Source organism: Mercenaria mercenaria, chromosome 13 (assembly GCF_021730395.1).
Source record: "Mercenaria mercenaria strain notata chromosome 13, MADL_Memer_1, whole genome shotgun sequence".
In the NCBI taxonomy this organism is placed as follows: Eukaryota; Metazoa; Mollusca; class Bivalvia; order Venerida; family Veneridae; genus Mercenaria; species Mercenaria mercenaria.
This window is the reverse complement of record NC_069373.1, coordinates 27,846,654-28,423,369: the sequence shown is the minus strand read 5'-3', so window position 1 is coordinate 28,423,369 and position 576,716 is coordinate 27,846,654. Positions and strand designations below refer to the sequence as shown.

The 576,716-nt window shown below is 35.9% G+C and overlaps 14 protein-coding genes and 1 non-coding gene across 28 annotated transcripts; 7 read left to right on the top strand and 8 right to left on the bottom strand.

Annotated features, from left to right (window-relative positions):
- Window positions 1-24,608: 24,608 nt before the first annotated feature.
- Window positions 24,609-24,680, bottom strand: Trnae-uuc (transfer RNA glutamic acid (anticodon UUC)). Its single transcript has one exon. It is a non-coding gene; the product is annotated as a tRNA-Glu (tRNA).
- Window positions 24,681-32,213: 7,533 nt separating this feature from the next.
- Window positions 32,214-47,935, top strand: LOC123529831 (sulfoquinovosidase-like). The gene is made up of 10 exons (XM_045310377.2): window positions 32,214-32,364; window positions 33,954-34,058; window positions 34,470-34,652; window positions 39,350-39,542; window positions 41,811-42,154; window positions 43,261-43,402; window positions 43,933-44,151; window positions 44,533-44,751; window positions 46,664-46,921; window positions 47,199-47,935. Exons 1-10 carry the CDS (start codon window positions 32,338-32,340, stop codon window positions 47,789-47,791), a joined length of 2,283 nt encoding a protein of 760 aa, XP_045166312.2. The 5' UTR covers window positions 32,214-32,337; the 3' UTR covers window positions 47,792-47,935.
- Window positions 47,936-51,451: 3,516 nt separating this feature from the next.
- On the bottom strand, window positions 51,452-56,532 carry LOC123529791 (uncharacterized). Of its 3 annotated transcripts, XM_045310321.2 has the most exons (6): window positions 56,373-56,529; window positions 54,264-54,374; window positions 53,343-53,403; window positions 52,962-53,028; window positions 52,393-52,527; window positions 51,452-51,794 (listed from the first exon to the last, which is right to left on the bottom strand). In XM_045310321.2, the coding sequence occupies exons 2-6, from the start codon at window positions 54,302-54,304 to the stop codon at window positions 51,730-51,732; spliced, it is 369 nt and encodes a 122-aa protein (XP_045166256.1). In that variant the 5' UTR covers window positions 54,305-54,374; window positions 56,373-56,529; the 3' UTR covers window positions 51,452-51,729. The 3 variants fall into 3 exon arrangements, with proteins under 3 accessions (XP_045166256.1, XP_045166255.1, XP_045166254.1); XM_045310320.2 differs by lacking the exon at window positions 54,264-54,374 and having other exon boundaries at window positions 52,377-52,527; window positions 56,373-56,532; XM_045310319.2 differs by lacking the exon at window positions 54,264-54,374 and having other exon boundaries at window positions 56,373-56,532.
- An 8,691-nt stretch (window positions 56,533-65,223) lies between these two features.
- On the top strand, window positions 65,224-149,158 carry LOC123530464 (dynamin-1-like protein). Of its 4 annotated transcripts, none has more exons than XM_053521383.1 (16): window positions 65,224-65,397; window positions 77,248-77,395; window positions 82,368-82,489; window positions 86,448-86,697; window positions 87,313-87,461; window positions 99,325-99,429; window positions 101,928-102,041; window positions 102,502-102,593; window positions 105,439-105,559; window positions 111,028-111,174; window positions 123,643-123,735; window positions 124,243-124,416; window positions 129,740-129,949; window positions 140,353-140,413; window positions 144,920-145,131; window positions 147,177-149,158. In XM_053521383.1, exons 1-16 carry the CDS (start codon window positions 65,296-65,298, stop codon window positions 147,231-147,233), a joined length of 2,157 nt encoding a protein of 718 aa, XP_053377358.1. In that variant the 5' UTR covers window positions 65,224-65,295; the 3' UTR covers window positions 147,234-149,158. The 4 variants fall into 4 exon arrangements, with proteins under 4 accessions (XP_053377358.1, XP_053377359.1, XP_053377357.1 ...); XM_053521384.1 differs by lacking the exon at window positions 140,353-140,413 and adding an exon at window positions 139,294-139,354 and having other exon boundaries at window positions 65,225-65,397; window positions 123,646-123,735; XM_053521382.1 differs by lacking the exon at window positions 140,353-140,413 and adding an exon at window positions 139,294-139,354 and having other exon boundaries at window positions 65,225-65,397.
- LOC123529165 (A-kinase anchor protein 17A-like) lies at window positions 94,767-96,780 on the top strand. The gene is made up of 2 exons (XM_045309384.2): window positions 94,767-95,309; window positions 95,979-96,780. Exons 1-2 carry the CDS (start codon window positions 95,270-95,272, stop codon window positions 96,695-96,697), a joined length of 759 nt encoding a protein of 252 aa, XP_045165319.1. The 5' UTR covers window positions 94,767-95,269; the 3' UTR covers window positions 96,698-96,780.
- Window positions 149,159-159,769: 10,611 nt separating the features above from the next.
- On the bottom strand, window positions 159,770-170,798 carry LOC123529168 (heme-binding protein 2-like). The gene is made up of 6 exons (XM_045309388.2): window positions 170,780-170,798; window positions 169,439-169,480; window positions 168,534-168,742; window positions 166,989-167,118; window positions 163,851-164,028; window positions 159,770-161,899 (listed from the first exon to the last, which is right to left on the bottom strand). The coding sequence occupies exons 3-6, from the start codon at window positions 168,711-168,713 to the stop codon at window positions 161,722-161,724; spliced, it is 666 nt and encodes a 221-aa protein (XP_045165323.1). The 5' UTR covers window positions 168,714-168,742; window positions 169,439-169,480; window positions 170,780-170,798; the 3' UTR covers window positions 159,770-161,721.
- LOC123529169 (heme-binding protein 2-like) lies at window positions 169,745-185,353 on the top strand. The gene is made up of 4 exons (XM_045309389.2): window positions 169,745-169,991; window positions 172,782-172,878; window positions 174,690-174,819; window positions 184,854-185,353. The coding sequence occupies exons 1-4, from the start codon at window positions 169,933-169,935 to the stop codon at window positions 185,201-185,203; spliced, it is 636 nt and encodes a 211-aa protein (XP_045165324.1). The 5' UTR covers window positions 169,745-169,932; the 3' UTR covers window positions 185,204-185,353.
- A 5,358-nt stretch (window positions 185,354-190,711) lies between these two features.
- LOC123529835 (fibrinogen C domain-containing protein 1-like) lies at window positions 190,712-197,087 on the bottom strand. The gene is made up of 5 exons (XM_045310380.2): window positions 196,566-197,087; window positions 195,548-195,684; window positions 195,120-195,216; window positions 192,393-192,557; window positions 190,712-191,217 (listed from the first exon to the last, which is right to left on the bottom strand). Exons 1-5 carry the CDS (start codon window positions 196,816-196,818, stop codon window positions 190,970-190,972), a joined length of 900 nt encoding a protein of 299 aa, XP_045166315.1. The 5' UTR covers window positions 196,819-197,087; the 3' UTR covers window positions 190,712-190,969.
- A 10,478-nt stretch (window positions 197,088-207,565) lies between these two features.
- Window positions 207,566-236,822, bottom strand: LOC123529173 (RNA-binding protein 5-like). 4 transcript variants are annotated; one of them, XM_045309393.2, is made up of 22 exons: window positions 236,620-236,822; window positions 233,817-234,069; window positions 230,097-230,211; window positions 223,618-223,731; window positions 220,382-220,448; window positions 219,029-219,102; window positions 217,478-217,585; window positions 216,714-216,774; window positions 214,571-214,627; window positions 214,062-214,326; window positions 213,546-213,733; window positions 213,088-213,167; window positions 212,661-212,781; window positions 212,126-212,217; window positions 211,679-211,852; window positions 210,789-210,929; window positions 210,502-210,549; window positions 209,811-210,029; window positions 209,512-209,580; window positions 209,194-209,279; window positions 208,626-208,752; window positions 207,566-208,272 (listed from the first exon to the last, which is right to left on the bottom strand). In XM_045309393.2, exons 2-22 carry the CDS (start codon window positions 234,059-234,061, stop codon window positions 208,147-208,149), a joined length of 2,577 nt encoding a protein of 858 aa, XP_045165328.1. In that variant the 5' UTR covers window positions 234,062-234,069; window positions 236,620-236,822; the 3' UTR covers window positions 207,566-208,146. The 4 variants fall into 4 exon arrangements, with proteins under 4 accessions (XP_045165328.1, XP_045165327.1, XP_045165329.1 ...); XM_045309392.2 differs by having other exon boundaries at window positions 236,633-236,821; XM_045309394.2 differs by having other exon boundaries at window positions 212,661-212,775; window positions 236,633-236,821.
- An 8,342-nt stretch (window positions 236,823-245,164) lies between these two features.
- LOC123529177 (coatomer subunit gamma-2-like) lies at window positions 245,165-279,969 on the top strand. The gene is made up of 19 exons (XM_045309400.2): window positions 245,165-245,200; window positions 245,867-245,984; window positions 259,813-259,862; window positions 260,116-260,271; window positions 261,171-261,250; window positions 261,675-261,750; window positions 262,470-262,562; window positions 263,012-263,098; window positions 266,222-266,338; window positions 266,619-266,861; window positions 267,235-267,345; window positions 267,628-268,225; window positions 268,495-268,626; window positions 268,897-268,971; window positions 272,105-272,247; window positions 272,877-273,045; window positions 273,790-273,887; window positions 278,238-278,376; window positions 279,266-279,969. Exons 2-19 carry the CDS (start codon window positions 245,945-245,947, stop codon window positions 279,496-279,498), a joined length of 2,640 nt encoding a protein of 879 aa, XP_045165335.1. The 5' UTR covers window positions 245,165-245,200; window positions 245,867-245,944; the 3' UTR covers window positions 279,499-279,969.
- A 6,635-nt stretch (window positions 279,970-286,604) lies between these two features.
- On the bottom strand, window positions 286,605-291,475 carry LOC123529182 (ragulator complex protein LAMTOR5 homolog). Its single transcript, XM_045309404.2, has 4 exons — window positions 291,349-291,475; window positions 289,594-289,655; window positions 288,505-288,619; window positions 286,605-286,997 (listed from the first exon to the last, which is right to left on the bottom strand). Exons 1-4 carry the CDS (start codon window positions 291,381-291,383, stop codon window positions 286,937-286,939), a joined length of 273 nt encoding a protein of 90 aa, XP_045165339.1. The 5' UTR covers window positions 291,384-291,475; the 3' UTR covers window positions 286,605-286,936.
- On the top strand, window positions 291,410-315,226 carry LOC123529180 (guanine nucleotide-binding protein-like 3 homolog). The gene is made up of 17 exons (XM_045309403.2): window positions 291,410-291,501; window positions 294,611-294,663; window positions 295,718-295,775; window positions 297,123-297,205; window positions 298,048-298,176; window positions 298,749-298,832; window positions 299,309-299,444; window positions 299,841-299,944; window positions 301,196-301,340; window positions 303,956-304,043; window positions 304,622-304,733; window positions 305,029-305,094; window positions 305,933-306,075; window positions 306,606-306,736; window positions 307,319-307,545; window positions 309,583-309,775; window positions 313,804-315,226. The coding sequence occupies exons 1-17, from the start codon at window positions 291,489-291,491 to the stop codon at window positions 313,911-313,913; spliced, it is 1,875 nt and encodes a 624-aa protein (XP_045165338.2). The 5' UTR covers window positions 291,410-291,488; the 3' UTR covers window positions 313,914-315,226.
- Window positions 315,227-318,020: 2,794 nt separating this feature from the next.
- Window positions 318,021-403,642, bottom strand: LOC123529184 (protein piccolo-like). 5 transcript variants are annotated; one of them, XR_008366705.1, is made up of 23 exons: window positions 390,895-391,059; window positions 388,365-388,407; window positions 372,996-373,099; window positions 366,821-369,948; window positions 356,649-356,744; window positions 352,131-352,282; window positions 350,958-351,114; window positions 349,664-349,751; window positions 347,493-347,543; window positions 347,056-347,114; window positions 345,961-346,032; window positions 345,631-345,699; window positions 345,045-345,125; window positions 341,933-342,115; window positions 341,574-341,615; window positions 337,308-337,445; window positions 335,469-335,568; window positions 332,696-332,832; window positions 332,301-332,426; window positions 331,833-331,892; window positions 330,671-330,768; window positions 325,761-329,925; window positions 318,021-323,923 (listed from the first exon to the last, which is right to left on the bottom strand). XR_008366705.1 is itself a non-coding variant. In XM_045309409.2 (22 exons), the coding sequence occupies exons 1-22, from the start codon at window positions 403,515-403,517 to the stop codon at window positions 329,889-329,891; spliced, it is 5,031 nt and encodes a 1,676-aa protein (XP_045165344.2). In that variant the 5' UTR covers window positions 403,518-403,642; the 3' UTR covers window positions 318,021-329,888. The 5 variants fall into 5 exon arrangements, 4 of the variants coding, with proteins under 4 accessions (XP_045165344.2, XP_045165341.2, XP_045165346.2 ...); XM_045309409.2 differs by lacking the exon at window positions 390,895-391,059 and adding an exon at window positions 403,508-403,642 and having other exon boundaries at window positions 318,021-329,925; XM_045309406.2 differs by having other exon boundaries at window positions 318,021-329,925.
- Window positions 403,643-403,665: 23 nt separating this feature from the next.
- On the top strand, window positions 403,666-553,497 carry LOC123530466 (trichohyalin-like). 2 transcript variants are annotated; one of them, XM_053521379.1, is made up of 52 exons: window positions 403,666-403,703; window positions 427,000-427,324; window positions 428,373-428,657; window positions 429,726-429,805; window positions 433,605-433,783; window positions 434,646-434,915; window positions 435,637-435,871; window positions 442,881-443,067; window positions 445,291-445,462; window positions 448,938-449,092; window positions 449,576-449,704; window positions 450,123-450,199; window positions 450,679-450,799; window positions 453,557-453,632; window positions 454,111-454,268; window positions 463,797-463,891; window positions 465,732-465,862; window positions 466,471-466,674; window positions 467,043-467,230; window positions 467,693-467,818; window positions 468,628-468,784; window positions 471,825-471,941; window positions 472,266-472,397; window positions 473,159-473,312; window positions 473,777-473,900; window positions 486,619-486,796; window positions 488,143-488,330; window positions 488,729-488,923; window positions 489,233-489,356; window positions 489,564-489,677; window positions 492,613-492,728; window positions 493,885-494,057; window positions 495,110-495,323; window positions 497,678-497,833; window positions 498,107-498,262; window positions 498,749-498,961; window positions 499,448-499,610; window positions 502,539-502,717; window positions 502,996-503,216; window positions 503,934-504,073; window positions 504,791-504,915; window positions 505,543-505,735; window positions 505,932-506,074; window positions 507,666-507,873; window positions 508,102-508,178; window positions 510,703-510,888; window positions 511,959-512,099; window positions 512,683-512,832; window positions 513,500-513,604; window positions 520,662-520,748; window positions 524,498-524,540; window positions 545,923-553,497. In XM_053521379.1, the coding sequence occupies exons 2-51, from the start codon at window positions 427,073-427,075 to the stop codon at window positions 524,519-524,521; spliced, it is 7,773 nt and encodes a 2,590-aa protein (XP_053377354.1). In that variant the 5' UTR covers window positions 403,666-403,703; window positions 427,000-427,072; the 3' UTR covers window positions 524,522-524,540; window positions 545,923-553,497. The 2 variants fall into 2 exon arrangements, with proteins under 2 accessions (XP_053377354.1, XP_053377355.1); XM_053521380.1 differs by lacking the exon at window positions 524,498-524,540.
- LOC123529185 (C1q-related factor-like) lies at window positions 481,099-486,197 on the bottom strand. The gene is made up of 3 exons (XM_045309413.2): window positions 485,445-486,197; window positions 484,827-484,915; window positions 481,099-481,700 (listed from the first exon to the last, which is right to left on the bottom strand). The coding sequence occupies exons 1-3, from the start codon at window positions 485,518-485,520 to the stop codon at window positions 481,374-481,376; spliced, it is 492 nt and encodes a 163-aa protein (XP_045165348.2). The 5' UTR covers window positions 485,521-486,197; the 3' UTR covers window positions 481,099-481,373.
- Window positions 553,498-576,716: the final 23,219 nt, after the last annotated feature.

Here is a 576,716-nt window from a genome sequence, read left to right as displayed (position 1 = left end):
GCATACTGTCTGCAGCATACTTGCTGCAGCAAACTGACCGCCGTAAAGTGACTGCAGCATACTGACCGCAGCATACTGGCTGCAGCAAACTGACTGCTGCAAAGTGGCTGCAGAATACTGACTTGCAGAATATATTCCGCAACATACTGGTCGCAGTATAATGGCCACAGGATACTGATTGTAGCATACTTGCTGCAGCATAATGACCGTTGCATACTGCTGTTTATATCTTTACATAGTCAAGGGTCTGGCTGTGTGAGATCCAAATTAAAATATTAAGTGCACAACTTCTCCTGCTGAATCACAATCCTGCGAAGTTTGATGACTGTGTCAAATACATTTTAGAGATATGCACAACACAAAATTCAGACGGACGGACGGACAAGGGTAATTCTGAGTGTCCTTCCGGGGAGCGGGGGTGGGGGGGGGGGGGGGTCACAAAATTTGGGTGTATTATTTTACCTTCATGTTTGTGTGAGTAGATGTATATAAACTGGGATGGAGTTGTACTCTGAATTAGTGAAAATATGAAAATGTTATAAAAAACACACACACAATATAGTAGTTGTAATATTTAAAATTCAAACAGTGGGCCATAACTCCAGAAAAATAACAGGACATAGCAGTTCCGACAATATGTTCATCACAACTTCATACTTACCAAGTCTCATTTCATTTGGATGGAAACTGTAGGAGGAGTTGTGTATGCAATGTTCTGATGTAGTTGTAATAGTTCAAAGTCCGAAAAGGTTCCATATCTCGAGAAACAATATGTTGATGATGTATACCAAGTTTCATTTCAATTGAATGAAAAGAGTAAGAGAAATTGAGAACACAAGGGTGTGTCAGGCGGACGGGCAGTTCAAACATTATATGCCTCCCGGTCTTCAACATCAGGGGACATAAAAATGAAGGACAAAAAATCAGTGGGGAAAGGGGTGAAACTGGTGGTGGTGAAGGTAGAAGTGTGAAGGTTATATACTAAGAAAAATTTAATACTTAATTTAGTTTAAGAAGGTACAGTGACAAGAGCTGTCTGTAAGACAGCGCGCTCCAGTTTTCGGCGATTTGATAGTAAAATGAATTTATATCTCAATAAGAGACCTCTGCTTTAAAAGGAAAAAAAAAAACAAGATATAAAAAGGTCCTACTATTCAGAGGGATTAAAGGTCAAGTATGGAAGAGGTAATGATGATGATGGTAAAGATATATTTTGATCTTCAAGTCATTATCTTATATAGTACCAAAGTTATATCCAGAAAACGAAGTTGTCAATAAATGTAAGTATGAAAGGGGCATAATTTGGTCAAAAATACAAATTAGTGTTATGGGGATTGTTACCACACATGCAAAAGATGATGGTAAAGATACATTTTAAGTTTCAAGTCATTATCTTATATTGTACTAAAGTTATATCCAGAAAGCAAATATTGCCAGAACACTAAGTATGAAAGAGGCATAAATCTGTCAAAACTACAATAAGAGTTATGGGGATTGTAACCACACATGCAGATGATGATTATAAAGAAATATTTTTAATTTCAAGTCATTGTCTTTTTAAGTACCAAAGATATGTCTATAAACAAAGCTTTCGAAAAATAAGAAAATAATTCAAAGTATAACACCTTGGTGACCTTGACCTTTGGTATAATGGGCCCAGTCCCTGCACATACTTTGTATGCTGGACAATGTTTATGTGAAGTTACAGTAAGATATAAGCAATAACAAAAAGAAAACAAAGGTTGCCGAAAAACTTTAACCAAAAAAGCTCACGCCGACGCCGACGCCGACGCCGACGCCGGGGCGAGTAGAATAGTCCCCCTGTTCACCGTATAGTGGAGCTAAATAGCATGCAATCAATTGTTGGCCCACAGTAAAGCAAAATCTAACCCCAGTGTCCTTGGCCTTGGCGACATTTGACCTTAAAACAAATTTTTGTCAGTCCCTAACCAAGAGCAATCCTTATGAGATATTTGATTATTATAGGGGCAATAGCAAATAGTTGAGACGAAATAGTAAAATTGAAATGCTTGTCATAAAACTTTAACCAACACTGTTACACTATCTGAACCTAGTGACCTTGACCTTTTGGGTATCTGACTCTTAACCAAATGATGCCTGTCCAAGATAAATCCTTGTGCGGATTCGTAGTTAATAATGTAAAGTGAAATTGAGAGGCTTGTCCTAAACGTTTAACCTGAAATCAACGGCGGCGGCGACGGCGCGAGCATAATAGCCCTCATTTTTATACGTCAAATTGTCGAGCTAAATTGGTTTATGAAACTGATAACATAATAATTAGATCTATACCGGCCTTTTTTAGTGTTTAGTTCATCGAAAGTGGACATACAAACTGGCCACTATTTATAATGGAACTATATCAATGACCATTGTACATAAAGTAATGATTTCTAAAAATATTTGTCTTCTATCACCTTTGTAATATCAAAGTTTAGTTATTTGTATAGAAAATTGCTTCAACGTGGATTTGAAAAGAACATTCCTGTTAAAGAAATCGATACAGAACTGTTAGATTAAACGCTTTTGATCTCAATTCTGGCCTTTAGGAAAATTAGTGACGAATTTAAACAATCATCAATTTTGATTTCCAGTTTCTTTTTGTAATTTCAATTTCTTTATCTACAATAAGACAGTACGATTTAAACGTACGCATCGGCGGAGAAAGTATTCAGAATAATTAACGTTCAAGTGTTCACATCAGCAAGAGGAAGAGCAGACGACAGGTTCTAACTGTGTGAGTTCAGGTTCTGCGTCTGTTTCAAAAGAGTTTCATTCATATAAACGACGGTGTCTTACTTGTAGCAGTGAGTACAATGTCCAACGAGAAAAATCACGCCGTAGTCACATAATACCCCACTCAGTCAAAATATAATGCCACATGGCTGACCAATCCTAGAACTTTCCTTCTAATTAATACTGAGCGCCGAGTGAGGCAGCAACTAATACAAATTTTTACATGTTTTATATGACGCAGACAGGACGTGAACCCATGGCCTCTAGCACTCGATGCAGGCGCGCTACCACCTGACTACCGAGGCGGTAGATAATATGTTCTTATATGACAAGCAAAACTTACAGATATAGACACTAACCACGACAAACGTGTGCTTATCAGTTATGCAAAGGACAGACGTGTGCTTAAATGATAAGTGAAAACTAGATGTGTGTTCATAGGACACCGGTTACCCCGATTCCTGTCACAGTACGGTCAAACGAAACTTATTGACAAAGATGTTAAGATTTAAACTTTTATACCACCTTAGACTTCGGGAGTAGGGCCGTAATGAAAAGTACAAAATCTAAATAAAGGAACACAATTTAAAAGCAACTGAAGGAGAAAATAAATAGTCTTTTGTAGCATTTTATATTTTAGGGGGTGGGGTAGGAACGGGCACAGCATTCTAATGAATATAGGACAAATAATTCTCAGAAACATGCGACAGAAAATTTCAATTTTATCTAGTCAATGGCCATAACTAAGTCAAATCCCAAACATAGTATCAAGTGCAAAACTTCACAATCTGATAACAATTCTATAATATTTCAGGACTGTAAGTCAAATACCTTTTAGCACATACTTTAGCCCCTTTATGCATATTTTAACTTGACGTCAAGTACCAAAACTCTTGTTTGTCTAAGTGAGTTCCCAAACCAATTCAAAAGTGCACACCTGCTGAATAATATTCCTACATGGTTTCATGTCAAGGTCAAATACTTTTTGAGATGTAAATGACATAAACCTTTTTATATCTTTTTGCATACTAGTTTTTGACAGTCAGTTCCCAAAACTTTGTTCTAACTGAATGAAATTCCAAACAAAACCACACATGCTATATAACAATTCTCTAATGGATAAAAATCACCATGATTAGGTTAAATGTTCCTAGTGGTATATGAGAAACAATCTTTTATGCCCTCTAAGCATATTTTAACTGAGACAAGGATCATAACTCTGGTCTGGCTGAGTGAAACCCAATTAGAGGCCCAAGCGCATAGCTTCACATGCTGAACAATATTCGTATATGGTTTCAATAATTTTTGAGATATACTAGCATGGAACATAAACTTTTAGGTCCATTCTACATTTTTTGTTTGCTAAGTGAAGGAACATATATCTGCTCTATCTAAGTAAAATCTAAAAAAAAAAAAAAAACAAAAACAAAAAAACAACTACAACAACACAAGGTGTACAACTTCACATGCTGAATAACATAATGCTTCATGTCTCTACGTCATATACTTTTGAGATGCATTCGACGCGAACATTTAGGCAAATTCAGCATATTCTATTACTAAACCAAGGGCTATAAATCTGGTCTGACTCAGTGAAGTTCCATGCACAACTTCGGACGATGAATAACAATCCTCTGATGGTCTGATATATTTTGAGAAATGCACGGCACAGATTCGGACGGACGGTCTGACAGTATGTTCTAGATGATAGCCTATTTAACAAAGAAAACTGAAAACTGTGTGTTACTGAAGAAATGATATATGCCAAACAGTGATTAGTCGGTGAATAAAATCATTGTTTGAAGTTCAGATGCAAAGGAAATAAGTGATTTAAAAATACGCACCAAAATGCCTATGCAAGAGAAAATAATTATTTCAGAAATCTTATTTCAATTCTAAAACATTCTAAAGGAATATTATGTTCATCCTTGACGGCATCCACCAAAACATTTGCCTGTCTTTGTAGGTCGCCATTGTGACTTTTAAGGCTTTGGCATCCTATCAAAATTGTGACGTGCAGACAGTGAATTATTGCATATTCTAACACGACCCGATTTGCTTTCCTATTAAACAAAGAAGGCTATTATTCAACAATTCATTTTTCTCACGTCACAATTATTAGGCCTACGTCATCGCGTTAGACGTTATAGCGGCCGCGCTGGAAAAGAAATCAACAGAAATCAGGCAAATATTTTATGGATATGAGCAAGGACGTACATAATAATCCTTGATAACGTGCTAGAATCGAAATAATATATCCCAAACAGTGATTTGTGCGTGAATAAAATAGTTGTTTGTCGTTTATAGATGCATATTATTATATCACTCCAGCCCTCGTGATATATTTCCTTCGCATCTAAACTCCAAACAATGATTTTATTCAACGACAAATCATTATTTGGGGGGTGATTTGGGATACATTATTTCTTAAATGCCGTAACAAATCGGATCGTGTTAGTTTACGCAACGATTCACTGTATGTTGGAATCAAAATAATATCAATTTGATTTGAATAAAACCACTGTTTGTCGTTAAGATGCGTATTATTATATCACACGGGCTACACCCTAGAGATATAATTTCATTGCATCTGAATTCCAAACAATGATTTTGTTTAACGACAAACCACATTTTGGATGATATTTCTTCATTATAGACGTACAAATCAGTAAGAGGAAGGGCAGACATGTTTTTGTATACATGCACAGATTACAGGAAACACATATTCGAATGATATACATAAATGAGTGGTTACCGACTTCTATCCGCTTGGCGCCTGGCATAGTGGTAGGAGTTGGGAGGTAATCGGTACGCACAATAAAGGTGTCTCATAAGCCAAATTGGCTGGCCCTTTCAACAGGGGTGACACTATAATAAAAACCAGACCTTTACCTTTTTACACGATTATATCACACGTAAACATTAAAGACATGAACTAAAACAAGGACAAGCATGTGCTTACGGGATAAGCAAAGACACTACAGCAGGGAGGACAGACGGCAAGAAGAAGGGCATGTGACATTTGATAAAAGTAACAAGTATATGTATAACTTCTAGTGTAAAATCACTATTAATAGGCATCAATGACAAACGTGTGCTACAAAGTAACGAATAACAAAGTAAATCTCAAAGTTTCGAGTAACGGGTGTTACCTAACTGATAAACCGATATAATTTCATGTCAGATTTTGTCACAGCCCTGTGTACACACTTGATACTGTTATTGTTGTAAGTGAGAGAAATGCTATATCTTCTCTGGTAAATACATGATAATGTATAATTCATTTTATTGATTAGCTACTGTAGATGCCGCTTTAACAAACTATCCAATAGCAGATGTCATATAACATCTAATATTTATGTTAATTATATTGCAGTTTTGCTCCGTATGCATATATTATGCAAATAGAGATATATATCTCGCCAATACTGACCTGTAGCGAGGTATACATTGACATTTTTCATACCTCAGGCCATTTTACTAGCCATTAAACTGCCCCCTATTAACGGGTCAACTAAATGTGTTTAGTGTAAAATTACTATGTAAACGCATGTTGCTTTTGTAAACAAGATGGACGGGAATGAAGTGTCACATCTTTCATTTTTTCTCAGTTTGTCATAAAATAACTGACCAGGGTGACTGTTTCTTTCCATGCTTATTCACTCCCACCTACATCTCGCCTCCTCGCTTCAACAAATATACCCACACTAACAGTAAGACAGCTTCAGCGCGAGGAGAAAGACAAAACAAAGAAGAATTTTAACTATTTGCAGAAGTATGCAAATAAGATTTCATTGAAATAAACCACACTTGTTTTAAAACTGTGAAATGATGCTACATTTGACTTGCATTACAAATCAACTTATTCAGAATTCATTTTCTTTACAAAATACACAAACTCTTTTTCACCAGTTTTATTTTTCTAATTCAATTTACATAACATACTAAACAAAACAATTGTTAGAAGGGAGTCAACTCAATACGAATTGCTCTGTATTTCGTCTGCACGCATTTAAAACATACTGTTTATTTCATAATTCTTTTTTTTTTCTTGTGGATAAAAGCGAAAATGTTACGCCAAAAACGTCTCAGTTTCTGATGACTGTACTATTGAAACTCAGTCATTGTTGCTTAATACTAATACTTAAAAACTCTGAAGGTGTTTAAGACATTAAAATCATTATGCCAACGCGGCAAATCGTCCTCTCTTTCGTTTCTGGTGAAGCTCCTCTTCATTGCTTGGTAAATAAGTCCGGTGTCCGGTATCCCGTGCAGACCGTCCGTGCCAGTCTTTATCCTGTTGGACGTTCTTGTTGTAAATACGCAATGCCTTGGATGACACCGGGGAATCACGGTATCATGTATACTCCGTGAATTCTACCAGTGCCATTCAACACAAGCGCAAATATTTCCAGTCCCATGCCTTCTTGTATCTGCATTTTTCTTGACACGGTCACACGTTCTGTTCTATGGCTCTAACTCATGTCGCTGGCTCTAACTTGCAAGTCTGAGACGTCTCATGTAGATGTATGAATTCCAAATCACCCATCTACGTTTGACATTTGAAACTAAAGGCTTTCGAAGATACTTTTATCAAAAACATAACTTCCCTACACAAGTTTTGACCAAGACAAACGAAAGAGCGGCATTTTTTCTCTCTATGTTATCAGAACAGTTACCGGAGTTTTCCATACCAAATACGAATGTTCCGTTTACGAGAAATGTTTACCTTGAAAAAACTGATAATTTCTTATTTACACAAGAAACACTTCTTCCGCATCATGAAAGGTCAATGAAACGACAGAAAATATCTGACCTATCCCAACATATTTCAAAACTTAATCATTAACATATTTAATGTGCTAACTTCCTAACAGTGTCAGTCTAAATACAACTTTTCTAGAGATGCAGCAAATTAAAAAAAGAAACATCAATATTTTTCCTGGTATTTCAAACCAGTTACCAACACAGCAATTTTCATTGACATGAATTTAGAACCAACCAGCATCATTAAATTGTTTCGTATAATCTGTAAAATCTATAAAAGCATAGCAAGTAAGTTATTTTTTTGAAACTAAAAGCAAGTTCACAAAGCACAGACAACTATGAAGCAGTGTCCGCCAAAATGTTTAACCATCACTACCGTCAATTGAGCGCCACTCCTGCCAAATCAATACAGCTATTATGATACAACAATAGAAAATCTACTAATTACATGAATCCAACAAGAAAATCATTAACTTTCAGCCCAGAGAAACCAAAATTCATAAACCACTTCAAAATGCCGTTAAAATTACCCAAGCAGATGGCGCATCTCCGACGGGCAACCGTAGCCACTAGATAACGCAATAAAACATAGTGCTTAACGTCCAAGTTTTAAAATCAAAGTAAGAATAAAAAATTCATGTCCATTCCGAAGAGTAATTCCCTAGCTACTGGTCACCAGCATTGTTACCAGTGTATACTAATATCCACTGACCAACGCCAAACAGCGAATGACCACGTTGCAATATCGATATTAGTTACTAGTATGACCTAAGAGTCTTTACATGAACTATTCGGTTTGAATAGCAAATCGCCTTTGGCAACCAAGGCTTGAATAATGCTTTCAATCCATTGTTATATCTACCAATAGAATTCAGGTATTTTCGTCTACGATTTTAGTACTTGAAAAAATTATAAAAGCTTATGCTAAATCCACATTGTCCAATTTTAATACATAATACTCGCCGACGCAACTGACCGTATAAATCCAGCAATATTTGTACATAGTTTAGTCATGAGCGAGCAGTTTTCGCTACTGTGTCATGCTATACTTTTGTAATTTTGATAGTTATGTCCAAACTTGACAGTTACGTGTCACTGGCCACAGGTATGACCAGTTTTGACCAAAGGTGCGGACAAAATAGATTCATTAAAGCGACACAGATCATATAATTTTGAAGAAAAGGCTAAATACATTTGTACCTGTCAAAATGAGGGCAATGTTCGAGAGATAGGTGTTAACATATATATTTGTACAAAATCAAGGCTGTTATATTTACACTCATGAAAAGACTTATGTCAAATATTTTCCCAAATTTATAATTTATCTGCCAAGGTAAAAATGGAACGAAATTTAAGAAAATTAAAATTCATTACGCGCTTTGACGAAAGGATCGAAACAATTCAAATACATAGAATTGATCGTGTATCAAAGAAAACATCTTGGAACGGATAACAAAGTTACGTGTCAGACATTGTTTTTTTGTGCGGGGGAAAACGTGCTGCTTTCCATATTTTGGTCCTGAAGTATGTAATTGCAAAGATAGAAATATATTAATCAATTGTATCTTCTTAAAAATTAAATACATAATGTTAACCGCCGTGTTTCTTTCAAACATTCGTCTCGTTCGTTCATGAAAAGGCTTTAAAGCCTATAGGGAATAATAATGTCGTGATATTAGGCAATAAAATCGATGTACTTATGTATTATTTTTACACCTTTTCTTTAGCCGCTTAAAAGTACAAATGAAAACAAAATAATCGAAATTATCGACAAGACTAGACAAGTAGCAAAATGATCCAATTATAACGCCATTGTGCGCCCGTGCGAACACATTTTTACCGGGTCATTGTATAGTGATCAAAGGCTTTATAATTCCACATTCTTGTTGGGTTTTTGTTGTTGTTTGTTGTTGTTGTTGTTTTCTTATACGTAAGCTTAAAATCCTTTAAGAGACTGAATTTACACAGTATATGATAAGATAAACAAATCAAGTTCTTCTAAAAGTCATATGTGGAATATCGATATTATTAACAAAGGCCATTTATTTATTTATTATTTAATTATCTGTCTCTTTTAAATGTTTTTACTCTTTTTCCAGTCTAGTATTATTCATCTTTTGCGCAAAAGTCAACTTATCACTGTTTTGATCATAACCTACTTTAAATCACTGTATATTTATCACAATGTTTTTAAACGCAAAGTTATTCAGGAACTAAACACCAGATAAAACCAGAGTCCATGGCAGAAATGTATCTGGTTTTATTTTGTCTGGAATAATTTAAAAGGAAATTTTTCCGCAAACGTCCGTGTTATATCAGCTTGAAATATCTGTGTTACAAAAAAAAAGTGTGACAAGATGAGTCGAGCTTAACACTATACGTAGCATAAAATCGATGCGCTTAACTGAAAATGATTTATACATTGAATAATGTAGCTGCATTCAGTTTTAGCCGCTTTACATGCTAAGAAATAAAGGATTTATTCCGCAAACGGTCCCTGACTTATTCCCAGGCTTGAAAATGTCTGTCTTGTCAAGTAATCTTAGCAGCATTTCACAAAAGTGATATTTAGACATAGCGGATGCCACTAAAAGATGTTACGGGCACGTAAAGAATAGCGAAAGATTGCAACTTTGTACAAGTATGCGACTTATATACGGAAATATACGCGTCGAACGGCAACATGAGATTTAACGTGCATGTTCAAAGTTTACAATGTTAAAATTTTGACAGTTTGTTTTTACGTGTATAATGTAATATACAGCTTTACTGTACGAATACACATACATGTACGAGTCTCTGTATTATGAACGATGCAACAGACAAGAGAAGAGAGCTAGAAGCCGTCGCATGAAGTATTTACAAAAATATAGGTCATCCGTTTTCAGACAGAAGTGTAACCATGGCGAAATTTCACAGCAATTCGATTCGTGCAAGCAAGGAGCACAATATACATGTGAAATGATACCATTAACTGCCAACATAACACGATTTATACAATAATATATAAGTATTGATTTATATATACGTGTATTATATTTAGATATACAATTACGTGGTTCTGACAATAGACGCTAACAAAGTTCAAAGCGTATATGACTAATAAACCGATTATCACTTGTTTTACATAATTTACTGCCAATATTGACCAGTCTGGGATTGTTGATGGTAAAACTCATATTAAATGTATGAACACAGGTGAGGCCCTGTAAACCACACCAGAAAAAGGCAGGAAATTTGTGTATTTTTGTCTTGAAATTCGTTGATAACTCTTATCAAAAATAAATCATAGGTAAAAATGTTCCTTTCAACTAAGTTTTATAGAGTGTATTTATGATACTGTAAAATGATAAGTGTGTGAAAATAAAAGTTAGATACTGGTAAAAATGCAAGAAGTATATAAAATTATCTGCATCGTTTCAAAAACGTTGCAACGGTATATTACCTTTTGCATAATATTTTTGGTTATTTATAAGAATATCCGTGATGCAAAAATCTTATGTCAAAAAGTTCCACTAGTCATTTTCATAGTATTCACTTTTTATGGATTTTTTAGAGATATTATTTTTTCTAAAATGTGTGGGTTAGTCCATTTAACAAACGCAGTTTGAAAATAATGCAAGTGACTGTAAGGTATGTCTGATATATTAGTGTCCCTTAACTCTACAAAAGCATTAAAGCATCATCTAAAGTTGTCTGAAAGCATGTCAAGGTTTACATGCGTTATAAAATGGTTATTTTCTATAACTTGACCAGTCTGGATTACTTTCAAACATTTGTTAAAACTTGCAGATAAAAATCTTAGATTTGTCAAATATTACGTTGGCGGACTACATTTAACAATAGCTTTTTTTTCTCCCAGGCTGAAAACGATCAACGTTGATGTTTGTGTTTGGCGGGAGGGTGGAAAAATTGCAAAGAGATACAATCGTGCAGAGGAGTTGTTTTTAGCTGCGTATTATTTTTCCATATACTTGGCTTGTATAATCGGCTTAGAATTCCCGATTAAGAATAGAGTTTCGGCGGGAAAAATGTATGGTAGCCAATCTCTCAAGTATTTATATTCAGATTAACAAAAATTAAATCCTTAGATAAATATACTGCTATGGTATTTTCGACCTTGAATTTCAATTTGAAAAACAGCTATCAGTTACTTAAAACAGTATTTTTTATAAAGAGAGATTTTAAATACACACTAACTGAAGACATTGTTCAATAACATCTAGGATATTTCTGTCCTATTGTATACGGTTGCAGAGCTCATATATGAGCTGTTGCACCAGAATGTAGATGACAGCTAGCACCGGGATATCAATGCTAGCAGGCTACGGAATATCAATGCTAGCTGGCACCGGAATATCAATGCTAGCAGGCTACGGAATATCAATGCTAGCTGAAAGCAGAATATAGAAACCGTGCCGATACCAACCGAGCAAGATGTCACCAAATGTAGATGCTAGCTGGCACCAGAATGTCGATGTTAGCTTGCACCAGCATGTCGATATTAGCTAACTAGAATGTCGATACTAGCTTGCAACACAATGTCGACGCTAGCTGGCACCGGAATGTCGATGCCATATCTGACAAATTACTTAACAATTAATATGTATGTCATTCTAAAAATCTAAAAATAATTTCAATCTAAGACATATGTATAAGTATATGAAAAATTATTTCTATTTTGACAAAACGTCGTACCACTTAAACGATACCATACAGATCGCAGTCATGTTGACTATATTTTTAAATTTCTGATCAGTGTAAGAGATACGCTCGACTATTCAACAGTCTTGTCAATTTTGAATGAATATAGAAGTCGAAAAAAGGGCGTTATTTTTGTAAAAATGCAGAGCAAATTTATGAAACCTGTGCACTGCAGGTCAGATAATCACAGTGAACAAGTGTGCCAAGTTTCAATCCATTCCCATAAGACTTATGATAAGTGGTTACTGAGATACAAGCCTACATACAACAAGAGCTGTCGGAGGACAGCAACGCTCGACTTTTCAAAAGCCTTGTCAATTGAATGAATATTAAAGTTAAAAAGGGGCATAATTTAGTAAAATTGCAAAACAGGGTTATGGAACCTGTACAATGCATATCAGCTCATGACAATGGACAACTGTGTGTTGAAGTTTCAATCCATTGCCATTAGTGGGTACAGAGATACCAGCTTTACAAAAACTTAACCGAAAACCTGCTAAGTCAAAAAAGGGGCATAATTTTGTAAAAATGCAAAGTATAGTTATAGAACCTATGCACTGCATGTCAGATCATGACAGTGGACAAGTGTGTGAAGTTTCAATTCATTCCCATTTGTGGGTACTGAGATACCAGCTACATTCAAAAACTTAACCAAAGATTTCTAAGTCGAAAAAGGGGCATAATTTTGTAAAAAAGCAAAACAGAGTTATGGAACCTGTGCAATGTACAGTGAATAAGTGTGTGAAGTTTTATTCCATTCCCACAAGTGGTTACTGAGATACCAGCTAGTCGAGCTAAAAACGTAATAAAATCGGGACACCGACGGGCGAGTCAAATAGTTCTATCTTTTCTTCGAATAGTCGAGCAAAAAAAGAGATTTTTTTCATATATTTTGTATGTGAAATCGTATCCTGCAATCTCACGGAAGGAGCCTTTTTCATATCATTACTAAATGAAAATTAAGGTTTTTCTTGTCCATACAAAACACACGGTGAATGTAAATATAACAAGCAATGTCGATGAATTGGTATCCCTTGCCGAAAGGGTTTGTGGTGAGCAATGGCAAAAAGATATATCCGGCAAAAAGTGAAAGGATGTTAATAAGAAGCAAATAATTTCATCAGTCAAAATCAATTTAACAGAAAACAAATGTTAAATTAAAGAGTACATAATAAATGTATGATACTTTGATCCTGACTAAAGAATTTATTTTGAATGGGATATGATTACTGTAATAAGCTTAGCTTTTAAAATTAAATGCAGTTAATTGAAATGTGAGCTTGAAGTTTAACTGGAACGAAATATTGTCTTTGAGTAGTTTGGCACCAGGTGTTGCTGTTTAATATGTACATTTGAACTTAAAAGAACAGATGTCCTTAAGAGAACACAATCAAGTAAGATATCTTGAACATGGCTGAGGGCAAGGTTTGTGCAGTCACAACTTAACATATTGAAGGTTTGAACATTTAAAAAAAAAGAAGGAATGGAAATATATATATATGTATGTATATAGATATATGTATATATTTATTTTTTTTAGGGGGTGGGGGTGCAGGGGAAGGGGAGAGGAAACAAAATCTCACATGTTGATTATAAATATTGATTGAAAATTAAAAATGAAACAAGAGCTGTCTCCATAGGATGACACATGCCCCCGATGGCACTCTGAATGAATAGTTATGGCCGATGTTAGAGTTTAGGACCTTTGACCTACGGACCTGGGTCTTGAGCGCGACACGTCGTCTTATTGTGGTACACATTCATGCCCAATAATTTTAAAATCCATGCATGAATGACAAAGATATGGACCGGACACGCCCATCAATGCACTATCATGACATATGACCTTTAACGTCTAAGTGTGACCTTGACCTTTGAGCTACGGACCTGGGTCTTGTGCGCGACACATCGTCTTACTGTGGTACACATTCATGCCAAGTTATTTGAAAATCCATCCATCGATGACAAAGATATTGACCGGACACGAATGCAGTATCATGAAAAATGACCTTTAACGTCTAAGTGTGACCTTGACCTTTGAGCTACAGACCTGAGTCTTGCGCGCGACACGTCGTCTTACTGTGGTACACATTCATGCCAAGTTATTTGAAAATCCATCCATCGATGACAAAGATATTGACCGGACACGAATGCAGTATCATGAAAAATGACCTTTAACGTCTAAGTGTGACCTTGACCATTGAGCTACGGACCTTGGTCTTGCGCGCGACACGTCGTCTTACTGTGGTACACATTCATGCCAAGTTATTTGAAAATCCATCCATCGATGACAAAGATATTGACCGGACACGAATGCAGTATCATGAAAAATGACCTTTAACGTCTAAGTGTGACCTTGACCTTTGAGCTACAGACCTGAGTCTTGCGCGCGACACGTCGTGTTACTGTGGTACACATTCATGCCAAGTTATTTGAAAATCCATCCATCCATGACAAAGATATGGACCGGACACGAATGCAGTATCATGAAAAATGACCTTTAACGTCTAAGTGTGACCTTGACCTTTGAGCTACGGACCTGGGTCTTGCACGCGACACGTCGTCTTACTGTGGTACACATTCATGCCAAGTTATTTGAAAATCCATCTATCGGTGACAAAGATATGGATCGGACACGAAAATTGCGGACAGACAGACTGACAGACCGACAGACTGACAGACGGTTCAAAAACTATATGCCTCCCTTCGGGGGCATAAAAAAAGGGGTAAAAGGGTGAAGTTTGTGGGGGCAGAGGATGCATGATCAGTGGTGGGCATGACTGGGTGGAGAAGTGAGGTGGGGGAATGGTACAACTTGGAAGGTTTGAAAAGAATCTAAAATAAGAAATGAAAAAAAAATATCAAAAAAAATTGTGGGGGGTGGGGAGGGGGAGGGGGTGTGACTAAGGCAAGTGGGTGACCAGGTGTGGGTGCGCAACTTCACATGTTTATAATAAATGTTCACAGAAAAGAATGAAAGAAATTTAATGAAATTCTGACAAATGGTAAGTTTGTTATATACAAATATGTGGATTTTTAGACAATTAAAGGGCAATAACTCTGAAGTTACAAAAGAAGTCCGTACAAAATTGTGTGTGCACAACCACATTATAGTGCTCTAAATTCTGTTAAAGTTTCATAGTTCTAGGTCAAATATATCAAAAGTTATGATGCAGAAATTGCCATATCTATAGATCTATAGTACCCTATATAGTTAACACTAGAAACTTCTAAGGGCCTTAACTCTGGTGTTACTTGGGCAATCTGTCTGAAACTTGATGGGCCCCATAACCTCATAGTGGCGAACATGTATATGAAGTTTGTTTGAAAAAAATCTAAAATAAGGAATGATTTTTTTTCTTTTTTTTTTTGGGGGGGGGGGGGGGGGGATAGGGGCGGGGGAGGTGTGTGATCAATGTAAGGGGATGACCAGGTGTGGGTACACAACTTCACATGTTTACAATAAATGTTCATGGAAAAGAATGAAAGAAATTTAATGAAATTCTACCAAATGGTAAGTTTGTTATGTACAAATATGTGGATTTTTATACAATTAAAGGGCAACAACTATTAATTTACAAATAAATCCGAATGAAATTGTGTGTACACAACCACATTATGGTGATCTAAATTCTGTTTAAGTTTCATAGTTCTAGGTCAAATATATCAAAAGTTATGATGCAGAAATTGCCATATTTATAGTACCCTGTATAGTTAACACTAGAAACTTCTAAGGGCCATAACTCTGGTGTTACTTGGGCAATCTGACTGAAACTTGACGGGCCGCAAGAACTCATAATGGTGAACATGTATATGATGTTTTAAATAAATATTCCCAACCATTTCCTAGATATGGCTCCGGACGGACGGACGGACGGACGGAAGGACGGACGTTCCTACATATGGATACTTATGTGGCTACTCTTTTGTTCTCTCTATTGTTCTTTTAGCCACGTAAGAGAAAAATAGCCACATAAAAGCCTTACTGAATGAATGACATCAAAGAAAAAGTACAGTTACCTATTGTTCCTATAGCCACCTAAGTATGCAAATGTGAGCTCGGAAGGACGGACGGAAGGACGGACGGAAAGACGGACGGAAGGACGGACGGACAACGCCAAAACTATATCCCTCCGACTTTCGTCGGGGGATAGCAAGAGCTGTCCGTAAGATAGCCAATGCTCAACTATTCGATTAGTTGTCCCTGAAGCAGGATAGGCAGAATAGGAATGTTACACTAAATGTTAAAATACCTATAATCATGATAATGTTTCAATCCAGTATCTGCATTAGTTTTGGAGATAGTAACTTGCGTGCAAAACTTTAACAAGAAGTTTTTAAGGTCAAAAGGGAACATAATAATTTTGCAAAATGCATGTCGGACTTGATTTTATCATCCACTTTAGTAACCCCGAAGACACATATGAAGTTTCAATTCAATACCTGCATTAGTGTTGGAGAGAGTAACTTGAATGCAAAACTTTAACCAGGATTTTCTCAGTCCAAAGGGGGCATAAATTGGCCAGAATACATGTCGGAGTTATAGGACTTGACCCAGTGAGGTAAGTAATGGACCCAGAAAAAGAAAAAATAATTTTCAAAGCCTTTAAATGATAGCCATGCGAACTTGCATGCAAAACTTTAACCCAGGTGTGACGCCGACGCCGACGCCGGGGTGAGTAGAACAGCTCCGACTACTCTTCCAATAGTCGGGCTAAAAATATCCATTTTCTTTTAAAGCTTAGATACAGTCTTTTAATTCACAAATCCTGTATAATGTTGTCCCTTACTGACCTCTTACAGGTCTTGATAAAATCTTACGTCAAAAGACGCTCCATTGTATCTTAAAACTGTGTCTAGTCGGTGTGGCTATCTTCTACATCCTGCTGACCTTTAGAAATAACTAGCGAGTTGCCATGTTACAATAGCACAGAGCGATTAGAAATACAGAACAGCCCGAGAAAACAGCCAATACAAGTAACAAGAGCATGTAATTATGTGTTTAAGAATCCAAACAAACATAAAAAATGACAGTTTCAAGCAAGGAGGGGCGTTTTGTAAATACGTGTTGCAACGCTGAAACCGAAAGTTTTAACATCTATTTAGACAGCTGTTCTGAATTTGATCCGAACGTACAGATAGATAGATATCTTTGGTGGTTGGGGGTGGGGGGGGGGGGGGGGGGGGGGGGCGAATGCATGGGAGACAACACTCCTTATTCAGTTTCTTAACAAATTTCAGTGGTAAGAAAGATTGGTCAGTCTTTTTATTATGGTCTAGCGAATTTTTGCACACTGAGCTGAAGTGTGACAGCATGTAACAGAACACGGGAGGTAATTAAACAAGATATGTCGGAGGACAGCAACGTTCGACTATTCAACAGCCTTATCACTTGAATTAATGTAGAAGTTGAAAGAAGGACACAATTTTGTAAAAATACAATAAAGAGTTATAGAACCTGTAGAATGCATGTCAGCTCATCACTGTGGACAATTGTGTAAACTTTCAAACCATTCCCATTAGTTGGTACTGTTAGTACTGACCTACCAGCTAACATACAAAACTAAATCAAAATTGCCAAGTTAAAAAGGGGGCATAGTTTTTTAAAGATGCAAAGTAGAGTTACGGAACCTGTGCATTGCATCACAATTAACAAGCCTGTGAAGTTTCAATCCATTCCCATATGTAGGTACTGAGATACCTGCTTACATACAAAAACTTAACCAAAAATTGCAAAGTTGAAAAGGGGGCATAACTTTGTTATGGAATCTGTGTAAGTCAGTTATCACAGTGAATAAGTTGTGGTTACTGAGATACCAGCTTAACAAAATCGGGATACCGACGCATGGGAAAGTCCAATAGCTCCACATATTTTTTGAATAGTCAAGCTAAAAAATAAATTGCAATAACTATGTCATTCCTTGATCAAATCTGATGAATATACTGCAAAATGCTTCTGCTTATTCATAAATATCAAATCCTTTAAAAACACTGGAACTGTTTATAACTTTAAGTTTGTATTGAACCCGCTACTGTTCTATTGATTTTATATACTTGTCACTTGAATCAAAACTAATGGATACTGACAGAGAACACATTTCGAATACTACTTCTTTATTCTCACCGTAATCATGTTTACGTGATCAAGTGAAATTATGATTTGCAACACCAAACATTTTTTCTCTTTCTGTGTACTAACATTCTGCCGCCGGCTAAAGAGATATTATCATAATGGCGGTCCAATGTTCAGAATTGAAAATACGAACAGTTACTGCGCAGTATCCATGCTAACTAAAATATGCGAATAATACTGTGTTTTAGGTTTAATACTACACACTAATAAATGTGTAAGTAAACAGAATGAGTATATAACTCTACCAAAACAACGGGAAGTGTTTATATCAAAATATTGTCACTTGAAATGAATCTTGAATATATAAAATTTTGGCAATAAAATTTCGAGCCGTTTTCACGTTAATTAAACGAGTGCGTCATTTTTTTTTTTTTTCAAAAAGAAAAAACTAAAAAATTGAGAATGTCGTTTTTCTTCATTTTTTTCCATCGTTTTGATAAAGAAAGTGACGAATACTGTATAGCGCCGTACATCTTTATATAATACACATAAAGATGATTCATTGCTATAAATTGAAAAACAAGCAAATGAGAGAAAATAAAACGATTTTTATCGCTTTTAACGTGGCACCAAAACAGACGTGCATGGTAATGTTTGCGGCGTCACAGCTAAAACGTTTCACTTATAACTAAGAAAACAGTTACACATTCATGCCGGGGATAACTTCTACTTTAATATGATATCAAAATCTTATGCGGGTTACAAAAAATTACAAAGTGCTATTCCCCATTAAATTTTGATTCTAGCTATAGACACACAGCCAAAATATATTTGTTGATTACAATACAAATCTCATGATAAAATGAAATAGGTGGAAATGAACACAGTACATCTTTAGATAGTTGAAGCAACTTTATCTGCCACTACAGATATCCATTTGGAATGTGATCTCCATGTATAATAAACAGGTCTCTCAGAAAAATAAATTGCAGATCAAATTAAAATTTAAAACGCCCCAAAAATAACAAAATTGTGCGTATTGATAAAACATTTGATAAGTTTCCATGTTTGGAGACCGCCATAAGTGGAATCTGTCAATTCCTCACAAACACTCTAGATATAAAAAATGATACAGATGCACTTATTTCTAATATACCTGTGAATTGATAATGCAACTTATATTGTACATTATACATAAACTGGGTTCTAGCTGCTGATAGCCAAACAAACAAAATCTGAAAGTATTGCCACTATACACCTCTCAGTAATCACGTATACATGTATAGGTGTACAGGTATTATTCATAATTAGGAACTGGACTGGGTTAGTTATAACACGTTATAGCACAAATATATAACGATGTATATTTTTGATGATAAAATATATATGAGATTTAGTCTATAGTATGTGTCGGTGGCATTTTAATATTGACATATATAGAAAACAAATACACCATCAGCTATACATGTATATATAGTAAACGGATATACATGTCGAAAGGTGGTCAGTTTGACTTTATAAATTTAGTATTACCACGGCCAAAATAGAGTACATGTACAAACACTCGTTAACCACGCTTGACCTCTAAGTTTTCCGCGTTACTGCGTTCATACGAAATGTAAATATTGACCAGCGTGGTCAATAGCGGACTAAGTGACATAATTCATGAATAAATTACATTTGACCACTATATATCCCTGGTATAAACCGATAATGCATTCAAATGGTTGTTATTTTCGTCATGTATATACAACTTTTCTCTGTACACAAATGTGGAAGAAATACATGGGGAATTCAGTGTGCCAGAAGCCAAATCAATATAAAAGTAGCCAAAACAACATACCTGAGGTAGCAGATGCAATACATAATTTCTTCCATCCGTCAAAAATTACTTCGACCCTTTTTCATCCTTGCACTGCGTGTTTGAAAAGTCAACTAATTTACAAGTTATGAAAACGCGAATTATAAGTACGAAAATCTCCATGTCTCCCCGGGATCCACGCACTTCCACGTGGGGATGATAATAATTGTTTGTGGTTATGTCATGTTCATATACAATGGCTAGTTAATTGGCTTGTCCACTATAGTTAGGTTAACTATTCTGAGGTTCGGCAAGGGGTTGTGTCCTGCAGTTATTTCTGTGGGTTTTATTTTGTTTGGTTGGGGTTTTTTTTTGTTAGGGTGGGGGTCTTTCTTTCCATTTTACTTCGAGCGTCCCTTTAGACTTTTGTGAATTCATTTAAAATGAAATGTTCATGTGTATGCATTATCGTTAATTTAACACATTTAAATGCACAGCAACCGAAAATTTCTTTTATTAAACATTCATCAAAAACGTACTTTGTGCAGTAAGATGCGCATAATGCCACTTTAATGTGTAATAAATTAAGATACTGTAAATAAAATAGTGGTCGTTATTTTTGTTGTTGTTGTTGTTTTTATTTTTTCACAATGTGTTTATCTCGTCATAAATTGTGCATGTTTCTTTCCTCACTGGCTTTTACCATATTGGAACTGAATGAATAAACTATCTCTACCTATATAAGGAACTTTCAAAACACATCAGTGTAGTAACGTGAACATGATTTGTTTAGACTTCTGGACATGACATGAATTTTGTTATAACTTTTCTCACTAACTAAATAAAGTCTTCATATACAGAAAAACTTTGTGATAGAAAAGAAGTAAACTTTAAAGTGACTGTGAATTAATCAGATCCCGAGGAAGATGTGTTTTGAATATGTAAGCAGCTGCCATCTTTCAATGAGTTTTAGCAACAGAATAAAGTTTATCCAGTTTAGACCCTAAAACAGAAACAAATTATTACGAATGAATTAAGTATGTAGCGAGAGGCGACTTTCTTGTTTGTAAAGAAATGTTGAATGTATCCGATATCAGCGTGTATCTTTAACATCATTTACCCTAATATCTTGACGACATTAGATACAGTTCTGTGACACGTTGTAAGGGATTTTCGATTAAGGGATTTTCGAGTTTTTTAGAATGGTTTCAGCTTACCTCTGATTTCCATAGGGAAATTGCAAGACGGTCCTCAAGTTTATGATATCCATTGTTATAATAACGATTCACCCTAAGGTATCTAGTCAATAAAATTTGTAATTTTACTTCAATTTTTACCCACACCGAATCTATAAATTCTTTACATGTTAAATCAAATTGATAAATTTAATTGAAATATTTGCAAAACATTTACATGCAAGTCCATCATAATTGAAAACGGACAGTAATCTGCCCTAGGACAATAGACGAACGGTGAATTTCATGTAATAATTAAACTAATGAAAGCATTTGTTGAAAAACAAATTAATTGCAAATTGTGCGGAAGATTAAAAAGATATATAACATCTGACCGACACACTAGAATTTAATATATTTCAAGACAGACTATAAACCCGTTAAATCTACATAGTAACAGGTATTGTTACACCTCAAAATGGTAGCTACGCATTTTGGTAGTGACTACCAAAATTCGGCGACTAAATGCATTGCAAGAGTACATATGATGTGTTATTTAAAGGGTATTTTGGTAGTTTTTTTCTACATCAGGGGCTGTACTCAGTTTTACAATACGCACAAAAGAGGGAGATAAAAGGAGGGAATGTCTCCTATAAAATAGTGGGGAAGGAGGTTCAGAGTTCCCCTGCTGAGATATGGTTTTCGTATAAAAACAACAAAAATGAAGATTCCTGAGCATGTGAAATGAGCCTCAAACGACGCTTCCTATGCAATAACGTTTTTAATGTGTTGTCTCAGGGATAGGCCATCGAGATTTTTTGAAGTCTGTAAAACGAAGTATAAATGTGAGGATGGCACGTTGGTCCTCCACCTAGATATTTTTTTAAAACATCCCACATTAAATGGTGAATTCTGTGTGCGCTTTAGGGGTCTGATATAACTATTATCGGCAAAAAGATTTTTTCTCTTTAAAGGTGAGGGGTTCGAGAGTCCACCACATTATATCTTTGAAACACAACGTAAAAGAATGAAAAATACGAGTGCCTGATATTTACTCGACCAACCTCGGTAACTCTCGGTTAATAAATTAATCGGTAACCCTCGGAATTAAATTCACTAACGGGCTGGATAATTTAAGTGTATTTCATTATATTACACATCATTGAAATATTCAGCTAAAGATTTTTGATAGATAAAGGTTGCATATCTACCTTGCATATACTTTTAAAGGTATTATACAACCCGTCTTATGTGACCCTTTCTCGTGCACCTCCTGTATTTTAACCCCAAACAGTAGATATGTAGATATGTAGATATACTTACTTATGGGCGTTTGTGAAACCTTCCCAGGGTCATGCAAACGACGCATCAAATAATTGTGGTGAACAGTTGTGCCAAGTTCCTTCAATATCTCTCGATATAATTATGTCAAAGTTAGAGTTGCATTGACCTCTCTCACTTGTGTTCCAATGGTCCTGCTTGACAGACTCTAGGGACGTTATATTTTCAAGGTCAAAAGGTCAAGGTCGGATAAGCAGCTAAGTTCCATCATGATTCTCATTGAAATGATATTGTTCATTCATCACAAAATATTCTTTTTGTCAATCATGGGATTATCAATACCGTTTTGCGTTGGATGTGTACATGTCCAACGCACTTTGGTACAACATTTCTGTAAACTAGATCTACCAAATTGCGTTGAGTGTAACGACGTTGCGTACGTTGTTGGCGAACATCGGAAATTTTCCAGTTTCGTTCACTTCAATGTTTTATGAAATTCGTTTTAGAAATACGGTTGTTTATCTTCTTATATCACAAGAAAGGCAAAACGATCTCCCTGTTAGTAAATATGATCGCATTTACGTTTAACAATTAGTAAAAAATTAATTGGACATAGAATCATAGAAAACAACACTAAAACGTCATGTAAGATGTAACAGAATTCACCAATGCGCATTATTTAACGGCTTGGTAAATTCATAAAATTATTTTTTTCCGTCAAATAAGAAGACTCGGTGACGTGACGTTAACTATATTTGACGTCATTGCAGTCATTTGCTGTTCAATACTTCCTGTAACAAACAGGAAGCAAAAGACAGGTCCAACTTAAAACGTAAGATTTAATGTCTTCCCTCGACAGGATTTGTTAAAATTTCTGTATTTTCTTTAACTATTGTATGTTTTCTATAATATTTATTTTGACAAAAAGTACATAAATTCTAGTTTTGAATTAGTAAGGTTTTGTCGTATATTGACTTTGATAATGGCGTTTAATATATGTATACTTTAATCTAGCCGCGATGTCACACGTGTCAAAAAATGCAAAAAATAAAATTACGAAGTTGTTACGTGCCGAAATATTTAAAGAAATATGTATTTGTTTACAAAACAGCGACTACAGTCTGAAAGTACATACAATTGTCTGCAAATTGATATGCATAAGTCTTACGTTGAATATGAATCAAATTTAACACATGAAAATTGCAAAATCTAGCCGAGATGTCACAGCCGTGAAATAAATGTAACGTCGACGTTACGTTGGAAAACTAAATAACGTATATGTATTACAAGTGTATCTGAACACCGCAATATAATTCACTGTCTGATAAATAATTATATTGAATAAATATTATATAGTACATCTATATCAAATATTTCCTTAAATATCGAAACGACATGATTTATGAAAACTGTAGTCCTACCACCCCAAGTAATCCCTTTAACGTCTAAACGACTAAAAACGGCGATAACGTCAGTTACGCTAATGTACGCCAACAATGAGCGTAACGTCAACGCATTTTGGTAGTGACTACCAAAACTCGCCGAACTTTGGTAGTGATAATCAAAATGCGTTGCTACCATTTTGAGGTGTAACACAGGTATTCTTGCTAACAGATGTTTGTTCGGTATTACTTTTGTTAGCCTACAAGGTTAATTGCAATACAATAATAAAAGGAATTCACCGTTACCCGTTATTGTCCTCAGTACCCAGCAAAAGCCCTCTTGCTTGCTCGGGACTGATGCTGGACACACTTCACACCGTCCATTAAAGATGTAGTACATCTGTGATATAATGATGATAATAGTAGAAACAACTGAAATTATTTAAATATTTGAGTGACAATTGTGATTTTTACTATAATTATATATATTCATTAGTAAAATTTACCAAATGGAGATTACTCAAGAAGTAGACTCATGGTTACTGTACTTTTTGAAAAGTTTTGACAAAATCCTTTCAGCAGTTTCACAGTTATGCACCGAACAGTGTTATGGACGCACAAGTGACGGACGCTTTGCCTCGGCGGAGTATTAAAAAGAAAAAAAAAACATGTTCCGGTGCCGGGAATCGAACCCGGGCCGCCTGGGTGAAAACCAGGAATCCTAACCACTAGACCACACCGGATTTCTGTTGACATGGGATTTAGTATATAGTATGATTAAAAATATCAATACAACGCGCGTGGGTACAGGGGATGTTAGCGGAGAATATATCCTGATTGTAATGACTGGTTATTATCTCCCATCAGTTGAGTATCTGTAGTGTAGTTCTGCACGATATTCGGCATAAAAAGCATAGGACTGTGTGCATGATTTTTGCAAGACTGGTCATAAATAGAGAATATTAGACTACACGAGTGTCTTTTCATGTTGAATTTATTAAACGACTTGAATAAAATGATTGAATGCGGGGCTCTGCCGAGCATTTTATATCAATTTCATTCAACTCGTTTAATAAATTTAATCACAGGGATCCGCCACATGCTATGATAGACTTTTAAATGTTTTTCTTTAATGAAATTCAAGAACTTATTTGTAAAAAAATCACACATAAAAATATATCTAGAGACTTCAGTCTTTATTCTACGTAGCCTAGCTATATTCTACGTAACCGTTTCGCCATTAATTCTATATTGATGTATACCAGGTGTTACAAGGAAATTCATTGATGCAAGCATCAAAGACGCCGCCAAGTGTTGTGTCTGAAGTACATTTATTGCAATATGAGAAATCACCTAATCATTACTTTATTAGTCTGACAAGTTATCATGTTGGCAACATTAGCACATAAAACAATATATGTTATAAAATGTTTAAAACATGAAGAATAAACATGATAGAAAAGTTTTACCATGCAATACAAATCCTCTACCTGCAATGACATTAACATTGCGAGTAGGTGGTCCCTTTACATACAAAATTAAAGTAATTATTTCACCAACTAAGGTCACCTCCTGCGAAAAGTTCTTATATGCAGGAGCGTGTGTATGAAGTTTCACAGAAATGCAGTTTGTTGGATAATGAGGAAATGTTGAAATTATTTCAAAGTTGTGGTTCACAGAAACCATTATTTTTATTATCATGTAACGTAATGAGTGTTTTCTATTTACTGATGAAGTTTTATGGACCTTAGTCACCTACATTATAGATTTCAGAATGCAGATTATACACAGCAATTTACTGTTTCCCTTGCCAAAAACAACCAAAAATTTTGTCCAAGAAAAGAATGATATAACATAAATAATCTCTATATTGCACTTATTCACAAAGCATGAATCTTTCTTATATGCTTTTGAATATCATAGAATTCTTTTTTTTTCGGACGAACGATAAACTTGAAGTCCTCATAATAACCCACTGCCAAAGTGTAGAAAATATTTCAATGAAAATGTTTTTAATTTTTGTTTTTGTTTTTTTGTTGTCAGGAATGTACAAATACAAAAACTATCTATTATATTAAAAAGAAAAAAAAAAAAAAAAAAAGAAGCAAGTAACAAGATATAATAAAACCAGAGCAACTGACTAGTCATATAAGATCAATGAACATATAAATTCAACAAGGAATTCTATTTTAAAGTCACTGATGCTTTGATAAGTTATGGTCCCATGGCTTTTGATATTTCGATCTAACCACATTTAAAGAAGTATTAACTTGTCACTGACAAATTCAGCCAAATGTTCTTTAGCCTATTGCACACCTTAGTTGACAGTGTATATCTGTAAACAATGAGTAGATCTATATGACATTAGCAAAAAAAGAAAAAAAAAAAAAGAAAAAAAAAACAAACAAAAAACCAAACAAATAGAAATAGGAATTTGCAGAAGTGTGCGCATTCTGAAATTACATCACTGTACCTATCAACAAAGAAAATAAGACAAAAAGGTTAAAAATAAGTTAACAGCGGCACTTCCTTCGATCATTTCAACATATCTATGCTTACTGATTCCTTTATTTACTTTGTAAATACGTTTTTTTCCAAGGAATTTTTATGCAGGCAAATTGTAATTTTCCATAATTTTTTTTAATATTCTCTTCGAAGTTGTAAAATACACGAACGCTCCCTTGTCCAGGCGATTCACGAGTTACAATATGTTATATCTGCGGTGTGTTCTATTTATTGAAAATGAGATAGGTAAGTAGGTCATGCTAAGAATAGAAATAGAAAACTTGACTTACAGAGTAACCTCCCTTATCAATAAATCGGATCAACATTTTTGACGAAATTGTAAATTAAAAAACAGGCACGTGTCTAGGTGGGGGGCCAGGGGGCCCGGGCCCCCCCAGCTGGCTGGCTAGTTACAATTTTTATTACTATGGGCCCCTCAATTAACAAATTTATACACCAGCGCAACTGGCTTGATTTGACAGCCATAAAACCGTGTCTGGTAGTGGAAATTAGCCTCAGGCATGTCACAGGTAAAAGTTTATCTGTGCATGCTTCATTGATCGCTTGATCGGTACTTCATTGGGTAGTGGAGAAACTATTGTGTTTTTTACTCTTTGGAAGTGTTATAAAATGATCAGAACATTGTTGGTTTTGTTAAGTAAATCTTAAAATGAATCTGAAAATTGAAACATTATGATGGTTGTATTTTGTTTTTACATTAAGGCAAATTCCCCAAATTTATTAAATTGATAGATATTTATCCTATCTTTTTATTTTACAACAATTATGAATTTGAAACTACTGTATCAATTTTACTCTTTTGGGTCCCATAACCTTACTTAAAAACTCTCATAGTTTTAAAAGTAGTTTCTCAGTAAATCTTACAAAACGCATCTAAAACTCGTTACTTATGAGGGGTTTTATACATAAAAATATCATTTAATATGTGCTGTGATGTTATAGTTTGTACAGTCAAAGAAGTATAAAATACACATCTATTTATTTTTATAGATCTCTGGTACAGTTAAGAGTTCATTGTCATTTGAAATCTATGATGTAAATAGTAATTGTCATAATACTTCGTTTGTTTTGTTGGAAATCTAAAAACATTTGGCCATTTTGCAAATAGGATACCCTTAATAATTAGACTAGCCACTAGACTGATAATTACGATATTTCTATGATTTTTTTTCTTTTTTATGTTCACAGAGACAAAAGCCAGTCTATTCTAGAGATTTTCTAAGAGAACTGATGTTAAAATTGTAATATTGGACATAGTATATAGACTGGCTCAGTTCACTACATAAAATCATAAAAATGTGATTTTTTTTTTTCATAGTCTAGGAGCTAGTCTACTTAATAATCATCTTAAAACTTCAACATTTTTTTTTCAACTTGGTATCATAAAGAAAAATAAGTCCATACACTGTGACTGTACAATCATACATACATTGATGAAATGATTAAAAAGTAGACTTTTCCTTAAATATATGATACATTCATGCATCCTTAAAGGTGTTTCAGGTAGCAGGAAAATGCATCTATTCATGTGCCATATTAAAAGAAATTCGCAATAGGGAGGGGATACCCCTCCCGAACCCACCCCAGGTTGGCCCCCCCAGCAAACAAATCCTGCACACGGGCCTGAAAAATATGTTCTGCTCTACAAATAAGGAGAGGAAAGACAGATAGCATTGTTTTAAATCACATAATAAGTTGCATTACATACATTTTTTATGTTTTCTTTTTGCCATTTTTTGTTTATTCACTAAAATGTATTGTGCAATATCGTTGATCCTTTTACAAACTATTCACTGTGTTCAGTTTATCACTCCGAAACTATTCATTATCATTTTTACAGGGTCCGAGATGAAAGGGTATCCCATATACTCGACGCCGCCTTCAGGGCGGCGTCGAAAAAATCAGGACATTTTCTTCATCATCTCGGTGTTTTTAGGTTCTTCAGCACTACGTACGCACCATGTCGAGTTGAAGACATGTATACCCCAGTGCTGCCATGCCTACCAAGCGACTAACTGGCGATCATAAACATATGAGGAGTGCTCAAAGATGCGAAGACTGGCACTACAAATTAGTTCCAATTACTCCAGCCCGTCTTGACGAGTTGGTAATACGAAAGAAATTTTTCTATAAAACGATGAACAAGATCGAGGCATACACACACTAAATAGGAAAATGGCGCGAAAAAAAATGGTAGTCGCATAATAGTCCTCAGTTTTTTCGCTCTGTAGAACTATTTTCCTTATTTTCTATGCAACTTTTTTTTTGCTAAAACCACATGACAGATCTATGCTTGACATGTAGGTAGCATTTTCATAATGAAATAACAACATGACAGAATATTTCGTGGAAACTTAGATCATACACCACCAATACAATTTGGGGTCTCATTTTTAGCTGATTTTGCAGTTTGTGTGTTTGACTGAAAATAGTTTTCTTGCATCAAAATGACCCCCACTTTTCTTTTGATTTTTATTCAGCACTGACAATATTCTTCAAGAAAATGTAAGTTACAATTTTGTGGCTCTCCACAAAACTTGCAGGTTTGACTTAAAAGACGACGTCTCAAGAACATGCAGCTTTGAATAATGCATATTATATAGACCATTGAAAACAACGAACCAGTGCTTGACATGACGATCCCTATAACATCATTTCATTTTTCTAGGTTATCCCTGCGCTATTTTCCCGTTAATAATTTAGATAGTCTTAAATGTATTTAAATATATGATTTTAGTGTTCAAGTAATTGTTCAAGGCTATCCAATATGCTCTGAGCTCTGGAACATTTGAAATCATTCTGTCTCTCATTCTACCACCTTTGTCAGTTATGCGCCTATTCTACTCGGTGCATGTGTGATTTTTGCTTCAGGTCAAAGTGAAATAACTAACAGGGCCTTTGATTGGTTGAAAAAGTATATGGTATTCCGAGACAAATATTTAAGATGTAAAGTGGTCTCTCATTGGTGAAATATCTGTTGAATGTGTTTGAAAACTGTTTTATTTCTTAAATTGAAGTTCTAAGCCATGATTAATGGAGGAAAAAATATTTGAAGGTGTATTTTGTTTGAAAATTTTGCTTGTTTTAGTGGTTTGGTATTTTCATGAAATGTAAACAAAAATTAACTGCCGGACTGAGGGTTACTGACTTGCGGGTGAAAAAAGTGCACAAAAATGATGGTCAACATGTATATTTCTGGCTGTTTTCTTTTAGGTCTTGAATAGTTCTTTCACCCTGGGTAGGTGGCATCAAAAGTTTAAATGTTAGGAAAGGGCTATAACCCAAAACATTACAATGTAAGTCTATGGGAAAACAGTTAGTTCCCTTCGACCCAGTTGTACCAACAATGTGAACAGTTATATTTCTTCTGTATGTTCTTAGAAGCCAGTTTTCATGGGTTGCATTACGTTTCCACTTTTTTTAGCTCACCTGAGCACGAAGTGCTCAAGTTGAGGTATTGTGACTGGTCATTGTCCGGCGTCCGTCAGCGTCCGTCGTCAGTCGTGCATCGTCCGTCAACATTTGCCTCATGAACACTCTAGAGGCCACACTTGCGACCCAACCTTTATGAAACTTGGTCAGAATGTTTGTCTTGATGATCTCTAGGTCAAGTTCGAAACTGGGTCATGTAGGGTCAGAAACTAGGTCAGTAGGTCAGATCATAGGAAAAGCTTGTGAACACTCTAGAGGCCACAGTAGTGAAGCTTGGTCAGAATGTTTGCCATGATGATCTTTAGGTCAAGTTTGAATCTGGGTCATGTGGGGTCAAAAACTAGATCACACGGTCAAATCAAAGGAAAAGCTTGTGAACACTCTAAAGGGCACAGTTGTGACTCAATCTTTATGAAACTTGGTCAGAATGTAGTCTTGATGATCTCTAGATCAAATTCGAAACTGGGCCATGTGGGGCCAAAAACTAGGTCACTAGGCCAGATCAAAGGAAAATCTCGTTAACACTCTAGAGTCCAAAGTTTAAGTTTGAAACTCTTGAGAATTAGTCAGAATGTTTGTCTTGATGACCTTTAGGTCAAGTTCGAATCAGGGTCATGCGGGGTCAAAAACTAGGTCATCCGGTCAAATCAAAGGAAAAGCTTGATAACACTCCATCGGCCACCTTTATGACCTTATCTTCATGAAACTTGGATCTTGATAATCTTTAGCATAAGTTCGAATCTGGACCATCTCGGGTCAAAACCTAGGTCACCTGTTAAAATCAAAAAAAAAACCTTGTGCATGCAATAGGTGCTGCATGTTTCATTTGATGTGCATGAAACTTGGTCAGATTGTTTGTCTGCATAAAAAATCTCAGATGAGTTTTTATCTGAGTCATGTGGGATCAAAAACTAGGTCACCAGGTCAAATCAAAGAATAAGCTTGTTTCCACCCTAGGGGCACATTTTTGATTCTATCTCCATAAAACTTGGTCAGAATGTTTGTTACCATGAAGCCGTGAACTGTATTAAATCTGGGTTATGTGGGGTTAAAAGCTAGGTCACTGTTCAAATCAAAGGAAAAGCTTATATACTAGAGGCCACTTTTTTGCTCCAACCTTCCCGAAACTTTGTCAGAATGTTTGTTTTCATGAAATTTTGGACAAGTTCTAATCTAGGTCATGTGGGGTAAAAATCTAGGTCACTAGGTCAAATCAAAGAAAATGCTTGTTTACACTAAGAGGCCACGTTTTTTTGGTCCAATATTAATCGAAACTGGTCAGAATATTTGTCTCCATGAAATCACTAGGTAAAATGTTTACACTGTTATGGTGTGTTACTCATGTGAGCGACCTAGGGCCGTCTTGGCCCTCTTGTTTACTGTTGAAACAAACCTGACTTCTTTCATTGGAGAAACCGTAGTTTTTTTAGTAGAGCATGTTACTACTGGTGATGTCAGTGTTGCGACAAACACTTTACGTGTATCTTGAGTGGTCTCATAGCATAACTATCTTAATTAATTTTACACAGACACGGAGTTGGTTATTGTGCAGAATAATTCGCCATTATGTGCGCCCTAATGGAACTATTCCGCAAGACGACCTGCCTTTTGGCGTCATACATGTGCCAATAAAAAGTTCTGTCGTATTAATCTAAATTTTACAATAAAAAATTATATCAGAATCAAAATAATATATAGCAAAACCGTATTTGAACACTATTTATACATATACGTAGTACGAACAGCCCATCGTATATAAATAGTGTTTTTCTAAACATTGTTATATTTTATCACATGTTTGACGTCGCGGGAGTGTAATAAAGCCATTAAATAAAAATGATAATACACTAGTGTAATAAAGCTTTGACGTCGACGTCATTTATAGCGTTGGAGACGTTGGTCAAATTGACTTGTTTATATAGTAAAAGAAAGTAGAATGTTTGAGTTTTCGACAGGAAAAGCTAACATGTGATAAAAAGAATATTACATTTGTGACTTTCCACATTGAATTTATTAAACTCGTTAAATGAAATTGATAAAATGCTCGGCAGAGCCTCGCATTTTATTATTTTATTCAACTCGTTTAATAAATTCAATATCAAAAGACACTCATGTAATATCCTCTATAAATACTAAACTAGTGTAATACCAAAATTATGTATTGCTTTATTTCACTCCCGCGATGTCAAACATTCGATAATATGACGTAAGCATACATTAAATTTTCCCTTTGGATTTTTAAATACTGTCCTTTCAAAGGGTTGTAATATGATTTTATTTTAAAGCTTCATATCAGTTGGTAAAGATATCATGTCGTTTTTCATTTGCAGTACTGTCCAGTGTGTCAATATTACATTTTGATAAGATATGTTCAATTTTACAAAACTTGCAAGTTTATCTTAATTTTATCGACATTTTAAAAATTTTAGGCACAAGCTAAAAATGGAGAGAGTAGGTTACAAACTTGTTGTAAGTAGATTTTTACTCTGCTCGTTTATGGAATCACAATTTTTTTATTGTTATATATGTACTGAACGAAACAGCTAACCTGACATTTCCTCTTTAGCAAGTATCCTAACCTTTAGCCTGCTCAGTGCAGCTGGACTAGTCCATTTTAGAAATTTAGCAGGCTAAACTCATCGAAAGTTAAGGATACACGTAGGCCAATATGATGTTAAGAACGTACCAACATTTCAAAAATATATAAACACGCAAATATATTATTTTATTTATCTTTCTACCTCATCATTCTTTTTTTTTAAATCCGAAAATTACATATAAAAGTTGCCTTTAGAAAACGGGTGCATACCATTTATTAGAATACATAGGTGTAGATTTTGATTTGTTTACTCGAAAATGACAAATTTATTTTAAAAAATACAGTTTTTCGATAACACATGATTTGTTTTCGTTGTCGTTTTCTTCCTCACTACATGTTTCACAAGTTTTCAAATTATAGATATGTAGTGTATTTTTGTGATTTTTCAAAATGAAATATAGCCGTAAAATGTGTCACTTTGTTAGATGGAAAATTGAAATTTAATGAAAGTTTAAAACTGAATCAGCGACGCACTGTTCTAAACGAACGTTACTTTTCAAAATAGTATTCTCAAAATTTTTTAAGATATGTAAAAAATAAGAAATGTTTTTTCTTGCTTTATTCAGTATATGTATATATACAAGTGTTGTTTATGCTGATTTTATTATTTAAAATCGTTGTTTCGACGAATATCTGTCAGACATATCAGCTCATACATTTTTGTACGTGGAATCATACATTACATTACCATGATTACACAACGTATGTTCTTTGCTGACTTATAGGCCCATTGGGCCGGGTGTGTATAATTGTAAAATATTGTATGTAATTATGTTTATATGCTCACACAGGTCACGTTAATAAACAAACATCTTATCTTTTCTATCTTATCTTACACATATTATACATATATAAAAATAGATAAGTATTTTAGATGAGTTTAACGTCAAACAGACACAATTATAGTTCATGCGGTAACATTCCAGCTTTTGATGGTACGTGGCGGTAAACCCCTAGGTACCTCTCCCGTCATTATTTCAAAAAAAAAAAACGAGCGGCCATCTGTGAGAACCACCGGTCTTCCGTAAACCGTCTAAATGGCTTCCTTGTAGTAAGAATTTGACAACTCAAGCAAGGTTTCGAACCGTCGTCTGGTTCGATACAGCTCTGATGTATGACATTGAACAATGTAGAAATAATAATGATAATGATAATGATAATCAATAAAGTTGCATAAGTTCAAGCCCTCGCTTTTCTAACTAGTACTGGCCTCTTCTTTAGGTGGGAGACACTCAAGACCATCTCAGATATTTCCAGTGCCTGCATGGGCACTCTAACCTCGGACATCTTTAATGACAGTCAAGCGTGTAACCATGGCACTAGCCCACTGGGCCACCTAAATGTGTGTATAAATATTATATATATAAAAGTTGGGTAAAATCTAAGACATTTTGAATGTACTTTGTTAGTTGTTTTATTTCCATGTGATATGTATTTACATTCTAAACTGCAATTTCAGAGTTTACTTTATGTGTGTACATCGTTGGTGTGCGCAGGAAAGAATTATTCCCTGAAGTACGACTTAACAACCCATAATCTAAATGTTTCACTTGGTTCAACACTGGTTAGTAAACTTTTTTCAGCATTGATAAAATTAAAATCATAACATAGCAGCCAAATTTATTTAGCACACTGCACTAGAACCAATGGTTAATAAACATCAACTTTTTCTTCTATCAATTTCCTTTCATTAGCCATGTATGTATCTTCACCTAACTTTATCCGGGACTATTATATACGCTTTGTTTTCGAAAGGTTCCACTCAATTGCAAAAATGGGCCATGCACCAGATGCAAACATTTGAAAAACTGTTTCAAGTTCTTCGTTGGTATAGCCGCCTTTATCTCGGTCAGTGTGGTCTTCATTAACAATCTTCATTATCAACATGCCAATACACATGTAATATCAACTTAAATTAAGGTGTACAAAATGACAACAAATAATTTTAATCTGTATGTATGACATATCCTTGCAGATTCTTCAACATTCGCCTTCTTCTCCGATGTTTTTCGTTGGCGCCGGGAAAGTTGATTTTAAAGAGTTTAGAGGAAATTTCTTCGTCAATAACTACGTTGAAGACAGAATGCCGATGTCCAATTTTACTGTGAACACATCAACGGAAGCAGATGTAATACAGTTTAAATTCGGAACTTCTTCAGTAAGTGCAGTTATCAAAATACATATTACGGTAGTTCAAGCCTGACCTTCCCATCTTCAGGTTGCATCTATGGAAATCTATTTTGTTTGTAGTTTTTAAACAGTATTTCAGATATAAAACAGCGGACAGTTAAATCTAACTAGTGTTCCTGGATTCTGAACTACATTTATAATAACAGCATGATCCCTGCAAGTGACTATAAACTTCCCGACATGAATCAGAGGCGAAGGATGAATGATTTCAGACACAATGTCTTTTACCAGTCGTCATGGAGAACATGCACCACTCACCTAAGAATCAAACTCACAACCTTGCGTTTCCTACACTCTGCGCTTTCCTTTTGAGCTAATCGGGCAGACAGGAAAGTTATAGTAAAGTTAAAATACACAAGGAAAGTTAAAACACACTAGGAAAGTTAAAATATATTTACACTTACAAATAATACTGCAATAGAGAAATTAAAGTACATGAAAGGTAAATAATCTATGGTGTCTCTTGACAAAAGATTCGTAATTTGAAAAACACGCAGGAATGCACGCGCTAACATTCAGCTAACCTGTAACGAAACCTATCAAATATATATAACTATAACTGAACTGCAGCTAGACGAGCAGGGATAATCCTCTCAACGGAAGAGCGGTTTGATTATATACGTATGGAAGGCCGGTGTGCGCCATGCTAAATGCCAAATGCTAAATGAAAAATAGTGCAAAATGATATTTGCTAGATGCTTATTGTCAAATATTGACTGCTGAATGGTAATTGGCAAACGATCTAGGTGCTAATTGTTACTTACAAAATGCAAAACCAATAAAATGCTTATTGCTAAGTGCTGTTTTCAAATAAAGGTCTGATGACACCATCATTTCAATAGTCATTGGCCTTTGTAACATAACTTTGTCCCTGTTTAAAACGTTTCCTAAACAATTTATAGTAAACAGTTTCAGCCCCTGTTCCTATGACAGGTATAACATGTTATTGCTTCGAATCAGACTGAGAGAACATTGCATGTTTTCACATAACTGAAATATTCTAATATAGATCTAAAATTCAAAGAAGAAGAAGAATATTTTATTAGACTCTAAACTTTACAGTTTTTGGTCTATAACAATATGCAATCATATATACAAATATAAATATATATAAAGGTCAATCTAAGATTAATTATCTATATACATGAACCTAGTTTATTAATGACGAGATTGACGGTAGAACCGCTCGCGCCCCCCCCCCCCCCCCCCCCCTTCCAGTCACCCCTACTCCACCCTCAGCCCAGCACCACACGTGTCACAACCATTTCACTTTATTTGAAACAGTTGAGAAGTCAATAATCAGTCACGTCTGAGTTGCGCAAAAGTCATAAACTCACTAGTTTGCATCTAAACTCCATGGCACCCTTCTTTAAAATACTAAAACATACAGCTCCCTTTTTCTTAAACCAATAAAAATCGTTAGGCAGTCCTCATTGTCTGATTGTCTCAGTGCAAGCTTGTTGACGTTGTCAGTCCATATTATTACACCTTTACTCACAAAGACATTAAACAGCATCATTTTAAACAACACATTTCCTAAAATGTTTTAAAATGCCGAGGTCATTCCTACTCTGTTTTAAAACAGGGGCCTAAAAGAAATTAATGTAACTACAGACCCATTTCTGTACTCTCACTAGTCTCTTATTATCGAACGTCAGTATTACCTTGACAGTAGAGAGTTTGAGATTCTCCTTCGACGTCTCTTGCGAATTTAACGTATGAAGTTGAAGTTCGATTAAAATTCCTTGAGATTTCAAACATTAGAATGAACATTACTTCTTTTAATCCGCCCATTCAATTTATCCGTAATTATGATCGTTTTTTTTCGTGCATTTTGATACCAATTGTCCTAATGGGAAGGAATTTTACAAGAGGTTTTAAAAATGAAAAAATGAAAATTAAACAAAAAACATTCAATTAATATAATCATCGCATGGATAACAGAGCGATTACCAAAAAAAAAAAAAATTAGTAATAATAAAAAAAAAAACGATAAAACAATGTGAACAATGAAAAAACTCGTTAGTGTTGCTCCAAACATTTAGGTTTTAGGCCTGTATAAAATTATGTCAGTCCATTGCGGATATCGTTTCTTTAGATTTTTTTTGCTATTGTGTGTTTGTTTAATTTGTAATTTATGCAGCATTTTGTTTACTTTTACACTTATAGGTTACATTCTACCAATTCAATTCCTTATTTATTGCATATTAATAACAAAACATTCAGACCTCATTTTCAGCACTTTAAAGCATTTCAATGATATGAAAACCATATATGGTCATTTAGTATAACATGTCTTCTTATCAAAAATAGAAAAATATTGACATGTTATGTTGTATATAAGAAAAATAATCTGTTCTGAGAAACATCACCCTCTAAAAATGCCCCCATGAAAACAGCCGTTTAGCAGTTACGCGTAGGTAGACATTTTTCGCAAAGAATAAAACTTATTCCAAGAAATTTACAATGAAAATGGTCTAGATCTATTCTCAATACTATAAGCAATAAACATAAGCCAAAAATTTAACTGTCACCTCCTCATGTCACTCATTATACCAGATTGCATCCATAGCATGGAACTACATTTTGGACTACTTCACATGTAACACTGAGTAGTCACTTCCGGTTTGGTGTAATCCGTCCTTAAACTGACCTGTTAGATATTGGCATGTAGTTTAACAGACTGAAATGAAATGAAAGTTATAATTAACGTCGTAATGGAAAGAATCGCGTGACGTCCATGGCGTCCACGCGCACGTTGCGACAACAAGTTGACCTCATTTTCGCGGAAAATATTAATGCGCGTCAGTTTGATTTGTTTATTGCGTTTTCGGAGAATTTTTTTTCCGTATTTTTTCCTGTCTTTCGTGACAGAACGATAATTTAGATATAAATTAATCATTTGATAGTGGATATGTAATAAAAAGGTTATCAGCTTTGTATGTGGATATATGCACTCGTTCTTTCGCGGACAATATTGCGCTACTTTAATGATCATATCAACGTGATAATGACACTCTGTATGACTCTGTATAATGTCAAACTCTCAGACAGCACAATATGATTTTAATATACTATTTTGTAAGTAAAGCATCTGCGGACCCAGGGATTTTGGTAAGAGGGATACCAACATTAAAGAGGGGGTCACCCATTTCAGGTGTGTGTGTGGGGGGGGGGGGGGGGTAGGGGTAGAGTAGGGTCACACCGAGTTTCAAGACCGACTTTCTTTGTAAAATGTAAGAATCAAAGGGGGAATTAACTCACAATGTCCCTCTGCCAGGCTCTGGTTCCGTGCATTTAAAGAATGGAGTTATCCCAGGAAACGTCTCTCATTATGATACCATAGATCTGAAATTGTCTGATACTTCAGAAGAATTTTCCATCTTACTGGTACAATTTTATGTTTATAATTAAAACGCAATTGTCGTAATCAGTGTCCGACAGAAACAGATTGATTTTATTTGGATGTGAAAATAAAATGTTCCACCAAATGATAATCGCGCGTAATTTTTATTTTTCAAGTAAAATGACTGTCATGACATGTGCCAGATTTTAGTCTTTGATGCCGAGTATGTGGACAGAGTAGATGTAAAAAGAATGAAGTTTCGACTTTCGTGATATCACATCTTCGGACGTTCAAAACTTCACTTCATACGACAAAAAGGCCCATCTGGTTTAATCGATACCGCCTGGGGACACAAATATGCCGTAGAAGTTAAAGTTTGAACAAAATCTCAAAGTTTCTCAAAATCAGTTGATAACTTCATACTTCCAGGTTCAATTCAATGTATTTAGTTAAAATCATTAGCCATACAAAACTTCATTATTCTTATACCTATTGATAGTGTTTCGCATCAAATTTAATCTAATTATATATATGGATAATCAAATAACTTAATGAGCAGAAATCCTGAAACTAAGCTTTTTATTTCGCATAGTAATAAAGAGAAGTGATATTACATGGAAAACTTTAGTAGCAACGTGTGATATAAATAAAATACACGCATATTGGTGACGTTTTACCCAAAATCTATATGAGAGACGTTGAAGGGGAAGGCGAAGTTTGAAATCTCAAACTCTCTATTAAATCCTACATGTAAGACTGCATTTAGCAGAATTATAGATGACCGGATTGTGGCAATAGACAACAACTTTGGCTCAATTTTCCTAGGTCCCTCAAAAGCTTTTGCCTTGGATCATACAATGTTGATAATTTGATACGTACAATTTTGATGCTTCAATTCTCCTATTTAGATAATAGAACTAAGAACCATTACATGTCCGGTATATATTCAGAGCCGTATTGAATGGCCTACCTCATCACGTCAAATCTTCTATGTCTTATAACCACTTTAAACCCACATGATGCTGGACACGATTGAATCTGCCTTTGCGACATTTGTAGATCGTGATCAGCCCGCACATCCGTGCAGTCCGATGATGATCTGCAATGTTTTCCATTCAGTCAGTATCATTTTGGTATGCACCCCTTTTAACAGTAAATGGTACTGTCAAGTATGAAAGATGGACAAGCTCATTAAAGAATTTTACCAAGGTTAGGGTTAAATCCTTATACTTGAGGAGTAATCATACATCCATACTAATACCGTATTTCACTCAACAGTGTCTTGTAGACTTTGCGTTTCGTTTTTACCATATTTACAGGTACAAGTAACACTTGAATCTAAAGACAGCCATCCCTTGGTTGTGACTTTTGCCATAGATCCTACATATGCTAGTAATGACTTTTGGCTTCGTGTAGTAGCAACGCCTGACGAGAGAGTGTACGGACTCGGGGAACAGTTCTCTTACCTCAATTTGAGGGGTCGGACTTACCCTATATGGACAAGAGAGCAAGGTATGCTTGTTTAATGAAATGTACTATGAGGTCCAGTTAGAATTTTTTTATGCCCCCACCACAATTATGGGGGCATATAGCGTTGCTGCTGTTCGTATGTCCGTTCGTACGTTCCGAAATCTTGTGTGTCTAATTCCTCCTACACTATTTGCCGGATTTGCTACAAACTTTCACAGATGAACGAGCTTGATGTGCAGATGGCATTAATAAAAGGAGAAACTTTTGCTGTGACCATTAATACCGCACTTATGACCTTTTCATAGTTTTGCTTTATACAATGTAGAGAAAACCGTGTGTGTCCAATTCTCCAAACAATGTTGAAAGGATATGAGATGAAGGACTTTGATGTGAAGATGATCATAAATAATGGACTTTTTATCTGTGGCTATTTTTTCTATAGAATCATGGTCCTTTCTTAATTTCACAAAATAGACCATAGTGAAGAAATTTGGTGTGTTCAACTCCTTATACACATTTTGAAGGAATGGATTCAAGGTTGCGCATATGCACAACCTTATTGGAATACAATTTGCTTTGTTATTTTAGAAAAAAAGTTCATAAAACGCACGGAACACTTTCAAAATCACTTCTGTATCGAGAGAGCCGCTTTAAACTTAAAAAAGTAATACGTTTATCTTACACTTAGAATTAGCCTGGCTCCCTGGCTGCATGGTTATTTTTTATATAGATACTGGAAACATTTTATAAGAAAATTTTAAGAAAATAGCACAATTTTATCTGATGGCTGAACCATACATACCTACGTTCGGAGCCAGAAGCAATAAAAAATGTCAATGTAGAAACAAGTGGAAAGATTTCCTGCTGTCAGAAGTTATAAAGACCAGAAATTGTTGACAGTAACTTAATTATGGGTGAATAACGTACTTTTTTTATTATACCATTACGCTTTAATGTAAGAAATATTACTCCATTCAACATGATTTACAAGTAGATCTATGAACTATGTATTTCTTAATTCTGAAAGTTATTGTTTTGAGCAAAAATAACTATATTTCCCTTTCATGTATAACATACTTTTAGCTCAACTGGTCACATTCCTTGATGACTATACTGAAATACTTTACTAGAGCTTTCACAAATGTGATTAATGCCTTCACCTGGACTTGCTTGACAACACAGGACCATAATCCAGGAAATTGAAGAGCAATTAACACAAAAACCCTTATCCACAACAAGGTATCAATATTGATCATTGCTGAAAGTTTGAATAAATTATATGTAATAATGAATGAGGAATTCAGGTCACAAACATTTCTCTATATCATATAGAGTGCCAGCTATATTGCAAAAACGGCGTCCATAAATGCGATAAGCCAATCGCTTATCGGTAAAAAGTCACGTGAAATCACCCAGTCCCCATGTGATACACTACTTGTTGCATTCAAATATACTGCGACCTTCTGGAGTTACTTCCCTCTTAATGAAGAAAACTGATATATGTAAATAAGAACAAACATAAGGAAGGGAGCCAGTCTAACTTAGAACTCTGGTAAGTCACTCTTGACCTCGAAAACATTAAAAGCTGGCCAATCAAACTCCGTGACCTTAGAAATAACCTCTGACGTTAAAACTATTCTTTCCTAAACGAGGCGGCTCCCTGGCTGAACGCAATCCGCGGATTACATATTACTAAACCCGAGGATGGAAAAGTGGCGTCGTTGAAGCATGCCAAACATCTTATTTGTCACAAAGGTTAACATACGTCGAATGCACAGTCTGTGAAAACAAACCCTATTGCGACCCTCTCATTAAGGGCAACAAATTTACGCATCGAATGCCCGGATGTCACACCCACGAAATTTAGGTCGTTTGTATTGTACGTTGTTATTTCTGACGAAGACATAAAGGTCGAAACTAGTAAAGATTAAAAGAATGTGTTGTCTTGGTAATTTTAAATCCTTTTGATCCACGGAATTTAGCACAGATACTACTAAATTATAGCCATGAATTATTTGATCAATGACCACTAAGTTTGTTAGACTGTTAGCGCATCAAACCACTGCATTAGGATGTTAAACAGAAAAAAATAAAGCGAATACATGTCAATAAGGCAGAATGCGTCCAATCCTGGGGTTCGACAAACTGATGACCACTATTTAAAACAGACATTGCAACCAAAATTTTACAAAATGATCATTATATATCTATATAGATGTGACCTAGAAAGAACTTTTGCTATGCTTTTTTTTCCCTTGGCTTGCGACTCTATGTAATTCAAGGTTTGTTGTTTCTTGTATTCCTATGCAGGTGTCGGTAGGAACAAGAGTGACATCGTCACGTTCTTTGCTGACACGCTAGCCGGCGGTGCGGGCGGCGATTACCACACTACATACTTTCCGCAGACGACATTCATGAGCAGCAGAAACTTCTATTGTCATTACGGTGGGTATAATTACGCAGAGGTCAACTTGCAACCGTCTAGTTTTCACGAAATTTACGTGAATGGACCAGTTAGTAGCTTTTACTTCAAGAACGCAGCATCTATTAAAGACCTCACAGGATCCTTGGCGAAATATCTGGGACTTCAACCAAAACTTCCGGACTGGGTGTACACAGGTGCAATTCTTGGAGTGCAAGGTGGAACGGATGTGGTAAAGGACTTTTCCATTTTTTCTATCTTTTTGATACATATTTTTGTAAACAAAAATCGTCAATGCCTTGAAAAATAAGGTTTTGAATCCAGGGTAAAGTGAAGTTGGCCGGCTGTAAATTCAAATAACTACCATTTGCGGGTGTTATTGGACAATAGCATGTATCATTTGGCAATAAGCCATTTAGCACTTTGCATTAGCATTAAGTCACAGAGCATTTGGTATGTAACATCAAGCTTTAAGTAACTGGCATTTAGGATTCAGTAATTGACATACATCTAGCATTAAATATTTGGCATTTGGCAATTAGAATGACGCTCTGGCCTTCCAAACTTATGGAAGGCCGGTGCGCCATGCTAATTGTCAATGCTAAAGAAAAAATGATTAATACCAAATGCAAATAACATAATGCTAAATGCCAAATTCTTTGGTAAATGCCACATACCAAATGCTATATGAAATATATGTAATGCTTACAGCTAAATGTTAAATGCCAAATGCTTAATGTCAAATTGCTAAATGATAAATACTTATCGTCAAATTCTTTAAGTAAATGAGTAATTGATTTGTATCTTTAAACTAACAAATTTTATGTTCAATTATGTGGAAACATGTAATGTTCTATCAGTCTGATTCGAACCAGTAACATGTTATACCAGTCATAGGAACATGGGACTGAAACTGTTTAAAATGTTAAGGATTTTTTAATAGGGACAGAGTTATGTTACAAAGGCCAGTGACTATCATCAGCCCTTTATTTGAAAAAAGCACTTAGTAAAATTACATTTTAGCATTTGACATCTATTGATTTTCATGTCACAATTAACAATTAGCATTTATAGTTTGACAATTACTATTCGACAGTCAATATTAATTTTGACAATAAGCATTTAGAAAATGGCATTTTGCACTTACTATTTGTCATTTAGCATTTGGCATTTAGCATGGCGCATTGGTCTTCCGTACATAGTTTACCGATTTTAAAAATTTGGACCCATACGAGAAGTACAGTCAATATTTGTCATTTAGCAAATGGTAATTAGCATGGCGCACCGACCTTCATATTATTTTCACTATATATCTATCGTGTATATCCTCTGTTCAAGATGCTACAACGTTACAATCGAGCCAGAGAAAATAATGTGCCGGTCAGTGGTCTCTGGATTCAAGACTGGGCTGGTGTATTGAAAACCTCGTTTGGTTCCCGTCTATTCTGGGACTGGAAATGGAACCCAACATTATATCCAAGTATACTCAATAAAGTTGTAACATAATGATATAATTATACTAGTAGTATAACTTGCAAGCTTTGACATACCGTGTGCTTACTAAGTGCTACTTGAAAATAAATTATCAGTTTCGCGATATGAAACAAATGTTTAAATAAGCAAGAAAATTTATATATCGTAATCCAAAAAAGAAAAAAGAATTACAAAACATTTAGCTATCAAAGTTTCATAGTGATTTCATTTTAAAACAGATAAACATGATAAAGCAGCTGTCCAGTTAAAGAATATGTATAATTTAACGGTTTGATAAAATACTTCTTTCAATATTGCACATCAACCAGACCCATAAAGGGAGGTAATAAAAAGGAACAGAGTCAATGATACTTCCAACGCTGTAAATAAAATATTCATACCCTTTGCAAATATATGGGTCAATCAGTAACGAAAATAGGGAATAGCAAGAAATTAATATATTTTATGCTTATAACAAAATGTAGTTTTCCCATTATATCCAGAGCCATTTAAGGCAATGAGACATTTTCATTGCAGACTTAAAAACAGTAATCAAAGATTTAACAGCAAACGGCACACGTGTACTTGCCTACATCAACCCAAATTTGAACTCTAAAGGGGAGTTGTTCAAAGAAGCGGCTAATAATAGATACTTCATTAAGAACAGCTCCGGCCTTCCATACCTCACAGATTTTGGGGAATTTTACTGCGGAACAGTTGACTTTACAAACCCAGCGGCACGAGACTGGTACAAAGGTATATTAGTTGTATGTTTGTTCAACTGTAAATTGTTAAAATAATGTTACCTAGGTACTGAAATATTTGCTTCCTTGTTCATTAATGTATTTAAAGCAGACCTTGTAAAGTGATTAAAGCTGTCCAAAAGAAAATATTAAATTGTAAAGTCAATAATTTCAGAACAGAAGTAGATTTATAATTTGAAAGCAACTAAAAGTTGTCAGCTTCAGTACTTTGTTCAAACAATCAGATGGCTCCGTCGTCTGGAGCGACTGGTCTTTCAATCTGGGACCCCGATCAGATCTAACTAAGAATATGTTATAAATAGATAGGACGGTTCAAGTATAATAATGATAAACTAATAATTGATAACAAGAGTAACGTCATTTTTTATCTAAGGGGTTATACAGAAAAATATGATTGATCTTGGCCTCAGCGGTTGGATGGCGGACTTCGGGGAATACCTTCCTGCAGATGGCGCCTTTTTCTATAATAACCAATCGGGAAGAGAGGTACATAACCAATGGCCAACGCTGTGGGCGGAAGTCAACCGTATGGCTATTGATGAACGCAATGTCACTGGTGACGTAGTGTTTTGGATGAGAGCCGGTTCTGCAGGTATTTTATAAGTTGTTGTATATCAGGCATACTTTAAATGATAACTTTACGTTGAAATAACGCAAATATTACTTTACTTGCTTGATAGATATTTGCACATGTGCCAATAACGTGTTATATATAGACACACTTTTGATCTCCAATGGAACGTCCGTGCATCTGGCGTCAACGTCTTAAACAATATAGTAAATGAAAAGGTGAACAAACAGTTCTAGTGCGCCTTCTAGCCACAATTTCACACCAAGTTTCAAAATGGCCCTTGGGCTAAAACCCTCGAGTCATAATAGCACTGTGTCATTATGACCAGAAGGCATATCACAGCCGTTAACCTCTTAATATCAACTGGTGGCTGAATGTGCATGCAGTAGAACTTGTCTTAGCGGTCACCTGTATTAAGCAGCCACTTGCCTCAAGCAGACAGCCAACTCACTTTCCAAATCAACTCTCTGTTTTAACTGAAACCTATCTTACGCACCGCAACCTCACCCTTTGCCTCAAGCAATCAGATTGTGTCACTCTCTCGACAGGCTGCTTAAGGACACGTCACGGCTAAGAGGTTAAAGGTCAGTAATTCAAATCCTTCTTTGTTTCATATAAAAAACGACAACTTCAGGTCGTCTTTACGTATCTTTAGAGAACATCACTTTTTCCTACACCAATTTTTCATGAAAGTTCTATCACAAATTAACGAAAAAATGAAAAGAAAATAGGGGGTTGAATAGTTCCTAGTGAAATGCCAGTCAGTTGTGGTCTGCTACCCTAAAAATGGCTCATATTTGCTCTCCTCCGCGCAATAAACACCTACTTCCGGTTTGGATCTGCAAAACTTGCCATGTGGGTTGTATGAACATGAAAACCGTCTCATTTCATGCAGAGTGTATTCTAGTAGCGAAAAAGTGTGACTAATTAAAGCACTCGTTCTACACGAATTTGCGCAGAAAATGGGAAAATTAGGATCTATTTATTATGGACTTCTTTCGACTACACCACGGAAGCACATTTTCGACCGAATTACTGACCTTATTCCTAAGATATTTTAGCATCATTGCAATACACAATCGATCGGTATTAAAATTGTGTTTACAATGCATGTGCTCATTAAAAATCCTCAGTATCTATGTGAAAATAAGGGATGTGTTTTGTGTGATTGAAACACTGTGAGTTGCTCTTATAAGTGACATATGTCTGAAATTCATACACCTGTCAAAATTTGTCATTAATTTTCACGATCTGTCAAAACTATTTTTATCTCTCTAATCTGCATATGTATTGTTTTTGTAAGTTTCTTGGTAGGATATTGCAGTTGTGTAACTTACTTCACATTCCACATCAATATTTGTGCTTGAAATTGCTTTGTTTAGCTCACTGAAGTCACGTAAGAATTTCTATTGTTTTAGTTTATTGTCTGTAATAAAACCACCAAACCTCGATATTAAGGTTAAGAATTGTTCCTTTATGGTGGGAAAAGGAAACTATTTGAGTGAATCATAACATAACGATTTATGGAAAGAACAGAATATTGTTGTTGTTGTTGTTTTTTGTCATTCACCGGAAATTCAAAAAGTGATACCACCTTAATACAGGTTTGACTGTAATTGTGTGATTGGACTTACCTTACAAATCTGTTCAATTGTGCGATATTGAAGCGTCCATAAATGCCAATTGTAGAAGAGAAAAACATCGGTTTCTAATTTAGAAATTACAGTTATAAACATGCCTCTACCTGGCTTGAATCTGGCTGTGTAAATTTATTAACTACTAGATATTTTCGGGCATGAACAGCCAAGCTCTATAATGCGAACAGCCAAGCTCTATACGATCAAACATCTTTGCGCTGTCTTCACTGTTTAGTTAGAAACAGAAGCCTAAATTCCAAACCTAACACATTTTTCTCTTGATAAATTCATTGTAGGAACTGGAAAGTTCACGACGCTCATGTGGGCTGGGGACCAGAATGTTGATTTCAGTTACGGCGACGGTCTTCCGTCAACAATACCAGCAGCATTAAATATGGGCATGTCAGGAATTGGAATAACCCATTTCGACATTGGGGGATACACGACGGCGGCACAGTTTAAACATGTCGGGAAAGCATTAGTCAGGACAGAGGAACTGTTGCTGAGGTCAGCAGAAGCAGCCATATTTACACCGGTATTTCGCTCGCACGAAGGTAAGTTTTACTTCCAGTTATGCTCTCAGACATCATCAAAGCAAACGTCTTCTTTGCCATTTTTATTTCAATATGATCCTAAACTGTCATCATCACTGATCAGTTTAGTGACGTCATATATAGATTACATAAATCTTTTTAGAAATATAACCATTACCCTAACCATTCCTATTGGCGAATCGAGCAACAAAACGGACAGCAAAGTTGTACCGTGATACATTTTAGTAACTATGTTCGTCTCGTACAATTTGTAAGCCAGAAATATTTCTAACTGCAGGAAACCAGCCCAAAGCGAATGTCCAGTTCTACAGTAGTGACTTTATAGAGCAGAGTTTTGGTCGTCTGGCTCGAATATTTGCACATATTTCAAACTACACGAAGAGTGTTGTTAAGGACAACAGCATTTTTGGAACTCCCGTGCAGCGCCCTCTTTTTATGGAGTTCCCAGCAGACGACATTTCCAAGACTGTGACGTATCAATACATGTTAGGATCTGACCTGCTTGTGGCGCCAGTAATACAACCAAAAGTTACAATTATGAACGTTTATCTGCCTCCTGGTGACTGGAAATTTATTTGGGACACAAAAGATTATGGCGGACAAGCATTTCATAATGTTACAGCCACCATCGGGAAGCCTCCAGCTTTTTACAAAAAGAACTCCTACTATGCATCGGTATTTTCTAAAATCCAGTCAAAATTCCCGCTTCTTCCAGTACCTCATCCGCCTCAAACAACATCAACAACAACAACCCACCCAACCTGCAATTCAGGCGGAACTATCAGCACGTCTTATGTCTCGGCCTCTAGAATTGGACATCATCTGTGTGCCATGTTTTGTTTCATGTCTGTCAAAGTTCTCTTTTTGTAATTACAAAAACAACATTGTATTCTTTCAACGTATTTTGCATTTTGTAGGCCTAAGTGGCAAATATTATTAATCAGCTAGCATTAATTTTATTTACCCGATATGTATGTAGTTTAACATTATTTATTAAAACATCTTAAGACCTTATCCCCTCCTCTTTTAAAAGTGCCAAACCAGAGAGCGTGTCCAATTAGCTTAACATAGAGCTTTTTTGACTTTGGAGCTTTCCTGCCAGATGTGTGATCCTTATATATCTGGTCGTCATAAAAACACACACCCTGTCACCATGTTCACTTCCCATCGGACAAATGACTTAGAATTTGCTCTCCTAAAAATCGGGCACAGGAACTGATCGTTTAACAGCTATAATTTTAGACGCTTCTCATTTGCTTTCCGGTGGAAATACTCGCAGAAATCAACCAAATTATAAGCCCATCAATGATGCTTATGTTCTTTAAACTTTAAAAGAGCAACCCACAAAATTCTTATTAATAAAACTTTTCGTAAGTAAGGAAGGTATATTTCTTGTAAATATTCCAAAATAAAAAGTAAAACAAAGCGAGCTGATGTATTTCACTAGGACTCATTTCTCTACTCTATAGTTGAACATTACACTGCTGCATAAGTCACTCATTACCATAAAATTAACTGATCCAAAAATATATTGGCTCATTTGACGGAAAAGTACTTGTTTTGTTTCAAGATATGAATATTCTGATAACATTCATCGGCCCGTACGAGAGTCCTGAAAAAGTTCTGTCATTGGGTTTGGATTTCTCAAGTGCTATGTTTTATCAAAATTATTTTTATTACAAACCTTCAAAGTATTCCCCCTTTACAGAAACACATTTCTGTGATCGCGAAAAGCAGATAAATAGTCTTTTAGTATCTGTTTGAGACACTGGTAAATGGCGCTGCCAAGAGAACTTCTGGACTTATATTTCTTTCCAGAAAGCATTTTAAGTCTTTGAAATAAAAAAAGGTCACAGGGATTCAGGTTTGATGAATAAGGCGGATGGTTTACAACTTCCACCTTTTCAGAAGCCAAAAAAGACTTAAGGACACGTCACGGCTGAGATATTTTAGCAATATTGCAATACACAATTTGTATTAAAATTGTGTTTCCTATACAAGTGCTCATTAGATAAATCCTCAATATCTATATGAAAATAAGGGATGTGTTTTGGTATGATGTCAACATTGTGAGTTGCTCTAATTAGTGACAAATGACTGAAACAATAGGAATTCTTACGTGATTTGGGTAGACAAAACAATAGTATTGTTTTAATTTATGAGTTGTAAGCTACAGTATAGAAGAGCCATTTTAGGAAAATCAAACTCATCAGAGATTGCAGCAAACTTTTAATTAGGTCATGAGTCATCATACATCTGTTAAAATTTGTCATGAGTTTACACGATCTGTCAAATTTATTTTTACTCTCCATTCTGCATATGCATTGTTTTTTGTAAGTATCTTGGTAGGACATTGTTGTGTGTAACTTACTTAACATTCCACATCAATATTTGTGCTTGAAATTGTTTTGTTGAGCTCACTGAAGTCACGTAAGAATTTCTATTGTTTTAGTTTATTTTCTGTAATAAAGGTACCAAACCTTGTTATTAAGATATAAGAATTGTTCCTTTCTGGTGGCCAAAGGAAACTAGTTGGTTGAATTATAACATAAAGATTTTTGGAAAGAACTGAATATTATTTGTTTTTTTTTTAGTTAATCACCGGAAATTCAAAACGTGATTTCACCTTAACGACATCGCACTTGTGAGTGTAGGCGTTGTCGTGTATAAGATGGACTCCTGATCATTCTTTGGACGTTTCTTATTGTAAAACATTTTCACTTTCTTCAATACAGAGTCCTTGTAGAATCGTCCAGTGACTGTATACTGACCAGATGGACAAGGCACTTGAATAACTGGCCCACCTAGCGCAAACCTTTCTCAGGTCCAAACGCTTTTTAGCTCGACTATTCATAGAATAGTGAGCTATTGCACTCACCCATGCGTCGGCGTCCGCGTCGGCGTCCGCGTCGGCGTCCGCGTCCGCGTCCCGATTTTGGTTAAGGTTTTGTATGTAAGCTGGTATCTCAGTAACCACTTGTGGGAATGGATTGAAACTTCACACACTTATTCACTGTGACAAACTGACTTACATTGCACAGGTTCCATAACTCTATTTTGCTTTTTTACAAAATTATGCCCCTTTTTCGACTTAGAAATTTTTGGTTAAGGTTTTGTATGTAAGCTGGTAACTCAGTAACCACTTGTGGGAATGGATTGAAACTTCACACACTTATTCACTGTGATGAACTGATCTACATTGCACAGGTTCCATAACTCTATTTTGCTTTTTTACAAAATTATGGCCCTTTTTCGACTTAGAAATTTTTGGTTAAGGTTTTGTATGTAAGCTGGTATCTCAGTACTTACTAATGGGAATGGATTGAAACTTCACATACTTGTTCACTATCATGATCTGACATGCACTAAGCAAGTCCCATAACTCTACTCTCTTTTTTTTCAAAATTATGCCCCTTTTTCGACTTAGCAGTTTTTGGTTAAATTTTTGTATGTAATCTGATATCTCAGTATCCACTAATTGGAATGGATTGAAACTTCACACTCTTGTTCACTGTCATGATCTAACATGCACTGTGAAGGTCCCATAACTCTACTTGGCATTTTTACAAAATTATGCCCCTTTGACTTAGCAGTTTTTTGTTAAGTTTTTGTATGTAAGCTGGTATCTCAGTATCCACAAATTGGAAAGGATTGAAACTTCACACACTTGTTCACTGTCATGATATGACATGCAGTACAGAGGTTCAATACCTCTACTTTGCATTTTACAAAATTATGCCCCTTTTTCAACTTTTGTATTCATTCAATTGACAAGGCTGTTGAATAGTCGAGCGTTGCTGTCCTCCGACAGCTCTTGTTCAGAATTGTTTGCACACTGCCTTCTGATATGCCAGTACAGCTGGCTATATCTTTCACCGACAGTCGCGCATCCTGTTCGACCACAGCTTTTACAGCAGCGATGTTTGCCTTGGTAACAAAGGATTTAGGCCTACCAGAACGGGTATCATCTTCGACAGATAATTTCCCAGCTTTAAAAGCTTTAACCCACCTAACCCACTGTGCGCATTGATATGACCTGAGGTCCATAAATACCACACAATTCACCAAATATCTGCTTTGAATCTATATCAAGTCTAACACGGCATTTAATATAGCATTTCGTCCATTTTACAATGTGACAAGTAAATTGGTCAGTGTATATGACTGCATGTATTTCAATTTGAAATTACTCGGTCATTTGAAAAGCAATTTGCACGAAATAAACGGATATCGTTAGCTATTGGACACACAATGCAAGTACAATGAAACTTTTTTAAAATACCTGGGATAAAACTACGGAAGCCCATTAGTGACAGAACTTTTTGCAGGACCCTCGTTTACATTTTTTCATGTATAAAAAAAACTGAAAAATTGTAATATATGAACTGGCACAGTTATTCTGAGGATATGTTTGCAAAATTGTTCTACAGAGTGCAGTTACCGTATCCATCATTCAGTGTAATTCCAACTGTGCATGAGAAAATAGTACATGTATAATACATGTATAATAAATAAAATGAAACTCTGAAATATAGTGTCAATATATATACTGATTTCATAACATTATACTGGAAAATCAATATTATATGTTTTCATCACTTTAACTGTTCTTGCATTTTGTTCTGTAACATAAAACTTAAAATTGTCATCATTTGTAATTTATAGAATTGCGCGTGCAAGATCCAGTAATAATCTGTTTACAAAGTGTTTTTCATAGATCGTGAACGCACATGCAATCGAAAAATCACGTGCAACAAATATGAGCTAATGTCAAAATGCAGACGACAATGATTCAGCATATCAGCAGACTATGTCCTGGGCGCGTTACCAATTCCAAGTACAGTTTTGTATGCCCCGGTCCCATATTTTCCAACTGAAAAAAAAAGAGAAATAACTCATTAATATTCATTTGACACGGCAATATCTGAATATTTTATAAAATATTTTATAATATATAGACCCTATGGACAGTAACACGAGGAGACGAATCTAAACACAATGGAAAATCACTTAAAAAGTAAAAGTCGTTCTTGTAAAGGGTTTTCGTCATTGTGGTTCATGATTTTCGTATTTTCATCATCTTAGTTTCGTATTTTCGCTATTCGGATTTCAGTTTCATGGTTGATCATTCAATTGTGGGTTTTCTTGTTTCTATTATCTTAGTTTCAACTTTCATCACAGTTTGTTTGGAGCATCGTGATAGGGGAGAAAATTTTTAAAAACGCGGATGGTCTAAACGGAACACCGTACATTAGTCATAGAGCTAGTTAGAAAATGCAATATCTAATTAGTAAGTATTAGTTGAACAATCTACATGTAAAGCGTATGTGTAATTGGTATTTCTACTTACATCAGGCTGATTAGCATCAGTAGGCACATATTAGCATCAGTTGGCACACATTAGCAGACGACACGTCTAAAGCAGACGGCTGCGTGCTTTGGAAAGAATACTTACTTGTGCCTATACTTACACTGTGACGGTTTGGCTTTATCCAGTACCCAGTACCGGAAACCTTCACGCGCGCGTCCATTTAATGACGTTTTCATATTCTGTTTGTGTCTGCTCATCGGACTGTGCATTATTTCTCTGTTTCCGGTGAAATAATCTGTAATATCATTATTAGTTGTTCATTTTTTAATTAAGTAAACCACTATTTCGTAAGAACATTCTACAGGACTCTTATTTGAATCACTGTCGGGTTTCCTTGTATGGCGATCTATGTCATGACCTTGTCAGAGAAGGGGCAAGCGACCTTATGACAGCCAACTAGACCCTCAGCTCACACAGCCACTGTTTACTTGACTGGATTTTAGGTGAAACCCTCAGCTAGATATATAACCATTTTGTTGGCCGAAAAACACCGTTCGGTGGTGCTATAAAAGAAATTTCTAATTGACAACTGGTAGATCTATTTTTGTCTTTCCATAGTGTACCAGAAATTGATTTTAAGTTCATATATAATATAATTTCAGCAGCATTACATTTTAAATTTGGTTCAAATAGAAACAAGTATTAAACTACTTAGATCACGTGACCCACCAACTATAATTCTGTCTGGGTGAAAACCTATCTTCTTTCCGTTAAAGCTGTTTTGGTACGAGGTTCTCTGCAAATATAAAACGTAAAATAAAAACAAACAAAAATAAGTGCGTTGTTGGAAATATCAACACTAAACAATAAGTATTTTGACCATTCTACAAAGACTTCATGCCGCGTGCATGCGAAACATAATACAAAGAGCGGATAACCAAGAGTATGATCACTAAAAACTTGAAATTCCACACCAATTCATTGTTTGACAGACCTACAGTTTAATGTATTTTTTTACTAGGTTAAAATGAAAAAGGTGAAAAGTGTAAATACTGTACAAACTGAAGTTTAAATAATCTTATCTTTTATAAAACACACGTGTGGGCTTACCCAGACATCTTTCATACTTTTCGGCGTTTGGTAGTTACTGTGCCTTGACCAGGACCGTAATCTGAAATAAGATTACATCTTCAATGTACACAGACAACAAAAACACTAGACGTATATAAAGTAATATAAAAAAGTATATATATAAAAATTGCAAACTGTACGTAATAAACGATTTTTGTGTATTTCTTGTTGCATAAAGCAAAAACATAACATGAAAAGAAGAATTGATTTCATATGCGCTTATAATCCAGCAATTTATGACCTGCAAAAAACTGTTGATGGTAACCTCCGCGTGTTACGTATTGTCACATTTTAGAAATAGCTATAGTTTAGGATTATACAAATAATTAATAAAATGACACAACAAACACAATAGTTGAACAAAAGCATCAAAATGGTTTAATTACTGTTAAACATGGTGCCGAACACAACAGCACGACAGAACACTTTCGCTTGAAAAATCTGTATTTCACTATTTGTCGAGTTCTCGTGTTGTCGTGCTTGCGAGGGTATGATACGACAATACAATAACTCGACATTTTGTAGAAAATAAACTTTAAAATATCGATTGCATTTGATGTCTGTCGATTTTTTTGACGGGTATAAAAATTTTGGGTGCCCATTTATTTGCAGAGTTATGATAGAAATACACTATGTATTTGTCGTGTTGTCGTGTGTTTACTCCGTTAACACGACAATTTGACATCGCAGAAACTAGTCAGCCAACATAGTTAGACGCAATAATAACAGATTAGTACAGAGCAAATCATTGTTTAAACTTTCCTTAAGATTACGAAAACATGTATAAACAGTGTTAGTGTCTTTAGTGTCACATATGTTTTCTCTATGTGTTAGTGTCACACATGCATTCTATTAGATTTCTAACATTATGTTTGTTAAGAGGTTCACTACAAACCGAACCTGTCCATATCGGCAAAGTATGACATTGATGACAATGCCATGATTTCTCTTTTGTTTGTGTCCTGATAATTATCTTTAGCGTATACTTTCTTAACACTACTTTCAATTTATCTGAAAACATATCATACATACACTAGGTAAAACATTTCGTTACTACTTACTATAGGTTGTGTTTCAAGAATATATTTCCAAAATACAAAAAAAAAATGTATCCACAAAGGCGTTGTAGAGTAGGCCCACAGATTTACAACGTTTAGAACAATGTTATGATAAACTTGTTCATATTTAGATCCGAAACCAGAATATGGCTGGAGAATCTTCATGAATGTATAAGATACTTCACATTGTGAAGTTCCAATTTAAGATGGCAGATTTTATATTATCCACTTAAAGGCATTACTGATAAACTAAAATATAATACAAACACATGTATGCCATTATTTTTTTACATGTCTTGGCTGGGTGTTTTCTGGTATGTTTAAAATATCATTATATACCTCATGGCATACCGTGGTACGCATATTACACTGATAAAACACTTACTCACTCATTTACTCACTCATTCGCTAACTCACTCACTCAATGTAATACAAAGAAAAAAAAAACATGTATACATACAGACTTTGAAAACGCACCAGGAAAGCAAAGTCATTACATCATACATGTACTCTAATAATCATTTTATAGGTCAGCTTAATGCCTTTATTTTGATACAAAACATTTTAAAATCGGATTTGTATTAAGAAATACTAGTATATTCCATTGTGAAAACCATGCTCTAGAAAATGAAAGTAATACGTCCAGTGGTAAACTGAATAAAACGCCAAATATGATGAGCCAGTGAGCGGGCGAATGTTTTGTTTTGTTTGGGTGAACTCGTTGTCCTTTCTGCTCCTTTCGGGCCATGGAGTCCATTCAATATCTGTGTAATAGAATTCTGCTTAAGCCAGTAGTGGTGGGAGTGAGAGAGTGAGAAGTTCAACGTGGCTATAGAGTCTATAGAGTAACTCCAACACATCTGACAATATAGCATCTTACAGCCGTTTATCTTTCATGTCAAAACTGCTACCAAACATTGTTTCATATGTAGGCCTGGGCTCATGTTCACAAAACATTTCCGGTCTGAGCTGACTTTGAATATGAAGCTTTATTAATCATTTGCATTTAAATTGTATGTTCAAAATTAAATGTTCAGTTATTAACTACATGTATTTTCAAGTGTCCATTCAGTATTGACAGTCAGTCCCCATTGGAATTGAATCCTTGTTGTAAAATTTGCTATCAAACTCAGCTGAGACCAAAACAATATTTTTGAACATGACGCCTGGGCGAAGCATGTAAGCACGGTATATATACGGATATTTAAACTGTGAGTTCGAATCAGTCGTTTAAGATGGCCCCATAAGTGTTTAACAGGTGTTCGTATCTGCCGACATTGCCGGTCTTTAACATGTGTCCAGTAGTTTAAAGGAAGTTCACTGACATGTGTCCAGTAGTTTACAGGAAGTTCACCGACTTTTCATGTGGTTACGCGTTATCCTTCATGAAGATCATCAACAAATCGCAACGACAACAAATTTCATTATCTTATAGAATGTAATCTGTTTCATTAAAAAATGAAGTCACTAGTCCAATTTACGACAGATCTACCCTATTTTGTTTGGTTCAGATTCTAGAAATAGCCAAAACGTTAAAATGAATCTGTAGTATCGGATGTTTGCGGAACACCTTACTCTAAGTTCTGCCTTAGTATGCTTCGTAAAACGCCCCCCCCCCCCCCCCCCCCCCCCACTCCCCCTCACCCCACTTATCAACTTGACGACATGAAGTAAACCATTTATGATTTTAATTTCCTGATTAAAAAAAAAATATCTGACTTTCTTGTTGCGTTTTCAAAGTCCGTAAGTACATGTATACATATTATTTACCAAACCGATCAGAAAACTAAACAAACATCTCTAATAACCAGATGTACTCTCATTATAAAGTACATATATTTGTCTAAAAAAACTTGAAAAAGGAAATGAACATATATGTTTATTTTTGTGCCAGTTTGATCACAAAAAAATGAGAGAAGAAAATGTTAACCATTAATAAGAAAAGACTTACAAGTTCATCCTGTCCACCATTGTTCCACCAGAGTTACAATCGTAATACATGATTTGAATTTGGCCAAGTTACACACTTTTATATAAATTCTGGTTTAAACCTCAGCTGGAGACACTATAAACATTAAACCCTTGTGACTTGATTAATCAATGTTTTAATTATTAAATAACCAAAACAGATTAACAAGCTTTCATAAATAGGGTGTACATGTGATTTCGTGTTCATACGTTTACCCGTTTTTCAACTTTTTACGTATTCCAAAATCTTCGGCGCTCCGGTCGATATCGTAGCGTCCAAAAAATCTATGTCATAATATTTTTTGTTTAAATAAGTTTACCACTAAACTGAACACTTTGTGCAAGTGAGACATATTTGCCCCTATTCCACGTTGATTTTTCGAAGATGAAAATGACGCTAGTCGGGTTTCAGATATGGCTAGTAGTCCTAACAATTTCGATATCTTATTCTACAGAGACGATACAAAATCTGGCCCGAAAACGGCCAAGAATTAATTATTTCTCCAAATGCAAAGAAGGGTGTTATAATACATGCATGTCTGGTCAAAATCTCCCCAGGAAAATATTTTTCTTTTTTCATAACTTACGGTCGCATGGGAATATTTTGCCCGTTTTTTTGTTGCAATGAACTTGTTTACTTGTTTGGTAGGATGTTGTCCAAGATAGTGTAAGCATACAATACATTTCGGAATATTACAAACGAATTGTGGTACTACATAGATTTTTAATCAGCCATGTAGCAGTATATAAACAGTGTTAAATGTATGTACCGTGTGCCCAAAAACAAAAGACGGCCTAACAACACACAATTTTCTTTGTTCAATAAATCATTTGAATTTATAGGCTTAAATAATTCTATTGTTTTACCCTGCTGTTATAGATAACCAATCTTTGATAAGCTTTTAACTACTTTAATATTATATACTAGTATAGTTATTTATGCGCATATTTAATTATAAATTATATCATTTTTTCGAAAGGACGAAATTTAGCAAATTTATAATGAATGAAGAAATTTGTTGTTGTCTGTTTGTTTGATTGTTGTTGTCTGTTTGTTTGATTGTTGTTGTCTGTGTGTTTGATTGTTGTTGTCTGTGTGTTTGATTGTTGTTGTCTGTTTGTTTGATTGTTGTTTTTTGTTATGATACTGCTTAATTACCGAGATCCTTAAAAGTAAAGTGAACGTGTTTGAAAAAAAGTCTTGCTCCTTGGTCGGGCGGTTATGGAAAAGGATCGGTGTTTTAAGACATTTTGTGCACTGACTCAGTGACTGATTTTTTATAGGCTAATTCATGTGTCTAAAAAGTGAAAAATAAAGTGCATCATACATTTTCGCAGATACATTTTATAAGGTATATAAGTAAAAATAATTCAGAAATAAATAAAAACTAGTAGACTAGACTAGACTATAGATATCAAACTATACTAGACTATAAAAGAATAGAATAGAATAGAACAGAATAATTTAATTTTAACTAAACCAGGTAAATTTTGGTAGACCAGATATCTGTAAATTGCTGTGTTGCCTATTTGTGTTTGTATAACTTTCAAGTGTATGCTATTTATGCATAAAATATATAAAAACTATTCCCCATAAGCCAGTAGTATTAAAAACGTTAAAATCCGAACATGTCTTTCATAGAAATCGTGTTATTGTGAGTTATGTTTTATCCATTTACAAGAAGAGCGACATTTTTACTACTGGCACATTTTCTTCTACTCGATACAACGATAATCGTGGTTTCGTAGTTTCTACTTTCTAACATCATATATTCATTCGTTGTAATATCGTAAAAGTAAAGTTAAGCTTTATTTAACAAAAATAAAATCTGTAAAAAGATCCTTTGTAAGCATAGAATGCAACCAAAAAATAATAAAAGCAGATTCGGTTTGATTGAGTCTGTTCTTGAGAGGTAATAAAATGTGCAACACCTCTCACGCCCCCTAACTTTGAATACCTGAAGTTCATAACTAACCAGACCCTAGTTCGATCACAGTTTCAATACTAATCCGAATCCGCCTGCCCCCTCTTCAAACCCTTCACCGCAATATCCAAACACAAATTGACTTGTTAGAATCTGTCCAAAGAATAGAAGGTCTGTGCGCTTTCTAATTTATCCATTTCTAGTTCTTCTAAGGTGTCTATGGTCAACAAAAACAAAGTGGTGTTGGATCTTATACAACACTGTAACTGCACTGATCTTACAGCGTTGTTCTAGGGTTTGTCGGTTTAGTTCATTATTATTTTTTTTGGATTTAACGTCGCACCGACACATGATAGGTCATATGGCGACTTTCCAGCTTTAATGGTGGAGGAAGACCCCAGGTGCCCCTCCGTGCATTATTTCATCACGAGCGGCCACCTGGGTAGAAAAACCGACCTTCCGTAAGCCAGCTGGATGGCTTCCTCACATGAAGAATTCAACAAGTTATTTGAAGTCAGAGACCTTAACCACTCGGCCACGGAGGCCCCTGATTTAGTTCATTAAACATTTTGGAAACACTACTGGTGTAACTTTAGTCATTATATACATATCTTGCTGCTGATCGTCGGACTTGCTCTATTTTGAGGGCTAGATATTTTTGCCACGGATTCCATATGGTGGAATGGAACAGTACTTTAACTGGGGTCTAACGTAAGTTTTATATGCAACCTCTTTGACTCTTTTATTTGGGGTTTTGACATTTCACTTAAGGAATCTTAAGGTTTTTTTTGCTAGTTGTTGATAAGATTTGTCCATGATAGGTCTTTGCTGATGGTTACACCTAGATATTTGGCAGAATCAGCCGATTTTAATATCATGTCATGCAGCCTATAGGGGAAGATTACAGGGTTTCTTTTCGTCTGAATTCAGACCCTGTATTTTGTTCACAGGAGATAACTCCTAAGGCTATTCAAATTTTGTATAATTATGTTCCTTTTCTTCTCAAAACACTACATAATCAGAGTCAAGAAGGATTGGTCAGAATATATAAGATAAATCATTTTTTAAAAAAATAAGATTATCTAGTCGGTGTCTTCTTCTTCGTTCGCCCTACACTGTCAGACCAGTAGCCTCGATGAAACTTGTGGTTTGCTGCAGATCCTCAATGCCTCCATACAGTTTCTGATGGATTGAGGTATCTATCGGCCAAGTCGCAGCTCGCTCCTGGTCATGCCTTTTACATTTCTGGAATATATGCTCCGTAGTCTGATCTTCCTCAACACATAGACAGGCTAGTATGGTGCCAGTCTGTATTTCTTGTACATGTGAGCATTGAGCTTGTTGTGCCCTGAGCGAAGCCTGACCAGCATCACTTCAGACCGATCATGGAGATGAAAAGCATATTTCTCTATCCTTGGTCTCGTTAGTGCCTTGATGATGGTGACTTTCTCCTTGTAGCTCACACGTGTTGTTGGCTGTTCTGACTGAATTCTCTGAAGTGCTACTTTGCAGGTGATACTCAGAATCTGCATTCTCCTAGCTAGCTGTGGAGCTTTATTGTTGATCAGAGCTTCCATAAAAGACAGTGCATCTGTGAGAAAAGACGACTGAGGAGCTTTCTTCTGCCGAGTCTTCAATCCTTGAGACGGCCTTCATGAGTGCTTCAGTCTCCGCCTTGTAATTGCTGCAGTGTTTTCCTGTGGCTGCCTGTAGTGTTTCTCTCTTGCCAGATTGGTATAAAATTTGAAATTCCTGCTCCTCCATCTTTAATGGCGCATGTGGCTGATCCATCTGTATAGAGATGAGACCATGATTCCGGAGGATAGTCTTCATTGATCATAGCTAGTGTGAGGCTCTTCCGAATACCTTCATCCTCTTGTTTCCCGCGGCCAAGATAAGGAACAGCAAGTCTCATAGTCGCCGAAGACAGATCATTCGCTAGAGGGTTTATAATGTCCTCTTTACCTAGGGGAGTTGTTGGTATGTTCAGCTCAGTTTCGAACTCTCCATTGAGTTTATTTGCCTTGTGAACGAAGCTGCTGCATTTGAGCCGATTTTTGGTGTAGCCATCCAACTTGATTTTCATGGGATGGTCTTGAAAAGACCTGAACTTCTCTGCTTGAAGCATGACCTTTGCATGTCTCCAGTCTTGTGTACCTGTTAGCGGGGTCTCCGTGGCCGAGTGGTAAAGGTCGCTGACTTCAAATCACTTGCCCCTCATCGATGTTGGTTCGAACCTCACTTGGGGCGTTGAATTCTTCATGTGAGGAAGCCATCCAGCTGGCTTACGGAAGGTCGGTGGTTCTACCCAGGTGCCCGCTCGTGATGAAATAACGCACGGAGGGGCACCTGGGGTCTTCCTCCACCACCAAAGCTGGAAAGTCGCCATATGACCTAAAATTGTGTCGGTGCGATGTTAAACCCAACAAAAAAGTACCTGTTAGCTTCTCCATGAAGGAGATTGGTGTAGACTTTGTAGCACCTGTCATGATCCGCAATGCTTGGTTTTGAATCTTGTCTAGAACCTGTTGGTTAGTTTTGGCAGTAGTGGACCAGGCAGTTGAACTATACTCTAAATGGTTTTTCACTGTTCCCTGATATACTGTCTTGAGTATGTGCTCATTTGCTTCACACGTTGTTCCAGCAAGTTTACAAATCATGGCAAGCTTCCTATAAGCCTTCCCTTCTGCTTGACTAATGTGGGGTCTCTAAAGGTCACTCCAATGTATGTTGCCTCGTCTGCTCCAGTCAGCGAAGTATTTCCCATCGTGATTTTACACGCCTTCTGCTTTGACGACGGAAAGAATAGTGTGGTGGACGATTTCTCTGTATTGATCGCGACACACCAATCCTCAGCCCAAGCTAAAAGCTTATTGATGGCTTCTTGCATCCTGTATGTGGCTGTTGTGGCATGTTCTTCTTTGCACCATAACACCAGGTCGTCAGCGTAGAGTGAAGCCTTAACTCATTTCGTTAGTTCAGACACTAGGTGATTGATGAAAAGATAGGAGATAAGACTTCGCCTCGCGGGACACCATGACGCAAAAGAAACTTCCTACTGTTGACATGTTCTAAGCTGACTCTTGCTCTCCTGATGTGGAGGTATGACTTAATCCACCTCAGCATGTGACCTCCTACTCCACTCCAGTCCATCAGTCCCTTTTAGGGGCCGCTAGAGCTAAAAATAGATAAACCTTTAAACGTCTTGTTCTTATGAACCACTTGATGGATCTTCATCAAACTTAGTCTGTAGCATCATTATAAGGTCTTCTCCCAAATTTGTTCAAATGGGGGCACTTTACCCCTTTTAGGGGCCGTTAGAGCTAAAAATAGAGAAACCTTTAAACAACTTCTTCTCATGAACAGCTTGATGGATTTTCATTAAACTTGGTCTGTAGCATTATTCTAAAGTCCTCTCCCAAATTTGTTCAAATGGGACTTGGCCCCTTTTAGGGGCTGCTGGAGCTAAAAATAGAAATACCTTTAAACGACTATTAAACATGAACTGCTGGATTGATCTTCATCAAACATAGCCTTTAGCATCATTATATGGTTCTCTATTAAATTTGTTCAAATGGGGGGCACTTCTACAGTTGAAAATAGAAATACCTTTAAAAGATTTCTTCTCATGAACCACTTGATGATTTTTCATCAAACTTGGTCTGAAGCATTATTATATAGTCTTCACCCAAATTTGTTCAACTGGGGGCACTTGGCCCCTTTCAGGAGCTGCTAGAGCTTAATTAGAAAAAACCTTTAAACAACTCTTCTCATGAACCGCTTAATGAATCTTCATCAAACTTTGTCTGTAGCATCATTATAAGGTCCTCTCACAAATTTTTTGAAATGGGGGCACTTGGTCCCTTTTAGGGGCTGCTAGAGCTAAAAATAGAAATACCTTTAAACGACTTCTATACATGAACCGCTGGCTTGATCTTCATCAAACTTAGTCATTATATGGTCCTCTATTAGCACTCACTGAGCATTGGCTCGGAACTACCATGGATAAAACGTGTATTGGCGAACTTGTACCGAATGGATATTCAATTAAAAGTGTGGCACGGTGCAGCGGCAGCCGCGGAGGGGTTGTGGCTCTCATACATAAGTCTGCACTTACTCTTAGTGTTGTTGCATCTGGTCGTGACAAAGATTTTAAACAATTTGAATACATGGATTGTAATTTGAGCATCAATGGATTTTCTGCACGAGTGGCAGTGATACATAGACCACCACCAACAAAACAAAACGGCTCAAAGACTAGTGTGTTTCTAGAGGAAGAATGGCCTACTTCCCTAGGCAGGTATGCTACAGTTGATAAAGACATCATCATTGTGGGAGACATGAATTTCCATCTTGATATTCCATCAGACCGAGATGCTGTCAGATTTAAAAGTGTACTTCAGTCATGTGGTATGCATCAACATGTGAACGGACCAACCCATGCCCGCGGTCATACATTAGATGTTGTAATAACCAGGAACGACAGCAAAATAATATCATGTGTCGAGGTCATCGATCAAGGTCTTTGTGACAATACTGGTAATATGTCACAGGATCACCATGCAATTCACTTCAACGCCTGTGCCGCAAAACCAGCTCTGATACGGAAGCAAGTTTCTTTTCGGAAATTACGCTCTATTGACATAAGTTCTTTCAAACAAGACATTTCAGCGTTCCTTGCACTAAATACGTTTCCAGAAGGCGCAGACGTGGATCAGCTAGTAAATGTATATTCAAAAGGATTATCCTTACTGATAGATAAACACGCTCCTTTACGCACAAAACTATCGTTCTTCCTTATGCCAAAATCTAAAACCATGATGTATGGCAATCGCAGCTTTTCGTGCACTGCTCCAAAGCTTTGGAACTCCCTTTCTGTCAAGATCAGGGAAGCTGACACGCTAGCTGCTTTCAAAAGCCTGCTCAAAACCCACTTCTTTGTACAATATTTTGTTAACTGACCGATACATTTATGCTTTTATCCGCTAGAGCTTAAAATAGAAAAAACTTTAAACAACTTCTTCTCATGAACCGCTTAATGGATCTTCATCAAACTTGGTCTGTAACATCATTATAAGGGCCTCTCACAAATTTGTTCAAATGGGGGCATTTGGCCCCTTTTAGGGGCCGCTAGAGCTAAAAATAGAAATACGTTTAAACGGCTTTTTATCATGAACGGCTTGATTGATCTTCATCGAACTTGATCTCCGGCATCATTATACGGTCCTCTCCGAAATCTGTTAAAATGGGGACATTTGGCTCCTTTTTGGGGCCGCTAGGTTTAAAAACAGAAAAACCCTTCAATGACTTCTTCTCATGAACCGTTTGATGGATTTTTATCAAACTTGGTTTTGTAACATCATTATAAGGTCTTTTCTCATGTTTGTCCAAATGGAGGCACTTGGCCCCTTTTAGGGGCTGTTAGGGCTAAAAATAGAAATATCTTGAAACGACTTCTTCTCATGAACCGCTTGATAGATCTTCATCACTGGTCCTCTATCAAATTTGTTCAAATGGGAGCACTTGGCCCCTTTAAGGGTCCGCTAGAACTAAAAATAGACATACCATTTAACAACTTCCTACCATGCACCGCTTGATGGATCGTTATTAAACTTGGTCTGTCACATCATTATATGGTCCTCACCCAAGTTTGTTCAAATGGGTGCACTTGCCCCCTTTTAGGAGCCGCTAGAGTTAAAAATAGAAATACCTTTTAAACAACTTCTTATCATGAACTGCTTGATGGATCTTCATCAAACTTGGTATGTAGTATAATTATATGGTCCTCCCCTAAGGTTCTTGAAATTGGGGCACTTGGCCCCTTTCAGGGGCCGCTAGAGCTAAAAATAGAAATACTTTTAATAGTCTTTTTTTTAAATTAAATATTTTTGTTTTTCTTTAATTTAATACTTCGTCACAAGCAAGATCTAATTAGGTCAAAGTTGGCGTCAGGTGAGCGACTTAGGCCCACTTTGGCCTCTAAATTGTTTCTCTTCGGGCTTCCCTTTCTTTGGGCTTCTTCTTCCTCTTCAGGCTTCCATTCTGTTCCATGCATTCTGATGTCACTTGACTTGTCTGCCTTTCCCTTTTTTCTAATCGGGCTTCCCTTTGCCGTTCCCTGTTGATGGATACAAGAGACAAATTTTATTTAAAATCGGTGTTACATATATAGACAACATCAGCTATGTATAGCTATTGACTGATATAAATAACAAAAGTATATTTAATAACATAATAAAAGTTTACCTATTAAATAGAGTTACATCATTAGCAAATCACAGTTAATAAATAGTACACGAGTTATACAAGTTTACAAATTTGATTAAACCTGAAATACATATGTTATATGGGGATGTTGAACATATCTTTGTAGTTGGAGGCAAAAGTGTTTGCCGCTTGTTCACCCGTCAACAGTTCAACATTCTCTTCCAAAGTTGTTGATCCTCTTTCTGTGTCTCCATCGTTCAACTGTCTTGTCAATCTCCACAGCTTTTAACCATAGCGAGGCTGTTTTGTTTCTCTAGATCTTCCCCTGTGCTTCCAATTTGTGCCTGAGGAATTTGGCCTTGGCTTGCTGTAGAAAAGGTTACTTTCTTGTGAGGGATTGTTTTCTGCTTCCTCCCTGGCTTCTGATAGCTTTACCTGTTGATTCTCCAACTCATCACTCCAGTAGGGCTTATAGTCCTTTCTTGCACCCCTTGGAATGGCGCTGTAAGCAGCCTTTAGTATACTGGCGTTGAAGTTTTTGACAACCTGGTTGATGTCTCTATCTTCCACTCTGATGTCGTCATAATGACCGCTAATAACGTGTTAGAATCAAAATAATTTGACGCACCACTAGTCATTGTGTTAATTATTCCTTCTTTTTGGTTTTTCAGTTGCTTTGGTACCAATAGAGTCAACACTCGGATTACTTTGCATATTTCCCCGAGGACGAAGAAGGTTTCGCCGGACTTTTAATAAATTACAAATGAAGTAAAAATGGAAGGTTTGATCCCTGTCATCAATAAATTACAGGATGTTTTCAACACTGTCGGATCAGAAACAATCCAGCTTCCACAAATAGTGGTTATCGGTAGTCAGGTAAAGCACTGTAATTTGGTTTCCCTTTCGTTTTCAAACGAACGGGTGGGGTTTGAACCTTTGATGTCATGTTTGAGGTTATTTCCAGAATCTTTACAAAGCATGATAATTTGAGATATGTTAATAAGAATAAGTTCATGTCTGTTGAAATGAACGAGAAGAAGCTGAAGAAGAAGGTGGGGGGAAATGCTTTTCTCCCTTATAACCTGAGGTATGCTCAACATCACTAATTTCGCGGTATTTGAGTTGCGCCACCTACGTGGTGTTTACCGGTGAAGTTCGTGACCTATTTTACTCATGCTGGCGAAAAATGTTCCTACCTGCAGTTACATTGCTAAATATCTGTTGAGCTAGCAAGACATTTCGACCCCAAGACATTTCAAACCCAGGAGACAATTCGACCCCAAGACATTTCAACCCCAACTCCTTGGACATTTCGACCCCATTCAATGATATGCCTGAAAACATCTAAGAATGCCGTAATTATTAATATGAAAAAGGCAAAGCCTCTGAGCGAGCGTAGCTTAAACGGCAAAGAAACTATTCACTGCTTAAAACAGTATTCACTTGAAAAGAAAACAAAAATTTAGTGTCATTATACCTGTAACAGCGAATATCATACGTTGCAAAATTTATGGAAAACCGGTGTCACGGTGACGTCATTACCTGTTTGTGGTGTTCTTATGGCTTTATGTTTATTTATGACATTTTATCCCATTTTCTGGCCAATGCTTGATCTTTTAAAAGAAAATCATATTTTTTTTCTACCAACTGGAAATCTTTCTTGCATTATTTTTGAGTGATGGATAATATTCAGCAATCAAATGAACATACATGTCAAGTTCTGTGGACAATTTTCCAGGATATTTCAGTTGAAAATCCAGGATATTTGATGAAAATCCAGGAGATTTTTTCGACGAACGTTTTTTAGGAAGTTTTTGCTTGAATATAATACCGTGTAACAGATTAGATCGGATTTGGGCAATATTTTAAGGTGTTTAAGTTGCATTTTAAAACATTTTAACCTTTATCATGTTGAATACGATTGATTCTGCCTTTTTGACAAGTGTAAGTTGTCCATGCAGTCTAATCATGATCTGCATTCTTTGCCATTTATCAGTCGGTATCTTTTTTTGTAAGCACCCCTTTTAACAGTTACCGGTACTGTCTAAAATGAAAATTTTAGAAATTCTGCAATTTAAACAGTTTTACAAAACAGATTTATAGTAACTTTATCTAGTTATTACAGTATGGTTTGCGCAGATGAATTGGAATTTGGATGAAATTTTATACTGGCGAGTTTCTTTAATGTGAAATAATCTGCAGGTTTTTTTTTACATTCTTAGATTTTTTGCAAATGAGCAGAAGCTAGCACAGATTGGAAATAAATCTACAGTAGTGAAGTACTTCACTGTTTTAAATCTACACTGAAAAATGCTTTTTACTCATCAAAATGAAATACAAAATCATAGCTGTCAAATGAATGTTAAAACCTATCTCTAGTTGTTCGGATCTCACAATTATGCCATCAGTGGTAATGATTGCCACCACTCCAATGAAGGTCGGCTCTTTAATCTATTCAAATGTATCCCTTCACACTTAAATCTTATCATCATATTATGTCAGTATCACCACTAGCCAATTAACACAATCTAAAAATAGCACAGTACACACCTGTTTGCAGAATGTCATCGGTGCATAACCTTGTTAAACTCTGATCAATATACCAGTAGAGTGATTCTTATCAATATACCAGTAGAATGATAAATTATGTCAGGCACTGTGTGTAATGGTAATAAGGGATTTAGTTTGATATAGGAAACCATTAGCCTGGAATTTTGGATTTCCGGGAGAAATGATTGATTTCCGTATGTCCGGGAAATGGACCAAAAATCCGTGAGACTCCCGGACGATCCGGGAAACTTGACATGTATGAATGAAGTTCTGCATTCACTGCCAACAAAGCATTTCCTGTGAGCACCTGTCCTCTAGAGACACGCACTTTGTAAATAAAAGCAAAATTGAAATTATTTCCATAACATAACTTTTTTAAAAATAAAGACACCTAATGAACATAGAGATTGTAACTCAAATATAAAATTAAAAAAAAAACAAAACAATTTTCCCGACTTTGACGGAAGTAGAACAAAATGGCGGCACCCAAAATGGCGGCACCCAGACGAGAGGAAAATTTTTCAGCTACATCACTTTGCCCCATTTGGCACACCTTTGTTATATTCGCCTACACATTGCCGTAAGGCGAACTACGCGCTCGCAATTGCGCTTTGCGCAATTGCTCGCGAGCTATGCTCGCTATAATTAAGCTTTAATCTATAGATAATTGAGCAATTTCAAAATGTAATAACGCTGAATTACCAATTAAAATGTTTAAATACGGTTATTTTTGGGAAAATAAGATTTTTTTACGAAAATGAGCCATATTTGTCTAAATTTCTTTATTTTCTAAAATTCTTTTTTTTTCAATTTCTCAAAGACTATATTAGTACATGCCTTCATATGAAAAATGAGTGATTTTTATCTCAAAATAACGAAATAATCCATCATTTATAAATTATTTTTTTATTAACGAAAATATCGGGATTTATGTATCAGCCGCGTTTATTACGTACATAATTTATGGAACAAATCATTCTGATTATCTATCTTAAAATAACCTTCATATAACATATTTTCATACTTGGTGTTTATTTATATTTTCAAATCATCTTAAAGACTATTTTAGTACACGGCTATATTAAAAATAAAAGATTTTTAAATCAGCGGCCGATTTCGCTGATTTTAATTATGAAAATAACTTTAATAAAGTCACATCTTTAATACCTCTTTTTATATTTATTTATTTTTGGGCCTTTTATTTTTGATCTTTCGGTTTACGGAACCGCCGCTCAGAAAAACGTGTTTTCAGAAAAAAAATAAAATTGAAAAAACGTGAATTTTTTATTTCCTCCGCTATGACATGAAAGCTTGCAGAAGAAAAAATGCATCGCGTATTCCAAAAAGAAAAAAAAAGTCTCGTTCTTCGAATATCCGTCACGGCGAACGAGTCAAATCAACATTAGGAATTCCTATAATTCTATTTTTAAACTTCATATCTTATGCATGACGTAAACGTTCAATTAAAATTTCCGATATATACTGCGCCCAATCAACATGCTTGTTACGTAATTTACGAAACGTTTAAAAATGGCTGCGCCCAGGCTGTATTATTTCCAAAGTTTTGAAGTAATTTTAATGAAAATGCAAGAACATTCAGAGTTGCGACGTAGTGCTTTCCTGAAAAAATGGCCAATTGTCGGTGATATGCAGTCTGTATTAAGTATACAACTACGTTTATGGTAACTGTCGTTCCAATAGCGCACCGCTTATTACGCGAACTTGAAAATATTTTTTCCCGAAAAATATCATTTAAATACACAGTGATGACAGTACTTTTGTTTGGTGATATAAACTGGTACAGGGGACATTAAAACTGTAAGTCCCGGTAAGCAAACGTTTAGCCTGTACAGCTTTTTGGCGTCCAGTAACCTATTTTGTTTATAAGTTATGAATTACATATTTTTAATGAAATTATTGTACGTTATGTATTAACATAAGATTAATGTTGATTATAGATGTAATTACTGTCTTTTCCAATGTAGCTGTGCAGTAGATGTGGCAAGACAAATATTGACTAACAGAATTTTCAAAGATCATTGCAAAGATGAACTGTTGTGTTACATTAGGCCTATTCATAAAATAAATTAACAAATACCAAGAAAACCATATGAGGAAAGGCAAGGCTTCCAGTTAACAGACATAGGCTAGGTGTCTGTTTACCAGATGGCTAGACACTTCCTATTCCTAACACTTAAAAAGATAATTGCTTATTAGGCACAGTGCAGTGTATGCTGTACCTCTAAGTTTCAGACTGGGTCCATTAACAGCCAAGATGCTTGAAAGCTGCTGAGTGTAAAATCATATATCCATGGTGACAGTGTTGTTCAAATGTGGGGAATAGTAGATTCTTCCATCTGTTGTTTTAACAGAATGTATTAATTTCAGTCAGTGTTTAACATATGACTTCTATGTCTCCAATCATTTAGTTTGTGAGAATATATGCAGTTTTTATGTATAGTACAGTCCTTTCAAGAAAAATGTTACAGCTACCTGCCCAGCTGTATATTAATGTAATTTCACAGAAATACCAAGACAAAATTTTTCTCAAGCTGCTATGACAAGCCCCAAGGCTCATTTTTAATCAAATATAACCAAGGTCACAGGTATATTTGCAGGAAAAAGCATCAAAAGTGGGAAAGAAGATTATAACATGCAGCCAGTGTGATATTATGTAGAATTTACCCATATTCCTTTCAAAGGTCCGTTTCCTATGGAAAAAAAAATTCTGATTCTGTTTTTTTAATTTTTTTTTTTTCCCTCCTCCTACGACCATGTGTCATCCTGGCGGTTCGTAAACCAAAAAATAAAAAAATAATGGCCTTATTTGATTTTTTGTTTGTTTTTTTGTTTTTGTTTTTTTTTGTAGAAAGATATATGCATCTCATTTCTATGGGATTCAACCAAATATAAATAATTATAATGTAACTCAAAGAAGTTTAAGATGTCACCATCCTCATTATATTGATATTAAAATCATAATCAGAAAAACGTGATCTTTTGACTGGATTATCACACCTTGATTAATTGTTTGTTAATATACAGCGTGTGTATATATATCGGCAGTGCCATTGCAATTAACAATCAATTAAGCGATTGTGGTGACATCGGATATTTATAAACATGTGTCAACATTATCTTTAATTTGAGCGAAAATGTAAAGAAAACAATAGGAAATTAAACAACATATTTCTTATTTTCACATTTAATGTTATTTTCGTAAGCGATTCTGACGCACACATAAAGTATTTGCTTAATATGATTTTTGTTATTTACAAACTGCTCTTTTCTTTTCTATGAACGACATTCCTTCCAGTTGTAAAATATCAAACACGAAATCCCCGTTACTGCAAAATATAGAATATGTGAGTACTGTTCTGTTAAAAACGGGGAAAAAATATCATATTTCATATCTGTAAGGAGAAAATGTGGCAGCCTTATTACTTTTTCTATATTAAATATCTTAGTAAACACACGTGATTTAAAGTATGATTTTAAAAGTATGATTTTAACAACTTCAAGCTATTTCGATCACATATTAAACCGGAATCCACCTAAAAAAACGGGATACACCGGAATACATTTTCCATAACCGGAATACAACTGTAATTTGTAAGTTAAAGGTATTTTTGAAGGTTTTTTTTTTAAATAATTCAATCATATATATCATAAATGAATAAAATACGAAAGGAAAATAAACTACGTTCACGCAAAATGACTTTATATAAGACTGAAATTCGGCGACCGCACGGGAAATTTCCATTACAGAAATACACCCTTATTTTATCAATAAATGGTATTTTGTAGGGTTTATTGCAGAAACCATTCGTGTATAATATAAATAATAAGTTTCAGAAGGATAAATAAAATCCTTTAACGCAAAACGATTTTATAAGAGATTGAAATTCGGAGACCACGCATGAAATTGCCATAACCGAAATACACCCTTATTTCTTCAACAAATGGTATTTTTGAAGTGATTTATGACTGAATTCAAACATATATATATAATTTTTTTTTTTTTTTCAAAAGGAAATTAAAATACATTTGCGCGTTACGTCTTGTACATGATTGAAAATCGGCGTGCGCACTGGAAATTTGTGCATTCGGAATTTCCATGTCCTAAAATTCTGTAATATACACAGGTATTTCTTTAATAAATCGTATTTTTAGGGTTAATGATAGAATTCAATTATATATCAAAAAAATAATTAATTTACAAAAGGAAAATAAAATGCGCAAAACGTTTTTATACGAAGTTGAAAATTTGTTGAGCGCACGGGAAATTTGCGCACTCGCGGATGAACCATAATCGCCAAAATTGTTAACTTTTAAATTAAATAAAAGCTTATAATATTTAAATGTACTTACCTTGTTAGACATTATTTGTCACATGTCACTTGTGTGTGCTTACAAATATACTGATTAATTGATATAATCAATAGGTGTGATAATCCAATCAAACTCTATCAGGACTAATCAGAGGCGCGTGTTTGTTACGCCGCATATATTCAAAGGACATTAATTGTGCTTTGGCAATAAATGCAGTAAACGTTTTTATATTCATATATAAACATGATATAATTCTTTTAAAAACTGATTTTTCATAATATATTTTCTTCTTAAATTATCAAATTAAACATGAAGAAATAATTCAATTAGTTCCAATAATAAACATACGGCCGGTCCTTTCCGTCAGCGCGGTTTATTCACTGACATGTATTTTGTGTATGATTCATTTAAAAATAGAATATTTATATAGATCTATATATTCATAGTTTCTAAAATATGCAAAATTGAAGAAATATAAAATGAAAACATACAACTAAATTTTGGGGTTGAAATGTCTTGGGGTCGAAACGTCCAAGATTCTCTGTTGATATTTATTAAAATCGTATTTTTCACATATCTTTTGCAAAAATCCATTGACATCACTGAACATAAGGGGTTCTAACTGACCAATCAGAGAGCTGCATTTCCAAGTACCTGCCAGTTTCCACTTGGGTATAACGAAGTATATTTACAATGAAAATATAGTGACTTTAAAAATAATTATCACACTACTTAAGAAATTAAATTTAGATTTTTCACTGCACAAGCCCCAGATAATGCTACAAACAACAAAACTTTGAAGTTTCATTGAAATAATATATGGATTTAATACCTTTATTTTGAGTTTAAAGTTTGAGATTTTACACAGGGAGTCTATGATAAAGTCCGAGTAAAATGTAATTAATACCCAAGTGAAATTAGTATCATTCCACAATGTTTTGGACATGTTAAAATTATGATAAGCAAATATTTGCAATGTTTATAAGTTGGTCTACCAGCTGATCAGCATTTGTCCTCATTAATTATGCAAATTAAGTCCTGCTTATAGGTTAGAGGACACCAGATTTTACGTAACATCCCCCAGCTACACAAAGATGAATGAAATATCAGCATCAGGCTGAACATCAAAACGTCATAACTCGACGGATTTTAAGATGGAGGAAGGGATGGGGGCCCCTGACCATCTCCTCAAAATACACCCATGATACTGAGCAGTGAATTTGATCATGTTAGATAACTATCAAATAGAAAATATTAAGTAATAGTACGATTCTTAGGCTCTGCTACATTATCACCACGCCCGTGACCTTGTGAAAATATCTGGTGTGTCCGGTGCCCAGAGGAGAATATTTTCGATAGTGCCAATGTAAACAGATAATATAAAACGTTTAAATTGGCGTTTAATGACTTTTAAGTTTTCCTGTTAGTTTGACTTAGATAGCTTTTCAATGTTTGAATTATATTTAGTGTTTTTTAACCTATGATAGTTTGATTGACACAATTGTTGACCTATACCGGGACATTACTGATGTGACGTCACATGATAACAATGGCTGACTATTGTTGTTCGAAGAACACATGGATGTTTCTTGAATGATATCTTATTCATTTTCACACAGTTATTGATGCATATGACATGAAATATTGTGGTAAAGACAAGAAATACACTGTTGTGTTGTTTCTTGTTTAATGTCGTTATGTCGAATGTCAGGTTACAGATGAACGGTATAGAGCACACACAGTAATTAACAGATCATATATAAATCAATATATCACCTGTAAATTTATGTTTCTACACATCTTTTAATCAATATATCAGTAAATAAAATTGTTTTTAAAAAAATCAGTCAAATCCACACCGTAAACGCACATCCGGGGTTTATTTTTATTAAACCAGCACATTGTGAAGGTAATGTTAACTTCGAACGCTGCGAATTTTGTCTTTGGGGACATATTTTCAAAGAACTCTACAAGTAAAGGACTTCAAGATTATAATATACCCCAGAAATGCAAAAATAAGTCGACAATTCATTTCTCTGCCGTTCTTTCAATTCACCGGAAGCATTTTGATGTTGACTGGTGCTTTTCTATTATTTATTTTAACAAGCGCCGTGATTGATGCTGACAAAGAGATGCTGTTCATTACTAAGAAGCTGCTGATGAAACTGAATGACGATGTTGTAAACCAGTCAATCGTGACCTTTACCTCGGAAAAGAAAGGAGAAGAATTTCGACATTATTAGTTGAATAAGTTATATTTTGACGTATTTATAGCATTTGAAACTGTTAAACTTGCGTATGTGGTTTAATACAGGTATGCTAAATGCAGTTTATTTTACAAACGCATCATGACAAACATTTTTTTATCATGAAACGAAAATTTACAATTTTTTGTTCTGTTTCCATCGTTGAAATGTTTGCGGAAATGATTTGCATTAGAAAATAACAGTTATGAAGCGACTGATATATTGGTTAAAAGGTGTGTAGATATATAAATTTACAAGTGATATATTGATTTATATATGATCTGTTAATTACTGTGTGTGCTCTACCTGATAATTGACATTTATAAATATTGTTTAATATTTGTGATGGGCAGTCTAAAAATCAAAACTTAGAAGGACCAGTATAATGGAGGATAAATCACAGTACAGTCATGTAAAGTTATTGGTTTTATCGCTTAAGCACACAGGTGGCAGTAGCGTACCAAGGATACAGTACGGGTCCATGAGCCATATACCCTTAAATATAGTACAATTATTATGTTTTCTAAGGAAAAAAATGCCAAAAAGTCATTTTAAATTGTTTTTGCCCCTGTGACAATGAGCCATTAGAAAGGTTATCATGAGCATTTTGACATGTACATTGCATCAAGGTCCGTAATTTTTTTCAAAAAATATTTTTTTACAAATGGTTGGCCGTCTTTTGCGCAAGTGAATACTCTTTCAGAAAAATCTTACTTCAAAGCCCAGTTGCAAACCGTTTACGCACAGAGAGTCTTTCCAGTCTTTCACAGTCTTTCCATTTAATGAACAACAGCTTTAATTTGATAACATAAATGTATTTTTTGTAGAAATAGGCTCAGATAGCAAAGAAAAGCAAAATATTTGTAAATTTCTGCATTTATCCGCCGTCTTTACACAAAATCCTTTCACGTCCAATCAGCCATTGTTGTTTTCAGCGTGTTTAAATTTTGGTCATGTGACACTGTCTTCATTGGTTTACAGAAATCGGCGAAGCCTGGCGAGTTAATTAGGGACCAGCTGGTCATTAAATATTTTATGGTTTTATATCCATTTGTATCTCAACAACATTTGGCCATCCAAGTCTAACTAACGGGCGACTTGGTTCATTAGACTCAATGTTGGCAAAAAGCCGGTCAATATGAGTATTGACCGGGCCGGCAGTCAATACTGGTTAAAACCGGTCAATACTGGTCAATACTGGCCGATTCAATACTATGGTCACTCTTGGGTGGTCAATACTGGTTTATTTAACACTTACATAATGCACATTCACAGATTGGCACAGGCTGTATAGTAATATAAAAATAATAAACCAATTTGGAATAATATAAAATTTTGTTCATTAAAAAGTATAATGGTCAATACTGGTCGATTCAGTTTTGAGCCTTGGCAATGTGTCCTGGTCAGGCTCAATTTTGGACAATATACTTAGACAGCTCAGTGGTCAATACTAGTTTATTCAATGCTTTATCTTCTTACAGTAGCCTTTATTGTACCCCCCGACAACAAAGTTGTAAGGGGGGGTATACTGGTTTCAGGTTGTCTGTCTGTCTGTCTGGCCGTCTGTCCGTAGACGCCATCTCTCCTTATCCCCTTGACAGAATTTAATGAAACTTCACACAAGTGATCAGTACCAACAGTAGTTGTGCATGGGGCATGTTAGGTTCTTTTAGAAAAAAATTTTCAGAGTTATGGGACTTTGTTTTTTTTGTTACTATACTATATACATAGACACAATCTTGTTCGCACCATCTCTCCTGATCCCCTTGACACAATTTAATGAAACTTCACACAAGTGATCAGTAACAACAGTAGCTGTGCATGGGGCATGTTAGGTTCTTTCAGAAAAAAAATTTGCAGAGTTATGGGACTTTGTTTTTTTGTTACTATACTATATACATAGACACAATCTTGTGTGCACCATCTCTCCTCATCCCCTTGACACAATTTAATGAAACTTCACACAAGTGATCAGTAACAACAGTTGTTGTGCATGGGGCATGTTAGGTTCTTTCAGCAACAAAAAATGCAGAGTTATGGGACTTTGTTTCTTGTTAACATACTATGTACATACAGTCTGCATATGCAATCTTGTGCGTGCCTAATCTATCAAACCCTTACACACAATTTAATGAAACTTCACACAAGTGATCAGTACCAACCCTAGTTGTGCATGGTGCATGTTACATTCTTTTAGATAAATATTCTGCATAGTTATGGGACTTTGTTTTTTGTTACTATACTGTATACATACAGTACAAAACACAATTAAACCACTTCCATGAAAGGGTCCAGGTGTTAACAGCAATTTTTCATTAAATTATTTATACCTGTAAAATCATTAGATTTATCACTTGTGTATCAAACACTGCTACAGTTTATGAAATACTTTTTACAAATGAAGTTAAATTAGCAGTTTTTTCCACTTATTGTGACATTTCTGTAATCTAACAGAAAATGTTTAATGACCAGTATCAATCAGTATTGACCAATCAACCACTTCTGACCAATTTGGGAGTATTGATTTGGTTGCTTTAAACTAAATGATAATGCCTGCATTTACCTTAATCAAGCCCCAAATACTCTTAAACAGTCATTATTTAATTGTTCATGAACTCTGCAAAATATCTTAACAGTCAGTATTGACTAATTGACCAGAATTGACAACTCAACCAGTATTGACCACTTCAGGAGTATTGACCGGGGCGGTTTTAACCGTCCAACATTGATTAGACTGTTTTCTGCAAATCTACAAAGTTATTAAATTTTTTGCTTTCTTTTAACGGTGATTTTGAACAGGATTATAACTTTAAAAGTATGTTGGTATATGTACCCAATTTTCAAAAAGTCGGTGGGAATGCTGGGCTGTGTAAATGTGGTAAACGTTTCAAGAGCTTTGTAGCTCGTTTTGTTTGTTGGATTATATGCGACGTTAAATAAAGCTTATCTTTTACATTTACATTAATCATGTTCAATACACACATTGGTTAAAAATCACCAGAAAATTTGTAATTTTGGGAATAAATTGACATAAATCAATGAGGAATTAAATTCCCTTTTGACACATATAAGGTTTATTTGAATTTATGGCCAATTCATGACCATAATCAGCATTTAAACCTATAGCATTTAAAGCTTCAGCAGCGACGAAAATTACACCCGAAATTTCCTCCACTGTTTCGGTTTTTCGAGTGTTTGACGCGAGTGGAAATATATCCCATATGAAAAGATTATCTCAATATTTCTTAGGATCGTGTCAGATTCGTTTGACTACCTGAGGAAGGCGCTAGTGGTTGACCACACTGTAGCCTTGTGCTGGTTGACCACACTGTAGCCTTGTGCTGGCTGACCACAATGTAGCCTTGTTCTTCTGTCATGTGTATTCAGGGAACACTGTTATTCATATGTCATAAAGAATGTTCAGAACCCAGATGTTAACTTAATAAAAGAAGAAACAATCACTTGATGGGAGAATGATTAAAAAAGGAGTCCGCAATGACCTATAGATACATATCTTATTTGTTTTGCTCTTTATTTTCAAACATGTACACTTTCCTTAACAATGCCTTTAAACTTTCTACATAATTTACATTGATAGAGTGCTGGAAAGAGCTCAGTATTAGAGGGTTTGGTAGGGCGAGACTTTCTGCCCCGTGGCACGGGTATTGTGACCAGGAGACCTCTGGTCCTGCAGCTTATACAAGTAACCAGAGATGACACAGAGGCAAGAACACTTGATAATGGAGGTAAATTGTTACACATTGACATGATTGAAGGACATTGCTTTACATACATTTCCTAACTACTGAATAAGAAAAACAATGATGCAAAATGCTGACAATTATATTTAGGTGAAATCTGTTCCATCACTACAAATTAAAAAGCACATCTTCACTTTGGGAGAATAGGATGTGATCATTGTGGAGGAAAATTTTACGAAATAAAGGGGGAAAGAGAATTCCTATGTAGAGGGAATTTGACATGACACTAACACTTTTCCCTGTTGCAGTGTATAAATTGTATTAAATACTGTCTTTCCAGTGTATGATGTCATTATGTCTCCCCCCACTAGGGGAGACATATTGGTTTTGCCCTGTTGTTTTTGCCCTGTCTGTCTGTCCGTCACACTTCATTTCTGATCAGTAACTGGAGAATCATTTGACCTTGAACCTTCAAACTTAATAGGATGGCAGGGCTTATGAAGTAGACAACCCCAGAATGTTGAAACTTAATAGGATGATTGGACATGTAGAGCAGGTGACCCCTATTGATTTTGGGGTCACTCTATTAAAGGTCAAGGTCAGAGGGGCCTGAACATGGAAAACAATTTCCAGTCAGTAACTTGAGAACCACTTGACCCAGAATGTTGAAACTTCACAGGATGATTGATCATGCAGAGTAGAAGACCCCTATTGATTTTGGAAATACTAATTAAGGTCAAGGTCACAGGGGCCTGAACATGCAAAACCATTTCCGATCAAATCTTGAGAACCACTTGACCCAGAATGTTGAAACTTCATAGGATGATTGGACATGCAGAGTAGATGACCCCTATTGATTTTGGGATCACTCTCAGGAATCATCCTACAAGGTGATTTGAGCGATATCGTCGCTTTAAAGCCGGCCACTTCGCCTAATTATCGCCTCCGGGCGAAATCCAAATCGCCGAGTTTTTCAGCGAGTTATTATCTGTTTACTTAAAGTTGTAAAACTTGATGCATATTCTAGATTAAATTATCGATAAATCCATAGTCAACCCCGCCTACTCGCTTGTCAGACTTCAGCCAATCGTAGCGTTAATATCTAACAGTGTCAATCAATAATATTGTAAGTCGCCACCATTTTGAAAATTTTCAATCGGCGTGTAAAAAGCCGATAAACTTAATGAGAGCATAATTTTATGCAACAATTGTATATCATTCTTTCATTTTATTAAAGATTACTTCAAAAATTATTTCAATTACCATAATTACGGTCAATTTCTGTAAATGAATGGCTCGGGTACTGTGGATAAAAAATGATTTCACGGACGTCAGAACTGCCGTACAAAATATTGTAAAACGATCGCCATTATCTACGAGTTTAATTGGTATTATTTTCGAAAAAAATAATAAATGAATAGTAAATTAAATGTATAAATCTGAACAAGTTGGTGCAAAAATCGGCCATTTGGAAACATTAATGAAAATTTTAACGCCGTTTTGATCGTGCACTTGTTAAATTTACGAATTTCGGACATGTAAATTTCGGATAAAAATTTAAAGGCGACTTTTTCATAGCTAAGTTTATACTTTATTTAGAAATTCATGAAAATGATAATGCAACAATCAATTTACTTAAATAATTACTGTTTATAAGTTACAGTAGACCCACAGAAAGTGGATATCTATAGGCAAGAAACTGAATGCTATGCCGATTCTTCTCCTTAAATTTCTCAACTTCTCCCTAAATTCTGTGGAGGGAGAAGTCACTTTTCCCTAAAATTTTGACCTAGGATGATCCCTGACTCTGTTAAAAGTCAAGGTCATAGGGGCCTGAACCTGGAAAACCATTTTTGGTCAGTAACTTGAAAACCACTTGACCCAGAATGTTGAAACTTCATAGGATGATTGGACATGCTGAGTAGATGATCTCTATTAATGTTGGGGTCACTCTATTAAAGGTCAAGGTTGCAGTGGACAGAACATGGAAGTCCATTTCCAGTCAATAACTTGAAAACTATTTGACCTAGAACCTTCAAATTTCATAGGGTGATAGGACTTACAGAGTGGATGACCCGTAACGTTTTTAGGGCCACTCCATCAAAGTTCAAGGTCACAGGGGGCTGAAAACTCTTTTCAGTCAATAACTTGAGAACCACTTGAACCAGAATGTTGAAACTTAATACGATGATTGGACATGCAGAGTAAATGACCCCTACTGATTTTTGGGTCACTCAAAGGTCAAGGTAACAGGGGATTGAACATGGAAAACCGTTTCCAATTCGTAACTTGAGAACCACTAGGCCCAGAATGTTGTAACTTAAATTTAGTGGGATGATTGGACATGCCAATTAGATGATCCCTATTGCAGCCAACCATCAGTGTCTCTTTGACTTTTGCTCCTGTTCCCTATTGACCTCTTGCCTATATGACTGTGCATTGGGGGAGACATGGGCTTTTCTTCAAAAGCATTTTCTAGTTTAAAGCTACACTTGGTCTTTATTTGTCATTGGATTTTATTCATAGGTTGACTAATCTGTTATTGAATTTGTCTGTATCAGAGATGCAGCTAGTTATGCTCCCCTTCGAAGAAGGAGGGGTATATTGTTTTGCAGATGTTGGCTGGTCAGTATGTCTGTAGACCAATCCATTTCCAGATGATAACTCAAGAACGCTTGGGCCTAGGATCATGAAAGTTGATAGGGAGGTTGGTCATGACCAGCACCCCTATTGATTTTAAGATCAGTATGTTAAAGGTCAAGGTCATTGTGACCCAGAACAGTTAAACTGTTTCCTGTCGATAACTTGAGAACGCTTGGACCTAGGATCACGGAACTTGACAGGGAGGTTGATCATGACCAGCAAATGACCCTTATTGATTTTGAGGTCAAAGGTCAAGGTCACAGTGATCTGGAACAGTTAAAATGGTTTCCTGATGATAACTCAAGAATGCTTGGGCCTAGGATCATGAAAGTTGATAGGGAGGTTGTTCATGGCCAGCAGATGACCTATTGATTTTGAGGTCAGTATGTCAAAGGTCAAGGTCATTGTGACCTGGAACAGTTAAACCGTTTCCGGATGATAACTTTAGAACACTTGGGTCTAGGACCAGGAAACTTAAAAGGGAGGTTGATCATGACCTGCAGATGACCCCTATTGATTTTGAGGTCAATATGTCAAATGTCAATTTCACTTTGACCAGTGTAGTGACCAAATAATTTCTGTTCCTTGTGCAATTACTGAATGCATCAAGGGGGTATTTTGTGTTCTACAAGCTCTTGTTAGCTCATCTGAGCCAAAGGCTCATGGTGAGCTTTTGTGACCGCTTGATGTCTGTCGTCCCTCGTGTGTCATGTGTCCATCAACAATTTGTAAAAAAAATTTCTTCTTGAAAACCACTGGGTAGAATTACAGCAAGATTGTTCAAATTATGCCCCTGTGGTGAAAAGAGGCCCTGCCCTGGGGGTCACTTGTTATACGAGTTATATAGGAATAAATACTTAAAAATTATCAGATCATATTTCCTAGACTGTTTAATTATAATTACCTGATGACCCCAAGGGATTAGGGGTCACTTGACTATGATCTTGACCTGCTGACTTGCTTTCTTATTTTTTAAGATACAGCCTTGAAATTTGGATGACATGTACAGTTTTGCACACCGATCTTAAAACTTTCACTGATCATGAATTTGACCTACTGACCTACTTTCTAATATTTTAGCATCAGTTTGCCATTTTAAACTTGTGGCTCATATTACTCAGGTGAGCGATTCAGGGTCATCGCGGCCCTCTTGTTTTTGTTAGAGCTAGGTGATCTCTAGCTGAGGTTGTACTGTACATGTATAGTCCGGCTGTACTAAATATTCGGAGAGTTATCTTACCATTGCTTCAGTCCATGTCCGCAGCCAAGTTTAAGTTTTAAATTTAATGAAGATTTTATTTTATTGAGTCAGCTAAAGGCTGAAAGCCTTTTGACGAGTCCTTGCTGTTCAGCGATTCTCTAAATGGACCAAATAACACGTGAAGGGATGTAGTTCCATTAGATTTTTCAAACTTCAAACATTTCACTGCATGAATGAAGTTAAGTTGTGTCAATTCCCTTTGCTATGACCAATATACGATGTAATCTGTCATATTTATGACTTGTAATTGTGCAATACTCGAATGTAACTCATTAAGCATAAATGTGCATTTTAAGAAATGCGCAGGCTTACAAAGCTTGGGTAACATCCAGCGAAAGACAAAAAAATAGTTCCACAGGGCTCCAGATAAGATGCGTATTAGTGTAAATTACGTATAGAAATAATGCAAATACGCATGTCTAATAATTTCTAAGCGTATAAAAACGTATATAAAATTACAGAAACGCACACAATGCTTCTTCAAAAACAAAATCTGAATCGTCTGGATGCGTTAGGTAACATAGTCGATCAGCCTTAATTCTCCCACATTGAACGTAAACACGCATCGTATGATTTCTATAAACTTTGCGTGGGTTGAATTTTGCAGTCAGTAAATGGATAAATTATCGGAAGAAGAAGCTCTTACTGGTTTGTTTAGTTACTACTGATATTAAAAATGATTTTAATTCTTATTTTTCGAGAAATAAACAAATCGGCGAAACATTAAATTGTATTTTCTTATAGTTTTTGAAATCGAAAGTAGATCGTCTATGTTTGGCTGCTTTCACGAAACGAAACAACTTTTTTATGAAAAGATTTAAATAAGAGGTAATTTAACCGTAAACTTCAATGTCAGATACTGCCAACTGCTGCTAAATGTCTTCGTATCATCACAATTTGTAAAATATATTGTTGAAAACTGGAGAAAAGTGTAATCGTATCCGGATATAATATTTTGGGTAAATATCGAGCTGTGTTATGAAATTTTAAGAAAAAAACTAAAAACAAACTGAAACTGGTAGACTATACTGTCAGTGCATCAATCATTAGCCGACTCAGGCCCTTCAGGCCTTTGATCTTTGTAATTACTTGATTGATTTGTTACTTCTTTAGAGGTAATCAAAGCTGAAGAATGGGGAAAATTCCTACATACAAAGAACAAAATCTACACAGACTTTGAAGAAATACGAGAGGAGATCAGCAATGAAACAGAGAGAATGGGAGGAACTAACAAGGTAACTGAAATCTTAGTGAACTTGAATTCATTTTAGCCCATCTGAACCAAAGCTCATGGTGAGCTTTTGTGACCCCTTGATGTCCGTCGTGCGCTGTCAACAATTTCTAAAAACAATCTTCTTCTTCAGTGGCATCATGGCAACTGAAAGGAAAAACTTTAAAAATCTTCTTGTGTAGAGTCCCGATATTTGGCATGTGACATCATCAAATGGTCCTCTATGAAGATTGTTCAAATTATCCCCTTAGGGTCGAATATCGCCCTGCCCTGGGGGTCATATGATTTATATAGACTTATATTGGGAAAAACTTGGAAAATCTTCTTGTCAAAAACGACAGGGCCTAGGGCTTTGATATTTGGTATGTAATATCATCTAGTGGTCCTACAGTAGGTAGAGCATTGGTCTATGGATTACGGGGTCTTGAGTTCGATCCTCGGGCGGGGCATATGTTCTCCGTGACTGTTTGATAAAAACATTGTGTCTGAAATCATTAGTCCTCCACCTCTGATTCATGTGGGGAAGTTGGCAGTTACTTGTGGAGAACAGGTTTGTACTGGTACAGAATCGAGGAACACTGGTAAGGTTAACTGCCCACCGTTACATGACTGAAATACAGTTGAAAATCAGCATAAAACCCAAAACAGACAAAACAAAATCTACCAAGATTGTTTGGATTATGCCCCTGGGGTGAAAAGAGGCCCTGCCCAAGGGGTCCCAAGTTTTACATAGACTTATATAGAAAAAAACTTTAAAAAATCTTCTTTTCTGAAACCACAAGACCTAGGCCTTTGATATTTGGTATGTGGCATTGCCTTGTTGTCCTCTACCAAGATTCTTCAGATTATTACCCTGGAGTGAAAAGAGGCCCAACTCCGGAGGTTCCAAGTTTTACATAGACTTATATAGGGAAAAACTTAAAAATCTTCTTGTGTGAAACTGCAAGGCCTAGGCTTTTGATATTTGGTATGCATAGCCTAGTGGTCCTCTACCAAATGTATTCAAATTGTGCCCCTGAGATGAAAAGAGGCTCTACCCAGGGGATCCCAAGTTTTACATAGCTTTTATATGGGAAAAAAACCTTAAAAAATCTTCTTGCCTGAAACCACAAGACCTAGGCCTTTGATATTTGGTATGTAGCATTGCCTTATGGTCCTCTACCAGGCATTTTCAAATTATTAACATGGGATGAAAAGAGGCCCCACCACAGGGGTCCCAAGTTTTACATAGACTTGTATAGGAAAAACTTTAAAAATCTTCTTGTCTGAAAGTTTAAGGCCTAGGCCTTTGATATTTGGTATGTAGTAGTGGTTCTCTAACAAAATTATTCAAATTTTGCCCCTGGGGTGAAAAGAGGCTCTGCCCCAGGGGTCACTTTTTATATGAGTTATATATTAAAGAATACTTCAAAAATTATATGATCATATTTCCTAGACTGTTTAATTATAATTACCAGATTAGGGGTCATTTGACCTTGACTTACTGATCTACATTTCCTCACCCTGGCGTCGGCGTCACACCTTGGTTAAGGTTTTGCATGCAAGTACATATGGCTTTCATTTAAAGGCATATAGCTTTGAAACCTGCATTTTCTTTTTCTAGGTCAATTACCAACTTCATTGGGTCAAGTCCCATAACTCTGACATGCGTTTTGAGCAAATTATGCCCCCTTTTGGACTTAGAAAATCCTGGTTAAAGCTTTACATGCAAGTAACTACAGCAGATATTGAATTGAAACTTCACATGTGTCTTCGGGGTTATAAAACTAGTTGATAGTATCAAGTCTCATAACTCTGACCTGCATTTTGGCCAAATTATGCCCCCTTTTGGACTTAGAAAATCCTGGTTAAAGTTTTGCCTGCAAGTACATACATCTATTACTAAAAGGCATATAGATTTGAAACTTATTTTTTTCTTTTTCTAGATCAATTACTAACCTCAAGTCCCATAACTCTGACATGCATTTTGGCCAAATTATGCCCCCTTTTGGACTTAGAAAATCCTGGTTAAAGTTTTACATGCAAGTTACTATCTCCAAAACTAATACAGATATTGAATTGAAACTTCACATGTGCCTTCGGGTTATGAAAATAGTTGATAGCATCAAGTCTCATAACTCTGACCTGCATTTGGTCAAATTATGCCCCCTTTTGGACTTAGAAAATCCTGGTTAAAGTTTTGCCTGCAGGTACATACAGCTGTTACTTATTGGCATATAGATTTGAAACTTATTTTTTCTTTTTCTAGATCAATTACCAACCTCAGTAGGTCAAGTTCCATAACTCTGACATGTATTTTGGGCAAATTGTGCCCCCTTTTGGACTTCTGGTTGAAGTTATGCATGCAAGTTACTATCTGCAAAACACATGCAGATATTAAATTGAAACTTCACATGTGCCTTCAGGGTTATAAAACTAGTTGATTGCATCAGCCATAACTCTAACATGCATTTTGGTCAAATTATGTCCCCTTTTGAACTTAAAACTCTGGTTAAAATTTTGCATGCAAGTTACTATCTCTAAAACTAATGCAGATACTGGATTGAAACTCTATAGATATTTTAACATTTAGTGTAATATTTTCCTGTTCCTGGGACAATATTTCGAATAGTCGAGCATTGGCTGTCTTACGGACAGCTCTTGTTGTTTTTTAAGATACAGCCTTTAAATTTGGTGACCATGTATGTGACCTACGGACCTACTTTCTTAATATTTTAGCATCAGTTTGACATTTGAAACATGTAGCTCATATTACTGAGGTGAGCGATCCAGGGTCATCATGGCCCTCTTGTTTGTAGAAGATATCAAGCTTCTTTTTCAAAAGTATTTTATCATTTCTTTTATGATTATTGTGTGTCTAACATATTTCTCCAAGGTACACAGGGAGTTGAAAGTGTTACAAACCATGTATTAAAAAAAAATGCAAAAATTGCAAAATGAAAGTGAAAGTAGAGCTGTCAAAATGAAAACAATCTGCAATTTTTCAAAAAATATGTAAGTTAATTAGTTTTCATTTCCCAGAGTATCTAGATAAGTATGTTAGACACACAACAAAAACAGATTTAGAGAAAAAATGTGTTTGAAAAAGAAGTTTGATATTTTCCGTTGTAAGACAAAATACATATTAACAAATGAGGGTGACTTTTATAGAAAGCATTTCCTACTTCTTCCGAACAGTTCTGTATATAAATGTTTGTATAATGCTATGAATATTACCGGTCTGTCAGGAATAATTTGCAAAATGAAAATTTACCCGAGGGGTGGTCTCAAAGGCTTTACGTGAACTGTTTAAGCAGATCTAACCATATTTCACATGCATCTTTCAGTATCAATTTTGGCACTAACCACAGTGCCACAGTCTACATTTAGCAATCTGTTTTGAATCATCCTCGGTAACATTAAAACAATTCCACACAGGGTCCTTAGGTTTCATGGTTATATGATAGAAATGACAATGTGATCTAAATTGAAAACTGATTTTCATGAGTAAAATGACTAGAATGATTTAAGTTGTTAACACTTGTAACTGTAATTGCCTAGTCTTGCTCAATAATTGCTCAATCATCATCATGATATATGGTCATCATGACCCTTTTGTTTAGATTTTATCAGACTGAAATTCTTAAATTTTATTCTGGTGCATATCGGCTATTTGTTCAAGATATTAAAGTGAATTTTGAAATGTTAAAACAAAGATGTAATACTGAAAAAAATATTCATTCACATTGAATATACAAAAACTTACCTTATCTCAGTTATGTATGATTAATACATATTAAGCAGAGTCATAGTATGTAAACTAAAGAAACAAGGACATTTATAAGTTTAAGGTATATATGTTATAGTAATGAACAGACAATCACAGATTAAATATTCACATATTCAAAAAATTAATGCCAAATTTTAAAGACATCTGTTTTTGTTCTTTTGACAAAAAAAACCTAGTTTTAAAATCTTTTTAGGGTATTTGTCAAGAGGCAATAAACTTGAAGATTTTCTCACCACATGTGATCAGTCTGACGTTAGTGGATCTACCTGGTATGACAAAGGTACCTGTAGGGGATCAGCCATCTGATATAGAGATACAGATACGTGAAATGTGTCTGCATTATATAGGAAATCCCAACTCGATTATTCTAGCCGTCTCTGCAGCAAATACTGACATGGCAACTTCAGATGCTATCAAACTGTCTAAAGAAGTAGATCCTGATGGTATGCTACACTATTGAGTAATTTTTTTTTAGTTTGCTGGATTGAAAGTCCTGTGTGCAACCTATAGATATAATTACTCTGATTTGTCAAAAGAAGCAACAAAAAAAACGGTGAGGTAATTAGCTAAATTTGTTGTTTTATGCAAGTGTCTTCTCAGACAAGCAGGTTGCAGGATGTGGACGAAGAATCACTTTAGAGCTGATTCAATACCTCTAAGTTAAGGTGCATTTGGCATGTTGTTTGTTGTTTTTACCTATGAAAATTTTGAAAACATTAATTTTTTTAGAATTTGTTTACATACTGGTAGTTGCTAACTTGCTATGATTTTCAGAAAAGTTTGTAAGGATCAGACAAACACAATATGATAAAAAATGGCTTAAATTTTTTCAGATGGTAGTTCTGTTGCAATTTTGCATTTATAGTGTGTGAACACTATTTATATATATATGTTGACTGGGCAATAAATAGAATGGTCACTGTTTTTTTCTGAGAAAAGGACATTTTGATTCAATCAAATATTTTTCAAGCTTTCTGCACATTCTTGCTGAAACAAAATAGTACAGACTAAACTAACTTGTTGTGATGTTATTTGATTTGATAGCTGTATGTATGTAGGTCGTAGAACATTGGCAGTTGTGACAAAACTCGACTTGATGGATGCTGGAACAGATGCAATGGAAATACTGTGTGGACATGTGATTCCTGTCAAACTTGGAATTATAGGAGTTGTTAACAGAAGTCAGGCTGATATAAACAAAAGAAAGGTACACCATTCTTTTCTATGCTGACTGCTCATTATGTCTCTCACACCACTGTGGTGGGAGACATATTGATTTACTCCTGTCTGTGTGTGTGTCAGTCAGTCAGTCTGTCCGCACACTATGTCGAACATTTCTCATTCGATCTTCACCAGATTTGAACAAAATGTGTTTGCCAATAAGTCCTCGGCCAGGTTCGATAACTAGCCAAATCAGCCCAGGCACTTCGGCATTATGGCCCTTGAATTACCGAAAATACTGATGCCAGTGATACAGGTCTTGGTGCATCAGTCTGTCACAAATCTTGTCTGTGCTGTAAGTCGAACAGTTCTCATCTGATCTTCACCAAACTTGAACAAAATGTGTTTGACAATAAGTCCTAAGCCAAGTTTGATAATTAGCCAAATCGGTTTGTGCACTTTGGAATTATGGCCCTTGAATTACCGCTTACTCCAAAACTTACCGATAGGCCGCTTTTTCCTAAACTTACTCCAAAACTGTCAAAGGTATATTTTCTGTGAGTAAACAGTGTATATAAAGACAGACTTACTATTCAGATGATTAGGCAGTTGTGGGAGACATGCGCTTTTCTCAAAGCAGCTCTAGTTTATACCTAAAAGAACTTTGCCCTATTACTATTGTTTACCATTTTCATACAACATGTGCTGGACATGATTTTCAGGTTACATGACATAGTATCTCAGGTTTATTATGTCTCCCCCAGGAGACATATTGTTTTTGCCCTGTCCGTCCGTCCGTACGTCACACTTCATTTCCGAGCAATAACTGGAGCATCATTTGACCTAGAACCTTCAAACTTCATAGGGTTGTAGGGCTGCTGGAGTAGACGATCCCTATTGTTTTTGGGGTCACTCTGTCAAAGGTCAAGGACACAGGGGCCTGAACATTGAAAACCATTTCCGATCAATAACTAGAGAACCACTTGACCCAGAATGTTGAAACTTCATAGGATGATTGGCCATGAAGAGTAGATGACCCCTATTGATTTTGGGGTCACTCCGTCAAAGGTCAAGGTCACAGGGGCCTGAACATTGAAAACCATTTCCGATCTATAACTAGAGAACCACTTGACCCAGAATGTTGAAACTTCATAGGATGATTGATCATGAAGAGTAGATGACCCCTATTGATTTTGGGGTCACTCTGTCAAAGGTCAAGGTCACAGGGACCTGAACATGAAAAACAATTTCCGATCAATAACTGGAGAACCACTTGACCCAGAATGTTGAAACTTCATAGGATGATTGGTCATGCAGAGCAGATGACCCCTAACGATTTTGGGGTCACTCTGTGAAAGGTCAAGGTCACAGGGGCCTGAACATTGAAAACCATTTCCGGTAAGTAACCTGAGAACCACTTGACCCAGAATGATGAAACTTCATAGGATGATTAGTCATGCACATTTGATGACCCCTAACGATTTTAGGGTCACTCTGTTTAAGGTCAAGGCCACAGGGGCCTGAACATGGAAAACCATTTCCAATCAATAACTTGAGAACCTCTCGACCCAGAATGTTGAAACTTCATAGGATGATTGTTCATGCAGAGTAAATGACCCCTATTGTTTTTGGGGTCACTCCGTTAAAGGTCAAGGTCACAGAGGCCTGAACATTGATAACCAGTTCCGATCAATAACTTGAGAACCACTTGACCCAGAATGTTGAAACTTCATAGGATGATTGAACATGCAGAGTAGATGACCCCTATTGATTTTGGGTTCAGTCTATTAAAGGTCAAGGTCACAGTGGCCTGTTCATGTAAAATCATTTTTTGGAATTAACTTGAGAACCACTTTACCTACAATGTTGAAACTTAATAGGATGATTGGACATGCAGAGTAGATGACCCCTATTTATTTTGAGGTCACGTGATCAAAGGTCAAGGTCACAGGAGCCTGAACAGTGACTTGAGAACCACTAGGCCAAGAGTGTTGAAATTTAGTGGGATGACTGGACATGCCAATTAGATGATCCCTATTGCAGCCAGCCATCAGTTTCTCTTTGACTTTCGCTCCTGACCCTATTGACTTCTTGCCTATAGGACTTTGCATTGGGGGAGACATGCGCTTTTTTACAAAAGCATTTTCTAGTTTTACCTATTTCATAAATGTTATTGCACCTGTCTGTACTTATTTTTAGCTCACCTGTCACAAAGTGACAAGGTGAGCTGTTGTGACCGCTTGATGTCCGTCGTGCGTAGTCCGTCATCCGATGTCCGTCAACAATTTCTAAAAAAATCTTCTTCTTGAAAACCACTGGGCAGAATTACACCTAACTTAGCAGGAATGATCCTTGGATGGCCCCCTTTCAAAATTGAATGAAGCATTGCCTAGTGGACCTCTACCAAGTTTGTTCAAATCATGACCCCAGGGTCAAAATTAAAATTGACCCTGCCCCAGGGGTCACTTGATTTTACATAGGAAAATCTTAAAAAATCTTCTTCTCAAAAACCAGAAGCCCTAGAGCTTAGATATTTGACATGATGTAGCATTGCCTAGTGGACCTCTACTAAAGTTGTTCAAAAAAAATTCTTAAAATAAACCAGAAGGCCTAGAGCTTAGATATTTCACATGTAGCATTGCCTAGTGGACCTCTACAAAATTTGTTCAGATCATGACCCCCGGGGGTCAAAATTGACCCCGCCCCAGGGGTCACTTAATTTTACATAGGAAAATCTTAAAAAATCTTCTTCTCAAAAACCAGAAGCCCTAGAGCTTAGATATTTGACATGATGTAGCATTGCATAATGGACCTCTACTAAAGTTGTTCAAAAAAATTTCTTAAAATAAACCAGAAGGCCTAGAGCTTAGATATTTCACATGTAGCATTGCCTAGTGGACCTCTACAAAATTTGTTCAAATCATGACCCCCCGGGGTCATAATTGACCCCGCCCCAGGGATCACTTAATTTTACATAGCAAAATCTTCAAAAAATTTCTAAAAATAAACCAGAAGGCCTAGAGCTTTGATATTTCACATGTAGCATTGTCTAGTGGACCGCTACAAAATTTGTTAAAATCTTGACCCCGCCAGGGTCAAATTGACCCAGCCCCAGGGGTTACTTAATTGTACATAGGGAAATCTTCATAAATTTGCTAAAAATAAACCAGATCTTAGATATTTGACCTGTAGCATTGCCTAGTAGACTTCTACAAAATTTACTCAAACATGACCCCCAGGGTCAAATTGGCCCCACCCCATGGGGTTACTTGATTGTAGATAGAAAATCTTCAAAATTTTCTAAAAATAAACCAGAAGGCCTAGATCTTAGACATTGAGATCTTAGATATTTGCCTAGTGGACCTCTACAAAATTTGTTCAAATCTTGACATGTAACATTGCCTAGTAGACTTCTACAAACTTTGTTCAAATCATGACCCCCGGGGTAAAATTGGCCCCGCCCCAGGGGTTACTTGATTGTACATTGGAAAATCTCTAAAATTTCTAAAAATCATCAGTTTGACATTTGAGACATGTAGCTCATATTACCCAGGTGAGCGATCCAGGGTCATCATGACCCTCTTTTAACCCTTATTTCCATACCAAATATTTTTGACTTAGTGAATGTAATATTTAGATTTTATTTCTGATAACATGTGTATTCGCACATTCAGTGGGGAATAATACCATAGTAAGATTGCTGTAGATATAGCAAGCTAATAAAATGATTATCAGTATATGGAAAAGTCAGAAAAAAGGGTCAACATAATTAGAAATTCGCAAAATGAATTAAAGATCATTTAAACCATGTTAATTTAATATCATTTAATAATTAAGGGACATTTAAGAAACCTCATTTTTTAGCTGACTGAGATATGTTGTTATCCCCCGCCGATGAAATCGGGAGGGGGGTATTGAAATGGCGTTGTCCGTCCGCAGCCATTTCTCAGTAACTACTTGGTAGAATTTCATGAAACTTGTAATAAACATGAATCAACATACTGCGATGATGCCCGTCAAGTTTTTTTTTTGATTGGTCAATTTCCCTCAGAGTTATTGCCCTTGATTTAATGAAAAATGTCTGTCTGCAGCCATTTCTCAGTAACTAGCAGGTAGAATTTCATCAAACTTGAAATAGACATGAACCAAGATACTGCGATGATGCCCTTCAAGTTTTTTTTCGATTGGTCAATTTTCCATATAGTTATTGCCCTTTAATTGTTTAAAAATCCACAGATCTGTACATAACAAACCAACCAATTGGAAGAATTTCATTAAACTTCTTTCATTCTTTTCCATGAACATTTATTATAAACATGTGATGTTGTGTACCTACACCTGGTCACCACCTTACCTTGGTCATTTTTCGTTTTCTATCAATATTCATTTTCTTTTAATTTGATTTTGACTAATGAAATTATTTGCTTCTTGGTAACATTCTTAACTTTTTGCTGGATATATTTTTTTGCCGTTCCTCAACTCTGACCCTTTCGGCGGGGGATTCCAATTCATCGAATTTGCTTGTTCAACTTGCCTTGGCATTGGTGTCAGTGTTGCATTCAGTTTTATGAGAAGCTTCTCATTTTCACAATATCTTTTTAACTACTGCCCCTTTTATCATCGAACTTCACAAAAGGGGCAGTCTTGGTAAGGGCCAGACATCTGATGTTTAATCAGGTATTCTGAAGGTCAAGGTCTGTTGTGTCAGCTGTTGTTTTAGTGCTGATTAAAGTTTTATGGAGTAGGTTTAGACTCACAGCCTTCAAATTTGATAGAATGATTGACTGTTGTCAATAGATCATCCATTAAATTTTATGTTGATAAGGTCTAGGTCAAGATGAAAGTCATAGTGACCTTGAGGCAGAATATTTGTTCCTGTCAACAAATGGAATACACTAGGACCTTCTGTCCTCAAACTGCATGCTGTAATTGCCTGTGTTCAGAAGTTGTGGTCATTAGGTCAAGGTCGAGGCGACATCATTCTTGATCTTGAAACTTTCATACCTGGTAACAAATTGTGTTTGGCATGTGTTTTACAAAGCGCTCTTGTTAAAACCTGAGTTATAAGATTGGGGTAGATGTCGGTCGGGCGGGCGGGCGGGCGGCGGCGTCAAACTGGTGTTACCGGTCAGTAACTTTTGTTTCGGTAAAGATATTTGAATAAAACTTGGTATGTATGTAGCTTATATCAAGACAAAGGCTGGGATTGATTTTAGGGTTTCTGGGGTCAAGGTCACTGTTACTTAAAATAGAAAAAGGGTTTCCGGTCAATAACTTTTGTTTCGGTAAAGATATTTGAATAAAACTTGGTATGTATGTAGCTTATATCAAGACAAAGGCTGGGCTTGATTTTGGGGTTTCTGGGGTCAAAGTCAAGGTCACTGTTACTTAAAATAGAAAAAGGGTTTCCGGTCAATAACTTAAGAATGAGCTATCTTGATGAAACTTGGTGTATAGAAAACTTATATAAAGTTTTAGCTTGGGATTGATTTTGGGGTTTCTGGGATCAAGGTCAAGGTCATTGTTACTAAAAATAGGGTTAGGTTAGGGTTAGGGTTAGCATATCTTCTACATGCATGAAGGGATTTTGATGAATGTTGGCACAATTGTTCACCATCATGAGACGGAGTGTCATGCGCAAGAACCAGGTCCCTAGGTCTAAGGTCAAGGTCACACTTAGAGGTCAAAGGATACAAGAATGAAAACTTTGTCCGGAGCATATCTTCTTCATGCATAGAGGGATTTTGATGTAACTTGGCACAATTATACACCATCATGAGACGAAGTGTCTTGCGCAGTTCCCTTCTTTAGAATTACTTCCCTTTGTTGTTACTATAAATAGCTTATATTGTAACTTTTTCATTACTAGACGTAGGGAAAAATGGAGACCACTTTTCTGTAGTACAACACGCATGTTACATCCAATTTTGAGGTGTATTTTGACCAATCTCTACCTGGTAAGGATTTCTGTGTGGACTCACAATTTTTCTTTTTTGTATTTTTTTTTTTTTTTTTTTTTTTTTTTTTTTTTTTTTTAAGATTAACTTCCCTTAGTTGTTACTATAAATAACTTATATTGTAACTTTTTTATAATTGACCATAGGGAAAAACCAAGACCACTTTTCTGTGGTACAACATAGTTGTTACTTTCTAATCTTAGGTGTATTTTAAGGTATCTCTACCTGGTAAGGAGTTTTTTTTGTGGACTTAGAAAAACAAAAGAATTACAATGATTACTAAACAACCACAAAATTAAAATTACATCTGCAAATACAGGTGCTAGAGTAAAGAAATTTGCTTTGACGGGCATATATTGTGACATTCTGGCACTCTTGTTTATTCTTATGAAAAGTGTTGAAAACCTGGTTTCGTGGCATTGCCGCGTATCTTGTTTCATTTTCCTTGATTAGTTATGGATGCATACAATTTCTTACATCATTTTTGAGTCGGCTAAATGATGAAAGCCTTTTGACGAGTCCTTGCTATCCAACGATTCTCTAAATGGACCAAATAACACAGTGAAGGGATGTAGTTCCATTACATTTCTCAAACTTCAAACAGTTCACTGCATGAATGAAGTTAAATTGTATCAATTCCTTTTGCTATGACCAATATACGATGTAATCTGTCATATTTATGACTTATAATTGTGCAATACTCGAATGTAACGCATTAAGCATAAATGTGCATTTTAAGAATTGCGCAGGCTTACAAAGCTTGGGTAACATCCAGCAAAAGACAAAAAATAGTTCCACAGGGCTCCAGATAAGATGCGTATTAGCGTAAATTACGTATCGGCTGAAACACGGTATTGGTGCTGATTAGTTTTTTTTTATGTTATATCAATGGCACAGAAAAAAATATAAGATAGGGACAGATTTTAAAGACTGACCAGACTAGAAGTTGCCTATCTCACTTTTCTGAAAATTTCAAGAGGCTAGTATTACCCGTTCTTGAGATATGTTTGGAAATATGCTCCAAAATTGGCTATTTTTTAGCGTTATGCAGTCCCACTTGAAAAAAAATTATCAAGAGAATGAAGAATACCCTAAATTTCAATAAGTAATGGTACATCAATTGATATGGATTTATACAGACATCTGTCCCGCACGTTTTGCTGATTTAATTTTTGAAATCGGTCATAAATTATGGATTTTATGAGTAAAATACAATCAGCAATGGTTTGTTTAAACAGTTAAAAATCAAACATATGCTCATTGTTATAACCCAATAATTGGTAGAAAATAAAAGTAAATTGAACTTTCATTGACATTAACCTAACAGTTATTTGTTATGGTAAGTATAAAAAACATTAATAATTCTGGGCTAGTACAGGTTTAGGCATGAACAACAGTTCTTTGCAAAATACTTAAATTTAAAATTCTGTAGTGTCTGTAACCATTAAAAGTTTATGTTGTAATATTTTCATTGTTTCTCAATACAAAAGTATAAATCCTACATTGGCTAATGTGTAGTCATGTAATGTCCAGGTTTGCCAAAAATCATAGTTCTATCAATTAACATCATTGAAAATTACTACTTTGAAAAAGTTACAGACACTACACAAAGAGGTATAGAAATGAAAGAAAAAAATCATTGTTCTTTTTGTCACTATTATTTTGTTTTTCAGTATAGAAAGTTCCTTCTTTTATGGTGCAATGTTGCATCATACATAGAACTACTGAGTTAAGTGCAAAAATATGATGCAATGACTCTTGTTTAATGAAACAATGCACCACCTTTGTGGCATTGTTTTTCAGAATTATTCACTGAAGCACAATGTAACCTGTATATTTATCCAGAAAAGTTTACCATTTGCTTTTTGTGTTCCTTACCATGGTACGACCCTAGGAAATGGGGAGAAAACATGAAAAAAGCCCTGGTGATGACTCAGGTATGTTCCTATTGTTCTGACAATGCTACACTATAATCTGTAGTGTCTGTAACCAATATCCCCTTATTTTAGTGAATGACCATTTCCCTCATATGAGTATGAAATGAAAAGTTAATGTGTTTTCCTTTTACAATATTGTTGTATAAGGCACAATACTGGGACATTCCAGGCTAAATTTTAAAATAAATAATGTAGATAAAAGTGTTATATTTCCAAGATTTCTTACAACTGGCACAATTTCCAATAATCTCTTTAAATACACACTGTAAATAGAGTGTTTTTGCAATAACTATTATGAGATCAGTAAATTCAGGCAACAAAATTATGACAATTTCATGAGGTCTGACAAAATATAGGATTTCTAGTTCTTATGTTCAAGTGGTTACAGACACTACACAGCCTATGCATTAAACAGACTATTCTATATGACATTGAAGAGTTTGTGAAATCAGTTTTAAAAGCTTAAATATTGACCAAATACACAGCCTGAAGCTACATGTTTCTTTATCAGACACCTAACTTAAAGAAACAGCTGATTTTCAGTTTCTTTGCTTATAAATACATTGAAGAGGACACATGAGCAATATGCTTTAAAATATCTAAATTTGCATTTTCATACATAAACACATAAGCTTGCGGAAATCAAAACACAGTTGTTTCTTTTTTCAGGAAGTACAGTTCAACCAAGCAAAGATGAGCAGAAAGTGAAAGATAGAAGGGAGAAGACTAGGCTCAAAGTACAAGCATGGAGGAAAAAGCAGAGAGAAAACAAAGCAAAATATGATGAGCTGAAAAAAGTCGATAGGGAAAGGAGACAGGAGGCAAGACTACGAAAAAGGCAGCAAGCTCTCTCTGATCCAATCATTCAACAAGAACTTAGAAAGAAAAAGTGTGAGGAAATGAAAAAGTACTTCTGCGAACGTATTAATGCCTGGGAGGCACGGAAGTTAGTAATTATCAAAGACAATTCAAGCCAGGAAAGAAAACAGACGAGCAAGCAAAATGAACAGAACAAAGAATCATCAGAAAAGCTTCCAAAGAAGAGAAAGTCAACAGGAAAGCAAAACACTGCAGAAAAGAAGAGTAAAGTTCAGGAAGTACCAACTGAGAGAGAGAAAGCAATAGAACCCCAGAAGAGTAAAGTTCATGAAGAACCAGCTGAGATGGTAAAACCAACAGGATCCCAAAAATGCAACCCTGGTGACTTTGTAGCTGTTGGGATTAAGCCAAAGAAGGGACCTCTCTGTGTGTGTATAGCAGAAATAATGGGTGTATTTGATACAGATGTCCGACTGAAATACATGAAGAAGTCAGGCAAAGTGTACATCTGGCCTGATAAAGAAGATTGTTCACAGGAACCAATTGATGTAATTATGCATTGTGTTTAAGCTCCGGAAGTAGTCAATGAAAGGGGTCATTTCAGATTCAGGTCAAATGATATGTTAAAGCTTAAAGTTGATCTTGAAATAACACATAGACATTCTACTTTAAGTGACTATACTAGATAGTACAAGAAGTATGGTCATGTGACAAAAGCACAAGTATCATTACCAAACATGACATCCATGTAGTGTCTGTAACCAAATGCGGGATCACTAATATGCCTCTATTTCAGTAGGCAGTTTGAGTCAGAGTTTATTTCAATGACAATGATTTAATAAACAATCACCTACATTTAGTATTTTACTGTTTTCAACGTTGTTCTATTTTAAACTTGGCTACACTGTTCTCATTTTCATAATTTTAATGTGAAGTTCCCACATATTCATGTTAAAATAAGTTCGCGCTTTAATTCTATCTAGTCAACATTCATTTGAACATATATTCTAGTTTATGTGTTAATGTTGAGTGTTTTGTGTTGAAATTTGCCATTATTTTAAATGATTCTGCCACTGCATTGAAATGTTAGATTTCAGTAGTGTCTGTAACCAAATCTATGTATACTGTAATATTACCTGTTACCAAAATTTATGATTCTTTAGGACAGAATTGATGATTTTGTTTGTGTTCATATTGTTCTTGGTGTTAGATAAATGCCTAACTAACCTTCTGGTGGGTTTTTTGTGAAAGTTAAAGAAAAGTTTCTTGGCTTATATTTCTTTTGTCTGATACCAGCTTCATTAATGTTCTGAAATTTTTGGTCAAGATGTTTATCACTTCCAGTTAAGTTTTTTACTTTCAATGTTTATAATCTGTTATTGATGTTACAGTGAAAATAATCAAAGTTTTGAAGTATTTGTTTGTTTTTCTTGTATGTTATACACCTAGTGTAGTGTCTGTAACTTTTGTTATACCATATGATGGAAAACATCGATAAAACAGTGATGCATGCATGTTTACTAAAAACTAAAATTGATTTAGGTAGGAGATAGTCTAAACTTTAAAATTTACACAAAAGAAATATTGTATGTAAAAATTTAATTTTTCGAGAAAGTGGGACTACTTTCAGCACCAATACCGTGTTTCAGCCGTATAGAAATAATGCAAATACGCATGTCTAATAATTTCTAAGCGTATAAAAATGTATATAAAATTACAGAAACGCACACAATGCTTTTTTAAAAACAAAATCTGAATTGTCTGGATACGTTAGGTAACATAGCCGATCAGCCTTAATTCTCCCACATTGAACGTAAACACGCATCGTATGATTTCTATAAACTTTGCGTGGGTTGAATTTTGCAGTCAGTAAATGGATAAATTATTGGAAGAAGAAGCTCTTACTGGTTTGTTTAGTTACTACTGATATTAAAAATGATTTTAATTCTTATTTTTCGAGAAATAAACAAATCGGCGAAACATTAAATTGTATTTTCTTGTAGTTTTTGAAATCGAAAGTAGATTGTCTATGTTTGGCTGCTTTCACGAAACGAAACAACTTTTTTATGAAAAGATTTAAATAAGAGGTAATTTAACCGTAAACTTCAATGTCAGATACTGCCAATTGCTGCTAAATGTCTTCGTATCATCACAATTTGTAAAATATATTGTTCAAACTGGAGAAAAGTGTAATCGTATCCGGATATAATATTTTGGGTAAATATCGAGCTGTGTTATGAAATTTTAAGAAAAGAACTAAAAACAAACTGAAACTGGTAGACTATACTGTCAGTGCATCAATCATTAGCCGACTCAGGCCATTCAGGCCTTTGATTGGTCATTTCCCTTTCTATTTTTCAAAGGCATAAACTTGTATCACAAATATAATATGGTTTACTTTCTTTGGCCCGATACTGCATGTCAAGTCAACTTGGCTGTATAGGGAGACATGTGCTTTTATGGTAACCAAGTGGTTTAATGGAGACACGCTTGACTGTCAATCCAGAGGTTGGGGGTTCCTATTCCAGTCCAAGCACTGGAAATTACCAAGATGCTTTTGAGTGGTTCCCATTAACTAAGAGGTCAGTACTTGTTCTTCCCAGGAAAGATAGCTTTGTGTGTATTGGTGCTACCCACCAAGCATGTTACAAACCAGATATTCTGCTTGCAAGGAGCTATGCTAAGTTAACTGGATAAGCGTGTATCTAATGGATATCTCTCTTTGTTCCTGGGGCTATCTCTTACTCTGTCCCTCTGGTGAGGTGGCTCTGTATCTGTACTAGTAAAGGATGAATTGCACCCTGTTTGGCTGCCCTTGTATGTAAAGCACCTTTGAACGTGTTTGAGATGAAAATGGTACTATAGAAATCTGCTAAAATGTAAATGATATGTAATATAGTAAAAGCAATTTCTAGTTAAATACAGGTATTGAATATTGCCACACACATCTGGGATAAGCCTAGATTTAAAGTTCCTTGTGTAACCTTTCCATGCAAGTTATTTAGGTAGAAGTTTAAGGATGAGAGGGTAAGATGAGAATCTGGAAGAGCAAGGAACAAGTCTCAAAGAACTTCTCAGATATATTCTTTTTCTAACACTTGTATATAACAGGTAACTTTTACATGATGTTAACAGTTTTGATGTAATTAATAGCAGTTACTAGATACATAGAATCATCTATTGTATATTTTACCAGGATATGCGAGAGGCATTGAAAGATGAAGCTTCATTTCTACAGAAAAAATATCCGAGTATAGCCAGCAGAAATGGGACAGCACATCTTGCAAAAACTCTTAATAGGGTAGGTTTGCCTTCAGAGGGATAGCTTCTTTACAGCCAGCTAACAGTCAAAGTTTTGCAAATTTGTTAAACATAATTGTAATTGTATAATTTGCTACTCTGTTATTCCATTTCCAAGACACACAAGGAACAATATGCTACTACATGTACCACTATTTTATAAGATGCTACTACCACTATTTTATAAGATTGCTGTGTATGTCAGCCATGTTCTTGTTTAAACAGTTGATGACTGTTCTCTGGATTCTGACCAATACTTGCACCTAAATCATGGACTGAGGAAACTATGGTCAAGGTCCACTCTCAGCTGCTGTATAAGAACCTGGGAATAAAGACCTTAGAGGCTAGGAAACATACTCTTTATGATGTTATGAGTTTCCTTTTGGTTATATTTGAAGCAGACAATAGATTTTTTACTTACAGGCAGTTTTACTCAGTGTTAAGCTGTACCAAATCTTTCTTTTTTTATTAGCTCGACTATTCAAAGAATAGGGGAGCTATCCTTCTCGCCCCGGCGTCGGTGAGCGTGAGCGTCACACAAATGTTAAAGTTTGCGTACCATCCCAAATATTTTCAAAGTCCATTGAGATATTGCTTTCATATTTTGCATACTTGTTTACCATCATAACCACAGTCTGTAAAAAGGAAGAGGCAACTCTATCAAGCATTTTGACCGAATTATGGCCCCTTTTCGACTTAGAATAAATGTTAAAGTTTGCGTACCACCCCAAATATTTTCAAAGTCAATTGAGATATTGCTTTCATATTTTGCATACTTGTTTACCATCATGACCCCAGTCTGTAAAAAGGAGGAGGCAACTCTATTAAGCATTTTGACTGATTTATGGCCCCTTTTCGACTTAGAATAAATGTTAAAGTTTGCGTACCACCCCAAATATTTTCAAAGTCGATTGAGATATTGCTTTCATATTTTGCATACTTGTTTACCATCATGACCCCAGTCTGTAAAAAGGCAGAGGCAACTCTGTCAAGCATTTTGACTGAATTATGGCCCCTTTTCGACTTAGAATAAATATTAAAGTTTGCGTACCACCCCAAATGTTTTCAAAGTCAATTGAGATATTGCTTTCATATTTTGCATACTTGTTTACCATCATGACCCCAGTCTGTAATGAGGAGGAGGCAACTCTATCAAGCATTTTGACCGAATTATGGCCCCTTTTCGACTTAGAATAAATGTTAAAGTTTGCGTACCACCCCAAATATTTTCAAAGTCAATTGAGATATTGCTTTCATATTTTGCATACTTCTTTACCATCATGACCTCAGTCTGTAAAAAGGAGGAGGCAACTCTATCAAGCATTTTTACTGAATTATGGCCTCTTTTCGACTTAGAATAAATGTTAAAGTTTGCGTACCACCCCAAATATTTTCAAAGTCAATTGAGATATTGCTTTCATATTTTGCATACTTGTTTACCATCAATACCCCAGTCTGTAAAAAGGAGGAGGCAACTCTGTCAAGCATTTTGACTGAATTATGGCTCCTTTTCGACTTAGAATAAATATTAAAGTTTGCGTACCACCCCAAATGTTTTCAAAGTCAATTGAGATATTGCTTTCATATTTTGCATACTTGTTAACCATCATGACCCCAGTCTGTAAAAAGGAGGAGGCAACTCTGTCAAGCATTTTGACTGAATTATGGCCCCTTTTCGACTAAGAATAAATATTAAAGTTTGCGTACCACCCCAAATGTTTTCAAAGTCAATTGAGATATTGCTTTCATATTTTGCATACTTGTTTACCATCATGACCCCAGTCTGTAAAAAGGAGGAGGCAACTCTATCAAGCATTTTGACCGAATTATGGCCCCTTTTCAACTCAGAATAAATGTTAAAGTTTGCTTACCACCCCAAATATTTGCAAAGTCCATTGAGATATTGCTTTCATATTTTGCATACTTGTTTACCATCATGACCCCAGTCTGTTAAAAGGAGGAGGCAACTCTATCAAGCATTTTGACTGAATTATGGCCCCTTTTCGACTTAGAATATGCTTATTGTAATGTTAAAGTTTTACTCATTGCTTATATTATACTATCAAGCACTGAGAATAGTCGAGCGCACTGTCCGCTGACAGCTCTTGTTGAGTAATAGTTTTATTGCCATTTGTTCTAATATAGCCCACCCGCTAAGCTCAATAGGGTCAGCACAGATCTACAGATCGTAGGGTTGTGAGTTCGAGCCTTGGGCGGGGTGTATGTTCTCCATGATGTTTAATAAGACATTGTGTCTAAAATCATTCGTCCTCTACCATTGATTTATGTGGGGAAGTTAGCAGCTAATTGCGGAGAACAGGTTTGTACTGGTACAGAATCCAGGAACACTGATAGGTTAACTGCCCGCAACTACATAACTGAAATGCTGTTGAAAAAGGTGTTAAACCCAAAACAAACAAACAAAATTTGTTCTAATAAGCTGCCCTTTTACATTTATAAATATTTGGTATTGTTTACAGTGTAAACTTTATATTTCAGTTGTTGATGCATCATATTCGAGATTGTCTACCAGAATTAAAGACAAGAGTTAATGTTCTTATAGCACAGTTCCAGTCCCTTTTGAACACATTTGGAGAACCTATTGAAGATAAGGTAACTGTCAAAGGTCTGAAAGATCTGTCAAATATTTTAGTTACTCTGAGTTTGATGAAGTAGAAAGGCCAGTGTTGTTTTCCTATGACTGGTTGTATCATGGATAGGCTTGCACACATATTATCTGGTAATGAGTGGCTAGCACCTCCCCCCACCACTCTCAAAGAATAATAACTAGTGTCATGAACCCAAGTAGTGTGTCCATGATAAATAGGCAGGGTTCTGTGAAGGGAGAAAGACACAAGAAGTGTGTTTCCTTTTCTGATAGCTCCAAGTATTCCAAAGATTTGTAAATGTACATGGTACCAGTTGCAGCCAAGACAAACCTGGTATTATTGTGTTTTTTCGAGGATATGTCTGACCTTAAATATTTTGGAATCCACTCTTAAGGTGAAAAGTTGAGTTGTTTTATGTTATGTGTTTAGGTATAACAAAATATTTTGTGTATGTTATATTTCAGAGTCAGTTACTGTTACAGATTATAACTAGATTTGCATCAGCTTATTGTTGTACAATAGAGGGAACTTCTCGTAACATTGAAACCACCGAATTGTAAGTATTTCTTCAAATTGTCTTTAGGCTTGCAGCTTACCAACACTTGATGAAGTAGGTTTATACAGCTTGCACATGTCTATAGTCTGGCAGCTGTCTTGAATGTTTTCTGATCAATAGTTCTAAGCTGCTTTTGTAGCATTTCCTGTAGACAGTTTAATAAAATCATCAACTTGAAGGTCAAGGTTACAATTTCTTTGAGATTGAAGTCTTTCTAATCAATGGATGAAAATTACTTAGGGGTATAGAAATCAGACAACAATGGGTGGTTGTCAGTGGTCAGAAGGTGACCTGAATTCACTGTTGTCAAGTACTTAAGGTACAAGGCTACATACAGAGATAGAAGACAGTGCCAGTCCATGTTTTTTCATGCTTTTGTGTACAGCCATTTAATTTCAGAGTTTGATTGCGTGTGGTTAGCAAGTCAATGGCCATAGTCAGTAGCTGAGATTATAAAGTTTAATTGTTAAGTTTATGAAATAAGAAATTTGATTATTCTTTTTATCATTCGCAAGACCCAGAACCCTAGCTCAAAGGACAAGGTCACATTTGGAGGTCAGAAGTGATTTTTTCCTGTCCGGTTCATAACTTTGTCATCCTTGAAGGGATTCTAATATTACATGGCACAAATGTATCCCATAATGAGATGACATGTCATGCGCACTACCCAGAGCCCTAGTCCAAACATCAGGGTCACACTCGGAGGTCAAAGGTCAGTATGTTTGTTTTTCCCTGTCTGGACCATAACTCTGTTAACCATCAAGGAATTTTAGTATTACTTGACAAAAATGTTTCCCATAATTGGACGATGTGTGATGCACAAACCCAGATCCCTAACTCAGTGGTCAAGGTCACACTTTGAGGCCAAAGTTCAATAGGTTTTTTTTCCTGTTCAGTCCATAACTCTGCCATCTATAAAGGATTTTAATATTTTTTGGAACAAATGTTTCCCAAAATGAGACAACTTGTCATGCACATCACTTAGACCTCTAATTCAGAGATCAAGGTCACATGCAGAGGTCAAAGATCAGTAGGGTTTTTGCCCTGTGCGGTCCATAACGTATAGGTTATAAAATATTTCACCAAACATTTACCTAGGTATTACATATCATTCAAATGAAGCAATATGGGGGGCATGTATTTTTTAGCTCACCTGTCATGAAGTGACAAGGTGAGCTTTTGTGATCGCGCGGTGTCCGTCGTGCGTCCGTGCGTAAACTTTTGCTTGTGACATCTCTAGAGGATCTTTATGAAAGTTGGTCAGAATGTTCACCTTGATGATATCTAGGTCAAGTTCGAAACTGGGTCACGTGGGGTCAAAAACTAGGTCAGTAGGTCTAAAAATAGAAAAACCTTGTGACCTCTCTAGAGGCCATATTTTTCATGAGATTTTCATGAATATTGGTCAGAATATTCAACTTGATGATATCTAGGTCAAGTTCGAAACTGGGTCACGTGGGGTCAAAAACTAGGTCAGTAGGTCTAAAAATAGAAAAACCTTGTGACCTCTCTAGAGGCCATATTTCTCAATGGATCTTCATGAAAATTGGTCAGAATGTTCACCTTGATGATATCTAGGTCAAGTTTGAAACTGGGTCACGTGGGGTTAAAAACTAGGTCAGTAGATCTAAAAATAGAAAAACCTTGTGACCTCTCTAGAGGCCATATTTTTCATGAGATCTTCATGAAAATTGGTGAGAATGTTCACCTTGATGATATCTAGGTCAAGTTCGAAACTGGGTCACGTGGGGTCAAAAACTAGGTCAGTAGGTCTAAAAATAGAAAAACCTTGTGACCTCTCTAGAGGCCATATTTCTCAATGGATCTTCATCGAAGTTGGTCAGAACGTTCACCTTGATGATATCTAGGTCGAGTTCGAAACTGGGTCACGTGGGGTCAAAAACTAGGTCAGTAGATCTAAAAATAGAAAAACCTTGTGACCTCTCTAGAGGCCATATTTTTCATGAGATCTTCATGAATATTGGTAAGAATGTTCAACTTGATGATATCTAGGTCAAGTTCGAAACTGGGTCACGTGGGGTCAAAAACTAGGTCAGTAGGTCTAAAAATAGAAAAACCTTGTGACCTCTCTAGAGGCCATATTTCTCAACGGATCTTCATGAAAATTGGTGAGAATGTTCAGCTTGATGATATCTAGGTCAGATTCATAACTGGGTCATGTGCGGTCAAAAACTAGGTCAGTAGGTCAAAAAATAGAAAAACCTTGTTACCTCTCTAGAGGCCATATTTTTCACGAGATCTTCATGAAAATTGGTGAGAATGTTCACCTTGATGATATCTAGGTCAAGTTTAGAAGTGGGTCACGTGCCTTCTAAAACTTTATGGTCAGATAATAGAAAAACCTTGTGACCTCTGTAGAGGTCATATTTTTCAATGGATCTTCATGAAAATTGGTCATAATTTTTTATCTTGATGATATCTAGGTCACATGTGCTCAAAAACTAGGTCACTGTGTCAAATAATAGAAATAACGACGTCATACTCAGTTCAACACTTGGTCATGTGGGGATAGGTGAGCAATACAGGACCATCATGGTCCTCTTGTGTCAAAAGAAGTTTCTTGTTTATATTTTAGTTGAATGATTATTTGAAATTATATTACATTATATCTGTTGAATTAAGTCAGTGAAATGTATGTTATAACCACAGTGAAAAATATATTTTAGTGAAAAACAGCAACTGTTTTGTTTTTTTTGCTTGCATTAAAAGAAAATAATGTTGTGTTTTCACAGGGGAAAAATATGTTTAATGTCTAATTAACATTGATTTTGTTTAATGTGTGCTTGTTTTACTAATGCAACTTGTGTATATGTTACTTTGATAGATGCGGTGGAGCTAGGATCTGTTATATTTTCCATGAGACATTTGGACGAACATTAGAAAGTATAGATTCCCTTGGAGGACTTAGTACAATGGATATATTAACTGCTATTCGAAACGCAACTGTAAGTCTGTAAAGATTTTTCATTTTTAATTTGAACTCTTGTAAGGTATACTGCGCTGCTTTCTTCAAACCAGTCATTAACTGACCTGAACTCTGATTTGGCTGATAAAAATGGAATTTAAAGCTGTATTGTTTTATATAACTGTTTTAGTAGATGGGTATAAAACATTTCAGTGTCATCAGTTTGCGAGAAAGCTCCCAACACAGTACACTTGGCATGTGTCCGAAAAAGTGCTCTAAAACTTAACCTTGCGTCATTCTCTAGCTAGAATAACTTGGATCATTCTCTTAAGTAGGGAACTTTACCTGCTAAAATAGTGCTCTAAACCTTAACCTTGCGTCATTCGCAAGCCGAAATAGTACTTTAAAACTTAACCTTGCGTCATTCTCTAGCTAGAATAACCTGGATCATTCTCTTAAGTAGTGAACTTTACCTGCTAAAATAGTGCTCTAAACCTTAACCTTGGGTCATTCGCAAGCCGAAATAGTACTTTAAAACTTAACCTTGCGTCATTCTCTTAAGTAGTGAACTTGACCTGCTAAAATAGTGCTCTAAACCTTTACCTTGGGTCATTCGCAAGCCGAAATAGTACTTTAAAACTTAACCTTGGGTTATTCTCTAGCTTAAATAGTGTTCTAATATGTAACCTGTGGTCATTCTCTAGTTAAAAAATGCTCTATTTTACTTTACCTGGGGTCATTCTCTAGCTAAAATAGGTTTCTAAAACTTAGCTTTGAGTCATACTCTAGCTAAAATAATTCTCTAAACTTAACCTGAGATCATTCTCTGGCTAAAATAGTGCTTTAAAAGTTAACCTGGGATCATTCTCTGGCTAAAATAGTGCTCTAAAAGTTAACCTGGGATCATTCTCTGGCTAAAATAGTGCTATAAACTTAACCTGGGATCATTCTCAAGCTAAAATAGTGCTCTAAAAATTAACCTAGGATCATTCTCTGGCTAAAATAGTGCTCTAAAAGTTAACCTTGGATCATTCTCCAGCTAAAACTAGAACAGTCATATTTTTTTTTTTTTTTTTACCATATCCCCAAGTCAGAAATATTATGCTAAACTCTCTCTCATTTGAAAATTAAATATCCTTGTGTCTACAGTTAGACTGAAAAAGGGCTTGGAGAGATGGGAATACTATAGAGTAATAATAATAAGTACCTACAGTCTAACCAGTCTTAAGCAGCCAGCCAGGGGAAGCAGACAATTTGGCTGCTTAAGCAAGGTGACCGCTGAATGGAGGTGCAACCAATATATGTATTTTTCCGACTTTTGACCAGTTTAGCCTTCAAGCCATTTTTACTCACCCTGGCGTCGGCGGCGTCGGCGTCACACCTTGGTTAAGTTTTGCATGCAAGTACATACAGCCATCATTTAAGTCATATAGCTTTGAAACTTATTTTTTCTTTTCTAAGTCAATTACCAACCTCTCTGTCAAGTCCCATAACTCAGACATGTATTTTGAGCAAATTATGCCCCTTTTGGACTTAGAAATTTTGGTTAAAGTTTACATGCAAGTTACTATCTCCAAAACTAATGCAATATTGATTTGAAACTTCAAATGTGTCTTCGGGTTATAAAACTATTGATATGCACCAAGTCCCAACTCTGACTTTCATTTTGTCAAATATGCCCCCTTTGGACTTAGAAAATTCGGTTAAAGTTTTGCTGCAAGTACATACAGCTATTCTAAAGCAATAGATTGAAACTTATTTTTCTTTTTTCTAGATCAATTACCAACCTCACTGGGTCAAGTCCCATAACTCTGACATGTATTTTGAGCAAATAATGCCCCCTTTTAGACTTAGAAAATTTTGGTTAATGTTTTACATGCAAGTATATCTCCAGAACTATCAATATTGATTTGAAACTCACATAGTCTCGGGTGTTAAAACTAGTTGATACACAATCCCATAACTCTGACCTCATTTGTGCCAAATTATGCCCCCTTAGGACTTAGCAAATTCTGGTTAAAGTTTGCGTCAAGTACATACAGCTATTACTAAAGGCATATAGATTTGAAACTTACTTTTCTTTTCTAGATCAAAAACTGATCCTCACTGATCAAGTCCCATTAACCTGACATGTATTTGAGCAAATTAATTCCCTTGTTTGGACTAGAAAATACTGTTAAAGTTTTGCGTGCAAGTACATACGGCAATTACTAAAAGCATATAGCATTAAACTATTTTTCTTTCTAGACAATTACCAACCTCACCTGGGTCAAGTCCATAACTCTGGCATGGTATTTTGGGAAAATATGCCCCTTTTGACTTTGAAAATTCTGGTTAAAGTTTTACATGCGAGTTTCTATCTCCAAAAACTAATGCAGATATTGAATTGAAACTTCACATGTCCTTCGGGTTATAAAAAGTTGAAGCAGCAATCCCATAACTGATAGCATTTTGGTCAAATTATCCCCTTTGAACTTAAAACTCTTGATATTTAACCTTTTTGGGTAATATTTTCCTGCTATCGTGACATATTTCGAATAGTCGAGCTTGGCTGTCTTACGGACAGCTCTTGTTAGCTCACCTGTCACAAAGTGACAAGGTGAGCTTTTGTGATTGCGCGGTGTCCGTCGTCCGTGAGTGCGTCCGTCCGTGCGTCCATAAACTTTTGCTTGTGACCACTCTAGAGGTCACATTTTTTGTGGGATCTTTATGAAAGTTGGTCAGAATGTTCATCTTGATGATATCTAGGTCAAATTCGAAACTGGGTCACGTGCCTTCAAAAACTAGGTCAGTAGGTCTAAAAATAGAAAAACCTTGTGACCTCTCTAGAGGCCATATATTTCACAAGATCTTCATGAAAATTGGTCAGAATGTTCACCTTGATAATATCTAGGTCAAGTTCGAAACTGGGCCACGTGCCATCAAAAACTAGGTTAGTAGGTCAAATAATAGAAAAACCTTGTTACCTCTCTAAAGGCCATATCTTTCATGGGATCTGTATGAAAGTTGGTCTGATTGTTAATCTTGATGATATCCAGGTCAAATTCTAAACTGGGTCACGTGCGATCAAAACTAGGTCAGTAGGTCTAAAAATAGAAAAACCTTGTGACCTCTCTAGAGGCCATATATTTCATGAGATCTTCATGAAAATTGATCAGAATGTTCACCTTGATGATATCTAGGTCAGGTTCGAAAGTGGGTCACGTGCCATCAAAAACTAGGTCAGTAGGTCAAATAATAGAAAAACCTTGTGACCTCTCTAGAGGCCATATTTTTCATGGGATCTGTATGAAAGTTGGTCTGAATGATCATCTTGATGATATCTAGATCAAGTTCGAAAGTGGGTCACGTGCCTTCAAAAACAGCTAGGTCAATAATAGAAATGTTACTCTAAAGCCAATTTGGATCGTAAAAGTTGGTCAATTTAGAATGTATCTGTGAGTCTGCATTCATCGTAAAAGTCAAGGTCTAAAAAAACCTTTGATCTCTGGATGCCATGACTGTTGGTTCCTAAATGTAGAATGTTCATCTTGATGATTCAGGTCAAGTTCGAAGTGGTCACGTGCCTCAAAAGTTGGTCAGTAGGTCAAAAAAAAAAACTTGTGACCTCTTGGAGGCCATACTTTAATGTCATGATCATAAAATTGGTCAGAATGTTAATACTTGATGATATCAAGGTCAAGTTTGAAATGGGTCACGTGCCATCAAAAACTAGGTCAGTAGGTCTAAATAAGAAAAACTGTGTTGACCTCTTTGATGAGAGCCATATGTTTTCATGGTACTCTGTAGAAATTGGTATAATGTCAAATATTTGATGAAAATGGTCAAGTTTGAAACTGGTCAACTGCGATCAAAACTAGGTCATAGGTCTTGAAATAGAAAAACTGTGACCTCTCAGAGCATACCTTAATGGATCTTCATGAATTGTCAGAATGTCCCTATGAACTAATAGTTGAAACTGTCACGTGAAAAACGATCATAAAAACTTGTGACCTCCTAGAGGCCATATTTATGATCGTATGAAGTTGTCTGAATTTCCTCTTGATGATATCTAGTCAAATTGAAACTGGTCAACTGCTCAAAACTAGTCAGTAGGCTAAAATTAGAAAATCTTTGACCTGTCTAGAGGCCATATTTTTCAATGGATTTTCATGAAACTGATCTGAATGTTCACCTTGATGATATCTAGGTCAGTTTCGAAACTGAGTAACATGTGTTCAAAAACTAGGCCAGTAAGTATAAAAATAGAAAAACCTTGTGACCTCTCTAGAGGCTATGTTTTTCATGAGATCTTCATGAAAATTAGTGAGAATGTTCACCTTGATGATATCTAGATAAAGTTCAAAACAGGGTCACGTACCTTCGAAAACTAGGTCAATAGGTCAAATAATAGAAAAACCTTGTGACCTCTCTAGAGACCATATTTTTCAATGGATCTTCATGAAAATTGTTCAGAAGTTTTATCTTTATAATATCTAGGTCATACTCAAAACTGGGTCATGTGGGAAGAGGTGAGCGATTCAGGACCATCATGGTCCTCTTGTTCTTTTAGGAAACAGGATACATTGACATGCATTTGACTTCGCAATACGAATGATCTTCTTAGCAATCTAAAACTCTGGTGTTTTTGGTTGTTTTTGTTTGTTTTTTTATACAACAAAAATTGTTACAATTTTCCAACTTAAAAGCAAGTTTGTTTACAATTTTCGCCATTTTAGTATGGGGAAACTACTCTCCACGCTTACTGTCTACGCTAAAGTCTAAGATTGCCATTACGTTTCGTAAAATATCAAGTTGTTTATATTTCTTTAAAACACAATAAATTTTGTATAAGTTTAATAGTATTTTGATGAAAGAAATATTAAAAAACACAAATATTATGCTACTAATTAGATATCGAGTATTACCTTTAACCGAGATCAAACTGTAAACAACAAAATTGACACAAGGTGACACGCTAATTGCCGATAATTACTGTCCAATTGATCTAACAAAAAGAGGATCACACCTTTGGTTATCAGTTTTAATGGAGAAGCTCATGTCATTTTGTAGTTCTTTTGGAGAAGTCACGCTAAACTTAGCAATCACGTGTTTCTCAAAAATCGGGTATCTTCGGCGATTATCGTCTAAAAATAGCATGTTTTGGAAGAAACATGGCCGCTGAAAGGGGTCAGATACGGCGGTCGGGAGGCAATTTTGGTGGCCGCTGGCCACGGACGGGAGGTGGCCGCTAAATAAAGTGATGAAATAGAGGAAAATCCGTCGGGGGCGTTATAAAATGACCACTGAATGGAGGTGACCGCTGATCGGAGGTGACCGTTAGTACAGGTCAGACTGTATATATTTATAACCATAAAAATGCATTGAATCTTTAAAATAAACAGAAGTGAAAAATTTTATTGGAAGTCATTGCTAGGTGATTCTTGAGATAAATATACTCACTGTGTAGATAATATAACAAAATCATATATATTGTGTTTGATAATGAAGAACTGACCACTGTTTCAGGGACCAAGGCCGGCCTTATTTGTACCAGATATATCGTTTGAGTTGCTAGTGAAGCGACAGATAAAAAGATTAGAGGAACCAAGTTTACGATGTGTGGAATTAGTTCATGAAGAAATGCAGAGAATTATTCAACATTGCGGAACACAGGTTTGAACTATTTTAGTTTTTATACGCCCATCTCTGAAAGAGTGGGGCATATTATGTGAACACCCGTGGCGGGCGGGTGGTCGGCGTCCAAAAGCATGTCTGCTCTCTAAGTCGAACAGTTTCCATCCGATCTTCACCAAACTTGCTGACAATGTTTGTGGGCATAATATCTCGACCAAGTTCGAAAACTACCCAAATCGGCCTAGGCACTCTTGGATTATGGCCCTTGAATTACCTGAAAAACTGCGAATTTAGCAGTGTCCGCCCTCTTAAGTCAAACAGTTTTCATCTGATCTTCACCAAACTTGGTGACACTGTTTTTGGGCACAGTATCTCAGCCAAGTTTGATAACCACCCCAATCGCCCCAGGCGCTCTTGGATTATGGCCCTTGACATAACTGAATATTTAGACGGGCATATTTTGTGACAGTGTGGCTCTCTTGTTTCTACTACAGCTCCTACATGGTTTGGTTTAACAAAATTCCGTCCGTCTTTCCGTCCGTCCGTCCGTCCGGAGCCATATCTAGGAAATGGTTGGGAATATTTATTTAAAACTTCATATACATGTTCACCACTATGAGTTTTTGTGGCCCATCAAGTTTTAGTCAGATTGCCCAAGTAACACCAGAGTAATGGCCCTTAGAAGTTTCCAGTGTTAACTGTATAGGGTACTATAAATATGGCAGTTTCTGCATCATAACTTTTGATATATTTGACCTAGATCTATGAAACTTAAACAGAATTTAGATCACCATAATGTGGTTATGTACACACAATTTCGTTTGGATTTATTAGCTCACCTGTCACATAGTGACAAGGTGAGCTTTTGTGATCACCCGTCGTCAGTCTGTCCGTCCGTCCGTCAACAATTTCTTGTCTGCACGATAGTGGTTTCATTTATGATTTTATTTTAACCAAACTTGCACACAACTTGTATCACCATAAGATCTCGGTTCCTTTCTTGAACTGGCCAGATCCCATTATGGGTTCCAGAGTTATGGCCCCTGAAAGGGCCAAAATAAGCTATTTTGACCTTGTCTGCACAATAGCAGCTTTATTTATGATTTGATTTTTACCAAACTGGCACTCAACTTGTATCACCATAAGATCTTGATTCCTTTCTTGAACTGGTCAGATTTCATTAAGGGTTCCAGAGTTATGGCCCCTGAAAGGGCCAAAATTAGCTATTTTTACCTTGTCTGCACAATAGCAGCTTCATTTATGATTTTATTTTGACCAAACTTGCACACAACTTGTATCACCATAAGATCTCGGTTCTTTTCTTGAACTGGCCAGATCCCATTATGGGTTCCAGAGTTATGGCCCCTGAAAGGGCCAAAATTAGCTATTTTGACCTTGTCTGCACAATAGCAGCTTTATTTATGATTTGATTTTTACCAAACTGGCACTCAACTTGTATCACCATAAGATCTTGATTCCTTTCTTGAACTGGTCAGATTACATTAAGGGTTCCAGAGTTATGGCCCCTGAAAGGGCCAAAATTAGCTATTTTTACCTTGTCTGCACAATAGCAGCTTCATTTATGATTTTATTTTGACCAAACTTGCACACAACTTGTATCACCATAAGATCTTGGTTCCTTTCTTGAACTGGCGAGATTCCTTTATGGGTTCCAGAGTGATGGCCGCTGAAAGAGCCAGAATTAGCTATTTTGACCTTGTCTGCACAATAGCAGCTTCATTTATGATTTGAATTTAATCAAACTTGCACAAAACTTGTGTCACCATTAGGTCTTGGTTCTTTTGTCAAACCGGCCAGATCCCATAATGGGTTGCAGAGTTATGGCCCCTAAAAGGGCCAAAATTGGCTATTTTGACCTTGTCTGCACAATAGCAGCTTCATTTATGATTTGATTTTAACCAAACTTGCACACAACTTGTATCACCACAAGATCTTGCTTCCTTTCTTGAACTGGCCAGATTCAATCATGGGTTCCAGAGTTATGGCCCCTTAAAGGTCCAAAATTGGCTATTTTGGTTTTTGCAGCCATATAGAGACTTCATTTATGGTTTTATTTGATACAAACTTCCAAAATATCTTCAACAACAATAAATCTTGAATTCCATGACAAATCAGATCCAATCGTAGGTTCCAGAGTTATTTTATATCTGATTACCTCCCCTGATTGTAATCAAAATGGATTTATATCAGTTAGTACTTATAGGACTTATTTGAAATTTCATAATTATCATTAGTTGGACTGAGCCAATCAGGGTAGATAACTATGGACTGATTTTATGTCAAATTACCTCCATTTATTTCAAATTAAAATGGGTGTATCTCCATAACTAATGAAGATACTGATCGGAAATTTCATTTATGTCAACAGATTTATTTGGCAGATCCTTCTTTTGTTCACTTACAATAATTTTTTTTTTTGATTACTTCCCTTTTACGTTACTATAAATAGCTTATTTTTCAAACAAACTTCATATACATGTCACCACTGTGAGGTTATGGGGCCCATTAAGTTTCAGACAGATTGCCCAAGTAACATCAGAGTTATGGCCCTTAGAAGTTTCTAGTGTTAACTATATAGGGTACTATAGATATGGCAATTTCTGCATCATAACTTTTGATATATTTGACCTTGAACTATGAAACTTTAACAGAATTTAGAGCACTATAATGTGGTTGTGCACACACAATTTCATACGGATTTCTTTTGTAACTTCAGAGTTATTGCCCTTTAATTGTCTAAAAATCCACATATTTGTACATAACAAACTTACCATTTGGCAAAATTTCATTAAATTTTTTTCATTTCTGTGAACATTTATTATAAACATGTGAAGTTGCGCACCCACACTTGGTCACCCACTTGCCTTGGTCACACCCCCCCCCCCCCCCCCCCCCCCCCCCCCCCCCCCCCCCCCCCCCCCCCCAAAAAAAAAAAATTGTTTTTCATTTCTTATTTTAGATTTTTTTTTCAAACCATTCAAGATTATTTATCAACATGCAAGTTCAGGGTTCCCACGGTCAGGTAAAAGTCAGGGGAAAAAGTCTTTTGATCAACTCTTGTTAGTAAAGATCAAAACTAGTTTTCAAAGTGTTTATGGAAGTCTAGCGTTTAATAAGTTTGAATAGTTATTAGTGGTGGATTTTGTTAAAAGTAAAAGACTATTTTAATAAAATTCTTTGCAGCATCTTAATTTTTCCCTGTAATATTTTAGAATTCAGCTAACAGAGAAAGAGTTATTGAAAAGATGCAAACAAAGGCGGAGGTTCACTTTTGCACCAAAATGGCCAAAAAAAAAAAGTCTCTAAATTTAGTAAAGAACATGTTTTCTTTCATCAAGTTGTATTGTTTTATCAAACTGCACAAAATATTTTACAATAAATTCATAATAGAAGAAAATATCGGACATAACTGAAAATAATTTTAACATTATGGGTATGGGAAACCTTCAGTTTTTAATCGAATTTTTAAACATATCAGAAATTTTCGTTATGAGCACAACAATTACTGTCGACCACAATAAAAAAATGACCATAAATTCTGTGAAATAAGCTGGACCAATGGTCAAAATATTTTTCTGGTCCTTGAGTGTGCTTACTACTAAAAACATTCCCATATGACCTAAATATGGTAAAAAGTGATCGTTTTTCCAAAATTCTGCAATTTCAGCAATACTCAGTGACATGTTGTGAACAAAATAATAAATTTATTTATAAAACTAAATTCCTTGCAGTAGATAAACATTCTGGCAGTTACTGCTGGAAAAGTAAATCAGCATGATAAAAATGTGTAAAGTAAGATTTGTTTAGTCATTTAATACTGATATGTTGAGGCATTTAAGCTGAATACTATCTGTTGTATTGAATTTTCAACTTTTGAAAATAAACAGGCATTTCTGCTTTTAATGATTCTATGTCAGATCTTTAATCATTATTTGTAGAATGCCAATTCGATTACTGTAATGTAAAAAGAAACACGCAACTTCTAAATATATTGCAACATACATATGCTATTAAGTCTACAAGTAGACTACCCCTATTACTTATGTGAAAAATGCCATTTTCTACACAAAAAAAACTGTATGAATAAATGCAAATTTTCATAGACTGTTGTACATTTGTCTGAACAGACACAGTAGAAAAAGTAGTCTTTTAGTGAATAGTATGGACCTTTCTTGTTGTCTGTTACATCACACTAAAATGATATAGTGATCTGTTAAACTGGAACAAACTTTCTTTACACCCTTTAGTTATCAGTATAACCAGAAACATGGTAAGGGTTGGCTGATGGGGAGAATTGAGGCCACATTTATCAATAGATGACCAGGTAAGCGGAAGTTTTGGTCAGGGAAAATTGGAGTTTGGTCAGTGAAAAGTCAGGGAATTTTATTTTCTCTGCTTTGTGGGAACCCTGAAGTTGTACCATTCCCCCACCTCACTCCTCCACCCAGTTATGCCCACCACTGATCATGCATCCTCAGTAGTTGTGCATGATGCATGTTAGGTTCTTTCAGATTATTTTTTTTAGCTCACCTGTCACAAAGTGACAAGGTGAGCTTTTGTGATCGTGCAGCGTCCGTCGTCCGTCCGTGCGTAAACTTTACCTTGTGACATCTCTAGAGGTCACATTTTTCATGGGATCTTTATGAAAATGGGTCAGAATGTTCATCTTGGTAAATTCTAGGTTAAGTTCGAAACTGGGTCACGTGCCGTCAAAAACTAGGTCAGTAGGTCTAAAAATAGAAAAACCTTGTGACCTCTCTAGAGGCCATAATTTTCAATGGACCTTCATGAAAATTGGTCAGAATGTTCACCTTGATGATATCTAGGTCAAGTTCGAAACTGGGTCACGTGCCTTCAAAAACCAGGTCAGTAGGTCTTAAAATAGAAAAACCTTGTGACCTCTCTAGAGGCCATATATTTCACAAGATCTTCATGAAAATTGGTCAGAACGTTCACCTTGATGATATCTAGGCCAAGTTCGAAACTGGGTCACGTGCCATCAAAAACTAGGTCAGTAGGTCAAATAATAGAAAAACGTTGTGACCTCTCTAGGCCATATTTTCATGATCTTATGAAATTGGTCGAATGTTCACTTGATGATATCTAGTCAAGTTCGAAACTGGGTCACATGCCGTCAAAAACTAGGTCAGTAGGTCAAAAATAGAAAAACTTGTGACCTCTCTGAGGCCATATTTTCATGAATCTTATGAAAATTGGTCTGAATGTTCACCTTATGATATCTAAGTCAAGTTCAAAGTGGGTCACATGCCTTCAAAAACTAGGTCAATAGGTCAAATAATAGAAAAACCTTGTGACCTCTCTAGAGGCCATATTTTCATGGATCTGCATGAAAGTTGGTCTGAATGTTCATCTTCATGATATCTAGGTCAAGTTCCAAAGTGGGTCAGGTGCCATCAAAAACTAGGTCAATAGGTCAAATAATAGAAAAACCTTGTGACCTCTCTAAAGGCCATATTTTTCAATGGATCTTCATGAAATTGGTCGAATGTTCATCTTGATGATATCTAGGTCAAGTTCAAACAGGGTCAGTGCGGTCAAAAACTAGGTCAGTAGGTCTAAAAATGAAAAAACCTTGTGACCTCTCTAGAGGCCATATTTGTGAATGGATCTCATAAAATTGGTCAGAATGTTATCTTGATGATATCTTGGTCAGTTCAAAGTGGGTCACTGCATCAAAAAGTAGGTCAGTAGGTCAAATAATGAAAAAACGTTGTGACCTCTCTAGAGGCCATATTTTTTCCATGGGATCTGTATGAAAGTTGGTCTGAATGTTTATCTTGATGATATCTAGGTCAGGTTTGAAACTGGGTCAACTGCGATCAAAAACTAGGTCAGTAGGTCTTGAAATAGAAAAACCTTGTGACCTCTCTAGAGGCCATACCTTGTATGGATCTTCATGAAAATGGTCAGAGTTCACTTGAATATATCTAGTCAAGTTTGAACTGGGTCACAGCCATTAAAAAACTAGTCATAGGTCAAATATATAAACCTAGTACCTCTCTGGAGCATTTTTAGCCACTCTCAGATGGTGGCTATTAAAATACTCTGGTCGTGTCCGCCGTCCGTCCGTGTTCCATTAAAATTTCTCGTTATCCATATTTCAGAAATACTGGGGATTTTGACAAACTTTGTCAAATGATGTATTTGGACCCATTGTGTCCCGAAGAATATCAGATGGTTCAACAATTTATAGTGAGTTTGCCTTGGTCATATTCTATCAATTTACATAGATTATATAGGGAAAAACTTTGAAAAACCTTCTTGTCCAAAACCACAGAGCCTAGGGCTTTGATATTTGGTATGAAGCATTATCTAGTGGTCTTCACAAGATGTTCAAATTATTCTCTGGGTCAAATATGGCCCCGCCCTGGGGGTCAATGGTTTAATAGACTTATATAGGAAAAACTTTGAAAACTCTTGCCAAAACCACAGGGCCTAGGCTTTGATATTTGTATGTACATCATCTAGTGGTCTTTAACTAAGATCGTTCAAATTATACCCCTAGGGTCAAATATGGCCCCCCCTGGGTCATGGTTACATAGACTTATATAAGGAAAACTTTGAAAATCTTCTTGCCAACCACAAGCTAGGGCTTGATACTTTAAATGTAGCATCAATCTAGTGGTTTCTACCAAGTTTGTTCAAATTATCCCCTAGGGCATAGCCCGCCGTGGTAATGGTTCTAGACTTTTATAGGAAACGCTTTTAAATTTCTGTGCATACTACACATTCAAATTTGGACCACATGTATATTTTGAGTGGCAAGATGAACTGACATGATTTGACCTTGATTTTGACCTAGTGACCTACTTTCACATTTCTGAGCTACAACCTTCAAATTTGGACCAATGCATAGTTTTGTGCACTTGAAAAAAACTTTGACCTTGATTTTGACCTAGTGACCTACTTTCACATTTTTGAAGGTACAGGTATCAAATTTGGACCATATGCATAGTTCCGTGTTTCAAAATGAAATTTGACATTGATTTTGACCTAGTGACCTACTTCACTTTGAAGTACGTCTTCATTGACACATGCAGTTTGTTTCGAATTAATTGACTATTTGACCCGTGACTACTTCATTCTCACACAGCTTCAAATTTGACCATGTGGTTTTACCAACACTTTACTTACATGACCTAGTGACCTACTTTCACATTTTTGAAGGTACAAGCTTCAAATTTGGACCACATGCATAGTTCTGTATTCTGAAATAAAACTTGACCTTGATTTTGACCTAGTGACCTACTTTCACATTTCTCAAGCTACAGCCTTCAAATTTGGACCACATGCATATTTTTGTGTACGGAAATGAACTTTGACCTTAAGATTGACCTAGTGACCTACTTTCACATTTCTGTAGCTACAGGCCTCAAATTTAGACCACTTTTATAGGATTGTGTACCGAAACAAACTTTGACCTTGACATTGACCTAGTGACCTACTTTCACATTTTTGAAGGTACAGGCTTCAGATTTGGACCACATGCATAGATTTGTGTTCTGAAGTGAAATTTGACCCTTGATTTTGACCTAGTGACCTACTTACACATTTCTCAAGCTAAGCCTTCAAATTCGGACCACTTGCATAGTTTTGTGTACCGAATTAAACTTTGACCTTAAGATTGATCTAGTGACCTACTTTCACATTTCTCGAGCTACAGCTTTCGAATTTGGACCACATGCACAGTGTTGTGTACGGAAATGAAATTTGACCTTGAGCTAGTCAGTAAGTCTTGAAATTTGGAACACTCAAAAATGGCACTTGGTGGGCGCCAAGATCACTCTGTGATCTCTTGTTTTCAATGGATCTTCAAATTGGTCAGAATTTTTATCTTGATAATATCTAGGTCAAGTTCAAAACTGGGTCACATGAGCTCAAAAACTAGGTCACTATGTCAAATAATAGAAAAAACGACGTCATACTCAAAACTGGATCATGTGGGAAGAGGTGAGCGATTCAGGACCATCATGGTCCTCTTGTTTTCAGAGTTATGGGACTTTGTTTTTTGTTACTATGCTATATACATAGACCCAATCTTGTGCGCACCAACTCTCCTCATCCCCTTGACACAATTTAAAAAAAAAAGGTAAAGGTAAAGGTAAGCTTTATTTAACGTCGCGTATAATCCAACATATAACATGAGCTACAAAGCTCTTGTGCGACAAACTATGTATCCAGTAACAGATACTTACCTGTGCTATTAATGAATCTTCACACAAGTGTTCAGTAACAACAGTAGTTGTGCATGGTGCATGTTAGGTTCTTTCAGAAAAAAAAATTGCAGAGTTGCGGGACTTTTGATTTTTGTTACTATACTATATACATACAGTCTGCATATGCAATCTTGTGCGCACCAACTCTCCTCATCCCTGTGACACAATTTAATGAAACTTCACAAAAGTGATCAGTAACAACAGTAGTTGTGCATGATGCATGTTAGGTTCTTTCAGAAAAAAAATTTGCAGAGTTACGGGACTTTGTTTTTTATATATACATAGACACAATCTTGTGCGCACCAACTCTCATCATCCCCTTGACACAATTTAATGAAACTTCATACAAGTGATCAGTAACAACAGTAGTTGTGCATAGTGCACATTAGGTTCTTTCAGAAATTTTTTTTGCAGAGTTACGGGACTTTGATTTTTGTTACTCTACTATATACCATATGAGGAAGCCATCAACTGGCTTAAGGAAGGTCGGTGTTTCTGCCCAAGTCTACCAAAAGCTAGAATTTAGAAAGTCACCAAATGACCTATTACACTTTTGTCAGTGTAATGTTAAACCCACAAAAACAAAACAAACAGAGCAGTTTTTAAAACATGTATGCCCCACTGGGCTGTCTCATTTCCAGTCCCATGATCACTGTGACCTTTACCTTTGACCTACTAACCCCCAAAACAGTAGGGGTCATCAGCTTCATGAGCCCAATCTTGCTATGAAGCTTGAAGGTTAAAGGTCAGTAATTCAAATCCTTCTTTGTTTCATATAAAAAACAACAACTTAAGGTCGTCTTTACGTATCTTTAGAGAACATCACTTTTTCCTACACCTATTTTTCATGAAAGTTCTATCACAAATTTCCGAAAAAATGAAAAGAAAATAGGGGGTTATGTAGTTCCTAGTGAAATGCCAGTCAGTTGCGGTCTGCTACCCTAAAAATGGCAAATATTTACTCTCATCCGCGCAATAAACACCTACTTCTGGTTTCGATCTGCAAAACTTGCCATGTGGGGTGTACGAACATGAAAACCATCTCATTTCATGCAGAATGTATTCTAGTAGTGAAAAACGGTGATTAAAGCACTCGTTCTACACGAATTTGCGCAAAAAATGGGAAAATTAGGATCTGTTTATTATGGACTTCTTTCGACTACACCACGGAAGCACATTTTCGACCGAATTACTGACCTTATTCCTATAACAGGGCTCACGCTGTCAGTCGCCATTATCGCCATTTGCGATTATTTTATTTAAATGGCGAAATTTTTTCATTTTGGCAACAGGAACTGGCGATTATTTTATTTAATAGCTGCACAAAATAATCATGCCAAGTGAGACAGTAACCCACGGTCTGCTAGTGTAGAAAATCAATAGCGCGGACTGTTTATTACCTCATGTATTCCAAACACGTGTCAACTATGCCGATAACATTGCCCAAGGCAGTAGGATGCAGACGACAATTAAAGCGATTATAATCGGAAGTTAATCTTACTTATCTAGCTATCAATCAGACTGAACTGGCAGGCTACTTTTTTGGAACATTTTAAAACGCCAAAACAAATTTTCTTCAACTCTATATTCGGCAGACGACAATCAAACCAATTTGTATTGCAGTTTCCTGATGAAAAATAAATTGTCATCTATAGTTACCGCTAATTTAAATACCTTTAAAAACATATTATAAACTTACCTAACTGTCGACAATTTCAAAATATCTTTAATCAGGATCTAGGTTAGATCTATATGTGTTAAATCTAAAATGAAATTGTTCGAAGAGAAAAAAATCTTTCTTTTTTTCTCGAATTTTCAGAATTTGTAAAGTACGTGAATTTGTTGAAATATCACAGGCCAGATATTTTAATAGCTTTTTTTTAACAAGACAATTCTGGCATAATAAATGTTTGTTTTGCACATTAATTAAAAAATTATTGGAAAACCCAGTCCTGTTTCTATTTTTAGAAACATGGCCAATACGGGCAAACTTAAAAAAATCAACAAATAAATTTGCTTGCATACTGTAATAAGAGTAAGTAGAAACATTCTAAAACACTTAAAAATTAGTATATTTATTGAATAAAGCATCTAAAACTTGTTGACAAAAAGCTGTAATTCAATAGTGTGCACAGATGTCAAATGTCACATATTTTCGCGTCCTGATTGTTTTGTACTTTTCGAGCAATTTAAGTGCAGTTATGGTCAAAAGAATCATGAAAACACTTTTGTATAAAGAAAAAGTAGAAACATGAATGATACTCAAAGACTTGGTAAACTTCCCATTGTATGCAACTGTGTCCATATTGTGTGTGCATGAATGGCCCGTCAATGGGGCTAATTGAGCCATTGTCCAGTCCATAATGTCAGTCAATATCAACCATTTCAGCTGCCTTACATAAACTAAATATGTGTCCTGTAAATGCCTTCAAAATCAATCAGAATATAGCATTTTAAACTGTTATAGTGGGATCCCACCACCAATATTAGGAGGTAATTTCCCTGAATCCCTGATTCCCACACCCCTGTTGGGGCCTACTACTTTTTAAAGCAATTAAGAAAATATATATGTTAAAATTTATCATTTTTATTTTTATAAAAAATACACGCAAAGATCCGCATCAATTTTGGCTATTAATTTTTCATAGGTTAAAAAGTTGGCTATTATTTCTTTGAGGCCAGTGTGAGCCCTGCTATAAGAAATGTTTCTTATCAAATTTCACACCATTTTCATCTCTATTTTTATTGTATATTTTGGTAAATGTTTCACTTGTTTGCATTATTTTTCACTGGGATTCTGAAATATCATTCATTCCGTCATGAATAAAACCCAGAAGGATGCATTTTATGCATTTTCTGACATTCTGTAGACAAAATATTGGCTTTTTAATCGCAGAAATCGCTGCTGAAATAGGCGCATCTACTCAAAATATGGTCAAAATTCAAAAATTTTCAAATTTCATCATTATTTTGCACTGGAAACACCCTTTTATATCATATACAATCGATTTATAACTATTAAGACTAATTGCGGTGTGTTTCGAGAAAAGTCTTATTTCAGCTCTTATAGGTTAAACGTCGGTAATTCAAATCCTTCTTTGTTTCATATAAAAAACGACAACTTAAGGTCGTCTTTACGTATCTTTAGAGAACATCACTTTTTCCTACACCTATTTTTTATGAAAGTTCTATCACAAATTACCGAAAAAATGAAAAGAAAATAGGGGGTTATGTAGTTCCTAGTGAAATGCCAGTCAGTTGCGGTCTGCTACCCTAAAAATGGCAAATATTTACACTCGTCCGCGCAATAAACACCTACTTCTGGTTTCGATCTGCAAAACTTGCCATGTGGGGTGTATGAACATGAAAACCGTCTCATTTCATGCAGAATATATTCTAGTAGTGAAAAACGGTGATTAAAGCACTCGTTCTACACGAATTTGCGCAAAAAATGGGAAAATTAGGATCTGTTTATTATGGACTTCTTTCGACTACACCACGGAAGCACATTTTCAACCAAATTACTGACCTTATTCCTGAAGATACTGAGTCAAGTGGTTCTCAAGTTATTGAACTGAAACGGTTTTCAAGGTTCTGGCCTCTGTGACCTTAACTTTTGACTTACTGACCCCCCCCCAAAAAAAAAAAAATAGGGGTCTTCTACTTCATTAAGCCCAATCATGCTTTCAAGTTCAAAGGTCTTTGGTCAAGTGATTCTGAAGTTACTGTGTAGAATTGTTGTCAATGTTCAGATTCCTGGTACCTTTACCTTCAACCTATTGAACCCAGAAACCTTCGGGGTCATCTGCTTCATACACCCAATTATGCTTTCAAGATCGAAGGTTCTGGGATGAGTGGTTCTCAAGTTATTGAGTGGAAAACCGTTTTCAAGGTTCAGGCCCTTGTGACCTTGACCTTTGCCATAGTGACCGCAAAAACAATAGGGGCCATCTACTTCATAAGCCCAGCCATGCTACCAGGTTTGATGGTTCTTGGTCAAATGTTTCTCAAGCTAACTAAGGGTGGAAACTGTTTCAAGGTTCATTCTGCTGATTTTAAATGTTCTGGGTTAAGTGGTTCTCAGATTATTGGGTGGAAACTGTCCACTCTACCTACAGACTGACCAACCAACCAACCGAGGCGACCAATAGGTGAAAAGCTGTATAACCCCACTTCCTTGGATGTGGGCATAATTATCAAAGTTAAGACTGTAGGTAGTAAGGAAGGACAATGTTGATTATAATTTCAGCAGGAGATGTTGCGGTTCCCTAGACTTCATGACAAGATACTAGATGTTGTTACACATTTACTGCGAAGAAGACTACCTCCCACAAATAGTATGGTATGTACACCAGTTCTTCTACATTCAAGGAAACACTCATGATCTTGTGAAACAAAGTCCCTGTTGACAGGCTGTTTCAGGGTGTACAGTGGACGTGCATTCTTGTAATATTGTTATACCCCCATAAACGAAGTTTAGGAAAGGGTATACTGGAGTCACATGTTGATGCATCCTTGTTTTTTGTGATAACTCTGAAATGATTGATGGCTTGAGTTCGTTTTAAGTACACAGGTATGTGATCATAAGATACAGGTCAAGGATGATTTTGGATACAATCAACTAATTTTTTGCCTGAACGTGTAATTAAAAAAACAGTTATTTAAAGAAAATGGAGTTCTTTTTATGCAGCTCGTCTTTTATAGGAAGTGTTATAGGGGAATTATTTAGTTCTTGAAGGCCGGCACTTTTAGTTTAATTCTGATTGCATACACATTCATTAATTTTGTTCTTCTAAACCTTTTTAAAATGATATAGCTGGCACTTGACTATTCTGATCTGATTTTACAGGTAGAAAATATAGTTGGTATAGAGTTAGCATACATTAACACTAAGCACCCAGACTTCCATGAAGCACAGATGGTGCATAAAGCAGTTACCAATGACACAGATGGTATGAGACAGTTACAGAAAGAGATGCAACATAAAGTACACATGCAGCAAATTGAGGAAAAGGAAAACAGGGTATAGTGAAGTCATTTATCTAGATGCTATTTGGCAAACAAACATTCTAATTTAAATTAGAGCTTACCTTGCTCAAGTGGCATGAGAAAAAGAAGAGGAAACTTAAACTGAGGCTCTCTGAAAACACTGGTAATGGAGGATACTGTTTTAGAGGTGTATTTGCTAGAGAAACAAAGGGAACTTTGAGTAGAATGCCAGTGTATAAGTTATGAACTCATTTGCAGAATATACACTTCCATTTATGTGAAATGAGGCAATTTGTATGCTGTATTTTCAAATTTTAAAAATGAGAGGACATTTTCCAGGAAATACTTGATTTTGCTTTGAGGTACTTACTTGTTAGAGGTGTAAGTCACAGATGTTTGACAGAAGGACAAACAAATTGAACCTGTTGTACAAACAGTAAAGGTTTCAGTGGTGTGGGATTCCCAATATTTTTTTCACTTGTCCATGGACAAGTGAGGCTTAAATATCCACTTGCCCACAGTTGAAAGTTCACACATCCTGATTTTTATGCGCCCGTTTAAAAAACGGGACGTACTATGGGAACGCCCCTGGTGGGCGGATTGGCGGGCGGGTGGCGTCCACAGACTTTGTCCGGAGCATATCTTCTTCATGCATGGAGGGATTTTGATGAAACTTGGCACAGTTGTTCACCATCATGAGACGGAGTGTCATGCGCAAGAACCAGGTCCCTAGGTCTAAGGTCAAGGTCACACTTTGAGGTCAAAGGTCAAATTCAAGAATGACTTTGTCCGGAGCATATCTTCTTCATGCATGGAGGGATTTTGATGAAACTTGGTACAGTTGTTCACCATCTTGAGATGGAGTGTCATGTGCAAGAACCAGGTCCCTAGGTCTAAGGTCAAGGTCACACTAAGAGATCAAAGGTCAAATTCAAGAATGACTTTGTCTGGAGCATATCTTCTTCATGCATGGAGGGATTTTGATTTAACTTGGCACAATTGTTCACCATCATGAGACGGAGAGTCATGCATAAGAACCAGGTCCCTAGGTGTAAGGTCAAGGTCACACTTAGAGGTCAAAGGATACAAGAATGAAAACTTTGTCCGGAGCATTTCTTCTTCATGCATGGGGGGATTTTGATATAACTTGGCACAAATGTTCACCACCACGAGATGGAGTGTCTCACGCAAGAACCAGGTCCCTAGGTCTAAGGTCAAGGTCACACTTAGAGGCCAAAGGTCAGATACAAGAATGACTGTGTGAAGCATTTCTTCTTCATACATGGAGGGATTTTGATGTAACTTAGCACAATTGTACACCATCATGAGACGAAGTTTCATGCACAGGTCCCTTCTTTAGAATTACTTCCCTTTGTTGTTACTATAAATAGCTTGTATTGTAATTTTTTCATTACTAGTCATAGGGAAAAATCAAGACCACTTTTCTGTAGTACTGTGTGTTTTGACCTATCTCTACCTGGTAAGGATTTTTGTGTGGACTTACAATTTTGGAGGGGGGGGGGGGATTTTTTTTTTTTTTTTTTTTTTTTTTTTAAGATTAACTTCCCTTAGTTGTTACTATAAATAACTTATATTGTAACTTTTTTATAATTGACCGTAGGGAAAAACCAAGACTACTTTTCTGTGGTACAACATAGATGTTACTTTCAAATTTTAGGTGTATTTTAAGGTATCTCTACCTGGTAAGGAGTTTTTATGTGGATTTAGAAAAACAAAAGAATTACAATAATTACTACCACAAAATTAGAATTCCATTTGCAAATACAGGTGCTAGTGTAAAGAAATTTACTGTGACGGGCGTATATTGTGACATTCTGGCACTCTTGTTGACGTTAAAAGCTGCATGAAACTGCTATTTTTAGCCCACCATCTGATGATGGTGGGCTATTCAAATCGCTCTGCGTCCGTGGTCCGTCGTCCTTCCGTCCATCCAGGCTAACAAATTGGTACTTGAGTGTTTAGCAGGTTAGGGTTTGGACTCTATGTGTATATGACGGTGACTTTAAAAAGTGTCCAAAAGTGGGTTTATTTGACTAATTTTGGGGTTTATGTGGCTAAAATTTAACATTGTAAAGTCACTTAAGTATCATACCGCGAGTGCTTCCGTACAATTTCTCGTTATCGCATCTCCTCAGAAACTACATGGGGATTTTGACCAAACTTTGTCAGAATGATGTATTGGTACTCTAGTTGTGTCCCCCTGAAAATCAGACTGGTTCAACAATTTTTGAGTGAGTTATGGGCCTTTGTTTATTTTTATAATTTACATAGATTTATATAGGGAAAAGCTTTAAAAATCTCCTTGTTCAAAACAACAGGGCCTAGGGCTTTGATATTTGGTATGAAGCATCATCTAGTGGTCCTCTACCAAGATTATTCAGATTATTTCCCTGGGGTCAAGTATGGCCCCACCCCGGGGTCACATGGTTTATATAGACTTGTATAGGGAAAAACATTGAAAAACCTCTTGTCCAAAACCACAGGGCCCAGGGCTTTGATATTTTGTATGTGACATCATCTAGTGGTCTTCTGCTAAGATTGTTCAAATTATCCCCCTAGGGTCAAATATGGCCCCGCCCTGGAGGTCACATGGTTTACATAGACTTATATAGGGGAAAACTTGGAAAATCTTCTTGTCCAAACCACAAAGCCTAAGGCTTTGATATTTGTAATGTAGCATCATCTAGTGGTTCTCTACCAAGTTTGTTCAAAGTATCCCCCTACAGTCACATATGGCCCCGCCCTGGGGGTCACATTGTTCATATAGACTTATATAGGGTAAAAGCTTTTAAAATCTTCTTGTCAATAACCTACAACATTTAAATTTGGACCTTATGTATGGTTTAGAGTGGCAAGATGAACCTTGACGTGAGTTGACCTTGATTTTGACCTAGTGACCTACTTTCACATTTCTGTAGCTACAGCTTTCAAATTTGGACCACAGGCATAGTTTTGTGCACTGAAAAAAACTTATACCTTGACATTGACCTAGTGACCTACTTTCACATTTTTGAAGGTACAGGCTTCAAGTTTGGACCACATGCATAGTTTCGTGTTCCGAAATGAAATTTGACCTTGATTTTGACCTAGTGACCTACTTTCACATTTCATAAGCTACAGCCTTCAAATTTGGACCACATGCATAGTTTTGTGTACCAAAACAAACCTTGACCTTGACATTGACCTAGTGACCTACTTTCACATTTTTGAAGGTACAGGCTTCAAATTTGGACCATATGCATAGTTGTGTTCCGAAATAAAATTTGACCTTGATTTTGACCTAGTGACCTACTTTCACATTTCTCAAGCTACAACCTTCAAATTTGGACCACTTGCATAGTTTCTTGTACCAAAATGAACTTTGACCTTAAGATTGACCTAGTGACCTACTTTCACATTTCTGTAGCTACAGGCTTCAAATTTAGACCACATGCATAGGATTGTGTACCAAAACAAACTTTGACCTTGACATTGACTTAGTGACCTACTTCCACGTTTTTGAAGGTACAGGCGTCAAATTTGGACCACATGCATAGATTTGTGTTCTGAAATGAAATTTAACCTTGATTTTGACCTAGTGACCTACTTTCACATTTCTCAAGCTAAGCCTTCAAATTTGGACCACTTGCATAGTTTTGTGTACCGAAATAAACTTTGACCTTAAGATTGACCTAGTGACCTACTTTCAAATTTCTCAAACTACAGCCTTCAAACTTGATGCACATGCATAGTTTTGTGTACAAAGAACTTTGTCTTTGAAATTGATCTAGTGACCTACTTTCACATTTCTCAAGCTACAGCTTTCAAATTTGGACCACATGGGTAGACCACATTCACAGTGTTGTGTACGGAAATGAAATTTGACCTTGAGCTAGTCAATAAGTCTTGAAATTTGGAACACTCAAAAATGGCACATTGGTGGGCGCCAAGATCACTCTGTGATCTCTTGTTGACAATGATCTACAGGTAGTAACACAAGCAAACATACAGTGTGTATTACTGTAACTGTGACAAAAAATAAGCTATCAACACTTTCGCCTATATACAAGGCTGAAGTCGTGTCCGTGAGGCTGGGGAACATTCAACAGATACAGCATAACAAAATGTCATGCTCGATTTGTTGCTTGTACAAGCCAGCTGAATTCAGAAAATCAAGATTCTTGAAAAGTTCTGTCTCGTTTTGAAACGTACTTGTGAATTCTTTGTGCATTTGACTTTTGTTTTTGCTTGACTGGTGACTCCCATTTTTTGTCGAGCCCACTTGCAGAAGGGAAGACATAGTTGTCCAGATGACTGTTCGGTGTATGTGCATACGTCTGTCTGGATTTGTCTGTCCGGACCATAACTTTGACATGCATGGAGCAATCTCGTTTATATTTGGCATTAATGTTAACCTCAGTGAGACGGAGTGTCGTGCGCAAACCACAGGTTCCTATCTCAAAGGTCAAGGTCACACTTGGAGGTCAAAGTTAAATTCAGTATTGACTTTGTCTGGAGCATTTCTTTTTCATGCATAAGGGGTTTTGATGTAACTTGGCACAAATGTTCACAACCATGTGACGGAGTGTCATTTGCAAGAACCAGGACCCTAAGTCTAAGGTCAAGGTACACTTAGAGGTCAAAGGTCAGATACAAGAATGACTTTGTCCGGAGCATTTCTTTTTCATGCATGGAGGGATTTTGATGTAACTTGGCACAATTGTTCACCATCATGAGATGGAGTGTCATGTGCAAAAACCTAGAATTACTTCCCTTTGCTGTTATAACTTATATTGTAACTTTTTGCAATCATTTTTTATTTGGCATAAATGTTTGCCTCAATGAGACAGGGTGTCATGTGCAACTCCTAGTCCTTTTGACAGCTGGCGGGCTCGACATGTTGCCCGTGGGCATCTAGTTTTTATCAGCAGCAGAAGTTCTAACAACAGATTTGTCAAAAACTTTGCAAGAATTGTTCATGTTTCTGGTTTCTGTTCATCGAGTTACTGTGTGCAGATATAAGTGAGACCGAGACCATGAGCTAATCAGAATGTGGAAAGTGATGCTAAATTTAGACGCAAGTTTATGATTTTTCCAAACTGCAGAAATCGGAAAGCTTTCTGAGGGTTTAACATTAATTATTTTATCACCTCTTCTAACTTGAAACAGCTGTGTTAACTAAATTATTCTTCCTTTTTCTCAATTTATACCTGAAAATGTATGCTTGTCCAAGGACAAATGGAATGAAAATATGCACTTGTCCGCCGTCAAAATATCCTGAATCTGACAAATGAGACATAGGAATTCTACACCCCAGGGTTACATTTATAATACAGAAATGTTTGTTTCCTTTGCAGGCACCTTCACCATCAAGAGACCCCAGTACTGGAGGAAACTGGAAAATTTCAAACTTGTTACGCAATAATCGTATGGAACCAGGAGGATCAGGGGATAGCTTAGTAGTACCACCAGGGTCTGAGCCACAGTCCCAACCCAGCAGTAACCCCAGTAGTGCTACTGCCTCACCAGCCCATGCTAGAAAAGGAATTAATCTTCTTCCAGAGGTGGTAAGGGGCATATTATTCATTTCCATTATTTACTGATGCCCACTCCATGCCCCCCCCCCCCCTCTTCAAAGAAGAGGTGGCTATATTGTTTTACTTTGGCTCTGTGAGTCGATAGTTGATTTGGTTTCCTATCAATAACTAGAGAATGCTTAGTCTGACAATGGTCAAACTTGATAGGATGACTGCCTGGGATCTTAGTTTCTGCTCAATAACTACAGAAAGCTCTGGCTTACAGGCATTAAACTTGTAAGGTTACTTGTAGTCAGTAAATAACCCCTATTTTTCAGATCAGTATTCCAAAGGTCGAGGTAACAAGAATGATTTCTGCTCAATAGCCTTAAATACTTGGACCTATAGTTCTTAAACTTAGGATGATAGTATGTGACCATTTGATGAATCCTATTGTTTTCTGGGAGAGAAGGCCAAGGACACCGTCACCTTCCAACTGAAAACAATTTCTGCCCAGTAACTAAAGATCGCTTTAGCCTGCAGTTGTCAAATTTTGTAGGATGTTTGCATGTGGTCATTAGATGAACCCTGTTGTTTAGGTGGTCAGTAGTTCAAATTTCATGGTTCCAGGAACCCTTTGGCTTACATCTCTCAAACTTCATAGGATGATTGCCAGTGGTCAGTAGATGGCACCTATTTTATCAGGGGTCAGGTGTTTAAAGGTCAAGGTCACAATGATCGTGGGGTTGAAAATGGGACATGCCATCATAGGGGTGGGTTGGTTAAGAAACAGTATATCCCAAACAGTGATAAAATCAGTATTTAGATCTCCGATGTGAAGGAATTGAATGAGTCACTAGGGTGCAACTTGAGTGACATGATAATACACATCAGAAAAACATTGATTTTAGTCATTTGACTCTACGCCATGATAATACACATCAGAAAAACATTGAATTTAGTCATTTGACTCTACGACATGATAATACACATCAGAAAAACATTGATTTTAGTCATTTGACTCTACGTCATGATAATACACATCAGAAAAACATTGAATTTAGTCATTTGACTCTACGTCATGATAATTGTGACATACAGTGAATTTGTTGCATAATAACACAGTTTTGTCTTCTTTGTTTTCTTGGAAAGTCGGGGCCTCCGTGGCCGAGTGGTTAAGGTCGCTGACTTCAAATCACTTGCCCCTCATCGATGTGGGTTCGAGCATCACTCAGGGCGTTGATTTCTTCATGTGAGGAAGCCATCCAGTTTGCTTATGGCAGGTCAGTGGTTCTACCCAGGTGCCCGCTCGTGATGAAATAATGCACGGAGGGGCACCTGAGGTCTTCCTCCACCATCAAGGCTGGAAAGTCACCGTATTACCTATGATTGTGTTGGTGCAATGTTAAACCCAACAAAATAAGATAAATTCTTGGAAAGTCAGTCTAAATTAAGTTATGATTGAAAATTCCAGTAGATGCTAAAACAGTGTCTTGTAATTCTCCTTCCCTCTGTTACTTTTGTCCGAGAACCAGTAATGACACATCTTGTTTTGTTTGGACAACCAAATAAGAGATATTTTAGAAGTTATTATTATTATTATACCAGATTTATATAATGCCCTTTTCATGATAAACACGTCAAAGGTGCTTTACATATAGCAAATGCAGCCACACAGGGCGTGAAATTCATCCACTACTAGTACAGACACAGAGCAATCTGACCAGAGTGACAGAGTGAGATAAAGCCTCCAGAAGAAATCCTTTTTAGCTCGACTATTCAAAGAATAGGTAGAGCTATTGGACTCACCCATGCGTCGGTGTCGGCATTGGTGTTGGCGTCCCAATTTGGTTAAGTTTTTCTATGTAAGCTGGTATCTCAGTAACCACTTATTCACTGTGATAAACTGGCTTACAATGCACAGGTTCCATAACTCTATTTTGCTTTTTTACAAAAGTCTGCCCCTTTTTCAACTTGGAAATTTTTGGTTAAGGTTTTATATGTAAGCTGGTATCTCAGTACCCACTAATGGTAATGGATTAAAACTATACACACTTGTTCACTGTGATGATCTGATATGCAGTGCACAGGTTCCATAACACTACTTTGCATTTTTACAAAATTATGCCCCTTTTTTTGACTTAGCGGTTTTCGGTTAAGTTTTTAGCTCACCAGTCACAAAGTGACAAGGTGAGCTTTTGTGATCATGCAGCGTCTTTCGTCCGTCCGTCCATTTGTAAACTTTTGCTTGTGACCACTCTAGAGGTCACATTTTTCATGAGATCTTTATGAAAGTTTGTCAGAATGTTTATCTTGACGATATCTAGGTCAAGTTCAAACTGGGTCACATGCGATCTAAAACTAGGTCAGTAGGTCTGAAGAAAGAAAACCTTGTGACCTCCCTAGAGGCCATATTTTTCAATGGATATTCATGAAAATTGATGAGAATGTTAACCTTGATGATATCTACTTCAGGTTCGAAACTGGGTCACGTGCGGTCAAAAACTAGGTCAGTAAGTCTAAAAGTAGAGAAACATTGTAACCTCTCTAGAGGCCAAATTTTTCATGAGATCTTCATGAAAATTGGTGAGAATGTTCACCTTGATAATATCTAGGTCAAGTTCAAAACTTGGTCACGTGCCTTCATAAACTAGGTCAGTAGGTCTAAAAGTAGAAAAACCTTGTGACCTCCCTAGAGGCCATATTTTTCATTGGATCTTCATGAAAATTAGTGAGAATGTTCATCTTGATGATATCTAGGTCAAGTTTGAAACTGGGTCACATGCCTTTAAAAAGTAGGTCAGTAGGTCTAAAAATAGGAAAACTTTGTGACCTCTCTAGAGACCATATTTTTCAATGGATCTTCATGAAAATTGGTCAGAATTTTTATCTTGATGATATCTATGTCAGGTTCAAAACTGGGTCACATGAGCTCAAAAACTAGGTCACTATGTCAAATATTAGAAAAATGATGTCATACTCAGTTCAAAACTGGGTCATGTGGGGACAGGTGAGCGATTCAGGACCATCATGGTCCTCTTGTTGTATGTAAGCTGGTATCTTAGTACATACTAATGGGAATGGATTGAAACTTAACACAGTTGTCCATTGTCATGAGCTGATATGCATTTTACAGGTTCCATAACCCTGTTTTAGGCTATGTACCAATAAAAGAAATTGTTTTTTGTTTCATATAAAATTCAGCTACTTCAGAACAATTTTGTTACAGTTTCTAAATTTTCACTCCGTCGTAGACCTATTTTTCAGAAGATATCCATACATTTGCTTCAAGAAAACAAAGGAAAAAGGGGTGTTGAATAGTATGCAGTGAAATGCAAGTCAACTGAAGTCAGGTACCCTCATATTGCCGCATTTCAGAAAGCGGTCCGCAGAATAAAAACCCTACTTTCGTTTTCAAGTAAACAACTCGAAAACATGGAGTATTAGCATGAAACGTGTCCTATTTTATGTAGAATTCATTCCATGAGTGAAATAATGCCCATTTGGCCCCCGATTTGCGCGCAAATGCGCGAAAAATGTAAAAAATTAGGATCTATTTATTAGGGACTTCTTTCGAGTACACCACGGAAACACATTTTGGACCGAATTACTGCATTATAACCTATAAGAAATACCTTTTTATCAAATTTCATAACATTTTCATCTCTGTTTTCAAGAAAGATGTAATACCGAACATGTTAACAAGTTTCATTGTGAAAATTTGAAATTTTTGAGAAATATAGACATTTAAGTGAGGCCACCCCCTACCCATTTTCTGGGCTAAATTTAGGCTCTATGGTCGCTTCATTGTAAATTTTGGTAAAAGTTTCACCTGTAAGCATTATTTTTCACTTTGATTCTGAAATATCATTCATTCCGTCATGAATATGACTCAAATGGATGCATTTTGTGCATTTTCACACATTCTGGAGACAAAATATTGGCCTTCTTATTGCAGAAATTGCTGCTGAAACAGGCGCATCTACTCAAAGTATGGTCAAATTTCAAACATTTTCAAATTTAATGATTATTTTGCATTGAAAACATCATTTTATAACATATACAATCGATTTATGACTATTAAGACTAATTGTGATGTGTTTCGAGAAAAGTCTTATTTCTGCTCTTATAAGAATTACCTTTATAGCTCACCTGTCACAAAGTGACAAGGTGAGCTTTTGTGATCGCGCAGCGTCCGTCCGTCCGTGCGTTTGTGCGTGCTTAAACTTCTGCTTGTGACCACTCTAGAGGTCACATTTTTCATGGGGTCTTTATGAAAATTGGTCAGAATGTTCACCTTGATGATATCTAGCTCAAGTTCGAAACTGGGTCACGTGCCCTCAAAAACTAGGTCAGTAGGTCTAAAAATAGAAAAACCTTGTGACCTCTCTAGAGGCCACATATTTCACAAGAGGTCAGAGACCACCAATTCAAAAAAGTACAAGGAACTTACTGGGAATGAGGTAAATGTATACCTGGGAATAAGGTAGCATCTGTGCGTTCTGATTGGTCAGTCATGTAAACAAACCCAAGAAATGATTATTTTTTTCAAAATGGAATATTTTTACTGCATTTACAGTATTTCATTATACATTTTGACAAAATTTGCTACATTTTATGTGTATTGAAGAAAAGTTTCATCAAATGAATTTCTCCCGCCATGACAATGATGTAAACAGGGGGTCATCTCATTCACACGAAAATTACTTAAATAAAGTATCACTATTCATATGTTTTTCGTCCGATATTTTGGTGGAACTAAGATAGTTCTTGAAAAAAATGTGATTTGATATACATGTTTCGTTTTATGGAAGGCCGTACATGCCATAATGTTATAATGGAAGTCTATGGGAAAACAATTGGTGTTCTCTACCCTAGATCTTCATGAAAATTGGTCAGAATGTTCACCTTGATGATATCTAGGTCAAGTTCGAAAGTGGGTCACATGCCATCAAAAACTAGGTCAGTAGGTCAAATAATAGAAAAACCTTGTGACCTCTCTAAAGGCCATATTTTTCATGGGATCTGTATGAAAGTTGGTCTGAATGTTCATCTTGATGATATCTAGGGCAAGTTCGAAAGTGGGTCACGTGCCGTCTAAAAATAGGTCAGTAGGTCAAATAATGAAAAAACGTTGTGACCTCTCTAGAGGCCATATTTTTCATGGGATCTGTATGAAAGTTGGTTTGAGTGTTTATCTTGATAATATATAGGTCATATTTGAAACTGGGTCAACTGCTATCAAAAACTAGGTCAGTAGGTCTTAAAGTAGAAAAACCTTGTGACCTCTCTAGAGGCCATACCCTTGAATGGATCTTCATGAAAATTGGTCAGAATGTTCACCATGATGATATGTAGGTCAAGTTTGAAACTGGGTCACGTGCCATCAAAAACTAGGTCAGTAGATCAAATAATAAAAAAACCTTGTGACCTCTCTAGAGGCCATACTTTTCATGGGATCTGTATGAAAGTTGGTCTGAATGTTCGTCTTGATGATATCTATTTCAGCTTTGAAACTGGGTCAACTGCAGTCAAAAACTAGGTCAGTAGGTCTAAAATTAGAAAAATCTTTTGACCTCTCTAGAGGCCATATTTTTCAATGGATCTTCATGAAAATTGGTCTGAATGTTCACCTTGATGATATCTAGGTCAGTTTCGAAACTAGGACACATGCTGTCAATAACTAGGCCAGTAGGTATAAAAATAGAAAAACCTTGTGACCTCTCTAGAGGCCATATTTTTCATGAGATCTTCATGAAAATTAGTGAGAATGTTCAAATTGGTCAGAATTTTTATCTTGATAATATCTAGGTCAAGTTCAAAACTTGGTCACATGAGATCAAAAACTAGGTCACTTTGTTAGATAATAGAAAAAACAACGTCATACTCAAAACTGGGTCATGTGGGAAGAGGTGAGCGATTCAGGACCATCATGGTCCTCTTGTTTTCAAATTTCATAACATTTTCATCTCTGTTTTCAAGAAAGATGTAATACTGAACATTTTAACAAGTTTCATTGTGAAAATTCGAAATTTTAGAGAAATATAGACATCTAAGTGAGGCCACCCCCTACCCATTTTCTGGGCTAAATTTAGGCTCTATGGTCGCTTCATTGTAAATTTTGGTAAAAGTTTCACCTGTATGCATTATTTTTCACTTTGATTCTGAAATATCATTCATTCCGTCATGAATATGACTCAAATGGATGCATTTTGTGCATTTTCACACATTCTGGAGACAAAATATTGGCCTTTCTATTGCAGAAATTGCTGCTGAAATAGGCGCATCTACTCAAAATATGGTCGAAATTCAAAAAAATTCAAATTTAATGATTATTTTGCATTGAAAACATCATTTTATAACATATACAATCGATTTATGACTATTAAGACTAATTGTGATGTGTTTCGAGAAAAGTCTTATTTCAGCTCTTATAGGCTATATACCAGTAAAAGAAATTATGTCTCCCCTAGGAGACATATTGTTTTTGCCCTGTCCGTCCGTCCGTCCGTACGTCACACTTCATTTCCGAGCAAAAACTGGAGAACCATTTGACCTAGAACCTTCAAACTTCATAGGGTTGTAGGGCTGCTGGAATAGACGACCCCTATTGTTTTTGGGGTCACTCCGTCAAAGGTCAAGGTCACAGGGGCCTGAACATTGAAAACCATTTCCGATCAATAACTAGAGAACCACTTGACCCAGAATGTTGAAACTTCATAGGATGATTGATCATGAAGAGTGGATGACCCCTATTGATCTTGGGGTCACTCCGTCAAAGGTCAAGGTCACAGGGGCCTGAACATTGAAAACCATTTCCGATCAATAACTAGAAAACCACTTGACCCAGTATGTTGAAACTTCATAGGATGATTGGTCATGAAGAGTGGATTACCCCTATTGATTTTGGGGTCACTCCGTCAACGGTCAAAGTCACAGGGGCCTGAACATTGAAAACCATTTCCGATCAATAACTAGAGAACCACTTGACCCAGAATGTTGAAATTTCATAGGATGATTGGTCATGAAGAGTAGATGACCTCTATTGATTTTGGGGTCACTCCATCAAAGGTCAAAGTCACAGGGGCCTGAACATTGAAAACAATTTCCAATCAATAACTAGAGAACCACTTGACCCAGAATGTTGAAACTTCATAGGATGATTGGTCATGAAGAGTAGATGACCCCTATTGATTTTGGGGTCACTCCATCAAAGGTCAAGGTCACAGGGGCCTGAACATTGAAAACCATTTCTGATCAATAACTAGAGAACCACTTGACCCAGAATGATGAAACTTCATAGGATGATTGGTCATGAAGAGTAGATGACCCCTATTGATTTTGGGGTCACTCCGTCAACGGTCAAGGTCACAGGGGCCTAAACATTGAAAACCATTTCTGGTCAGTAACTTGAGAACCACTTGACCCAGAATGTTGAAACTTAATAGGATGATTGGTCATGCAGGGTAGATGACCCCTAACGATTTTGGGATCACTCTGTGAAAGGTCAAGGTCACAGGGGCCTGAACATTGAAAACCATTTCCGGTCAGTAACTTGAGAACCACTTGACCCAGAATGATGAAACTTCATAGGATGATTGGTCATGCAGAGTAGATGACCCCTAACGATTTTAGGGTCACTCTGTTAAAGGTCAAGGACACAGGGGCCTGAACATGGAAAACCATTTCCAATCAATAACTTGAGAACATCTCGACCCAGAATGTTGAATCTTCATAGGATGATTGTTCGTGCAGAATAAATGACCCCTATTGTTTTTGGGGTCAGTCTATTAAAGGTCAAGGTCACAGTGGCCTGTTCATGTAAAATCATTTTTTGGAAATAACTTGAGAACCACTTGACCCACAATGTTGAAACTTAATAGGATGATTGGACATGCAGAGTAGATGACCCTTAATTATTTTGAGGTCATCTGATCAAAGGTCAAGGTCACAGGAGCCTGAACAGTGACTTGAGAACCACTAGGCCAAGAGTGTTGAAATTTAGCGGGATGACTGTACATGCCAAGTAGATGATCCCTATTGCAGCCAACCATCAGTGTCTCTTGGACTTTCGCACCTGACCCCTATTGCCTTTTGCCTATAGGACTTTGCATTGGGGGAGACATGCGCTTTTTTACAAAAGCATTTTCTAGTTGTTCTTTGTTTCATATAAAATTCAGCTACAGAACAATTTTGTTACAGTTTCTAGATTTTCACTCCGTCGTAGACCTATTTTCCACAAGATATCCATACATTTGCTTCAAGAAAACCAAAAGAAAAAGGGGTGTTGAATAGTATGCAGTGAAATGCAAGTCAGCTGAAGTCAGGTACCCTCATATTGCCGCATTTCAGAAAGCGGTCCGCAGAATAAACACCCTACTTTCGTTTTCAAGTAAACAACTCAAAAACATGGAGTATTAGCATGAAACGTGTCCTATTTTATGTAGAATTCATTCCACGAGTGAAATAATGCCCATTTGGCCCCTGATTTACGCGCAAATGCGCGAAAAATGGAAAAATTAGGATCTATTTATTAGGGACTTCTTCCGACACCTAGGAAGCACATTTTGGACCGAATTACTGCATTATATAACCTTTTACAATTTTACAAAGTTATGCCCCTTTTTCAATTCAATTGACAAGGCTGTTGAATTGTCGAGCGTTGCTGTCCTTCGACAGCTCTTGTTAGGTGTAGGCCTGTCTGGCTAACTTAGCCCAGCTCTTTTAAAATAGACAGTCTGGTTTTTTTACATGCCCGGTGTATAGCACCGATACACACAAAGCCGTATTTCCTGGGAAGAACCAGTACAGGCCTCTTAGGTGGGAGACACTCAAGAGCATCTCAGAAATTTCCAGTGTCTGGACGGGGATTCGAACCTCGGACCTTTGAATTGACAGTCAAACATGTTACCACTAGACCACCTGTGTATTATCATTTTTCAAAATATTACGACAGGGGATTAAAACTGGAACATTTACAATGCTAGGGTCTTTGTTTTAAGGGATGTTAATATTAGAAAAGTGTTGTATTATTTGAAAAAATTAAATAAAATTAATGTGTTTTCTTGCACAGTATACTAGTATTTTGTTCGATAAGGAATCTGGAAATTCTATTTGAACAAAGGCATTGTGTAGCAATAGTGCAGTATTATGTCAAGTTTGTGTAAGTATGGGAACTTAAACAATGATTGTCTAGTAAAATACAAAATTGTGTCTATACACTACATTGGAGTTGGTATACCTTCAACAGAATGCTGCTGACATATCTCGATTACACAATACCTTATTTTCTATCATCGAAAGATGGTTGATGACACCTCTGCTAGAGATTTATAGATGCCTAGACAATTTATATTGAAAGTATGCTTTAAAATTGGTGACTTGGAAAATTTCAGCCGTCCACCCCACCCAGTAGAAAGTTATCTCACCGGGAACAAGCTGAATGTGATCTAATCAGTAAGTGGCCTTAACTCCTAGTTAAAACAGGAGTCTGTATCTGTAGCTGTGGTATGTGCATGACTGAAAACTTGAAAATGAAGTGTGCATTTCACCAGTTATATTGGCTGATGTGCTATGAAATTTTTCTGCAAACGGTATCTACTGTTTTATTCAACTAGGTATTACGTTACAAAGTTTTTTTCTCTGGTTTTTTTTTTTTTTTTTTTTTTTACCATTATGTTATACATTATTTTAAAGAACTCTGAGGGTGGTAAGAGGACTGTTCAGATTTTCAAAATATTTTGAATGAATTTACTTTCAAAAACTTGATTTGATGTGGTATTTTCTATTGTAAATTCAGCCATTTTGGTCACCAAAAAAGTTTCAATTTTCACTTTATTTGTTGATGGATTATAATAAAACTTTTAGGATATCTTAGATAGCGTAAATGCAACATTTGCTTGGGAAAAAATGTGGGGGGGCGGGGGGAGTGAACTTTAGAACTTTTCAGTGGTAGAATTTTATAAAGTGAAACCATGAAATTGAGGTTTTCAAAGATATCTAAAATATTCAGAAGGATCCTTCTACCACCCCCAGAGACCTTTCAAATAATATTTATTTTATATCTGAAAGTTGCAAAATAAAGCTACAAATCACGAAAAACCCTGTTACAGATTTGGTGGATCAAACAGTATAAAGAAACTCTAAACATACTTCCATTGTGCAGTCCTGATTTGTTTGATCAAATTGACAGATTTTAAAATCTTACGTCAATGGATGATTTTGCTTAGGGATTTTAATTTCCAGAAAAAGGACAAAGCAATGTCAATGCTGCATAACCAGCTGCAGATACAGATGCCTTGTTTAATGTTTTATTAGGACGAAGTGTTTGTATTTTAGCTGTTTTTGTCTTTTTCAGATGTGTAGGCAGTTATCAATGGCAGGTTTTAGTGACTAGTAGGAAATTTTAGACTAGAAAATTTGATTTAGAATAAAAGAATATTTTACATTTACAGCCAAAAACAATTGCAGCTCGAAAATTAACAAATAGGGAGCATAGGGAGGTGGTTATAGTAGGTATGTTACAGAAAAAAAGATTAAAGTTAAAAGCAAGCTTATTTTTTGTCATTAGTTGATGCACGCTTTGTTACAAATGCTGCCTTGAACATCATTTTGTGTCGTTTTTTCCAGTTCTGGTACATTAAATGTGTATAGAATCTAATTATACAGGTGAAAATATAGAATACTTAATGCGAAGCCGAAGCTCCAGTTTGATGTGCATAGAATTATTTAATTGAATAGAACTGTTGAACATGAGTATCTATTAAACCACTTGTAACCTTCAGTATCATGTTTATAATTTTATTTAGATGAAAGATTCTTCTTACACATGTATGTTCCGAAAAGAAAATGTTGCTTAGTAATTTGTAACAGTTTCAGCAGTTTTGACATATTTCCCAGGTTTATGAATTTGAAGCTAGTTCAACTATTTTATCAAGTCTTAATGAAGCAAGAATATCATCCTGTATCAGGCTACTCATATGCTTGTCTTCAAGTATATATTGTATTATTTTATTTTATGCTTCTCTTTGAAGGAAGATGTATATTGTACCATTTGGTAGACAGTTTGGTTTTCAATCAGTAACTTGGGAACTCTCTGGCCAATGATCATCAAACTGTTAAGCATCATTCTCTTTGTTCAGTAGATTACCTGTATGGTTTCATGGACCAGTAGGTCAAGGTCACAGTGGCTGAAAAAGGTTAACACTGACCTTGAGATTCAAGATGATTTCTTGTCATTCGCTAGAGATTGTTTGACCTCTGGCCATCACACTTAATGGCATGATCCTGAAACTGAAAATGGTTCAGGACCTATAGCTGTAGACCCTTGGGTATACAACTGTCAAACTAACTGGAGGATTGTCTGTGGTCAGTGGGGTCATGAGGTCAAAGGTCCAGGTCACCGCATACTTGAGACAGAAAGTAACACACCCAATTCTTTCTGAATGGCTTCAATGGAGACATATGACATGTGTTTTAAAACAGCTCTTGCTTTGAATTTAAATTTCTTCAGAAATTTATGTTATCAGTTTTGGCTTTGCATGCAGTAAATGTGTTTTTTAGCTTCAGTTAAAGTAGCATGCCTCCAGACTTACATCACAATATTAAAACATCTTACCATTTATTGAACATCATACATGGATAAAGATGATACTCTAGACCGGATCATATTTTACTGCTTTACTGCTGCTAGTATACTGTACATCTGGGTCTTGTTATTGTTTAGATGAATAGCTTTTCTACACAATTTAAAAGACTGCAAGGATATGTAATTCCTTTTGATAAATACTTGTAGACTGTCATTGTTTATTAACTGTCACTAGCTTACCATAGTACTTAACTTGTATAACTAAAATGGTGTAAATGCGGAGAAATGCTGATTTAAAAGTTAGATTTACACAAGATCAGTCAGTGTCCAGAGTTGATATAGCTTTAAATATGGCATAGTATTAAAGGAGCCAGGCAAGCATCCGGCTAGTTCAGTAGAGATCTCCTTGGATTGCAGAATTTGGTGTTAGGGCATGGCTAATTTTCCCCATAAAATATTTCACCACAGATATTGATGGAGTCATTTTGTAACTGCAATAAAAACTAACTGTTAACAGAAACATGTATAAAACATTTATTTAGAACTTATAAAGCCAAACAGAACTATTCACAAGATTAATTCCACCAAATATCAAATAGCAGGATAATTTATCTTTTTAGCTTGTCTCTTTTTTGAAAAAAATCTTTGAGGTATTGTCATCACTTGATCATCGTCATTGGTTAATTTTTTTGTTTAGGTCCACCTTTTCTCAAAAATTATAAGAGCTACAGCTTTGAAACTTTGCACACTTGTTAACCGTCATTAGATGACTATTTAGGCCAAGAATCATAACTCTGATATGCATAATGCATTATGTCAGAATTATGGCCTTTTTTGTACTTGGAAAATTTAAACTTTGAAACTTTGCAAACTTGTTTTATCATCATTAGGGGACTCTGTATGCAAAGAACCATAACTCTAACCCGCATTTTGTCAGAATTATAGCCCTTTTTGTACTTGGAAAATCTGAACTCTTTTCTTACATATTGTCCAGCACTTGCAGATGGGCGATGGCGCCTGTAGGTTGTGTTCTTGTTTGAAAGCATCAGGTCAACTGTAGCTTAAAAATGTTAATAAACCTTTAGCCTGCTAAACTTTGCAATGGACAAGTCCATCATTCAATTTGGGTAAATACTGTTTATTATTCAAAGGGGTGTTCAGTGAAAATTTACTGACGGAATAGTGACTGCACTGGCTGCAAAGGCAGAATCACTTGTCACCAGCAGGCCAAAGGTTAATTAATAATTTGTGAAGAGTTTAGACATGAAGGTAGCAAACACTTCTACCAGTTTTGTGGTTTGTTAGTCAAAGGTGAAGATCACTGATCAGTATAAAACATCAAACTCACTCAAGTTTACAAGATGCCTGAACTGAAACATCAAACTCATTAGCCGTCTGAACTAAAAGATCAAACTCACTAGCTGTCTGAACTAGAATGCCAAATTTACTACCTGTCTGAACTGAACTGCCAAATTTACTAGATGTCTGAACTAACACATCAAATTTACTGTGGTAGATGTCTGAACTAAGAATATCAAACTTACTAGCTGTCTGAACTAAGAACATCAAATTTACTAGCTGTCTGAACTAGGAACTTCAAACTCGCTAGCTGCCTGAACTAAAACACCAAATTTATTAGATGTATGAAGTAAGAATATCAGACTTACTAGATGTTTGAACTAAGAACACAAAACTTACTAATGTCTGAACAAAGAACATCAATCTTACAATATGTCTGAAGTAAGCAAACTTACTATATGTCTAAAGGAGATCACCAGACTTAAAATATGTCTGAACTAAGAACACTGAACTTTCAAGATGTCTGAACTAAGAACATCAAACTTTAGTGCTAGAGGTCTGAAATAAGAACACCAAACTTACAAGATGTCTGAACTAAGAACATCAAAGTTACAAGATGTCTGAACTACAAACATCAAACTTACAAGATGTATGAACTTAAAACATCAAACTTATTTGATGTCTGAATTAAGAACAGCAGACTTACTAGATGTCTGAACTAAGAACATCAAAGTTACTGGATGTTTGAATTAAAAACAGCAAATTTACTAGATGTCTAAACTAAGAATATCAAACTTATTAATGTCTGAGCTAAGAATATCAAACTTAATGGATGTCTTAACTAAGAACAGCAAACTTACTAGATGTCTGAACTAAGAACATCAAACTTATAATATCTGAACTAAGAACAGCAAACTTACTAGATGTATAAACCAAGAACATCAAAGTTACTGGATGTCTGAATTAAGAACAGCAAACTTACTAGATGTCTGAACTAAGAACATCAAACTTATAATATCTGAACTAAGAACAGCAAACTTACTAGATGTATAAACCAAGAACATCGGAGTTACTGGATGTCTGAACTAAGAACAGCAAACTTACAAGATGTCTGAACTAAGAACATCAAAGTTACTAGATGATTGCCTTTAACCACCAAATGTTACATATTTAGGTTCCGAAGGTCAGATGTCAATGACACCTTTATTTGCCAACTTACAGTTACGAATTAATTTCTGTAGAATGGATGTATTTATGATCTTATGAATTTTGTTGTGGATAAAAAAAACTCCGTTCTTAGCGGAAGCACTGTGTAATGAAAAGTTATTTTGTGGGACGTGTTTTTTACTAAAACGTCTTATTGTATGTTGTTCAATGTATCATTTACTTGTTGTACACCCGTCTCTGAAAGAGCGGGGTGTATTATGTGAACGCCCGTGTACGCCCGTCCCAGTGGGCGGACGGTCGGTGTCCAAAGCATATCCACTCTCTAAGTCAAACAGTTTTCATCTGATCTTCACGAAACTTGCTTGCAATGTTTATGGGCATATTATTTTGGCCAGGTTCAATAACCACCCTCGTCACCTCAGGCTCTCTTGGATTATGGCCCTTGAATTACTCGAAAAACTGCGAATTTAGCATTGTCAGCTCTCTAAGCCAAACAGTTTTCATCCGATCTTCACCAAACTTGCTAATGTTTGTGGGCATAATATCTCGACCAAGTTCGATAACCACCCAAATCGCCTCAGGCACTCTTGGATTATGGCCCTTGAATTACTCGAAAAACTGCGAAGTTAGCCTTGTCCACTCTCTAAGTTGAACAGTTTTCATCCGATCTTCACCAAACTTGATGACAATGTTTGTGGGCATAATATCTCAGCCAAGTTCGATAACCACCAACATCGCCTCAGGCACTATTGGATTATGGCCCTTGAATTAGCCCAAGTTCGATGACGGGCATTTTTTGTGACAGTCTGGCTCTCTTGTTTCGATTGAATATGTCTTGATTCTAAAGAAATGTCATGTTACGATACTTTATTTTAGTGGTACTGGGAGGAAGTATCTACAGCAAAATCGGGATTATTAATTTATTGTGCATGTGCTATTATACATATTCTTAAAATGTGTGATTTCAGAAAAACTGATCAAATCGTATTTCATGATAGTACGAAAGAACATACAGGACAGTGTTCCCAAGGCTATTATGCACTTCCTAGTTAATTATATAAAGGACAACCTACAAAGTGAACTAGTCAGACAGTTATATAAGAGGGAGGAGATAGACATGCTTCTAGAAGAGTCGGAACATGTCGCAACACGCAGGAAAGAAGCACAGGAAATGGTTCAGGTGAGAACATTGCAACATTTTGAGTTCTTGCTGGGTTTAACATCACTGTTTTTAACAGTATTTTCATTTTATACAACAGTTCCATAATATAAGGAGTGTTGCTGTCTTTTGTAGCAGTTATAACTTGTTACAGAAAGTAGCTGATAACTGCCCCATTTGAATCAGAGTTGAAGGACAAATAACTGATCTCCTGTTAGATCATTGCAGGGGATATCCTGTTCACACAGGTGGAGGCATCTATGACCGAGTGATTAAGGTCTTTGACTTTAAATCACTTACTTTGTTTGTAACCTCATTTAAGGTGTACAAGTCTTTCATGTGAGGAAATATAAGGCTGGCTGCAGGAAGGCCGTCTTAGTTCTTCTATCCATATGCCTGAAATAATGCCCGTAGAGGCACCCAGGGTTTTCCTCCTCCAGTCATATGCTGGAAAGTAGCCATATGACTTGTAATTGTGTTTGTGTGATGTTAAACCCTACAAAAAAAACAACTACTCCCCCAGGAATAAGACTGGGTACCTCTAGATTTATAGACATATGCTTGGCCTAGTTCCTGCTGAGCTAACAGGATGGTCAGGTGATGGGAGACATATTGATATACTCCTGTCTGTGTGTGTGTCCATGTGTCTGTCTGTCACAAATCTTTTCCGCACTCTTAAGTTGAACATTTCTCATCCGATCTTCACCAAGCTTAAACAAAATGTGTTTGCCAATAAGTCCTCGGCCAAGTTTTAAAACTAGCCAAATCGGCCCAGGCACTTCAGAATTATGGCCCTTGAATTACCAAAAATCACTCTGTACACATATGTCAGTATCTGCACTTTAAGTCATTGGTGCATGGTTACTCAGTTACATAACTATTCAGATGATTAGGCAGTTGTACCTCAAAAGCAGCTCTAGTTCCATTTTGTAACAAATTTTTCTTGTAATGTGAAAATAACGCTGACAAGAAATGCATACAACTTTATCATAAATGGTTACATTAAAGTAGGACAAAGGTATGATGTATCTAAGACTGTTGTACTGTACAATTCTTCCTCAGGGACTAATTACTGAGGAGTTCTTGGTTGTGCCAATCTACAGGAAGGAATAGAATTAATTTATGTTTCCTTTAAAATCTGAAAGTCACAAATTCTGGAAATACTGTAAGGTCATTGAATTTCATGGCCATGAAATTTTATGGGTTTTGCAATACAACTATTTTCTGGGATATGGATTTAGAAATCTTATACATAAAATGAATCAGAACTTTGTGTGTTGGGACTTACGGATTGACTTAATCAGTAAATCAACAAAAAATATTCCCCCTACAAACAGGGAAAGGCAATGTTATGCGTATGTTAATTTTGTCGGCTATGAACATGTAAATAAGTGAAAGAATTTTCAAAATCGGCTTAAAAATGAGAAAGTTATGAGCATTTAAATATTTGATCAAGATGGCCGCCATTTTGTTTCCATGGCAACAAGAAACAAAATGGCAGATTTATTTAATTTCTTGATACATACTTGAACTGTATTTACTTATTTCTGTAAATAAATTCTGCTACATTTCCCAGCTGTAATGAAAGAAATTAACATGTTTTACATCTTGCAATCAAGAAACATATATAATTAATCTATTTAAAATGTTATTTGCTAAATAAAGAATTCAGCAGTGTGTAAATGACGTCATAAACGCACTAAAATGGCTGCCTCCATGATCAGTCATTTTCTTAAACTGCCATATCTTCAATAGTGGTCTGATTTTAAAAAATATTTCAGCCTATATGAAAGGCTTGAGGATGGCTTTCATATCAAATTAACTTATTATCAGGCATTCCTTGCCCTTTAATGTTTTCTACTTTTTTGCCGAAACCACAATATTTTATTTCACACAACTTCCCATAATTTAAATCTGTGTTGATATTTTACTCTTTATTTCAACACAGATTTGTACTATACTTCCCTTCGGAAGATTTACAGACATATTGTTCCCATAATTTAGTTTTCGGCTTAAAGAATAATACTGTTGTTATCTGTGTTACACCATTGCATTTCCTACTTCAGGCACTCACTCGAGCCAGTCATGTGATAGGTGAGATCCGGGAGACTCAACTCTGGTGAGCCTAGATGTCTAGTTTATGATGTTTATATAACAGTTAGTGTTGATGTTGGATCGCAGTGGAATAGGAACAGTAATCTACAAATTGCACCAGTTAATGGAACAGCTGATTGCTGCAACAAATGCCACACCAGTGATGCAGCTAATTTGAAATATAAAACATTGCATTTTATTGTAAAAGAAAATGTCTATACTTCCCTACATAGTGGAGTAGTTACATTGTGATCTGACTCGGGTTCGGGTTACTAAATCTTGGTATTTGACATACCATACAAGAATATGAAGTACCGGTAATAATATTGTAGATTATAAATATCATTACTTGTAGATTAAAATGATAAAATGTTTAAGTTAATGTACACTATACTTTCAGAAAAAATGAAGAATTCTGCAGTTGGATTAGGGAATAGAAAATGCTTTTTACAGGACTGTATTTTTAGCTCACCTGAGCACGAAGTGCTCAAAGGTGAGCTTTAGTGACCGCCCTGTATCCGTCGTCCGTCCGTCCGTCGTCAACAATTTGACTGTTAACACTCTAGAGGTCACATTTTTGGCCCAGTCTTAATGAAACTTGGTCAGAATGTTACCCTCAATAAAATCTTGGACGAGTTCGATATTGGGTCATCTGGGATCAAAAACAAGGTCATCAGGTCAAATCAAAGGAAAAGCTTGTTAACACTCTAGAGGTCACATTTTTGGCCCAATCTTAATGAAACTTGGTCAGAATGTTACCCTCAATAAAATCTTGGATGAGTTCGATATTGGGTCATCTGGGGTCAAAAACTAGGTCACCAGGTCAAATCAAAGGAAAAGCTTGTTAACACTCGAGAGGTCACAATTTTGGCCCAATCTTAATGAAACTTGACCAGAATGTTAATCTTGATTATCTTAAGATCCAGTTTGAATCTGGGTCAATTAGGATCAAAAACTAGGTCACCAGGTCAAATCAAAGGAAAAGCTAGTTTACACTGTAGAGGCCACATTATGACCATATCATAATGAAACTTGGTCAGAATGTTAATCTTGATGATCTTAAGGTCAAGTGTAAATCTGGGTCAGGTGGGGTTAAAAACTAGGTCACTAGGTCAGATCAAAGGAAAAGCTTTTTAACACTGTAGAGGCCATATTTATGACTGTATCTTCATGAAACTTAGTCAGAACGTTATACTTGATGATCTTTAGGGCAGGTTTGAATCTGGGTCATGTCGGGTCAAAAACTAGGTCACCAGGTCAAATCAAAGGAATAGCTAGTTAACACTTTAGAGGCCACATTTATGACCATATCTTAATAAAACTTTGTCAGAATGTTAATCTTGATGATCTTTAGGTCAAGTTTAAATCTGGGTCAGTTGGGGTCAAAAACTAGGTCACTAGGTCATATCAAAGGAAAACCTTGTTAACAATCTAGAGGCCACATTTATAACTGTATATTCATGAAACTTAAGTCAGAATGTTAAACTTGATGATCTTTAGATCAAGTTCGAATCTGGGTCATATCGGGTCAAAAACGAGGTCACGGGGTCAAATCAAAGGAATAGCTAGTTAACACTTTAGAGGCCACTTTTATGACCATATCTTAATGAAACTTGGTCAAAATGTTAATTTGTTGATCTATAGCTCAAGTTCAAATCTGGGTTAGGTGGGGTCAAAAACTAGGTCACCAGGTCAAATCAAAGGAAAAGCTTGTTAACACTGTAGAGGCCGCATTTATGACTGAATCTTCATGAAACTTGGTCAGAATGTTAATATTGATGATCTTAAGGTCCAGTTTGAATCTGGGTCATGTAGGGTAAAAAACTAGGTCACCAGGTCAAATCAAAGGAATAGCTAGTTAACACTTTAGAGGCCACATTTATGACCATATCTTAATAAAACTTTGTCAGAATGTTAATCTTGATGATCTTTAGGTCAAGTTAAATCTGGGTCAGTTGGGTCAAAAACTAGGTCACTAGGTCAGATCAAAGGAAAAGCTTGTTAACAATCTAGAGGCCCATTTTATAACTGTATTTCATGAAACTTAGTCAGAATGTTAAACTTGATGATCTTTAGACAAGTTGAATCTGGGTCATGTCGGGTCAAAAACTAGGTCACAGGTCAAATCAAAGGAATAGCTAGTTAACACTTAGAGGCCACTTTATGACCATATCTTAATGAAACTTGGTCAAATGTTAATCTTGTGATCTTTAGTCAAGTTTAAATCTGGGTTAGTGGGGTCAAAAACTAGGTCACCAGGTCAATCAAAGGAAAAGCTTGTTAACACTTAGAGGCCCATTTATGACTGTATCTTCATGAAACTTAGGTCAGAATGTTAAATTGATGATCTTTAAGTCCAGTTTGAATCTGGGTCATTAGGGTCAAAAAACTAGGTCACAGGGTCAAATCAAAGGAATAGCTAGTTAACACTTTAGAGGCCACATTTATGACCATATCTTAATGAAACTTGGTCAAATGTTAATTCTGATGATCTTTAGCTCAAGTTCAAATCGGGTTAGGTGGGATCAAAAACTAGGTCACCAGGTCTAATCAAAGGAAAAGCTTGTTAACACTTAGAGGCCTATTTATGACTGTATCTTCATGAAACTTGTCAGAATGTTAAACTTGATGATCTTAGGACAAATTTGAATCTGGGTCATGTCGTCAAAAACTAGGTCACCAGGTCAAATCAAAGGAAAAGCTAGTTAACACTGTAGAGGCCACATTTATGACCATATCTTAATGAAACTTAGTCAGAATGTTAATCTTGATGATCTTTAGGTCAGGTTTAAACCTGGGTTAGATGGGATCAAAAACTAGGTCACAAAGTCATATCAAAGGAAAAGCTTGTTAACACTCTAGAGGCCACATTTATGACTGTATCTTCATGAAACTTAGTCAGAATGTTAATCATGATGATCTTTAGGTCAAGTTCAAATCTGGGTCATATCGGGTCAAAAACTAGGTCACGGGGTCAAATCAAAGGAATAGCTAATTAACACTTTAGAGGCCACATTTATGACCATTATCTTAATGAAACTTGGTCAGAATGTTAATCTTGTTGATCTTTAGGTCAATAGGTCAGGTGAGCGATACAGGGCCTTCATGGCCCTCTTGTTCAATTTTAAGCCCCTTTCGTGTGATTGTACTTCTTTAACATTATACATAAAGTTATTGTATCACTGATCAAACTTTAACTATTTGTGAATTATCAAATAATCAAGGTGGTTTGTCGTCTTAATTTATCATGGTTCAGAGTTCAGAACTGATGCGCAGGTATTGAACCACGACGGTATTAGTCCAAGTCGTTAAATATCTAAGCATCTGAACGATGAACCATGGTAAATTAGACGATAAACCATGAGAAGGACTTGATTGTTTTCAATCTTACATGCCCATTGAGATGTTTTGATTAAAACCATAATGTACTTCATTTATGCGAGTAGTAATGAACCGGATGCCATGTGACAATTTGACATCATAATTGATGTCATAATGCTCTCTTAGCAGTCCGCGCGTCAACCGTTGTTTATCGCAGAATATACAGAGCTTGACTTTCTTCTTTGTTTAACTTGTAATCAAATTGAGCCATGTTAGAATGTCAATTCATGATTATACAGGTATGTATGATGAAAGGCTAGTTCCACTATTTTTTGTGTTCAAGTAAGGATCAGTACATGCTTAATGTAGATGTAAGCTTCATTTTGTTGACAGCTGTTTATGTTGTAAAAATTCATCAATAAGCAGTATTCATTGTTGTATATTTTTTCTCAAATCTTGAAAGTGATGTTTAAGGTTTAATTTTAGGTATTATTGATATATATATTTTATGTGAAAAATAACAAGACAATGAAATTGGCTTTGTGAGATAGATTCACATGCTTAGAGCTAAGTTATCTTTGAGTGCAGCAGTCACTAGCAATCTTAATTTTTTCGTTTTTATAAAAATGTTGTTTTTAGTTTGTTTTTTAGCTCACCTGTCACAAAGTGACAAGGTGAGCTTTTGTGATCGTGCGGTGTCCGTCGTCCGTCCGTGCGTGCGTCCGTAAACTTTTGCTTGTGACCACTCTAGAGGTCACATTTTTCAAGGGATCTTTATGAAAGTTGGTCAGAATGTTCATCTTGATGATATCTAGGTCAAGTTCGAAACTGGGTCACGTGCCATCAAAAACTAGGTCAGTAGGTCTAAAAATAGAAAAACCTTGTGACCTCTCTAGAGGCCATATATTTCACAAGATCTTCATGAAAATTGGTCAGAGTGTTCAACTTGATGATATCTAGGTCAAGTTCGAAACTGGGTCACCTGCCTTCAAAAACTAGGTCAGTTGGTCTAAAAATAGAAAAACCTTGTGACCTCTCTAGAGGCCATATATTTCACAAGATCTTCATGAAAATTGGTCAGAGTGTTCAACTTGATGATATCTAGGTCAAGTTCGAAACTGGGTCACGTGCCATCAAAAACTAGGTCAGTAGGTCTAAAAATAGAAAAACCTTGTGACCTCTCTAAAGGCCATATTTTTCATGGGATCTGTATGAAAGTTGGTCAGAACGTTCACCTTGATGATATCTAGGTCAAGTTCGAAACTGGGTTACGTGCCATCAAAAACTAGGTCAGTAGGTCAAATAATAGAAAAACCTTGTGACCTCTCTAAAGGCCATATTTTTCATGGGATCTGTATGAAAATTGGTCTGAATGTTCATCTTGATGATAGCTAGGTCATTTTCAAAACTGGGTCACATGCGGTCAAAAACTAGGTCAGTAGGTCTAAAAATAGAAAAACCTTGTGACCTCTCTAGAGGCCATATCTTTCATGGGATCTATATGAAAGTTGGTCTGAATGTTCATCTTGATGATATCTAGATCAAGTTCGAAAGTGGGTCACATGCCATCAAAAACTAGGTCAGTAGGTCAAATAATAGAAAAACCTTGTGACCTCTCTAAAGGCCATATTTTTCATGGGATCTGTATGAAAATTAGTCTGAATGTTCATCTTGATGATATCTAGGTCAGGTTCGAAACAGGGTCATGTGCGATCAAAAACTAGGTCAGTAGGTCTAAAAATAGAAAAACCTTGTGACCTCTCTGGAGGCCATATTTTTCAATGGATCTTCATAAAAATTGGTCAGAATGATCACCTTGATGATATCTAGGTCAAGTTTGAAACTGGGTCACGTACCTTAAAAAACTAGGTCAGTAGGTCAAATAATAAAAAAACTTTGTGACCTGTCTAGAGGCCATACTTTTCATGGGATCTGTATGAAAGTTGGTCTGAATGTTCATCTTGATGATATCTAGGTCAAGTTTGAAATTGGGTCAACTGCGGTCAAAAACTAGGTCAGTAGGTCTAAAATTATTAAAATCTTTTGAACTCTCTAGAGGCCATATTTTTCAATGGATCTTCATGAAAATTGATCTGAATGTTCATCTTGATGATATCTAGGTCAAGTTTCGAACTGGGTCACATGCGGTCAAAAACTAGGCCAGTAGGTATAAAAATAGAAAAACCTTGTGACCTCTCTAGAGGCCATATTTTTCAATGGATCTTCATGAAAATTAGTGAGAGTGTTCACCTTGATGATATCTAGGTAAAGTTCAAAACAGGGTCACGTACCTTCGAAAACTAGGTCAATAGGTCAAATAATAGAAAACCTTGTGACCTCTCTAGAGACTATATTTTTCGATGGATCTTCATTAAAATTGGTCAGAATTTTTATCTTGATAATATCTAGGTCAAGTTCAAAACTGGGTCACATGAGCTCAAAAACTAGGTCACTATGTCAAATAATAGAAAAAACGACGTCATACCCGAAACTGGGTCATGTGGGAAGAGGTGAGCGATTCAGGACCATCATGGTCCTCTTGTTTAAATAATATTTTGAAGCATGATTGTATATAAAGGAAGGTAGAGCTCTTTGTGTTATGTTCAAGTTTTGTTTGTTTGGCTTAGTCACACCATGTAGTAAGCCAGTTCCTTAGAAAATCTATAAAATGTACTTTAATTATACAATCCAGCTTGCATTAATTTCATTTCAAGGTTCACTTCATCTTCATATATACACCTACATAAGATAATTATATAGATTTTATAGATGTTATGTATTCAAACCCCATATAGATTTGACTTAGAGGGAAATACCTGGTGGTGTGGTCAGTATTACTAATTGTTCAGAGTATACCTTACTAAACACCTGAGATTAATCAACATTTATTTATTGATTATAGAAAAATATAATTATGTAATTTTCTGCTCATAATTTCTGTAATTGAATACAGACCCAAAATCTCTTACCAAGAGACAGTTTCTATGGCTGTGTTGTGAGGTAATGCAGCATGTTTAAGAATTTTCTTAAAAGTATACTAGTCTGAAAATATGACTACCGGTAATCTCTACATATAGTTTATGTTAACATAGAATTAACATGTTTATGTAAAGGAACAGTACTATGCATACCTCTAAAATGGTGTACACTTGATGCATATAAAGCATGCAAAAGTATAAATGTGTACTACCAGTAAAAACAATGTTTTTGTTAGCAGTTGACTGTTATTGCATGGCATTTAACGATGAATGTATCTCTACATACACAATGGATATATTTAGTAAAGTTAATTTTCTACGTTGGAAGTAAATATCTAAAGATATTTTGGTGAAAGATGGGCGTTGGGTATCTTTGAGTTGTGAAAATTAAGAAATGATTGTCTTCATGTATGTACAGATAAAATTGTGCATTGCAACATTGAATTTTTCATGAACACATTACAATGGTATGTTACTTCTTCTGTCTAAATTATGATGTTGTGTTATGGTAACTTGGGTGTATTTACAGAAAATTTTAGAATATACTCTCAGTCTGTGTATATATTTATTGATAGACTTCTGTTCTGTTTTATATACTAGTACATGCAAGATTTACAAATGAATTATTATTATTATTATTATTATACCAGATTTATATAGCACCCTTTTCATGATAAACACGTTCAAAGGCGCTTTACATATAGCAAATGCAGCCACACAGGGCGCGAATTCATCCTCTACTAGTACAGACACAGAGCGATCGGACCAGAGGGACAGAGTGAGATAAAGCCCCCAGAACAGATAGAGAGAAATTCTTTTTAGATACAGACTTGTCCGGCTAACTTAGCCTAGCTCTTTGCAAATAGACAGTCTGGTTCTTTAACGTGCCTGGTGTATAGCACCGATACACCCAAGCCGTCTTTCCTAGGAAGAACCAGTACAATCCTCTAAGTTAGGTGGGAGACACTCAAGAGCATCTCAGAAATTTCCAGTGCCTGGACTGGGAATCGAACCCTGGACCTCTGGATTGACAGTCAAGCGTGTTACCACTCGACCACCGGCCCACCCATAAATGACTCTTTGATGACTTTCCTGAAATATTATGAACATACATTGATTTAAACTCACTGCAATATTTTCATGGATTCTTCTTGAAAGAAAGTCAACAGGGTTTGCATTTATACTGATATACCTATAAACTGTGCCCACACCCCAACTTATGATTACTGTAAGTATTGGTCACAGATATTTATGTATTACATGTTTCTATGTTCGTTTGGTATGTATATTATCTTTCTTGCCTTACAAAACAGTAGTGAAGATGGTAGTATTTTCATTGTGGAGAGCAGTCCTAGCATTGCCAAAGATAATATCCTTGCATTGTGTTTTTAGCTCGACTATTCGAAGAATAAGTAGAGCTATCCTACTCACCACGGCGTCGGTGTCGGCGTCGGCGTCTGTGTCGGCGTCACACCTTGGTTAAGTTTTTCGTACCAGTCCACATTTTGACAAAGTCTTTTGAGATAAAGCTTTGAAACTTTCAACACTTGTTTACCATCATCATGGCCAGTTATAGGCAAGAGCACATAACTCCATCAAGGATTTTGGCTGAATTATGGCCCCTTTTGACTTAGAAATCATGGTTAAGTTTTTCGTACCAGTTCATATTTTGACAAAGTCTTTAAAGATAAAGCTTTGAAACTTTCAACACTTGTTTACCATCACCATGGCCAGTTATAGGCAAGAGTACATAACTCCATCAGGGATTTTGGCTGAATTATGGCCCCTTTCGACTTAGAAATCTTGGTTAAGTTTTTCGTACCAGTTCATATTTAGTCAAAGTCTTTTGAGATTAAGCGTTGAAACTTTCAACACTTGTTTACCATCACCATGTCCAGTTATAGGCAAGAGCACATAACTCCATTAAGGATTTTGGCTGAATTATGGCCCTTTTTGACTTGGAAATCTGGGTTAATATTTCGTACCAGTTCATATTTTGACAAAGTCTTTTGAGATAAAGCTTTGAAACTTTAAACACCTGTTTACCATCACCATGTCCAATTATAGGCAAGAGTACATAACTCCATCAAGGATTTTGGCTGAATTATGGCCCCTTTTGACTTAGAAATCTTGGTTAAGTTTTTCGTACCAGTTCATATTTTTTGTAAAGTGTTTGACATATGGCTTTGAAACTTTTATCACTTGTTTAGTATAATAGTCTCTATCTGTAGGAAAGAGAACGTAACTCTGTCATCTATTTTGGCTGAATTATGGTCTTTTTTGGACTTTGAAATTGGTTCTGTTTTCATACAAGTCCATGTTTTGTCAAAACTATTTGACATATGGCTTTTAAACTTCGAACACTTGTTTATCATTATGATTTCCATCTGTAGGCAAGAGTACATAACTATTTTGACTGAATTATGGCCCTTTTTGGACTTTAAAATTGGATCATATAGCCATTTAGTGCAAGACTTACCGAAATCAAAGTAATACAGGAACATTGTTTGTCTCATCTATTTATTTCTTTTTTCTGAATATCCGTGGAAATATTTTGACCCCATTCTTCAATCAATTCTTCGAATAGTCGAGCGCGCTGTCATCAGACAGCTCTTGTTTCTAGAGGGCATATTTATAAGAAATTAATATATGATCTATCAAACTTGTTTATTTTGGAATTTCAAAAAAAATTATTTTAGATGAATTTTGCAGTTCATTAGCAGAAACGTTTTTGCTTTTCTCGTGATAACTTTTTCAGAGATTAAAGACGTTTTAGGTTAGATATTTGTTAAAAAAATGTTTTGCTAAAATACGCCAGTTAGAGGAGACTATTATGTTGGCAGCTGTATTGAAGTTTGAAAGAGTGTGTGTGAAAATCCATTTCCAAAAGGTTCTGCATTTCTGTGTTATAAATGGTATGTGTTAACAAAAGTTCAGACAACCCAGCACATTCATACCTTGATTCCCTTTCAGTTTGTTCAGCTAAATCCCTTGCACCAGGTATATATCTGTGACCCAGTTGAACAGGCAGTCAGCAGTATGGTTACTATTGCAGTCAATTTTATATTACAAGAAAAAATATTTTTTTTACAAAATGTAAAATAACTGTTTGAAATATATACTCAGAATCAACGAAAACTTAAAAAATTATGTATTTTTCTGTGTATTAATTACAGTGACAGCAGGAACATATATGAGAATACTGTGTTTATTTGTAAGCATATTTATAATAGCCACTGGTAACCCATATCTGCGAGTCCTCCCGAAGAATTGTAGTAATGTTATTGACAGGGTAGTGCAAGATACACAAAACGCTCCAATTCCATAAGCTTCCCTGGTTCTTAGCATGCCAGTTGTAAAGCATCCAAGCATATACCCCAAATACCCATAGTTATCTCAATGTTACTAATTTTAGTTTGAGGCGCTGGGGCTTGTGAATACTGATAAAACTTGATTTGTTATGGTAAATTTACACTATATTAATTCTTTAATTTCTCTTGAAACATATTACCTGTAAATAAACTGCAAATTAACCTTTAGCCTGCTGGCAGCAAGTGATGCTGCCTTTGCAACCAGTGCAGACCAAGATCAGCCTGCACATCCTATTTTTTGTTGACCAAATTTTAATCTGTGATCATATTTAGTGCTATCTGACTTCATTGTGCTCTGTTTCAGTCTTTATGACTAGTAGACATTTGTTGTGCTGTTTTTTTGAGGGAAAGAATTTTGATTTTCTGGACAAATCAGGTAAAATTTTGTACTTCACACAATTATCTGGATTGTCCAGAGGTTGAAATACTTTCCCTTTGTATTTCTTTTTTTGTATAACTTAAGGTGTATTTTGTTTGTATATTATTACTGCTCAAGGCAACGTCATAATTTATATGAAATTGATGTATGTGGAATAGACTTTTGTAAACAATAAAACTCAACGTTTTCATAACAGTATTTATTGTTCTTGATACTAGTATTCCTGTTTCCACATGTGTTTGGGGAGCAGAAATCTATATAGGAATTGAGTGTTGTCTGTATGTCTGTGCCTATCTGTCCATCCTGACATTTTTATGCCTGAGGGAGTATATGTAATGTATTGTTCATTTGGTCTATTTGTAAGTAGAGCATTTTATTTTCAATCGGTAACAGATTTTGGCTTACAGTAATCAAACTTGCAATTGCCAGCACATGTCCACTAGTTTTGGGAGTCAGAAGGACAAGGTCAAAGTGACCTTAAGACTGATAACAGTTTTCAGTCAATAACGGCCATGACACTTCAAAGGACTATTGCCTGTGGTAATAGATGACCTATATCGTTTTTTTAGGGTCTGTACAGCAAATCTAATAGTCTTTTATGACCCTGAAATAGAAAAGGGTTTCTGATCAATAATTGGAAAATGCTTCCATGTGGCGTTCCATTTTCACATGACATGATGATTGCCAGTAGATGATACTTACTTTTTAGGGGTCAGTAGTTGAAAATGCTTAAGACAGTGATGGTCAAACTTCATTAAATGGTTTTCTTTCGTCTAAAAAATAGCTCAATTGGTTTTTAGGTTAGTAGGTCACAATGACCTAAAAGAAGTTGGTTCCCAATCATATCGTAAGTGGAGTATGCTTTAGCCTACAGCCATCAAATAACCATCAAACTACACAACACAACATCAAACTACACATTCAAGATGTCATCAAACTACTCAAGACAACATCAAACTACACAGGATGACATCAAACTACACATTCAAGATGTCATCAAACTACTCCGGATGACATCAAACTATACAAGACAATACACAAGACAACATCAAACTACACAAGATGACATCAAACTACACATTCAAGATGTCATCAGACTACTCCGGATGACATCAAACTATACAAGACAATACACAAGACAACATCAAACTACTCAAGACAACATCAAACTACACAAGATGACCTCAAACTACACATTCAAGATGTCATTAAACTACTCAAGACAACATCAAACTACACGAGATGACCTCAAACTACACATTCAAGATGTCATCAAACTACAAAGATGACCTCAAACTACACATTCAAGATGTCATCAAACTACTCAAGACAACATCAAACTACAAAGATGACCTCAAACTACACATTCAAGATGTCATCAAACTACTCAAGACAACATCAAACTACACAAGATGACCTCAAACTACACATTCAAGATGTCACCAAACTACTCAAGACAACATCAAACTACACAGGATGACATCAAACTACACATTCAAGATGTCATCAAACTACTCAAGACAACATCAAACTACCCGAGATGACCTCAAACTACACATTCAAAATACATGTCAGAGTTATGGGACTTGACCCAGTGAGGTAGGTAATTGATCTAGAAAAAGAAAAAATAAGTTTCAAATCTATATGCCTTTTAGTTATAGCTGTATGTACTTGCACGCAAAACTTTAACCAAAATTTTCTAAGTACAAAAGGGGGCATAATTTGGCCAAAATGAAGGTCAGAGTTATGGGACTTGGTGCTATCAACTAGTTTTATAACCCCGAAGACACGTGAAGTTTCAATTCAATATCTGCATTAGTTTTGGAGATAGTAACTTGCATGTAAAACTTTAACCAGAATTTTCTAAGTCCAAAAGGGGGCATAATTTGCTCAAAATACATGTTAGAGTTATGGAACTTGACCCAGTGAGGTTGGTAATTGACCTAGAAAAAGAATAAAAAAGTTTCAAAGCTATATGCCTTTAAATGATAGCTGTATGTACTTGCATGCAAAAACTTAACCAAGGTGTGACGCCGACGCCGACGCCAGGGTGAGTAGAATAGCTAGACTGTTCTTCGAATAGTCGAGCTAAAAATGATAGAGATCCAAATTAGAATGCAACATTCCAGTTCAGATGAAGAGGTTTCAAGTGTGTCGTGAGCAACTCTTCAAAAGGGATTCTTTTCTGTTTGAGGGGATACTCGATTAAATGCTGAAAGGAAAGGCCAATTTTTTTTCATAGAATCGGTATTTGATAAATTGCAAGAAGGTTTGGGACATCTGACCAAACTGAGTTCACTTTCAGATACACGAAAGCTATACCAGCCTCCAAATCTCATGAAAATCCAACACTGAAGCTCTTGTTTTCTCAGTGTTCTGTAAAACTCTCCCCTGTTCACCAAGAGGGTCAGACAATCCAACAAAACAATATACTGACTATGAAGCTCCAAACATGAACTCTTTATTTGTAGAGTTATGGAAAGTTTAAAGTTTCAGTTATCAACACAAAAACCTCATTCTTGAAAATAAACATTTATTCGCAAAAATATAAAATTACAAGAAAGCACATAAAAATGATTTGTAAGTCAAACATACAATCTGCAAGTTCAGTTTATATTGTAAAATATTGCAGCTCTGGATTGAAAAATAAATGGGTTTCAAATGTAATTTAAACAATCCTTAAGTTGCAAATAATATATTTGTGACTGTTATACACTGTGACGATCTGGATGATAAATGTGTAAACTCAATGAAAGGAAAATTGTGCAATCTCGTTCACATTTTTTTCACAACAATATCACAGTTTACTAATGATCAAAAAAGAAAATAAACAATCTCATTGTGTAGTAAGGCTTTTTTTCAAAAGCTGAGTAAGCCAGATATCTTTTCAAACAAGAACTCTAATATTTCTCTGTAACCCCCGGCAGTTAAACTGTAAAACATTCACTTAACAATGCTTTATGAAATTCTAATATATTGTATAATATAAGAGTGTTCTACAAAACTGCTGCTTGATAAACAATCTTCCAACCTACTTTGTGGTAATGAACATGATGAAAAATTTCACCCCAACTATGAGCGAGTGGCTTTTATAATTATATGAAGTAAATAACCAATAAAACTAGTAATGTAGGAAAATACAGATTGTACATTCAAGCACTAAATTTATTGAACAAATAAATGTTTCTACTTGCTTTTTCAAAATTTATCATTAACAAGAAATTAATGTGTGTTTCTTTTATGATAAAATTTGCATGTTTTACTATATAATATCTTGGCAGTTTTACAAATGGAGGAAAAAAGCATACATAAATAACCAATGACACAAAATAAAAGTGCATCATCTATAACATCATCTTATAACATAGCTATTGCAACAATTCCAAATGGATGCAAAGAACATGATATATCAACATAGCTAAAATGAAAATGATAATTTTCAGTATGAGTTTCTTGATGAAAAACCCACACAAATCTGTTGTTTAAAGAGCACCTTTGTGTGAGACCTACCATCTTTTTGTTTCATGTTGATATGTATGACAAATTTTGTTAATAATTTATTATGTTTGTTTACCTAGCTATTTCACTGACTAATGTAATCACTATCACAATACAACAAGTGTCAATATCAAAAACTGCTGATGTACCTTCATTTTTTTTCTATAAGGCCTCTGAAACTCCCGATGCATATACAACTTTTTGAATGAAATGAGAAATATCTCACTTCTAATAAAGTTATGAATCAATTGTCAGATCTCCTGTTTAACAATTCAGATCTTTAATCACAAGAATATTATTACTTCAATGTGTCTTTAAATGCATACTAAAATTACATTCAATGCCATCTAAGTTCAAACACATGTCTTTCCATGTTAAAAAAATGGCACTATTCAATTTTTTACCTTGACTATTTTAATTTCTCATCATTTATGCAGAGCTATAATCATCAAAAAAAAATTTGATTGCTGCAACAAACATATTATCTATCTTAGAGAATAAAAATAAACACAACTAGATCTAAATACAGCTGTAATTCTTCAACCGTTTTGTCACAGAGCAATTGCCTTTGTCTAAAAGTAGTATTTATTACATGAAAGACTTTTTCACAGAGATTCATTACATTTGTTATAACATTTCAAAGATAAATAATTCTGAAACAATTAACCTTTATCCTGCTAAATTTCTAAAATGAACTGGTCCATCATTCAATTTGGGCGGCACTACTTATTATTCAAAGGGGTGTTCACTGAAAATTTACTGACTGAATAGCAACCAGTGCAGACCAAGATCAGCCTGCACATTGGCAAAGGCAATATCACTTGCCACCAGCAGGCTAAAGGTTGAAAATATCTTGCTGTTAGCAGATCCACAAAATGCTAAGTATAATTATTGGTCCATTATATCAGACTGGTGTCCTTATATTTCTGAAAATGTCACTTCCTGTACAATATCAGACTGGTTTACATCTTTATTTCTTCAGAAACCAAATTTCGTTGTGTCTGTTGAATAGTTTGAATGGGGCATCGTAACCAGCTGTGAAGTAGTAAGCCTCTTCATATGCAAGACCATCATTTCTGAGGGCAATTCCCAGTTCTTCAGCATGTTTGCGCCAGGCCTCAAAGTCGTCTGTGAATCCGCCAAATTGTCTAGAGATATAAGAGAATTTGATTTCATTAACATAACTTAAATCTTACTGGTTGGTTCCAATAATATACAGGGGATATTCGTTTTTTCAGTGTAATGAAGTATCTTTCAACAAGTGAACATCAGATGAAATATTTTGAAATTCAAACTCTTGTGTTCATGAGTGAGAGATATTTCAGTCTTACACGTGTAACAATACATTTTCTTTTTATGTCTTTTCTTTTTATTTAGTATCTTTTCAATGATTTTTACCAAATTACACCAGTTTTACCAATGCAACATCACTTGCACTGGGCAACCATGATGTCACTGTGTAAATAATTCTTTTGAGATATTAAAATTTTTTTGTGTTTTAGTACCACTGAGTTCATGAATGAATATTTTAAAGATACTTGTCAGGAATATATATACTTCTGTATCTTTATAGATGTATATTTTGGAAAAAAAATCTGAATATTTATCATCATTCATAATCACTCTTTTGAGTTAAATTGTAGCTCTGTACCAGTGAAAGTTGCAAAAATGCAAATCCCACTGTTTGAAACAGAGAAAGATTCAAATATAGTCCACTGTTATATTTCAACAAGGGCACCGCATACGGGTGCCATCGCTTGTCTGCAAGTGCTGGTCAGTATGTAAGAAAGTGTTATAGTTCAGAATTTAGTACAAAAAGGGCCGTAATTCTGACAAAATACAGGTTAGAGTTATGGTTTTTGGCCTACAAAGTCACCTAATGATGATAAACCAGTGTGCAAAGTTTCAAAGCTGTAACTTAAGTTTTTTATGAAAGGTGGACCTAAACAAAAATTTTAACCAAGAAAATCATCTTTCTAAGTAGGAAAAAGGCCATAATTTTGACAAAATGCATATCAGAGTTATGGTTCTTGGCCTACTAAGTCACCTTATGATGATAAACAAGTTTGCAAAGTTTCAAAGCTGTGAGTACTGAATAAAACCCGCTAGGTTATTAAGCAGACACTGTCAATTTTAAGTAATTCACAGGCCAGCACTCAAGAATGACTGTGACTACCTTCAATTTTCACAATTTCTGGTAATTCAAGGACAGTTACTCCTGAGCAATCAAAATGGTTATCAAACTTTTCACCATATTAGGCCCATAAACATTTAGTCCAAATAATAGGATGTTTCGGGACAGCATGATAACTTTTGACTGTCAATGTCTCCATCTGATATTTTATAGTTGTCATCCCGTCTTAGAGGGATGACAACTATAAAATATCAGATCATAAAATAAGTCATCCCAATAAGCCAAATGAGTAAGGCTAATAAACAAAATAAAATTAACATTATAACCCAGACTGGTAATCATTTAACAACAACAGCTCAAGTTAAAGAGCAGATACAGTCAATATTCATATTTCAAGGGCCATAACTCCAGAAAGAATTTGATGATCCAGCAGGTTACCGAACATGGATAAGATATTATGCCTGGAAACACTGTGACCAAGTTAGGTGAACATTAGATAAGAACTGCTCAAGTTAGAGAGCAGACAGCTTTTGTGGACACTGCCCGCCACCAATTATCTCATAATATGTCCTGTTTCAAGGGCAATGGGCAAATAAAAAACAAAGTTCATAATAATGCATTTTCCATTGAATCCAGTTACTATCAGGGTAAATTAACCATTCATTCTGTATCTGCTTGTTTCTTAACCTTTACCACTGCTAAATTTCTAAAATTGACTGGTCTATCTTTGTATTTAGGCAGTGCCATTTATAATATTATTCAGAGGGGTGTTCACTGAAAATTTACTTATTGAATAGCAAACAGTACAGACCATGACCAGCCTGCACAGATGATCTTGGTCTGCACTGGTTGCAAAGGCAAAATCACTTGCTGCCAGCAGTCTAAAGGTCAAATATGCTCTTGTAACATTGTACTCACTGATATGTATACATGCCAATCACAGACTGAAGTTTTGAAATTCTTACCTCACATAGACATGAAGGTCTGATTTCGTCTCCAGATAGACAGTCTTGTCTTTTGGTAGTGGAGCTGTTGTAACTTTTGGAGCAATGTAAAAGGACATGATGAAATTCGACTTGCAGGCAGGACCCTGGGCTGGGATGATTCGATCTGTCACTGGGCATGTCATGTCAATTTTCTTTCCTTATGAAATAAAAGAAAATAACTTGCTTACATTGAACCTGCAGTGCTAGCACAAACCATCAAACTATCTATCTTTAAATATTAAAATAAACCATCATACTGTCAACCAATTATCTTCATTTTCTAAAGCATTTCTATAACACAAGGAGGTTGGTAACTTTAACATTACAATTATTTCTTTCATAACATTTTGATATAAATAAGTTTTTCCATTTCTTACATTGTATGGAGGTGGCTTAATGTATGGAGTAAAATTGCAACAATAAGGGATGAAAGCATTTCTACATATATATTTTTTTTTCCCCATGACCGAGTGTTAAGGTCGCTGACTTCAAATTACTTGTCCTTCAGCAATATGGGCCAGAGCCTCATCATGAATTCTTCTGTGAGGAAGCCATCCAGCTGGCTTTAACAACCTTGGTAGTGGGTCATATATGAAACATTTAAGTGAAACAAGTGAATGAAGTATTGCCATGCAATACAAAGTCCCCTACTGGAAGGCACCTAATTTTCTCTACTGCAGTATAACATAATGAACTGATATCTGTCAATGATGTATAAACAATATTGTACTACATATTATACAATATGTTATAACAACACAGTTGGATTAAAATGTGCATATATAAAACCCACAGTTGTTTTCATATTGAATTTTTTTGGCTGATTATAAAAATGTTATCATGTAAGTTATTTATAGTAGATCTAACAACAAAGGGAAATTAATCTTTAAAAAAAAAAAAAAAAAAAATTATATAATATAAGTCCACAAGAAACTCTTTACCAGATAGAGATAGGTCAAAATACACCTAAAAATTGGATGTAACATGCATGCTGTACCTCAGAAAAGTTGTCTTGATTTTTCTCTACCGCCAGTAATAAAAAAGTTACAATAAAATCTATTTATAGTAACAACAAAGGGACGTAATTCTAAAAACAAGGGTGCCTCATGGTGGTGAACATTTGATCCAAGTTACATCAAAATCCCTCCATGCATGAAGAAGAAATGTTCCTTACAAAGTCATTCTTGAATTTGACCTTTGACCTCTAAATATGACCTTGACCTTAGATCTAGGGACCTGGTTCTTGAGCATGACATGTTGTCTCATCCAGGGGAATATTTGTGCCAACTGATATCTAAATCCTGCTTTGCATGACAAAGTTATAGACTGGACAGGAAAAAAATCCTCTTGACCTATGATCTCAAAGTGTGACCTTGACCTTTAAGCTAGGGTACTGGATGTTGCGCATGACATGTCGTCTCATCATGGGAAACATTTATGCCAAGTAATATTGTTCTCCCTTGATGGATGACAGAGTTCTGGATCAGACAGGGAAAAAAACCTTATTGACCTTTGACCTCCAACTGTGACCTTGACCTTTCAGCTAAGGGTCTGGGCTTTGCGCATGACATGTTGTCTTATCATGGGGAACATTTGTGCCAAGTAATATTTAAATCCCTTCACGGATGGCAGAGTTATGGACGGGGCAGGAAAAAAACTCTGTTGACCTTTGACCCCCAATTGTGACCTTGACCTTTGAGCTAGGGGTCAGGGATTTGCGCATGACACGTCATCTCATCCTGAGGAACACTTGTGCTAAGTGATATTAAAATCCCTTAATGAATGTCAGAGTTATGGACCGGACACGAAACAGACCCTGTTCATGCTATGTTAACATTTGACTGCTAAGTGTGACCTTGACCTTTGAGCTAGGGGTCTGAAAGTTGTGCATGACACATCGTCTTATTATGAGGTACATTTGTGCCAAGTAATATTAAAATCCCTTCATAGATGGGAGAGTTATGGACCGGACAGGAAAAAAGCCTTGTTGACTTTTGACCTCCAATTGTGACCTTGACCTTTGAGCTAGGGGTCCGGGATTTGCGCATGACACATCATCTCATCATGGGGAACATTTGTGCCAAGTAATACTAAAATCCCTTCAAGGATGGGAGAGTTGTGGACCGGACAGGAAAAAAGCCCTGTTGACCTTTGACCTCCAGTTGTGACCTTGACCTTTGAGCTAGGGATCCGGGTTTTGCGCATGACATGTCGTCTCATCATGGGGAACATTTGTGCCGAGTAATGTTAAAATCCCTTCATGGATGACAGAGTTATGTACCGGACACGAAATTGCGGACGGACGGACGGATGCACAGACGGACGGACAAAATGACGGAAAAGTGCATTCCTATAGTCCCCAAAACTGGTTTTCAACCAGTAGGGGACTAATTATCTTAAAATTGGACTAGTGGTTTAAAAATGTATTTTTAAGATTTTTCAATTTTTAGCTCTGACAGGCCTATTTGCAAGCGGAACCATTTCAACAAATTTGGAAGAAGACTGCCCAATGAACATCCAGGCCAAGTTTCATTAACTTCCAAGCAGTCATGCCACTGTTTGCAATATTGAACATACTTCACCATAACCTTGCTCTTCACCCCAGTTTTTATCTTTAAAATCATTAATGAATTTTCCTTTGCGTTTTACTTGGACTGATTTTCTTTTATTTTCTTTGTGGCTTGAGGCGCACAAAAATAGCTACGTACTGATAGATAGATAGAGAGAGAGAGAGAGAGAGAGAGAGAGAGAGATAGAGAGATAGATAGATTAGATAGATAGATAGATAGATAGATAGATTAGATAGACAGACAGACAGACAGACAGTGATATTAGAAAAACAATGATTATATGAGGATAGTGAAACTATGAGTATATGATGAATTGAAAGTGTTGACAAGAGTGGATAAGGTGTTGGCTGTTCAATCCAGGTGTCGTTGGTTCGAGCCCCACTGGAGTCACAACCATGACTTCTCATATGACACTACTGGTCCAGTACTGGTTTTTCCAGGAAGCGGACTCGAGAGTGGTTTCAATAAGCTTGAAGCTTTCATCACAATCGAGCTAATTTAAAACCAATTAGTATAAACTAAAGTGTTGACAGTAGGTTTCACAAACCTCCTTCATTGTTTCCTCCAATGTACTTGAACAGCTTCATGAACATTTGATACTGAGCTACCTTGTAGTCTATGCCTGTGAGGTTAGTCGAAACCCATCTTGATTCACTGTAGATTCTCTCTTCATAATCCTGAAACACATTTAATTCAGTAGACACAATTGTTGGCCTGATATATAAAGTTCTTTCATTATATTAATGTCTAGGATTTAGTAATAAAACAAATGAGGCCCGAAAAGGTTTCTTCATTTAATTTGGGTCTGAGTTTTCAGTAAATACAATCGTAAGCTTAAAACAGCTGCTTCATTTAGTTCAGACCAGTATTTGTAATTTTGGTTGATGGATAAGGGTAAGAAGAATAGGTTCTTGTGTGAGCCGAAGCGAGGGGGAGCCTGGATGATGTGATGTTGTCGTTAAATGCTCCACAATTGGTGGGCAATTAGTTTCAAAACTCACAACAGCATCATCTTGCCTTCTCAGGTGAGCTATAAATAGAAGTGAACACATATTTTAACAAGAGCACCGCCTTGCGGGTGCTGACGCTCATCTGATTTTTTTTGTATAATAGAAATATTGTCCTACCCATGATTTTCTAAGTCTAAAAAGGGCCATCATTCTTGCAAAAAGCAGGATAGAGTTATGTTTCTTGATGTACAGTGTCCACTTATGATGGTGAAAAACTGTTGCAAGTTTTAAAGCAATAGCTTTGATAGTTTATGAGAAAAGTTGACTTAAACATAATATTTAACCAAGAAAATGATTTTTCTAAGTCCAAAAGGGGCAATAATTATTGCAAAAAGCAGGATGGAGTTATGTTGCTTGCTTTACAGGGTCAGCTTATGATGGTGAACAACAGTTGCAAGTTTTAAAGCAATAGCTTTGATGGTTTAAGAGAAAAAGTTGACCTAAACATAAAACTTAACCAAGAAATCTGATATTTTCTAAGTCCAAAAGGGGCCATCATTCTTGCAAAAAGCAGGATGGAGTTATGTTTCTTGCTGTACAGGGTCCACTTATGATGGTGAAAAACTGTTGCAAGTTTTAAAGCAATAGCTTTGATAGTTTAGGATAAAAATTGACCTAAACATAAAATTTAACCAAGAAAACTGATTTTCTAAGTCCAAAAGGGGCAATAATTCTTGCAAAAAGCAAGATGGAGTTATGTTTCTTGATGTACAGGGTCTGCTTATGATGGTGAACAAGTATTCCAAGTTTCAAAGCAATAGCTTTGATAATTTAGGAGAAAAGTTGACCTAAACATAAAACTTAACCAAGAAATCTGATATTTTCTAAGTACAAAAGGGGCCATAAATCTTGCAAAATGCAAGATGGAGTTATGTTTCTTGCTATACAGGGTCAGCTTATGATGGTGAACAAGTATTCCAAGTTTCAAAGCAATAGCTTTGATAGTTTAGGAGAAAAGCTGACCTAAACATAAAACTTAACCAAGCAACGCCGACGCCGACGCCGACGCCGACAACCGCTCAAGTGATGACAATAACTCATCATTTTTTTTCAAAAAATCAGATGAGCTAAAAACAACTCACCTTTGTAGTTTTGACTGTCTTATACTCTGGGCAGTCTAGACCATTACAAAACTTGGGTTTATTCCATGAAGATGTGACACGACCATTTTCAAGGTTACCAGCTGTATGAGGTTCATACTTCAACACATCATTTGATGCAACAAAAGTAATGAACATGGAAATCAAAGCAGTTTTATCCATTCTCTTAAGCTCCAGTATCTCTTTCAGACCTGACAAAAAAAAGGTGAAGCAAAATTATGATTTATCAATGAAATAAAAAAAAAACTCTGTCTGAAAATGAACTATTACTAAATAAACAGCTCATTACTTTTCTTAGGTTTGAACCTGAAACTATTCCTAAATTTCTTTATCATCACATAGTCATAATGGGATACCTCTTAATTAGGATAATGAAAAATAAAGTATATTTGAGCCAGAAAATATAGCCTTAATTCTTATCCTTGCTTTTCACATACATCTTGACAACCAGTGTATATACATACATGTGCAATCTGTTCAACCAGTAATGAAACAGAACAGAACAGAAGTTTTTTTTTATTTTCACATAGCACATCATCATATACATATAGTCAAAGAAGTATAAAATACATATAGCTCTTTGATATAGTCTATAGCACTTCCAAAAATGCCTACTCCAATGCACCTATAAGTCACAATATAGACAGTACTTTAATAAGACAGATATAACAACTATGACAGACATGCAATGTATTATGTTCATAGATCTACAAAGAAGTATAGCTCTTTGGTTCACAGGTCCAAGAAAAGTCACAAATTAGCTATATATGGTTCATACAGACCAATCAGCTGATCAGTAAGTGTAATTTGTGTAAGAAAAGTAGACATTTACTGACTTATCATATAATTACCTGATTACTGCATAAATACAAAAGTAAAATGCTTACGTGTGTTATCAGTGTGTCCTGCTGTAGAAGCTTCTTCACAATCTACATAAATTCAGAACACAAAACGCTAGTTATACAACCAGTCACATGACAAATCCATGTGCGAGTATTGGGATAGTCCAAATATACTATAGGGTTCGCTTAATAAAATGTCGTAATATTTATCTAAACTTTAAATATTATAAATCATTAAGATGTTTTCAAGTACTTTATAAAGAAATGAATAATGAAAGCAATCAATTCTGTTGTTTCTGTACAAATATCACGGATTATATTTTTGATGAAAAATCTGCACACACCTGATACATATCGACTCTCCCAACCCGGAAGTCTATCTTTGTTTACTTTCTGTCAGTGGCGCGTGTTCCTTTATGAAACAAATGGTGTCAGCGGTTATAAAACAAACTTGTAGTGACCGATTGACTACTTAAGGCAAAGCATACCAAACTTTTCAAAACACCCTCAAAATCTGCTGGTATATTGAATGTATATGCATGCTCGCGGCTGCTGCACGAGTTGAAAAACGTGATTTAAGACGGTTGTTGAAAATAACGTAAGTAAGAATTTTTGTAGAGCTTCGGGCTTGTACGGTACATGCGAACTATTTAAAACTGAATTTAATTGAATTTTTATATGTCAAAAACCCGGAAACATTTCAATGAAACTATTTAACTATAGCTCTATTTCTGACAGATTTATCTTAATTGTCAGATCGGAGACTTCACCTGGATTGAGGGGCATTCCCTTGAACTTAACATATAGTCTCTCATAGGAAAGACAAAATGTCTTTTGATCGAAATACTGAAATCAGCTTTAAGCAATGAAAATCAATGAAAGAATAATAAAAACACCTGTTTTAGAATGTGTAAATTTATTTCTAAGATTACCTAGCTTTGTTTTATCATATTTATCCAAAGAGCTATAAAAATAAATAGATATGTCCTAAAAACACAAAACTTTCCATATAGTGTGTTAAATGTAACCTTGAGATACAGGATACAAAATTATATATGATACTTTATATTTAGGCAAAAATAAACACGCTGACGACACTCTAATCATAACATAACAAAATATCGCCCAATATCAAGTGCGTAAATACGGCAAAATAAACAAGTAAGTCACAAAAAGCAAATAATAACTCACAAGAAAAGTATTCAGAACTGGCTGAAAGTAACTAAGTAAGTACATCTACTTAACAAGTCCTGAAACTCAACTTAATACATACCTTCTCTTGCTAATTCTTTAAACTGCATTGGCAAAAAGGTTGTTATAAGTATTAGAATGATCCACCTTTTTTGAATAACTCAAGGAGAAAAAATACCATATAAAACATCTTACTTTTTTCTGGATCCAGTTCCACTTGCTTCAACACTCTGCTAATTAAACTCAGCACAGAACTGTAAATTTATAGCTCTTTGAACTCGGTAATTATTCTTAAATATCCTTATCAGCTGAGATATCAACTACTGTTCTGATTGGCTGATCCCACCTGGTGATTTATGGCCAAACCCCCCACTTGGTGATTTATGACTGTTCTACAACTAATTAGTGCAACATCAAACAGAAGTTACATAATGTTGACACCTTTTACCATCAGTGGCAAGTGTAAAGTAAACTATTTAAATGAAAGAAGATTAAAGTCAGAAATATGGCTTAAACACAATAATATACCAAATGTAAAGTATTTAAATGAATGAAGAATAAAGTAAGAAATAGAAATCTATGGCTTAATATAATAATATAATGTTTTAAGGAAATAAAACATAACAATCAAATAATAATAGATCTATAATGTTTCAATGAAATAAAACATAATAAAAATAAAAAATTGATAGAATAATAATATAATGTTATAATGGTAAAAACAAAAAATCTGCACATACAAAGTGTATCCCTATGTATCCTATGTAACCAGGATACAAAAAACAAAGGGTGTGGAAAGTGTTGTGTTTTTGGGCCATATATGAAAATAAATTATAGCTCTTTGGTTTATCAAGGCTTCAGGGGAACTTTGTTTAAGCATTATAGCTCTTAAGCAAACTTTTTTTGAAAAGGGGATTCTTGCAAAGTGTAAATGAATAAATAATGTAGCTGTAATGAAACGATTGTTTTAGTCAAAGATTTCATGGTTTTTCAACACATAAGCTAAATCCAGTCTTTCGATAGACAGTGTTTAGATCGAGAGAAAATCCAGGTGAAGTCTCCAACCTGATTATTTACAGAACTATCTCACAGTGACAGGTGCTAGTATTAACTGAAACCTTTTTATATGTTCTGTAGTAATATATATGGAGATAGAGCTATAGAAAAAAACAAAGGATTTAGTTTCTAGCCCAAAAGTTGGCCAATAAAAAACATTGCCAGTTTTTGGTAGCTGAGATCATTTCGGCTAGCTGTTCATGGGCATGAATTTGCTATGGGGGATTTCAAGAGGTGTTTGGCCATGCCCTCTTCTTCCAGTTGTAGACTGCTGTTTGTGTTCTTGTGTTTTCTTGACTTTGGGTTTGAAGATGTGGATACTGTGAAAGATTGTCAGAAAAATGTTGCTCCTGTGTCAATGTAGTATTGACCCATCTTGATCTCTGAGTTTGTTCCCATGGATGGAGTAGTCTAGACATCTTTGGATTGATATCTATTTCCTGGTATGTGTAATACCTCACTTTTGCCGGTGTTGAAATGGATGAGTCAGTCTTTCTCCTGTTGCTGGTCAAGAATCAATGAAATGTTTAAGAGGTCAAAAAGTGATTCAATTTGGGGGATGTCTCCATTTAGGCCATCAAAATGTTTGTTCACCAGAGTAAAGGAGATCCCCCCTCCCCTAGACTAGCTCCTACACTATGATATATATATATTTTTAAATTTTTAATATGGTGAATATAGCCAGTCTATATCCTGTGCCCAATATCATCACTTTGAAAATATTTATTTGTCTCTGTTTTGAGTGTGATAATAATACCGCCAGTTCCCTGAGAAAATCTCTGAAATAGACTGTCATTTATCACTGTTTCGTAAAATAAAAAAAAAACTACAAAAGTTGAAATTTTGTGACAAAGTGTTTATTATCGGTCTAGTGACACCTTGTTGACTTTGAGACTAGTGAGAAGGCTGTATTGACACCACAGAATTTGTGTATGCAGATCGATCGAACCTGCCAACATACCTAAGGCGTAAAAGCTACCTAACTACCCAATTCTTTTTGGCATGTTACCAGAAACAAACAATTTATTTTTACGCCTAATATATTATTTACTTTTCTGGTATAATAAATATATATATATATATGTATATTCATTTTTGGGATACAAACCTAACACAATTTATCATAGATTTTTTCTTACAGGAGGTTATCAAACATGAATTTTTTAAAAGCCATTGGGCAAGGGCTTACAGGGGCAGGCCTTGAAAAACCAGTGTATAAAGTTGTAGAAAAGGCAGAGGTAAACATTCTCATGAAATTTATGTTATTTTAGATTGATTAACTAGTGTATTAGTATTGACTTTAATATGAGCAGCACAGAGTAAACAAAATAAGGAAGCATGTTTAATATTTGTTTAATTAGTTGCATGTCCATGTCAAACATATGACCTTTTTGTGAACTTATGCGAACATTTGCATTGAAATTTCTATAAAGAAATTTTGCCATTCTTACTACTGTAAAGACAGTCATACTCAATGTGACAGTTCACATATTCTTATGATATGAGTCAACTAGCTACCACAGGGTTATGAAATGCTTTAATTGTTTGATTTTGCACAGGTCTATAATTGTTAAAGCTATTTTTAGCTCACCTGAGCAATGCTCAGGTGAGTTTTTCTGATCGCTCGATGTCCGGCGTCTGTCGTCCGTCGTCTGTCGTCTGTCGTCCGCCGTCTGTCAACATTTAGCTTGTGTATGCGATAGAGGCTGTATTTTTCAATTAATCTTCATGAATATTGGTCAGAATGATAACCTTGATGAAATCTAGGCCGAGTTCGAAAATGGGTCATCTCTGGTCAAAAACTAGGTCACTAGGTCAAATCAAAGAAAAACCTTGTGTATGCGATAGAGGCTGTATTTTTCATTTAATCTTCATGAGTATTGGTCAGAATGATAACTTTGATGAAATCTAGGCCGAGTTCGAAAATGGGTCATCTCGGGTCAAAAACTAGGTCACTAGGTCAAATCAAAGAAAAACCTTGTGTATGCGATAGAGGTGGTATTTTTCAATTAATCTTCATGAATATCGGTCAGAATGATAACCTTGATGAAATCTAAGCCGAGTTCGAAAATGGGTCATCTCGGGTCAAAAACTAGGTCACTAGGTCAAATCAAAGAAAAACCTTGTGTATGCGATAGAGGCTGTATTTTTCAATTCTTCTTCATGAATATTGGTCAGAATGATAACCTTGATGAAATCTAGGCCGAGTTCGAAAATGGGTCATCTCGGGTCAAAAACTAGGTCACTAGGTCAAATCAAAGAAAAACCTTGTGTATGCGATAGAGGCTGTATTTTTCAATTGATCTTCATGAATTTTGGTCAGAATGATTGCCTTGATGAAATCTAGGCCGAGTTTGAAAATGGGTCATCTCGGGTCAAAAATTAGGTCACTAGGTCAAATCAAAGAAAAACCTTGTGTATGCAATAGAGGATGTATTTTTCAATTGATCTTCATGAAATTTGGTCAGAGTGATTGCCTTCATGAAAACTAGGTCGGTTTTGAATATGGGTTATCTGAGGTCAAAAACTAGGTCACTAGGTCAAATTAAAGAAAAATCTTGTGTATGCGATAGAGACTGTTTTTTTCAGTTGATGTTTATGAAATTTGGTCAGGTTGATTGCCTTAATGAAATCTAGGTCGAATTTGAATATGGGTCATCTGAGGTCAAAAACTAGGTCACTTGGTCAAATCAAAGACAAAACTTCTGTATGTGATAGAGGCTGTATTTTTCGTTGGATCTTCATGAATTTTGGTCAGAATGATTGCCTTGATAAAATCTAGGTCGAGTTTGAACATGGGTCATCTAGGGTCAAAAACTAGGTCATATCTAAGAAAATGCTTGTTTTATCGCAAGAGACCAATTTTTTGGTCCAATCTTAATGAATATTGGTCAGAATATTTGTTTCCATGAAATCACTAGGTCAAACATGTTTTACACTGTTATGGAGTGTTTCTTAGGTGAGCGACCTAGGGCCATCTTGGCCATCTTGTTTTGGCTATTGACTTATATTATATAATTAGCATACACTTGTGTTTTATTGTTTACAGGACTATGAAGAGAGACAGTATGCTCCTTGTAAGTGGGTGTCAACAACAGTACAGGATATGAGTTCGGAAGCTGCCAGGAGTACAGGATTTTCACGGTTATTTAAGTACATCACCGGAGAAAATGAAAAAGGTACTATTCCATAACAAATCACACTGCAAATTCATGCACATTTTGTTTTTGAATTTAGATAAAAAAAGGTGTTGAAAAAAATCATTCAGCCTTATCCTGTATTGCTGTTATTTTAAACAAGAGGGCCAATCTTGGCCCTAGGTCGCTCACTTGAGAAACACACCATAAAAATGTAAACATGTTTGACCTAGTGATTTCATGGAAACAAATATTTTGGCCAATTTTCATTAAGATTGGACTAAAAATGTGGTCTCTTGAGTTTATACAAGTATTTTCTTAGATATGACCTAGTGACCTAGTTTCTGACCCCAGATGAGCCATATTCGAACATGACTTTGATTTTATCAAGGCAATCATTCAGACAAAATTTCATGAAGATCAATTAAAAAATACAGCCTCTATTGCATACATGGTTTATCTCTGATTTGACCTAGTGACCTACTTTTTTGACCCCAGATGAACCATATTAAAACTCAACCTAGATTTTATCAAGACAATAATTCTGACCAAATTTCATGAAGATCAATTGAAAAATACAGCTATCGCATACACAAGGTTTTTCTTTGATTTGACCTAGTGACCTAGCTTTTGACCCCAGATGACCCATGTCTGAACTTGACCTAGATTACATCAAGGCAATCATTTTGACCAAATTTCATGAAGATCAATTGAAAAATACAGCCTCTATCGCATACACAAAGTTTTTCTTTGATTTGACCTAGTGACCTAGTTTTTGACCTGAGATAATCCATTTTCGAATCTGGCCTAGATTTCATCAAGTTAATAATTCTGACCAAATTTCATGAAGATCAGTTAAAATATACTGCCTCTATCACAAACACAAGCATTATGGTTTTCTTTGATTTGACCAAGTGACCAGTCACCTAGTTTTTGACCCCAGATTACCCATTTTCGAACTTGGCCTAGGTTTCATCAAGGCAATCATTCTGACCAAAATTCATGAAGATCAATTGAAAAATACAGCCTCTATCGCATGCACAAGGTTTTTCTTTGATTTGACCTAGTGACCTACTTTTTGATCCCAGATGACCCATATTCAAACTCGACATAGATTTCTTCAAAGCAATCATTCTGACCAAATTTCATGAAAATCAATTGAAAAATACAGTCTCTATTGCATACACAAGATTTTCCTATAATTTGACCTAGTGACCCAGTTTTTGACCTCAGATGAACAATATTCAAACTCGACCTAGATTTCATTAAGGCAATTATTCTGACCAAAGTTCATTAAGATCAATTGAAAAATACAGCCTCTATCGCATACACAAGGTTTTTCTTTGATTTGACCTAGTGACCTAGTTTTTGACCCGAGGTAACCCATTTTCGAACTTGGTCTAGATTTCATCAAGGCAATCATTCTGACCTAAATTCATGAAGATCAATTGAAAAATACAGCCTCTATCGCATACACAAGGTTTTACTTTGATTTGACCTAGAGACCTAGTTTTTGAACCCAGATGACCCATTTTCGAACTTGGCCTAGATTTTATCAAGGTAATCATTCTGATTATATTTCATGAAGATCAGTTGAAAAATACAGCCTGTATCGCATACACAAGCTAAATGTTGACAGACACCGGATATCAAGCGATCACAAAAACTCACCTGAGCATTGCTTTTTAGCTCACCTGTCACATAGTGACAAGGTGAGCTTTTGTGATCATGCAGCGTCCGTCGTCTGTGCGTCTGTCCGTAAACTTTTGCTTGTGACCACTCTAGAGGTCACATTTTTTGTGGGATATTTATGAAAGTTGGTCAGAATGTTCACCTTGATGATATCTAGGTCAAGTTCGAAACTGGGTCACATGCCGTCAAAAACTAGGTCAGTAGGTCTAAAAATAGAAAAACCTTGTGACCTCTCTAGAGGCCATATATTTCACAAGATCTTCATGAAAATTGGTCAGAATGTTCACCTTGATGATTTCTAGGTCAAGTTTAAAACTGGGTCACATGCCTTCAAAAACTAGGTCAGTAGGTCAAATAATAGAAAAACCTTGTGACCTCTCTAAAGGCCATATTTTTCATGGGATCTGTATGAAAGTTGGTCTGAATGTTCATCTTGATGATATATAGGTCAAGTTCGAAACTGGATCACATGCGGTCAAAAACTAGGTCAGTAGGTCTAAAAATAGAAAAACGTTGTGACCTCTCTAGAGGCCATATATTTTATGAGATCTTCATGAAAATTGGTCAGAATGTTCACCTTGATGATATCTAGGTCAAGTTCGAAAGTGGGTCACGTGCCATGAAAAACTAGGTCAGTAGGTCAAATAATAGAAAAACCTTGTGACCTCTCTAGAGGCCATATTTTTCATGGGATCTGTATGAAAGTTAGTCTGAATGTTCATCTTGATGATATCTAGGTCAAGTTCGAAAGTTGGTCACATGCAATCAAAAACTAGGTCAGTAGGTCAAATAATAGAAAAACTTTGTGACCTCTCTAAAGGCCATATTTTTCATGGGATCTGTATGAAAGTTGGTCTGAATGTTCATCTTGATGATATCTAGGTCAAGTTCGAAACAGGGTTGTGTGCGGTCAAAAACTAGGTCAGTAGGTCAAATAATAGAAAAACCTTGTGACCTGTCAAGAGGCCATATTTTTCATGGGATCTGTATGAAAGTTAGTCTGAATGTTCATCTTGATGATATCTAGATCAAGTTCGAAACTGGGTCAAGTGCCGTCAAAAACTAGGTCAGTAGGTCTAAAAATAGAAAAACCTTGTGACCTCTCTAGCGGCCATATATTTCACAAGATCTTCATGAAAATTGGTCAGAGCGTTCACCTTGATGATATCTAGGTCAAGTTTGAAACTGGGTCACATGCCTTCAAAAACTAGGTCAGTAGGTCAAATAATAGAAAAACCTTGTGACCTCTCTAAAGGCCATATTTTTCATGGGATCTGTATGAAAGTTGGTCTGAATGTTCATCTTGATGATATATAGGTCAAGTTCGAAACTGGGTCACATGTGGTCAAAAACTAGGTCAGTAGATCTAAAAATAGAAAAACCTTGTGACCTCTCTAGAGGCCATATATTTCATGAGATCTTCATGAAAATTGGTCAGAATGTTCACCTTGATAATATCTAGGTCAAGTTCGAAAATGGGTCACGTACCCTGAAAAATGAGGTCAGTAGGTCAAATAATAGAAAAACCTTGTGACCTCTCTAGAGGCCATATTTTTCATGGGATCTGTATGAACGTTTGTCTGAATGTTCATCTTGATGATATCTAGGTCAAGTTCGAAAGTGGGTCACGTGCCATCAAAAACTAGGTCAGTAGGTCAAATAATAGAAAACTTTGTGACCTCTCTAAAGGCCATATTTTTCATGGGATCTGTATGAAAGTTGGTCTGAATGTTCACCTTGATGATATCTAGGTCAAGTTCGAAACAGGGTCGTGTGCGATCAAAAACTAGGTCAGTAGGTCTAAAAATAGAAAAACCTTGTGACCTCTCTAGAGGCCATACTTGTGAATGGATCTCCATAAAAATTGGTCAAAATGTTCATCTTGATAATATCTAAGTCAAGTTCGAAAGTGGGTCACGTGCCTTCAAAAAGTAGGTCAGTAGGTCAAATAATAAAACAAGAGGACCATGATGGTCCTGAATCGCTCATCTATCCCCACATGACCCAGTGTTCAACTGAGTATGACGTCGTTATTTCTATTATTTGACATAGTGACCTAGTTTTTGAGCACATGTGACCTAGATATCATCAAGATAAAAAATTCTGACCAATTTTCATGAAGATCCATTGAAAAATATGGCCTCTAGAGAGGTCACAAGGTTTTTCTATTATTTGACCTAATGACCTGGTTTTTGAAGGCACGTGACCCACTTTAAAACTTGACCTAGATATCATCAAGGTGAACATTCTCACCAATTTTCATGAATATCTCGTGAAAAATATGGCCTCTAGAGAGGTCACAAGGTTTTTCTATTTTTCGACCTACTGACCTAGTTTTTGACCGCACATGACCCAGTTACGAACCTGACCTAGATATATCAAGCTGAACATTCTCACCAATTTTCATGAAGATCCATTGAGAAATATGGCCTCTAGAGAGGTCACAAGGTTTTTTCTATTTTTAGACCTACTGACCTAGTTTTTGACCCCACGTGACCCAGTTTTGAATTTGACTTAGATATCATCAAGATGAACATCCTGACCAATATTCATGAAGATCTCATGAAAAATATGGCCTCTAGAGAGGTCGTAAGGTTTTTCTATTTTTAGATCTACTGACCTAGTTTTTAACCCCACGTGACCCAGTTTCGAACTTGACCTAGATATCTTCAGGGTAAACATTCTGACCAATTTTCATGAAGATCCATTGAAAAATATTGCCTGTAGAGAGGTCACAAGGTTTTCCTATTTTTAGACCTACTGACCTAGTTTTTGACCGCACGTGACCCAGTTTCGAACTTGACCTAGATATCATCAAGGTGAACATTCTGACCAATTTTCATGAAGATCCATTGAGAAATATGGCCTCTAGAGAGGTCACAAGGTTTTTCTATTTTTAGATCTACTGACCTAGATTTTGACCCCACATGACCCAATTTCGAACTTGACCTAGATATCATCAAGGTGAACATTCTGACCAATATTCATGAAGATCTCATGAAAAATATGGCCTCTAGAGAGGTCACAAGGTTTTTCTATTTTTAGATCTACTGACCTAGTTTTTAACCCCACGTGACCCAGTTTCAAACTTGACCTAGATATCATCAAGATGAACATTCTGACCAATTTTCATGAAGATCCATTGAGAAATATGGCCTCTAGAGAGGTCACAAGGTTTTTCTATTTTTAGACCTACTGACCTAGTTTTTGACCCTACGTGACCCAGTTTCGAACTTGACCTAGATATCATCAAGGTAAATATTCTGACCAATATTCATGAAGATCTCATGAAAAATATGGCCTCTAGAGAGGTCACAAGGTTTTTCTATTTTTAGACCTACTGACCTAGTTTTTAACCCCACGTGACCCAGTTTCGAGCTTGACCTAGATATCATCAAGATGAACATTTTGACCAATTTTCATGAAGATCCATTGAAAAATATGGCCTCTAGAGAGGTCACAAGATTTTTCTATTTTTAGACCTACTGACCTAGTTTTTGACTCCACGTGACCCAGTTTCGAACTTGACCTAGATATCATCAAGTTGAACATTCTGACCAATTTTCATGAAGATCTTGTGAAATATATGGCCTCTAGAGAGGTCACAAGGTTTTTCTATTTTTAGACCTACTGACCTAGATTTTGACGGCATGTGACCCAGTTTCGAACTTGACCTAGATATCATCAAGATGAACATTCTGACCAACTTTCATAAAGATCCCATGAAAAATGTGACCTCTAGAGTGGTCACAAGCAAAAGTTTACGGACACACCGACGGACAACGGACGACGGACACTGCGCGATCACAAAAGCTCACCTGTCACAAAGACAGGTGAGCTAAAAACGTTGTGACCTCTCTAGAGGCCATACTTTTCACGGGATCTGTATGAAAGTTGGTCTGAATGTTTATCTTGATGATATATAGGTCAAGTTTGAAACTGGGTCAACTGCGATCAAAAACTAGATCAGTAGGTCTTGAAATAGAAAAACCTTGTGACCTCTCTAGAGGCCATACCCTTGAATGGATCTTAATGAAAATTGGTCAGAATGTTCACCTTGATGATATCTAGGTCAAATTTGAAACTGTGTCATGTGCCTTAAAAAACTAGGTCACTAGGTCAAATAATAGAAAAACCTTGTGACCTCTCTAGAGGCCATACTTTTCATGGGATCTGTATGAAAATTGGTCTGAATGTTCATCTTGATGATATCTAGGTCAAGTTTGAAATTGGGTCAACTGCAGTGAAAAACTAGGTCAGTAGGTCTAAAATTAGAAAAATCTTTTGACCTCCCTAGAGGCCATATTTTTCAATGGATCTTCATGAAAATTGATCTGAATGTTCATCTTGATGATATCTAGGTTAGTTTTGAAACTGGGTCACGTGCGGTCAAAAACTAGGCCAGTAGATTTAAAAATAGAAAAACCTTGTGACCTCTCTAGAGGCCATATTTTTAATGAGATCTTCATGAAAATTAGTGAGAATGTTCACCTTGATGATATCTAGGTAAAGTTCAAAACAGGGTCACGTACCTTCGAAAACTAGGTCAATAGGTCAAATAATAGAAAAACCTTGAGACCTCTCTAGAGACTATATTTTTCAATGGATCTTCATGAGAATTGGTCAGAATTTTTATCTTGATAATATCTAGGTCAAGTATAAAACTGGGTCACGAGCTCAAAAACTAGGTCACTATGTCAAATAATAGAAAAAACGACGTCATACTCAAAACTGGGTCATGTGGGAAGAGGTGAGCGATTCAGGACCATCATGGTCCTCTTGTTTCAGTAAAAGTGGACATACAATTGGGGTCATGTCTTTTTTATAGTGTAAAGATGTGGCTTCTACTGATAATGTTAAATAAAATCTAAAACTTTAAAACTTTCTTTACTTCTATGTGTAATTATTGCTGCTTGGGGGAAAATACAATAGCGTTATTATAATAGTAGCTTGATCTGGGATGCTGTATTTGTGGATTTTTCAAGGTTGGATCATATGAGGCATGCAAGTGAGTGTGATCAGACCAGGCAAAATCCACGAGAGCCGAGATGTAGCTACTGTTATTATCATGACCCTTTTTTAGCTCACCTGTCACAAAGTGACAAGGTGAGCTTTTGTGATTGCGCGGCGTCCGTCGTGCGTGCGTGCGTGCGTCAGTTCGTAAACTTTTGCTTGTGACCACTCTAGAGGTCACATTTTTCATGGTATCTTTATGAAAGTTGGTCAGAATGTTCACCTTGATGATATCTAGGTCAAGTTCGAAACTGGGTCACGTGCCTTCAAAAACTAGGTCAGTAGGTCTAAAAATAGAAAAACCTTGTGACCTCTCTAGAGGCCATATATTTCACAAGATCTTCATGAAAATTGGTCAGAACGTTCACCTTGATGATATCTAGGTCAAGTTTGAAACTGGGTAACATGCCATCAAAAACTAGGTCAGTAGGTCAAATAATAGAAAAACCTTGTGACCTTTCTAAAGGCCATATTTTTCATGGGATCTGTATGAAAGTTGGTCTGAATGTTCATCTTGATGATATCTAGGTCAAGTTCGAAACTGGGTCACGTGCGGTCAAAAACTAGGTCAGTAGGTCTAAAAATAAAAAAACCTTGTGACCTCTCTAGAGGCCATATATTTCAAGAGATCTTCATGAAAATTGGTCAGAATGTTCACCTTGATGATATCTAGGTCAAGTTCAAAAGTAGGTCACGTGCCTTCAAAAACTAGGTCAGTATGTCAAATAATAGAAAAACCTTGTGACCTCTCTAGAGGCCATTTTTTCATGGGATCTGTATGAAAGTTGGTCTGAATGTTCATCTTGATGATATCTATGTCAAGTTCGAAAGTGGGTCACGTGCCTTCAAAAAGTAGGTCAGTAGGTCAAATAATAGAAAAAACCTTGTGACCTCTCTAAAGGCCATATTTTTCATGGGAACTGTATGAAAGTTGGTCAGAATGTTCACCTTGATGATATCTAGGTCAAGTTCGAAACTGGGTCACGTGCCTTCAAAAACTAGGTCAGTAGGTCTAAAAATAGAAAAACCTTGTGACCTCTCTAGAGGCCATATATTTCACAAGATCTTCATGAAAATTGGTCAGAACGTTCACCTTGATGATATCTAGGTCAAGTTTGAAACTGGGTAACATGCCATCAAAAACTAGGTCAGTAGGTCAAATAATAGAAAAACCTTGTGACCTTTCTAAAGGCCATATTTTTCATGGGATCTGTATGAAAGTTGGTCTGAATGTTCATCTTGATGATATCTAGGTCAAGTTCGAAACTGGGTCACGTGCGGTCAAAAACTAGGTCAGTAGGTCTAAAAATAAAAAAACCTTGTGACCTCTCTAGAGGCCATATATTTCAAGAGATCTTCATGAAAATTGGTCAGAATGTTCACCTTGATGATATCTAGGTCAAGTTCAAAAGTAGGTCACGTGCCTTCAAAAACTAGGTCAGTATGTCAAATAATAGAAAAACCTTGTGACCTCTCTAGAGGCCATTTTTTCATGGGATCTGTATGAAAGTTGGTCTGAATGTTCATCTTGATGATATCTATGTCAAGTTCGAAAGTGGGTCACGTGCCTTCAAAAAGTAGGTCAGTAGGTCAAATAATAGAAAAAACCTTGTGACCTCTCTAAAGGCCATATTTTTCATGGGAACTGTATGAAAGTTGGTCTGAATTTTCACCTTGATGATATCTAGGTCAAGTTCGAAACAGGGTCATGTGCGGTCAAAAACTAGGTCAGTAGGTCTAAAAATAGAAAAACCATGTGACCTCTCTAGAGGCCATACTTTTGAATGGATCTCCATAAAAATTGGTCAGAATGTTCATCTTGATGATATCTAGGCCAAGTTCGAAAGTGGGTCATGTGCCTTCAAAAAGTAGGTCAGTAGGTCAAATAATGAAAAAACCTTGTGACCTCTCTAGAGGCCATATTTTTCATGGGATCTGTATGAAAGTTGGTCTGAATGTTTATCTTGATGATATATAGGTCGAGTTTGAAACTGGGTCAACTGCGATCAAAAACTAGGTCAGTAGGTCTTGAAATAGAAAAACCTTGTGACCTCTCTAGAGGCCATACCCTTGAATGGATCTTCATGAAAATTGGCTAGAATGTTCACCTTGATGATATCTAGGTCAAGTTTGAAACTGGGTCACGTGCCTTAAAAAACTAGGTCAGTAGGTCAGATAATAAAAAAACCTTGTGACCTCTCTAGAGGCCATACTTTTCATGGGATCTGTATGAAAGTTGGTCTGAATGTTCATCTTGATGATATCTAGGTCAGCTTTGAAACTGGGTCAACTGCAGTCAAAAACTAGGCCAGTAGGTATAAAACTTGAAAAACCTTGTGACCTCTCTAGAGGCCATATTTTTCACGAGATCTTCATGAAAATTGATCTGAATGTTCACCTTGATGATATCTAGATCAGTTTCGAAACTGGGTCATGTGCGGTCAAAAACTAGGCCAGTAGGTATAAAAATTGAAAAACCTTGTGACCTCTCTAGAGGCCATATTTTTCACGAGATCTTCATGAAAATTAGTGAGAATGTTCACCTTGATGATATCTAGATAAAGTTCCAAACAGGGTCACATACCTTTGAAAACTATGCCAATAGGTCAAATAATAGAAAAACCTTGTGACCTCTCTAGAGACCATATTTTTCAATGGATCTTCATGAAAATTGGTCAGAACTTTTATCTTGATAATATCTAGGTCAAGTTCAAAACTGGGTCACATGAGCTCAGAAACTAGGTCACATGTCAAGTAATAAAAAAACGATGTCATACTCAAAACTGGGTCATGTGGGAAGAGGTGAGCGATTCAGGACCATCATGGTCCTCTTGTTTTATATACCTTCACCTTTTTATGCCTCCCTTCGGGGGCATATTAGTTTTCAACTGTCCGTCCGTTCATTCGTTAGTCACTTTTTGCATGAAGGCACATTACTCGCGAACCACCGCACCCAAGACCTTCAAACTTCACATGCTGATAGTACTTATTGAGTACACGACCCCTACTGACTTTGGGGTCACCAGGTCAAAGGTCAAGGCGCTGCGGGGGCATTTGTCACCATTAGTGACAGCTCTTGTTGTTTCTTGTTTTGTAATCAAACAAAATCTTTAATGTTTATCAATGTTTAATTAGACCAGAGTGTAGTTTTTGTGTGCGCTATTTGTAGAATTGTGTCAGGTCATGAATATTAAATGAAAGTAGTCTGGCAACATACAATACAAAAGGTACAATAAGGAACTTTTTCTGCCTGTTTGTATGTCCTTGTGAAATGCCATATTTTTTATAGAATTTATATGGGTATATAATAAAACACAATACATAGCCATTTTGGAATCAGACTCTGTTCATTCATTCATTCTTTCTTGCAGAAATGAAGATAGATATGACGGCTCCAGTGGCAACCAGGATTGTACCTGGAGCTGGACCAAACTGTGAAAGCACATTTACAGTATCATTTTACATTCCACCTAAACACCAGGACGACCCTCCAAAACCCAAAAGTACAGAAGTTTTCATTGAAGATTTTCCTGAAATGAACACGTATGTAACTGGTTTTGGAGGATTTTCAAGTGATGAAGAATGGATAAAGAAGGCACGAGAACTGTCTGAGAAAGTGAAGGATAAAGATATTCATCAAGAGTTTTATTTCACAGCTGGTTATGACAGTCCTTTCAAATTGTTTAATAGATTAAATGAAGTTTGGATGGTGAAGAAATGATTGTGAAAGCAGTATATGAAATCTCTGAATTGACCATTTAGATATCCAGTTAAAGAAGCTCATTCATAGATTTATCATTAACATGAAATTATCACATGGTTTCTGTTAGTAGTGTTATGTTCTGTTAAAGTAGCATGGGGTCCAACTCTTGCTTTTTCTCAGTTTTCTTTTTCTTCTGGCAGTGTGATAATACCAGAGGCTTATGCAGTTCCAGTTTATTCTTATTAGTGGATTGTTTGATATATACCGTATATTGATTTGTGTGATATTGTGAAATATATCCCGGCCCAATATGATTATAATGCTTTTGAACAGTGATCAAATCTTCATAAACTGCATGAGTATGAAAATATGGAAAAATATAACATTATGGAGAAGGTGCTTTAAAACTGGTCAGGGCATTATTGAGATACTGGTATTCATATTGAATACTTATAGGTTATTAGCTTTGTATCGGGAAATATGCACGAGTTCTTCAGTGGAAATATTGCGCGACTTTAGGAGCACAGTATTCTTCCGCTGAAGAACGAGTGCACATTTCCCGATACAAAGATAATAACCTTTTTATTACATACGCATCTACATGTATAAATATCTCGGTTCTCCATAACTAATGAAGATACTGATCTGAAATGTCATTTATGTCAACAGATGGACTTGGACAATCAGTGAAGATACATATTGACTGAATTTATGACAAATTACCTCCCTTTACTTTTTATCTAAATGAATACACCTTAGTAGCTTCTAATGAGATTGGTTTGAAACGTTATTTATGTCTTCCATGGTAAGAAATAGTCATATTACCCAGTAGATAACTCTTGATTGAACATTTATTGATATGAATACTTTACTAATATATTGTTGTATAGGCTTGTACTCTGTATCTTCTACATGCATATACCAATGCATGATTACCTCCCCTGATTTTAATAAAAAAAATGGATTTATCTTCTATTTGTAAAACTCATTTGAAATTTCATTATTGTCTTTAGTTGGACTGAGGCAGTCAGGGTAGATAGCTATGGACTGATTTTATGTCAAATTACGTCCCTTTGTTTCAAATTAAAATGGGTGTATCTCAGTAACCAATGAAGATACTGATTTGAAATGTCATTTGTGCCATCAGATGGACTCGGACAATCAGGGTAGATAACTTTTGACTGAATTTATGACAAATTACCTCCCTTTATTTTATGTAACCAAATATATCTCGGCAGCATCTAATGAGATTGGTTTTAAATGTTATTTAAGTCTTCCAGGGTAAGGAATAGTCATGTTAGTACAAAAAATGCAGCATTTGAGCCTAGGACCCTCAAACTTGGTATGGAAATAGGTCCTAACTAGGTCAAAAGGGACTGTTACAAGAAAATGTTTATCCTGATGATATTTAATGTGTATGCCTATGTGCTCTATGTCAAAACTTGATCATATTATTTTGAGCAATGGTACTCAGGTAAGCGATACAGGGCCATGATGGCCCTCTTGTTTGGAACAAGTGTGCCATAAAAACACTGCCTTAGTATAAACTGGATCAATATTGCCCTGCCAGCATCCGGATCAACTGGATCAATATTGCCCTGCTAGCATCCGGATCAACTGGATCAATATTGCCCTGCCAGCATCCGGATCAACTGGATCAATATTGCCCTGCCAGCATCCGGATCAACTGGATCAATATTGCCCTGCCAGCATCCGGATCAACTGGAACAATATTGCCCTGCCAGCATCCAGATCAACTGGATCAATATTGCCCTGCCAGCATCCAGATCAACTGGATCAATATTGCCCTGCCAGCATCCAGATGTGGGATTAAATGAAACATTAAGTTCTAACTGGACTGGATCAATATTGCCCTGCCAGCATCCAGATCAACTGGATCAATATTGCCCTGCCAGCATCCAGATGTGGAATTAAATGAAACATTAAGTTCTAACTGGACTATTCAAAGAATAGGGAGACACACCTTGGGTAAAGTTTTACATGCAAGATCGTATCTCAGTTACCATTGCATGCATTAGATTGAAATTTAACGCAAGGTATGTATTTAATTCAAATTGTGACCAATTAACCTAAAAAATATGGTAGAAGTTGTGCGTGCAACTAACTATAAAGCTGTGTCTGGGTAACTGCTCGGTACTTGTATTGGATCGAATAGTGCTTCTCCATCATCCAGCCTACTGAAATAATCAAGTTAGATAACTCTTGTTAGAATTTAGATCAAATAGCTGACTTAGTTTTAACTTGACTTGCTACTTTCAATGACAATAAAAACTGCAAAATTACTACTTGCAATTGAATGAAAACATTCTGCACACACACAAACTTCCATTGGTGTAGGAACTGTTCAAATGTAAGTGTTTCTAGATGGACATACTCCAAAAGCTTTAGCCTATCTGAACCAGAGGTTCAGGGTGAGCTTTGTGATGGGTCGATGTCCATCGTCAGTTGTCTGGCGTTAGCTTTTCACCTTTTAACAATTTCTTTTCATGAACCACTCACTGGATCTTCACCAAACTTGGTCTTTAGCATCTTTGTAAAGTCATCTCTCAAGTTTTAACAAATGGTTCAGCTTGACTGATTTTAGGGGTCACTAGAGCTAAAAACAGAAAAATGTTAAAACGACTTCTTCTCACGAACTGCTTGATAAGTCATCACCAAAAGTTGTAAGTAGCATCCTTTTGAGGTCCTCTCTCATTTGTGCTTGACTGATTTTAGGGGCTACCAGAGCTGGTCTTTTAGATAAAACCTGTCCGCTTCGCTCAATAGGGAGAGCACAGATGTACGGATTGAGGGGTCACGAGTTTGATCCCGGGCCACTGCGGCAATAAGAACTTTTCTGCTGTCTTTACCAATACCGCCATTGATTACATGTTTGATGCATTCAATATAGATATTTATAAATAAGACAGGTTACCTCGAGTAAAGCGTTACAAACGCTTTTTGATTTTCATTGTAAAAATAAATAAAAACAATTAATTCTCATGTGTTCCCATAACATGTAGTCTGTGATGAAGTTTCAAAGCTTTCTTAAGAAATATAGGATTAATTTCCTGATACATATTTTTTTGTCGAGCCCGCTTGTGGATGCGAAGACATAGTTGTCCAAATGGCTGTTTGGTGTATGTGTGTGCGAGCGCATGATTGGTACCTTAGGTCGAAGGAGGTGTGGCCTAGGACAATAGAAATCCTTTGTATTCATTCCGTAACCACTTAATTCTTTTGTTCCTTAAGTGGTCATTCAGTTGTTTTCAAACAATGGAATGACCACCTAATACATGAATCGTATGGCGTCCGTGCGTGTGTCCGTCCATCAGGATTTGTTTGTCCAGTCCATAACTTTGACATGCATTAAGGAATCTTATTTATATTTGGCATGAATGTTAACCTCAGTGAGACAGAGTGTCATGCACAAACCCAAGGTTCCTATCTCAAAGATCAAGGTCACAGTTGGAGGTCAAAGGTCATGTCAGATCTTATCTGACCCATAACTTTGACATGCATTGAAGACTTTTGTTTATATTTTGCATGAATGTTTAACTCAATGAGACTGACTATCTCAAAGGTCAAAGTCACAGTTATGGGTCAAAGGACGGGCTCGACATGTTGCCTGTGGGCATCTAGTGTTGTCGTATGATCTGGAGGCCAGTGCCTTTAATGGATGTTCATCAAACTTGCCACTGCGAATGGCTCATGGTGAGCTATTGTGACTGATCATTGTCCGGCGGCGTCCGTCGTGCGTTGTCTGTCAACATTTGCCTTGTGAACACTCTAGAGGCCACAGTTGTGACCCAGTTTTTATGAAACTTGGTCAGAATGTTTGCCTTGATGATCTCTAGGTTGAGTTCAAAACTGGGTCATGTGGGGTCAAAAACTAGGTCAGTAGGCCAGATCAAAGGAAAGGCTTGTGAACACTCTAGAGGCAAAAGTTGTGACCCAATCTTTATGAAACCTGGTCAGAATGTTTGTCTTGATGATTCTCTAGATCAAGAACGAAACTGAGTCATGTGGGTTCAAAACCTAGGTCACTATAGATCAAAGGAAAATCTTGTTAACATTCTAGAGACCACAATTTAAGTTGGAAACTCGTGAGAAATAGTCAGAATGTTTGTCTTGATGATCTCTAGGTCAAGTATGAATCTGGGTCATGTGGGGTCAAAAACTAGGTCACCCAGTCAAAGCAAAGGAAAAGCTTGTGAACACTCTAGAGGCCACAGTTGTGACCCTATCTTTATGAAACTTGGTCAGAATGTTTGTCTTGATGATCTCTAGGTCAAATTCGAAACTGGGTCATGTGGGGTCAAAAACTAGGTCAGTAGGCAAGATCAAAGGAAAAGCTTGTTAACACTCTTAAGAGTCCACGCTTAAGTTTGAAACTCATGAGAATTTGGGGTCATATGAATTTTTATGGCACTTGGTCAGAATGTTTGCCTTGATGATCTCTAGGTCAAGTTCAAAACTGGGTCATGTGGGGTCAAAAACTAGCTCAGTAGGCCAGATCAAAGGAAAAGCTTGTGAACACTCTAGAGGCAAAAGTTGTGACTCAATCTTTATGAAACTTGGTCAGAATGTTTGTCTTGAAGATCTCTAGGTCAAATGTGAATCTGGGTCATGTAGGATCAATAACTAGGTCACCCGTTGAAATCAAAGGAAAAACTTGTTAACATTCTAGAGGCCACAGTTGTGGCCCTATCTTTATGAAACTTGGTCAGAATGTTTGTCTTGATGATCTCTAGGTCAAGTTTGAAACCAGGTCATGTGGATCAAAAACTTTTTCAGTAGGCCAGATCAACTCTGGTGAGCGATATAGGGCCATCATGGCCCTTTTGTTCCTTGAAAGTTTTTGAATATTCTAGTGTTGTTATTATCCGACAGCTCTTGCGAATGTTTGCACTAGTTGTAAATATTACCAGAATTAAAAACAATGTATTTAGAATATCTATATGTGTAACACCAGGACCCATCTGCTTAAATCGGTAGAGGGAGTGAAAGACTATGGAATCAAAATAACAGTATAAACCTGAGGGCACTGAACAGCTGATTCAGATTTGGGGGGAGGGTCATAAAACTATAGGTATTACTGATATGGAATACACTGAGCGAGGTAACCTGACAGAAATGTTTCTTGATTTAAACTTAGCGCCTGTTCAGCCGTTGTCTGGCTACCGACTAGATAACCTTTCTTATTTATTTTTTTCAATTATTACTTATATATTCTGACCAGTCTGTCTTGGCTCTGAATATCAATGTTTCGAGAAGACATATTGGTCGAGAGGGATAAGACGTTTTCCTACGGAGGTGAATGCCCCTGGTTCGATTTCTAGCTGCTCCCATTGAGATATGTCCTTGGACAAGGCAAATTATGATTGCCTCATTTGACCCAGCTGTAAATGGGTACCAGCAATTTGCTGGGGTTAAGGTATAATTGGTTTTAACTGTTCCTGAAATGGAGTTGCTCAAAAGTTCTACAGAGCTTATGTTCATATTGTTTCAGAAAGCGACGGTAAATAAAATTTACCTTTACCTTTAATATAAATGTACAAAATTTGAATAGCCTCAGGAATTATCTCAGACTAATTCAGCGGGTGTACCCACAGAGATTTCATCACAATTTTCCTTGTATGAACATATTGCTGATGTTTATGTACATGAAAGTTTTAAAGATGACGCTAGTTATATCAAGACGTAAAATACAACAAGAACAACATGAAAGAATTGGGGGTCTGCGAAATCGTTTCATATGTAACTTGACATGTTTTGTACATGTTACTTTACACGTCGAATTTTCATCTCTGTCCTCCTTAGAACATACAGGGTCCAGTCCTTGTAGGATCCCCAGATGATTCCCTGCTCACCAGGAACGCCCCATTTCCCATTTATATTACTCTTGAAGCAAGCTGAGTACCAGTATCCGCCATGGTGTTTCTCAGCGCAGTTTATTTTACCTGCCCCGTCGTGGTCGGCATCGTGAGCAGAAAACCCGTGTCCATTGTGATCAAACACAAGCGAATCTCCTGCAACATATAAATATTATGGATGACTACTGAGGCTTAGTGAAAGTTCCAATACTATAGACATTGCTTGTTGATGTTCTGTTGCAACAGTTTCATGCTGATGTTCTGTTGCAACAGTTTCATGCTGATGTTCTGTTGCAACAGTTTCATGTAACCTTTTACATTTTAACGTAACGGATATAACTGGTCAGGATTTTTTTAATTCTCCAGCAGGAAAATGTAATGATGAATGTCATGTGAACGTGTGTGTATTGATATAATTGCAGCATTTGCAGTTGCAACTTCTATACAATGCTGCTTCATTGAAGAACTTCTCAAATTCTGATATTTTAAGATGACAAAACAGGGACAACACTTAGGGATGCAAGAATGAGTAGAGTATTAAAAATAAAAAATGTTGCGTGTTCCTTCAAATCGTCGTACAATAGATCACATAACATTTTCATTACCGACAATGATAGTAAAACTAAAGAGCTGTTTGTGAAACCCCACACCTCACGTAATTTTCAGTCTCGATTTTATTTTGACATTTGACCCAGAAGAGAATAGATATCCTGTTCTGATCATAAACAATCATGCCAAGAAGTTTGATGGCCACAGAACCAAGTGTTCTATAGCTGTTGCTCGGAAACCATTTACTGTGACCATTACCTTTTACCTAATAACATATCTTTTACTAACGATAGACAACCATCGTACGAAGTTTAACCATGATAGACCAATGCATTCTCAGGTTGTTGAGCAAAAACCGATTTCAGCCTCAAGATTTATGACCTCGACCTTTAACCTACTGACCTCTACATCAAGAGGCAGTCATTATTAGGTTCGTAGTAAATTTGATAGCTATAGGCCAAAGCGTTCACCAGTTATTATCAGTCTCAATGTCACTTTGACCTACAGTAAGTGACCCCCTACTTACTGAAAATATTTAGTAATTTGCCGAGAACAGACAACAATGCTTTGAAATTTGGCCACAATCGTTCTCTGTGTTCCATGCAGAAAGTTGTTCAGTCTCAATAAACCCTTCTTCTTTGGCTGGCTGAAGTTCAAAACCACAAGAGCCATCTGCTAATCACAAGAAATCTACCTACGAAATTTACCATTGCATGCCTAATCGATCTTTGGTTATTGATCGGAAACCAAATGGTGCATAGAAATCAGACAATCCTACTAACCTGCAGTACCGTTGTAACCATCAACACTAAGTCTGTAGTCTGAAGCAGCATCACCCACGGAGAAAGACGAATAATGCGCGTATTTCACGTGCTTCTGGAAATCTTCCAACTCCACAAGCAGCTCGTACTTCCCGGTTTTTGTGATTGCATGGATATTGCGGTTTCCTATTCGAATACAAATTAGACATATCACAATATCTTTTTGACTGCGTACATAGATGCAACTGAAAATACATTAATACAATAGTATTGGTCTTTCCAATGGCACAGTGCTATGTAAAGCGCTTTTGAACGTGTTTATCATGAAAAGGACGCTTTATATACTAGTATATCTGGTATAATATATATAATATACAGTATTTTCTTCTGGAAACCATTTAAAAAATTCTCTTTACATTCCGGACAAAAAAACCCTATAAAGATCACAATGATGTAAATGTGAAGGTTTTTTTTAGAATATGCACTGTGTAAGAAACATGTTAAAATTCCTTCATTGACAGTAGTAAGGACAGGCCAAAAAGAATACTAAAAACGGATGACCAATAGCGGGTGACCTCAATCTTTGAACGACGTAACAACGTCTCTTTGAGCTAAATATTTGTACACAATACAATCAAAGGCCTGAAGCAAAGGGGTCTGGCACATGAGTGGATTAAGTTTAATGGCTTATTTTTGAATCCTAGAGTCATAATTATGAAAAAAATCATACTAATATAACTACTCCATAGACTGTCTATGGAGTAGTTATATTAGTATGATTTTTTCATATTTATGACTCTTAGGATTCAAAAATAAGCCATTAAAATTAATCCACTCATGTGCCGGACCCCTTTGGCCTGAAGGGCCTGAGTCGGCTAATGATTGATGTACTGACAGTATAGTCTACCAGTTTCAGTTTGTTTTTAGTTTTTTTTTCTTAAAATTTCATTACACAGCTCGATATTTACCCAAAATATTATATCCGGGTACGATTACACTTTTCTCCAGTTTCAACAATATATTTTACAAATTGTGATGATACGAAGACATTTAGCAGCAATTGGCAGTATCTGACATTGAAGTTTACGGTTAAATTACCTCTTATTTAAATCTTTTCATAAAAAAGTTGTTTCGTTTCGTGAAAGCAGCCAAACATAGACGATCTACTTTCGATTTCAAAAACTACAAGAAAATACAACTTACTGTTTCGCCGATTTGTTTATTTCTCGAAAAATAAGAATTAAAATCATTTTTAATATCAGTAGTAACTAAACAAACCAGTAAGAGCTTCTTCTTCCGATAATTTATCCGTTTACTGACTGCAAAATTCAACCCACGCAAAGTTTATAGAAATCATACGCTGCGTGTTTACGTTCAATGTGAGAGAATTAAGGCTGATCGGCTATGTTACCTAACGCATCCAGACGATTCAGATTTTGTTTTTAAAAAAGCATTGTGTGCGTTTCTGTAATTTTATATACGTCTTTATACGCTTAGAAATTATTAGACATGCCTATTTGCATTAGTTCTATACGTAATTTACGCTAATACGCATCTTATCTGGAGCCCTGTGGAACTATTTTTTGTCTTTCGCTGGATGTTACCCAAGCTTTGGAAGCCTGCGCAATTCTTAAAATGCACATTTATGCTTAATGAGTTACATTCGAGTATTGCACAATTACAAGACATAAATATGACAGATTACATCGTATATTGGTCATAGCAAAGGGAATTGACACAACTTAACTTCATTCATGCAGTGATCTGTTTGAAGTTTGAGAAATCTAATGGAACTACATCCCTTCACGTGTTATTCGGTCCATTTAGAGAATCGCTGAACAGCAAGGACTCGTCAAAAGGCTTTCAGCCTTTAGCCGACTCAAAAAATGTATTTCAAAAATAGATCAAAAGGATTTCAAATTACCAAGACAACACATTCTTTACTAGTTTCGACTTTTATGTCTTCGTCAGATGATATTTTCTAATATTTGCTTGAATATGTCAACGTTATACAGCTCATAAAAATTTTTTAAAAAGTCGGGAGGCTCAAAACACTCGAGCTCAACATAAAATGTTGTTGTTGTTTTGTTGTGTTTTTTTAATAGAACACTGACAGAATGTATAAGAAGTAAAAGGCGTTATTTCAGTAACCAGCAAGAAGACAAGGAAAACATAGACTAGTGTAGAATAACATTCCGGTAACAGTACGTTCGACATCGTACTTGCGACCATCTCTATTGAGTGATATTTTTATTAAACGACCGGTCAGAATCCCTCCCGAATGTTTTCAGTAAATAAAATTCTTTCCATTAAACTTTTTTTATTAAACGACTAGCGACCACGTTAATGTAGTCCCGACAGGTAAAGTATGCGACAAAAGTATCTATTAAGCAACCGGGTATCAAATTCACGCCGGGCATTTCTTCACTTGTGTACTTAGCGAGTACGTTTTGCACCTGACTGAATGCAATTTAACCTTTGTTCACGATCTTAAAACAGATTTTGAAATCATACATGTAATTTTTCGCCATCATGGCATCCACATCGGCTAAACGCAAAGTACATTAACAGTTAAAAATAACTTTTCTCTTTACCTGACAGAAATTCATTAAGAGACCATTCCATTAAAAGACCACTTTTTAGCAGTCCGTTGGGCGGTCTCTTAATACAGTGTCGACTGTATTACAAAAACATAGACTAGTAGTGTAGAATAACATTCCGGTAACAGTATTACAAAAACAAACTTACCGAGATAGTGTTCGCCCGTCAAGTTACCAAACCCTGTCTCATACTCGCTGTAAGTCTTGTAGAAGTCAACCGACCCATCCTGTCTCTTCTGTATTTGCTACAAACATAAAATATCTACTTCAATATTTTCGAAGGATTTTCATCTTGTAGAAATAGATGAAAGAAGCAATTTATTTGAGTCCATTAACTCTGATAAGTTTTCGATAGTTTTAAGAAAAAATCTGCTGTTTTAACTTGAATGTCACATGCGCACAGCATAACTATTACATAACCCATGCTATTTTGTGCAACCAATGATAATTTTGAACGTTCATTCGGCATAATATACATTGTATTATGTCATGCGCATGTCAGTATGCGCGTGCGACAGGACAGTTTCGCTATGTCGTGCGCATTATTAGGAAACCTTAAGACCACAAATTAATTACAAGCCAGCCGCCACCGTCTGTTTCCATATCACAGTAGACCTGGAACCGAGCTTCCCCCGGGGGTGCCACTGTGTACACTCCGGATTTAGTGTGACCCGCGCCTTTAATGTCAACACAGTCGGCTGGGTCATTTGCCGCTGAAAAAAAAAGTTTAAACATTCCGATGATTCGCCTACTTAAAGATCACTATAAAGTTACATGAAAACTGTGCGAGCAAAACACTACGGGAATAAAAGACAAGAGGGTCATGATGGCTATAGATCGCTCACCAAAGTTTCACAGATTGTTTGAACAGATTTGGTAGAGGGTCACACATGGAAAATATTTGTGAAATTGGGCCAGTGTTTCCTAAGATTTTTAGAATATCTACTGTAATATAATAGTTTTACTTAGCTCGATCTGGGCCAGATCGGATCTCACGAGGTGCGCAAGCGCCAAGGGCGATCCGTCCTTGCAAAATCCACGAGAGCCGAATACAAAATCCTAGATCTAGCTACTGTTGTAATAACCCTTTTACTATATACCTCCATCTTTTTTGTTTTGTTAGCGAATGTTTGTCCATGTTAAAAAAGAAATGAGTGGAATTTTTGTGTGCGCTATTTATAGACTATCAGGTCATGCATTTTAAATGAAAGTAGTCCGGCAACATACAATACCAAAGGTATAATACGGAATTGTTTTTTACATGTCCATATTTACCTGGGAAATTCAAGCTATACTTTTGATAGTTTATATACATGTATAAGTATATAATAATATGTATACAAGAAATACTGTGAAGAGGATTTCCTACATTTTAAGCCAATATCAAAAGATAAAATGATTTAATGAAAGATGAGCACCGGATATCTTTACAGCAAAAAAAAGCCACCATGATGGACCTCAACACTGAGAACGGCAAATCATCAAATGCGATTGCAATTTGAATCGGTTTGATAGATATTTTTAAAACATGACAATTCATACTTAATTTTGGTTAACTGACAATAAATTTACAGAATAAAAAACCAACAGTTACCATTCGTCTGTGTGTTGGAAATGATTTTACAAATTTCATCTACACTCATCGTCTGCTGCGTCAACAGCGTGCTGTGAATGGCGGAAATCTGCGACTGGAGTACCTGCGTCTGTGTCTGTAACGTCTGCATCATCAGCTTCAACCCCTGTATGTTATTCGCGTCACTTCCGGAAACTACATTCCCGCTGACTGTAGTCTGCGAGTTTACAAAAGATAAGCATACAACGAGGGAAAATAATTCCAAACAAGTCATTTTCAAAGTGTTCAATACAAGGTGTCCAGTATAAATGTCCAGTATGGTAAAGCAAGGACCAAATATGACGCATGTTAAGGTCAAAGCTTATTCGAATTCCGGTGTATCACGGAGATTGACTTATTTTATTCTATGGTCACACGGTAAATGGTCAAAAGTTCACTTCAGCTGAGCAATACTTTTTTTTTCTATGTAAGAGCAATATCTAAATGCATTGTGAATTTTCATTAAATTTAGTAGAGCTGTGGTACATCGGGGAACTAACACAATTATTCCGAAAATTCGTGTTTATTACTAAAGGTGAATAGAATGCCTTGGAGACAGGAGCATATGCTTTATCTTAATGTGGTTCTCATAAATGTAATCTATGGGAAAACCACAATTCTTTTGTTATTTCTGGACAAAAAAATATTTCTTCAAAGTACATTTTTATAAAAGGCATCTAATGTAAAACTAGAAACTGCTTTTCAAAACGTGCATGTCACGCTACCCCGCTTCATTTCAAAGAAGTTGTTAATAAAGTAGCATTTGCACAAAGAACTAGGTCTCGAGAATGCACTAAACAAAAGGGCCATACTGGCCCCAAGTCGCTCACCTGACCTTGACAGTTTAACCTTAAATATATGTATGACACACTGAATCATGAACGCTTACTACAAATATTTAATACATTTAAAACCAATCTCATTAGATGCTGCTGAGGTATATTCATTTACATAAAATAAAGGGAGGTAATTTGTCATAAATTCAGTCAAAAGTTATCTACCCTGATTGTCTGAGTCCATCTGATGGCATAAATGACATTTCAAATCAGTATCTTCTTCGATTACCGAGATACACCCATTTTAATTTGAAACAAAGGGAGGTAATTTTATATAAATCAGTCCATAGTTATCTACCCTGATTGCCTCAGTCAAACTAAAGACAATAATGAAATTTCAAATGAGTCCTATAAATACTTACTTAGATAAATCCATTTTTATTAAAATCAGGGGAGGTAATCATGCATTCATGTAGAAGATCAGAGTACAAGCCTTTACAACAATATATTAGAAAAGAAAGTACAAGTAGAATTTTCTTACCATGGAAGACATAAATAACGTTTCAAACCAATCTCATTAGAAGCTGCTAGGTATATTCATTTACATAAACAAGAGGGCCAAGATGGCCCTAGGTCGCTCACCTGAGAAACACACCATAACACACCATAACAGTGTAAACATGTTTGACCTAATGATTTCATGGAAAAAATATTCTGACCAATTATTATTAAAATTGGAGCAAAAAATCTTGAGTATAAACAAGTATTTTATCTTTTTTTTTTTATTTTAGCCTCTATCGCATACAGAAGGTTTTTCTTTGATTTGACCTAGTGACCTAGTTTTTGACCACAGATGACCCATATTCAAACTTAACAGAGAGTTCATAAAGGCTATCATTCTGACCAAATTTCAAGAAGATCAATTGAAAAATACAGCCTATATCGCATACAGGTTTTTCTTTGATTTGACCTAGTGACCTAGTTTTTGACCCCAGACTACCCATATTCGAACTTGACCTAGATTTCATCAAGGCAACCATTCTGAACAAATATTATGAAATCCAGTGTAAAATGCAGCCCCTATTGCATACACAGGGTTTTTCCATTATTTAACCTAGTGACCTAGTTTTTAAACCCAGCTTATCCATATTCAAACTTGACCCAAATTTCATCAAGCTATCATTCTGACAAACTTTCATGAAGATCAGTTGAAAAATACAGCCTCTATCACATACACAAGGTGTTTCTTTGATTTGACATAGTGACCTACTTTCTGACCCCAGATGACCCATAATCAAACTCAACGTAGATTTTATCAAGGCAATCATTTTGACCAAATTTCATGAAGATCAGTTGAAAAATACAGCCTCTATAGCGTACACAAGTTTTTTCTTTGATTTGACCTAGTGACCTACTTTTTGAGCCAAGATGACCCATATTCAAACTTGACCTAGATTTCATCAAGGCTATTATTCAGACATAATTTCATGAAGATTTATTGAAAAATACAGCTTCTATTGCATACACAAAGTTTTTCTTTGATTTGACCTAGTGACCGAATTTTTGACCCCAGATGACCCATATTCAAACTTGACTAATATTTTATCAATGCAATCATTCTGACCAAATTTCATAAAGATCAATTGAAAAATACAGCATCTATCGCATACACAAGGTTTTTCTTTGATTTGACCTAGTGACCTACTTTTTGATCCAAAATGACCCATTTCAATCTCGGCCTAGATTTCATTAAGGTTATTATTTTGACTTAATTTCGGGAAGATCAATCGAAAAATACAGCCTCTATCGCATATACAAGCTTTTTCTTTGATTTGACCTAGTGACCTAGTTTTTGACCACAGATGACCCATTTTCGAACTCGACCTAGCTTTTATCAAGGTTATCATTCTGACCAAAATTCATGAAGATTAATTGAAAAATACAGCCTCTATCTCATACACAAGGTTTTTCTTTCATTTGACCTACTGACCTAGTTTTTGACCCCAGATGACCCATTTTCAAACTCAGCCTAGATTTCATCAAGGTTATCATTCTGACCAAAATTCATGAAGATTAATTGAAAAATACAGCCTCTATCTCATACACAAGGTTTTTCTTTCATTTGACCTAGTGACCTAGTTTTTGACCCCAGATGACCCATTTTCAAACTCAGCCTAGATTTCATCAAGGTTATCATTCTGACCAAAATTCATGAAGATTAACTGAAAAATACAGCCTCTATCGCATACACAATGTTTTTCTTTGATTTGACCTAGTGACCTAGTTTTTGACCCCAGATGACCCATTTTCGAACTCGGCCTAGATTTCATCAAGGTAATCATTCTGACCAAATATCATGAAGATCAGTTGAAAAATACAGCCTCTATCGCATACACAAACCAAATGTTGACAGACGACAGATGACAAACAGACAGACAGACGACAGACGCCGGACATCGAGCGATCAGAAAAACTCACCTGAGCAGGTGAGCTAAAAATAAAGGGAGGTAATTTGTCATAAATTCAGTCAATATGTATCTTCACTGATTGTCCAAGTCCATCTGATGGCATAAATGAAATTTCAGATCAGTATCTTCGTTAGTTATGGAGATATGCCCATTTTAATTTGAAATAAAGGGAGGTAATTTGACATAAAATCAGTCCATAGTTATCTATCCTGATTGTCTCGGTCCAACTAATAACAATAATGAAATTTTAAGTATAAGTCTGTGGACGCCGCCCGCCCGCCCGCCAGGGGCGTTCCCATAATACGTCCCGTTTTTCAAACGGGCGTATAAAAAGTTACAATATAAGTTATTTATAGTAACAACTAAGGGAAGTTAATCTTAAAAAAAAAAAAAAAAAAAAAAAAAAAAAAAAAATAAAAAAAAAAATTGTAAGTCCTCATAAAAATCTTTACCAGGTAGAGACTGGTCAAAGTACACCTCAAAATTGGATGTAGCATGCATGTTGTACTACAGAAAAGTGGTCTTGATTTTTCCCTAGGACTAGTAATGAAAAAGTTACAATATAAGCTATTTATAGTAATAACAAAGGGAAGTAATTCTAAAGAAGGGAACTGCGCATGACACCTCGTCTCATGATGGTGTATAATTGTGTCAAGTTACATCAAAATCCCTCCATGCATGAAGAAATGCTTAGGACAAAGTCATTCTTGTATCTGACCTTTGGCCTCTAAGTGTGACCTTGACCTTAGACCTAGGGACCTGGTTCTTGCGCATGACACTACGTCTCCTGGTGGTGAACATTTGTGCCAAGTTATATCAAAATCCCTCTAGGCATGAAGAAGAAATGCTCCGGACAAGGTTTTCATTATTGTATCCTTTGACCTCTAAGTGTGACCTTGACCTTAGACCTAGAGACCTGGTTCTTACGCATGACACTCCGCCTCATGGTGGTGAACATTTGTGCCAAGTTATATCAAAATCCCCCTATGCATGAAGAAGAAATGCTCCGGACAAAGTTTTCATTCTTGTATCCTTTGACCTCTAAGTGTGACCTTGACCTTAGACCTAGAGACCTGGTTCTTGCGCATGACACTCCGCCTCATGGTGGTGAACATTTGTGCCAAGTTATATCAAAATCCCCCTATGCATGAAGAAGAAATGCTCCGGACAAAGTTTTCATTCTTGTATCCTTTGACCTCTAAGTGTGACCTTGACCTTAGACCTAGGGACCTGGTTCTTGCGCATGACACTCCTTCTCATGATGATGAACAATTGTGCCAACTTTCATCAAAATCCCTCTATGCATGAAGAAGATATGCTCCGGACAAAGACATTCTTGAATTTGACCTTGACCTCTAAGTGTGACCTTGACCTTAGACCTAGGGACCTGGTTCTTGCGCATGACACTCTGTCTCATGATGGTGAACAACTGTGCCAAGTTTCATCAAAATCCCTTCATGCATGTAGAAGATATGCTCCGGACAAGGTCTGTGGACGCCGCCCGCCCGCCCGCCAGGGGCGTTCCCATAATACGTCCCGTTTTGCAAACAGGCGTATAAAAACAAAAAGAAACTAGAGCTATCACTAAAGGTGATAAATGTACCCCCCTCATGCACTGACACAGTACATTGCAATTTGACGTACGCAAGATTGCACAATTATGTGGACTGTATGTATATAGACTTAATGTATGCAGTATAGTAACAAAAAACAAAGTCCCATAACTATGCAGAATATTTATCTAAAAGAACGTAACATGCACCATGCACAACTAGGGTTGGTACTGATCACTTGTGTGAAGTTTCATTAAATTGTGTGCAAGGGTTTGGAAGATTAGGTGCGCACAAGATTGCATATGCAGACTGTATGTACATAGTATGTTAACAAGAAACAAAGTCCCATAACTCTGCAATTTTTGTTGTTGAGAGAACCTAACATGCCCCATGCACATCTACTGTTGTTACTGATCACTTGTGTGAAGTTTCATTAAAAAGTGTCAAGGGGATGAGGAGAGATAGTGCGCACAAGATTGTGTCTATGTACATAGTATAGTAACAAAAAACAAAGTCCCATAACTCTGCAAATTTTTTTTCTGAAAGAACCTAACATGCCCCATGCACAACTACATGTACTGTTGTTACTGATCACTTGTGTGAAGTTTCATTAAATTGTGTCAAGGGGATGAGGAGAGATGGTGCGCACAAGATTGTGTCTATGTATATAGTATAGTAACAAAAAACAAAGTCCCATAACTCTGCAAATTTTTTTTCTGAAAGAACCTTACATGCCCCAGGCACAACTACTGTTGTTACTGATCACTTGTGTGAAGTTTTATTAAATTGTGTCAAGGGGATGAGGAGAGATGGTGCGCACAAGATTGTGTCTACGGACAGACAGACAACCTGAAACCAGTATACACCCCCCTTACAACTTTGTTGTCGGGGGGTACAAAAATTCTTACAAGGTACAGATATGTCAAAATACACCTAAAAATTGGAGGTACCATCCATGTTGTACCACAGAAACGTGGTCTCGGTTTTTCCCTACGGTCAATAATAAAAAAGTTACTAAATAAGCTATTTATAGTAACATAAAAGGGAAGTAATTAAAACAAATATTGTAAATGAACAAAAGAAGGATCTCCCAAACAAGAGGGCCATCATGGCCCTGTATCGCTCACCTGAGTACCATTGCTCAAAATGATATGATCAAGTTTTGACATAGAGCACATAGGCATACACATTAAATATCATCAGGATAAACATTTTCTTGTAACAGTCCCTTTTGACCTAGTCAGGGCCAATTTCCATACCAAGTTTGAGGGTCCTAGGCTCAAATGCTGCATTTTTGTACTTACATGACTATTCCTTACCCTGGAAGACTTAAATAACATTTAAAACCAATCTCATTAGATGCTGCCGAGATATATTCGTTTAGATAAAATAAAGGGAGGTGATTTGTCATAAATTCAGTCAAAAGTTATGTCCAAGTCCATCTGATGGCACAAATGACATTTCAAATCAGTATCTTCATTGGTTACTGAGATACACCCATTTTAATTTGAAACAAAGGGAGGTAATTTGACATAAAATCAGTCCATAGCTATCTACCCTGATTGCCTAAGTCTAACTAAAGACAATAATGAAATTTCAAATGAGTTCTATAAATATTTACCGAGATGAATTCATTTTTATTAAAATCAGGGCAGGTAATCATGTATTGGTATATGCATGTGAAGATACAGAGTACAAGCCTACACAACAATATATTAGTAAAGTATTCATATCGATAAATGTTCAATCAAGACTTATCTAATATGATTATTTCTTACCATGGAAGACATAAATAAGGTTTCAAACCAATCTCATTAGAAGCTGCTAAGGTGTATTCATTTAGATAACAAGAGCTGTCTCCATAGGAATGACATATGCCCCCGATGGCACTTTGAATGAGTAGTTATGGCCGATGTTAGAGTTTAGGACCTTTATCCTACGGAGCTGGGTCTTGCGCGCGACACGCCGTCTTACTGTGGTACACATTCATGCCAAGTTATTTGAAAATCCATCCATGGTTGACAAAGATATGGACCGGACACGCCCATCAATGCACTATCCTTTAAAGTCTAAGTGTGACCTTGACCTTTGAGCTACGGACCTGGGTCTTGCGCACGACACGTCGTCTTACTGTGGTACACATTCATGCCAAGTTATTTGAAAATCTATCCATCAATGACAAAGATATGGACCGGACACGCCCATCAATGCACTATCCTTTAATGTCCAAGTGTGACCTTGACCTTTGAGCTACGGACCTGGGTCTTGCGCGCGACACGTCGTCTTACTGTGGTACACATTCATGCCAAGTTATTTGAAAATCCATCCATCGATGACAAAGATATGGACCGGACACGAAAATTGCGGACAGACTGACAGACCGACAGACCGACAGACCGACAGACGGTTCAAAAACTATATGCCTCCCTTCGGGGGCATAAAAATAAAGGAAGGTAGTTTGTCATAAATTCAGTCAATATGTATCTTCACTGATTGTCCAAGTCCATCTGCTGACATAAATGAAATTTCAGATCAGTATCTTCATTAATTTCAGAGATATACCAATTTTAATTTGAAATAAAGGGAGGTAATTTGACATAAAATCAGTCCATAGTTATCTAAACCATAAATGAAGTCTCTATATGGCTGCAAAGGCCAAAATAGCAAATTTTGGACTTTTAAGGGGCCATAACTCTGGAGCCCATGATGGAATCTGGCCAGTTGAACAAAGGAACCAAGATCTTATGTTGACACAAGTTTTGTGCAAGTTTGATTAAATTCAAATCATAACTGAAGCTGCTACTGTGCAGACAAGGTCAAAATAGATAATTCTGGCCCTTTCAGGGGCCATAACTCTGGAACCTATAATGGAATCTGGCTAGTTCAAGAAAGGAACCAAGATCTTATGGTGATACAAGTTGTGTGCAAGTTTGGTTAAAATAAAATCATAAATGAAATCACTATCGTGCAGACAAGAAATTGTTGACGGATGGATGGACGCACGCACGCACAGACGACAGACGAAGGGTGATCACAAAAGCTCACCTTGTCACTATGTGACAGGTGAGCTAATAAAAACAAGAGCACTGCAATGCAAAGCAAATGCAGAGCTATATTCACACAAAACAAAGTCATACGACCTTTGACCCCTAAGTGTGACATTGACATTGAAATGAGCCATCTGAAACATGTGCTCTGCACATTTTGTTTCATTGAGGTGAATATTTGTGTCAGGTTTCTCTGAAATCCATCAAGGGGTTCAAAAGTTACAGAGCGGAAGGGAAATTGCTAACCAACACACAGACAGACGAACACCGAGGCGATAACATAATATGTCCCTTTGGGCGTATAAAAATAAATCGAGATCTTATGGTGATACAAGTTGTGTGCAAGTTGTGTTAAAATCAAATCATGAAGCTGCTATTATGCAGACAAAGTCAGAATAGCCAATTTTGGCCCTTTCAGGGGCCATAACTCTGGAACCCATTATGGGATCTGGCCGGTTCAAGAAAGGAAGCAAGATCTTATGGTGACACAAGTATTGTGCAAGTTTGATTGAATTCAAATCATAAATAAAGCTGCTATTGTGCAGACAAGGTCAAAATAGCTAATTCTGGCCATTTCAGGGGCCATAACTCTGGAACCCATAATGGAATCTGGCCAGTTCAAGAAAGGAATGATGATACAAGTTTTGTGCAAGTTTGATTAAATTCAAATCATAAATGAAGCTGCTATTGTGCAGACAAGGTCAGAATAGCTAATTCTGGCCCTATCAGGGGCCATAACCCTGGAACCCATTATGGGATCTGGCCGGTTCAAAAAAGGAAGCAAGATCTTATGGTGACACAAGTTTTGTGCAAGTCTGCTGCTATTGTGCAGACAAGGTCAAAATAGCTAATTTTGACCCCTTCAGGGGCCATAACTCTGGGACCCATAATGGAATCTTGCCAGTTCCAGAAAGGAAGCAAGATCTTATGGTGATACAAGTTGTGTGCAAGTTTGGAAAAATCAAATCATAAACAAAGCTGCTATTGTGCAGACAAGGTCAAAATAGCTAATTTTTGGCCTTTCAGGGGCCATAACTCTGGAACCCATAATGGAATCTGGCCAGTTCAAGAAAGGAACCAAGATGTTATGGTGATACAAGTTGTGTGCAAGTTTGGTAATAATCAAATCATAAATAAAGCTGCTATCGTGCAGACAAGGTCAAAACAGCTAATTTTGGCCCTTTCAGGGGCCATAACTCTGGAACCCATAAAGGGATCTGGCCAGTTCAAGAAAGGAACCGAGATCTTATAGTGATACAAGTTGTGTGCAAGTTTGGTTAAATTAAAATCATAAATGAAACCAATATCGTGCAGACAAGGAATTGTTGACGGACGGACGACGGACGATCACAAAAGCTCACCTTGTCACTACGTGACAGGTGAGCTAAAAATGGCAAATTTTGGCCCTTTAAGGAAAGGAACCAAGATATAATGCCAATACAAGTTGTGTGCAAGTTTTATTAAAGTTGATTGCAAAATGTGGTCTCTTATCATGTTCACAAGCCAAAAATGGCAAATTTTGGTCCTTTAAGGGGCCATAACTCTGGAATCCATGATGAGATTTGGCCAGTTTTTGAAAGGAACCAAGATATTATGCCAACACAAGTTGTGTGCAAGTTTTATTCAAGTTGATTGCAAAATGTTGTCTCTATCCTGTTCACAAGCTAAAAATAGCGAATTCTGACCCTTTAAGGGGCCATAACTCTGGAACCCATGATGGGATTTGGCCAGTTTTCGAAAGGAACCGAGATATTATGCCCGTACAAGTTGTGTGCAAGTTTGATTAAAATCAAATACAAAATGTGGTCTCTATCGTGTTCACAAGGAAATTGTGGACGGACAGACGACAGAAGGGCGATGGTTCAGGTTCCACTGAAACTTGATGGAATTTTTAAATGAGTATATAATTATACTTGTGATGCACAGCTAACAGAAATACAATATTATATGCCAAAGTATTTTAGAACAGCACAAACTTGGTTATAACTACACTAGACAGCAAAATGAAACAAGACCTCATAGAACACGAAATGCCACCCTTGATGCATTAAGTAATTCCACAAGGAACAGAAATTATTGGGTAACTGTACAAAAAATTTCTACTGTTCTTGGTCAATGTGACCTTGACCTACTGACCTCAAAATCAATAGGAGTCATCTGCTGGTCATAATCAACCTCCCTATTAAGTTTCGTGATCCTAAGACCAAGCATGCTCAAGTTATCGTCCTGAAACGATTTAACTGTTCTGGGTCACTTTGTCCTCGACCTTTAACTTACTGACCCCAAAATCAATAGGGGTCATCCGCTGGTCCTCCCTATCAAGTTTCGTGATCCTAGGCCAAAGCATTCTCAAGTTATCGTCCGGAAATGGTTTAACTGTTCTGGGTCGCTTTGACCTTGACCTTTGACCTACTGACCTCAAAATCAATATGGGTCTTCTGCTGGTCATGACCAACCTCCCTTTCAACTTTCATGATCCTAGACCCCAAGAGTTCTCGAGTTACCATCCAATTGTTTAACTGTTTGCTGTGACCTTGACCTTTCACCTACTGGCCTAAAAATCAATAGGGGTCATCTGCTGGTCATGACCAACCTCACTATCAAGTTTCATGATCCTAGGTGAAAGCGTTCTCGAGTTATCATCCGGAAACCGTTTCACTGTTCCGTCACCGTGACCTTTGACCTAAAAATCAATCAGGGTCGTGATCAACCTCTCAATCAACTTTCATGATCCTAGGCCCAAACGTTCTCGAGTTATCATCAAGAAACCGTTGAACTGTTCCAGGTCACTGTGACCTTGACCTTTGACCAGCTGACCTCAAAACCAATAGGGGTCATCTGCTGGTCATGACCAACCTCCCTATTAACTTTCATGATCCTAGGCTCAAGCGTTCTCGAGTTATCACCCAGAAACCAATTGGTCTACACACCAACAGACATCTACAAAACAATACACCCCTCCTTCGAAGGGGGCATAATTATGTTGAACTGACCAGTTTTACTAATCTGACACTAATTGTATATGTAAATTCATCAGTTTTCATTTCATATGATCATCAATGGAGACAATCCAATCTCAACCGACAGTTCAGGATACAGCTTCTGCAGGACAACCAGTAATAACAGCATAAAACTGAAAACATTCTGGTATTACTTTATTTCCATCAATGACATGATTTTTATGACAAAATATGTTGAGAAAAATATTACATTAAAATATGTAAATCAATAAAGGGAAGGAAAAACAACATGAAAATGATATGACTAACAATGAATCTGTAACTCTAACATTTCATCTTGTCCATCCCGATGTGATAGTATATTTTGGCACAGATTCTAGTAACAACATGCTTCACTCCTATCACCACATTGAACACTGCAAGAACACTGATCTAGCTTCATCACTAGTTCCTTCACATTCCAGTTAGCTATTAACAACCCAACTTGGCCAGCACAAAGCCAAAAGTTTTATCCTGGGAAACTTGGCTTTCATTTCCAACTTTTCAACTGATTTTACAGCTCTTAATCCACGTTGCAAATCCAAGCAGTTGTATGAATTGTCATTTCATGAAATGATATTGCATGTAAGAAATTCTGAAAAGATGATCCCCAACACCCCCTCTGCTTGAGCATCTGAAAAACAGTTCTCCCTGGTCAGTTTGTTCAGTCTTATTTCATTGTAACAAAGTTAATGTCAATATTAAGTGAATTATTTCTGTTCAGTCCATGTCATTGTATCTTGCAAATAAAGTTTTCTTCAATGCATCTTTGTAGTTGTCTGATTCCTCTATGTGAACTTTTGATCCTCGCATTCCCAAACCAGCACTTGAATTGCGTCTTTCTGCCTGTAAAAGTGAGTGTCAAAATGTCAGCCAAAACACAATATCTGTCCACATCAGCAGTCTACATAGTCTACAGGACTACAACATACACAAAATATTTGATTCACCTGTCTGCAACGTGGTTTTTAAACCTTTTTCTGAATGTTCAAAACCCCTTACTGAAAAGATCTAGTAATAGGCAACTTTAGTAACTGTTACCAAGTTAAATATAGTTACAACTTCCTCCCCGACAGCTACCGGCCTTGGATTGTATTTGAATAATTTTCCGCTTTAAAAGAACTGATGTCCACCTTGAAGCATGCTCCTTCACCACAAAGATTTCAAAATGCAAAAGGCAATAACGAGCGATCACTCACCTCTATTGGGTTAACAATGCCTTGACCAGATCTACCAAGACCCTGTCCTGAAGACCATCCCATCTTCTGTAACATTTTACTGCCAATATTGTCAGAACCAAGACCAGCTTTTGTTGGCTGCTCATACCTGCAAAATCAATTAAACTTAATTCAGTTCCTTGTAAATGTTTCTTGTGATATTTCTAGTTCATAATTTCAGTTTATTATCTTCATCATCATTCTTATCATCAGCAGAATTCTTGATGATGCTACATAAACGACTGCTGTTATAATATCTATTGTCCATCAATTTTCCTTACCTTCACTCCTGGCATTAGCTCCTTACATGGCTTTCTGACATGTGATATTTGAAAGCTTAGAAGTCTAAGATGAACAGCCACTTTTACCACAGTTACAAAAGCAAAACCAAACTCCAAAGATATCTTGTTTTTTTTATTATTAGTTTAAAAATTTGAAGAAAACTAAACCTACAAAACTTGGAAAAAAAGATATCACGAACATGTAGTCTTCTAAAGTAGATTCACACAAAAACAGTATATTATAATTATAATAGGATTATAAAACTCACGGTTCTGGTGGTGGTGGGGGACGTTTTCTGGGAGGAGGAGCAAGCGATCCAATCTTTTCGCGCCTTTCTTTTGCTCTGTCACGATACTGAGAAAAAAAAGTAATAACAGGATGAAACAGCTATTATATAATTAGCTATAGTATATGTATATCATGACCCTATGTATCTTTCCTTGTCATTTTAAGCATTTTTCAATTCTTCATAAGAACATGTCTTTACTGAGGTGAAACATAATAATTTCTCATAAATTGCAGTATTTTTTCCTAGAATTTACAAAGCCCTCTTAAAAATTAACACCAAACCAGTAAATAACTTTACCTGCATTCCTCCTGACCCCCCTGAGGAAGTACCGACACCCTGTGACTGACGTAAGGATTCCAAATTTTGCTGAAAATGAAAACAGAAACCCATATAAACAACCTTTTAATTGAACTTAACATGCCAAGGACTAACAAACTTTCTGTGAAATGTTTTTAATCTCTCAAATTACCTTTTAACTGACAATTACTTTAATATATCATTTATCTCTTCGTATTTTAAAACTACGCTGCTTTTTTTTTTCTATTGGTAAATCATCCTCCAAATGACAAAGTATCAAATTTATTATATTTTAATACCTTATGTAAATCTGACATCTGTGCATGTCTAATCAGCTGTTCTTTACTCTGGAACTGTCGTTTACACAGCAGACACGCCTTCTTTGAATGGTCCAGCAGTTTACTTTCATCAAATCCAGTGGATGAATCATCCTCATCTTCGTCGTCAGAGTCGCCACCATATGATGCTACCAGTCCAAGTTTCGCCTTTTCCTCACTTGTTGGAGTGCTTCCACCAGGCTACCATTGTGAGAAAACAGCAAAAGTTAACAAGACTGAACGTTTAACATGATATATAACAGATTAAAGTCATAATTTCCTTATCATTTTGAGTGGGAAGCAATTTTGTTTCATTTTATGTCACACCGTCACATTGTAAGTCATATGGCAACTTTCCATATTTTATGGTGGTGATGATGGGTGTCCTCCTGGGTAGAACCAGTGTGGACGACTTCCTCACAGGAAAATTCTGTATCCCGAGTGAGCTGTCCAACACACAGCTGTGTGAAGCAAGCAATCTGAAGAGAGTAACCACAACCACTTGGCCACAGAGGCTCTAGGTAGTATAATAGATAACATGTCAACAGATCAACCTAGCTTTGATATTAATACGGACTTTTCCCAGGAAAATGATATATTTAGAGTGATCATACATCATAAGAGTTTAACAACTAAAGTTAAGAAATAAAAACATGTCTGAAAATAAACATACCAGAGGTGGTGGAGGCATCAACTTTTTGTCCTCTGTTGTGGCATTTTTCTGTAAACATAAATATTAATAAACGCCTTTAATTAAGACATTTGGAAACGAGTGGCAATGTTAATCCAAAAATGATCAGATCTTGTTATAACGTTTAATATAAAGACATAATAATAATGTGTTTACATCTCAACTATACACTGAAAGAGTAACAGTAAGCTTTCAATCTAATATACTTGTTTTACATATGATAATACAGCTGCGACATATATATATGTTTAACCTACAGCTTCACTTACCACTTTTTCTAAGATGGCAAATCCAGCATCTGCTGTAGCGGACTCTTTCCTGCCCGAGAGGTTTGGCATACTGATTTTCTTTATTCCATCTTTAACTGCCTCTTTTTGAGCATTCATTGACTTTGCCCATTTTTCCATATCCTACATATAGAAATAAAATCATTAACACAGATATGCAGAAACCGAGCAATGCTGACCCTAAGTAGTGATTTACAACTCAACAGGGTTGCCACTTAGTTGAGATAATGAAATTCCCTGACTAAACAATACTTTTCACTGACCAATTCCATCGTATTTTTTTCTGCTACAGCCGACGAATCCACCCTTTTAGATTTATTTTGTTTCAGATAAAACAAACTTTCGCAAAAATTCCAAAATTAACATTAAAACGAAGTTGATTCAAACACATTTAAGTCATGTTTATACACAATTACACCAAAATGTTTGGAAATACTTATAAATACTGCTTGAAGACTGCCATAGCCACTGAACATTTTAAACATTGACCCAGAATTTCAATTTCCCCTGACTTTTCTAAATTTCATTTTTTCTCTGACCATCATCAAGATTTCCTCGCCAATTCACTGACCTTGAAAAAAAATCATTTTCCCCTGACTTTTTGCTAATTGAAAATTCAATTGCAAATTCTGATTTTGTTAAATAAATAAGCATATTTTTACCATACAAGTATATATACAGATCTTTCAACTTATCATTGTAATCAATGAAGGATTAGTTATTGCGTGTTTGTATGTAAACAATCTTCTCTACAAGCAGATGCCTTAGAAAAAAATATTTCATGTAAACGACTAATTTCAAACATGAAAATATATGTTATCCTACACATCCACTGAATTTGTTGGTCAAATGAAAAAAGAGTCATGTCATACCTTTGCAATTTTCTTGGCCACTTTCACTTTTTCCTTTTTATCTTTTCCATCTTTTTTATCATTTTTATCCAGAGATTTCATGTCTGGATATGAGTCGTCAGTTGGTGCAGGAAGATACGTAGACTGTTCAGCATCCCAGTACATAAACCCTCCTGTCTGACTGTTGTAGTAATACTGAAATACAGCAATTAGTGACCTTGTTACCTTGGTTACAAGCAACACAGGAAACACACCATGTTAAAGTCATGCCACTCATAGAGACACAAGGGAAATTTGCAGTGTTTGGAAAACAGCAATAGAATTAAAGACATTTTTCAATTCACAAGAACTGAAAAATGATTTTGCAAATTTAGTCAACAGTTTTCATTACTTTAAATAACAACTACCAGCTGTATCAATTTAAAATAAAGAACCATGCCTCTACATTTATCAGTTATTCAAACTCACCTGAGAGCTGGCATCATAGTAGAGGGTTGTTACTGGATCATAATAATATCCTGATGTCTCATCATATTGGTACAAGCTTACATCTGGGGCCGCTGAAATTATACCACATTTATAATACTTGTTTCTAATTTCATTTACTGTTTTAGCATACATACAACAGGACTGCTAAACTTCCATATAAAGAGACTGTGAGTCTAAATTTTACCCAAGTATTCGTCTGTATCAGAACCCACAGCCTGCATGTACTGAACTGTTAACAAACTTTGCGGCTGACAGAGCTGACATTAACTGAACTTTTTTAATTCATATATTGACTAGCAGGTAAGGATAATACTGGTACTGACATTTGTAGACTTTTCAACCTGGAAAGCTGAGACGGTACATTTATATGTACTCTTCAATTTTTCACTTTATTATTCATTTTTTCATTGCAATGATCAAATTAATTTCTGTATAGATACAGTGGCACTTGGTTTTTGTATAAAGGACTTTGCTTCCAATCCTCAACTAAACTGGAGTGAGTGTAAAAACTTACGGTATTTTGTATGTTCCTGTGGTGTGGTAGGTTTGTCTTCAGTTTTCTGTTTCCAGGCTTGAGCTTGATGTGCAAGTTTTTCCTCTGTTGACATATCAGCTATTTTCTGTTGCTGCTGTACCTTACACAAATACATGCATACTTATCATATACCATTCTAAACACATTTTCAGTACAATAACTTCAGACCTACACTTCTTGTGACTCATATGATTTTTAACCAAACTTTGAACTTTACATCTTACTTTGCCATTTCAAAAAATGTTCATTATGTAACAAGAAACTATCAATTAATCATAAAATTTACATCACTCTTTTAGCGTGCAAGAATTCTTATTTTTTGCAAACATCCACATACTGAATTCTCAATTTGGATTATTGCCCTTGTACTAAATCAATACCACACATGTAAGTACCACAAACTGACCTGTTTTTGATAATGTTTTGCTGCCTGAGCCTGTTGTATAGCTGCCTGAGCAACTGCTGCCGCTGCATTCGTTGAGTCCACTGAAAGTTCAAAATATAGACTTTAATTTCAGTTTTGATAATGCAGTATTGAAAATTTGTATTCGTTAAAGTACTAAATTGTTCACAACAGTCAGCTGTGTTAAGTAACCTAGTTTACAAACATTTCTGTATTAACTATCACCCAATACACCTTAGCTTCTACTAAATATCATCTTAAATGCTCTACTTTCAATGCAACAAGTAGGTCTTAGCTTGACAGAATGTTGAATATCTTGTGCAAACCAGGCTGGACATACATACATTAAACTTCATGTGTAGTTTTAATGCAGGAGCTCTTCAGTTTAACTAAAGACAAGCTATTCAGAAAATCTTGAATAGCTCTTGCTATATATTATTAAAGAGAAAAGGCACTATTACCTGATGTTGAAGTGGTGGGTGTGTCCCCTGACTCAGAATAGTAGTTTGAGTAGTCATAATTCTGCCCATCATAGTACTGTCCCGAGTAGTAACCAGACTGGTCGTACTGACTGTAATCATAGTTCTGATAGTATTCCCCTGTAGACTGGTCCCAGCTTTGTTGTGCAGCAGCATTTATTGTTGCCATACTGTATAAAAGAGAAGTAAATACCTTTTACTTCATTTTTTTTTTCAAAATGAATTGTCTTCGCAAACAGTGACTTAACAAACATATCGTCACCTTAGTGCAAAAAGTCAATAAGTCCTTCTTTAAATCAATGCAGTTATCCACTTTTTGCACTGAGGTGACGAATTATCTTTTCACTTCAAAAATGCATATTAAATTCAAGCTGAACTGATTAGATCTGTAAATGATAGCAGTCTTTAATATATAAAAGAAAAAGGCAAATAGCCAAGAAAAGAAACATTTCAGAAAGCTTAAGTATGACCGCAACCCCATCAAGTTTTTCAACTTACGATGTTGTGAAAGTGTTCTTAGCGAAAGCAACCAAGATCTGTTTTCCATCAACTTCTAAGGGAGGATTCATCTGTTTTAAAACCTCGAGCACGTTCACCGATTCTGCCACAGAGCCGAGCTCAACAAATGCAAAACCCTGTGAAGCTTGAGTGGTGGCGTCTCTCACAACCTGGATGTTCTTACATGTTAGCTGTGTTACAGCATTTAAAGCCCTTAGAATTGACTCTTCTGTGGTCAATGCATCAAGTCCTCGTAACACTAAAGCTGGAATGTAAAAGAACAATTTTATTCTTTACTCGTAGAACATTTGATAACTTCCTAGTACCTGCAAATGGTAACAGCACGATTTCACCAGTCAATCAAACAGTAAACTGTTTTTGTTCTAATTATTTCAACAAATTGATCACATGCAATATCACACATACCATTTCAGTACCTTAGATACCAAACCCTAGATCAGTGACTTCATTTATTTTAACACAAAGATTATATAAGCTACTATACTTACTGTTACAAGGGTTAGTTCCCACATGGTCATAACCATCAGCTTGTGATTTACCAGATTCTGCAACAAAAACAATCGAGTTCATTAAACTCTTGTGATGATATTACATAACCCTGAGAATCTGAACCATCTTAAAATGTCTTTAACTACTTATCATTCACTGTACCTCCTTCCTGTCCCTCACTGTTGTAGGGATTTTTCTAGACCTCTCAAAAGGGCAGGGTGCTGCTAAAAAGGGGCAGGGTGCATTTTGCGCGTTGCGTACCTTTGCTACGAAAATCATAAGGTAGATTTCCATGGTTTTTGTTGTAATGTCTACATTGTAAGGTACTACAGAAAGATTTGCAATGAATCTGAATGTCAGGAAAAACATTAATACCTGTTTGTCTATATAACATGCTTATCATTTATAAATACATGAAGTCTGTTTTATGTTTGCATACTGTATGATACATTATTTTTGTCTGGAAAGTTTTCTTGATTAGAAATATACCATAAAGATACTGTTGAATAATTTAATAATTCTGGTGCAAATCTGTCGTTATACATTCATTATATTACTGAACGTACCATTGATAGTCGTGTATAAATGCACATTTAAAAAAAAAAAAAACCCGAATCGTGGGTGCATATTATACAAAGGTGTAGACAATTTTCCAACTACAAATTTAACAAAATAACTTTGTTTACGATTTTCGCAATTTTGGTAAAGGGAAACTACTCTACGCGCTGACTGTCTACGCTAAATTCTGAGATTGCCGTTACGTTCTGTAAAAGATCGAGTGGTTTATTTTCTTTTAAACAAAACTGAATATCACAGAAATTTAATAGTATTTTGATGAAATAAATATAACAAAATTATAGTTATTCTGATAGGCAGTGATACTAATTTAAGATCGACTGTTATCTTCAACCGAGATCAAACTGTGAACAACAAAATTGACAAGAGGTGCCACGCTAATTGCCGATAATTACTGGCCATTAATAGGCATTTTATAAGCAGCAGACTTTGTTTTAAGATGTTTTTTTTTTCTCCTTTTTTAATCTGTTTTGCAGTTTGGTTTAATTGCTGACCTATCTAATTGTTGTTTGTTACGATTCGGTCGGTCATCGTCTGCATACATGCCTCGGGCAAATACACAGCACCTGTGTATAGTCGGTGCGTGTCATAATTTCGTATCGATTAACAATTATCTGGGATGGTATTTTGACAGATGATTGATGGGCAGTTCGTTTAGAAATACTTAATTAATGGTCAAAAGGCGGTGCTAAAAGGGCAAAGGGGCGCTGAAGAAAGGCAAAAGGACGGCGATTTCGGGCAGAAGGGCGGCGCTAAAAATGGGCAGGGCGCTGCGCCCTGCTATTCCGCTCTAGAAAAATCCCTACTGTTGTAAAGACAATATTTAAGGGCCAATATTTTCTGACCATTTGGCTGTAAAAGAAACTTGTCAAATATTTATATACCATTACACCTTTCAATCATTAATTCGACTATACAAGCAAATAATAATAGCAATTCATTGTAAAACAACTAGAAGTATCACTGCTTTGATACAGGGAAGGTAAAATGTTGTGATCATGACCTTTGACCTCCTGCTGATTTTGACCTTGGTCATTCGCTCTGCAATAAGTCTTGCAAAGTTAACAAATGATGCTAGTTTATGAAAATCCTGGTTTTTAACACCTGAAGCAGACAAACAAATGAATATATTTGACTTTAAACTTCCATTCAGCCCTTGTGACCTTGCTGGTACTGTATATCTTCATAAATTATGATATGATGATGAAAAGTTTTTGGTAAATCTATTCAGCAGTTTCTAGGATGCACCTCTAGAAAGGAATTACAAGTGGACCAACAAACTTTGTATCTGGGGGTATAATGCACTAAACTATATGAAGCTATTCTTATTTCACTGCTTTTTTTTTGTCTAAATCTTCTGCATAAAAACTGAATCAAATTCATAAATTTAGAGTGGCTAAAACTTAACTGTCAGTTTAATACCTGGAGTTTTGAAGCTGACCAAGAAGTTATAACAAAGTTTTAGCAAATTAATTTACACAAAACAGTGGTTATTGCAGTGTTTTCCAAATACATGATGAATGTTTTGCTTTTATTTCTTGTGTATTTCACATGTATCTAGCTTACCATATCTGGACATATTGCACTTGAAACAGTAATCTCGTCGCTTGAAATTATGTACGCCACACTGTAAGGTATAAACATGTACAGTAATAAAACTGCTAATTTCACTTTTTACCCTCTAACCTTTATCAACAATATCAATCTTGCAGACACTACAAAAACCTTGAAGAGTATGAATGTTTTTCTAAATAATACCATAAAAGTTCCATTCAACTGAGACTACCCCTGCAGATAACAGCAAATTAGGTTGATACCAAAGCATATTTTTCCTAATCAAAATTGTACAAAGATGCCTCGACAACAGAAATCATGCATTTTAAATATACTGGACCATCATTCATGCTTTATAATTTTCAACAATCCTGCATTAAATAGCGAGAAACTTACAAGCTTTTGCTCAAAATTATATCGGAAAGCCAGATGTTTCCTACAATAAATGACCCAGATAATTCCCCAAAACAGGAGCCTATGAAAGTTCCAATGAATGATGCCAAGATGTGATGACAAGTATCTTGGCAACACATATCCAGTCAGAATATTTTCATTCCCAGAAACTTTCATGAGCATCATGAACTTACTATATCCACTTACAGAGCTCTCCCACCCAATAGAATTCTGAAACAACATTTTTCGGCAAACATTTTTAGCCAAAATTTAAATTTATCATCAACTTTTTATTAACCAACGATGATAAACAGAGGACACCAGCTTTGCTCTATTTACAGAATGAATGAAATGAAAAGTCAGCATTTTATCATTATACATACCTTCACACACGTCCAATCCATACGATGAACCATCTGTTTATCCTTTGGATCTTTTGGTGTGCTGAAGTTCATTGTACAAGTGTACTGATTCTGCAGGATCAGCTTTTTCTGTAAGAAACCAAAATATTGCACAGTCAATACATGAGTTTGACATGAGAAGGAAAGGACTGAAAACTCCACCTTGAGGGCTCCTGTGTTTGAGTGCACTGTATGACAGTGACTATGCAGTTATTTGTTTCTTGTTTTTTGTTTGTTTTTCTTTACATGGCTTAAAATATGGCAAGTGTTTTAAAACATTCTGTCAGATATTTCTTTTTTTTATGAATGTGGTTTTTGTGCCAATTGACCTTGCTTCTGATATACCAAGCCCCATTTCATCTCACATCAACAGAAATTCCCTGTATAGACCATCCAAAGCAATGGCTTGAACTTCCTAGAAACTGTCTACCTTTTTATGGTTGTACCTTCCCACTCCCTACCCTCTATGATTCTACAACACCTTGGACTATGCTCAGGTCAAATGGCACTGAGTTTAAGACCTTATAGATAAATATCTGAAACTTAGCATAAACTAGGTCTGGGCACCGACTTGGCAAGAACCTGCCTCGATTTTGAAAATGATGAGACAAATATAAACAGTCAGTCATTTCAATTCTTTAATGCTGTACATAAGAGATTTGAGAGATGGGCCAGACAGATTAGAAATATCTAGTCAGTAATGGCTATCTCTAGCTAAGAAATTACCTATCTGATTTGGGCCATTGGAGTATTGATAAGACATCTATAAAATATCAGAATTCCAAACTCCACAGCCTTTACATGCAATAAATACATTTTCAAATTCTGGCTAAAACAACTGTTGAATGTACTACAATGTAGTGTTTACCACAAAAATTAGTGTTTCCTTCAATTTTGAATGTACTTCATAGTGTTAAAATAAAAGTTAGCTTTTACTTCAATTTGAATCAACATTAACATTTTCAACTGTGAAAAAGCAGGTATAAGTGAAGAGCACATTTCTTTTCCCGATTACTGGTCTGGAGAATGTACATTTTTTGCAGTCCATGTAGTGTATACATTAATGTATTTTATCACAATAAAAGGGAAACAACTTGTAAAACTTCTATGGCAGACTCTTTAGATCCTACATTGATTGTCATCAACATAAAGAAGTTAAAACCCAGCATCCCTGTAATTCTCTGTTGTGTGTTCAACATAAAGCGGTCCCTCCCTCTTTTTGTTACAACATACAACCCCATGAGTACACCAATGTCTACATTTTATGATACTTTCTGACTCACTGACTTAAAGCCCTTTAATATCTCTACAAGCAAGCAACTTTCTCCTGTTTCAGTTATGGATGCCCTCAGTTCGTAAAATCATCAGACTTTCTTTTGTCATATCATATTTCCCCACCCACTCAATTATCTGTTTCACACACACACACACATGTATAATTTCTTGAATTACCGAGCTGTCTCATTTTGTGTTTACTATACCGTATGACAATGGTTATACATATAAAACGGTAGTAAGCTTGTCGTTAGAAACCTGATTTGAATCCATCCAGCGAACAGCATCGTCTCGATTCTGAAACTCGACGAAAGCAAACCCTCTTGAGGCACCTGTGCATAATCATAACGTGTCATGTTTTAATATTACAGTAAGGATAAATTTTAGCTATTTCACCTAAAGCAACAATATGCTTTAAAATAGTCATACCAAATTTTCGCGCTAAAAAGACCCCCCACTGATTGTCAGAATTTTTGAAACATGGTAGTGATGCATACAATTTTCAACATACTTACCATACTCTATAACCATGTCTGTTTTCTTTTTACACGACAAAAATTGTCAGATGTTAGAACAGAAATCAGCCACAGATAATACAGAGATTTAAGAAAGGACTCCATAGATATACATGTTTGTTTGGATTTCGATTAATATTCTACTCTCACTTCTCCATTAAGTCTTAAAATGATTAAATAAACTTTCTCATCCATTGACACTGCTAGATTATTTACCTGTTCACCTCTAACTACCTCTACCATTTTTTTCTTAAGCCATAGAACCAATTTGAACATTATTTTTTAAGATTTCTGAGCAGCAATAACTAGAACCGTCACAGGAGTGACGAATACCCCCACAATACATTCTTGTCACAGAAGAATGGCAACCATAAGAAAGACATGGCCACAATAAGGTGCAATTTAAATCAAACTTGACCTGTATTTTATGATGGCAAAAAGGGAGCATAATTCAGGAAATATTAGTGCAAGAGTTATGCACCTTCTGTCATATGATGTGGGTGATGATGTGGAACAACTACTTCAAGTTTGAAACAAATGCATTTCGTAATAACTGAGATATAGTAATAATGCATCAAAATTAAAATCTAAGTAAAAGGGGGCATATTTCATGAAAATTGGTGTCAGAGTTATGCACCTTGTGTCACATGATGTGGGTGATAAGGTGGAACATCTATTTTAAGTTTAAATCAAATCCATTTAGTAATAACTGATATAGATTTTGGGACATGACAAAACTGACTCCTATATAGCCCCCCCCCCCAAACATGTTTGGTGGGGGTATAATTAACCAAAGTATCTTTACAACTTAGTATCTTTTTATATAAATGTGATCATCTGAAATAGAAGCAGTATTAGATAATGTAGATACTGTAGATATAACCTAAATACTGTGTTAAGATAATAGTACCATGAAAGAAAAGTAATCTGGTAAGATTCTGACAATTCAGTGGGAACAAAATTGGGAAATGTAACAGGACTGGCTGTTGGATAGTGTACATGAACATATATGACAAACATCAGTATTTGGGGACCCCAAGGAACTCCTGACCAAACCAAAAAGGCATGGATATTTTGTCTTGTGTTTGATACTGACCTGAACTTTTTCTCATTAGACGAACATCTCTTATGGGGGCTCCAAACATCATCAATTCTGCTTTAATCTGTAAAGAAAATAGGTATGATAAGGTTCCCTCACAAACTGTGCCTTTTAAAACATTGTCAGTAACACAGTTTCGCTGACAAGCAACACACTAAATCAGTTTTTAATCAGGTCGGGCGTAAACACTTAACAATTTTTCCTGATGAACTGGACCACTAAGTTCTTAAATTGTCATCCCAGCAATTTTAGGTGCTCCTGAATAACCTGTATCAACAAAAATTTTAATGGGAAAAACACAGGTATTTCGTTACATTTTAAGTTTCTTTTTACTTGTACAAGAATATATTGTACCTTTTTAAATATGATACTACAATGTATTTTTGCATTTTGAATTAGATATACAGAAAAAGTCCCTCTAAAAAATCGACTACCTGTTGGTCAGCGGACAACTGCTAGTGTCAATCCCCACAATTAAGTTTAATTATAACTAGAGCTATCACTAAAGGTGATGAATGTACCCCCCGAATGCACTGACACAGTACATTGCAATTTGACGTGCACACAAGATTGCATAATTATGTGGACTGTATGTATATAGACTGTATGTATACAGTATAGTAACAAAAAACAAAGTCCCATAACTATGCAGAACATTTATCTAAAAGAATGTAACATGCACCATGCACAACTACGGTTGGTACTGATCACTTGTGTGAAGTTTCATTAAATTGTGTGTAAGGGTTAGGCACGCACAAGATTGCATATGCAGACTGTATGTACATAGTATGTTAACAAGAAACAAAGTCCCATAACTCTGCAATTTTTGTCGCTGAAAGAACCTAACATGCCCCATGCACAACTACTGTTGTTACTGATCACTTGTGTGAAGTTTCATTAAATTGTGTCAAGAGGATGAGGAGAGATGGTGCACACAAGATTGTGTCTATGTATATAGTATAGTAACAAAAAAACAAAGTCCCATAACTCTGCAAATTTTTTTTTCTGAAAGAACCTAACATGCCCCATGCACAACTACTGTTGTTACTGATCACTTGTGTGAAGTTTCATTAAACTGTGTCAAGGGGATGGGGAGAGATGGTGCGCACAAGATTGTGTCTATGTATATAGTATAGTAACAAAAAAACAAAGTCCCATAACTCTGCAAATTTTTTTCTAAAAGAACCTAACATGCCCCATGCACAACTACTGTTGGTACTGATCACTTGTGTGAAGTTTCATTAAATTGTGTCGAGGGGATGAGGAGAGATGGTGCGCACAAGATTGTGTCTATGTATATAGTATAGTAACAAAAAACAAGAGGACCATGATGGTCCTGAATCGCTCACCTCTTCCCACATGACCCAGTTTTGAGTATGACATCGTTTCTGACCAACTTTCATGAAGATCCCATGAAAAATGTGACCTCTAGAGTGGTCAAAAGGTTTTTCTATTTTTAGACCTACTGACCTAGTTTTTGAAGGCACGTGACCCAGTTTCGAACTTGACCTAGATATCATCAAGATGAACATTCTGACCAACTTTCATAAAGATCCCATGAAAAATGTGACCTCTAGAGTGGTCACAAGGTTTTTCTATTTTTAGACCTACTGACCTAGTTTTGAAGGCACCTGACCAAGTTTCGAACTTGACCTAGATATCATCAAGATGAACATTCTGACCAACTTTCATAAAGATCCCATGAAAAATGTGACCTCTAGAGTGGTCACAAGGTTTTTCTATTTTCAGACCTACTGACCTAGTTTTTGACCGCACGTAACCCAGTTTCGAACTTGGCCTAGATATCATCAAGATGAACATTCTGACCAACTTTCATGAAGATCCCATTAAAAATGTGACCTCTAGAGTGGTCACAAGGCTTTTCTATTTTTAGACCTACTGACCTAGTTTTTGACCGCACGTGACCCAGTTTCGAACTTGACCTAGATATCATCAAGATGAACATTCTGACCAACTTTCATGAAGATCCCATGAAAAATGTGACCTCTAGAGTGGTCACAAGGTTTTTCTATTTTTAGACCTACTGACCTAGTTTTTGACCGCACGTGACCCAGTTTCGAACTTGACCTAGATATCATCAAGATGAACATTCTGACCAACTTTCATGAAGATCCCATGAAAAATGTGACCTCTAGAGTGGTCACAAGGTTTTTCTATTTTTAGACCTACTGACCTAGTTTTTGACCGCACGTGACCCAGTTTCGAACTTGACCTAGATATCATCAAGATGAACAATCTGACCAACTTTCATGAAGATCCCATGAAAAATGTGACCTCTAGAGTGGTCACAAAGTTTTTCTATTTTTAGACCTACTGACCTAGTTTTTGAACGCACGTGACCCAGTTTCGAACTTGACCTAGATATCATCAAGATGAACATTCTGACCAACTTTCATGAAGATCCCATGAAAAATGTGACCTCTAGAGTGGTCACAAGGTTTTTCTATTTTTAGACCTACTGACCTAGTTTTTGACCGCACGTGACCCAGTTTCGAACTTGACCTAGATATCATCAAGATGAACATTCTGACCAACTTTCATGAAGATCCCATGAAAAATGTGACCTCTAGAGTGGTCACAAGGTTTTTCTATTTTTAGACCTACTGACCTAGTTTTTGACCGCACGTGACCCAGTTTCGAACTTGACCTAGATATCATCAAGATGAACATTCTGACCAATTTTCATAAAGATCCCATGAAAAATGTGACCTCTAGAGTGGTCACAAGCAAAAAGTTTACAGACGCACGGACGGACGGACGGACGACGGACACTGCGCGATCACAAAAGCTCACCTTGTCACTTTGTGACAGGTGAGCTAAAAACAAAGTCCCATAACTCTGCAAATTTTTGTTCTAAAAGAACTTAACATGCCCCATGCACAACTACTGTTGGTACTGATCACTTGTGTGAAGTTTCATTAAATTCTGTCAAGGGGATAAGGAGAGATGGTGCGCAAAAGATTGTGTCTACGGACAGACAGACAGACAACCTGAAACCAGTATACCCCCCCTTACAACTTTGTTGTCAGGGGGTACAATAACGATTTTCTATACTGTACAAAAATAGCAAGATACGCATTTATGATTTCCTTGAATTCTTGCTAACGGTCATAATCTAAAATACAGAACTTAACAATGTAAGGCAACAAAAAAACAAGTTCATTTGCATGTCAAACTTGTAAATACAGATCTAAGGTCATTACTATACATACATCTTTTTCTTCAATACAGCTTGGCAACCTCTGTAGAATGACTGTGTTAGAAGGTGTGTCTGTTACCCATTTCTCACCTGCTCTGTCGTCATTGTCTCTATCTCTCCTGTCCCTCTGGAATAACAAAGCATGTTAACAAATAACAAGAGGGTCATGATGACCCTGGATCGCTCACCTGAGTAATATGAACTACATGTTTCAAATGTCAAAATGATGATAAAATATTAAGAAAGTCAGTAGGTCACATTCATGGTCAATGAAATTCAGTTTTACGATTTGTGTGCAAAACTGTGTATGTCATCAAAATTTCAAGGCTGTATCTTAAAAAACAAGGAAGTAGGTCAATGTCACAGTCAAGTGACATCATATTACCTGGGGTCATCAGGTAATTATAATTGAACAGTCTTGGAAATAGGATCAGATGATTTTTTAAGTATTTTTCCTATAAAACTCACATAATAACTAAGTGACTCCAGGGCGGGGCCTCTTTTAACCCCAGGGACATAATTTGAACAATTTTGGTAGAGGACTACTAAACAATGCATCATACCAAATATCAAAAGCCTATGTCGTATGGTTTCAGACAAGAAGATTTTTAAAGCTTTTTCCTATATAAGTCTATATAAAACTTGGGACCCCCAGGGCAGGGCCTCTTCACCCAAGGGGTACAATTTGAATAATTTTGGTTGAGGACCATAAGACAATGCTACAAACCAAATATCAAAGGTCTTAGTGTTGTGGTTTCAGACAAGAAGATTTTTAAACATTTTTTCCTATGTAAGTCTATGTAAAACTTGGGACCCCCGGGGCGGGGCCGTATTTGACCCTAGGGGGATAATTTGAACAATCTTGGTAGAGGACCAATAGATGATGCTACATACCAAATATCAAAGCCCTAGGCCAAGTGGGTTACAAGAAAATTTTCAAAGTTTTCCCTATATAAGTCTATAATAAACCATGTGACCCCCGGGGCGGGGCCATATTTGACTCTAGGGGGATCATTTGAACAATTTTGGTAGAGGACCACTAGACGATGCTACACACCAGATTTCAAAGCCCTAGGCCCTGTGGTTTTGAACGAGAAGATTTTTAAAGTTTTCCTTTCGGTTGCCATGGCAACCAGAGTTCTGCATGGAATTCAATTCTTTGAATAATTTTGAAAGGGGGCCACCCAAGGATCATTCCTGTGAAGTTTGGTGTAATTCTGCCCAGTGGTTTTTAAGAAGAAGATTTTTTTAGAAATGGTTGACGGACCACGGACGACGGACTATGCACATCAAGCGGTCACAATAGCTCACCTTGTCACTTCGTGACAGGTGAGCTAAAAATCATGTACAACCACCTGTAGAAAAATATCATCTTATAAATATTTACAGTAAGTATGAAATGCCAAGCAGAATTTGCAAGCACACAAGGAACAACTGAATTATCATCTTCAACAATGTTCCAGACTTGTAATATCCAGGGTTTCCGCTGTCGGTCGCCAATGGCGCCAAATGCGACAAAATATAATTTCTGGCGCTAAAAATCTTCAATTGGCGAATTTCATTGGCGCCTACAAGATAATCGTCGATCTGATCTTCTGATCTTTTTCAATGACGCAATAACGGATTATCCGATATTTAACACTACACGAAGACAATACACATCGTGTCAATATCGATTTTCACCTCGGGGCATAATTTAAAACTTCGCCGAGTCACTAGAGTGTTCCTCCACGCAAGAATGATTATCAGTCAATCTGATTCGCCAAATTTAGCCCCGCCTACTTACACGAAAGCAAATGAAACGAAATATTAGCTGCGTGCTTCGTCTAATGCACCACCGTTTTTATGATGCAAAAAACGCGAGATAAATTTACAGGTTATTTTAATAACGATCCGATTCGCTGAAGTAATTGAGACCGAGAAAATGACGGAAATAATGACATATCAAAGCGCGATCAAAAGAAACACATATTCTCCGATCGTAAATAGATAAATTTTGCACAAGCATTGTTAAATAAATCTACGCGTTCGTAAATTTCAGTCGTGGTTGTATAATTTCAATCGGAGAATTTTTGAGATACAAATGAACTAAAGCAGTTCTTTCGGTTCTTTTACGTGCCCAACATAAAGCATTGATACCAGGGATTATTTTAAAAAGCTCAACCCCAGAGCTTCGAAACAAAGTGCTAATAATACCTGTGGTGGTATTTTCGCTATACATTAGTATGTATGAAAGGAAATAGAAATTTAGTTATATATATAATGAAACTTAAGCATTTTAAAAAGCTTTTCAAAAGTTATAAAATAATATAAAACAACACTGTTTTTGATAAATGACCTAAATTAATTTTGAAATAAAAAGTTAAAAGAATAAAGAGATAAATATTCATGTTTTAAAAACATCTATTTAGTGAAAATGGCAATTAAAGGGAGATAATTAAAAATGGCAAACTATATAAAGGGGATAATTTTATAGATTGAGCAATTACTTTTGTTTAGAAAATGTTCTTGAAAATGGTTGAGAAGATTAAAAACTTTTTTTGATTCAGTGTGATATTAGGATAAATATTCATGTTTTAAAAACATCTGTTTAGTGAAAATGACCCTTACAGGGAAATAATTAAAAATTGCAAACTATATAAAGGGATAATTTTATAGATTGAGCAATTACTTTTGTTTAGAAAATGTTCTTGAAAATGGTTGAGAAGATTAACAAGAGCTGTCCGTGAGACAGCCAAGCTCGACTATTCGAAATATTGTCCCAGAAGCAGGAAAATTTTACTCAAAATGTTAAATATCAAAAGAGTTTTAAGTTTAAAAGGGGGCATAATTTGACCAAAAATGCATATCAGAGTTATGGGACTTGCTGCTATCAACTAGTTTTATAACCCCGAAGACACATGTGAAGTTTCAATTCAATATCTGCATTAGTTTTGGAGATAGTAACTTGCATGTAAAACCTTAATCAGAATTATCTAAGTCCAAAGGGGGGCATAATTTGCTCAAAATACATGTCAGAGTTATGGGACTTGACCCAGTGAAATTGGTTATTGACCTAGAAAAAGAAAAAATAAGTTTCAAATTTATATGCCTTTTAGTAATAGCTGTATGTACTTGCACGCAAAACTTTAACCAGAATTTTATAAGTCCAAAAGGGGGCATAATTTCCCCAAAATACATGTCAGAGTTATGGGACTTGACCCAGTGAGGTTGGTTATTGACCTAGAAAAAGAAAAAATAAGTTTCAAATCTATATGCCTTTTAGTAATAGCTGTATGTACTTGCATGCAAAACTTTAACCAGAATTTTCTATGTCCAAAAGGGGGCATAATTTGGCCAAAATGAAGGTCAGAGTTATGGGATATGCTGCTATCAACTAGTTTTATAACCCCGAAGACACGTGAAGTTTCAATTCAAAATCTGCATTAGTTTTGGAGATAGTAACTTGCATGTAAAACTTTAACCAGAATTTTCTAAGTCCAAAAGGGGGCATAATTTACCCAAAATACATGTCAAAATTATGGGACTTGACCCAGTGAGGTTGGTTATTGACCTAGAAAAAGAAAAAATAAGTTTCAAATCTATGTGCCTTTTAGTAATAGCTGTATGTACTTGCATGCAAAACTTTAACCAGAATTTTATAAGTCCAAAAGGGGGCATAATTTGGCCAAAATGAAGGTCAGAGTTATGGGACTTGCTGCTATCAACTAGTTTTATTACTCCAAAGACACATGTGAAGTTTCAATTCAATATCTGAATTAGTTTTGGAGATAGTAACTTGCATGTAAAACTTTAACCAGAATTTTCTAAGTCCAAAAGGTGGCATAATTTGCTCAAAATACATGTCAGAGTTATGGAACTTGACCCAGTGAGGTTGGTAATTGACCTAGAAAAAGAATAAGTAAGTTTCAAAGCTATATGCCTTTAAATGATAGCTGTATGTACTTGCATGCAAAAACTTAACCAAGGTGTGAAGCCGACGCCGACGCCAGGGTGAGTAGAATAGCTAGACTATTCTTTGAATAGTCGAGCTAAAAACTATTTTTGATTAAATGTGATATTAGGATAGACTGGTTCAAGAGTAAATTGCATGGTTACTGTAAAGAATCAAATGAAAAAGAGATTGAAAAAGAAAATGGTATGTCGCCCATCACAGACTATTGGGTCCAACTTGAGAGCCACTGGCGCAAACTTTTCCTGATTGGCGAATTTGTTGGCGCAAAGTGAAATTGACCCAGAGGAAACCCTGATATCTCAAATCACAAAGTTTCTGTTACAATACATGTCTTCTATAAGTCAGAAAAGACCTCAAGATTACTTTTGAATGTTGTTTACAGTCTGGGATACATATGCTAAAATCGAAATGGAACACACACCAGGCATACCATATAAAGATTTCTTTTTTCCCAGGCGAAAAGTTTGATTCCTGGTTATCTGACAGATAAACAAGAGCTGTCTCCATAGGATGACACATGCCCCCGATGGCACTTTGAATGAATAGTTATGGCCGATGTTAGAGTTTAGGATCTTTGACCTACGGAGCTGGGTCTTGCACGCGACATGTCGTCTTACTGTGTCACACATTCATGCGTAGTTATTTTAAAATCCATGCATGAATGACAAAGATATGGACCGGACACGCCCATCAATGCACTATCATGAAAAATGACCTTTAACATCTAAGTGTGACCTTGACCTTTGAGCTACGGACCTGGGTCTTGCGCACGACACGTCGTCTTACTGTGGTACACATTCATGCCAAGTTATTTGAAAATCCATCCATGGATGACAAAGATATGGACCGGACACACCCATCAATGCACTATCCTTTAACTTCTAAGTGTGACCTTGACCTTTGAGCTACGGACCTGGGTCTTCCGCGCGACATGTCGTCTTACTGTGGTACACATTCATACCAAGTTATTTGAAAATCCATCCACGGATGACAAAGATATGGACCGGACACGCCCATCAATGCACTATCCTTTAAAATCCAAGTGTGACCTTGACCTTTGAGCTAAGGACCTGGGTCTTGCGGGCGACACGTCGCCTTACTGTGGTACACATTCATGCCAAGTTATTTGAAAATCCATCCATCGATGACAAAGATATGGACCGGACACGCCCATCAATGCACTATCCTTTAATGTCTAAGTGTGACCTTGACCTTTGAGCTACGGACCTGGGTCTTGCGTGCGACACGTGGTCTTACTGTGGTACACACTCATGCCAAGTTATTTGAAAATCCATCCATCGATGACAAAGATATGGACCGGACACGAAAATTGCGGACAGACTGACAGACGGTTCAAAAACTATATGCCTCCCTTCGGGGGCATAAAAATACATTTGCTTTTACTGCTGCAGAATCTGAGAAAATTGTGAAGTAGGGTTAACTGATGGAAAAATACAAGAGCACCGCCTTGCGGGTGCTGACGCTCATCTGATTTTTTTTTTTGTGTAATAGAAATATTGTCCTACCCATGATTTTCTAAGTCTAAAAAGGGGCATCATTCTTGCAAAAAGCAGGTTAGAGTTATGTTTCTTGATGTTCAGTGTCCACTTATGATGGTGAAAAACTGTTGCAAGTTTTAAAGCAATAGCTTTGATAGTTTATGAGAAAAGTTGACTTAAACATAATACTCAACCAAGAAAATGATTTTCTAAGTCCAAAAGGGGCAATAATTATTGCAAAAAGCAGGATGGAGTTATGTTGCTTGTTGTACAGGGTCAGCTTATGATGGTGAACAAGTGTTGCAAGTTTCAAAGCAATAGCTTTGATAGTTTAAGAGAAAAAGTTGACCTAAACATAAAACTTAACCAAGAAATCTGATATTTTCTAAGTCCAAAAGGGGCCATCAATCTTGCAAAAAGCAGGATGGAGTTATGTTTCTTGCTTTACAGGGTCAACTTATGATGGTGAACAAGTGTTGCAAGTTTTAAAGCAATAGCTTTGACAGTTTAGGAGAAAAGCTGACCTAAACATAAAACTTAACCAAGAAAACTGATTTTCTAAGTCCAAAAGGGGCAATAATTCTTGCAAAAAGCAAGATGGAGTTATGTTTCTTGATGTACAGGGTCTGCTTATGATGGTGAACAAGTATTCCAAGTTTCAAAGCAATAGCTTTGATAGTTTAGGAGAAAAGTTGACCTAAACATAAAACTTAACCAAGAAATCTGATATTTTCTAAGTACAAAAGGGGCCATAAATCTTGCAAAAATCAAGATGGAGTTATGTTTCTTGCTATACAGAGTCAGCTTATGATGGTGAACAAGTATTCCAAGTTTCAAAGCAATAGCTTTGATAGTTTAGGAGAAAAGCTGACCTAAACATAAAACTTAACCAGGCAACGCCGACGCAGACGCCGACGCCGACGCCGACACCGACGCCGACAACCGCTCAAGTGATGACAATAACTCATCATTTTTTTTCAAAAAATCAGATGAGCTAAAAATGTTTTGATAAAGCCAAATAAAAGAAACAATACATACATCATATCTATCATCCCTTCTGTCTCTATTCCTGGAACTATCCCGATCACGATGTCTATCATGGCCACCACTTCTCATTTCTCGTCTACGCTCTGATCTATTCTTTCTTTGTTGCCTGTAAGAAAGGAAGTCAAATGTTTAAAGTACACAAACAGATGTATTAACCTTTTCATGCAAAGATAGCAAACAAGTAAAACATATTCACAAGTTCATGTGTGCTTTTGAACCAAATTTATATCGCTCACCTGTCCAAAGTGGCCTTAGAATCATCAAGATACACATTCTGACCAAGTTTCATGAAGAAAGGGTCATAAATGTGGCCTCTAAAGTGTTAACAAGCTTTCCTTTGATTTGAGTGGTGACCTAGTTTTTGACCCAGTGACCTAGTTTTTGAACCCACATGACCCAGTTTTGAACTTGGCATAGGAATCATCAAGATAAAGATTCTGTGCAAGTTTGTATCAAATCAAAGCATAAATGAAACCTCTACATGGCTGAAAGGGCCAAAATAGAAATCAAGAACCAATGAAGGAATCTAGCCGGTTTTCGAAAGGAACCGAGATCTTATTGTGACTTAAGCTGTAAGTGTGGTTAAAACTGAATGTAAAATGTCACAATCAGGGGCCTTAACTCCGGAACCTATGATTGGATCTGCCAGATTCATCATGGAATCCAAGATCTATTGTTGTTAAAGATATTTTGCAAGTTTGTATCAAATCAAACCATAAATGAAGTCTCTATATGGCTGCAAAAGCCAATATAGCAAATTTTGGCCTTTCATGGGGCCATAACACTGGAACCCATGATGGGATCTGGCCAGTTTTCAAAAGGAACTGAGATATGCCAATATAAGTTGTGTGCAAGTTTTATTAAAATCAATTGCAAAATGTGGTCTCTATCGTGTTCACAAGCCAAAATAGTGAACTTTGGCCATTTAAGGGGCCATAACTGTGGAACCCATGATGGGATATGGCCAGTTTTCGAAAGGAACCGAGATATTATGCCAATACAAGTTGTACATAAGTTTGATTTAAATTGATTGCAAAATGTAGTCTCTATCCTGTTCACAAGAAATTGTAGATGGACTGACGCTCACAAAAGCTCACCTTGTCACTCCGTGACGGGTGAGCTAAAAAGTGATGACCATTAAATTCCAAAGAAACAAGAGGGCCATGATGGCCCTATATATAGCTCACCAGACTTGATCTGGCCTACTGACCTAGTTTTTGACCCTACATGACCCAATTTCGACTTTGACCTAGAGATCATCAAGACTTTCATAAAGATTGGGTCACAAATGTGGCCTCTAGAGTGTTCACAAGCTTTTCCTTTGGTCTGGCCTACTGACCTAGTTTTTGACCCCACATGACCCAGTTTCGAACTTGACCAAGAGATCATCAAGACAAACATTCTGACCAAGTTTCATAAAGATTGGGCCTCTAGAGTGTTCACAAACTTTTCCTTTGATCTGGCCTACTGACCTAGTTTTTGATGCAACATGACCTAGTTTCAAATTTGACCTAAAGATCATCAATAATAACATTCTGACCAAGTTTCAGAAAGATTGGGTCACAAATGTGGCCTCTGGAGTGTTCACAAGCTTTTCCTTTGATCTAGCCTATTGACCTAGTTTTTGATCCCACATGACCCAGTTTCGAACTTGACCTAGAGATCAACAATACAAACATTCTAACCAAGTTTCATAAAGACTGGGTCACAAATGTGGCCTCTGGAGTGTTCATAAGCTTTTCCTTTGATCTGGTCTACTAACCTAGTCTTTTAACCCAACATGCCCAAGTTTCGAACTTGACCTAGAGATCATCAAGACTAACATTCTGACCAAGTTTCGTAAAGATTGGGTCACAAATGTGGCCGAGTGTTCACAAGCTTTTCCTATGATCTGGCCTACTGACCTAGTTTTTGACCCCACATGACCCAGTTTCAAACTTGACCAAGAGATCATCAAGACAAACATTCTGACCAAGTTTCATAAAGATTGGGCCTCTAGAGTGTTCACAAACTTTTCCTTTGATCTGGCCTACTGACCTAGTTTTTGATGCAACATGACCTAGTTCATGGTTCATACAGGATATCAGAGGCAAAATTCAAGTACTTTTCAAGGACTTTTTACAATTTTTCAAGCACTATTTTTTTCAAAACCACGACCTAATCTGAACAACTTTTATTATGTAATGCAAAAATAAAACAACCATCACTTGTCACACCTATGAAAATGACGTAATTCGATTATTAGATTGATGTGATTCACTATTTTGCTGAGGTTTATCGCTTTTCTTGTGATTTTTTAGCGCACTCCTACTAATGATACCTCAAAATTTTGTCACAAGACGTACAAATACACTTAGTTCTGTCTGCTCTGTAGGGCTTCAGCCACTGTTTATATTCGTCTTTTGTATCCCGCTTACTTGAGTAAACATGTTTATTTTTCTTACTCATTTTAATTCATTGGAAACACTCGCAAATAGCTAAAAATTGAGAGTTATTATTCCCCGTACTTTTTTAAACGGAAACGGAAACATGCAAACGGTGATATAGTAGAAATAGCACTCCGTAAATATCGATAGTGTGGCCGTAGACCACTATAATAGCATAAGAGTGACCAGATCCTGCAATTTCACGAATTTATTTTCATTTTCTCTGATATATTTTAAGCCTTAAATTCTTTTTGCAAAGCAAAGTTACGGAAAGAATATTTTCAAGGAGTGAAAGGTCAAATTCAAGGAGTTTTTTTTCAAAATTCAAGTACTTTTCCAGGTTTTTTAGGGTTTTTGTCATTTTCAAGGAGTTTTCAAGGACTACCATCGAATTCAAGGACTTTTCAAGGCCTGTGCGAACCCTGTAGTTTCAAATTTGACCTAAAGATCATCAAGAATAACATTCTGACCAAGTTTCAGAAAGATCGGGTCACAAATGTGGCCTCTGGAGTGTTCACAAGCTTTTCCTTTGATCTAGCCTATTGACCTAGTTTTTGATCCCACATGACCCAGTTTCGAACTTGACCTAGAGATCAACAAGACAAACATTCTAACCAAGTTTCATAAAGACTGGGTCACAAATGTGGCCTCTGGAGTGTTCATAAGCTTTTCCTTTGATCTGGTCTACTAACCTAGTTTTTTAACCCAACATGCCCCAGTTTCGAACTTGATCTAGAGATCATCAAGACTAACATTCTGACCAAGTTTCGTAAAGATTGGGTCACAAATGTGGCCGAGTGTTCACAAGCTTTTCCTATGATCTGGCCTACTGACCTAGTTTTGACCCCACATGAACCTGTTTCGAACTTGACCTAAAGATCATCAAGACAAACAGTCTAACCAAGTTTCATAAAGACTGGGTCACAAATGTGGCCTCTCTAGTGTTTACAAGCTTTTCCTTTGATCTGGCCTACTGACCTAATTTTTGACCCAACATGACCCACTTTCGAACTTGACCTAGAGATCATCAAGACTAACATTCTGACCAAGTGTCATAAAGACTGGGCCACAAATGTGGCCTCTAAGAGTGTTCACAAGGCAAATGTTGACGAACGACGCCTGATGCACACCGCACGACGCTGGACAATGACCGGTCACAATAGCTCATCTTGAGCACTTTGTGCTCTGCTGAGCTAAAAAACATTCAAGATAACTCTTCTTGTATCAATAGCTTAATATTATATATTTTTGTATCCAAATTCTTTAAAGTTGAAACATCATTTACCTGTCTCTCTCTTCTTGGTCTCCACTTCTACCTGAATGATCGCTGCCATAATTGTCTGTGTTATTATATGTGTCTTGATATCCTCCGTAACTGTTATCAGATCCATAGCTATCCGCTCCATTTGTATCACTGTACGACTGATTATAATCAGAGTAATTATAATCATTCTGATTATCAGTGTAGGGGTCTTGGTAATTATGATAACCTGTATTTTCATACGGGTTTGGATAATCTGTTGTTGCCATAGCTGGAACTGAAAAAAGTAATGTTTGTGAATTGCAAGTTCAGTAGTCGACAGATCCAGTCAGAATTTTTCTTTCTAGTATTCCCCGATTTTCTGGAAGAGGAGTTAGAGGACTGAATCTGGCTTGGCAATGAAACAACAAAATCAGCAAGGATAGGTAACAAGAGGGTCATGATGACCCTATCTCGCTCACCTGTAAAACTTGGCCGTGGAATCATCAAGATAAACATTCTGACCAAGTTTCATGAAGATAGGGTCATAAATGTGGCCTTTACAGTGTTAACAAGTTTTTCCTTCGATTTGAGTGGTGACCTAGTTTTTGACCCCACATGACCCAGTTTCAAACTTGGCCTATGAATCATAAAGATAAAAATTCCGACCAAGTTTCAAAACTCTGGTAAAAATCTGAAAAGGGGAAATAATTCTACCAAAAGTGAAGGCAACCAAGATATTTTTATTTTAATTTGTATCATATGCAATGCTTAATAAATGGACCAAGTTTGAAAGAAATATCTTAGTTATTTTTAAAGAAATACTAGTTTTTCTGTTGAAAGCCCGATTTGGCAATTATAAATGTTACCGACCTGCTCTTATGCAGAGGAAGTCTGACCTGATGAAGGAAACTTAAGGTAACTTGACATGGACAACCAGTGACATGGCGTCATGAAATTGAGGTTGGTCACATTATTTACTCGTATAGACGATATGCTGCTACAGAGGTCTGAAGATGCATTTAATCATTTAATACACACATATACAATTGTAAAAATGCATTTGATTTATAAAATCAAAAAACCAAATGTCCTGAAACTAACCATGGAAACTAGTCAATTTTTGTGCACATTTTGCGGAAAAGTTACATGTATGTATCCAAACTGAAAATAATTTATATCCTCCTATCTTTGAATATGTCCTTCAGGTGCTCCACCTATGAACAAATGAACTTATCCACTGAGTTGCATGCTAATTGCTCTGTAATTTCGTTGGTAAATTACAAATTTCTCTATTTTACACCCTAAGAAGTTGAAACCTGCCTGCAGTATGAGGGTCATTAAAAAAATTCAAAGTACATGTAAGTTTACTTTGTCCTTATTTCGGAGACTTTACATCCTCACATATTTAGAGTTTTGAGTGCTGTGTTCATTTTTTAGTAATTCTACAGGAGAATACATTGTTTGTATTTTAATTTCATAAAACGTTTACAATCTTTTCAATCTGTGTCCTAGTTCAAATGTGCTTGCTACTGTTTGAATAATCCTCAATTTCAAAAGTTCACTGACTTGCATGGAAATCTCATGGAAAGCGTGGGTCTTAGGCCATACTAAATTAATGTATGTTTAATGTAATTGATAAGTACATTTTTCTTGATTTTCTGTTGCCCCCCCCCCCCCCCCCAAAAAAATAGAGCCAGTTTAGAAGAGGATTTCTGCATTTGAACAGGCAAGGGTCATAAAACACAATGTAATATACCTAAATCAGCTATGTTTGGGTTCACTTTCTGTTAATAAGACTGGGTGAGTTTTACGTTAAACATACTTCTGGAATTGCATAGCCCCTTGTTACTGAATTTATTTGCAACAAAATATTGAAATTTATAATTTACTTACGAAATTTCAGAGCAAATAGCATAAAACTCAGTGGATAAGTTCATTTGTTCATAGGTGGATCACCTGAAGGACATATTCAAAGATAGGATATAAATTATTTTCAGTTTGGATACATATGCATACATGTAACTTTTCCGCAAAATGTGCACAAAAATTGACTAGTTTTCATGGTTAGTTTCAGAACATCTGATTTTTTAATTTTATAAATCAAATACATTTTTACAATTGTATATGTGTGTATTAAATGATTAAAATGCATCTTCAGACCTCTGTAGCAGCATATCGTCTATATGCTGCTTTCTCCTTGATTCGAGCCTCTTAAATCTTTTAGAGGTGTGCAAATTTTTGTAAACCTGTTCAATTAAATAATTTTTGTTTTTTGTTACAAAAATATTTGCATTTTACAATGGGCAATAAGAATTACAATGTTATCATCTTTTATATGTACTTTTTTGCATGAGACTGAAGGAGGTGAAACTCCACATCATTTTAAAACTTTCTCATCGATTCGAGCCCTCTGTTTGGAAGGTCATTAAATGTTTATGTTTGCATATTCTATTTCCATAAAGCAAATTTCTATCAAGTTTGACTTCTTGTTCACTCGTTACAACAGTCGAAATATGCTCGGGGTGCTTTTAATTTGAAATTTGGGCTCACAATATTACCCACTATGTAATTTCCTTTTGAAATAAGTAATTTTAGATGCAAAAATTTAAAATAGGTATTCCATCAATTTTTCAGTGGTTTTATGACTAATATTTTCCAAGGAATTTTAAAATGTAAATGACACACGTTTCTGATGGAAGAACATGCTACATGAGCATGAATTTTACTAAAACACAAGGGCTCGAATCGATGAGAAAGCTCGAATTGACGAGAAACAGGCATACGAGTAAATAATGTGACCAACCCCAATTTCGTGACGCCATCTTGGTTGTCCATGTCAAGTTACCTTAATTTCTTACCGTTCCAGGGTAATCAGAATGCTTGAATTCAGACTATTTCAACAAATAAGACTGAAGCGCTGTAAAAGGTCACAGTTTAATATGATTTTGAACTGATGTGCGTCTGTTTCCTGTGTTTTTTTTTCTGATTTTTCTTCTGCTATTCTACAAAAAATGGCGTCATTTCTTCTATTCATCACAGCGCATGCTCAGAAATCTGGCGCATGATACGACATAAATGATAAAGTACGAAAATAAGATGTTTTTCGCGAAAAAGCAAGTAAGATACAAGAAGATTTATTTAACGTCGGATAAGTACAAACATACAACACTAGCTTACAGCTATTTTCCGTCAAACACATGTAAATGAGCTCAAAATAAGTAAAACAGGTGTAATAAAATGCATATTGTTAAAGCACATTACTGAAGCAAATAAAACATATCTGACTCTAAGCATAAGAACAAATCACAAATTATCACATATATCTACATCTACATCTTTCACCCAACCGTCGATTTCCGACTATCACTGGGCGGCGCTGTCAGAGAAACAGTTGTTAAAGAAATGATATGTTACAATGTTAAAAGAATAAAAGCTAAAAAAAGACAGTATCCTACAGTTAAAATAGGACAGAGGCAATAGAATTACATACTGACCACCGCCAGTCTCTCTCTAAAGATACTGAGACTGGGGCTAGATTTGACGTAAGCTGGTAGGGAGTTCCAGAGTCGGATGGTCCTTGGGAAGTAGGAGTTAGAAAAGTACTGAGTGTGAGACATGGAGATTAAGTAATTTAGGTTTCTAGTTGGAATAAAATGAGATTGGTCGACTGCAATTGGCATAACCATTTCCAAAGATCTAAACTGGTCCAAACACATTGACAATATCACTTCCAAAGCTACTTCCACTCTTCGCTTCATACAACGAAATGTCAAAACTGACAATAAAAAGGTCAAAATTGCTGCCTATAACACCTATGTCCGCCCTCAACTGGAGTACTGTTCAAGCGTCTGGCATACTTGGCAAAAAACCCTTACTAGCAAAGTCGAAAATGTCCAAAGGTCAGCTGCTAGGTATGTCATGTACGACTACAGTTACACCAGTAGCGTTACACAAATGCACTCCAATATAGAAGGTTACACAGTTCATTAGTAATGTTTTATAAAATAAGGACCCAGACAGTTGTTGACCCTGTTCAGTGTTATTGTGAAGTTCCTGAGTGAAATTAATGAGCTGAGTCTCACAGCTGTGACCTGATCTAAAGCCGTGCTGGAACTGGCTAAGTAGCTTATGCTTTTATATGTTACAGCACATTAAAGCAACACAAAACATAGCTACTAGCAAATAAAAAGAAAAAGCAAGTTACCACATATATATTAAAAGACATTTAAAGCAACATAAAAAAGCTGACACTAAGCAAATAAGAAGAGTAACAATAAACAACATAAAAGAAAAAATCACATACATGTTAAAGCAACATAAAAACAACTTAAAGCAGCCGACGAAGACATTTGTATCACCAGCATACAGCATTATGTAACTAAAGCTAAAAGAGAAAACAAGGATTACACACAGAGAAATAAAAAGTACATTTAAAACCACTGGTATGTATCAAGAAGGAAGTTAGTTAGTAAGCTTTATTTAAAGTCAGTAAGATTACATAATTCGAACAATACAAAGTAAGCTCATATGAGCTATTTCACGAATACGATCTATACAAAAGTAAATGCAACATTTCTATGGCCTGAATAGCTTGCAGTACTATCGACAGGTGAAATTAGTATATGTACCTTTATTGATACTTGTTTTGCAGCACGGAGCAATGTGCACAGTTAATGAAGTTTTTCAAATTTTACACTGGCCACTTTATTTGCAGATTGACTGTTCATTAATTTTCTTGGTCTATCTAATGTATGTGCATCATTCTGTATATTTCTTTAAAAGTTCAGACGATCTGTAGTAAAATTTAGTGAAAGCCTTCCGTAGTTTGATATCGGTAAAAACAAAGACAAATATCAAACAGGGAATGCCATGTACCTAAATAGCAGCCTCCCCAAAACGAAACCTACAGCACGCAGACGTGCACACCACAAACACACACACATACACATACACGTGCACACACACAAAGCCAACACACGAGGACAAAACGAACAAACAAAGGAACACACACACATACACGCGCACACACACAAAGCCTACACAAGAGGACAAAACGAACAAACAAAGGAACACAGTGGGGCACCGCCTTGGAATGGTCAGTGGCAAAAACACCCTGTTTTAATACTTTTTTGATAGTCTGAAGAATTCTACCATTAAAATCCTCTAGCTTTGAGCAAGCTCTTGCAAAATGAATATGTTGCGAAATATAGAAACCGTATGATGTCGCCCGAGGGACATCTCCATCAAGATGGGTGAAGTTGACAATTTCAAAATTGAAATCGTCTCTTTTAACATATAGTTCCGTATCTAGATTACTATTCATAAATGTTAAACTTAAAGGAAAAGGCAATGTTGTGCTTGTGTTTATTTTGTCGGCTAGGAACTTTTAAATCATTTAAATAAGTGAAAGAATTTTCAAAATCGGTTTAAAAATGAGAAAGTTATGAGCATTTAAATATTTGATCAAAATGGCGGCCATTTTGTTTCCATGGCAACAAAAAACAAATGGCAAATTTATTTAATTTCTTGATACATACTTGAACTGTATTTACTTATTTCTGTAAATAAATTCCGCTACCTTTTCCAGCTATAATGAAATCAATTAACATGTTTTACATCTTGCAATCAAGAAACAAATAAAATTAATCTATTTAAAAAAGAATTTAGCTGTGTGTAAATGACATCATAAACACACTAAAATGGCTACCTCCATGATCAGCCATTTGTTATGAAAGGCTTGAAGATGGCTTTCATATCAAAAATAACTTATTATCAGGCATTCCGTGCCCTTTAAGTCCAAACATAACGCTTCTAAATCTGAGGTATTAGCCTTGTTAGGCTGTAACTCTTTTGGATAAATGCGTTTAACCATTTCCGAAAAATATAGGTTGTCTATGTTTAAAATATCATCAAGGTATCTCGGGGTTCCATTAAAAGCTTCAATAATTTCAAATTGTGTCTCAGTGGACAAACTGAGCATAAAATCTCGTTCATAACTGTATAGCAATAAATCAGCAATGAGTGGAGCGCAGTTAGTCCCCATCGGGATACCAATTATTTGTCTGTAAGTTTCATTGCCAAATTTGATAAATAAGTTATGTAATAGAAACCTTATAGCTTCACAAACCTGATAACAATTCCATAGGGTGCATCTGTTAATATTACTGTTAAAAACGCTCTAGTTTCATTGTAGGGATAACGCATGTTGTTTTTTTTTCGTGTTGTAACATGAATCCCGAGGGATTGGTTGGTGCCCGAGCCCGTAGGGCGAGGTTACCAACGTATCCCGAGGGATTCTGAAGATGTTATAACACGAAAATAACATGCGCTAACGCTATGCTAGCATTAAACGCGAAAAAACTAATAAATGAATACATTATCCTTCAACGTCATTAAATTTCCATGAAATGCGCGGGAATATCAGAATTGTTTTTTCACGTTGACGTCATTTACATTTGAATTATCCGTTTTGGGGCCGTAATACGTTTACGCTCTGACACGGAACGCGCAAATATAAAAAGGTGTTATAACAGCACGTGAGTGCGAGAATCTCTCTGTTAACACACGTTTTCTCTCTTGTTAAAACACCCCCGAAAAATCACAAGAACAGCAGTTTTATGCTAGAATTCATGCCAGATAATTAACGTTTTCTCCTGTAAATGTTTTCTCAGTTAAAGCTACCAGTTTTTCTTTTATGAGATTATGTGGTAAATTAGTGTAAAGAGTAAAAAATCATAAGTACTTATAGTCGATCATTTGTAGTGTTATAAATTGAGTCCTTCTGTTGAACAGAATTGGTCACTGATCACATTACTGAAGTTTCTACAACCATGTATTGGATTCCTAAATCTTATAGACAACCATATAAAGCTGTTTCATCGCTAATTCAAGCTCTTGTACCACTACAAATATTTCTATGTTATCAACATCATGTCATACTGCTGTAAAAGCCCATGTGAAAAAATATTGGGATAAAGGATACGAAAACTCTGGCAAACACTTATTTTGGTCGGTTAAAAATTCTAGCAAAATCCTGGATAAGTTTAAAATTAATAAATACAAGGTATCCTCAGTCAGTACATACGATTTTTCTACTTTGTATACTACTTTACCACATAATTTAATAAATGACAAACTAACTGCCCTAATTCAAAAGACTTTTGCCAAGGAAAATGCTACATTTCTCGCTTGCAAATACGATAAAACATTTTTACTTAGTTGCGTTGTTAAAAGTTACACTGTGTGGTCCTGTGGCGAAGCTTGTAAAGCCCTTTACTTTTTATTGAAGAATATTTACGTCAGTTTTCAGACAAGCAATTGGTATTCCCATGGGAACAAATTTTGCACACCTTGTCGCAGTTTTTCTTTTATATTGTTATGAAAAAGATTTTATGTTGAGCCTTTCTCCAGATACGCAGCCAAACATTGTTATAGCATTGAATAATACACCACGCTATCTGGATGACATTTTATATATTGATAATCCGTTGTTGTTGTTGTTGTTTTTGTTTTTGTTTTTGTTTTGGTAAATTTGAGGATACCATTTATCCACAGGAGCTAAATAAAATTAACAATTTCGGATACTGCTGTTTCATTTTTAGATCTACATATTTCTATTTATCACAATATTATACCTACCAAAATTTATGACATGAGAGATGATTTTTATTTTAGTATTGTAAATTTCGACTATAAATAACAAAGGTAAACATCATCAACATAAAAAATAGAGAGAGCTGTAAGAGATGATAAATATATGAATTATTAAGTAAAACAATTTACAAACATTAATCAGTCTAGGGAAGAGAACATTGTTTAGTATTTATATATATGGAGTAAGATATTTAAAGGCACTGAATGATTTATAAAAACAAAAGAAGACATACATACTAAGTGAGCTTAAGAATAGCCACTGGGCGTTAGACACTCTATTTCTTTTCATTAATAAAAAGATTAATAACTAAAATAATAAGAATTCTTAAAGATTAAATTTTCAGTAACTAACATCTTCACGCGTTTAAGATCAAGTTATAATTCTTTAAAAGTTCGGACGATCTGTGGTAAAATTTAGTGAACGCCTTCCGTAGTTTATGATATCGGTAACCTTGTTGTAGTAATTTTTTGGTAATATGAAGATTTCAATCATTAAAGGCCTAGATTCACTACTATATAAGTGCCCCTCCCCCCCCTCCCCAAATCCAATATACAACTCCTATCTTATCTGCTGCTTATCAGCGATTATGTAATAGTAACTGATAAGAGGGCAATTAGCACAGCAGGGACCCCAAGTAGACCATGAAGATGTGTGCAGTGGAATTGAAAGAAATTAATTTCTCTTCAGTGAATGTTGAATGATAATAATAATTATTATTATTTTGATATTATATAGATGATAATTACTATTACTTTAATGTTATAGTAATAATTATAAAAATAATCATAATCATAATCATAATCATTATCATTATTATTATTATTATTATTACCATTATCTTATTATCATAATTTATTATTATTATTATTATCATATTACATATAGGATGATAAGAGATACAGTAATAATATTGAAAATAATAATGATAATAAAACACAAGTAGTGAACCTCATGAGTTCTTTTTGCTGACAAACAATATTTTTCGAATTGGAAATTGATTTTCTTGTGTTCATGTAATCAATGATTGTGTTCCATCTATACTCAATTTTCATTTTCAGTATATTGCCAAAAGGGACTTTTTTCATACTTGCTTTGTAACTTTGAAATTCATATTCTGTTTTCAATTTTAAACAAATGTTATTTACAGTATTCTGCAAGCTTTAGATGAGTAAAAGTCACATTTTTCTGAAATACCACAATTCTCCAGAGGGAATTTGAAAAAATAAAAACTTGCATATTTCTTCAAGTAAGTTTCTCATTATTTCATTTTTTTGTGAAAATAAGTTTCTGATTACTTTTTATTGTGTTTGATCAACAAATATTTTACTTTACATAGAAATGCCTAAAAAACTAGTATAACTTTAAAAGTTATCAGTTATTCATTAATTTAAAATTAATAACATTGTTTCCCCTTCTCACTAATAGATACACTTGTAAGGTAGACTGACTCTCCAATAAACAATGACCCTTGTTTACTGGAACCATACTGTGATGGTCATTAGCCCCCAACTGTGCTGGTGAAGACAGAAATCCCTTGGCCCACTGACATCTCATATTCGGTCTTAACCCCGCAAACACAAATATGAGATTCTAAGTGCTCGGGTGAATTATTCTAATTAAATACCTTATAAATGCTTCGAATCAACCCAAATTTCGACTGAAATATTCTGATAATATATATCACAGTTTGATATGAAAAATAATAATACATTTAAGTTTTAGAAAAAAAAATACATCTCATATTCGGTCTTTACCACGCATATACGAATATGACACTGATACAGCTTGAATGAATTGTTTCAAATAAATACATTATTAGCAGAGCTACCGGCGCCGCGAAGCGGCGCCGACAGCGTCGCATTACGGTAAGACGTATGAAAAAGAAAATGAATAGAGAGATCTAACTGTGTATACTATCGAGTTGAAAATATTCGTGGTACTTTTTGGAATCGGTGTTGTTCGGATTTTTTCGTGCGCACTATGCACATAGTAATTAATCAGTAAAGGCGTCAGTAGACGCTTACTGTTTACAGTTGACAAAAGCGTCTCGCTTACTGCTTTGGATATTGAATAAAAATGCAAATGAGCATTCGATAATAAGAAATAAATGCTTAATACATTTTCTACGAAGACAAAACCAAATAAAACACAAACACAATATTTTCATTTTGAAACGACTTCCGTCACGCTGCCATTACTGAACTTATGTTTGTCTCATGACGTCATAGCTCCACAATGGTGTAGTGGTTAGCGAGTTCGCGTTGTAATTCAGAGGTCGTGAGTTCGATCCTTACCTGGACCAGATTTCTTTTTTATTTCATTTTTTTTCTATTATTATGAATTTTGAAAATATTGTATAACTAAAGTCATTCATGTGAAATATAACATGTGTTTAGTTTTGATGTTCCACTGTAATGCCTGTGTAGTAGTCAGTAGAATAACTTAAAAAAGCAAAGCTTTAGGATCAAAATATACAGGCATTAAACTATGAAAAGTAAATAATGCTCTTCTCCCCGTTCGCATATATTTCATCCATTAGCTTTAAAATCACTGATTTATTAAAATTATCCAAAAATAAAAAAATAAAAATAAAAAATAAAAATAAAAAAATAAACAATTTGCGATGAATTATCAACAAACATCAAAAAGGTTCTTACTACCATCCCTATTCTATAGTGCTAAAAGATTAACCACTTTCGGGTTTAAAACAAGCTTTGTACAGTCATGTAAATTATTGTAATTTCTCATACCAGGCGTCTGTTATTGCAGTGTTTTTGACTGAAAGTTGGACACATTCTTCCTTCCAAAAAGAACCAGAACTTGACAATAATGACATTTAAAAGAATTACAATAGTCATTTCCAGGATTACGTAAATTCTAATTTCTATTAACTTTGGAATTGGATCATTAACTTTTTACATCAAGTCCTCATTGCCCAACGTTCACACGCAAAGACACAGAATTCCTTTAGCTATTGGCCTAATGAGATTCTGTTAGGTTTGAAATTTTCAAAGTTCAAGCTTTTCAGTTTGAAGCAGTTATCATTTTGTGACTGGTTTCCAGTATGATAGTAAGTTATGTAAAATTGTTGATGAAGTACGTTTTAACAAGAATAACTGAAATTATTCAAATACGTTTTTTTTTCTTTATCTTGGTGCAGATGTTAATCTATACCAAACTTTCTTTTGATTATATACAGAATATTTGTGGAGTTTTCACATGTCGAGAATTAATCTTGATGCAGTCTAAAACATGCATTCAGAAATCATGAATTATCATTAATAAAGAACATAAACTTCCTAAACGAATCCATAATTCCAGATAATTCCAGCACCACTCCTTTAATTTTTAACGGGCACTGGTGATTTTTCATGGGAGCTCTGCCTTTTAGGTAGCACCTAATTTCATATTAGTGCTTCAAATCAACTAAAGTTTCGCCTGAAATATTATGATAATATATATTATAGTTTGGTATAAAAAAAGTAATTCATTTAAATCATAAATAAAAAAAATACATCTCATATTCGGTCTTTACCCCGCAAACACGAATATGAGATTCTAAGTGCTCGGGTGAATTATTCTAATTAAATGCCTGAAATATTTTATCAATATGTTTAATTGTTTGATATAAACAAAATTTGATTTAATTCATAAATAAAAAATATATATCTCGTATTCGGTATTTGATCTCATATTCGCGAATATGACTCATATTCGGTGTTAAGTCATGTATACCCCCTTTTTTGACGTCGGTCAAACAAGTGCCCTCTGAGGAGGCAGTAAACAGTTTTCTGAGCTTCTCGGCCTAGAGTCGCCAACCTAACTTTCAAAACCTCACACAAAAGTCTGTAACCACACACCTGAAATAAAGATATTGCAACATTAACATCACTGTATGTCTATCGTTACAAACCATCTGCAATACATCTCTAATATCTAGTTTTCTGTTTACAAGACCTGAATTTTGTGCTCTCCCGGTCGCGGAAACTGATGACGAAAAAAGCTAAATTTGCCAATTTTTCAATCGCTGCAGAAAATTCCCTGAAAATGATAGCCACAATTGCTACACTGTTCCGTACTCCAGTAACACTGTAAAATCTGAAAATAAGCTGAAATATATGGGCCCTCCGTACCGTTTTTTCACTATTCCACTTTTCCTGAGGCACCTGCTAAAATGACAACCCCACTTTCAGCTAGCTCAGAGGAAGCATGTATACGCTCCTGCAAGTCATTACGTCATACTATCAAGATCAAGGCTACTCAACTGATTTTCTTTAAATAAGTGAAACTCAATTCTAGCCGCTGAAACTTCAATTCTAGCAATTATTATTATTTAGAAGTTCAAATATGCACTTCATTCCGTAAATTGCCTCTTATTTGTAAATTTCACCCCGGCCAATTCGACACTAACAGCTCAAAACTGTTTACTGCCTCCTGACGTGGAACTGAAATAAATCAGGGAATAATTCATCACACGTTTAGAAAACAGCAACCAAGTCTTCGCATAACATTTAATATGCATATGTTAAGAAGAGACAAGAAAGAAGAAGAGGATGGTAACAAAACTTTTTAAATGTCTTACCTGTGCTTCTTGATTTTTTTTTAAAGAACTTCGAGTAGTGTTCGGAGATGTTTTATTTCGGATACCTGGATTGGTCCCATGAACTAGACATGACTATGGCAGGAATTATTGCTCGAAAATACCTCATTCAGCAAGTTGTTTCCAGACTACTCCTGACGAAGCGCCTGGCTTAAAAAAACACACAGGGGCAAAAAAAAAATAGGAAGTGTCTAGGGGCCATAAGCCTGTTAGGGGTTTTCTAGGGGTACGGACCTCCGTTTTCTAGAGATTTAGGGTTATTTACACCTAAACTTTTGTTGAAAATGAAATAACAAATAAGACTTAACCAGTGTTCACCTTTCCTTTCAAAACCTAGCTAAGGCCACAGTTTTTTAATAACTTGGGTTACGGGAGCGCCGGTCCTAATTCTCCAAAATCCAAAATAAAAATAAAATTCAAAATTGCGATTTTATTTTCATTTTCCCCGACGCTTGCATCTACTTTCCGTGGTGGAAAATAAAACAGTGTCTATTAACCTACAATAAATATCACAGCGCGTACAAAGGACTTCCGATATTCTCAAAGGACGACACCATCAATACACCGTGACGTAACTTTACTAGAATGACGTGACTAGCTCCGCCCCATAACTAATCAAAGCGGTTTAACACTTGATGATTGACAGCCTTGTAAAAACTGCCGGCAGTGTTTGAAGTGTGTGACAGTGTGAAAGTATCGTGTCTGATAGAGAACGTCTGTAAATATAAACCGTTATCCAGATCAGCTGACATGTTTAGAAGGCGTTAATTGCAGACAACAAAAAGCTTGGATTAAATTGGTGAAACAAGCTCCTAAGTCGGAAGACAAAGTAACTTAATTGTGGAAAATATATCGATAATTTCAGCACAAAAACCTCAGCAAGTAACTATATTTTAGCAAATGACATTTCACATCCATCACATTTTTTCCGACCGGTAATAAATTTGCTACTTACTTTGAATTTTCATCAATGATAAATCCTTTTACAGTATTTTTAGAAGAAAAAAAACCATTCAATTTGTCTCCTGACCTATTAAAAACTGATATGTTTGACACATTTCCACCAGCACATGGCAGCTGACATCAAAAGGAGTGTCGGCAAAATTTTCCTTTATTGATTTTCTTTGATGTTGGGTATTGCAAGGTGAATGACGTAATTTGACATAATTCTGTTCCAAGTAAAATGTACTTCAGATTTTTTTAAGTGGATTTTCGTTTTGTAGCTGAACAACAGTAAGACTGGTGATTTTAATAAAATGCTGACTGTTGCTATAAATTTAAAAAACAATAAAATATTTTTTGTTAAATAAGATGTTTTCTAATCAATCTAGTGGTCCTTTTCTCTAAATTCTATTACTTTATGCACTGTTCTGAACCAATTAGTATGGTGATGATAGTAATGATTATGGTGATGATGATGTTGATGGTATTGAAGGTAACTGTACAAAGTGAAAATATGTAGGACTCCAAGAAAATTTAAGAGGGACTTCAAAATCTGAATGTTAGGCAGTCCTGACTCCATGAAATTGAATCATAATGGAAGCCCTGCACGGGTACTGAACTCCATGTATGGACCAATTACTTTTAATATTTTAAAACATTTGAAACTGAGTAATATTGCAAAATCTTGAACTATTAAAAAAAAAGTATCTGTAAGTTTGAATATTGTCTTTGTGTATTACTAAATATCAGATTATCTATCGATAGAAGCTTTCTTCAAAGCGTTTCAATTCGTACTCAATATTTTCATCCCATGCTAATTTGTAACCACAACCAGTTTTCGTTCCAAAAAGTCTTAGGGTTGGCTGTAAAAGAATAGAGTCAGTCGGGTTACCTGAACCACACATATTCTTTATTTTGGCCTAGACAAACTTTTCAGAAATTCTGGCTGATAATCTAAATACAGTGCAGGGACATAGCCTGTTTAGTCCTAAATATAAGACCTGACATAGCCTGGGAATCCAGTCTGACAATATTTCTGACATTTTTTCTACCTGCAAATCGACAGCCAGGGGAAACCTGTTTTACGACCGCAGCGCTACCTATATTACACCAAAAACATGCGGGTGTTTGATAAAGAACGATAACTTCTGCAGGGGTCGCGCTGTCGGTCGCCAATGGCGCCAAATGCGCCGATTTACAAATTCTGGCGCTAGTTTGGATCAGTTGGCGAAAGTTTCTGGCGACAACAAAGCAAAGATCGGGCCGAGACATTTTTTTAATGACACCAAGGATCATCCTACCTAGTCGCTGTGAAGTTAATTATCGCCTGCGGGCGTTTCCGAATCGCCGAGTTGTAATCTGTTTGTTTAATTAATTAAAGTTGTAAAACCGATGTCAATTACCGATAAATCCCTGGTTAACTCCGCCTACTTGCCTGTCAAACTTCAACCAATCGTAGCGTTATTTATCAATATTGCAAGCCGCCGCCATTTTAAAATTTTTCAGTCGGCGTGAAAAGCCGATAATTTTATCGAGTGCAGACTAAAATATTCTTCAGCATGATCTTAATGTATCAGTCTTACATTATTTCTTGATTTTATTATAAATTGCCTCCAAATTTATTTCAATCACGGCCAATTTCTATAAATGAATTGCCCGGGAACCAATTCCGCGGACGTCTGAACAGCCGTAAAAATAATTTGTAAAAATATCGAGAAGTTTGGCTTTGTTTTCAAAAAATTAATAAATAAATCGAGTAAAACTATGAATCTGAACAAGTTGATGCAAGAATCGGGCATTTTTAAAGCAAAAGAACCGAAACATGCACGAAAACTTCCACGGCGTTCGATCGTACACCTGATCAATTTACGAGTTTCGGACGCTAAAATTTCGGATGAAAATTTTAAGGGGACTTTTTTTATAGCGCAGTTTGTACTTTATTTAGAAATGATTAAAAAAAATTGTAAGACACTCGTTTTACTAAAATGTTCTTTAAACTTTGCTTTTTATTCTAATTGTTTTGTTACTTTTGTAGTTTTGAAATTGAACTGAAATAAATGAAGTTGAATTTTAGTATTTGTTTTCATTCTTGTAGTTTATAATTCAAGTAAAATCTTTTGGCACCGGCACCAATGTTGGCTCCAGTGGCTCCTCTTTGGCTCCAACTTTTGCCAAATGGCGAAAGTGTTGGCGACAGCTAAGAAATATCCAGAGCCACCCCTGCTTCTGAAAGCAATAATCCATGGCTAAAAATAGAAACGGAATTCTCACAGAAAAGGCGGATCTGAATCGTGTACTTACGAAGGTTTCTGAACATATCCAGGTCATAGACAAATACCAGTTTGTACCTCCCATAGCTTTTCCAGCAAGTTGTAACAACTTTTTAATATGTCAGAATAAACTTACCGTCATCCTATGAATATAAGAGGCACATTTTTTTTACGAGATTCTAGTCTTGAAGGACCGATGCATCCTATATATGGGGATAGAAAAAGACCAAACATTTCCCCTGACTCAAAAATTAAGAAAATCGATCTTTGTTTACCCCGCCGCGTACCTCTATATTGAAGAGAATTCAAGGGGAGTAAATACCAATATTCATGGAGTGGTCAGAGGATGCGGCAGTTGAGTGCTTACACAGAGTTAATGCTTTTCAATTTAAATGCCACAACATCCAAAACATCGACAATGATTAAGCAAAAACCGGCGAGTTTGTAGAAACTATAGCGAATTTCGGACAAACATAAATTCGGATAAGTGATGTGGGTATAAGCATTTTTCCAGAATTCTGCTGATATTTTTTCACTGCGTCCTATACACGAGTGCGACCTATATTCGGACGATTACGGTAAATGTGCTATCATAGCTATCAAGATGTTATATTAATGCAGACCTAGTGATCTACGAAAATTGTCAAATTTTCGGCAGCATTGCCGCGTTTTCGTTTCAAACAAGCACATATATGATCATATGTTAATTAGACTATTAACAGAAAATCAATAATCGGTAGTGACATGGAAACTCCTTCAGATTTCCCCAGGCGTTGATAATACTAGAAACTCGATGAATGCCAATTAACACTAATTAGCACAAATTAAGTGGGATCTTTAATGCATAGATATTAGGTATGATTTCTTCTGACAAAGCCAGGGCTCTCGCGAGTGGGCGACTTGAGCGAAATAGGCGCTCTAGAACTTTAAACTTTGCTCAGATCTAACCTGAAAGCGAAATGCAAGTTGCCCGATTTCAGGGATTTTTTTCTTTCATTATAAAGTTCCCCTAAAAGGACCTTTTCCCAATTGAAAAATGCAATCTTTTTTCCCAATTATCATCCAAAAATTCTCCAAATGACCAAATAATGTTTGCATTTTGATGATTGCAGAAGGAAAACTTAGTTACATTGACATTCACCATGATTTAACCAATCAAACAGTTTGTTTGATGATATTTACATGGAAATAAATGAAGGAGCATTCTAAATGATGTTATTAATTAACTATAAAAATTCCCAATCTGAGTAAAAACCCCACTATTTTTCCCAACTTATCCGGTACCGGATCTTTTCCCAAAGGGGCAAAAAAAATCACTGCCCGATTTTCTTTGATCTCTGCACTCGCTAATTACTGCTACCAGTACCAGGACTGTTGACAATTTGCACAGTGTTGCAGTGTTGTAATGAGTGTCGAATACACAAACACACACCGGTAGCATAATTTAAGCTCCGCCAACTTCAGGTACTTACGAGATTTTCCCGAAAAGTGTGAAAGCGAAGATTATCTGATACACCATAGTCAATTGTGTTCAGCCAATTAGCGCCGCGTTTACGTCTTTGACACTTTGCATTAATTGTCAACAAGTTGAGTGCCAAAAAAAACCAATGTTTTGTAAAGAAACTGCTAATTAACCATGCGATTAATTGGAATATGGTACACAATTATTTGTTATCTATGATAAAAGAACGACATGTAATGTATTAGCTACGTTAAATTGACTTCCATCGATGAATTTATTTGAATATGTATTTCTAGTTTACACATTTTACTTTAGTTTTATTCGAGTGAGATACTGACATTCCTCGGTAAATGACTCGGTGTTAACCAAAATTCGGCGGGTTACAGTTACAGAATCGGCTTGAATTTTGAAAACGACTTTTTTCAGAATTTTGTAACGAAACAATAACCACTGTATGGGAAATGATCTAACTAAGAAAATGAATGATCGCATCAATGTTTTTTTATCAAGAAACAAGAAAATTACAACCACCTTTCGAATCACTCAACATCATTGCTGTAGAAAAAGTCTTCCCACTTCTCCCTAAAGTCTCCCCACTTCTCCCTAAATCAGCTTGTGGGAGAAGTGACTTCTCCCAAAAAATTGGACTTAGCTAGACCCCTGAAAGCACGAATATTGTCAACGACTTCCCAGGCTAGACCTGACATAACTCAAACCACTATAAGTTCATTTAAATTGATATTTTACATTTTTAGCTCGACTATTCGAAGAATAAGTAGAGCTATCCTACTCACCACGGCGTCGGCGTCGGTGTCGGCATCGGCGTCACACCTTGGTTAAGTTTTTCGTACCAGTCCACATTTTGACAAAGTCTTTTGAGATAAAGCTTTGAAACTTTCAACACTTGTTTACCATCATCATGGCCAGTTATAGGCAAGAGCACATAACTCCATCAAGGATTTTGGCTGAATTATGGCCCCTTTTGACTTAGAAATCATGGTTAAGTTTTTCGTACCAGTTCATATTTTGACAAAGTCTTTTAAGATAAAGCTTTGAAACTTTCAACACTTGTTTACCATCACCATTGCCAGTTATAGGCAAGAGTACATAACTCCATCAGGGATTTTGGCTGAATTATGGCCCCTTTTGACTTAGAAATCTTGGTTAAGTTTTTCGTACCAGTTCATATTTAGACAAAGTCTTTTAAGATAAAGCTTTGAACTTTCAACACTTGTTTACCATCACCATGGCCAGTTATAGGCAAGAGTACGTAACTCCATCAGGGATTTTGGCTGAATTATGGCCCCTTTCGACTTAGAAACTTGATTAAGTTTTTCGTACCAGTTCATATTTAGACAAAGTCTTTTGAGATAAAGCTTTGAAACTTTCAAGACTTGTTTACCATCACCATGTCCAGTTATACGCAAGAGCACATAACTCCATCAAGGATTTTGGCTGAATTACGGCCCTTTTTGACTTAGAAATCTGGGTTAATATTTCGTACCAGTCCATATTTTGACAAAGTCTTTTGAGATAAACTTTGAAACTTTCAACACCTGTTTACCATCACCATGTCCAGTTATAGGCAAGAGTACATAACTCCATCAAAGATTTTGGCTGAATTATGGCCCCTTTTGACTTAGAAATCTTGGTTAAGTTTTCGTACCAGTTCATATTTTTTGTAAAGTGTTTGACATATGGCTTTTAAACTTTTATCACTTGTTTAGTATAAAAGTCTCTATCTGTAGGAAAGAGAACATAACTCTGTCATCTATTTTGGCTGAATTATGGCCCTTTTTGGACTTTGAAATTGGTTCTGTTTTCATACAAGTCCATGTTTTGTCAAAACTATTTGACATATGGCTTTTAAACTTTGAACACTTGTTTATCATTATGATTTCCATTTGTAGGCAAGAGTACATAACTATTTTGGCTGAATTATGGCCCTTTTTGGACTTTGAAATTGGCTCATATATTGCCATTTAGTGCAAGACTTATCGAAATCAAAGTAATACAGGAACATTGTTTGTCTAATCTATTTATTTCTTTTGTCTGAATATCCGTGGAAATATTTTGACCCCATTCTTCAATCAATTCTTCGAATAGTCGAGCGCGCTGTCATCAGACAGCTCTTGTTAATTTTCCATGTTATGTCAGGTCTTAACTGAACTGAAATATCGTATAGCACAACAGTCGCTTCAGATTTGAATTTTGATCCGAAGGTTTTTTAACGACTTTCTGGCAAAATAACTGAAACTTTCACATTGAGTGTGAAGAAAAATCATAAATGTGCATTATGGCAGTAATAAAAAGTAATATTTTACCGTATTTGTTATTAATCATCCAATAAATAAATCCAGTATGCAGTTCGTTCAAAATTTTGAATAGTGGCACGGTAATAGCCGAGGGTGTTCCAGATGTAAACATGATTTGCATATTAGAATCATTTTTTGAACGAAAGTTACCTTTTTCTATCCCATACAGAGAAACTACAAATGTCAATAATTTTTCAATCTACAGATAAGACATTCAAAACTTATAAGAATACATATCCAAAATACACAATTACGGTGAAAATAAATCAATATTACAATGAAAATATTTGGCGGGAAATATTTTTTCGTGTACTGCCGATCAAATTTAATTTGTACTTCCAATTTCGAAACCAAGATGGTGGCACGGCAAATGTAAACATTCAATGTCAAATAAATTAAGTGACATTTCGTGAATAATAATGGATTGCAAATTATTTTAACCTTGCAGATTTGAGCAAAGGTATTTTTTATTCATCTAGGTAGAAAGTTTACCAACTTTATAATGTTTTAGAAATCGAATTTATGCCACACTTCTTTCATACTTACAGTTTAGACTTCGAAAAAAGGCTTTGATAGTAGAAATGTAAAATGTCAGAATATTCATACATGTGATACGTCCCGGATTGTCCGGGATTGTCCCGGAAATTACATACTCGTCCCAGTGTCCCGGACAGTCTTGAAATGTCCCGGAAAAATAATAATACAGGAACAAATAAAAATAATCACTAAAAAACTTGTTTTTTGTCTATAAGTTGTTGATTTTTACACATTAAACAGTCCACGGTGTCACATTGTTTATTCCTAATCAGTTTCATGCCCTCGAGCGGGACACGTGTTGATTAAGCCAGCTTTGATCACGCGAAGATCTTTTGATGACACTGATTAAGTTACAGTCACTTATTATGATGACCCTGATTAAGAACTGACAGGATTATGCAATCAATAACAGTTACTGTTTTGTGATACTTAAATTAGGAACAATAGTCGTAAATCTCGTTGTTTTTAGCACGTTGGCGGTAAAGCTACATGTAGCCTTTATGGAAGAGATTGTTGAAAACGGTCAATTAAACGATAATTATTTTAAAAGGTTGTAATCATTTAAGATCTAGATCGATTGTCACACATATTCTAAATTAAAATGTTGAATGCCTTTGCCGACAGACCCATGGAAATTGACCTGACTCCAAATATTTTATATTGTCGATTTTATCTACAAGATTTATTTTATTCCTTTAAGGATTCAGTTTAATCATTAGATAAATGTTTAAGCTTTAGAATGATACCAAATTAGCTAGAATCTAAATCACGATGACCAGGTTGATTCTTCGTATATAGTAAGTCTCCGAATTCTGTTCACTTCGGGAACGCAATAAATTCACGTGTCGAACTATAGATGTGTTTTACCTGTACATGTATTTACCTCCCTTAGAAAGCTAGACGACATTTGCAGCAAATTAATACAAGCGAGCGAACAATGTTTATCTCAGGAAACTACATGTAACATTATGATATTTTTGCATGAAACAGACGAATACCAATGTCACGGTGAATGTCCCGGACAAAAGGTATAAATCCCGGAAACGTTAACTCAGAATCCCCGAAACGTTCTGAAAAATTATGGCATGTATGGAATATTACATGTTGAAAGTCAAATGACAACTTTTTCATGTCTAATTATTTGGACTAATAGCCTGTTATGCTGTGGTTTCGATCCCCTTAAGGCTTAACACTTCCTTCCACGCATGCGCATTAACACATGCATATATGAGAGTCAAAAGTAGGTCAAAGTATACTTTGACCATTTCTTCAAAGATATAAGGCATAAAAAAAATTGTTTGTTTCCGGTATCCCGACCCACCCTAAATTTTTTGCCCTACCCAAAATGTTTTATGGCCTTTAACAGTTTTCAAGTAATGCAACGGACAAGCCTTACTTGATAAAGAGAGATAATTCAAAAACTAGATAAGGTAGAGTTATTATTCTTTCTGCACTTAATGGCCTCTATCATTAAAGACTTATTTGTGTAAAATTATTTTAAAATTGGGCCTGCTGTTTCTGACAAGTAGATTTTTAAAGTTTCCAAGGTGCAGTGTCAAAAAAAAGTAACTCTACCTTACCTAGATTTTGAATTATCTCCCTTTATTATACAAAATAAGGCTTGTCTAGAGCATTACTTGGATAGTATTGATGGCATTTCATTGAAACTTTACAAAATGATAGAGGCCATTGACGGGAAGTGCATTGTCAAAGAAAGGACCATAACTCTACGTAAGCTAGTTTTTGAATTATCTCCCTTTATTCAATTTTCTTCTTTTTATTATCACTATTTTTTTTTTAGCTCACCTGTCACAAAGTGACAAGGTGAGCTTTTGTGATCACGCGGTGTCCGTCGTCCGTCCGTGCGTCTGTAAACTTTTGCTTGTGACCACTCTAGAGGTCACATTTTTCATGGGATCTTTATGAAAGTTGGTCAGAATGTTCATCTTGATGATATCTAGGTCAAGTTCGAAACTGGGTCACGTGCCGTAAAAAACTAGGTCAGTAGGTCTAAAAATAGAAAAACCTTGTGACCTCTCTAGAGGCCATATATTTCATAAGATCTTCATGAAAATTGGTCAAAATGTTCACCTTGATGATATCTAGGTCAAGTTCGAAACTGGGTCACTTGGGTTCAAAAACTAGGTCAGTAGATCTAAAAATAGAAAAACCTTGTGACCTCTGTAGAGGCCATATTTTTCATGAGATCTTCATGAATATTGGTCAGAATGTTTACCTTGATGATATCTAGGTCAAGTTCGAAACTGGGTCACGTAGGGTCAAAAACTAGGTCATTAGGTCTAAAAATAGAAAAACCTTGTGACCTCTCTAGAGGCCATATTTCTCAATGGATCTTCATGAAAATTGGCCAGAATGTTCACCTTGATGATATCTAGGTCAAGTTCGAAACTGGGTCACATGGTGTTAAAAACTAGGTCAGTAGATCTAAAAATAGAAAAAACCTTGTGACCTCTCTAGAGGCCATATTTTTCATGAGATCTTCATGAATATTGGTCAGAAGGTTCATCTTGATGATATCTAGGTCAAGTTCGAAACTGGGTCATGTGGAGTCAAAAACTAGGTCAGTAGATCTAAAAATAGAAAAACCTTGTGACCTCTCTAGAGGCCATATTTCTCAATGGATCTTCATGAAAATTGGTCAGAATGTTCACCTTGATGATATCTAGGTCAAGTTCGAAACTGGGTCACGTGCGGTCAAAAACTAGGTCTGTAGGTCTTAAAATAGAAAAACCTTGTGACCTCTCTAGAGGCGATATTTTTCAATGGATCTTCATGAAAATTGGTCAGAGTGTTTACCTTGAAGATATCTAGGTCAAGTTCGAAACTGGGTCACGTGGGGTTAAAACCTAGGTCAGTAGATCTAAAAATAGAAAAACCTTGTGACCTCTCTAGAGGCCATAATTTTCATGAGATCTTCATGAATATTGGTCAGAATGTTCACCTTGATGATATCTAAGTCAGGTTCGAAACTGGGTCACGTGGGGTCAAAAACTAGGTCTGTAGGTCTAAAAATAGAAAAAACCTTGTGACCTCTCTAGAGGCCATATTTCTCAACGGATCTTCATGAAAATTGGTGAGAATGTTCAGCTTGATGATATCTAGGTCAAGTTCTTAACTGGGTCATGTGCGGTCAAAAACTAGGTCAGTAGGTCGAAAAATAGAAAAACCTTGTGACCTCTCTAGAGGCCATATTTTTCATGAGATCTTCATGAAAATTGGTGAGAATGTTCACCTTGATGATATCTAGGTCAAGTTTAAAAGTGGGTCACGTGCCTTCTAAAACTAGGTCATTAGGTCGAAAAATAGAAAAACCTTGTGACCTCTCTAGAGGCCATATTTTTCATGAGATCTTCATGAATATTGGTCAGAATGTTTACCTTGATGATATCTAGGTCAAGTTCGAAACTGGGTCACGTAGGGTCAAAAACTAGGTCATTAGGTCTAAAAATAGAAAAACCTTGTGACCTCTCTAGAGGCCATATTTTTCAATGGATCTTCATGAAAATTGGCCAGAATGTTCACCTTGATGATATCTAGGTCATGTTCGAAACTGGGTCACGTGGTGTTAAAAACTAGGTCAGTAGATCTAAAAATAGAAAAAACCTTGTGACCTCTCTAGAGGCCATATTTTTCATGAGATCTTCATGAATATTAGTCAGAAGGTTCATCTTGATGATATCTAGGTCAAGTTCGAAACTGGGTCATGTGGAGTCAAAAACTAGGTCAGTAGATCTAAAAATAGAAAAACCTTGTGACCTCTCTAGAGGCCATATTTCTCAATGGATCTTCATGAAAATTGGTCAGAATGTTCACCTTGATGATATCTAGGTCAAATTCGAAACTGGGTCACGTGCGGTCAAAAACTAGGTCTGTAGGTCTTAAAATAGAAAAACCTTGTGACCTCTCTAGAGGCGATATTTTTCAATGGATCTTCATGAAAATTGGTCAGAGTGTTTACCTTGAAGATATCTAGGTCAAGTTCGAAACTGGGTCACGTGGGGTCAAAACCTAGGTCAGTAGATCTAAAAATAGAAAAACCTTGTGACCTCTCTAGAGGCCATAATTTTCATGAGATCTTCATGAATATTGGTCAGAATGTTCACCTTGATGATATCTAAGTCAAGTTCGAAACTGGGTCACGTGGGGTCAAAAACTAGGTCTGTAGGTCTAAAAATAGAAAAAACCTTGTGACCTCTCTAGAGGCCATATTTCTCAACGGATCTTCATGAAAATTGGTGAGAATGTTCAGCTTGATGATATCTAGGTCAAGTTCTTAACTGGGTCATGTGCGGTCAAAAACTAGGTCAGTAGGTCGAAAAATAGAAAAACCTTGTGACCTCTCTAGAGGCCATATTTTTCACAAGATCTTCATGAAAATTGGTGAGAATGTTCACCTTGATGATATCTAGGTCGAGTTTAAAAGTGGGTCACGTGCCTTCTAAAACTAGGTCATTAGGTCAAATAATAGAAAAACCTTGTGACCTCTCTAGAGGCTATATTTTTCAATGGATCTTCATGAAAATTGGTCAGAATTTTTTATCTTGATGATATCTAGGTCACATGTGCTCAAAAACTAGGTCACTATGTCAAATAATAGAAATAACGACGTCATACTCAGTTCAACACTGGGTCATGTGGGGATAGGTGAGCGATTCAGGACCATCATGGTCCTCTTGTTTGGTTTCTAATACGTTATTCCCCATTTTGGGATAAGCACATGCATCGGGGAGCATCATTCAGTTTTACCGATTCCTTGTTTTTTATGCCCCCGAAGGTGAGCATATTAAAATCACACTGTCTGTCCTACCGTGCGTGCGTCTGGTAAATTCTTGTCCAGGCTGTAACTCTGCCATCCATAAAGGGATTTTGAAATAACTTGACATGAATGTTCACCATAATAAGACAACGTGTCATGCACAAGACCCAGACACCTAGCTGCAAGGTCAAGGTCACACTTAGAGGTCATAGGTTAACATTGTCTGTTTCATGTCCGGTCCATAACTCTGCCATCCATGAAGGGATTTTAAAATAGCTTGGCATAAATTTCTACCATAATGAGATGATGAGTCATGTGTAAGACCCAGACCCCTAGCTCCAAGGTCAAGGTCACACTTAGAAGTCGAAGGTTAACAGGGTATGTTTCGTGCCTGGTTCATAACTCTGCCATTCATCAAGGGATTTTGAAATTACTTAGCATAAATGCAGAGGTCGCGAAAATTTTGATCCAGTCCACCGCGTTATATCAAGTTCACAAGATTGATTGTCCGATAAAAATTGCAGGTCAATATGAATAAAATAAGAAGAAAGTCCTCCACGATTTCGTTAAAGTTTGAACAAAAATTACTTTTGTAACATGGATTATCAAACTATAGATTAGTAAGCGCTTGTTCGACTGGTCCTTAAAAAAGAAACAGTGGAAAACACTCACGACCTTACGACAATTGTAAGAACATGCATATCATTTGATGCATTGTTCCCGCTAATCGTGATGGTACTCGATTTATGTATGCATTCAATTTTTCTACCGATAGCGCGGGCACCAGTTCCCAGAAATTCAGAGGTCATCTTTCGTTCTGAGCGGAGCGAAGTTCAATTTCATTCTTTTTGTTTTTGCTGTAAAAATATATTGTTAATAAACATGTTATCTAATTTGTAGTACTTTGATGGTGCAAAGTCTGGTCTGAAACTGAAAATGAACCCCACGGCCGAGGAGTAAAAAGTTACTGTATGAGCAAAATCTGCCCGAGAGAAAATTATATAAATGAACTTTGTGGGGGAAAAGACAGAGATGATATAGAAAATGAATATGAAAACTTAATGTCTGAAATCTGTTCTAATTAATATTTTGCAAATAAACTCAAGGAATTTAATTTGTGTGATGCTGTTTATATAGACTATGTAGAAATACCAGTTTTAAAGATCAGGTATCAAATTTATCAAAAAGAATTAGGTCTGGTAAAATATTATCCGGTCCTGTAAAAAAGTCATGTTTACCAGACTGTCTGTCCTGTGAAATTTAAGGGTCTTTTGTGATCACTGTAAATGTTCCCCATAGTTAGACTACGTGTCTTGCGCTAGATCCAGACCCCTAGCTCTAAGGTCAAGGTCACACTTAGAGGTGTTAAACATTTAAAATATTCTTGTCAGAAAACACTGGCACTCACTTAAGCAATATACGTTCATCATGGCCCTCTTATTTTAATGTATACAAATTTGGTAATTTCATGTTTGTTTCAGGTGGAGGCAATCCATTCCATAACCTTGACAAGACTACAGTTTTACAGGAGGTAAATATATATATGTTGTCTGGACTGTTAAACATTTATTCAGAATTTTCCTTTAAATAAGAGATATGGTTATATTTTATATTTATTTCTTTGACATGACTCTAACAGAGTTGGGGTCTTTTCTTGTGGTCTAGCATTTGCAGTTGTTTGAAATGAGAAATATGACAAACATTGAAACTGGCAACAGTTCAGTACTTCAAAGTAAAAAAATTTAGATATTGAAGCGCTTTAACATTTGAATTTACTATTTAAGGCAAGGACGTTCAATGAGACACCTATAAACCCAAGGAAATGTGGAACAATCCTGACCAAGGTTCTGTACATGATCAACCAGGGAGATCAGACCATTGGTAGTACCGAGGCAACAGAAGCTTTCTTTGCCATGACCAAACTGTTCCAGTCGAAAGATGTAAGAAATGTTTCATTGTTTAAAATACAAATTCATTTATTTAGATAAAAAAAAATTCTGTTTTACAATTCATTCGAAAAACTAGTTAAGGAAGTGTGATTGCAACTAATTATTTATTGATTACTGAATTATTTCTGACTGCTTACAATTTAGTTAACACATTAAAAAAGTAAACAATAATGTGCATGAAATGTCTGCCTTGGTTTTGCAAAATTTTTGGAACTCGAAACGTTAGGTATACTCTGTGATCTAAAACAATGTTAAAGGTCCATTACTAAGGGAAAGTGAGTTGGCAATTTTTTTCATAGCCAGTGCATAGACTTCTGCAAGACACTAAATAATGAAGATTGGAAGGTCAAAATTTACAGAAGGTCTTTGGAACTCAAAGAAATGTATGTGTATTATGTTGAAATTTCAATGAATCGACAGAATGACCCCCCAGGTCTTTTTAACTTTCTTCATACTTCATAGAAAAATAATTGTACATATACTGCGATTTATTTCGAATTTCTACATACCAACTTTCATTTTCCAATAAAATGAAATAGTTTCTGTGCTTTTTAAAAGAAATTAAAATGTTCACTTTCCTTAGTATTGGACCTTTAACATGACTGTTAATGCATTTTTGTTAACATAGATAAGCATTTAGTTTTAGGAAATTCTCATTCATATTTTCCTGTGATAGAGAACAATGCATTTCCTGATTTGAGCTTCCAACTTTTTAGCAGTTTGCATCATAATAACTTTGTTTCAAAGAAATACTGAATGATAGCAATGAAATTGTTGTCCGAAACAATTTAGAGAACATAGAAGTCTTTTACACATTGTGATATGAGCTAAAAAAGGAAAGATGGGGTTGTGCAATTCATTGAAACAATGTGTGTGTTCTTTTTTTACAGCCCACATTGAGACGTTTGATGTACATGGGAATCAAGGACATGTCTAAAATTGCTAATGACGTCATCATAGTAACAAGCAGGTAATATTCTATCAAGTTATCTCTATTTTAACAGGATGAAACAACTGGTTTCAAATGGTTGCAAGTAAGATTGATCACTGTAATGACAAGTCCCAACACAGGAAACATTAAAACGACTAAATGGAATGATGGCTAGATATAAATTGCAATGTGGACCACTACAAATCGCAGCATCACGCCCCTAATCTAACATAATATTGAGACACTTGTTCAGATTACATTATATTAATATTACATTTGTAAATAAATGTGAGGCTTTTGCATAGACACAGTAGGAAATTTGTCAGTTACTTGCACAGAAAGGGTACATGTATTCCTGTTTTAAAATCTGCTAAATTAAAAAAAAAACTAGTTGAAGTCTATTATAGATATAGTACAAAGTATACCTGGCTGTGGTGACAAAAAGAATAACATTATTTTTCAGTTTGATGAAGGATATGACAGGCAAAGATGATCAGTTCCGTGGACCAGCCATAAGGGCTTTGTGCTCTATAACAGATGTAAGTGGATTATTATATCTTTTGTGATCTGTTCTTCTTATAACAAGACAAACATAAAACACCAATAGACGCCTTGCTTTTTCACAATCTGGCAGTTGTGCATTTTTTAGAAGGGCATCTTTTCAAGGTAGTTAAGGACTTTGACTTCCTGTATCCACAGTATGAATTTGGTATAATTCCTGCTAGAATCAGTTTGTTGAGATTTCTGGTTCTAAAACAAGTTACATATTTGATTTAATGCAAGGAAGTCGAATCATTTTTCCCTCACTGTTTGAATTCAAGGTTAGGATGTAAAATGTATAATTGTGACTGACGGGGAAAGTCGGCTTTTTTATGTGCTTCCCATTTCTAAAATAATGTCTTGTTGTGGTGTCTTTGATCTTACACCATATCATTTAAGCTAAGAAGTAACATAATTTGTGCCAGTGCCTTAAAACAGAAGTTATTTAGAACTTGGGATTTTCTTGCAGCTTGTAAGCTGCACATGTATAATCTATTTCTAGCTGTTAATGTGATAATACATCTAAAACATAACATTCTCAATGAAGTCTTTTAATAAGCAAGTGACAGTATAAAGGAATAGTGTTATGTTAACAGCACTAACATGCTACTTTCCATTCTTAATAGTGGAGACACACCTCAATTACCCTAACTGTTACATGTTGTGGAGACAGAAATGATTGTCAGAAATATATATACACTGTTAACTTTTATTTCAGACGACCATGTTACAGAGCATTGAGAGGTACATGAAGCAGGCCATCGTGGATAAAAACCATGCTGTTTCCAGTGCTGCTCTTGTTTCATCACTGGTATGTCACCTTACAGTAGTTGAAAATTATTATTGACTTGTACCATAATCATATTTTGTAGAATGAACTTAAAATTGATGTTGCTGAGGATATCAGTATTAGACCTCAATAAATATGCTAATATCTTATCTGTCTAAAGATTTCCACACTTGCATTATTTTAGTCTTTAACCCTTAGACTGCTGGCGGCAAGTGATTCTGCCTTTGTGACCAGTGCAGACCAAGATCTGCCTGCACTTCCGTACAGTCTGATTATGATCTGTACTGTTCGCCCATTCAGTCAGTATCTTTTTGGTAAGCACCCCTTTTAACAGTTAATGATACTGTCCAAATTGAGAGCTGGACAAGTTCATTAAAGAAATTTAGCAGGGTAAGGGTTAAAAAAATTTTAGTTTGTCTCAGTTGTATATTGTAATACTGTTGTATATATTTGTAGTGTATATTTTACAGCACTTGAGCAAAGGGAGTCAGGATGTGACAAAACGTTGGGTGAATGAGGCACAGGAGGCAGTATCCAGTGATAATGTCATGGTTCAGGTAAACTGTATATTTATGTCTCCCCACCCCCATCCCCCATTCTGGGGGAGACATATTGTTTTTGCCCTGTCCGTCCGTCCGTACGTCACACTTCATTTCCGATCAATTACTGGAGAACCATTTGATCTAGAACCTTCAAACTTCATAGGGTTGTAGGGCTGCTGGAGTAGACGACCCCTATTGTTTTTGGGGTCACTCCATCAAAGGTCAAGGTCACAGGGGCCTGAACATTTAAAACCATTGCCGATACAATAACTAGAGAACCACTTGACCCAGAATGTTGAAACTTCATAGGATGATTGGTCATGTAGAGTAGATGACCCCTATTGTTTCTGGGGTCACTCCGTTAAAGGTCAAGGTCACAGGGGCCTGAACATTGAAAACCATTTCCGATCAATAACTTGAGTACCACTTGACCCAGAATGTTGAAACTTCATAGGATGATTGGACATGCAAAGTAGATGACCCCTATTGATTTTGGGGTCACTCTGTTAAAGGTCAAGGTCACAGGGGCCTGAAAATTGAAAACCATTTCCGGTCAGTAACTTGAGAACCACTTGACCCTGAATGTTGAAACTTAATAGGGTGATTGGTCATGCAGAGTAGATGACCCGTATCGATTTTGGGGTCACTCTGTTAAAGGTCAAGGTCACAGGGGCCTGAACATGGAAAACCGTTTCTGATCAATTACTTGAGAACCTCTTGACCCAGAATGTTAAATCTTCATAGGATAACTGGACATGCAGAGTAAATGACCCCAATTAATTTTGGGGTCACTCTATTAAAGGTCAAGGTCACAGGGGCCTGAACTTGAAAAACCGTTTCCGGTCAGTAACTCGAGAACCACTGGACCCAGAATGTTGAAACTTCAAAGGATGATTGGTCATGCAGAATAAATGACCCCTATTGTTTTTTGGGTCACTCCGTCAAAGGTCAAGGTCACAGGGGCCTGAACATTGATAACCATTTCCGATCAATAACTTGAGAACCTCTTGATCCAGATTGTTGAAACTTCATAGGATGATTGAACATGCAGAGTAGATGACCCCTATCTATTTTGGGAGCACTCTGTTAAAGGTCAAGGTCACAGGAGCCTGAAGATGGAAAACAATTTTCAATCAATAACTTGAGAACCACTTGACCTACAATGTTGAAACTTCATAGAGTAGATGACCCCTATTGATTTTTGGGTCAGTCTATTAAAGGTCAAGGTCACAGGGGCCTGGTCATGTAAAATCATTTCCGGAAAATAACTTGAGAACCACTTGACCTAGAATGTTGAAACTTAATAGGATGATTGGACATGCAGAGTAGATGACCCCTATTTATTTTGGGGTCACTTGATCAAAGGTCAAGGTCACAGGAGCCTGAACAGTGACTTGAGAACCACTAGGTCAAGAGTGTTGAAACTTAGGGGGATGACTGGACATGCCAAGTAGATGATCCCTATTGCAGCCAACCATCAGTGTCTCTTTGACTTTCGCTCCTGACCCCTATTGACTTCTTGCCTTTAGGACTTTGCATTGGGGGAGACATGCGCTTTTTTACAAAAGCATCTTTTAGTCTTCATCTTCAGTATAAGTTTTGCTGTCAGGGTTCTCTGTGACTGAGTAATTAATGTCACAGACTTTGTATCACTTGTCCTTATCAATTAAGAAGTGAAACCTCAATAGGGATGTAGGTGGTTCTGCCACAGAAGGGGCACCTGGGCTCTTCCTTCTCAATAAAGAGCCAGAAAAATTGCCCTTTGACCTTAATTGAGTCAGCCTGACTGTGAAATGCAACAGCAAAAACATTTTGCTGTTATTTGTTTACAATAGGCTCAAATGACCTGAAGTTATTTCACTTCACTAAATTCCTTTCTGCACTCCGTAGTGTAACCTGTTGTTATAACAATACATTATTTTGAAGCCTTCCAAGGAACCCAAATATGTAGAACATTAGCTCAATACGTAGAACATTAGCACAATATGTAGGACATTAAATCAATATGAAGGACATTAGCTCAATATGTAGGACATTAGCCCAGTATGTAAGACATTAGCTCAATATTTAGAACATTAGCTCAATATGTAGAACATTAGCCCAATATGTAGGACATTAGCTCAATATGTAGAACATTAGCTCAATATGTAGAACATTAGCCCAATATGTAGGACATTAGCCCAATATGTAGAACATTAGCTCAGTATGTAGAACATTAGCTCAAGAACATTAGCTCAATATGTAGAACATTAGCCCAATATGTAGGACATTAGGTCAATATGTAGAACATTAGCCCAATATGTAGGACATGAGCTCAATATGTAGAACATTAGCTCAATATGTAGAACATTAGCCCAATATGTAGAACATTAGCCCAATATGTAGGACATTTGCCCAATATTTAGAACATTAGCTAATATGTTGAACATTAGCTCAAGAACATAAGCTCAATATGTAGGACAGCCCAATATGTAGAACATTAGCTCAATATGTAGAACATTAGCTCAAGAACATAAGCTCAATATGTAGAACATTAGCTCAATATATAGAACAGCCCAATATGTAGAACATTAGCCCAGTATGTAGAACATTAGCTTAATATGTAGAACATTAGCTCAATACGTAGAACATTAGCCCAATATGTAGAACCTTAGTTCAATATGTAGAACATTAGCTCAATACGTAGAACATTAGCCCAATATGTAGAACATTAGCTCAATACATAGAATATTAGCTCAATATGTAGAACATTAGCTCAATATGTAGAATATTAGCTCAATATGTAGAACATTAGCTCAATATGTAGAATATTAGCTCAATATGTAAAACATTAGCTCAATATGTAGAACATTAGCTCAATATGTAGAACATTAGCTCAAGAACATTAGCTCAATATGTAGAGCATGAAACTTCAAGATCAATGTATGTTGTAAGTTCAGATCTTGGGAAAGGTATAAGGACTCCATTGACTGATAACTACATGTCTAAGATCATTTGTCTTTGTCTCTTCTTCATGTGGGGAAGTTGTCAGTTACTTTAAGAGATCAGGTAAATACTGTAATGAATTCAGGAACACTGATAGTTTTGTAGAGACATACTTGTACATTCTTAACATCAAATCTTCTATTGTTATTTCAGTACCATGCATTGGGATTGTTGTACCACATCAGGAAGCATGATAAACTTGCAGTCACTAAACTTGTCAGCAAGTTCAGCAAGCATTCACTCAAGTCACCATATGCTTACTGTCTACTTGTAAGTTTAATTTTTTCAGTTTGCTTATTTTGCTTTTACACTATCGCATGGAGCACTTTTGTCATTACCGTCACATGTGGCAGTAGATGCAGACATAATTATATCAGAATTATATTACTTTGCAAAGACTAGAATTTACATGTGTAGAAAGAAACTGTTAATGGATTCCCTGGTAAAGTTTGAAATTGAAGCATACTGTTTCTGACTGGAAGTTATTTCAGCATTTCAGTATACTAGTTAAACTGTTCTGTGATGTTTTGTTATGTTTTGTGAATTTCAGATCCGTATAGCGTGCAAGTTGTATGTGGATGAAGATGCTGGTAATAGCTCACAGATGTTTGACTTCATTGAGAGTTGCTTGAGACACAAGAGTGAGATTGTGATATATGAGGCAGCACACGCCATGGTTAACATGAAAGGGATTACAGCCAAGGAGCTGGCACCTGCTGTGTCTGTTCTACAGTTGTTCTGTAGCTCACCAAAACCAACACTGAGGTTTGCTGCTGTGAGAACTCTGAACAGGGTGAGTTTGGTGCAATCATGTGGACATGTTTTTTTTTTTTTTTTCAAATTCAGAAATGACTTTTTGTGTGTGAGTGACTGTAAGTCTTTGATTAAAAAGATCTTTATAGCGGGTAAATTTAAGATTTCTGCTTTAATAGCAAACAACATATTTTGTTTTCTAGTAAATGGTAATTGGTCCTATGTACTTCAGCTTAATTCCATGTAACTGACCTTACTTCAAACACTGCAGCTCCGTAATGATTCTGCAACATATTACCCACTGTGGCCCCACATTCATAGAAAAGTTGAATTTGTTTTTTTTAGCATGCTTATAGCTTTGTTGTCGTTTGAAATCTATTTTATTTATTTATTTATAAAATATTGTTATTCAGGTTGCAATGAAACACCCTGCAGCAGTGACAGCATGTAACCTTGACCTTGAAAATCTGATCACCGATAGTAACCGTAGCATAGCAACCCTGGCAATCACCACACTTCTCAAGGTAAAATATATTTTGATATTCTGAATACAAATACTGAATATTTTAGTAAAGATAGGGGGATGTCCATTATTTTGTAATATTAACACTAATACAAAGCAAAGTTGACGTAACTTTGGCGCCTTACCTTTTGCTGTTCATACAAAATGAACATCATAATTTTCAATGGAAAAGAATAGGGCGAATGTTATATTTTGTAATATGAAAAAGTTTTAGTGTGAATATAATGAAATATTTTCGGCATGTAAAATAATCAAAGTTTAATGGAGTGATTTATTTTCACAGACTGGAAGTGAAAGCAGCGTGGACAGACTGATGAAGCAGATCTCAACATTTATGTCGGAAATCTCTGACGAGTTCAAGATTGTGGTTGTGCAGGCCATCCAGTCTCTCTGTCTAAAATACCCACGTAAACATGGTGTCATGATGAACTTCCTGTCCTCAATGCTGCGTGATGAAGGAGGTTTTGAATACAAGAAGGCGATTGTTGACAGCATCATAACAATCATTGAGGACAATTCAGACGCAAAGGAAGCTGGACTCGCTCACCTGTGCGAATTTATTGAAGATTGTGAACATACTGTCCTTGCTACGAGAATCCTCCATCTGCTCGGAAGAGAGGGACCAAGGACGCCAACACCATCTAAATATATAAGATTCATCTACAACCGTGTGATCCTCGAGAATGCTGCAGTGAGGGCAGCAGCTGTTACAGCTATGGCAAAGTTTGGTGCTCACTGTGATGAGTTACTAGATAGCTGTGTAGTGTTGCTGGAGAGGTGTGAACTGGACTCGGATGACGAGGTCAGGGATCGGGCAACCTTCTATGTTAGAGTCCTCAAAGAGAGGCAGAAGGCCCTGAACTCTGCATATATTCTTAATGGTAAATATTTAAAGGCAAAAACTATCTTGCTGTTAATAACTTTAATTGTAAGAGGAATTATTCATTTTTCACCATCAGGACGAGAAAGTGTAACGGTATTTCTTCTGAAAGAATAGATCAAGATAAAGCAGATCTTGGATTTTCTTTTGTAAAAGCTTATCACTTGTTTAGTTTGATGCTATTTGTTCCATGATTTGTTCTGTAAATTCTTTTACTTTGGCTCGTAGACTTTGAGTAAACCTAGATTTCATTTGTTTTCAATTTTTCAGGTCTGCAGGTCTCTGTAGTTGGTCTGGAAAGAGCTTTGCACCAGTACACCCTCGAGCCATCTGAGAAGCCGTTTGATATGAAGACTGTACCATTGGCCACTCAACCAATCACTGACAATAGACCTCTACCAGGTAAGTAGAATGTCTGAAATTTGTACACCTTACCCTTGTGAAATATTGTCAAGAACAGTTTGTTTTTCACTTCTTAACATCAGATGTTTTGACAAAGTCGTTGAAAAGTTTCACCTGAAATAATATATTATTTTTCATATTTTTACATGTAGATCCATAAACGATGACTTTGAGCTGGTATTGATCCTTGCATAAAGTTCAGATATATTTATTCCCCATATAATCGGCTTCTGACCTATACAATAAGTGGTCTGTCACATTATTTTATAGGTAAGGATGCAGGAGAGACAGTTTCTGCCAAAACCTCGGAAAAAGTGGCCTCTTCCAGACAGGATGTGTATGCAGGTAAATCTTTTCTCCATATTCTGTTTTAGTTAGAGTTAATTTAGTAGAGATAAATGCCGACTTGTCCATAGATTGATTAAACTGAGCAAAAGTAAATATTCTTTATGATGATTTAAATGCTGGAAATTGTCTATTAAAGTGGCATATCTCTTTGTTACATCTCTGTATGGAGAAGTGGGGGACAGGTTAGCACTGTTAGTAATTAAGTGCCTGTAAACCAAGTAAAAATATGTACCCAGGAAACATCAAGATATATTATTTTATTACTCAAAATAAAACCAATTATCTCATACAACACTCTTTATTCATCCAGAATATGCATTAATACTTATAACGATAGTTAAATATATGCATGATACATTTTGTAATAAATTAATTAAATTCAGTAAAAGTATATTGACAATATTGGGAGTTGATCGGCCGCTCATGACTCAACAAGGGTCTCACCATGTAAAGTCGTTAAAAGCACAGCAAAATCCATCGACCGAGAGGAGAACAGAGGCACCAACCCAAGGCTTGCAAAAACAACGCAACTGCGCAATCCATCGAACTTCGAATCATGAATCCAACCCAGCCTGGGTGTCACCGGGATGTGATCAAATGCACAACCGGAGCCAATGTAAAGCGAGGCAATATAACACAACGGACCACAAGGCAAAGCAATGCAAGACACTTTTGTACTTTGTAACAGGTATCACTCAAACAACGCAAAGTAACGCAAGACACTTTGTACTTTGTAACAGGTGTCACTCAAAGGCAAAGCAACACAAGACACTTTGTACTTTATAACAGGTGTCACTCAGAGGCAAAGCAACACAAGACACTTTGTACTTTATAACAGGTATCACTCAAATGCAAACACACAACAATTTCAATTGAACGTCGAGCTACCATTCCACCCATTTCGGGTTTCACCGAGAATGAGCGAAACCGCAACATGAGTCAATGAAAGGCAAGGCAAGGCAAGGCAAAGTGACACCATTGAGAGCAACGCAGCATACGCAACACACGCAACACTAGGAATTGCCAAGTACTAGGGCAAAACATTTTACTATCCAGTTAACACAAACTGGTAAACATATGATACTCCAAAGTACGCAACTTGAATGCAAACATACAGACACCGTATCCGTTCACCTCACGGCCGACAGAATTTTACCGCCAACGTATTATGAGCGACAATAACCATCAAGCCAGTATTATAAATAAACACCTTTTACTTATAGCATTTTGACAAGATGAAGAAAACTAATATTAAGGTCTATCAAATGTCACAGTTAAAAAGCTAGTGTTTTACATAATAATTGTTACCACAAATAATAGCAGAATTTTGTTAGTGATATCCAACTGTGATCACAAAGTTTTTAAGTTCACATAAAATAATATTTACGACAGTCAATACTATAATTATTTTCCTGTCCTTGAATTTCATCTCAATACGACACATTTAACTTAAAAAGTGAAACTTATTCTAACAAAGTGATTACTTCTCTATTGTCTTCTTGTACATTTAGTTTATATATTTTAAGGATAACATGGTGTAATAGCCATATTTCATATCTTGTAACTGGATGGTAATATTTAAATGAAATTTGGTCACTTTAAAGACATTCAAAATTAAAAACATTTCACCGAGAGATTTTTCAAATTTTATCAATTTTGGGGGAGATAATCGGTATTGAAGTTAACATTGATGCCTATGGGAAATATATAATTTCTTTGATTATGAGAATCTGAACTTGAGTTTCGAGAAAATTTTGCGGTAGAAAGCTGCATTATATGATTCAGATACAAATATCAAAAAAGAAATCTAAAATTCCCCGTATGGAAAAGCAGAAAATCATTTTTTCTAGTTTTCAGGGGAGATAACTCATGAAAAAAACAAAATTATCAGGGGAGGTAATCTAAAGGAAATGTTTTAGAACTTCTGTCATTATATAACTTGTCAATATGCACCTTATTTCTATCGTTTGACATTTTAAAGCTTACATTATCAAGTTGTATGGACGCATTTTGGTGAAATTGAGGCCTATTACACCATGTTATCCTTAATACTAGAAATACGTATATTAATATCAATCAACTATCCCGTGCCTTTTTAAAGAAGTATAAAATCTTTCAAATTATACTGGAGAGTCTTATACAAATATAGTCACACCCATGCTAAACCGTTTTCTTAAATAACAAAATTTATATACACTGCATCAAAATGTCTCAGTTTTTTCTTCATTACACTGTATGAACATCTCACATTTGGAAGTCCTTGGTCACGTAACAAGATGACATCTAGCCCCGTCATACATTTTGATGGCTGGGTGTGTTATCTCCTGCAGTGTTATTGCTCTCCGGTATATCACCCTCATCAATTTACTTTGGCACAGTTTAACCCTGCAATTGTAAGTAAAAAGACAGCAGTACCTAACAACTCAGTCGTCAAGACCGGGTGGACAATAACAATTAACTTGAACAAGAACATCAACGTTAGCTATTGTTAAATAGATGGACTTTATGCAAATTTCCTTTACAACTTTGAACCAGTTTCATAAAACATTCCACAGATGATGCAAGATCAACATAAATAGATCAGTAAAGTGTATATAAAACACTGACAAAGTATTCTAGCAAGTTGTTAAAACTACAATACTAGCCCGAAATTGAAATGCAAAACTCTATGTTTCGAAAGTTACCTATAAATACAGGGTGTGGCGGTCGGGTAGTTTTGACATTACCGACGGTGTAGCTAGCAAAATGTGAGAGAACTGCACGAGATTATTGGTATTTATATTATATCGGCTGGGTACCAGTATCAATAGGAACCAGTTCAGATCAGCCAAGTGTAACAATATCGATGACACGTTTATCTACGAAAACAGACGACAATTTAATAAACTAGCAGACAGTAATTAACGAGCAACAATTTGAGAAAAAATAAATTAAATTATTTTAATTCTAAAATAATTTCCATTATTGGAAGGAATGTAGATTGGAAAAATTGCTTTTACCAATCATTTCATATTGATATTTCGTAAAGCTTTCTGTTTTAGCCATAAAGAGACACAATAGTAAGAGAGTGCACTTTCGGTAAAATTCTAAGTAATATGATACTGAAAATATGGTATTTTTCATTTCCTAGAGCAACTTGCTGCTATACCAGAATTTGCAAACCTTGGACCGCTTTTCAAGTCGTCGAGCCTGCCAGTAGAGCTGACAGAGTCCGAGACGGAGTATGTGGTACGCTGTGTGAAACATACCTACTCCAGATACATTGTGTTCCAGGTAAACAGCTTGATATTCATGGTAGCTTGTTTTTGAAAGGCTATTGTTAACCAAGTATTAACAGTCTATTTCAAAGCAGAATGATTGTTAAAACCAGTTTATTACTGAGAAAATTTGCTCAGCTTTAAATAACTACACTTGATGACTGATTTCTGGACTTTTGATCAGTATGTTCGCCATAGTAAGGGATTGTGGAGACTGTCGTCAAATTACAGCCTTAACAGGTTTTGAACTCAACCTCTAGATTAGAAGTCCGGTCATCTACCCCTGCATCACTGTTCCTGTCTTAAATAATTGGTGTCATTGCTGCTCTTAATCTGAGGTTTCTTTAGATACCAGAATTATTTTGTTTTCCACAATTATAAGAGCAATAGAAATTATGATTAGTGCAATTGTTTGTAATGTTTTTAAGACTTGGAAAAATTTGATTTTTGTAGATGCTAGTGTTTGTCTTGCAGTTTTACATCCCACTATATCCATGAGAATTTATGGCATTTCAGCCAAGTGGTTTCTTAAATTAGACATTATCACATAATTTTATTAAGTGGAATGTGAAATTGTGTTTCTTACTTCTAATTTGTATTAATTGAACAGTTTGACTGTACAAACACGTTATATCAATTGAATAGTTTGACTGTACAAACACGTTGAATGATCAAGTGCTGGGGAAAGCCACTGTGAGCATGGAACCTGGGGATGGATTTGAAGTAATCAAGTACATACCATGTGCTAGTCTGCCGTATGATACTCCGGGTACTACATACACACTGGTCAGACTGCCAGAAGATCCTACAATGGGTAAGACAATACAGTACAACTTCCTCGTTCCCAATGTCTTACTGTGTTACCTTCTCATAAATATTTGGTTTATGTTGCATTACAAGTGGTTGTACGCAAAGAAGTCATAATTTGGTTTGAAGGGTTAAGTTGCAAGTTGTTTGGTCTTCCTGGTAATTGTTGGTTTATAAATAATAAAAAATTATTGAAACTTTATTGAGGCTTCTTTAGATATCTGTAGTTCCTAGTTATGTCTCCCACACCACTGTGGTGGGAGACGTATTGATTTACTCCTGTCTGTGTGTGTGTTCATATGTCACTGTGTGTGTCCGTCTGTCACAAATCTTGTCCGCACTCTAAGTCGAACATTTCTCATCCAATCTTCACCAAACTTGAACAAATTGTGTTTGCCAGTAAATCCTCGGCCAAGTTTGAGAACTAGCCAATCGGCCCAGGTACTTCGGAATTATGGCCCTTGAATTACCTAAAATACTGATGCCAGTGATACAGGTCTTGGTGCATGGTTGACTCAGATACATAATGGAGAAGAAATGCCAGTCTAGATGATTAGGCAGTTGTGGGAGACATGTGCTTTCCTCAAAAGCAGCTCTAGTTTTTGCCTAATTTTGACATTTGGTGAGTAGAGGCCATTTCTTTTACATCTCAATGTAGTGATACACAGAGAATATAATGGTGTTAAAAATGTAGAACAATTTAAACGAAAGGTTTTTTGTTATTTAAAGATACAATAAATATATATTTCAGTGACTGGAACATTCAGCTGCACATTGAAGTTTGTTGTAAAGGATTGTGATCCAAACACAGGAGAGGCAGATGAGGAAGGTTATGATGATGAATATGTGGTAAGTTATGGCAGATATTTAATTGAAATTTTGAGTGAAAATGGTGAGAGAAGAAATCATTTAAAGAGGCCTGCAGAGTAGAGTTAATTGCCGGCTTGTGTAGGTGGTTTACTGAAGATAGGTGTCTTCAGGAGGCACGCTTGTTAGCTCACCTGTCACATAGTGACAAGGTGAGCTTTTGTGATCACCCTTCGTCCGTCGTCAGTCCATCCGTGCGTCCGTCCATGTGTGCGTCAACAATTTCTTGTCTGCACGATAGTAGTTTCATTTATGATTTTATTTTAACCAAACTTGCACACAACTTGTATCACCATAAGATCTCAGTTCCTTTCTTGAACTGGCCAGATCCCATTATGGGTTCCAGAGTTATGGCCCCTGAAAGGGCAAAAATCAGCTATTTTGACCTTGTCTGCACAATAGCAGCTTTATTATGTCTCCCCCAGGAGACATATTGTTTTTGCCCTGTCCGTCCGTCCGTCCGTCTGTACGTCACACTTCATTTCCGAGCAATAACTGGAGAACCATTTGACCTAGAACCTTCAAACTTCATAGGGTTGTAGGGCTGCTGGAGTAGACGACCCCTATTGTTTTTGGGGTCACTCCGTCAAAGGTCAAGGTCACAGGGGCCTGAACATTGAAAACCATTTCAGATCAATAACTAGAGAACCACTTGACCCAGAATGTTAAAACTTCATAGGATGATTGGTCATGAAGAGTAGATGACCCCTATTGATTTTGGGGTCACTCCGTCAAAGGTCAAGGTCACAGGGGCCTGAACATTGAAAACCATTTCCGATCAATAACTAGAGAACCACTTGACCCAGAATGTTGAAACTTCATAGGATGATTGGTCATGAAGAGTAGATGACCCCTATTGATTTTGGGGTCACTCCGTCAAAGGTCAAGGTCACAGGGGCCTGAACATTGAAAACCATTTCCGATCAATAACTAGAGAACCACTTGACCCAGAATATTGAAACTTCATAGGATGATTGGTCATGAAGAGTAGATGACCCCTATTGATTTTGGGGTCACTCCGTCAAAGGTCAAGGTCACAGGGGCCTGAACATTGAAAACAATTTCCGATCAATAACTAGAGAACCACTTGACCCAGAATGTTGAAACGTCATAGGATGATTGTACATGCAAAGTAGATGACCCCTATCGATTTTGGGGTCACTCCATGAAAGGTCAAGGTCACAGGGGCCTGAACATTGAAAACCATTTCCGGTCAATAACATGAGAACCACTTGACCCAGAATGCTGAAACTTCATAGGATGATTGGTCGTGCAGAGTAGATGACCCCTAACGATTATGGGGTCACTCTGTGAAAGGTCAAGGTCACAGGGGCCCGAACATTGAAAACCATTTCCGGTCAGTAACTTGAGAACCACTTGACCCAGAATGATGAAACTTCATAGGATGATTGGTCATACAGAGTAGATGACCCCTAACGATTTTAGGGTCACTCTGTTAAAGGTCAAGGCCACAGGGGCCTGAACATGGAAAACCATTTCCAATCAATAACTTGAGAACCTCTCGACCCAGAATGTTGAAACTTCATAGGATGATTGTTCATGCAGAGTAAATGACCCCTATTGTTTTTGGGGCCACTCCGTTAAAGGTCAAGGTCACAGGGGCCTGAACATTGATAACCAGTTCTGATCAATAACTTGAGAACCACTTGACCCAGAATGTTGAAACTTCATAGGATGATTGAACATGCAGAGTAGATGACCCCTATTGATTTTGGGGTCAGTCTGTTAAAGGTCAAGGTCACAGTGGCCTGTTTATGTAAAATCATTTTTTTGAAAATAACTTGAGAACCACTTGACCTACAATGTTGAAACTTAATAGGATGATTGGACATGCAGAGTAGATGACCCCTATTTATTTTGAGGTCACTTGATCAAAGGTCAAGGTCACAGGAGCCTGAACAGTGACTGGAGAACCACTAAGCCAAGAGTGTTGAAATTTAGCGGGATGACTGGACATGCCAAGTAGATGATCCCTATTGCAGCCAACCATCAGTGTCTCTTTGATTTTTGCTCCTGACCCCTATTGACTTCTTGCCTATAGGACTTTGCATTGGGGGAGACATGCGCTTTTTTACAAAAGCATTTTCTAGTTTATAACTTGATTTTTACCAAACTGGCACACAACTTGTATCACCATAAGATCTTGGTTCCTTTCTTCAACTGGCGAAATTCCATTATGGGTTCCAGAGTTATGGCCCCTGAAAGGGCCAGAATTAGCTATTTTTACCTTGTCTGCTTCATTTATGATTTGAATTTAATCAAACTTGCACAAAACTTGTGTCACCATAAGATCTCGGTTCCTTTTTTAAACCGGCCAGATCCCTTAATGGGTTCCAGAGTTATGGCTCCTGAAAGGGCCAAAATTAGCTATTTTGACCTTGTCTGCACAATAGCAGCTTCATTCGGCGTCCACAGACTTTGTCCGGAGCATATCTTCTACATACATGAAGGGATTTTGATGAAACTTGGCACAGTTGTTCACCATCATAAGACGGAGTGTCATGCGCAAGAACCAGGTCCCTAGGTCTAAGGTCAAGGTCACACTTAGAGGTCAAAGGTCAAATTCAAGGATGACTTTGTCCGGAGCATATCTTCTTCATGCATGGAGGGATTTTGATGAAAGGTGGCACAATTGTTCATCATCATGAGACGGAGTGTCATGCGCAAGAACCAGGTCCCTAGCTCTTAAGGTCAAGGTCACACTTAGAGGTCAAAGGATACAAGAAAGAAAACTTTGTCCGGAGCATTTCTTCTTCATGCATGGAGGGATTTTGATATAACTTGGCACAAATATTCATCACCACGAGGCGGAGTGTCATGCGCAAGAACCAGGTCCCTGGGTCTAAGGTCAAGGTCACACTTAGAGGTCAAAGGATACAAGAATGAAAACCTTGTCCGGAGCATTTCTTCTTCATGCATAGAGGGATTTTGATATAACTTTGCACAAATGTTCACCACCACGAGGCGGAGTGTCATGTGCAAGAACCAGGTCTCTAGGTCAAAGGTCAAGGTCACACTTAGAGGCCAAAGGTCAGATACAAGAATGACTTTGTCCGAAGCATTTCTTCTTCATGCATGGAGGGATTTTGATGTAACTTGGCACAATTATACACCATCATGAGACAAAGTGTCATGCGCAATTCCCTTCTTCAGAATTACTTCCCTTTGTTGTTACTATAAATAGCTTATATTGTAACTTTTTCATTACTAGTCGTAGGGAAAACTCGAGACCACTTTTCTATAGTACAACATGCATACTACATCCAATTATGAAGTGTATTTTGACTAATCTCTACCTGGTAAAGATTTTTGTGTGGACTTACAATTTTTGGGGGGATTTTTTTTTTTTTTTTTTTTAAGATTATCTTCCCTTAGTTGTTACTATAAATAACTTATATTGTAACTTTTTTATAATTGACCGTAGGGAAAAAACAAGACCACTTTTCTGTGGTACAACATGGATATTACTTTCAAATTTTAGGTGTATTTTAAGGTATCTCTACCTGGTAAGGAGTTTTTTTGTGGACTTAGAAAAACAAATGACTTACAATGATGACTAAACAACCACAAAATTAAAATTCCATTTGCAAATACAGGTGCTAGAGTAAAGAAATTTGCTGTGACGGGCGTATATTGTGACATTCTGGCACTCTTGTTTATTATTGGCCTTAGGGAAAAACCGAGACACTTTTCTGTGGTACAACATGGATGGTACCTCCAATTTTTAGGTGTATTTTGACATATCTGTACCTTGTGAGAATTTTTTTTTTCTTTTTGGTTAAATTTCTTCCCTTTGTTGTTCCTGTCCTTTGGACTTAGATATTTTTTCTGAGGACCTTCTTGTCCTCAAGTGCAATGATAACAGGTGAGTGATATAGGGCCATCATGGCCCTCTTGTTTTTAAGTTGTGTGAGGAACCAACGAAAAAAGTTCGAACAGCTCATGAAATTGTAGCAGATGGCTGTGGTGGCATATGGTAGAGTGACCCCTTGGGGTTATACCCATATTCTAGTACTTGCCTGAAAAATATGCTAAAAATGGGTAGTATGTGTTTTGTCCAAAGATTAATCTTGAAAATATTTGCTTACGACAGCAACAGAAAAATTTGAGTATTTTCTTGAATTACAGGCACTGTCAAATATATTTCGTGAAAGCTTTTCATTAGTAACATTCCTAGAATTTCCACCAGCCACACATTTTGATTCTTTAACCATGTTACATTGTGACCTTTCAACCTTGTCACACATTGTTGCTCACTCAAAGGGCCTTTTTAATACCCAGTGTATAATTACACGTTTTTTTCTTCTACAGTTGGAAGATGTTGAGGTTGCTGTTGGTGATCATGTACAGAAAGTGATGAAACCAAACTTTGGTGCATCCTGGGAGGAAGTTGGTCCAGATAATGAAATGGAGGATACATACGCCCTGTCTACAATGAAAACTTTAGATGGTATATATTCATATTTACATATACACATATTCCAGTCTGACTATTTACTGATGGTGAAAATTGCCCCTTTTAAGTGGTTTTCTTACTTTCGTGAAAATGAGTGTTTTATTATACTTACTAGCCCTCCCGCTTAGCTCAGTAGGGAGAGCATTGGTCTACGGATCGCGGGGTCGCGAGGTCAATCCCCGGGCGGGGCGTATGTTCTCCGTGACGATTTGATAAAAGACACTGTGTCTGTAATCATTCGTCCTCCACCTCTGATTATTCATGTGGGGAAATTGGCAGTTACTTGCGGAGAACAGGTTTGTACTGGTACAGAATCCAGGAACACTGGTTAGGTTAACTGCCCACCGTTACATAACTGAAATACTGTTGAAAAACAGCGTTAAACCCAAAACAAACAAAACAAATTATACTTACTAGCATTAAAGGGAGATCAAGTTTAATAGTAATTGTCATTGTGTAACTAAAATGCTCTTGAAAAATAGTTATTAACTTAAAAAAGTTAATAAGTAATAGAGATTAAAGAATTGTCACACTCTGGTTAGCTAAACCTGGGTGACATTTAGAATCCAGCAATGAAAAACAGTTTTAAAAAAGTGAAATATTTACAGGATTAAATTAATGTTTTGTCTGGTGTTCTGAAATGCAAACACTGCAAAACAACACAGATTTCACTGTTTTGTCAAATATTAGTGCTAACAGATTCAACACTGACACAAAGTTGAAATATGTGTATGAATACAATTATGATATACAAGTCATTCATAAATGCAAGAATGGCTCTTCAATCATATTTTTGGTATTAATAGATACGGGAATTATATTTGAATGATTAGTAATAATGCTAGTTATGTTACTTAGTGGTGTTTGAATTTTATATTTTCAGATGCTGTCAAAAATATTATACAATACCTGGGTCTACAGCCATGTGAGAGGTCAGATAAAGTTCCAGAGGGGAAGAGCTCTCACACACTGTATCTGGCCGGAGTGTTCAGGGGCGGCCATGATGCACTTGTGCGGGCTAAGCTAGCAATGGCAGATTCCGGCGTGACCATGCAGCTCACTGTCCGCTCTACAGATCCAAATGTATCAGAAGTTCTTGTAACCGCTATTGGTTAAAGAGACATTTTACACTTTTAATAGTTAAATTTCACAGGCTAGATTTCTACTGCTTCCTGTTTGTGTATATGTGACATTGACTCTACATTTTTTTTTAAAGTTATATATTGTATCGGATAAACATGTTTTGTAATTTGCAAAAGTATTATATCTGCTTGTGTTTATAATTATTCTGAGGGATATTTACTGTGAAAATGAATTGTTAAAATATTCAGAAGTACATGTACAATTTTTATGAGAAAAATTTCTGTTAATAATGCATTCTGTTTCAGTATCAGCAGTATGTAAAGAGTAATTACTGTTTTGACTTTTTGCATAAATTAAATGTTATAGGCATGTGCACTTTTAAAATATTTCGTATATAAAACCTGGAAAGTAAATGCTGAGAAGGTGCAAAAAAGAAATATTTGAAATGAAATAATTGAAATCTTTACAAACTTGCTATCATAAATAAAATATATTACAAAAAGACATGGTGTGTTTTTTTTAGCTGTTTCCTGCTTACTTCAGTTGAAGAACCTGTTGTACACCTTTAGTTCAACAGTTCAAAGATAAGTTAATATGTATTCCAATAGCATCTATTTCTGTAGCAAAATATTGAGTTTCTCTGTAGAATTTATTTCATTTAAAAAGTAATTGCATCCTATCGTGGCTTTTTCAGTGCTTAGTGCACTGCCTCTTTGTTTTGTTGGGAGGCTCAACTGTCTGTGTTAATGCCTAATCAACAAAATGCTATCTTCTCAAAATCAGAAAAATCACGGCATCTGGTCTTTGTGAAGGAGTATGGAAGTAGGAATATATGTATACCATCTATATAGTATACACTAACTGTATAAGGAGTGAGTAAGCATAGTAACTTTTGACAGAGCTTTGAAGAAAGACTGCTTGTAACAAACATTGGCAGAAAGATGTACATTGTATTTCTAAGTGATAGTTGAGCATGACAGGAAAGTAAATAACTGTAGGTTTAAAGTGCATATTGTCATTGTAACTGAATGAACAGAACTGTTTGACATAGAATATGTGATGCAATGTAGCAAAAATTGGATGGTTCAAAATGGAGAGAAAACTATAGCAAACTTGATTTACTTGAAAGATTCAAAGTATTAAAGAATTTCCCAAGCAAGTTACGTGGTTTACTTTCAAATTAAGACCGAGAACTTCCAGCAGAACCAAGTAATAATCTACCATCTAGATATTCACTTTAAATGGAGCTCAGTCTTATTTCTTTGTTTGATTACTTGAAGAATAAGTAGTTATTGCACATTCCCTTTCACCAGTGGAGGCAACGCTGTATGTTTAGGGTAGTATTTACACACCCTGTAGTGGGATTAGACTGAAATTTCAGGCTTGTTCACTACGATGATCTGACATGCAGTGTGCAAGTTCAGTAACTGGCTTTTAAGTTCTGCCCCTATGTATAATCTTATCATGCATGGCCCCTTTCCGAAAGGGGATAATTATATTGTTTTGCTGATTGTCAGTTGGTAAACCCTTTTGTTTCTCATTAATAACTAGAGAAACCAGTGGACTACAGTTTAAACTTCAGTAGACATTTTCCTGTGATAAGTGGATGAACCCTAATTCTTTTGGGATCAGTTGGTCAAAGTACCTTGAGATTGAAATGTTTCTGATCAATAACTAGTGATTGCTTTAGCTTACAGTAGTCAAACTTCATAGGACAATTACCTGTGGTCACTAAATGACCACTATCACAGGTGCCAGGCAAACGTTCTCTGACAAAAGTTGGTCAGGCAGCTGTGACCCCTACTGTTTGTAGATTAAGTAGGTCCAGGCCTGGGCCGAGGGGGCCCATGCTCCCCCCCCAACTCCCCTGTTGGCTTAGAAGTGACCTACTCATCAAAGTTGCACCCATCTTTTTTGGCAAAGGAATATTTTATCAAAATTTACACCCAAACATGCACCAGAGGCCACCATTTCATACCCATATTTCAAAATTTTCCAGTACCTCAAAATTTAAACCAGACAAAATGCACACAAGGCCACCATTTTATATTTGTATTTCAAAAATTTCCAGGGGAAGTCCCCCCTAACACGAGCAGAGGGCCTCCTCCCATACCTTTTCTAAACTGGTGCCCCCTGCACCCCCAAGGTCTCGGTGACTCGAAAAAGTTTTTGATTAATAATTGGAAAATACTTTGGTTTGGACTGTCAAACTTCATAGCATGATGGCTTGTCGTTAGTAGATGACACCTACTGTTTTTGCAATCAGTAGCTCAAATGTCGCATCTGCCCCGATGTTAACAAGAGCTGTCACAGGAGACAGCGCGCTCGACTATTTCAATGCTGGATAGTGAAACTGGGCACATCTGAGGAAACTAGAGCTGTCACTGGAGTGTTTAATGACTCCAATTGTGGATGAAGATATTGCACAATAGCCTGAGTCTATGTCAAAAATATCAACTTAAAGTAATAAGAGAGGTAAAGATAAAATGTATCAAAACACTATATAAGTATATCCTAAGCAAAAATGGGGCATAATTCATTAAATATTGGTGCCAGAGTTATGCACCTTGTGTCATATGGTGTGGGTGATGATGTTGAACAACTATTTTAAGTTTGAATCAAATTCATTCAGTAATAACACAGACAGAGTGAAAGTGCATCAAAACTTTAACCTAAAATTCTAAGTAAAAAGGGGGAATAATTAATCAAAAATTGGTGCCAGAGTTATGCACCTTGCATCGTATGGTGTGGGTGATGATGTTGAACAACTATTTTAAGCTTGAATCAAATCCATTCTGTAATATGAGAGACAGAGTGAAAGTGCATCAAAACTTTAACCTAAAATTCCAAGTAAAAAGGGGAAATAATTCATGAAAAATTGGTCCCAGAGTTATGCACCTTGTGTCATATGTTAAGGGTAATGATGTTGAACAAATGTTTAAGTTTGAATCAGATCCATTCAGTAATAACAGAGATAGAGTAAAAGTGCATAAAACTTTAACCTGAAATTCTAAGTAAAAAGGGGAATAATTCATGAAAAATTGTGCCAGAGTTATGCATCTTGTGTCATATGATGTGGATGATGATGCTGAACAACTATTTTAAGTTTGAATCAAATCCATTCAGTAATAACAGAGGTAGAGTGAAAGTGCACCAAAACTTTAACCTGAAAATTCTAAGTAAAAAGGGGGAATAATTCATGAAAAAATGGTGCCAGAGTTATGCACCTTGTGTCATATGATGTGTGTGATGATGTTGAACAACTATTTTAAGTTTGAATCAAATCCATTCAGTAATAACAGAGATAGAGTGAAAGTGCATCAAAACTTTAATCTGAAAATCTAAGTGAAAAGGGGGGATAATTCATGAAATATTGGTGCCAGAGTTATGGCCCTTATGTCAGATGATGATGAGGAATAAGTATTTCAAGTTTGAATCAAATGCATCGAGTTATTACAGAGATAAGTTGAAAAAAAAAAAAGTGTAAAAAAACTTAAACCAAGGTGGGGACATGGAAAGACGCTGACGCCAACGCCGGGTCGAGTAGGATAGCTCTCCTTATACTTTGTATAGTCGAGCTAAAAATGGTTTGTGAGTGATTGTTTGTATCACCATCAAGCATCAATTTAGGTCATTCAATGACTTACTGTTTTTATGGGTTAGCAGTCAAGGTCACAATAACCTTGACACTAAAAATCTACATGATCAACAAATAAGATGACTGGGTATAGTCGGAGATGATCCCTATTATTTTTGGGGTTACCGGTAGTATCATTACGACATTTTAAGTGACACTGAGACAAAAATTGTTTCTTATCAATAGGGAGAATACAATAAAGTATATAACAATGTTTCATGGTCAACTACAAGCATTCTGGACTGTACACATGAAGCAATCCCTGAAAACGCATCTTCAAGTTAGTTCAGTTTTGACTGATCAACTGCACAAAATGGAGTGGACGATCTAGCTTTCCAGTTCTGACCAGCAATTTTGCTAGGGTATAATACCTTTCTGATTTACTTGCAAACTACTCTGTACACTTTCCCCAAACTTACTTTTTTTTGTATCAAATCACATTTAACTGTAAAAGCTTTTCTACAACAAATGACCACCAGAGCTATACACCTTACAAAGATTACATCTTTATAGGCAAAATCCTTTATAAGGTTCAGCTTCTTGTTTCTAATCCTTTTTCCATATATTTATCTTCTTTATTGTGCAATGCTTGCAATTGTTTGAAATAAGTTATGTTTAAACTTATAAAGCAGCCAGTCTTGTTTCACTAAATTGTATGAAGAGCAATGATTACACATCAACGAGAACTGTAAGTACAAGAGGGTCATGATGACCCTTTATCGCTCACCTGTTAAACTTGGGTCTTGGAATCATCAAGATAAACATTCTGACCAAGTTTCATGAAGATAGGGTATAAATGTGGCCTCTACAGTGTTAACAAGCTTTTCCTTTCATTTGAGCAGGTGACCTAGTTTTTGACCCCACATGACCCAGTTTCGAACTTGGCCTAGGAATCGCCAAGATAAACATTCTGACCAAGTTTCATGAAGATAGGGTCATAAATGTGGCCTCAAGAGTGTTAACAAGCTTTTCCTTTGATTTGAGCAAGTGACCTAGTTTTTGACCCCACATGACCCAGTTTTGAACTTTGCATAGGAATCATCAAGATAAACATTCTGACCAAGTTTCATGAAGGTAAGGTCATAAATATGGCCTCTAGGGTGTTAACCAGCTTTTCTTTTGATCTGACCTGGTGACCTAGTTTTTGACCCCACATGACCCAGTTTCAAATTTGGTTTAGAGATCATCAAGATCATATTCTGTGCAAGTTTGTATCAAATCGAAGCACAAATGAAACCTCTATATAGTGAAAGGGCCAAAATAGAAAATTTTGCCCCTTTCAGGGGCATTAACTCTAGAACCCATGATGGAATTTAGCCGGTTTCCGAAAGGAACCAAGATCTTATTGTGACTTAAGTTGTGTGTAAGTGTGGTTAAAATCAAATGTAAAATGTCACTCTATCGTGTTCACAAGGTAAAAATTAACAAATTTTGGCTCTCTCAGGTCAATTAGGGGCCGTAACTCCGGAACCTATGATTGGATCTGATGGATTCATCACGGAATCCAAGATCTATTGTTAAAGATATTTTGCAAGTTTGTATCAAATCGAACCATAAATGAAGTCTCTATATGGCTGCAAAAGCCAAAATAGCAAATTTTGGCCCTTTAAGGGAATATAACTCTGGAACCCTTGAAGGGATCTGGCCAGTTTTCGAAAGGAACCGAGATATTATGCCAATACAAGTTGTGTGCAAGTTTAATTAAAATAGATTGCAAAATGTCTCTATCGTGTTCACAAGCCAAAATAGCAAATTTTGGCCCTTTAAGGGGCCATACCTCTGGAATTCATAATGGGATCTGGCCAGTTTTCGAAAGGAACCGAGATATTATGCCAATACAAGTTGTGTGCAAGTTTGATTAAAATCAGTTGCAAAATGTGGTCTCTATCGTGTTCACAAGAAATTGTTGACAGACGACGGACGGACCAAGGGCAATCACAAAAGCTCCCCTTGTCACTACGGGACAGGTGAGCTAAAAACACACATATTGACTCCCTTCCTAATGATGGCTTATCGAAGGTAAGTGGTGGGTATTTCCAGTCTCTACTATGCTGTGCACTTAATTGTACCACAGTATACTAATGTTGAATAATCAAAGGGCAATAACTTGGTGAAAAATAATCTGGCTGGAACACGAAGACAATACTCCATACAAGAATTCAGGAAGGACGGAAGAAGCTGTGACTATATGCTTCCCCTTCAGGAAGCATAACAATATACTCTTATTCAAAAGGAGAAGGTTTGATGTGTTGAAAGACAAGCGCCAAAACGTTTGTGATATGTCTTCTCTCTCTGCTTCACGTGGAGATGTTGTGTGATGAGTAGGGACATCAACAGCTAAAATAACAAGCAAATTTGATGAATTGGTTTCCCCCGCCGAAAGAGTTTGTGGTGAGGAATGGCAAAAAAATATATCCGGCAAAAAGTTAAGGATGTTACTAAGAAGCAAATAATTTCATTTGTCAAGAACAATTTAACAGAAAACAAATATTTTAAGTGTACATAATAAATGTATGTTATGCTGATCCTGACTAATGTGTAAATAACATGTACATTTGAACTTAAAAGAACAGATGTCCTTAAGAGAGCACAATCAAGTAAAAAATCTGGAATGTGTGTGGTGGCGGGGTGGGGGGGGGTTACAACTTCACATAGATAAACATTCATGGGAGGTTTGAATTTTTTTAAAAAAAGGAATAGAATTTTTTTTTTTTTTTTTTTTTTTTTTGGGGGGGGGGGGGGGGGGGGGGGGGAGTGGGGGATGCATGATCGGGTGATGGGGATGACTGGGTGGAGGGGGAGGTGGGGGGAGAGTACAACTTTGCATGTTGATAAATATTCATGGAAGGTTTGAAAAAAAAAATTAAAAAAGGAATGAAAAAAAAAAAATTTAGGGGGGTGGGAGGGTTAGGGGGTGTGACCAGGGCCATGGGGGTGACCCGTTGTGGGTACACAACTTCACATGTTTATAACACATGTTCATGGAAAAAAATGAAAGAAGTTTAATGAGATTCTACCAATTTGTTACTTTGCTATGTACAAATATGTGGATTTTTAAACACTTAAAGGGCAATAACTCTGAAGTTACAGAAGAGATCCTGATGAAATTGTGTGTGCACTACCACATTATGGTGATCTAAATTCAATTTAAGTTTCATAGTTCTAGGTCAAATATGCCACAAGTTATGAAGCAGAAATTGCCCTATTTATAGTACCCTATATAGCTAACACTAGAAACTTCTAAGAGCCATAACTCTGGTGTTACTTGGGCAATCCGACTGAAACTTTACGGGCCACATTTCCCTACTGTGATGAACATGTATATGAAGTTTCAGTTAAATATTCCCAACCACTTCCTAGATATGGCTACGAACGGACGGACGGAAAGCAGACGAAAGGACGGACAACACCAAAACTATATCCCTCCGCCTTCGCCGGGGGATAATAATTATCACACAGGAGATAAACCACAATATTTTACAATTGCAAAAACAAAAACATGTTTTACAAAATATATATTTACTTCTCTATTGCACATATTGCTATATTTACATCTCGTCAAAAAACAACATCACCTACGCACATCTCATCAAGGAATACATTTGTCGTTAATTTTACAGTTGTTTAACCATGTTGTTACCTTGTACACAGTGTCATAATTTTTTGTTCTTTTAATGGACACAAAAACTTTTCTTAAAGTATCATAGAAGTTAATTGTTTTGGAAATGATCTTCAACACAAGTTGGGAGTAGCAATGAAAATGTTATTATCTTTTGTCCAGCCCATCTTTCTGTAATAAGTCAGTTGTTTTATATCTACTAGTATATAAACTGTTTAGTTTGGTGATTTGTAGATACCCATGGTAATATTGTCTTCTTTCTTTATCAAAATACTCCTGAAATATCATTGACATTAAATCAACATTAAGTATTGTTATATGCATTAACAACTAGAAGGTGTTTTTGTCACAAAAACATATGTCTCCCCCCTATGAATACCTTTAGCTCTGTCGGCTATTTTGTGCAGCAAAGTAGAACATGTCGGCGATATGCACAACAAGGCTTGGTACTGATCACTCCTGTGAAGTTTCGTCGAAATCAGTCTGGCAGTTTGACCTGTGAAAGCTGGACAAGATTTTTCTATTTTTAGCTCTGGTGGCCATTTTGTGCAGCAAAGCGGAACGTGCCGGCAATATGCATAACTAGGCTTGGTACTGATCACTCCTGTGAAGTTTCGTCAAAATCCAGCCAGCAGTTTGACCTGTGAAAGCCGGAGAAGATTTTTCTATTTTTAGCTCTGGCCACCTTTTTGTGCAGCGAAGCGGAACATGCCAGCGATATGCACAACTAGGCTTGGTACTGATCACTCCTGTGAAGTTTCGTCAAAATCCAGCCAGCAGTTTGACCTGTGAAAGCCGGAAATTTTTCTATTTTTAGCTCTGGCGGCCATTTTGTGCAGCAAAGCGGAACATGCCAGCGATATGCATAACTAGGCTTAGTACTGATCACTCCTGTGAAGTTTCGTCGAAATCCTGCCAGCAGTTTGACCTGTGAAAGCCGGAGAAGATTTTTCTATTTTTAGCTCTGGCTGCCATTTTGTGCAGCGAAGCGGAACGTGCCAGCGATATGCACAACCAGGGTTGGTCACTGATCACTCCTGTGGAGTTTTGTTGAAATCCAGCCAGCAGTTTGACCAGATTTTTCTATTTTTAGCTCTGGCGGCCATTTTGTGCAGCGAAGCGGAACGTGCTGGCGATATGCACAACTAGGTTTGGTACTGATCACTCCTCAGGAGTTCTGTTAAGTTTCGTCGAAATCTGGCCAGTAGTTTGACCTGTGAAAGCCGGACAAGCTTAATGCGGATGGATGGACGGACAGACAGATGGCAAAGGCAAAAACAATTGAGACATAATACATAAAAAGGTTTCCTGAAATAAAATACACTGGCACAGTTGTGTTCAGATAAGACCGATTGCTTACAAGTGTCTACCAGTAACCTTGTGAAATTATTTTATCCTTCAATTTCATGTATCTACTAGATGACCACATCTTTGTCAAGACATGTACTATATCACTAGTAATCAACAAGAAAAGTCAATCAGGTAATGTTGCAGCATCAGCAACAGTGATGCCATATTCTAAGGCTGAACCTGGATACATACATTAATGATTTTGTATGCAGTAAAATTAGCGTAATTGTATTTTCAACGATACATTTTCATACAATCACGTTTTGAATTTAAGAAGCGAGGAATGGCCCATAAAAAGTGTGCTCCCCTAGCTTACATTCAATTCCAGTGGTTCATATAAAACTGTTATAACATATAGAACATATATAATGTTGATGCAAAAAGAATTATTTTTTAAAGCTGTGTTTTCGAAAGTAAATGCCACATTACGTACCCTCCTTCTCCCTCTATAGATATTACAGGATTTGGCATGTTTGGGTTAAGTCTAGCAGCACTCTCGGCAATGTTAGCTATATGTCCAGCTGACTCCCGAGTAGCTATTCCCTTTGCTGAAATAAAATAAATAACTTTATGTTGCATTTTTATTTGAGTACATCAATTTTCTTCCCTGAAATGGGTGTATTTCATAAGGTTTGCATTTTGAAATACTCTTTGACTAAACGTGTTTTAAGTGCTAATGGTACTGAAAGACACTACTTTCTTAGCATGCTTAGCATGTTGTTGATTAAAACTATGTCAAAAGAGTATGATATTCTATTGGACTCTATCTATTTATTTGTGAAATATAAACAACAGCTATTGTTTTCTAAACATATTAGGAATACCTGTAGAGTCAAAAGAGGATATTTTTTAGATTCTGCAAAAAATATTTTTCAACTGAAAACCAAAATCTGATGCAATATTTCTATGTGTTGTGTAGCTTCAAGTGAATAATCTGGGCATCTATTCATCAATGTAACAGGCTGAAAATACTTCAGGCCCGACTGGGAATTGAACCCGGGACCACTCACACCTAAGGCGGACGCTCTACCACATCACTGTAAAAGCTAGCTCAATAACAAGGAAGTACAAGTGCACCCTTATACTCTACCCTACTACATCAATATCTTAAGTTTCAAACTTAAGACTTAAGTTAGTAATGGAAAATAAAATTTACTCTCATGAAATTTGGCTGAACTATTTGTAGCTGCAGAATAAACATTCATGAAAAGTTTCAGTATAATGTGTGGTACTTTAACAACGACAGAGCAAAAAGAATAATTAACATTTGCAAGTGTAGGTCTCAATTTCAGACAAGAAATATTCACGAATACAGACCATATAACTGTGCCCACATGTATACAACAGACAATTTGAATGTACATGACATTGTGAAACAAACATTTTCCTTATACATCATATATTTCCCTACATGGTTTTAAACAAAGTTTTTTTACCTGCACAGTGTCACTGTGCAATATCACATTTTGTTGAAAATAAAAACTTACATATCTCTTTAAATCTGTGTGATTATTGAACATACCTCCAAGACAAAGACCATGTTCATCTGTACAAATTACCCCAGCTACTCCTGGTACTCGGAATCTAAAAAAGAAACAAATTAATGACAATCCAATTTGTTAAACTCTAAAATTGTTAAAGATATGACGTCTGAAATCAAAAAGGCTTTGATGAACCTACTTCACTTGTTCAAGTTATGTTGCTCTTAACAATATGGTCAAAGAACATCACACCAAAACCTCCTGGTCTGAATTAAGATACCAAGTTTGGTAGATGCATGTGTTGTAATATTATATAGCTCAATGAATTCCATGGCAATTATTGCTACATCAAAATATCACAAGAGCTGTCGGAGACCAGCAACACTCGACTATTCAACAGCCTTGTCAATTGAATGAATACAAAAGTCGAAAAAGGGGCATAATTTAGTAAAAATGCAAAATAGAGTTATGGAACCTGTGCAATGTTAGTCAGTTTATCACATTTCATAAGTGTGCGAAGTTTCAATCCATTCCCACAAGTGGTTACTGAGATACCAGCTTACATACAAAACCTTAACCAAATCAGGACGCCGACACGGATGCGATGCACGGGCGAGTCCAATAGCTCTACTATTCTATAAATAGTCGAGCTAAAAACTGCTTAATAGATAAATTTTGCCTTAGTGAAAGTCTGTACAAGTCTGACTTTACTTAAAGTCTAATTTATTTATTTATTTATTTGGGTTTTAATGGCGGACCAACACAGTATAGGTTATATGGTGCCAAACAGGGCTACAAATTTTGGTTCCACATCTCATTTACATCGAAATAAAAACATGATGTATGGAATCAAAATTTGCATACCTGCTGGAATCACAGAGTTACTGCAAACCAAGTGTTAAGACCCTATTAGTCGCCTCTTACGATCATGTAAAGTCTAACTTTATACAAATCAGATATGTATTAACATTGACACAGATCATTTATATATAAACATTGACACAGCTGATATATATGTATAAACACTAAAACATGATAAATATGTGATGAACGCTCTCTAACAACAAGACAACAATGACAAAATAATCTCCTTCTATTCATTTCGCCATTTTAATATTGATTTTGGCAAACTTTCGTTTTATCGGCTGAAAATGCAGTAATCTATTCCAGATGATTAAAATTATACCTTGGTATGTATTCACACAAAATTTTGTTGCAGATCTCTGAGATAAGTATTGATATCTTGTGTAAAAAACAGGTAAAATTATATTAAATTGTTACTTATTTATTAACCTTAACCAAATCGGGACGCCGACACGGACGCGATGCACAAATCTCAACAACAACAATCTATTACCGGACAGCTAGAAAATCCCCCGAGGATTTGTTAGCCATCCGGTAACCACTCGACTAGAACGCAGGCTAGGCATCCAGTAAAAGATGGCTAGAATGCAGGCTAGGTGTCAAGTTACCAGACGGCTAGACACTTCCTTTTTCACATTTTATGGTAAATTCCTTGCTTACTGAGAATAGTATATTACCAGTATCAATCGCTGTATTCTTATTGGCATAGAAGACAAGATAAGATCATCATTCGTACATATTTAAAAGCTGGAGACTTATCTCCTTATCCCTCTCTGAGGAACAGCTGATGTTTGTAAAATCATGTGATGTGAATGGCTGCATTTTGATTAAAATTAAATTTTTTCAACTGTTAAATGTAAATCTAATATTACAGAACTTCATAATTTATAATTAAACTTTGTAAATGCTATTGATAAAATCAAATCCTTTACGTGTCATCGAGGTGTTTGTCCAAATTTCTTTCCATCCTTTTTTTTTTTTCCACAAATTTAAATTTCACAGCAATTTCTTCTACTTGACACCGTCTTGCAACTTCCGGTCAAAACAAGAAAGTCACGTGTAATAGAAAAATATGGTTAAATTAAGTAAGTAGTAGGTGTACAGGACATTTTATCAATTTCTGTTTAAAACAGATCTTACAAAGAATTGTTTGAATTAACTTGTATTGATTTTAGAACTGAAACGCCATTGTTTAATGCACATATCATTAGTTTCCGCGACGTCCTTAATAAAAAGTTAATTTGAAGACTATAATTTACTTATTCATGCCAGGAAATAAGAAGTATTAGAAGTACAATGAATAATTTTCTTACAAGTGTCAGAATATCCTGGGACCTGATACACTTCTACAGGCACAAGAATATTGAACTTGCAGGATTCCAGTATTGAACAGGCTGGTAACATTGCCCGATCGGGCTTATGACACAAAAAGTAATATTTCTTGACAAATAATGAAGATAATTTCTTTCAAACTTGGTCCATTTGTTAAGCATTACATATAATGCTTATCAAGATAGAATTAACTTTGTTGCCTTCAGTTTAGTTAGAATTACTTCCCTTTTTCAGATTTTTATGATGCATAATTTTTGAAGTCCAAAAATATTATATTTTAATGCAATGTTTAAAACAGAAAAGGGTTCAAGGGCTTTCTAGTGCTCATAACTTGTGCGCCAATACCTTTATATACAATTCTATATATTTAGGGTAAATACTTTGTTTCTAGTGCAGATGTATGAGCAATTTTTTAGGACTAACATTTCTCTATAGATAATGTAGTAAGTGAAAGCAGAGTAAAATGTTTACATTCATGTACTAGCGCAATAATTTAGAGCATTTGAAAGCCATTTAACCCTTTTTTGTTTTAAACTTAGCATTAGAACATTGTTTTTTTGGACTTCAAAGATTATGCGTCATAAAAATCTGAAAAGGGGAAATAATTTTACCAAAACTGAAGGCAACCAAGTTATTTTTATTTTAATTTGCATCATTTGTTATGCTTAACAAATGGACCAAGTTTGAAAGAAATATCTTCATTATTTGTCAAGAAATATTACTTTTTGTGTCATAAGCCCGATCGGGCAATGTTACCAGCCTGTTGAACTTGCAGGACTGTCTGGTGGGTTTGATTCATACAACACGGGGCTATCACAATCACATGATCAGTTCACCAAAATGGGCATGAAGTTTCAGTTTGCTATTTTGGATGAATTGATGTGTGCACAACTTTCCCAATACAATACAATACAAAAAATTTAATTTGGAAGTGGCTATTCTTACGGTCCCGTAGGAATAGCCTCACAAGCTATTCTTACAGCTCTCACGTAAGAATAGTGAAAAACCCGCATGTGGTTGTTCCTATCGCAGTTTTGTATTGCAATTCATTGTACTGAAGTCAATCAACTGATATATTTTCAACCGATTTCGGAAGTGACATGAAATAACATTTGGTCATTGTGTTGCAAATAAATTGTCAGGTCTGGATTGATGCAAATATGTCAAGCTGATGTGTGAAGTAAAGTATAAAACTAAATTAAAGGGCAATAAACCTGTTTAGAGTGGTAAGAGATTTGTATTAAAATTGTGTTTGTTTATGTAACAAATGGAAGTAATAAAATGTGTTATACTAGGGGAAATCACTTCCCTTTTTTGTCTTCTCTGGATTTCCTTACCGGAAAAGTAAAGAAGTTGGGTGAAATTATATCAGTCAAATAAATTCAGTACAATGTGTAACACAAAACTGCCATAGGTATAACCAAAGAAGTATAAAAATACTTTATTGATACTTATTTTTATAGCTCTTTGGAATAACCACCTGCGGGTTTTTTATAATTCATATGGGAGAGCCGTAGGAATAGACACCTGCGGGCTTTTCACTATTCTTACAGGAGAGCCGTAAGAATAGCCTGCGAGACTATCCCTACGGGACCGTAAGAACAGCCACTTCCTTTAAATTTTATTTAAACAGGTCCCAGAAAAGTCACAAATTAGCTATATAGCTAAATCTAGCTAGAAATAGCTATAAAACCTATAACAATTGTTCAAAATATGTGAATATCAAATATAAAATTGTTATTATCCCATTCAAATGGTTTATGAGACAAAAGACAAACACAAAGAATGGAGATCTATGCAGTTTCAGTTTCAATACATGTTGCGAATTTCTGCGATTAGTCATTTGTGAATTTGTCTTATACTGCAATGATTATCACAAGTGAAAAATTCAGTGATGATTTATCGCAAAATACAGTACTGCCTCAGTAATTGAAAATGTGACTACAAAGATCTTGGTTTTGTGTTATTGTCTTTCATCTTATAAACCTTTTGGACGTGATTATGACCATTTTGCATCTTATTTTAACGTATTTTGCATTATTGGTATTGGTTTTATAGCTACTTCTAGCTATATATAGCTAGATTTAGCTATATAGCTAATTTGTGACTTTTCTGGGACCTGTTCAAGTCGGTGCACATATATAAACAGGAAAAAATTAGCTATGTATAGCTATTTACCGACATAAAACAGCCCAACTGAAATGAGTGCAATTAAGGCGATAATGGTGAGCTAAATCAGAGTACACAATTGAGCCCACCTAGTGACAGTATTTCCAATACCTTGACCTTTAATGTGAACAAATATGGCGGCCACCGATTGTAAATAGAAAGTGCCTCTGCAGTGTCAGCCCCAATCCCAATGAAAAATAGTATGTTTGTTTTTTGTTTTTTTTCCCAATTTTACGGTATTACCTCTAAAATTCCCAATTGAAAGTTTGAAAAAATGCCTGAATATTTTCACAACATGACGTGAAAATTGGGGTCCGAAATCCACTCTGTCAGAGTAGAATAACGCTTGACGGACCTTCACCAGACTCGGTGTGTGGCATTATTTTTTAAGGTTCTCTCTCACTTTTGGGCCAAATTTGTTCAAGTGGGGCCCACGACCTCTCTTAAGGAGTTGCTAGGGCTAGAAAATAAAAAAAAAAGAAGCTTTAAATAAATTCTTCTCATGAATTGCTTGGTGGATCTTTATGAAACTTAGTCTGTAGCATCATTGTAAAATCCTCTCCCAAATTTGTACAAATGGCGGCTCTTGTCAAAGTCAGATGACTATGGCCCTCTTGCTCTTGTGTTGGGTTAGTGAATTAAGGTAGCTACTTAACTATAAATATGTGTTTATGTAGATATATTATATTTCAGACAAGAAGAGTAAGAGGCAAACAACAAGGCTTCGGGCAAAAATAGACAAGAAGGTATATATAATGATGTGTCTTCCATCTTTTGGAGTAGTCACATTAATTTTGCATTTTTTATGGTTAGGCAGGTAAGTCTTGCTGCTACCTAGAGTCTGAAGTATTTTATAATAAAATTTTTATTGATGTCATAATGAAGTTTTATTTATCAATCTAAAATTTGATTAATTTACTTTTTGATGTAATAGATCTAGGAATAAAACTATCTTTTCTTCTGATTATGTGAGTGAAGTTTGCATGTTAGCCAGGCTAGAGAAATGTGCTCAGTGACGATTACCTGTGTGAAATTTTCATGTATGTCGGGTAAGAGAAATATTCTCTGTAACAATGTAAATAAAGACATACCACTAGAAGTCAGTTGACGTTTTTCCTGTCAGAAGTGAATATTAGGGATATTTTGGTAACATTTGTTAAAATTCATTCTTTAACCTTTAGCCTGCTGGCGGCAATCTGCCTATGCTGATCTTGGTCTGCACTGTTCACTATTCAGTCAGTAGATTTTTAGTGAACACCCATTCAAATAATAAATGGTATTGCCAAAATTGAATGATAGACCAGTCCATTTTAGAAATTTAGCAAGCTACAGGTTAAAAGTTTGATATATAGCTATATTTACCTTTTCATGACACTCTCCATGAATTAAGGGTAAAGAAAAATTAGAAAAGAAAAAATATGCGTACCTACCTACATGCATATACCCTTTTTGTCAAGAAACCCTCAAGACTTTCTGGCCTGACTAGTAAGAAAATGCAGTACAGGAGTGACTGTACAATATTACATACTGAAAAATCATTTAATTGAGTGGGCATGAAAGTTTGTGGTTTTGGTCAAAACGGCAATTCCATGGGGATATGAATTCGTGGATTACAACTTTTGAACATAAAGTGAATGGGAATTTACTTGTTCGTTGGGATTAAATTTCATGGATTGACTCAACCATGAAATCCATGAAAATTAGTCCCCTACGAATATTAATGATTTCACAGTATCAGTACAGTATGATGAATTGCATATCAGTGATATAATTCAGTTGTATGATTTTGACATTGTACAGGTTAGGGAGCACAAGAGAAAACAGAAGCGAGATGCAAAAAAGAACCCCAATGCAAACAGTAAGTTGTCTGTTATATACAGTTAGTTAACTATTATATACGTAAAGTTAACTGTCGTACACATGAAATTAATTGTTACATACAGTAAGCTAAGTGTAATGTACTGTAAGTTAACTGTAAACAGTCATAAACATGTATAGCTAGATTACAGTCTGTTAGCATGTTTAGTGCACTGTATAGTAGTCGCAACTTGACCGTGATGGTTGACCTTAGGCTGATTATTCATATCGATTATTTCATTGTAGAAATCCAGGGTGCTTAGGGTAGCCGTATATATTTATATGGAATTAGTTTGTTTACAGTGCAGTATCAAAGAATATAAAATTACATTTGATCAGTTAAAACTTTCCAATACACTAATTTATATTTACACAAATTTTACGTACACTCCTTTTCAATAATAGGTTGTGCCTCGTTATGTATTATAATGCAAAGGTCAACCATCGGGGTCAAGTTGCGTCTACTATAAGTCTAATATGCTTGCTGTATTTATTTTGCTGGTATTAAATCATCCAACTGAGGTTAATCCTACATCTATAGCATAGTTGACTGCAAAGTGCTGAAGATGAGCTATTTCAATTACCCTGTGTCTGTGGTCAGTTTTCAAGTGCAATCATCATTTTGACTCTTAACACTATAAAGGTACAATTTTTGCCCTATCTGAATCAAACTTGGTCAGAATGTTACCCTGAGTAAATTTTGTAGGAGTTCTTAACTAAATGTTTGTCTCCATGAAAGTTTAAAACTGGGTTACCTGAGGTCTTAAATTAAGTCTTTAGATCGTATCATAAAAAAACCTTATTAATATTTCCGAGGCCACATTTTCTACTTGGTGATTATGAAGCTTTATCACTGTTTACCTCTATGCAATCTAGGTCAGGCTCAAAATTGGGGTACCTGAGATAAAATCACTAGGTCAGACCACAGAAAAACCTTAATAAAACTTTAGAGGCAAAATTTTCTACGTTTATTTCTATGGAATCTAGGTCAATTTGAAACTGTATTAAGTACTACATCTTGGATAGAATTAGGTTACTGGGTCAAATCGTAACATGGTTAATGATCTACCTGTTTTGATAAAACATGTTCAGAATCTTTGTCTGTATTAAATATAGGCCAAATTAGATACTGGATTAACTGGGGTATTTGGATAAGAACTAGTCAGATGAGTGATACAGGGCCTTCAGGGCCCTCTTGTTAGCTATTGTTTTTTTTGACTGTAATCAGTGTCACAGAAAGTTTTCCATGTAAGTTACTTTCTCAGGAACGTCTCTTGTTTAAATGTTTTAAATATTTTGTTAGCAACTGCAACTAGACAAAGCTTTAAGGTTTTCATTCACTTTACAGAAAAGAGAAAAGATCCTGGAGTGCCAAACAGTCTACCATTTAAAGAAAATATTCTCAAAGAAGCTGAAGACAGAAAAAGACAGGTAAGCTAAATGCTATAAGTATTTTTCATACATTCATTAGGAAATTGGAAAGCATGAAATTACATTTATAAACAATATTTAACTACCACAACCAACATTAACATTGCTGTATAAGTGGATCCAGAGTACCTGACAACCATTGCAGTTTGAAAGACATGTTTAGATCACGGTCAAATTTTGCTCCTTGAAACCCAGCCTTAATGGTCTGCATGTTCATATATCTTTGCATAGAAATAAATATTAAAGGGAAAGGCAACGTTGTTGTTATGTAAATTCCGTCTGCTAGGATTTCTTAAATCATCTAAAGAAGTGAAAGAATTTTAAAAATCAGCTTAAAAATGAGAAAGTTACGAGCTTGTAAATATTTTATCTAAATGGAGGCCATTTTGTTTCCATGGCAACAAAAAGACAAAACGGCGGATTTATTACATTTCTATTAACATATTTGAACTGTATTTACTTATTTCTTTAAAATAGTTTCCCAACTTTTCCCAGCTATTATGAAAGAAATTATCATGTTTTACATTTTAAACTCCAGAAACATCTGAAAAGTAATCTATTTAAAAGGTTATTTGCTAAATAAAGAATTCAGCAGTGTGTAAATGACGTCATAAACACACTAAAATGGCTGCATCCATGATCATCAATTTTCTTAAATTTCAAACTTCCATATCTTTTTTTATAGTGGTCCGAATTTAAAAATTCTTGCACCTTTATGAAAGTCTTGACGATGGCTTTCATATCAAATCAACTTATAGTCAGGCATTCCTTGCCCTTTAAGCATTGAGAGGATAGGTCAAACTTAATTATGGAATTGCAGAAATATTATGTTTCTCCTCTAGCTTGAAGAAGAAAGACAAAAACAGAAAGAAAGAAGAAAGAAAGAGAGGCAAAAACTGTTAGATAAAAAAAGAAGTCTCGATGGTATGGTAAAAGACGCCCAGAAAAGAGCTAATGAATTTGATAGAAAGGTAGTTACTTTATGATTTTTCAAGGCATTTTAAAATTTGTAGGAAAAAATTGTTGAAATTTAGGCCAGCAAGATTCCTGTATGTTCTGCATTACAGTGACATACATGTAGCTATGCTGAGGCACAGATTTAATAACTCAGTATAAGATTTTACCAAGGCTATTTTTTTGCTTCTGGTTATGCCCCTGCATTATCAGATCTCAGGCAAATAAGAAAATATATTAATGTTTATATCAGAAATAGTACTATCAGCCAGATGAGTAGAATTTAGTAAAAGACCTGATAAAAACTTATCTGTCATAAAATACGTGGAATCAAATTTACACATGTACTTTAAATAAATAGCCTACAATTTTATATTACTAATATTTATAGTATATTACTATTTGAATGATGTTTTCTTTGATTTCAAATTTAAAAGGTGACATGAATGGAAAAATATTTTTTTTGTTTGATATTTTGATTATGTGGGCTGATACCACCAAGAAAATGTTACAGTCTGCATGAATGTAAATGATTTTTTACTGGTGTTTTCTAATGTGATTTTAATGTTAATGTATGATTGTATTCTAGCAAGCTCCAAAGGGGTCTTCAGACCAACCTAAAACAAAGAAAGTTGAATCATCTTTAAAAACATTCTATAAAGAATTCAGAAAGGTAAAATTAAAAAATCATTTAAAAATGAACGAATTAATTTGAAGCTTATTAACATTGTTGTTGCCTACTGGTATCAAGCGTCTAATGACAGGTATATTGAAGAGTGTTAAACCATCAACTTCCCTCGTATCAAGGCAGCGTCAGAGTGTATTATTCTTCTCTAGTGATAGCTCTAGTTCCCCATGTTTTGAAAATGACATCTACTTCATAGTGTTACAGTTCACACAAGTATTTGGCTGATATGCTTTACTTGAATTTTCATCAATTGCATTTCTCAATAACGTTTCGTAAGGTGGCGATAGAACAACCTGCTGTTGCCATTGCATCATAAACTTCTTATTAATAACTGTCGTTAATTAATTTTATGCTTGAATTGCAAATATATTTGACTACAACATACCTAAATTCAGTGAAGATCATTACGTTTTGTTATGACATAACCATGAATGAACTGATCATCCCTGGTATTTCTGTAGGTTGTTGATGCTGCAGATGTTGTTCTTGAAGTCCTAGATGCACGAGATCCTCTCGGTTCCCGGTGTCAGCAGATGGAAGAAGCTGTCATTGGATCGGGAACCAACAAACGCCTAGTACTCATTCTCAATAAAATAGGTAAATTTATTGTTGATTATTTAACAATTAGCTTGCTGGTGGCAAGTTATTCCACCTTTCATGTCTTATTTCATACTACAGTTTGAAGTTAAAGAATAGATATTATGAAAAAGGGAACATTTCATAAAATGGAAGTATATTGAAGAGACAGAAGTACTTGCATTCTAACAAGAAGGTAAAATACATATCATTTCAAGTTAAAATGTAAAAGAAAAGTGTAAATCTCTTAGAATAATTCAACTTCCATTAAAATAAATATTGTGAAATTGTGTAGTTGTGTAGCATTGCCAGAGTGAAATCAGCACACGTTTTTAAGGATCTTAGAAAAAAACATTAATACCAAAATAGAGTCTAATTGTTCTTTTCAGATATTATTTAGATTACTTAAAATTTCAGATTTAGTTCCAAAAGAGAATGTTGAGGCATGGCTCAAGTATTTAAAAAATCAGTATCCAGTGGTCGCATTTAAAGCCTCAACTCAAACACAGAATGAAAACTTGGTAAGTTCTAGTACTCAGAAAAAAAGGAATATAGTCAAACAGAAGCACATTGGAGAATTTTTATTTTGTTGATTTTCTGTTTATTTGTGAATTGTTTGGATATTTCTATGCTTGAAAAGGGGCCAATATGTTAGTTCAGTTCACTGGTTTATATAATGGTTAATTTTCTCCAGATGTTTATATATTGTGCCATTCCACAAAAATTAGTCCCAACGAACACATAAAAAAAAAGCCTTAAACTTTCATGACCACAAAATTAAATGTTTCTGTAGTATTGCGTGTTTTGCCCAGGCCATTTATGAGAAGAAATTATTCTAGATTTTGAAGTTTAATTTAATAATTTGGAGTATTGATTCTTTATTATGCCCCTTTTCGAAGAAGGTGGGGTATATTGTTTTGCAGATGTTGGTCGGTCGGTCCGTAGACCAATCGGTTTCTGGATGATAACTCAAGAACGCTTGGGCCTAGGATCATGAAAATTGATAGGGAGGTTGGTCATGACCAGTAGATGACTCCTATTGATTTTGAGGTCAGTAGGTCAAAAGTCAAGGCCACAGTGACCCTGAACAGTTAAAAGGTTTCCAGATGATAACTCATGAACACTTGCGCTTAGGATCATGAAATTTGATAGGGAGGTTGGTCATGACCAGCAGATGACCCCTATTTATTTTGAGGTCAGTAGGTCAAAGGTCAGGGTCACAGTGACCTGGAACAATTAAACAGTTTCCAGACTATAACTTGAGAAAGCTTGGGACTAGGATCATCAAACTTAATAGGGATGTTGATCATGACCAGCAGATGACCCCTATTGATTTTGAGGCCAGTAGGTCAAAGGTCAAGGTCACAGTGACCCGGAACATTCCAACGGTTTCTGGATGATAATTCAAGAATGCTTGGGCCTAAGATCATGAAAGTTGATAGGTAGCTTGGCCATGACCAGCAGATGACCCCTATTGATTTTGAGGTCAGTAGGTCAAAGGTCAGGGTCACATTGACTCAGAACAGTAGAACTTTTTTTTGCCAAATATGCTTTGGTCTAAGGTCACAAATGACCCATATTACTGATTTGAGATCAGTATGTCAAACATTCAGTGCACAGTGACCAAATAATTTATGTTCCTTGTGCAATTAGTGAATGCATCAAGGGGGCATTTAGTGTTCTACGAGCTCTTGTTTATTTACACATAAAGTTATTGTCAAAAGAAGATACATGTAGAATTATAATGATCTCTTTTTACACATTTTTTTCAGGGGCGTAAGAAAGTAGAATTTCAACAGGCTAATGAAGATTTGATAAAAACTAGCAGTTGTTTGGGTGCAGATACATTGATGAAACTTCTTGGAAACTATTGTAGAAGTAAAGATATCAAAACTGTGATAAGAGTTGGAGTAGTGGGTAAGTTTGTATATTTGTTTTATTTCACATTTCTGAAGAATGTTTTTATGACTGGTAATAGTTGCTAAAACAAAGTTTGATTTTAATGTCACTACTAAGAAGGTTTGTCCATGTTATTTATCCCCCCGCCAAAGGCGAAGGGGATATTAGAAATGCTCTCCGTGCGTGCGTCCGCAACGATCTTTGTCCGGAGCATAACTCTAAAAGAACTGGAGGGATTTTCTTCAAACTTCATACACTGATAGAACACATTGGGAGGAAGTGCAGTGTGCAAGAACAATAACTCTACCTTGTCTATTTTTTGAGTTATTCCCCTTTATCTTATTTTCTTAAAAAATTTTGTCCGGAGCATAACTCCAAAAGTACTGGAGGGATTTTCTTCAGACTTCATACACTGATAGAACACATTGGGAGGAAGTGCAGTGTGCAAGAACAATAACTCTACCTTGCCCATTTTTTGAGTTATTCCCCTTTATCTTATTTTCTTAAAAAATTTTGTCCGGAGCATAACTCCAAAAGTACTGGAGGGATTTTCTTCAAACTTCATACACTGATAGAACACATTGGGAGGAAGTGCAGTGTGCATGAACAATAACTCTACCTTGCCTATTTTTTGAGTTATTCCCCTTTATCTTATTTTCTTTAAAAAAAATGTCCGGAGCATTTCTTCTTCATGCATAGAGGGATTTTGATATAACTTGGCACAAATGTTCACCACCACGAGACAGAATGTCATGCGCAAGATCCAGGTCCCTTGGTCTAAGGTCAAGGTCACACTGAGAGGCCAAAGGTCAGATACAAGAATGACATTGTCCGAAGCATTTCTTCTTCATGCATGGAGGGATTTTGATGTAACTTGGCACAATTATACACCATCATGAGACGAAGTGTCATGCGCAGTTCCCTTCTTTAGAATTACCTCCCTTTGTTGTTACTTTAAATAGCTTTTATTGTAACTTTTTCATTATTAGTCGTAGGGAAAAATCGAGACAACTTTTCTGTAGTACAACATGCATGCTACATCCAATTTTGAGGTGTATTTTGACCAATCTCTACCTGGTAAAGATTTTTTTGTGGACTTGCAATTTTTTTTTTTTTTTTTTTTTTTTTTTTTTTTTTTTAAGATTAACTCCCCTTAGTTGTTACTATAAATAACTTATATTGTAACTTTTTTTATAATTGACCGTAGGGAAAAAACAAGACCACTTTTCCGTGGTACAACATGGATGTTACTTTCCAATTTTATGTGTATTTTAAGATATCTACCTGGTAAGGAGTTTTTTGTGGACTTAGAAAAACAAAAGACTTACAATGATTACTAAACAACCACAAAATTAAAATTCCATTTGCAAATACAGCTGCTAGACTAAAGAAATTTGCTGTGACGACCATATATTGTGACATTCTGGCACTCGTGTTCCCTGTTAGCTTTCCATTCCTTCTTTTTACAGTAGCCATATAGGAAAACATCATAGCTATACTGTTCATGATAATTAATAAAATTTAGCAGTAAACCACCTCACCACTGACTTATTCTTTCTTTCAGGTCTTTAAAACCCCTGATGCGGACCACAACTAAATGGTTCTTCAAAGCTTTCCCCAAAATTAATACTTTCAGACACTAACTTGCCAGGAACTTTAGCCTTCAATTATAATATGCCCGGCGGGGGGATTGGCCATGTCTAACATGGCTCTTGTTGATTTTAGATTTAGTTGTTTTAGTAGCTCCAATCTGGCATGTAAGCAGGTGCGTTAACATTTTTACGAGATATGAGAAACTGAAAATGATTGCATAAGGTAAACTCAGATACATGTATATGCAGAACACAAAACAGTGCATATCAAAACTGAACATTTTTCACCCCTAAAGCATTTAAAGATCATTGTATCTACATATAAAACCTACCAAAGCTAACCATTGATTATTTCTGCCAAATAGTATCATTATGTTTTAAGAACTAAAAAAATTGAAAAAAAAGATTTTCAGTACAGATATAATCTCTAAATACATGACGGTTTGGGAATGCAAACTAATTAAACAGAGATATCATTAGACTGTCTTATTACAAAATTAACACAATGTAAAGTGAAACATTGGTCAGTTGAGCATCAATGATGCAAGCATCTAAGCTGAGCAGAGCAGTTTATTTGGTCAGCCGTTATTCTTAAATTTTTAGCTTGACTATTTCAAGAATAAGTAGAGGTATTGGACTCACCTGTGCATCCGCATTGGCTTCTCGATTTGGTTAAGTTTTGTATGTAAGCTGGTATCTCAGTGTCCACTGATGGGAATGGATTGAAATTTCACACACTTGTTAACTGATGATCTGACATGCACTACACATGTTTCATAACTCTGTTTTGCATTTTTACAAAATTGTGTCCTTTTTTCGACTTTTATATTCATTTGACTGACAAGGCTGTTGAATAGTCAAGCATTGCTGCCCTCCGACAGCTCTTTTCTATCTTTAGATTGTTCAAAACATAAGCATTTTGCTCATATGCTCATACATTTGTGACATGGTGTGATTGTTTTACTGTGACAATGGAGAAGCAAGTTCATTGTAAATAAAAAACAATAATAATCTTGAAGTTCTTATTTCTGCTTTTTTCAGGTTTACCAAATACAGGAAAAAGTAGTATTATCAACAGTTTGAAGAGAGGAAAAGCCTGTAATGTTGGGGCCACTCCTGGGGTTACCAAGTAATTAAACATATATATATATATGTTGTTGAATGTTATCTTTCATATTTGATAAATATAACTTTTGCAAAGACTGATATTTTTACTAAAGGTAGCCTTCAAGGTCGCTGACATTGAATCACTTGCCCCTCATCAGTGTGGGTGCAAGCCTCACACAGGGTGTTGAATTCTTCATGTGAGGAAGCCATCCAGCTGGCTTATGGAAGGTCCGTTCTTCCCAGGAGCCCTCCCGTTATGAAATAATGCATGGAGGGGGCACCTGGGGCCTTCCTCCACCAAAAAAGCTGGAAAGTCGCCATATGACCTATAATTGTGTCCGTGCGATGTTAAACCCAACAAAATAAATAAGTAAATATTTTTAAAATGTTAAGAAAAACTTTGTTTTCATAATGAGCTTGAGGCAGTAGACTGAGGGACCAGTACAACAGAATGAGGATGTATAAATGAGCTGTTGTAATCTTCGGACAATATTATTACACTGTTACGTTTATATCTAGATACTTGTATGATTTCTGCAAAGTTTAGCCAGGTTGAAACTACTTCTCTTAATTCAGTTGTACTTTGATGTTATTATATAGACAGATGAAGGAGGTACAACTAGACAAACATGTACGTCTGCTCGACAGTCCTGGTGTTGTCATGGCAACAGAGAAATCAGATACTTCTGTCATCCTTAGAAATTGTGTCAAGGTAAAACTTTTTATTAAATTAAAGTGAACCTGTCTTTAGCTCTTATAGCTTAAAAACTCAAAAAGCCAATAATATGTGTGAGGTAAGCTGGTAATATTGTACTTATGATAACAATAAATGAAATTTCAGGAGAAAAGTTGTGGTAATGAATTGTACAGGGTGCTTACTTGCTAATACCAGTCTCTTTCAGTTTCTAGCTTACAGATCAAGATATAAAAAAATAGTATAAAAATTGTCCTGTAATTTGATAAGAAATGAAATGAAAGCTCCACTCCTCAGTTTTATTTTCTTTCAGCTTGAAAATTTGGAAGATCCAACTGGGCCTGTGGAAGCAATTCTCAAAAGATGTAATAAACAACAGGTAACATGTGAACTTTGTTGAAATAAAACAAATTGTTCAAAGTCTAGTGCTCTTTGTTCGCAAACTTAATTAACATTTTCGATATATTTCACCTGTTTTTATGTGTATGTTCAAGATAGAAAAAACAAAACTGCACAAAGAAGATAATAAAAGTTTGATTAAATTTATTTCAGGCAAAAAAGTTTTTGCTTTTGTATGTGTTAGATATGTCTAATAGATTTCATACCCAGATGAATGCAACAAAACCTAGACTCATTTTCTGTAGAATTCTTCAGTCCATTAACAAGATACAAGATTGTATTTGGAAGTGAAATTGAAATTTATTATGATATTATTTGCAGTGAAATCATTTGGTTTTGTTGGTGTAAGATTGTTTTGATTTATCTTAAATGTTCGAGTGGGGAAATTAAATTGTTCAGAATTCAGAAATAACATAAATGGAAATTTTTTGGAATTCAACATTGTGGATTGATGTGGACATGAAAAATTTTCTGCTTAAATATTTATAATTTCAGAAGAGAACCAATATTAGACATTTTTTTTTAAAGAGAACCATGTTATAGCAAGTTTGATCTATTGTTGGGACAAATGTTCCAATTGACAGTTTAATGATTAAAGACATAAACTTGAAAGTTATTGCTCTGTGTATTTGTTGAAGGTAAGTTGCTCAATGACACAACAACAGCCAAACAGCCATAGCAGAGATACTGTTACAAAGTAGTACTTAACCCAAAGTCAGACAGAATTTGTTTTTTGAAGCACACAAAATGTTTAATATGTTTTCCAATGCCAGAATAAGCAGACATTTTATTTGTGAAGTTTGTGTACTATTTTATAGATGATGTTACATTACTGTATAACAGAGTATAAAGACGTTCACGAGTTTCTGTCATTACTGGCACGTAGATTGGGTAGATTAAAAAAAGGTGGTATACCAGATGTAAATAGGGCAGCCAGAACTGTGTTACAACATTGGAATATGTAAGTCATGAATAAAAAAAGGAAAGCAACTTATTTATGTTATTAAAAAAAATTGAAAATCCTGAAAGTGGTACATTATAATATCTTGTTAAAGCTCACAGAGCTATTGTGATTACCCACACCTGGCGTTCATTCAGTCTTTGAAAACTGTCTCTGAAACCAGTGGTCCGATTTTAAAATACTTTCACTGTAATGTTCTTTGGGTAACCCTTTATTAAATGTATTAAAACATTTTCATTTATAAAAAAAAAAATGGATGCTGTTGGTGTTTTTTGTTTTCCCTATATGGCTGTATGGAAAACTTTGTATATCTCCTCTAAATTTGTGCAGAAATGTTTCTTGTTACATGTGCTTCAGCAGTGCCATAAAGAAATTTTAATTTGAAATAAATTGGTAATGTTATGGCCTTTCTTCAACTTTATGTCATAAAGTCGAGTGTGTGGACTTGTGGACAGCTCTTGTTTCACCTTTGTTTTATTTGCTAGTTGTAATGTCTGCTTGAAATACAGATTACTTTCAAATGTTTTCAGGGGTAAAATAAATTATTACACTCATCCCCCAGAGCAGATGGAAACACACGTCAGTTCAGAGATTGTAACACAGATGGGACAGGAGTTTGATATTGACAGTTTACTCTCAGATCAACAAAAAATTATAGATTGTAAGTATTTGATACCAGGGCTAGATATACATTCAATTTTGACAATTTAACTTTTAAAATGGTATACTATTACACGATTTTATATGTAAATTAACCCTTACCCTGCTTATTTTCTATAATGAACTTGCCCATCTTATATATTGGACAGTACCATTAACTATTAAAAGGGATGCTTACCAAAAAGATACTGACTGAATGGTGAACAGTGCAGATCTTGATCAGACTGCATTGATGTGCAGGCTGATCAAGATCTACACTGGTTGCAAAGGCAGAATCAGTCGTGTCCAGCATGATAAGGGTTAGACCTGGGGCAACTGTGTTTACAGTTGACCAGCAGGCCATTCAATGTGTATACTGGAACTCCCATCAAGTTGTATGGTAGTATTTAAAATGTCTGATTCAGGTTGAAATATGTGCTGGCTTTGATCAAAAATGCAAATGATATTGATGGAACTGATGCTTCTGTAGGAGACAATTCCTTTCGATTTTCAGGTGTTGTTAAAATGCAAGTATGTGTAGAACAAATTTGTCATGTGCAGTTGTAGAGTAAATGTCTTGTTTTGTTTTGATACTGTTCTGTAGCTTTAGAGAAGAAAAGCACAAAACACATGCTAGTGGAGTCAGTGGGTCCAGCAAAAGTAATCATGAAGGCTGAAGATATTAACAAGGTTGCTATGGATACAGAAGCTGATGATGATGATGATGATGATAATGACGATGAGGAGGAGGAAGATGAGGAAATGGATGATGCAGATAGTGATGAAGAACATGAAAGTGGAGAAGAAATGGTAGAGGATGAGGATGTAGAGGTATGTAACAGCTATGAAGAAATAGTTTTTTAGCTCGACTATTCATAGAATAGTAGAGCTATTGGACTCGCCCATGCGTCGGCGTCCGCGTCAGCGTCCGCGTCCCGATTTGGTTAAGTTTTTGTATGTAAGCTGGTATCTCAGCAACCACTTGTGGGAATGGATTGAAACTTCACACACTTATTCACTGTGATAAACTGACTTACATTGCACAGGTTCCATAACTCTGTTTTGCTTTTTTACAAAATTATGCCCCTTTTTTGACTTAGAAATTTTTGGTTAAGGTTTTGTATGTAAGCTGGTATCTCAGTAACCACTTGTGGGAATGGATTGAAACTTCACATACTTATTTACTGTGATAAACTGACTTACATTGCACAGGTTCCATAACTCTATTTTGCTTTTTTACAAAATTATGCCCCTTTTTCGACTTAGAATTTTTTGGTTAAGGTTTTGTATGTAAGCTGGTATCTCAGTACTCACTAATGGGAATGGATTGAAACTTCACACACTTGTTTACTGTCATGATCTGACATGCACAAAGCAGGTCCCATAACTTTATTTTGCTTTTTTACAAAATTATGCCCCTTTTTCAACATAGAAATTTTTGGTTAAGTTTTTGTATGTAAGCTAGTTTCTCAGTATCCACTAATGGGAAAGGATTGAAACTTCACACACTAGTTCACTGTCATGATATGACTTGCAGTGCAAAGGGTCAATAACTCAACTTTACATTTTACAAAATTATGCCCCTTTTTCAACTTAGGAGTTTTTGGGTTAAATTCTTATATGTAAGCTGGTATCTCAGTACCCACTAATGGGAATGGATTGAAACTCCATACACTTGTCCACTGTCATGAGCTGATAAGCACTATGCAGGTTCCATAACCCTATTTTACTTTTTTACTAAATTATGCCCCTTTTTTGACTTTCTTATTCATTCAAGCGACAAGGCTGTTAAATAGTCGAGCGTTGCTGTCCTCCGACAGCTCTTGTTTTAAAAGATCTCTCATTATTTCTCTGCCAGGTACATTTTTGTATTCTGAAGAAAGGAAAACTATATTAAGAATATTTTAGAACTGTGGAAGCCCTGTTTTTGTATATTCATAAGTAAACAACACTCATATTAAAGGCTTTCTGTTCATTCTGTTGCCCCCAGTTGGAGTAAGATTGAATACTGAATTATTTGTAAAGATATTCTCCCTAAGTGTCCCATTTACCTATTCGCATTTACCTGAATGCCCTGACAAACTAGAGTTCAATTCTTTTTTATGCCCCCTTCAAAGAAGCTGAAACAGATTGCTTTGCACATGTCAGTTGCATTGGTCGGTCTGTCAGTCCATCCGTCGGTAGAGCAAATGGTTTCTATTAAATAACTCGAGAACTACTTGATCCAGTACATTCAAACTTGGTAGCATGATTGGGTTTGGAAGTCGATGGTCCCAATATATTTATGGGTCAGTAGGTCAAAGTTCAAGGTCACTGGGGCCTGAATCTTGAAACTGGTTTCTGCTCTGTATCTTGAGAACCACTTGACCCAGAACCTTCAAAATTGATTGGATGATAAGGCTTGTGAAGTAAATGACAAGCACTTTTCATCTTCCTTTTCTATTTAGTTTCTATTTTTATGTTTGTACATTAGACTTGTGTGAGTGAGTTATAAATGAGTTATACCGATGACTTATAATATGGTTGTCAGTGTTTGGACTGATTATACTGCAATAACCAACTGCCTGCCTGTATGTGTGCTTACATGTTTTCTAAACATCTTTTGTCCGATCAGTAGTCAAGCATCAAGGTCAGGATAGAAATGGTTTATCGTTAATTACTCAGTATTTCTTCATCATCCCCAGTAGTGACTGACCACTGATGGGGGATGTGCATGTTCTTCGAACATCTCTTATTTATAATTAAATGGAAAGAGACCAAATTTTCCCAGGTGTAGATATTTCCCCAGGTATATACATGTAGATGTTTGTACATTCCATAGAACAAACAGAAATGTACAAGAAAAAGTGCAATATCTTTTTTTTGTAGATGGAAGCAGTGACTGTCTCTTTACCGAAGAGTGCACCAAGATCTCGTGCAGACACAGAAAGTAGTTCAGCAACCACAATATCGTCTTCCACTTTAAGTAAGAAGTCAGAGAGACTGAATGCAGGTTTACCGCAGTTAAATAAAGCAAAGAAAATGGACTTTAAAAAGATGAAGAAACAGAGACGTAGAAGAGGTAAAAAATAATTATATCTTAACCCTTAGCCTGCTAAATTTCTAAAATGGACTGGTCCATCATTCAATTTGAGCCATACCGCTTATTATTAAAAGGGGTGTTCACTGAAAATTTACTGACTGAATAGCGAACAGTGCAGACCATGATCAGCCTGCATGGACGTGCAAGCTGATATTAGTCTGCACTGGTCGCAACAGCAGAATCACTTGCCGCAAGCAGGCTAAAGGTTTAAGAATGTAGGACAAAAATTTCCCCTGCTCAATTTGACTAAGATGGATGTAATTTCACCTTTGATTTAGTGAAATGAAAATTTTAGAGTTGAGAAAATATCAACATGTTTTATAAAATTACAACTTTTTAAGGTAAATTACCCATTTCTAAATTGACTGAATTGAAAATTAGTTGAAACTACGATAGATTTGAAAAAAAATGAAGTAGGTATTTCGTCTGCCTTGGTCAAAGTGAGTGTGTGGATGGGGGATTTGTCAGTATTCCCCTTCTAACTTTGATGAGAAGCTACCCAGCTGGCTAAAGGGGTGTGATTGATTGACATATGTAAAAGCAATTAAAGGTTCTGTAGTTTCAACTTGTGTTGCAGTACTGTAAAAACCAGCTAAAGAACATGCCCTTTGTAATATGTAGAGGGATGGCTGGGATCTTCATCTGCCAATAGCTCTTGATAATGGCCATTTGTCCTGACCTGTCCATGCACCAGTGGAACTTTTCTTTTGTTCTTGTTTTTGTTGAGTTTAACAACATCCCTACACAGTTATAGGTCATATGGTGTCATTCACAATTTTTATTGTGAAGGAAGACCCAAAGCCCCCTCAGGGCATTATTTCATTACAGGCGGGCACCTGGGTAGAACCACCGACATTCTGTAAGCCAGTTGGATGGCTTCCTCTCGTGAAGAATTCTACACCTCAAGTGATGCTCAAACTCACATCGGTGAGGGGCAAGTGATTTGAAATCAGCAAATTTAACCACCAGGCCATGAAGGCTCCCCAGTGTGACTTTTAACTCGAGCAAAAAAATATATGTGTTTTTTAGAAGTAACAGCGAGATAATGTTTCTTCCTTTCTCATTCATAAGCTTTATGCTTGTCATTATACTAACTTTGTGGATATTGAAATTTTCACTTTATTTGCTTTGAAAGATATGCTGGCACTGCAGTATCAGGTGGTCTAAACAGTACTGCTGTGACATCTTCATTCCTTTAGATAAGTATGGCCATCCAACTGGCTTATTAAAGGTTGGTAGTTCTACCCGGGTACCAGCCTATGCGTTAAAAAATGCTCAGAGGGGCACCTGCAGTCTTTGTTCACCATGCTCAGATGGGAAAGTTGGAAGCTGAAATATGAAGTATGCTTCTCAGAGTTTTGTTACACCCAATGAAAAAGAAAAAGCTAAGTTTGATTCTCTGTAGACTCTCGGTCACTTTATAAAGAGATGAAATAATAGTCACAGGACAACAGAAATTTTCCCATATATTTCTCTTTAAAGTTAATTGATGGAGGCACCAATACAACAATAAAATGAATGGAATTATGTCTTTGCTTAGTTTTTAGCTCGACAATACGAAGTATATGGAGAGCTATCCTACTCAACCCGGCGTCGGCATCCTTCCGCGTCCCCACCTTGGTTAAAGTTTTTTTACACTTTCTATTTTTTCTCCTTATCTCTGTAATTACTTGATGGATTTGTTTCAAACTTAAAATAGTTATTCCACATCATCACCCACATCATATGGCACAAGGGCCATAACTCTCACACCAATATTTCATGAATTATCCCCCCTTTTTACTTAGAATTTCAGGTTAAAGTTTTGATGCACTTTCACTCTGTCTTAATTATTACTAAATGGATTTGATTCAAACTGAAAGTAGTTGTTCCACATCATCTCCCACATCATATGACACAAGGTCCATAACTCTGGTACCAATATTTAATGAATTATCCCCCACTTTTACTTGGAATTTCAGGATAAAGTTTTGATGCACTTTCACTCTCAGTTATTACTATATGGATTTGATTCAAACTTAAAATAGTTGTTCAACATCATCACTCACATCATATGACACAAGAGCCATAACTCTTGCATCAATATTTCATGAATTATCTCCCCTTTTTACTTAGAATTTCAGGTTAAAGTTTTGTTGCACTTTCACGCTATCTCAGTTATTACTAAATGGATTTGATTCAGACTTAAAATAATTGTTTCACCTTATCACCCACATCATATGACACAAGGTCCATAACTCTGGTACCAATATTTAATGAATTATCCCCCACTTTTACTTGGAATTTCAGGTTAAAGTTTTGATGCACTTTCACTCTGTCTTAATTATTACTAAATGGATTTGATTCAAACTGAAAGTAGTTGTTCCACATCATCTCCCACATCATATGACACAAGGTCCATAACTCTGGTACCAATATTTAATGAATTATCCCCCACTTTTACTTGGAATTTCAGGATAAAGTTTTGATGCACTTTCACTCTCAGTTATTACTATATGGATTTGATTCAAACTTAAAATAGTTGTTCAACATCATCACTCACATCATATGACACAAGAGCCATAACTCTTGCATCAATATTTCATGAATTATCTCCCCTTTTTACTTAGAATTTCAGGTTAAAGTTTTGTTGCACTTTCACGCTATCTCAGTTATTACTAAATGGATTTGATTCAGACTTAAAATAATTGTTTCACCTTATCACCCACATCATATGACACAAGGTCCATAACTCTGGTACCAATATTTAATGAATTATCCCCCACTTTTACTTGGAATTTCAGGATAAAGTTTTGATGCACTTTCACTCTCAGTTATTACTATATGGATTTGATTCAAACTTAAAATAGTTGTTCAACATCATCACTCACATCATATGACACAAGAGCCATAACTCTTGCATCAATATTTCATGAATTATCTCCCCTTTTTACTTAGAATTTCAGGTTAAAGTTTTGTTGCACTTTCACGCTATCTCAGTTATTACTAAATGGATTTGATTCAGACTTAAAATAATTGTTTCACCTTATCACCCACATCATATGACACAAGGTACATAACTCTGGTACCAATTTTTCATGAATTATGCCCCCTTTTACTTAGAATTTAAGGTTAATTCTGATGCATTTTCACTATATCTCAGTAATTACTAAATGGATTTGATTCAGACTTGAAGTAGTCGTTCCACATCATTACCCACATCATATGACACAAGGTGTATAACTCTTACACCAATAGTTTTTGCTTAGAATTATATGTATTTAGTGTTTTGATACACTTTATCTTTACCTCTCTTATTACTTAATATTTTTGACACAGACTGAAGCTATTGTGCAATATCTTCATTCACCATTGGAGTCATTAAACACTCCAGTGACAGCTCCAGCTTCCTCAGATCTGCCCAGTTTCACTATCCAGCATCGAAATAGTCGAGCGCGCTGTCTCCTGTGACAGCTCTTGTTAAATAACCAGTTAGTATGTCTCCCACACCACTGTGTGGTGGGAGACAGATTGATTTACTCCTGTCTGTATGTCCATCCGTCCGTCTGTCACAGATCTTGTCCGCACTCCAAGTCTAACATTTCTCATCCTATCTTCACCAAACTTGAACAAAATGTGTTTGCCAATAAGTCCTCAGCCAAGTTCGATAACTAGCCAAATCGGCCCTAACACTTCGGAATTATGGCCCTTGAAACATTGTTTTTGATAATCAAAGCACTGAAAGTGTGATTGGGTTGTATCAAAGCACTGAAAGTCTGATTGGGTTGTATCAAAGCACTGAAAGTCTGATTGGGTTGTTTTTGATAATCAAAGCACTGAAAGTCTGATTGGGAATTAAGAATATATAGGGAGTAGGGTTTACGCTCGAACATTTCTCATCAGATCTTATACTACTATTCAGATGATTAGGCAGTTGTGGGAGACATGCGCTTTTCTCAAAAGCAGCTCTAGTTTTTCATCTTCCAGCTTGTTTATACTCTGACCTGTGCGATATTGTCTATTTTTAGATCGAGTTGCTGGAGAGCTTTCTGATGCTTTGACATCTGCTTTCTCACTGGGAGATCAGGACGCTTCAGCTAATGCAGAGGATTCATACAGCTTCGAGGAACATTTCTGAATAAAGAGTAGAGAATCCATACAGCTTTAAGAAACATTTCTTAATAAAGAGTTGAAAATTCTTACATCCTCAAGGAGCATTTCTGAATATAGAGTTGAGATTCATACAGCCTCGAGGAACATTTCTTAATATAGAGTTGAAAATTCTTACATCCTCAAGGAACATTTCTGAATTTAGAGTTGAAAATCCATACAGCTTTGAGGAACATTTCTGATCAGAGTTGAAAATCCATACAGCCTCAATGAACATTTCTGAATATGGAGTTGAAAATCCATACAGCTTTGAGGAACATTTCTGAATATAGAGTTGAAAATCCATACAGCTTTGAGGAACATTTCTGAATATATAGTTGAAAATCCATACAGCTATGAGGAACATTTCTGAATATAGAGTTGAAAATCCATACAGCTTCGAGGAACATTTCCGAATATAAGAGTTGAAAATCCATACAGCTTTGAGGAACATTTCTGAATATGAGTTGAAAATCCATACAGCTTTGAGGAACATTTCTGAATATAGAGTTGAAAATCCATACAGCTTTGGGGAACATTTCTGAATATAGAGTTGAAAATTCATACAGCTTCAAGGAACTTTTCTGAATATGGAGTTGAAAATCATACAAATTCAAAAACGTTTCTGGACCATTCAGTTTGTAGTTCACATGAAAATGAATTTTATCACAAGGGCATAGCCCAAGTAGTATGATAGTATGCCTCTGATTCTGAAGACAGACAACAACTTTAGTCAAAGGCAAATCACTGAAGAGATTTATTTTCCATTTTTTTATGGTTTTCTTTTCCAGCATGCAGCCAAGTTATGTTTGATGTTATGACGTAGTAATTGTGGGGTACAAACTTTGCATGTGTTACATAATAACACACATTTTCAGTCTTCTTTGTTTAATAGAGAAATAAATCTGGTCAGTTAGAATATAAATTACAGATAGGATGTGAACAATAAATTGGTTAATGGCTCAAATGTTCAGTCATTGGTTAGTAAAATCTGCAACAGATTGGGGATTGCATAAGTAATTGTTTCATATAGTTGTGATTTGATTTTTTGTGTGGTATAATAAATTCAGCTGTTGTAGCTATATTTTGATGAAGAAGCGTGTACTGTTTGCCAGCGGTATTATAATATAAATATGATTAAAAAGATAAAGCATTTTGCAAGATTATACAATTTGGATATCACTTCCCTATATATATATTACAATTATATTATTTCATAAAAGAAACCAAAACAAATCACAGACCTTGTTAAAGATATTGTTACTAACATTTTGTGCTAATAAATGACAATGATGTAAAGTTCTTATTGTTGTTTTTTTAATGGTGACTTTCCACCTTTTCACGGTGGAGGAAGAGACCAGGTGCTTGTCTTTCCATTCTTTTAGGAAGTGCTGAAGCAAATTTATTCAGATTTCATATGAAAATAGAGGGAATAAAGAGGGAAGTGCAGTGAACAAGAATTGTATCTTGCTATTATTTTTTTAATGCCCCCCAGTAGGGATGTGTGGTATTCACCATTGTACTGGTTTTACAAGTTTGTACACCTCATGGGCATCATCACATTTTGCATGGTCGATGATGTTGAGCAACCATTTTAAATATAAATCCAATCCATTCAGAGGTAACAGAGATAGAATGTGCATCAGACCTTTAACCTTGTATCTAGACAAAACTGAAAATCAGCACATACATACCATTTATTTTCTTGTAGACCCCAAGGTGTGTTTTTAATAACTGGTTCAATATTTTGTAAATTCACACGGAAACTGTTGTTGATTTTTTGCGTCCCTCATGACTGTTTTAGTTTGTATGACAGTTTTGAAGTAAACCTACCTTGTTAGTGAATGAATATAACTAAGTCACTCATAGGCAATCCCAGTAAATTACCTCACCAATAATATATTTATGTTTATATATGAGTGGATTTTTTTAGATTTTGTATTTTGATGTTGACAAAGCATTTTGCTCAATCTCAACACATGCCGGACCCCTATGCATATTATGGTTGACCTGTAATTATTAAACATTATCTTGGATCAATCGCCCCATGTGCAGTTACACTCGCAATTTAAAACAAAAGTTTATAAAGTCTAGAATTAACAACAAGAGTTTATTATTAAAATATAGTTAGATATTAAACACCTGATGACAGTCGCAACTATACTTGATGATGTATACCAACTTTTATGAACTCTGTTAAAATGAGAGACATAATTCATGAAATACTGGTGCAAGAGGTGTGACCCTAGCATCAATGATGTTGGCAATAACCTTTTCATTGGCATCCGCATCACAAAAGTTTTCCATGTAAGCAGGTTCTCAAAATGCTTTCAAATTTCAAGTTTTCAGCATCACAGGACAAGTTACGTAAATAGTCTTTAGTTTGTCAAAATAATGTCCATTTTCTTCTTAGAATTTGCATATAAGTAGGTTTCTTAGAAACTAATGGCCAAATGCTTTCAGACTTCACTCATCATTACTTCACAGGACAAGTTACTTAACTAGCTTTTATTTTTTTATAAAATAGTAAACATTATGCCCTCCTTTAAAGAAGGAGGGGTGTATTGTTTTGCTGATGTCAGTCGATCGGTCCGTAGACAAATCGGTTTCCGGATGATAACTCGAAAATGCTTGGGCCTAGGATCATGAAAGTTGATAGAGAGGTTGGTCATGATCAGCAGATGACCCCTATTGATTTTGAGATCAGTAGGTCAAAGGTCAAGGTCACAGTGACTCGGAACAGTTAAACCATTTCCGGATGATACTTAGTAGGGAAGTTGATCATGACCAGCAGATGACCCCTATTGATTTTGAGGTCAAAGTCACAGTGACCCAGAACAGTTAAACGGTTTCCAGATGATAACTTGAGAACGCTTGGGCCTAGGATAACAAAACTTAATAGGGAGGTTGATCATGACCAGCAGATGACCCCTATTGATTTTGAGAAGTGACCTGGAACAGTAGAACTTTTTTTGCCGAATAACTACAGAATGCTTTGGTCTAAGATCACATTTGATACAGAGGTCACTTATGACTGGTAAATGACCCATAATTATTGATTTGAGGTCAGTACGTCAAACGTCCAGTACACAATGACCAAATAATTTCTGTTCCTTGTGCAGTTACTGAATGCATCAAGGGGGCATTTTGTATTCTACGAACTCTTGTTAACTTATAAATTTTGATGGAAGTTTTATATGTAAATATGTTTCTTGGGTATTATTGTACTGAATGTTTTCAAACTTCAATAGTTTCATTTTAAGGAGAGATAACTCCTAGTGCCGTAAATTTTTCTAACACAAGTTATTTCCCATGGATGACTATGTCCGTTGTATTTTTGTCATTATTACCCAGACATTACATCAAATTCATCGCAGACCTGCTGCTAAATTATATACCTTGTTTTCATGTATGAATGATTTTTAAAAAAATATTTGTTAAACAAAGAACAAGCAAAGGTTGATGCGCAGACCGGTAAGAGAGCATTATGACGTCAAATTGCCACATGAAATTCAGAATAATTTTATCAGTATATTTCAATGAATATATAAGAATGAAAACAAGATATTCTTGTGATTTATCATTAAGGTGCTTAGATATAACCACTTTGACTAACCTCCTTGTGGTTCAATTCCTGCACATCTGAACTCTGATCAGTTTCACAGACAACAAACCAATCAAAGGCTTGATTAGTTGTTAAGGTATATGTAAATGTTTTAAGATCTTTTTATTATCAAATATTAACAAATGTGTTTTGGCAGAACATCAAAAACAAAAAGTGATTTGTTTTAAAAGTCTCTCGGTGTAATAGTTGTTAAGGCTAGTTCAGTTTGAAATTGCTTTTTCAATGTAAAACTGTTTTTTTGGCCAGAAATAAATATCAGATATTTCGATGGTGTTATATAGGTACTTGAAACTGAATGCAGCCTTAGTCACCAGCAAACTGCAGAATTTTGTAAATTTCATATCTTGTGACTGTTATGGCAATATAAAATCTACCTTTCCTAAGCTTATAACTTTTTGTTTATAACTTCCAATGTTAATAACTTCCTACGTTATAACTTCCTATGTTTATAACCATAGAAAACACAAGCAATGACATTTTCTCTTTTATTACTCCTTTTATTTCATGTATAATTGTGGAAGCTCCATTTTGATAATTTGTAAAATGAGTTTTAACAAGGTGAGAAAATACACAGGTCAATTAATATAACAATATAATTTATACACGTTTACACAGTAACAAAAAGGAGACACCTATTGCACTATATCAGTTTTCCATACATAAATGTAAACAGCATGTATACATAAAATATATACAAATTCTGAAAAAAAATTACAATATTAAATGTGAAAAAAAATGCAAATATATTCTGTAATGTACAACACCTTACAGAAAGTTACAGCAGAACTGATTGGTTGAGAGATCCTGTACAATGTTGAATGAACTAAGTTAGCAAACTGGCTTTAATAACATGAATTTTCAGCAATAGGATCAAAATATATATGAGAAAACGTGTATTAGTGACAAAAAAATCAAAATTGAGATAACACAATATTCATAAACTTAAGAACATTCTCATACCTTTCAAATCTGAAAATTGGAAGTAATTATCTTCACTATTTCAAGAGTTACAATGTTTTTCAGTAAGTCATCAAAGGCATTTTGAGATGTGACGTGTAAGAATGTCATTGAACAGTATGACGGTGCCATGCATGGCATGTATTTTTCAAATCATTAATGCAACAAAGTTTGTGTATCACTTACTAACAATATTTGGGAACAGTGTAAAATGATTTTACTGAAAAATAACTTAACAGTATATTTTTGGTTTTATCACAGGCCTTTTATCTACATACCTCTATATTTTCATAATGCATGGGTGCTTTGGAATATCCATTGTCATGACAACACAAATAACATTTAGTTGTAAAATATGATATGATTTGATTTCCCTTAGATAACTGTATTGCACCATTCTTGTTTCTAGTTTCTGTATGAACATAAGGAAAACATTTTAAACTACTTATTATGCAATAATTATATCATGTCACTAATACAGGTATTCTAATGGAACGGCCCATTTACTGAAATGGAATGGAAACATAAATTTTCCAAATAATGTCAAAGCTATTAAACAATGATATTGTTTGCTATATGACAGACTGAAAATAGAAGACGGCATGTCTGAACACTAATTTCTGCATTGCATATATATATGCATTTCTTTTTCATTTCAATCAATTTTACAAATAATCTCTATGATCTTGCCTATCAAGAGGTCATACATTGGACACACCGAGCCTACAGGCAAATTCAACTATACAAGATAAAGCAGTCAAAGTTATTTGTTGACAATTCCTGTTACACCTAGCAAAGTTGTCGGTCACCTGCATGAACCATGACTGAACTTGCAAAAACACTTTAAATTTGTCAAAACTGGTAAAATGAAGAAAGGTAAATTTACATTTTCTGTCAGTTTGATTGGTTAAAAATCAATTTCCTCTTCTTTCTGTTGTCCTTGTATAAGGATTAGTCCACCAAGGAAGCCAACACCAACTGACTTGATCCTGTCTACACCCAATATTTTTGTCTGTACATCAGCCAGTTATCACTTTATCTACTGTAAAAGCACATATTTTCGCTGGGTCAAAATTTCGCGCATTTGATATTTTGAGTGTATTCGCAAGGTTTAATATTCGTAAAATTGTAAAAATAGTATCATACTTTAATTCGAATTATACTTCTGGTGAATATTTATGCGATGATTAATTTTTGCGAGATGTAGGGCCTTGCGAATATGGCAAAATTAAACCCTCCCAAAAATTTCTGCTTTTACAGCATGCATGTTAAATACAGGTGGAATATGAATGATTTTAGAAAAGTTTTCAGAAAATTGTTGACTTCTACAATGGTCATCCAAAACTTCAGTATACTTCACAACAGTTGAAACCAAGTGATGCATCAGTGTAGGCCAACATAGCAATGTTTTCATACATGAAAAACTAGACTGAGTGCAGAATATCTCATAATACAGTGCAATAATTATAAACATACATGTACTAAAATGGAATGGAAGTGAAAGAATCATAACTCTTAAAACAGTAATTTCAAATTATTATGAGTTAAAAGTACAAAGATGGAACATGAATATTTGAGGCCTTTCTGTTTTCAGCAAGGTTAACCACACTGCAGCAGGCAGAAAATCTGTGTAGGTCATAAAAAAATCTTTTCAAGAAGCAAAACCCATCTTTCTTTACAGTAGTGTCCTCTATTGTTTAGTGGTAAGAACAGTGACTGCAAGCCAAAGGTCAAGGCCTCAAACTCAGCAGGAAGCTGTAACAGGCTGCCATTTTTAAAAGTCTTCTTTACAGAAACAAGAAGAAGTTATGTGCTTCTCTTAAAAAGCCCTTAATATGGGTCATTTATGATTTTCGTGAAAGAAATTATTAAGACAAGGCCACTGCCTGAAAATGTCTCACCCACAGGAGCTTTGACTCATGAAATAGGTGCAAAATGAGTTTTAAAACCATCTTCCAAAGTTTCAAAGCTATATCTGTAACATTTTTTTTTTAAATTCATTTTTGTTAATTTTCAAAGGCTGATTTCTTCAAGGTCAAGGTCACTAGGGGACCATGACTCAAAATGGGGGTGTAAAATGAGTTTTTGAACCATCCTACAAGGTTTCAAAGCAATATGTGTAACGGTTTTTGAGACATTATAATTTTTGTGAATTTTCAATGGTGTCAAAAAGATCTAAAAAATGTTAAATTTTTCAAGGTTAAGGTCACCAGGGGGTCAGGACTCACCATGGGGTTGTAAAATGAGTTTTTGAACCATCCTACAAGGTTTCAAAGCAATATATGTAACGTTTTTTGAGACATTGTCATTTTTGTGAATTTCCAAAGACGTCAAAAAGATCTAAACAAGAGCTGTCGGAGGACAGCAATGCTCCACTATTCAACAGCCTCGTCAACTGAATGAATACAAAAGTCGAAAAAGGGGCATAATTCTGTAAAATTGCAAAACAGGGTTATGGAACCTGTGCATATCAGCTCATGACAATGGACAAGTGTGTGAAGTTTCAATCCTTTCTCATTAGTAGGTATTGAGCTTACATACAAAAACTTAACCAAAAACTGCTAAGTCAAAAAAGGGGCATAATTTTGTAAAAATGCAAAGTAGAGTTATGGAACCTGTGTAATGCATGTCAGATCATGACAGTGAACAAGTGTGTGAAGTTTCAATCCATTCCCATTAGTGGGTACTGAGATATCAGCTTACATATACTAGATGCCCATGGGCAACATGTCGAGCCTGCCAGCTGTCAAAAGGACTGGGAGTTGTACAAGACACTCCCTGTCTCATTGAGGCAAACATTTATGCCAAATAAAAAAAGAGATTGCAAAAAGTTACAATATAAGTTATTTAAAGTAACAACAAAGGGACGTAAATCTTAAAAAAAATAAAAAATTCTAAGTCCACATAAAAATCCTCACCAGCAGAGATAGGTCAAAATTCACCTGAAAATTGGATGTAACATGCATGTTGTACTACAGAAAAGTGGTCTCGATTTTTCCCTACGACCAGTAATAAAAAGTTACGAATATAAGCTATTTATAGTAACAACAAAGGGAAGTAATTCTAATATCTTGCGCATGACACTCCGTCTCATGATGATGAACAACTGTGCCAAGTTACATCAAAATCCCTCTATGCATCAAAAAGAAATGCTCCAGACAAAGTCATTCTTGTATCTGACTTTTGACCTCTAAGTGTGACCATGACCTTAGACCTAGGGACCTGGTTCTTGCGCATGACACTTCGCCTCATGGTGGTGAACATTTGTGCCAAGCGACATCAAAATCCCTCCATGCATGAAGAAGAAATGCTCCGGACAAAGTCATTTTTGAATTTGACCTTTGACCTGTAACTGTGTCCTTGAACTTTGAGATAGGAACCTGGGGTTTGCGCATGACACTCCGTCTCACTGAGGTTAACATTCATGCCAAATATAAACAAGATTGCTCCATGCATGTCAAAGTCATGGTCCGGACAAACTAATCCGGACGGACGCACATACACCGAACAGCCATTTGGACAACTATGTCTTCGCATCCGCAAGCGGGCTCAACAAAAACCTTAACCAAACATTTCTATGTCGAAAAAGGGGCATAATTTTGCAAAAAAGCAAAATAAAGAAATGGAACCTGTGCAGTGTAAGTCAATTTATCACAGTAAATAAGTGTGTGAAATTTCATTCTATTCCCACAAGTGGTTACTAAGATACCAGCTTACATACAAATACTTAACCAAATCAGGACGCCGATGCATGGGCGATTCCAATAGCTCTACCTATTCTTTGAATAGTCGAGCTAAAAATGCTAATTTCTTCAAGGTCAAGTTCACTAGGGGGCCAGGACTTGCCATGGGGTGTAAAATTAGTTTCTAAATCATCCTACAAGGTGTAAAAGAAATATATGTAACAGTTTTTGAGTTATTCCCAATTGTTGACTCTGTTGTGCCGCTGCCTCCGGAATTTTGATCGCTTAGTCTCGCTTCCACTAAAAGTGGGTGAGACAAAAATGAATCCTGAAAATTACCATCACTAACAGTGTTGTAATTTTAGTTTTTATTCTCAGTTAAACATCTAACAACAAAACTGTGCATTTTAATTGGGCAATTTATGTTCAAATCATATGCTTTGAATTTTAAGGGACCATAAACCTAAATATAAAAAAATTCAACCATACAAAAGGTCCAGGCTACACTTTACAAGTTAAATACAATAACTTGGATATTGTAGGATCTGAGAGCATAAATTGGAAAATGAAATTCAATAATAAATTCTCCCTCAAATTCATGAAGGATATGAAACAAATGTTGCATATAAAGTCAAAGTACACATTTTTCCCAATAAAACCATTGCCTACTGCCCGTACAGTATAAATTGTTACTCTGAACCTAATTTCTCTTCTAATTAGGGCTTCGCATCTGTACCATGTGACTGTCCAATAGATTCCAAATAGATTTCATTGCCAATAAAAGTATTTGCATGTGACATCAACATTAATAAATACTTGCTGAGAGGAAATCATGTCCCCCTCTACTGTTTTCCCTTTTTTTGGAAAAATAACCCTATAATCCAAATATATTTCATCATCTTGTATAGAACAATATTAAATTACCTAATAGTAAAGATACAGAATTGTATGATGATGTTAAAGTGTAAGATATACATGAACTACTCTAGTTTCTTTATTATACACAGTCCATCTGTACAACACAAGTTATACCATTTCCATTAACTACAAAGTATGCAAAGAATTTGATAATTACATCTAACAAGAGCTGTCCGTAAGACAGCGTGCTCCACTATTCGGCGATTTGACAGTAAAATGAATCAATTTATATACATATAGTACCAAAGTTATGTCCAGAAAACGAAGTTTGTAAAAAAATTTAAGTATGAAAGGGGCATAATTTGGTCAAAAATACAAATCAGAGTTATCGGGATTGTTACCACACATGCAGATGATGATGATAAAGATACATTTAAGTTTCAAGTCATTATCTTATATTGTACTAAAGTTACAGTCAAACCTGTGTTAAAGACCACCTCTGAACAGAAAGCACCTGGCTCTAAAGACCACATGTTTTGTTTCCCATTTTAACATTTACAGTGTATTATAACCTGTGAATAAAGACCACCTCCCAATAAAGACCACATTTTGGCTCTCCCAAGCGTGGTCTTTATAGACAGGTTTCATTGTATATCCAGAAAGCAAAGATTGCCAAAAAAAGTATGAAATGGGCATAATTCTGTCAAAAATACAATTAGAGTCATAGGGATTGTAACCACACATGCAGATGATGATTATAAAGAAATATTTTTAATTTCAAGTCATTATCTTTTAAAGTACCAAAGATATGTCTATAAACGAAGCTTTCGAAAAAATTTAACATGAAAATAATTCCAAGTATAACAACTTGGTGACCTTGACCTTGGGTATAATGGGCCCAGCCCCTGCACATACTTTGTTTGTATGCTGGACAATGTTTATGTGAACTTACAGTAAGATATAAGCAATAGTAACAAAGATATGACAGAAAAACAAAGGTTGCCGAAAAACTTTAACCTTAAAAATAACCTAAGTATAACACCTTGGTGACCTTGACCTTAGGTATAATAGGCCCAGCCCCTGCACATACTTTGTTTGTATGCTGGATAATGTTTATGTGAAGTTACAGTAAGATATAAGCAATGGTAACAAAGATATGACAGAACAAGAGATCACAGAGTGATCTTGGCGCCCACCATTGAGCCATTTTTGAAAGTTCCAAATTTCAAGACTAGCGCAAGGTCAAAATCAAGGTCAAAGTTCATTTCGGTACACAAAACTGTGCATGTGGCGCATGCATGTGGTCCAAATTTAGAAGTTGTAGCTTGAGAAATGTGAAAGTATGTCACTAGATCAATTTCAAGGTCAAAGTTCATTTCGGTACACAAAACTATGCATGTGCTTTAAATTTGAAGGCTGTAGCCTGAGAAATGTGAAAGTAGGTACTTGGTAAAAATCAAGATCAAATTTCAATTCAGAACACAAAACTATGCATGTGGTCCAAGTTTGAAGACTGTAGCCTGAGAAATGTAAAAGTAGGGCACTAGGTCAATCTCAAGGTCAAAGTTCATTTCGGTACACAAAACTATGCATGTGGTCCAAATTTAAAGGCTGTAGCTTGAGAAGTGTGAAAGTAGGTCACTAGGTCAAAATCAAGGTCAAATTTCATTTCGGAACACAAAACTATAATACTTGTCTGTACCTTCAAAAATGTGAAAGTAGGTCACTAGGTCAATGTCAAGGTCAAAGTTTATTTTGGTACACAAACCTATGCATGTGGTCCAAATTTGAAGGCTGTAGCTACAGAAATGTGAAAGTAGGTCACTAGGTCAAGATCAAGGACAACTCATGTCAAGGTACATCTAGCCACTCAAAACTATACATGTGGTCCAAATTTGAATTTGAAAAGACGAAGACGATTTTTAAAGTTTTTCCCTATATAAGTCTATATAAACCATGTGACCCCCAGGGCAGGGCCATATTTGACCCTAGGGGGATAATTTGAACAACATTGGTAGAGAACTACTAGATGATGCTACATTACAAATATCAAAGCCCTAGGCTTTGTGGTTTTGGCCAAGAAGATTTTCAAAGTTTTTCCTATATAAGTCTATGTAAACCATGTGACCCCCGGGGGGGGGGGGGGGCATATTTGACCCCAGGGGAATAATTTGAACACTCTTAGTAGAGGACCACTAGATGATGTCGCATACAAAATATCAAAGCCCTAGGCTCTGTTGTTTTGGACAAAAAGATTTTCAAAGTTTTTCCCTATATAAGTCTATATAAACCATGTGACCCCCGGGGTGGAGCCATATTTGACCCTAGGGAGATAATTTGAAAAATCTTGGTAGAGACCACTAGATGATGCTACATACCAAATATCAAAGCCCTAGGCCCTGTGGTTTTGGACAAGAAGATTTACAAAGTTTTTCCCTATATAAATCTATGTAAATTATAAAAATAAACAAAGGGCCATAACTCACTCAAAAATTGTTAAACCAGTCTGATTTTCAGAGGGACACAACTAGGGTACCAATACATCATTCTGACAAAGTTTACTCAAACTCCCCCTATTAGTTTCTGAAGAGATGCGATAACGAGAAATTGGCGGACGGAAGGACGACGGACCACGGTGGGCTAAAAACAAAGGTTGCCGAAAAACTTTAACCTAAAAAATAACACCTAAGTATAACACCTTGGTGACCTTGACCTTGGGTATAATGGGCCCAGCCCCTGCACATACTTTGTTTGCATGCTGAACAATGTTAATGTGAAGTTACAGCAAGATATAAGCAATAGTAACAAAGAAAAACAAAGGTTGCCGGAAAACTTTAACCAAGAAAGCTCACGCCGACGATGGGGCGAGTAGAATAGCACCCCTATTCTCCGAATAGTGGAGCTAAAAATGATAATAAATATGTTGTGAAAAATACATTAAGTATACATTTCGCTGTAACAATGACATTTTGATATAAAGGATATGAGCAAAATGTAAGCCAGGTTATGCCTGTTATATATCACTGGAATGAAATGAGACATGCAATAAATTCTGGTATCAATGTATAATAATGAACCTGCTACTGGACTTAAGCAACTGTCTGTCTATCATATACACTGAACAAAACTGCTATATACAGTAAACCACTAGACTCTACACAAGCCAGTTTGTAGTTCTTGTAACAAGACCATCATTATTGAAATGGGCATGAAATTCCAAATATGTAAATATTATCATATTTTGTTAATGCTGATAAGTTTTAATATGTTTTATTTCTTCAAATTATCTTCCTAAAACAGTAGAATTACAATAGAAATTGAAAATATAGTGAAAAAAACAGGTTTTTCAGTTGAAAAAAGAACAAGAGGGCCATGAAGGCCCTGTATCGCTCACCTGACCTATTGACCTAAAGATCATCAAGATCAACATTCTGACCAAGTTTCATTAAGATATGGTCATAAATGTAGCCTCTAAAGTGTTAACTAGCTTTTCCTTTGATTTGACCCGGTGACCTAGTTTTTGCCCCCACATGACCCAGATTCGAACTTGACCTAAAGATCATCAAGATTAACATTCTGATTAAGTTTCATGAAGATACAGTCATAAATCTGGCCTCTAGAGTCTTAACAAGCTTTTCCTTTGATTTGACCTAGTGACCTAGTTTTTTAACACACCTGACCCAGATTTAAACTTGACCTATAGATCATCAAGATTAACATTCTGACCAAGTTTCATTAAGATATGGTCATAAATGTGGCCTCTAAAGTGTTAACTAACTATTCCTTTTATTTGACCCCCGTGACCTAGTTTTTGACCCGACATGACCCAGATTCGAACTTGACCTAAAGACCATCAAGTTTAACATTCTGACTAAGTTTCATGAAGATATAGTCAAAAATGTGGCCTCTAGAGTGTTAACAAGCTTTTCCTTTGATATGACCTAGTGACCTAGTTTTTGACTCCATCTGACCCAGATTTAAACTTGACCTAAAGATTATCAAGATTAACATTCTGACCAAGTTTCATTAAGATATGGTCATAAACGTGGCCTCTACAGTGTTAATTAGCTTTTCCTTTGATTTGACCCGGTGACCTAGTTTTTGACCCAACATGACCCAGATTCAAAATTGCCCTAAAGATCATCAAGTTTAATATTCTGACTAAGTTTCATGAAGATATAGTCATAAATGTGGCCTCTAGAGTGTTAACAAGCTTTTCCTTTGATATGACCTAGTGACCTAGTTTTTGACCCCACCTAACCCAGATTTGAACTTGAGCTATAGATCATCAAGATTTGACCAAGTTTCATTAAGGTATGGTCATAAATGTGGCCTCTAGTGTAAACTAGCTTTTCATTTGATTTGGCTTGGTGACCTAGTTTTTTATCCTACATGACCCAGATTCAAACTGGACCTTAAGATCATCAATATTAACAATCTGACCAAGTTTCATGAAGATACAGTCATAAATGCGGCTTCAACAGTGTTAACAAGCTTTTCCTTTGATTTGACCTGGTGACCTAGTTTATGATCCCAGATAACCAAATATCGAACTCGTCCAAGATTTTATTAAGGGTAACATTCTGACCAAGTTTCATTAAGATTGGGCCAAAAATGTGACCTCTAGAGTGTTAACAAGCTTTTTCTTTGATTTGACCTGGTGACCTAGTTTTTGACCCCAGATGACCCAATATCGAACTCGTCCAAGATTTTATTGAGGGTAACATCCTGACCAAGTTTCATTAAGATTGGGCCAAAATTGTGACCTCTAGAGTGTTAACAAGCTTTTCCTTTGATTTGACCTGATGACCTAGTTTTTGACCCCAGATGACATAATATCGAACTCGTCCAAGATTTTATTGAGGGTAACATTCTGACCAAGTTTCATTAAGATTGGGCCAAAAATGTGACCTCTAGAGTGTTAACAAGCTTTTCCTTTGATTTGACCTGATGACCTAGTTTTTGACCCCAGATGACATAATATCGAACTCGTCCAAGATTTTATTGAGGGTAACATTCTGACCAAGTTTCATTAAGATTGGGTCAAAAATGTGACCTCTAGAGTGTTAACAGTCAAATTGTTGACGACGGACGGACGGACGACGGACGACGACGGACGCCGGACACAGGGTGATCACTAAAGCTCACCTTTGAGCACTTCGTGCTCAGGTGAGCTAAAAATGGAATTGAAAAAAATAAAAGTTTGTATAATTCCATTCCAAATATCAGTGTGCATGTGGAAAGTATCATTTTGACATTCTCAAAATGTAATGTTTTTGAAAAATATTTATTTTCTTTTTATTTCATAAAATAATACTCTGCTGGTTGAAATATATGCTCTGAAAGTTTTATGTTATTCGCTTACTTGGAAACGCATATGCTGTTCACAATTGGAATACTGTAGCCAGTTATATCAGTAATAAGTGTTTCATACAAATATATATTGTACCATTTCTTCCTCACTTAAAATCACAACCTTAATTTCTTTTATCTTAATCAAGCTCAATAGCTTGGAGCTTATTTTAATCCATTCATGCTAAAACATATACAGACAAAAAATACTCATATAAAAAGGGTATAGTTTGAAACTAAGTAGAGTTTAAACTCTAGACCACCATGCTGAGTGATTGACACTTTATATAAACTTGCCTTTTTGAAAAAAAAATCGCAGCATCAATTTGAATGTTAATTCTAGAACACTACATCTAGATCATCTGTATGAAAGCTCACAGTGTGAAATATATTTACACTGTAATAAATCAATTCTCTAATATTCATTCCAATTGTACATAATCAAAAACTACCGTATCAAAACTCATTTTAATGGAATATCTTAAGGTAACATTATCAAATTCTTTTTTTTTTTCGAAATTCATGGATTTTCTCCAAAAATGTTTCTGGATCAAAAATTCCGATGTTTTAAAGTTCCTTTCAAAGAAAATGCTATACTGGCTCTAAACAAACACTTGGTCCTTTCAAAACACTTTTTTGTAACAAAGTCCATAACAGAAAAGGAATTTAATAACAGTCAACAAAGATTTAAACATATGTATGTATCATTATTACATTAACATTATATCTCATCAACACAAAATATTTTCTATGAAATGTTTCAGTAATTAGTTTTTCCTACATACCTACCAGTTTGCCACTATTAACATAAAAATTATGGCTCGAATTCATGCCACTGTTTACTTGTAGTTCATGACAAGACTTCACACCATCATTATGTAAAGTTTATGACAAGACTTCCTGCCAATCTTAATGTACAGATTATGGGCAGACTTTGTACAGTTCATGACAAGATTCTACGCCATTGTTAACGTACAGTTCATGACAAGATTCAATGCCATTGTTAACGTACAGTTCATGACAAGATTCTACGCCATTGTTAACGTACAGTTCATGACAAGATTCCACGCCATCGTTAACGTACAGTTCATGACAAGATTCCACGCTATCATAATGAACAGTTCATAACAAGATTCCACGCCATCATTAATGAACAGTTTATGACAATCTTTCATGTCATTATTAATGTACATGTACAGTTCATGGCAATATTTCATGCCATCATTAACATACAGTTCATGACAAGATTCAACCCCATGGTTAATGTACAGTTCATGACAAGATTGCATGCCATCTTTAATGTACGGTTCATGACAAGATTCCACACGAATGTTGTACTACTTATTCAAGGTTTCATATTTATCCCTATAATTTCATCACATACAGCACATTAACAGTCCCATTCTGCACAGGAAGAATTATTCCACTCAATGCAACCTGTATATGTTTAGTGCCCATTTTTTTTTTAGCTTCTTAAATGGTACTATTATCAAGCAACTGTTGATTCTCTCATCACAGTGACCCATCTACAAAAGACACAAGTTGAAACAATTATATATATCATGACGAGAAAATCTAAAAAAAAATATTATAATGTTAAACCCTCGTCTGTGACACAGATTTTCTATATTGGTCAGTCAAATAAGAAAAAACTCAATTTCAGGTCCTCATTTTTAATACAATTACATATTAAATTGCCAGTTTTAAGGATAAAACCCATTGTTTGGTTGCACTACAGGTACATGGTAGGGTAATAAAATGTTTAAACTGTAGATGATATGTAATAATTTCTAAGCTCTATCAGAAATAAGCAGTTAGCTCAATTTTACAAAGAAAGTGAAGGAAAACATATCTACAAATGGATGAATCAACAACAGTGATGTCAACATTGACTGACATATGCCCCTTAAAAACGTTTAATAAAATAGTATTCTAAAGTAAATATATCACTGGATATGAAACTCACATCAATTTGCCCATATCCACTTGAGGTTCATTTGAAATGGACAGAAACTGCAGGAGTGGAGTACAGAAAGATTGCAATATTGTAAAACAAACAATATGCATAACTTACAGTAAAAAATCAGACATGCAAGTCTCCACAACAATACTGTAAACCAAGTTTCATCTGAATTAAATACATCAGAAAGTATGACTGACTGACAGACAGACAGACAGACACTTCAAACACTATATGCCTCCCTGGTCTTTGACGTAAACGGGGGGAAATTTTATGCAAAATGTTTGTTAAAAAATGAGAAATGGACAAACTTTTCTGTGGCAGTAGGACTGTCAGTCCTGAACACAACTGGATCTGTATTAGCATGAGACAGCTGGAACAACAAGTCCGCCTCAACTCCTTCAAAATACTGAAATATAGATAAAAAAATGTAAATATGATTGTATCTTACATATGACACACATTCTCTACATAACAAGAGCTGTCTGTAAGACAGCACGCTCGACTTTTCTCAGTGTTTGACTCTGAATTAGAGATTTGCCAGAAAAACTTTATTAAACTTTAACAAAAAATTCTAAGTTAAAAAGGGGCATAATTCTGTCAAAATTCAATCAGAGTTATGGGGATTGTTTCTCCTGGTGTAGACTTTGATAGTAAATAACTATTTTAAGTTTCAAGTCAGAAACTTTGACAATAACAGAGATATCTGACTTTATCAAAAACTTTAACCAAAGAATTCTAAGTTAAAAAGGGGAATAACTCTGTCAAAATTCAAATCAGTGTTATGGGGATTGTTTCTCTTGGTGCAGACTTTGATAGTAAATGACTATTTTAAGTTTCAACTCAAAAGCTTATATAATTTTATCAAAAACTTTAACTAAAAAATTCTAAGTTGGCATAACACTGTCAAAATTCAAACCAGAGTTATGGGAATTGTTTCTCCTGGTGTAGACTTTGATAGTAAATAACTATTTTAAGTTTCAAGTCAAAAGCTTTGATAGTAACGGAGATATTTGACTTTATCAAAAACTTTAACCAACAGCGACGCCGACACTGGGGCAAGTGCAATAGGTCTACTTTTTCTTTGAAAAAGTCGAGCTAAAAAGCAAATCACACACTGTGGCAATTCTTTACCTTGTACTTACAGACATTTATCATTTATACTTTGAGATAGTTAATACAAATTTATTAGTATTCGGTGTCTGAAACAGTATTTAAGCCACAAAAACCCAACATTTTTGTGTATATGAATAGAGAATATCACTGACTCCTTTCAGCAATTAATGCTGGAATGCTCTGATAGCCTGACTCCTGCATGTTCCTTCATTTCTGGCCTCAGCAATAGCTATCATTGACAACTTCCCCACATGTGGCTGAAGAGAATCAGGCATTCCTTTAACAAAATTAAATAGGCAAACTGTAAGATATGTCTCTTATATAAATCTCTGTCAATAAAATGATACATCTACTTACATCTGTGAACCTGCTGACCTCGTATCCGAGCAACACCATACTGTCTGCTGCTGCAGTGTCCTAAAAATGAAATATATTTTTAAAAAATCACAGATTTTGTTATTCAAACACTGTTATGAAGTTTGTGTCACAATGAACAACAAAAAAATCCTATTTTCTTCATAAATGTATAATAATGATTTCCATCGCATAAGAAACATGAATATCATTGTTCTTAGTTTTGTATGTACAGTAATGTCAAATGGATGAATTAACTAGTATCAGTTTATTTGAATGGTACAGTGTTTTTGATTTAAGTCACACAAAACAGCCATCTGTATACAACCAATGACCTTCTGGAAGTTGGACAATGCTTGACCCTATTGCAGATAGCAAGGAACTTTAAGTCCGTGGCCATAAGCACTTAGCCAGAGGGGTCACTTTCTTACCAAACCTGTCCAAGGAATACATGTTCTTTAAATAGTATACCTGAGTAGCCTTGAAGGTGTACAGGACCATATCTTTGATGAGGTACCATTTCTTCTTCCATTTCTTGCCTTTATGCCATCTCTGTAAATAGCCACTCATTGAGGCTCCCTGGTCCGTCGCTGATACCTGTCGTATAGAAATCATCACAATAACTAACATGATGGCCAGTGAATGAAAAGTTGATATATGCTAATCAATATTTGGGCCCTGGGCATATATCAGATTGTTTTAAACAAACTTCAGACAAGTACAAAGTGAACCTACTGCTTTAGAAAGACCGACCAACCAACCAACCGACCCACAGAGTGAGAACATTAAGGCTTTCAACAAAAGGTAGGGTCCTAATAACTTGAAACAAGCAAATCTATAAAATTAGAATGTGTTGTAAAACACACCTCCTTTAATCTCTCAGGTCTGACACCTATTTTCTTTTCTGTTCGGCCGCTGCGTCGTATCTTCTGGAATCTCTCAAAAAGTCCATTCAGACTGAGTAAATTTCCTCCATCTTCCTCGTCTTTCTCATTTTCAGCCGCTGTAAAAACATATACAAACTTTCTATGTTATATTCCATTAGTATAGTTGTTTCATTTCTTACTGCTTAGAAAAATGTTAGTCTAATAAAAGTAACTGGCAAACATGAAATAAAGAACCTTCATGGCAAATCAAACAAGAGGGTCATGATGACCCTGAATCGCTCACCTGAGTAATATGAGCCACATGTTTAAAATGGCAAACTGATGCTAAAATATTAGAAAGTAGGTCAGTAGGTCACATTCATGGTCACTGAAAGTCAGTTTTAAGATCCGTTTGCAAAAGTGTACATGTCATCCAAATTTCAAGGCTGTATCTTAAAAAACAAGAAAGTAGGTCAGTAGGTCAAGGTCATAGTCTAGTGACCCCTAATCCCTTGGGGTCATCAGGTAATTATAACTAAACAGTCTAGGAAATATAATCTGATAATTTTTGAAGCATTTATTCCTATATAACTCTTATAACAAGTGACCCCCAGGGAGGGGCCTCTTTTCACCCCAGAGGCATAACTTGAACAATCTTGTTAGAGATCCACTAGGCAATGCTACATACCAAATATCAAAGGCCTAGGCCTTGAACTTTCAAACAAGAAGATTTTTATTTTTTTCCCCTAACAAGTCTTTGTTAAATTTGGGACCCCCAGGGCAGGGCCTCTTTTCACCCATGTGCATAACTTGAACAATTTTGGTAGAGGACCACTAGGCAATGCAACATATCAAATATCAAAAGCCTAGGCCTTGCGGTTTTAGGCAAGAAGATTTTTAGAGTTTTTTCCTATATAAGTCTATGTAAAACTTATGACCCCCCGGGGCTGGGCCTCTTTTCACCCCAGGGGCACAATTTGAACAATCTTCATAGAGGACCATTAGATGATGTCACATGCCAAATATCAAAGCTCTACGCCTTGTGGTTTTGGACAAGAAGATTTTGGTTGCCATGGCAACCAGAATTCTGCATGGAATTCTTTTAACAATTTTGAAAGGGGGCCACCCAAGGATCATTCCTGTGAAGTTTGGTGTAATTCTGCCCAGTGGTTTTCAAGAAGAAGATTTTTTTAGAAATTGTTGAGGGACACACCACGGACGACTGACGACGGACATCAAGCGGTCGCAAAAGCTCACCATGAGCCTTTGGCTCAGGTGAGCTAATAAAATAAGTGACCTTATTATGAGGTAAATCAAGTGGGTGTTAAAACTGTATGGTGTATGTAACATGTGTTTCAACAGAAGCACAGACAGGTTAGTCTTCAGGCCTAACTACAGAGCAGTGGGCTTCATCATAAATACTAGAAAATATCTCCTAAAGAAATAGTGTTATACATCAAAGAAACTTAGAAATTCTGATGTAGGCATGGAATGCGATGTGTCTCAAATCTCTAATGCTACTTCATTCACAACTGGTCATGTGTCAACCTTTCGTAACAAGACAAAATGACATTAAACTCACATAATTATGCATTTATACAATTGCAAGTTTACTTGATTCTGATAAGGGAATAATGCCATTTTTTGACAGTTTCTCTGTTAAAAACAGTGGTCGTTTAATGAAAACAACTTCCTGGATTTTGTATGGGACCTTACTCATGACCTTTGACTCACTGTGCTGAATATCTATCTCACACAGGGACTTAACTCACGATCTGTGAAATCATCGTGGAGAATATTTACCTCACATAGGGACTTAACTCACGATCTGTGAAATCATCGTGGAGAATATTTATCTCACACAGGGACTTAACTCACGATCTGTGAAATCATCGTGGAGAATATTTATCTCACACAGGGACTTAACTCACAGCCTGTGAAATCATTGTTGAGAATATTTACCTCACACAGGGACTTAACTCACAGCCTGTGAAATTATCGTGGAGAATATTTACCTCACACAGGGACTTAACTCACGATCTGTGAAATCATCGTGGAGAATATTTATCTCACACAGGGACTTAACTCACAGCCTGTGAAATCATTGTTGAGAATATTTACCTCACACAGGGACTTAACTCACAGCCTGTGAAATTATTGTGGAGAATATTTACCTCACACAGGGACTTAACTCACGATCTGTGAAATCATCGTGGAGAATATTTATCTCACACAGGGACTTAACTCACAGCCTGTGAAATCATTGATGAGAATATTTACCTCACACAGGGACTTAACTCACAGCCTGTGAAATCATTGTTGAGAATATTTACCTCACACAGGGACTTAACTCACAGCCTGTGAAATTACCATGGAGAATATTTACCTCACACAGGGACTTAACTCACGACCTGTGAAATCATCGTGGAGAATATTTACACTTAACTCATGACCTGTGAAATCATTGTTGAGAATATTTACCTCACACAGGGACTTAACTCTTAGCGTTTTTTGACTCCTTCTCCTTGGCCAGTTTATAAAACTGAGTTTTGAGATCAGTCTTTAAACTCAAGCAATTGATTGACTGATTCTGCATACAATATTCAAATTAACCAAAAGCATTCACAGCATTCTGAGACTGGTATTCAAACTCAGATCTATAAACTCAAGACCAGTGCTCTACCTATTGAGCTAATAGCTTAGCCAATTAAAGAAGATAGAAAAAACAGACTGAGTCCTGCATTAAGGCTTAAAAAGATATTAAGATTCTCACCAGCTTCCAAAGTTTTAAAGCATTTATCACAAACTCTCACAGATTTATATTTTAGATATCTCAGAGGTGCCTTGCAGTCAGAACAATTTCCACACACAACCTGAAAAAAAGACATACATTTCATATATAAGCAATTGCTGAATGTTGTGTATGATAAGGAAGTCACAAGAAAAAGTAAGAACTTTTGCTGATCTAACAACAGCCATTGTCAGATGACAATTTTTTTTTTTAGATATAGCACTTCAGAAAGCATAGGCATTTTGTAAATCAAAAAGACTGTAAACAAGGCAGTCTGAAAGACAGCTAAATCCCCTGCCAGTGCTATGGATAGTGAAAGGGTAAACCTTTGATTTTAGCTGTGACCTTGACCTTGAACTGACATGGCTGACTCATGAATTCTGCACAACGTCTTGATGAGGTGACCATTTGACCAAAGTTTCATGAAAATCCTTCAAGGGGTTTAGGAGATACAGAGCTGAAACCTTTGGCCTTCAGTTGTGACCTTGACCTTGAGTTGACATGGCTGACTCATGAGTTCTTGATGAGGTGATAATTTGACCCAAGTTTGATGAAAATCCTTCAAGGGGTTAAGGAGATACAGAGTGGACACCAAATGGAAGGCTCAAACCTTCGACCCTTAGTTGTGACCTTGACCTTGAGCTGACATGGTTGACTCATAATTTCTGCACATCGTTCTGATGAGGTAATCATTTGACCCAAGTTTTATAAAATTCCTTCAAGGGGTTTAGGAGATATAGAGCGGACACGAAATGGAAGGCTCAAACATTTGACCTTCAGTTGTGACCTTGACCTTGAGCCAACATGGCTGACTCATAAGTTCTGCACATCGCCTTGATGAGGTGATCGTTTGACCCAAGTTTGATGAAAATCCTTCAAGGGGTTTAGGAGATATAGAGCGGACACAAAATGGAAGGCTCAAACCTTTGACCCTAAGTTGTGACCTTGACCTTGAGCTGGCATGACTGACTCATGGGTTCTGCACATCGTCTTGATGAGGTGATCATTTGACCCAAGTTTTATAAAATTCCTTCAAGGGGTTTAAGAGATATAGAGCGGACACAAAATGGAAGGCTCAAACCTTTGACCTGGAGTTGTGACCTTGACCTTGAGCTGGCATGGCTGACTCATGGGTTCTGCACATCATCTTGATCAGGTGATCATTTGACCCAAGTTTTATAAAATTTCTTCAAGGGGTTTAGGAGATATAGAGCGGACACAAAATGGCAGGCTCAAACCTTTGACCTTGAGTTGTGACCTTGACCTTGAACCGACAAGGCTTACTCATGGGTTCTGCACATCGTCTTGATGAGGTGATCATTTGACCCAAGTTTCATGAAAATCCTTCAAGGGGTTTAGGAGATATGGACCGGACACGATTTTGTTACGGACGGAAGGACGGACAGACAGACGGACGGAAGGACGGACGCAGACCATTCCTATAATCCCTCCGCCACGGCGGGGGATTAATGATGGAGCATATGTTCGTCTGGGTACGAAGCACATGGCATATGTTGAGTATGTGGATTATGTAGAATACATAGGTTGTGTGGACAAAGTGAGTTGTGTAGAGTAAATGGGTGGATAATGTAGAGTACATGAGTTGTGCGGAGGTATGTGGAACATTTTTTACTGGAAATTTCAACACTATGAATCATTGTTTTAGAGAACATTATCTTATAATACTATTTTACATTTACTGATACTGGCTCTGACTTCAGTCAGTCAATGATTATGATTTCATGATATTCAAATTCAGGTAATATGTGCTTTCATAATCTAAGTAATCATGAAGATGACAATAAGAAAATGCTTGTTTACCCATCCACAAGCTCTGCAGTGGTGGCGTCTCCAGGTTACAGTAAATTCACATGTGCATAACATGCACATGGTGACTCTTGCATCAGGTATCCACAATGGTGCTTTGTGTCCCAGAACAAAATCTTTGTCCAATAATGCCTGAAAATTCAAATAAGAAAAATTGTCAGCAACAGTTGTCTTCCGTCAGAACTGCATTGCTACTGTTCTGATAAACAAGGAGGAAATTCACTTGGACCTAATAATGCAGTCTATAGGAACTCAAGTTTCATCAGAACATTGAAAGTTCAAACTATAGTGAGACAAAAATCAAATGCACTGTTCGCAATACTGTAATTAGTTCTTAAAAGTAATTTTTTTATAGGTATCAGTATGATTTATATAAAATATATCAGTGGATATAACTGGATATCTTGCCAGACTTTAAAAGGCACATAACATCTCACCTATATACATCACAGACCAGACTGAACTATAGTTCTGAGTTAAAATCCAGTGTTGATCAATAAGGGAGACAACTACAAATATAAGTATCAGAATGTCTGTGTATTGTCATGTCAAAATGAACCATCTACCATTACTAAATTAGAATATTTTGTCCTTTGCAGATTCATAAAATATAATTTTCCTTTTCTTTTTAAAAAATACATAAAAAAAATTTATCTTATGGTCTACTTCTGGTTTAAGTTAATTTTTTTTTTAGTTTTTGAGATCCTGAAAACTAAAATTGTGTTAGTACATTTATACATATTCAAATAAAAGTGCCAGACACACATGTATACTGATACAAAACAGTGCATCTTTGCATGATCCAGTTTTAATTGTGCGAAGCAGCATATACAATGTTGCAATAAAGTATATCATTTAAACTCGTATATCAGAGAAATAATTCAGAAAAATGTAATTGAAAAGAAAAGAAACTTGTCAATCTGTTTACATTTTGAGCAGAAGATAAGCTGAAATCTGAGAGCAGAACTGGCAGAAGAGATGCTCTACATTCTGCTACATACAGGTGTGTTTTCCTACAGCTACAAGTCTATTTACTGAGTGTGAAGCTGCCTCAGACAGTTTGAAATAAAGATTACAGACATAAAATTTGAACTGTTTTCAATTTAATGTTAGTGAACTGCATACTGCCATTTTTCTACAACTGTTTCTATTACGAGCTATCCATGAAACAGTGTGCTCAATTATTTAACAAATCTGAACTCAAACAAGAGCTGTAACTTTCATTATAGTCAGCTATAATTTATAACAAAGACAACATTTTTATTCTTGCATTGATAACAACTTATAACCAAATTTTCTAAATAAAAAGGGCCATAATCTGATTACAATCAAGAATGATCTAACTTGGTTATGCAAATACATTTAATAAGCAGAATGCCGTGTTGAATGTTTAAATCCATACATCTTGACAACAAGTTTCTTGCAAAACTTCAACCAAATTTCTAAGTCTATAAAGGCAAAATCATCCAGGAATTATCTAACTGGGTTAGGTAGGTAGGTTTGATGACTAGGAAGTCTTGTATACCCTATATATGTAGGTGTTACAGTAATACAGCTTGACAGTTAGTTGCACACAAAATTTTAACCATGTCGAAAAATGACTATTATAATTAACATTAAATTCAATCAAGAGTTATCTACCTTGATTATTTCAGTAGGTCTTATGAATGGAAAGTATGGTGTGAAGTTTCAATCTGATACATGTAAAAACAGTAACTGTTACAGTTGATTCCACTTATTTCAATACTGGTTATTGGAATATTCTGTTTATTTGGATACAAAGTTAAAGCACTAATCAATCCCTATATAATTCCAATTTAAGTTTTCCTGTTTTTGCATAGAATTTGCATTGAATCTACAATCTTTCCTTTTATATGATAATCAATATGCAGACTAATACTTTCATTCCCAACTGAGTGTAATAAAAATGATCAGAGATGCTACTAATAATGATCCATAAACTAATTATCTTGCTCGGGTGACAGCATTTCACATCTTTGTTGTCTGCACCACTGTCACTTTATTAATGACTTAATATGCACTTAATGTGCTTCCGGGAAATCTACCCTTACCTTTTATCTTTAATATGCGCAAACATCCTTAAGAAATTAAGCTGATTTAACACCTTACCAACCTTTGCACAAACTTTGACAAATTGGCATTACACAAGTCACATAGAAAGCAGACATTAACATAAATGTGTACAAATATCAGACCACCTGCTGTTAGGATGTCTATGTACATGGGGATTGTCCCCATTTTGATCTTTTACATGAAAGGACCGCATTTCTCTTGATCTCTCTGCAGCGCGGTGTTACATCATTTTTGAAGGACTCGGTATTTTTACAAGCACCGATATCATAGAATAGTTTTGTGACCACAGCTAATTTTTTTCCCTTTTTATTAACTGAGGTAAAATTGATGTCTCGAAAATTTTGGGCATTTTTATCACATAAACATTTTTTAAATCACGTCTTTGATCTAGCTGCGGCAGTAAAAGTATCTCTTTATTCGTGTCACAAAAGTTGCGGAATATTTCAGAAGTGAATAAATTGATGGCAATACACCGCTAAGTATTATCACAAGTAGACAGTTGCACAGATACACTGGTGACAGTGTTTCTACTTTTACTTTCAGATAGCAAAAATTATTTTTAGATAAAAACAGATAATTTTAACTATATAATGTATTAATCTATAACCAAGACCTTATGTAGATGCCCATAAAGGCATCCAGGTGAGTAATATAGCTCCCAGAGGTAAAGATAAAATAGAGCAAAAAAAATGTTCATAGCTTAAAAATGAATACAGAATTTCATTAAAAATGTGATTAATTTCTCCAAAAGTGAGGATAGTATTTACAAACACTGAGATGTTAGAGTATATAGAGATAGCCACAGTGAAAATGACTCACCTCATCAAACTAAAACATGCAAGAAAACAAAAGTACAGTCAATTCTGTTAGTAAAAATACATGCATGATTTATAATGATACAGTGTGGACACAATCTTGTGACAGAAACACAAACAAATAGACAACCAGACAATAAACAATATGTCTCAGGAATTTAGTTCCTACAAATAAATTTAGGATTGTGTATTGTTCTCTAGTAAAACTAGTGATATTCTCTTAGACAGAGAGGCTGAAAGAAATGACTTACTATCGGCAACATAATTATGCTATAAAAAAAAACTCTCGGCTGAGCAGCTTGTGTCTTAAAACAGCCTGACTATTAATGTTTCTGTTATAATCATGACTATAAATATGATCCTTATTTTACAATATTCTCCCTTCAAGCACATAAAATGCTGTCCCCCTTAAACCTTTACTGCTATATCAATCCTAAAAAATGTTACTACTCAGTTATTTTCTAACCACCTTTACACAACTAAGATACCCTGATTGGCCAAACCACTGCATACAGGTAAACACCTTTCCCAGAGAAAAAAGTTTTAGAGCCACTGATCACAGGAGTGTGGGTGGAGAGTGTAATTTATACCTCATACTCTTCAGTCTCCTAATAAACACATTCAGTAGAAATATATAACATCAGTCTGCATCAGTTTCACAACTAATGGGAAGAATGCACAACTCAGATATATCTTTATGTAACTTGTCTGATAAACTAAATATTTAGCACTACCTTTTTGTAACCTTTGAATGAGACATTCAGTGCACTGATAATACACTGTTTACAACTGATTTCATACACTCCTAGCTGTGTTACGTAACAAATCAAAGTGGTAACAAAATTATATATGCAAGATACATTTGTGTGTTGTGTAAAGTAACCTTGTATGTTTCGTTATGTAAATGAAGCGGAAGTGTCCTGGGGTCAAAGGTTATAATAATGAGTTTGGAGACCTATCTCAAAACTCCAACTTCTGATTGGTTGTTTCTGAGCACAAATTTGAAATTGACCAATCACAGCAGCAGTCTGAGACTGGTCTCCAATCTCAATTTTATAACCTTGTATCCTAGTAAAATGAGAATCAAAATGCATGCATAATGTCATTCCAAGCATAAAGAAACAATCTCATCTTTATTTCTTCAAGATATTTTCTCAGTTTTAAAACAGTTGGAATGCTATATATTGGGTTTACAGAAGCAACATTGCAGCCAAAAAAAGCATCAATAATTCAACATCATCGAGAAAGTTAAAGTTTTGTTCTTAGAAAACGAAAGAAATTCCATTCTCAAGAAAAGGATCATGAAATTACTTTCATTCACAGTGTACAAATGTTTCATTCCTGTAATCACCTGATAAGTATCCCAGGACTTTTGTAAATGCTCCTCCCAAAACTAGAGAACAGTCAAGAATTCAGTCATGTATCACATGATTTATTTTCTATTCTTAACTTCTCATCTTCTATAAGGCAGAACTTAACTTTTTTTTTTAGATCTGATAACATTTGATGAAAAGATGGTATACAGCAAGTTTTATGATAATTTTTTTGTCATCTACATATTATTATGTATGTTAATGCATAATCCAAGAAAACTAAAAATAAAATATCTATATAACTTGAATAACTTAAAATAAATCTGGATTAAATATTTTATAAACATGCTTATAAAAATTATTATCTTCATTACAAGATACGTGGTGCAAGCCGTACCTGAGCCCCGGCTCTAACTGCCTCGAAGGTGTTCCTTTTCAGGGCATTTTCCTCTATCGCTGCATTCAGCGCTGTGATCCAATCATCCCGTTCCTCGAGAGTGGTCCCATGTAAAGTGAATGAACGTTGTACAGATATTATACTGAACTCCATCTTATATTCATCTTGTGCCGCTACAGACACCTGAAATTATAGACATCAAACTGCTAGAAAAACATCATATCAGATCTTGTATTAAAATGCCACACACATTCTTGGAACTCTTGAATGTATGGTTTGGATGCATCTATCAAAGTATGGTCTGAGATGACCCATTATTCCCAGCTAGGATGTCATGGCTGTTATTCTTTCAATAATTAAGTACATGACAGTGTTCTCCACTGATTACTGTCTAAACATACATCATTTCAAATCAGTACATAATTTGGAAGATATGTTAAGTTGTTTTCATTTCACCACCAACAACGATTTTTTTCATAGGGAAATAAGTGGGTGAAAAAGTAATGTTCCTAGTGAATATTTAAAAAAAAAAGAAAAGATATTTTAAACAAGAGCTGTCGGAGGACAGCAACGCTCGACTATTCAACAGCCTTGTCGATTGAATGAATATGAAAGTCGAAAAAGGGGGCATAATTTAAAAAAAGCAAAATAGGGTTATGGAGCTTGCATAGTGCTTATCAGCTCATGACAGTGGACAAGTGTGTGAAGTTTCAATCCATTCCCATTAGTGGGTATTGAGATACCAGCTTATATATAAGAATTTAACCCAAAACTCCTAAGTTTAACAAGAGCACCGCCTTGCGGGTGCTGACGCTCATCTGATTTTTTTTGTGTAATAGAAATATTGTCCTACCCATGATTTTCTAAGTCTAAAAAGGGCCATCATTCTTGCAAAAAAGCAGAATAGAGTTATGTTTCTTGATGTACAGTGTCCATTTATGATGGTAAAAAACTGTTGCAAGTTTTAAAGCAATAGCTTTGATAGTTTATGAGAAAAGTTGACTTAAACATAATACTCAACCAAGAAAATGATTTTCTAAGTCCAAAAGGGGCAATAATTATTGCAAAAAGCAGGATGGAGTTATGTTGCTTGCTGTACAGGGTCAGCTTATGATGGTGAACAAGTGTTGCAAGTTTCAAAGCAATAGCTTAGATAGTTTAAGAGAAAAAGTTGACCTAAACATAAAACTTAACCAAGAAATCTGATATTTTCTAAGTCCAAAAGGGGCCATAAATCTTGCAAAAAGCAGGATGGAGTTATGTTTCTTGCTGTACAGTGTCAACTTATGATGGTGAACAAGTGTTGCAAGTTTTAAAGCAATAGCTTTGATAGTTTAGGATAAAAGCTGACCTAAACATAAAACTTAACCAAGAAAACTGATTTTCTAAGTCCAAAAGGGGCAATAAATCTTGCAAAAAGCAAGATGGAGTTATGTTTCTTGATGTACAGGGTCTGCTTATGATGGTGAACAAGTATTCCAAGTTTCAAAGCAATAGCTTTGATAGTTTAGGAGAAAAGTTGACCTAAACATAAAACTTAACCAAGAAATCTGATATTTTCTAAGTACAAAAGGGGCCATAATTCTTGCAAAAAGCAAGATGGAGTTATGTTTCTTGCTATACAGGGTCAGCTTATGATGGTGAACAAGTATTCCAAGTTTCAAAGCAATAGCTTTGATAGTTTAGGAGAAAAGCTGACCTAAACATAAAACTTAACCAGGCAACGCCGACGCAGACGCCGACAACCGCTCAAGTGATGACAATAACTCATCATTTTTTTTCAAAAAATCAGATGAGCTAAAAAGGGGCATAATTTTGTAAAATGCAAAGATGAGTTATTGACCCTTTGCATTGCATGTCATATCACGACAGTGAACAAGTGTGTGAAGTTTCAATCCTTTCCCATTAGTGGATACTGAGATACCAGCTTACATACAAAAACTTAACCAAAAATTTCTATGTTGAAAAAGGGTCATAATTTTGTAAAAAAGCAAAATAGAGTTATGGGACCTGCTTTGTGAATGTCAGATCATGACAGTGAACAAGTGTGTGAAGTTTCAATCCATTCCAATTAGTGAGTACTGAGATACCAGCTTACATACAAAACCTTAACCAAAAAATTCTAAGTCGAAAAAGGGGCATAACTTTGTAAAAAAGCAAAATAGAGTTATGGAACATGTGCAATGTAAGTCAGTTTTTCACAGTAAATAAGTGTGTGAAGTTTCAATCCATTCCCGCAAGTGGTTACTGAGATCCCAGCTTACATACAAAACCTTAACCAAAAATTTCTAAGTCAAAAAAGGGGCATAATTTTGTAAAAAAGCAAAATAGAGTGATGGAACCTGTGCAATGTACGTCAGTTTATCACAGTGAATAAGTGTGTGAAGTTTTAATCCATTCCCACAAGTGGTTGCTGAGATACCAGCTTACATACAAAAACTTAACCAAATCAGGACGCGGACACCGACGCATGGGTGAGTCCAATAGCTCTACTACTCTATTAATAGTCAAGCTAAAAGAACATTAACCATTTTATCCCATCAATGTTTCTTTCATGATAAATTCAAGAATACTATAGATGTTTTACAAATTTAAGACATACCTATTACCACCCTTGGAGTTCTTTCAAATATAAAATTGCTGCTACGGAATATGTATAATTATATTTTTGTGCATAACTAGAACTGTCACAGGAGTGATGAATAATACCCCCACGGCCTTGTCAAAGAAGTATGGCAAATTATAAGTTGGAAAGGGGCCATAACTACGTCAAAAAATTGGTGGTTTGAAGCGAAAATTGAACTTGACCTGTATTTAATGATGTTACACCTGTGTACCAAAATTAATTTAAATCTGTCAATCCTTTCATGAGTTATTGTCCGGAAACCATGAAATCCAACGGACCGGCCAACTGACTGACCGACAAGCTCACTCCCTTATAACCCCCGAACATCATTTTGTGGGGGTATAAAAAGTTATGTAACTCTGTCCTAACTCTAGATATTCTCACTTATTCTCTAAGTTTCTGATAGTCAAATCAACAACCTAAACTCCAGCAGGTTATATTTTATATGTACAGTGCAGGTCAGCAGATGTGACAGGTATATATTACCTTCATTCCAGCCAGTGGTAGAACATTGTTGAGTCTGTATCCCGTAGCAACCGGAGTTGTATACAGCAACACATCATTGAACTGTAATATCACATGTTAACATCCATCAGTTTGTAAAATATGACAACTTCCAAACATGCAAAAGGTCGAAGAAAAGTATCTTTATACATCCTATCTAGGTCAAATAATCATAAAAGACATTCAATTTATCTTGTTCTAAGATGAAACAGTTCTTGGTTGGTAGAAGATCCTCCTTTCATTGAGTGACTTAGGTCCATGAAATATTTTCTGAGAATTCTTTAAATTCTACTTCTTTTTTTTATTTTCTAAAATCTGCAACATTTTTACATATTCTTTGTAAGATTTCTTCATTCAGGAACCAGACTAATCATGACCCAATAAAGAAGACGAATCAAATTATTACTGTAAGCCTAACAATTAAATATAACTTAAAGTAAATATTAAGCTATCAATGAATATGGCTTTGTATCATGTAATGTGACACATTAATAGGAAACAGCTCACAACTATTATTAAGCACTATGACTTTATCAAGATCACATTCAGGAATGCAATTAGCACTTACAAGAAAGAAGTATCTAGGCTGCATTTCTTTTCTTGACAACTTCATTAGTTCTCCTTCTTTCAGAAAAATCTGGAATAAAAACTCTTTTTATAATATATTTATATATTACAAAAAAACGCAATGGTCAGAAATGTCTGGAATAAACACCCTTTACGTAACATACATGTATTCAAAGAGCAACAAATGTGCCTCAAAAAAGAGTTTATTTGGACTACTATACACCACTTAAACATACTTGTTCACTACTCTCAGTTTGTTCTGTCCAACAAAAAACTGCCTTAACTGGAACCTAGGGGTAACTGGAAGTCTGACTAAGAATACAATATTTACCCTTCCTGGTTTGATAACCTCAAACTGACCAATCAATGACCTCTGAATTTCTAACATCTTCTGTACATAGTCCTGAAAAGCAAAACAAAATAAATCTGAAACAGATCACTTCATACTCAGATAATAAAACAAGATCTATCAGAAAAGATGATGTATGCTTCCAAAATATATCCTGGACTCAGGCAGTTTGCCAATAAAATCAAAGACCTTCTTTTGTTTTTGTTCAATAGAAAGGGCTGGTTTATTGATTTTGATATCACAGTTATAGGTCATATGGTGACTTTCCAGCTTTGATGCTGGAGGAAGACCCCATGTGCCCCTCCAAGCATTATTTCATCACGGGCGAGCACCTGGGTAGAACCACCAACCTTCCGTAAGCCAGCTGGATGACTTCCTCACACGAATAATTCAACACCCCCAGCGAGGCTTGAACCCACATCGGTGAGGTGCAAGTAATTTGAAGTCAGCGACCTTAACCACTCGGCCATGGAGGCCCCCTGGGGTGGGTTAAGGGTATGTCTATTAAAGCATGGGGTGTTTATTCTGCGGTGTATGTTACAACATGTATATCCTGACAATATGAGTAAATATTCACTTAAAAGGAATGCATTTCTGTTTGTTCAAGCTTTTGAAAACTAATACACAAGTTTAACTGTAGGAGTTACTCAGACAGACAGACAAAGTGGCAACTATATGCCTCCAGCTCGATTATATCTAATTAAGTAATAACAGAGAAGGGTACCTCTAATTCCACTCACAGCAGGTGAAAAACCAATCCACATAATAGAAGTAGTGAACCATACTTCCCTCAATCAATGGATCTCTCTCAGTATCCTTCTCAATTATAGTGAAATGACACATATGTCAGACTTGCACATGCTGTATCAAACTTACACATATGTCAGATTTACCTCATTTCGCATACAGGGTAAAGCAGCTGACTTCCATGAATCTCCCTCTGGAACCTTCTCTATATTCTACTAAATCATATGTCAGATTTACCTCATGTTACATTAAGGAAGTGCAGATGCTTCCATGGATCTACCTCAGTAACCCCTTAATTCAGTATTTAACTTCCACATATGTCAGACTTACCTCATGTCGCATATTTTCATTTGCATGTGTGGCAACCTCACTTACAATAGCCAAGGCAGCTGAAATGATTACATTGTATACAGCTAAAATTTGCTTTTTTCTGTTAAGAAGAACAATGCATTTCAACATATAAAACATAAAACTGACATTTTTCAAAACTGACTTAAATCTGTTTATATTTCAAATACTTCATGTCTCAAAACTTTTACCTTTCAAAGTGTTTTTGTTTACTACTTGGATGAAGGCCTTGTTGTCAAATATCTCCAATACTTGAACATTGCATGTTCTTTATGGTGAACTTAGAAAAATAAATGGCATCCTCAAACTACATATATGTAGTTAGATATATATATATATATATATAGAGAGAGAGAGAGAGAGAGAGAGAGAGGTGACATCATAAGGTGCACGTGTTTCTCATGTACTAGGATACATACTTTGCATGTCTTTCATTTCTGGACTGTCCTGGGATAGGTGTTTCATGTAATCTGTAAAGTAAGAACATAAACAAGAGCTGTCAGTGGACAGCACGCTCGACTATTCTCAGTGCTTGATAGTATAATATAAGCTATGAGTAAAACTTTAACATTACAAAAAGCATATTCTAAGTCGAAAAGGGGCCATAATTCAGTCAAAATGCTTGATAGAGTTGCCTCCTCCTTTTTACAGACTGGGGTCATGATGGTAAACAAGTATGCAAAATATGAAAGCAATATCTCAATGGACTTTGAAAATATTTGGGGTGGTACGCAAACTTTAACATTTGTGTGACGCTCACGCTAACGCCGACGCCGGGGCGAGTAGGATAGCTCCCCTATTCTTCGAATAGTCGAGCTAAAAATAATAAAAACAGGAATTAAAAATAATTACATGTAATATATATGATGTCATATCTATTTCAAATGACTTAAATTTCATTCACATCACATGAACCAGTTTATCTTTGTTTTTATCATCCAGGGCCTTAAGACACATAGGAACAATTTTATAACAGTTTAGATCATATGGCATCTTTCCTTAATAGTAGAGGAAGACCACAGGTTGCCCTTTGTGTCTAGTAAATTTAACCTATAACAAACACGGTTATAACAAATTTTCGGTTATAAGGAACAATTTAAAATCTGATTTTAGCCCTTCTTGATAAGCCCCCATAACAGAGCTTGAAATGAAGACAACTGACTAAATGACATCATTTATCTATCACAATATACACATACCAGGGCTTCGGAAATTTGCCGGTTTGTCGGTTTTGGACCGATTTTTGACTTTTCAGACCGATTCGTGAAGTGAAAAAACGAAAAATATCGGTCCCGTAAAAATGGAGAAAAGTATAAATTTCGGTCTGATATCTCAATACACGATCACCTGCCAAGTAGGAAATTGTTGGTCGCACCTTCAGATAATCAATAAACGTGTCAATCGGTCTGATTGTCACTTTGATAATTGGTCTGTAATTAGCGCGTGACGCAGTCAGTGCTCGCGCGGCACATCCTTTAATGTTTGCAGACAGCCGACTGCGGTGTATTAAACATTTTTGACTGGTTTCCTAACGTTTCTGACTGGATCCAAATCATTTCGACGGGGATCCACTTCTTTTATTTAGAATCCGACGGATGGTTTATTTCAAAAGGCTATGTTTGATCAGGGTAACAAACAAATGGTCGCTGCATTTAATAAATTGTACATTATAAGTCTTTGATTTAATGAGACATCACACGGAAAACCGATAAAAATAATTTTTATAATCACTTGATTTGAAAAAATTACATGATTCATTTGTTGGGGCTCCAGTTGAAACAAATGCAGAAAATTGTCTTTGCAACCCGACTGTACAAAAAAGAAAAAAATGGACGGGCAACCATGAATGATAAAGAAAACCGGAGTGGCACTGTTTATCAAATCGGTCTTTTAAAAAACGTTTCAAAATGAAATTTTGTTTACATCAGAAGAGAACATATAACTTTATAAAATGTAGTTGCTTATTGAAGTACAACGTAAGTGAAATGAAATATCCGTGGCCAACCCGCGTGACGTTTTGGTACTGTACATGCGGGAAATTCGATCTCAGCGTTCAAATAACGTACACATTCGGTCCGCGGCAGAGTATTCTTTAAATACTGAGGCTGTTTAGCAGAGAATATGTGTCGTGTAACTCACTTTGACGCATTGTATTTTATAGGATTCCGTCAAAGAATGAAGAAACATCACAAAGTATCTGCCGTGTATACGGTATCGAAGTCACGTGCGTTGGCTTTTAGACTAGTTACGCACACGGTGTCAATGCCTCGTATTATCTCGAAAAAAAACATCGAAATTTAAACAAAGTAACGATCACACATAACACTGAATAACTGTCTTCATTGTATGGTAACGCACGGTGACTGGTAACTCAGTTTTAATGCATGACATGCTTATTTCTTTATCCTATCACGCTTTACAAAATATGTAATATTGGGAATGCGGTGGGTGGGGTAGCGCCGATGTCAGGATTTTCGTTTCGGACCGATTGAGTTATCAAAATTTCCGGAGCCCTGACACATACGTGTACATCATGCTACACAATAGCAGAGCAATTAAGAATATGTTGAATACTGTTTATTGTACTAACCTTGAAGAAGCAGCCTGTACTGAGGTATTCTCTGTATGGGTTTTAACATGTAGTGTTTCAATGCTAGACTGGCACATCTTGGACTTAACTGAAATTACATATATTTCACTATTAATTAGCCAAACAGTGTTTGTTTGTTTGTTTTGGGTTTAACGCCGTTTTTCAACAGTATTTCAGTTATGTAACGGCGGGCAGTTAACCTAACCAGTGTTCCTGGATTCTGTACCAGTACAAACCCGTTCTCCGCAAGTAACTGCCAACTTCCCCACATGAATTAGAGGTGGAGAACGAATGATTTCAGACACTATGTCTTTTATCAAATCGTCACGGAGAACATACGGCCCACCCAAGGATCGAACTCACGACCCTGCGATCCGTAGATCGGCGCTCTCCTTATTGAGCTAAGCGGGCGGGCTTAGCCAAACAGTGAGTGTACTTTCAGAGTCAGTATAATGTGAACAAGGGATAAGCCATTATCTAGTCAAACACTTTACCATATACAAAAGAGTAAATGGACAGTTCTTGTAACTGACCTTAAAGCTAAGTGCCTTGACATTATGGCAGTGTCACAGCTTTTTTCATCAGCTTTTGCTTATGTAACCTTTTTATCATGACTTATAAAATGAATGATGATCTTGTCAACACATCTCCCATCTTTAATTTTTCCACTATATGTCAGATATCACTTTGGGTGTGCACCTTTCAGTGACATCTATCACAGATATCACTTTGGGTACGTGCCTTTCAGTGACATCTATCACAGATATCATTTGAAAAGGAAAAAATTTAGACTGATTCTGAGATATTTGAAATCTTGCTTTTTGAAGGAACCTTCATTTTCCCATACTTACTTACATAACAATATTGTTCTATATATATTATACTTCTGGATTCCATCCTCTTGTTCTTGCATGAACATATATAATGTCCATAACAAGAAAGGTATTCAGGCATTTCAAGATATTTTCTGCTTCACCATAATGCCAAATCATTTATATCGTAATTAAGGATGATAACCTTACAATACTGTATAACAAATTGTTTAGACATATATAAGTTGTTACAAATTGTTTAGACATATATAAGTTGTTAAATCTATTTCACAAAGTAAAGTTTTCATCACTACAAAGTAAAATACTTTCAACAAGCTTCTGATTAAGTTTGGTTCTGAAGCAATTATATTCAATTTTAAACTCATGCTTAAATCTGATAATGGAACCAAACTGAAATGAAACTTATACTAATATCGTAAGTTAGGCAAACATTGACAGTGAATGTATATAAATAACTTTACCTCAAACTCTTTGACAGAAGCTTGGAACACTGGGTATTTCTTCAAAGCTTCATCAAGTGTTGATGTTATAGTCTCAAAGTCTCGGATGTAGGAAGAAAACAGCTTCAAGAATGGTCCCTTCTTTACAAATATATCAGCTATGCCCTTCCTCTCCTCCCTTCAAAATCAAATATAGATATCACTTTTTGACAGTCAAAGCCTTACATTCTATGAAATATCATTATCATGGTTCATATGTAACAGAACAGGATTTGAACGTTCAACAAGAGCTGTCACAGGAGACTGCACACTCGACTATTTCGATGCTGGATAGTGAAATTTGGCACATCTGAGGAAGCTGGATCTGTCACTGGTGTTTAATGACTAAGATACTGGACAACAGTTTTAGACTGTGTCAAATGTATTTAGTGATAACAGAGAAAAGAGGTAAAGTGTATAAAAACATTAACCAAGTATGAAAGGGACAAAATTCATGGAAAATTTCTTCAAGATTGACCACTGCATCATCTCTGAATTTTACACAATAAGTAAGGTTTTTGAACCTACAGCAGTAAGAGGTAAGTGATTTGAACTCAGCAACCTTAGCCACTCAGTCTTGGAGGCCCCTTCTAAACCGTGGAGAATGTCTGATGATTTCACTGTTGAACATTTTTGATATTACCAAATTACACAAATTGAAAATAAATCGATCAATTAAAAGCAAAGTGTATAATTTCTTCACTAATTAAATAATATGAGAGCCATCATGGTGCCTAAAAATGTTACATTAACATCAGCCAGTCATGAAGAACTGAGTGAACATGAATAGAAAAATATTATAAGATAGGGTTGAACACTGACAGAGAAATCCTGTACTTTAAGGCATTTAGCGAGGAGTCTAGGGTTGAACACTGACAGAGAAATCCTGTACGGCATTTAGTGAGGGGTCTAGGGTTGAACACTGACAGAGAAATCCTATACGACATTTAGTGAGGGGTGTGTGAACACTGACAGAGAAATCCTTCAAGGCATTTAAGTTCATTCAGTCAGGGTTCTGACGTGCCAAATATTAGGCATACAGGGTGAGGAAAATGTGTAGTCAGACACAGAATCAAAGCCTTGGCCTCCCAATACCATTCTGTTGTGTGGGAATACTGGTTCTGAGGAAGAGTTACCCCACTGCTCGACACTTACCATGTTTTAAGCCTTTCTTCTAAATCTTTGAGCAGGCCTTCATTGAAGATCTGTAATTGTGGTAGATAGTCCAGTATTCTATTCAACATCTCATTTGGTATCACAGGGCGGCCATTTTTCTCTGTTGCTTTAGATATGTGTAGCCGAAAATCCTGAAATGAGATAGAAACAGGGTATTATTTAAGAATAATTCATTATGTAAATGATTTCATGTACTATGCTTATAATAATCTGTAAAATCATTTAATTCCATAGGCAACAAATACTCTGATTTCAAGCAAAATAGTTATTTTGGGGGGATATGATGAATTTGTACATAGCGGTATATTTTTTCATTGGGATTAAATTTGGCAAAATACACAAAAATCAGTCCCCAAAGAATACTGATGAACAAGTGGACACAAGAAAACAACATTTTTATAAGTGGCACAGCTATGAGTAAACATGTTGACTAGAGAGTTTGCAAGTGAATTATTTTTATTTTTCATGTAAAACAAGTTCTTTTAATTTCATACAAAATGTCATGTAAAATGTCATGATGTCACATTTATGTTAAACTAGATGTGTGTCCATAGGACACAGGTGCCCCCCACTCCTGTCACTGTACATGGTTTTATGATTCAATAATATTTTTTAAGATGTTTGCAACACAAACTTAAGAACTTTATGTGTATTTTTCACTTAGTGAAGGGCCAAAACTCTGGCCTAGCCGAGTAAAATCCTAAAGAGAACACCAGATGCAAAACTTCATAGGCTATAAAACAATCCTCTAATGTTTTATGACTCTAGGTAAAGTACATTTTGACATACATGCAGCACAAACTTTTTTGACTACGTCAAGGGCCAAAACTCTGGTCAAGTAGTGAAAAAACAAGAGCTCCGCCAAGTGGGGCAATATATGCCCAAAGGGTTACATCAGAGGATGGGAGCAAAATTTAAAGAACTTGACTGTTGAAACCCAAAGGACAGGAACAACAAAGGGAAGAAATTCAAAAAAAATATTCTAAGTCCACAAAAAAACCTTACCAGGTACAGGTATGTCAAAATACACCTAAAAATTGGAGGTACCATCCATGTTGTACCACAGAAAAGTGGTCTCGGATTTTCCCTACGGCCAATAATAAAAAAAAGTTTCAAAATAAGCTATTTATAGAAACATGAAAGGGAAGTAATTAAACAAGAAGACCATGATGGTCCTGAATCGCTCACCTCTTCCCACATGACCCAGTTTTGAGTATGACGTCGTTTTTTCTACTATTTCACATAGTGACCTAATTTTTGAGCTCATGTGACCCAGTTTTGAATTTGACCTAGATATTATCAAGATAAAAATTCTGACCAATTTTCAAGAAGATCCATTGAAAAATACGGTCTCTAGAGAGGTCACAAGGTTTTTCTACTATTTGACCTATTGGCCTAGTTTTTGAAGGTACGTGACCCTGTTTTGAATTTTACCTAGATATCATCAAGGTGAACATTCTCACTAATTTTCATGAAGATCTCATGAAAAATATGGCCTCTAGAGAGGTCACAAGGTTTTTCTATTTTTATACCTACTGGCCTAGTTTTTGACCGCATGTGACCCAGTTTCGAAACTGACCTAGCTATCATCAAGGTGAACATTCTGATCAATTTTCATGAAGACCCATTGAAAAATACGGCCTCTAGAGAGGTCAAAAGATTTTAATAATTTTAGACCTACTGACCTAGTTTTTGACCGCAGTTGACCCAGTTTCGAACTTGACCTAGATATCATCAAGATGAGCATTCAGACCAACTTTCATACAGATCCCATGAAAAGTATGGCCTCTAGAGAGGTCACAAGGTTTTTTTTATTATTTGACCTACTGACTTAGTTTTTTAAGGCACGTGACCCAGTTTTAATATTGACCTAGATATCGTCAAGATGAACATTCTGACCAATTTTTATGAAGATCCATTCACAAGTATGGCCTCTAGAGAGGTCACAAGGTTTTTCTATTTTTAGACCTACTGACCTAGTTTTTGACCGCACATGACCCTGTTTTGAACTTGACCTAGATATCATCAAGATGAACATTCAGACCAACTTTCATACAGATCCAATGAAAAATATGGCCTTTAGAGAGATCACAAGGTTTTTCTATTATTTGACCTACTGACCTAGTTTTTGACAGCACGTGACCCACTTTCGAAACTGACCTAGATATCATCAAGATGAACATTCAGACCAACTTTCATACAGATCCCATGAAAAATATGGCCTCTAGAGAGGTCACAAGGTTTTTCTATTATTTGACCTACTGACCTAGTTTTTGATGGCACGTGACCCATTTTCGAACTTGGCCTAGATATCATCAAGGTAAACATTCTGACCAATTTTCATGAAGATCTTATGAAATATATGGCCTCTAGAGAGGTCACAAGGTTTTTCTATTTTTAGACCTACTGACCTAGTTTTTCAACGCACTTGACCCAGTTTCGAACCTGACCTAGATATCATCAAGATGAATATTCAGACCAACTTTCATACAGATCCCATGAAAAATGTGGCCTTTAGAGAGGTCACAAGGTTTTTCTATTATTTGATCTACTGACCTAGTTTTTGATGGCACGTGACCCAGTTTCGAACTTGACATAGATATCATCAAGATAAATGTTCTGACCAATTTTCATGAAGATCTTGTGAAATATATGGCCTCTAGTGAGGTCACAAGGTTTTTCTATTTTTAGACCTACTGACCTAGTTTTTGACGGCATGTGACCCAGTTTCGAACTTGACCTAGATATTATCAAGGTGAACATTCTGACCAATTTTCATGAAGATCTTGTGAAATATATGGCCTCTAGAGAGGTCACAAGGTTTTTCTATTTTTAGACCTACTGACCTAGTTTTTGAAGGCACGTGACCCAGTTTCGAACTTGACCTAGATATCATCAAGATGAACATTCTGACCAACTTTCATCAAGATTCCATGAAAAATGTGACCTCTAGAGTGGTCACAAGCAAAAGTTTACGGACGCACAGACGGACGGACGACGGACACCGCGCGATCACAAAAGCTCACCTTGTCACTTTGTGACAGGTGAGCTAAAAAAAAATAATATTGTAAGCAAACAAAAATGGATCTGTCAAATAAAAACCAGAGCACTGCAATGCAGAGCAATATATACAAAGCAAAGCCATATATGACCTTTGACCCCTAAATGTGACCTTGACCTTGAAGCGAGTCATCCGAAACATGCGCTCTGCACGTTGTCTCAGTGTGATGAACATTTATGCCAAGTTTCTTTGAAATCCTTCAAGCAGTTCAAGAGTTACACAGCGGACACGAAACAAACTGATATGACCTTTGACCCCTGTGACCTTGACCTTGAAGCGAGACATCCAAAACATGCACTCTGCAAGTCATCTCGGTGTGGAGAACATTTGTGTCAAGTTTCTTTGAAATCCTTCAAGGGGTTCAAGAGTTACAGAGCGGACACGAAATTGCTTATGGATGGACGGAGAGATGGACAGACAGATGGACACCGTAGGTATAACATAATACGTCCCTTCGGGCGTATAAAAACTCAGGTGCACAAATTCACATGCTGGATAATATTCCTACATGATTTCATGACTCTAGGTGAATTTTTTTTAAATATATGCAACACAAGCACTTTATGTGTATTTTTCACTAAGTCAAGGACCATAACTCCAATCTGGCTAAGTGAACACCAGGTGCACAACTTCACATACTATATATCAATCCCCTATTAAATGTTTTATGACTCTAAGTCAAATACTTTTTTAGATACAAGTGAACTTGTATCCCATTTATGCATATTTTTGACAATCAAGGACCATAACTCTAGTCTGACTGAAAAAAGATCCAGAACAAAATCCCATGTGCACAACTTCACATGCTGAATAATATTCCTATGATGTTTCATGACCCTATGTAATATACTTTTTTTAGATATGTGCAACAAAACCTTTAAACATTTGTGTGCATATTTTTTTAACTAAGTCAAGGGCCATAACTCTGGTCTGTGTGACTGTGTGAGATCCAAATTAAAACCCCAGGTGCATTCTATGAGGTTTGATGACCCTGGGCCAAATATAATTCAAGATATGAATAATACAAATTTGGATGGATGGGACAGAGGCAACTCTAAGTGCCGCCACCCCCATTTTTTTTTTTGGAGGGTGGGGGGGGGGGGGGGGGGGGGGGGGGGGGGGGCACAAAAAAACAAAAATATTATGATACCACTGTTTTAAACAGCCTTATTTTCAAAATATATTCCCCTGTTATATTTCAACAATTCCAGATCAAAGCAAGAAAATTTCACAATGCTGGATTTGTTGGATTTTAGGTGACATCAACACATATTAGGACTCAGATACACTGGACACAACTCTATTCTTTCCCAAACTATCTAGAGGAAGAACATAATTCCTTTTTTCATTTCTTCATTACTTTTGGCACATTCCACAGAATCAGTTAAAACTGTTAAAAAAAGATGTTGGAAAAAATGTTTGAAAAGTAAACTTACCACATTGAGAAGTCTAAGCACATCAACAAATACATTTTCAGATGATACAATCTCTTGAGCAATAAGGAACAACTTCTTCTCTTTCTTCCTTGTTATCTAAAAATTGTAATAATTACACAAATATATATTGAAATCAGAATTATGGAAACAACTGTATATTTTTTTTCTGTGTTTATCTTTCAATGACAAAAGTATTATCCATTCAGTTATGCTACAATAAAATATACATACATTGATCACATAAATAGGTAATATGGTTTCCATAGAAAAGGCCTCTACACTAGAAAAAAATCACTACCTGCCATAAGTGGTCACTTGTCTTAAGTACTGACTGGTTGCTTGCTTAACACAGATTTGACTGAATCTGATTTTTAATTAATATCACATGTATTTTAATTTTCTATTTAAGAAAAGTATTTTTATTCTAAACCGTGATTTTACTGTTAAGTTCAGATGCATAGAAATTATGCATCTGAATGACAAACAGTGATTTTACTGTTAAGTTCAGATACATAGAAATTATGCATCTGAATGTCAAACAGTGATTTTACTGTTAAGTTCAGATACATAGAAATTATGCATCTGAATGACAAACAGTGATTTTATTGAATGAAAAAAAAACCACTGTTTGATATACATGTATTATTTAGATTCTAGCTGAAAACACATCCATCGGAAGTTGGTCTGCATGGAGCAACATTTTCGAAGATTTGATCCTTTTCTATAATATCTAATTTGAGAAAACTGCTAGGACATTTAAGTTATGATGAAAATTACTGTGTACAAAACACAGGAAAACACATCAAGTTGTGAAAAAATATCACACATCAGATTCTATTTCTATCTACATCAAAATATATATCATTTTTTCCAAATTCAAAATAAATCATACATGTATCTATTTTGCCATTCTACTGCAGTTTCCTATATTCTAAACAAACATATAAGTTCAGAAGATTTTGTCATCTTTAACATTGCATGTAACCAGTTTTTACTGTTCCAGGCCCTACATAAATTATGTAGCTTTTTTTCAGTTACAAAAATCTAGCAAGTATTAAATTTTACTAATTCTAAATTCAGCATTCTATCTATTTTTTCAGAACTATAATTATTATATTATCCATACACCCAATTCTAAATAAATGTCAAAGAGACATCTAACCTTTCCAAATCTGTCCGTCTCTTGTTGCACACATTCCAGGTATTGCTGTAGGAACTGGTTCCCTTTATCTTTTAACATTTCCTTTTTCACACTCATTTCAATAACCTTCATTTAACTTTATACATACATCAATATACCATTTTGGATATTTTAAAAAGTTTCATACAATGTCACTCCAACATAACTCATGTTAAACAGTCAATAACCCTGCTATTCAACCTAAAAGACTTTTGGTGATATTCTATGGTCAACAAAATCAATTTATCCTACATCTACTTCATAAGTTAAATGTATCATTTTACACGGCTATACAAAATACACAAACTATTTTTTCAATATATGAAAATTCGCAAGATTTTATTCCTGTTCAACATTTGAGTAGATCATGTACATTCAACTTCTATCCTTACTTTGATTTCCTGGCTACAGATTTCAATATCATACAAACAATACTAAATTGTACTTTAAATATATCAACTTCATATACATGACCATTAGAAAAACTTCCTGTTGACAAACAGTTTCAGCTTAATAGTTTCACAATATGGTAAATATTGCACGGTAAGTTTTGAACTTTCTGACTAACGCCTATTAAGGACCTGATTGGGACATGCCTGATTGGGACATACCAATTGCTAAATTTGCTATTAACTATAAATATGAGGAGTGTTCAATAAATGCCTTGAAAAGTGCTCTAATGCCTTAATTTCTGGTCCTATTTTACTGAAATCTGAAAGCATGATAAGATCATTTTTGATGATATATATAGAAATGCGAGCACTTTTCCAGGTATTTACTGAACACACACCACATGGGGCATAATTATAGTCTTTACTCCTTTCCATGTTGAAAAATTGTGTCCCACCAATAATTTTGTATAAATAATGTTTATGTTAAAACATGGTTCTGCTTTATATTATTTCTTAAATCAAAACATTTTTAAAGTAAAACTGTTTTAACATTGGTATATCTGGTTTCTGTGTAACCCTGTTTCACATTCAATCACTTTCTGGGTTTCAGACATATAAAGAAGTTTAATTCAAAGAAATGACTGCAAGCATTATAATCTTACTTTTGTCACACTTCCTGCATGGGAAGCTAAAATTCAACCTCTTCCTTTCCAGAAAAAAACAACAATGAGCATTTGACCAACAACCCCTTTTCCATGTAACATAAAAATATCAATTGTTGCTGCAAGGTTAAATAGTGATTAAGTCAACATCCTTTACGTTATCATTAAATCATATTACAAATTTCATATGATTAATAAATAAATTAAAATTGTAGCTGTTACATTGAATGTATCATAATCAGCTGGCTATTGTTATTAGGTACAAAAAGGGGATTTCTTGTTAGTGCAGTATGTGATTCTATTACAAGTAGAATGCTGATGTTTATAAGGTCTTGACATAATGCAATATGCAAGAAAAAAGTAATATTCTTGGCCTTCTTACTCTTCTACTGGAGATGAAAAAGTACAAAGCTTCAAAACAATAATTATTAAAGGAAAGTGGACCTATGCAGAAAACAAGAGTGCCAGAATGTCACAATATACGCCCGTCACAGCAAATTTCTTTACTCTAGCTGCTGTATTGCAAATGAATTTTAATTTTATGGTTGTTTAATAATCATTGTAAGTCTTTTGTTTTTCTAAGTCCTATAAAAAAGTTACAATATAAGTTATTTATAGTAACAACTAAGGAAACTTAATCTTCAAAAAAAAAAAAAAAAAAAAAAAAATCCAAAAAATAATTGTAAGTCCACACAAAAATCTTTACCAGGTAGAGATTGGTAAAACTACACCTCAAAATTGCATGCATGTACTACAGAAAAGTGGTCTCGATTTTTCCCTACAACTAGTAATGAAGAAGTTACAATATAAACTATTTATAGTAACTGTTTTTTTTGTTTTGTTTTTGGGTTTAACGCCGTTTTTCAACAGTATTTCAGTCATGTAACGGCGGGCAGTTAACCTAACCAGTGTTCCTGGATTCTGTACCAGTACAAACCTGTTCTTCGCAAGTAACTGCCAACTTCCCCACATGAATTATCAGAGGTTGAGGACTAATGATTTCAGACACAATGTCGTTTATCAAATAGTCACGGAGAACATACGCCCCGCCCGAGGATCGAACTCGCGACCCAGGGGTCCGTAGACCAACGCTCTTACCTACTGAGCTAAGCGGGCGGGCATTTATAGTAACAACAAAGGGAAGTAATTCTAAAGAAAGGAACTGCGCATGACACTTCCTCTCATGATGGTGTATAATTGTGCCAAGTTACATCAAAATCCCTCTATGCATGAAGAAAAAATGCTTCGGACAAAGTCATTCTTGTATCTGACCTTTGGCCTCTAAGTGTGACCTTGACCTTAGACCTAGGGACCTGGTTTTTGCGCATGACACTCCGTCTCATGATGATGAACAATTGTGCCAACTTTCATCAAAATCATTCCATGCATGAAGAAGATATGCTCCGGACAAAGTCATTCTTGAATTTGACCTTTGACCTCTAAGTGTGACCTTGACCTTAGACCTAGGGACCTGGTTCTTGCGCATGACACATGAACAACTGTGCCAAGTTTCATCAAAATCCCTCCATGTATGTAGAAGATATGCTCCAGACAAAGTCTCTGGACGCCGCCCGCCCGCCAGGGGCGTTCCCATAATACGTCCCGTTTTTTCAAACGGGCGTATAAAAAAGAAGTAAGAAATATCAATTTTCTAAGATAAAAAGGGCAGTAATTCTGACATGCAAAAAAGTTACTGTTCTTGACCTACTTAATAATTTTGTGTAAAAAGCTCCAAAGCTATTGCTCTTATAGCATTTCCTAATTACGTAAAGGACCACTGTACAGACAAAAATTTTAATGCAATCAAGAGTTATGGTTCTTGGCCAACATACGTAATGCTGACTATAAGACTTGGTGTGCAAAAAGCTACAGCTCTTGTAGTTTTTGAGAAAAAAGGCAGACCTTAACAAAAGTCTCAATCAGCAACACTGATGAACAAGTGACAACAATTCCTCACAGACTTTTTTCAAACAGAAAGGCTTATCTCATTGTGGTCCTACATTCATCTTTCGATAGCTGCATGTACAAATTTTATTACACAACTTGTTTACTCTTACTGACGCACAAACAGTAACATACTTCCCTTAACAAATACATGACTGTAAATATTTACAGCAGTGTGAATCTATCATGTATACGCTTAAATGTGTCAACAACATAGGAAACTATTGTCTTGTATTTAGTTCAAGTCAAAAATGTGACTGTACCATTAAAAATGATTCTTCCATATAATAACATATTAAAAATAAGTAGGGCTAAATCACTCGTATGAGGAGGAACTCACAAGGCATCTGAAAAATTGCTTTCATAAAGATTTTTTTGACACACAGTGGTGGCTCCAAATCTGGCCCAAGGCACCTTAAACAATTTAGTATAGGAGACCACAGGCATATTTTCAAAGTTCTCTTCATGAAACTCTATGTGAAACATTGACCCCTGCAACAGGCTCAAATTTTGCCCCAGGGACACATCTTTAACAAATTTAGTCCCAGAGAAACACATCTAACAAATTTTGTAGGGGGTCACTTGCAAATGTTTTGTGTAAAATGTCAATCCAGAGGTCCCAGGTTCGAATCCCGGTCCAGGCACTGGAAATTCCTGAGACGTTCTTGAGTGTCTCCCATCTAACTAAGAGGCCTGTACTGACTCTTCCCAGGAAAGACGGCTTCCCTTGTATACACTGGGCATGTTAAAGAACCAGACTGTCTATTCGCAAAGAGCTAGGCTAAGTCAGCCGGACAGGCCTGTATTTCCCTCTATCTGTTATGGGGGCTTTATCTCACTCTGTCCCTCTGGTCAGATCGCTCTGTGTCTGTACTAGTATTAGAATTTTGCGCCCTGTATGGCTGTGTTTGCTATATGTAAAGCGCCTTTGAACGTGTTTATCATGAAAAGGGCGCTATATAAATCTGGTATAATAATAATAATAATAATAATAAAACATCTTGCCTTGCACTTTGAACAAGAAGTGACTTCTTTCTAACCTTTCAACAAAACAAATTTTAAAGGGTCATGACGGCGTATATTGCTCACCAGAGTTTCACAGTTCAGATAGATAATAAGAAAAAATTCTGCCAAACTACTTTGAAAAGTGCCCTGCAAATTCAGCAAAGAAGATTTCCATACAGCCATTTAGGAAAATAGTCCTACCCCATGCATCAATGATTTTTTTTCCTAACAACTCAAGATCATTTGATGGCTTTTAACAATTAAAGTAACATTTAAGGAACATTTCTGTGGAATTATTTCAAAATCAGACCAGTGGTTAAGGAGGAGATGTTTTTAAGATTTTCTTTTCAATCTCTGGTCACCAAGCTTTTTGGCAAATCAGAATAATTTGAACAGTCTTAAAGGTCATCTATGAAACATTTGTGTAAAATAATTTTAAATCTAGCAAGCAATTTCTGCTGGCCATGTTTTTTTTTGATAAATCAAAATCATCTAAACAATTTTAACAGTCACCCAAGGATCCATTGTGTAAAATCATTTTAAAATTGGGCAGGTAGTTTTTGAAAAGATTTTTAACTTTACTACTATATACATTTAGGGAAAATTTACAAAAAAAACTGGCAGCCGTATTGTTTTGATGAATCAAACTAATTGCAAAATCTTGGTACAGGGTCACCCAAGGAACATTTGTGTGAAATTATTTCAAAATCAGACAAGCGGTTTAAGAAGAGATGATGTTTGAAGATTTTTTCTATTTTTAGCTCTGGTGGCCTCTAGGCACAACAAAGCGGAACTGTTTGAAAAACTTTAGAAGCGGACCATCAAAGGAACTTCCAGCCATTTCATTGCTCCATGCATGTCAAAGTTATGGTCTGGACAAACTCTAAAATGACCTTTGACCCCTGTGACCTTGACTTTTGAGAGATGGCCCGAGGTTTGTGCATGACATTCTGTCTCAATTTGGCAAACATTTCTGCAAAATAACAAGAGATCACAGAGTGATCTTGGCGCCCACCATTGAGCCATTTTTGCATGTTCCAAATTTCAAGACTAGCTCAAGGTCAAAATCAAGGTCAAACTTCATTTCGGTACACAACACTGTGCATGTGGTCCAAATTTGAAAGCTGTAGCTTTGGAAATGTGAAAGTCAGTCACTAGATCAATTTCAATGTCAAAGTTCATTGCAGTACAAAAAACTATGCATGTGCTTCAAATATGAAGGCAGTAGCTTGAGAAATATGGAAGTAGGCACTAGGTAAAAATCCCCATGGGCAATATGTCGAGCCCGCCAGCTGTCAAAACGACTGGGAGTTGTACATGACACTCATTTATGCCAAACAAAAAAGAGATTGCAGAAAGTTACAATATAACTTATTTAAAGTAACAACAAAGGAACATATAAATCTAAAAAAAAAAAAAAAAAAAAAAATTCTAAGTCCACACAAAAATCCGCACCAGTAGAGATAGGTCAAAATACACCTGAAAATTAGATGTAACATGCATGTTGTACTACAGAAAAGTGGTCTTGATTTTTCCCTATGACCAGTAATAAAAAAGTTTCAAATATAAGCTATTTATAGTAACAACAAAGGGAAGTAATTCAAGGATCTTGCGCATGACACTCCGTCGCATGATGATGAACGATTGTGCCATGTTACATCAAAATCTCCTATGCATCAAAAAGAAATGCTCCAGACAAAGTCATTCTTGTATCTGACTTTTGACCTCTAAGTGTGACCTTGACCTTAGACCTAGGACCTGGTTCTTGTGCATGACACTCCGTCTCATGGTTGTAAACATTTGTGCCAAGTTACATTAAAATCCCTCCATGCATGAAGAAGAAATGCTCCGGACAAAGTTGTCATTCTTGTATCCTTTGACCTCTAAGTGTGACCTTGACCTTAGATCCAGGGACCTGGTTCTTGCGCATGACACTCCGTCTAATGATGGTGAACAATTGTGCCAAGTTACATCAAAATCCCTCCATGCATGAAGAAGAAATGCTCCGGACAGTCATTTTTTAATTTGACCTTTGACCTGTAAGTGTGACCTTGACCTTTGAGATAGGAACCTGGGGTTTGCGCATGACACTCCGTCTCACTGAGGTTAACATTCATACCAAATATAAACAAGATTGCTCCATGCATGTCAAAGTTATGGTCCGGACAAACAAATCCGGACGGACGCATGCACGCACACATGTACACACGCACGCACATACACCGAACAGACATTTGGACAACTATGTCTTCGCTTCCGCAAGCGGGCTCGACAAAAATCAAGGTCAAATTTCAATTCAGAACATAAAACTATACATGTGGTCCAAATTTGAAGCCTTTAGCTTAAGATATGTAGGTCACTAGGTCAATCTCAAGATCAAAGTTCATTTCTGTACAAAAAACTATGCATGTGGTCCAAATTTGAAGACTGCAGCTTGAGGAATGTGAAAGTAGGTCACTAGGTCAAAATCATGGTCAAATTTCATTTCAAAACACAAAACTATGCATGATGTCCAAACTTGAAGCCTGTACCTTCAAAAATGTTAAAGTAGGTCACTAGGTAAATGTCATGGTCGAAGTTTATTTCGGTACACAAACTGTTGCATGTGGGCCAAATTTGAAGGCTGTAGCTACAGAAATGTGAAAGTAGGTCACTAGGTCAATCTCTAGGTCAAAGTTCATTTCGGTACACAAAAATATGCATGTGGTCCAAATTTGAAGGCTGTAGCTTGAGAAATGTGAAAGTAGGTCACTAGGTCAAAATCAAGGTCAAATTTCATTTCGGAACACAAAGTAGGTCACTAGGTCAATGTCAAGGTCCAAGTTTATTTCGGTAAACAAACCTATGCAGGTGGTCCAAATCTGAAGGCTGTAGCTACAGAAATGTGAAAGTAGGTCACTAAGTCAACATCAAGGTCAACTCATGTCAAGGTTCATCTAGCCACTCAAAACTATACATGTGGTCCAAATTTGAATGTTGTAGGTTATGGACAAGAAGATTTTTAAAGATTTTCCCTAGATATATCTATATAAACCATGTGACCCCCTGGGGTGGGGCCATATTTGACCCTAGGGGGATAATTTGAACAAACTTGGTAGAGAACCACTAGATGATGCTACATTACAAATATCAAAGCCCTAGGCTTTGTGGTTTTTAACAAAAAGATTTTCAAAGTTTTTCCTTATATAAGTTTATGTAAACCAAATAACCCCTTAGAGGACCACTAGATGATGTCACATACAGCCCTAGGCCCAGTGGTTTTTGAACAAGAAGATTTTCAAAGTTTTTCCCTATACAAGTCTATATAAACCATGTGACCCCAGGGGCGGGGCTATATTTGACCCTAAGGAAATTATTTGAACACTCTTGGTAGAGGACCACTAGATGATGCTACAAACCAAATATCAAAGCCCTAGGCCCTGTGGTTTAGACAAGAAGATTTTCAAAGTTTTTCCCTATAAAAATCTATGTAAATTATTAAAATAAACAAAGGGCCATAACTCACTCAAAAATTGTTGAACCAGTCTGATTTTCTGAGGGACACAATTAGGGTACCAATACATCATTCTGACAAAGTTTGGTCAAATCCCCCCAGTAGTTTCTGAGGAGATGCGATAACGAGAAATTGTTAACGGATGGAAGGACGGACGGACCACGGATGCAGAGTGATTTGAATAGCCCACAATCTGATAATGGTGGGCTAAAAATAAGATTTCTCCAAGCGTGTCAAAGTTATAACCCGGACAAGCTGTAAAATGACCTTTGATCCCTAAGTGTGACCTTGACCATTGAGATATGGGCCTGGTTTTAGCATGCAACACTGTCTCCTTGTGGCAACTTTTATGCCAAATAAAAGTAAGATTGCTCCATTCATATCAAAGTTACTGCATGGACAAGATCTGACATGACCTTTGACTCCAAGGTGTGACCTTGATCTTTGTGATAGGGACCTGCTGTCTGAATGTGACAATCTGTCTCATTGAGGGTAAAATTTATGAAAAATGAAAAAGATTGCACCATACATATTTAAATTATTATATGAACAAAATCCAATGGATGCTTCAATGCATGCACACACTCAAACACACACATACACACAGCCATTTTAATGACTATGTCGAACTCCCTGCAAGCGAAAATGACCTAAAGCTAAGTTTCTCACAAATTTGTAATTATTGTCTCGTGGCAAGTTCAAGTATAGTGAAACACTGCTCATTTCAGCATTGGTGACTCGCGTAGGTTCAACTTATTTATTATCCATAATTAATTGGCCTACAACATATACATATAAACATACATAATATATTTGACAAACATAAAAGATAGCTAAAACAATACAATATTGCACGTAGATATTCAATCAATGCGGATCAAATACAACATACATAAATTGAAATAATTTACTGTAGCTGAAGTTTTTTCTCTTCGTAGACTATGTCTTACTCGTAAGAGTGGACTAGAGAAAGTATGGGGTTGGAAAGGAGATGTGTGCACAGAAAAGACTTATTCAAGAAGAACCAATACATTTCTTTCTCTCATTCTTGCTCCCATACAAAAACATGAAATGGACAAAACGATTAGACATGTACAATACAATAGACTGACAAGTGTTCACCTACTATACTGCTTCAGTGAACTTCGGCAATTTCCGTCACTGGCGTACATTGACAAGTATCACCGATTCAATAGCTCCGAACAAATCCGATTATGACGCATGCGTGAAGGTTAAGTATTTAAAAATGAACTGCTGCATCGGACATTACAATTAAACTATACTGAATGTTCGACCTGTGACATCTATAGCTGAATCTCTAGAAAACCCTGGAAAACTCTCATTCTGCACATCCTCTTGAGCAATAAATGTTTTACTGTCTGCCATTTTTGAAATACATATCAATTACTTTCATACCATTTAAAGTTAACAAACTTGAACATAACTGGTTCAGAATTATATTCAAACTTATAATTTGAAAAATACAAATAATTTACCTTCTCCTCATCATCTAGGTCAGAATCCGATGAAGACTGTTCCGCTTCATGACTTCCAGACCAACTGTCAGACTGTACACTACATCCACTGACTGGTCGCTTTTTCTTTTCCTCAGCACTGTCAGACAGAGAGGAATTACTAGGACCCAGTCCAGAAGAAAGTATATTTTCATCACTTCCTGTCTTTCTGTTTTTCACACAAGGGCTTGAAGTTTTGGGATATAACGATTTCATTAAATGTGGGTTTTTAAATCCAGGAGAAGTGACATCAGTATCAAAACATCCACTTGATATAGACATGTCCTCAGTTGAACTTGCACCACCTGTTATTGCACTATCAAAGTCATGACCGGCTGACGACAGACTTGAATTATCAAAAGAATGAGAGTTATTCAGATTTCTTGGAGGTAGTTTAGGAGGGGATGCTGATTTTTCATGCCGATTAATGTTCCTTTTTATCATGTTTATATTTTCAGAACCAATGTGGTTATTTTTATCACGTTCATCCGGAATATCCTGATAGTCATGTTCACCATCTGATGACTCAATATCACCATCACTTATTGAGTGATAGAATGATCCTGTAGTATCTTGTAATGCTGTAAGATGTTTCTTCTTCTGATCATTTGGTTCCTTGCTCAACTGCATTGATTTCACTCTAGAATCAAGAGGAACCACAGAATCCAGCGTGATCCCTGGTGAAGCTGGTGTGACATGTAAAGGTGGTATTTTTTGAGGAGGTGGGGGAGCCTTTCGTGTTGGGCGGTTTTTCCGCCAAGAAATCTGCCTTGTTTTCCCATCAGCATTACTTGGTGAGGAACTCTTTTTGTTCTTGGAATGATCACTTTCTGACACCATCCGCCCACGACGAGGTGATTTTGAATCACTTGTATCTAGTCTATCTACAACAGACTTCATGGCAGTAACATCGGACTGACTTCTTTGAACTTTTAACAACTTGTGCCTTTTAGGCTTTGGTGGGTGAGGCTTTGCCTTTCCAAGAGTCAAAGAAATATTTACACAGTTTGAATTAAATGATCCGTCCCTGTTTCGGGAAAGATCTGGTAAAGATTCAGTGTCACTTCCACAAGAGTCATACATCACTTGACTCATAGACCGTAACTTCTTCTGTTCTCTCTTTGGTCTTGGTGGCCTTACTGGAGTCGTACTCTGAGAATCAACTGATTTTGATCTTTCTGCTCTACCTAACGATACTCCATTATTTAGCAGATATGGTGATGATTTTTTCTCTGGTGATGATCCTGACCTTGTCAAGGATGAATGTTTAAAACTTCTTGTAAGAATGTCTTCAATTTCATTCAACAAAGATGTTGGCTCAAGAAGAGCTTTATCGTCTAAGTTATCTATATCTTCTTTCAAAACATCATCTTTTCCCTTTTTACAATCTCCAGCATCTCCTACAAGCTTACTTTCAATTTCGTTTTCATTTACAGGATGACTTACTTTTGCCATAAATTTATGAGCATTATCTTCATCATCACTGGCTTCTAATAAATGTTCAATACTTTTTAGTTGTTCTAAAGTTATTTCATCATCACTAACATCTTCCTCCCTTGAAATTTTCTTTCTCAATATCACTGTAGGTTCCTCTGTTTCAGGTTCCAGCTCTGTAACATGAGACTGGGACCTGGTGACACTTCTATCTATTGCTCTGTATTGTAGTTCTTCACCAGAGTCTGATACAACCGTCCTTATTTTCGCATCAGAATCATTTTTATTATTTAAATCTCCTTCTGTTGCTTTAACGTCATTTTCATTCACATCAGTTTTGTCACTTCCTTTGTTTTCACCACTTTTGTTCAAAATTTCGTTATTAGAAACTTTGTTTTCATCAGTCTGTTTTTCAACTTTTTCAGAATCAATTATATTTTCAAAGTTTTCTTCAGTCCCTGACAACCTGTTTAGAGATAATCTCTTCCTAGGTGTGGGTCTAGGTCTTGTGGCTGGAGTGGGCCTCCTAGGGATTGGCTTTGGGGCTAGTTTAGGGCTTCCCTTACACTTAGGTTTGTCTTCAGCTGTTTCAGTGTTTGATTCTAAGTTTTCAGCCACAGCTTTTGCACCATGTTCAGATTTTGATAGTTCTTTGTCATTTTCAGCAAATCTTTTATTACTTTCAAACTGTTTTTGGAATGTGCATATACTGTTTTCAGTTTTCCCTGTTACATAAGTATTTGCAGGCTTGTCAGACTGTTTTACTGGACTATTTTCACTGGATGAACTGAAATTGTCTCTGTTTAAATTGCTTATATCTTCCACAGAATGGGATAAATCTGCTTTTGGTGGGACTCTAGGTGGAGGTTTACGAGGTACAGCAGGGGAATGTTTTGGGGAGTGTTTGGGTGATTCCTCTGGTTTGTTAAACCACACTGTGGATTCTGAAATGCTTTGATTGCCTCTTAAAAACTGTATAGCAGACTTACTTTCATCATTTTCAAAAGTGTGTTTTGAACTGTTATCCTTTTCAGGATTATCTTCACTAATGAACCATTTAGATTTAGTATTCCCAGATTTTGTTTCTTTACTAGTTTTATCAGCACCAGAATTGTCAAAACTTTTTGCCAAGTTAGGTTTTTCTTTTGGCTTTGGTTTTGGTTTTGTTGCAACTTTTGGTACAACTTTTGCAGTATTTTCACTTGAGGAAACAAACTTAGACTTCAAATTATTAAAAGTAAAATCTTCCTGGTCTTTTTCTGATTTATTCTCAGGAACTGTTTTAGAATCATCACAATTATTTTGAGTATCACTTTTTTGTTTAACTGGCAGAGAACATGTTCCAGCATTTGATATGCTTGATTCATCATGCTTTGCATTTAAGTCTGTTGAATTCTCTTTCTGTTTAATTGACACCTTTGGGGTGGTTTTGGGTAAAGGAGGTGGAGTTTTGCGTACTGGAGGAGGAGTCTTATGTATAGAGGGTGGAGTTTTATGTATCACTGATCCCTTAGGAGCTGTTTTAGGTAATGGTGGGGGTGGTTCTTTGGGTCGAGTAGCGACTATTTTTTGTGAATGTGATGATGGTGTAGGAGAAGACTGATCTGCTCGTGCAACTTTCTCTGGGACAGCAGGTTTCTGGCTGTGTACGGACAATGGTGCTGGAGAATCTTGCCCTGTAAAATATACATCTTATACAGGATATACATGCAGGAAATACTTAACTTTGTATATCATTGTGCATATACATGTAAGGATGGACAATTGAAGCAAAGGGTTAAAATAATCGCATATGGTGGAAGCTACATGAAAAGTTTTAACAATATGATTGTTAAGTGAAGGAAATAGCAATTAACTGTTAAAGCTATTTAATATTGTTTATGAAGAACTATATCAACTTCATAATAAAGTGGACTTCAGTTTTAGTATGAACCAGCATAATTTGCAGATATGTCTGAGATCATAAATTTCTAAATTCTTAATGCACAAGACAAGCAGAAGTTTAAACTACGTACAAGTTGTAACAAGAGCTGTCCATAAGACAGCAAGCTTGACTTTTCTCAGTGCTTGACTCTGAGTAAGAGCTTTGCCAGTAAGAGGGGCTGAACACTCGTCAAAATTCAAATCAGAGTTATGGGGATTGTTTCTTCTGGTGGAGCCTTTGATAGTAAATAACTATTTTAAGTTTCAAGTCAATAGCTTTTAAAGTAACAGAGATATTGGACGTTACATAAAACTTAAACCAAAGATTCTAAGTTAAAAAGGGCATAACCCTGTCAAAATTCAAACAGAGTTATGGGAATTGTTTCTCTGGGTGTAGACTTTGATAGCAAAAAGCTAATTTAAGTTTCAAGTCAAAAGCTTTGACAGTAACAGAAATATTTGACTTTATCAAAAACTTTAACCAAAACATTCTAAGTTAAAAAGGGGCATTACTTTGTCAAAATTCAAACAGAGTTATGGGGATTGTTTCTCCTGGTGTAGACTTTGATAGTATATAACCATTTTAAGTTTCAAGTCAAAAGCTTAGACAGTAATAGAGATATTTGACTTTATCAAAAACTTTAACCAAAAAAATCTAAGTTAAAAAGGGGCATAACTCTGTCAAAATTCAATCAGAGTTACGGGGATTATTTCTCCTGGTATAGACTTTGATAGTAAATAACTATTTTAAGTTTCAAGTCAATAGCTTTGATAGTAACAGAGATATTTGACTTTATCAAAAACTTTTATCAACGGCAACAGCGACGCCGGGGTGAGTGCAATAGCTCTACTTTTTCTTTGAAAAGTTGAGCTAAAAACTGTCCATGAATTGCTGCTACATGATTGTTAAACATTTTGCAAGGGTTTTTAGTACTATATGATTGTCCTTACTATAAATGTTGCACTTAAAGGCGTGCGCTAGAATTCCCTGTATATGAGATGGGCGAAAATTTTCCCAATAACAGAATTTCTTTAAACTTTGGATATTGAAGGATAATCATCTAAGAAACAAAAAAATGCAATAAAAATCATAGGTCACCGGATTCGAAAAAGAGTTATCTGCCCTTGAAAACGTCATTTTTTGGAGAAATGCCGTTTTCAAGGGCAGATAACTCTTTTGCGATACCGGTGACCTATGATTTTTATTGCATTTTTTTGTTTTTTAGATGATTGTCCTTCAATATCCAAAGTTTGAAGAAATTCTGTTATTGGGCAAATTTTCGCACCAAATTCTAGCATACGTCCTTAAAGAATTTGATATTTCAGGCCACACCAAATTGATAAGTTGTTCATCAGATTTTTTTCTGAAAAAATTGAGGCGGCGAGAGAAAAAATAATTTAAATATTTTTTTTGGTTTTTGAGAAAATCAGGAGCGAGCGAAGAGCGAAGAAATATATTTGTCTTCATTTGGCTCTCGACTGACTGATAAAAACCTTAAAATAGAATGTATAGCTCTTTCAAATTAAAAAGTAAGTCCCCAGGGATTGAGAAAATGTGACCTGCAGACGCACAACAAAGCGAACTCGTGAAAAAAGGGTAATAATATTGTCATACAGTACACTGTAATCAAATAATGCATGCTTTTGAAAATGCTCTTAGAAAATATGTAATAAACAACAATGCATCCCCTTACACCATACTTATCACATACATATGTGACTTGAATATTTACTGCCATGAAAATGTAGCATTTTTAGCTGACTTTACAAAGTTTTTGATACATCAAATGTCTCTAGATATTAAAGCTTTTGATTAGAAACTTAGAATAGTTATTTACTGTCAAAGTCTAAACCAGGAAGAAACCATACTCTTAAGTCTGAATCTAGACAGGGTTATGCCCCTTTTTAACATAGAATATTTTTGATTAAGTTTTATGTAATGACCAATAGCTCTTGTTACTTTCTGACTATTATGCCCCTTTTACTTGCAAAGCTCTGTTTCAAAGAAGTCGACCATTTATCAGATTATGTCTTATGGTACAGCCCTTTTTCTAACTTTAAACTTTCATAACACATTAAATTTGTTGAAACAATTTCTCAATTAAGGTCTGAAATGGAGATTAACGTGCATTAACATTAGTCTACTAAATGATTGGAAAATTTGAAAATCAAAACTGTTCTGAAAAACAACTCGTAATGTAAATTCCTTACCCCACCAACTTTCGTATGCAAATGCTGATAATTTGGACAGGAAAAACAGAAAACAGATAAGTGACATGCATCAATAAGTATTTACCCTTACCAAAATAATGTAGATTGATGTTATCAAACAAATTAGTATGTTTTTCTTCATCCAGTTTTCATTGAAATAAATCGATTTTTGCAGCATGTAATTTGGTAAACATTTGAAGAAAATGGCGTAACTGCATAAAGGGGAAATAACTTTAATGCAACTAAATGTAAGTGTTATGATTTATCATAGACGATGTGTGCGTAGTATATATTTGTTTTGATTAAAATCCGTTTGAGAACAATCGGGGACTGAAATTATAACTATTTATACACTTTTACGTCCGTAAAAAGTAGCGCACCAAAAAATTTTGGACTGATTTTTTTCAATGGGGCGAGCGCAAGCCAAAAACAAACAAAAATATTTTTTTGTGTTTCTGAAAGTATACGAGCGGCAAATCCGATGAACAACTTTTTAATTTGGTGAGGCCTCAGTAATAATATAAATTTTGCTATAAAATCTTGAATGTAATCACAATAAATTTTTAGCATTAACATTCAAGGCACCTACCATTTTGTGAAAGACTTTTTTCCAGAACATGACTTGAAGGTTTTGTTGCTACAGCTGGCTTCTTCGGCAAGGATGGTTTTGGCTTCATGGACTGTGGGGGTGGTCTGCAAAAACAAAACACCACTGCAAGTAACACGATAAAGAACAGGAACCTAAAACCTATAAAAGCATCAGATTAACACATTATCTGAGAAATTCTTATTAAAAAAGAATAAACTACCTCATTTAAACACCATCAAGTCTATATGGTGGAACATTTAACATAATTCATTAATGGTGCTCTTTTTGTCTGATAAGGCATATCTCCCACTTATCCTCATGTATGATAAGCCCCATTACAGATATGATAAGCCCAATTACAACAGTGCTGATGAAATAAATAGGAGCACTTGAGTGCCGCCCATGTAAATAATAATCCAGAGATTTATGTGCAAGAAAATTCTTCCCACTTAGAAAGTCTGTCAAAAATCTCTAGATTTCTTTGAAGTTTTTACTAGCTTCATATGATTTAATTCAAAGACAAACATATTTGTTGTACAATTTAAAACTTAATAACTGTTTTTTAATAAGTGAGGACTCAGACAGATGGACAGATGGACGTTCCTACATATGGGTATTTATGTGGCTACTCTTTTGTTCTTACTACTGTTCCTTTAGCCACGTAAAAGAACAAGAGCTGTCACAGGAGACAGCGCGCTTGACTATTTTGAATGATGCTGGATAGTGAAACTGGGCATATCTAAGGAAGCTGGAGATGTCACTGGAGTGTATAATGACTCCAATGTGGATGAAGATATTGGACAATAGCTTGAGTCTAAGTCAAAAGTATTAACTAATAAGAGAGCTAATATAAAGTATATCAAAACATTAAATAAGTATAAAAAGGACATGGTGAAAAAGCATCAAAATTAAACTGAAATTCTTAGCAAAAAGGGGGCATGATTCATGAAATAGTGGTGCAACAGTGATGGCCCTTGTGTCAAATAATGTGGGTGATAATGAGGAACAACTACTTTAATTAAGTTCAAATCAAATCCATTTAGTAGAAACTGAGATAAAGTGAAAGTGCACCAGAACTTTAAGCTGAATTTCTAAGTTAAAAGGGGGGATAACACAAGAATACTGGTGCAAGAGTAATGGTCCTTGTGTCATCTGATGTGAGTGATGATGTTGAACAATTAGTTAAAGTTTGAATCAAATCCTCTCTGTAATAACAGAAATATAGTGGAAACCTTAAATTTTAAGTAAAAGGGGGGGATTATTCATGAAAAAGTGGTGCCAGTGTTATGGACCTTGTGTCATATAATGTGGGTGATGATGTGGTACAACTACTTTAAGTTTGAATCAAATCCATTTAGTAACTAGAGCCGCTTTTGAGAAAAGTGCATGTCTACCACAACTGCCTAACCATCTAAATAGTAAGTCAGTCTTTATATACTGTTTACTCACTACATATACCTTTGAAGAGTAAAAAGGTTGATTTTGGGTAATTCAAGGGCCATAATTCTGAAGTGATTGGGCTATTTGGATAGTTAATGAACTTTGCCACAGAGTTATGGTCAAAAACATCTGGTTCAAGTTTGGTAAAGATCGGAAGAGAACTGTAGCACGGACAATGAGAACTTGTGGTCAAACACATTTTGTTCAAGTTTGGTGAAGAGCGGGTGAGAAATGTTCGACTTAGAGTGCGGACAAGAGTAAAAAGGCCGATTTTCGGTAATCCCAGGGCCATAATTCCGAAGTGCCTAAGCCAATTTGGCTAGTTATCCAACTTGGCCGAGGACTTATGGTCAAACACATTTTGTTCAAGTATGGTGAAGATCGGATGAGAAATGTTCGACTTAGAGTGCGGACAAGATCTGTGACAGACACACAGACTGACACACACACAGACAGGAGAAATCAATATGTCTCCCACACCACTGTGTGGTGGGAGACATAATGACTGAGATAGAGTGAAACTGCACCAAAACTTTAACCTGAAATTCTAAGTAAAAAGGGGGATAATTCATGAAATTCTGATGCAAGAGTAATGGCCCTTGTGTCATCTGATGTAAGTGATGATGTGGAACAACTATTTTAAGTTTGAATCAAATCCTCTCTATAATAACAGAGAAATAGTGAAAATGCATCAAAATTAACCTTAAATTCTAAATAAAAGGGGCATAATTGATGAAAAATTGGTGCCAGAGTTATGGACCTTATGTCATATGATGTGTGGATGATGTGGAACAACTATTTTAAGTTTGCATCAAATCCATTTTGTAACTAGAAAATGCTTTTGTAAAAAAGCGCATGTCTCCCCCAATGCAAAGTCCTATAGGCAAGAAGTCAATAGGGGTCAGGAGCGAAAGTCAAAGAGACACTGATGGTTGGCTGCAATAGGGATTATCTACTTGGCATGTCCAGTCATCCCGCTAAATTTCAACACTCTTGGCCTAGTGGTTCTCAAGTCACTGTTCAGGCTTCTGTGACCTTGACCTTTGATCAAGTGACCTCAAAATAAATAGGGGTCATCTACTCTGCATGTCCAATCATCCTATTAAGTTTCAACATTGTAGGTCAAGTGGTTCTCAAGTTATTTCCAAAAAATGATTTTACATGAACAGGCCACTGTGACCTTGACCTTTAATAGACTGACCCCAAAATCAACAGGGGTCATCTACTCTGCATGTTCAATCATCCTATGAAGTTTCAACATTCTGGGTCAAGTGGTTCTCAAGTTATTGATCGGAACTGGTTATCAATGTTCAGGCCCCTGTGACCTTGACCTTTAACGGAGTGACCCCAAAAACAATATGGGTCATTTACTCTGCATGAACAATCATCCTATGAAGTTTTAACATTCTGGGTCGAGAGGTTTTCAAGTTATTGATTGGAAATGGTTTTCCATGTTCAGGCCCCTGTGGCCTTGACCTTTAACAGAGTGACCCTAAAATCGTTAGGGGTCATCTACTCTGCATGACCAATCATCCTATGAAGTTTCATCATTCTGGGTCAAGTGGTTCTCAAGTTACTGACCGGAAATGGTTTTCAATGTTCAGGCCCCTGTGACCTTGACCTTTCACAGAGTGACCCCAAAATCGTTAGGGGTCATCTACTCTGCATGACCAATCATCCTATTAAGTTTCAACATTCTGGGTCAAGTGGTTCCCAAGTTACTGACCGGAAATGGTTTTCAATGGTCAGGCCCCTGCGACCTTGACCTTTAATGGAGTGACCCCAAAATCGATAGGGGTCATCTACTTTGCATGTACAATCATCCTATGAAGTTTCAACATTCTGGGTCAAGTGGTTCTCTAGTTATTGAACGGAAATGGTTTTCAATGTTCAGGCCCCTGTGACCTTGACCTTTGACGGAGTGACCCCAAAATCAATAGGGGTCATCTACTCTTCATGACAAATCATCCTATGAAGTTTAAACATTCTGGGTCAAGTGGTTCTCTAGTTATTGATCGGAAATGGTTTTCAATGTTCAGGCCCCCGTGACCTTGACCTTTGACGGAGTGACCCCAAAATCAATAGGGGTCATCTACTCTTCATGGCCAATCATCCTACGAATTTTCAACATTATGGGTCAAGTGGTTCTCTAGTTATTGATCGGAAATGGTTTTCAATGTTCAGGCCCCTGTGACCTTGACCTTTGACGGAGTGACCCCAAAATCAATAGGGTCATCTACTCTTCATGACCAATCATCCTATGAAGTTTCAACATTCTGGGTCAAGTGGTTCTCTAGTTATTGATCGGAAATGGTTTTCAATGTTCAGGCCCCTGTGACCTTGACCTTTGACGGAGTGACCCCAAAAACAATAGGGGTCGTCTACTCCAGCAGCCCTACAACCCTATGAAGTTTGAAGGTTCTAGGTGACGTACGGACGGACGGACGGAAGGACGGACGGACGGACGGACAGACGGACGGACGGACAGGGCAAAAACAATATGTCTCCTGGGGGAGACATAATTACTGAGATAGAGTGAAAGTGCATGAAAACTTTAACCTGAAATTCTAAGTAAAAAGGGGAGATAATTCATGGAATATTGGTGTGAGAGTTATGGCCTTTGTGCAATATCATGTGGGTGATGATGAGAAATAACTATTTTAAGTTTGAAACAAATCCATCAAGTTATTACAGAGATAAACAGAAAGGGCATCAAAACTTTAACCAAGGTGAGGACGCAGAAAGATGCCGACGTCAAGTAGGACAGCTCTTTATACTTCATATAGTTGAGCTAAAAATAGCCACATAAAAACTTAATGGTATGAATGACTTCAAAGAAAAAGTATAGTTAGGCTTAAAAAAAAAAATTGTTTGTTTCCGGTATCCCTACCTACCCTAAATTTTTGGCCCCGGCAGACCCTAAATGTTTTTATGGCATTGGAGAATAATTTTTTCAACTTTTTGACAAAAAGTTGCAAAACTGCACTTTTCATGCTTTAAACATGGTCAGTGATGTTAGAAATCAACTTACTGATGCTCTAAAGGCATAACCCCCCTACTTGTATTCATTTTTTGACACAAAAATAATTTCCGAAAATTTCCCCCTAATAAAAAAAAATTGCAAAAAAAAACAAGAGGGCCAAGATGGCCCTAGGTCGCTCACCTAAGAAACACACCATAACACTGTAAAACATGTTTGACCTAGTGATTTCATGGAAACAAATATTCTGACCAATTTTCATTAAGATTGGACCAAAAAATTGGTCTCTTGCGATAAAACAAGCATTTTCTTAGATATGACCTAGTTTTTGACCCTAGATGACCCATGTTCAAACTCGACCTAGATTTCATCAAGGCAATCATTCTGACCAAACTTCATGAAGATCAATTGAAAAATACAGCCTCTATCACATACACAAGTTTTTTCTTTGATTTGACCAAGTGTCCTAGTTTTTGACCTCAGATGACCCATATTCAAATTCGACCTAGATTTCATAAAGGCAATCATCCTAAACCAAATTTCATAAAATCAATTGAAAAAAACAGTCTCTATCGCATACACAAGATTTTCTTTAATTTGACCTAGTGACCTATTTTTGACCTCAGATAACCATATTCAAACTCGACCTAATTTCATCAAGGCAATCACTCTGACAAAATTTCATGAAGATCAATTGAAAAATACATCCTCTATTGCATACACAATGTTTTTCTTTGATTTGACCTAGTGACCTAGTTTTTGACCACAGATACCCATTTTCGAACTCGTCCTATATTTTATCAAGGTAATCATTCTGGCTAAATTTCATGAAGATCATTGAAAAATACAGCCTCTATTGCATACACAAGGTTTTTCTTTGATTTGACCTAGTGACCTAGTTTTTGACCCGAGATGACCCATTTTCGAACTTGGTCTAAATTTCATCAAGGTAATCATTCTGACTAAAATTCATGAAGATCAATTGAAAAATACAGCCTCTATCGCATCCCAAAAGGGTTTTTCCTTGATCTGACCTAGTGACCTAGTTTTTGATCCCAGATGACCCATTTCGAACTGGGCCTAGATTTTATCAAGGGAAAACATTCTGACCAAATTCATGAAGATCAATTGAAAAATACCACCTCTATCGCATACACAAGGTTTTTTTTTGATTTTGGCCTAGTGACCTAGTTTTTGACCCAATGACCCTTTTCGAACTGGGCCCTAGATTTCATCAAGGGCAATCATTCTGACCAATACTCATGAAGATCAATTAAAAAATACAGCCTCTAGCGCATACACAAGGTTTTTCTTTGATTTGACCTAGTGACCTAGTTTTTGACCCGGGGTGACCCATTTCAAAACTCGGCCTAGATTTCATCAAGGTTATCATTCCGACCAATATTCATGAAATCAATTGAAAATACAGCCTCTAGCGCATACAAAAAGGTTTTTCCTTTGATTTGACCTAGTGACCTAGTTTTGACCCGAGATGACCCATTTTTCAGACTCGGCCTAGATTTCATAAAGGGTTATCATTCGGGACCAATATTCATGAAGATTAATTGAAAAATACAGCCTCTTCGGCTACACATGGTTTTTCTTTGATTTACCTAGTGACCTAGATTTTGACCCGAGATGACCCATTTTCGAACTGGGCTTAGATTTCCCCAAAAGGCAATCATTCTGACCAACATTCATGAAAAATCAATTGAAAAATACAGCCTCTATCGCATACAAAAGGGGTTTTTCTTTGATTTGACCTAGTGACCTAGTTTTTGACCCGAGATGGCCCATTTTCGAACTCGGCCTAGATTCATCAAGTTATCATTCTGACCAATTTTCATGAAGATAAATTGAAAAAATTCAGCCTCTATCGCAAACACAAGGTTTTTCTTTAAATTTGACCTAGTACCTAGTTTTTGACCCAGATGACCCATTTTCGAACTTGGCCTAGATTTCATCAAGGTTATCATTCTGACCAATTTAAATGAAGATTAATTGAAAAATACAGCCTCTATCGCATACACAAGCTAAATGTTGACAGACAGACACAGACAGACGACAGACGGACGACAGACGACGGACGCCGGACATCGAGCGATCAGAAAAACTCACCTGAGCATTGCTCAGGTGAGCTAAAAAACATTTTCCGACCTACCTACCCTATTTTTTTTGAGCATGTTACCGGAAACAAAGAATTATTTTTTTTAGGCCTTACCTATTGTTCTTATAACCACCTAAGTATGCAAATGTAAGCCCGTACGGACGGACAGACAGACAGATGAAGCTTGAAAACAAATATTGAGAAGGAAAGGAAGGCAACTTTTTTAACCCAGCAGCAGTTTCTATAGTAAACCAACAAGAGTGCCAGACTGTCACAAAATATGCCTGTCTAGATATTCAGTTACGTATCATAAAGGTAATAATGTTGGTGTTGTATGCCTTGTTAACCCAAAAAAAGAGTAAGAAGGAATCAAGGTATTTGTGAGGTTGCATGTGGGATGAAATTGACAATCGGACCAAAACTGTTTGAATGGACAACACTAATTTCCCAAATTTCGAGTATTTCAAGAGCCATAATCCATGAGTGCCTAGTGTGATTTGGGTGGTTATCGAACCTGGCTGAGATATTATGCTCACAAACATTGGCAGCAAGTTTGGTGAAGATCGGATGAAAACTGTTTGACTTAGAGAGCGGACAAGGCTAAATTTGCAGTTTTTTGAGTAATTCAAGGGCCATAATCCAAGAGTGCCTGGTGCAATTTGGGTGGTTATCTAACTTGGCTAAGATATTATGCCCACAAACATTGTCAGCAAGTTTGGTGAAGATCGGATTAAAAATTTACTGTTCAACTTAGAAGCGGACATGCTTTTGAATGCCGACCGCCCGCCATGGGTGTTCACATAATACGTCCCGCTCTTTCAGGGACAGGCGTATAAAAATCATGTATCCCTGTTACGTCGGTTGACATGAGCATGATCTAAAGCTAAATTCTAAATATTCTAAATGGACTACATTGCCCAGAATTCATATCCAGTCAATGAAAGGACTCGGTATGGTTTACATTGAAAAATGGCCTTTCGTGCAAATTGCTTAAATTAAAATGGCGAAAAGTATCATACTTTTAAATGATAAATCTTTAAAGAATATTATGAAATCTTAAAAATTGCTCCTTTTATACGCCGATATTTAACCCGACTATCTGAACGAAATGTTTACCTTTATGTGTCATTTTGACGTTACGTGAAACAATATTCAACTTTTTGTATAGATAAAAGATGTAACGGTCCCTTTTAACAAAATTATATTATGCAGGCGAACATGTTAGTGTTCTTAAATATTTTATTTATCACTTTATTAAACACACCGTGACTAACGTAGAAAAACAACCCCCTTCTTCGATTCCAATAAGAATATATTTGATATAGAAAGTTATTTTTGATGTTGATGGTATATTCACGGCTGTGCATTACTGCCGTGCAAAATCTGTTTTTGGAGTAGATACGGCTGACATGTATTTCTGTGTAAGTATCAATATAAATTTACTGTATAAAACATATATAAGCGTCATAGATGTCAGAAACATAATTTAGCCATACAATATGTTATTTTAAAACAAATTAATTTACGTGTAGGGAGGAAATTGATTATATTTCTTTCAGACAAAGATTAGCAGACTCGTTATATCAATTTAAGAATGCTTGAATTTCTGTAAGAAGAAAATCACCTTTAAGAACAGAAAACTGCTCACAAACTTCAGTGCTTTGAAGTCTTTCCTCTGAGTTAAAAAATAATTTTGATAAGTTTTGATAGTGTTACGAATTAACAAGCAGACTTTTATGTGTGAAATGTCCAAGTTTACTTGCATTTCGATCAGTATTTCTGCAGAAGTGTTGAGATCGTCCACGTTAGCTCTCTTGGTAAAGTACAACACTTCAAATTACAGGTCACAGGTTTGATTCCTGGATGAAGAACTGTTTTTCCGTGACATTTTTACTAAACATGCGATTAATAGATGGTAGTTTCTGTTTAGTTTTGGAGTAAATTCAGCTGATAAAAGTTTAAAACACAGGAAAACAAATAGAGCAACTTTCATCAGCGTTATCACAACCGTTATCATTTCATCCCAGACAGACCGAATGTCGCCATATCACATTTTCCTGCGGATGATCGAGTTTGTTCGATTTGTGTCCGAGGGACTGGAGCATGGTATGGCAGTGCGGATTTTCGAATCAAGTTTTCTCAGAATTTTCAGCGAGGATACTGGATTATGCTAACTAAGAATATTGTCAAACCATGATCACGTTTGAAAAAAACCTAATAGTGATTGTGTAATGTTGCAAAATATGAAAAATGATCTTTCTTGTAGCTCAGTATAGTATCATAGGAAAATGTTGCGTTTCCACATAGAAAAGAAACTCATAGGGATCAATTGATCAAGTATGAATAATAATTTATATTTTTCATACATGACCTTACACTACAAAACTGGAAATCTTGAACATTGAAGACACAAAATTAAATATCTCGGGTAACTGTTCCACAGTAACTCGGTCGAGACTTGTTACCACCTAAACAATTAACCTCAAGCCAGATATTCCATCGGCACCTCTGACCAGTGAAAGATTCTTACAGTCTACCTATGGGACATCACAAATAATGTATACAGATCAAGCGACACAAAAAAGTATAGTGCACTATCTCAAAAAAACGTATTTAAATTCTGTTATTCTTGTTGAATTTAATTCTACCCCTTGGAAATAAATATGACTCCCAACACCTGTAGTCCATTTAAGAGTGTTTGATAAAAACAACCGTTCTATATTATTCGATAAATGCATTGTCAAGAGTTTGAAATAATTTTACTATTTAGAGCATTTTTCTTAAAGAGCAAATGGAAATTTCTTTAAGATAAATAAGATTTTAAAGCCTGAAGAAAAGATATAGCTTGTTAAAAAATTCAGAGAACGCTTATATGAGGTCAGATCTTTGCAAAATACTTGCCATCCGCAAACAGTAAACTATACAAAATTTGTTACATGGTAGGGGATATTCATTGATCTGCATGACCAAGTTTATCCTTTGCGGATATTGTTTATTTTTTAATTATATACTAAATATCACTGTTCTTCTTGCGTTATATAGCTTTTCCTGCACAATTGACGTTATCAGTGACGTCACAACTGGTAACGTTAGTAATGTTCTTTTCGCCACAGTGTCTAATATACCGTATTTTACCTAAGTCTTGGGACAGCATAAAATAATTATTTTTTTCACTGTCCCAAGACTTATTTCCCGAAAAATAATTATTTTGAAAAGTGTCCCAAAAATATGGACACAATAATCGTCATCGGGTAACATCCCCCACCCACCCGTGTTGAAAGCGGAAAAAAAAACGATTATCAACGTTAAACAAAGTTATTGGCCTTGTTTTTCATCATCAATTAACACCCCCTCAAGCTAAAAGAAGTGTGTCGGTATCATGACATTAGAAGTGGAGATCAAAGCGGTATAGTTTCCCCGAGATTTTCAGGGCATTACGTCATGTTTTCGCGCCATGTTGCCCATCACTGTTGATCGTACCGCCTCGGTTCTTAAGTGCTGAGAAGTAGATCTAGTGTTGTAACAATCAATAAAAAAAAGCTTCTTTTTAATTTGTTAAAGCGAATGTGCAATATCCCGTATAAACTGACAGGTGAACGTGTCAAACTATAATAGCGGATATCTTACCTCTGTGACCTATTTGCCCTCAAGGAAATTACAAAATGGTTTGAGAAGAATATCTTATTATAAAAGTGTCGTGTCAAAAATTCATGTACATGTACAAAGATTCATTCAAAACTTATTAAAAATACGCAACAACATCATTATTGTTTTTGTTTTTTAACCGCGTTTTCTATTTACGTTCACGAGTTCACGTAACAGAAATCTGTTTGCCAAAAATCGTTTTTACTTCATATTTTTAAATTGCTGCCGCCTTTTCATTATTTAAGATTTTTCTAGTCTGTTTTTTTGTACTTTCTGGTCAAAAGTCGAATTTTATGCCCATAGTTTGTATCATTTATTTACTTTTAGAAAGAAATAAGTATTTAGGATCGCGCTGTTTGAAATTTTGCAAGTAATTTTATGAAAATTCGGCCGTTTTTTATAGAATTTTGCCAACATTTCTGTCGATACCTTTTTAAAATCGTTATAGAATTCAAACTATATTACTTCTCAATCGGTGTTGAAAATCTGAAGCGATAAAATCAAAAAATGAATGCGTGACGCGCGTTTTTTTGTATACGTGTCGATGAACAAAAGTAACGGCGTTGTAAGTTAGACATTACGATAGGTCGCACGTGCTCGTGGAATGGAAAATTACCGGCATGGCGTTTTGATATCTGTACGATTCGCGGGTAAATTCCAGTCAGTGGTAAATAAAAACAAGAGCTGTCCGTAAGACAGCCAAGCTCGACTATTCGAAATATTGTCACAGAAGCAGGAAATTATTACCCAAAATGTTAAATATCAAAAGAGTTTTAAGTTCGAAACGGGACATAATTTGACTAAAATGCATATCAGAGTTATGGGACTTGATGCTATCAACTAGTTTAATAACCCCGAAGAAACATGTTAAGTTTCAATTCCATATCTGCATTAGTTTTGGAGATAGTAACTTGCATGTAAAACTTTAACCAGAATTTTCTAAGTCCAAAAGGGGGCATAATTTGCTCAAAATACATGTTAAGAGTTATGGAACTTGACCCAGTGAGGTTGGTAACTGACCTAGAAAAAGAATAAATAAGTTTCAAAGCTATATGCCTTTTGGTAATAGCTGTATGTACTGCACGCAAAACTTTAACCAGGATTTTCTAAGTCCAAAAGGGGGCATAATTGCCCAAAATACAAGTCAGAGTTATGGGACTTGATTCTATCAACTAGTTTTATAACCCCGAAGACACATGTGAAGTTTCAATTTAATATCTGCATTAGTTTTGGAGATAGTAACTTGCATGTAAAACTTTAACCAGGATTTTCTAAGTCCAAAAGGGGCATAATTTGCTCAAAATACATGTCAGAGTTATGGGACTTGGCCCAGTGAGGTAGGTAATTGATCTAGAAAAAGAAAAAATAAGTTTCAAATCAATATGCCTTTAAGTAATAGCTGTATGTACTTGCACGCAAAACTTTAACCAGAATTTTCTAAGTCCAAAAGGGGGCATAATTTGGCCAAAATACATGTCAGAGTTATGGGACTTGACCCAGTGAGGTAGGTAATTGATCTAGAAAAAGAAAAAATAAGTTTCAAATCTATATGCCTTTTAGTAATAGCTGTATGTACTTGCACGCAAAACTTTAACCAAAATTTCTAAGTACAAAAGGGGGCATAATCTGGCCAAAATGAAGGTCAGAGTTATGGGACTTGGTGCTATCAACTAGTTTTATAACCCCGAAGACACATGTGAAGTTTCAATTCAATATCTGCATTAGTTTTGGAGATAGTAACTTGCATGTAAAACTTTAAACCAGAATTTTCTAAGTCCAAAAGGTGGCATAATTTGCTCAAAATACATGTTAGAGTTATGGAACTTGACCCAGTGAGGTTGGTAATTGACCTAGAAAAAGAATAAATAAGTTTCAAAGCTATATGCCTTTAAATGATAGCTGTATGTACTTGCATGCAAAAACTTAACCAAGGTGTGACGCCGACGCCGACGCCGACGCCAGGGTGAGTAGAATAGCTAGACTATTCTTCGAATAGTCGAGCTAATAAACAAATAACGGAAAATGGACTTCCTGACTGCAGCAAAAAAAATACAACACTTAACTGGTATGGTAAAAAAAAACACTTTACTAGTAAAAACACGACACGAAAATGTTAAAAAAAATAGTCTTTGGTTCTTATAATTATTTGATATTTTGATCGATACAACACCATACAATGTATAATAACGGTATTTGGGTTACATCTTGAATCAGTACAAACCTTAGTCCCAACACTTAGGGACGAAAAATACGCTCAGAAAATACATGTCCAAAAACTTAGGGTCAAGAAAAATAATTATTTTTCCACATTTTAGGGGTGTCCCAAGATTTAGGGTGTCCCAAGACTTAGGTGAAATACGGTACTAGCCATACTTGTTTATCAAAATATTGAATTTATTTTTTTCCCATTATTTTAGGCCAATTTGTATAGGGAAGCGTACCAAGCCCTTTTGGCATAAATCTGGAGGTATTGCAGATTTATAACGAAATATGCTTCTAACAATGAATAATTTAGGAAACTGTGTTGGAGTCAGAGCTGTTATTTTTTCTGACCCACTCAGATCATGTAGAACATTCAGTTTTACTATAACAGAATTCCGCTTAAAACGGTGGTAGGGGAGTGAGGGGTGTTTCATTACCTGTCATGAACAGAGGAATCTTGTTTAGCTGTGAGAAAATAACAAAATATCTATATCTTCCCAGACATATAAAAATATTTCATTTGGTATTAACCGTCTTTTACACAATCATTATGGGAAGACTGGGGGCTATAGCTGCTCAACTGTCTGTGAAATTAAGCTCTAGCTGGAAATATACATTTTTGATAAGTTTCAGTCTAACATAATAATGAAGCTTTGTTACAGAGAAAGGTGGAGAATTGTCTGTCTCTCATAACAAACAGAGAATCAATGTAGCAATCAATGAGGTCATTGTTCAATACCATACGCACATGCTTCTGATATTTCAAAATTATCATCAGTCTGAAATGAATGATCTTCATTTATTTTGAAATTGTTCATACTAGATTATACTTATTTATTTTAGGTCAATTTAACCTTAGCCTGCTGGCAGCAAGTGATCCTGCACGGATCATGGTTAGACTGTCATCAGTCGTTAGAGTCCTTTAGAATAAATATCTCTGCCATTAAATCCTCTCAAATACCTTTTGAAAAAAAAAAGTACAATATCTCTTATCTCTGACTCTAGTGTTTAGATGAGCCTAGAGAGAAATGGGTTTTCTTGCAAATAAGTATGAAGAAATAAATAAACTTTATAACAGATTACTTGATCTCAACAGACTTTGTAAGTCTAGGATCATGGTCTTCACTGTTCAATATTTAGTCAATAATAAGTGAATAATAAGTGGTACTGCCCAAATTGAATGATGGACAAGTCCATAGGGTAAAGGTTAAAAAAAATGTTCTACAAAATTATAATTTCAATATTAATCATTCTCGACACAATGTCATAAGCATTCCAGAAGGAATCCTCACCATGACAATCAGTTTCCCTCTTAATGCTAGGGAGCTACTGGTACCTTTTTTTTGTGTCTTTGGTATGTCTTTGGTATGACATGGCCAGGGATTGAACCCGCGACCTCCCGCACTGTATTACTAGGCTATCAAGGTAGTTCTTCTGATTTTTAAGTCTAATTTTAAACCACCATTCTGTCCTAATATAACATGAAGAATCACATATACTAGTAAGATGGACAAAATTGCGAGAAGGAAGAGCTTGACATGAGCTACTGTGTTTGTATCATGATTTTATCATTTGAACAGCATTCTGGCAGAAATATTCAGCCTTTACAATTTCCTGTTAATAATTTGATTTCACTGAAAACATTTTTACACACTAAATTCATTCTGAAGCTGCAAATATTTTCTAGTTTATTACATTAAATGCCAGCTGAACCATTTCAGATGTGTCCTGAAAACGCCCAAATCGTTCTTTCAGTCAATAAGACAGAAAAAAATCGTAAATATTTTGCTCCAGAAAGCCAATAAATACACAGTCATCCTTAACTTAAACAAAGTTTACGATTTCAAGTTATTCTCTCACAGGAATTCTAAGAAACAAACACTTTATGGAGATTTTCACAATACAATCAATACAAAGTCTATCCTAAAATTTAGTTGAATTCTTTAAAATCAAGATATTAGAAAATATCAAGATTGTTGGTGTAGTTCCCTGGAACATCTCAAATACATCTATTTTATCAATGCATTTATTCATCAGAATTATTTTGCCAAAACATGCTTTAAATTACCTGAAATTTTCTACTTTCACTACAACTTTATGAACTCTATGTATACAGTAATTATTAAAGACAGAAGAATGGTCACTCAAACCAGAAAGGATCAATAAAAACCTGGTGGAATGGGTTTTAGTAAGTAAACTAATGCTTTTATGGAACTTCAATCAGCATCCACAATAACAACATTAACTTATACTGACAGCTGCCATATGTAATAAGGCAAACACTTTAATTGGGCCAGTAATTAATGTTATCATATTGGTATGTCTAAAGCAATTATGCTAAATTAAGTAGAAACACTTTTAGAGTTACATGCAGAGTTTCTTTCCAGATCACTTTTCAGTATAATATCAATGAAAAATAATCTTTCATTTGTGAACACAAGAACATAATAATTTACCATATGGCAACAAAAGGTAATAAAATCAAATGCAGTATCAGAGAAATAAAACCACTATTGTGAAATGAATGATATTTAACCTTTAGTCTGTTGGTGGCAGGTGGTTTTGCCTTTGTGACCAGTCAGTGTAGGCTGATCATGGTTGACCAGTCCATTTTAGAAATTTAGCAAGGCTAAGGATAAATTTTCACTTGTGACTACTCTAGTTTCCGGTGTTCACTTTGGTAGGGGTGTAACGGTATGCTAGTCTCATGATACAATACATATCGGGATACAGATGCAACGATACGGTATGTATTGCGATACACACTGAGTACCATAGTAAGCATTCATAAGACAAAATGAACTTCCTACACTTGGAAAGTACTTGAAATTTTGCTTTAAAGTTAAAGAAACTGTTATAAATGGTACATTTGTTTAGTTACTATCTTTAACACTGATTTTATGAAAGTTTTCATTCAATGATTCTACTTTTCACTGTATCGTCCCTGTATCGTGAAACAGGTCTATGATACGATACACTTTGGTCTTAAACTTACTTTGGTTTTGAAGCCACATTAGGATGCATCTGTGTGTCTGTGCCTGAAAAAAAAATTAAATATATATAAAGTCATGACAAACAAGAGACAGCGACACTTGACTATTCAACAGCCTTGTCAACTGAAATAAAATAAGTTGAAAAAGGGGCACACATTTGAAAAATGAAAAAAAAAGTTATGGAACCTGTACAGTGCAGATCAAAGATCAAATTGAAGTTTGTCAGGAGCATAACTTTGACATGCATGGACCAAATTTGTTTTTATTTGGCATGAATGTTTACCTCAATGAGAAGGAATGTCATGTGCAAACCCGATGTTCATATCTCAAAGGTCAAGGTCACAGTTGGAGGTCAAACGTCAAATTGAAGCTTGTCCGGAGCATTTCTTCTTCATGCATGGTGGGATTTTGATGTAACTTGGCATGAATGTTCACCTTTATGAGATGGAGTGTCATGCGCAAGAACCAGGTCCCTAGCTCAAAGGTCAAGGTCACACTTAGAGGCCAAATGTCAGATACAAGAATGACATTGTCTGGAGCATGTCTTCTTCATGCATAAGGGGATTTTGATGTAACTTGGCACGTATGTTCAACACCATGAGGCAACCTTGTTTTTAGAATTACTTCCCTTTGTTTTACTATAAATAGCTTATATTGTAACTTTATTATTACTGGCCATGGGGAAAAATTGAGACTACTTTTCTATGGTACAACATGCATGTTACATCCAATTTTTCGGTGTATTTTGACCTATCTCTACCTGGTAACGAGTTTTGTGTGGACTTATATTATATAGATTTTTTTTATAATTGGTCAAAAAAATTCCATATGCAAATACAGGTGCAAAAAACCCCTGATATATCGTATTTTGCATGTAAGTAGAGTGCATATTAAGTAGTCTGTGTTCAGACTGTATGTTTTGTTCAAAGGAGGTAACTCCTGAGGCTATTCAATTTTTGTATAATTATGTCCCTTGTCTTCTCAAAACATCCGATAATCAGAGCCAGGACTGATGAAGTCAGAATTTTTTACAGAATTATTTTTTCTAAAAAAAAAAATAAATAAAGATTATCTAGTCGGTAGCCAGACTACATATTGAGGTGTGTGTCTATAATGGCCACCACTACATCAAACTACTTTTTCATGCATTGTGGTATAGTATGAGTTCTGATAAACATTTGTTCCAAGCAAAATTCTTGCATCTGATTTAGACATTCTAATAAGTCTTTTACAGAAATGAAACTCCTGAGTGTTATGTAAGTCATTGCTTCCTCGGCAATATTGCACAGCTATTTACATATTATAATACAATTATATCATAGTAAATTTGGCAGCTTAGGTTAGAGCATCCTATCAAAAAATCAATGTCAAAAGGACAACTCATAATGAAATCTCCACCAATGTTCTTGAAAATGGAGATATTCTGGAGATGTTCTACTGATTCTGCTTGTTATGAAAGCAAAATGGATTATTGATTACCTCTGCTACTCTAAGTAAATCATATCTGACACAGTCTGTCTAGTCCCAAATATTTAACTTAAGAATTTGAAAACTCAAATACAAAGTATGTCCAAAACATTCATGAACAACCTTTGACTATACTTAAAGCACTGACCTCCAGATTGTGGGACAAATGAAAATCATTTTAGTAATTGATAGTAACCCATAAGTAAATTTATTAAAACAGCAATGTTACAGTGGAATATATTTCTAACAATAATCTTTCTAAAGAGAACCATGAATTCTGTAATATCGTCAAAATATTTTTTTGTTCTGTAGCTGTGCTGCCTACTAAAATCATTCCTGCCCAAAATGTCTATTTTCTCAAAAACTTATATTCAGCAATACTTATTACATGTTTTGAACAAAATAGTAATTCTGTTTCTAAAATAAACTCAGTATACAATATTAACATTCTGGTAGCAAACAATGTTATTACCGTTTTTTTAAGGTTGTCCTCCATTTCAACCACAATTTTTAAGGTCTCTGATTGGGTATGACGGTACATTGTACACACTTTATGTTAAATTTTCTATCCAGTATTATGTAGTTGTTTTTGAGATACAGCTTGACAATAACTTGTACACAAACTTCAATCAAAATGTTTAAGTCAAAAAAGGGCCATAATTTGGGTTGTGATCTAACTTGGTAATGCGCTTGGAAATATTGCATTTATTATTTTGTGTCTGAGATACAGTACAATGGCTAGTTGTAACTTAAAATTAATGCCATTCTTACACTGTAATTGTTGATACTGATATTTTTGTACGCAAATACACTTTCATGTTATGGACATCATAATTTTAATGTTTAGCTTTATTCAAACTGTTCAGTTTTAAGTTTGCAGCAATATAGTAAATCAGAATGTTTTGTTTGTTTTACAAAACACACAATTAGCCATTATTTTTTTTAAACTTATGATATTTGAATTTGTTAATGGAAGTTGAACATCCCTCAAATTACAGTACAGTACAATGTATTAAGATTTTAAAGCTTCCATCAAACAGCTAAATAATCTCTATATATACTTACTCAAAACATAAAACATAATGAGATCCAGCTGAATGTGAGATACTGTTTACATTCAGTTATTCCCAGCACAACCCTATAATACATTCACAGATAATATAAACACACTTATATTCCATCCAGCTTTTCTTTAGCCAATTTCCAAGCAACAGGTTATGGTTATATAGGTTATATAGCAATGTACAGTTTATAAAAAATTGCAATCAGTGACTGCTATAAAAATTCAATGTAGGCTTGATTTCCTTTATTTTATTGAGTAGAAAACACTTGAAGTGTCACTTAGCATGCACTTGTTCTCTGTATGGAAATATTACTTACAGAAGTCTCACAAGTCTGGCCATATTTTTTGTTTCACATAATTTGACAGGATGCTAATTTTCATATACAAAAATTATGAATAAAACCTTTTCTGTGAAAGATGTACTTTATGTTCTGTGAAAGAAGTTTAAATTACTTTGATTATATAAAAACAAGTTCTATTTTCTAGAAATTGTGTTATAAGTTTTATTTAAAAGCTGGACTTGCTTGTTCCTCATTCTATCTATTATATCACTAAGAATAAACAGCAAAAAAGAACGTAAAGAATTCTCTTTTAACTACATACATGTTTTTTTTCTTCTTTATGTTATGTATGCATTTTTTCTTCCTCATTTATGACAACCTTTAAATAGGCATAGAAATTTATTTCCAAAACTTTGACTTTTTATTTGGTTTTCACAGTATCTGAATTGTCATTTACAAGTATTTTATTACTTTCTGTTCAAATGTGAAATTTATCAGAACAAGAGCTCCTGTAACACGAAATGCAACATTCTGGGTCAAGTGGTTCTCAAGTAATTGATCGGAAATTGTTTTCCATGGTCAGGCTCCTGTGACCTTGACCTTTAACAGAGTGACCCAAAAATCGATAGGGGTCATCTACTCTGCATGTTCAATCATCCTATGAAGTTTCAACATTCTGGATCAAAAGGTTCTGAAGTTATTGATCGGAAATGGTTATCAATGTTCAGGCCCCTGTGACCTTGACCTTTAACGGAGTGACCCCAAAAACAATAAGGGTAATTTATTCTGCATAAACAATCATCCTATGAAGTTTCAACATTCTGGGTCGAGCGGTTCTCAAGTTACTGATTGGAAATGGTTTTCAATGTTCAGGCCCCTGTGACCTTGACCTTTAATGGAGTGACTCCAAAATCGTTAGGGGTCATCTACTTTGCATGTACAATCACCCTATGAAGTTTCAACATTCTGGGTCAAGTGGTACTAAAGTTATTGATCGGAAATGGTTTTCAATGTTCAGGCCCCTGTGACCTTGACCTTTGACAGAGTGACCCCAAAAACAATAGGGGTCATCTACTCTACATGACTAATCATCCTATTAAGTTTCAACATCCTGGGTCAAGTGGTTCTCTAGTTATTGATCGGAAATGGTTTTCAATGTTCAGGCCCCTGTGACCTTGACCTTTAACAGAGTGACCCAAAAATCGATAGGGGTCATCTACTCTGCATGTTCAATCATCCTATGAAGTTTCAACATTCTGGATCAAAAGGTTCTGAAGTTATTGATCGGAAATGGTTATCAATGTTCAGGCCCCTGTGACCTTGACCTTTAACGGAGTGACCCCAAAAACAATAAGGGTATTTTATTCTACATAAACAATCATCCTATGAAGTTTCAACATTCTTGGTCGAGCGGTTCTCAAGTTACTGATTGGAAATGGTTTTCAATGTTCAGGCCCCTGTGACCTTGACCTTTAATGGAGTGACTCCAAAATCTATAGGGGTCATCTACTTTGCATGTACAATCACCCTATGAAGTTTCAACATTCTGGGTCAAGTGGTACTAAAGTTATTGATCGGAAATGGTTTTCAATGTTCAGGCCCCTGTGACCTTGACCTTTGACAGAGTGACCCCAAAAACAATAGGGGTCATCTACTCTACATGACTAATCATCCTATTAAGTTTCAACATCCTGGGTCAAGTGGTTCTCTAGTTATTGATCAGAAATGGTTTTCAATGTTCAGGCCCCTGTGACCTTGACCTTTGACAGAGTGACCCCAAAAACAATAAGGGTCATCTACTCTTCATTAACAATCATCCTATGAAGTTTAAACATTCTGGGTCAAGTGGTTCTTTAATTATTGATCGGAAATGGTTTTCAATGTTCAGGCCCCTGTGACCTTGACCTTTGACGGAGTGACCCCAAAATCAATAGGGGTCATCTACTCTTCACGACCAATCACCCTATTAAGTTTCAACATTCTGGGTCAACTGGTTCTCTAGTTATTGATCGGAAATGGTTTTCAATGTTCAGGCCCCTGTGACCTTGACCTTTGACAGAGTGACCCCAAAAACAATAGGGGGCGTCTACTCCAGCAGCCCTACAACCCTATGAAGTTTAAAGGTTCTAGGTCAAATGGTTCTCCAGTTATTGCTAGGAAATGAAGTGTGACGTACGGACGGACGACCAGACAGGGCAAAAACAATATGTCTCCCCCAGAGGGGGGGAGACATAATTAGTTATGTTGCTACACTTTTATCATTACTGTTCTTTTTATTCACATAAAAGAATTCTAGCCACATACAAGAAACAGAAATAATAGTTTAAAGTTACAGATGCACAAAATGACTAAGTGCATATCATCATATGACTTTGATTGTTTTGTACTTTGCTTGCCAAGTTTTTTTCTAGAAGTTATAATCTAAACTACACAAAATATACAAAATGTACATGTACTGTCCTACTGGTGTTATTACATAAATATGAGCTTAATTAATCTAAATTGATTGCATTGTTAAAATGTTACCTTTACAGTTACTGTACATGTGAAACATTATTTTAACAACAAAATCAAAAGGCCACTTTAATACAGGTTTCTTAACCCTTATCCTGATAAATTTCTATAATGAACTTGTCCATCTTTCAATTTGGACAGAACCATTAACCTTAAAAAGGGGTGCATACCAAAAATATACTGACTGAATGGTGAACAGTGCAGATCATGATCAGACTGCACAGATGTGTAGGCTGATCATGATCTGAATTGGTCGCATGGGCAGTATCGATCGTGTCCAGATGATCCGAACTGGTCGCATGGGCAGTATCGATCGTGTCCAGCATGATCTGAACTGGTCGCATGGGCAGTATCGATCGTGTCCAGCATGATCTGAACTGGTGAACTGGTCGCATGGGCAGTATCGATCGTGTCCAGCATGATCTGAACTGGTCGCATGGGCAGTATCGATCGTGTCCAGCATGATCTGAACTGGTCACATGGGTAGTATCGATCGTGTCCAGCATGATAAGGGTTAGAGTATTTTATTAAATTTGTAATCAATATCAAATAATGATCAAATAAATAAAGTCTTTTATTGCTTCAAGAATAATGACAGAAAACATGACTGCTTTCTGCTACTCAATTTAACTCAAAACATGACTTGATCAAAAGCCTTTCACTACTGAAAAAAATGACAGAAAAACCTACTCCAGCAAAATCAAGTCCTTTACTTTTGAGAAAAAAGACAGAAACCCTACACCAACAAAATAAAGTTATTTATTGCTAAGAATAAATCAACAAGCAAATTCGATGAATTGGAATCCCCCGCCGAAAGGGTCAGAGTTGAGGAACGGCAAAAAAATATATCCAGGAAAAAGTTAAGAATGTTACCAAGAAGCAAATAATTTCATTAGTCCAAATCAAATTAAAAGAAAATGAATGGTTTGTTTGGGTGGGGGGTGGGGGCTGGGGTGAGGATACAACAGTTTACGTGTTGATTATAAATATTGATAGAAAACGAAAAATGAAAAAAAAAATGGTGGGGGGTGAGGGGGAGGGGGGGTGACCAAGGTAAGGTGGTGACCAGGTGTAGGTACACAACATCACATGTTTATAATAAATGTTCATGGAAAAGAATGAAAGAAGTTTAATGAAATTCTTCCAATTGGTTGGTTTGTTATGTACAGATCTGTGGATTTTTAAACAATCAAAGGGCAATAACTATATGGAAAATTGACCAATTGAAAAAAAAACTTGAAGGGCATCGTTGCAGTATCTTGGTTCATGTCTATTTCAAGTTTGATGAAATTCTACCTGCTAGTTACTGAGAAATGGCTACAGACGGACATTTTTCATAAAATCAAGGGCAATAACTCTGAGGGAAATTGACCTATCAAAAAAAAAACTTGACAGGCATCAGCACAGTATCTTGGTTCATGTCTATTTCAAATTTGATGAAATTCTACCTGTTAGTTACTGAGAAATGGCTACAGACAGACATTTTTCATTAAATCAAGGGCAGTAACTCTGAGGGAAATTGACCTATCAAAAAAAAAACTTGACAGGCATCATCGCAGTATGTTGGTTCATGTTTATTTCAAGTTTCATGAAATTCTACCAAGTAGTTACTGAGAAATGGCTGCGGACGGACAGACGGACGGACGGACTGACGGACAACGCCATTTCAATACCCGCCTCCCCATTTCATCGGCGGGGGATAATAAAGGCAGAAAACCCTACTCCAGCAAAATAAAGTCCTTTATAACTGAGAAAAATGACAAAAAAACCAAACCCAGCAACATTTTTTTGAAGTATTTTACTTCTGAGAATAAAGACAGAAAACCCTACCCCAGCAACAAATAGCCTTTTACTGCCGAGAAAAATGACAGAAAACCCAACCCCAGCAACATAAAGTATTTTACTTCTGAGAATAAAGACAGTAAACCCTACCCCGCCAACAAAAAGCCTTTTACTGCTGAGAAAAACTAGAGCTGCTTTTGAGAAAAACGCATGTCTCCCACAACTGCCTAATCATCTAAATAGTAAGTCAGTCTTTACAAGGCCCACGCTGTCGTTCGCCACTCGAGCCATTTGGCGAATCTGCGATGAAAGTGGCGAAGAAAAATCTCGAGTGGCGAAAATGAAAAAATGTTCGTTATTTGGACCGCCATTTTGTTTCAGACGTTCTAAATCGTAACCTCCGAGAAATTTTGTTAAAAAAGAGTTGACTGGTTCCGATAATTTTACCTTATAAAATTAACTTATTTCGGGATAGTACTACCCAGTCTGCGTTTACTTTACATATAACAATGTGTATTAAACATCTTGACACGCGAGAAGATGCAATTTGCAATCAATTAGCAACCGATTATCGGGTTAAAATAATCTTTTTGTTTTGTTGTCATTACGGCAGATTAAATGATTGATGTCTTTAATTTCCATGGATCAAATAATTAATAAATAAATCGGCAAAATAATGAATGGTTTGATGAATTTTTTAACGTTGTCGCCACCGTCAGACAGTATGTTAGTCACAGGCACGGGTCCAGTGTATTTTTTGTTTAATATAAAAATCCTTTTTTTTCACACAAATATACTTTTTGTATGTTTGTCAAATGAAAAAAAAATGATGACAAAAAATCCGGTCACAATATCATACACGACACTGTGACCGGCATATAGAAAGCATATTTCTGTGAAAAAAGGTTGTTTTTTTATATTAATCAAAAAAAAAAAAAAAAAAATACACTGGACCCGTGTCTGTGATCTTAGTAAGTAATTAGTAAAAGTGTTTGCCAAGTTTTTTGAATGTCTTTAAAAGTTAGGAATGGATTTGAAATGTAATCCTGTATCAGGGTAGATTTCTGGGAAGCACAGAGCACCAAAAACACAGCCCCCGGGCCATGCATTTACATAGTAGGCCCACGACAAAAAGAAGCTGTAATGGAAAAATATTTCAGACAGGTTGCTTCAAACATCCAACAACATTTTAAAATACAAAACTTGCTTTAGAGGTATACCCACTTTCATTCAAAAGTCCCCCTATATAGCTAGAATATCACCATTTGCTTATGGGAAGTAACAAAAATTTTCAACGCGCCGCGGGAAGGGAAACCTCTCCAGCACCCTCCCTACCCTTCCCGAGAAAAAAGGTGGCTCCAACTTTTTTCAGCCCAGTGTGGGCCCTGCTTTATATACTGTTTTTTCATGGCTGATATTGGTTAATTCAAGGGCTATAATTCTGAAGTGCCTTGGGCAATTTGGCTAGTTAATGAACTTTGCCGAGGAGTTATGGTCAAAAACATTTGGTTCAAGTTTGGTGAAGATTTGGATGAGAAATGTTCAACTTACTTAGAGCGCGGACAAGAGTAAAAAGGCCAATTTACGGTAATTCAAGGGCCATAATTCCGAAGTGCCTGGGCTGATTTGGCTAGTGATCAAACTTTGCCGAGGATTTATGGTCAAACACATTTTGTTCAAGTCTGGTGAAGATCGGATGAGAAATGTTCGACTTAGAGCACGGACAAGAGTTCAAGGCTGATTTTCAGCAATTCAAAGGCCATGATTCCAAAGTGCCTGGGCTGATTTGGCTAGTTATCGAACTTGGCCGAGCACTTATGGTCAAACACATTTTGTTCAAGTTTGGTGAAGATCGGATGAGAAATGTTCGACTTAGAGCACGGACAAGAGTAAAAAGGCTGTTTTTCGGTAATTCAAGGGCCATTATTCCGAAGTGCCTGGGCCGACTTGGCTAGTTATTGAACTTGGCCGAGGACTTATGGTCAAACACATTTTGTTAAAGTTTGGTGAAGCTCTGATGAGAAATGTTCAACTTAGAGCGTGGACAAGAGTAACAAGAGGGCCAAGATGGCCCTAAGTCGCTCACCTGTGTAACACACCATAACAGTGTAAACATGTTTTACCTAGTGATTTCATGGAGACAAATATTCTGACCAATTTTCATTAAAATTGAACCAAAAAACGTGGCCTCTTGAGTGTAAACAAGCATTTTCTTTGATTTGACCTAGTGACCTAGTTTTTTTATCCCACATGACCCAGATTCGAACTTGTACAAAATTTCATGAAAACAAACATCCTGACAAAGTTTCGGGAAGATTGGGACAAAAAAAAATGGCCTCTAGAGTGTATACAAGCTTTTCCTATGATTTGACCTAGTGACCTAGTTTTTGAACCCACGTGACCCAGATTTGAAATCGTCCAAGATCTCATGATAACAAACATTCTGACCAAAATTTATGAAGATAGAATCAAAAATGTGCCCCCTAGGGTGTAACCAAGCTTATTCTTTGATTTGACCTGGTGTCCTAGTTTTTGACCCCACATGACCCAGTTAAAAATTCTTACGATATTTCATGCAGACGAACATTCTGACCAAGTTTCATGCACATCAAATGAACAAGTGGGTTAACAAGCTTTTCCTTTGATTTGACCTGTTGACCTAGCTTTTGACCCATATGACCCAGTTTCCTTGGACTGTTGAATCCATTGACAGTTTTGAAACATTCTGACCAGTTTCATGAAGATAGGGTCATAAATGGGGCCTTTAAGTTGTTAGCAAGCTTTTCCTTGGATCTGACCTGATGACCTAGTTTTTGATCAACATGACCCAGTTTCGATCCAGGCCTAGAGATCATCAAGATAACCATTCTGTGCAAGTTTTATCAAATCAAAGCATTAATGAAACCTCTATATGGTTGAAATGGCCAAAATAGAAAATTTTGCCCCTTTCAGGGGCAGTAACTCTAGAACCCATGACGGAATCTAGCAGGTTTTTGAAAGGAACCAAGATCTTATTGTGACTTAAATTGTGTGTAAGTGTGGTTAAAATCAAATATAAAATGTCACTTCTATCATGTTCACAAGGTAAAAATTACCTAATTTTTGCTCTTTTAGAGGTCAATCAGGGGCCACAACTCCGGAACCTATGATTGGATCTGAAGAATTCATCATGGAATCCAAGATTTATTGTTGTTGAAGATATTTTGCAAGTTTGTATCAAATCAAATCTTTATGAAGTCTCTACATGGCTGCAAAAGCCAAAATAGCAAATTTTGGCCCTTTAAGGGGTAATAACTCTGGAACCCATGATGGGATCTGGCCAGTTTTCGAAAGGAACCAAGATATTATGCCAATACAAGTTGTGTGCAAGTTCGATTATAGTTGATTGCAAAATGTTGTCTCTATCATGTTCACAAGCCAAAAATAGCAAATTTTGGCCCTTTAAGGGGCCATGACTCCGCAACCCATGATGGGATCTGGTAAGTTTTCGAAAAGAACTGAGATATTATGCCAATACAAGCTGTGTGCAAGTTTGATTAAAGTTGATTGCAAAATGTGTCTCTATCGTGTTCACAAGCCAAAAACTAGCATATTTTGGCCCTTTAAGGGGCCATAACTCTGGAACTCATGATGGGATCTGGCCAGTTTTCGAAAGGAACCGAGATATTATGCCAAAACAAGTTGTGTGCAAGTTTGATTAAAGTTGATAGCAAAATGTGGTCTGTATCATGTTCACAAGCCAAAAATGGCGATTTTTGGCCCATTAAGGGGCCACAACTCTGGAACCCATGATGTGATATGGCCAGTTTTCGAAAGGATCCGAGATATTATGCCCATACAAGTTGTGTGCAAGTTTGATTAAAATCAAATACAAAATGTGGTCTCTATCGTGTTCACAAGGAAATTGTGGACGGACGGACAACGGACGATCACAAAAGCTCACCTTGTCACTACGTGACAGATGAGCTAAAAAGGCTGATTTTCGGTAATTCAAGAGCCATAATTTAGAAGTGCCTGGGCCGATTTAGCTAGTTATTGAACTTGGCCGAGGATTTATGGTCAAACGCATTTTGTTCAAGTTTGGTAAAGATCGGATGAGAAACGTTCGACTTAGAGTGCAGACAAGATTTGTAACAGACACACACACAGACAGGAGTAAATCAATATGTCTCCAAAACCCGACCCCAGCAACAAAAAGCCTTTTACTGCTGAGAAAAATGGCAGCAGCTACATATACAGACAGAGAAAAAGTTATTCATTCAGGTAATTATTTCCTCTGACATTATTCTCAGCAGCAGTTTCTAACTTAAGCAGAATTTAGAGTGTTTTAATTAAAAAAAAAATATTTAATTACTGGTGAAGAAGTGTTTTGAGAGCAATCCTGTAGAAGTACTCTAATGACATTGACCAATTATATAGTATCACTGTTGTCTACATTACCACAAATGGGACAGTAACACCATGTGTAAATGTCACTGAATGCTTTATAGACTCTAAACACCAGTCATACATCGTCTAATATGCCCTAATATGCCCTTACATGTATGATACACAATTGTCAATGATGCTAATGACCTGTAAGTATTCGAAATCAGTCTAAAACACATATCTTGAAGTTCATTGACATACCAGTAGGAAAAGAGGCAGATTTACATCTAACCTGGAGAATTACCCAATTCATGGTATTGTAATAACTGATTAATTAAATAAGAAGGACAAGGTTACATCTCTATATGAGATTGAACTGAATCAGTGAATGGCTAGATGAATGGCTGTTTTGATATCACTTTCAAACATTGTACATCACAGCATTTGTTACAACTACATCTAGTAATAGTAAATCAGTTTGTTTTACTAAAAGGAAAACAAACCTGTGGCCTGCTTTCAGCAAGCTAAAATTAAACTAGAGGTTGCTTCTGAAAATCTAAAGAACTTTATTTAAAAGGAAGAGTGTATTCATTTTGAAACAAAATATCTAGCTGCAGTGATGTGTTTGAAGTAAACAAATTAAAATGCTAAATTAAAATTTCACAAGATACACCCCAAACACAAACAAGAGGGTCATGATGACCCTATATCGCTCACCTGTAAAACTTGGCCTTGGAATCATCAAGATAAACATTCTGACCAAGTTTCATGTAGGGTCATAATTGTGGCCTCTACAGTTTCAACAAGCTTTTCCTTTGATTTGAGTGGTGACCTGGTTTTTGACCCAACATGACCCAGTTTCAAACTTGGCTTAGGAATCATCAAGATAAACATTCTTACCAAGTGTCATGAAGATAGGATCAAAAATATGGCGTCTAGAGTGTTAACAAGCTTTTCCTGAGATTTGAGCGATTGGCCTAGTTTTTCACCCAACATGACCCATTTTCGAACTTGGCCTAAGAATCATCAACTCAAGATAAACATTCTGACCAAGTTTCATGAAGATAGGGTCATAAATGTGGCCTCAAGAGTGTTAACAAGCTTTTCCTTCGATTTGACCTGGTGACCTAGTTTTTGAACCCATATGACCCAATACAGAATTTGGCATAGGAATCATCAAGACAAACAATCTGACAAAGTTTCATAAAGATAGGGTCATAAATGTGGCCTCTAGGGTGTTAACAAGCTTTTACTTTGATTTGACCTGGTAACCTAGTTTTTGACCCCACATGACCCAGTTTCTAACTTGGCCTAGAGATCACCAAGATAAACATTCTACATGCAAGTTAGCATAAATCAAACCTATATATGGCTGAAAGGGCCAAAATAGAAAATAAATAGGGCAGTTACTCTAGAACCCATGTTGGAATCTAGCCGGTTTTCAAAAGGAACTGAGATCTTATTGCGACTTAAGTTGTGTGTAAATGTGGTTAAAATCGAATGTGAAATATCACTTTTATCATGTTCACAAGGTAAAAATTATCAAATTTTGGCTCTTTCAGGGGTCAATCAGGGGCCATGACTGGATCTGACGGGTGCATCATCGAATCCAAGATCTTTTGTTGTATATTTTGCAAGTTTGTATCAAATCAAACCATAAATGAAGTCTCTATATAGCTACAAAAGCCAAAATAGCAATGTACCTGTATTGATTATTTGTGGATTTGGATTATAAGTCTTGCAGTTGCACTATATGGCAATGTGTGACCATGATGGTAAGCAAGTGTTTAAAGCTTCAAAACCATATACATATACCAAACAGTTTAGACAAAATATGGAATGGTATGCAAAACATAACTAATTTCTGTACTAGTATTTACAAGTACTTTAACGCTTGGATTTCACCTCAACATAAAATGAGGTTTGCAAAAATTGTTGTGCAAGAAAATGAAATTACAATTTGATAAGTTGCTGTAAAATGAGCCAATTGTATGTAACACTGTCCGTAAATAAGTTCCGTGACTATAACAATATCGATTTTGCCTCCGAGCATGATCAAAACAGGTATTTATCGGCTGGTTATGTATACAGGTGATAAGATGTGTGCTTGACAATTTGTATACTAAAATTTTATAACCAGGCGCTAAGATATTTTAGCCGGGTACACCGCCTGGCTGAAAGGGTCTGTGGATAACCCTGGTGATTGCAAACATTAACCAGTAACAGTTTAAAAATTATTTTGGTACATGCTCATTTCACCTTCAACTTTCATTATTTGTTACTTTACATATTATGTTTAATTTTTAATATAAGCCACACAACTGATAGAAGTCAAAATGTAAAAAAAATGCTATGTCAGGTCTTGGCCTCTGGTACTGCACACACAGTTGGATGAACGACTTAGCCTTACTTAGGCCTAAAAAAAATTCTTTGTTTCCGGTAATTTGTTAAAAGAAATTAAGGTAGGTAGGTCGAAAAATGGTTTTTTTTGGAATTTTTTTTTATTAAGGGAGACTTTTCAGAAATTATTTTTGTGTAATAAAATGAATACAAATCAGGGGATTATGCCTTAGAGCATCACTAAGTTGATTTCTAACATCACTGACCATGTTTAAAGCATAAAAAGTGCAGTTTTGCAATTTTTTTCTTAAAAAATTGAAAAAATATTCTCCAAGGCCATAAAAACATTTAGGGTCGGGCCAAAAATTTAGGGTAGGTTGGGATACCGGAAACCAACAATTTTTTTTTACACCTTATCTGGCCTATTGGGATGACTTATTTTATAGTTGTCATCCCTCTAAGCCGTATCTGCATTTTACTGTTAGGAAAACGAAGACGTTAAAAAATCAAAAAAAGTCATACTGGTCAAACTTACTTGCTACAATAAATTAAACATTAATATTCATGTAGAAACTTCAAATGGGTTGAATATAACTCATAATTTTAAAAAAAGAGACTTAAATCTTCGGAAATATGTGTAAACAGGTGCGAGGAGAAATCTACCCTGACACCAGTTTCAAAACACAGCGGACTGCCGATGACATTAAATTGCAGAAACAAAACACAAAATATACATTAAAAAAATGTCAGCGAGGCAATTTTATGCTTTTATTTCAACATAAATTATAACTATCAGAGATGTTATCGTTAAAAATACATTGAACATGTACCAGAAAACATTCGTAACGGATTTCATTGGGGATTTCCTAACAGAAATTCGGAGAAATAAGCAGAATAAGTTTGGACATGATGGGACAGCGACACTCAAGAGTTATCACACTGTCCTAGACAAGCTTACTGTCACTGAGTGGCTGCTTTTTAATTTTTGACCTTTGTAGCCACCGCAGTTAAACTGTTACATTATAAAACAAACTGTATACGTCGGATTAGTTCAACTACACGCTGTCCCAAAACGTCCTATTACTTGGACTAGATAAACGCCTTGCACGAGTATCTCAGAATATTTAAGAGCCTTGACGATGATTTGTTCGAACCTCTGGACTGACAGTCAAGCATATCAGTGATTCACCACTAGAACATCAAGATACTTGACGTTGTAAATAAGGAACTCAAAATTATAGGTTAGCAGAGTGAGAGGTGTGATAATTTTCAATGAACGATTTAGTTTAATGCATCTGTTCTACGTCATAATTGCTTTAATAATTATTACCTTGATCCATATTTAGTTGTGGTTCATACTGGTATTACTTGAAGAAGTTTTGAGAACCTACAAATCCAAACATTTCAACAATTTACACTTCCATAACTTTTATTTTCATAATTTTAGCACTTCCGGGAGTATCACGTGATAATATTTGTGATGACGTCATTGAGAGACAGGTTGTTTACAAATGGCTGCCACATAGGTAATGTTTTTTAAAGGCTGACAATACAATTTCACTGCAATTCACAAGCTACTTTCAGCAAAAAAAATAAGTGTGCTTATTAAAAGTGTAATTTCTTCCCAATCGCACCCACCATACTTTGCAATCTCTTATTTCCGCTTATTTCTGTATGTGTGACATGCATTTTCGCGACACAATTTCTTGTTCATTACGTTGATCGACAGAGCTTTTCATATCAATCATGTGTTGTATGCATTTTTGAATTTTATGAAGTAGCAAAGTCTGAAGTTACGTAATTTAGAAAACATACTATCCCTTAAATGTTCTAAATGAGACAGAAACATTTGTGGCTTGATTTTGAGAAATGCTTAGGCCTAAAAAAAAAAATTCTTTTTTTCCGGTAACATGCTCAAAAAATTTAGAGATGCGATAAAATGTAGTGTGTCAGGCGAGGGGCGTGTCTGTAAGCACTGAGGAGAGGAATAATTAGCTCCGCCTTACATTAAACAAAGCTTTCGACCCCAAGACATTTCGACCACAGGCTCATAATAATATATTCTTTATAATTACAAGTTAAAGAATGGCAAAAGTTTCTCCTAGGGCACATCTGTAGATAATCATCTTGTAAAATGTAACAAGTCAAAGAATAGTAGAATAGTAGCGATAAAAAGATTATATTTCATTCATCATAAATTAATAACAAAATTTTCCTGTGCAAATTATTGTACACTTTGCATTATTAAATATACACAATATATACATGCGCGGATCCATAGTGTGGGGGGGGGGGGTTGCCGGGTGCCCGGGCCCCCTCTGAAAAATACATGGTAATGCATGACGTGAGGTGTCTTAAAAGTCATCTACCTTGAAAAAATGCCAGAATATTTGTAGAAGACTATTTGAAAGGTCATTTACCTAGCATAATCTATCTGAATATGTGATGAACACATGAGGTGAGATAAATTAAACAGTTATCTACCTAGAATAATGTGTCTTAATATGAGAACTGAGGTGAGTTGTCTTGAGAAGTCATTTACCTAGAACAATGTGTCTGAATATATGTTAAGGACTGAGGTGAGGTGTCTATAAAAGTCATTGATCTTGAAAAATGTGTCTGAATGTATGATAAGGACTGAGATGAGGTGTCGTTTACAATAATTTATGTCCAATAATGTGTATAAATATGTATTAAGCCCTTCGTTGAGGTATCTTGAAAAGTCATTAACCTAGAATAATGTGTCTGAATTTGGGTTAAGCACTTAGGTGAGGTGTCATAAAAAGTCATTAACCTAGAACAATGTGTCTGAATATGCGTTAAGGACTGAGGTGAGGTGTCTTAAAAAGCAATTTACAGAAAACAATGTGTCTGAACATGCGTTAAGTACTGAGGTGTGGTGTCTTAAAAAGACATTTACCTAGAACAGTGTGTCTGAATATGCGTTAAGGACTGGGCAGAGGTGTCTTGAAAAGCCATTTACCTAGAACAATGTGTCTGGATATGTAATAAGGACTGAGACTAGGTGTCATTTACAATCACTTCTGGCCAATGTGTATAAATATGTGTTTAGCACTGAGATGAGTTATCTTGGAAAGTCATTTACCTAGAACAATTTGTCAGAATATGTAATAAGGACTGAGACGAGTTGTCATTTACAATCATTTCTTTCCAATAATATGTATAGAAATGTGTTAAGCACTGAGATGAGGTATATTGAAAAGTTATTAACCTAGAATAATGTGTCTGAACATGCGTTAAGGACTGAGGTGAGGTGTCATAAAAAGTTATGTATTTACCTAGAACAATGTGTCTGAATAAACGTAAAGAATTGAGTTGAAATGTCTTAAAAAGTCATTCACCTAGAACAAAGGATCAGAATATGCGTTAAGGGCTGAGGATAGTTGTCTTGAAACATTATTAACCGAGAGCAGGACTGAGACGAGGTGTCAATGACAATCATTTTTGTCCAATAAAGTGTATAGATATGTTTTAAGCACTGAGGTGAGGTATCTTCAAGAGTCATTAACCTAGAACAATGGGTCTGAATGTGCGTTAAGGACTGAGGCGAGGTGCCTTCAAAAGTCATTTACCTAGAACAGTGGGTGTAATTATGCGTTAAGGACTGAGATGAAATGTCTTGAAAAGTCATTTACCTAGAACAATGTGTCTCAATATGTAATAAGAACTGAGACGAGGTGTCATATACAATCATTTCTGTCCAATGATATGTATATATATGTGTTAAGTACTAAATATTCATTAAGGACTGAGGTGACGTGTCTTAAAATCATTTACCTGGAACAATGTGTCTGAATATGTAATTATAAATGAGAGGAGGTGTCATTTAAAATCATTTATGTCCAATAATGTGTGTAAATATGCGTTAAGGACTGAGGTGAGGTATCTTGAAAAGGCATTTACCAAGAACAAAATGTGCCTGCATATGTAATAAGGACTGTTACGAGGTGTAATTTACAATAATTTCTGTCCAATAATGTGTATCAATATGTGTTAAGCACTGAAGTGAGGTGTGTTAAAAAGTCTTTTGCCTGGAACAATGTGTCTGAATACTAGTATGTAATAAGGACTGAGACGAGGTGTCATTTACAATCATTTCTGTCCAATAATGTTTATAAATATATGTTATTCTCTGAGGTGAGGTACCTTGAAAAGTCATTTTCCTGGAATAATGTGTCTGAATATGCATTAAGGACTGGTGTGAGGTCTCTTAAAAAGTCATTTACCATGAACAATGTATCTGGATATGTAATAAGGACTGACACAATTAAGGTGTAATTTACAATCATTTCTGTCCAATAAAGTGTATAGATATGTTGTTAAGCATTGAGGTGAGGTACTTTTGAAAAGTCCTGAGGTGAGGTGTCTTTAAAATTCATTTACCTAGAACAATGTGTCTGAATATGCGTTCATGAGACGAGGTGTCATTTACAATGATTTCTGTCCAATTATGTGTATCAATTTGTGTTAAGCAATGGGGTCAGGTATCTTGAAGAGTTATTTACCTAGAATAATATGTCTGAATATGCGTTAAGGACTGTGGTGAGGTGTCTTTAAAGGTCATTTACGTAGAACAATGTGTCTGAGTAAGAACTGACCGGAAGTGTCATTTAAAATCATTTCTGTGTAATAATGTGTATAAATATGTATTAAGCAGTGAGGGGAGGTGTCTTGAAATGTCATTAACCTAGAATAATGTGTCTGAATTTGCGTTAGAACTGACGTGAGGTGTCTTAAAAAGTTATTTACCACGAATAATGTGTCTGAATATTTAATGAGGACTGAGTCGAGGTGTCATTTGCAATTATTTGTGTCCAATCACATGTGTAATTATGTGTTAAGCACTGAGGTGAGGTATCTTTGAAAAGTCATTTAGTAATAGTTATTGTTGGAGGAATAGGTATGCACTGTGTTTAAAGACCTGTGAAGGATTTTGTGAACCGAGCGAGCGAAGCGAAGGATGTTTTCAAATATCCTCACTATCTTAAATTTAAACACTATGCAGACCTATTCCGAGAATGATAACTGAGTTACCTACATGCCTCCTTGTTTTACATTGTCAAATTTTGTTTCAGATTTGTAAAACGTTTGTATCATATATAAATAATTTGAAGAACAAGAACGAAGAAGACAGTGTGTGCTATAATTTATCGGATACTATTAATATAACAAAATACGCACCTGTAAATATATCTGTCAGCAATTAGAACATGACATTTTGTTTTGCATGAAAAATCCTTGCATGTTTGCACGCCTGGTAAACTACAGAGCTACCTCTTTAAGAGGTATACGGTAAACTGCTCTGTCGGAACTTCCGAGGTAGTGCACGTCGCGATAAAAGAAGGTGAGTGTCATCATATCTTTTGCATTTTTACAAGCAGTGTATCGAATATCAAGAATCCTGGAATGATAGGCGATGTAGATATGATATAACTTTACAGAGAACTTATGATCTATAGAAAATATAAATGTTAGTAGTTTTCGAGAGATACTGTAACGTTAATTAATTCCACGGGAATATACCCTGATCGGCGCTCGGCAAGAATGCACTGCGAAACTTGCTAAAAACTGCGCGCACACCATCGAGAAGATATGAAAACCTTTTATCTTCTTGGAGTACTACTAATTCAGAGGTTTGTAGTTATATGCCTCTGTTTTCAGTGACATGGCAGCGATTTCAATAAGCATTATCTCGTTAAAGTCGTTCTAGTCTTCCACATCTGATTTACGTCAGTTACTTGTGGATCTCAGTAAAGTCAATAAGAGTATAGAATCCAGAAAACAGACAGTTTTACACAAATGAAGGACTGTCATGTCGTCAAAACCTCATACATTGCAAAATATTTAAATGCCTAAAATTATCAACCGTTAATTTGTTATGATTTAACGACATTCAGCACAGCACAATTGGAACATTTTTCAGAAAAAGAGAAACGTACATTTTTTGTACTTTGACCAGCTTCTCACCAATTAACACTACCTAAAAACTGCCTTTAAATATGTTTAAAACTGTCAGTCATATTTCAGAGACGTCCGGAATATAGCACAAACATTTAATTGGGTTATTTTCTAAAATACAATTCCTTATTTATATTCTAAGTTAATTGTACAGAAATTCGTCCAAAGTCTTATAAGCAGACTAAAACTTAACTGGGAGGCAATTTTTGGTATTTGTATTTTTTGACAATTATATAATTGTCATTATTTCTTTTTAGTAAAATAAAATGGCGTGTTTCATGAACCAATCAAATGGTATACCCGTATTCACTTTCAGTCAGATATCAAGACCTCTTTAGAATTGAATGTTAAAGCTGTAGAGATATCAATTGTCAAGATAAGTAAAACTGATCTGAATTTTTTCACTTAAAACTGACTTTTTTAAACAAGTGATACTATTATTTATGGAGTCAATCTCGGCAGCACCGAAAATGACATGCACGGACTTCTCATGATTCCACTGAATTTTGTTACGATCGCCTACCCATAACGTTAAATCTAATCAATGAAAACGGTGAAGTGTGTCGCACAATTTTGTTCAGTGTTTATAGCATTGGACTATGTCCGAGCGGCTTGTGTTCAGTCCCTCTATAGGCACTTGAGATTTTTCGTCATAATTTTTTTTTTCGTGTAAACAGAAGAATTAGGATAGGTATGGTAATTGTAATACACCTCTAAAATGGCCTAAAAGGTGTTCATAGACAAAGGCGGTAGGTAACCTAGAATAATGTGTATGAATATGCATTAAGGACTGAAGTCTCATTAAAAGTCATTCACCCAGAACAATCGATGTTTCTGGATATATAATAAGGACTGAGACGAGATGTCATTTACAAACGTTTCTGTCTAGTTATGTGTATGTGTTAAGCACTGAGGTGAGGTATCTTGAAATGTCATTAACCTAGAATAATGTGTCTGAATATACGTTAAGGACTGGGGGAGGTGTTTTAAGAAGTAGTATACCACGAATAATGTGTCTCAATATGTAATAAAGACTTAAAAAAGACTTGGACGAGTGTCAATTACAATAATTTTTGTCCAATAGTGTGTATAAATATGTGTTAAGGACTGAGGTGAGGTACCTTGAAAAGTCATTAACCTAGGATAATGTATATAAGTATGCGTTAAGCACTGAGGTGAGGTGTCTTGAAAAGTCATTAAATTAACATAGAATAATGTGTATGAATATGCGTTAAGCACTGAGATGAGGTATCTTGAAAAGTCATTAACCTAGAATAATGTGTATAAATAGGTGTTAAGCCCTGATGTGAGGTATCTTGAAAGGTCATAAAACTAGAATGATGTGTCTGAATATTCGTTAAGGACTGAGGTGAGGTCTCTTAAAAAGTATTTTACCTACAATAATGTATCTGAATATGCGTTAAGCATTGAGGTTAGGTATCTAAATATGCGTTAAGCACTGAGGCGAGGTGTCTTGAAAAGTCATTAACCGAGAATAATGTGTCTAAATATGCGTTAAGCACTGAGGCGAGGTGTCTTGAAAAGTCATAAACCTAGAATAATGTGTCTGAATATGCGTTAAGCACTTAGTTGAGGTATCTTGAAAAGTCATAAACCTAGAATGATGTGTCTGAATATGCGTTAAGCACTGAGGTGAGGTATCTTGAAAAGTCATTAACCCAGAACAGTGTGTATAAATACGTGTTAAGCACTGAGGTGAGGTATATTTAAAGGTCATAAAACTAGAACAATGTGTCTAAATGTTCCTTAAGGACTGAGGTGAGGTATCTTAAAAAGTCATAACTTAGAATACTGTGTATGAATATGCGTTAAGCACTGAGGTGAGGTGTCTAGAAAAGTCATTTACCTAGAATGATGTGTCTGAATATGCGTTAAGCACTGAGGTGAGGTATCTTTAAAAGTCATTAACATTAAATAATATGTATGAATATGCGTAAAGCACTGAGGTGAGGTATCTTTAAAAGTCATTAATCTAGAAAAATGTGTCTGAATATGTGTTAAGCATTGATGTGAGGAATCTTAAAAATTCATCAGCCTTAAATAATGTGTATCAATATGTGGAAAGCAATGAGGTGAGGTATCTTAAAGAGTCCTTAACATTAAAAAATGTTTATAAATATGCGTAAATTTAGCACTGAGGTGAGGTATCTTAAGAAGTCATTAACCTAGAAAAATGTGTATGAATATGCGATAAGGATTGAGGTGAGATACCTTGAGGAGTCATTAACCTAGAATAATGTGTATGAATATGCGTTAAGCACTTGGGTGAGGTATCTTGAAAAGTCATAAACCTAGAATAATGTTTATAAATATGCGTTAAGCACTGAGGTGAGGTATCTTGAACAGTCATTAACCTGGACTAATATGTATAAATATGTGTTAAGCACTGAGATGAGGTATCTGGAAAAGTCATAAACCTAGAAAAATGTGTCTGAATATACGTTAAGCACTGAGGTGAGGTATCTTGAAAAGTCATCAACCTAGAAAAATGTGTCTGAATATGCGTTAAGCACTGAGGTGAGGTATCTTAAAAAGTCATTAGCCTAGAATAATGTGTGTCTGAAAATGCTTTAAGAGGTGAGGTATCTTAAAAGAGTCAATAGCATTAAATAATGTGTTTGAATATGCGTTAAGCACTGAGGTGAGATATCTTAAAAAGTCATTAGCCTTTAATATAGAGACCGTACCATAGCTCTTCGCATACTTTGATTTTTCAAACTAAAGTGATTTTTACAAATGCACCGGTTACGATAAAAAATGTAAACAAAAGACTCTGTCTGTAATCTTTGAAATGTATGATTGACACTCGGTCTTAGTCATAATACCGATTGACAGTGAATGCTGATGACTTCATGTGTTGCAGAAAGGTATTTAGTTTGTAACTGTAATTTCCCATTAATTGAAATCCTCTCAAAACTGGTAAAATAATTACTTATATTTGGACAGAGCTCACGGTCTTTTCCGTTTGACAGCTGCTAAAAGGGCAAATATAAAAGATTCAGTGTAAGTTATATTTCACTGGTACTACCAGTTAGTAAGTTCATACTCTGAACAAAACGTCAGAGAAATTTGGGCAGATTTGACCGATTATGATGTTTGCAGACTTAGATTATATTTTTTCCTTACACGAAAATTGCCAATAGGTAACAAAGCGAATACGCCGATAGTCCGGAGTTCGCCGATTATTGTTCCAGTTCACGCAATGTTATCCAGGCAATTAAACTGCATAGCTAAAGCTGCTGCTGTTATAGGTTAGTGGTAGAGTGTCTGCCTTAGGTGTGAGAGGTCCTGGGTTCGAGTCCCAATTAGAGCTTAACTATTTGCATTCTGCTAAAGCATAGTTTTGCTGTTATTAGACTGTTCCAGATGTTCTAATTTTTTAGCACACAGTATCATGGATCATTATTTAGCAATCCAGATCAAAGTTGAATGTTAAATCAAATGCACCCAATTAGGAAATATTCACTATATTATGTCCCTTTGATGTTTATGCTCTCCATGTTCAAGAAGAGTTACATTTCCTTGATCACAAAATTTTCTTTAACATGAAAATATTAAATGCTCATAACTCCACACTTCTGGTAAAAATATTTCTATATTTCTGTTTTTGAGAAATATATGGACATTTGTCTTCATTTCAAAGTTTTTTAACTTCAAACCTATGATTTGAAAAACTTAGGTACTATCTCTATTTAATAATGTGTTTGAATATACGTTAAGCACTGAGGTGAGGTATCTTAAAGAGTCATTAACATTAAATAAAGTGTATGAATATGGGTTAAGCACTTATGTGAGGTATCCTAAAGAGTAATTAAACTTGAAATAATGTGTATGAGTATGCATTAAGCACTGAGGCGACGTGTCTTGAAAAGTCATTAACCGAGAATAATGTATAAAAATATGCGTTAAGCACTTAGGTGAGGTATCTTGAAAAGTCATTAACCTAGTATAATGTGTATGAATATGCGTTAAGCACTGGGGTGAGGTATCTTGAAAAGTCTTAATCCTAGAATAATGTGTATAAATATGCGTTAAGCACTGAGGTGAGGTATCTTGAACAGTCATTAACCTGGACTAATGTGTATAAATATGCGTTAAGCACTGAGGTGAGGTATCTTAAAAAAGTCATTAACCTAGAATAATGTGTGTCTGAATATGCGTTAAGAGTCGAGGTATCTTAAAAGAGTCAATAACATTGAATAATGTGTATGAATATGCGTTAAGCACTGAGGTGAGGTATCTTGAACAGTCATGTCCCTCTAATAATGTGTATGAATATACGTTAAGCACTGAGGTGAGGTATCTTAAAGAGTCATTAACATTAAATAAAGTGTATGAATATGGGTTAAGCACTGAGGTGAGGTATCCTAAAGAGTCATTAAACCTTAAATAATGTGAATGAATATGCATTAAGCACTGGGGCGAGGTGTCTTGAAAAGTCATTAACCTAGAATAATGTATATAAATATGCGTTAAGCACTGAGGTGGTGAGGTATCTGAAAAAGTCATAAGCTTAGAATAATGTCTGTCTGAATATGCGCTAAGAGTCGAGGTATCGTAAAACAGTCAATAACATTAAAAATGTGTATGAATATGTGTTAAGCACTGAGGTGATGTATCTTGAACAGTCATTAACCTGGACTAATGTATATAAATATGTTTTAAGCACTGAGGAGAGGTATCTTGAAAAGCCATAAACCTAGAATAATGTGTCTGACTATGCATTAAGCACTGAGGTGAGGTATCTTGAAAAGTCATTAACCTAGAATAATGTGTCTGAATATACGTTAAGCACTGTGGTGAGGTATCTTAAAAAGTCATTAACCTAGAATAATGTGTCCGAATATGCGTTAAGCACTGAGGTGAGGTATCTTAAAAAAGTCATTAGCCTAGAATAATGTGTATGAATATACGTTAAGCACTGAGATGAGGTATCTTGGACAGTCATTAACCTGGACTAATGTATATAAATATGTTTTAAGCACTGAGGTGAGGTATCTTGAAAAGCCATAAAACTAGAATAATGTGTCTGATTATGTATTAAGCACTGAGGTGAGGTATCTTCAAAAGTCATTAACCTAGAATAATGTGTCTGAATATGCGTTAAGCACTGAGGTGAGGTATCTTCAAAAGTCATTAGCCTAGAATAATGTTTATGAATATGCGTTAAGCACTGAGGTGAGGTATCTTAAAAGAGTCAATAGCATTGAATAATGTGTATGAATATGCGTTAAGCATTGAGGTGAGGTATCTTAAACAGTCATCAACAGTAAATAAAGTGTATTAATATGGGTTAAGCACTGAGGTCAGGTATCTTAAAAGAGTCATTTAACCTTAAATAATGTGAATGAGTATGCATTAAGCACTGAGGCGAGGTGTCTTGAAAAGTCATTAACCTTGAATAATGTATATAAATATGCGTTTAGCACTGAGGTGAGGTATCTTGAAAAGTCATTAACCTAGATAAATGTGTCTGAATATGCGTTAAGCACTGAGGTGAGGTATCTTCAAAAGTCATTAGCCTAGAATAATGTTTAAGAATATGCGTTAAGCACTGAGGTGAGGTATCTTAAAAGAGTCAATAGCATTGAATAATGTGTATGAATATGCGTTAAGCATTGAGGTGAGGTATCTTAAATAGTCATCAACATTAAATAAAGTGTATTAATATGGGTTAAGCACTGAGGTGAGGTATCTTAAAGAGTCATTTAACCTTAAATAATGTGAATGAGTATGCATTAAGCACTGAGGCGAGGTGTCTTGAAAAGTCATTAACCTTGAATAATGTATATAAATATGCGTTAAGCACTGAGGTGAGGTATCTTAAAAGAGTCAATAGCATTGAATAATGTGTATGAATATGCGTTAAGCATTGAGGTGAGGTATCTTAAATAGTCATCAACATTAAATAAAGTGTATTAATATGGGTTAAGCACTGAGGTGAGGTATCTTAAAGAGTCATTTAAGCTTAAATAATGTGAATGAGTATGCATTAAGCACTGAGGCGAGGTGTCTTGAAAAGTCATTAACCTAGAATAATGTATATAAATATGCGTTAAGCACTGAGGTGGTGAGGTATCTGAAAAAGTCATAAGCTTAGAATAATGTCTGTCTGAATATGCGCTAAGAGTCGAGGTATTGTAAAACAGTCAATAACATTAAAAATGTGTATGAATATGTGTTAAGCACTGAAGTGATGTATCTTGAACAGTCATTAACCTGGACTAATGTATATAAATATGTTTTAAGCACTGAGGAGAGGTATCTTGAAAAGCCATAAACCTAGAATAATGTGTCTGACTATGCATTAAGCACTGAGGTGAGGTATCTTGAAAAGTCATTAACCTAGAATAATGTGTCTGAATATACGTTAAGCACTGTGGTGAGGTATCTTAAAAAGTCATTAACCTAGAATAATGTGTCCGAATATGCGTTAAGCACTGAGGTGAGGTATCTTAAAAAAGTCATTAGCCTAGAATGTGTATGAATATACGTTAAGCACTGAGGTGAGGTATCTTGGACAGTCATTAACCTGGACTAATGTATATAAATATGTTTTAAGCACTGAGGTGAGGTATCTTGAAAAGCCATAAAACTAGAATAATGTGTCTGATTATGTATTAAGCACTGAGGTGAGGTATCTTCAAAAGTCATTAACCTAGAATAATGTGTCTGAATATGCGTTAAGCACTGAGGTGAGGTATCTTCAAAAGTCATTAGCCTAGAATAATGTTTATGAATATGCGTTAAGCACTGAGGTGTGGTATCTTAAAGAGTCATTTAACCTTAAATAATGTGAATGAGTATGCATTAAGCACTGAGGCGAGGTGTCTTGAAAAGTCATTAACTTTGAATAATGTATATAAATATGCGTTAAGCACTGAGGTGAGGTATCTTGAAAAGTCATTAACCGAGAATAATGTGTCTGAATATGCGTTAAGCACTGAGGTGAGGTATCTTCAAAAGTCATTAGCCTAGAATAATGTTTATGAATATGCGTTAAGCACTGAGGTGAGGTATCTTAAAAGAGTCAATAGCATTGAATAATGTGTTTGAATATGCGTTAAGCATTGAGGTGAGGTATCTTAAATAGTCATCAACATTAAATAAAGTGTATTAATATGGGTTAAGCACTGAGGTGAGGTATCTTAAAGAGTCATTTAACCTTAAATAATGTGAATGAGTTTGCATTAAGCACTGAGGCGAGGTGTCTTGAAAAGTCATTAACTTTGAATAATGTATATAAATATGCGTTAAGCACTGAGGTGAGGTATCTTAAAAATGTCATTAGCCTAGAATAATGTGTGTCTGAATATGCGTTTAGAGTCGAGGTATCTTAAAAGAGTCAATAACATTGAATAATGTGTATGAATATGCGTTAAGCTCTGAGGTGAGGTATCTTAGACAGTCATTACGCTCTAAACGTTGTATGAATATATGTTAAGCACTGAGGTGAGGTATCTTAAAGAGTCATTAACATTAAATAAAGTGTATGAATATGAGTTAAGCACTGAGGCGAGGTGTCTTGAAAAGTCATTAACCTGGACTAATGTGTATAAATATGTGTTAAGCACTGAGGTGAGGTATCTTGAAAAGCCATAAACCTAGAATAATGTGTCTGATTATGCATTAAGCACTGAGGTGAGGTATCTTGAAATGTCATAAACCCAGAATAATGTGTCTGATTATGCATTAAGCACTGAGGTGAGGTATCGTAAAAAGTCATTAGCCTAGAATAATGTGTGTCTGAATATGCGTTAAGTGTCAAGGTATCTTAAAAGATTCAATAACATTGAATAATGTGTATGAATATGCGTTAAGCACTGAGGTGAGGTATCTTAAACAGTCATTACCCTCTAATAATGTGTATGAATATACGTTAAGCACTGAGATGAGTCTTTATAAATTAAGTTTGATAAAAATGTGGATAATGATGGACAAACCTAATTTTCAGACAACCCTTATGTCACAATGTAAATATTATATCTTTTTATTGCACTGAAAAAGTTCAAAGAAACCACAACAAAATCCTTCACCTTATTATCCTTTTATTATATCTCAGTATCATGTTTTCTGAAAAGTACTTTGAAAAAGTGTTCATACAAGAAAAATGTTTACAGAAGACAATAGAACAATCGATTTATTGTAATACTACAGAACATGTAATCTGATACATTTTATCATATACAGTGAATATGTATTAATATAGCTTATATCAATAAGTACAAAGAATGTTGTAGGAGGATAAACAATATCATTGTCAAAAACATTAAATGTACAACTGTCTTCTTTAAAACAAGAGGTCCATGATGGCCCTGTTTCGCTCACCTGAGTTAAGTTGCTTGCTTGAACAAATGTCTTTAATAACACTTCAAAAACAAGAAAGTAGGGCAGTAGGTCATATTCATGGTCACTAAAAGTCAGTTTAAAGATTAGTGTGCAAAACTGCACATGTCATCCAAATTTCAAGGCTGCATCTTAAAAAAACAAGAGCTGTCGGAGGACAGCAACGCTCGACTATTCAACAGCCTTGTCAATTGAATTAATACAAAAGTTGAAAAAGGGGCATAATTTTGTAAAATGCAAAGTAGAGGTATTGAACCTCTGTACTGCATGTCATATCATGACAGTGAACAAGTGTGTGAAGTTTCGATCCTTTCCAATTTGTGGATACTGAGATACCAGCTTACATACAAAAACTTAACCAAAACTGCTAAGTCAAAAAAAGGGACATAATTTTGAAAAAAAAAAGAGTAGAGTTATGGGACTTGCTTAGTGCATGTCAGATCATGACAGTGAACAAGTATGTGAAGTTTCAATCCATTCCCATTATTAAGTACTGAGATACCAGCTTATATACAAAACCTTAACCAAAAATTTCTAAGTCGAAAAAGGGGCATAATTTTGTAAAAAAGTAAAATAGAGTTATGGAACCTGTGCAGTGTAGGTCAGTTTATCACAGTGAATAAGTGTGTGAAGTTTCAATCCATTCCCACAAGTGGTTACTGAGATACCAGCTTACATACAAAACCTTAACTAAAAATTTCTAAGTCGAAAAAGGGGCATAATTTTGAAAAAAAAGAGAGCAGAGTTATGGGACTTGCTTAGTGCATGTCAGATCATGACAGTGAACAAGTATGTGAAGTTTCAATCCATTCCCATTAGTAAGTACTGAGATACCAGCTTACATACAAAACCTTAACCAAAAATTTCTAAGACGAAAAAGGGGCATAATTTTGTAAAAAAGCAAAATAGAGTTATGGAACCTGCGCAGTGTAGGTCAGTTTATCACAGTGAATAAATGTGTGAAGTTTCAATCCATTCCCACAAGTGGTTATTGAGATACCAGCTTACATACAAAACCTTAACCAAATCGGGATGCGGACGTGGACGCCAACGCATGGGCGAGTCCAATAGCTCTACTATTCTATGAATAGTCGAGCTAAAAATGTATTTGTGGATCTGCATAAGTCTTGCAGTATGTGGCAATGTGTGACCATGACAGTAGTAAGTACATGTATTCCAGTTTTGAAGCCCATATATCAAACAGTTTTGACAAAACATGGAATGGTATGCCAAACTCCACTCTTTTCTATTAAAAAGGGCCATATTTCAACTTAAGTCTAAACTATGATGGTTAATATGTGGCCAGAGTTTCAAAGCCATTCGACAAAACAAGTTAGGTATAATAACGACTGGTATGAAAAATTAAACTAATTTCAGAGTCCAAAACAGCCAAAACTTAGCAAAAATAGTTGACAAACATATGTGTTCTTGCCTACTGATGGACATCAGGACAATAAACAAGAGTTCAAAGTTTCAATGCCACATGTCAAATTATTTTATAAAATGCTGACATGTACAAAAACTGAGCCAATTTTCAAGTCCATAAAGTGCAATAATTCAGCCAAAATTCTTGACAGAGTTATTCACTCTTGTTTACTTTATAGACTTATATCATAAATACATGTTCCAAGTTTGAAGTAAATATCTTAGATGGTATACAAAATATTATCATTTTATCTCCATATACTTCAAATAGTGAAACTACAATTTATATATCATTTTGCCATACCTTCATCTACAGCATAATGCTGAATAATATAATTATCTATTAATACAAGTTTTACATTTGTATTATATTGTAGAATAAAGAGCGAATAACTATGTTCCAGTCCATTTCAATTTAATTTGGTATTATACTGTTCCATACAAAGAAACTTCTACTTTGTCTTACTGTATCAAGTCTTCATAATCTGTTACAGTAATACTGTGACATGGTTGTTGGACTGTACTAATTACCTCTTCTTTCCTTTTCCTTTTGTCTTTGCCTTGATGGCACTGCCTGACTTCGGATTGAACGCATACAAAGGGGACACCATCAAAATCTATGGGCACTGCCCCTCTCCTGTCTTCCCACCATATACGGTGGCCCTCCATTGATGACAACTCTGAAAAATATTTAAGATATATTTCATTAAGAGGTTGATGAATGGCTATTTCGACCTAATTTGATTTTACAGTATTTAAAGCTTTCACAGAACTTTGTAGCCTTTCTCTTTTCAAGTATTACAGACACAGTCTACACCAACTTAGTCAAACCAATATTGTTTAGCATTTTACATTTCAGTCTTTAAGACTAATCACTATCAAAAGTTTAGATTATTTAAGAAATAATATATCTCATTTAGTGATTTGTCGCTGAAGAATTCATTGGAATTTACATGCTAAGGAATTATATCACGAGGACGCAGTCCGAGTGAAATAATGATATGCATCTGAACGAGATATATTATTTTGATATTCACACATTACCAAGGCATTCGTTAAATTTTGGCCCTTTTTCACTTGGGTTTCTTTTCCAGCACCCCGCTATACTGTTTGACCCTATAATAATTGTGATGTGAGAACAGCAAATTGTCGTATAATAATTCAATGTTTTCAGCCTTCTTTGTTTAATTGGAAAATGAATCAGATCGTGTTAGATAACAATCTATTGAAGCTCCATTCCTTCCTGTTGGCAATGTGGTTAGATTGTCTTTTTACAGATCATGAGGTCAGGGGCTCGAGCCCCAGTGACCCTTGTGCCATATGATGTGAGTGATGATGAGGAACACCTATATTACGTTTGAATAAAATCCATGATGTAATAACAAAGATGAAGAGAAAATGCATCAAAAGTACCATGTACAACTATGCTCCAAGAGTGAGCCGCAGGCCTACATCAACGGAAGATGGAGAAATTCAACCAAAGTGGGGACCTGGAAGGCCACGGATGCAGATGCCAGATCTGTTATCTATCTGCCATTGAAGTCAAACCCCTAGTGGGAACGTAGACAATTTGCATGTAAAATGGTGACAAATGCCCCCGCAGCGCCTTGACCTTTGACCTGGTGACCCTGACCTTTCACCTGGTGACACCAAAGTCAATAGGGGTTGTGTACTCAATATGAATAAGTACTATCAGCATGTGAAGTTTGAAGGTCCTGGGTGCGAGTAAAGTGCTTTCATGCAAAAAAGTTAACATTGTGACAAACGAACGAACGGACAGTTGAAAACTAATATGCCTCCCTTTGGGGGCATAGAAAAAATAGCAAACACAGAGGGTCATTGGGGTCAGGTAATCTATGATTGGGATAGCAACCAGATCATGATGAATCTTATAGAAGACAGATAACCTAGAATCTATACGCCTTAAATGCAGTCGATGCAGGTTTAGGGAGTGTAGCATATCTGTTACACTGGAGGTACAACCGTAGTTGGTCTCAATCCAACGGTCAGCTCTCCTTTCGACGCATTTCAATTTGGTTAATTTGAGTTTGGGTGTGGGGCAACCATACCTCGGAGGCATATTCAAGCTGGGGTCGCACTATAACAGTCTGATAAGCAATGCCTTTAATGGAATGGGCTTTGACCTTAATGTTTCCTCGTAAAAACCCTAGGGTTTAGTTAGCTTTTTTGGCTGACCTGTTTATGCGATTGTCCCATGATAGGTCATTTGAGATATCCACACCAAGCTATTTAGCAAATTTTACAATGTGAATAACCCTAAATCTCTAGAAAAAGGAGGTCCGTACCCCTAGAAAACCCCTAACAGGCATGTCTTTAATTAATTAACTAATTACTTATCATTTATTCGCAGATTTGTCTATAAGTCAATGATCTTGATTGGTTCAAATTGTTTGTTTGAACATTTATAAGGCAGCGTGATAAATGTGAAATGTAAAATTACATGTAAATATCAAAAGATTAAATTCTAAAGGATCGCCGACAATTGAAATCATCTATCATTTTTTTTTTCAATTTATAACAAACTACAAAAATTCATAAAAAATTTTACTTTTAATTAATAAACATGCCATTTAAACACGCCGACGATGATAACGACACTTTGATCATTTGTTGATAACATAAGATAATATCGGCCGATATGATATGATACGAGTGCGTAAATACGGCGAAATAAACAGGTAAATCACACATTTTTAGTAAATAATAAGTCACAAAACTGTAATTTCTTTAATTTCTATAATGAACATTTATAACAAAGTTTATTAAAGCCAGCTACCTTGACTTCCGTGTTCATATATGATATGTATATATATAGAACCGGCTACCTAGACCTCTAGACATTTCATTTTAAACTCTATAGTCTAATAAATGTACGATGCAGACGGGAATGACATGTCTAGGGTTGAAAATATTTGGTACGAAAAGTACTGCTCCAACATATGTTACATATTGGAAGATTCTCACTGTCTATTCCATGGTTCCTCATGTGCCATTTTGTGTAGCTCTGTGCGTTCTCTTTCTCATATGTATCTATAAACTTTTCAGCATCGCTGTAACTTTGGAAAACTGTCTGCATCTTTCACGATAAACATCTTCCAATGTATGATACAGATCTAGCGTGTCAAATCCTAAACGCTAAACGCTTTAATTTGAATATTCATATATTAAAAGGCGTTCCTTATGTACTACGCTCAGTGCTTAGAGACACGCCCCTCGCCTGACGCGCTACATTTTATCACCACCCAAAAATTTAGGGTAGGTAGGTCGGATTTTTTTTTTTTTTGGAAATTTTTTTTATTAAGGGAGGCTTTTCGGAAATTATTTTTTTGTCAAAAAATGATTACAAATAAGGGGGTTATGCCTTTAGAGCATCAGTAAGTTGATTTCTAACATCACTGGCCATGTTTAAAGCATAAAAAGTGCAGTTTTGCATCTTTTTGCTAAAAAGTTTAAAAAAATATTGGCATTATCCTGTAATTTGGTCCGCGAACCAAATAAATTCCACAACATTTAAATGATATGTTTAGCTTCGGCTTTGTAAAAAAATCATAGTGTATCCATCCGCCATTCTAAAAAAATCATTGTGTATCCATCCGCCATTCACTGTTGAGGTCATGTAAGGTCGCGTAGGAATACACATAATAAATTATACATGTGCGGACCAAATACCAGGAGTATATATATATATAGACGAAAATGTTTTCCAATAGATTCATTCTAATGCCTTTAAAGGGGAAGTATCCCCGGGAAAGGGGTTTTCTTTGGGGGATCATATTTTCAGAAAAACGGGCTTGGTAGTCTTTTGGGGGTGACATTTTTAAAATAATTCGTTTATATAGAAGTTTTTAGATGCGAACCAAATACCAGGAGTATATATAGCAACGAGGAATTTATTTGGTCCGCGGACCAAATACCAGGAGTATATATAGAGAGATGAAATTGTTTTCCAATAGATTCATTCTAATGCCTTATAAGGGGAAGTATCCCCGGGAAAAGGGTTTTCTTTGGGGGAGCATATTTTCAGAAAATGGGGCTTGGTAGTCTTTTGGGGGGTGACATTCTTAAAATAATTCGTTAATATAGAAGTTTTCAGATGTGGACCAAATACCAGGAGTATATATAGCGACGAAGAATTTATTTGGTCCGCGGACCAAATACCAGGAGTATATATAGAGAGGTCAGGCATTCTGCAGACAATGTTTACCCATAATTTTACGTTCAGATCAAAAGATAACCATGTACTTTGAATGAACCCATTAACATAGTTCACAGAGATGTTAATATGCCTTGATTTTGATTGCAAGTTTCAATTGACCGTTAGCTATGGAAGAAGAAAAATTTACACACAATGGATGATAATACAAGACATTATTGGAGATGCTAAAAAGTGGCCAAAGCTAATTAGATGACTGTTTTGGTAGATAGGTGTTAAACATTTTGATCGTTTATTATTAGCTGCATTCGTGTATGTCAATGAATTTAATCCAGATATATTTCTAAAGTGGGCTTATCTGACAAATTTGTGCAGGGATGAGAGCGGATATACGCGGATATAAACATTTTCGCGATTTATTCCGTCTGTTTGATGAAAAGAAATACAATCTGTATGCATTTAATGTCACAAATAACCGATACGAGTATATTGATTTTTTTGTGTGTGTACGTAAACAGTATCTCGGAATAAAGACTTTACTAATTTTGTGCTGGAACTGTTCCTTTAAAACTTGGATATTTCGTTGTTCATTTGCTGGGAAGTAATTTTGGACTTCTAACTGACATGTAAGTAGTTTTTATATTCGGTTACTTTACGGAATAAATAGCATTAGTCTATTGATACAGACTAAAGTCACCTGAGGTTAGGGACTAATTTTTTCAACACTGTACGAAATAAATAGCATTAGTCTTTTGATACAGACTATAGTCACCTGAGGAAGGGACTTTTTTGCAACACTATAGGAACTACTCTTTAGGATGGACTACTTTTTGACCCCAATACGGTGAGAAACACCGATATATAATTTCAAGAAAGTTACATTAATACAAGAAAATAAGACCGGAAAGTTTCTGGTCCGCGGACCAAATAACAGGATAATGCCAAAATATTCTCCAAGGCCATAAAAACATTTAGGGTCGGGCCAAAAATTTAGGGTAGGTCGGGATACTGGAAACAAACAATTTTTTTTTTTACGCCTTACAAGCTTAAATCCAGTGAAAGTTGGAATAGGTAGGGATCTGACTAAAAAACAAAGGGAGGCAAATAAGGCCCTTAGAAAAGAGCTAGATAGAGTAGAAAAGGCCATTCCAGGTAAGAATTGAGAAATATGGCATGACAAAATGGTAGAAATAACAGGTGCCGTACCTCCTCGGGAAGTCATTTCTTTAACAACTGTTTCTCTGACAGCGCCGCCCAGTGATAGTCGGAAATTGATGGTTGGGTGAAAGATGTAGATGTAGATGTTAATTTTCCAGTTGGAAGTGTTACAAACAGTTCAAGTTACTTTTACATGAACAGATTTGGAGGTACAGATCGTACATTTACCCATAGTTTATTTGAAAATGATGTAAACGTCCAAGATATTTCTGAGAATTCAGACATTTATTCGTTAGATGCTAATCCTAGAATTTTATCTGATGCTAAAAATAGGAGCAATTCATGTATATTATCTGATGTTGAAAACACAAGTATTTCTTCAGACAATACTACTGAAAACACTGCATGAATTTTCTTCACAAGTTTTCAATGTTTGTTTTACAAATGTAGACTGTCAATGAATGAGTTTAAATCGCTGCTGAATAATGAACATTGGAACACAAAGAAATTTGTGCCAAGTTGTAAATATTAACTTTTGATAAGTGCGCACTCAGAGTTCATACCAGAGGCTAGAAATAAACAAGTTTTGAGATTTATTCAGAAGATACTTCACAAGAGGGGCCAGGATAGCGCAGCTAATATTATGGCCTGGAGATCAAGGTATCAAGGTTAACTCATACATGTGATACGTCCCGGATTGTCCGGGATTGTCCCGGAAATTACCTACTCGTCCCAGACAGGGGTTGAAATGTCCCGGGAAAAAAATACAGGAACAAATAAAAATCATCCCCCCAAAAACTTGTTTTTTGTCTATAAACTGTTGAATTTTACACACCACGGTGTCACATTGTTTATTCCTAATCAGTTTCATGCTCTCTAGCAGGACACGTGTTGATTAAACCCGCTTTGATCACGCGACGATCATTTGATGACACTGATTAAGTTACAGTCAGTTATTATGATGACCCTGATTAAGAACTGACGGGATTATGCAATCAATAACTGTTTTATGATACTTAAATTAGTAACAAAGTCGTAAATCTCTTTGTTTTTAGCACGTTGGCGGTAAAGCTACATGTAGCCTTTATGGAAGAGATTATTGAAAACGGTCAATTAAACGATAATTATTTTAAAAGGTTGTAATCATTTAAGATCTAGATCGATTGTCACACATATTCTACATTAAAATGTTGAATGCCGTTGCCGACCGACCCATGAAAATTGACCCGACTCCAAATATTTTATATTGTGGATTTTATCTACAAGATTTATTTTATTCCTTTAAGGATTCAATTTAATTATTAGATAAATGTTTAAGATTTAGCATGATACCAAATTAGCTAGAATCTAAATCACAATGACCAAGTTGGTTCTTTGTATGTAGTAAGCCTCCTAATTCTGTTCACCTCGGAAACGCAATAAATTTACGTGCCGAACTATAGATGTGTATTACCTGTACATGTATTTACCTCCCTTAGAAAGCTAGACGACATTTGCAGCACATAATACAAGCGAGTGAGCATTGTTTATCTCGGGAAATACATGTTATATTATGATATTTTTGCATGAAACAAACAAATACCAATGTCACGGTGTATGTCCCGGACAAAAGGTAAAAATCCCGGAAATTTTAACTCAGAATCCCGGAAACATTCTGAAAAATTATGGCATGTATGGTTAACTTCTAGAATCAGATTCTAGAAGTACTGATCCGTACCTGGTAGAGATTGTCTAGGAGTACTGACCTCCTTTTTCAAAAATAATGTGGGTTATAAACTTATTGAAATCTTTATTATTGTTGCAAACAAACTATCAAATAAGATTTAGTCAATATTCACCTAAAACTTTAAAGGCAAAGGACTAAAGGTAAATTTTATTCACTGTCACTTTGTGAAACAATGAACATAAGCTCTGTAGAGCTTTTGAGTGACCCTATTTTAAGAACAGTTAAAACCAATTATACCATAATCCCAGAATTTGCAGGGTCGACTGAGGCAATCATGATAAAGTGCCTTGCCCAAGGACAATGGGAGTAACCAGGAATCAAACCAGCGGCCTTCAGGTCTGTAGGAAAGCGTTATAGCCCTCTTGACCAATGCGTAATCTAAATCATTCGTAGGTACCAGCATTTGGCCGATTGTTTACATTTTCAATCCAAATGTTAATAACTGGAATACCAAAAAAATAACTACTAGTTGCCAAATAATTTCTTCGTAAAATAAACAGTTGATAAAATATTTACAAGTGTACCCTTTAATGTGTTATTATTTGAATATCTATTTGTATCTGTATAAGTGTGGCATATGACCACTTCTAGGTATAATGTTGAGTAGAAGGACATACAGTAGTAGATGGACATACAGCAACAATATATGTGAGAGCTGACTTAGGGCTCTCTGCTGTTTCAGGGCATGCAACAACACAAAGAGTCTTGAAAATCTTTTAGTAGTCAGTTAAAAGCTCATTCACAGCTTAGCTTTGTTATATATCTTGCCAACAAAGAAAAAAACTTCCTTATCTTTTCTATTTTATCTTATCTATGCTCTAATTTTCTGGCAGACCAGGAGACTAGAGGTCTGGTAATCAATATACTAATAAATTGTTTGAAAGATACTTTATTTAGGTTTCACAAAGTTCTGATTCAGACAGCCAATACATAATTGCACACTTTTCATATCTTTATATGGTCTGATGGAAGCCAATCCAGATAGATAGATAGATAGATAGATAGATAGATGATACTTTCAAATGACATTATAACAACAATTTCTGTAAGTTTAAGTATCTTGTACTAGCTAGAATGTTGTTAAAGAGTAAAAAAGCCAAGAATTTTATTTTAAGAACAATGTAAGTGCAAATGTTATATTTTTTTTTGTTGCATTTTGAAACATAATCTGTGATAACTAACTATAGCATTCTCTTTGCAAATGCCGTATACTGTATTAATATATCAAATACCAAACCTCTAGACCTTGAGTCTAAAGTCAGGTTACAGGACCCTTAGTCACTTCCTAATTTATTACGTTCCTGCATTGCCTTAACACAGAATGAATGTTTGTATTGTTCAGAATATGCAGTATTTACTTTGTAACATATTGAATGAATGTGCTGGAACTAATACTGCCACTAATTTAAAGACTTTAGGATGTGTGTGTGTCAGGTGTTAAATGTTAACCTTTTTTGCCAGTTGGCGGCACCATGCCTCTGATGAGTTTAAAAACAAATGGTAATCTTGTTTGATGTGTTCTGTTCTGTAGACTGTCCAGGTTGAGTCTTTACAACAGGACAGTCATGCAGCCATCCTCTCTAAAGTTGAAGTCTCCCATAATGAATCTTGCATAATTCAAAGAGAACTGAACATCAGAAACATTCCTAGTAAGCTATAGTGGGCTAGGCTGTTTCATAGAAGAACTTAATAAACGACTTTCCAGAGATCAAACTCATCAAAGCAGTGTAAAATTGATGTGAAGCAGGTTGACGTTAGTACCTGCCTTGGAATCCCAATCTTATTGAATGAAACAACAAAATCTTAAATACACAAAATTGAATTATTTCCCAATAATTATCATCTTGTACACAAATGTATAAAGAAATGTCCATGAAGATTATTGCTTTTAAGCTAAGCAGAATTTACATACATGCTGTTGTTTCTTAAATATTTTCCTGTTTCTAGCAGTTGTGAAACAAACATTCCTATTTATGTAATTGTTTATATTCAGAGCACATGATATATGATTGAGAAGACATATACAACAGCATTTACTTGATTGGCTGCAATCTGCAAGAAGCAGGATGGGTGTTCATGATTTTGAAGCCATGTTTGATACAGTAGATCTCACCAGGAAAGGAGTTGTCACAGCTGAACAACTACATGAGTTCTGTGAAAATCTCTATTACACACCCATCTGTATACAACACATAGAGGGAGCTATCAAAGTGGTGTGTGGCTCATCAGGCATGGTGACACGCCAAGAGTTCCTTGATGTTCTGACCGAGGTCGAGAGACGAAGAGCCACAGAAGAGGAGGCATACTGGGATTTTCAGGTAATCTTGTTTTGTTGAACAGGTAAAATATAAGTTATATTGTGAGCTGTTCAATCTTAATGTGATAATGTTTGTAGTTGCCATGGTTATAGCATTTTTTTTCAGGTTTTAATCTGCAAACGAAAAAGTTGATTTACAACTTGTGTCAGAATCTTTTAGTTGAATTGAAACTTTAATCAAACTTGTCAATCTGTTGTTATTCTAGCAATAGTCTAGAGTTTGTAGTTTCCTCATCTTTCACAGTTTGGAATTTAGTCAGAGTTAAAATTGCCAGATATTACCCTACTGCTTATTATGCATGTTTTACTGCTGAAATATTGCATAATTCAGTATATAAAGTATAGTCCTGCACAGTTTCATAAAAAATTGTGAAAAGTAAGAAGAGCAAAGCAAACAGAAACTCCACATATCTGATTTCTAACATGGAATATTGCTGATTATGAATCCAGATTTCTAACATGGAATATTGCTGATTATGAATCCAGTTTTACTTTGTTTGTGCACTTGTGCATCTGTGTGTCTTTGGCGGTGCCCTTAGTGTTGTTATATCTTACTTGTCTGTTTGTTTATTATGTATGTGTGTGTGTGTTTGTCTTTTGAATGTGAGTGTCTGAGCTTCTGTGGTTTACATTGTAGGGTAACTGTGAGTAAGGAACGTAGCATTCCTTTTGAATATTCATCCTTGTTCCACTTTCCCCTTCCTCCCCCTTTTTTCTATATTTTGCATAAAATTAATATGCACTTGTTGGATTTTTAAGCAACCCATCTATAATATTTTTTCTTTATGGCTTCTTTTTGTTGTGGGTCTACTTTGCAAATGCGTGGCTCTGTGGCTGTGTTTGTGGTGCTCTGTGCTTCCGAGAAATCTACCCCTTACCTTTTAACTTTTGTTCATAGTTCATTTGTAAATTGTATTTGCTTTTCAAGTTGCATGAAAATCTGGGTCAGGACATGAGCATTTGTTCATATAATGTTCATATAAAATTTCATAGGTATTTAATAAATTCAACTTCAACAGAACTTTAAACTATCTATTTATTACTTTCAGGGTCTTGACTACACTGGGAGAAATAGGATCACTCCCAGTGATACACTGCTGTTGTTTAAAGAAATTCATGGCGAGAAGTTTTCACTAGCGACGTGGCACCGATTTCTCAGTTCTCGAGAATACCCTGAAGCAGACGTATTTTTTGATGAAGTACGGTTCTGGTTATGTGACTTACCCGTAGGGTCAGCATGCTCGGACAAAGACTTAAAAGAAGAAGAGAACAAAATGTTAATGCAACAAATGCAGTTTGAAACAGATGTGTACAGAGATATGCAGGACTCTCTGGTGAGAAACATTAGTCTGCTTCAGGGATTGAGTTGCTCAGAACTTTGTCCTATGGATAAGCAGTCTTGTGGATAGCATTTTTTATTTCACACCTGTATATTTTTAACCAACTGGAAGCTTTTCTTTCTATCACATGACAATTCAATAGAAACCAGTATTGTAATGTGTGTCACATTTTCTTAAGTATATATAGTAACATCCGAAATCTACAATCCACAAACTCCGTATTTTTTTCATATTGGACTCAGTCCCAAAAATCCATATCTTTTTCATATTGGACGGGACAACTCTTCCGATTTCTTATAAGGAGATTTGGAATTACTTCCCTTGTATATAGCGACAGCAGTAAATTTTTTTTGAAAAACTGCAACTTTCTTATTTTTGAACTTAACATGTTAGTGTAAGCACTCAATTTCTAAGTTAGACGGTTTTTTTTGCACCGAGAGTAGATCTAAATGTATAGAATCTATGTGTTATCAGTGAACGTATTTTAAATTAATGTGTGTTATTGTTTGCGAGTTAAAATGTATGAAGTTTTGTTTTCTACATCTATCTTTTTATGGTGTGAAATAATCTCATATGAGCAGCATATATTAATGTAAAAGCCAAAAAAAAATATTCAGACCATTGAATTTGTATTTTTAAATAGATTTAGTTCTGTGTGCATATTGTCTAAAGATTTCCAAGCTTAGTCAGTGAGTACAGTTTTTGACAACTTGGTCCAGAAGTACATCCCAGTAAGATATGGCAATGTGCATAAAGTATAAAAAATAATTGTTTTAACTGGCAATGTAGGATATTCTTTCATTTGATTACTGGAATGTCTAAAATACCAAAATTTATTCTGCCACTATATAGCTACCTTTTACATGTACATATTGCTTGCTTTTAAATTTAATTCAAATATTTGAAAATGTAAGTTAACTTGTGTAGTGAATCATTTGTATTACAGGAGAATTTTAGCAGCTACCTATTACTGCTATAAATCCATTATTAAATTAATTAAAAGTTCTGTATGCTATGTCTGGCATGGCATGATATCATTTCATGATGATCTATCAACTTCAGGAGGATGATGACAGCCGGTTGAAAGAGCAAGAAGAACATGTAGAACATCAAATGTCTAATGCTAGACGGAAATTAAACAAGTAAGTCTGAAAAATATTCCAAGGCTAATCCTCTTATATTTCCAGGCTTATCCTTTTGTATTCCCATTCCCGCACTTATCCTCTTATATTCCTGGGCTAATCCTCATATTTTCGGGCTAATCCAATTATATTTTCAGACTAATTATGTCTCCCCCAGGAGACATATTGTTTTTGCCCTGTCCGTCCGTCCGTCCGTTCTTCCGTCCGTACGTCACACTTCATTTCCGAGCAATAACTGGAGAACCATTTGACCTAGAACCTTCAAACTTCATAGGGTTGTAGGGCTGCTGGAGTAGACAACCCCTATTATTTTTGGGGTCACTCCGTCAAAGGTCAAGGTCACAGGGGCCTGAACATTGAAAACCATTTCCGATCAATAACTAGAGAACCACTTGATCCAGAGTGTTGAAACTTCATAGGATGATTGGTCATGAAGAGTAGATGACCCCTATTGATTTTGGGGTTACTCCATTAAAGGTCAAGGTCACAGGGGCCTGAACATTGAAAACCATTTCCGATCAATAACTAGAGAACCACTTGACCAAGAATGTTGAAACTTCATAGGATGATTGGTCATGAAGAGTAGATGACCCCTATTGATTTTGGGGTCACTCTGTTAAAGGTCAAGGTCACAGGGGCCTGAACATTGAAAACCATTTCCGGTCAATAACTAGAGAACCACTTGACCCAGAATGTTGAAACTTCATAGGATGATTGGTCATGAAGAGTAGATGACCCCTATTGATTTTGGGGTCACTCCGTCAAAGGTCAAGGTCACAGGGGCCTGAACATTGAAAACCATTTCCGATCAATAACTAGAGAACCACTTGACCCAGAATGTTGAAACTTCATAGGATGATTGGTCATGAAGAGTAGATGACCCCTATCTATTTTGGGGTCACTCCATTAAAGGTCAAGGTCACAGGGGCCTGAACATTGAAAACCATTTCCGGTCAATAACTTGAGAACCACTTGACCCAGAATGTTGAAACTTAATAGGATGATTGGTCATGCAGAGTAGATGACCCCTAACGATTATGGGGTCACTCTGTTTAAGGTCAAGGCCACAGGGGCCTGAACATGGAAAACCATTTCCAATCAATAACTTGAGACCCTCTCGACCCAGAATGTTGAAACTTAATAGGATGATTGTTCATGCAGAGTAAATGACCCCTATTGTTTTTGGGGCCACTCCATCAAAGGTCAAGGTCACAGGGGCCTGAACATTGATAACCAGTTCTGATCAATAACTTGAGAACCACTTGACCAAGAATGTTGAAACTTCATAGGATGATTGAACATGCAGAGTAGATGACCCCTATTGATTTTGGGGTCAGTCTGTTAAAGGTCAAGGTCACAGTGGCCTGTTCATGTAAAATCATTTTTTTGGAAATAACTTGAGAACCACTTGACCTACAATGTTGAAACTTAATAGGATGATTGGACATGCAGAGTAGATGACCCCTATTTATTTTGAGGTCACTTGATCAAAGGTCAAGGTCACAGGAGCCTGAACAGTGACTGGAGAACCACTAGGCCAAGAGTGTTGAAATTTAGCGGGATGACTGGACATGCCAAGTAGATGATCCCTATTGCAGCCAACCATCAGTGTCTCTTTGATTTTTGCTCCTGACCCCTATTGACTTCTTGCCTATAGGACTCTGCATTGGGGGAGACATGCGCTTTTTTACAAAAGCATTTTCTAGTTCCCTTATATTTCCGGGCTAATCCATTTAAATTCCAAGGCTAATTCCCTAATATTCCTAGGCAAATTCCCTTATTATTCCAAGCTAATTTCCTTTAGTTATATTCACAGGCTTATTCCCTTATACAGTCAAATATCATTGCCTCGATATTCAAGGGACTGCAAAAATTGCATTGACGTATCCGAAGATTGACATAATGATATCATCTATCTAGGACTACATTTTGTATCTGTGTAGGATGTCTATATTGTCATTACATCCCATGCTTCTTTTAGAGGGTTTGAAAACGGACAGAAATAATATAAAACATAAATACGATCTTAATTTTATTGACAAATAAAACATCTTAATTCAATAGTACAAACATACAACTTTTTAAATTTTTAAAATTTACATGTAAACATTACCATTTTTATTGATATATATTTTATTGAAATATGAACAATAGCACATCAATTCTGAATGCAGCGGTAATGTTCCTGGTTGAGTAGTCATTTTGAATGTTTTTTAATAACGAAAATTTGCCTGTTAAATATGCATATTGTTACTCAATCAATTTATACTCCGTCAAACAGAAAAATATCTCGTCCAAATTAATTGTTAATTTGGAAAACAGCTTGCCCGCTTGCACTCTGTTTTAGACTAATTATTGGGAATTAAATGCAAACTTGCTAACATTTAAATTGGATTAAAGATTAATTAACAAACAAAATAAACGCACAAACTAACCTGATTATAATTAATTATACATCACCGGGCAACAATAGGTTGATTTTCACACCTTACAAATAACTTGGATATTTTTTAACAAGCTGTGATATTGGCAAAAGCAGGTGTAAAAAACAGTACAGGTAAGTTGATGGGACTGAAAAAACCCATCGAGCTAAACAAAATATGGAGCTAATAATATTGAGGTAATGATAAATAATACCATTAAAATATATAGAGAAAAGTTGGGACCGAAATGTAACACATCTTGATAAGTGGAGTATCGAGCTGAACGATATCAAGGTAATGATATTCAACAGTATTTCCGGGCTAATTCACTTATATTTCCAAGCTAATTCCTTTATATTTCTAGGCTTATTCTCTTATATTCCCAGGCTAATTCCCTTATATTTTTAGACTAATTCCTTATATTCCCAGACTAATTCTTTTATATTTCCCGGTTTTTTCCCTTAAATACCCAGGCTAATTCCCTTGTATTCCTAGTCTAATTATCTTATATTTCCAGGCGAATTCCCCTATATTCCCAGGCTAATTCCCTTCAGTTGTATTTCCAGGCTAATTCCTGTATATTTCTAGGCTAATTCCCTTATATTCCCTTATATTCATAGGCTAATTCCCTTATATTTCTAGGCTAATTCCCTTATATTTCCAGGCTTATTCCCTTATATTCATAGGCTAATTCCCTTATATTCCCAGGCTAATTCCCTTTAGTTATATTTCCAGGCTAATTCCCTTATATTTCCTGGCTAATTCCCTTACATTCATAGGCTAATTCCCTTGTATTCCCAGGCTGATTCCCTTATATTTCCAGGCTAATTCCCTTATATTCATAGGCTAATTCCCTTATATTCCCAGGCTAATTCTCTTATATTCCCTGGCTAATTCCCTTATATTTCCAAGATAGGTTCTGTATATTTCTGGACCAGTCCACTAATATTTCTGGACTTATCCCCCTATATTTTATGCTAATCCCCTTATATTCCTAGGCTAATCTTCTTTTACTCCCAGTGTAATCTTTTAATATTCCCAGACAGTATTTGTGAGGGTGATTTTACATCTGTTGGCTTGGAAAAAATTCTTCCACACAGAATGTTGTATGTTGCTCTTGATAATGAAAGGTTGTGGAGAGACAAGTGCTTACAAAGACATAACCTTAGAAAAGATATAAATTCAAACAACACATGTTAATGGTTACTCAAGATGTGAATCAGTACTTGCAACAGATATAAACGTTGTTACCATAGACATAAAAAATATTACAAAAGAATTTTTCCCCAAAGAAATAGATGCAAAAAATATATGTAAAAACTAAAGCAAGGTATGCCATATATACTGAAACCTGACATTTATACTTTATTCTTCAGATGGAACCATCAAGGTTTAGAGGCTATGTTATTTGATGATGGCCTTGACATTGATGAAAGCAAGATCAAAGGCAAACCAAAAGGTCAGGTGAATATGAGTGACCTTAATGAACTGCTTGAGATGAAATATGAGGCTCTGAAAGAGAAGCTGATGATGGAGATGGCGAAACAAGCAGCTGGTAAGACATGTTTATACAGGGCTATCTTAAATGATTTGCAAATGCCTTCATATATAAAAAGCATTTATGTGTTTGTTTGTTTTGGGATTAACACCGTTTTTCAACAGTGTTTCAGTTATGTAATGGTGGGCAGTTAACCGAACCAGTGTTCGTGGATACTGCACCAGTACAGACCTGTTCGCCACAAGTAACTGCCAGCTTCCCCACATGTATGAATCAGAGGTGGAGGATGAATGATTTAAAACATGTCTTTTATCAAATTGTAATGGAGAACATACGCCACACCTGAGGATTGAACTTGCCGCCCGGCAATCTATAGATCTATGCTCTTGCTATTGAGCTAAATGGGGGGTGGAGGTCATTCATTCGTGTGTAGTTCCGTACCAGTGAAAAATAAAAAATGATATCTTCACTGCTTTGAAACACTAAAAATTTAAATTTAATTTCACTGATATATTCCAAAATGTTACCAAAAAGCATGAAATAGAACCATTTTAATGAATAGATATCCAACCTGCAAAAACAGTTATGTGATCAAATGTACATGTGCACTTATTTACTTAATCCTGTTTGTCCCTGTTGACACATAGAGATGTCACTGCAGTTTTACATCTTTCCTGATCTTGTGATTTCTGCCTTGCTTCTCCTCAGAACATCTGGACAGTCCAAAATTTAGCATTAAGTGTCAATAAGTGACCATGACCAGCAGATGACCCCTCTTGGTCTTGAGATCAGTAGGTCAAAGGTCAAGGTCACAATGACCTGAAAATTTCTGTTCCTTGTGCAGTTACTGAATGCATCAATGGGGGCATTTTGTGTTCTACGAGCTCTTGTTTATTTTATTGTCAAAATTGACTTGCAGCTGTTGAAGAGGAGATACCAGAAGTACTTCAGCAGATACAGAGACAGGTGAAAATCCTGATCAGAGATGGCTCCTCATATACAGGTACAGTCCCTGGTGGCAGCTATCATATGTTGGCTTCCTTGGCTGGACTGATGGGAGAATTACGTCTGCATGATAGGGAACATCGACGACAGATTGACGAGATGAAGGTCAGGCTAATGGAGAAAGGGAAATCAGCAAGAGATATTGCAACTGCTGTACAGGATAGATATGAACAGATTATTTCTGGTATGTATTGTAGACATATGTAATAGGGTTTCATGTAAAAAATATAAAAGATTAAGTGTAACAGAATTTTTCTATGAGGAAATGGTGTGTTAAAGAAAATATTGTCTCAAAATTTTCTAAAGAATGTATTTTGTTTAAAGTAGTGCAAACTTAATTCATACATTTTTAAGAACATATTGTATAAATACATTTTTCATATAAATCCGGTACATTTAATGGCTTAACAGCAGACATTTGAAGAAGATGAAAGTTTACCATAAGCTGCTTGACATAAATAAGAACAACATTTTATCTAAATTCACTTATGATTTAATATTTCTGGACAAGGCCTACTGTATTTCATGTTCATGCAGACAGATTATGATGAACTTAACTTTAGATGCCTCAGATGCTTTTTGAGGGCCGCCATGGCTGAATAGTTATGGTTGCAGACTTCAGATCACATGCTGCACACCTCTGTGTGTTTAAAACCTTGCTTGGGGTGTACAATTATTTTATTGGAGCCAGCTGGATGACAGAAGGTCAATCGTTCTATGCAAGAGTCATCTGTTCCTGAAATAATGCCTAGAGGGGCGTCTCGGATCTTCCTTTATCACCATACAACCTAGAACTGTGTCTGTGTGACTTAACTATGCAAACAAATCAGATTCTTGTTGAAATAAAATATAATTATGCATACTAGTGTATGTACTTAACCTCTCTAATGCATATTTTTGTTTAGGTGATTCACTGTGCTCAGGTCTCATGCTGCAGTTGCATAGACGACATCGCCAGGAACGAGAAGCCCTTCTCTCCACTCTTAAAATAGACATGGGAAACCCCCTGAATCAGTCAATGATAATAGAATATGCAAGGTTAATGAGACAGATCCTCCTGATGGAACAAGAAGCAGGATTCGTATCCGTGGCAACCACTGTAGGGTTGGCAGAACGTGCCATGGAGCCCAGAATCGACAGGTATACTACACTACTGAAATTATTTAGATTTGCAAGTTATAGAAGGTATCTAGTTGTTTTGTAATTTCTCTTATAATACATGTATATCATGCATTTCACACACATTCCTACCCAACATTCTCCTTATTTGAAAATCACTAATTTTCTAATAAAGTCATCTGTTAATCAGTTTCTGCTTTACAGGACTCTTCATACCTTTTAAAATTTTAAGGCCGACTGTTTTTTCAGTTTCTCCTGGTCAAAAAGGATTTTTGCTCCTTGATCTTGAAGTCTTTGGGAATGATTTCAGTTGTTTCAAAATGTTAGCACAAGTCAAGATTTTTTTATTATAACAAAAAATGTTTTTATCAAAACAATGAAATAATTCTGTCTTTTATTACTTTGGCCCTATTTTTAGGAGCTTATATCCTTGTAACACCTAGTTGTTTATTGTGAAGTCAAAATCATTTACGAAACACATGAAGAAACAACTGACATTTAAGTTACTGATTAACAAACTTTAATTTGTGATACTGGCATTCTATAATCCTGTGTACAATAAATAAATTTTCTCAATTTTACTTCTGTTCTCCTCCCATCTAATTTTCAGATACTGTTTTTAGCTCACCTGTCACATAGTGACAAGGTGAGCTTTTGTGATCACGCAGCGTCCGTCGTCCGTCCGTCCGTCCGTGCGTCCGTCCGTAAACTTTTGCTTGTGACCACTCTAGAGGTCACATTTTTCGTGGGATCTTTATGAAAGTTGGTCAGAATGTTTATCTTGATGATATCTAGGTCAAGTTCGAAACTGGGTCACGTGCCGTCAAAAACTAGGTCAATAGGTCTAAAAATAGAAAAACCTTGTGACCTCTCTAGAGGCCATATATTTCATAAGATCTTCATGAAAATTGGTCAGAGTGTTCACCTTGATGATATCTAGGTCAAGTTCGAAACTGGGTCACGTGCCATCGAAAACTAGGTCAGTAGGTCTAAAAATAGAAAAACCTTGTGACCTCTCTAGAGGCCATATATTTCACAAGATCTTCATGAAAATTGGTCAGAACGTTCACCTTGATGATATCTAGGTCAAGTTCGAAACTGGGTCACGTGCCATCAAAATCTAGGTCAGTAGGTCAAATAATAGAAAAACCTTGTGACCTCTCTAAAGGCCATATTTTTGATGGGATCTGTATGAAAGTTGGTCTGAATGTTCATCTTGATGATATCTAGGTCAAGTTCGAAACTGGGTCACGTGCGTTCAAAAAATAGGTCAGTAGGTCTAAAAATAGAAAAACTTTGTGACCTCTCTAGAGGCCATATATTTCATGAGATCTTCATGAAAATTGGTCAGAATGTTCACCTTGATGATATCTAGGTCAAGTTCGAAAGTGGGTCACGTGCCATCAAAAACTAGGTCAGTAGGTCAAATAACAGAAAAACCTTGTGACCTCTCTAGAGGCCATATTTTTCATGGGATCTGTATGAAAGTTGGTCTGAATGTTCATCTTGATGATATGTAGGTCAAGTTCGAAAGTGGGTCACGTGCCATCAAAAAGTAGGTCAGTAGGTCAAATAATGAAAAAACGTTGTGACCTCTCTAGAGGCCATATTTTTCATGGGATCTGTATGAAAGTTGGTCTGAATGTTTATCTTGATGATATATAGGTCAGCTTTGAAACTGGGTCAACTGCGATCAAAAACTAGGTCAGTAGGTCTTGAAATAGAAAAACCTTGTGAGCTCTCTAGAGGCCATACCCTTGAATGGATCTTCATGAAAATTGGTCAGAATGTTCACCTTGATGATATCTAGGTCAAATTTGAAACTGGGTCACGTGCCTTAAAAAACTAGGTCAGTAGGTCAAATAATAAAAAAACATTGTGACCTCTCTAGAGGCCATACTTTTCATGGGATCTGTATGAAAGTTGGTCTGAATGTTCATCTTGATGATATCTAGGTCAGATTTGAAACTGGGTCAACTGCGGTCAAAAACTAGGTCAGTAGGTCTAAAATTAGAAAAAGTCTTTTGACCTCTCTAGAGGCCATATTTTTCAATGGATCTTCATGAAAATTGATCTGAATGTTCACCTTGATGATATCTAGGTCAATTTCGAAACTGGGTCACGTGCGGTCAAAAACTAGGCCAGTAGGTATAAAAATAGAAAAACCTTGTGACCTCTCTAGAGGCCATATTTTTCATGAGATCTTCATGAAAATTAGTGAGAATGTTCACTTTGAGGATATCTAGTAAACAGGGTCACGTACCTTCGAAAACTAGGTCAATAGGTCAAATAATAGAAAAACCTTGTGACCTCTCTAGAGACCATATTTTTCAATGGATCTTCATGAAAATTGGTTAGAATTTTTATCTTGATAATATCTAGGTCAAGTTCAAAACTGGGTCACATGAGCTCAAAAACTAGGTCACTATGTCAAATAATAGAAAAAATGACGTCATACTCAAAACTGGGTCATGTGGGAAGAGGTGAGCGATTCAGGACCATCATGGTCCTCTTGTTTATTATTGGCCGTAGGGAAAAACCGAGACCACTTTTCTGTGGTACAACATGGATGGTATCTCCAATTTTTAGGTGTATTTTGACATATCTGTACCTTGTAAGAATTTTTTTTCTTTTTGGTTAAATTTCTTCCCTTTGTTGTTCCTGTCCTTTGGACTTAGATATTTTTTCTGAGGATCTTCTTGTCCTCAAGTGCAGTGATAACAGGTGAGCGATATAGGGCCATCATGGCCCTCTTGTTTAAACTTTCTTTTACACTGTTTTGGAAACTCTTTTACGCCTGACTATATGATGTACCGGTATATGGAGATCTCTCCTACTCTCCTGGCGTCGGGTCTGAGTCCTTTGACTGGTTAAAGTTTTGATGCGCTTTTCACTTTATCTCTATTATTACTTGACAGATTTGCTTTAAACTTAAGTAAGTTCTTCCTCATCATCACCTACCATGTATGATACAATAATAATAACTTTCACAACAATATTTCATGAATTATTTTCCTTTTTAACTTAGAATTACATGTTTAAGTTTTGATTCACTTTCCCTTTATCTCTGTTGTTACTGAATGGATTTGATTAAAACTTAAAATAGTGTTCTGTATCCACATCATGACTCAATATTTCATGGATTATGCCCCATTTTATGCACTATAAATTATGATTATGATTATGCACTGTCACTCTGTTATTACTTTGTGTATTTGATTTAAGGTAGTGGACCCATAGTGGCAGTTGGTGTATTCTCTGTATGTGACTTGAATGGAGTTGATTTAAGGTAGTGGACCCATAGTGGCAATTGGTAATATTCTCTGTATGTGACTTGAATGGAGTTGATTTAAGGTAGTGGACCCATAGTGGCAGTTGGTAATATTCTCTGTATGTGACTTGAATGGAGTTGATTTAAGGTAGTGGACCCATAGTGGCAATTGGTGTATTCTCTGTATGTGACTTGAATGGAGTTGATTTAAGGTAGTGGACCCATAGTGGCAATTGGTAATATTCTCTGTATGTGACTTGAATGGAGTTGATTTAAGGTAGTGGACCCATAGTGGCAATTGGTAGTATTCTCTGTATGTGACTTGAATGGAGTTGATTTAAGGTAGTGGACCCATAGTGGCAATTGGTGTATTCTCTGTATATGACTTGAATGGAGTTGATTTAAAGTAGTGGACCCATAGTGGCAGTTGGTAATATTCTCTGTATGAAACTTGAATGGAGTTGATTTAAGGTAGTGGACCCATAGTGGCAATTGGTGTATTCTCTGTATGTGACTTGAATGGAGTTGATTTAAGGTAGTGGACCCATAGTGGCAATTGGTAATATTCTCTGTATGTGACTTGAATGGAGTTGATTTAAACTTAAACTGCGGTCCTACGTCTTCATTCATATAGAGGAGGGGGGATGGTTTAATCACTTCATTGATAGCTCTGGTTACCTCAGATAGGCCCTATTTCACTATCAAGCATTGAAATAGTAAAGCATACTGTTTCCTTTGACAGCTCTTGTTTCATCTGTTCTTAGTCATATTTTCTATCATACTTTTCCTGCATCTTTCATACAGCAATGCTTGGTAAGTGTCAGCAAACATTTTATCAGGTTTTGTAGTTTTTGAGCTAATACATACATTTCTGTACAGTTGTTTATTGTCCTATTAAACAGTATATATATTGCATATATATATGCACTTTTTGTTGTTGTTTTTGTGCAGAAAAGTTTTGACAAAAATGTGTTCAAACTAATAGGTTGAACATTGTGTGTTGTTAATAAAGGTCTTGATTAAGCAACTCTATTGTGAAAGATTCTGCTGACTAAACATATTTTATCTGAGTTACAATCATTTAGGTTTCAGCTACACAGCATTTTGCCAGATCTCTGAATATACTTTTTATGTGACATGAGAGACAAGTATATTCATGTATTACTTCCAGTGTAACTTGTAAAAGCACATATTTTCGCTGGGTCAAAAATTAGCAAATTTGAAATATTGAAAATGCTTGTGAGGTTTTATATTTGCGCGATTGTAAACAAAATTTTACTGCTTGTTTCGGCTTCTTAATAAGTCGGGTGTCTTTATAAGTTACACATGGTAATAGACGGGTATGTTTTACTGTTAAATGTCTACTGATATATAATACTAGTACAGTAAAGATTGATTATACTGCCCTACAATTTTTGTAAATATGGCCGTGTCCATTTGATATGTTGAGGAAGGTTTGTAATGTTGAGATTTTCTTCATTGAATGGTTAATATTTATGCAAGGATGAATGTTGCAAGGTGGGGGACCATGAGAATATAGCAAAAATTAAACTCTTGCGAAAATTTCTGCTTTTACATTAGAAGAATATTTTTAAATGGATTTGTGTGAAAAATATTTGGAAAGTGTACATGGTATGTCATACACATGAGTCTGAAATTTAGACATAGATATTAACTGCTAAATTTTCAGTGTTTACTGTTTTTTGTCGAGAACAGGAAATACTATAATAAATAGGGATGGGAACGAATACTGAAATCAATATTCGAATATTCGGTTTGCCATATTCGAATATATTCGAATATTCGGTTTGTTTTAATGGAAGCTTTAAATTCTTATTAAGTGATTAGCATATACACAACGTATTCATTTGTTTAAAGCGTGGATCATCGTAAATAAGGCCAAAAAAAATGTTTGTTTCGGGTAACCCGATCCTACATAGGGAAACCCGCCGATCCTAGCGTTTTACTTCACGATTCTGTCAATATAATCATGAACATATTTAACTAATTCAGTGTTTTAGCTTCAAAATGATACAAAAAAATCAAAACGATTATAATTTAGACCGTCGCAAGTTTATCTAAAAATAGCAGGTCGTCTCATTTAAACACGTGACGCGCTGTTGTATTACCGCCGCCATTTTGAAAAATTTCAATCGGCGTGTAAAAATCGTCGTGTAAAATGCAAGTTAGGCGGACTTAAAAGCTCCTTCAACATGAACTTGTGCATCAGTCATACGTTTTTCTTGATTTTGTTATTAACTACTTCAAAATTTAATTCGAATACGGCCGATTGCGGATGAAAACTGATTCTGCGGATGGTCTGAAACGTACAAAATATTGTGAAAAGATCGACAATATCTACACGTTTGGCATTGTTTTCGAAAAAAAATTCTACAACTTGTTACATAAAACAGGCGCCAATAAAAATGAACAAAAGATAAAAAGATATCACATTTACGCCTTACACAAACTGTTAATCCGTAGCGATGACCCCAGGTAATTATGCATTGCAATTTTCTTGTTAATTGGACATCTTTTGACATGCATCTGACACATTGACGCCTGTTGCAAACTGTTAATAAGTAACGATGGCCCCTGCCAATTATGCATTGCTATTTTCTTGTTAATTGGACATCTTTTGATACGTGATAAACTAACATGACATGGTTTTATTCTGTAAAATTAGCATGCTCATATTGTCCAAAATCAATGATACTTATTTTGAAAAAAAATACAATAATTATTTACGAATATTCGAATTTGATTTTCATATTCGAATATTCGACTGATTTTCGAATATTCGAATATTCGAACATTCGTTCCCATCCCTAATAATAAACTTTACCATTTAACTAATTTCAGTACATTTGAATACATATAAAGAAGTTCTAAGAAGTGTTAACAGTACTGGTTAACAGTATTGACTGGTATTAATAAAAATCAACAGTTATGCAACAATTTTAACTCTACATGTATATCTAAATTCGAGGCCCTGGCCTGTGATTTATCAACATTTTAAATAAACCTTGAAAACCTTAAATTTTTCATTTTAAAATAACTTTATTTACAATCGGTCTAAAACTGTTGAATTTTTGCAGAACTGTTTTTAGTCATAAAAGATATATCCATGAAAAGTTTCATTCAAATCAACACTTTAACCCTTACCCTGCTAAATTTCTATAATAAACTTGTCCATCTTTAAATTTGGTCAGTATCATTAACTGTTAAAAAGGGTGCTTACCAAAAAGATACTGAATGAATGGCGAACAGTGCAGATCTTGATCAGACTGCATGGATGATCTGGTCACAAAGGCAGAATCAGTTGTGTCCAGCATGATAAGGGCTAATAGCACTTGCAACTTTGTTAAATATTGAAAGCTTCAAAATGTATGTGCAAAATATCGAATAAATTACATATTTTGGTTGCATTAAAGAAAGTTTGGTAGCACCTTGTAGCAAAAGTCACAGCCATAATTAGAACTTCTAAATGTTGAAAGACGTTTGATTTTACAGATATCTAATAAAGTAACAATGAAAATATTGGAAAAAATGCAATGACTTTGTTTACTTTTTTACATTTTCCAAGTTTCTTTACCTTGAATGTAGTTTTACATTAACACACAAAGAACTTACAACTATATTAAGAATAGAAAGCCACTATTCATTGTTTATCTAATAAAGTAAGTATCTGTTTTCTAATATACTACATTTCGTTTTGGAATTATAGCAATTTTTTCTTTTTAAAATCGATCACATCAGGTCAGACTGGGATAGAAGTAGAACAGAACGTCTTGCTCAGCTTCGTATTCAAGAAAGAGTGGGAAAGTCACAGCTGAAAACTCCACAAGATATTCCCGACAGGAGCTTCCTGCAGAAACTACAGATTGTTGATCTACAAGTCGAGCTGGTCAGAGAAATGACGAAAAAACATTTCTATGAAAGGGAGGTAAGTCGTGTTTATTTTGTTGTACTCTGTCAGGTATATTTCTTTCAGAAATAAAAGCAGCAACTTTGAAACATACTGTGTGTTCAGGGTGAAAATGTTTAGCAATATGCATTCATCAGAATATTGATAGTCAGTTTACATTTCTATAAATTATATATCAACATCCAAGAAATAAATGTTCGCAAGTGAAAAACAGCACTTGAGAAAACAAAAAAAAACACAACAACAACTGTTTTACATGTTTTTCATGAAAACTGTTTCAAGGCATTTTGTTGTACCATAGCTAATACTTCTAAATACTGATTTTCATGTATTTATCAAATTGAAATTATTTAAGAAATTGTACATTTGCCTTTTTACTTTGTAATTTTTAATCCAACAACACATAATATGCTATTTTATATAGTCATAAGTGGCTGAAACGTCCTTTTGTTTCAATAGATATTTCCTAATCTCACCAAAAATTGGTTGTAAGGAACAGATGCCACCTATTATTTTAACAAAATATTATTTTTTGGTTCTATGTCATTATTTTTGATCACACATACACAATTTTACATTCAACCTAAAGACTTCTGAATGTAGTTTCAGAAAATGTATAGGTTATAGTAGGTCGTAAATAATCTTTTATTTCTGAGATGTCAACATATTGATTACAATATAACTCTTGATGAGTTGCTGACATATCCCAGCGTGAACATTTCCAAGGTCACATGCCTGGTCTGCTGTCATTGTTTACATTTGACACATTGTAACATGAAATACTTGGATTTTACTGGACGTTTACCATGCCTAGTGACACAGCATTACAACTTCTTCTGATTCAACAGTTGCCTTTAACAGGAGGCATATAGTGATTGTCCTGTCCATTTGTCCGTCCGTCCGTACGAGGTTAACCAAATGGGACCGTTTCGTCTAGCATCAATACCCCTTACTAGAATGACTTGATACTAATGCAGATGTAACCTGTGACCATTCGTCATCTTCAGACATCACCTGACCTCAGTTTGACCTTGACCTTGACCTCATTTTGGACTTAGGTTGCTTTATATGGGCCATCTCTTGGTTAACCAAATGGGACCGTTTCGTCTAGCATCAATACCCCTTACTAGAATGACTTGATACTAATACAGATGTAACCTGTGACCATTCCTCATCTTCAGACATCACCTGACCTCAGTTTGACCTTGAACTTGACCTCATTTTGGACTTATGTTGCTTTGTATTGACAAGGATGCCACAGGGTGCATCAAGCGTTTATTGAACGTAGCTTCTTGTTTTTTAGCTTTTTTTTTTAAATTACTCAAGATTCATTAACTGAAATTATGAGAAAAGAGAAAATAAATCCAATACCAAATGAGTTGTTGTTTTGGTAAATGTAAGACTGAATTAAACTACATTGGTTGTGTTTGAATAAGGCATCCACACACATTGAAAACATACATTACTTCTAAACCAAAATGAAAAACTACAAAATAGTGATTCATAACTTAGCTAGTATAAGAGATTTAATGAATGCTATACTAACATACTGTATGTTGTTTATGAGCAAGAAATTATGTCAGCAACCTCCACTCTCCCAGATGTTTTTTTATAATAATAATAGTAATAATAATGATATTTTTTATTAATAATAATGATAATAATAATGATAATAAAACCTTTATCTAATGAAGGTAACATACAAAAAAGTGTACATTACATGAGAATGGAACGTAAACTTATTTTCAGTATGGCCTTCGGTTAACAACAACAACAATACACATGTATACAAACATTTACAATTTCACAAATCATATTAAAAAAAAAAGTGTATCAGTGATCAGTGTATTAAAAAAGCTTCCCATTTATCCATCCGACAGACACTCACATAATTATATGAATATTAAAGAGAATAAACAACAACAGAAAAAAAAATAAATAACATTAAATGGCATCATTATATGTAAAAACTTGAAGAGCATATTTTAGGCACTGGACTGTAACACGAAGAAATGTTGTTTAAAATTATTTTTGAATGCTTTTAATGTACTTGATTCCTTAATTTCAGCAGGTATTTTATTCCAAATATTAACGCTGAAGTATGAGAACGAATCTTTAAGATAATTTGTACGAGGTTTTATACGCAAAACATAGCTACCTCACAATTTATTCAACTTATTAGATATAACAAAATAATACTATAAATTGTTCAGAATTAAACAAAACTGTTTACCATTTAAGGCCCTTATATTCATGATGCAAGGAAGGGAGGCTAAAGACGGCATTGACAAGGCAAGAAAGATGAAAGCAGACGACAGGAAGCACCAACTCAAAGTGCTTCAGAGTCAGCACCAAAACTGGAAGAGCAATCCAAGGGCAGATAAAACTGTGCTGAGGGGAATTCTTATGCAATGTAATCTTTTTAATTGCTCACTTTTTGTAATTTTTGTAATGTTTGACTCTGAGGAAATTTCCACCATTGTATTACTTTTATATAAATGATATAGATATCTACACTGCAAACTGAATGTGCCAGCCTGACCCCAAATTGGCAGCACATATATGACCAAAAATAAGTATTGGTTATTTAACCTTAGTTTTCCTTTTATTTTAAAGTTGAATGTATTGTGCAGTCAATAGTTATTCCCCGCCGATAAAATCGGGAGTGGGGTATTGAAATGGCGTTGTCCATCCGTCACGTCCGTCCGTGTGTCCGTCCGCAGACATATCTCAGTAACTAGCAGGTAGAATTTCATAAAACTTGAAATAACATGCACCAACATACTGTGATGATGCCCGTCAATTTTTTTTTTGGATTGGTCAATTTCCCTTAGAGTTACTGCCCTTGATTTAATGAAAAATCCACGTCTGCAGCAATTTCTCAGTAACAAGCTGGTAGAATTTCATGAAACTTGAAATAAATATGAACCAAACAGATCTGTACATAACAAACCAACCAATTGGTAGAATTTCATTAAACATCTTTCATTCTTTCCCATGAACATTTATTATAAACATGTGAAGTTGTGTACCCATACCTGGTCACCACCTTGCCTTGGTCACTCCCCCCCCCCCCCCCCCCCCCCCCCCCAAAAAAAAAGATAATTTTTTATTCCTTTTTTTTTTTTCCAAACCTTCCATGAATATTTATCAACATGCAAAGTTGTACCATTCCCCCACCTCACTCCTCCACCTAGTCATGCCCACCACCCAAAGCATGCATCACCCCGCCCCCTCCTCCCCCCCTCCCCATTTTTAAAATTTTTTTTAGCTCACCTGTGAGCTTTTGTGATCACCCTGTGTCCATTGTCGTCCGTCGTCAACAATTTGACTGTTAACACTCTAGAGGTCACAATTTTGGCCCAATCTTAATGAAACTTGGTCAGAATGTTACCCTCAATAAAATCTTGGACGAGTTTGATATTGGGTCATGTGGGGTCAAAAACTAGGTCACCAGGTCAAATCAAAGGAAAAGCATGTTAACACTCTTGAGGTCACAATTTTGGCCCAATCTTAATGAAACTTGTTCAGAATGTTACTCTCAATAAAATCTTTGACCAGGTTGATATTGGGTCATCTGGGGTCAAAAACTAGGTCACCAGGTCAAATCAAAGGAAAAGCTTGTTAACACTCTAGAGGTCACAATTTTGGCCCAATCTAAATGAAACTTGGTCAGAATGTTACCCTCAATAAAATCTTTGACCAGGTTGATTTTGGATCATCTGGGATCAAAAACTAGGTCACCAGGTCAAATCAAAGGAAAAGGTTGTTAACACTGTAGAGGCCACATTTATGACTGTATCTTCATGAATCTTGGTCAGAATGTTAATCTTGATGGTCTCAAGGTCCAGTTTGAATCTGGGTCATGTAGGATCAAAAACTAGGTCACCAGGTCAAATCAGAGGAAAAGCTAGTTAACACGGTAGAGGCAACATTTATGATATATCTTCATGAAACTTTGTCAGAATGTTGATCTTTATGATCTATAGTTCAAATTCAAATCTGGTTCAGGTGGGGTCAAAAACTAGGTCACTAGGTCAGATCAAAGGAAAAGCTTGTCAACATTCTAGAGGCCACATTTATGACTATCTTCAAGAAGCATAGTCAGAATGTTTAGATCATATTCGAATCTGGGTCATGTGGGGTCAAAAACTAGGTCAGCGGGTCAAATCGAAGGAAAAGCTAGTTAACACTTTAGATACCACATTTTTGACCATAACTTAATGAAACTTGGTCAGAATGTTAATCTTGATGAGCTTTAGGTCAATAGGTCAGGTGAGCGATACAGGGCCTTCATGGCCCTCTTGTTTTTTTGTTTTTTTTTTCATTTTCCATCAATATTTATAATCAACATATGATGTTTTGTACCATCACCCAGTCACCCTCACTGCCCCCACACCCCACCAAAAAATAGCATTCATTTTCTGTTACATTGATTTTGACTAATGAAATATTTGCCTCTTAGTAACATCCTTAACTTTTGCCGGATATACTGTTTTGCCGTTCCTCACCACAAACCCTTTCGGCGGAGGATACCAATTCATCGAATCTGCTTGTTTAGAAATTACCCTGTTCCACTTATCTCCTGAATGTATTGCGCAGTCATTAGTTTAGATATTACCCTGTTCCACTTATCTCCTGAATGTATTGTGCAGTCACTAGTTTAGAAATTACCCTGTTCCACTTATCTCCTGAATGTATTGTGCAGTCACTAGTTTAGAAATTACCCTGTTCCACTTATCTCCTGAATGTATTGCGCAGTCAGTAGTTTAGATATTATCCTGTTCCACATATCTCCTGAATGTATGGTGCAGTCACTAGTTTAGAAATTACCCTGTTCCACTTATCTCCTGAATGTATGGTGCAGTCACTAGTTTAGAAATTACCCTGTTCCACTTATCTCCTGAATGTATGGCGCAGTCACTAGTTTAGAAATTACCCTGTTCCACTTATCTCCTGAATGTTTGGTGCAGTCACTAGTTTAGGAATTACCCTGTTCCACTTATCTCCTGAATGTATGGTGCAGTCACTAGTTTAGGAATTACCCTGTTCCACTTATCTCCTGAATGTATGGTGCAGTCACTAGTTTAGGAATTACCCTGTTCCACTTATCTCGTGCATGTATGGTGCAGTCACTAGTTTAGAAATTACCCTGTTCCACTTATTTCCTGCATGTATGGTGCAGTCACTAGTTTAGAAATTACCCTGTTCCACTTATCTCCTGCATGTATGGTGCAGTCACTAGTTTAGAATTTACCTTGTTCCACTTATCTCCTGAATGTATGGTGCAGTCACTAGTTTAGAAATTACCCTGTTCCACTTATCTCCTGAATGTATGGTGCAGTCACTAGTTTAGAAATTACCCTGTTCCACTTATCTCCTGAATGTATGGTGCAGTCACTAGTTTAGAATTTACTTTGTTCCACTTATCTCCTGAATGTATGGTGCAGTCACTAGTTTAGAAATTACCTTGTTCCACTTATCTCCTGAATGTATTGTGCAGTCACTAGTTTAGAAATTACCCTGTTCAACTTATCTCCTGAATGTATGGTGCAGTCACTAGTTTAGAAATTACCTTGTACGACTTATCTCCTGAGAAGTTTGCCATAATTTTTTCTTCATTATTTTGAACAAGAAAAATAGCTGTATCTGATTTCTGGAAAACTATGGATAATGCTAATTAAACATAAAATGTATGTTGACAAAAGTAGGTTTTCTTCATAGAAATTCAGTTAAATGTGCTGCACATAATCACAGTAATTAACATTTTCAGCTCAAGTTCTGAGATGTAATGCTAAATGGTAGCAATCAACTGTCCTGAAAGCAGTGTTAGGTTCCTCTACATTCCCTATAGCTGTATATCAAGAACTTTCTTTTGTACATTGCAGCAATGTGTCTGAGGTATGAAGAGCGGAAAAATGACTTAGAGAGTAGTGGAAGTGAAAATGTTTCTGATGAGGAAATGCGTGAAGTTTTACTTGCAGATTTACAACAACGTCAAGGCTTGGATTTTGAAGTTACACTACAGGAACTACAGATAATGGTACTCTTAATTACATCTTTGAAAGCAAAATTCTTCATATTTTTTGTGCCCACACCCCCATCCAAGTTTGTGTCATGCACTTTTCAAAAAGTATTCACCTTAGAGTCGTCTTTTCTCATATGAATGTTATTCAGCATGTGAAATTGTGCTCCTGGGGTTTATTTTGAATTTCATTCAGCCAGCTCAGAGTTACGGCCTTGACTTAGTCAAAAACATGCATAAAGGGTTTAAAAGTTTATGTTGCATGTATCTCAAAAAGTAGACCTAGAGTCATTAAACCTTATAGGAATGTTATTGAGCATGTGAAGTTGTGTACCAAAGTTTGTACAGTTACAACAGTTCTGCCTTGTAAGACACTATTACTGTTTTTTCCCCCTGAGCACATTGACATCTTTCATAAAAATCAAACTAAGATACAGGAGTAAAAATCAAACTAAGATACAGGAGTAAAAATCAAAAAATCATTTTTTTTATATAATTCAGAGCCAAGATCAGATGATAAAGGTATTTGGTAAGCAGTGTACAGCTAGGATTGAGGAACACTATGACAATATTGCCATAGTCATGCTTGGAACACTCGATGTCACGGAAGAGGACGAGGAATATATCAAGGTAATGCTACGACTATGTATTTTCAAGATTTTTATGTGGAATGTAAAGAACCATTACTATAAAAATGATTTCTTTAATATTAGAATGTAGTTTATCTTACCTGAAGAAAGTCAGTGATTCTCTCCAGGTGCCAGACAGATCAGACATAATATTCTTTTCGCATTCAAGTTTGAAAGTTGCTGAATGAGACTTTAATGATTTATTTCAAACCAAGTAAAACAAACTGACTGGAGAGGTATGAAACAGGTAAAAACCTCATAAAATAGTACTCAAAAAAAGTAGGACAGAACTATACCACAGTTAGACAAAGAAGGGGGGGGGAATTATCTGCCTTGATGATATTTAAAGTAGACAGTAGGTCAGTATTTTATTTTGATTCAAATGAACTTCACAGTTGATTATGTATGATTTTTTTCAGGCATTGGAAAGCAAGTATGAGAGACTGAGGAAGACGATGTTATTGATGTCATTGAAAGACCAGATGGATTGGAGAAGGTTTGTGATTTATTTTGTAACAAAAAGTAGGTTCAGAAAAGACTTGCATATACAGTACAACCTCTGTAGAGCAACACCCTTTGGGAGATACAAATATTGACTGTTCTGGAGAGGTAAATTTGATAGTATATTTCAGCTTAGGGAAATTTTGATATTGTTGTTATAGAGAGGTTTTTCGTTTAAGAGATGGACGCTCTGGAGAGGTTGTACTGTGCATCTCTTGATGTGTGTAATAAGTATAGAGTGAATGAGAATTTTCACTTTCTAGATGCTGAAATCTGCAGATGTTGGAATCTTTATGAGCTTTTTCAATAGCATATTATGATTGTTATTCATTTTATAACTGTCTTTACTGACATTATCAAATACAAACCTCTCTGATATTTTGTTTGAGAGATTCATTGTGAATGCAAAATAAAACTAAACAATTAGTTGATTTTGTGTTATGGTGAAACAAAATGTTTGATGTTGTGTTTCAGCCTTTCCAAAGAAGAGAAACAAGCTGCAATGAAAGACATTATTAAACAAGAGAAACTCTTCAGAAGTGAAGGAAAAATGTTAGATATGGAGACACTTCTTGGCCCTAAAGCTAAAGCTAAGGTTAGTAAATGTACTTAACCTTCAGAGGTGAAGAAAAAATGTTAGATATTGAGACACTTCTTGGCCCTAAAGCTAAAGCTAAGGTTAGTAAATGTACTAAACCTTCAGAGGTGAAGGAAAAATGTTAGATATGGAGACACTTCTTGGCCCTAAAGCTAAAGCTAAGGTTAGTAAATGTACTTAACCTTCAGAGGTGAAGGAAAAATGTTAGATATGGAGACACTTCTTGGCCCTAAAGCTAAAGCTAAGGTTAGTAAATGCACTTAACCTTCAGAAGTGAAGGAAAAATGTTAGATATGGAGACACTTCTTGGCCCTAAAGCTAAAGCTAAGGTTAGTGAATGTACTTAACCTTCAGAGGTGAAGGAAAAACGTTAGATATGGAGACACTTCTTGGCCCTAAAGCTAAAGTTAGTGAATGTGCTTAACCTTTAGAAGTGAAGGCAAAATGTTAGAACTTAAGGCATTCCTTGGCCCTAAAGCTAAAGCTAAGGTTAGTGAATGTACTTAACCTTCAGAGGTGAAGGAAAAACGTTAGATATGGAGACACTTCTTGGCCCTAAAGCTAAGGTTAGTAAATGTACTAAACCTTCAGAAGTGAAGGCAAAATGTTAGAACTTAAGGCATTCCTTGGCCCTAAAGCTAAAGCTAAGGTCAGTAAATGTACTTAACCTTTATAAGTGAAAGAAAAATGTTAGAAATGAAGGCATTCCTTGGCCCTAAAGCTAAAGCTAAGGTTATTAAATGTATTCTGATCGAGGGTATTACCGGTGTACTTAAATTTTGAATGGAAAATACTTTGAACAAAAAGAAACTTAACTGATCAAATATTTATTCATTATTTCTGCATTATTAAACTGTTTAGCATCAGATCAGAGACAGGTTCATGATTTTTTTCTGAAGAATGGATATACAAACGCATTTAGTTTGTCGTCAATGCATCGTAAATTGTCACGTTAGCTTCCGGTTGGAGATGCGCACATACAAATATTAAGATAACCTACTTCCTTAACCTTCAGAAGTGAAGGAAAAATGTTAGATATGGAGACACTTCTTGGTCCTAAAGCTAAAGTTAGTGAATGTGTTTAACCTTTAGAAGTTAAGAAAAATTGTTAGATATGGAGACACTTCTTGGTCCTAAAGCTAAGGTTAGTGATTGTGCTTAACCTGTAGAAGTGAAGAAAAAATGTTAGATATGGAGACACTTCTTGGTCCTAAAGCTAAAGTTAGTGAATGTGCTTGACCTTTAGAAGTGAAGGAAAAATTGTTAGATATGGAGACACTTCTTGGTCCTAAAGCTAAGTTAGTGAATGTGCTTAACCTTTAGAAGAGAAGGAAAAATGTTAGATATGGAGACACTTCTTGGTCCTAAAGCTAAAGTTAGTGAATGTGCTTAACCGTTAGAAGTTAAGAAAAATTGTTAGATATGGAGACACTTCTTGGTCCTAAAGCTAAAGTTAGTGAATGTGCTTAACCGTTAGAAGTTAAGAAAAATTGTTAGATATGGAGACACTTCTTGGTCCTAAAGCTAAAGTTAGTGAATGTGCTTAACCTTTAGAAGTGAAGGAAAAATTGTTAGATATGGAGACACTTCTTGGTCCTAAAGCTAAAGTTAGTGAATGTGCTTAACCTTTAGAAGTGAAGGAAAAATTGTTAGATATGGAGACACTTCTTGGTCCTAAAGCTAAAGTTAGTGAATGTGCTTAACCTTTAGAAGTGAAGGAAAATTGTTAGATATGGAGACTTTTCTTGGTCCTAAAGCTAAAGTTAGTGAATGTGCTTAACCGTTAGAAGTTAAGAAAAATTGTTAGATATGGAGACACTTCTTGGTCCTAAAGCTAAAGTTAGTGAATGTGCTTAACCTTTAGAAGTGAAGGAAAAATGTTAGATATGGAGACACTTCTTGGTCCTAAAGCTAAAGTTAGTGAATGTGCTTAACCTTTAGAAGTGAAGGAAAAATGTTAGATATGGAGACACTTCTTGGTCCTAAAGCTAAAGTTAGTGAATGTGCTTAACCTTTAGAAGTGAAGGAAAAATGTTAGATATGGAGACACTTCTTGGTCCTAAAGCTAAAGTTAGTGAATGTGCTTAACCTTTAGAAGTGAAGGAAAAATGTTAGATATGGAGACACTTCTTGGTCCTAGAGCTAAAGTTAGTGAATGTGTTTAACCTTTAGAAGTTAAGAAAAATTGTTAGATATGGAGACACTTCTTGGTCCTAAAGCTAAAGTTAGTGAATGTGCTTAACCTTTAGAAGTGAAGGAAAAATGTTAGATATGGAGACACTTCTTGGTCCTAAAGCTAAAGTTAGTGAATGTGTTTCACCTTTAGAAGTTAAGAAAAATTGTTAGATATGGAGACACTTCTTGGTCCTAAAGCTAAAGTTAGTGATTGTGCTTAACCTTTAGAAGTGAAGGAAAGTTGTTAGATATGGAGACACTTCTTGGTCCTAAAGCTGAAACTAAGGTTAGTGAATGTACTTAACCTTCAGAAATGAAGCTAAAATGCAAGATATGGAGGCATTACTTGACCTTAAAACTAAAGCTGAAGTTAGTGAATATACGAATTTAACTTCAGAAGTGAAGGCAAAACTTAGGTTTGAAAATGTACCTGATCTTCAAAAATGAAATGTGCACATTCTCTTGTCTGTTCAGTACTGAAAGTGGTAAATATACAACAAACAGCTACTACAAGGTACAAAATGAGATGTTAGATTTTAGTATCCAAGTTTTATCTCTGTATGTTGTTGAATATTGCAGATATTGCCAGCTTTGCGTACATTGATTGGTGAAGATAAAGCAGAGTATCGGAGGAGAAAGCAACAACAGAAACATGGTAAGTACCTGGTGGACCAGGGTAAGTGCTTTCTTCTTGCCAGCCTGTACACTAAGTGTAGAAATGAAAGCATGGAACACAAAATCTAGTTGTGAGTTAGATCCACATGTGCAGTAAATGTTTCCCTGATGATCTCTACACAATAGATCTTATTCCTTTTCATTCTTCCTCATTCTCTGATTCAAGTGGGGATTTTTGTTAATTTCTGTGTGGTTTAACAATCAGTACAGATGCAAAATCCATATTATGGTCCTTGTTTGAAATAAAATACTGAAATTTACAATTTTATTGAACTATTATATTGTTACTTAATTGGTTTCTTTTGACAATTAACATCACACAATTTTGCAAATTATAAACATCTCTCTTAAGAGGGGCCTCCATTACCGAATGGTTTAAGTTACTGACTGAATCGCTCGCTACTCATCACTGCGGATTCGAAACCTTTTTTGTGACAAGAGACATGCATGTATTTCAGATGAAGACCCCATTGACAATAATAAAATTGTCAACTTGCTTGCTGATCTGGTACCTCGCTTTGATAATGAACAGGAATATCTGTTGTCATGGTTACATTCTCCTGAAGCCAAGAGTTTAAGTCTGAGAATGAAGAGAATGAGAATTGTTGAGATTAAGGTATTGTAAATATAGAAATGTTGAGATCAAATTTTTAGCTCACCTGTCACAAAGTGACAAGGTGAGCTTTTGTGATCGCGTGGCGTCCGTCGTCCGTCCGTGCGTGCGTGCGTCCGTAAACTTTTGCTTGTGACCACTCTAGAGGTCACATTTTTCATGGGATCTTTATGAAAGTTGGTCAGAATGTTTATCTTGATGATATCTAGGTCAGATTCGAAACTGGGTCACACCTGGTCGAAAACTAGGTCAGTAGGTCTAAAAATAGAAAAACTTTGTGACCTCTCTAGAGGCCATACTTTCCAATGGATCTTCATGAAAATTGGTCAAAAGGTTTACCTTGAAGATATCTAGGTCAAGTTCGAAACTGGGTCACGTGCCCTCAAAAACTAGGTCAGTAGGTCAAATAATAGAAAAACCTTGTGACCTCTCTAGAGGCCATATTTTTCATGGGATCTGTATGAAAGTTGGTTTGAATGTTCATCTTAATGATATCTAGTTCAAGTTCGAAACTGGGTCAGCTGCGTTAAAAAACTAGGTCAGTAGGTCTAAAAATAGAAAGACCTTGTGACCTCTCTAGAGGCCATAGTTTTCAATGGATCTTCATGAAAATTGGTCAGAATGTTCACCTTGATGATATCTAGGTCAAGTTCGAAACTGGGTCATGTGCCGTCAAAAACTAGGTCAGTAGGTCAAATAATAGAAATCTTGTGACCTCTCTAGAGGCCATATTTTTCATGGGATCTATATGAAAGTTTGTCTGAATGTTCATCTTGATGATATATAGGTCAAATTCGAAAAAAAACAAGGTCAGTAGGTCTAAAAATAGAAAAACCTTGTGACCTCTCTAGAGGCCATACTTTTCAATGATCTTCATGAAAATTGGTCAGAATGTTCACCTTGATGATATCTAGGTCGAGTTTGAAACTGGGTCACGTGCCATCAAAAACTAGGTCAGTAGGTCAGATAATAAAAAAACCTTGTGACCTCTCTAGAGGCCATATTTTTCATGGGATCTGTATGAAATTTGGTCTGAGTATTCATCTTGATGATATCTAGGTCAAGTTCGAAACTGGGTCAACTGCGGTCAAAAACTATGTCAGTAGGTCTAAAAATAGAAAAACCTTTTGACCACTCTAGAGGCCATATTTTTCAATGGATCTTCATGAAAATTTGTCTGAATGTTCACCTTGATGATATCTAGATAAAGTTTGAAACTGGGTCACATGTGGTCAAAACTAGGTCAGTAGGTATAAAAATAGAAAAACCTTGTGACCTCTCTAGAGGCCATACTCTTCATGAGATCTTCATGAAAATTGGTGAGAATGTTCACCTTGATAATATCTAGGTCAAATTCAAAACTGGGTCACGTGCCTTCAAAAACTAGGTCATTAGGTCAAATAATAGAAAAACCTTGTGACCTCCCTAGAAGCCATATTTTTCAATGGATCTTCATGAAAATTTGGTCATGTGGAGACAGGTGAGCGATTCAGGACCATCATGGTCCTCTTGTTTTAAATATAAAAATGTTGAGACTTATTGAGATCAAGGTATTGTAAATATAGAAATGTTGAGATCAAGGTATTGTAAATATAGAAATGTTGAGATTAAGGTATTATAAATACAGAAATGTTGAGATTATGGTATTATTCTAGGACTCAATGACCTTGACAACGACAACAAAAAACGAATGTCAGTTCATACTTATATTGCAAGTTATACATGATTATCAATACATATATATATACAAATATAATGTGCGTATATTACATTTAATTCATTCAGGTAAGTTGATAATTAAAAGAGATGATGGCGAGTAAGGTCAAGACGGCTTAAAAATGAAGCTTTATCAGATCAACACTGAAAAGCTCTTAAAAGTAGGGAGTGCAAGGAGCGACCAGGAGCGACCAATTGCATAACCCCGGAGACCCCAACTCTTGTTGCACTTTTACAATTGTACTAGCAATAACACAAATTCCTTATCCGCAAATCCTTGCCGTGCCCCGGCGCAGGGTTTTTTTTCGGCCGTTTTTATAGCCGTTATTCGGCTATATTCCCAATGCAAAAAAGTATGTATTTTTCCCAAAATGAGTGCAAAAATTCCCAATCTACATTCTGAAAAAAATTTCATCAAAATTGTACAAACATTGACCAAATTATGGACAGTTTTGTAATGGAAGTATGTTAAAAGAGGTTGTACAATGTGAAACAAGTGTATGAGAAAGTGCTTAAACACATCTTTACTATATCCTATGGGACTAAATATTTCCCAATTCGAAACATTTACGCGTCAAAATTCCCAATTTTGGGGGTATAGGCTATGTTCCCAAATTAGCTAGAAAAAACCCTGCGGCGATTAATATAAAATACAAATTACCACTCGCCGTCGCCCGGCGATTAATATATAAACCTTACTACTGCTATCGCCGTCACCCGGCGATTAATATATAATCCTTGTTACCACTATCGCCGTCGCCCGGCGATTAATACATAATCCTTGTTGCCGCTATCGCCGTCGCCCGGCGATTAATACATAATCCTTGTTACCACCATCGCCGTCCCCCGGCGATTTAGTAGAACCTGTGCAACATAGTAATTACTGTTTATGTCTAAAACGGTCCTAATAAATATGAGAGCAGTTAGAAGAACGCCTAGTCATAGCTATCTGGCCAGTCCTTTAACGCTCATTTAACCCGAAAATGAATTTTTGAATCCTATAAGTCGCAATTCAGCCCCAGATCAGCACTAACGGGTAAAAATACGACCATAGGTATGCATTAAATTATGATTCCCGCATGGAAGTACGCCCTCAGAACCTAATATGGACACCCCTGATCGCACCTTGCCAAAAGAATTTTCCGCCGTCATGACAAGTTTAAATGTTTATCATTATATTTTAACTTATAATGCAATACAAGTGTTAATGAAATATATATATTACACAAAATGAAATTGATCAGTCACAGAGATAATGTTTGAACACAGAAAATTGTCTTTTCATAGTGAATTCCGAAATCCTCAAGTTATTCTGCACTATTTCTCCAACATTTATTTAACTAAGGAACTGTTAATGTCAGAAAATACTAATATTTCAAGCAAGGCTTTCAATGTATTAAATTTCAAGTTTACACAGAAAGGTCATTGTCACATATAAATGATGTTACTGTCCGGCAGTTCGCATATATAGGAACAAAGTGATCACTGGTGAATGAAAACACAAATAAAGTTCAAAGTTACTTGTTCCTTAAGCACTTCCATAGGCAATACTCCTGTCGTTTCCAATGTATTTCGTAATTCAGTCTGAACAGCTCATAGAACGACTCATTTGCCCGGTAACATCAAAGCATATCGAACATTGAACTGAAAATATAAAATCTGGGCAGCAGCATTCCAGTTTCAGTAACATCCAATAAGTATTCATTGTTAATTGTAAAATATAAAATGTTCATAACTTGATCAGGAAATGCAATAATTAGACATAAGGGTGCGGTGGGCGGGTTTAATTTCGTATCCAGTGCGGACTAAGAAAGAGGCCGATTAATTGTATACAAGTCTTTTATATATTACTTATATCACGTGATTTTAACTCCACGAAGTGCAGTAGGCTGTGAAATACACTACTACGATTAAGGCCAGACTTAACTTTTATTAGAGTACAGGTTCTAAATTTGTATAAACTTCGCCAGAATAAATGAGATTAATATTAAAGATTAATCTGTATTATTCTAGGACTCAATGACCTTGACAACGACAACAAAAAACGAATGTCAGTTCATACTTATATTGCAAGTTATACATGATTATCAATACATATATATATACAAATATAATGTGCGTATATTACATTTAATTCATTCAGGTAAGTTGATAATTAAAAGAGATGATGGCGAGTAAGGTCAAGACGGTTTAAAAATGAAGCTTTATCAGATCAACACTGAAAAGCTCTTAAAAGTAGGGAGTGCAAGGAGCGACCAGGAGCGACCAATTGCATAACCCCGGAGACCCCAACTCTTGTTGCACTTTTACAATTGTACTAGCAATAACACAAATTCCTTATCCGCAAATCCTTGCCGTGCCCCGGCGATTAATATAAAATACAAATTACCACTCGCCGTCGCCGGGCGATTAATATATAAACCTTACTACTGCTATCGCCGTCGCCCGGCGATTAATATATAATCCTTGTTACCGCTATCGCCGTCGCCCGGCGATTAATACATAATCCTTGTTGCCGCTATCGCCGTCGCCCGGCGATTAATACATAATCCTTGTTACCACCATCGCCGTCCCCCGGCGATTTAGTAGAACCTGTGCAACATAGTAATTACTGTTTATGTAAAAAACGGTCCTAATAAATATGAGAGCAGTTAGAAGAACGCCCAGTCATAGCTATCTGGCCAGTCCTTTAACGCTCATTTAACCCGAAAATGAATTTTTGAATCCTATAAGTCGCAATTCACCCCCAGATCAGCACTAACGGGTAAAAATACGACCATAGGTATGCATTAAATTATGATTCCCGCATGGAAGTACGCCCTCAGAACCTAATATGGACACCCCTGATCGCACCTTGCCAAAAGAATTTTCCGCCACAAAATAAATTTTTACAAAATTTATTTCCCCAAAATTCTTATACAATTGGCGTTAATAGTTCACGGATTGCATCTAAATACATATCTAAACCGACGTCAGATAAATGTATGCCGTCATCCCTGAAAAATCCTGGAGTTTGTTCATCAGTGTCAACCTTTAACATGCTAAACTTTTTTGATGATACTTTCCTTACGCATTTTCTACCGAACTGGTTTATTCTTTTTCTTTTCTTTTCTATAGCAGTTTTTTCTATTTCTGTAACCCCCCAATTTAATCTCGGTAAAATGTCTATCCAGACGTAATGTGAATCTTGAAATGCCCCGTCCACGTATTCGATGCTGTCTTGAATCATTTTGAAGATATATCGTAGAGAATGTTTTGCTACGTCATTACCTCCTAAGTGAAACAACAATACCTTAGGTGGTGGACGAAAGAGAACTGGAAGTTGTACACAATGTATAAAGTCAGTCCACCCCATACCACGAATTCCCCACCATGCTATCTTGTGTGTGCCCGGCAACTTCAAATTGACTATGTTTCTTGATTTTGCCCTTTCGCCGGCCCAAAAGGGGATGGAGTCTCCTAACAACCAAATTTCTGCAATTAAAATAATCTAGTTTGCTTTATTTGTTCTTAAGTAAGAGGTATAAGCCATTGAGCGCCATCTGCCTAGTCTCATTATATCTTCCTCAGGTACACCCATAATAGCTAACTGAGTAGCCCTGCCAATTCTAAAGCTATGCGTTTTAAAATTTGCTGAATTGAATTTAGTTTGATTTAAACATTTGTGCAACAATGCTGAGAATTGATACCGAGTAACTGGATTCAAGTTTCCATGAATAAACAATTGACCTTGAACTTCTGGCCGAAACTTAAGGTATAATTTCAAATTATTGACTGGGCATACTAACATGTTCTCTTCGCGTGGTATCTTGAGTGTAACTGAATTACCTCTGATGTGTTTTGTAAACTTTCAGGGAAACTGAAATTGACCTGTCCCCTTGACCAAAACTTATATCATTGATAGAGACTGCATTATTCGTTGTTGGGGTATTAACCAGTTCCCCCACTCGGAATAACCCAAAATATGCCATTGTGAACAATGCCTTGAACAACAAGGACTCAAATTCATTATACGAAACGGACGGCAATACTCTTCAAATAACTTCTAGCATGTTAATAGTGATAGGTGCCCTTTTATCTACCGACGACCTGGATCTACGACAACCTTCCAAGATTTTGCGTATGACAAGTACCTCGGAAATATTGTCCCAGTTATTTATTCTATGATAAAACGATAAACCTGAGACATATGTCGTAATGGTTCTAGGTGAGTATGACTTTTCGAAGCAGTAAGTAATGAACCAGATAATTTGTCGCTGAGGTATAGGCCAAGAAACTGGAATATTGTAAAGTCGTCTGAACGAATTGAATGCATTTACTGCTGTCGTATATGCTAACTGTGTATTGTTTGAAATTCCCTCTTGTACCAATTGTCGAGATCTGTACTGAATATATCCCAAAGACAGTTCTGCATCTTGGTGGCCACCGGGTCTGCCTCCGGTGCTAATTTCCGAAATCTCTGAAACTGGAAGCGGGAAAGTGCGTCAGAAATATCATTTTTTGATCCTGAAATATGCGACGCTTTGATCAAACAATTGTGTTTAATGCATTGAATTGTTAGCACTCGTACCAGGGCTAGGACGTTAGATGATTTTGATGTCATGTTATTCAAAATATGTACGACGGCTTTATTATCGCAGTGAAAACGTATTTTCTTATTTTTCAGTTCATTCCCGAATACAGTTACGGCAACCACAATGGGAAATAACTCTAGCAGTGTAATGTCTTTCGTTAAGCCTTTATCTGTCCAATTTTTTGGCCATTTTTCTTGTAACCAGTGGCTTTTAAACCAGACCCCGAAGCCTATACTACCCGCACTATCTGTATATAACTGCTTGTCATCGTTCGAAACCCAAAACCTATCATGAAACACCGGAACTCCGTTACAGTGTTTGAAGAAATCTAACCAAAGTCTTAAATCTGACTTCATTTCATTACTGATTCTAACATGATGGTATGGGCGTTTTACACCGCAAGTAGCATTTATAAGCCGCCTACAGAACGGTCTACCCACTACAACTGCTCGGCAGCAAAAGCTTAGGACGCCAATCAAGGACTGCATGTTCTTTAATTTAATTGACCTTTTTGAAATTACATCTTGAATTTTAGCCACGACTTCGAGCATTTTTTCCTTGGGGATACGTACTACCATCTCGTGCGAGTCCAATTCGAGCCCTAGATATATTAAAATTTGAGAAGGACCTTCTGTTTTCTCGTCGGCGAGTGGTACCCCTATCTCCTGCATGCATTCTTGGAAAATCTGCATATTTTCTTTGCAGCCGCGCTTATTTCTATCGCCCCCTAAAAAATCATCTAAATAATGTAGTAGTCGTTTGTTCGGCAAACGATTTTTTATGATAAATTCTAGGAAAGTTGAGAATTTTTCAAACAGACTGGGAGATATGCTGCAGCCGAAAGGTAGGCATTTATCAAAATAGTAGCATCCGTTTAAAGAGAAACCTAGTAATTCAAAATCCACCGGATGTACAGGGAGAAGCCTGAATGCGCTTTTTATGTCCATTTTAAACAAAAAGCAGTCTTTCCCCAAATCTTGTATCATGTGTATCGCTTGGTCGAAATCTGTATAATTAACTGTGCATAATTTTGGATCAATGTAATCATTAATGGAAAAACCTTCCGGGTATGATAAATGGTGGATAAGTCTGTATTCACCTGGTGTTTTCTTGGGAACTATACCGATCAGAGAAGACTGAAAGTTCGTTAAAGGGGGGTAACCGAACGGCCCGGCCACTCTGCCTGCCGATATTTCCTTATCAATTTTTTGTTGGACAATATCTGGAAATTGTGAAACAGATTTCAGATTTTTGCAAATTCTTGATGTACGAGGGCCATTGTAGTTTATTTCAAAACCATGTATGAACCCTAGACGTAAAATTTCTGAGTCAGGAGACTGGTAATTTTGCAGCCATTTAGTCAAAACCGATATCTTTACCGGCGAAGGTGCCTTTTCATACGTTTCAAGGTTACTGTCGTTTAAAGAATCCCCTGTTTGGTCTTTGATAGGGCCTGATTCTTGGATAGGAGCCCCTTGATTGGCCTCGAAAATAACCCGTTTGCGGCTCTCGAAAGGATGGAGGCTGAGTCGATGTTGTCCCACTAAATGTACTTTGCGATGAGGGCGTTTTGTTTGAATAAGACATGCAACTAACTACCGGATGGCTACGATTGCAGTTATAGCACCTATGAAAAAACTTACAATTCTGCCATCTACACTGGCCTTTATTGAAATCTATACAAATATTTTGAGGCTTAGACAACCGTGCTTTGTTTTCGTCGCGGAAGGGCATACACCTAAGCCAAAGATCTTGATTTATGACAGCCCACGACGCGGGCATTACTGCTTGCCTATTCCTGAATTGCTGGTCATATATTTTCCAGAAATTGCCCCCGTGGACTACCGAACATTCCCTAATGATAAAAAGATATTGCAATAGATCATGAATTTTATGGAGATGTGCAGACAGGTAGACACTCATGTATATAATAAATGCGTCTGTCCATCTTTCCACTGAACCTATATCCTCTTTGCATTCATTCGGGCGACATTCTAATTTTCCATTGGAAATGCTCAATGTACTACCGCTATTATAATCGGACAACTCCACCGCACCCTTAAGTAATAAAGCTAGGTTAATATATTCCCCTTTGCATATACGCTGTTTCAGAGAGGAAGGTACGTGCATAGCGATATCATCGCTTGATTGTCTGGGCACGTGTTGAACACGTGATAATAAAACCAAGTCGTCAGTATTTGAATCTCTTACGGAAATATTTGGCAAACATGTATCGGTGTTGACCTCACAGGAATAGTATTCAGTGTTAGCGCCAGGGTTGTTCAACTGCTCAGTACTGCAAGCGTTGTCGGCAATGCCGGACTTGTCAGCATCGGCAGAGTTATCTTGCCTTTCGGCGCCAGGTGGAACTATTCCTGATGCACGTAAAATTTCTTCAAAATCAATTGTAGCAGAATTATTCTTACCTCTTTCTTCAGACGAATTATCGTCGAAAGACTGCCGCTGAGCTTTATTTGGCTGTCGGCCTTGAGTTTCAGCCCCCTTTCGCTTTCCTCTGCGCACACCTCTGCCACGTGCTGACATTGCTTTTGTTTAATTTCGTATCCAGTGCGGACTAAGAAAGAGGCCGATTAATTGTATACAAGTCTTTTATATATTACTTATATCACGTGATTTTAACTCCACGAAGTGCAGTAGGCTGTGAAATACACTACTACGATTAAGGCCAGACTTAACTTTTATTAGAGTACAGGTTCTAAATTTGTATGAACTTCGCCAGAATAAATGAGATTAATATTAAAGATTAATCTGTATTATTAATGTAGAAATGTTGAGAATATTGTTGAGATCAAGGTATTGTTAAAATAGAATTGTTGGGAATCATTGTGATCAAGGTATTATAAATATAGAAATATTGAGAACTGTCATTCATTTAGTTTGTGTCTATTGATAAATATACAAGAAGTTCTGTAGCAAATTGTTGTCATGTACATTATAAGATGAGATATTAAAATTATCAAATTTAAATCCATTATAAGGTTTATATTTTTGTCAAAATCTAGATGAGGTAATAGATGTTTCATACATTTATCAGAATTATTCACTGTTGTTTAGGGACAATCAGCAGGAAAATTTGTTCACACTAAGGGCTAAAAGGAAAATGAATTTTGCATATGGCTCTGAGTGTGATTACACAATTATGTTTTATAACATTGCCATTCAGGTAACTGGTCTTACTACTTTTTCAAAATGTTTATTTAAAAATTTCTATATTTTGTAGATTGAAGCATACAGAGTAGAAGTTGAGGAAGATTTTGAGACAGCCACACTAAGTATAGGCTTAATGGAGAGAGTAAAAGATACACTCACACTGAGGTATAAACAGTTTCCTTTGTCACAATGAAAATCTGAGCATCCCATGATAAAGCTTGAATATAATTGCTCTCATGGATGTAAAGAAATCATTTTTCTCTTCCTTGGAAAAACAACAGGGGTTAAATATATGCATGAACATACAGCATTTAGCAATGTGAAGTCTTGCTCGATATGTCCACCATAGTTTATCCCAGGTGTTCATGAAAGAATAAGCACATGAAAATAAATATCTGTAGATCTCTCCCCAAACATGTCTTATTGTCAATATTGTTAGATAATGTTAGATCCTTGTGAAAATACAGATTATTATACCCTCACAAAACAAAGTTAGGAGTGAGATTGTTGGCCTGTCGGTCGGTCAGTTGGTCTTCATCGTTTCCCAACAAACTCGTTTAAGGCTTGATCAACAGATTTAAATAATTTTTGATACACAGGTGTAACATCATTAAATACAGGTCAAGATTGTTTTTTGAGATCAGTAGGTCAAAGGTCAAGGTCACAATGACCCGAAACAGTTAAACGGTTTCTGGATAATAACTTGAGAATGCTTGGGCCAAGGATCATAGATTTTGGTATACAGGTGTAACATCATAAAATACAGGTCAGCCTCGACTTTGGTATCAGTAGGTCAAAGGTCAAGGTCACAATGACCCAGAACAGGTAAACAGTTTTTGGATGATAACTTGAGAATGTTTGGGCCTAGGATCATAAATTTTGGTACACTGGCGTAATATCATAAAATACAGGTCGTTTGACTTTGAGGTCAGTAGGTCAAGGGTCACAATGACCCGGGACAGTTAAACAGTTCCAGTATGATAACAGTTAAACAGTTTCGCTATGATAACTTGAGAACGCTTGGTCCTAGGATCATGAAAGTTTATAAGGATATTGGTCTTGACCAGCAGATGACTCCTATTGATATTGAGATCAGTAGGTCAAAGGTCAAGGTCACAGAGACCTGGAACAGTTAAACCATATCTGGATGATAACTTGAGAACGCTAGGATCATGAGAGTTGACAGGAAGGCTGGTCATGACCAGCAGATGACACCTATTGATTTTGAGGTCAGTAGGTCAAAGGTCAAGGTCACAGTTACTCGGAACAGTTAAATTGTTTCCAGATGATAACGAGAATGCTTGGGCCTTGGATCATGAAACTTAACAGGGAGGTTGATCATGACCAGCAGATGACCTCTATTGATTTTGAGGTTTGACTTTGACATTGGCTTACTTCTATGACAAGGCTGTATTGTGGGGGTCACTCCTGTGACAGCTCTAGTTTTGCGCTATTACATTTAGAATTAGCCTGAGATAAAGTGCTCCCAATTATCTGCTATCCACTACCAGTACATGAAGCTGGATGAAATGCACCAAAAGTGATGTTATTAAGCTGTGACATCACCAATGACAAAAAAACAAATCGGTAATATATGTCAGTGGGTGAATTTCTTCAGATACTACAATGTGCTCATGACATGGCAAATCCTGTATAACACAGAGTCAAGCACAAAAGCAAATTTGCTATTCAGAAATATTATTCTTTTCACCTATAAATCATTATTGTGTTAGCAATCATGTCTCAAAGACTGAAGAACCTTGATTATGTCAATTTTAATAGCAATTGCTTCTGACTATGTGGATGTACTGTCAGGGGAGGTAACTAAAATCACAGATTGGGACTTATTTCAAATATAGTTATATATTTTAGAGCTGATATATAAATGCATATTGAAAATAGACATGAAAGAGTCCCAATATCTAAAAGTATTTTCCAGATTCTACCATGTTTCTTTTTTTTATTTGTTTTCCTGTGAAAATCATTTTAAAAATGTGTCTTTCAGACATGAAAGTGATATAGACAGACAGAGACAGTTGTCAAGGAAACGTGTACAGCAGCGACGACTGCGTCTGCAGCAGCATGAAGAATATACCAAAGAACCAGAGGTCGCCAAGGACAAAATTCCAGCTTCTGGTACATTGTTTTAGAATATCATATGAAATGATGGGGTTGGAAATTCCTATACTCAGTTTCATGAAAACATTTATCACACTGATATTCATGTTGACTTGCACACATTTAAGAATTCACAGCTTGTTATCAGTAAGTATTTTAGACAATTTGATGCTTAGTGTTGATATCTTGGGGCATCCATGGCTAAGTGATTAAGGAGGCTGAATTCAAATTACTTGCCTGTCACAACTATTCATTGGAGACCTTACTTGGGGAGTGTAGAAATCTGTCATCCTAGGAAGAGATCCAGCTTGCTTACAGGAGGGTGATTGTTCTACCCAGGTGCCTGCCTTTGCTTGAAATAATGCTTGCAGAGACACCTGGAGTTTGCCCTTTACATTAAAAGCTTGAAAGTCACCATATGATCTAAAATTGTATTGTCATGACTTTAAACCCAAGAAAAACAGAAGTGCTAATAACTATTTTAATTTTCAAGTTGTTCTATTCTTTAGTAGTAGCATTATAAACTTGATCATTGTGAAAGTTGACTAGTGTACAGTACTTCACATGCAGTAAAAGTCTCAATCAGATTGTAGTTACAATAAGACATCATTTTTTTCTTCTTCCAGGTGATATTACGGGACTGCAAGTTGTTTATTTACGGGAGATGTTAAAGCGGCACAGTGATGAAAGGGAGGTAATTCTGAACCACCTTCAGGACGAGAGTTTAGATGACTTGGTAGAGGCGGCGACAACAATGTCGGAGGATGAGAGGCAGAGAAGACTGATTGAACTGCAAGGAAAGAGGCAAAACTTGAATCTCACAAATCCAGGTTTGCGGTTTTAAGTTGATAATGTTTTATGTATTGGTGCAAACCTCTGCAGTATGGCACAGAAATAAATAGAACGTTACACATATAATATCCATAAGCCAAAGCTAATTTGCAGTTGAATAATTTCTAGCCAATAGTGAAACCAAAAGCCACAGTGAACTCTCTTTAGCTTAAAGCAATCATTGGACACTGGATAGTACTGTCGCAATATTCCAGTTAAGTTCAAATGAACAGTCTGGACAACAGTTGGTTCAGATGCAGGTACCCTAATTATCTACCTGTTTGATTTATTAGAAATCCATATTGAAAGAAGAATCATTGATGCCAGGGTTTTAGGGGAATTATTAAGGTAAACTAATGTGTTATAGATGACAAAGAAGAGCATGTGAATATCTTGGAGGAGGCGGCGGCTCTGAGAGCAGTCAGTGTGAAAGAGCAGCTTGCACAAGCAGGAAACACAAACAATATGGAGGCCATTGCTGTAGTTCTGCTGGCAGAGCTACAAGAGGAACAAGATAGAGAAGTGGCCATGACCTTGGAACAGATTGAGGATATGGTAATCAGTCTTGGCTTTACCATTGAACAAAATGAGAACTTCTTTTGTCACAAATCTTGGTGAAATTCTCAAAAACATTTTGAAGTCCCTTCCCAAAAACACATATGCAAAATATCATTTTAAGTCGAATTTCAATTGCCTCAAAGTAAAATACTTGGATCCCTTGGAATTTGAGATACCAAGTTTCAGCTGTAAAGAAAAAATGACTTTAGGCATAATCCTAGTAAGATAATGACAATGTGGAAATTTTATGTTTTCCTTACACCTGAAACATGTTATTTGTTAAGAATTTTACAATGTTTAAATAAACTTGCATTATTTAATGCTATGCCAGTCTTATATACTGTACAAATGTTGTATTGATGAAAATTCTAGTGCTTAATTTGAAGTAAAACCAAACTTAAATCTGTATGTATATAATACAATGATCAAATCATATATTTATATATCTTTGTGTTGCAGAATGAGGAAGATATCCGTACTTGCCTCAGTAGGGAAATCAACAATCGTAGACTTGGTAACGCATGGAATGTCATTGCTGTTTTCACAAGATACCAAGGGGAGGCCACTGATGACCTATTGCTTAAGGTATATTGCTGTAAATGCTTAAGGTATATTGCTGTAATTGCTTAAGGTATATTGCTGTAATTGCTTAAGGTATATTGCTGTAATTGCTTAAGGTATATTGCCGTAATTGCTTAAGGTATATTGCTGTAATTGCTTAAGGTATATTGCTGTAAATGCTTAAGGTATATTGCTGTAGTTGCTTAAGGTATATTGCTGTAATTGCTTAAGGTGTATTGCTCTAATTGCTTAAGGTGTATTGCTGTAAATGCTTAAGGTATATTGCTGTAAATGCTTAAGGTATATTGCTGTAGTTGCTTAAGGTATATTGCTGTAAATGCTTAAGGTATATTGCTGTAAATGCTTAAGGTATATTGCCACAAATGCTTAAGGTATATTGCTGTAATTGCTTAAGGTATATTGCTGTAAATGCTAAAGGTATATTGCTGTAATTGCTTAAGGTATATTGCTGTAGTTGCTTAAGGTATATTGCTGTAATTGCTTAAGGTATATTGCTGTAATTGCTTAAGGTATATTGCTTAAATGCTTAAGGTATATTGCTGTAATTGCTTAAGGTATATCGCTGTAATTGCCTAAGGTATATTGCTGTAATTGAGCCTCAATTACCAGACACAAAAACACATCCTTGAACACCAAAATGGATTAAAGTCAGTTCTCATTTTTAATTAAGATAATATTGTCACAGCTTAGAAAGTGTGTCTTAAGACTCGTATCTTCATTTTGTCAGATCTGTTATTGTAGGAATGACTAAAAATATATTTTTTAAGCTATTTTGTTTCCATAGTCCTCATTGGATTTCTTGTGCTTTTTAGGCACTAGAAAACAAGTACACAGTTTTACGACAAAAACTATTGGTTGACTGCATAAGAATAAGAATGGGAACTGACCAATGGGAGGAGCTGTCTCAGAATGAAAAACAACAGAAGGTCATGACCCTTGATGCTCAGGCAGTGGAACAAATTAAGATTGGTATGGATTATTTTCTGCACTTTCTGACTGAACAAACTGGTATTAGCAGCAGTAGAGTCCATTTAAAATTCCTTAAATCTCTTATTTTGAGATCTCAGTTAAATCATTTAATATAGGTGACTGGCCAGCATTTGAGGTTTGTTTTGTTTTTGAAAATTATGTTGTTTTCTGACTTGAAATAAGTGAGTTGTGTACATTTTGTTGGTAAACATGGCCAACATTCCAATACACTGACCAGTAGTTTCGGCAAAAGTAGTCTCCCTTGAATATACACGGATCGCGGACCCGATAACGTTTATCGATAAACAGTTTTACTATAGATTTGTATAGGAAAATATATTTCAAACATTAAAAACGTAATTTTATCGTTATTTAACAAAATTTTATAACCTCGTGAAGTAATCTTCATTTTTTGCCCTTTATTTCAATATATTTTTTATCGATGTGATACAAAAACATTTTGCTTCCATTTTTGTTTGAAGTTGATGACTATGGTTTCTATGTATTTCTATATAGAAATTTTGAAAAGGTCGGTTATGTCAGGTTTTAAAAGGCTATAAAAACATTTTCTATCGAAATGACATTATTTTATAACCTCGTGAAGTATTCTCCATTGTCTGAACATTGTCTGGGTAATTTTTATTTTAAAATTGAATTATGACAAATTGCTTCCATTTTAATTTGAAAATGAAGTAATCGCAATCTTGAGCACGCTTTTCACAAATATTTACTTGACGGTACGACGACACAAGGCAATGCTTATCAATGTGTTGCATATCTGTTCGAGCATTTTATTTATTCATTTATTTATTATGATTAAATGTAAAACTTTTTTGAATTGGCGTCTTTAAGTCACATCTGTAATTGGAAAATAAATTGGTCTTAAAAAGTCCGCTTTAAATTAAAAAGGCAATTAGAATTAATTCTATGTAATTGCTTTACAAGCTGTGTGCCGGTATAATTTTTGACGATCTTACAATAAACTGTTCAATAATTGAAACATTTCGCGAAAATTTTGTTATGTATGTGCCTAAAATATTACACACAACCATGGCTTGAACGTTAAAGTATAAATTACAAATTAATGAATGATGGTCATATTAACTGTGGTGATAATTTGATTTATTTACCCGTGCGTGCATTTCAGTAGAAGATGAAAAAAGGTACACTTTACGAAACTTATTATTCAAATTGAAAAAAAAAAAAAAGAAAAAGAACAAGTATATATTTATCAAATACAATAATCACTTTCACCGGTATATGACCTTTTTCATTATCATGATATTGGCAGAAATCTTTTATGAAAACAAAGACATTTTTATAACTATATTATTTTTCTACATTCCATAAAGGAAAATTAATTCCTACTCTACAAATCTTCATGGTCCACGGGGACCCCTGTTGTGCAAAATTGCCCATCAATTAGCGACTATTACATAATCGCTGATAAGCAGCAGATAAGACGGCGATTTTAGGTTGGTTTATCGTGTAGGACACCTCTTCACAAATGTTTTATGGTCTTACTGCGAATATTGTGAAACAGTGAAGTTTTATTGTAATACAATACTTTTTAATAGCAAATAGATACTTTAGGTTAATTGTAAAATGTAAGATAGTATGTGTTTTAGACACTTATAAAATGTGTTTTTTTTTTTAACAAATGTATGTATAATATAAATGTGCACAAAGATGACTCAAATGAAATGTTGAACTTATATAGCAGTAGATCTAGGCATTTAAAAACACACATGACACTAGAAATTGCCAAAATTTATATCTTCTGTGTTTAATTCAGTTTAGGTTGTATTGTCCAGCTGTTCGAAACTATTCTGGAACAAACTGCTTAACCGTCACCTAAATTTCTTTTATAATTTTAAACACCCATCTAAAATTTTATGCAAAAAGTATAATAAGTAAAAAAAAGTACATCTATGATCAATTTGCCGATAAATAATTTAATAAATAAATATCTGTTTTATCGTTTAAGCTATAAGAAGATATATCTGGCAGAACATCTCTACTTTATGTCTCAGTTGATGATTTTATTACAGACGTATTTTAGGGGTAATTAGCATAGCCTGGGGTGTTTATCTTGTCTCCATCCGGTGTATTCGCAAAGGTCCATAAAACATCACGCGTAAAACACTTAAAGTCAATATGCAGTAATTGTCAAAATCGAAATTTTCAGGGCGATAAATTAAAAAAAAATAACTCGAGAACATAATTTTACAACATTACGTTTCACAGCAAAAAGGGGAAAGGCTTTCAAAAGGGATTTGAAAGAAAAGGAATCGTTTTGTGTGATGTTTTATGTATATCCTTTACCACTGAAAAGTGACATTTTTTATTTTTATATTTTCGGTCCATGCATTCAACGAAACTTATAACTTCACTCAGCATATACAGGACAGAAAATCAACATTACATACGCATGATAAACAAATATTTTTACTGTAAAATCGTACATTTTACTTATTGTTTAATATAATATAATTATTTATAACTCCTGGAACAATGTCGGTATCTAGCAAAGTCCATAAAATCAAAGAGTTATAAAAATAAATGTTAAAATACAATTAATTACAGTAGCTTAAAGATGTGTTATATTCTGCTTTAATTTGCATACTTCAATAATTCTGTCTAACCAAGATGCGTTGCTCAAAAATGTAGAGCCGAGTTTACCTATAAATGCCAAACAGCAGGTTTATCGATAATTTAGTGTAAAGGGAAACAACTACAACGGCGCACAAGGCAAAAAATCAATACCGACAAGAGTTGCGGTTCTCGTATATTTCACGCTCAAAGTTGGGGATGGGTCTGCATTGTAGACTTATAATCTAATGACAGTCATGGGAAATAACTCTGTATCAGTTACTAAGGCAACATTTCAATGACCCTGTGTGTTATAAAGGGACATCTGGACCAAACATAGAAAAACTATTCAAATTCCAAAAACAATTCCACTGTAGGTGTTGGAGTTAAGTCAGTTAAAGGTAAGGATGTATTTTCCCATGTATCCCTGTCTGTTTTCATGTTCCAGGTCAGATTATGCCATCACTGCTGGGAGAAGGATTTCATCTTCAAGAAACTGTCACACAGATTATTGGTGTATGTCAACATGTGTTCAGAAACAAGGTCAAAGGTCAACATGTGCTAGGTAAATTGTTCCAGAATGTAACTTTTCTCATCAAATGAAATTTTCTCAAATTTTTAGCTCTACTATACAAAGAATAGGTAGAGCTATTTGACTCGCCCATTCGTCGGCCTTGACATCCAAATTTGGTTAAGTTTTTGTATGTAAGCAAATATCTCAGTACCCACATATGGGAATGGATTGAAACTTCACACACTTATTCACTATGATTATCTGACTTTCAGCGCATAGGTTCCATAACTCTAGGCTTTGGCTTGCTGATAGACATAGTAATATACCAGTACGCATATTAGAATGGTTTGTTATAGAACATGTAACACTTTGCAGGGAACCAGAGTAACTTCAGTATGGAGGAAGACACTGGAGCAGTTAGTAAGAAAGGACAACCAGATAATCCTCTGAGAGAGTTGTATTCGAGGTTAGAGGAAGAAAGGAATGCTCTCAACAGGCAGTTGAAAGGTGGGTAATCACAAGGGTTGTTGTGTTCACTGACAAGTTGTGTACTGATAGTTTTAGCCTGCCAGTCCAAAGGTTGAAGGTTTGATCCTAATATAAGGGCAAGGCAAATGATGTGATGATATGGATATGAGACATGTGTTTTAAGTGGGAAAATTTTCCATTACTTGTGGAGAACATTTATAAGGAATAGAGGCAAGTTTACTGCTGATGCAGAAATGTTATACAATTGATGAAGAGGTTTTAGGTATCGATGTAAGTAAGAATCGCTTGGCTTGTTCCTGTTTGTATTGGATGAGATAAAAGTTCTTGTCACAGACTTGTTATTTTATGACAGGAAAGTTTTAAAGGATCACTCTTTAACTTTAACCCTTTTCATGCTGGACATGATTGATTCTGCCTTTGCAACCAGTGCAGATCATGATCAGCCTGCACATCCATGCAGTCTGATCATGACCTGCACTGTTCGCCATTCAGTCTTTTCGGTATGCACCCCTTTTAACAGTTAATGGTACTGTCCAGAATGAAAGATGGACAAGTTCATTATAGAAATTTAGCAGGGTAAGGGTTAATACAAAGTGTTAAAATGACATTGTAACAGTGAAATTATATCAGGTCTTCTGAGAATAGATTAACAGAAAATTTAATACTTTTTCAAGAAATAAATATAGAATGAAATAAAGATCTGTCTTCAACTGAAAATCTGTATTGTATGCAACCTTCAACAGTCATATCATTGTATTATGTTAATTACATACGTACAGGACAATCAGAAGATCATTTCAGTGAGAGTGAGCGTCTCGCACAGTTAGCACGTTACCATAGAGAGGCTCTCTTAGCCAGCCAGGAAGAGGCATTTGTTACCGTAGCAACAATGGTTGGCCTCATGGAAAGACAGCAAGAAGAAATCAAGTTCAGGTACTTTTTATATCAACATATGTGCTGTTTGCTGGATGTATAGCTGAATAGGGCTCTTACCCAATGACTGAAGCTGTGTACAGAGGAACCTGGCTATTGTCATATGTATTGATCTTCTGTTCATTTTAGCTTTCATTTTGGTAGGAGTATTTTTATGCCCCTGGTGTGGGAGACCTGAGGCATATAGTGCTTGAACTGTAAGTCTGTTATTCCATCAGTCCGTCACACTTTTTGGTTACTTAACTCATACAGATTAAATAACACTTGATATAGACCATTGACATGAAAACAACGGACATGAGTGTACTGTTTTGACTTTCATGTCTTAATTTTTATATTCTGACATATCTCCCTTTCCTGGACTTGATAATACTACAACTATATTTGTACCTTGTGTGCTTAACTCCTCCTACATAAAAGAAATACAAAAAAATATTTATAACCTTTCTTTCCCTACTTTCAAGACTGGTTAAAGATGCTGAGAGATATTTGAAGCTTTCCAAGAAAACCATTTTAGATGTACAGAAAGGAAAACAGTCCAGTCTGGAAACAGAGGCACCACAGACTAGATCTGCCATTCAACATGTGGTAAGTACAGAGTGGGAAACTAAACCAGGCTGGTTACAGAAACACCACAGACTAGATCTGCCATTCAACATGTGGTAAGTACAGAGTGGGAAACTAAACCAGGCTGGTTACAGAAACACCACAGACTAGATCTGCCATTCAGCATGTGGTAAGTACAGAGTAGGAAACTAAACCAGTCTGGTTACAGAAACACCACAGACTAGGTCTGTCATTCAATGTGGTAAGTGCAGAGTGGGAAAATAAACCAGTCTGGTTACGGACAAGTCACAGACCAGGTCAGGAATATTTCAGCTTAGCACTACTCAATTGAATCCATGTGAAAATGGTCCTAGATGCGAGTTCCTGTGTGGATTATCACAAGTTTGTACACAGACAAAAGATTCTGAAGTTAGGCTTTCATGATTGTAATGTACATAGATAATAGGATGTTAGACTCTAATAAAAATTATTTTGCCTAAAAATAATTACATTTATTTTCTCACGAAATTGGTAGCTATCTTGTTGCTAGGTGTGTAAACTAGAAACTATCGTTGTTGTCAAGTAATCTTGTTTTGTGATTTATTGGTTACCTGTCTAAACACAATAGAGTAATGATGAACGCCTTAGCGTCTGGGAACCACTCAAGCGTTATATTAACTTCAGATCACGTGCAATATTCACAGTTGAATTTAAGGTGTACTGGCTAGCGTTTCAGATTGATGTTAAATTGAATAGCTAGATCTACACGCCACGTGGACGATACAGAGCGCGCCAGGAACGTAGAGGCGAACCAGCTTGTCTAGAGGATGACCAGGGAAAGCAAACAAAGACGGCGGATTTGCCAGTAAATCCCAGGCATCAAACAAATGCTGGTAGATCTGTTATTATTGATTTCAAACACGCAAATAATTTTGCAGTCTAATAATTACCGTTTTTCTGTTGAGAATCTATTTATGGGGTGTGGCGGCCCTTAATGCTCATAATTTGCAGATTCGAACCAAAGCATTAGCGTTTCTCGTTTAACAACTGTAAAAATTTGTTTTCTCTTACTTCCAAAACACGAGATTCACAAACAGCATTTCCGCTAACTATTCGCAAGGTGCTCGTAGAGCAAGTTAGTGACGTCACATTGCTAAGGACAAGGAAATTTTGCACAGTTATTTCTAGCAATTTTAAAAATAGCAAATTTGCAGAGGGTCTTACATTAATCTCGCCTAGAAGCTAAAAGGGGCCGTTGAATTGTCTAAATAGTGAATGGCCCAGTATGCGGGTTGAGTTTGGACGAGTTTATCGAAACTGGCAGAAAGATTGTAAGGAAAAACTAACGTCTTTAATAGTAGATAAATTAGTTTTATTATTTATTTTATTATTTATACTAGTAGCGCTATGTCAATTGATGTTCAAGTAAGTTTTTCTCATACATGCGCTTACAATCACCGGCCGTCATCCTGCGGTAAGTCGCACAGGACCGGGAGTATCTGCCGGCATGCAAACCCTGCACCTGCACAAATAGTATTTTTTCACGGCAAACATTTCTTTTAAAAGTCTGACCAGGTTACACAACAAAGTTCTATCGAGATCTTAAAATCAGCAAAATCACTCGTCAAAATTTAAGATTTAGAAGTACTTACAAATTTTCTCCTGAATGATTTCATTAATGTACAACAGTCCACTTGCATCCAGAGAATAAGAATTTAAGATCCACTGTTTAAATTCAGATTGGATAAAATCTAACATAAAAAAAAAGAGGTCGAAATTGTTAGGGTTGCAGGTCTTATACCGAACGACCTTTGAATTTTTTTTGTAATACAGGTAATATACAGCTATACAAAAGTTGTCAGGTGTACAGTTTAGGCTGTTCCTGGATAAATTGGTTTGCGAAAACGTTATCTGCAAACTTGTTTATACAATATCTTTTCAGCATAGTTTTTAAAGGTATAGATGAATAATTGCTTTATACTGCAGAAACAAAGAGTGACTGAAATGTAACTAAATACATGGACGTAGATCTGTATACATATTGCTATATTAATTCAATAAAATGTTGAGACATTAAACACATTGTCTTGGCCTAGAATATGTCACTGTCAATTTCAAACTAAATTCTTGTGTATCTCTTATTTTTCATGCAAATCGTGTATAGTTACTGTCATTGAACACAAACTAATACAGTTCTTTAATACATAGTTATAAATAGAAAATGATAACGTTATTAGAAAAGTTGATTATGCTTTTCTTTTCTTTGTTAAATCAGGGTTTTCTTTACAGTCAGTACGATTCAAAAGTAGTACAACTGTTTTGTAATGGATAATTGTTTCAATATTCGATTCCCCTCTTATCAATGATATTGTTACAAATAATCTTATTTTATTTTTTATTCATATCGACGTAAAATTAATACTCACAAGCGGTATTAAAACAAAATACATGTGGTATTTTGTGTAAATAAGTTGAAATGTATTTGACAGTCCCTTTTGTTTGGTGTTAGGATTGATAGTTTTGGATCCATTCGACACCGGAGAATGTTGCATTACTGCGTTTTTGTTTTGGAGTTGGAGAGGAATTTTTTGTCAAACTTCAAACTTCCGTACACATTAGCTACATTAAATATTTAAGAGGCTGTTTTGCATTTCCTGGAATACATATAGTTTAAAGTAAACAACGCTCAAGTGGTCTTAAACATTTCTTGGATTTAAAAAAAAAAAAAAAAAAAAAATCCGGGGCGGACCGAGTTAGTAATGTTATGAACTTGTGGTCCGGTCCAACCATTTCACTATTCTTAGAATGCTTTGTTTTGAATATACAGTACATGTACTTGTTATTAAAAAAGAAGGGATTGTTAAATCGAATTAAGTCAAATCACCTTAATTATATTAATTAATATAGTTTGGGATTCTATCGGTATGACCGTGAGAATATTGGAGTAAAAATAAAATAAATAAATACATTAATTAATAATGTAGTTAGCCTTTCTACAAACTTTAAGGATCATCATTAATTCTTGATAGATATTTGTTTCGAATTCTAACATACAGCTGTTACGTATTTATTTCTAAGGGCTTTATTTCTAAGAGCACTTGTGTCGGGTTACATGGTATTTTGGATGGCATTCACGGGGGATAACAGCAGATATAACTGTTTTTCAATTGTTCCCCATTGACAGTGTCACTGTTTGTTGTAATTAAAGGTTTATAATAGAACATCATACCTGTAAATATAAGATAGGTTGGCACGTTTTAGGCCAATTCCAACATCGCATATCATATTGTTCTTAACAATTCTTTGAAATTATCAAATTCTATTCCAACATACTTGGCTGTTCAGGATAAGTTTATCATTTGTGTAGCAAAATTTTAAAAGGTTGTCGCAGGAACTGGGTAATACGGGATTTAGTTGATCTATACCAGTTGTCCGCTAAGTTATATATATCTATGTTTCAAAAAAAAAAAAGAAAAAATCGTTGTCTTATTTTTGGTCTGGTCTGAGTAGGCGAATTGTCAAAACCAAATCATTTTAGAATAGATCATATAACACATGTCAACGATATAAATTTGTATCACGATAATCAGTATTCGATGTTTGTAAGTCACATCAGACATCAAAAGAGCAAACCAGTCTTAAGCTTCTGCTTAATAAATGTCAATTGTAGCCGCAGTTTAAAACTTCTGGAATTCTTTTAGAACTGCGACACAACATTGTGTAAGTTCTGACAGGGTCACAATAGTATTAATTCGGAAATAGTTTTTAAAATCAGTTATAAATTAGTCAAAATTATTCGATGTTCAGATTCTTTTATATTTGTGACGGGGCAATCTTAGCGAGTAGGGATATTGCCCGATTACGTAAACTTATCTCAATAATTCCTGGGATCGCGTAAAATTTGTTGGAATAAGATAATCATTACCGAATTTGCTATATAAACAATTTAAGTCGAATACATTAAATATTTCTTTGAATTGACAAGCTTAACTGATACTTTTACTAAAGACAGATATGTTAATGCGTTGGATTGAGTCTGTGTTCGTGTGCATGTTGAAGATTTTGAAACGCTATAAGTTTCAAGTTTATCCATAAGTTCTCAGTTTATATACATACAAAAACACGAGATAAATACAAGATTTCAAAGAAAACATTTCATTTAGTCACGCAAATATGAAGGCGACACATTGACATTGTTTTAATTGAGGAAACTATTTATAGATATTCAAACGCTATTACAAGGTTAAAATTAGGTCAGATTATGTCATTCAGAGAAGTGCGTCGCTAACCGAAATGAAGTGTAATATTGAAATAGACACGTGCTTGTTTGACCATTTATTCGTGATGGGACTTCAGTGCGACAGTGTGCAATCTATTTATAGAATGGTTTGTTGGTGCTACTGGACAGAGGAAATCTATTATATGTACTATTAAGATTTGTATAGAAGTGTACTGTATTATATTGTCATACCTAATACGACTAATTTCTGAACTCATTGAAAGGAAAGATAGGCCGTAAACAACATAGCATCTCTCTAGATATTGATACGAAAACAGCTTTTATCGCCTTAATTGATGCGGTAAAAGGTTGGATTCAGTTTTTAAATTGATTAATTGGGACATAATTCTTTAACTCAAATTTGTATTCAAAGCAAATAAATATTACCTAATCTATTAGTTATTTCGTTCAAAGGTTGAACCAGAGTTGTATTATACACCATTATCACGAAAACAAATGTTTTGGTTGAAAGTTTTTTTCAAGACAAAAAGGTCTCATACACAGGTTTAATGTGATTTCATTTAATCTGCACGTGATGTTGGCAAGATTTGCTGTGCATGTCTGTTAAGTTGCCAATTTATTTATATTTATAGTTACATGGTTGAATTAGGTTCGTTTACAGAACAAATATAATTGTGGTAAAGGTACTATATTTGAATTAAGAAATCTTACTCAGAATTTTTGGGGGATAAATTTTGGCAAATTTATTGTGGCCGGGAAAAATTCTGTCGACCGCGGGGGCGATCGGGCATGCTTTCGAACGTTGTCATAGTATGGATGTTACTGTGTAAAAGGTATTGCTCTAGTGCCTTGGCAATATCTGACTAGCCTTGCTTAAATGTGTCATAGCCTTGCTTATGTCATAGCCTTGCTCATTATAGTATAGTTGCCTTGCTTAGAATTACAGTACGTTGCCTTGCTCCGTTGGTCCGCTAAATATTCCTTCATTATTTCGGCAGCCAACCGTCGAGTTATGGGGAATGTTTAAATTACTGTGGTGTACTGTAGCCTTGCTCATTATAGTATTTGCCTTGTTTAGAATTACAGTACGTTGCCTTGCACCGTTGGTCCGCTAAATATTGTGGTGTACTGTAGCCTTGCTCGCTTTGCTTAGAATCACAGTACGTTGCCTTGCTCCGTTGGTCCGCTAAATATTCCTCATTACTTTGACAGCCAACCGTCGAGTTATGGGGGGTGTTTAATTTACTTTGGTGTACTGTGGTATCCATTGCGTTCGTGTGGTGCTGATTGTTGCTTCCACAGCCAACCGTGGAGTAATGATGTGGTGCTTTACGGGCGCGTCTGGTTTCCTCCCGGTCGACGGGGTTACTACAAACAATGGAGTGGCCAAACTTTGCCAAACTATTTATAATAACTTTTATATATAAATGTGAATTACATATTAGACTTGTTGCTTGCAGTATCATATACACCTATAATCAGTATAGCCTATTTGAGTGTCATCATATCTAAAATGTACAAATAAACATGTAGTAAACTGTGAATATTGCAGTTGTTTCTTGTGTATAATTTCGGGTAGTAAAATAATAAAAATTATTTTGCCTAAAAATAATTACATTTATTTTCTCATGAAATTGGTAGCTATCTTGTTGCTAGGTGTGTAAACTAGAAACTATCGTTGTTGTCAAGTAATCTTGTTTTGTGATTTATTGGTTACCTGTCTAAACACAATAGAGTAATGATGAACGCCTTAGCGTCTGGGAACCACTCAAGCGTTATCTTAACTTCAGATCACGTGCAATATTCACAGTTGAATTTAAGGTGTACTGGCTAGGGTTTCAGATCGATGTTAAATTGCCCACCCGCCACACCCCAATGATAAAAATTTCTGTTTTTATGCTAAAATTAATTATATTATTGCATTTTAAATTCTGCTATGGCAATCTGACTGTTCTGTGAAGTTCTTATGTTACAGATGATATGCTGCCATTTGGATGCTAACATCGGAAGTGAACAGAATGCAGGCACCTTACATAGATACGGAACTGAACAGATTCCTGGGCTACAAATCAATCATGAAACAGACAAATCCATTTTGGTATTAACATTTTTCCAGATGGTTGATGATTAGAAACCTAGATGATAATTTACCAAGTTATGGATTGAGGACTAATAGACATTTTAAGTTATACAGATAGTGATCCAGTTAATCATTTTTATCTTTATACTTATGTCACTCATAATATATTAAGGGCCGGGAAAAATTCTGTCGACCGCGGGGGCGATCGGGCGTGCTTTCGAACGTTGTCATAGTATGGATGTTACTGTGTAAAAGGTATTGCTCTAGTGCCTTGGCAATATCTGACTAGCCTTGCTTAAATGTGTCATAGCCTTGCTTATGTCATAGCCTTGCTCATTATAGTATAGTTGCCTTGCTTAGAATTACAGTACGTTGCCTTGCTCCGTTGGTCCGCTAAATATTCCTTCATTACTTCGGCAGCCAACCGTCGAGTTATGGGGAATGTTTAATTTACTGTGGTGTACTGTAGCCTTGCTCATTATAGTATTTGCCTTGTTTAGAATTACAGTACGTTGCCTTGCTCCGTTGGTCCGCTAAATATTGTGGTGTACTGTAGCCTTGCTCGCTTTGCTTAGAATCACAGTACGTTGCCTTGCTCTGTTGGTCCGCTAAATATTCCTCATTACTTTGACAGCCAACCGTCGAGTTATGGGGGGTGTTTAATTTACTTTGGTGTACTGTGGTATCCATTGCGTTCGTGTGGTGCTGATTGTTGCTTCCACAGCCAACCGTGGAGTAATGATGTGGTGCTTTACGGGCGCGTCTGGTTTCCTCCCGGTCGACGGGGTTACTACAAACAATGGAGTGGCCAAACTTTGCCAAACTATTTATAATACATGTAACTTTTATATATAAATGTGAATTACATATTAGACTTGTTGCTTGCAGTATCATATACACCTATAATCAGTATAGCCTATTTGAGTGTCATCATATCTAAAATGTATAAATAAACATGTAGTAAACTGTGAATATTGCAGTTGTTTCTTGTGTATAATTTCGGGTAGTAAAATAAATGAATTATGAATACTGGTACCACACAGTTGAATTTCCTTCCAGAAAAGTTAAGTTTCCACATTGAATTCATGATCAAACATGATAAAGATTGAAAACATAAGAAAGTGATTAACAATCTATTGCATAAGGAAAATAACAGAAAAACTTTCCACCTAATAAGTGCTTGCATGTCAGTTTTTCAAAATAACAGCCAACCACAAAATGCTGTCCGTATATATGCATTGTCACTAATAATAGGATAGTTGTCACTTGTGGCACCTTTTCTTACAAATACATGGTCTCCAGCATTTGCATGAACAACTATTGTCCCACTAGCAGAATGGTCATCATGAATATGTTCAGAGTTTGCAAATGCAGTTCCTTTAACTTGTCCATTTACGATAATTTCAGCAGTTACAAAACCATTATGAAGACTACCAACAGTGACTGTGAAAACATACGTCCCTGTCACAGGTACATCAAAAATGCCATCATTTGCATTGTAATTATCTCCAGTGTCAGTTTCCTGCAAAAGTATCAAGTAACAGTCACATTATATATTGTTACAAATTTACCATTTCCGCACATGTACACATTTTTAGCTTGACTATTCAAAGAATATGGAGAGCTATACTACTCTTGCCAGCGTCGGTGTTGGTTAAAGTTTTTAGCTCGACTATTCGAGGAATAGCCTAGCGTCTGCGTCACACCTTGGTTAAGGTTTTGCATGCAAGTACATATGGCTTTCATTTAAGGGCATATAGCTTTGAAACTTGTTTTTTCTTTTTCTAGGTCAATTACCAACCTCATTGGGTCAAATCCCATAACTCTGACATGTATTTTGAGCAAATTATGCCCCCTTTTGGACTTAGAAAATCCTGGTTAAAGTTTTACATGCAAGTTACTACAAAATGTATCTCCAAAACTACTGCAGATATTGAATTGAAACTTTACATGTGTCTTCGGGGTTATAAAACTAGTTGATAGTATCAAGTCCCATAACTCTGACCTGCATTTTGGCCAAATTATGCCCCCTTTTGGACTTGGAAAATCCTGGTTAAAGTTTTACGTGCAAGTACATGCAGCTATTACTAAAAGGCATATAGATTTGAAACTTATTTTTAGCTCACCTGTGATCGCTCGATGTCCGATGTCTGTCTGTCGGCTGTCTGTCAACATTTAGCTTGTGTATGCGATAGAGGCTGTATTTTTAAACTTATCTTCATGAAATTTTGTCAGAATGATAACCTTGATGAACTCTAGGCCAAGTTTGAAAATGGGTCATCTGGGGTCAAAAACTAGGTCACTAGGTCAAATCAAAGAAAAACCTTGTGTATGCGATAGAGGCTGTATTTTTCAATTGATCTTCATGAATTTTGGTCAGATGATAACCTTGATAAAATCTAGAACAAATTTGAAAATGGGTCATCTGGGGACAAAAACTAGGTCACTAGGTCAAATCAAAGAAAAACCTTGTGTGTGTGATAGTGGCTGTATTTTTCAACTGATCTTCATGAAATTTTGTCAGAATTATTACCTTGAGAATTCTAGGCCAAGTTTGAAAATGAGTCATCTGGGGTCAAAAACTAGGTCACCAGGTCAAATCAAAGAAAAACCTTGTGAATGCGATAGAGGCTGTATTTTTCAATTGATCTTCATGAATTTTGGTCAGAATGATTGCCTTGATAAAATCTAGGTCAAGTTCGAATATGGGTCATCTGTGGTCAAAAACTAGGTCACTAGGTCAAATCAAAGAAAAACCTTGTGTATGCAATAAGGGCTGCATTTTACATCAGATCTTCATGAAATTTGATCAGAATGTTTGTCTGGATGAAATCTAGGTTGAGTTTGGATATGGGTCATTTAGGATCAAAAACTGGTCACTCGGTCAAATTAAAGAAAAACCTTGTATATGCAATAGGGACTGCATTTTACACTGGATATTCATAAAATTTAGTCAGAATGATTGCCTTGATGAAATCTAGGTCAGATTAGAATATGGATCATCTGTGGTCAAAAACTAGGTCACTAGGTCAAATCAAAGAAAAGCCTTGTGTATTAGTTAGAGACTGTATGTTTCAATTGATCTTCATGAAATGTGCTCAGAATGATAGTATTGATCAGATGAAGGTCAAGTTTGAAAATGGGTCATTTGGTGTCAAAAACTAGGTCGCTAGGACAAATCAAAGAAAAACGTTTTGTATGCAATAGAGGCTGTATTTTTCAATTGAGGTTCATGAAATTTGGTCAGAATGATTGCCTTGATCAAATCTAGGTCAAGTTCGAATGTAGGTCATCTTGGCTCAAAAACATTTCTTCTTCATGCATGGAGGGATTTTGATGTAACTTGGCACAAATGTTCACCACCATGAGACGGAGTGTCATGCGCAAGAACCAGGTTCTAAGGTCAAGGTCACACTTAGAGGTCAAAAGTCAGATACAAGAACGACTTTGTCTGGAGCATTTCTTTTTAATGCATAGAGGGATTTTGATGTAACTTGGCACAATTGTTCATCATCATGAGACGGAGTGTCATGCACAAGATTCTAGAATTACTTCCTTTTATTGTTACTATAGACAGCTTATATTCATTTTAACTTTTTTATTACTGGTCATAGGGAAAAATCAAGACCACTTTTCTGTAGTACAACATGCATGTTACAACCAATTTTCAGGTCTATTTTGACCTATCTCTACTGATGAGGATTTTTGTGTGGACTTAGAATTTTTTTTTTTAAGATTTACGTCCCATTGTTGTTACTTTAAATAACTTATATTGTAACTTTTTGCAATCTCTTTTTTATTTGGCATAAATGTTTGCCTCAATGAGACAAGGAGTGTCATGTGCAACTCCCAGTCCTTTTGACAGCTGGTGGGCTCGATATGTTGCCCATGGGCATCTAGTGAAATTAGATTACTTGGCATGAATGTTCCCCATAATGAGACGACATGTCATGTTCAAGATCCAGACCCCTAGCTCTGACCTTTTAATCTTTGAACACTTGCTTATCATCATGATTTCTATCTGTAGGCAAGATTACATAACTCTGTCGAATATTTTTGCTGAATTATGGCCCTTATTGGACTTGGAAATTGGTTCAGTTTTCATACAAGTCAACATTTTGTCAAAACTATTTGACATGTGGCTTTGAAACTTTCCAGTTCCACAAATACAGGTACATTGTTTGTCTTATCTACTTTTCTTCTTTAGTCTGAAAATCTCTGGTAATATTTTGACCCCATACTTCTATCAGTTCTTCGATTAGTCGAGCGCGCTGTCAACAGACAGCTCTTGTTATAGATAATGTTTTTGCCTTAGTCAATATGAAATGTGAAATCTATGCGAAAATAGAGTTTTGCACTGTAAAGATTTTGTTGTATTTTTCTGGACATATAACAAGTAACAAAGAGCCTCTTTTTGAAGAAATGTAAAATTGCAGTGGCACTAATAGATTCCCTGACTTGGCTCCAGCATAATTTACTGTTGCTCACCATATTATTTATTGAAATTTTTACATTAGAGAATATTGTTTTACACATTTTTTGCAGAAATAAAACCATTCTGAATCTAAATACAGACCTTAATTATACACCATATTGATGCCAGAAATTTACACCAGCATTGAATATACAATGTAGAAGTTATAGTTACCTCAACATCAAACACCAATGTTTCGTGTTTATTATATTGGGGATGATGACTTAAATAAACATAAAATGCAACATTCGTTGATGTCTGGACTGAAAAACAAGAAAACAGCTCTCAAGAACTTTTGCATATAGAGGACATTCCTTTTTTTATGAAAAACACTGTTGCAAAATACATTAGTCAAATAATGGATGGTCAGAGCATTATGAAAAATGCAGATTTATATAAGAGATCAGTTAATCTTTTTCCGAGTTCAAGTGAAACAAACAACAGAATATGATTTCCATGAATTGTGCTGGTGATTCCTGGTTAATTTGCTGATTATATTTTTTGATTCATTTCACATAAACTTCTAAAACTAAATTTCTTTACATTATACATGTATCATATTTTCATTCAATTTGTTAAGAAGTATTTTTTTATTAATTTCACACATTTTGTTGTATGAACCATTAGAAACATCTTCCAGGTCATTTACAACTGCGACATCATCTAAAGAATATTCTCCCTGACTATTCCCTCCTCTTCAGTGTCTCCACCAAACTAAGAGAGACTCAAGCAAACTGAATGTAAATGTATTAAAATAAGAGAAAAACAAAAGTAGGAATAGGAACGACTAACATCGTTTTTGCCTCTTTGCTATGTCTTTAACATTATTTCTTATGTCTGTCCCTTCATCAGCATATTCGTTGTCCATATCCTTTTTTTATCACTTTGCAAAAGATGCAGCTTTTTCTTTAAAAGGTCTGTTTCTTCATTTCTTTCAGCCTGAAGATTATCCAACTCAAGTTTTAAAAGTTTTATTTCTTTATTCTTTTCTGCACGAAGGTCATCTAACTCGCTTTTTAGAAAGTTTATCTCATCCCTTTTTTCAGCACAAAGGATATCCAACTCACTTTTTAGATGGCCAGTCTCTGTACGGAAATTGTCCAGTTCTCTTTGCTGTGACATAATGATATTTTCCAGTTTCAAAAATCTTTTCTCCATCATATCTGATCCATGTATAGGTAAAACTAGACATAGAACTACAGTCAGAAACCCACTTAGACTGAGTAAAGTCCTTGTTTTGCTGTTTTTATAATTGTTCCTATCAGTCTTGAAAAAAAGAATAGAGTGTGCTGTATAGATATATATGCATGTGAAAAAGACAGATGTAAACAGATGTAATCTACATTTCAGTTTGAAGAATAGAGACAATCTGTAATTATCAACTGTCAGACAAGTAGAATTTTGTCTTTGTTATCTTTGACAGCAATAATTGCTTGTTTTTGCTTTGCAAAACAATATACTAAGGTGGTGCACATGAATGTGTGATAATCTTGTTGATAGTACTGCAAACTTCTTATATACATGAAAACAACACAAAATAAGATAGTGTTGAATATAGTGTGTATGGTCATAGTGGCTTTGTCTGTAGCACTAACTCTTACATCTGCAGTGGCTTGCGTTAAATATTTCTAGGTTCTAAATAAGTCGATCTTGCTTCTCAGAAATTGATGGACAAATATATTTACACATCATTGGTAAAAAAGATGATAACGACAGTGGCAGGTACTATAACTCTGAGTAACATTTAATACCATTTAGCCCATTTTGTACTAGCTTCAGCTGGCACTACAACAGTTACTGCTGATGAAATTGTTTTGAAATTTGCAGAAGCTTTCAGCATGATTAGGAAATTGCTTTGAAATTAAATAGATCAAGATTTTCTGTCTCTGATATAGTATTTAAGAGCAAGCAGTTTTGCATGAAGGTGTAAATATTGTAAAATTATATTATTTGTGGTATATTTCAGGACCATATTTTGACTCTACTTGAAACAAAGCATATCAAGGAGCGGGAACTATTTTGTCGTCTGCTATGGAACACAGATAAATTTAGCGATGCTAAAGAACAAGCAGCCATGTCTACTCCTCAGGAAAGAGTGAACAAAATGAATGAACTCAGAGATACCAGGGCTAAAACAGTGCGAGGTTAGTAGTGATGTACTGTGGAATAATTATTCCAGGTGGACATTCTTGGTTGCAACATTTCCATAACATAACCATTTTGGCAGACATTTAGAAAAATGAAATAATTTCACAGTACTAGATAGGATGTTTAACATCATAAGGGTAAACAGCTCAGACTTTGACATATCTATGTGGATAAGTGCACTTCTCAATGGTCATCTAGATGATTTCATTTAAGGTGATTCCTACCTGCTTGGCTGAGTTTATCAGACTTTCTAATGGTAACAATCTATGCAAGGAATAAAAGAAGAGTGGATACTTCGGGACTTACATTCCCATAAAGTGTATAAATCTTTGTATGATCATTGCTTGCTTTGTATGATCATTGCATACTTCGTATGATCACTGCTTTCATTGTATAATCATTGCTTGCTTTTTGTGATCATTGCTTGCATTGTGTGATCATTGTATGATCATTGCTTGCTTTGTGTGATCATTGCTGGCTTTTATTATCATTGCTTGCTTTGTATGATCATTGTATGATCATTGCTTGCTTTGTATGATCATTGCTGTATGATCATTGCTTGCTTTGTATGATCATTGCTTGCTTTGTATGATCATTGCTTGCTTTGAATGATTACTGCTTGCTTTGTATGATCATTGCTTGCTTTGAATGATTACTGCTTGCTTTGTATGATCACTGCTTGCATTGTATGATCATTGCTTGCTTTGTATGATCATTGCTTGCTTTGTATGATCATTGCTTGCTTTGAATGATTACTGCTTGCTTTGTATGATCATTGCTTGCATTGTTTGATCATTGCTTGCTTTGAATGATCATTGTATGATTACTGCTTGCTTTGTATGATCACTGCTTGCATTGTATGATCATTGCTTGCTTTGAATGATCATTGCTTTCATTTAAGAAATAAATTATAGCAAAAGAGTGCTTCAACACTATTTATACACAGCCCTCGTGAAATTATTTGAACGACATATTACCACCTTGAATAGTGTTAAAACACACTTGTGCTATAAATTATTTTGATTCTAATATGCCCTCAATCTAAAACAGTAGATAAAATACAGAAGCATTCTTTCTTGGCAGCAGCAAAAACTTTGATGTCACCGCACGTTAATGTGACGTCACTCTAGCGTAAGAGTGCTTTAACGGAGACAAGCATATTAAAATGTGTTATCATTGTTTGCATTGTGTGATCATTGCTTGCTATAAATGATCTCTGCTTGCATTGTATGATCTTTTTTCTTAGCCTCACACTTATTAATTTCTAACTACCAAATGTAAAATTACATAGAAATTCTGTTGTTCAGTATTTACATATTTGTATAATTCTTTTACTACAAAGGTCGCAGAAGTGAGAATCTGGAAGTACTAACAGAGGCTACAGTATATAAGAAGGAGGGATGTAGATTGAGACTTTCCGAGGAAATAGACGAGGTTACAGAGGAGAGAGTCTGCTGTACACTGATGGCACTCTTGCTGGAGTATCAGAACTGTGAGGCAGAAAGACTTATCAAAACTCTAGCAGCAAAGGTTTGGATAATTTTCCTTGATTTTTTTCTTTTCTGTGCAGTTGCAGTTATGAATGAAAAATCAGTTTGTAAGCTGAAGCTGTTTTCATTTTAATGATGTATAGAGAACTCCTGTAACAGAAGATTTTATAATTACTGTCAATGGAAACAGATGTATCGGTTTTATTTTATTGTTTGTTTTTTTAAGTGTTTTTTTTTGTATATAACAACATAGATAAAAGTTTATGGACAATATACATCTAGAGGAAGGAAACAGATCTTAGTCCTGTGTACCATTTGCCTGAAAAGATATCAACGTTTTATTAGTTTTGGAAAGACATTTCAGTTGCAGATTAAACAGTACTTGTTGACATGTATAATTTATTTTATTTGTCAATTTAGTGCTGTTGTTTTTCGTAGAATGATGATGGAATTCAGACAGAGGAAAAGAGGATTCTAGAAGAAACAAAATCCAATATGGCTGACAATATTGCACTAGTAGTGCTCTCCCCTGATCCAACAGATGGCACCACAGATGATGAAGTCATTGATGCTCTGAAGGGGAAATACGATGTCTTAAAGGATAAACTGCTTGCAGAGGCCCTAATGAAAGAGGTCTGTTTATGAATTTTGACATTGTAACATTTGTATAATTGTTTTCCTAAAGCAATATGAATACCAGGAAAAAAAAGCACAGTATATAGTATGGTTCTGCTGATAAAGGTGGTTTCTTTCCTAAACAGGAGAAACATCAGTGCATTCGCTTTTCTTTTTCTAACACCTTAAAACAAACTTCACTTTTCTAGATAAACATGCCGTAAATATTGGCTTATCAAAAGTATCTTCAAAACTATGTTTCTATGTAACTTGTCTGGGCGTTAGGCATATGGTATGTTTTAGAAAAGACACTTTCTGTCATAACAGCTGGGAGAAGCAGAATGGAATCGTTTATCAGATAAAGAGAGACAAAGAAAGATTTTTCAGCTAAAGAAGAAAGAGAGACAATTACGTAAAGCTGGAAAAATAGATGAAGCAAATGCATTGATTGGTGAGTATAATGTTGTTTATCAGGCTGGGTATTGTACATATAATTGCAATGAAATAAATGAGACAGGTATTTGCAGGTTCGTGATTAAGCTTAATTTGTTATTGTAGATATGAGACAGGTACTTTAAATGAAATTGAATGAATAGTAAGAAGAATATTGGGGAATTTTTAATTTTGTAGTTGAATCTGTGTTTAAACTTTCTTGAAGCTGAGCTGTTACAAGACCAGGAAAATTTACGTAAGTTGATGGGTGATACTGTACAAGACCAGAGACAGAAACTCCAGGACAGACTCAAACGGAGAAAAGAAAGACTTGCGCAAGGTACACAAATATAATTTCTTATAGGTTTGCTGTCTTCAAAACGTTGACCTTTTGACTGCACACATTTTAGACTTGATGAGTTTGTGAAAATTAGTTTGAGCCAGCAGTCTGTGGTATTACTAATGGGTTTGTTCTTACCAGAGTAATATTCTTCACAATTAAAACTCACTCTATTACATACTCAGTATGTTGCTAGAGAAATAAGGTGCAATACACTTCTACTTTCATCATACATTACTCAATAACAGTGGCAGTTAATGTTTTTTTTATTGTGATCACGCTGTGTCCGTTGTGCATGCGTTAGTCTGTCAGTCCATCGTCAACAATTGTGTTTAAAAGACATCTCCTCCAAAACCACTGAATGGATTTTGATGAAACTCGGCTTGGATGTGCCTTGGATGGTCCTCATTATTCAAACAGTTCCGCTTGGTTGCACGTAGGGGCTGCCAGAGCTAAAAATAGAAAAAATTTCAAACGACAACTCCTCCTAAACCGATGGTCCGATTTTGAAATAATTTCACACAAATAGTCCTTATGTCACCCTCTACCAAGATTATTATGTCTCCCCCAGGAGACATATTGTTTTTGCCCTGTCTGTCCGTCCGTCACACTTCATTTCCGAGCAATAACTGGAGAACCATTTGACCTAGAACCTTCAAACTTTATAGGGTTGTAGGCCTGCTGGAGTAGACGACCCCTATTGTTTTTGGGGTCACTCCGTCAAAGGTCAAGGTCACAGGGGCCTGAACATTGAAAACCATTTCTGATCAATAACTAGAAAACCATTTGACCCAGAATGTTGAAACTTCATAGGATGATTGATCATGAAGAGTAGATGACCCCTATTCATTTTGGGGTCACTCCGTCAAAGGTCAAGGTCACAGGGGCCTGAAACATGGAAAACCATTTCCGATCAATAACTAGAAAACCACTTGACCCAGAATGTTGAAACTTCATAGGATGATTGGTCATGAAGAATAGATGACCCCTATTGATTTTGGGGTCACTCCATCAAAGGTCAAGGTCACAGGGGCCTGAACATGGAAAACCATTTCCGATCAATAACTTGAGAACCACTTGACCCAGAATGTTGAAACTTAATAGGATGATTGGTCATGCAGAGTAGATGACCCTTAACGATTTTGGGGTCACTCTGTGAAAGGTCAAGGTCACAGGGGCCTGAACATTGAAAACCATTTCCGGTCAGTAACTTGAGAACCACTTGACCCAGAATGTTGAAACTTCATAGGATGATTGGTCATGCAGAGTAGATGACCCCTAACGATTTTAGGGTCACTCTGTTAAAGGTCAAGGCCACAGGGGCCTGAACATGGAAAACCATTTCCAATCAATAACTTGAGAACCTCTCGACCATGAATGTTGAAACTTCATAGGATGATTGTTCATGCAGAGTACATGACCCCTAACGATTTTAGGGTCACTCTGTTAAAGGTCAAGGTCACAGAGGCCTGAACATTGATGACCAGTTCCGATCAATAACTTGAGAACCACTCGACCCAGAATGGTAAAACTTCATAGGATGATTGAACATGCAGAGTAGATGACCCCTATTGATTTTGGGGTCAGTCTATTAAAGGTCAAGGTCACAGTGGCCTGTTCATGTAAAATCATTTTTTGGAAATAACTTGAGAACCACTTGACCTACAATGTTGAATCTTAATAGGATGATTGGACATGCAGAGTAGATGACCTCTATTTATTTTGAGGTCACTTGATCAAAGGTCAAGGTCACAGGAGCCTGAACAGTGACTTGAGAACCACTAGGCCAAGAGTGTTGAAATTTAGCGGGATGACTGGACATGCCAAGTAGATGATCCCTATTGCAGCCAACCATCAGTGTCTCTTCGACTTTCGCTCCTGACCCCTATTGACTTCTTGCCTATAGGACTTTGCATTGGGGGAGACATGCGCTTTTTTACAAAAGCATTTTCTAGTTCAAATTGTACTGATTGTCAAAACACATGGCCACCAGGGGGCATAGTCACTTTTCCCAGTATGTATATAGTGGAAATTTAAAAAATCTTCTTGTGTGAAACTGCTTACCCAATTTTAGAATAATTTTACGCAAATGGTCCTTGTGTGACCCTCTACCAAGATTGTACAAATTATTCCTATTTGTCAAAAAACATGGCCGCAAGAGGGCATGGTCACTTTTCCTTATATGTATATAATGGAAACTTTAAATATATTCTTGTGTTAAACTGTTAGCCTGATTTTAAAAATAATTTCACACAAATTGTCTTTTTGTGACCGTCTACAAATATTGTTCAAGTTTTTCTGATTCGTCAAAAAACATGGCCACCGGAAGACGTGGTCACTTTTCATCAACAATTTCTTTAAACAACATCTCCAAAATCACTGAATGGATTTTGATGAAACTTTACACAATTGATCTCTGGGTAGCCCTCTTTCAAAATTGTTTAAATGGTTCTGGTTCATTGAACATACAGGTCTTTTTGGTGAAAAATAGGTTTCCAACTATCAGACTTTAAAAATCCTTTTCTCTAGAGCTTTGATATTTGGCTTGTGATATAAGGGTTTGACTCTCTACCATACTTGTCCATATTATTGCCCTAAGTTTAAAAAAATGGCCACACCCCTGTGTCTGAAATGTACTTACTATAGGCTTATATATAAGAAACTTTGAAAATCTTCTTCTCTGAATCAATAATAGCTAGAGCCTTGATATTTGACGTGTGATATCAGATTTGTAATGCCTATCGTAATTGTTCAAATTATTGCCCGAGGTTCAAAAATGTGTGTGACATGTATATAATATAGGCTAACAAAAACCTAACTCTGTACTTATACAAACACACTTGAAGCCTTGTACACAGATGAGTGCTTTAGGGTCAATGACCCTCTTGTTTTTATTTTTGCTTTTGATTTAGATTGAGATTTTAACCCATTGCAGGAATGTCAGAAGAAGAAGTGGATGAATTAGAAAGACAAGAGATAGAGGCTGAGGAAGAGGAAGAGAAGAAGAAAAGACGAAATATTCTAGAAGATCTGGAATACAGATTTGAAAAGGTAGACATTTCCTTACATGTGATGTAGGTGGACGGATAGCTCAGTGGTTTGCACACTGGCCTTCCAATCCTGAGGTCAGGGGTTCGATCCCCACAGCTACTTGGAAATTTTCAGAAACGCTTTTCAGTGTTTCCCACCTAACTAGAGGTGTACTGGTCAGGAACCCAGGCAATCCTTGCATGTATCAGTGCTATACACTGGGCACATTAAAGAACCAGGCTGTCTATTCACAACGAGCTAGGCTAAGTTAGCCGGACAAGCCAGTATCTGATTTCTGATCTCCCTGTCGTAGGGGCTTTGTCTCACTCTGTCCCTCTGGTCAGATCGCTCTGTGTCTGTACTAGTAGAGGATGAATTATGCGCCCTGTGTGGCTGCATTTGAACTATGTAAAGCGCCTTTGAACGTGAAATTGATCATGAAAAGGGCGCTATATAAATCTGGTATAATAATAATAATGTACATAGTATCTGTAAAGAGTTACCATTACTGTAGCAGGATTTCTTGAAATTCTTCATGTTTCAGACACTGAATATAAAGTATACAAGTTTGAAGCTGTCTTTAATCATTTCAGTTGAATATCAAAAGCAAAATCTCTGTGTAAAAATTTTCACCAGGAAAATTCTAAAAACATTTTTTAGAAATTTTTACAAAAATAGTGTTAGAAAAATGTTGTTTTAACAACATTTCATAAACAAGTGAATTTAAATTATAATTCTGTTTTGACATCCAGAATGGATCAGAAAATACCTCATAAAATGAATTTTTGATGATATATTAAAAAAACAGGCAACAGATTTCAAAACAGTTTCTATTACCACCTTTTGAGTTGTAAAGAAATATTAACACTTGCATAGTATATTAAACAGAAAATGATGAAAAAAAACTACAAATGTATAACAATAATGATAATCAGAGTTTAATTAGAAGTCATGTCATTATCACTCAATCCTAATACAGTAGAAGCTTGATATCTCAAACTCGCTTATCTCAAAATTCTGGCTATCTTGAAGACATTTTCCCATCCCGAAAACACATGCATAAAATATCATCTTGATCCCTTGGAATTCGAGGTACAGAGTTTCAACTGTACATTAATCAAACTTTAATAAGTGAGACAGAGAAGGCTTACGTGTATGACATGTGAATATTATACAGGAAAAGGAAGAACTTCTACGCAGACTGGGTGAGGCAGATAATGAGTTTGACCGAGAACGAGAGAGACAGGCAAATCTAGCACGCCTCAAGAGGGATCAAAGACTGGCAGAGAAAGAAGGAAACTTTGATGGAGCTGCTCTCATTCTTGGGCTTGCGGAGAAGAGAGATAGGGAGTAAGACTGTTTAACACTTTTTGTTTTGATACAAGAAAAATTGCCTACTTTGCAAAATTTATTATAACTCAGCAGATTTATGTATAAGTATACATAGCTGTTATGTTTCTTGCAAAAATAAATGCACATATTTGGTTTGCTGTAATTTTTCTGCTGTTGCTGAAGATTTCATATGCCTGGAATGTCTTTTCTTAATTGTTCCATAAATAATGTGATCAGTCATGAATATTGTAATATTAGTTTGTTTTCAAGGCACGGTTTTGAGAAAAAATGTTTTTGAAAAGCACTTGAATTTTGTCTCAGATGTTCTGTATGAACCATGACAATATAACAACAGAGTCACTCTCCAGTCCTTTGTGCAGGTGTTACCATTCTGTTTACAAATCTAGAAGTAACAACTTATTCCCATTCTCTGTGACAATGGATCCAAAGACAGTATGATATGCCACAAAAATCATTTTACTATCTCTGTTTCATGTTAAAAGGTTGCAAGTTGTTTGCAAGGAATAGAATGTTAGGGAAACTGACAGTGAACCAGACTACAGAGCTTTGAACCAGACTTACAAATCTGTGACAGTGAACCAGACTAACAAAACTTTGAACCAGACTTACAAATCTATGACAGTGAACCAGACAACAAAACTTTGAACCAGACTTACAAATCTATGACAGTGAACCAGACTACAAAACTTTGACCCAGACTTACAAATCTATAACAGTGAACCAGACAACAAAACTTTGAACCTGACTTACAAATCTATGACAGTGAACCAGACTACAAAACTTTGAACCAGACTTACAAATCTATGACAGTGAACCAGACAACAAAACTTTGAACCAGACTTACAAATCTATGACAGTGAACCAGACTTACAAATGAACCAGACTTACAAGTCATTGACAGTGAACCAGACTAATAAAATTAACTCAGAATACAGGCACAAATGTTTCCCAAGTTTATTAACCCTTGCCTGATCCTTTATTCAGCAAGCAATGGGAAGGGCATCTGACACCATAATTTAAGTTAAGTCCATGTCACTATACAATTTTAGTGCTCGTCTTGCAAAGGAGGAAGAGAGACTGAGACAAGAGAAGCTTGCACGTGAAAGGTTAGAGGCAGCAAGAAATCGTAAGAAGGAAGGTAAGGAGGAGGAAGAGGACACTGATATAGGTCCTGTTGATACAGAGGATCCCGCCTCACTACAGGAAGCTATTGCACATGATATGGATAGGAGACATAGACAGGAGCGCAGCATCTTTATGAAGGTAGATAATTAAAGATATGTAATCATTATTTTATCCATCCATTTTCTGTGTTAATGCTAGGAATTGTTTGGAAATTACACAGTCAAACCTGTGTTGAAAGATCTTGCTTTGGGTGTTATTTATTTATAAGTGGTATCTGTTTTTGTTAGTTGACGTCAGTCCAAATTTGTGTTATGCATGTCTCATAAATAGTTTGACCCAGAGTCATCTAACGCCTCACAGGATTGTCACGCAGCATGTGAAGTTGTGCGCCTGGTGTTTTAATTTGGATTTTTAAACAGCCAGACTAGAGTTAAGGCCCATTACTTAGTCAAAAATATGTCCATCTGTCTTTCTGAATTTGTGTCATGCATAAAAGTTTTCAACCCAGTCATCAGACCTCACAGGATTGTCACTCTGCATGTGAAGATATGCCTCTGCATGTGAAGATATGCACTTGGATTTCACCAGAGTTATGGCCCTTTACATGGTCAAAAATATGTATAAAAAGGGCCTGAAAATTTGTGTTGCATGCATCTCAGAAAGTGTTTGATCTAGGATTATGCAACATTATAAGACTATTATTATGCCTCCCTTCGAAGAAGGAATATATTGTTCTGCAGATGTCAGTCGGTTTGTTGGTCGGTAGATATGTAGACCAATCGATTTCCGGATGATAATGCAAGAATGCTTGGGTCTAGAATCATGAAAGTTAATAGGAAGGTTGGTCATGACAAGCAGATGACCCCTATTGATTTTGAGGTCAGTAGGTCAAAGGTCAAGGTCACAGTTACCCGGAACAATTAAACCATTTCCGGACAATAACTTGATAACGCTTGGGCCTAGGTAACAGTGACAGTCAGGATTATGCAATATTATAGGACTATTATTATGTCCCCCTTCGAAGGAGGGGTATATTGTTTTGCAGATGTCGGTCGGTCAGTATGTAGACCAATCGGTTTCAGGATGATAACTCAAGAACGCTTGGGCCTAGGATCATGAAAGTTGATAGGGATGTTGGTCATGACCCACAGATGATCCCTATTGATTTTGAGATCAGTATGTCAAAGGTCAAGGTCACAGTGACCCGGAACATTTAAACCATTTCCAGACAATAACTTGCGAACACTTGGGCCCAGGATCAGGAAACTTGATAGGGAGGTTGACCATGACCAGCAAATGACCCCTATTGATTTTAAGGCCAAAGGTCAAGGTCACATTGACCCGGAACAGTTAAACCGTTTCCGGACAATAACTTGAGAATGCTTGGGGCTAGGATCATGAAACTTAATAGGGAGGTTGATCATGACCAGCAGATGACCCCTAATGATTTTGAGGTCAGTAGGTCAAAGTTCAAGGTCACATTGACACAGAACAGTAAAACATTTTTACCAAGTAACTAGAGAATGTTTTGTTTAAGATCATATTTGATACAGATGTCACTTATGACTGGTAATTGACCCATAATTATTGATATGAGGTCAGTATGTCAAATGTCCAGTGCACAGTGACCAAATGATTTTTGTTCCATGTGCAGTTACTGAATGCATCAAGGGGGGCATTTCATGTTCTATGAGCTCTTGTTTAGATTGTGAAGTTGTGCTCCTGAAGTTTTGTTTAAGGTTTCAATCAGCCAGACCATGGTTATGGCCATTGAAAAAAAAAATCCTAAAAGGGCATAAAAGTTTGTGTTTCCTGTATCGTAAAATGTATTTGACCTAGGGTCATGAAACATAATAGGAATATTATTCAGCATGTGAAGTTGTGCACCTGAGATTTTTTTGAGATTTCACTCACCCAGATGAGTGTTATGGCCCTTATATGGGCATACAAGTTTTTCATGTATCTCAAAAAGTAATAGAGTTATAAAACATTATAGAACAGTTATGTAGCATGTTAAGTTGTGCACCTAGTGTTCTTTTTGGGATTTCACTCAGCCAAACCAGAGTTATTGCCCTTGACTTGGTGATAAATACATATAAAGTGCTTAAAAGTTTCTGTTGCATTAATCTTACAAATATTTAACCTAGTCATGAAACTACATACACTGACAGGAAGTGGGGGCACCAGTGTCTGATAGAAACACATCTAGTGTTTTTTAGACTTAGATGCCTTATCATAGCACAGCTCAAAAGATTTTATGATCATATGCAACATTTAGGGGATCTCCAGTTAGCTTTTCTTGATTTCCTTTTATTAGGTTTTCTCCCTATTGTAAACATTGTCTACCAGTGCCATAGCTGTAAATCAGTTAAGTGATGGAAGAAAACCTGCTTTGAAGTATTTTAGATCTAGCAATATGACAGACTTGCATAAATTATATACCTGTATGGTATATACATATATATAATTAATGACAACTGGTTTACTTTCAGTTGATGGAGGAGAGTGTAGACAGCAAGCAGAGAACAGTTGCCAAGGAGATGAGCGATGATGAACGAGGGGACAGGATATTTGAAATTAATGAACTGTACAAAAATTGGAAAAATTCAGATGACAAGGATCTCAAAGAACAGATGGAGCTTTTGAAGGTAAATTTAATTACAAAAGCAGATTCCGGTATCCTTGTATGAGAAATAAATCCTCAGTATACCATCAAGATATTTGTTTTGCTGACCAGAACTACAGTTTGATTGAATGTTACCATATCTGTATTATTTATCAATTTATTTGTGGTCCAAATCCTGTGAATTTTTATCTAAAGATGGAATCTGTCATTCCTAAAAGCAGCAGCATTTAAATACTGCAACTTTATTTGGAATTTATTGTCAACCAAAGTTACGAGAAATATTTAAATGTTTCAGGATGCAATCAGTGTGATGTTAGAGATAATACGATGTGAATCTGAAGCAAAAGGTCAGATTGTTACAGATGACGACCTTCAGGTTAAATTGTTAGCTGACCTTCAGGAGCAGCAGAGACATGAAGCCCAAAGATTGTTGAATGACCTTCAAGATAAGGTGCTTGATCTTTAACCTTTTCTTTAATCTCTTATAGTCCTGGGTACCTTTGTCTCTAAATTTATATGGTGAAACTTACTCTAGGTAAAGAATGCTGTTGATGAATCAGTTCCTGTTAAACAAAATAGAAAAAAGTTTTTCTTAGTCTCAAAAGGCAGTTGAAGGAATTGTTATATTTTTGTTTCCAAGCCCTGTGTTCAGAGTGTTGTTAAAAAGCTCAGTACTTTCTTCATGCTGGCCTGGCTAGCACAGTGTACAATGAATCACATTCAAGAGTTTGTTGGTTTGATCCATGGATGAGATTGTGTACTTTGTGATAAGAAGACAGCATCTCTGATTTCATTTATCCTCCAGCTCTGATGCATGTAGAGATCTTGTCAGTTACTCGTGGAAAACAATTAGTACTGTTATGAAGTCTAGGTTATGTGATCATCATTACATAATCAATGTTAAACCAGTATCAAATAACAAACTTTTTTTTGACAGGATCTGAAAGGTTTACAGCAACTTCATAGGGCTGTAACTATGCTGAACAAAGACAGTTCCTGTGACAACATTGCTGCTGTGTTGCTAGGAGACAGGTCAAGGTCAGAAGATGAAAGTGAAGAGGAAGAGGAATCAGGGGAGACAACTGATGCAAGTGTAGTTAAAGCTCTTGAGGAGAAATACGATGCTATGAAGGACAAATTGCTTATGGAGGTAATGTATATAAATGATGCATTTAAACAAACTGGGGGCCTCCATGGCCGAGTGGTTAAGGTCGCTGACTTCGAATCACCTGCCCCTCACCGATGCTGGTTCAGGCCTCACTCAGGGCATTGAATTCTTCATGTGGAGAAGCCATCCAGCTGGCTTATTGAAGGTCAGTGGTTCTACTCAGGTGCCTGCCTGTGATGAAATAATGTGCATAGGGGCACCTGGGGTCTTCCTCCACCATCAAAGCTGGAAAGATGCCATATGACCTATAATTGTGTCGACTCGATATTAAACCCAACAAGAAAAATAAAGCAAAATAAACAAAAGCAGTTTTGCAAGTACTAAAGTACTAAAATGTACTTTAACCTTGGCTCTAACTGATGTTTCAAGAAGGAACAAAATATGTTTTAAAGTTAGTTCTAGTCCTCACATTCTCCACTCAAGACTTAAAAATAACTTTATGATGATAAAACATTTCTACAATTTCAGGCATTGATAAAGGAACATGGGGAAGCAGAATGGAACAGAATGTCAGAGAAACAGAGACAGAAAAAATTGATTGACTTGAAACTGAAGGAAAGACAGCTTCGGCGAGAAGGCAAGATGGATGAAATTGCTAATATCATTGGAAGCCATCTTGAAAATGAAAAATGTGAGTTGTTGTTATTTTGAAACAGAGAACATATTTAAAGGAAGATAGAATTTTTAATGCCATTTTTAATAAAATATAAGCTTTGTAGGCAAGAGCAAAAAGCAATAAAGGCAACATTTTTGTACCATTTCCGACATTGACTGGGTATGTCTTTTTCAATAAAATGATTATTCAGTGTGATTGAGACTGATCAATGAATGTTAGTTTCACCTCCTGTCCACAAATGGCGACAAAATTTGTTTTCCCAGTCTCTGAAATTAGCACCATGTTGTTTTTTTTTTACTTTACTTCTGCTCCAGAATGGTTTCAGCCAAACTAAATTTCTGCACAGACTTCTTTCAGAAAAGAAAGTCTGTTTGCCTTTTTTATCTCGACTATTCAAAGAATATGGAGAGCTATACTATTCACCCTGGCGTCGGCATTGGTTGGAAGTTTTTTATAATGTCAAATATTTTGAACACTATCAAAGATATTCAACTGAGACTTGGAACACTTGCATATAGTGACAGTGTGCACGTGTTTGACAAGGGACATTACTCTGTAAGCAATATTTTCAGAGTTATGCTCCTTTTTAACTTAAAAATTTTGGTTAAAGTTTTTGATAATGTCAAATATCTTGAACACTATCAAAGATATTCAACTGAGACTTGGAATACTTGCATATAGTGACAGTGTGCACATGTGTGACAAGGGAAGTTAGTCTGTCAGCAATATTTTCAAAGTTATGCCCCTTTTTATACGCCCGTTTGAAAAACGGGACGTATTATGGGAACGCCCCTGGCGGGCGGGCGGGCGGGCGGGCGGCGTCCACAGACCTTGTCCGGAGCATATCTTCTACATGCATGAAGGGATTTTGATGAAACTTGGCACAGTTGTTCACCATCATGAGACGGAGTGTCATGCGCAAGAACCAGGTCCCTAGGTCTAAGGTCAAGGTCACACTTGGAGGTCAAAGGTCAAATTCAAGAATGACTTTGTCCGGAGCATATCTTCTTCATGCATAGAGGGATTTTGATTAAAGTTGGCACAATTGTTCATCATCATGAGAAGGAGTGTCATGCGCAAGAACCAGGTCCCTAGGTCTAAGGTCAAGGTCACACTTAGAGGTCAAAGGATACAAGAATGAAAACTTTGTCCGGAGCATTTCTTCTTCGTGCATAGAGGGATTTTGATATAACTTGGCACAAATGTTCACCACCATGAGGCGAGTGTCATGCGCAAGAACCAGGTCTCTAGGTCTAAGGTCAAGGTCACACTTAGAGGTCAAAGGATACAAGAATGAAAACTTTGTCCGGAGCATTTCTTCTTCATGCATAGAGGGATTTTGATATAACTTGGCACAAATGTTCACCACCATGAGGCGGAGTGTCATGCGCAAGAACCAGGTCTCTAGGTCTAAGGTCAAGGTCACACTTAGAGGTCAAAGGATACAAGAATGAAAACCTTGTCCGGAGCATTTCTTCTTCATGCATAGAGGGATTTTGATATAACTTGGCACAAATGTTCACCACCACAAGACGTAGTGTCATGCGCAAGAACCAGGTCCCTAGGTCTAAGGTCAAGGTCACACTTAGAGGCCAAAGGTCAGATACAAGAATGACTTTGTCCGAAGCATTTCTTCTTCATGCATAGAGGGATTTTGATGTAACTTGACACAACTATACACCATCATGAGACGAAGTGTCATGCGCAGTTCCCTTCTTTAGAATTACTTCCCTTTGTTGTTACTATAAATAGCTTATATTGTAACTTTTTCATTACTAGTCGTAGGGAAAAATTGAGACCACTTTTCTGTAGTACAACATGCATGCTACATCCAATTTTGAGGTGTATTTTGACCAGTCTCTACCTGGTAAAGATTTTTGTGTGGACTTACAATTTTTTTTTTGATTTTTTTTTTTTTTTTTTTTTTTTTTTTTTTAAGATTAACTTCCCTTAGTTGTTACTATAAATAACTTATATTGTAACTTTTTTATAATTGACCGTAGGGAAAAACCAAGACCACTTTTCTGTGGTACAACATAGATGTTACTTTCCAATTTTAGGTGTATTTTAAGTCATCTCTACCTGGTAAGGAGTTTTTTTGTGGACTTAGAAAAACAAAACACTTAGTTATTACTAAACAACTACAAAATTAAAATTCCATTTGCAAATACAGGTGCTAGAGTAAAGAAATTTGCTGTGACGGGCGTATATTGTGACATTCTTGCACTCTTGTTAACTTTGAAATTTGATTAAAATTATTCAAAATGATAACTATCTTTGCAATGCATTGATACATTGGATTCAAACTTCACACATCTTTAGGGTCAGTAAATATAGTCACAGGTCCAGGTCCTAGAAGTCTTAACTTGTATTTTAACAAAATTATGTGCCTTTTTATACTCAGAAAACTCATGTGTTACTACAGGGTACAATTTTCTGCCTTTGTATGTACTTGGGGGCTATTGTATTGAAACTTCACACATGTCTTGGGGTCATTGCATATGGTTACTGGGCCAAGTTCAATAACTCTGAATTATATTTTAACAGAATTATACCCATTTGTCTACTTGTTTTGCATGCAGCTTAAAATCTTTCTCAGTACTAGGACTATTGGGTTGAGACTACTAAGCTATGTTAAGGGTCAGTGTATAAGGTCACATATCTTGGACTTGTATTTCAACAGAACTACTGGGTATGCCCCTTTTGTACTTAGTGTGTAAATACATACAAATTTCTGCCATTGTAAGTACTGGTAAATTACAGCAGGTTTTATAATTTTGACCCTTACTGTGACATAGTCGTAACAGTACTATTATAAAATCCATTTTATTGACAAGCCTTTGAATAGTGGAGACAGCACTTGTTTTTGTTGAAAATTGCTGGTTCTTGCCACTGCAGCTAAGTAATGCAGATTATACATTTGTTCTTATTTTTATCATACAGTGTTGGATGACTTCCTTGTGGAAAATGAGCAGCAACAGAGAGAGAGACTTGAAGCGAGAATGAAAAGACGTAAACAGCTGAAAGCCGAGAGAGAGGCTGAGGGTCTTGCAGCAGACGATGCAACAGTCAATGCGATTGTAGAAGAGGAGGAGGCAGCTGAAATGAGGCAGAAAAGGAGGGTGAGGCAACATTTTGATTCTGTTGAATAAGTTGTTCGCAAAGGTGGATTGTTCCAAGCATTTAACTTGTGGATATATCAAAATAAGTTATGTTGAAATACTCTTCATTTGGAAGGGATAAAATAACTCTTAATGTACATGTGCACTATGACCTGATAAAGATAATCACCAAAACTACAACAAGAGCCAGCAAGGCATGTAAGTTGAAATTAACAGTAATCTAAATATGTACAGTTTTAGAGCTCCCATGATTTTACCTTTTGGTCTACGTTTTCCAGAACATTCTAGAAGATCTGCAGAAGAATTTTGATGATGAGAAAGCAAAGTTACTGAAAACATTATCACACCAGAAGGACAAGTCATCTCGAGAACGTCATCGCCAGATTGAGCTGGCCAAGTTGAAGAGAGATGAGCGTAGAATGAAGAAAGGAGAGAAGTTAAATGAGATTGTGATGATTATACATAGCTCTAAGGAGGAGGAGAGAAGACGTGAAAAGGGGTTTGTTTTTCTGTTTATGAAATCACCTGAAATTTACTTATTTCATGATACTTACAAGTAGACGAAATGTGTTCTGCATTATTATCATATTTTAAGGTATATGTACATGCTCTTAGGTAGAATTATGTGAAAATAAAGAAAACTTTTGAATGACACAGTATGGTGTTTTCGTATGTGAAGTGGCTAAAAAATTGCTTTAGGTCAGCGTAACTTACTATGAATTTTGTTGTTCCGGACAGTCCCCATTTGACACTTACAACTCTTTGAAAATGAAAGAAATGTTCAAGGCATTTTGATGTCATATTAACTTACAGGGAATTATACCATTACTTTAATATCAGAATTCTGTTCTTCTGTACTTCATGACTGAGTACTTGCCGTCAAGCAATTCCAAAATACTGATTCACCCTAAACTGGGGCACAGCCTCTACAAACTTAGCAGACAAGAAAAATGGGAAAAAAATTGATGTAACTCAGAGTAATGAAATATCAGGTCAATAAATAGTTTTCAAATTTTTCAGCAAGAAAGTTTTGGTTTAAAGTCGGTATATAAAGGGAACATGGATATAAGATGTTTTTTACAGATCTCTTCACTTTCAATTTAACCAGTGCTTTTTAGATGTTAATTCCCCTTTTCTAAAACAAAATATTTAGTACATCCTAAAGTAGTCACCAAAATGTTATACTTGCCTTTATTTTTACTTGAATATTTTGTAGGATTACAGCAGAACGTGAAAGACAGAGAAACGTGGCAAAAGAAAGACTGGAAGCCAGAAAACAGAAGAAACAACAGAAACAAACAAAGAAGGAAGATGAAGAGATATCAGCTCTAGAGGATGTTGTCAAAGATTCTGAAGGTAAGCTTAAGTTTTGGTCAGTTTTCATGTATACTGACACACTGGACCTGCAACAGATACTCCGAGCAGTATTATGATAATCGGCTCATTGAGAATACATGTACTAGTAAATAGAGCACAAGGCTGTAAATCCAGAGGCCACAATTGTAATTCTAGGTGAGGTAAAATGATCTCTATGAAGATTTGTCCTCCACCTCTTGTATGTTTGGGGAAGTTGTCAGTTATTTGTGGAAAACAAGTTAGAACTGATACATTTTCTTCATACAAAACAAGATTCTTGTTTTACACCAAATAACATTTAACAGGGAATATTTTATTCCAGTTTGTTTTATTTATTAAAAGAGAGAAATATGTCACTATGTGTTCTAGTTTCGATATATATTCGTGATCTTTGGATAGAAATCTACTGTTCCATACTTAAGTTAATCATTGCCTGAAACAATGCTCAAACGGGCACCTGGTGTCTTCTTCCACATTTAAAAAACTGCAAGTCTTCTTATGCCTAGGAAGTGGGTACACAGTCGTACAATCAATGTTCAGGAAGACACTCTGTTTATACGTTACAAGAAATAAAAAATTTAAATGTGAGACAAAATTTTTCTCTAAAAGTGTGTAGAATATAACAAGCACTATGACAGGACTTTACTAGAAATTTGACAAAAAATCAAACTTTAACCAAGACTTATGTTATTCACAGAAGGAAATTGTGACTTTCAGAGCGGAATATACATGAAGCATTGTTTACTACATTAGAAGACAAACATTATGAGGAGACGGATATGTTGATGGCAATTCTGGAACTAGCAAAGTCTGACAAGAGGGCTGATGGAAAGCCTGATGAGGTAGCTTACAAAACCTTTCCTCAGCAATGTCACAGAGATTTCTGATCTAACATCAGTTGTCTCACACCAGGTTATCAGTGTTTAAGGTCTGAAATGTGGACTTTGACATAAGAATGGCATAAGAATGGCAATTATTCAAAATGCCATGATACAGTTTATAGCAAACTTATACTGATTACATTGAGCTGAACTGTCCATTACAGAGGAATACTCATTTGTGCAAATGTTCATCACTATCTGCGTTAATTCAACAACAACACAGCCAGAGGAAAATTTAGCATGTCTTAATGTCAGACTTAAAACATTGATGAATACAAACCCTGATTACTTTATGCTAAAGTGTCATCCTAGTTTAATTATGTTAGTTACTACTTATTTATGTTAATGTTCACTGTATTGTACAGTGTCACATGGTTTTTCAAAAATATGTCATTTATCTAAACATTTGATGACTTGAACCTTATACATGTATTTTTGTGAAATCTCAGCCTTAATTGTGATTTTTATTTTATCTGCAATATACCGGTAATAATATTGATATATATTATGAAAAGGCTGACATGGTAGAATTTGACACATTTTTCTATTAATTGCTGAAGGTCTTTTATGTTTTGTTTTATTTCACAGGAATTGAAATCACAGTTAACAAAGCTGGAGCAGGAGCATTTGAAATGGAGGAAGAGATCGGTGCAACAAGTGTCAGAGTTAAACGAGGAAAATTTAACAGCCGAGCAGAGTCAGAAACACATGTCTGATGTAGCAAAGAACAGATCTGACCAGCTCAAAATTCTTACTGATGCTTTAGTATATAGATTAGAAGGTATGCCTTTACATAGTGGTGTAAGTATTGCAGCATTTTGTGCAATACTTCATTTATATAAGTATATTTCTTCATATATTACCAGCATAAACATAAATTATCCAGAAATGAGAGTTATAATGATATTTGACATTGTTGTTTATATTGTAATTTTGGGCATGTCAGGTCATTATTTTATTCTTTTTCACTCTGTCAGTGGAGAGACGTCTGCTTCAGCAGCATAGATCTGACCTAAGTTTTGAGGCACAGGAAGAGGAAGTGGAGGTTGCCTTGGTAACTGATCTACAGGAGAAACAAACAGCAGAGGGTAGAGCTTTACAGAGACTGTTAGATGACCAGGTAATTGAAAACTGTATTTATAAACCTGTAAACAATTTATTTATTTTGTTGGGTTTAACGTCGTACCGACACATAGGTCATATGGCGACTTTCCAGCTTTGATGGTGGAGGAAGACCCCAGGTGCCCCTCTGTGCATTATTTCATAAGGAGCGGGCACCTGGGTAGAACCACCGGCCTTCCGTAAGCCATCTGGATGGTAAACAAAGTTTAGGAGGGGGTATACTAGAGTCACCATGTCTGTCTGGCCCATCTGTCCGTCCAAGCTTCTCTAATAATTGTGGATAGGAGGGATCGATTGACTTCATTTTTGGTACACAGGTATACAATCATACAGGACAGATTGAGGATGAATTTGGTTACAATACAGTTATTCCTGCCAGAATTATAGGTACAGCAAAGTGTTCATATTCATTTGATAAATAGCTAGGAAAAATGGTATTTTTCTTGATAGATAGTTTTATGATTATAAGATGCAAGCCAAGTTTCATTCCGGTTACAGTCCATGAGTTATTGCCCATTTTCAACTTAAAATGTGGTAAAATTTCTATTCTAAAGGTCTTGAACAGTTGAATGGATTGAATTATTTTTAAGTATGCAGGTATGCTATCATAAAATTAATGCCATGTTCAATTTTAGTTACAAGCCACCAATTTTAGTGGAATTATGGCCCTTTACTGACATAGAATTTAGCAAAATGTTGATGTCCATTCAATAATGTTTGAAAGGATGAATGGATTTAATCCATTTGTGATACACAGGTGCTGTAAAGACATTAATATTTGTAGGGGACTCATGTTCAAGAATTTCAAGATTGAGTTAAATCCAGGAAATTTAATCCCAATGAAGTAGTAAAATTCCCATTCATTTTAGGTTCAAAGTTTATATACAGTCAAACTTTGTTTGCTTAAACTCGGACAATTTGAATACCCCATCCGCTTGAACTCATCATCAGGTCCCAGCAAAATCCATGAATAATATATATTATTCAATGGCTGGAACAACTGATATGATGAACAAATTTTGCCAGTCCCACCGAGTTTGAGCGAACAAAGTTTGAGTGTACATGTATGTACTTTGCAAGACATCATTCTTCATATCCAGTTAAACTATTCAGACTGCTGTTATGGCAAGTTATGCCAAAATAATATGTATTTAAGGTGGCGGACCAGTAATGACACTTGACAAGTTCTGTGTGATTACATTCTCTTATTACACAATTTAGCAGTCTGGACGTAAATGTAGCCTAATACTTATATAGCTTTTTGTGAAAAATGGAGAATGATGAATTCACATTCGGAGAATACCTAATATTTGCTGATGTCATTATGGGTCCATGAACCTTAGGCCAAAAAAACAACTTTTTATAAATGAATACAGAAATTGAGTTTAAATTATGGCTTTTTCAGATTGAGTTACAGCCCTTTGATTTTTATACAGAAAATCTACATACTTTTTAATTTAGTACTATTCATAATTTTCAGTATATGTTTTATGTAATATGTTAGCAAGGTATAAATGTACAAGTTTACTTTCTGTAAATCTGCACAAATTTACCATGAAGTGCCCAAATTTTTCTTACAAAATTTTCAGAATGATAAAGTTCTGAAAGATGTGCGTAAAGGTCAGCATGTGGCATGTAGAGAGGGTTGGTTTGACAATCTGACACGTACAGTGTTCCACGTGTCACACTCTCTCACTGCGTCAGAAGAAGAAGATGATATAAATGAGAAATACAATAATGCTGTTGCTGAACTGGAGCAAGGTTTGGAGCAGGAGATACAGAATGCTATACAGAAAGGTACAGCATTAATGTGTATTATTTCCTTCTTTGTTACAGAACCATTTGTAAGGGGGTTTTAACCATTAAAGATACCTTTATATGGAAATAATCATAATTGCAATAAATAATGAATCCATAACTTAAACATGATAGTATTAAAGTAACTTAGGGTTATAAATAAAGTGTCCATAGAAGATAAGACTGTAACCCTTTGAGCTGCTGATGATAATTTTCTTTTATTTTCAGCGCAAGAGAAAGGGGAGGAATTTGACATGGAGGCAATCAGAAGAGAAATAATGCGTCAGTTTGACGAACAAAAACAGGTATTTAGTGTATGACAGTGTTTTCCCTACCCTACTGAGGCATGTCACACGCATGAAATGCTTATGCAACATGACCTAATTTTTAAGAAAATATTCCGGCTGCATAGATTTTCATGTTGTAATTTCACTGGGGGAGACATATTATTTTTGCTCTGTCTGTCCATCCGTCCTTCCGTCACACTTCATTTCCAATCAATAACTGGAAAACCATTTGACACAGAACCTTCAATCTTCATAGGGTGGCAGGGCTTATGGAGTAGATGACCCCTATTGTTTATGGAAAACCATTTCCGATCAGTAACTTGAGAACCACTTGACCCAAAATGCTGAAACTTCATAGGATGATTGGTCATGCAGAGTAGATGACCCCTATTGATTTTGGGGGTCACTCTATTAAAGGTTAAGGTCACAGGGGCCAGAACATGGAAAACCATTTCTGGTCAGTACCTTGAGAACCACTTGACCCATAATGTTGAAACTTCATAGGATGATTGGACATGCAGTGTAGATGACCCCTATTGACTTTGGGGTCACTCTATTAAAGGTCATGGAAATCCATTTTCTGTCAATAACTTGAAAACTATTTCACCTAGAACCTTCAATTTTCATAGGGTGATAGGACTTACAGAGTAGATGACCCCTATTGTTTTTATGCCCCCAGCATCTACTGATGCTGGAGGCATATAGTGATTGTCCTGTCTGTCTGTTCGTTCGTTCGTCAGTACGTACGTACGTACGTACGAGGTTAACAAAATGGGACCATTTCGTCTGGCATCAGTACCCCTTACTAGAATGACTTGATATTAATGCAGATGTAACCTGTGACCATTCCTCATCTTCAGACATCACCTGACCTCAGTTTGACCTTGACTTCATTTTGGACTTAGGTTGCTTTATATGGGCCATTTCTTGGTTAACCAAATGGGACTGTTTCGTCTAGCATCAATACCCCTTACAAGAATGAATTGATACTAATACAGGTGTAACCTGTGACCATTCCGCATCTTCAAACATCACCTGACCTCAGTTTGACCTTGACCTCGTTTTGGACTTAGTTGCAAAATCTATCGACAAGGATGCCACTGGGGGCATCAAGTGTTTATTGAACGCAGCTCCTTGTTTGGGTCACTCCATCAAAGGTCAAGGTCACAGGGGCCGTCTGTCCTTCACACTTCATTTTCGATCAATAACTGGAGAACCATTTGACCTACAGCCTTCAAACTTAATAGGGCTTACAGAGAAGATGACCCCTATTATTTTTGTGGTTACAAGATCAAAGGGCAAGGAGGGGCCTGAACATGGAAAACAATTTCTGATCAGTAACTTCAGAACCAATTGACCCAGAATGTTGAAACTTCACAGGATGATTAAACATGTAGAGTAGATGATCCCTATTGCTTTTTGGGATACTTGATCAAAAGTCAAGGTCACAGGGACCAGAACATGGAAAACGGTTTCTGATCAATTACTTGAGAACCATTTGACCCAGAACCTTCAAACTTCATAGGATATTAGGACTTAAAGAGTAGACGACCCTTATTGTTTTTAGGGTCACTTGAGCTAAGGTTAAGGTCACAAGGCCTGAACATAGAAAACTCTTTCCAATCAATAACTTGAGAACCACTTGACCCAGAATATTGAAACTTAATAGGATGATTGGACATGCAGAGTAGATGACCCCTACTGATTTAGGGGTCACTCAATCAGAGGTCAAGGTCAAAGGGGCCTGAACATGGAAAACTGTTTCCAATTCTTATTCATAATTTGAGAACCACTAGGCCCAGAATGTTGAAACTTAGTAGGATGATTGGACATGCCAAGTATAGGAACTTGTACAGTAGTATAAATGTAAAATATATGTTCATAATAAGCATAATTAAGTTTTAAACCAGTGTTGATGGCCTACATCGATACCTGTCTATAGTGATCACTTTAAGTCAGTCCCTTCGATGTCTGCTATAAACAGGATAGACTGTACTTAGCAAACCCAGTTAGCAAAACTCAAAGCTGTCATTGTTTGTGTCGGAACCTGAGGAGCTACAGCTCTTAACGTGATGAGCATTTAAGCAAGCCAGGCATGTAACTATTGACACAGTGGGAATTGATTGGAATGAGGGCAATCATTAAAGTGTCTAAATTTCCTTAGTAAGGTGCGAGTACTGGAATTACAAGAAGCAGACAGAAATTAAACCTAAAATTATTTTTTTAATCAGTGTGAAATAAATATTAAGTTTAAATTAATCAAAACTTAGGTCTTAATGTCTTTTAAATGTTTTATTTGATGATACTAGAATACAAAGTTGAACATTTTGTGTCTTTTTGTCTTAGCCTTGATTTATAGTGTGGAAGTTGTTGATTTCCTGTGTAAAGCTTTGGTAACAAAGTCTGTTTTCTGAAGGATTCACAGACTGTGAGTTTGACATGATACTTTCATTATACAATATATGAACAAAAATAAATATAAAACTTTGCACACAGATTCTTCAGACAAACAACATGATCTTATTTGCCTGTTAAATTTCAGCGATTATTGGCAGAGAAGGAGGCTCAGAAAGCTGCAGTGCTACGCAAACTTGAAGCTCACAGGATGTCACGTGAGCAACATGACTATGAGGATCTGGCAGCAAGGCAACTGCTCAAACAAGCGGAAGATCAGATGAAACAGTTAGAGGCTTCTGTGGCTGAGGAGAAAGGAAAACAATCTAACATGGTAAAAATAAACATGTTGCTGTCTTGGCATGTATACTTAAACTGCTTCTTGCTTCTGGATATTCACTTATTGAGGATAGGACAACTTCTACAACTTGACCCTGTCCATATAAAACATGCACTTGGTGTGTTTGACTTTTATTATTTTCATCCTTTTCATGTGCGCAGTCTTATAAGGTAGAGTACAGGAGGTCATGTCTTATTTTTTTTTTTACTTTTCTATAAAAATTGTGCACTATGTTTGTGATGGGGGTACACAACATACTTGTTGAATCAGCAAGTCATGTCATACAATTTGACATTTATTCTTGTGAAATTAAACCAACAATAGTGGAGTATACATATATGGATAATAATGTGAAATAAGGCAATGCCTCAATTAGGAATCAGTACAGTCCATCATCTTGCCCTGAAATATGCATTTGTATCAATTTAAAGGTAGATTTTGGAATAAAAAACAATACTGCACATATTTCTACTGATGTGCAAGACGTTGCGGTTCGGACAAGTTATGTGGATGCTTAATACGCACAAGAAAAAAACGTATAGTATATCTCATTCAGTATATATCGCATGTTACTGTAGAGGGATTGATCCCGATTTTTATCGCAATAGCATTGATTCCGTATTACATGAGTGTCTTTTCATATGGAATTTATTAAACAAATTGCATAAAAAAAAAAAAATGCGAGGCTGTGCCGAGCATTTTATAATTTTATTCAACAAGTTTAATAAATTCAATGTGGAAAGACCCAAGTGTTATATTCTTTTTATCACATGTAAGCTTTTCCTGTTGAAACATAAAAAAATCTTCTTTCTTTACGTATTACAGACGAAGTCAATTGGAACGTCTCCTATACTTAAAACCCCGTCAACATCAAAGCTTTATTACATTAGTGTATTATCAAATTTATGTAATGGCTTTATTTCACTCCCACGACGTCAGATATGTGATAAATATATTTATTTTGATCTACTGATGTCTTTAGATATGATTTAACTGCATTATGCTAAAAAGTATTCAGAAGGTCATTTATATTTTGCTTTAAATATGCTATTACAAATTTGCAGTTACAACATAAACTGAGAGAAAGACGGGATGCTAGGAAGGAGGCAAAGACAATGAGAGAAGAGTTAGACAGGGAGAGCACTCTGGATATGTATGATGACAGAAGAGCACCCAGTCAGAGGAGCAGCAATGACACTCCATTGGTGAGTGAAACACTTAGCTATATGATTTAAATTGGAAATCTTTTTTTGTAAGATTTGTGTTTCAATTTTTTTCTGAATATCTAAGTAATATTGAAGTATTTTTAGGAATGAGTTTAGAAGTTTAAAGCCATTGAAGTGTAGTGAGGCATTCATTTAAGATAACTGACAATTTTAATAAACTTAAGGTATTTCTTTATACCTATACATTACATTGTACAAATGCAAAAACCTCAATATTCTCCATTTCCTTTCTGTTTTTCAAGTTGGTTAGCATTTTTGTCATTGCCAAATATTATAATTACTACTTGTGTAGTGGAACACCTTTAAACTTTAATCCTAGCAAATTGGAAACTCCTTTAAGTGATAAACTGTGTTTAGGAATAAGAACATTTAGTTGGAAGTAACCCCTCTAAACAAGAATCCTCTCAAGATTGATTTCTCTGATTTTGAGATTGTGTGGTTAAAACGGGTTTCTGATTGTAGAGGTTCTTTTGTACTGCATGTTGTCAGAACTCATTGTTCCTTAAATTTCTCTTATTTATAACCACAAGATGACATATGTAATCACCTTTGTTGTCCACAGCCACCATTTGGTGGAATGCGGCGAGAGAAGACTGTTGTAGATGTGGACATCACGGAGGACCAGAAACAAGCTTTCCTCGCACAGATGACACAGCAACAGAGAAACCTCCAGAACAAAATCTCAGCACAACAGAAGAAACAGGAGGAAATGGTAACAGCATACAAAATCCTTACAAAAATAATATTTACACTAGCTCATTCAGTATATAACTACTTTACCTTGTTAGAGCAGGGTACTTCTGTACATCTTAATGTAAAATCCCCATAAACATAGGAGTCACTCCAAAAACTCCTAAAAGAGATTTTCCATAGACGTGTCTAGTTATTTGGTTAACTAATATATAAAAAAAGGAATTTCAAAAGGAATTTCAGGGACTGTAAGCCAGTCTTAGATATTTTCTTACTGTTTTAAGAGAGGTCTTCATTGATCATTTTACCCATAACCTGGATATCAGAAATCTGATGTTCTCAGGTGTAAGATATGTTTGCTGGATTTTGTTATCAAATAAGATAAAAGTTCCAATGTTATGAAATACCAGTCTCAGAGTATAGCCTTTTCATTGGTCAGTTTCAAGATCGAGCTAAGAACAACCAGTCAGATACTAGTGTTTTAAGACTGGTTTCCAGTTTCAACGCAGGACTTCATGCTGTAAACAAACAAACATATATATATATATATACTTTTTCTGGAAAAAGGCAAACTCAAAGCAAAAAAGATAAATATACTACTGGATATCCTAAGGTATATTTGTGTGTACATGTATAAGGTAAACTAGGAATATTCAAAGAGAAGTTACTTCCCTTTATTATTTTGACAGTTGAGGCGAAGACTGGAAGCCAGGCAAGGGAAACAAAAAGAGGAGGCTGCAGAGGTGCTCAGTCTGGGGCATAGACAGAAAACCATTCTGATGAAATCACAGCAGGTATGAATATAGAATAAACAGTGTTGTTAAGTCTTGGGCGTAGACAGAAAACCATTACAATATAGAACAGTTTGAGTCTGTTCAGGACATTAATATTTTAAATTGTAAATTGAACTTGATATTGGAATTAGTCTCTGTTATAATTCATTTTGCAATAGATATTGTAGTAATAAAGATTAGAGCAACATATACCAGTCCCATATCATGCTCATAATTTAAAAGGTTTCACAGTATAGTGTTAGAAATTTGTGGTTTGATAAGCAAATTCTGCAGTAAAACGACAGATTGCTTAAAGTCAGAAGAGAATGAGCAAAATAATGTAGTTACCCAGGGTTAGCAACCGTCCAAACATAGAAAATATAAGAAATACTGGTGGGGGCCACAAGTCTGATAGAGTCTGAGTGCTTGAGCGAGTGCTGTTTCACTTTAGATCATTTTGGTGCATTGATTTTAAGATTGCTCCAAAGAAATGTTTGAATTGTATTCAGCAAGGATGTTGAAAGTTTGCTGGATTTTTTTGTGTAAATGTTTCATTATTGCAATTTAAAGAATCACCCTTGTATTTGGGGCATAGGCTCAGTAAATGTTTCATTTCTGACACTACCATTTCACTAGTGCCACATCAGTTTAGAAAGTTGCTTGTTTCTTGTGCAAGTCCAAGGAATAAATTGCCACTCATTGTTATATAACTCAAAAAATGTTCAATCCTATCCCTAACATGACTGAAGGAACAAATTGCATTTATGATGTCTTCAATATTTATATCATGATAAAAAGCAAGAGAAGATACTTGTGAAACAACAGCTGGTAAAAAACTACATGCACATAAGAATGAAGTTTTGCAGTGATACGCTGATGAGGCGTAAAAAACAAAAATTCTTTGTTTCCGGTATCCCGACCTACCCTAAATTTTTGGCCCAACCCTAAATGTTTTTATGGCCTTGGAGAATATTTTTTTCAACTTTTTAACAAAAAGTTGCTGCACTTTCTGTGCTTTAAACATGGTCAGTGATGTTAGAAATCAACTTACTGATGCTCTAAAGGCATAACCCCCTTATTGTACCCCCCGACAACAAAGTTGTAAAGGGGCGTATACTGGTTTCAAGTTGTCTGTCTGTCTGTCTGTCCATCTGTCCGTAGACGCAATCTTGTGCGCACCATCTCTCCTTATCCCCTTGACAGAATTTAATGAAACTTCACACAAGTGATCAGTACCAACAGTAGTTGTGCATGGGGCATGTTAGGTTCTTTTAGAAAAAAATTTTGCAGAGTTATGGGACTTTGATTTTTGTTACTATACTATATACATAGACACAATCTTGTGCGCACCATCTCTCCTCATCCCCTTGACACAATTTAATGAAACTTCACACAAGTGATCAGTAACAACAGTAGTTGTGCATGGGGCATGTTAGGTTCTTTCAGAAAAAAATTTGCAAAGTTATTGGACTTTGTTTTTTTGTTAGTATACTATATACATAGACACAATCTTGTGCGCACCATCTCTTCTCATCCCCTTGACATAATTTAATGAAACTTCACACAAGTGATCAGTAACAACAGTAGTTGTGCATGGGGCATGTTAGGTTCTTTCAGCGACAAAAATTGCAGAGTTATGGGACTTTGTTTCTTGTTAACATACTATGTACATACAGTCTGCATATGCAATCTTGTGCGTGCCTAATCTACTAAACCCTTGCACACAATTTAATGAAACTTCACACAAGTGATCAGTACCAACCCTAGTTGTGCATGGTGCATGTTACATTCTTTTAGATAAATATTCTGCATAGTTAATGGACTTTGTTTTTTGTTACTATACTGTATACATACAGTCTATATACATACAGTCCACATAATTATGCAATCTTGTGTGCGTCAAATTGCAATGTACTGTGTCAGTGCATGCGGGGGGTACATTCATCACCTTTAGTGATAGCTCTAGTTTATATTCATTTTTGACACAAAAATAATTTCCGAAAAGTCTCCCTTAATAAAAAAAAATTCCAAAAAAAAATTTCCGACCTACCTACCCTAATTTTTTTAGCATCTTACCAGAAACAAAGAATTTTTTCTTTTTAGGCCTGACTATCTAATACAACCGAGCTCCCTGTAGTTGAACAGAAATAGCTTGTCTGACTGTTTGCTCTAGACTTGTTTGATATTTGTTTACTTATTTTTTCCTGAAATATAAATCAGATTCTACCGTTAATGATTTTTAGCTCATCTGATTTTTTTTTTTAAAATGATGAGTTAATCACTTGATCGGCATCGGCATTGCCTGGTTAAGTTTTATGTTTAGGTCAACTTTTCTTCTAAACTGTCAAAGCTATTGCTTTAAAACTTGCAACACTTGTTCACCATCAATAGCTGACTCTGTACAGCAAGAAACATAACTCCATCCTGCTTTTTGCAAGAATTATAGCCCCTTTTGGACTTAGAAAATATCAGATTTCTTGGTTAAGTTTTATGTTTAGGTCAACTTTTCTCCTAAACTATCAAAGCTATTGCTTTGAAACTTACAACAATGGTCAGAAGCTGACTCTGTACAACAAGAAACATAACTCTACATTGCTTTTTGCAAAAGTTATGGCCCTTTTTGGACTTAGAAAATCATGGTAGGACAATATACAGGGACAAAAAAATCAGATGAGCGTCTGCACCCGCAAGGCGTTGCTCTTGTTTTAATTTCTCGTAAGCTATTACACATTGTTAACCTCTCTTTAGCACATTCCATTTCAGTATTAGATTTTTGTTTGTTTCTTTTATCTTTTCAAAATAAGAATGTTTTTGATATTTGCTACTTAAGCATGTTTATTTTTACACACTATGTCCTCTGCTCAATGAAATGAAGTGTTTTTGCAGCTTACTTCTTTCATTAGCTAGACTATTCAAAGAATAGGTAGAGTTATTGCATTCACCTGTGCGTCAGCATCTGTGTCCCAATAATGTGTATGTAAGCTGGTATCTCAGTAACTACCTGTGAGATTGGATTGAAACTTCACACACTTGTTCCCTGTGATGATCTTACTTACATTGTACAGGTTCCGTAACTCTCTGTTGTTTTTAGCTTACCTGAGCCATAGGCTCATGGTGAGCTTTTGTGACCGCTCAGTGCCCATCGTCAGTTGTCAGTCATCAGTCAAAATTTTTCAAAGAATTGAATTCCATGCAGAACTCTGGTTGCCATGGCAACCGAAAGGAAAAACTTTTTAAAATCTTCTTGTCCAAAACTGCAAGGCATAGAGCCTTGATATTTGGCTTGTGACATCATGAAATGGTCCTCTATGAAGGTTGTTCAAATTGTGCCCCTGGGGTGAAAAGAGGCCCCGCCCCGGGGAGTCTGAAGTTTTACATAGACTTATATAGGAAAAAACTTTAAAAATCTTCTTGTCTAAAACCACAAGACCTAGGCCTTTGATATTTGGTATGTAGCATTGCCTTGTGGTCCTCTACCAAAATTGTTCAAATTATAACCCTGGGGTGAAAAGAGGCCCTGCCCCGGGGGACTCAAGTTTTACATAGACATATAGGACCTTCTTGTCTGAAACTGCAAGGCCTAGGCTTTTGATATTTGGTATGTTGCATTGCCTTGTGGTCCTCTACCAAAATTGTTCAAATTATGCCCCTATGGTGAAAATAGGCCCTGCCCCGGGGGTCTCAAGTTTTACATAGACTTAGTATATAGGAAAAAACTTTTAAAATTTTCTTGCCTTAAACTGCAAGGCATAGGCTTTTGGTATGTTGACTTGCCTAGTGTTCCTCTACCAAAATTGTTCAAATTATGCCCCTGGGGTGAAAAGAGGCCCTGCCCTGGGGGTCCCAAATTTAACATAGAGTTATTTATGAAAAAAATTAAAAATCTTCTTGTCTGAAAACTCAAGGTTAGGCCTTTGATATTTGGTATGTAGCATTACCTAGTGGATCTCCTAACAAGATTGTTCAAATTATGCCCCTGGGATGAAAAGAGGCCCCGCCCTGGGGTCACTTGTTATATAAGTTATATAGGAATAAATACTTCAAAAATTAACAGATCATATTTCCTAGACTGTTTAATTATAATAACCTGATGACCCCAAGTGATTAGGGGTCACTTGACTGTGACTTTGACCTACTGACCTACTTTCTTGTTTTTTAAGATACAGTCTTGAAATTTGGATGACATGTAACAGTTTTGCACACCAATTTTAAAACTGACTTTCATTGACCATGGGGGCCTCCGTGGCCGAGTGGTTAGAGTCGTTGACTTCAAACCATTTGCCCCTCATCGATGTGGGTTCGAAACCTCATTTGAGGCGTAGAATTCTTCACGTGAGGAAGCCATCCAGCTGGCTTACGGAAGGTCGGTGGTTCTACCCAGGTGCCCGCTCGTGATGAAATTATGTACAGAGGGGCACCTGGGGTCTTCCTCCACCATTAAAGCTGGAAAGTCGCCATATGACCTAAAATTGTGTCGGTGCGACGTTAAACCCAACAACAACAAAAATTCATTGACCATGAATATGACCTACTGACCTATTCCTGTTTGGCTCCATATAACCTATACTGTGTTGGTGCGCTGTAAAACCCAAATAAATAAATTGTAATATTTAAGCATCAGTTTGCCATTTTAAACATGGCTCATATTACTCAGGTGAGCGATTCAGGGTCATCATGACCCTTTTGTTTTTATGCCCCCACTTTGCGGGGGGGGGGGGGGGGGGGGGGGGGGTGCATATAGATTTGCCCTTGTCAGTCCGTCCGTCTGTCCTTCCGAGAATGTTGTGTCGCGCCTAGCTCCAAAAGTATTTGACGTAGGGTCACAAAACTTTACAGGAATGTTGGTCAGCATGTGCAGTTGTGCACCCGGGGTTTCACGTCCAGATTCATTCAGTCGTGTATGAGTTATGGGCCCTGACTTTGTAAAAATTGGTCATTTTAGTGTTGTGTTGCGCCTAGCTCCAAAAGTGTTTGAGGTAGAGTCACAAAACTTTACAGGAATGTTGGTCAGCATGTGTTGTTGTGCACCTGGGGTTTCTCGTCCGGATTCATTCAGTCATGTAGGAGTTATGGCCCCTGACTTAGTTAAAAATTGTTCATTTTAATGTTGTGTCGCATGTAGAGTCACCAAAGTTTACAGGAATGTTGGTCAGCATGTGCAGTTGTGCACCTGGGGTTTCGCATCCGGATTCATTCAGTATTGTAGGAGTTATGGCCCCTGACCCAGGAAAAAATTTGTGTCCTTTGTCATATAGTGGGGGCATCTGTGTCCCATGGACACATTTCTAGTTTAATTCTGCCCCTTTTTCGACTTGGCAAGTTTTGATTTAATAAGTTTTTGTATGTAAGCTGGTATCTCAGTACTGGGATGGGAATGGATTGAAACTTCATACACTTGTTCACTGTATTGAATTGACTTGCATTGTACAGGTTCCATAAGTTGTTTTTTTTTCATTTTTACAAAATTATTCCCCTTTTCCAACTTTTATGTTTATCTAATTGACAAGGCTGAATAATAAAGCATTGCTGTCCTCCAACAGCTCTTGTTTTGATAATGTAATCAGTTTACAAAATTGGAATATCATTTTAAAACAAGAAAGATGTGGGTGTCAGTATCTTTATACATCATTGTACCCCCCGACAACAAAGTTGTAAGGGGGGGTATACTGGTTTCAGGTTGTCTGTCTGTCTGTCCGTCTGGCCGTCTGTCCGTAGACGCAATCTTGTGCGCACCATCTCTCCTTATCCCCTTGACAGAATTTAATGAAACTTCACACAAGTGATCAGTACCAACAGTAGTTGTGCATGGGGCATGTTAGGTTCTTTTAGAAAAAAAAATTGCAGAGTTATGGGACTTTGTTTTTTTTGTTACTATACTATATACATAGACACAATCTTGTGTGCACCATCTCTCCTCATTCCCTTGACACAATTTAATGAAACTTCACACAAGTGATCAGTAACAACAGTAGTTGTGCATGGGGTATGTTAGGTTCTTTCAGAAAAAAAATTTGCAGAGTTATGGGACTTTGATTTTTTGTTAGTATACTATATACATAGACACAATCTTGTGCGCACCATCTCTCCTCATCCCCTTGACACAATTTAATGAAACTTCACACAAGTGATCAGTAACAACAGTAGTTGTGCATGGGGCATGTTAGGTTCTTTCAGCGACAAAAATTGCAGAGTTATGGGACTTTGTTTCTTGTTAACATACTATGTACATACAGTCTGCATATGCAATCTTGTGCGTGCCTAATCTACCAAACCCTTGCACACAATTTAATGAAACTTCACACAAGTGATCAGTACCAACCCTAGTTGTGCATGGTGCATGTTACATTCTTTTAGATAAATATTCTGCATAGTTATGGGACTTTGTTTTTTGTTACTATACTGTATACATACAGTCTATATACATACAGTCCACATTATGCAATCTTGTGTGTGTCAAATTGCAATGTACTGTGTCAGTGCATGCGGGGGGTACATTCATCACCTTTAGTGATAGCTCTAGTTAAAGTTGTTTTCTTTACTTTTTTAATGAAAAACAATTTTACCATATCCCTAATAAAGATGTTTTAAGGTTTAAATTAGTTGAATAACAAAAGACGTAAACTTACTTGATGTTGGATGTATGTTCCTCTTAACCCTTACCCTGCTAAATTTCTATAATGAACTTGTCCATCTTTCAGTTTGGACAGTACCATTAACTGTTAAAAGGGGTGCTTACCAAAAAATACTGAATGAATGGCAAACAGTGCAGATCATTATCAGGCTGCACAGATGTGCAGGTTGATCATGATCTACACTTGTCACAGAGGCAGAACCATTCATGTCCAGCATGATGAGGGTTAAGCCGTTTTCATTTCATAAATAACAATGTTATGATTCTCGTTAATTTTAGTTACTAGCAGTCATTTAAGGAGATGATTTCGGTCAGACTGACATTCTAGTAACCATGAACTTTGTTAAATCTTGACTGGTTTATTATTAATGTATTGGTGTATTTAGGTTTTTGAATGATTTTAGAATAAAAAATAAAGGATTTTATCTACATGATTCTTTTTTACAGGATGAGAAGGAGAGACAGTTAACAAAGATGAAAGAGAAGGTTGCCAAGCAACGGGAGAAGAGGGTACCATCACCTGGATTCTCTAAGGTTAGTAAAAATGTATACTGTTATGGCAATTGAGTACTGCCTGAAACGTAAAAAAAAAATTTAGTTGAATTATTTTAAGAACATGAAACATGTTTTTCAAAGAGAGTTTACATGAAATTGGAATAAAAGCTAACTACAATTATTTTTACAGTTAAATTGCTGGAAATACATGATTTTGTTAAAGGCCATAAGGTGGATATAAAGGAGTAAAATGGAGTTTGCTGAAAACCTATACTTTTTGACCAAATTTTAATAAGCTGGTAGTTCTCAACAGAGACATGTTTCACTTGTATAATCAAGAATTGTATGCTCATTATATTTGAACATATACTGTAGAATGGGTTGTATTCATACTGGTTAAAAATTATTTCTGCTCATAATGTTGAAAAGAGCAAGTCAGAAATTCAATTCAGACCTAAATATTATACAATATTATCCTTAAAGGGCACTGACCTCCAGATTTTGACTAAAATTGTTCATCCTTTAAAATTGAAGTAAGGCTATATTATGAATATTAGAATATGATTTTTTGTTTCTAAACTATCTTAAAAGTGCCAGATCAAGAAAAAAAAAGATGCCCAAGTCAGGAATCGAACACAGGCCGCCGTGGCAATAAAAACTTTCTTGCTGTCTTTACCAATACACCACGGAGAAATGTATTTAACAACCGTTAAATATAGATATTTATCATATACCTATATAAATTCTGTTTTAAAAAAATGATCTTGTATTTCACAATTAAATATGAACAGGCAGAAAAAAAATCTGTATTGTACCTTTTAAATTCTGTATTGTACCTTACCATATTGTATTCTGCCGGGCTATTTTCATTAATATGCATGACCTGACACAGTTCTATAAATAGTGCACATAAAAACTTCACTAAGTTCCATTTTAATATTGATAAACATTAAATATTTCGTTCAATAACAAAACAACAAACAAAAAGGTAGTGGCATATAATAAAAGGGTCATTATAACAGTAGCTAGATCTGGGATTTTGTATTCGGCTCTCGTGGATTTTGCAAGGTCGGATCACACTCGGCGCTTGCGTGCCTCGTGGGATCCGATCTAGCAAAAATCCACATATTGAGCTACTGTTATAATAACCCTATTTTATAGTCAAGGCAGTTTACCTCGAGTAAAGCATTACAAAAGCTTTTCAATTTTCAGTATTAAAATTAGTAAAAACAACTAAATAAATTCTCATGTGTTTCCTTAACATAATAGTGTGTCAGTAATTAAGTTTCAAACCTTTTTAGCTCACCTGAGCACAAAGTGCTCAAGGTGAACTTTTGTGATTGCCCTGTGTCCGTCGTCAGTCGTCTGTCCATCCGTCGTCAACAATTTGGCTGTTAACACTCTAGAGGTCACAATTTTGGCCTTATCTTAATGAAACTTGGTCAGAATGTTACCCTCAATAAAATCTTGGACGAGGTCGATATTGGGTCATCTGGGGTCAAAAACTAGGTCACCAGGTCAAATCAAAGGAAAAGCATGTTAACACTCTAGAGGTCACAATTTTGGCCCAATCTTAATGAAACTTGGTAAGAATGTTACCCTTAATAAACCTGGACGAGTTTTATATTGAGTCATCTGGGATCAAAAACTAGGTCACTAGGTCAAATCAACGGAAAAGCTTGTTAACACTTTAGAGGTCACAATTTTGGCCCAATCTTAATGAAACTTGGTCAGAATGTTACTCTCAATAAAATCTTGGACGAGTTCGATATTGGGTCATCTGGGGTCAAAAACTAGGTCACCAGGTCAAATCAAAGGAGAAGTTTGTTAACACTGTAGAGGCCACATTTATGACTATATCTTCATGAAACTTGGTCAAAATGTTAATCTTGATGATCTTATGGTCTAGAATGAATCTGGATCAGGTAGGGTCAAAAACTAGGTCACCAGGTGAAATCAAAGGAAAAGCTAGTTAACACTCTAGAGGCCAAATTTATGACTTATCTTAATGAAACTTAATCAGAATGTTAATCTTGATGATCTTTAGGTCAAGTTCAAATCTGGATCAGGTGGGGTCAAAAACTAGGTCACTAGGGCAAATCAAAGGAAAAGCTTGTTAACACTCTAGGGGCCACATTTATGACTGTATCTTCATGAAACTTGGTCAGAATGTTAATCTTGATGATCTTTAGGTCAAGTTCGAATTTGGTCATGTGGGGTCAAAAACTAGGTCACCGGGTCAAATCAAAGGAAAAGTTAGTTCACACTTCAGAGGCCACATTTATGACCATATCTTAATGAAACTTGGTCAGAATGTTAATCTTGATGATCTTTAGGCCAATAGGTCAGGTAAGTGATACAGGGCCTTCATGGCCCTCTTGTTTAAGAAATATTTTCTTTTTTTTTCTTGTTGTTAGATCTGGAGGCCAGTGCCTTTAAAATATAGCAGTTGCAAACAAATGTTACCTATCAAATTGCAAAATAAAAGTGACATGAAAATAACCCAGTCTAGAGTAATTATTACAGTTTGAAGTATTTACAACTGTTACTGCTACAGATACTAATATATGTAACAAATTGTCTCTTGTCTAAAGTTTTATAAGCCTATAATAATGAATTTGATGCTTAGCATGCAAGATATTCTAGTCTTAACATTTAAGGTAGTTCTGCACATTCAGATCACACATTTTTCTACAATGTAGAATGTCATTAAACCCTGATTTTTCAAAACTTCAGAATATACTTAGAAAATTAGGCAAATAAAAAAAGGTAGGTTTGTGTGCTAGATTGAATTTGGAATCAATGGGAAAATCACAATTTTGATGACATATTCCCAAATAGAATTCTTTTACAATGCAGATTTTAATGAAATTTCTCACAATTATAAACTAACAAGTGGTCTATAATATGTTGAAATAATATGTATAAGTCTGTGTGCTTGTTTTTAAGATATTTGCCAGTGATCCACACATTTCAAGCTGATTTTGAGACATTATTTGGAATCATTTACCTAAAATGGCAACCTTTTTAGATATCATATTTTACCTGTAGAAAAATAGTAACATTGATGTTCTAATAATTTTACTGGCAGGTTGCTGTTAAAAAAATGGTTTTCATTTCTGTATGGCGAGTCCAGGCTTTACTCTATGCTATCTGGATAAATGACGTTAAGCCATTACTTCCGGTTTATCAAACATGCAGAACTACCTTAACATTTTTGTTTTGTTGTCATCTAACAGCATTATATGCAAAAAAGAAACAGATCAAGGTTTGAATGTCATTAGAATTTATATTTGTTAATTCATTGATGTAGAGTAAATGGAAATCTTCTGAGAGAATTGTACACTAAAATCCAACAAGAACAAAAATGTTTTATTGTAACACAGTACAACACAGTAATGGATCTAATTTCAATATAATATATTTAGTATTATTTACATTATATTCTATGATATGTGTTGTATGTTATATAACTGTTTGGAAGTAAACTTCATTATAACTTCTTAATGATGTTTAATATTAAAAGAATTATAATATCCCATTTTAAAGGCATAATGGTAAAAATGTATAAGGAAAAGAAAATAATGTCAATATAAAAATCTTGGCAAACAGTATGCTTCATACATAAAACATCTGTACATGGAATGCTGTATGTTATACACAATATTATGTAATGAAATATGCATGATATTTATTGAGTGTTACAATGTATGTTCAAAATTAAAATGTTAGATATGAGGAGTCAGATAGTTCCCAGAATAAATTGAAACTTGACAATACCATTTCAGTTACAGCCAATAGCAGAGGATTAGTTTTAGAAGTACTAAAACAGTAAGAGTTCTCAGTACACAAACATTGCTGCATGATGTTTGTAGTATAGGTCTGCTTGTTGTAGTTTGCATGAATAAGTCATTGTTGTTTAAGTGAACCTATTGCTATTTCATAAAACAGTGTTTCAAGCATCAATCTGTGCTTTTGCATTATATAGTGCTTGAAGCGAAAGATGGACCTTTTTATAGACATAATTGTCTTTTTTAGCTTGAGTATTTGAAGAGTAAGGAGGGCTATTGTACTGGCCTCAGTGTTACCATTGTTTCTTTTTGGGGTTAAATTTTTATGTTCACTATGTCTTCTCAGCTGCACCGAATATCGTCAAACCTCTCATAAGGATATGTCTTAAAGGGTAAGGAAAGCCTTTAAGTTAATTTTATATGAAAGCTATCATCAAGACTTTCATAACGCTGAAAGAATTTTTAAAATGGGACCACTATTGAAAAAGATATGGCAGTTTGAAATTTAAGAAAATGGCTGATCATGGAGGCAGCCATTTTAGTGTGTTTATGGCGTAATTTATACACTGTTGAATTCTTTATTTAGCAAATAACCTTTTAAATAGATTACTTTTCATATGTTTCTTGAGTGTAAGGTGTAAACATGATAATTTCTTTCATTATAGCTGGAAAAAGTAGAGAAATTATTTTACAGAAATAAGTAAATACAGTTCAAATGTGTATCTAAAAATTTAATAAACCCGCCATTTTGTTTTTTGTTGTCATGAAAACAAAATGGCTGCCAATTTGACCAAATATTTAAATGCTCATGATTTCCTCTTTTTATGCCCCCGAAGGGAGGCATATAGTTTTTGAACTGTCTGTCCGTCTGTCAGTCTGTCGGTCTGTCCGCAATTTTCGTGTCCGGTCCATATCTTTGTCATCGATGGATGGATTTTCAAATAACTTGGCATGAATGTGTACCACAGTAAGACGACGTGTTGCGCGCAAGACCCAGGTCCGTAGCTCAAAGGTCAAGGTCACATTTAGACGTTAAAGGTCATTTTTCATGATGTGCATTCGTGTCCGGTCCATATCTTTGTCATCGATGGATGGATTTTCAAATAACTTGGCATGAATGTGTACCACAGTAAGACGACGTGTCGCGTGCAAGACCCATGTCCGTAGCTCAAAGGTCAAGGTCACACTTAGACGTTAAAGATCATTTTTCATGATAGTGCATTCGTGTCCGGTCCATATCTTTGTCATCCATGGATGGATTTTTAAATAACTTGGCATGAATGTGTACCACAGTAAGACAACGTGTCGCACGCAAGACCCAGGTCCATAGCTCAAAGGTCAAGGTCACACTTAGACGTTAAAGGTCATATTTCATGATAGTGCATTGATGGGCGTGTCCGGTCCATATCTTTGTCATTCGTGCATGGATTTTAAAATTATTGGGCATGAATGTGTACCACAGTAAGACGACGTGTCGCGCGCAAGACCCAGGTCCGTAGGTCAAAGGTCCTAAACTCTAACATCGGCCATAACTATTCATTCAAAGTGCCATCGGGGGCATGTGTCATCCTATGGAGACAGCTCTTGTTTATTCTGATTTTGAAAATTCTTTCACTTCCTTAAATGATTTAAGAAATCCCAGCTGACGAAATTAACGTAACAACTTCCCTATAGATCAAGGTCGTCGGGCTCAAATATTATTATATATATTGTATGTTTATATATATATATTTAACAAATATTGTAATACTTTTGGTTAACTGTTCATGGCAAGCTTCAAAATTTAACTTAATGTGTGGACTAGTCTTATGAGAAGGCAGGTAACTCATGGTTTAGGGACCCAAAGGGTAAAGGTCACTAGGAATATTCAAATAACTTGGCACAAACTTTCATCCTAACAAGAGGATATGTCACTTTCAAGACACATAACCCTACCTTTATGGTCAAGGTCAAACTTAGAAGTAAAAGATTTAAGGATCATTTTTCCCGACCAGGATATTCAAATAAGTTGGCACAAACATTCACCAAGACAACCTATCCTGTCCTGTTCGGATCCATGCCCCTACCTTAAAGGTTAAGATCACACTAAGGGGTCAAATATTTTTTCATGCCTGGTCTGTAATATATAGTTTGATAAGATATATATCATACTATATGGATATTCTAACAGCCATGGTGTAAACATTCATCATGGCAACACAATATGCTGCATGCGAGATCAAGACCCTCAGCTATACTTTCTGTTACTTGTTCTATTGTCAAAGTGCCATTACTCTCCGGACTTGCACTTCCATGTCCTAACATCACATAATGGGACATTCATGTCCAATGGACACATTACGAGTTTCATGCTGTTTTAATTTCAACTCCTCCTTGTTTCTTAATACATGTACCTGTGCATGCCCTGGCTGAAGTAGTTTTTATCAAATTTTTTTTCTTATCCTTTTTTCTGCTACTCCTTATTGTTTCTTGGTATCCCCCATACACCCCCCAATAAAATATTCATTTTTAAGTGTGTTCTTTTTAAGTTTTTGTACTTTTTCATGTTCCTTCCTCTTTTAATTCCTTGTGTTTCTTGATAACCTCCATTAGTACCCTCAAGTCTCCCCACCAGAAAGTTAATAAGATCTGTTTAATTTTTCATTTCTGTCATATTCAGTTCACTATTGACAGACATTTTTGAATAGCCAGGTGTACTGTTCTTCAGCAGTGTTTGGTCAGTTATTACCAACACCCTGTCTAAAAAAGAAGTGACCAAGGCTTACACTGATAGTCACTCCCCTAATTACATTCAAACAAAAGTCTTTAATATTTCTTTGATTCAGGATTAAGTAGGTTTTCTTTCACCTGTACCAGTAAATGGCTTAATTTATTTGGACTGAAATACAGGAAGCGGTAAAACAAAACCAGAATAACTGAAACTTTATGTAACTCACACGACTACCAGCCTGACTGGTCTAACCTCCCTTTTCTTAAAATCCAGTATTTACCCACAAATTTGAAATTGCCTGAAAGATCTCAGAAATCTGCTTGACTTCTGACAAGCAGAACAAGTGAACTAAACACATTCAGATATTTATCCCATATTTCAGTTAAAATTTAAACATTCTCTTTCATAGCAGTTAAAGTTCTCTTTCATAGCAGTTAAACATTCTCTTTCATAGCAGTTAAAGTTCTCTTTCATAGCAGTTAAAGTGGTACTAAAACATTCTTTGATTTTGGTAAATTATCAGGAGCTAAGGTAGCTAGGATTGAAAATGTCATTTTTAAACAAGTACAGAGCAGTGAGCTAGGGCACTGAAAAGTAATGTTTTTCAAAGTTCTTTCTTATAGAAAAAATGGTCAACTTTAAAATAACTTCTTTAAATATTTCACATCTACATTATGTCATATATATTGATATATATATAGAGAGATTCACATGAATAATACTCATTCATTTTTCGAAAACTAGATATGTTAGTTTCATGTGAACTGCTTAATATAGATTTACGAAAAATTAAAAGGGTGTACATTTAAATTTCCATTTAAAACCACTTTCCTAATCTAGATTTTTATTTACATTACTTTAAGTCTGTAAACACTTGTTATTTGATATGTAAATAAGTAAATGACTGATAGACCTTAGGTAGTTCAAACATAAATATATGTTCCCAATCACCAAGGCTGATTCCATGAATTTTGTTCCCCTTGGAAGGAGAGCGGTATGTTGTTGCTCTTGTATGGGTTCTATCACCTGTCATAGTTTGCCTGTTTGTAGACAGTTTGTTTTCTGCTCAAAACCTGAAGAATATTTTGACCTATGGCTGTCAAACTTCATACATGACAAAGTTGTGTTCAGGATGAAAGGTCAACAAGGTTGAGTCACAGTTTATAAAATTACATGACGAGGTACATGTGTTAAAAAACTAGCTGTTGTAGTAATCAGGTGAAGAGCACTTTAAATGCACAGTCAGGGTGATGCTTGTGTGTTGTTGGCAATTTTTGTCAAACATTCCGGCTCTTTGTTAACCTTTGGCCTGTTAAATTTATTAAAATGGACTAGTCCATCATTGTACCCTCCGACAACAAAGTTGTAAGTGGGGGTATACTGGTTTCAGGTTATCTGTCTGTCTGTCCGTCTGTCGTAGACACAATCTTGTGCGCACCAACTCTCCTCATCTCCTTGACACAATTTAATGAATCTTCACAAAAGTGATCAGTAACAACAGTAGTTGTGCATGATGCATGTTAGGTTCTTTCAGAAATTTTTTTTGCAGAGTTATGGGACTATGTTTTTTGTTACTATACTATATACATAGACACAATCTTTTGCGCACCAACTCTCCTCATCCCCTTGACACAATTTAATGAAACTTCACACAAGTGTTCAGTAACAACAGTAGTTGTGCATGGTGCATATTAGGTTCTTTCAGAAAAAAAAATTGCACAGTTACGGGACTTTGATTTTTGTTACTATACTATATACATACAGTCTGCATATGCAATCTTGTGTGCACCAACTCTCCTCATCCCCGTGACACAATTTAATGAAACTTCACAAAAGTGATCAGTAACAACAGTAGTTGTGCATGATGCACGTTAGGTTCTTTCAGAAAAAAAATTAGCAGAGTTATGGGACTTTGTTTTTTGTTACTATACTATATACATAGACACAATCTTGTGCGCACCAACCTCCTCATCCCCTTGACACAATTTAATGAAACTTCACACAAGTGATCAGTAACAACAGCAGTTGTGCATGGTGCACGTTAGGTTCTTTCAGAAAAAAAAATTGCAGAGTTACGGGACTTTGATTTTTGTTACTATACTATATACATACAGTCTGCATATGCAATCTTGTGCGCGCATATTCTCCTGAACCCATGCACACAATTTAATGAAACTTAACACAAGTGATCAGTAGTAACCCTAGTTGTGCATGGTGCATGTTAGGTTCTTTCAGAAAAAAATTCTGCACAGTTATGGGACTTTTTTTTTTGTTAATATACTATATACATTCAGTCTGCACATGCAATCTTGTGCGCACCGAATCTCCCGAACCCTTGCACACAATTTAATGAAACTTCACACAAGTGATCAGTACCAATCCTACTTGTGCATGGTGCATGGTGCATGTTACGTTCTTTTAGATAAATATTCTGCTATTCAGTTATGGGACTTTGTTTTTTGTTACTATACTATATACATACAGGCTTTATACTTACAGTCCACATAATTATGCAGTCTTGTGTGCGTCAAATTGCAATGTACTGTGTCAGTGCATGTGGGGGGTACATTCATCACCTTCAGTGATAGCTCTAGTTCAGTTTGGGCAGTACCATTTATTAATCACTGAAAATTAACTGACCGAATAGCGGACATTGCATGCACGGATGTGCAGGCTGATTTTGGTCAGCACTGGTTGCAGAGTCAGAAGGTTAAAGGCACAGAAACCCGCCTCTTAGCTTAATATGGAAAGCGCCGATCTACGGATCGAGGGATTGTGAGTTCCATCCTCGGGCGGGCCGTAAGTTCTCCATGACGATTTGATAAAAAACATTGTGTCTGAAATAATTCGTCCTCTGATTCATGTGGGGAAGTTGGCAGTTACTTGCGGAGAACAGGTTTGCACTGGTACAGAATCCAGGAACACTGGTTAGGTTAACTGCCCGCCGTTACATAACTGAAATACTGTTGAAAAATGGTACCCCAAACCCAAATAAAACAAAACAAAACAAAGGCACAGAAAACAAATAACTTTTATGTTTTTGTTGAAGTTTAACACCTCTGTTATCTGTGTATTTCTCAGGTTTACATTCTCAGCAGTTTTCATTATTTATGGCAAATTGATTCATTTACCTATTGATTAGCAAAAAAAAGTTCATGCATGCAAATGAATAAATGACAACTTGTCCCAGCAGAAACAAGTGCCTTTGATTCACACTAATACAGTCCATAGCTATATTTTAGAGTGAATACAGATTTTTTATCTTTCATTGCCTTTGAAGCAAAGGGAACTGAAGGAAAAGCCTAGTGTCTTATGTCATGATCCTTATTTTTAGCTCGACTATTCATAGAATAGTAGTGCTATTGGACTCACCCATGCGTCGGCGTCGGCGTCCCGATTTGGTTAAGGTTTTGTATGTAAGCTGGTATCTCAGTAACCACTTGTGGGAATGGATTGAAACTTCATACACTTATTCACTGTGATAAACTGACCTACACTGCACAGGTTCCATAACTCTATTTTCCTTTTTCCAAAATTATGCCCCTTTTTCGACTTAGAAATTCTTGGTTAAGGTTTTGTATGTAAGCTGGTATCTCAGTAACCACTAGCAGGAACGGATTGAAACTTCACACACTTATTCACTGTGATAAACTGACCTACATTGCATAGGTTCCATAACTCTGTTTTGCTTTTTTACAAAATTATGTCCCTTTTTTGACTTAGAAATTCTTGGTTAAGGTTTTGTATGTAAGCTGGTATCTCAGTAACGACTTGTGGGAATGGATTGAAACTTCACACACTTACTCACTGTGATAAACTGACCTACATTGCACAGGTTCCTTAACTCTGTTTTGCTTTTTTATGAAATTATGCCCCCTTTTCGACTTAGAAATTCTTGGTTAAGGTTTTGTATGTAAGCTGTTATCTCAGTACACACTAATGGGAATGGATTGAAACTTCACACACTTGTTCACTGTCATGATCTGACATGCACTGTATAGGTCCCATAACTCTACTTTGCAATTTTTTCAAAATTATGCCTCTTTTTCAACTTAGAAGTTTTTGGTTAAGTTTTTTGTATGTAAGCTGGTATTTCATTATCCACTTATGGAAAAGGATTGAAACTTCACGCACTTGTTCACTGTCATGATCTGACATGCACTGTATAGGTCCCATAACTCTACTTTGCAATTTTTTCAAAATTATGCCTCTTTTTCAACTTAGAAGTTTTTGGTTAAGTTTTTTGTATGTAAGCTGGTATTTCATTATCCATTTATGGAAAAGGATTGAAACTTCACGCACTTGTTCACTTTATGAGCTGATAAGCACTGTGAAGGTTCCATAACCCTTTTTCCCATTTTTACAAAATTATGTCCCTTTTTCGACTTTTGTATTCATTCAATTGACAAGGCTGTTGAATAGTCGAGCGTTGCTGTCCTCCGACAGCTCTTGTTTACAGATACATTTATTAAGACCTTCGTGCTTCTGTTTATGAACTGCTTAAAGATTTGCACCTGTCTACAAAAATAAACGCAAGTTCTTGAATTTTTGATCCACAGAATATCTGTTTAATTTATGCTAATGAAATGGTTTCTTGTTTTTGTTTTGTTTTATATACACATAGAAAATTACAATCAAATTTTCATTTATAAGGAAACAGTATTTGTAAATTTCTTCATGTTTACTATAAGCTAACTGGTAAAGTCTGTATATAAAGAGCACAAGATTTTGAGTTTGATCCCTGGGGGAGATATAAATCTATGTTCTCTGTGGATTTGGGCAGCCACTCAGGGCACGAAATTCATCCTCGTTAAAAATGATGTTAACTCAGTATGGTATTATTCACAAGTTTTTTCCATGTATTAAGTGCAAGGTTTTATTTCTAGTACATGTACTTTCAATTGAGAAAACTTCAGTATCGTTAACGCTATTAATTTTCCTATTAAGTTACATGTATTAGAGGTTTTAACATTTAAGTCTCAATATATTGACCCTTGTGGTAAATAAATCAATTCAATTCCATATGCCTGAATAGGCTTACAAGTAATGAGTTTAATTATACAAATACAAACACTTGAATTACATTAGTAAATTAGAAGGAAGATTGTTAAATCCAATTTTGGATTGATTACTGTAAGTGAAATATATTACGGAGATACTGTAACTGTTTTATAAATTTTGTTCTACAAGTATCAGAATAATCTACATTATCTGTGGGAGGGTGTGAAACTTCATTTGGTGTGTAAAACTCTTTCATGTGAGGATAGCCATGCAACTGTTGGAGGGTTGGTGGTTCTACCCAGGTGACCCTGCCCATTATGAAATAATACTTGGAGGGGCACCTGGGATTTTCCTCCACCATGAAAAGCTGGAAAGTTGTTATATAACCAATAATTAACCAAACTGGAATTGCAATAGGGGTAAAATGACCTCAAGGGGAGGGGTGCGGTCATGACTGTTTTTTACAATAAGGCTGTTATTATTATTATTGTCATTGTTAATATTGTTATAATAATTACTATTATTATTATTATGTACAATGCCATTGAATATATCATTGTATAAAAATAAGCGTTTAATCAAATTATTGAGTTTCAAGTTTCAAGTTTAATTGTGTTGTTGTGATGTTAAACCCCACATTTAAAAAAAAGAAAGAAATCTACATTATTTATTGGTCATTGAACATGACAGTTTGAATGGTTTAGTGTTAAATGTGTCGGCCACTCAACCCATAGGTCATGTGTTTGAGCCAAACTGGGGTCACAACCATGACCTTTTATATGACACCCGTATTGGTTTTTCCAGAAAGCATACTTGAGAACGATTAATATAAGCATTAAGCTTTCATCACAATTAAGCTGAAATTATGAACTTATGTTTCATTTTTTATTTTTACAATTTATCATCACAATCTACTGTTTTGGTATTATTTTAGGAATAAGTTCTCAGCATGAGGTAAAAACAAAACACAATCCCTTACAATCAGTAATCCTGCCTTTGATCTGTAAATATATACAGTCATCTAACCTTTAACTTAGATAGCTGTAGTGGAATAGACTGGGTCTACCTTCATTCAGAAAATCTGTTCTTTAGATCTACCCTTCATATGCTTATGAATTAGTTACTTTCACCCCTGGGTTTTTAGCTCACCAGAGCCAAAGGCTCAGGGTGAGCTATTCTGATCAGTCACCGTCCGGCGTCCGTAAACTTTTACTTTAAATGACATCTCCTCATAAACCGCTAGGCCAATTTCATCCAAACTTCACAGGAATGTTCCTTGGGTGAAGCTCTACAAAAATTGTTCAAAGAATTGAATTCCATGCAGAGCTCTGGTTGCCATGGCAACAGAAAGGAAAAACTTTAAAAATATTCTCCTCAAAAACCAGAAGCCCTAGAGCTTAGATATTGGTGTGAAGCATTGCCTAGTGGACCTCTACCAAGTTTGTTCAAATCATGACCCCGGGGTCAAAATTGACCCCGCCCCAGGGGTCACTTGATTTTACATAGGAAAATCTTCAAAAATCTTCTTCTCAAAAACCAGAAGCCCTAGAGCTTTGCCTAGTGGACCTCTACAAAATTTGTTCAAATCGTGATCCCAGGGGTCAAAATTGACCCCGCCCCAGGGGTCACTTGATTTTACATAGGAAAATCTTCAAAATTTTTCTAAAAATAAACCAGAAGGCCTAGAGCTTAGATATTTCACATGTAGCATTGCCTAGTAGACCTCTACAAAATTTGTTCAAATCATGACCCCCGGGATCAAAATTTACCCCGCCCCATGGGGTTACTTGATTGTACATAGAAAAATCTTCAAAATTTTCTAAAAAAAAAAAACCAGAAGGCCTAGAGCTTAGATATTTCACATGTAGCATTGCCTAGTGGACCTCTACAACATTTGTTCAAATCATGACCCCTGGGGTCAAATTGACCCCGCCCCATGGGGTTACTTGGTTGTACATAGAAAAATCTTCAAAATTTTCTAAAAATAAACCAGAAGGCCTAGAGCTTTGATATTTGACATGTAGTATTGCCTAGTGGACCTCTACAAAAGTAGTTTAAATCTAGACCCCCCAGGGTCAAATTGACCCAGCCCCAGGGTTTACTTGATTGTACATTGGGAAATCTTCATAAATTTGCTAAAAATAAACCAGAAGGCCTAGATCTTAGATATCTGATATGTAACATTTCCTAGTAGACTTCTACAAACTTTGTTCAAATCATGACCCCGGGTAAAATTGGCCCCGCCCCAGGGGTTACTTGATGTACATCGGAAAATCTTCCAAAATTTTTCTAAAAATCATCAGTTTGACATTTGAAACATGTAGCTCATATTACTCTGGTGAGCGATCCATAGTAGGAGTTTACCTTCCATGTTCCTATGGGTCAAAATCCTAGACTTACACATAGGCTGATAAAATCCCTGTACATTATTTCATATTAATTAATGCCAGATTTCAGATGATTAAATGGAGTGACATTACAGGCAGTGTTGTGACATGAAATTTGAACAAAATGATGATAACTGAAATAGTAGACACATGAATATTCTTTATTATGCCCCCCTTTTGCAGATGTTGGTTGGTTGGTCGGTCGGTATGTAGACCAATCCGTTTCCGGATGATAACTCAAGAACGCTTGGGCCTAGGATCATGAAAGTTGATAAGGAGGTTGGTCATCACCAGCAGAATGATGGCCTCTATTGATTTTGAGATCAGTATGTCAAAGGTCAAGGTCACACTGACCCGGCACAGTAAAAAGGTTTCCGGATGATAACTCAAGAATGCTTGGGCCTAGGATCATGAAAGTTGATAGGGAGGTTGGTCATGACCAGCAGAATGATGGCCTCTATTGATTTTGAGGTCAGTAGGTCAAAGGTCAAGGTCACAGTAACCCGAAACAGTAAAATGGTTTCCAGATGATAACTCAAAAATGCTTGGGCATAAGATCGTGAAAGCTGATAGGGAGGCTGGTCATCACCAGTAGATGACCCCTATGGATTTTGAGGTCAGTAGGTCAAAGGTCAAGGTCACAGTAACCCGAAACAGTAAAATGGTTTCCAGATGATAACTCAAAAATGCTTGGGCATAAGATCGTGAAAGCTGATAGGGAGGCTGGTCATCACCAGTAGATGACCCCTATGGATTTTGAGGTCAGTAGGTTAAAGGTCAAGGTCACAGTGACCAGGAACAGTAAAACAGTTTCTGGACGATATTTGAAGAACGCTTGGGCCTAGGATCAGGAAAATTGATGACAAGCAGATGACCCCTATTGATTTTGAGGTCATTAGGTCGAGGGTTCAACGCAATAGGGGCGTATCTACATATTTTACCAAAAATTACTTTTTTTGATTTTTCACTTTATTTTGACCTAATTTATATACTGTGAAAATTTAAACCAGATGTTTCAGTTATTTATATCATTATTTTGATATTGCAATAAGGGCGTATCTCAGATTGCCTTGATTTTTATGCGCAATATGGAAGTAAGTTGACTTACTGCCTTATTGCATGCAAAAAAGTATCCAGTAGTCTTAATATCTATCCTGCAATACAGGCTTGTGTAATCAGATAATTTCTGTGATGTCATAATGATGACATCATAAGGTAACAAGGGCATTATCCTGATGCATGACCCTTAAAGTAAATGTAGTATTGTCACATTTTATGACATTGAAGTCAAGAAAAGCTTTTTTATGCTTATGAGAGTCAGTACTTACAAATGGTAGATTCATCCTGTGTGCATGGATATGTTAATATAAAATTTAGCTACAGTTAAATGATATACCCCCATTCATCTTACTGCTACCTAATACACTAGTAGCCCAATACTTTCAAAGTGAAAGCCATACTTGCCCCACACAATCTGACTAAAGTACTTGATCTTCTAAACGAAGATCTGAGAACGACCCATTCACATTCGTCTTCTGTATATTTTGGATTTCCATTATTGCTATTTTTATGTTATCCAATCAGACGACTTGTTCGATTGTCAAAGGATAAGAAAAATATGCGGTTATTCCAGGACTCGAACCCGGGACCCCTCGTTTACAAAGCAAGTGGCCTACCGACTGAGCTAATCGGCTATCTGATACATTACGACATAAGAATTGTAAATATCAAAAGTCAATGCTACATGTAGATTTGCAAGATGTTGTAAGCTAGGCTCTGAATGGCTAGCGAAAGAGCCGTCAGAACGAGGCAATGAATAGGTCGTTTTCAGATCCTATGCGTAGCGTAATATAGGAGATGTACTTTAGTCAGATTGTGCCCCACAATAATTATTGCCAAATAGAAAGATTTCTATTCTCGTAAAATAAAATGAATATATCAACATTTTATCCAAAATTAACAGTTTAAAAATATTAATTGGGCTAGGTTATAAAAAGGCTATACTCTATTCTTGAAGACTTCAGAAGGTGTATCATGATTAAAGTAAGTCTATATTCTGTATTCTTAAAGATTTTTAAAGGTGTATCCTTGTTCTTAAAGATATTTAAATGTGTATCATGGTAGGAAATATTTCAATTTCCTTGAATTTTGTAAAGTCGTACCATGGTCGAAGTAAGTCCATGTTCTATATCCTTGCAGGCTTTTTAAGATGTATCATGGTTTAAAAATATTTTTATGCCCTTGAAAAATGTTAGGGAGTTAAAAAAAATGATTTTCTTGAAAACAAATAAATTGCAGTACCAATTACTTGAAGATTTTTACACTTGTGCCTGCTTACCCGGTACAGTATTGCAAAAGGATTATAGTCCACGAAAACTGTAGGTGAAACTCCATGTATATATAAAAGGGGAAGTCCAGCAATGAAATGTGATAATACATGAAAGGCGTCTGGCCTAGGAAAAACTCAATAATCTGTACCAAAATTTTAGTTGTATGGCACCAAAAGAAACAAAATATTCAAAATGAGGTAGAAATGTGCATTTTTAAAAAAAATTTAGTTACTTTAATAATAAAATGAAAATCAAAAAGGTGTCATACATCAAAAGCCAGTACTTCAGGCTATAGTTTACAGTGAACAGCCACAGCCTAAGACATACAGCATACATTCTTTTAAATGTAAGTGTGACTGTATTATTCAGTAACATAATAATACATGATGCCAGGTTGGTAATATTCGAAGCTTTTTAGCTTATCTGATTTTTTTTTTTTTTTAAATTGATGAGTTATTGTCATCGCTTGATAGGCGTCAACGTCTGCGTCAGTGTTCGCATGCTTTAAAACTTGCAACACTTGTTCAACATCAGTAACTGACTATGTACAGCAAGAAACATAACTCCATCCTGCTTTTTGCAAGAATCATGGCCCCTTTTGGAATAGGAAAATATCAGTTTTTTTTTGTTTGTTTTTTTTAGTTAAATTTTGCATTTAGGTCAACTTTTCTCCTTAAAGGTCAAAGCTATTGCTTTAATTCTTGGTGAAGGTATTCGCTGACTCTGCAAAGCAAGTACCGTAATTTTAAATTGTTTTTGCAAGAATTATGGCCCCTTTTGAACTTAGAAAATCATGGGTAGACAATATTTCTATTATACAGAGACAATAAAATCAGATGAGCATCTGCACCCGCAAGGCTGTGCTCTTGTTTTGTATACCGGTACTTACCACATATTTTCTATGCCATTTCAGCAAATTTCCTGGGCGTTTTTATCTTCTTATATTTACTTATAAACCAATTTGTGGTTCTTGCATTGTGCTCAGGTGGAATATGTCAAATGATAGGCATGCTAAATCTGCAACTATACAGATTCTTTTGGTATTAACACTGTTACAGTCACTGTGTGATTTTTGAGCCATCCAAAATTTCGTGAGCAAGGGTTGGATGGAGGCACTTTGAGTTGCCCTTGTATTTTCGTCCAAATTTATGTTGTGCATATCTCAAAAAAGGTATTTTACAAAGTGTTATCAAGCTCCATTAAGTGAAATTGTGCACCTTGCTAGTATTTTAATTTGGATCTCTCACAGCTGACCAACATTTTATTTTAAGTCTGTGTCATATAACAGTATTTCAGACAGTATTTGACATTAGAGATTATGAAACATTACAGGATTATTATTCAGAAGTTCTGTGCCTGCCCCCTTGGGTTTTGTTTGTGATTTTATTCAGCCAGACCAGAGTTATGGCCCTTCACTTAATAAAAAATATGCATAAAATGAATATAAAAGTTTGTGTCACACTTTATCTTAAAACGTATTTGACCACGGGTCAAAGAGGATAAATATTATTCAGCATGGAAATTTGTGCACCTAAGGTTTCATTCAGGATTTCTTTTGGTCATACTAGTGTTATGGGCCTTGATTAAGTAAAAAAAATGCATAAGTGCAAACAAGATTGAGTTGCCTGTATCTCAAGAAGTATTTGCATTAGAGTCAGAAAACATCAGGGGATTGTTATAACATGTGAACTTGTACATTTGGGTGTTCTGTTTGGGATTTCATTCAGCCAGTCAGGAGTTATGGTCTTTGACTTAGCGAAAAATACACATTAAAGTGATGAAACATTTATTATAATTGTGTTGCATGTATCTAAGATATTTCACCCAGAGTCATGAAACCATGATGTATAGGTGGACGGATAGCTCAGTGGTTTGCACACTGGCCTTCCAATCCTGAGGTCGGGGGTTCGATCTCCGGCAGCTACTCTGGAATTTTCAGAAATCGCTCTGTGTCTGTACTAGTAGAGGATGAATTATGCGCCTTGTGTGGCTGCATTTGAACTATGTAAAGCGCCTTTGAACGTGAAATTGATCATGAAAAGGGCGCTATATAAATCTGGTATAATAATAATAATTATGTACAGTGACAGGAGGTGGGGGCACCTGTGTCCTTTATACACACATATAGTTTTCAGTTTGGAACCACTCTTGTGTCTGCTTCTGGAAAATCCAATACTGGTGTCATATGAGAGGTCATGGTTGTGACCCCAGTGGGGCTCAAACCCACGACCCCATGAATGAGCGGTTGACACCTTATCCACTAGACTACCGCTCCCCGTTCCAGTTTATTAATTAATAGGCAAGGAAAATTGCCATGTTATAACATGCAGCAAAGATGCTGTTACTGTGCTGTGGTAACTGAGGCCATCTCCTGTGTGTCATATCCTGTATTTTGTGGTGTTTTCATTTTGTCAGATATACAATTAATGTCATTTGTCTTTGATAAAGCTTGCAAGACTGAAATTTAAGAAATAGAGTGACTGACAGATTTCATTTGGCCTATTTGATATTTGATAGACTCCCTATATACCGCTTTGCTATTTTAAAGTCTTTTTTTGTTGTTGTTGTTTTCCCCTTATTATAGTGCCAAATAGAAAGATGTTCATTCATGACAGACAGGTCTGGAGGAAAAAAATGAGATGTGTAATATTAAGTTTAATTAAAGAGAATGCAGACATAAATTAGTTTTTTATGATTCTATTCTGTTGTATAGTAATACCATTTTACGTAAAAAAATATTAAATTCATCAGAAACTTTAATTGAAATTTTACTGCAAAAAAACACTTTTGCCCATTTTGCAAATACAATCTCTCCAGATTTACATGAAAAAATCTTGCTGTTAAGTCTGATACTTTAAAATAAGCTGTTACATTCTTCAATTTCAATTATGTTCTTACATGTTTCATTTAAAATGAGTATAGAAGTGCTAGTATGCTTTAGTTGTATTTACTTTTTAGCTCACCTGAGCAATGCTCAGGTGAGTTTTTCTGATCGCTCGATGTCCGGCGTCTGTCATCCGTCGTCTGTCGTCTGTCGTCTGTCGTCCGTCGTCTGTCAACATTTAGCTTGTGTATGCGATAGAGGCTGTATTTTTCAATTAATCTTCATGAATATTGGTCAGAATGATAACCTTGATGAAATCTAGGCCGAGTTCGAAAATGGGTCATCTCGGGTCAAAAACTAGGTCACTAGGTCAAATCAAAGAAAAACCTTGTGTATGCGATAGAGGCTGTATTTTTCATTTAATCTTCATGAATATTGGTCAGAATGATAACTTTGATGAAATCTAGGCCGAGTTCGAAAATGGGTCATCTCGGGTCAAAAACTAGGTCACTAGGTCAAATCAAAGAAAAACCTTGTGTATGCGATAGAGGCGGTATTTTTCAATTAATCTTCATGAATATTGGTCAGAATGATAACCTTGATGAAATCTAAGCGGAGTTCGAAAATGGGTCATCTCGGGTCAAAAACTAGGTCACTAGGTCAAATCAAAGAAAAACCTTGTGTATGCGATAGAGGCTGTATTTTTCAATTCTTCTTCATTAATATTGGTCAGAATGATAACCTTTATGAAATCTAGGCCGAATTCGAAAATGGGTCATCTTGGGTCAAAAACTAGGTCACTAGGTCAAATCAAAGAAAAACTTTGTGTATGCGATAGAGGCTGTATTTTTCAATTGATCTTCATGAATTTTGGTCAGAATGATTGCCTTGATAAAATTTAGGCCGAGTTCGAAAATGGATCATCTCGGGTCAAAAACTAGGTCACTAGGTCAAATCAAAGAAAAACCTTGTGTATGCGATAGAGGCGGTATTTTTCAATTGATCTTCATGAATTTTGGTCAGAATGATTACCTTGATGAAATTTAGACCAAGTTCGAAAATGGGTCATCTGGGGTCAAAAACTAGGTCACTAGGTCAAATCAAAGAAAAACCTTGTGTATGCAATAGAGGCTGTATTTTTCAACTGATCTTCATGAAATTTAGCCAGAATGATTACCTTGATGAAATCTAGGCCGAGTTCGAAAATGGGTCATCTGGGGTAAAAAACTAGGTCACTAGGTCAAATCGAAGAAAAACATTGTGTATGCAATAGAGGATGTATTTTTCAATTGATCTTCATGAAATTTGGTCAGAATGATTGCCTTGATGAAATCTAGGTCAATTTTGAATATGGGTTATCTGAGGTCAAAAACTAGGTCACTAGGTCAAATTAAAGAAAAATCTTGTGTATGCGATAGAGACTGTTTTTTTTAATTGATTTTTATGAAATTTAGTCAGGTTGATTGCCTTAATGAAATCTAGGTCGAATTTGAATATGGGTCATCTGAGGTCAAAAACTAGGTCACTTGGTCAAATCAAAGAAAAAACTTCTGTATGTGATAGAGGCTGTATTTTTCAGTTGATCTTCATGAATTTTGGTCAGAATGATTGCCTTGATAAAATCTAGGTCGAGTTTGAACATGGGTCATCTAGGGTCAAAACCTAGGTCATGTCTAAGAAAATGCTTGTTTTATCACAAGAGACCAATTTTTTGGTCCAATCTTAATGAAAATTGGTCAGAATATTTGTTTCCATGAAATCACTAGGTCAAACATGTTTTACACTGTTATGGAGTGTTTCTTAGGTGAGCGACCTAGGGCCATCTTGGCCCTCTTGTTTGTACATACTACCTTGTTGCATGACATAATTTTACCAACTTCAACAGAAAATTTCCTGCAATAAAGGTGTAAGTCCACTTACGCCAATCTTGCATATAAAATTACTCCAGATTTACATGAAAAGTCATGCAATAAGGGCTTAAGTCAAATGTTTTAAAATATATTGTTATTTTGTCAAATTTCATTCATGTTGTTTAATGTTTCATATAACATGTCTAATATTAAGTGAAAATCTTTGGTAAATTTGTATGTGACTGAACACAGAAGAAAACAAAGTAGTTTTTTTCTTCTCTTGTAAAGTTTTCAAAAATGTAGTTACGCCCTTATTGCGTTGAACCCTCGAGGTCAAAGTTCAGGGTCACATTGGCCAGAAACAATTGAACGGTTTCAGACAATAATTCAAGAATGCTTGGGCCAAGGATCATGAAAGTTGATAGAGAGGTTAATCATGACCAGCAGATGACCTCTATTGATTTTGAGGTCAGCAGGTCAAAGGTCAAGGGTACAGTGACCCAGAACAGTTCAACCATTTCCAGACGATTGCTTGAGAACGCTTGAGCCTAGGACCACGAAACTTTATAGGGAGATTGATCATTACCAGTAGATGACCCCTTTTTATTTTGAGGTCAGTAGGCCAAAGGGCAAGGTCACATTGACCCAGAACAGTTAAACCCTTTCCGGACAATAACTTGAGAACGCTTGGGCCTAGGATCATGAAACTTAATAGGGAGGTTGATCATGACCAGCAGATGATCCCTGTTGATTTTAAGATGAATAGGTCAAAGGTCAAGGTCACATTGAACCAGAACAGTAGAACTTTTGTTTACAGTGAGCAAATAATTTTTGTTTCTTGTGCAATTACTGAATGCATCAAGGGGGGCATTTCGTGTTCTACGAGCTCTTGTTTGTTTTTATTTTATTTATTTATTTAATACACATTATTAAGAAACAGGACACAATTCTTAAACTTAAGCAATCTGAAGAATAGTGTATCGACATTGATGAATTTGTTAAATAAATTGCGATTTTTTGTTTTACCTGGAAAAGCCCCGATACTTAGCTTATGTTGCTATGATTTGTTTTATTTATGTAGCACTATATAGCTTAATGATAGAACTTTCAAAAATTGCTATCAAAATACAAAATAATCCAACATTAATATATTGATTGAGAATTGAAACAGAGATGGTGTTAAAATAAAAGTTAGTTTGTTTCTACAGGTGGTGATTTCTGTTCCCTCGGGTAAAAAAAAAAAAATTAAAGAAAATGTTGACTCACAGCTGAGTGTTATTTTATGATCAACAGAATTATACCCCTGAAAAATGAATGATCCTTATGATCCAGAAGACAACATTTATCATGTTTTCATCATCTATTTAAACAAGAAATTACATTTTTTTTTCAAAAGAACTTTTTCCATCAAATCTCCTTCTTGTATGAATATGAACTTGTTCAGCATTTAAACTATGCAAACTTCTTTCTCAGCAAATGTTGCAGATGGATAGCCCCTCAGATCTTACACTGTATAGCAGTTTTCTTTAATATTTGTGCCAGTTCAGTGATACCCAAATTATACGTTTGCAGACCATTTTATAGTTTTGTAAGGAATACTAAAAACAATTGGAATAAAAAAAAATTTGGACATCTATATACAAATACCCCGGTATATCATTTTGATAAAACAAATGATAGCTAAGAATCCGGAAAAATATGTAGTCAACACTGTGAAGATAAAATGAAAAAAAAAGTACAAAACCGTAGGTGCGTAACGTTAGTAACATTAGTATTATACTATTATCAGACTTGATGTATAGAAATATATGATTTTATTCCTTATTTTACATGGTTTTATTGAAAAATCAAACGGGCATTTTGCATGTTGTATTTAGTAAAGGGGACTTTGTCCCTAAAATGTGTGTTGTTCAGTGCTTTCTTATGTCATTGCAATTGCAAATTAGCATTTCTCTGTAAAGTTACGGTTCTGTTATACACATAAAGAATGAAACATGATTTTTATTTCCATCAATATTTCTCTTTGAATAAAACCTTGTCTCTATCAATATTTCCCTTCTCTCACAGGTAATAATGCCACAGGTTCTAACCACAGAGTTCCGCTTTCATGGAAATGTTATCATGAATAATTGAGTTATTAAGTTCACCTAATATTGACTGACATGCTTTTATGTTCTAGAAAGAAACTAAAGATTTCCAATATTGTCATTTAACACTTTTTTTATTGTTTCCCTGTAAGATGAATTGATTCAGCATTATGTGGTTTCCGGCCTCCTTTCAGTCCCATTGTGCTTGCAGAACAATTTCTAAGCAGGTGTAAAAAAGACTCCTCCATATTTAACAAGCGATGATACATAACAGGACCATGTTTTAATATATTTAAACATAACAAAGAAGTTATACATCTGCATGGTTCTGCTATATATTATTTCAAGTCTAACATAACTTTTATGTAAAAAAAAAATGGATGAAATAGAGAAATCAACTGAAGTCTAGGTAATATCCACGCTTAATAGTCCCCAAAACAATGTTCAGTTATGCATGGTTGCTGTAAAACAATGCTACATGTATTTCTACTTTTATTTATTTGTTTCTGATGTTCTATGAAACCTGTGTTTTTTTGTGTGGTATTTTGACCACATGTATAGAGGCCTGGTGTGTCAGAGTGTGACTGGGGACTGATATTACTCACTCTTTGGCGTGAGTAAATCAATTATTCACTAATTTCATGTTCCTAACTACAAAAACAACAAACAAAAATATAGGATACAGGTCTTAGTATTTGACAGCATTCCAATGTACAAAAAATACGAATATATTTGTCTTGCAAATGTCAGAATGTACGATTAGTTGTGCGATGTGTTCATGATCGGCCAGTAGAAGTGGGGTAAATGTGGTTATCTTTATCTTTGTACACCACTCAGCCTGAAAAGATACTATCAAAATTTAAGGCAAACATACAATCAGATGTACATGAAAATCTAAACTGTAAAAATGTGCTTTCTATTAGGTCCCGAATGAACCAAATGTTATAACTTGAACTCATCTTATCTAGAATAGTTAAACAACATATAAGATGGCAATTCTGGTCTCTCTCAGCTTCGTTGAATAACCACAAAATAAGAAAAAATGTGCAGTATGTAAAACATAACATTTTTTCAAGGTAAAATCAAAAATAAAATGAAAACTAGCTCAAATGAGGATAACGGCAATTTCCATTTGATAACGAAAGAATAACATTGCATGGGAAAAAACAGCATAAAATATATTGATATAGAATTAAATGCGTACTTGTGAATATTACTTTTCTAAATGTATATACCGAGTCTGGCATGAAGAATTCAAATGTTCTCATATAATGTTAAATGTATCTGCCTTTAAAGTTCTAGTAATACATGAATACTCAACAGTAATAATTATCAAGGAACTGTTCATGTCTAAAGACCCTTGAAATATAAGGTACGTAACTGTGAACCTTATTTTCTATCAGAACATAAAGGAGACGTAATGTCTGCCTGAGGAATCTCTCTAGAACTAAATGATTACTCTTGTTTAAATCACAGTCAAAAAGTCAAATCTGCCTTTGATATTTGAATACAGCTACAAGCCATCAGCAATAACTATTAAGAAACTTGAAATGCCTGTAAGGGTGGGTGGGAGGGAATAAACAAATAATCAAAATACTTGTTATGCTGTCAAATATTCAACCTCGAGTGAAGAATATCAATTAACAATCACTTATATAGTGCACTGAAAACATGAGAAAGTCGTGAATTGCAAGCAGAAAACGCGGGAAAATAACTACCGGGAATTGGAGACAAAATAGTTAGCAGACGATGAAAAACGTGAATAATTTTATATAGTTCAATAATAACAATTTATTTGGAAAATATCTTCTATTTATATCAATACCATTTAGATGGAAAAACACATACCGGTATTTTGAAGTAACAGTGTGACATAATTTGAAAAAAAAATCATGAAGAACATAAATGTTTTAATGCACATGTATTACTTTGTTAGGACTGACCAGGTTTTCACAAAATATTTTATAGCATTTTAGAATTGAAATTTGATTGTTCTTATTTTTGTGTCTGAAAATGAAGGATTTTTCATTTATTTTGTTACAAATTTTGTTAGTTTCATCTATCTAAAACATCAGACAGTAAACAAGTTGAATGAAAATGTTATAAATTTTTAACATTATCCTTTCATTTTAGAATTTTTCTTTGGTTTTATATATTGTCTTTCATGTAAAGAAAGTTTTCCTATCATAGTGTAAAACTATTTTCTGACCATTGGTATGTTTTCTATTTCTAGCACAAGGGGAAGTAAAGAAGAGGAAAACAGATGAACTCTTTATGTTGTTAGCAAGATAATGTTTTACTAGAATAACAAAAATAACTGAAAATCCAAAAATTGAACAAGGTCAGACTTGAAAAATATTGGAAATGTGGAACATGACTTGATTAACTCAGCAGACAGATGGACAGACAGATGTGTAGGACAATCATTACGATCAAGATAATCAAAATTTGTTGTTGTTGTTGTTGCTAATTATTAAGTTATTAACTATATGTAGAGACTGACTTTTTTCAATAAATCATGTCTTGATCTAGTAATAGATAATCCCATTATAAAGAGATATTCTATAGATCTTTTTTTATTTTTTTGTTGTGTCTTTTTCTTGTATTAATTATCTAGTTATTGACAATGAGATTCTATCGGCACAGGCTATCAACTAATTAATAGATCGGATTTCCAGCCAAACGTGTCCTGGTTTATATAAACTGTAACACAAAGTAAACCAGCATTGATTAATTAATCAGTAAATTAGTTACTTGATCAAACAATAGTACAAGAGTCTTTATCTGGTTGGATATCTTGACATTATTTACTAATCAATGGCTAACACTATAGGTATCGCACAGTAATAAGGCACTTTGAAATGTAAACAAACAAAACAATAGCATAAATCTAAATCAATACACTACGTTTATGATGCAAACAGTAATTCCTCGTTGACCGAGCAGTAACGGTATTGGTGTTGTACGTTTTCATCGGGAGTTTGATTCCCAGACCCATAAAACATTTATTTTTAAAACTGTATTTAATTTATTTATTTTTTCAGTACGATTCAACGAAAACAACAAGAGTTGGTTAATCTAGTACTAACTTGTTCACTAACTTATATATGTCACGGTTAACACGTAATTATGTTTAAATACGCATCATCTTTAATATGATCTAATGTTTTTGAAGCTTTAGCGAATGAATTAGAAACTAGAGAAAAACAAACTTACACAAAGTATGTAAATTAAAATGCAAAATGAAAAAAATATTGGACGGATGCATGGTTCGAACCATCAAAACTATCGCTACAAAATGATTACAAGTCAATCCACTCAACCTACTGCGCCGTCAAGGCAACTATTCAACTTATTATGTCCCCCACCACACAGTGGTGTGGGAGACATATTGATTTACTCCTCTGTATGTGTGTGTCTGTGTGTCAGTCTGTCACAAATTTTATCCGCACTCTAAATCAAAAATTTCTCATCTGATCTTCACTAAACTTGAACAAAATGTGTTTGCCAATAAGTCCTCGGCCAAGTTCGATAACTAGCCAAATCGGCCTAGGCACTTGGGAATTATGGCCCTTGAAACTTGTTTTTGATAATCAAAGCACTGAAAGTCTGATAAGGCAGTTGAGGTCTTGGTGCATGGTTGACTCATATTCTACTATTCAGATGATTAGGCAGTTGTGGGAGACATGCGCTTTTCTCAAAAGCAGCTCTAGTTCCTATACCAGATTCTTTTGTTTTAAAAGAGAGTGCTAAGTACTGATTGTTTATTTACATGTTGCTAAAAATAAAAACGCTGTAATACTGTGCGGTACTTATACATGTGAATACAAGTAAGAGATACAAATAAATCCCAAATACACATACATACACAATACAAGTAAGATTTTGGGAACCATTTTTTCCACTTAGTAACTGTGAATGAAAATATAATTGCAGCATATCAGAGAAAAGGCCTTTTTTCTTTCTATACTAATACAAAGTCTATATTATGTATAAAGTAAGGAATATATATAATTGTTCTATTTTCTTTATCTTTCACACTATTATATTTTTTAAGTGTCTTTCGGACTCCATTCTTTCCACAAAAATCAATCTTTATGAGGCCTGACTTTTACTGTCATTGCTTGATGAGATGTATCTGTACTCAGTATTTTAATAATATGTGATAAAACATATTTAATATAAAAAGTTGTTTATCCAGATTTTATCATTTACAGTTACAGATATTGCCTATTTCATGACAATTCGAAATCAGTTTCTCAATTTTTAGCTCGACTATTCGAAGAATAGTAGAGCTATTGGACCCAACCATGCGTCTGCGTCGGCGTCCCGATTTGGTTGTTTTTGTATGTAAGCTGGTATCTCAGTAACCACTTGTGGGAATGGATTGAAACTTCACACACTTGATCACTGTCATGATTTGACATGCAGTGCAAAGATTCAGTCACTCTACTTTGCATTTTTACAAAATTATGCCCCTTTTTCAACTTAGCACTTTTTGGTTAAATTCTTATATGTAAGCTGGTGTCTCGGTACCCACAAATGGGAATGGATTGAAACTTTACACACTTGTCCACTGTCATGAGTTGATAAGCACTGTGCAGGTTCCATAACCCTGTTTCCCATTTTTAGCCCACCATCATCAGATGGTGGGCTATTAAAATCACTCTGCGTCCGTGGTCCGTCCGTCATTCCGTCTGTCCGTTAACAATTTCTCGTTATCGCATCTCCTCAGAAACTACTGGGGGGATTTTGACCAAACTTTGTCAGAATGATGTATTGGTACCCTAGTTGTGTCCCCCTGAAAATCAGACTGGTTCAACAATTTATGAGTGAGTTATGGCACTTTGTTTATTTCTATATTTTACATAGATTTATATAGGGAAAAACTTTGAAAACCTTCTTATCCAAAACCACAGAGCCTAGGGCTTTGATATTTGGTTTGAAGCATCATCTAGTGGTCCTCTACCAAGATGATTCAAATTATTTCTCTTGGGTCAAATATGGCCCCGCCCTGGGGGTCACATAGTTTATAATGACTTATATAGGGAAAAACTTTGAATAACCCCTTGTCCAAAACCACAGGGCCTAGGGCTTTGATATTTTGTATGTGACATCATCTAGTGGTCTTCAACATAGATTGTTCATATTATACCCCTAGGGTCAAATATGGCCCCGACCTGGGGGTCATATGGTTTACATAGACTTACATTGGTTAAGGTTTTGTATGTAAGCTGGTAACTCAGTAACCACTTGTGGGAATGGATTGAAACTTCACACACTTATTCACTGTGATAAACTGACTTACATTGCACAGATTCCATAACTCTATTTTGCTTTTTTACATAATTATGCCCCTTTTTCGACTTAGAAATGTTTGGTTAAGGTTTTGTATTTAAGCTGGTATCTCAGTACCCACTAATAGGAATGGATTGAAACTTCACACACTTGTTCACTGTCATGATCTGACATGCACTGTGCAGGTCCCATAACTCTACTTTGCTTTTTTTTTTAAATTATGCCCCTTTTTCGACTTAGCAGTTTTTGGTTAAGTTGTTGTATGTAAGCTGGTATCTCAGTATCCACTAATTGGAATAAATTGAAACTTCACATACTTGTTCACTGTATTGATCTGACATGCACTGTGCAGGTCCCATAACTCTACTTTGCATTTTTTCAAAATATGCCCCTTTTTCGACTTCGCAGTTTTTGGTTAATTTTTGTATGTAAGCTGGTATCTCAGTATCCACTAATGGGAAAGGATTGAAACTTCACACACTTGATCACTGTCATGATTTGACATGCAGTGCAAAGATTCAGTCACTCTACTTTGCATTTTTACAAAATTATGCCCCTTTTTCAACTTAGCACTTTTTGGTTAAATTCTTATATGTAAGCTGGTGTCTCGGTACCCACAAATGGGAATGGATTGAAACTTTACACACTTGTCCACTGTCATGAGCTGATAAGCACTGTGCAGGTTCCATAACCCTGTTTCCCATTTTTAGCCCACCATCATCAGATGGTGGGCTATTAAAATCACTCTGCGTCCGTGGTCCGTCCGTCATTCCGTCCGTCCGTTAACGATTTCTCGTTATCGCATCTCCTCAGAAACTACTGGGGGGATTTTGACCAAACTTTGTCAGAATGATGTATTGGTACCCTAGTTGTGTCCCCCTGAAAATCAGACTGGTTCAACAATTTATGAGTGAGTTATGGCACTTTGTTTATTTCTATATTTTACATAGATTTATATAGGGAAAAACTTTGAAAACCTTCTTATCCAAAACCACAGAGCCTAGGGCTTTGATATTTGGTTTGAAGCATCATCTAGTGGTCCTCTACCAAGATGATTCAAATTATTTCTCTGGGGTCAAATATGGCCCCGCCCTGGGGGTCACATAGTTTATAATGACTTATATAGGGAAAAACTTTGAATAACCCCTTGTCCATAACCACAGGGCCTAGGGCTTTGATATTTTGTATGTGACATCATCTAGTGGTCTTCAACATAGATTGTTCACATTATACCCCTAGGGTCAAATATGGCCCCGCCCTGGGGGTCATATGGTTTACATAGACTTACATTAGGAAAAACTTTGAAAATCTTCTTGTCCAAACCACAAAGCCTAAGGCTTTGAAACTTGTAATGTAGCATCATCTAGTGGTTCTCTACCAAGTTTGTTCAAATTATCGCCCTAGGGTCAAAAATGGCCCCGCCCCGGGGGTCAAATAGTTCATATAGACTTATATAGGGAAAAGCTTTTAAAATGTTCTTGTCAATAACTAAAACATTCAAATTTGGACCACATGTATATTTTTGAGTGGCAAGATGAACCTTGACACGAGTTGACCTTGATTTTGACCTAGTGACCTACTTTAACATTTTTAAGGTACAGGCTTCAAATTTGGACCACATGCATAGTTTTGTATTCCAAAATAAAATTTGACCATGATTTTGACCTAGTGACCTACTTTTACATTTCCCAAGCTACAGCCTTCAAATTTGGACCACTTGCATAATTTTGTGTACCAAAATGAACTTTGACCTTTACATTGACCTAGTGACCTACTTTCACATTTTTAAGGTACAGGCTTCAAATTTGGACCACATGCATAGTTTTGTATTCTGAAATAAAATTTGACCTTGATTTTGACCTAGTGACCTACTTTTACATTTCTCAAGCTACAGCCTTCAAATTTGGACTACTTGCATAGTTTTGTGTACCGAAATGAACTTTGACCTTTACATTGACCTAGTGACCTACTTTCACATTTTTAAGGTACAGGCTTCAAATTTGGATTACATGCATAGTTTTGTATTCTGAAATAAAATTTGACCTTGATTTTGACCTATTGACCAACTTACCTACTTTTACATTTCTCAAGCTATAGCCTTCAAATTTGGACCACATGCATAGTTTTGTGTACCGAAATGAGCTTTGACCTTTACATTGACCTAGTGACCTACTTTCACATTTTTGAAGGTACAGGCTTCAAATTTGGACCACATGCATAGTTTTGTATTCCGAAATAGAATTTGACCTCGATTTTGACCTAGTGACCTACTTTTACATTTCTCAAGCTACAGCCTTCAAATTTGGACCACTTGCATAGTTTTGTGTACCGAAATGAGCTTTGACCTTAAGATTGACCTAGTGACCTACTTTCACATTTCTGTAGCTACAGGCTTCAAATTTAGACCACATGCATAGGATTGTGTACTGAAACAAACTTTGACCTTGACATTGACCTGGTGACCTACTTTCACATTTCTCAAGCTACGGCTTTTGAATTTGGACCACATGCACAGTGTTGTGTACGGAAATGAAATTTGACCTTGAGGTAGTCAATAAGTCTTGAAATTTGGAACACTCAAAAATGGCACATTGGTGGGCGCCAAGATCACTCTGTGATCTCTTGTTACAAAATAATGCCCCTTTTTCGACTTTTGTATTCAGTCAGTTGACTAGGCTGTTGAATAGTCAAGCATTGCTGTCCTCCACAGCTCTTGTTTACTTTGAAAAAATAAAATCTGTACTATAAATGACATGTTTTATGAAAGCTTACAAGACAGTTACAATAAAAAAAATCTGCTATGACATTTTTTACATGCAAATTATGTAAATATTGATAGATATTGTATTGTTACTGTCATTTTTTGTGTTTAAACAACGAAATTGATTGGGCTGACATTTTTTTGTATATATTACATTTGTTACTGACTTTGTGCATCTTGCAAAGGTCCTGCAATATAGTTTTCTATGCAATTTGAGGATTTATTTATTTGCAATATTTTCCAGTGTTTTTAATTTTCAGACTGTTCCTTTAAGGAACTTCAGGTGTACATTATGAAACACCTTTTATGGCATTTATTTTCAAAGTTAACAGGGAAAACTGATGTCAGTTTTGCATTCTAGCATTGGTCGGTCAAATATTCTGAAGATTTTGTTCGGATGATCAGTTCATTATACATGTAATTGCTTATTGCCCACCGTTCTCACTTATCTTTGAAATTAGCACTGAAAAGTGAAAGATCAACATATGTCTTTAAAAATGTATCTTCCTTAGAATTCACCATATCACTGTTTTACTTTTTATTTACAAATACTTCTGATTCTCTTTTACAAAAATTGGGATGGATGCCCAATTTAAGTCCTTCAAAATTGATTTATTGTAAATCTAAAGCAAGGCTTTTATTTATGAAAAAAAAAAGCATCTTTCTACAGTGTCCGTCCAATACAACCTTACATAATTATTTGCATTTTGAATATTGTTGATAAGATATATGGTGAGTATACTGTTGTTATGTGACTTTTATGTTGTGTTAATATTTGATACAGCACTGTGATACAGAGTATTTGCTCTTTCTTTAATTTTCTTTTTAATTTTAGTTTTCTCTGATTGTTAATTTTCATTATTTATTATATCATTTTCGTTGGGTGTGGTTGATAGCAACATTTCCATATATAGCACGTCTTTGAAATGAGACATTTCAAAATCTGTAATAGAGAAAAAATATTTCAAACTACACAGTGACAATTCTTTGAAAGAACAATTAACATTTAGGCGCAAAGTGTTTTGGAGGTTGCTGGCATGTCGTAGCCAATTAAGATTCATACTTTAGGGAGGATTTTTGTAATGCTTTGACATTTTTGTATGAGTCTTTGACTCTAAGGTTGGGAGATCAGAACTTATTCTATGGTTTCAGATAAAAAGTTCCAGAAAACTTAAAGACTTTTGTGTTAATAGTAACCATTCTTTTTCTCTTAACTACAAATTCAAGGGCTCTGATACTATAGATAGTGCTTGCCTTTTCCTTTCTAAATATTAAGAATTAGCCACATTTTTGTTCAGACTTTTTATTTTTGTATATATTGGATCTAAATATGAAGTAATACCTTTAATCAAAGTATGCAATAGTTGTAAAATTAGTTTGTTATTGTAAGGATATTCAACACTGAAAGCCTTCCTTGCCAGCTATTTAATTCTGATTTTATAATTTTAAATCATAAAAGTAAAAGCAATTGTTCACTCATTAAAGGGATATACAATGTATAAAACTGAAACATAAATAGCAATGTAAGTTTGATCAAATATTTACTTATGTGTCACAAAAGATAGTTTGAAATATAAGTTTGCCGTTGTTTGCATTTAAATATACATTGTATATAGTTTTGTTTGTGAAAAAAGAAGAAAGCATTTATATAACTAACTATATTTATAATATGCAGCGGGTCTGTGAATATGTTTTCCTTTTTCAATAAAAGTAACATCTACAAAATATAAGCTTCTTTATTGATTTTACTGTAGGCATGAAGTCACTTGTCTAGGGTTGCACCCAATCATGTCCAATGATGTGCACTTAATTTCAGTTAAATCAAATCTGTATTGTTAGATGTTGAATGAAAGTTGTGAATAATTACAGTATACTGTATAACCCCCTGATAATCAACCTTATAACAACTCCTCTCAAATAAACACCCAGCTTCCCATATTTAAATAGTCATTTTTGTCAAGAGAATACCAGCACATTACTGGTTGAATTATGATTGTCAAAATTCATTTATTGGGTATTTGATTTCTAATTTTTGTAATTAAGGGAAAAAAAACCTCAATAAACAGCACTTTTCCAGACTGGTTTGCCACTTGATATGATAGATGTGTATTTACTGCAGACTGAAGTACCAATATAAGGATGTCCAGAAAAAACACCATCCTACTGTCTGCAGCAGTAACTGTTACCATGGTTACAGGTTAGCATTAAAACAGGATAATATTTTAGTCATATCATTTACTGCATCAGCCCATGTAAGTCCTCCCTCATGCAGTGCATCTGTTCAGTAAATGATGCAAACCTCTGCTTCATAAGGACTTTACTATGTATGCCGTCGCAAGACTACTTCAAGCACGTACAGTCCCTACAAATTAGTTTTACCATGATGATTCCCCTAATGCCTAGGACGTACTGTCCCTAGCAGTGCCATGACGATTCCTATGAGGGCCAGCACATACAGTCTGTAGCAGTTGCATAAAATCTTGCCATCTGTTCCGTTCTGTTCTGTGTAATCAGGTGGACCTCCACATTATAAGCGTTGTAAAACAAGTTGATATTCGCAATCTACCAGCAAATTTCCTTCACCGATATATACATGTTGATATAATTTTTTGTACAGTTATGAATACTGATGGATTTTCACATTGTTAACAGTTTCTGGAAATTAAGGTTTCTGAACCCCCATATTGACAAGCCTACCACTGCTTTTCAGCTTTTTAGATTTAATGAGAGAAAACATCCAAAGGTAGTGCATATATATGGCAGTGCATATACACCGACAATGATATCTGATTTTCTGTAATCTTGAATTTTAACTTTTAAGATTTTTACAGTCGAGTATAATGCAGATTTGCTGTCCTTAAAGTATGAAAGTCTTTGCGAGTGAGCCTAGTATAATTAAAGATAACTTTACCAAACACTGCGTCTCGAATAAAGTACTGTCATGACGATTCCTATAAGATCTGGCATGCACATTCCTTAGCATTTATTTACTGTAGCATAAAGTCTTGCTATGATGATTCCTATAAGATCTAGTACGTACAGTCCCTAGCAGTAGCATAAAGTCCTGCTATGACAATTCCTATAAGATCTAGCACGCACAGTCCCTAGCAGTAGCATAAAGTCCTGCCATGACGATTCCTATAAGATCTAGCACGCACAGTCCCTAGCAGTAGCATAAAGTCCTGCCATGACGATTTCTATAAGGCCAAGCACGCACATTACCTAGCAGTAGCATAAAGTCCTGCCATGATGATTCCTAAAAGATCTAGTACGTACAGTCCCTAACAGTAGCATAAAGCCCTGCCATGACGATTCCTTTAAGATCTAGTACATACAGTCCCTAGCAGTAGCATAAAGCCCTGCCATGACGATTCCTGTAAGATCTAGTACATACAGTCCCTAGCAGTAGCATAAAGCCCTGCCATGACGATTCCTATAAGATCTAGTACGTACAGTCCCTAGCAGTAGCATAAATTCCTGCCATGACGATTCCTATAAGATCTAGTACGTACAGTCCCTAGCAGTAGCATAAAGCCCTGCCATGACGATTCCTTTAAGATCTAGTACGTACAGTCCCTAGCAGTAGCATAAAGCCCTGCCATGACGATTCCTTTAAGATCTAGTACGTACAGTCCCTAGCAGTAGCATAAAGCCCTGCCATGGCGATTCCTATAAGATCTAGTACGTACAGTCCCTAGCAGTAGCATAAAGCCCTGCCATGACGATTCCTATAAGATCTAGTACGTACAGTCCCTAGCAGTAGCATAAAGCCCTGCCATGACGATTCCTATAAGGTGGACCTCTACGCACATTTCCTAGCAGTAGCATAAAGTCCTGCCATGATATTTTCCTGTAAGATCTAGTACGTACAGTCCCTAACAGTAGCATAAAGCCCTGCCATGACGATTCCTTTAAGATCTAGTACATACAGTCCCTAGCAGTAGCATAAAGCCCTGCCATGAGGATTCCTATAAGATCTAGTAAGTACAGTCCCTAGCAGTAGCATAAAGCCCTGCCATGACGATTCCTGTAAGATCTAGTACATACAGTCCCTAGCAGTAGCATAAAGCCCTGCCATGACGCCATGACGATTCCTTTAAGATCTAGTACGTTCAGTCCCTAGCAGTAGCATAAAGCCCTGCCATGACGATTCCTGTAAGATCTAGTACGTACAGTCCCTAGCAGTAGCATAGAGCCCTGCCATGACGATTCCTGTAAGATCTAGTACGTACAGTCCCTAGCAGTAGCATAGAGCCCTGCCATGACGATTCCTGTAAGATCTAGTACGTACAGTCCCTAGCAGTAGCATAGAGCCCTGCCATGACGATTCCTGTAAGATCTAGATGTACAGTCCCTAGCAGTAGCATAAAGCCCTGCCATGACGATTCCTGTAAGATCTAGTACGTACAGTCCCTAGCAGTAGCATTAATCCTGCCATGACGATTCCTGTAAGATCTAGTACGTACAGTCCCTAGCAGTAGCATAAAGCCCTGCCATGACCCTGCCATGACCATTCCTGTAAGATCTAGTACGTACAGTCCCTAGCAGTAGCATAAAGCCCTGCCATGACCATCTAGTACGTACAGTCCCTAGCAGTAGCATAAAGCCCTGCCATGACGATTCCTGTAAGATCTAGTACGTACAGTCCCTAGCAGTAGCATAAAGTCCTGCCATGACGATTCCTGTAAGATCTAGTACGTACAGTCCCTAGCAGTAGCATAAAGTCCTGCTATGATGATTCCTATAAGATATACGCATGCACATTTCCTGGCAGTAGCATAAAGCCCTGCCATGACGATTCCTGTAAGATCTAGTACGTACAGTCCCTAGCAGTAGCATAAAGTCCTGCCATGACGATTCCTGTAAGATCTAGTACGTACAGTCCCTAGCAGTAGCATAAAGCCCTGCCATGACGATTCCTGTAAGATCTAGTACGCACAGTCCCTAGCAGTAGCATAAAGCCCTGCCATGACGATTCCTGTAAGATCTAGTACGTACAGTCCCTAGCAGTAGCATAAAGCCCTGCCATGACGATTCCTGTAAGATCTAGTACGTACAGTCCCTAGCAGTAGCATAAAGCCCTGCCATGACTATTCCTGTAAGATCTAGTACGTACAGTCCCAAGCAGTAGCATAAAGCCCTGCCATGACGATTCCTATAAGATCTAGTACGTACAGTCCCTAGCAGTAGCATAAAGCCCTGCCATGACGATTCCTGTAAGATCTAGTACGTACAGTCCCTAGCAGTAGCATAAAGCCCTGCCATGACGATTCCTGTAAGATCTAGTACGTACAGTCCCTAGCAGTAGCATAAAGTCCTGCCATGACGATTCCTGTAAGATCTAGTACATACAGTCCCTAGCAGTAGCATAAAGTCCTGCTATGATGATTCCTATAAGATATACGCATGCACATTTCCTGGCAGTAGCATAAAGCCCTGCCATGACGATTCCTGTAAGATCTAGTACGTACAGTCCCTAGCAGTAGCATAAAGCCCTGCCATGACGATTCCTGTAAGATCTAGTACGTACAGTCCCTAGCAGTAGCATAAATTCCTGCCATGACGATTCCTGTAAGATCTAGTACGTACAGTCCCTAGCAGTAGCATAAAGTCTTGCCATGACGATTCCTGTAAGATCTAGTACGTACAGTCCCTAGCAGTAGCATAAAGCCCTGCCATGACGATTCCTATAAGATCTAGTACGTACAGTCCCTAGCAGTAGCATAAAGTCCTGCCATGACGATTCCTGTAAGATCTAGTAGGTACAGTCCCTAGCAGTAGCATAAAGTCTTGCCATGACGATTCCTGTAAGATCTAGTACATACAGTCCCTAGCAGTAGCATAAAGTCCTGCTATGATGATTCCTGTAAGATCTAGTACATACAGTCCCTAGCAGTAGCATAAAGTCCTGCTATGATGATTCCTATAAGATATACGCATGCACATTTCCTGGCAGTAGCATAAAGTCTTGCTATGATGATTCCTATAAGATCTAGTACGTACAGTCCCTAGCAGTAGCATAAAGTCTTGCTATGACGATTCGTATAAGATATACGCATGCACAGTCCCTAGCAGTAGCATAAAGCCCTGCCATGACGATTCCTGTAAGATCTAGTACGTACAGTCCCTAGCAGTAGCATAAACCCCTGCCATGACGATTCCTGTAAGATCTAGTACGTACAGTCCCTAGCAGTAGCATAAAGTCCTGCCATGACGATTCCTGTAAGATCTAGTACGTACAGTCCCTAGCAGTAGCATAAAGTCCTGCTATGATGATTCCTATAAGATATACGCATGCACATTTCCTGGCAGTAGCATGACGATTCCTATAACGTCTAGCACGTTGAGTCCCTAGCAGTAGCATAAAGTCTTGCCATGACGATTCCTATAACGTCTATCACGTAAAGTCCCTAGCAATAGCATAAAGTCTTGCCATGACGATTCCTATAACGTCTAGCATGTTGAGTCCCTAGCAGAAGCATAAAGTTTTGCCATGACGATTCCTATAACGTCTAGCACGTTGAGTCCCTAGCAGTAGCATAAAGTCTTGCCATGACGATTCCTATAACGTCTAGCAAGTTAAGTCCCTAGCAGTAGCATAAGGTCTTGCCATGACGATTCCTATAAGGTCTAGCACGTTAAGTCCCTAGCAGAAGCATAAAGTCTTGCCATGACGATTCCTATAACGTCTAGCACATTCAGTCCCTAGCAGTAGCATAAAGTCTTGCCATGACGATTCCTATAACGTCTAGCACGTACAGTCCCTAGCAATTTGTTCTACCATGACGGTTCCCATAAGATCTAGCACGTACGTTCCTGAAAAAGAGTTCTTCTATGATGATTCCCAAAAGATCTAGCACGCACATTTCCTAAAGAACTTCTTCCACGGTGATTCCCTTTAGGTCTAGCACGTACAGTTCCAACAACTGCACATACAGTTCCTACAAATAAGTTCTGCCTTGACGATTCCAGCAATAAGTCCTAATATGACCGACCATACCTATAGGAGAGATCGTGTTTGTATACAAATCTGTTGTATTTTCTATTTTTAGAACTGATAAGACAATGATCGGGTGGGCAGACGCCGAGCGTCGATGTTTTTTTTTGTAAACAGTGCTGTTTTTCTAACGGCTTAAACATTCTTAAAACATAATTGATATCAATATTTTTATGATCAATTGAAAGGATATAAAACGAACAATTTACTGATTACTTTAATTATCATTTTGAAGTAAAATGGATTAATTATGAACGCTTAAATTTCTAAAAGTTTGGAGCATCGCTACGCCGCTATTAAAATCATATGTCATTTAAAGTGGTTATTCATTTTAAAAAGATATTTAAACGAGAAAATATGAAAATCGTAAGCATTTCAAAACTTTTTGAATTTTCAAAATCCATAAATGAGCGAAAAAGTTATTAAAAATTCCGATCCCATACACAAACTATGTAAAAACATTTGTTTTGCCCACCACCAGATAAACAGGTATTGATGCGTGACGTAACGGCGATCTCGGTCTTACATCCACCGTCCTTAGCAATAGGTTCTACCGTAATGATTCCTCTAAGGCCTAACACGATATAGTTTCCCGAGGAAAAAAACGTGACGTATTTTGTTCTGGCGTTGACCAATTTTCATTTATTCAACATTTTCTGTTTCCAGACTAAGAGGCACTCTGACACAGCAAACCAGCACTTTTACTGAAATAGTGTTTACGAATTATCATACAGCTTGATCTTGTTGATCAGTTTTCAACATTTCAATACAGTCAAACTATTAATGATTATGCCGAGAATTAACAAACATCGATGAAGAAAATGCCAGTAAAAACAAAATAATGCCTTTGTTTGCCCTAAAGAAAAAGAGCATTAAATATTTTTGAGGTATGTAACCTCCACAGATTTGTGTTTTTGGGAAGCGTAGGCTTCACTACGTATACCGACATTTGTGAAATTGTAGTTACAAATGCCGTTACTACCTTTCTCCTAGCCTGGCTACCTTTCTCCATACATACGCTATAAAAGTAGTTCAGTACTTCTATGAAATTCAAGAGTCTGAGAGTAAACAGATCGATACCATTTATTTAGCATATGCAACAAATGTGAACACTTATGATTTGTAAAGAAAAATATGGCAAGGATTATAAGTTCTAGTAAAGAACTTTGTCTACGCGTTGTACTACTTTACGACGTAAATATTTATCACATGACCAAGACCAAGAACACATGGTTCCGGTTCAGCGCTACCTTTCTCCACGCATGTGCCGTAAAAGTAGTTCAATACTTACAAGGAATTGAAAGATATGAGAGTAAACAGATCGATGCAGTTTATTGTGGATATGCAATAAATGTGAACACTAATTAATTTCTAAATAAAAAATGTGGTTTTGATAGGATACACTTGTAAATTTTATAAATGTATTGATTTTTGTCTACGCATTGAACTACTTTAATTATGCGGTAAATATTTGTCATGTGACCAAGGTGAATGACTCACGGAAAACTATATTAATTAATCCGCTAAAATATAAGTCGTCGGTAGCACCAATCTTTATAACGTGAAAATCACGGATATAGATTTTTTTATGAAGCATTTGCAAAAATCAGTAATCACTTATAATTAAAAATGCCATTTGGACTCTTTTCTTATATGGCAGCAGGAAGGTCTAATACGGGGAGAGAAACTCCGTATAAATCAATACATTTATCTGTATTATGCTGTCGTCCATACCTGTAAATATCGACCAGTCGTTAGCGATAGATATTTTGTTTCCGCCACTATCGATTAGCGTGTAATTAGCATATTACCTCATGTTAATCATGGATCTATAACACTTATTGTTCAAAGGGTTTACCAGTCACATGTTAAGTGGCGACAATTAGATGATCAGAGATTGATCTAAAGGGATTCTGAAGCAAAAGCAGCATGCGACTGCATGTGGTGATATGCTTAATTATTATGAATTAACTCGAGCTCACTTCCCTGAAGAAATATTTTACCACGTAACTTCAAACCTTTATCAAAGGGCCGATTTTTGTTGGATTTGAAAAAAAAATGGAAAATAACAGAAAGCTGACACTTTTCTTAATCTTGTAGAGCCATAATTATAATTATTGTTTATAATGTCAGATTTCTACATACAGAAACAAACATTCTTCTTGAACGTAGGAAATGTTTCAAACGAAATTGTTGTTTAAACTCCAAAAATTAGTTTAATAAATTTAATCTTAAAACTGATGTGTGAAAAATACAATGTATTTAAATTAAAATAACAATATTTTTTTAAAAGGCCGACAACGAAGTTACATTTAGTATTCCGAACTTTTAGATAAAACTGCAGAAAATCATCTAAGTTTAACACGCATTTAAATGGTGAAGAACCGAGCAATATCATAAACAAATATTTTCAGGCAACAGTTTACAGTTTTGACTTGCTATTTTTATTAAAATATGTCCTATTTTTTTTGTTCTAAATACCCTGAATCAACAAGGCAAATATCATTTAAAAAACGACATCTTTCTCTCTGGGTAAGACAAGTCTAGATTTAGCCATTTTCACAGGGCGAAAAGTTTTGGTTTGTTTGGTTTGTTTTGGGTTTAACGCCGTTTTTCAACAGTATTTCAGTCATGTAACGGCAGGCAGTTAACCTAACCAGTGTTCCTGGATTCTGTACCAGTACAAACCTGTTCTCCGCAAGTAACTGCCAACTTCCCCACATGAATCAGACACAATGTCGTTCATCAAATAGTCACGGAGAACATACGCCCCGCTCGAGGATCGAACTCGCGACCCCGAGATCCGTAGACCAACGCTCTTACCTTTTGAGCTAAGCGGGCGGGCAGGGCGAAAAGTAACATTAACATTAATGTAGATATTTTCCATTTAAAAACAGATGCAGGCAATAATTTCATGGCAGAACTTTTGTTTTCAACAAAAAATTCAACAAATGCTTTCCCAGATTTCACTGAACTGTAAGGCGTAAGTGTTTGAGTAATAGCAGAATAACCTACGGCATACGCTTCGATTGGACGACAGCATAAGATAAGATAAAAGCCGGTTTCCAGTCCCCGTATCAGTTGTTCCAGATGGCAGTGGCTACGAATACGGTACCGTAATCCTAGCCTCCGATTCTAGGTCACAATTAGCTAAATAGTTTTCCCTATATATTCTATATAAAACTGACCGTTTAGAAAGAGCTACCAAACATAGCTAGACCCATTTCAGAGAACAAATCCTTACCTCGTTTTAAAGAGTTATGATAAAACTGATATAAAATGAAGAGATAAGTAGGGGTCATGTATCTTCTAAGAGAGATTTCTCTGGTCACATTTGCTTACTGTAAACTGACATCAAAATCACAATGCTGTGACCTGGAAGTACTACTCATACTAAAATTGAGCTTCACTTCACCAAATACAACCTACTCAAATACATCCACAATGAAATTTAAACAGAAACTAGCTTCAGTTTAGACCTCTGTTGCCAGGCCAAGTGAAAAATTAGTGTTCAAATACCTGGAAGCCATTACGCGACTAGACCAGATGGCTCCCACGCTGGTTCCTTTAGTTTAGTTAGGCCTTTTAGGATTACGGAAGTTCCGTATTCCTAGACAACCCTTTGAGGATAGGCTAGGATTACGGAAGAATTTAAGAGGCACCAAATGTATGTTAGGACATGCATAAATGATGTTGTAAACTTACTTATTTCACTTCAAATAGCGTTTTCTTCATTGCCTTCTTATTATTTCGTGTTATCGATCAGTCATTTTGGGTTAGTATAATCTTAAAAGATATATTGATGGCGGCGCGCGGAAATATTATAGAAATATCAGAGTCAAAGTTTCTATACTTTAAATTTGATGAGTTGTTTATACTTAATATATTTATTATCATTTTTTTTTAATTTGCAGACAAACGAAGAATTATATTTTCAATAATAGCTCAAAAGGATTTTCAAAAATATACTTTCAATTTTATAATTTGATTTTGCCTGTCACTTTAGATTTCCGCGCGTATAGAATCGGGCGAAATAAACATCCGTATACGTAGGGCTGTCATTGATTGGGTCTTGGGCATATCGACGATACCGATATATCAGAAGACAAATATCGACGATACATCGATATATCGATTATTAAGTTAGATTAACAATCTATTTGTTCGTATGCATACTATATACCTTCCTGTAAATGCTATTTTTAGTTTTATTGCCTATTTTTCATATTACTGTTTGATTGTGTTGTATTTATGAAATAAAAGAAATAAATAAAGATTAATAAAATCTTTCATTTTTATTTTGCCTTCACTTCTCTTTTGCATTTATCTAAATTTACAACTTTGTGAACTTAATAGTTTTTGAGGGTCTGAGTATTTATCTGGATAGTTTTTTCTCTCTGTAAAATATCGATTTTGGAAATGGGAATCGATAATCGATCGACAAAAAAATATCGTTGATACATCGATATCGTTTCTATAGATGACAGCCCTACGTATACGTTTCTTTTTTAATTTCATTTTCGCTATTTTAAGTATAATAAGTAAGTTTACAACACCATTTATGCAAGTCTTAACATATATTTGATAACTCTTAAATACTTTCGTAATCCTAGTCTATCCTCAAAGGGTTGTCTAGACTGAATACAGAACTTCCGTAATCCTAGAACCGGAGGCTAGGATTACGATCCCGTAATCGTAGCCACTGTCTTCTTTTATATTACTGATATGATGCTAGTCTTGCCAACCCTCTTGTGGTATTTTGTTGATATGCTGCTAGTCTGGCCCAATTATTTTCAAGTGCGCACACAGTACTATTAAGTGAATCAGTTGGATTTTTTGACATGTAGAAAATATTGGGCCTTCAACATACTGAATTTTTAATCTCACTTTGTTTTCTTGTAAGATTTTTAAAAATGTGTTACATAGTTTTGTAAGAACTTTAAAAATTTGTTACACAGGTTTGTAAGATTTTAAAAATTTGTTACACAGTTTAGAAAATAAATATTTTAACAATTTCTCTGTTTGTTCTCTTGGTTTTATGCATTAACATCTCACTTTGGAAGATCCTGCCATGATCGAACCTGCTTTCAGTCTAGTCCGGTTTGACTTTCTTAGAACCTTGCCAAAGACATAAACAACCCCTACTGATTTTGTTGTCGAGGTCAAAGCGACCTTTAAGGCCTTCGTCTGTTTTACTTATGATCAGACTTCATACATACAGACATTGGTTCCCTATTAGATCTAGAGTCATGTCAAAGATTATGATTTGAGAAACCTTTACTGACTTTGGTCTGGATGTGGATTACTTTTTGGGTTCAATGAGTTCAAAAACCTGGAAGCATTTAGTGAAATATTGCAAAATGATGGAATCTTTTCTTGCCTGGCTTCTCGATTAAAATTCAGACCGGTTCAGCTATAAGCTTCCCTACAGTCCTCTCAGGGCTTTGATTTTAAATGTTATTTATACGTTTTCTAAAAACACAACCTCTATGCGTAGTTTAGTGACTTTTTAAAAACTTGATGTGGTAGTAAGATGAATCAAATTACATCGAAAATATAATACTACAACATAATACCACAACATAATACTAAATGCATAACTTATTTCAAAATGTACTGTACATTTTATTTCCAGGTGCCCGAAGTTCAGCTCGGTGCAGGTAATACAAATCTTGCCTCGACATGAAACGTAAGTAAAAATCATTCATCAACATTCTAAAGAAAAGTTTCAAAGTAAATGCTGAAAAGTACATCAGCATCGGCGTGAAGTGGCACCAGCTACTGCTGCTGTACTGCCAACTTCACCCTAGATAAGTTATTGTGTACCCTAGAGAAGTTATTGTGTGTGTAGGTAATAGCTCATTTTAGTGGATATTTTAAACAGGTTAAACCATAAATAAATATAGATCTATTCCTGCTTCTTTCGAAAAAAAAAAGAATTATTGACTACTTATAATGTATATTACTTTTCGGAGGCGTGTCAAATACCTGCTATTTCTTTTTTGTAAAGCCGTTTATTGGGAGTAGCACGCATAATTAGGTCGTTATGCAGGGGCATATTGGAGTTCGGAACCGTTATCATGTATTTCACGGTTATATTTTCTTGTATTCAAATGTTTGCTGTCCATCCAGTGTACGTCCATGATCGCTAAGTCATGCTCTCTTGAAAACAAAAAAAAAGAGGTTTACTGGTTCCGTTATACGCACTCATTTTACATGGGCTACGTACGTACAATTTTCGAAAAATGCACGTGATATACCAACATTACTATCGTGAATTATCAGAGTATTTTCCAGCTGATATAATAATCTATTTTTAGATTTAAAGAAAATACCAGAAAATAGACCAATAATATCTATCCTTGTTTCTTTTTACCTTTAAAACAATATATAAGTACGTTTTGCATGCACATTAAACATAACAGGAAATTAGACAGCGGATCGAAGGACACCATTTTGAAAGTCCGCTTATATTGCATACTAAGAAAAGGAAGCTATTAAAGTTCAAAAAAAAAGAAAAATGTCGGAAATTTTAAACATTCCACAGCTGTGCTCTTCGTGTGCATTTGCCGCGGCGGCTACAGTGTTCTATAAGAAAACATTCCGAGAAGATAAATTGCCCATTGTCGGTGCCCTGGCGCTACTTGGACTTTTTCTTGAACATATAGAAAAATATCCGGTTTCTTCTTGTGTAGGAATATGTGTATCAATGACTGTTCTGTGGTACACAACTTCCAAAGACAGAGAATGGTTTAAAACTGCCATGAAACTGGACTTCTTTTGTCTACTGCTGTTGGCCATTCTGGACGCTAGATATGCCGGAAGAACTGGCCTTGTCATTCCATATTGGACAAATATCAGGATACTTGTCGCTGCCATTCCACAATTTCTTCGTAAACCGCTATGGCTGAAAACAAAACTGCAAGATGTTCGGAGTAAACTTGGTCCAATTTACGTTTTATACGTATCAAGTTATGTTTTGACAAGAAACGTTTCCGCTGCGCAATGGCTGCAACAAGTGGCAAACGTAGCCATGTGCTCATCTGTTTTTGCTGGAGTATTCGTCCGTCCTGACAATTCAGCTATGTTGGACCTTACAGCCTATTTATGGAAACTATACTGCGATGTTGTCCGGGCTTTCTTCCGACCGGAAGAAGCCATGCTGGATCGTGTGCCATACAAAACGAAACTTTCCGAGCGACGTTACTACCACGGACGCTTAATGCTGTGCTCATTCGGATGTTGCGCGTTCCTGGCTGTAGCAGACGTATTATTTTGACTGTAATTTTCATATTTTTCTTGAAAGTGACACAAAACTTTGTGCATTATAGGGCATTAGTCAGAAAATATATTTTATACATGACACATGTGCCAGTCTTGCACGTAAGAAACCTACCCATATGTGTACGCAAAAAAAAAAAACATAAATGGTGCTGGGAGTTTTATTTTGTGCTGTATGTTAGTATAGTATACCTTTAATGCAATGACATTTGTCTGTGATCAGTTGTTTTAGGGCCAATATTCTGATTATAATAGTAGGAGGTACACTTTGAAGATTCGTTTCTTATGATGGAAAAATATCGTGTTTTAATGATAGAATCATTACATAACGGTGTCTTTCATTTCCAAATCGTTCACTGCAGGTCATGTATTTATTTGCAAATACTGAATAATATGCGTTCGTGCTTATATCTGGTGCAGATATTTGGTGCAGATTTTTTATACATGAAATATGTTGGCCTATAACCATATGCTGTTTATTTTTATATGTGTTTGTTAACTTTCTTGAAAGTCTTTTTAGCCCACCATCATCAGATGGTGGGCTATTCAAATCACTCTGCGTCCATGGTCCGTCGTCCTTCCGTCCGTCCTTCTGTCCTTCCGTCCGTTAACAATTTCTCGTGATCGCATCTCCTCAGAAACTACCAGAGGGATTTTGACCAAACTTTGTCAGAATGATGTATTGATACCATAGTTGTGTCCCCCTGAAAATCAGACTGATTCAACAATTTTAAAGTGAGTTATGGCACTTTGTTTATTTCTATAATTTACATAGATATATATAGGGAAAAACTTTGAAAATCTTCTTGTCCAAAACCACAGAGCCTAGAGCTTTGATATTTGGTATGAAGCATCATCTAGTGGCCCTCTACCAAGATGATTCAAATTATTTCCCTGGGGTCTAATAAGGCCCCGCCCCGGGGATCACATGGTTTATATAGACTTATATAGGGAAAAACTTTGAAAAACCTCTTGTTCAAAACCACAAGGCCTAGGGCTTTGATATTTTGTATATGACATCATCTAGTGGTCTTCTACGAAGATTGTTCAAATTATGTCCCTAGGGTCAAATATGGCCCCGGCCCGGGGTGACATAGTTTACATAGACTTATATAGGGAAAAACTTTGAAAATCTTCTTGTCCAAACCACAAAGCCTAGGGCTTTGGCATTTGTAATGTAGCATCATCTAGTGGTTCTCTACCAAGTTTGTTGAAATTATCCCCCTAGGGTCAAATATGGCCCCGCCCTGGGGGTCACATAGTTAATATAGACTTATATAGGGAAAAGCTTTTAAAATCTTCTTGTCAATAACCTACAACATTCATATTTGGACCACATGTATGGTTTTGAGTGGCAAGATGAACCTTGACATGAGTTGACCTTGATTTTGACCTAGCGACCTACTTTCACATTTCTGTAGCTACAGCCTTCAGATTTGGACCACAAGCATAGTTTTGTGCACTGAAAAAAACTTTGACCTTGACATTGACCTAGTGACCTACTTTCACATTTTTGAAGGTACAGGCTTCAAATTTGGACCACATGCATAGTTTCGTGTTCCGAAATGAAATTTGACCTTGATTTTGACCTAGTGACCTACTTTCACATTTCTCAAGCTACAGCCTTCAAATTTGGACCACATGCATAGTTTTGTGTACCGAAACAAACTTTGACCTTTACATGGACCTAGTGACCTACTTTCACATTTTTGAAGGTACAGGCTTCAGATTTGGACCACATGCAAAGTTCTGTGTTCCGAAATAAAATTTGACCTTGATTTTGACCTAGTGACCTACTTTCACATTTCTCGAGCTACAGCCTTTAAAGTTGGACCACTTGCATAATTTTGTGTACCGAAATGAACTTTGACCTTAAGATTGACCTAGTGACCTACTTTCACATTTCTGTAGCTACAGGCTTCAAATTTAGACCACATGCATAGGATTGTGTACCGAAACAAACTTTAACCTTGACATTGACCTTGTGACCTACTTTCACATTTTTGAAGGATCAGGCTTTTAATTTGGACTACATGTATAGATTTGTAATCTGAAGTGTAATTTGACATTGATTTTGACCTAGTGACCTACTTTCACATTTCTCAAGCTACAGCCTTCAAATTTGGACCACTTGCATAGTTTTGTGTACCGAAATAAGCTTTGACCTTAAGATTGACCTAGTGACCTACCTTCAAATTTCTCAAACTACAGCCTTCAAACTTGATGCACATGCATAGTTTTGTGTACAAAGAACTTTGTCCATGAAATTGATCTCGTGACCTACCTTCACATTACTCAAGCTACAGCTTTCGAATTTGGACCACATGCAAAGTGTTGTGTACGGAAATGAAATTTGACCTTGAGCTAGTCAGTAAGTCTTGAAATTTGGAACACTCAAAAATGGCACATTGGTGGGCGCCAAGATCACTCTGTGATCTCTTGTTATGTATAGTTGATGGCTAACCCTAACCTTGTTTTTGCTTGTATATCATTCTATGAAAACGTTAAACGTAATTATTAAATCGGTGCACAATCTATAGTTTGCATTCATTATACACCCATTACATTTTTAGCTCGACTATTCATAGAATAGTAGAGCTATTGGACTCGCCCATGCGTCGGCGTCGGCGTCGGCGTCCGCGTCCGCGTCCCGATTTTGGTTAAGGTTTTGTATGTAAGCTGGTATCTCAGTAATCACTTGTGGGAATGGATTGAAACTTCACACACTTATTCACTGTGACAAACTGACTTACATTGCACAGGTTCCATAACTCTTTTTTGCCTTTTTACAAAATTATGCCCCTTTTTCGACTTAGAAATTTTTGGTTAAGGTTTTGTATGTAAGCTGGTAACTCAGTAACCACTTGTGGGAATGGATTGAAACTTCACACACTTATACACTGTGATGAACTGACCTACAATGCACAGGTTCCATAACTCTATTTTGCTTTTTTTACAAAATTATGCCCCTTTTTCGACTTAGAAATTTTTGGTTAAGGTTTTGTATGTAAGCTGGTATCTCAGTACTTACTAATGGGAATGGATTGAAACTTCACATACTTGTTCACTGTCATGATCTGACATGCACTAAGCAAGTCCCGTAACTCTACTATTTTTTTTCAAAATTATGCCCCTTTTTCGACTTAGCAGTTTTTGGTTAAATTTTTGTATGTAATCTGATATCTCAGTATCCACTAATTGGATTGGATTGAAACTTCACACACTTGTTCACTGTCATGATCTAACATGCACTGTGAAGGTCCCGTAACTCTACTTTGCATTTTTACAAAATTATGCCCCTTTGACTTAGCAGTTTTTGGTTAAGTTTTTGTATGTAAGCTGGTATCTCAGTATCCACAAATTGGAAAGGATTGAAACTTCACACACTTGTTCACTGTCATGATATGACATGCAGTACAGAGGTTCAATACCTCTACTTTGCATTTTACAAAATTATGCCCCTTTTTCGACTTTTGTATTCATTCAATTGACAAGGCTGTTGAATAGTCGAGCATTGCTGTCCTCCGACAGCTCTTGTTTTTCTTAATTTTGAGTTTGGTTTGAATAAGACTGACATAATCAAGGTTATAAAGTGAGTAGAGGAATATCTCAGGTGTCATTCTTTCACGCACAATAATTTACACCCCGAGCTGGGTTTCGAATACACAGCTAGCGGTGACGTTTGTTTGTTTGTAATTAGACATATGTCGTAGGCCAAATTGGAATCTAGGCAGATCCGGAATCTGCCTAGACCAAACTAGAATTCTCTTTTAGTCTAGGCCAAACTAGAATTCTAGTTTGGTCTTGACCAGTTCCGGATCTGCCCAGACCAAACAAGAATTCTAGTTTGGCTGTACTGATTCCGGATCTGCTTAGACCAAACTATAATTCTAGTTTGGCTAGACCGATTCTGGAACTGCCTAGACCAAACTGAAATCTTAATCTTAGTAAAAGAAAGTAGATCTTTTGATGTTTCGACAGGAAAGACTAACATGTGATAAAAAGAATATTACATTTGTGACTTTCCACATTGAATTTATTAAACTCGTAGAGCCTTTCATTTTATTATTTTATTCAACTCGTTTAATACATGTAAATTCAATATGAAAAGACACTCATGTAATAACCTGTAGATGAAAGTCCATGTTCATTGTTCTGGTTTATATTTTTTCCATTAAAGCATTGAAGAATAAGAAAAAAGCTCTATTTACAAGGGTACTTGATTGTATGTCCCAAAATTATATTATAAAAGCAAGTATTTGCTTATCTGTATTTATTGCTGAAGTGAAAGTTTGGTTATTTAAAGTATTTTATCAATAAAATGTCATAATCATATTTATTTGTTTCTTAAAATCGAAAACTGAATAATATGGTCTGTTTTCCATCCATTAGGAAAGAATAAATTATATAAATGCCCAAAAGAAACAAAAATACAAACTATATATACATTACCACCAAAACCCCTTGTTATATTGGTGCCCCTGTGAGGTGAAAACTAGCGTCTACTAATATGTTAATTCTTAAACAAGAAAGATTCCAGTTTGGCCTAGGCAGATCCGGAATCGGTCTAGCCAAACTAGAATTCTAGTTTGGTCTTAGCAGATCCGGAATCAGTCTAGACCAAACTAGAATTCTAGACTGTTTTTGGTCTAGACTGATTCCGGATCTGCCTAGATTCCAGTTTGGCCTACGACATATATAAGCTTATTTATAGTCGCCACCGGTAACACATAAGGATGACTCCTCCAGAAGACTGTTAGTATAATGTTAGTAGGAGGAAGACGCTCCAATTCCAGAAGCTTCCCTGGTTCTTTAGCGTGTCAGGTGTAAAGTACCCATACACGGGACTCTTATCCTAATGTTATTAATTTTTAGTTGGACGAGCAGGGGCTCGAACTCACGACCCCAGGTTTCGTAATCAGACAGTGTTACCACTGGACCACTGCGTCCGCTTTGTCACAGCGGTGACGGATAAGTGAAAACCATTTATATAACTATATGGATGTATATATCAAGTTTATAATCGACCGGGATGGTTAACCGTGCTCGAGAACAATTTCAGGACCAGGCGGCCGCCGGTTTGAAGAAAAGAAACTTGACTGGATATTAGAATATAGCTAAACAATTTCAAAAAATAACAAATAAACTTATTAAACATTGTTATGAAATGTCAATAAACAACATACGACTGGCGCGTGATCAATTTCGAAAAATGTTTACATTACCTAAAGTTAAAAATAACTTGAGTATCTATCTTTAGTTATAATAAAATCATTCAGGCCACGACGTTCAAGTTTCGTTCTAAAGTCTACGCTTTGTTGTATATTTCAAGCGCATATATTTTGTCTAATGACTTTTAAAGAAACTGACTTAAGAATCGAGCCGAAAATTAACAGACGAAATTTTCCATTGAATTTATCCTTTTTTTTTTTTTTTTTTTGACCAATTTGAGAAGTAAAATAGAGTTAGATGAGTACTATAAAGGGCCTTGAAAACCTTACGTTTCTCACCTGACCTTGAACTTCTAACGTTGCTTCTGACCCAGTTTGGTGAACATCCATTAAGCAGTTAATTGCTTACCTTAGCACAAAGTGCTCAAAATTAGCAGTTGTGATCACCAGTCGCATTCTTCCTCCGTTATCGTCTGTTGTGCGTCGTAAACGTTATAACTGTCAACATTAGATGTCACAATTTTGACCCAGTCGTAATAAAACTTTGCTTGAATGTTCGTGTCAGTAAAATTTCAAACTAGTTTGAAACTGGGTTCTAAAACTAGGTCACATGGTTAAATATAGAAAAAAGTTAACAGTCTATAAGCCGTATTTTCTGACTGATCATCATAATTTTTGTGTCGAAACGTTTGTGTCTATGAACTCTTGTTTATAACTACGTTACCTAAGATCTTAAACTGGATCACTAGGACAAATCATATAAATACAACTTTTAATGGTATAGGGGCGCCATTTTCCATTTTCCACTTGATCATCATATTTTTGTCAGAATTTTTGTCTCTTTGAGCTCTAGGTCAAATGCAGAACTTGATGTCTAAATTTAAAAAAAAAACGAGGTCAAAAGGTTAAATCATAAGAAAATATTGTTAACACCTTCGAGGCCGCAATTTGCATTTGATATTTATAAAACTTTGTCATAAGATGTGTCTCTATAAAATAATATCAAGTTTGAAACTGAGGTCAAAAACTTGGTCACTATGTCAAATCATAGGAAAACCTGGAAAACAGTCTAGAGGCCATAGCTTACTAGTATACCTGATTTTAAAGCACTGTCAAAATGTTCTTGTCTATGAAATCTATTTGAAGTTTGATTCTGCAATATGTTTGGTCATAAACTTGGTCATTAGGTCAAAGCATAAATATCCCTCTAAGACATGATGTTCTCGAGTCGGGTCTTGGTCAGAATGTTTGTTTAAAATGTAGAACTATGACAAATTTGTAACTGGAGTAAAGGTTGAGCGATACAGGGCATTCTTTTGGTTTTCGGTAGGTTTTGCTTGGCATCTACGTATTAGTACGTATATCACTACGAGTGCGACGTTTTAATACATTTTGGTTTTTGAATCAACTTAGTAATCTCTAGTAAAAACGTACTGAACCGTGGTAGTGAATTGTGACATACACCTAGCAAAACGTACTGAACCGTGGTAGTGAATGGTGACATACACCTAGCAAAACGTACTGAACCGTGGTAGTGAATGGTGACATACACCTAGCAAAACGTCCTGAACCGTGGTAGTGAATGGTGACATACACCTAGCAAAACGTACTGAACCGTGGTAGTGAATGGTGACATACACCTAGCAAAACGTACTGAACCGTGGTAGTGAATGGTGACATACACCTAGCAAAACGTACTGAACCGTGGTAGTGAATGGTGACATACACCTAGCAAAACGTCCTGAACCGTGGTAGTGAATGGTGACATATACCTAGCAAAACGTACTCATCCGCAGTGAAAGAACTTGGAAATGTACTAGGAACCTGCGTAAAACCTAACAGCAAACATTTGACAATACGTAGGTTTGGAAACGTAGTAATACCTAGTCTTTAATATCTCCTGGCAGTGTGACTAGGGCTTTAGTTCTTATTATTTTGCTTTGCTAACAAAGATTTAAAATATTGTTTATTGATATTTTGTAAGTTACAAACATCTTTAGGAATACATTACATTTTTACAGTGATTTTCTTAATCCTGTAAATTCTCGTTTTAAGTGACTTTAAAAGGAAGTAATATTTATTGGCATTTAATCATTTGATTGATCAATCTTAATAACATTTGGCTTTTTTTAACCAATGACCATACCAATATAAGAATGGCAGGACAATATGCAACATGTTTCAAAATTAAAGCATCTTTGTTATCATTATTTTCACCACTGTATTAACGAGATTTAATTATATAAATCATATTCAAAAACGAGTTAGAAAGTGCTGGTAAACACGAATGACTAAAACGGTTATAGCGAAATCAATTGCCAAATCATCTAAGAAGCACAACTCCAAAGTAATGGTTGCGCCAGTTCTGGCGGCATAATTGGCGCGAAATTATATTTTGTTACACAGTCTAGTCATACTATATTTAAATACCGTGCAATATATCCTTTCCATTTTTATCAACTATTGCAGGAATTTTGTCCTTATCTACCCTAATAAAATAATCAAACACTGAATTTGGATAAAATCCCATTAAGTGGTTTACATGCGATAAAATCCTTAATACCAATATTTGGCAAGATTTGTTCAAAGTCTCGCACAATCATTATTGGTAAAGACTAAGTCATCGTTTATTGTGGTAACAGCAAAATAAATTATCCCCAACAGATAAGGGAATCAATTTGTATACCTTTGTTATTAAAAACTCATAAAAATAAACTTGTTGCTGTTAAAACTGCCTAGGACTTGGCCAAAGTAAAGACGTATAGTGAAAATATATATGGTTCACGTTATGTATAAATTATTATGCACGAAGCACGTCCCGTCAACATTGATTCGCACTTATTGAATGTACGCACGTATTGAGTGTATAATAGAGAATTGATCCTACCGATTGTCGTCGCGAAAATCGGGATCAATCCCTCTTCGGTAACATGCGATATACCGAATGAGATACATATTATCGAATTAAAAAATGTGAACTTCCGGCATGTGCACAGAGCGTTTTTTTTTTGGAAGAAATACGCTTTTTCCTTGTGCCTAATAGGCATCCACATAACTTGTCCGAACCGCAACGTCTTGCACATCAGTACAAATATGGGCAGTGTTGTTTTTTATTCAAAAATCTACCTTTAAATTGATAGGAAATCGATCCTGCGCGAAACGACGAAAATCGGGATCGATCCCTCTACGGTAACATGCGATATACCGAATGAGATATTTACTATCAAAAATTTTGTCCTTCGACGGAAAAGTATGAAATTTGGCTCAAATATAGATCAAACTCTATATTTTCAGAATGTATGTTTCTTTTTCAGTTTTACGTTTGTGCGTTTACGTTAAAAGCGCCACCTGGTGGCACCCGATTTTTCACGTCAATTGCTCGTTTTTCTGTCATAATTTCAATAATATTTTGGCAATTTCATTTTTTTTTTCGTTTGCGCATTTAGTTGTCTGTTCCAATGTATTTGGCAAAATTTAAATATATTTAGTGCATTATAAGACCGTCATTTTTCTGAAAGCAAATTGACTGACGCCGAAATCGTTATAAAATTTGTACGTGCAAATTTACGCATTTTGTCCTATAATTTTTTTCCGTACGGTCAGAGAGTTTCGTTTTTTGAAAGCGTCTGTGGTAATGTTCACCCTTTAAAATTATCAAATAAAAAGGCATGTGTTCTCGTTGGATTTTTTGCTAAAATCTTTGAAAATCATAGTTAAATGTCGAAAAGCGCGACGTTTTTAAGGACATTATATAACGTCGTTACAGGACAGGCCGTCACAAGGCACGACATTACAAGATATTAAGCAAGTCAAGACTGTAACAATAATCGGGGTAACTACGGCTTTAGATAAAACCGTTTTTATATGTTTTTTCAACTGTACACCGGTCTATTTTATCATAAATACAGACTTTTCAAACTAATATTATGTTTGATACGCCGACATAGAGCTTTGATGTATTGCATCATTTAATAACGCGAGTAAATTTCTTCTTTTTTGTTGTTGTTTTTATTCACGGCGGTTGAAAAGGTAAACCCCTGTTTTCCCAAATTTCATTCAAAATTATCAGTTATGACTAAAGCAATAAAGTTTTATGTTCAATTTATTATTATGCAAGCACCTATTTAGACATGGAACATAATCACTGTGATACATCATTGGAAGTTTTCGACAATTTATAACAAATTTTATCAAAATTTATGTTTCAGGGAAGATTATCTATAACAAGTTATTTCTATGTTTCTAATCAAGGACATAACTACAATTCACAGTACACAGTGCTCTATTTAATGTATTTCAACTTTCACATATTAAATACACAAGAAAATACATGTAACTGGATATTGTAATTTAGAATATTTCAGCACGCGGCACAGTATGTAAGAAATCAGGTAAAAAGGTAAGCGTATATTATATATTTCAATGGACCAGATTGAAATGAAAGATGTCAAAGAAATATATAAAATAATTATTATGTTTTCTATTATGGCGTAAAGCTTAACAGCACGTGAACTTTCTGATGATTTAATCAGCACGTGAACTGTCTTTTAATTTCATCCGCCTTTCAAAACTTTTTTAACACGAATATAAATAGAGTCATAGATGTGAATTATTTTGTACAAAACAATATGTCTTAGCCGCAACTTTGCTGTTACCATACTTTCTCTGTTTTTGTGACGACGATCTGTTTGTATGCATGGCTGTACAATTTGACAGTGTTAAAACAGTAGCACAACTGTTCAGATATAAAACAAAAACATTACCAAGTAGCAAAATTCATATGACCGACCTTGAAGTTTGACCTTGATTCCGATGGGTTAAACGTTTGACTTTACGAAACTGAAACGAAGTATTCATCTTCTGGGCATGGTAAATTGATACTATTAAATCACTTAAGGTAACAAAAAACCGCCCTGCCCACCCAACAGCGTAATGATAGGAATAGGATGCTCATAAAAATTGTGTCTTATGGAAAATCTGTCACACATTTTTACCCTTGTAGGCGAGAATGCTCATTTCGAACCTAATACCTGAAAAAATGTTGACGAGCGCATGAGGTGCGAATCAGAAATGTGTCGCATGAAATTCTGTTACGCTGTTCTACCCATACTGGCGATCATTCACCATATTTCAACCGATTTCTGTACGAAATGTGGAACCACGCGCGGATGTACATCAGAAATGTGTAACATGAAGAATGCGTCAAACACTTCTACATTTGCTCATCAAGTTTCAGATCGTTACTCCAAGAAATCTACAAGTCCATTGTTTATGTAGTTCACCACACACTTCTTTGCTATGAGGGGCCGTAAATCAGCAAAGCGTCGCAAGATTTAAGCATAGACACCGACGGTCAAATTGACTCCGACATAACCGTCCCACAACTTCGTTGGGTTTGGGGAGGGGGCCGGAGCAGTGCGGTCAAATACTAAGCAAAGATCATTTAGATAATGACATCATCTCTGTAAAGAGCTTCAGCACTTTTTTTTCAAAATATAAGCATTGTTTTAGGTATAAAA

What these genes read in the sequence shown, in the direction of transcription:
- LOC123529831 (XM_045310377.2), top strand. Translation starts at nt 32,338, where the DNA reads ATGGAGAGAGTAGGTTACAAACTTGTT. An exon ending in TTAAATTCGGAACTTCTTCA is followed by an intron (nt 34,653 to 39,349) that starts GTAAGTGCAGTT and finishes CCATATTTACAG; the next exon opens with GTACAAGTAACACTTGAATC. An exon ending in TGCAAGGTGGAACGGATGTG is followed by an intron (nt 42,155 to 43,260) that starts GTAAAGGACTTT and finishes CCTCTGTTCAAG; the next exon opens with ATGCTACAACGTTACAATCG.
- LOC123529791 (XM_045310320.2), bottom strand. Translation starts at nt 56,422, where the DNA reads ATGTATTACGATTGTAACTCTGGTGGAACAATGGTGGACAGGATGAAC. An exon ending in AAAGTATGAAAGATGTCTGG is followed by an intron (nt 53,029 to 53,342) that starts GTAAGCCCACAC and finishes TTATATTTGCAG; the next exon opens with AGAACCTCGTACCAAAACAG. An exon ending in CCCAGACAGAATTATAGTTG is followed by an intron (nt 52,528 to 52,961) that starts GTGGGTCACGTG and finishes ATGATATTACAG; the next exon opens with ATTATTTCACCGGAAACAGA.
- LOC123530464 (XM_053521383.1), top strand. Translation starts at nt 65,296, where the DNA reads ATGGAAGGTTTGATCCCTGTCATCAATAAATTACAGGATGTTTTCAAC. An exon ending in GAGAACCTATTGAAGATAAG is followed by an intron (nt 102,042 to 102,501) that starts GTAACTGTCAAA and finishes GTTATATTTCAG; the next exon opens with AGTCAGTTACTGTTACAGAT. An exon ending in TTAATCTTCTTCCAGAGGTG is followed by an intron (nt 129,950 to 140,352) that starts GTAAGGGGCATA and finishes TTACATTTACAG; the next exon opens with CCAAAAACAATTGCAGCTCG.
- LOC123529165 (XM_045309384.2), top strand. Translation starts at nt 95,270, where the DNA reads ATGGGGAGAAAACATGAAAAAAGCCCTGGTGATGACTCAG. An exon ending in AAGCCCTGGTGATGACTCAG is followed by an intron (nt 95,310 to 95,978) that starts GTATGTTCCTAT and finishes TTCTTTTTTCAG; the next exon opens with GAAGTACAGTTCAACCAAGC.
- LOC123529168 (XM_045309388.2), bottom strand. Translation starts at nt 168,713, where the DNA reads ATGGATAAAACTGCTTTGATTTCCATGTTCATTACTTTTGTTGCATCA. An exon ending in TGGAGGAAACAATGAAGGAG is followed by an intron (nt 164,029 to 166,988) that starts GTTTGTGAAACC and finishes TTATTTCATAAG; the next exon opens with GAAAGAAAATTGACATGACA. An exon ending in GACCTTCATGTCTATGTGAG is followed by an intron (nt 161,900 to 163,850) that starts GTAAGAATTTCA and finishes TTATATCTCTAG; the next exon opens with ACAATTTGGCGGATTCACAG.
- LOC123529169 (XM_045309389.2), top strand. Translation starts at nt 169,933, where the DNA reads ATGCTCGCGGCTGCTGCACGAGTTGAAAAACGTGATTTAAGACGGTTG. An exon ending in AGACGGTTGTTGAAAATAAC is followed by an intron (nt 169,992 to 172,781) that starts GTAAGTAAGAAT and finishes TTTTTCTTACAG; the next exon opens with GAGGTTATCAAACATGAATT. An exon ending in AAGTTGTAGAAAAGGCAGAG is followed by an intron (nt 172,879 to 174,689) that starts GTAAACATTCTC and finishes TATTGTTTACAG; the next exon opens with GACTATGAAGAGAGACAGTA.
- LOC123529835 (XM_045310380.2), bottom strand. Translation starts at nt 196,818, where the DNA reads ATGACTTGTTTGGAATTATTTTCCCTCGTTGTATGCTTATCTTTTGTA. An exon ending in TTCCAACACACAGACGAATG is followed by an intron (nt 195,685 to 196,565) that starts GTAACTGTTGGT and finishes TTTTTTTTTCAG; the next exon opens with CGGCAAATGACCCAGCCGAC. An exon ending in CAGACGGTGGCGGCTGGCTT is followed by an intron (nt 195,217 to 195,547) that starts GTAATTAATTTG and finishes TTATGTTTGTAG; the next exon opens with CAAATACAGAAGAGACAGGA.
- LOC123529173 (XM_045309393.2), bottom strand. Translation starts at nt 234,061, where the DNA reads ATGGCAACAACAGATTATCCAAACCCGTATGAAAATACAGGTTATCAT. An exon ending in GACCAAGAAGAGAGAGACAG is followed by an intron (nt 230,212 to 233,816) that starts GTAAATGATGTT and finishes CCTTTCTTACAG; the next exon opens with GCAACAAAGAAAGAATAGAT. An exon ending in AGATGTCAGATTTACATAAG is followed by an intron (nt 209,581 to 209,810) that starts GTATTAAAATAT and finishes TTTCATTTTCAG; the next exon opens with CAAAATTTGGAATCCTTACG.
- LOC123529177 (XM_045309400.2), top strand. Translation starts at nt 245,945, where the DNA reads ATGCATATGTTAAGAAGAGACAAGAAAGAAGAAGAGGATG. An exon ending in CTGCTCTTGTTTCATCACTG is followed by an intron (nt 262,563 to 263,011) that starts GTATGTCACCTT and finishes TATATTTTACAG; the next exon opens with CACTTGAGCAAAGGGAGTCA. An exon ending in CAGACAGGATGTGTATGCAG is followed by an intron (nt 268,972 to 272,104) that starts GTAAATCTTTTC and finishes TTCATTTCCTAG; the next exon opens with AGCAACTTGCTGCTATACCA.
- LOC123529182 (XM_045309404.2), bottom strand. Translation starts at nt 291,383, where the DNA reads ATGGAAAGAAATTTGGACAAACACCTCGATGACAC. An exon ending in ACATGGTCTTTGTCTTGGAG is followed by an intron (nt 288,620 to 289,593) that starts GTATGTTCAATA and finishes ATTTTATTTCAG; the next exon opens with CAAAGGGAATAGCTACTCGG. An exon ending in TCTATAGAGGGAGAAGGAGG is followed by an intron (nt 286,998 to 288,504) that starts GTACGTAATGTG and finishes ATGATATTTCAG; the next exon opens with GAGTATTTTGATAAAGAAAG.
- LOC123529180 (XM_045309403.2), top strand. An exon ending in AAAGAACCCCAATGCAAACA is followed by an intron (nt 295,776 to 297,122) that starts GTAAGTTGTCTG and finishes TTCACTTTACAG; the next exon opens with AAAAGAGAAAAGATCCTGGA. An exon ending in GATAAGAGTTGGAGTAGTGG is followed by an intron (nt 301,341 to 303,955) that starts GTAAGTTTGTAT and finishes TGCTTTTTTCAG; the next exon opens with GTTTACCAAATACAGGAAAA.
- LOC123529184 (XM_045309406.2), bottom strand. An exon ending in GTACAGGCTGCTTCTTCAAG is followed by an intron (nt 347,544 to 349,663) that starts GTTAGTACAATA and finishes CTTACTTTACAG; the next exon opens with ATTACATGAAACACCTATCC. An exon ending in AGTCCTACTGCCACAGAAAA is followed by an intron (nt 329,926 to 330,670) that starts GTTTGTCCATTT and finishes TGTCTTTTGTAG; the next exon opens with ATGGGTCACTGTGATGAGAG.
- LOC123530466 (XM_053521379.1), top strand. Translation starts at nt 427,073, where the DNA reads ATGGGTGTTCATGATTTTGAAGCCATGTTTGATACAGTAGATCTCACC. An exon ending in CAAAGGTCAACATGTGCTAG is followed by an intron (nt 471,942 to 472,265) that starts GTAAATTGTTCC and finishes AACACTTTGCAG; the next exon opens with GGAACCAGAGTAACTTCAGT. An exon ending in TGAAGCAAATGCATTGATTG is followed by an intron (nt 489,357 to 489,563) that starts GTGAGTATAATG and finishes ACTTTCTTGAAG; the next exon opens with CTGAGCTGTTACAAGACCAG.
- LOC123529185 (XM_045309413.2), bottom strand. Translation starts at nt 485,520, where the DNA reads ATGGACAACGAATATGCTGATGAAGGGACAGACATAAGAAATAATGTT. An exon ending in AGCAAAGAGGCAAAAACGAT is followed by an intron (nt 484,916 to 485,444) that starts GTTAGTCGTTCC and finishes CTTGTTTTTCAG; the next exon opens with TCCAGACATCAACGAATGTT. An exon ending in CATTGGTGTTTGATGTTGAG is followed by an intron (nt 481,701 to 484,826) that starts GTAACTATAACT and finishes ATACTTTTGCAG; the next exon opens with GAAACTGACACTGGAGATAA.